At 39.5% G+C, this 480,583-nt stretch overlaps 35 protein-coding genes and 2 long non-coding RNA genes across 53 annotated transcripts; 18 read left to right on the forward strand and 19 right to left on the reverse strand.

Moving 5' to 3' along the window:
* Positions 1–25,360: 25,360 nt before the first annotated feature.
* Positions 25,361–26,340, reverse strand: LOC124177319. Of its 6 annotated transcripts, none has more exons than XM_046559542.1 (3): positions 26,221–26,340; positions 25,831–26,040; positions 25,361–25,770 (listed from the first exon to the last, which is right to left on the reverse strand). In XM_046559542.1, the coding sequence occupies exons 1-3, from the start codon at positions 26,308–26,310 to the stop codon at positions 25,435–25,437; spliced, it is 636 nt and encodes a 211-aa protein (XP_046415498.1). In that variant the 5' UTR covers positions 26,311–26,340; the 3' UTR covers positions 25,361–25,434. The 6 variants fall into 6 exon arrangements, with proteins under 6 accessions (XP_046415498.1, XP_046415494.1, XP_046415497.1 ...); XM_046559538.1 differs by adding an exon at positions 26,041–26,166 and having other exon boundaries at positions 25,361–25,920; XM_046559541.1 differs by having other exon boundaries at positions 25,831–25,920; positions 26,041–26,340.
* A 1,155-nt stretch (positions 26,341–27,495) lies between these two features.
* Positions 27,496–30,369, forward strand: LOC124178682 (ribonuclease Oy). The gene is made up of 3 exons (XM_046562227.1): positions 27,496–28,249; positions 28,855–29,389; positions 29,620–30,369. Exons 1-3 carry the CDS (start codon positions 28,179–28,181, stop codon positions 29,785–29,787), a joined length of 774 nt encoding a protein of 257 aa, XP_046418183.1. The 5' UTR covers positions 27,496–28,178; the 3' UTR covers positions 29,788–30,369.
* On the reverse strand, positions 29,054–32,775 carry LOC124178681 (UBX domain-containing protein 1). 2 transcript variants are annotated; one of them, XR_006869869.1, is made up of 7 exons: positions 32,076–32,775; positions 31,873–31,926; positions 31,652–31,813; positions 31,220–31,471; positions 30,791–31,022; positions 30,490–30,689; positions 29,054–30,413 (listed from the first exon to the last, which is right to left on the reverse strand). XR_006869869.1 is itself a non-coding variant. In XM_046562226.1 (7 exons), the coding sequence occupies exons 1-7, from the start codon at positions 32,129–32,131 to the stop codon at positions 30,361–30,363; spliced, it is 990 nt and encodes a 329-aa protein (XP_046418182.1). In that variant the 5' UTR covers positions 32,132–32,775; the 3' UTR covers positions 29,054–30,360. The 2 variants fall into 2 exon arrangements, 1 of the variants encoding a protein (XP_046418182.1); XM_046562226.1 differs by having other exon boundaries at positions 30,490–30,670.
* A 149-nt stretch (positions 32,776–32,924) lies between these two features.
* LOC124178683 (histone H2A-like) lies at positions 32,925–34,544 on the reverse strand. Its single transcript, XM_046562228.1, has 3 exons — positions 34,385–34,544; positions 34,092–34,299; positions 32,925–33,476 (listed from the first exon to the last, which is right to left on the reverse strand). Exons 1-3 carry the CDS (start codon positions 34,404–34,406, stop codon positions 33,296–33,298), a joined length of 411 nt encoding a protein of 136 aa, XP_046418184.1. The 5' UTR covers positions 34,407–34,544; the 3' UTR covers positions 32,925–33,295.
* Positions 34,545–34,968: 424 nt separating this feature from the next.
* On the reverse strand, positions 34,969–105,306 carry LOC124178679. Its single transcript, XM_046562223.1, has 16 exons — positions 104,930–105,306; positions 102,977–103,859; positions 99,845–100,101; positions 99,323–99,725; positions 98,958–99,210; positions 98,339–98,530; positions 97,310–97,994; positions 96,940–97,036; positions 45,110–45,363; positions 44,725–44,969; positions 44,447–44,599; positions 44,125–44,270; positions 38,020–40,491; positions 37,594–37,800; positions 36,963–37,352; positions 34,969–36,804 (listed from the first exon to the last, which is right to left on the reverse strand). The coding sequence occupies exons 2-16, from the start codon at positions 103,764–103,766 to the stop codon at positions 36,605–36,607; spliced, it is 6,744 nt and encodes a 2,247-aa protein (XP_046418179.1). The 5' UTR covers positions 103,767–103,859; positions 104,930–105,306; the 3' UTR covers positions 34,969–36,604.
* Positions 105,307–105,909: 603 nt separating this feature from the next.
* LOC124178680 (E3 ubiquitin-protein ligase MYLIP) lies at positions 105,910–246,234 on the reverse strand. The gene is made up of 7 exons (XM_046562224.1): positions 245,759–246,234; positions 127,828–128,024; positions 113,703–113,943; positions 111,040–111,209; positions 110,427–110,643; positions 110,107–110,304; positions 105,910–109,997 (listed from the first exon to the last, which is right to left on the reverse strand). Exons 1-7 carry the CDS (start codon positions 245,843–245,845, stop codon positions 109,659–109,661), a joined length of 1,449 nt encoding a protein of 482 aa, XP_046418180.1. The 5' UTR covers positions 245,846–246,234; the 3' UTR covers positions 105,910–109,658.
* A 654-nt stretch (positions 246,235–246,888) lies between these two features.
* Positions 246,889–249,485, reverse strand: LOC124177804 (V-type proton ATPase subunit G). The gene is made up of 4 exons (XM_046560632.1): positions 249,329–249,485; positions 248,606–248,706; positions 248,254–248,352; positions 246,889–247,801 (listed from the first exon to the last, which is right to left on the reverse strand). Exons 1-4 carry the CDS (start codon positions 249,408–249,410, stop codon positions 247,727–247,729), a joined length of 357 nt encoding a protein of 118 aa, XP_046416588.1. The 5' UTR covers positions 249,411–249,485; the 3' UTR covers positions 246,889–247,726.
* Positions 249,486–249,955: 470 nt separating this feature from the next.
* LOC124178650 (protein LTV1 homolog) lies at positions 249,956–252,679 on the reverse strand. The gene is made up of 7 exons (XM_046562167.1): positions 252,503–252,679; positions 251,515–252,079; positions 251,179–251,399; positions 250,974–251,102; positions 250,688–250,879; positions 250,251–250,499; positions 249,956–250,136 (listed from the first exon to the last, which is right to left on the reverse strand). The coding sequence occupies exons 1-7, from the start codon at positions 252,503–252,505 to the stop codon at positions 250,023–250,025; spliced, it is 1,473 nt and encodes a 490-aa protein (XP_046418123.1). The 5' UTR covers positions 252,506–252,679; the 3' UTR covers positions 249,956–250,022.
* Positions 252,680–253,184: 505 nt separating this feature from the next.
* On the reverse strand, positions 253,185–256,388 carry LOC124178646 (zinc finger protein 271-like). Its single transcript, XM_046562157.1, has 3 exons — positions 256,163–256,388; positions 255,901–256,068; positions 253,185–255,798 (listed from the first exon to the last, which is right to left on the reverse strand). Exons 1-3 carry the CDS (start codon positions 256,334–256,336, stop codon positions 253,552–253,554), a joined length of 2,589 nt encoding a protein of 862 aa, XP_046418113.1. The 5' UTR covers positions 256,337–256,388; the 3' UTR covers positions 253,185–253,551.
* Positions 256,389–256,569: 181 nt separating this feature from the next.
* On the forward strand, positions 256,570–258,786 carry LOC124178654 (borealin). Its single transcript, XM_046562172.1, has one exon. It carries the CDS (start codon positions 256,872–256,874, stop codon positions 257,754–257,756), a length of 885 nt encoding a protein of 294 aa, XP_046418128.1. The 5' UTR covers positions 256,570–256,871; the 3' UTR covers positions 257,757–258,786.
* A 5-nt stretch (positions 258,787–258,791) lies between these two features.
* LOC124178653 (F-box only protein 22-like) lies at positions 258,792–261,288 on the reverse strand. The gene is made up of 5 exons (XM_046562171.1): positions 260,973–261,288; positions 260,542–260,729; positions 259,852–260,206; positions 259,370–259,761; positions 258,792–258,983 (listed from the first exon to the last, which is right to left on the reverse strand). The coding sequence occupies exons 1-5, from the start codon at positions 261,152–261,154 to the stop codon at positions 258,898–258,900; spliced, it is 1,203 nt and encodes a 400-aa protein (XP_046418127.1). The 5' UTR covers positions 261,155–261,288; the 3' UTR covers positions 258,792–258,897.
* Positions 261,289–261,392: 104 nt separating this feature from the next.
* LOC124178655 (replication protein A 32 kDa subunit) lies at positions 261,393–262,750 on the forward strand. The gene has a single exon (XM_046562173.1). It carries the CDS (start codon positions 261,534–261,536, stop codon positions 262,308–262,310), a length of 777 nt encoding a protein of 258 aa, XP_046418129.1. The 5' UTR covers positions 261,393–261,533; the 3' UTR covers positions 262,311–262,750.
* A 369-nt stretch (positions 262,751–263,119) lies between these two features.
* On the forward strand, positions 263,120–265,284 carry LOC124178651 (zinc finger MYND domain-containing protein 10). Its single transcript, XM_046562168.1, has 8 exons — positions 263,120–263,218; positions 263,319–263,427; positions 263,670–263,956; positions 264,063–264,268; positions 264,339–264,508; positions 264,591–264,728; positions 264,828–265,060; positions 265,162–265,284. Exons 1-8 carry the CDS (start codon positions 263,121–263,123, stop codon positions 265,247–265,249), a joined length of 1,329 nt encoding a protein of 442 aa, XP_046418124.1. The 5' UTR covers position 263,120; the 3' UTR covers positions 265,250–265,284.
* LOC124178658 (histone H3) lies at positions 265,244–266,027 on the reverse strand. The gene has a single exon (XM_046562175.1). The coding sequence runs from the start codon at positions 265,935–265,937 to the stop codon at positions 265,527–265,529; it is 411 nt and encodes a 136-aa protein (XP_046418131.1). The 5' UTR covers positions 265,938–266,027; the 3' UTR covers positions 265,244–265,526.
* A 1,018-nt stretch (positions 266,028–267,045) lies between these two features.
* On the reverse strand, positions 267,046–267,877 carry LOC124178660 (histone H2A). Its single transcript, XM_046562178.1, has one exon. The coding sequence runs from the start codon at positions 267,814–267,816 to the stop codon at positions 267,442–267,444; it is 375 nt and encodes a 124-aa protein (XP_046418134.1). The 5' UTR covers positions 267,817–267,877; the 3' UTR covers positions 267,046–267,441.
* Positions 267,878–268,023: 146 nt separating this feature from the next.
* On the forward strand, positions 268,024–268,490 carry LOC124178661 (histone H2B-like). The gene has a single exon (XM_046562179.1). The coding sequence runs from the start codon at positions 268,098–268,100 to the stop codon at positions 268,467–268,469; it is 372 nt and encodes a 123-aa protein (XP_046418135.1). The 5' UTR covers positions 268,024–268,097; the 3' UTR covers positions 268,470–268,490.
* Positions 268,491–271,348: 2,858 nt separating this feature from the next.
* LOC124178657 (histone H1-like) lies at positions 271,349–272,199 on the forward strand. Its single transcript, XM_046562174.1, has one exon. It carries the CDS (start codon positions 271,431–271,433, stop codon positions 272,130–272,132), a length of 702 nt encoding a protein of 233 aa, XP_046418130.1. The 5' UTR covers positions 271,349–271,430; the 3' UTR covers positions 272,133–272,199.
* Positions 272,200–273,312: 1,113 nt separating this feature from the next.
* Positions 273,313–273,772, reverse strand: LOC124178659 (histone H3-like). The gene has a single exon (XM_046562176.1). It carries the CDS (start codon positions 273,753–273,755, stop codon positions 273,345–273,347), a length of 411 nt encoding a protein of 136 aa, XP_046418132.1. The 5' UTR covers positions 273,756–273,772; the 3' UTR covers positions 273,313–273,344.
* Positions 273,773–275,262: 1,490 nt separating this feature from the next.
* Positions 275,263–281,188, forward strand: LOC124178647 (beta-galactosidase-1-like protein 2). 5 transcript variants are annotated; one of them, XM_046562160.1, is made up of 10 exons: positions 275,263–275,406; positions 277,369–277,458; positions 277,659–277,860; positions 277,982–278,167; positions 278,318–278,345; positions 278,643–278,994; positions 279,280–279,417; positions 279,655–279,842; positions 279,917–280,161; positions 280,250–281,188. In XM_046562160.1, exons 1-10 carry the CDS (start codon positions 275,358–275,360, stop codon positions 280,758–280,760), a joined length of 1,989 nt encoding a protein of 662 aa, XP_046418116.1. In that variant the 5' UTR covers positions 275,263–275,357; the 3' UTR covers positions 280,761–281,188. The 5 variants fall into 5 exon arrangements, with proteins under 5 accessions (XP_046418116.1, XP_046418114.1, XP_046418115.1 ...); XM_046562158.1 differs by having other exon boundaries at positions 275,264–275,406; positions 278,318–278,459; XM_046562159.1 differs by having other exon boundaries at positions 275,265–275,406; positions 278,318–278,459; positions 278,643–278,955.
* A 379-nt stretch (positions 281,189–281,567) lies between these two features.
* LOC124178648 (beta-galactosidase-1-like protein 2) lies at positions 281,568–286,230 on the forward strand. 2 transcript variants are annotated; one of them, XM_046562163.1, is made up of 9 exons: positions 281,568–281,863; positions 282,945–283,146; positions 283,269–283,454; positions 283,703–283,844; positions 283,991–284,303; positions 284,546–284,683; positions 285,034–285,221; positions 285,305–285,549; positions 285,632–286,230. In XM_046562163.1, exons 2-9 carry the CDS (start codon positions 282,947–282,949, stop codon positions 286,143–286,145), a joined length of 1,926 nt encoding a protein of 641 aa, XP_046418119.1. In that variant the 5' UTR covers positions 281,568–281,863; positions 282,945–282,946; the 3' UTR covers positions 286,146–286,230. The 2 variants fall into 2 exon arrangements, with proteins under 2 accessions (XP_046418119.1, XP_046418120.1); XM_046562164.1 differs by lacking the exon at positions 281,568–281,863 and adding an exon at positions 282,534–282,840.
* A 728-nt stretch (positions 286,231–286,958) lies between these two features.
* On the forward strand, positions 286,959–289,356 carry LOC124178652 (protein fuzzy homolog). Of its 2 annotated transcripts, none has more exons than XM_046562170.1 (5): positions 286,959–287,144; positions 287,344–287,736; positions 288,032–288,229; positions 288,350–288,549; positions 288,657–289,356. In XM_046562170.1, the coding sequence occupies exons 1-5, from the start codon at positions 287,106–287,108 to the stop codon at positions 289,048–289,050; spliced, it is 1,224 nt and encodes a 407-aa protein (XP_046418126.1). In that variant the 5' UTR covers positions 286,959–287,105; the 3' UTR covers positions 289,051–289,356. The 2 variants fall into 2 exon arrangements, with proteins under 2 accessions (XP_046418126.1, XP_046418125.1); XM_046562169.1 differs by having other exon boundaries at positions 286,959–287,096; positions 288,657–289,355.
* A 282-nt stretch (positions 289,357–289,638) lies between these two features.
* On the forward strand, positions 289,639–295,233 carry LOC124178645 (integrator complex subunit 8). 2 transcript variants are annotated; one of them, XM_046562155.1, is made up of 12 exons: positions 289,639–290,110; positions 290,193–290,607; positions 290,712–290,949; positions 291,356–291,592; positions 291,736–291,981; positions 292,065–292,314; positions 292,460–292,870; positions 293,127–293,381; positions 293,470–293,713; positions 293,800–293,918; positions 294,251–294,604; positions 294,691–294,762. In XM_046562155.1, the coding sequence occupies exons 1-12, from the start codon at positions 289,993–289,995 to the stop codon at positions 294,723–294,725; spliced, it is 2,922 nt and encodes a 973-aa protein (XP_046418111.1). In that variant the 5' UTR covers positions 289,639–289,992; the 3' UTR covers positions 294,726–294,762. The 2 variants fall into 2 exon arrangements, with proteins under 2 accessions (XP_046418111.1, XP_046418110.1); XM_046562154.1 differs by having other exon boundaries at positions 289,654–290,110; positions 294,251–294,600; positions 294,691–295,233.
* On the reverse strand, positions 295,050–314,993 carry LOC124178649 (oxidative stress-induced growth inhibitor 1-like). The gene is made up of 7 exons (XM_046562165.1): positions 314,226–314,993; positions 299,773–299,963; positions 297,822–298,183; positions 297,069–297,346; positions 296,699–296,967; positions 296,031–296,462; positions 295,050–295,927 (listed from the first exon to the last, which is right to left on the reverse strand). The coding sequence occupies exons 2-7, from the start codon at positions 299,846–299,848 to the stop codon at positions 295,662–295,664; spliced, it is 1,683 nt and encodes a 560-aa protein (XP_046418121.1). The 5' UTR covers positions 299,849–299,963; positions 314,226–314,993; the 3' UTR covers positions 295,050–295,661.
* Positions 314,994–316,509: 1,516 nt separating this feature from the next.
* On the forward strand, positions 316,510–318,927 carry LOC124177757 (nucleolar protein 9). Its single transcript, XM_046560527.1, has one exon. It carries the CDS (start codon positions 316,813–316,815, stop codon positions 318,652–318,654), a length of 1,842 nt encoding a protein of 613 aa, XP_046416483.1. The 5' UTR covers positions 316,510–316,812; the 3' UTR covers positions 318,655–318,927.
* Positions 318,928–319,056: 129 nt separating this feature from the next.
* Positions 319,057–371,294, reverse strand: LOC124177756 (protein CBFA2T3). Of its 2 annotated transcripts, XM_046560524.1 has the most exons (9): positions 370,658–371,294; positions 368,727–368,936; positions 350,510–350,787; positions 333,431–333,858; positions 331,170–331,316; positions 325,468–325,784; positions 321,772–322,439; positions 320,970–321,289; positions 319,057–320,878 (listed from the first exon to the last, which is right to left on the reverse strand). In XM_046560524.1, the coding sequence occupies exons 3-9, from the start codon at positions 350,736–350,738 to the stop codon at positions 320,579–320,581; spliced, it is 2,409 nt and encodes an 802-aa protein (XP_046416480.1). In that variant the 5' UTR covers positions 350,739–350,787; positions 368,727–368,936; positions 370,658–371,294; the 3' UTR covers positions 319,057–320,578. The 2 variants fall into 2 exon arrangements, with proteins under 2 accessions (XP_046416480.1, XP_046416481.1); XM_046560525.1 differs by lacking the exon at positions 368,727–368,936.
* Positions 371,295–379,770: 8,476 nt separating this feature from the next.
* LOC124178033 (kxDL motif-containing protein CG10681) lies at positions 379,771–381,914 on the reverse strand. Its single transcript, XM_046561106.1, has 5 exons — positions 381,732–381,914; positions 381,277–381,476; positions 380,915–381,052; positions 380,369–380,418; positions 379,771–380,254 (listed from the first exon to the last, which is right to left on the reverse strand). Exons 1-5 carry the CDS (start codon positions 381,878–381,880, stop codon positions 380,207–380,209), a joined length of 585 nt encoding a protein of 194 aa, XP_046417062.1. The 5' UTR covers positions 381,881–381,914; the 3' UTR covers positions 379,771–380,206.
* Positions 381,915–383,713: 1,799 nt separating this feature from the next.
* On the forward strand, positions 383,714–386,844 carry LOC124177878 (ubiquitin-conjugating enzyme E2 C). Its single transcript, XM_046560780.1, has 4 exons — positions 383,714–383,929; positions 384,133–384,247; positions 384,791–384,995; positions 385,182–386,844. The coding sequence occupies exons 1-4, from the start codon at positions 383,826–383,828 to the stop codon at positions 385,304–385,306; spliced, it is 549 nt and encodes a 182-aa protein (XP_046416736.1). The 5' UTR covers positions 383,714–383,825; the 3' UTR covers positions 385,307–386,844.
* On the forward strand, positions 386,704–389,284 carry LOC124177877 (valacyclovir hydrolase-like). The gene is made up of 5 exons (XM_046560779.1): positions 386,704–386,840; positions 387,697–387,787; positions 387,968–388,288; positions 388,647–388,902; positions 389,003–389,284. The coding sequence occupies exons 1-5, from the start codon at positions 386,733–386,735 to the stop codon at positions 389,097–389,099; spliced, it is 873 nt and encodes a 290-aa protein (XP_046416735.1). The 5' UTR covers positions 386,704–386,732; the 3' UTR covers positions 389,100–389,284.
* Positions 389,285–390,042: 758 nt separating this feature from the next.
* LOC124177991 (valacyclovir hydrolase-like) lies at positions 390,043–391,580 on the forward strand. Its single transcript, XM_046561009.1, has 5 exons — positions 390,043–390,180; positions 390,267–390,357; positions 390,464–390,784; positions 390,989–391,244; positions 391,397–391,580. The coding sequence occupies exons 1-5, from the start codon at positions 390,169–390,171 to the stop codon at positions 391,506–391,508; spliced, it is 792 nt and encodes a 263-aa protein (XP_046416965.1). The 5' UTR covers positions 390,043–390,168; the 3' UTR covers positions 391,509–391,580.
* A 4,880-nt stretch (positions 391,581–396,460) lies between these two features.
* On the forward strand, positions 396,461–399,949 carry LOC124177992. 3 transcript variants are annotated; one of them, XR_006869703.1, is made up of 5 exons: positions 396,461–397,277; positions 398,105–398,321; positions 398,839–398,884; positions 399,292–399,491; positions 399,666–399,949. It is a non-coding gene; the product is annotated as an uncharacterized LOC124177992 (long non-coding RNA). The 3 variants fall into 3 exon arrangements; XR_006869704.1 differs by lacking the exons at positions 399,292–399,491; positions 399,666–399,949 and having other exon boundaries at positions 396,476–397,308; positions 398,839–399,281; XR_006869702.1 differs by lacking the exons at positions 399,292–399,491; positions 399,666–399,949 and having other exon boundaries at positions 396,476–397,277; positions 398,839–399,281.
* Positions 399,801–400,720, reverse strand: LOC124177993. Its single transcript, XR_006869705.1, has 3 exons — positions 400,491–400,720; positions 400,148–400,350; positions 399,801–399,920 (listed from the first exon to the last, which is right to left on the reverse strand). It is a non-coding gene; the product is annotated as an uncharacterized LOC124177993 (long non-coding RNA).
* An 11,595-nt stretch (positions 400,721–412,315) lies between these two features.
* LOC124177143 (tubulin beta-1 chain) lies at positions 412,316–418,438 on the forward strand. The gene is made up of 2 exons (XM_046559191.1): positions 412,316–412,474; positions 416,193–418,438. Exons 1-2 carry the CDS (start codon positions 412,418–412,420, stop codon positions 417,477–417,479), a joined length of 1,344 nt encoding a protein of 447 aa, XP_046415147.1. The 5' UTR covers positions 412,316–412,417; the 3' UTR covers positions 417,480–418,438.
* A 5,018-nt stretch (positions 418,439–423,456) lies between these two features.
* Positions 423,457–433,346, forward strand: LOC124177309 (tubulin beta chain-like). Its single transcript, XM_046559505.1, has 3 exons — positions 423,457–423,709; positions 428,566–428,674; positions 431,761–433,346. The coding sequence occupies exons 1-3, from the start codon at positions 423,653–423,655 to the stop codon at positions 432,960–432,962; spliced, it is 1,368 nt and encodes a 455-aa protein (XP_046415461.1). The 5' UTR covers positions 423,457–423,652; the 3' UTR covers positions 432,963–433,346.
* A 244-nt stretch (positions 433,347–433,590) lies between these two features.
* Positions 433,591–435,345, reverse strand: LOC124178331 (tubulin beta chain-like). Its single transcript, XM_046561570.1, has 4 exons — positions 435,289–435,345; positions 435,098–435,206; positions 434,771–434,998; positions 433,591–434,699 (listed from the first exon to the last, which is right to left on the reverse strand). Exons 1-4 carry the CDS (start codon positions 435,343–435,345, stop codon positions 433,591–433,593), a joined length of 1,503 nt encoding a protein of 500 aa, XP_046417526.1.
* Positions 435,346–436,341: 996 nt separating this feature from the next.
* Positions 436,342–438,432, reverse strand: LOC124177508 (tubulin beta chain-like). Its single transcript, XM_046559927.1, has 2 exons — positions 438,018–438,432; positions 436,342–437,754 (listed from the first exon to the last, which is right to left on the reverse strand). Exons 1-2 carry the CDS (start codon positions 438,072–438,074, stop codon positions 436,474–436,476), a joined length of 1,338 nt encoding a protein of 445 aa, XP_046415883.1. The 5' UTR covers positions 438,075–438,432; the 3' UTR covers positions 436,342–436,473.
* Positions 438,433–438,528: 96 nt separating this feature from the next.
* On the reverse strand, positions 438,529–451,689 carry LOC124177507 (organic cation transporter 1-like). The gene is made up of 10 exons (XM_046559926.1): positions 451,188–451,689; positions 448,307–449,537; positions 447,318–447,650; positions 440,536–440,794; positions 440,330–440,421; positions 440,009–440,212; positions 439,691–439,922; positions 439,438–439,569; positions 439,013–439,367; positions 438,529–438,942 (listed from the first exon to the last, which is right to left on the reverse strand). Exons 2-10 carry the CDS (start codon positions 448,430–448,432, stop codon positions 438,741–438,743), a joined length of 1,935 nt encoding a protein of 644 aa, XP_046415882.1. The 5' UTR covers positions 448,433–449,537; positions 451,188–451,689; the 3' UTR covers positions 438,529–438,740.
* Positions 451,690–452,727: 1,038 nt separating this feature from the next.
* On the forward strand, positions 452,728–459,451 carry LOC124178332. The gene is made up of 6 exons (XM_046561571.1): positions 452,728–452,822; positions 453,116–455,433; positions 455,776–456,372; positions 456,665–456,683; positions 457,829–458,053; positions 458,145–459,451. The coding sequence occupies exons 1-6, from the start codon at positions 452,808–452,810 to the stop codon at positions 458,559–458,561; spliced, it is 3,591 nt and encodes a 1,196-aa protein (XP_046417527.1). The 5' UTR covers positions 452,728–452,807; the 3' UTR covers positions 458,562–459,451.
* Positions 459,452–480,583: the final 21,132 nt, after the last annotated feature.

A 480,583-nucleotide genomic window follows, 5' to 3' on the forward strand; every position in this document is an offset into this window, starting at 1 on the left:
TTTGCTCTATCTTGGGGGTCCATTTCAATTTGTTGGAAACCGCTTGCAAGATCGAAAGTTGAAAAATATCGCGCTTCACCGAGATGATCAAGAATGTCTGTAATATTAGGTAATGGATACGCGTCCCCAATTGTCTTTTCATTTAATTTCCGAAAATCGATTACCATGCGCCATCGTTTTCTTCCCGCAGAATCGGGTTTTTTGGGTACAATCCACACGGGTGAATTATACGGTGAATTTGAAGGAACTATTATTCCATTGTCAATCTTAATTTTGATTTGGTTTTCAATCTCGGTTTTGTGAATTGGAGGGAACCGGTATTGTCGCGTATTAATCGGTATATCATCCTCGGTTGGTATACGATGCTGAATTCCGGGTGTAGATTTTAATTTATCTCCAGGTAAATGAAATAATTCTGGATATTCCTCAATGATATCTAACACGTGGTCGCGTTCTTCTAAATTCAAATGATCTAAATGCAATTTTGATTGAATTTCTGTAAACCGATCAGTCGCTACAGGTTCTAAATTTAGGTCTTCTGAACTTGAATCGTGATATTCATGCTCTTCCGGAAAGTTGTGATATTCAAAAGGTATCACTTCCTGTGGTGGAATCTCTATCTCAATATCTCTATCCAAGGTATTAATTGCAAGAACATGGCATACGCCATCTTGTACCGAGACTGCAGCCTCACCAATGTACACGCCGTCTATGGTTTTTACGCGTGGCAAATATGCTTCTTTTGTGCCACAACTGATTACGTCGATGCCAATGGCTTGCTTTGTGCGCGCACGAATTTTAAACAAACGTTTTTGCGGTTTTGTTTCGGTATCGGAATGTTCTTCGTATCCGATAAATCGTATGGGTTTAATCGGGTCAGTTTTTGTTACCATGGTGTTATGTGTGAAAGAGATCTCAGCCTTACGCTCGCGCAAATAGTCTTTACCTAATATACCGTCGCAATTTAGCAAAAAGGTTGATCGTACGACGTGAAATTTACTTGGTTCGTTTTGTAAAGTTAAATTCGTTATTCCCAAAGTTTTTACTTTTTCAGTTGTTATTCCCGTCATCATAGAAATTTCGTCTACACTGATTAAAACGTCAGGATGTAAAACATTTGCTTTAATGAGACTGATATCTGCACCGGTGTCTATTAGAAAAATAGCTGAATGTTCTTTTAATTCAGGAGCTGTCATCCTGATCAGTGGCGATTCTCGATCTGGTCCGCGCATATCGATGCACCGGCCGGCGGTTCCGCGAAACGGACCGTCGGTTGACGCTCGGGCGTCGCGTACCTCGCCGTTGCGTCTGGACGACGAGTCGCGTTCAAGTTTAAAGATTCAGCTGTTTCGGACGTTCTACGCGGAGATGGTGACCGTGTTCTGACGTTCGAATTATCAAACCTCGCTTGATTAAAACCGGACTGCTGATTCGGGTCGTATGAACGGGTGTTCGAATTTGGCGAATTCGGTCTGCTCGTATTTAAATTTGCTCCCGGCGATCCCGATCTCTGTGGAATCGATGCTGGATTTATTGTGGGCGGATATCCATAAGGTGGTAGATACGGATATGTCATCGGCGGATAATAATACGGGTGTTGTGGAAAATAAGGCGGATATTGATAACCACGCGGTTGCTGGTACTGGAGCTGTGAGTGAGCGGGCATGCCGTATGGGTAATAACCCCTCGGTTCGGATGATCGTCGATCGGCGACGTTTGCCGTCGGGTGTCTGTACATGGCCGCGTTCGGCGACGGGCTTCTCGCGCGCGTCTCCGCTCCGTCTAAGATGCCGTAATTCGAATACGATCGCGGCGCGTTATTTTGATTATAGATCATTGGAGAGTTCGGTCGCGGAATTTGTACTCTCTGCGTTTCTCCGGAAGATATTATTCCCTGGCGCATACGATTTTCTGTTTGTCGCGCTAACTTAAACGCTTCTTCCAATGTCTTTACACGTCCTTCAACATATCTTTCGATAGCTTCAGGTAGTCCTCGAATATAAGCATCTAACGCGTTCACTTGTAGCACTTTCATTACCGCGTCGACTTCGGTTTTTCCGTACTCGTCTTCTAAAGCTACGCGAGCTGCACTGACCAAGATTTTTAATCGATCGTAGAAATCGCTCACGCTTTCATCACGTTTCATCCGTATATTCGCGATCTCTTGTTGGTAATACGGATAAGTCTTTTCAGCTGCAAATCTACTTTTCAGATGTTTTATCAAATCGTTAACCGTATTGAAAGTCTCGCTATATGTACTATCGCGAGCTGCTCCTTGCAATTTTCCTAGAACGCATTTTACATATGCGCCTTCCAAATTCGGCGGAATATACACTGAACCGTTTTGCACGTCTTGTAAGAAATCTTTCAAACGAATGTTTTTCCCGTCAAAATATGGAATATTTAATGTACTATGCTGCAGCGCAAAGCATTCCGCCATCGACGTCATCATCGCGCTACTTGCGTCCAGAGCGGATACACTGGTTCGGTCCGCGCTCTGGTTTCCCGTTTCGTTAGGCATTTCAATATCGAAAAAGATTGTTTATGCACACAAAATAATTCAGGCCAATTTTAGGCAAATATTGGGAACACAGCTAATACACCAATGACCAGTGGAAAATTCGGCAATATACGATATCAGGATATTATAACATATACATACAAATACACAAGTAATAATTTGCAGAATTTCATGCACAATTGGTCGTTAATTATAATTATTATCTAGAAAGAAAGATACTTTGTTTTTTTCATGCGTTTGACCAGTTTTTCAATTTTAACACAAAAATTAAAAATTTTTTTTTTTTTTTTTTTTTTTTTTTTTTTTTATTTTTTTTTTTTATTTAATCAAATCTCACTTTTAGCAACAATATCCCACCGCTGCCACCAATTCTTGTGTTACGTGGGGGTGAGGGTGGAACTGAGCGGTGGTAGTTGATGATTAATTGAATAATCTAGCTCCCACGTAACGACAATGAATAATAATTAAAACTAAGAGAAAGACTTACCTTCCGGTAAGCCGGTAATTTGTAGGATCGTGTTGCTATAGACCTGTACAGGTCTGTGAGGTTTGTTTAAATAGTTGAGGCTATTTATAATAAAGAAAATGGGAAGAGGGTCGCTCAAAATAAATGTTTAAAAAGATTTGACTGGTAAAAGATGAAATATATTCTGGTTCAATTTCGCTATTGAAATATCTGGTAACAATCGATGGTGATAAATATGTATATGAGCCAAAAATAACAATTTATGAAATATTCAAGTTTATACAAATCGTGTGTTGTTTTAGTCTAATGGATATTCTTATTATTTGGTACCAGGAACATCTATTCTGAACGATGGTTATAACTAGCTGGTCGTGAATATTGTATTGTATTGTATTGTATCTCTCTTTTTAGATTATCTTAAATCGTTTAATATAATATATATATATATTTATAATATATATATATTTAATCGTTTAGTCTTATTTGTAAATTCTTGGAAACAATAAGTGGAATTTAATTGGGGGTAGTGAAGCTAGCCACCAATTCTATGCTTGGTTTTTTTGTGAATTTACTGAAGGAATTTTGATTATCAAGGTGAACAAGAATTCGTCTAATTTAGAAGATTTACACTCGGATTGACTTAGCTTTTGGGTGAATCGGTCGGCGAGATTGAGAGCCGTCGGATCGTGTCGGTCTGCGTCGGTGGAATGCTGGATCAGGGGCCTCACCTCAAATTTGGAATAGTTGATGAATCGAGGGATGTAGAACGTTGGTCACTAAGTCTTTGTAAATTTAGAATGAATACTTGTTGCCGAGAGTTATAATTGAAAGTGTCTGTTTTCTGATTTTAATGTATAATGAAAATAATTGGAACGATTTATTTATTGAAAAATGATAGTGTATTATTATTATTATTACTTAAGATTACCTGATTCGGTTTGAATCAGGGCCGAACTTGGATTTAATTAAGGAAAATGGAACTGCATAAAAATGTCTATTCACGAAATGACAAGATTTAGCAAAGAACAGAAAAGATGGAAATGTAGAAGATAGCGAGTCTTTTGCAATTAACAGATTAACTGAAGCTCGAATTTAACGAATTAGCGCGAGACTTTAGGCCGGTCACAATTAAGGTTTTCCAAACGCTACTCTTGCTCGAGAAGGGCTAATACGGGTTGACGTCCACGCACTTCGCGACTTGAAAGACGAAAGACGCGGCTTCTTGGGCCCGAGGGTCCAAGGAGCTGCAGTTGTAATTAGTTACAACGGTAATTAGCCAATGAGGTGCGAGGGCGACCTCCTGGTGCCCAAATCCACATGGTCAGCGTTACTTCCCGCTCTTCGACGGTGTTCCGACGATTCTCAATCTCGTCGGTGACACATTGAAAATATAAACAAAAGATATCTGCATGCAATGTTCACACATTCATTCATACATTCCAATGAGTAATCTATTTTAATTTGACGGTTCTGAAGGTAGTGGTTTATCCTAGTTATTGATTATAATTTTAATTTAAAAAGAGGAATATTTCCAGGCTGAGCGCTACTGATACTAACTCAGCAGTCTCTCATCTCAGTTCTTGGTACCAGATAAATAGAATAAAGTTGAACCTTATACTAGGGATCATCGTTGGTCTCTACGTGACTTTTGCCAGGAGGGGTGGAACTCGCTGTTATTCGAATATGAGATTTGATGACATGATATATGCGCATAGAAGTAATCAAAGAAATGAAATGAAATGGAATTTTAAAAAGGTACGCCAAGGCGGTACGTCGGGGCGTAACACCCCTTTGCATTTTTGGCGAAAAATCCCGCGATTTTGAAAAGTGCCGGAATAAATTCTTTCTGGCACTATTCCGACGTAATTTTGCGAGAGAAATCGATTGGGCGCAGTCACAATACTCTGCGATCAACGCATCAAAAGTTACAGCCAAAAAACGAGACCTGTGTTTCCGACGTATTTCAAGAGGTGCTTTTTGCTTCATAATTTCTCTCCTCTTCACCCCACGCTCTTTTCGCTGCGTTTTCTGAGTTCCTGGGGGTCCTATTAGTCAGGTAAGGCTCATTCAAATCGAATCTGGGACCAAAAACTTTTGGCTCCGAAAATGGAGAAAAAGTAAGGCTAACCCCTTTGCATTTTTGGCGAAAATTTTCGGGATTTTGAAAGTGCTGGAATAAAATCTTTCTGGCACTATTACGACGTAATTTTGCGAGAGGAATCGATTGGGCGCAGTCACAATACTCTGCGATCAACGCATCAAATGTTACAGCCAAAAAACAAGAACCCGTGTTTTCGACATTTTTCAGCAGGTGCTTTTTCCTTCGTAACTTCTCTCCTGTTGATCCCACGCTCTTTTTCCTGCGTTTTCTGAGTTCCTGGGGGTCCTATTAGTCGGAAAAGGGTCATACGAATCGAATCTGAGACCAAAAATTTTTTGGTAAAAAAATGAAAAAAAAGTAAGGCTAACCCCTTTGCATTTTTGGCGAAAATTCCCGCGATTTTGAAAAGTGCCGGAATAAATTCTTTCTGGCACTATTCCGACGTAATTTTGCGAGAGAAATCGATTGGGCGCAGTCACAATACTCTGCGATCAACGCATCAAATGTTACAGCCAAAAAATAAGAACCCGTGTTTTCGACATTTTTCAGCAGGTGCTTTTTCCTTCGTAACTTCTCTCCTGTTGATCCCACGCTCTTTTCCCTGCGTTTTCTGAGTTCCTGGTGGTCCAATTAGTCAGAAGAGGGTCATTTGAATCGAACCTGACACCAAAAATTTTTTGTTAAAAAAATGAAAAAAAAGTAAGGCTAACCCCTTTGCATTTTTGGCGAAAATTTTCGCGATTTTGAAAAGAGCCGGAATAAATTCTTTCTGGCACTATTCCGACGTAATTTTGCGAGAGAAATCGATTGGGCGCAGTCACAATACTCTGCGATCAACGCATCAAAAGTTACAGCCAAAAAACTAGAACCCGTGTTTTCGACATTTTTCAGCAGGTGCTTTTCCCTTCGTAACTTCTCTCCTGTTGATCCCACGCTCTTTTCTCTGCGTTTTCTGAGTTCCTGGTGGTCCAATTACTCAGGTAAGGCTCATTCAAATCGAATCTGGGACCAAAAACTTTTGGCTCCGAAAATGGAGAAAAAGTAAGGCTAACCCCTTTGCATTTTTGGCGAAAATTCCCGCGATTTTGAAAAGTGCCGGAATAAATTCTTTCTGGCACTATTCCGACGTAATTTTGCGAGAGAAATCGATTGGGCGCAGTCACAATACTCTGCGATCAACGCATCAAATGTTACAGCCAAAAAATAAGAACCCGTGTTTTCGACATTTTTCAGCAGGTGCTTTTCCCTTCGTAACTTCTCTCCTGTTGATCCCACGCTCTTTTCTCTGCGTTTTCTGAGTTCCTGGTGGTCCAATTACTCAGGTAAGGCTCATTCAAATCGAATCTGGGACCAAAAACTTTTGGCTCCGAAAATGGAGAAAAAGTAAGGCTAACCCCTTTGCATTTTTGGCGAAAAATCCCGCGATTTTGAAAAGTGCCGGAATAAATTCTTTCTGGCACTATTCCGACGTAATTTTGCGAGAGAAATCGATTGGGCGCAGTCACAATACTCTGCGATCAACGCATCAAAAGTTACAGCCAAAAAACGAGACCTGTGTTTCCGACGTATTTCAAGAGGTGCTTTTTGCTTCATAATTTCTCTCCTCTTCACCCCACGCTCTTTTCGCTGCGTTTTCTGAGTTCCTGGGGGTCCTATTAGTCAGGTAAGGCTCATTCAAATCGAATCTGGGACCAAAAACTTTTGGCTCCGAAAATGGAGAAAAAGTAAGGCTAACCCCTTTGCATTTTTGGCGAAAATTTTCGGGATTTTGAAAGTGCTGGAATAAAATCTTTCTGGCACTATTACGACGTAATTTTGCGAGAGGAATCGATTGGGCGCAGTCACAATACTCTGCGATCAACGCATCAAATGTTACAGCCAAAAAACAAGAACCCGTGTTTTCGACATTTTTCAGCAGGTGCTTTTTCCTTCGTAACTTCTCTCCTGTTGATCCCACGCTCTTTTTCCTGCGTTTTCTGAGTTCCTGGGGGTCCTATTAGTCGGAAAAGGGTCATACGAATCGAATCTGAGACCAAAAATTTTTTGGTAAAAAAATGAAAAAAAAGTAAGGCTAACCCCTTTGCATTTTTGGCGAAAATTCCCGCGATTTTGAAAAGTGCCGGAATAAATTCTTTCTGGCACTATTCCGACGTAATTTTGCGAGAGAAATCGATTGGGCGCAGTCACAATACTCTGCGATCAACGCATCAAATGTTACAGCCAAAAAATAAGAACCCGTGTTTTCGACATTTTTCAGCAGGTGCTTTTTCCTTCGTAACTTCTCTCCTGTTGATCCCACGCTCTTTTCCCTGCGTTTTCTGAGTTCCTGGTGGTCCAATTAGTCAGAAGAGGGTCATTTGAATCGAACCTGACACCAAAAATTTTTTGTTAAAAAAATGAAAAAAAAGTAAGGCTAACCCCTTTGCATTTTTGGCGAAAATTTTCGCGATTTTGAAAAGAGCCGGAATAAATTCTTTCTGGCACTATTCCGACGTAATTTTGCGAGAGAAATCGATTGGGCGCAGTCACAATACTCTGCGATCAACGCATCAAAAGTTACAGCCAAAAAACTAGAACCCGTGTTTTCGACATTTTTCAGCAGGTGCTTTTCCCTTCGTAACTTCTCTCCTGTTGATCCCACGCTCTTTTCTCTGCGTTTTCTGAGTTCCTGGTGGTCCAATTACTCAGGTAAGGCTCATTCAAATCGAATCTGGGACCAAAAACTTTTGGCTCCGAAAATGGAGAAAAAGTAAGGCTAACCCCTTTGCATTTTTGGCGAAAAATCCCGCGATTTTGAAAAGTGCCGGAATAAATTCTTTCTGGCACTATTCCGACGTAATTTTGCGAGAGAAATCGATTGGGCGCAGTCACAATACTCTGCGATCAACGCATCAAAAGTTACAGCCAAAAAACGAGACCTGTGTTTCCGACGTATTTCAAGAGGTGCTTTTTGCTTCATAATTTCTCTCCTCTTCACCCCACGCTCTTTTCGCTGCGTTTTCTGAGTTCCTGGGGGTCCTATTAGTCAGGTAAGGCTCATTCAAATCGAATCTGGGACCAAAAACTTTTGGCTCCGAAAATGGAGAAAAAGTAAGGCTAACCCCTTTGCATTTTTGGCAAAAATTTTCGCGATTTTGAAAAGTGCCGGAATAAATTCTTTCTGGCACTATTCCGACGTAATTTTGCGAGAGAAATCGATTGGGCGCAGTCACAATACTCTGCGATCAACGCATCAAAAGTTACAGCCAAAAAACAAGACCCCGTGTTTTCGACATTTTTCAGCAGGTGCTTTTTCCTTCGTAACTTCTCTCCTGTTGATCCCACGCTCTTTTCTCTGCGTTTTCTGAGTTCCTGGTGGTCCAATTAGTCAGGTAAGGCTCATTCAAATCGAATCTGGGACCAAAAACTTTTGGCTCCGAAAATGGAGAAAAAGTAAGGCTTACCCCTTTGCATTTTTGGCGAAAATTCCCGCGATTTTGAAAAGTGCCGGAATAAATTCTTTCTGGCACTATTCCGACGTAATTTTGCGAGAGAAATCGATTGGGCGCAGTCACAATACTCTGCGATCAACGCATCAAAAGTTACAGCCAAAAAACAAGAACCCGTGTTTTCGACATTTTTCAGCAGGTGCTTTTCCCTTCGTAACTTCTCTCCTGTTGATCCCACGCTCTTTTCTCTGCGTTTTCTGAGTTCCTGGTGGTCCAATTAGTCAGGTAAGGCTCATTCAAATCGAATCTGGGACCAAAAACTTTTGGCTCCGAAAATGGAGAAAAAGTAAGGCTAACCCCTTTGCATTTTTGGCGAAAATTCCCGCGATTTTGAAAAGTGCCGGAATAAATTCTTTCTGGCACTATTCCGACGTAATTTTGCGAGAGAAATCGATTGGGCGCAGTCACAATACTCTGCGATCAACGCATCAAATGTTACAGCCAAAAAATAAGAACCCGTGTTTTCGACATTTTTCAGCAGGTGCTTTTCCCTTCGTAACTTCTCTCCTGTTGATCCCACGCTCTTTTCTCTGCGTTTTCTGAGTTCCTGGTGGTCCAATTACTCAGGTAAGGCTCATTCAAATCGAATCTGGGACCAAAAACTTTTGGCTCCGAAAATGGAGAAAAAGTAAGGCTAACCCCTTTGCATTTTTGGCGAAAAATCCCGCGATTTTGAAAAGTGCCGGAATAAATTCTTTCTGGCACTATTCCGACGTAATTTTGCGAGAGAAATCGATTGGGCGCAGTCACAATACTCTGCGATCAACGCATCAAAAGTTACAGCCAAAAAACGAGACCTGTGTTTCCGACGTATTTCAAGAGGTGCTTTTTGCTTCATAATTTCTCTCCTCTTCACCCCACGCTCTTTTCGCTGCGTTTTCTGAGTTCCTGGGGGTCCTATTAGTCAGGTAAGGCTCATTCAAATCGAATCTGGGACCAAAAACTTTTGGCTCCGAAAATGGAGAAAAAGTAAGGCTAACCCCTTTGCATTTTTGGCGAAAATTTTCGGGATTTTGAAAGTGCTGGAATAAAATCTTTCTGGCACTATTACGACGTAATTTTGCGAGAGGAATCGATTGGGCGCAGTCACAATACTCTGCGATCAACGCATCAAATGTTACAGCCAAAAAACAAGAACCCGTGTTTTCGACATTTTTCAGCAGGTGCTTTTTCCTTCGTAACTTCTCTCCTGTTGATCCCACGCTCTTTTTCCTGCGTTTTCTGAGTTCCTGGGGGTCCTATTAGTCGGAAAAGGGTCATACGAATCGAATCTGAGACCAAAAATTTTTTGGTAAAAAAATGAAAAAAAAGTAAGGCTAACCCCTTTGCATTTTTGGCGAAAATTCCCGCGATTTTGAAAAGTGCCGGAATAAATTCTTTCTGGCACTATTCCGACGTAATTTTGCGAGAGAAATCGATTGGGCGCAGTCACAATACTCTGCGATCAACGCATCAAATGTTACAGCCAAAAAATAAGAACCCGTGTTTTCGACATTTTTCAGCAGGTGCTTTTTCCTTCGTAACTTCTCTCCTGTTGATCCCACGCTCTTTTCCCTGCGTTTTCTGAGTTCCTGGTGGTCCAATTAGTCAGAAGAGGGTCATTTGAATCGAACCTGACACCAAAAATTTTTTGTTAAAAAAATGAAACAAAAGTAAGGCTAACCCCTTTGCATTTTTGGCGAAAATTTTCGCGATTTTGAAAAGAGCCGGAATAAATTCTTTCTGGCACTATTCCGACGTAATTTTGCGAGAGAAATCGATTGGGCGCAGTCACAATACTCTGCGATCAACGCATCAAAAGTTACAGCCAAAAAACTAGAACCCGTGTTTTCGACATTTTTCAGCAGGTGCTTTTCCCTTCGTAACTTCTCTCCTGTTGATCCCACGCTCTTTTCTCTGCGTTTTCTGAGTTCCTGGTGGTCCAATTACTCAGGTAAGGCTCATTCAAATCGAATCTGGGACCAAAAACTTTTGGCTCCGAAAATGGAGAAAAAGTAAGGCTAACCCCTTTGCATTTTTGGCGAAAATTCCCGCGATTTTGAAAAGTGCCGGAATAAATTCTTTCTGGCACTATTCCGACGTAATTTTGCGAGAGAAATCGATTGGGCGCAGTCACAATACTCTGCGATCAACGCATCAAATGTTACAGCCAAAAAATAAGAACCCGTGTTTTCGACATTTTTCAGCAGGTGCTTTTCCCTTCGTAACTTCTCTCCTGTTGATCCCACGCTCTTTTCTCTGCGTTTTCTGAGTTCCTGGTGGTCCAATTACTCAGGTAAGGCTCATTCAAATCGAATCTGGGACCAAAAACTTTTGGCTCCGAAAATGGAGAAAAAGTAAGGCTAACCCCTTTGCATTTTTGGCGAAAAATCCCGCGATTTTGAAAAGTGCCGGAATAAATTCTTTCTGGCACTATTCCGACGTAATTTTGCGAGAGAAATCGATTGGGCGCAGTCACAATACTCTGCGATCAACGCATCAAAAGTTACAGCCAAAAAACGAGACCTGTGTTTCCGACGTATTTCAAGAGGTGCTTTTTGCTTCATAATTTCTCTCCTCTTCACCCCACGCTCTTTTCGCTGCGTTTTCTGAGTTCCTGGGGGTCCTATTAGTCAGGTAAGGCTCATTCAAATCGAATCTGGGACCAAAAACTTTTGGCTCCGAAAATGGAGAAAAAGTAAGGCTAACCCCTTTGCATTTTTGGCGAAAATTTTCGGGATTTTGAAAGTGCTGGAATAAAATCTTTCTGGCACTATTACGACGTAATTTTGCGAGAGGAATCGATTGGGCGCAGTCACAATACTCTGCGATCAACGCATCAAATGTTACAGCCAAAAAACAAGAACCCGTGTTTTCGACATTTTTCAGCAGGTGCTTTTTCCTTCGTAACTTCTCTCCTGTTGATCCCACGCTCTTTTTCCTGCGTTTTCTGAGTTCCTGGGGGTCCTATTAGTCGGAAAAGGGTCATACGAATCGAATCTGAGACCAAAAATTTTTTGGTAAAAAAATGAAAAAAAAGTAAGGCTAACCCCTTTGCATTTTTGGCGAAAATTCCCGCGATTTTGAAAAGTGCCGGAATAAATTCTTTCTGGCACTATTCCGACGTAATTTTGCGAGAGAAATCGATTGGGCGCAGTCACAATACTCTGCGATCAACGCATCAAAAGTTACAGCCAAAAAACAAGAACCCGTGTTTTCGACATTTTTCAGCAGGTGCTTTTTCCTTCGTAACTTCTCTCCTGTTGATCCCACGCTCTTTTCCCTGCGTTTTCTGAGTTCCTGGTGGTCCAATTAGTCAGAAGAGGGTCATTTGAATCGAACCTGACACCAAAAATTTTTTGTTAAAAAAATGAAAAAAAAGTAAGGCTAACCCCTTTGCATTTTTGGCGAAAATTTTCGCGATTTTGAAAAGAGCCGGAATAAATTCTTTCTGGCACTATTCCGACGTAATTTTGCGAGAGAAATCGATTGGGCGCAGTCACAATACTCTGCGATCAACGCATCAAAAGTTACAGCCAAAAAACTAGAACCCGTGTTTTCGACATTTTTCAGCAGGTGCTTTTCCCTTCGTAACTTCTCTCCTGTTGATCCCACGCTCTTTTCTCTGCGTTTTCTGAGTTCCTGGTGGTCCAATTACTCAGGTAAGGCTCATTCAAATCGAATCTGGGACCAAAAACTTTTGGCTCCGAAAATGGAGAAAAAGTAAGGCTAACCCCTTTGCATTTTTGGCGAAAAATCCCGCGATTTTGAAAAGTGCCGGAATAAATTCTTTCTGGCACTATTCCGACGTAATTTTGCGAGAGAAATCGATTGGGCGCAGTCACAATACTCTGCGATCAACGCATCAAAAGTTACAGCCAAAAAACGAGACCTGTGTTTCCGACGTATTTCAAGAGGTGCTTTTTGCTTCATAATTTCTCTCCTCTTCACCCCACGCTCTTTTCGCTGCGTTTTCTGAGTTCCTGGGGGTCCTATTAGTCAGGTAAGGCTCATTCAAATCGAATCTGGGACCAAAAACTTTTGGCTCCGAAAATGGAGAAAAAGTAAGGCTAACCCCTTTGCATTTTTGGCGAAAATTTTCGCGATTTTGAAAAGAGCCGGAATAAATTCTTTCTGGCACTATTCCGACGTAATTTTGCGAGAGAAATCGATTGGGCGCAGTCACAATACTCTGCGATCAACGCATCAAATGTTACAGCCAAAAAATAAGAACCCGTGTTTTCGACATTTTTCAGCAGGTGCTTTTCCCTTCGTAACTTCTCTCCTGTTGATCCCACGCTCTTTTCTCTGCGTTTTCTGAGTTCCTGGTGGTCCAATTAGTCAGGTAAGGCTCATTCAAATCGAATCTGGGACCAAAAACTTTTGGCTCCGAAAATGGAGAAAAAGTAAGGCTTACCCCTTTGCATTTTTGGCGAAAATTCCCGCGATTTTGAAAAGTGCCGGAATAAATTCTTTCTGGCACTATTCCGACGTAATTTTGCGAGAGAAATCGATTGGGCGCAGTCACAATACTCTGCGATCAACGCATCAAATGTTACAGCCAAAAAATAAGAACCCGTGTTTTCGACATTTTTCAGCAGGTGCTTTTTCCTTCGTAACTTCTCTCCTGTTGATCCCACGCTCTTTTCCCTGCGTTTTCTGAGTTCCTGGTGGTCCAATTAGTCAGAAGAGGGTCATTTGAATCGAACCTGACACCAAAAATTTTTTGTTAAAAAAATGAAAAAAAAGTAAGGCTAACCCCTTTGCATTTTTGGCGAAAATTTTCGCGATTTTGAAAAGAGCCGGAATAAATTCTTTCTGGCACTATTCCGACGTAATTTTGCGAGAGAAATCGATTGGGCGCAGTCACAATACTCTGCGATCAACGCATCAAAAGTTACAGCCAAAAAACTAGAACCCGTGTTTTCGACATTTTTCAGCAGGTGCTTTTCCCTTCGTAACTTCTCTCCTGTTGATCCCACGCTCTTTTCTCTGCGTTTTCTGAGTTCCTGGTGGTCCAATTACTCAGGTAAGGCTCATTCAAATCGAATCTGGGACCAAAAACTTTTGGCTCCGAAAATGGAGAAAAAGTAAGGCTAACCCCTTTGCATTTTTGGCGAAAAATCCCGCGATTTTGAAAAGTGCCGGAATAAATTCTTTCTGGCACTATTCCGACGTAATTTTGCGAGAGAAATCGATTGGGCGCAGTCACAATACTCTGCGATCAACGCATCAAAAGTTACAGCCAAAAAACGAGACCTGTGTTTCCGACGTATTTCAAGAGGTGCTTTTTGCTTCATAATTTCTCTCCTCTTCACCCCACGCTCTTTTCGCTGCGTTTTCTGAGTTCCTGGGGGTCCTATTAGTCAGGTAAGGCTCATTCAAATCGAATCTGGGACCAAAAACTTTTGGCTCCGAAAATGGAGAAAAAGTAAGGCTAACCCCTTTGCATTTTTGGCGAAAATTTTCGGGATTTTGAAAGTGCTGGAATAAAATCTTTCTGGCACTATTACGACGTAATTTTGCGAGAGGAATCGATTGGGCGCAGTCACAATACTCTGCGATCAACGCATCAAATGTTACAGCCAAAAAACAAGAACCCGTGTTTTCGACATTTTTCAGCAGGTGCTTTTTCCTTCGTAACTTCTCTCCTGTTGATCCCACGCTCTTTTTCCTGCGTTTTCTGAGTTCCTGGGGGTCCTATTAGTCGGAAAAGGGTCATACGAATCGAATCTGAGACCAAAAATTTTTTGGTAAAAAAATGAAAAAAAAGTAAGGCTAACCCCTTTGCATTTTTGGCGAAAATTCCCGCGATTTTGAAAAGTGCCGGAATAAATTCTTTCTGGCACTATTCCGACGTAATTTTGCGAGAGAAATCGATTGGGCGCAGTCACAATACTCTGCGATCAACGCATCAAATGTTACAGCCAAAAAATAAGAACCCGTGTTTTCGACATTTTTCAGCAGGTGCTTTTTCCTTCGTAACTTCTCTCCTGTTGATCCCACGCTCTTTTCCCTGCGTTTTCTGAGTTCCTGGTGGTCCAATTAGTCAGAAGAGGGTCATTTGAATCGAACCTGACACCAAAAATTTTTTGTTAAAAAAATGAAAAAAAAGTAAGGCTAACCCCTTTGCATTTTTGGCGAAAATTTTCGCGATTCTGAAAAGAGCCGGAATAAATTCTTTCTGGCACTATTCCGACGTAATTTTGCGAGAGAAATCGATTGGGCGCAGTCACAATACTCTGCGATCAACGCATCAAAAGTTACAGCCAAAAAACTAGAACCCGTGTTTTCGACATTTTTCAGCAGGTGCTTTTCCCTTCGTAACTTCTCTCCTGTTGATCCCACGCTCTTTTCTCTGCGTTTTCTGAGTTCCTGGTGGTCCAATTACTCAGGTAAGGCTCATTCAAATCGAATCTGGGACCAAAAACTTTTGGCTCCGAAAATGGAGAAAAAGTAAGGCTAACCCCTTTGCATTTTTGGCGAAAAATCCCGCGATTTTGAAAAGTGCCGGAATAAATTCTTTCTGGCACTATTCCGACGTAATTTTGCGAGAGAAATCGATTGGGCGCAGTCACAATACTCTGCGATCAACGCATCAAAAGTTACAGCCAAAAAACGAGACCTGTGTTTCCGACGTATTTCAAGAGGTGCTTTTTGCTTCATAATTTCTCTCCTCTTCACCCCACGCTCTTTTCGCTGCGTTTTCTGAGTTCCTGGGGGTCCTATTAGTCAGGTAAGGCTCATTCAAATCGAATCTGGGACCAAAAACTTTTGGCTCCGAAAATGGAGAAAAAGTAAGGCTAACCCCTTTGCATTTTTGGCAAAAATTTTCGCGATTTTGAAAAGTGCCGGAATAAATTCTTTCTGGCACTATTCCGACGTAATTTTGCGAGAGAAATCGATTGGGCGCAGTCACAATACTCTGCGATCAACGCATCAAAAGTTACAGCCAAAAAACAAGACCCCGTGTTTTCGACATTTTTCAGCAGGTGCTTTTTCCTTCGTAACTTCTCTCCTGTTGATCCCACGCTCTTTTCTCTGCGTTTTCTGAGTTCCTGGTGGTCCAATTAGTCAGGTAAGGCTCATTCAAATCGAATCTGGGACCAAAAACTTTTGGCTCCGAAAATGGAGAAAAAGTAAGGCTTACCCCTTTGCATTTTTGGCGAAAATTCCCGCGATTTTGAAAAGTGCCGGAATAAATTCTTTCTGGCACTATTCCGACGTAATTTTGCGAGAGAAATCGATTGGGCGCAGTCACAATACTCTGCGATCAACGCATCAAAAGTTACAGCCAAAAAACAAGAACCCGTGTTTTCGACATTTTTCAGCAGGTGCTTTTCCCTTCGTAACTTCTCTCCTGTTGATCCCACGCTCTTTTCTCTGCGTTTTCTGAGTTCCTGGTGGTCCAATTACTCAGGTAAGGCTCATTCAAATCGAATCTGGGACCAAAAACTTTTGGCTCCGAAAATGGAGAAAAAGTAAGGCTAACCCCTTTGCATTTTTGGCGAAAATTCCCGCGATTTTGAAAAGTGCCGGAATAAATTCTTTCTGGCACTATTCCGACGTAATTTTGCGAGAGAAATCGATTGGGCGCAGTCACAATACTCTGCGATCAACGCATCAAATGTTACAGCCAAAAAATAAGAACCCGTGTTTTCGACATTTTTCAGCAGGTGCTTTTCCCTTCGTAACTTCTCTCCTGTTGATCCCACGCTCTTTTCTCTGCGTTTTCTGAGTTCCTGGTGGTCCAATTACTCAGGTAAGGCTCATTCAAATCGAATCTGGGACCAAAAACTTTTGGCTCCGAAAATGGAGAAAAAGTAAGGCTAACCCCTTTGCATTTTTGGCGAAAATTTTCGGGATTTTGAAAGTGCTGGAATAAAATCTTTCTGGCACTATTACGACGTAATTTTGCGAGAGGAATCGATTGGGCGCAGTCACAATACTCTGCGATCAACGCATCAAATGTTACAGCCAAAAAACAAGAACCCGTGTTTTCGACATTTTTCAGCAGGTGCTTTTTCCTTCGTAACTTCTCTCCTGTTGATCCCACGCTCTTTTTCCTGCGTTTTCTGAGTTCCTGGGGGTCCTATTAGTCGGAAAAGGGTCATACGAATTGAATCTGAGACCAAAAATTTTTTGGTAAAAAAATGAAAAAAAAGTAAGGCTAACCCCTTTGCATTTTAGGCGAAAATTCCCGCGATTTTGAAAAGTGCCGGAATAAATTCTTTCTGGCACTATTCCGACGTAATTTTGCGAGAGAAATCGATTGGGCGCAGTCACAATACTCTGCGATCAACGCATCAAAAGTTACAGCCAAAAAACAAGAACCCGTGTTTTCGACATTTTTCAGCAGGTGCTTTTTCCTTCGTAACTTCTCTCCTGTTGATCCCACGCTCTTTTCCCTGCGTTTTCTGAGTTCCTGGTGGTCCAATTAGTCAGAAGAGGGTCATTTGAATCGAACCTGACACCAAAAATTTTTTGTTAAAAAAATGAAAAAAAAGTAAGGCTAACCCCTTTGCATTTTTGGCGAAAATTTTCGCGATTTTGAAAAGAGCCGGAATAAATTCTTTCTGGCACTATTCCGACGTAATTTTGCGAGAGAAATCGATTGGGCGCAGTCACAATACTCTGCGATCAACGCATCAAAAGTTACAGCCAAAAAACTAGAACCCGTGTTTTCGACATTTTTCAGCAGGTGCTTTTCCCTTCGTAACTTCTCTCCTGTTGATCCCACGCTCTTTTCTCTGCGTTTTCTGAGTTCCTGGTGGTCCAATTACTCAGGTAAGGCTCATTCAAATCGAATCTGGGACCAAAAACTTTTGGCTCCGAAAATGGAGAAAAAGTAAGGCTAACCCCTTTGCATTTTTGGCGAAAAATCCCGCGATTTTGAAAAGTGCCGGAATAAATTCTTTCTGGCACTATTCCGACGTAATTTTGCGAGAGAAATCGATTGGGCGCAGTCACAATACTCTGCGATCAACGCATCAAAAGTTACAGCCAAAAAACGAGACCTGTGTTTCCGACGTATTTCAAGAGGTGCTTTTTGCTTCATAATTTCTCTCCTCTTCACCCCACGCTCTTTTCGCTGCGTTTTCTGAGTTCCTGGGGGTCCTATTAGTCAGGTAAGGCTCATTCAAATCGAATCTGGGACCAAAAACTTTTGGCTCCGAAAATGGAGAAAAAGTAAGGCTAACCCCTTTGCATTTTTGGCGAAAATTTTCGCGATTTTGAAAAGAGCCGGAATAAATTCTTTCTGGCACTATTCCGACGTAATTTTGCGAGAGAAATCGATTGGGCGCAGTCACAATACTCTGCGATCAACGCATCAAATGTTACAGCCAAAAAATAAGAACCCGTGTTTTCGACATTTTTCAGCAGGTGCTTTTCCCTTCGTAACTTCTCTCCTGTTGATCCCACGCTCTTTTCTCTGCGTTTTCTGAGTTCCTGGTGGTCCAATTAGTCAGGTAAGGCTCATTCAAATCGAATCTGGGACCAAAAACTTTTGGCTCCGAAAATGGAGAAAAAGTAAGGCTTACCCCTTTGCATTTTTGGCGAAAATTCCCGCGATTTTGAAAAGTGCCGGAATAAATTCTTTCTGGCACTATTCCGACGTAATTTTGCGAGAGAAATCGATTGGGCGCAGTCACAATACTCTGCGATCAACGCATCAAATGTTACAGCCAAAAAATAAGAACCCGTGTTTTCGACATTTTTCAGCAGGTGCTTTTTCCTTCGTAACTTCTCTCCTGTTGATCCCACGCTCTTTTCCCTGCGTTTTCTGAGTTCCTGGTGGTCCAATTAGTCAGAAGAGGGTCATTTGAATCGAACCTGACACCAAAAATTTTTTGTTAAAAAAATGAAAAAAAAGTAAGGCTAACCCCTTTGCATTTTTGGCGAAAATTTTCGCGATTTTGAAAAGAGCCGGAATAAATTCTTTCTGGCACTATTCCGACGTAATTTTGCGAGAGAAATCGATTGGGCGCAGTCACAATACTCTGCGATCAACGCATCAAAAGTTACAGCCAAAAAACTAGAACCCGTGTTTTCGACATTTTTCAGCAGGTGCTTTTCCCTTCGTAACTTCTCTCCTGTTGATCCCACGCTCTTTTCTCTGCGTTTTCTGAGTTCCTGGTGGTCCAATTACTCAGGTAAGGCTCATTCAAATCGAATCTGGGACCAAAAACTTTTGGCTCCGAAAATGGAGAAAAAGTAAGGCTAACCCCTTTGCATTTTTGGCGAAAAATCCCGCGATTTTGAAAAGTGCCGGAATAAATTCTTTCTGGCACTATTCCGACGTAATTTTGCGAGAGAAATCGATTGGGCGCAGTCACAATACTCTGCGATCAACGCATCAAAAGTTACAGCCAAAAAACGAGACCTGTGTTTCCGACGTATTTCAAGAGGTGCTTTTTGCTTCATAATTTCTCTCCTCTTCACCCCACGCTCTTTTCGCTGCGTTTTCTGAGTTCCTGGGGGTCCTATTAGTCAGGTAAGGCTCATTCAAATCGAATCTGGGACCAAAAACTTTTGGCTCCGAAAATGGAGAAAAAGTAAGGCTAACCCCTTTGCATTTTTGGCGAAAATTTTCGGGATTTTGAAAGTGCTGGAATAAAATCTTTCTGGCACTATTACGACGTAATTTTGCGAGAGGAATCGATTGGGCGCAGTCACAATACTCTGCGATCAACGCATCAAATGTTACAGCCAAAAAACAAGAACCCGTGTTTTCGACATTTTTCAGCAGGTGCTTTTTCCTTCGTAACTTCTCTCCTGTTGATCCCACGCTCTTTTTCCTGCGTTTTCTGAGTTCCTGGGGGTCCTATTAGTCGGAAAAGGGTCATACGAATCGAATCTGAGACCAAAAATTTTTTGGTAAAAAAATGAAAAAAAAGTAAGGCTAACCCCTTTGCATTTTTGGCGAAAATTCCCGCGATTTTGAAAAGTGCCGGAATAAATTCTTTCTGGCACTATTCCGACGTAATTTTGCGAGAGAAATCGATTGGGCGCAGTCACAATACTCTGCGATCAACGCATCAAAAGTTACAGCCAAAAAACAAGACCCCGTGTTTTCGACATTTTTCAGCAGGTGCTTTTTCCTTCGTAACTTCTCTCCTGTTGATCCCACGCTCTTTTTCCTGCGTTTTCTGAGTTCCTGGGGGTCCTATTAGTCGGAAAAGGGTCATACGAATCGAATCTGAGACCAAAAATTTTTTGGTAAAAAAATGAAAAAAAAGTAAGGCTAACCCCTTTGCATTTTTGGCGAAAATTTTCGCGATTTTGAAAAGAGCCGGAATAAATTCTTTCTGGCACTATTCCGACGTAATTTTGCGAGAGAAATCGATTGGGCGCAGTCACAATACTCTGCGATCAACGCATCAAAAGTTACAGCCAAAAAACTAGAACCCGTGTTTTCGACATTTTTCAGCAGGTGCTTTTCCCTTCGTAACTTCTCTCCTGTTGATCCCACGCTCTTTTCTCTGCGTTTTCTGAGTTCCTGGTGGTCCAATTACTCAGGTAAGGCTCATTCAAATCGAATCTGGGACCAAAAACTTTTGGCTCCGAAAATGGAGAAAAAGTAAGGCTAACCCCTTTGCATTTTTGGCGAAAAATCCCGCGATTTTGAAAAGTGCCGGAATAAATTCTTTCTGGCACTATTCCGACGTAATTTTGCGAGAGAAATCGATTGGGCGCAGTCACAATACTCTGCGATCAACGCATCAAAAGTTACAGCCAAAAAACGAGACCTGTGTTTCCGACGTATTTCAAGAGGTGCTTTTTGCTTCATAATTTCTCTCCTCTTCACCCCACGCTCTTTTCGCTGCGTTTTCTGAGTTCCTGGGGGTCCTATTAGTCAGGTAAGGCTCATTCAAATCGAATCTGGGACCAAAAACTTTTGGCTCCGAAAATGGAGAAAAAGTAAGGCTAACCCCTTTGCATTTTTGGCGAAAATTTTCGCGATTTTGAAAAGAGCCGGAATAAATTCTTTCTGGCACTATTCCGACGTAATTTTGCGAGAGAAATCGATTGGGCGCAGTCACAATACTCTGCGATCAACGCATCAAATGTTACAGCCAAAAAATAAGAACCCGTGTTTTCGACATTTTTCAGCAGGTGCTTTTCCCTTCGTAACTTCTCTCCTGTTGATCCCACGCTCTTTTCTCTGCGTTTTCTGAGTTCCTGGTGGTCCAATTAGTCAGGTAAGGCTCATTCAAATCGAATCTGGGACCAAAAACTTTTGGCTCCGAAAATGGAGAAAAAGTAAGGCTTACCCCTTTGCATTTTTGGCGAAAATTCCCGCGATTTTGAAAAGTGCCGGAATAAATTCTTTCTGGCACTATTCCGACGTAATTTTGCGAGAGAAATCGATTGGGCGCAGTCACAATACTCTGCGATCAACGCATCAAATGTTACAGCCAAAAAATAAGAACCCGTGTTTTCGACATTTTTCAGCAGGTGCTTTTTCCTTCGTAACTTCTCTCCTGTTGATCCCACGCTCTTTTCCCTGCGTTTTCTGAGTTCCTGGTGGTCCAATTAGTCAGAAGAGGGTCATTTGAATCGAACCTGACACCAAAAATTTTTTGTTAAAAAAATGAAAAAAAAGTAAGGCTAACCCCTTTGCATTTTTGGCGAAAATTTTCGCGATTTTGAAAAGAGCCGGAATAAATTCTTTCTGGCACTATTCCGACGTAATTTTGCGAGAGAAATCGATTGGGCGCAGTCACAATACTCTGCGATCAACGCATCAAAAGTTACAGCCAAAAAACTAGAACCCGTGTTTTCGACATTTTTCAGCAGGTGCTTTTCCCTTCGTAACTTCTCTCCTGTTGATCCCACGCTCTTTTCTCTGCGTTTTCTGAGTTCCTGGTGGTCCAATTACTCAGGTAAGGCTCATTCAAATCGAATCTGGGACCAAAAACTTTTGGCTCCGAAAATGGAGAAAAAGTAAGGCTAACCCCTTTGCATTTTTGGCGAAAAATCCCGCGATTTTGAAAAGTGCCGGAATAAATTCTTTCTGGCACTATTCCGACGTAATTTTGCGAGAGAAATCGATTGGGCGCAGTCACAATACTCTGCGATCAACGCATCAAAAGTTACAGCCAAAAAACGAGACCTGTGTTTCCGACGTATTTCAAGAGGTGCTTTTTGCTTCATAATTTCTCTCCTCTTCACCCCACGCTCTTTTCGCTGCGTTTTCTGAGTTCCTGGGGGTCCTATTAGTCAGGTAAGGCTCATTCAAATCGAATCTGGGACCAAAAACTTTTGGCTCCGAAAATGGAGAAAAAGTAAGGCTAACCCCTTTGCATTTTTGGCGAAAATTTTCGGGATTTTGAAAGTGCTGGAATAAAATCTTTCTGGCACTATTACGACGTAATTTTGCGAGAGGAATCGATTGGGCGCAGTCACAATACTCTGCGATCAACGCATCAAATGTTACAGCCAAAAAACAAGAACCCGTGTTTTCGACATTTTTCAGCAGGTGCTTTTTCCTTCGTAACTTCTCTCCTGTTGATCCCACGCTCTTTTTCCTGCGTTTTCTGAGTTCCTGGGGGTCCTATTAGTCGGAAAAGGGTCATACGAATCGAATCTGAGACCAAAAATTTTTTGGTAAAAAAATGAAAAAAAAGTAAGGCTAACCCCTTTGCATTTTTGGCGAAAATTCCCGCGATTTTGAAAAGTGCCGGAATAAATTCTTTCTGGCACTATTCCGACGTAATTTTGCGAGAGAAATCGATTGGGCGCAGTCACAATACTCTGCGATCAACGCATCAAATGTTACAGCCAAAAAATAAGAACCCGTGTTTTCGACATTTTTCAGCAGGTGCTTTTTCCTTCGTAACTTCTCTCCTGTTGATCCCACGCTCTTTTCCCTGCGTTTTCTGAGTTCCTGGTGGTCCAATTAGTCAGAAGAGGGTCATTTGAATCGAACCTGACACCAAAAATTTTTTGTTAAAAAAATGAAAAAAAAGTAAGGCTAACCCCTTTGCATTTTTGGCGAAAATTTTCGCGATTTTGAAAAGAGCCGGAATAAATTCTTTCTGGCACTATTCCGACGTAATTTTGCGAGAGAAATCGATTGGGCGCAGTCACAATACTCTGCGATCAACGCATCAAAAGTTACAGCCAAAAAACTAGAACCCGTGTTTTCGACATTTTTCAGCAGGTGCTTTTCCCTTCGTAACTTCTCTCCTGTTGATCCCACGCTCTTTTCTCTGCGTTTTCTGAGTTCCTGGTGGTCCAATTACTCAGGTAAGGCTCATTCAAATCGAATCTGGGACCAAAAACTTTTGGCTCCGAAAATGGAGAAAAAGTAAGGCTAACCCCTTTGCATTTTTGGCGAAAAATCCCGCGATTTTGAAAAGTGCCGGAATAAATTCTTTCTGGCACTATTCCGACGTAATTTTGCGAGAGAAATCGATCGGGCGCAGTCACAATACTCTGCGATCAACGCATCAAAAGTTACAGCCAAAAAACGAGACCTGTGTTTCCGACGTATTTCAAGAGGTGCTTTTTGCTTCATAATTTCTCTCCTCTTCACCCCACGCTCTTTTCGCTGCGTTTTCTGAGTTCCTGGGGGTCCTATTAGTCAGGTAAGGCTCATTCAAATCGAATCTGGGACCAAAAACTTTTGGCTCCGAAAATGGAGAAAAAGTAAGGCTAACCCCTTTGCATTTTTGGCAAAAATTTTCGCGATTTTGAAAAGTGCCGGAATAAATTCTTTCTGGCACTATTCCGACGTAATTTTGCGAGAGAAATCGATTGGGCGCAGTCACAATACTCTGCGATCAACGCATCAAAAGTTACAGCCAAAAAACAAGACCCCGTGTTTTCGACATTTTTCAGCAGGTGCTTTTTCCTTCGTAACTTCTCTCCTGTTGATCCCACGCTCTTTTCTCTGCGTTTTCTGAGTTCCTGGTGGTCCAATTAGTCAGGTAAGGCTCATTCAAATCGAATCTGGGACCAAAAACTTTTGGCTCCGAAAATGGAGAAAAAGTAAGGCTTACCACTTTGCATTTTTGGCGAAAATTCCCGCGATTTTGAAAAGTGCCGGAATAAATTCTTTCTGGCACTATTCCGACGTGATTTTGCGAGAGAAATCGATTGGGCGCAGTCACAATACTCTGCGATCAACGCATCAAAAGTTACAGCCAAAAAACGAGACCTGTGTTTCCGACGTATTTCAAGAGGTGCTTTTTGCTTCATAATTTCTCTCCTCTTCACCCCACGCTCTTTTCGCTGCGTTTTCTGAGTTCCTGGGGGTCCTATTAGTCGGAAAAGGGTCATACGAATCGAATCCGAGACCAAAAATTTTTTGGTCAAAAAATGAAAAAAAAGTAAGGCTAACCCCTTTGCATTTGTGGCGAAAATTTTCGGGATTTTGAAAGTGCTGGAATAAAATCTTTCTGGCACTATTACGACGTAATTTTGCGAGAGGAATCGATTGGGCGCAGTCACAATACTCTGCGATCAACGCATCAAATGTTACAGCCAAAAAACAAGAACCCGTGTTTTCGACATATTTCAGCAGGTGCTTTTTCCTTCGTAACTTCTCTCCTGTTGATCCCACGCTCTTTTCCCTGCGTTTTCTGAGTTCCTGGTGGTCCAATTAGTCAGAAGAGGGTCATTTGAATCGAACCTGACACCAAAAATTTTTTGTTAAAAAAATGAAAAAAAAGTAAGGCTAACCCCTTTGCATTTTTGGCGAAAATTTTCGCGATTTTGAAAAGAGCCGGAATAAATTCTTTCTGGCACTATTCCGACGTAATTTTGCGAGAGAAATCGATTGGGCGCAGTCACAATACTCTGCGATCAACGCATCAAAAGTTACAGCCAAAAAACAAGAACCCGTGTTTTCGACATTTTTCAGCAGGTGCTTTTTCCTTCGTAACTTCTCTCCTGTTGATCCCACGCTCTTTTCCCTGCGTTTTCTGAGTTCCTGGTGGTCCAATTAGTCAGAAGAGGGTCATTTGAATCGAACCTGACACCAAAAATTTTTTGTTAAAAAAATGAAAAAAAAGTAAGGCTAACCCCTTTGCATTTTTGGCGAAAATTTTCGCGATTTTGAAAAGAGCCGGAATAAATTCTTTCTGGCACTATTCCGACGTAATTTTGCGAGAGGAATCGATTGGGCGCAGTCACAATACTCTGCGATCAACGCATCAAAAGTTACAGCCAAAAAACATGAACCTGTATTTTCGACATTTTTCAGCAGGTGCTTTTTCCTTCGTCACTTCTCCCCTGTTGGTCCTACGCTGAGTTCCTGAGGGTCCAATTAGTCAGATAAGGGTCATTCGCATCAAATCTGAGACCAAAAACTTTCGGCTCCAAAAAACCCTCTACCCTATCAGCGCATTTATAGCTACGGAATTCGTGCTCGCGCGAAAAATGAATGGAAATAATTTATTTCAAACATGACAAGTTTAAAAAATCTTAGATCAAATACAAATACAATTGCCATTCAATATTATTAAAATGGTTTTTTCACCGTGCCGAAACCCTCGTTCTCCTTGTCCACCTTGTTCTGCTTGTCTTCCTCATCCTCCTCGTCGTCCACCTTGATCACCCGCAACCACCCCTAACCACCTCCAATCACCTCCAACCATCGACAACCACCTCCAACGATCACCATTCACCATCTCGGGTTATACTTCGAATACTAATAAATATTTTTAGTATTAGAACATATCAAAAGTATTGTGTAAGGATTACTACAATTTTTTTATCGACACATTTTACCGAGAAAATTATGAGAAGATTATAAAAAATTATAGAAATTTTATTAGCCCATTGATAGCTACTGAATTTGGGCTTGCGCGAAAAATGAATTGAAATAATCTTTTGTTAACATGACAAGTTGAACCAGAACTACGGAAAATTAGTCCTGAACGTCAAAAGTTACCAGGTGAAGGGCCTGGACAGTCAGAACTACGGAGCGCTTGTCATGGAAGTCGAGTTTCACCAGGTAGCGGACCTGGAGCGCAGAAACTACAGAGCGCTTGTCCTGGAAGTCGAATTCTACCAGGTAGCCGACCTGGAGCGTAGAAACTACGGAGCGCTTGTCCTGGAATTTGAGTTGCACCAGGTAGCCGACCTGGAGCGTAGAAACTACGGAGCGCTTGTTCTGGAATTTGAGTTGCACCTGGTAGCCGACCTGGAGCGTAGAAACTACGGAGTGCTTGTCATGGAAGTCGAGTTTCACCAGGTAGCGGACCTGGAGCGCAGAAACTACAGAGCGCTTGTCCTGGAAGTCGAATTCTACCAGGTAGCCGACCTGGAGCGTAGAAACTACGGAGCGCTTGTCCTGGAATTTGAGTTGCACCAGGTAGCCGACCTGGAGCGTAGAAACTACGGAGCGCTTGTTCTGGAATTTGAGTTGCACCTGGTAGCCGACCTGGAGCGTAGAAACTACGGAGTGCTTGTCATGGAAGTCGAGTTTCACCAGGTAGCCAACCTGAAGCGCAGAAACTACGGAGCGCTCGTCCTGGAAGTCGAGTTTCACCAGGTAGCCGACTTGGAGCGTAGAAACTACGGAGCGCTTGTCCTGGAATTTGAGTTGCATCAGGTAGCCGACCTGGAGCGTAGAAACTACGGAGCGCTTGTCCTGGAACTCGAGTTGAACTAGGTAGCCAACCTGGAGCGTAGAAACTACGGAGCGCTTGACTTGGAACTCGAGTTTCACCAAGTAGCGGACCTGGAGCGTAAAAACTACGGAGCGCTTTTCCTGGAATTCGAGTTGCACCAGGTAGCGCATCCGGAGCGCAGAATACAGGAGGTAGAGAACCCGGTAGTCGAGGTCTGCGGAGCGCGATTCTCATTCGTCCGCTTTACTGCGCGGTTGTTTCCACACTGAGAAATTCGATTAGCTGATTTTCGTCTACATAGATCGATGAAGTCAAGAGAAAAAAAAATTTGGGTGACATCACTTTCTGAACATCCCAACTTTGGTTTCGAACTACTATGTATGATGTATGATGTATGATGATATAATATGATGTATAATGATTTTAGTTTTTACATTTCAGACAAGAAATACGCACTTTATCTTTCCTGCCGATTCCAGACTCAAGCGGCTAGGTCCTTCGATGGTCACCCGTTGACTAAATATATCTATATTCTTCAGTGAACGGGTCAGCTAATAACGCTGCCGTTCTGCGACAGTTGGATGAAAACAATTTTTGCTTGTACCTTTCAAATGTGTGTTAAAATACACTCGAAGTTTTAAGAAGCTTCTTTCTATCTCTCCCTATCAAAAAAACAAAAATCGCTCTATCAAAATTAGCGCATCCGCGATGTATTACAGTTACTCGGAATTTTTTGCTCTAAGAACACTTCGAAAAACATTTCTGCTTCTCTACCCAACGTAGATACTAAAACAAATAGATGCTAAAACAGGACGAAGGTGGTTGGAGGTTTTCGGAAATGGTAAGAGCTGGTAGGTGGTGGTTGGAGGTGATAGGGGGTGGTAGCAGGTGGTAGGAGGTGTTTTGTGGAGGCAGGAGGTGACAGGTGGTGCTTGGCGGTGATTGAAGGGGGTAGGAAGTGTTTGGCGGTGGTTGGAAGTGCTTGGAGGTTGTTGCGGTCGTTGGCGGTGGACGCGGTGGTCGTCGGAGGCGTCTGGCGGTGGACGCGGTTACGCGTCTTTTCACGGGGATGATTGAGTTGATCGACATTTCTAAGTTGCAGTCGACAACTAGTCTTACGTACTCACTGTGTACCGACTCAATCTCAAGCTTTCATACCGACACTACTTTGGCTGCTGCGAATGTCGGTGCTGTCGATGCGAGCCCGTTAGGTAGAGTCGATAGAGCAGAACCCTTTTACGCTCCCAGGCCCATCTTGCCCGCCGAAAACTGGTCACAAAAATTTACCCAGGGGGCCCAGGGGTATCCGTCTTTATATTCTTCGGTCAACGTTAATACATACTGTAATACACCAATGTGTACAAAGGTATACGCATTTAAATCGAGTACGTACAGGTATATTGCAACCCAAAACTCGTGCGAGTATTCGATTATAATCGACATAATTTGCCAGAGAAAACGATTGCGAGTAATTGAATTAAAGTCTCTGCGAACAGCGGATCGAAAGTTGCAGCCAAAATATGGAAAACTCCGTATTTTCTGCGAATTTTTTCCGCTGTTGGTCCTGCAATGTTCAAGGTGTTTTATCTTTGAATTTCTGGAGAATTACAAAGACATTAACTAGCTAACCCTTTTTGATGGACAAGAGCAGTCATTAAAGGTTTACCTGATAACTCTGAAACCAAAACGATTTTACCTACGTCCGACGCTCGACCTTAGCTGGAGCTGTAAAATCGTTCGTTATAAGTATCACTAGACACATTTGCCATGCCACGTAGCAACCCGCTGCGCCCGACTCCCAGTCCCAAGTCCGATTTGGCAGATCTTTGTATGGCATTCGGCGGAAACTAGGACGCCGCTAGAACAAAGCGTGACCGAAGTCTGCGAAGCGGAGAGAGGGAATCGTCGTTTGTGACAGAGCTTCTGCCAGCAGCTGATTCCACTAGCTGCAGCACTAAAGAGCTAGCTGCTGGTCGGAGTTTGAGAAGCAATACTAGAATTTACTATAGTTTCAATTATTAGCAAATCCTACAGCAAGATGTTATCCAATTTCAATTTTTCGGCAATTCTTTTCTTACTGACTGTATCTCTCCAGGTTACATATTGCCGGTAAGTCTAAATTTAAGTCATATTATTTATTTCAATAACTTTTAAACTGCATTTTGAGAGTATTGACTAAATGTTCATTATTTGTGTGTCTCTATTTGCGCCATTACTAATTGTTTGGCTTCATCCATTAGAGATCTTGTGTTCAGTTTTATAGATAAACCATGTAGTAATTATGCAATCGATCTAGGGTGTGCTTTGAAACATATCGTTTGCTACAATAATGAGTCATATATTTTATACAAACCTATACTTGCACACAAGTTAAGTTAGGCGTATTGCACGGCTTATCGCAGGGGGAAGTAGATAATCTCTTATTGATATAATTACTTCATTTTTGATTAAGAAAATTTGTAAACATCTAACAAAATAATGTATATGACAAAATTACAAATAAGAATGTCGATGTATGTGGTTTAAGTAACATTCCAAATAGTGATAGTTTTTAGTTTCCTTAAACAGATTCTCATCACAAAAAAAAAATTCAGTTTGTAATGTAAGTTTACAGACAGAAGAATCACAATTACTTGATAGCAACTGAAACAGCGAATTTAACAGTGAAAAAACGTTTTTTTTTTTTGTGGTAATTACAAACTGAATTTATTTAGTTCGCGACCCAACTCTAACCAAGCAACGTCAGCAGGAGAAAATTTTGATGTTATCGTTTTCACTCAACATTGGCCAGAGACAGTTTGCTCCCAGTGGAAAGAAAAGGTTCCATCTCATCGTTGCTTTTTACCAAGGCAAGAGGAGTGGACAATCCATGGAATTTGGCCTACTCAGTTCCACAAAATTGGCCCACTTTTCTGCAATAAGACACAGGGTTTTAATGCGTCTACTTTAATCCCAATAATACATCAGTTAGATGAGAAATGGATAAACATTGAAGATGGAACACCACACTTTTCATTCTGGAAACATGAGTGGGATAAACATGGTACCTGTGCATCCGTCCTTGAACCTTTGAATACAGAATTGAAATATTTTCAAAAAGGATTGGATCTGTTGAAAGAATATGACATGACTCATGTGCTTGCCAAGGCAGGAATATTCGTTGGTCAAGCTTATGCCGTAGAGCAAATCATTAGTAGTGTGGAAAAGATTTTAGGAAAAACTATTGAGGTCGAGTGTATCAAAAATCCGGTGAGACTTTCTTTTTAATATTAATTTCATTCAATGTTTTGTACCATCGTTGATATTTTAAGTTATCGTCAGATTATGCAACAATATTCTGTTTTTAAATATTTAAGTTTCTTTTTGACAGAGATATAATTATTGGAATACCAAAATCTCTACATCCTTACTTGACATGATAGCCGAAAATTGTCTCAAACAAATGTTATTTCTACATATATTATATTATTACATTGTAGAAAACGCATGAATCTTACATATTCGAAATACGGATTTGCCTGGATAAAGGCTTGAAGCTGACTGATTGTGACAACATCGTTGACTTTCCTTCAAACTGTGATCGGAAGAAGCCAGTGAATTATCCCAGTGCAGTTCCATCCAATTACAATGTTATATTAGTAAAATAGTAATCAATACGTTCAAACTAGGCAAATTGAAAATTGTATAATGTATTATGAGTGTATTTTTGTCTATTGCCATTATACAGCAACCCAGAAATATCTAGCAACTTAACTACTGTAATGTAATAATGTAACTCGAAGAAAATACGATGTTTCAGTGTCAAGTTTTATGACAGGAAACTAGTGACTGATAAAAGCATAACTTATTTATTTTTTTTTTTTTCTTAGAAAAATTATACACATTGGAATAAAAAAAATGTACTGTACCTATGATATGCACTTTTTCAAGTACCCAAAGAGCTGTTTGGTGAACGGGCAATCCAAACGAGTTATCTCATGCTCATACATTATTACAAGAAATTCAAAATTGATTGATGTGCCAAGTTAAAATCCAGTTACAGAATGATTGAATGTACGTATTACAGCAACGTTACAAATAGTGGTCTATGAATGGTATGAATAACAATTTTATAGTATTAAAGTGCTTTAATTTACATTATTTTATGTAGTTAGTATTAATGTTTGTCAAATTGTAATCGCATTACGCAGTTTATAATGCCATTAAGACACTAATTTCTGCTACTGTAATTCCGTTTTCTTCTGTACTATCACAACAGCTGTCGGTACCAAGCCTAAAAATAATTCAATACATAATTGGTAACAATTTACAAAACGTACTACTGGCTTCCCATACAAAGATTCATTTACCTAAAATGTCCAATGGTTTTTCGTAATCGTCCTCTGTGAAAATTTTCCGAGGAAATGTAGTCATTAAATTAAACAACCCCGAACCATCAGTTCTATTCATTTCAATATACAATCGTACAGCAGAAAGCTGTTCCTTGGATCCAAAGGTCTGTGTCAATGCCTGACCATTCGTTAGTCTGATCTAAAATACATAATTCAAGCTGCATTTTAATCAGTATCATGTTTCATAAATAATACATGATGTTATTTAATATACTTGTAGTTTCAAACAAGTCAAAGAGAGAATCAGTGTATGAATCACCTGCAATTTTGTTTCGCTATAATTTTTTTTTGGACCCGTTGATACGACGGTTGGCGCAGCAATCGAAGCTACAGGGGAAAGTGTAACACGTCCAGCGTCAGAGGCGGCTCTAGCACGTCTTGCTGCTTTGTCAGCTTCGATTTGCTCTCTTACTCTCTGCTTTGCTAATTTCTCCTCTTCTTTTTCCCTTTTCCGTTGCTCTAATAATTTCTTCATTTCCAAGTCTTCAAGCCTATGAAATAATAAAGTACCATCACATAAATTAACAATACAACGTTGATGAAATTCCAAGCTAATTAAATCCAATTCAAGTCGATAATAACGAGCGTTTTTCTATTAAGACCAAAGTCATTAGGATCAATTTCATCTCTCTTATATCAAATGAGCAACAGTTCTTTAACCTACAATAAATAAACTGAAGATGCATACTTTTTCTTGGCTTCGACCATCTCTTTGCCTGAGCGTATCCTCAATTTCTCCTTTTCAAATGCTTCTTTTTTCTCCAGTTCCTCTCGCTCTTTTCTCTTTTGTCTCATTTTTTCTTCTAATAACCTCAATTGCTCTTTCTTCTCCTCTTCCGTCAGTGGCTTCTTCTCTTCCGTGCTTTCAGAGAAACTGTCATGTCCGGACTTTGTGGCATGAAATTCCACCTCTAAATTAGATTTGAATAGTTTCCCACATCTGTGAAAAAATTCCTTTGCATGTTCATTACGTATAAAGTGACCTGAAGGGCCATTGATCGAAGGAACTCTTTTCTAATTAATCTTTTGTATCATGCATTCTTGAAAAGATGAGGAGATAAAAACTAGCCAGACATTATAATGCACGAAAATAACAATTTATGCAACCATTAATACTCACACATCGCATTTAATGGATTTGGCAGTTGCTGCTGATTCATCTTCGTTACTTGCATCAGCGATATTTTCCTGTGGAGATTCAGTTGCTGGTACGGGTATACTGACAGGATTTTCGGCCGTAAGCCCAGGGGAAGGTTCAGCTTCATCGGAATGAGCAAGGAGCCTAAAAAAATTTGCAATATTTAATCAGTAGGATGAAGACAAATTGTTTTTCATTCGTACCATTCCATAGCCGGCTCGACGCCTTTGTTTCCGGTAATTTGTAGGGCTCGCTCGCTGAAAAACAATTACAGAAAACACACGAATGAAAAATACAGTGATTATTTAACTGAGGGTGGTAGGGTATTTAAAATCTGCAAAAATGATTCCGGTTTTTTCCGAAGAGGTTAGGAATCACAAGATCATTATTTTCTGTCAATACTCACGCTTTTGCCTGGCTGAAACCCATATCTACGAGCATCGAAACGTCTGACGAAGACATCGCTGAATTTTTAACTGTACAATTAGTGGCTAGATATAATATTACTAACGGACGCTGAGTTAAAAATCATATGTCATGTCGCACGAACACTTTAACATACAGCTACAAGCCACGAACTATTAAAATGGTCTGCTAGCGGAGGCGGAAGTAGCTTATAGACATAAAGCGTGCTCATGATTGTACCAATGAAGAATTGTACTTTGGTTTCGATATTTTCGTCTGAAGAATATTGCGGACTGTTATTAGTTATTCCTGTTATTACAAACTTCACGTACTACACGATTGTGACGGTTTCTACAGTCCCGACCAAAAGTTACAATTTTGGAGCCTTGAGTCAACAGAGAAACGTTTTGATCAATTTGAATGAATGGTCGATTCGAAGCTTGAATCTGATTGTAAATTAATTCTTTATTCGGTTCTTTGAAGATTTATGATGATCAAACCTGATATCCCTGGACTTAAAAAATTGTGTGCTGCATACGTCAAATAATAAATACGAGAGTATAAGCTGCATGCTTGTTGATGTTATAATCAAAACACTCTTTCTTGAATATAGTCTACACTCTAAATTATCAGAAATAATTGGGCTACTGAAATTGCGGTAAGATGAAAAAGTGACGAGACAAACCAAAAACACTACACAATTATTGAAACCGCTTGTCATTTTTCGTTCGGGTTATTTTTCCATGTCAAGATATCGCTTATGTACGTACAAATAGGTACAATTTTCAAGAAATGTTCCCACCAATTCGTCATACTGTGGGATCAGTTATCAGGTCAATAAAAGTTAGTATTATTATGATAACGCCGCAGGCCATTTATTGTTTGTCACCTTTGATCTACTCACTTATCAAAATTGAAACAAAAAAATTCGCGAAATAATACAATGGCAAAAATTAATACATAAATATAAAAAACAGTTTGAAAAACGAAGGATGCCGTCAAACATAAGCATCATACAATGAATCATACGCATAACGCGATTCATTTATTCAATACTGAAAAAAAAGAAACAAAATAAATTCAACTTGCAATTTTGTTCAGTGCTTTTACACATCTGATCTTGCCAATTTTTAGTGAATGTAAATAAATGTGTTGCATTGAATTGTCAGGTTTTATAAGGTCAAATGTAAGTTCGCGCTCGCACTAATGTAATATCTTAATTTAGTATTCTTGAGAGGCCTTGTCTCCCTTGCCAGATCCACTGCTACTTCCAGTCTTTTTAGGCAATAAAACTGCCTGGATGTTGGGCAGAACACCACCCTGTGCAATAGTCACTCCAGAAAGTAGTTTGTTCAATTCTTCATCATTACGAATGGCTAGTTGGAGGTGACGAGGGATTATTCTGTAAAATAAAACATAAATATGGTCAATAAATGCAATTTCCTGAAGTAAATGTTGTACGTCTGACTGCAGGATTTTTCAAATATCTGTGTGTACGCATAGTTCAGTTACATGAAATTGGGTACTGTTTTCCCAAATCGAGAATTCCATTTAGAAAACGTGTAGATTGTCATAATGTTTTAGGAGAAGGGGGAGAGTTTCGTTGGTGCAAAAACAAGTTTCTTTGCATTAGGTTGAAATGGAATTGTTCGGCCATGTTCACGTATAAATATATTCATACATACATCTATTTTATCACACGAATTATTACACACTGTACTGTTATTAGGATTAATTTCAAAGCAGTTCTTCATGTGTACAATGTATATTCAATGTATCTTCACAGGAGACAAATGATTGTACCGAAACAGAGGAAAAAAACGGCACGCGATAATAACGACGCAAATTTCGCTCGATTCCGTAAGAAATGTTAAACCTACTTTGGATGAGATTTATCATATTATACAGTGAAAAAATTGTAGTGAATAAGAGAAAATGAAGGAGTAATCTGTGGGTTGTCTATACTTCTGAACTATGGTATTGTGGTTGTGAAAATAAGGGTGCTGATAGGACTAACCTCGTCTTCTTGTTGTCTCTCGCAGCATTTCCAGCCAACTCGAGAACTTCGGCGGCCAAATATTCCATGACCGCAGCTAGGTAAACCGGAGCACCGGCTCCGACACGTTCGGCATAGTTTCCTTTCCTCAGGAGCCGGTGGATACGACCTACGGGAAATTGAAGCCCAGCCCTGCTGCTGCGAGTCTTCGCCTTTCCCTTGGTCTTGCCTTTAAAAATCAATAAGAAACTTTTAATGCGTCCTGTTGTTTGAGAATCTGGCTAATTATTCTCGGAAGCTTTGATGCTACTCACCTCCTTTACCACGACCGGACATATTTCGAGATTGATTCTACACGGATAGAAAGTCTAATCACAACTGCAACCTCTTCCTACCGTTACCGAACAGCAAATGATGTCGGATGTCACGTATTTTGGCGCCCACTGTCTTGATAGCGCTCGTTTGCGCGGGAAAATTTTTTGACACGGAAGGCTGTGGAATTCGTATTATTTCATTCCGTCGGATGGCAGCACCATACTTTGAAAACAAAAAAGCATGAGAAGCGTTACCTCATTGGTTAGTATCTAGAATTAAACCAATCGAACGTCGTCCTTGTCCTCTTCTATTTTTATGAGGCTCGCAAATAAAACGCACCATTTGAAAAAGCTTTCTTGTATTTATGGATACATATAATTTATGCTTCAATTATGGCAATTAGAAGATTTAAAAACAAAAAAACTGACTACATAAAGCGTCGACCGAAAATATGCATATTATGTACGGTGAATTACCTTGTCGACTGATTTCTTTTCATAAGAATTTATAAGATAATTTCAAAGACTACTTTAATATTTTACAATTAACTTTTAATAAAAGGGAGATAAAGGAGGCAGACAAAGTGTTTTCGAACAGTTTACTTTTAGGCTCTTGTTCTGGCCAGAAAGGTACCTGCAGATTTCTACAGATGCCTTAATATTACACAATACATAAAAATAATGATATTTACAAATGTAGGCACTCAATGAACAAAACGTTGAAAACACAGACAAAATTGATTTGCGGGTTATAACAGGGAAGGCGGGTAGATATGATGCTACATTATACGGAGCAAGGAGATAATCAATTTAGAGAGCACAATGAGATTTGAATCAGTACGCCAAATTATTCGAAAATGTGAAAACAAGAAAGAAAGAACTAAATAGGACCCAGGTGAAGTATAATAATTACGGTCTGCCAAGAAATGGATGATATTAAATAAAAATGTTATTTCACGTTTACTCATATTTTTTCAAGGTCCGTTCAATACATGGAATGTTAAAGGTTTAGCGGGTAACAAGCATTTTCATGGAATGTACTCACGCAATTTTATGGTAAAAGTCAAGTCATTATTTTTTATAACCTTGTTTTTTGTTAAGTACCTCAACATCGTTTTTCACTTCTTTGAAATTCACTGGCCATTGCAGACATTATTATTATTATTGTAAGTATTCAACATAGAATTGAAGGAGGATCTTATTATTCTTATTCAATGGTTGAGTCTACAGTTTATAAAAATTGCAATACATGTGTCCGAAAAATTATGCGAATTCCAAATAATTATTAGCGTTTCAATTATTACATGCGGAAAATATTGAACCACAAAAAGTGACCGTTTCGAGAAGACACTGGTGTACTTACAACAAATTAGAAGTATCTTTCAGAGGTTCATCAAATGGCGAATGTTCGATAAACAATTTTACTTCAATATAAAAGATATTCGCATTGTTTAAAAATCAATTATCTTCGATTTTGCAGTTATTAAATTGAGATCCTTCTCTTCTATGTTTATCTTATCAATACACATGCTACTAATCAGTAAACGTGCGAATCATATGATAGAATATCCTTTTCAATATTTAAATACAAGTCCACATTACAGAGAATAAAATAAGTTACATGAGTGTTCTCTCTATATTCAATAAAATATTATACAAATTATAATTATTTATCTTATACCTTGGGTTAAAGAGCCGTCAGTAAAAATTATGAAACACTAAAACTTCCTTATTAATTGAAGAGAAATTTGTATTTTGATTCGTTTTCTTTACACTTCATTTTTACACGTTCGTATCATATTGATATGATTACTTACAACACTTTAAACACTAGTCCCCTCTGATTTCATACACAATATTCAACATGTCTTTCAAATAGCATATTCTAATCAGACTCTTTTTACGAGTTGTTTTAGAAATGGTTAAGACACGTTTAAACTTCATGTAACAATCGCTATGTAAAAGAATGCCTAAATATCGAATAACTAAAATTTCTGGATTTAGAAAAACTACCAGTATAGCTTTAATTCATTACAAATAAAGTAAACTGTGATAAAAGACTAAAAAAATGCTGTACACTTGGTCAATGTATCTTACATTTACTTATCTAAAATTGTTAAAAAATTGTTTGTTGTTTCAACTATTTAGATACCAACGGCTCTCTTAACCCGTCGATAATATCACAGATGAATGAGTTTCCGTGTTGTGCGTCGCGTATTGCTACCTCAGGGTTCTCAGAAGAGCGTTAATTCTTTCTATCTGCTCGCTGAGGCATCGCCTCTCTGTCTCAAGGGCGGAGCAATTGGACAATAAATCGTATCTTCTTCTTTCTAGTTGGATTGCCTCTGATCTCAGATTATTTGTCCGTGCTGCTAGTTTCGCCGTTTGCGCAGCTAAGACTGTTCTCTCCAACGATTTTTCTATAAAAAAAAAATACAAAGAAAATAGAATCAATTAGAAAAACATATTCACCCACGTTGACGATATCGTATGCATTTTTCACATAATGGATTTCAATTATTCACATTCGCAATGATTCTAAAATTTAAGCTGATTGTTGTAGATAATAATTACGGACCTTTTGAATATTCCATGTATGCGATCATGGTATCTTCGATACCATCCCACCTCGATTTATCCTTGTCATCTTTATCATCAATCGAATCGTCAGCCTGACAAATCTCTGGTATTTTGCAATGTTGCTTAACGCCATTCTCTCCAGGTGTGGGTAAGACAGAGTGGAACCTTGGTACTATATTTGGAACCAAAGGTGGTAACGGTGGTGGTCGCTCTGGTAAATGTTTTGATTTCACTCTGTCCAGTAGTCGCATTTTCTGCGGTGGTCTTGGTAACAACGGTGGATTTCTTGAATAAACTCTGGCAATTCTTTCACAGTAAGCTGTCACTGTGTTGACACTTTTCCGTTTTTTCCGATCCTTGAGAATGTATTGCCAGCTTACTTCCGCTTCTGTAATGTTTTACACATTGTTGTTAATGCAAAAGAAACAAAGTAATCCAGATTCTTAATCATATTCTTCATTACTTCGTTGCAGATCCGACTGTGATTTTCCATTTAAAGGAAAGTATTTAATTTCTTACTCTTCACCAATGACGCTAATGTGTATGACGATAGTGCTCAAGGGAATAATAAACTATCATCACATGTTCTTCCGTAAATACAAAAAAAAAAAAGATGACAAGTATATTACCATCTCTCTTGGTTGGAGGCATAACATCAAGCCCGAGAATATTGAGGAACCCAGCTTTGCCTACAAAATCGGGAGTTTGAAGAAGCACATCAGGATGTTCCCGTGGAATTGGTAATAGAGATTCAAGTATAGGTTCAGAGTCCAATGGTGGAACAGGTGGCTCTGGATTTAGCTTATATCGTTTTTCCACCTTGGAAAGTTCCATTTCTGTAAAGGAATTTTGAAAATCCACATTCTGTTATTCTCTGATTACTTTTCGGTTGTCTTGTAATTAAAATGATTGCAGACAAGTGATACGTTTCAAGTTCAAGGTATCAAAACAAAATTCTAAAATTCGTTCATTTTTTAACAAGTTTTTAGACGCAAAGTTAGCCTTTGAAATCCAATTATTACAGATTATTTTATTCCATTGAGATACTATCTTACCATTTCTAGTGCTAAGAGTGGTCAGTCCGAACATGGCAAGGAAAGAAAGTTTCTTGGCAGGACATTGAAGCTTAGAAGGCGGCCCTTTGGTTATCCACAGATCCGAATCTTTGACATCTTCTTCACTTTCTGATTCAGAGCTTACACTGGCTCCGATGGTTTTCTCCCGTTTACGTTTCCTTCGTTTTTCAGCAAGGTCCAGCATCGATGTTAACTCTTTCGGTTTCTCGGGCATCAAGAATGATTTATCGTTCACAGTTTCGTGCTTGACTAAGGACTTGCTGAGATCAGGCACATTTAACACAGCCGATTCACACTTCACGGAAATCTCAGTCACATTATTGCACTTGTCGGTAAAGCAAAATGCAGATTTGAGTTCATTATTTGAGAAATTCAATAACTTTTCTTGATATTTTGGTATTTGCAAAAGAACATTTGAGACATTCTGGCAGGTGCGCAAAACTTCCTCCGATTTAATACTCTGCATCAATTGAGTAGTACCAATTGGTTTTTGCGCGACATCACTTAAACTGAACTTTACAACTGGTTGATACGGTAATGTGGACATAATAGTACTTTGATCCATCTGGGGTTTGACATCGATATCAGACTTACAATCTTTATCATTTGTATTTAAATTTAAGGGTTGAAAAGTAGGCCCTTTGTTGTTATGGTCATAAGTTGACTGCGACAGTACAGGAGATTTATCCGATAACAATGTATTGATAGTCGAATGATTTTGGTTCAACAGTGTATGTCGCGATAGATCGCTTTCGTTTCTTTCATTATTTCCAGCACAATTCTTCTGTACATCTCTCTGGACGTTTTCTAAATTACATTTGTAATTCCGACTAATGGCTTTCGATCCACTCATAATATGATTATTGTAGTAATTAGCATTCGCAGAAGTTTTATCATTAGTAATACAGTTATTATTAATATTTATTTGGACATCGGTTCGCTGAAGGTTGCCTGCTGTTGGCAGTGCTTCGCTTACATGGTGCGGCGTTGGCGGTTTCGTACTAATCGTATTATTACTAATATTTGTGGTAGTATTATGATTAATGCTTACATTAGGAATATTTAACTTATTAGAAGGATGTTGTTGTTGTTGTTGTTGCTGGTGGTGGTGTGGTTGTTGTTGTTGCTGTTGTTGTTGTTGTTGTTGTTGTTGTTGTTGTTGTTGTTGTTGTTGTTGTTGTTGTTGTTGATGATGGGTGGAAGGGGGGGTGAAATGAGGTGGCTTATACAAGCTGGGGACATGAGGAACGGGAAGATGAGGATGATGAAACTGCGGAGTCGAGTATGGAATAGATTGGGAGGGGAGCTGATGATTCGTAGATGACGTCAATGATTTACTGACATTTTCCGGCAAACCATCTTGGATTGACTGTGTGGTGACCGCTTGGGTCGTTGAACACAAACTCGACGAGGATGACGACGACGACGACTTCACTACTGACTCTTGATGATTGATTTGGTTCGGGACATTTTGATTATGACTATTGAGTACGGGTCTCAATTGTGGTTTCGAAGTAGCGCGAAATGAGTCCTCAAAAGGCCTGACAAACGCCGGCTGAGGCGTGGTCGGCTGTGACAGGACATCTTTATTTCTAGAACTATGATTATTTGAAAGGGGTGGAGGAGGAGAAGATTTGTGAATACTGGGCGATTGGTTCGCCAAATTGTTCAACGTTGGCGGAACGGCACTTGGCGTTGTTAATATATGCGTTGCATGAGTAGTTGTCGTACCGCCGAAAGACGACGAATTTGTCGTGGTGCAGCCAATAGGATTTGTACGTTGATGATGCATTGTTTTGGTTGTAGTAACGCTCGTTATCGTAGTTATGTGCTGACTAGAATGAATGGTACTTGACGGTGCAGAAGGTAAATGTATGGAAGGTATGGAAATTATTGGTGCTAGAGGCAGACTGAGAGGTGGCGGGGGTCCAATAATGCTGGGGGCCAAGGAAGGTATCGAGGGCATAGTTGGCATCGATGATATCGAGGGGATTGGGGGGGGTGGGCCTATAGTCGCTGAACTTATAGGTGGAGGTCCCAAATTTAGAGGAGGTAGTGTCGAGCTCAGTGGAGGTGGCATGGGAGTGGAACTGACTGAACAGATGGATGCGGAGCTGAGTGATGCGGGACCAAGTGGTGCTGCAGGGCTGGGAAAAGAAGGGAGTCTTGAGTGATAAAGGGACGTAGAATCGGTGGGATGGGGAGGCGGGTCTTCTTTCCTCGTAACGTGATGGCCACTGTTGACATTGTTTCCTCTTTCTCGGTCACGTTCTCTGTCCCTGTCTCTCTCTCGTTCTCTTTCTCTTTCTCTTTCTTTTTCCCTTTCTCGTTCACGATCTGGCTCTCGTTCTCGTTCTCGTTCTCGTTCTCGTTCTCTTTCCCGGTCCCGTTCGCGTTCACGTTCCCTCTCCCGCTCGCTATGCAACTGAGTCGCTATGGTCGGCTTCCTAGCTGGAACAAATTCCCACACAATGCTTGGTAACACTCTACTACTCTACATTCAAAATTTTATTTACAAATTTGTTTTTCCAAAATCAGGCATCAAAAACGGGCTATGCATACTTCGTGTTATTTTTCAGTAATATCTGTAGGCAAAATTTTATCTATATTTATATTCACCAGTTTTTCCAATTTTCCATATTACATAATGCACTATTTTCAAAGAATTATGTATTTCTGGCACTGCAATTCTTTACTGTTTCAGTAATATGCTCGTTGTGCAGAATGATGTGTAACAGTTTATTTTTTTCAAGTAGAAAACTGTGAGTCAACCAACTTTTTGGAATTTCCATGAAACTAGAAAAATTTTAATCTTTCGTATCTCTACAATTTGCAGAAGGCTCGATTCCAAAACACCTGAGTATTCAAAGTAAGTTGATTTGACTGTGTTTACCGTCTATTACCAGATAAGATTTGCAAATTTACTTGTCAACTTATATCTACCATGTAATTAGAAAATAGTATCAAAATGTTAAAGTATAGTATCAAATGTTCAAAGGCTTCAACAAATTGAATTGAATTTCATCAATTATCTACCGTGAATTCTGAAAATTTGTATGCGATAGTCGATCAGTTATGAGAGAACTTATTTCAACATTAAACTTCAATTAGATTTCTTTTTTCACGACGACTGCGAGATTATCCAATAATTCCTAATGGATATAATTTACACGATTTGCTACTAAGTATTGGGGATGATTTTCAGCAATAAATGTGATATAACACTACAACAAGCTACGAAAAAAAAAAATTAAATAAAAGTGAATAATACACTAATTACTAGTTGTGATAATAAATATGTATATATAACTATTATGTAATGCAGTATACGTATACAAAATCTTCCCCAAAACTGTTTCAGAAAACGTATCGAGGGACAAGAATTTCAAGTCAATCAAAAATTTTGATTACTTTTATTTTTTGCAATATTTATTTTCAATTGTAGACCAAATATACATGTTTACATAATAAATTATATAAAAATGGTATAATTTTGACAGAAAAAAAAACACGAACAAAACCGAGAAATACAAAAATTGAAGAAAAAAAAAATAATAAACAGTGACAATTTATATACAACAGTGCATTCAGTCAGTGTGTATTAGGGGCAGTACTGTTTTGTTTACAATTAGAACAAAATTACCAATGCACATTGCTCAGTGATTAGTAATGAAATTTCTAAAACAGTTGCGGGAACAACTAATCTAAGAGTGTATTTCACCTGGCGAAAAGATAGATCGATTTTCACTGTGAAAAAGGCCACGATTGCCCAACGATGTCGATTTAAATTGCAGCAAAAGTAGAACTTCTTTTTCCCTTTATATTTCTTTTTCTTTAAAATCTAATATACATAGAGTTTACACGAAAGATCCAAATTTCCTAATCGTCAGAGATATAATCTCATATTTCTTACACATGTATATTGTATATAAGTATAATGACAAAGGATCTGCTTGTTGTTGAAAGATTAATTTTGAACGTATCATTGCGCGAATCATTCAAGAGATCGATTCATCGAAAAATAACTTTCAAACCACAAAGGCACAAAACAGTCTATTGAATAAAAAAAAAAAAAAGTTCTAGTTATCACATCATTACATCCACGAGGTTTCACAGAATATTATGAAAAAACTTATGAAATATGCATCGTTAGGACAGTCTATATGCTGTACGGTGAAAGAAGTATTTTGATCTATTACGCTTTTTCAAATAGCATCGCTATTTTCTTAGACAATAACAAGGCACATCCCATATGAAAGAATGGAATTTTATTATCATGAATTTTTTGAACGATTTATCCAGAAATCGATTATTATTTTTTTTTAAATCCAATTACATAGATTTTACAAAGTGCTAGAGGTTTTATGAAAACGAATTTTAAAGTGATGCTATCTTTTCACTTTGATGTCACACACTCTTAAGCCGATAATCATTTGATAATTTTTATTTTTTTTTTTTGTCTTTTCATGTTTTATAAAATGGCAATCGTAGAAATTAATTAAAAATCGAGTCCACATCATCAATTATTGCATAATCAAAATTGTTGTACTATATTACATCCAATACTATGAAAATCGTTTTATGGAACATTTAAATCCCGAAAGTTTAAGTATTGAATTCTCTGGCAGAGAACGTCGGTTCAATTCCTTGTATTCTATATTTTGTCAGCATATTGGATTTACCACATACATACATAGGCATTTATGTAATCCCGACAAAGATGCCACAATAAAAATGATACCTTGATAGAAAAAAAAAAAAAAAAATAAAAAAAAATAAAACAAATGTATCTATGACTCTTAGACAGTACCGGCGTTAGAGCTAAAAATGTATTTTTTTTTTTTTTTTTTTAAACTAAAAGGAGCTACCAAACAGTTCACTATCAACAAATATATGTTTACTATCTAAAAATTATATCTATAACTTTCATTAGAAGCAGTTTAATTATGACTATAAGTTGTTGTTTTTTTTTTCATTTTATTTTTTATTACCTCTAGATTAATATTAAAAGCGTAGTTTGTTTTTTTCCTATACGTTTCTTTGAATTTTCATCGTTTTTTGACATCGTGAGTCAAGAAAAAAAATTATTTATTCGTTTCACAGTCAAATATTTCTAAACGTTTTCATTTTTACTCAGTCTGGGTGTGGTCTAGGTACCTAGAGAAAATGGTGGAAGGGTAGGGTGTGGTGGGGAAAAACGGCCTACGACCTAAAATGATCGAAAACCCAATGTCATTCATCGAAAGTTCACCTGAGCTTCCTATTATTATTATTTATACTTAATCAAAATAAACGAAAAACATTTCGTTACGACATGATATAGGAAAGTGAACTTTTTGGGCACTCCTTGGTAAAAATCTCCCTTTCAAAACAAAAGGTCTATCGATGAAATATTTTTTAAATATTGATATAGTTAGATAAAATATATCTATCAAATGAACACAGTCATTGAAAAAAAAAAAAAACTCAATAAGAGTACTGATATAACTACTAACAATAATTAACTTTTTTTTTTAGTTTTTTGCAAAAACACTACAACGTCACTTAAAAATCATCTGAATGAGAATCAATTTTCATTATATCGTGCCAACTAAAATTTGTTAATACCGGGAAAAAAATAATAAATAATTACTAAATCAAGGTTTACCAGACCAAACAATAGCAACATCTACAGTTACATACGGTTATTATTACTGAACGTTGATTTTACACAGTTTATTATTCGTTACTTGCATTCGAAACAACAGTTGGCTAAATAACCGCGATGGTATCTATGAATTGATAGCCGTATAACATACAATAATGTAATTTGTTGGCGAAAGAATTTTTCACGAACTTTTGGGGTAAAATATATGAAGAGGTTGAGAGAAAAAAGTATAAACCCAATACAGCTTTGTAGTTTTAGATATGACCATTTTATATATATTCAGTGAATTCTAAGACGTCTATTGACATCGAACAGTTCTATTTATTTTGAAGTATGTGAAACATCTGGTAAACCTTGCAACGATGGTATGCCGATCGCACTCTGAACAATTGGGTTCGATCAATGGGAGGCAGTGGGGGGTGGAGCGACTCGCTCACCTGCAGTGTCGGCTGAGGCAGGGGCAGGGACGGGAACGGGAGCAGCAGGGGCCGAACTTCGAGCGACCCGTCTCCTCTCCTCCTCATCGCGCAGCGCCGCTTGTTCTCTCACTTGTCGAATTCTATGCTCTTCTTCCAACTTCAAGCTGCAAAAACCAATGATTCATTTCATTATAAAGATTTTGAAAATTCGTTATAGTGATTCAGTATCGTTTGGATCTTTGTCATTCATTTAACGTCGAGAAGAGAATAATCTACTCTAATCGTTGCGTTAAAGATGTTCATTTCCACAAGATGAAAATAAAATTCAAAGAGTGCTTACCGCTCGTGCATTACAGGCGACATCAGACCTAGGGATGCAGGTGGCAACATTTCTGGGCTGTATCGCAGTCCATAAAAGGGATACGAAGGGAGCCCAGGAAATAGTGGCGGTCTAAGCATCCCACACCTTTCCAAGTACATTTGATCTTCTAACCTGAAATTATAAGACGGTGTTATTAGCCTTGTTACCCTTTCTTCGTAACAACCATGTATTGTTTTATTGAAAAATTGCCCCAGGAACTCGAAGGATCAAAGTCTGGATAACATTTAGACGCGTACCTATAAGCGTGTTGCAGGTGTGGCGGCGGGTAAAGACCGTGATGATAAGGGCTGTAGGTCTGATCCAGAGCAAATGCTGGCGGTGCATGAGCCGGATGATGCTCAGGCCGATACGGTTGGAAACCAGACCTAGCCAGAAGTTCGGAGGTCGAAGCCGTTACGCTGTGTTTGCTAGTTTCAGCTTGTCGAGGAGTTGTATACAGCGAGGGAATCTCCTCTGGCCTTCGCTCATGCGTCGAACGTTCCTGAAACAAAAAGTAAGTGAAATTAACGTCCGAGGTTTATATGTGGATGAAATTTTTGCAACATGTTTTCATTCTGGTTCGTTAGTAAGTTAATTGTATTTAACGAGAGAATTTCCGTTGGACAATATCGAATTCCGTACCTTAGCAGGCGATGGTCCTCTCACCAGTGGTGGTGGAGCTCGATTTTTTGGACTAGCCCTCGGTTCCTCTTCTTGCGGAGCTGGTCCTGCCTGCTTCGCCAAGTTTCGAAGCGCCGCTGCGAAACTTCTACTGCTCTGTTGGTTCCCAGGTCCAGGTCCTGGTGTATGACCCTGTGGTAATACACCAGGGCTCGGTCTGTGTGATTTACCAATTGGAGCTGGTGGCTGTCCCTTGTTACTGGCTGGTTGAAGTCCTGCAACACAATTCAAACAGAAATGATGTGTTACTAAAACAGTGGCAAGAATGACAGGAGCATTGTCAAAAAGTAATCACAACTGCTATCATTAAAAAAACAATTCACGAGTGATCCGCCATTTGTAAGATCTATTTTCGTCAATGTTACAAGAATATGTTATTGATTATGGTACTTCTATTGAAATTGAATCATCGTATGATTTATTGAGCACATACAACGCACGTTACTATTTTCACCTCAAATATAGGTTTGTGTAATATTGCAGCAGCCGCATTTGGTTAAAATAAGAAAATAATGAAGAGAAGAAACAGAAGAGAAAGCAACTATCAAACCCTCCCGTTCTTTTGGGAAGAGGTTTTAATCCCCCCATTTAATCTCTCATCGAGAGAGTGTGCTTCCGAACTTTAGCAACAGATCTCTTCCTACCCTGGGCCTCACAGTGCTTTTACAGACTATTCGAGAATAAGACTACTTCTTTTCTATCACTTCTCTTAGGGCTGAACTTCTGGCAGACTCCAGTGTGTTTTACTCATTGTAAGTTTGATGGTAGAAAGTGTGCATTACAGCTATAGCCTCCAACAGCTGAGTGCATTTTAGGCAATTAAAATCTCATTTCAACTTGACTCTCCAGTAATTGGAATGAATGATCTTTATAGAAGAGGATTGGCAAGAATACAATTTTCGTTAATTGAGCTTAATCATTTTCTCCTTCTACTTTTTCCTCCACCATGTCCTTTCGAATGCAGATTTCAAACTTAGACCGTATCGTGTTTTAGAAGGACAATTCACAATTAGCAAAGTATGCAAATTATATTCTGTGGCAGGATAACGATGTGGAAAAGAAGATGGTTATTAAAAATTTCAACGCAGTTTGCAAAGTTCAAGGAAATTGTCAGTTGCAGGAAAGAAAAGGACTGTGACACCTCATGAAATTAATTGGCTCGTGCTAAATTCATTATAAGGTTATACAGTAAACTATTTTTCTGTTAGCTGGCAACGACAGCAGCAAACCCTCAAAGATAAACCAGACTGAGGGACGACTGGAGTTGACTCGGTGTTGTTGGGGTGTTAAGCGGCTTACAGTCTGTTACCATGGTAACACCATGCCACTAAGACAGTACCTCAATCTCATCCCTAGCCGATGTTCCCTCATCCATGGAGGATTATATACCACAAGCTCCGCTTTTATACTAAAGTCTCTTTCCACCTAACCTTTGCGAGGCGCGGTTGCCTTAATATAACTGATTCCGTTGTTAACTATCTCACTTTTTATCAACGTATCGATAAGTGTATAAATTTACTCGATATCTAATTTAGATTTGACTTCAAGTATCATCATAGTTGTTGCCATCGCTATTGCATATTTTACAACGCATTTCTATTGTTAAGAATAACAAAATTTATTAATGGAAAATATGGAGATTTGCGATGGAAAAACGAGGCTGCATTCAATATTATTATTACATTATATAAAAAATACAGGAATATGAGTTTATTAAATTTTAACAAGTTCTTTGAATTCGTAACAAGCGATAACGAACGCGTGTACACAAATTGCATATTTATATAACGATGTTTCGAAAACTCAATCAATACTCTGTTTCAAAAGGAAATTAATTTACGTACAATGAATTCTGAAATCGGGTGAGCACGGCAAGATTGTAATTTTCCAGCAGACTAAAACTTCGTTTATCAACGAATAACATTAAAGAGGAAGGGGGCAAGCTGCTGATGACGGGTTTTGTTTTGCATCCGGAAAAGCTACGACCGTGTATGATTCATCAAGATTTACCGTGTTTAACCCGAGAATTACGTTATACATGACTCGATTAATTTGATACCACCTCAACCATTTGTTGTCAATTTAAAAGTGCGAAATATAGATATTAGTACGATTTTATAGCTGAAATGAGAACAAAACATATATATATAAAAAAAAAAAAAACAAATTAGAAAAATAGTTTCTTCCCAATAATATTGTTGTCCATTAATATCAGTCACTCAATTGTTCACAAAATCTACATCTGAAAATTCGTTGTATTCGGTATAAGTTTAAAAAAAGAATTTATAAGTTTGGAAGAAAAAAAATGAAAAAAATGAAAAAACTAAGAAACGGCCTAGTAACGGCAACGTGAGATAAAAAAATTATTACGATGGATCGCTGAGCGTTTAAACTTGTGTAACGCCCGTTGCCGAGTTGAATAATTGATTGACAAACAGAAATAAACCGAGCGTCAGAAATCAAATTAAAAAGTTATAACGGGTTGTTTGGTTGGTTGGTGATCTCCGTAGTATGGTGAAATTAAAAACTCGTTAACTCGAGCGTGTGGCGTAGGGAATTATTAGCGAGGTGAGGTTATGTAATCACTCTGTATCGCGGGTGTCGGCGGGACGGGGGTTGGGGGGGGGAGGAGGAGGAGGAGGAGGGGGTAGCGTCAGGGATAGTTACACGAGTAAGCTTAGAGCTCACCTCACCTCACCTCACCGCGAAAATATATAAACCCGACTGCTTCTACCTCTGCCTCTCGCTGAAAAATCAATGAGCAAAGAGCGGCGACGAAGAACCGCGCCAGCCGTCAGGGAGGAGAGGAGAGGAGAGGAGAGGAGAGGACAGAGGAGGAGAGGAAGAGGAGGAATCAGTGATGATACTGCAGCAGTAGTAGCAGCAGCGGAGTATAAAGAGATGGAAGGATATACGTGTATAACGCACACCCAGCATACGCGAAAAATGTACAGGGTGACGTTGCTGGCTTGAGTGGAAGACTTTTTTTGGACAGGTATCGAGGTCCTGCTTACAGAAATCTTCGGTGAAGAAACGACATTATTTTTCCAGCTTCCGGAGGAAAGAATTGTTAATCGAGTTAATTAAGTGAAGTGGTGCATAAATGCGTAGGTAGATGATCAAAACTGAATTTCGACAGTTTTTTCTCTCCCTCTATCGGAATTTCATTTTATTCACTAACGGCCATCTTGCGACCGAAATTATTGAACACCGCGAGCCATTGATTACCGATCGTTCTTGCATTTCAATTAATCGTATATTTCAAAGATTTGAATGTCGATGTATCGGAAATTTTTATCGATTGAGTTTGATAGAAAATCCCGATGATGATGTTTCGAAAATTGAATAAACCACGTAAACTCATGACAAATTTCTTCCTCTTCTTTTTTTTTTTATCTTAAAGAAGATTCAATCTTCAAATATATCGCCGGGATGGTTTTTGAATTCAAACACATAAAGGAGACAAATAACAACGCCGCAAGTCAACGACTGGTCATTTTTCCGAAATTTTTCACAGACAATTATTAATCGAAATGAATAAGCGAAAGAAAGGAGGTTACGTTGAAAAAAGGTGATTTTGAAAAATTTTGACAAAGCTTTCGATTTAACCGAATATTATTATTATTATTATGATTATCCATATATTATACAGGGGATGAAGTCTTCCAAGCCTGCTCGAAAACTTTTCACGTGTCAGATGTAGGTACCGGAATCACAGGGTAAAAATAAAAGGCAAAAAAAGAAGAAAAAGTGGTGAAAGATGCGAAATCGCAGAGTACAGAGTCAAAGCTTGTTGGATTTTTCCCTTCTCCGTCGGTGTGTCTGCTGCGCCCGTAGCTTTTCTCTGCCTTCTTTACTTTATCCCCGTGTATAAAACGCCAACCCCCCCCCCTCCCCCTCCTTCAACCTTTTCGCTTTCTACACCCTGCGTCGCAGCATCAGCATCCCTTACAGTACCATCGGGACTGCCGTCTCTCCTCCTCTCTTTCTCTCTCTACATCCGCCCGTTTGTCTGCCACCGCATCGCAGCCGGGAAATTTGCCACTTTCAATGGGTTTGAGTTCGTTCATATGTATGTATACTTATATACATACCGATCCTTCATGTCTTACGTGCATAGAAATTTAGCGTAAATTTATCCTATCTCACATACGTTTACTTTCGGTATGTTCAATTTTGTCCTTCTGAGCATAAAAAAAAAATAACTTCTTTTTCTTCTCAAATCATACTAGTAAAAAGTCAAATAGTTTGCTATAGATATAAAAACAATCATAGACAATTAAGTTGAGTGTCACAATGGTATGTCAGATTCCTTTTTTCTCTATTATCCAACTTGTTCCTGAACTTGTAGAACTTGAGTTTTTTTTCGACCACAAGAAAAAAAAAGTAACGATAATAATAATAATAACAACAATAATAAGTTAAAAATCCAATGACTTGAATTACGACTAATATTATATAAATCGTCATTAACTTTAATCAAATTGAGGTTATAGAATACAGAAATGAGACTGCCGGCGGTGGTGAGGCAACGTTATTAAATAGCGGATTCCGTTTAGATTTTATTTATAACACGATCTGGCGAATTAATATGAAAATTTTCGCGGAAGCAGAGAAAATCGACAAAGCGCAGCAACGAAGGAACGAGACGAGAGGAGAGATTCTGTCCCCCTGCAAGATCCTTCGGACTTTGACCGAGGAGTTTGGTATAAGGGAGGGTATCCTGAGGGAAGCAGCCATTCAGTGGGGTTGGGGTCTTACCCTCCATTCTTCCCCTGCCTGCATAGGCGGCCAGATACCAGAATTTACTTTATCTTATCTCATTTTATTTTATCCCGGTTACCTGTTCCCATTATCCTCGCCTTTTTCTGGTCTCTGTTTTCTGTACTTTTATACATCTCACTCTTGCCTTATACACTCTTTCGTGTTTTTGTGCTCACTTGAAAACCAGAAAATTGAATATGTATCTGAAAATGTTGTGTATAATTACAAGAATAAAAAAAAGTTAAGTTTTTTTTTTATAAATTTATTCACAACTTTTACGAAATTTGTAAATAATATATGACTTTTAACAAGCAACAAATTAGTAATCTTTAAAACCTGAAGATTTGCGTTACACGAATATTTGATTAAATGTACATGCAGGTTTAGTTCCCTTACTCGATATAAATCTGCGCTGTATAATTGCCTCCTCGATGGAGAGTGAAAAAATATAATAATCTCGCATCACATTCGCAAGTGTAATCACAAATGTTAAAGAATCGAATCCCCCCCCCCCCCCCCCCAAAATAAAAAAACCGCAACGATTCTATTAATTCAGATCCATTATTTTGGCGAAATCGAACAACAAACGTTGAATACAATTCAAGCACTTACTTGCAAAAATATGCGAAGCTAACTAACGTTATTGTAACGATTTACGCTAATGAAAAATATTTATTTCGCTGCATTGATATTGTTTGAAATTCCGTAAACCGTGATAAAACAAGACATATTCATATATTTCGAAATCTCACTTCCTTCAAAGTCAATGTAAAAATAAAGAAAATAATAAATTTTTCTCAACGTTTCGTTGCAATAATTTCTGCGAGACAACTATTTGTACCTACGCCTATGTTTCTCGAAGGAGGCTGCCGCCGGGAAGAAGGACAGGAAGTGGAATCGAATAAGCGGCGGGAGGGAGAATCTGAAATGGTATCAGGGCGAGGACTCGAGGTTTTTGGGTATGAGAAGCCGCCGCCGCTGGGGTACTAAAATGAAACGTATATTTAAGGTGAGGGTTGGCTCCTCGCGAGTCTCGCAGTAGGGGCTCAGAGTCGTTTATATGGTGATTCGATGTGGGGTTTTTGGCTAAAATATCAAGGGTATGCCCCGCGTTGCGGGCGAAACGGCTCGACTAAATAAGGGCGACCAAGGGGTTTGTCCAGCCTTGTGTTTTCCTCCCCTCATCGCATTTACGCACTCCGGATTTACGCGCGTGTATCTGTGTGCGTTTGTGTTATGTATACGCTTTATAAGCCACCTCGCGAACACAACTCGGAATTCTGGAGGGAAAAAAGAAAAAAAACTAGTTTCCGGGATAGAACGTATGAAACATATGTGAAGCCGATCGTTCGATGGAATGGCAAAACACATATGCACGCTTCGCATCTTTCCTTCGCACAACGTTGTATGTATATATACATATACACCATGCATACGAATATAGGTATAAAGAAAATACAGCGATACCGATGGCAAAGCCAAAGCCGTTCTTTGCCATCGTTACCGACGGTTACAGCGTATCGCGATTTTGTCGATCCATAGGAAGGATCTTTCAGCGATACATCAAAAGCTCTTTACATTATATCCGAGTAGGATACGTGAGCGCTTTAAACTGATCTTATTATCCCGCACCAGTTCTCCGTGAAAAAGTTTAATTTTTTTTTTTTTCTCTCTAGATGTCTTTTCTTTTTCCGTTCGACAACAAATTTTTACGATTTGCATTTATCGTTTATAAATACACGTGAAAAACACTCTTCGCGTCGCTTGTTCCAATGAACGACTCGGTACGATTTTTTCTCCCCAAGAATATCGACCTCTCTGAAAACAAAATCTTAATTCTAAAATCGTAAAAATTTATTCTGTCTGACGCGTTAAACGTGAATTCGCGTGTATATATATATATATGTAATTGCATACATGTGCTATTAAATATTGCAACTCTGACGGGGATCAGTTAAACGGATATCGCGGTTTGGTAATGGATGCGAGTAGCTCGTTTCCCACCATCGAGCATACCTGTCATTCTCTGCGAATGAATAACAACGACTCGACACGCAGGCATGAGAACCGTTTATTTAGCGAATCAAAAGTCGCGTTCAGTAAACGCCGTCAAAACGCGGTACATCATTCTGTTTTCACTTATACGATATTAAAGTCGACAGATTATTTATAAAAAGAAAAAATCAGTAGAGAGAGAGAGAGAGAGAGAGAGGAAAATTTCTGCCCAACTTCACATGCTAACTGAAATTGAATAATCACCTTTCTATTAATTACAATACAACAATTATAAATAAATATATAATCTATACACTGATCGGAATTCGATAAAATAAAAATTTTCTCAAGTTTTACGTTTTTTTTTTTTTTCTCATTCTCGTTTGTGTTTTTCCCTAATCTCACACACGATTCACGCAACGCAACGAAGCCCATTGCAGGATCCGTATAACGTGTATATTATTAGGTCTACAAATCGTGAAACGAAAGAACGTCGAAAATTATTACCAGGCAAATCGATAAACAGGTCGTCGTTGTCTGTACCTCGGGGCTCTTTGGACGGGATGGTAGGGTAAAGAGAATTGGAGAGGTATATAGCTGGCGATAACCATGGGTTGGTTGCCACCGGGAGGTGGTACCTCGAACAATAGAAATAAGCTCTGGATTAGGGGTTGATTTGCATGGGGAATCGGCGGGGGGGGGAGAGGCGGCGGTGGCGGGTTTCGCTAATTGTCCCCAGAGGGTGCCTCGTACTTTAGTGTTAGGTTTGCACACGCGTATAATAAACGCATCCTCTACGTACACGAAACAACGCGCAATGTATGCGTGCACAAGCTGCGGAAGGTACGGAGAAGGCGAGAGAGAGAGTGAGAGAGAGAGAGGGGAAGAGGGAGGGCTCGACACGCGTCCCGTGGGATGAGAAAATCGTTACCCGGCAGTCGCCTCGTCCCCTTTTCCAGTTCCCCGTTGCCACCAATCAACTACGATCCCGCGCATCGTTCCCTCGGGACCGATGAAAGAGGACCTGTTGTCCAAAAGGCACGTGCGCGGTTTCAACACTATGTATTACGGTGTTTATTTATTAACCTTTATTTATTTTTTTTAAATTTATTCACTATACACGCTCGTTGGTTGAATTTCAGAAGAGAAAAAAGCTTGTTCCTTTTTTAAAATCTGTATGAGTGTATGTGTATAATATGTATAGACTGATGGAAGAGAATTAACAATGAGTTTGATTAAAGCAACCGCACACGGTAAATGAACCTGGATAGTGTGATAGTTTTGATTATAAATACAACGTGCGGGAAATTGGTCAAGTTTCGAACAAGTTTTATAGCTAGCATTAGGATTTTGCAAATCGAATAAATCCAAAGCGGAACAGCGAATGCGGTAACGATTCGCGGATATTAAAATATCAACGCAATAACGGCGTTCGTTAAAATTTCACGCGCGGGGAATTGAAAATGGTATGAAACGAGAACTAGCAATTGTAAAAAACCAGTATTTATGCAACGAAGAATGTTACAGTAAAATCATTTTCATCGCCGCACAATATTATTCTATACAACAGGTTGTAGAATTTCGAGATTGATATTTGTTGTTAAAAAATCAGTGCTCATTGACTGGGCTGTATAAATTTAGCCACTTCTCTCGTTACACCGTCCTTCAAAACGGCGAGGAAAAAAAAAAAAAGAAGAAGAGGTACCAAACACGATGGGTCGAATCAACGTGTCGAAATATCTCTTTCAAGCTAACGAACCAAAATTAAATAAACAACAAGAAACCACCAATTAATCCCAATGATCCGCGAGTCGAAGTATATTCCTAACCCTATACTATTCAGCATATATACATATACATACATCTAGTAGAGAATTATACAACATTGTATAGAATCATCGAGCACTGTACCATTGTCATGGTGTAAAGGAGGCGCAATCAAGTTGTACGTGACGGACATCGGAAATACATACTTGTAAATACATGCGTATAGATACGAAGAAATATTGCAGCAGACGATTGTAAAGGCATCGAAACACGAAGACGTGGACTCGAGTAGCTGGTCTGGGCGTGGTGAACGTAATAACGATGGTTGGGAGTTATAAACCCCGTTCAAGACAGCCGATTGCATGCACCGTTGCATGGCACGGGGCGTTTCTGTCAAGCTATCCGTATATACAGAGCAAAAAGTAATCTATAATCACCGTACGATTTCGTTGCGAGTTCAGTGTACCTTATAAAAGTCAAAAGTGAGGCTCTGAGTTCTCGTCGAAATAACGACGAGTCTCGATTGACAAAAATAGAGTTGAAACGTTCTAAAAATATCCACGAGCTGGTTTTCCTTAAGATCGAGGACTACTTTGACTAATTAATCAATTATGCAAATAGCTGGACAGTATAAGATTTATACGCAGAGCGTCAGGACACTTTTCCTCCTTCATTTTAGACAGTACATATTTTCTATTTCAATGATCGGTGAAATGCATAAAATATTTCGTCAACAAACCTGATTATCGCTAATTGATAAACTTGTATATACCTATAAACGGACAACTAGGTCGAATTATAATATTTAATTTATGAATTCGAAACACTTGTCGCGTTAAAGGGAAATAATAATTCGACCGGTTTGGAAATCGGTTATTAAGATCGGGACACGTTGCAGGTACTCAATTTGCTTAAGCTGCGATGGTAATTGGCAACAGCAACACCGATAAAACGCCACTGTATAATTAATTCTTAATCGCTCTACGTTACGAGACCGTGGACTGAAATGAAAAGGGGCGGAGAAAAAGAATAAATGAAAAATAAAAATAATCCGACGAGTGCAGGTTATACTAACGGTAGACACGCAACGCGTTCTACACGCGGTAATTTTCATACCCATAAACCCTCTCGACATATCGACGAACTGGCTCGACAAATAATCTCGCCTCTCTGTGAACCTGTATTACATACCGCGAGGCGAGAACTAGTTACGTATATTTCCATGAAACAACATTCTTTTCTGCATTCCAAAGACAGGTAGGTTTACTATTTTCCAACGGAGTTTCAGTTCTTTAAGAGACCAGCTAAATCTTCGATGAACGGACTCGCAATTTTCATCGTTTTCAAACTCGGCAACGTTCAATCGAGTAGGATAGATTCGCAATTCGTGTTCACTGTAACCATCAGTGGCTATCTATATGGAATCCCTTTTTTTCTCAGTTTGACTTTGAATCTTTACAATTGCGTGATTCGTGATTAAAAGTCATCTTCGAGCAAGTTTTGGACGAAAATTTTAATACTTGGCACACTTTGTACTTTCAGAAATTAGTGTTCACGCGAATCGAGCTGCTTTGTACCACTTGTGAACATTATACATCGATCACTGGATCAAACAATGACCACAAAACTAGTACCAAGGCAAGTAAGACCCGTACACCTAACCAACAACCACATTCAACGGAAAGAAATTCCACGCGTTTGTTGTGAATCGCCGTAAGCTACGTAGCCACTTCTCGCAAAGAAGATCGCACTGTAAAACAAGGAACTGAATAAATAACGCGACCAACACGCTCAGCGCAAGCACGACTGGTACCTTAAGAATGCTGCTGTAGCATCGTCTGGTTGACTGCAGCGAGATGCGGAGTAACGTGTGAGATAGGTAGGTACTGCAGGTGTGTACGTGTAATTTGGTACATCGAAAGATGGCGTGTAGAGTGCAGTGCATGTCATACAAATACACACCCATATATGGAACGTAACGCTGGAGGAACGAATAGGAACATCGTGTGTATAGAACGTGGTGATGCAGGCAATTTGAACATGGTATGAAACAGTGTTTCCATGGAAGAGGTAATATTCTGTTCCCGGTTTACGCCGCAGGTAGTGGTGGTGGTGGTGGTGGTGGTGAAGAAGGTCTTGTCCAGCAGGAGAGCATCAAGGTGCAAGCCATTTCGTCTAGACAATAAGTGGGGAAGCAACGAGGGAGAGAAAAGCGGAAACGAGATGAAATGAGACGAGACGACGGTGTTGGATCCTGCATCAGCATCCCCGATCCTCGAGCATCAAGCGTTGGGTAATATATACCCGTATTCCGTTGGGATTCTCGTATTATTACGAAATACCGACCAAAGTCTCTTCACCTCCTCCTCCTCCTCCTCATCCTTCTCGTCGTCATCCTCGTTGAGTACTTGTCTATCCATGTATGCGCTCGTGTGTGTGCACATGGTATAGGCGGGTGGCTCGCTGGCTGGCTGACTGACTGTTAGTTATTACAAGACATCGTCTGCTGTGTGCACCGTGCTAGCTTCTGGGCTGCATGGCTCGCCTTCCGGCGATTTCGTGCAGTCAGCTCTTTACGGTCTCGACGCTTTCATTGTCGAGTCTAATGAAAGGAGCGTAAACAACGTTGCAGACTGAGGGTAGATGTGATTTGACGAGTTGAGGGAAAAATTTTGACAGGGTTATTCACGGGGCTGAAGCTAGCAGCCGGAATTGGCAGCCGAACGTTCTAATGTTTATTCGAATAAAGTAGTGATCACCGAAAATCAAAATTTTGTGAAATACCTTGAACCCCCAATACTTATATAATATGGAATTATGAGGGTAAAACTAAACAGAATTTTTCTATTTTCAAAAAATCCAATACGACTTCTAACTCTGGCTGCTAGCTTCACCTTCATGGGTTCTTCGTGAATCGAAGCACCATTTGTTGTAGCATCTACATGACGGTTCATTCTACATTTCTATACTTCTTGCTGGACCAATTGAAGTTCACGAGGGAGTTCAAGAGCGCCAAATCGATTAATTGCGAAAAATTTTTATCTTTACGCTGCGATTTGACCAAGTCACAGTTGTTTGTCTCACTTGCCAACAAAAACAAAGCCTGAGTTAGATGGATGAATGATATTACTGTCTGTATTCCCGAAGATAAACGTCCATTAAAACAACTGGTTGACTGGTTTCATTAGCATTCTCTTACAAGACTTTAACTACTGATTTTAGGGTCAAGACTGAAGTCGGTGTTGCACGTATAGGTACTAAAATTGAATCGGTCAAGAAGAAAGAAAGAAAGAAAGAAAGAACCACGTTGTTACTTTTTTATAATATGTTTCAACAATCCACCGCCTCACACAGTTGTTCGATTTCCGGTGCTTAATCACACGTCATATGCTACTAACAATAAGAAAGAGACTGGTGCAGGTTATTTGAATCCCAAGTCACAGGATGTTGATAAGATCGTGACGGAGTAGCGAAGGCTGTGATATTTTTTTAAATTATACATAATTACCAGAACGACATCCGCGAGCGTACGAGAAGAGATTTTAAACTAGGTAGGCAATGTTTAAAGAGTACGGACTTTGAATTTATTCTGAGCAATATAGTTAGGTATAGTAAATCGAGCTATGGGTGCAGAGTACCAAAACTGTTTGCACTGTCCCAACTCATTCGTCCATCCATTCATACATTCATTCATTCACGACTTCGAGTGAATAGAAAATTATCGATTCACGTCAAGTTTCGAATACACCAGTCCAAACTCGTAGTTCCAGTTATACCGATACGAGTCATAGCTACGATGTTCTCTTCTAAATGAAGTTGGCTGGATGCAGCCTTTAGTCGAGGTATCGGTAAGCTCTGTAGTCGACATCGAATCATTGCGTCTGTACCAACTCTCTTGGCAAATAAGCCAAGAAGCAAATACCTATTGCCGGCGCCACCTCCGAGTTTTAGAGGAAAGTTTAGCTCCTCAAGAAGAAGAAGACGAAGAAGAAGGTTTCATTTCCGCCGCACGGTCGATCGCTCCTCGGTAACTCGCTTCCAGCTAACACGTCTTTGCCTTTCTCTCTCACTACCTCATAGAGCTAGACGTGCTTTTTCTTACACCTTGCCGATAAGTCCACGTATAATGCACAATACCTCAAGTTCGTATCGTATCCTTGGGTCTACTATTTATACCTTTATGAATTTGCCGTTAGTCGAGTTACGAAACTACGTGATATAATACACATTAAGTACAAAGTCTGCATACTGCGAATGAAAGTTCGAATCAAAGGTGATCGCGTATTTCCAAGCGAAGTCAATAATTTTCATTCGACGAGAGAAGTTTCTGTCTTATTCAGTCATCCTAATGAAATTTCGGTGCGAGTTATGTTTTTCTTTTTTTTTTCTTCTCTCTTCTCTCTACTCTTGCATTTTTTTTCTTCTTTGTCCTCCTTCCTTCAACATCGTCACTCTTTGGCTACGTGCAGTATAGGTAGGTATAATTTATTCTTGGCTCGTTGGATTATAATACGCTGCTGTGCAACAGCGATCGACACAAAGTCGTAAACGTCACGGTGGTGCATGTTTTTAAACATGCAGAGAGATTCATATGGCCTCAAGTTTTAATAATTCATTAATATTCGGTTACAGTCTCAACGTCACAACGTATCGACTGATCATAACTTCCACAAATCGAGGGGTCAATTTACAATAGAAACTGTCCGAGACTCGCTACCACAACGTTGAATTTTACAAAAACTATACAAAACAAGGGAATTGTCGCAAAAATTGGCATGCATCACAATTTGATACCACATAATTCACCCTTCAAAGTCACGTGATCGATGTTTCAGAATTTCCAAAATCGAAGGACGATAAGCCGACTATCGCGTGTCGAATTCTCGTCACAAGTTGATTGTTGTTTTTTTTTTTTTTTTTTTTTTTTTTACAAAGATGACGTATAGTATAAGAGTATGATAAAAGGAGTATAAAACGATCAGATATTTAAAGAGGGTTCATGTCACACACGGCGCGTGATTAATATTAATGAGACAAGGCCTGCGTTCGCAGTATAGGAGTATGCTCGTGCATACGAGGAGATCGACCCCTGTCGTGACTTCCTGGGGTGGTTTTGCAGGGACCCAAAAGGAAACCCGAACCGCAGAGGCAGGAACGAATATATCGCGCAGCTGCAGGATCCCACTAACACCACCACCACCACCGCCAACCACCACCAACGCCATTGCTCGCGCCAAAACCTGGAAACCAGCTAGTCCACCACGTCGAATGGTAATCGATACCTTCTTTCGCATATCATGCCTGACGTATTATCGCCCTCCTTCCCTAATTTCGGCGATATTCGCCCACTCCAATTTCCGGTGCGATGTGACTCGCAGGTTTGGGAGAGAAATTTGTCCTCCATTCTTTTATAAGAAAATGTTAATGCTCGTACACCGGTTGGAACGATTTTTAATCAACAAGCCGTTGCTGCTGCTGCTGCTGCTTGACTCGAGTGGACGATTGTTGAAAAAAGGGGAGCACAAAAAATCGCTAATTCTTCACGATTCGCGTTCACCCGACCGACCCGCACGTGTGTTATAATAGAATGATCGTGACTTTTCGACGCGTTCGCTTACATCGAACGGGTGGCAAAGAGAGGAAAAAGAAGGAAAACGAAAGAAAGAAAATTCATCGACGCATACACACACACACACACACATATATATATATATATACACAAGTGAATGGGCTTGTTGGCTGGCGTTCGAGACCTTTTTAGCTCGTGACAAATAATTCGCCCCCCTGAAGTTTTTTACTAACAGGGTTAGGGAGAGGAGGACTGTTGTTGTGAAAAGGGGATCGATAGCGCTTGCCTGTATATTACGAGATCCTTGACGCGTGACGTTGGTGTTTGAAGCGCGAGTCTGCATGTGTGCACACACCTACATATATGTACACACAACATACGTGGATTTCAAAGAATTGTACAGTGCTTTCTCTACCTGCATTCGAAGCCGGAAGTGGGGGTAAAACAAGGAGAAGAAGAAAAGAAAAATCCTGAATTCCCTGCATCGATGAAAATCCATTCGCATAAGGTTGACGAGGAGAGATTTTTGGTCTGAACCGCCGACACGGCACAGAGTTAGAATTCGAAAACTTCAATTACGAATTACAGACACGTCACGCATATACCCGATTTATTTTATAATTTCCCGCACGGATTGGATCCTTTTTTTTATATCGTGTTAATGAAGGTTAGAACAGAAAATTACACGTTCATCGTACCTAGATAAGATCGTCTATGGTTATAAAACGGTTTGTGGAGGCTGGAGGGGAATAGAATTCATTCGAGCTGTATTGAACAGTTAAAGCGGAATAAAGCTTCAAGTTCAACGTAGAAAAATCGGGCTTATAAAAAGTGACAAACGAAGTATAAGTTGATAAAAAAAAGAGGAGAATGATAAAAAAAATTGAAAATCCGAAGGTATACGAATAGAAAGGAGAGAACTTCTTTTCGCACTGTGAATATTTCCGGTGGGTGAGTTGGAAACTTTCCTCTTTACACCAATTCTTGGGATATATTTTTCTCCTCTTTCTTTCGTTCTATTTTCTTTTTTCTTTAATAAAGAATCTCGATTGGTCCGTTTCCCTCAGGGTATAAATTTTGGTAACACCGAAAGAGTTTGAAAGTAAAATAAAAAAAAAATGCTGAGAAAGAAAAGAGAAGGTGAGGGGCATAGAATCGGGGGGGTAGTCACAGCTGCTCTTTCAATTGTTTCTCTTTTAGAGGGAGAGACGGGCGAGGAGAGAGGGAGAAAGAGAGAGAGCCAAGGAACAAGCGTGGAAAAGAATGACAAATGAACAGCGCAAGGCCTGCCGCTGCCATGCCCGGAACCGGAAGACAAAGCCGGACGAGAATCACGGAAAGACAGAGAGAGAGAGGGAGAGGAGGGGGACTTGGAGAAAGACGGAAGGAGGATAGAATCCTGAGACGGCACAAGAGGACTGCCATTATCGGCAATAGAAAGAGGCTAGTTAACGCGGTTCTTACGTGCGTCACGCTTCTCACTTTCTCTCTTTCTCTCGCCGCGGCAAACCGAGCATTGTTATTAATTAGCTAATTACGGGAATGCGATAAATCGAAAATTCCCCCGCCGAGAGAATAATCGCTGTGACGTGCCGCCGCTACACCTGTCGATAAAATTTCATTCCAGCAAACACGACCGCGAACGAACGAATGTCGATTATAATTATTTTTAATACGGCATTTATCGCGTCATTCATCTGATCAATTAGCTAATGAACCAATTAATTAATTAATCCATCCATCTTTCGTTCGTAATCAGCGATTATATGTACGCACATATTTATGTCGCGCGATGGAGATAATTAATTAATTATTCGTTAATTCACGTTCGTTCACGTAATTGAGCGTGGAAATTTGAAGAGAAAATTTCTCTTCTCTTTTTTCCGCTCCCCAGTTATATTAATGGTTTATTCACTTACTTTGAAAGTGTTTTTTTTTTTTGTGGTTTTGTTTTTTACTTTTAAAACTTACGTTGAGGCAAGTACGACGTGGCGTATCATCACATACCTGAAACAGAAAGAGAACGTTTTTTCGTTAACATCAAGTAAAAATGAAACGTTTTAATATTTCGAATTTTTTCCCCGCCAACACGTTTTCAATTTTTTACACCATTGCAATTACTGTAGCTAATGCATAATTTTCAGTACAAAGGAATTCTTTTTTCCCGATCATTAGTCCTTCGCATACGATAACGTAACACACGGAGACAAATAATGAGTAAATTTGTCCGCCGGTTCGCAAGAGAGAAGAAAAATAAATAAATAAATAAAAAAAAAACATAACGATGCGCATCAATTTCAAAGACGATCGACTCACGTTTTTGTCAAAAGTATTATCGATTGATTCCAACTTTCAATCAAATTGTCAATCAAAGGCGTAAAAAATCGACGCGAATCAACGATAAAAAAAAAAGGACTGAGATTCGTTCCTTTTTAACCCAGGTTTTGTACACACAACAGGTACGAAAGAAAAAAGATTTTAGGTGACGAGTAAAAATCGACGGGTTGAGTCTCGCCCCCTCTTCGCCCTGGGCCGTCCCAACCGGAAGTGGGATATTTACACGACACGCGTCGACTCGAGTGCCGGGCGGCGTCATGCGTAAATAATCTAAATATAGATTTTGTTACCACCGGCCGTGTGTCCGGCGATGTTTTCCGAGCATCGACGCAACCAAACCGCAACGAAACGCAACGCAACGCAACGAAATGTACGCGGCGCAAACGCATCTGTCAAAACACTGGTTTTACTTCTCGCTTTGGTCGACTGTATACCGACATCTACAGATTATAGTCCCAACCACGCGAGTATAAATTGGGACAGCTGTACACCTACGTGTGAGAATATATTGCATACACAGCTAAAATTGAAAAAAAAAAAAATAAATAAAACAAAAATCCAACTACCGAACAGTGTTGCGAGCTTAAACTTTTCTATATTTATACGACGAATGCCGCCGCCATCTTTTGCTTTATTGGCTTATTGGTTTAACTCTGTTTAGACGTGGCATATCCCTCGACGTGTGCTCGCCTCTGTGTAAACCGTTCATGCATTATGTATACACAGGGATACGTTGCACACCGGGCGAACCAACTTCAGAGTTTCTTTACCTTCCATTAGTTTCAATCAACGCTGGTCGATACTTTTAATTTACACTTCTTATTGTTTACGTTTTTTTCTTCTTTTTTAACAACTTTTTTCATCACAGAAAATTATCCGTAAACTGTTGTTATTTGTGTTTTTTTTTTTTTTCGTTTCGTTTTATTCATTTAGATATGACCGAATTCCCTCGATGAAACAAATGATAATATTTTACCGTACAACAAGCAATGCTGTCATGCCCAAAAGCATACTCAACTCGAATGTAAATAGCTTCTCGTTAAAATCCCGTTTCCGGTTCTGAAGGGGAGATAAGTTCTCGGAATCGGAATATTACCAACAAATTACTATCGAGATAGTTTGTCAACACTAAGATATTTAGAAAAATAAAAATCGGCTCAATCCACACCGATTTTCGACATTAAAAGCACGGGTCTGAAATTCAAGTATTAATTAATGACCGTATCCAAGTATCGGATAACAATGCGGCAGACTAACGCGGAAGCAACGCGCGTTGAACACAGCAAGCAGGAAACTCGGTTCGCAGCTTACAATTAGTACACAACACGCACAAAGAGAAGAGCGATAGGGTGGGAAATGAAGGGTAGGTAAAGCCAAGAAGCAGTAGGCGAGCAAAAGCCGCAGATATATGCCAAGAGGAAGAGGAGAAGAGGAGAGGAGGAGAAGGGCGAGGAACGGTGTAAGCCGTCTTAAGCAGGGCGTATTCATCGCCGTCACAAAGTAATCTTCGTCTAATCTTGGCCTAATCGTTCCTCTCCCTACCGTACCAACAATCCATCTTTCTCTAACCCCAACACCACCCCGACCGACATACATAGTACATGAATACGTACATAGGCATAGCCACATTTACAGCCAAGGAACTCCGTGGCAATTGGGAAAGTAACGCGGGTATGGCCGTATTTTTGGTGCATGTATTACAAACCCACCCACCCGAGTCCCCGAATGTTTGCCGCTCGATTGGAGAAGACGGCAGAGTTTCTCGCCTCCTTACTTTCTCACTTCTTTACTTCCTCCCCATTTCCTTTTCCCTTTTCTCTTTTTCTCTCAGTGGAACAGCCCTGCTCTCTCCCTGCACTGCGTGTAATACCGTACGTATGTATGCATATATACCGTGTATACGTAACATAAACACCGGAACCAGAGAGCTTTGCGCATTATTACACCGCGGGTGATTATTTTTTATTCCAAGGAAAAAGAAACACGTTGTCGCACGAATTTTATTTCCTTCTTTCGTTCGTCCTATCGTTGTTAAGGTTGACCCGCAGCGAATTTGCAGTTTGAGAACGACAGGGTTTCGAGGATCAAATTAGTCTGTGGGACAATTAGTAGATCGGGACGGAAAGAGACGGACGGACATCGAGATCGATTGTCACTCGACTGCGGTGAGAAGAGAGAACGAGAAAGACGAGACGGAGGTAGAAGATAGGTAGGGTGGATAGGTAGAGTTAGCAGCAGCCCACCAGCCAACTGTATTTCTGATGTAATCAAGTTTCCGTACGCTTCCGCTCATCCCCCTCGATATGTCACCACAGGTAGGTACATGTATACATAGGCATACCTAGAGTCTACTCTTCTGGATGCAGAGCCAGCAGCAGGCAAGCAAGCGCTCAGGTATCGCTGCGCAAAGGTATCCGGGCTTTGCGCTTTGTTGCCAGATAATTGATTTACGTGTCCCCTTTGACGTACGCCATTGAGATAGTATGAGTACGGCAGGCAGGCAGCCAGGCAAGTAGTACCCATACATAAGGTATCGGTGAGCACATCAGAGAGACGAGAAAACGCTGAGGAAACTCTCGCCGGTGTCTCTCCTCTCCCCTTATTTTCTCACGTTCGCTTCGAAAACCGTAGTCTTCCTCTGTGAGGTATTACACGTGCAGTAGGTACCTACTTGGGTTATATTTCACACCTTGGGCCGAATGAGATTGTCGAGACGAGGATGGTGGAGAGATGTTTGTACGACACCTAGTGGAATTCGTTGAAATTCAAAATTGAACCTTCACTTTTTCGTCCGTTCAATCCTCTCGATGTGATTAATTGAAAACAGCGCCTATCCCGATGATGATAATATCGTTGGGTACAGGTCCAAGTATTCGACAACTTTTCAGCATAGGGTGCGGTAACATGGTCCAATTGGCAGTAGATACGAGGGGCAAAGAGACAAGGAGGAATTTCACAGTTAGCGCATTCTGGTATCCGTGGCAACCCGGAGGTAAGGGAATAAAGGAAGAAGAGATTGGTGCGAGTGGGTGTAAGGAAACGCTCGCGTTTTGCCGTCTTATTTCTCGTGCAAAAGCATACATACATATAGCGGAACTCGCTCGCTTCCACTCGAATGGTCTTGCGACCTCCGGATGGATCCATGCAGAGAAGGAGGAGGAGGAGCTGGTATAAGATAGAGATAAAGAGGAGAAGAAGACGTGGAAGGTCGGTGCAGAAAGAGGGAGGACAATCTCTTCGTTCCGTTGGTTGGGTTAGTCGGAAAGACGGTTATACGGAAAGAAGCATGAGAGAGAAACTGCCGTGAGATACTAGGATCAGCCACGCTATAACACTGCACTCTCGTTTCTGCTTTGCCAGCAGACGACGAGGTCTTATCTGCGGCCCTTTAACATCGGAATTTCATTCAATTACATAGATGAAATAAAAGGGACCAGGACCGTGCGCGAGTATTCGGTTCCATTTAATCTCATCATAGTCTCGATCTCGGAAAGCTATACAGATGTTAGGTGATGGGGAGAAGAGTAATTTAATTAAAACGCAACGTCGCGACTCACCCTACGATCAAGCAACTGCGGTACCTGAGTCAACGATCAGTGAACTAAACTCCAACATCATCGGTCTAATTAACTTTTAGAGCAAATTTTAAAACGAATAAAACGGTGATATATTTCCCGTACATCGTCGTCGTTCCCCTTTTCATCGGCGTACGAAGCACTCGGGGCTTGAAAATCGATGGTTTTGCGAACGTGACAGTTCGCGATTGGAGGTACACACCCTGGTGGCAATTTGTCAATATTGTACATACGAACGTTGAATACGTCCACTGATAACAACCAATCGACAGCAGACGACGGTAATTAGTTAACTACTTTGATAAACGGGCAATATTACGTTCGTTTACTCATTTGCCGGAGTTGATTTGATAACGGTGACTGTGTTTTTTTTTTAAACTCGTTACATTTTGCCTTTCATTATCTAACGGGGAGACGAGCTGATTTCATTTCCGATATTAGGAACAATACTGACGCTTCTTGTTTTCACGTTGCGTTTTTATATATGATTGATCGATGAAGGCCGATCATTCAGCCCCACCTTACTTCCTTCGCGGCGCATTATTCGGTGCTTGGCCTGATTACCAATCCTCAACGACCAACGAACCGAATGGAAATTTCAATTCCTCTACAACGGTGTGTAAGGCATTTGTCGTATAACGTGTATCTGCATCAAATTAAAAGTTTTCCAAGATTTGTTATAGCGCGGAATACGTATTCCGCAGTTACTCTGCACGCGAAGTTGCGACAGTTAAAGAGAATTAAGTCAGGGTCATTAAATCTGGTGTTAGACATCTCGTACTATCGTACTTGCTGCAGGACGTTTTACCGCAACAGTTGATAGATCCGAGGTATGAAATCGTTTTACGGATAAGTTGATCATCGCTCCTAAAACCGATGCCCCGAATCACTTCCAAGTACAACGGTTCGAAGTCCGCTATTCTTCGCGTCGGAGTTGAGTACTAACTTTTACGATCCGATGGTGCAAGAAGTGATCCCCACTACCATTGTCACCAACGTACACATGAAGCGTAAAATCTGGCGTCTACACCGAGGGCTTTCGAATATTACAAGAGCACAAGGTCGCGGGGCAGAAGTTTTGGTCTGGTGGAGGATATACGTGACGGGACGAGTGAGAATTATGAATTCAATGCACCGCTGGAGATCGGTGAGCTCGACTTTTTTTATTCCCCGATGGAATAAGATATGAGGCAATCAGCGACAAAAGTTGTAGTGCTTCGCCGACTGAATTTCTGATCGAACCACAACGGGGCGCAAAGGCAAGCAGCAGCAGCAACAGCAACGTGCCGAGGCTACTTTTTCTATCCATTTTTCTTCTCTCTGCTCTATTCGATGCGACGGTGTGTGATGTGAACGCGGTTTAACCACGCGTGGGCGATACAACAGGAATATAAATAGACGATGGACAATCAATTATCGTGAAACACGGGTGTTGGAGACGGGCAGCAGCAGAAGGCTTCGCGCTGTCAGTAGCATTCGTGAGAAGATAATTACTTTCAGGATCCAACGATTAATAATATCACGATTCTTGCCAACGATTTCTCTACTTGTTATTATCATAATTCCATCTATCATCGTCCTCGTCGTCGCAAATTCAGTCCCGGCTAATCATTTTCTAGTCGCATTGACGTTACATCCCAAGGTTTGAGAAATAAGGGAGGAATTGAAGATGGGATCAAAAGAGTCGTTCGGGCGTTACAAAACGGCGCGCCGGTTCTCTAGCCGACAATTTCATTAAGCTGTCGCAATAAACTTGGTAGAGAGAACCTTCGAGCACCGAGCTTTTGGCGTATCCAAGTGGAAGAAAATTTTATCCTCACTTTTACAGACGTGCCTTGGAAACGACGAGCACATTTGCGATAAGGATCACGCGTCGCCGTTCAACCAATCAACATCTCCTCGTTACGATCTCTGCGATTCCGAGAACTCCTTCACAAAGTACCTCACCATAAATCAAACAATCTCTAATTTCGAAGTACATAAAATACCCTCGAACTCTGTTCGATCCGACAACCGCGGTGATGGTTACCAAAAATCTTCAACCAGGCACTGACAATGTTTGGGCAAAAGTGTACTTCTGATTTTTCCACCATTGACATTCGAATAATCAACTCGTTAATGAGAACCAAGGACAGTTCTGCGATTTTTAACCTGCCGATGCCGTATGGTAATTACTACAAAATCTTCACTATCCATCTTATTACAGTCTGAGCATATTTGGAGATAAACAATTTGTCTGGCAACAAAAGGGTTTCACACATTCTCACACGTACCGCGGTACAACCGATCGACGTTGGACTTGCACACACATACGCTATGTCATGCGGGATGAAAGACGAGCGTTACGTAGTCTATAGCCTGTTTGTTTTCCAACAGTCTATTCCGTTCACTTGACGCGTTCGACACCGATGACACGGTTGACCCCAATTGGCACTCGTTGACCCTAACCGTGCGCGTTGTCATGACTCCCAGTCATCAACTTATCTACCAGTTGACTCTGCTCTCACTCCTTGTTTAAACCAGTAACTCCAGCAGTGTAGCACACTATCCAGTGTTCCCTCATCCGTACGAGATTGGAACTCGATTCCTCCATCCAGCCGCTCTGGTGAAGGGTTCGTATCACAAATTGTAATAAAACTAGAAGTAGGTATATCCTCGAGGACGCAATTGACGACACAGACATCAGGGCGGTGCGATTGGACCGTCTCGATACATTCCAAGGCATAAATTTACATTGCGTGATGCGACGATGATGATAAAGGGAACGGTATGCAGCTCGGTTATAATGATTCGTCGAGGGGTTAGAGGACCGTGTCTCATTCGCGTCAAAGCAATTACTCTGCAGGGCAGCAAAGTGTTCTGTACATTACGGCGACTGGTTGTCCTGCATGCCATTGCATGTCGTGTCGTGGCGTGGCGTGGCATTACACGGTCTCACTAACGCCTTCCGAGTGCTGCTGAGCTTCTCTGGGATCTGGGATCAAGTGAGGCCAATTGACCACCGGGAGTCCACTTGACTCCGGTCGCCCCGCTCAAATCTATTACTTACGATCGGAGGACTGCCCGGCGGCGAAAGAGAACCACGAGGGAACGAGAGAAGACTTTTTTTCTACAACCTGCCGCGACGCGTTAAGCGGGATGGTGGCTGTATGGGAGTGATTGGCCAATTCCTTTCGTCGGTGAGCAAAGATTTTTAGCGAGAGAATATCAGTAAGTGCACTGTTGAGAAGCTCGAGGACTATTTTACAGTGGTCCAATTATCGAGGCTTTCATTCCAGTTGCTGTTCCGCGTGTAACGTCCCGAGTAGGAATTTTTTAACTCGTTTAAACCTCTCAACCCTATATTCTTTTGTAGTTCAGATTTGCCAACTGGGATATGGATCTCATTCAGACCCTCCAGATCCTCTTAATTGGGTTCAACTTTGTCAATACAATCTCGATTCTACGGACCCCAAGAAAAGAAAACGTAAACCTCGAGGATTAATTGAGAAATATTGCAGCTGAGGCTTCCGAGGGTCAAACTAGTCTCAATTTAGGTTCTTATTAGAACCTCAAACATCGGAGTCGGGATTCACGTGCCTTTCCGAGGTTCAAATGAGGGTGTTTTTTTATTCAGGATTCCCCTAGCTAACAATAAGAAACTCTCATAAATGTCTAGAAAACCTCGAAATTCTTTGAGGTTCAAACGAGGCCTGAAATTTCGTCACGGGACGTACATATGAGAAATTCAATTCTTATCCTTTCACGCAGATGAAAGAACCTCTTACCTATACGCTATACTATAATAATACTTTTCCATCGAGGAATCTTTGACTCTTTTTACTACCACTTATAACACGGTCCACGAGTTTCAAATAACCGACCGCGCTCCGAGGCAGGTATTTATACACGCGAACCCAACGTAAAGATATTTATTCGAAGAAGCTCGCCAAAGATCCTTTGAAGTTCTTCTTCAAAGTGAGAAAGAGAGAGATAAAAGCAGATCTTCTCGAGTTGGCTGTCGTAATTTTTGCAACGTACAAACAGAATTGCAAAGCGAGATCCCCCATTGTCCTGATCGCCGATTCTCTCTGATCCTTCCTCGTTCTGAATTAAAACCGACCCGTATATATCTTCATCTTCATCCACATAGTGAATCCAAGCGTAAGTCGACCACTCGCAAAATCTTTGCGGAGATAGTCTGATGTGGGTAACTTGTAAGACGAGAACGAAGGGAAAGAGACGCGAATTGCGGATATGAATCGAGGAGAACAATGTTGATCAAATAATAAGTTTAACAAAACGTAACAAAACGAAAGGTCTGACAAATCTCCTTGAAACAATGATCTAGTCACATAAACACATTAAATTCAATTGTAATGATAAACTAGATGTAGCTGAATATTCGGTGAAATAAATAACAGAATAATGCGATTTCTCTGACGTCGTTATTTAAAGAAAAAAAAGAAAAAGGAAAAAGTGCTGGATGTTGAAATTGATGGTTGGGAAAACAATTTTTTCAACATTAAAATTTTGTTTCGATAAATTTTTACCCTGACTTAACGTCCCACAAATCTTCCCAGAGATCGAAATCAGGATGCAGCAAAAATTTGCCCAAATTTGAATTCCTTTGTTTCCTCGTTTTTTTTTTATTTCTTTCGTGGAAGACCCCTGTTTTCGTGAAATAAGCAACGAGATAAGGCGTCGAGATCGTATAAGCTTGAATAATGCATCCCCCCCCCCCCCCCCAATTTTCTCACCCTCTCCATATTTCACGCGTAGAAGATGAGGAGGACAACGATTGTGATGCGACGGTGAGGACGAGAACGGCGATTGTTGAATGTGTCATAAATATGTATTTCGCAACGATCGAGTGCCGACGGGGGTGGGGGGGAAGAATTTTTTTTACCGCCGAGAGACAAGAGTCGGATTGGTTGACTCGGATCTTGAGAAGCCGAATAACAAAGCGAAATGAAATCCCTCCGTCTCTTTTTACCAATACCATCGTCGTTTCTTCCCTCGCGGTCCAAGTTTTCCGTTCCTCGTCGTTTCTCTTTATCCACTTTATTCGTTTTATCGGCTCGATTCTGGAAGGAGAAGAAGTGGGATGAAGAGGAGGCGGAGGTGGATGTGGAGGGGGAAAAAGGACCTTCTGCATTCCATGAATAATTTAAGAATAAACGAGTCGAGAACCAACCATGGCAATGTCCCACGCTTTATCTTACGGCATCTACCATCGACTATGACGACGACTCCAGTTTGCAATTCAGGAAATATCTCAGGCAATAACCATATTCAACTCCTTCCGATCCCCTGTCGGGGTGGGTATTATTCCTTCTTCACACCGTTCGGCCATCATCCCCCATTGAACAACGGCTCAAAAGAAACTCGACATTTTTTTCGACGTAGCGGATGTTGTTTCAACATTTGGCATTATACGTGTATAAGAATTTACTTACGAATAATAATCTTTTCGTCTTTTCATCCGACTTCGTGGTTTCGACGCATGCGTACAATCTCTCGCTGCACAATCGAGGGCAACGAATACTTTCCACTGATTTTCATCAGCCGTAGTAAATAATACCAGAATTCTCAGTAATTCGTAAACATTACAAGAAAACATAGAGTAGATGGGAATCTGATAAATTTACGAGTCAATTACGCGCAGATAAAAGAGAAAAAGGATATTTTTAAATATGTATATAACTAGAAGGTTAAATCTAGGATCGCAGCATTGATTCGAAGATTGCGCAACGGAGACGACGAAAGTTCGGGTCGAATTTGACAATTGAAAAATACACAGTCAAGTTTAGTCAGGAGATTGAAAATTGAAATCTTGTTCCAAATAATATACAACTATACAGTTATGCGAAACTTTTCATTTCATAAACGTGTCGATACAATAAGCGAAAAAAAACATGATGAATAAGGTTTGGAATCACTGCGATTCATTGGACTCGAATTAGGTATATATACAGCATAATTTTTTCATCCTGCAGATTGACGCAATAATCAAAGATGTTTGCACCGATGCAGAACCGTGAAACGAATGACGTGCGGTGATCGCGGTTGAGTCACGAATTAGAAGCGTTATAGGAAAAGGAGAGGAGAGAAGAGGAGAGGCTGCATCATGGGATTTCTCACGCGTCTACGTACACGTCAATTAATCTTCCCTCGTTATCTAGCCGCGCTCTTTCGACCCTAGAATCGTCCTGGGATTCCCCGGGTTTAGACGGCGTCCGGCCTTTCCTCCCTTCCTCCCTTCCGCCCCCCTTCTTTCCTTAACGCCTTCTGCGCAGACCTCTGATAAATGCGTAAACACCTTCACGGGGCGCCCTCGCGTGTCAAATGTCACCCTAGTTGACCGAGGGTAAATTCCAGAGGCGACCGGACCCGAATAGAGAGATACGCTTTCAGACTCCTGCAAGAAGGGGATCCGACGACCTCTGTACATCGTTCCTGATTATGGCGTTCGGTGAAAATGCTGTATAGATTTTCGTTATTGCATATCATTGGCCTGCAAGAATTGTTTTGCTTTCTTTTTTCATTTTTTATTTATTTTTTTTTATAACGTTGACATTTGTCGTTTTACCTTGCCCGTTTTACGCACTCTTGTATATTCAAATAAGTAGCAAAGATCTGTAACGTTTGTAGGTAGGGATTTAGACAAGCTGTGTAATTAAAAAAGAGAAGTTGAGAAAAGAAATGTAAGTGCAATCCAGTGAGTGTCGAAAATCGTGCACTGCGAAAAATTTCATTCGTTACAGTAACTAGAAAAATTGAGTAAAACATGTATCGTTAAAAAAAAAAAGTGTTTGAATATTGTTGGAATTACGAAAAACGAGGTACGCCTAACCATTTTGCGCTATCGTCGATCCTTTTTTGGTAATTGCAACGCAAAATAAGCTTCTTCGGTTTACTAAACTTTTTTAGTTAAACAAAGCGTTAACGTCAATTTATTCTGGCACAAGCATTAAATTTTCACAACAGTTGCAAGAAAATTTAGGAACAGTGATCGCAATGAGAAAGAATAGTAACGGATACTGGACTTACTGCTAACAGCTAGAAAACTAATTATCATTTTCTACCTAGAACTATATTTCTCGCTTGTGGTGACAAAGGAAAATAGTTAAGCAATGAGCGGTAATCGGAACTAAAAATTTCTCTCAATGTGTGATACCAATTGTACCGAGATTGGAAAGACGAGAGAGACATCTTTGAAAAGAAAAACCTAACCGGTCAAACGACGAGCAACTTTAAGAAAACGAAAAGACAGGAAAAAAAAAAAACAATTATCGCTTATCGCGCCAAGAGGCAGCGATTACAGAGTTAATGGTAAACGCGTGTATGTCGTTGGTGTATAAAAACTGCCGCCGCTGTCGGGGTCTTTAACTTTCGCCTTGGCACGATTTTTCGAAACGTTCGCGTCGGAATCTTTCAAGTCACGTTGCTCGTCGTTCAGTAGCAACACGGTATAACAACGAACCTGTGTACCTATTCATCCCTGAATTACAGTCTGCCCGTCGTTATTTCAACTATACGTACCTATACATACATATACATATATACACGTTAGATACTTTTGGTGAGATGCCATAACCTCCGGGTGGCCTGTAAGAACGGATAGATATAACTCTTGGATGTGCGATAGAAACAGAAATAAATAAATTAGAAAAAAAAAAAAAACTGAAACACCTTTTTTACTCGAGTGTTTTCGATCAAAATTGCATATATATGTAGGTGTATATAACAATGTATGCCTGAATTCTTCTTCCTTTATAATTCGTTTTATCGCATAAGTAAATTTTCGTTCGGATAAATATACAAAAGCCTTCGCCGATCTGTCAATTTATTTTTTCCTTTCCTTTTTAATTCTTTTCTTACGTCCATGCCCGTCGAACCGTATTATCCGAGTATATTAAAACTGTCGGTTACCGATACAGAGGCTATATTCATCGAGGTCTATACAAATTGTACACTCAACTATTACACACACACATATACACATATGTATCATACTTAAAATTGTATATTGTATAACAGGCAATTGGTTATTTCGGTCGATCTATTGAGTGCAGTGACACGCGGCTGTCGATTTTTAATTTTTAACTTTCGTCAAGAGAGATATTTCAAATCTGTTACATAACATAATAATATATTTAAATGAAAATATTCATGTAAAGCATTCTATAATCTATTATCATTTATATACATCCAACAAATTTTTTAACTTTTGCAGACCGGTGTGTGTGTGTGTGTGTGTGCGTGTGTGTGTAAGGTGATGATTTTTTCTTACTTTCATTGAAAAAAAAAAAAAAAACAAAGAAGCGAATAAACGTTACTCAATACAAAATTCAAATGACGTGTATCGTATAAATTTATGTACTTAATAATACACAAATTCCACCAAAGAAGTATGACGTATGCGAAACCAGCAAAAACAAAATACAATTTTTTTTTTTCCGCCTCATTTGTATATACAATTTGAATACCGATAATTATAATAATTGCGGTTTCTGTTCACGGCGAAAGGAAAATAATTAAACCCATGTCGTGAAATCCGTGTAATTCCTTGGGCAAACAATTCCTTTTTTCACGCAAATACGTACGTACGTACGCTTAAACGTGAATCTGTACCTACGGTATTAAATGTGTGTGTACACGCGACACACAAACTTGTACAACAACATTTCAACGAATATATTATCAGCATGTATGTAAACATATTTCGTTTCATTCTCGTTTCTATTGACTTTTCATTGTAAAATAATTTGCACCTGTGTATAATGTACATTAATACAGATATAATTTTACAAGGCATGGTTATAATGATATATTGCGATAAAATGGCATCTGATCTCGCGATTCGTCGCCCTTTTAATCGTCGACAAGGTAAAACGTGTAATAGATTGAAAAAAAAAAACAGAAAAAGAAAAAAGAAAAAAGAAAATTGAAAGAAGATTATTAAATAATGTAAAAAGTATGAAAATTTCTCCCACAAAAAGACCGAACAGTCAGTGTCATTCTGTACGCAATTGTGAACAACAAAAAAACACCAATAAATTCTCGTTTTACGCAGTGATAAGGAAATGGCACAGTTTCTACGAAATCTCAACAATAAATTCGTCGAATTTGTTCAATTTCGTTTGATATCCGAGTGTTTTTGTTCAGAATTGCGAGTAGAATCGGTCTGTTAGGCCTATTTTTTTTTTTGTTCGCGTTTGAGATACGTGTACATCGGATATTTGGAATTAGTGTATATATATACACATATGTATATATATATATGTATATATATATAGTGACTGTAAGGAGGATAGGAAAGAAGAGTTGTAAAAATAGTAAGTTGGACAAACGACAAAAGCAACACGTTACTCAGGCTGTAGTATAAATAGTTGCGGGTTTCTTGTTAGTCGCTAGTTAGCGTCGACCAGCAAGTAATTAGACCCATCGAGTTAGTTAGCCAACCGGGCGCTAATTCGATGTCGCCGGAGTAACGTTGCACCCTTCTTCGCCATCCCCTCTCTTTCTTTTTCTCTCTCCCTCTCTCTCTCTCTATCTCTCCTCGTTTCGTCAACAACGAGACTCGGTTTACGAACCTTACGGCCAAATAGAACGATACTTGTAAATTTTACTTCCACTAACTATCGACTTTATTTGCTCAAGTCTGTGATTTATATGAAAATAAAATAAAAATTTATTACTCTCGGTAGCGAAGAAATTATTCTCGAATTCGTGATAGGATAAGGTGTATAAATATACATACCTATATATAAAATAATATTACACCACAAAATTGAGTAGTTTGCAATTAGCGTGGAATTTCACGTAGTCTTAAGTAGTTTCATAACATCTACGTAATTCCACGTAAGTACATTATACTTATGTATAATATACACGAACATATATATATATATATATATATGTATATATAATACATATATAATAATAACATTTACTGGAGAACGGTACAAGAACGGTTGTGCAATAATTGTTGAAATGGAGTACATTCTCCGCGGTCTATAACCAACTTCGCGGTAGTGCAGAAAAAGGCAAAAAGAAGAAGAAGAAAAAAAAAATAAAATAAATGGTAGCAATAATAACAACAATAACGGTAATAAAAAAATAAAAGCAATTCGAGAATCGTACAAAAAGTTCCACAATCAGCTCTTCGAGGCTTCATTACATTGTACATAGAGAGAGACTGCGATTCCGAGAGCGATTTCTTTCGATTACAGTTTCGACAGTTTCTTTTATTACCGCACGGCAATAAGACATACTTTACACGTTACATTCTCGTGATCGTCACTGCGCGTCAATCGTTCCAATATGTATGCAAACCCAAGTAAGTACGTACAGGTCTACTTACACCGGCTGTACAATAAACGGCTTGTTTATCCTCAAATCTGAATTCAACGCGTTCTAATTATAGGATCGTATCGAACCCTGGCCAAGGCCAAGCGTGATGTATGATTTGTAAAATGTATAATACATAATCGTAAAAGATCAAGATAAACTTTTCATCAACGTTTGCACTTTACTAGCTTGACTAGTTAGACTGTTATTATTATCAATTTATTTACTATCCTATCTTTTTTTTTTTTTTTTATACCGCTTCGGCAAAATTTTATCCTCCACAGATATACATACATATATATATATATATTAAGTAACCTCAGGAAGCCTCACAACGCATAATCCGTTGTGCGGAATGATCGTCGGCGATGTTTAACAAGCATCGCTGGAAAAAGTTCTGACCCAGGAATTTTCATGAGCTATAAGAAAGGATGAATCGCTACCTTGTAATCTCTACAATTTTATCTGTATTTTATACACACGAACTTGTTCCGGAATTCTTCAATTTTTAGTGAGCTTCAAGGGTGCAAGAAAATGACGCAAAACAGGAATTAAAGTTCAACTCGTGGTGAGTTGGAATTTAATTTTGACTACTCGTGTACGAGGAAAGTGGTGTTCTTGTTGAAGTTCCGGTTTCGCCTCAAGTTCAGTAATTTCACCTCCGACCTATCCGCGATCAGGTAGTTTATAATATCAGCGATCTTCGAGGCTGATTGTCCCTTCGTAAAGTGAATGGAAACGGTAAGAGAGAAAGAGAGAGCGAGAGAGAGAATGAAAAGAGGTGGGGTTCTATAAATCAAGGAAAGTGCTTTCCAAAGTCCAAACAGTTCGAAAGTCCTCTTGGAAATTAATTTATCAAGCTTACTATAAGCTTCTTGGTCCCAACTTTATATGAGCATTACATTTTACCACCTCAAGTTAGACTGCAAGTTGAATCGATCTTTTCTTCTATCGCCCGGGTTATTCAACGGTGAAAATCTTTGTACGAATTAAAAATTCACACGCAGATAAAATCTACCCTAAATTATGTATAGTTCGGGATACATTTACATTACAAAAAATTAAGCATTCTGAATTCTAAATAACGTAGGCTAATTTACCAAACGTTAATTAATTGCCGAATTGTGAAATTTACGCCTGCGATTTGAACCTTCATAAACAAAAAAAAAAAAACAACTTGGTCGTTTTCTCAGCGTTATTTTTTCTCTACCTTTCTTTCTTTCTTTCTTTCTTTCATTTTTCCTTTCTCTTGACTTCATCCCTCTTCGATCGAGAGCGTCGAGCGTTGTTATATATACATGTATAAAGCTGGCAGAGCGCGAAGCTTTTCAGTAGAGCTTACACGACGACTTCTTCGCGACCGCTTTGAGCCACCCTTCGGTTACCCCCTTCTCTCTCTCTCTCTCTCTCTCTCTCTCTCTCTCTCTCTCTCTCTCTCTCTCTCTCTCTCTCTCTCTCTCTCTCTCTCTCTCTCTCTCTCTCTCTCTGTCCTTTTCTTTTCCGCCTACCCCGATGCTTGGTAAAAGCGCAAGCGCAGCCAAGAGTAGGATGAGGGGTGAGTCGGGTTTCATCCCTCTGCCGGACAGCGAGGAGGAGGGTGGCGGGTATATATCGTCTAGCTTAGATTAGGGTGGTGGAAACGAAGGAGCCGAAGACCTTGTTCGCCGAGTCGCGGTGCCGACGTAACTGAAGTCGTAAAAAGGAAATTGCTCGCGTTTCCTCGAATCGCTCTTTCGCTCCGTTTCTCCCCCCCCCCCCCCCCCGCCTCGCTCGACACGCGGCGCGACCCTCCGTTCCTTCTTTCCCCCTTTTTCTTCGTCTTTTTTCTTTATTTCTTCTTTCTTTATTTTCTCCCCTCGTCGCCTGGCAGCCCGAAGCTCCCGGAACGATCGTTGCTGAACTGATTTGCAAATTCGCATTCGTCGCGCTCCGCGTTGCATTAAATATACAGCATGAGCTTGATCTCGGAAATCGACGATCGTTGCTTGAGGTTAGGTTAGGTTTGCTTACATACGAATAAAGGTAGGGACAGATCGAATCCGGCACCGATATCTCGAAATTTTTCAGAAATGAAATATCACTCTTTTCCAGCAAAAATCGAACCAACTTATACTCAAGAAAATTTAAAACTTTCCCTGATTCTCTTAAAACTTTCTTTCTTTTTTTTTAATTATCAGCAGACTCGAAATTTTACTCAAGAAAATTGACAAAGTTCTTTCATTTTTCGAATAGTTTTTCGAATTGTACGTAGGCGGTAAAATGTCATCACTGTCTGTAACGTGGCTCGGTTTTCACTTCGCTGCTAAATTCAGATTAAAAGAAAAAAAAAAAAAAAAAAAGAAGGAAAAAAAAAACTACCATCAGCAGCTGTTCACGTTTTCTCGAACGTGACTGATCGAGTAAATGGCACGTATGTGTGAATAAAGTTACACAGAGCTTTCGTTGACATGATGGCGGTGCTGATATAACGCGCTCACAAAGGATGTACCGCGTGATATGAAATTTCAGAAGCATGTCTAAGGATCGCGTAAAAATAGGTATAGATTTAACGATATATCGATAAGCTATGATATTACGTAGAATATCGTGAGAAAAAGGCATGGATTAAAATTAAATACATATCAATCGAGTTAGAAGACATTCGACAACTTTAAATAAACTTGTAATTTGACACAAATTTTGGTATCTCGCACATAACGTTTCCGGCGACTGAATTTACTCCCTCGCGACTTCAAGGGTATGTTTTGCAAACGCCATTTTCAAATTCTTCAATTTTTAGCAGGATTAATCAAAAAATTATCAGTCTCACACCGCAGATTGTAGACTTGAATAAAATTTAAAAACGTACAATACTGCTATTTTTTCTTATCACTGTGTAAAAAAACACACGTGGAAAGAAGATTGCACTGCAAAATTTGTCCTTTTTCATCTAAACAAAAGAAAAAAAAACTAAACTTAAATCAATGCACTCCGCTTTAAACAGGGCACCGTACATTTATAATATATACAACATTAAATAAATGTTTTACAAAAACATCGCGGAAAAAAAAAATCATTTATAATCCAGAAAGGCACACAATTAAAACGTGCAATTAAATTCCAGCCTCAAGTGATAAAAGAAATGGCGTGTGTAAAAATAAAAATAAATAAAAAAAATAAAGTTCATCTCCGACGAATGAAATTTATATCGAAATTCTTTTATCTCCGTGAACCGACGTTGCCGGGTATACGTGTACACATGTATACATGAGAGTATATACACACACATGCATATATATATATATATACATATATACGTACATACAACGTGTTATAGGAAAGTAGAAGGATGATAGCGCGAGGAAACCGGGACGACGTCTGAAACCACGAAGCCACAGCAGCTGACAAATTGCCACCGCGTTTAAGCATCGCCTCGCCCCTTTCGGACCTCCGACCTCGTCTCGAAACCTCGAACCAGCAGCTATATCATACGTGTATGTACGCGTATGTACGTGTATGAGTACAGCAAGCAGGCGGTTTCGTTAGAGTCCCGTTTCGTTCGGTTTATACGCCTGCCTTCCGGAAGTGGTGCTTCTCTCGCCGCCATCATCGCCGAGGACGGTGGTGAAACACGCTCGAGAATATAACGACATTGGTGTGAGTTCACCTTCCGGTTTGCCCGCCTCGCGACCCACATCCTCTTCCTCGATACGTGTGTAATGGTATCACGTCGAGTCGTGTTACGTGTAACGTGTTATTATATAAAAATAACGGAACAATGGGATTTATCAATTTTTTTTCTAAATATCTTGTTTAAATTCAGTTTGTTCCAAATCATTCATCATCTCGATGATCGTCGCAGGGACTTTAGAATCAGATTTAACTTGATTGGCTTCAATTGCAATTCTCCATTCTCACGTGTATTTTCTTTTTTTTTCTCTATATTTTTTATTACCTTGTTTGATCAGAACCAACCTATGTACGGGTATTCAACGCCCCTTATAGGTCCTTCTTATGTACACTTTATGTACGAAGGAAAAATTGGGAAGTAATAACGAATAAATAAAACCTATTTACGTTTCCGACAAATTTTTACCTCAATGTACATATTACCGTACGACCTTAAAAATTGAAAAATCTTTCAATATTTCTCCTCTCTTTGGATATTGCGTGTAGGTTTTGAGGTGCGAAGTAATGAAAAAAAAAAGGAAATAATGACAAACAGAAAGAAGAGAGATAAAAAAAAAAAAAAAAAAAGAAATAAGAGGAAATTCGTTGAATTTTAAATTAAGGTATTCATGGGCTGTGCAAGGTGGGGGTGGTTCAGTCACTGCGATAAACTACCCCTCCCTCCCTCCCTCCAACTATGACCCTCGCGCCAGAGAGGATATACGTGGACGACGGGGATGCTATATATCGGGGTGGAAAACGTGGGGCGGGCCGAATCGGTCCCACTCGAAAACCTACTTCCTCCCCATTTTATGGACGTGTATATTACGCGAGTAGAGCCTCAGGGTTGGTGAGGGTGGTAAGGGAAGAAAATAAAAGATAAGTAAGGAAAAAGGGAACAAAGGGAAACGGAGAGAATGCGGCCAAAGTGAGTACGAAAACACGAATGATTGTGGGAAGAAAGATAAACACTTTTTAAAATCATTTCAAACGATTTTTTTCCTTATTGGATTTAGTTTTTGTTTTATCATTACGATAAGTAGTCCATTCGATACCGGATCGATGAATCACTTGTGATTTGATATTATACGTGAGATCCATGAATCAACAGATGCGGAAACACGTATAAAGTCAAGACAGTTCTCAGAGATCTCATCTCAGTTATTTGTTACACCTGCAGGGTGTGCAAAAATGCGCTCTGTAAATCTTTTCTCAATGTGTTGCCGAACCCGTGAATGGAGGGGTGATGGAAAGGTGTGAAAGTTGCAGTACCTAGTACCTGGTACATGGTACGTAATAATAGTTATGGGTTTCAGCAAACAAAGAAGGAAGGCGGTTCGAATCGATTCGTTTCTCAACGATTTCTATAAGCACAACCCTTTCTTCGTTCATCCCACTGTACACCTTTTGTAAACCACCGAGCGAATAGAAAAGATTACGCAATACCGCGATACAAGGCGGGCGGACGTGTAACAATTATTTATTCAACAACGAGATTTTTTCCGAACGATGATGAAAATATAAACACCCGTCTTGTTGTCAGTATCGTACAGAGAATACGACTGAACGAGTATGAAAATCGTGCAAATTTGAAATTTTCAAAATATAGGAAAAAAAAAAAAAGAAAAAAACTCACGCCGTAATTACAGTATTGAATTTACACCGCACTGTGATACTTTGTCTTTTTAATCCTCTGCGGCGTATATACATGTAACATATATATCGAATATAATCGCGGTTGAGCAATAAAAAATATTTCTCGAGGACTTTTACGATTGAGCGATATCGCAACTATGATATAAATTTATTTCCATAGAAGCAATAAAACATTATTACATACTCTCTCTCTCTCTCTCTCTCTCTCTCACTCTCTCTGCAAAGAATGAGGTAGAAAAAAAATTATAGTTGTAATAAGCCTTACGTAAGTTTTGTACGTTACGTCGATCTTTCTATTTTTCCCATATTCCGCATTTTATTTATTTATTTTTTTTTTCACGTTTTCTCTGTTTCACTTCTCCGTCTTTCAGAAACAACAACAACGACAACAACACGAATGTTATCGAGGCAAAAATAAAACCGTAATACGATTCGTTTGGGATAAAAGCATAATTTCCGATTGTTCCCTTACATATGTTCATTCAAAAGTCTCTTTCTAACTTATAAAACAAAAAAAAAACAACAAAAAAAAATCCATATTTTTTGTTCCGTTTCCACTGAACAAAAACACGGCGTTGTTCCACCTGGACTGGGGCTCGAATCGCAGTGCGGCTGCATTATTCAGTCAGAGCAGCGGGTCGAGAGAGAATTAGCCAAGTTGGGTTAGATTAGGTTGGGTTGGGTTTGGGTTTGGGTTTGGGTTTAGCAGCCGTTATACGCCGACCACCCGAATAGGATTGTGCGGTGGCAAAACTGTGCCCTCGCGCGTACACACAATATATAATATGACACAGGGTTAGTTAATGGCTTGGTTTCAAAACTTTGTAAACGCGTGGTTGTTTTTTTTTTTTTTTTTTTTTCTTTTTTTACCGTGTACATGCAAATAAAATGAGGGGGGGGGGGGGGAGTGTAACGAACATTTGACTCTTAGTCAGCATTAAAAAACTAGGCGCTAATTATCGTTTTGTTTATAAGTGGTTTTTTTACTCTCACATTGTAAAGTGTAGCGTTGTAAAAATAGTGAATTCAATTTAATACCCAACGATAAGAAAAAGTCGTGCAATGATCAACCAGAGATCGCACAAGAGAGAAAGAATAATGAAACAGAGAGAGAGAGAGAGAGAGAAAGAGAAGAAAAAGTCTCGTCGATAATTTCGGTGAGAAATTAGAGTTACTTATTTTCGATGCTGTTACGCAAAGTTAGGTACGTACAATTTGTAGCAGAGAAAACAGATGAATATAAAATGAACAAATATGATACGGTTTCAACGATCATTCAATACAGGGCTCACTTCTAATTAGGATCACTTTTCGCTGCCTCTTAAATGAAAGCGAAATATTATACGTGCATTATATATACGTGTACGTAGATATATATGTATATAACAAATACACAAATGAACGTACGTGTTTATAGAAACGTATAATATTCATGGTTTAGGGAGCAATATCATTACTACCGCGACACACGTACAAGAGGGCTTATCGTTGGTTTCACTCCCAACGCGATAAACATTTGCATTATATTATTATACATATATGTATATCCGACGCCCAAACCTCTGCGATGTGCAACATGCATATACACACATATAACCGAATTACGCGACACCGCGATCATCGTATACATACAATATTATCATCGTTCATGTCGAGTTGCAGAGGCAATATTATAACCAAATCTCTAAACTTCCAACTTGACGAACGAATTATCGCGTTATTTTTGTATCAAAAAATTTCCATCCGTCGACCATTTTTTATTCATTTGTTTTATTTTCCAAGCATTACATCGGTACAAGGTACGTAAAAGTTTCGACGCACGGTACAGTCATCTCGTTATTTTTTATTTTCTTTTTGTAAGACCACATCATTTCTCACCCTGAAAGTTAATAATCTACGAGATTGAAGTTAGAATCATCGGGGAAAAAAATTTATCTTATTTCTAATTTTACATTGATTCGGAAGAAACTAAGATTTCGATACATATGATTTTTTTTTTCATCACGGTTTACTGAATTTCAGACAATCCGAAAATAGCGAATTAACGATTTTTTCTCAACACCAATCTTCACGGTAACGTTACTAACTTCAATACAATAATAATCTGCTGCAGCAAAATTTTCCTTTCCGATGGAAGGATCGAGAGACATTACACAAAATAGCGATTTTGAAATTCGAACAAATTATTCCGTCGTTATCGATACCCCGAGAGAATGTTTCACACCCAACATTATTAGACGTAAACTAATAAAAAAAAAAAAAAAATTAAAAAATTCTTTTTCCACCCTCGGTTCGAAAGAAAATAATAATAATAAACGTGCCGCGTAACACGGGCTTGTTACTCTCTCAGCTGTAGATCAACCTGCGTATAATGTATAATAATAACCTGCACAGCTGTGCGTGTGAGTAAAGGTCGATTCACACGGCGCGTGTCTGGAACAACGATACGTGAAACGCACACCCCTCTCTCCGTGCATACACGCGTATGCGTCAGAGAAAGACGGAAGGACGGAAGGAAGGGTGGCCGTTGTCCCGGTCGTATATCCAACTTCAACCCCCGAAGGGTGCTGTCGTTTATACCGACAGAGATTCTCAACCCCCTTATATATACGTGAAATTAGTTGCAGTACACTGTTCATTTCTCCGTAGAAAATTAGGCAAAATACTTTACCCGAAACTGGTGCGAAGAGTGCAAGAAAAATAAAAACAGTATTCTTACAACGAATGAGGCTGAAGTTTCAGTAACGTTGTTGCAATGATTTAAGTTTCGGAGAAATCCGTTATTTCGTAATTTTACGAATCTCTGATATGCGGTAAATTATAACAAGACAAAGCGGTGGATTCGTATTTTTCGAAAACTTGGCCACTTCAAATTCACCACAAAATAGTAATTTTTTTTTTTTTTTTTTTCCACCAATGTTTCGTTACGCTAACGTTACTTACTTCAGCCTCGTTACAACAATCCCTTCAAGACTCGTGTGTTCGGGTATATAATTTATACATTATTTACCTGGATAGTAATAAGGGTGTCCACCGTGCGACGAGTGTATCATAGGATGCGGTGCGCGAAAATCCATCTTTCAACAATCGGCAAAACGAGTTTTGTATAAAATTCTTCTATTTGCTTTAGTTACTTTCTTCCGAGCACTAACTCCGATTCTATCCTTTCCTTTCTTGCTTCTTCAATTACGTTATACCACGTATGAAGACAATCACACTGCACGTTGTCATTATTACTTCTTTTTTTGCCTCCCCCCCCAACCCCCAATTTCACATTAAACCGATTATACGATCTCTACAATTCGCAGCGAGACATGAAACCAATAAATGCGGCGATGATGATATCGTGAGGGAAAATAAAAAAAAAGAAAAAAAAAAAATCGGCGTCAAATAGTACAATTAAACAGGAATCCACCCAAGTTCACTATCATCGTCGTGATACTAAACATCAAACAACGTATACATATATGTTATATATTTTACTATTATTATATCGTTATCGGTATAATAATTTTCAACTATTAACGTTCATCATTTTTCTGATCAGCCTTTCCCAACAAGATACAAAAGTCCTCGTCCATGCACACCATCATTGCGTACGCAATGTTATATATATTCACGGATTGGGATTCAAGGCTGACGATGAAAATCGGTAAGACTTAAATTACTCGCGACGAGCATCCAATCGCACTTTATCACTCCAACTCTCCCACCCTCCCTCCCTCCCGCACTCTCACTGGCTCGCTCTCTCTCTCTCTTCTTGGCACCGCACTAATCACGACTTAATTGCCCCCTCTAGCGGGCCGCAAAGTAGCGAAGGTTGCGCCATCAACGGTTAATTGACCGGACACGTTCCGAACGTAACCGACGACGCCGAGACCCAACCGAGTCCCCCCTTCTTAGCGGGTGTCGCTTCGTGGAGGCGCGGAAAAATAACGCGGCACGCGGCAGCGGCGACTCGCAATCAGAGACGAGCGAACGATACTCGACGGATGCCGTCGTCTGCTCTAATCGTAATCGGTCTAGTCGCGAAGAGTAGGGATCGACGCGCGGTGCGCGCGAGTCGAGAAAAAAAGCTCTCTCGCGGTCGCGTTCTCACAACACACCGGCGATTGTCAACCTGCGACCAATTTCAAGTCGCATCACTGACGACGGTCGGCGTTCGACTGAACCGAGCGCCGATCGACGCTCCGTTTGCCCGCCTCTCTCTCTCTCTCTTTCTCTCTCGCGCCCGCGTATTGTGTCCACGAGGCTCCCGTTTCCTCACCGCCTCCCCCCCTCATAACCATCTGGCGCTCAAACGGCACGCGCGCTTTCCTACTCTCTCTTTTTCCCTCTCTCTCTCTCTCTCGCTCGGAGACGCAAAGGTGCCGCTTGCCGCCTGCCCTTAGCCCCTGGCGGCAGGCAGACCGATACTCGACGAACCAAACGCACAACGGACGCGAACCGTCGATCGGAACGGAACGGAACGGAACGGAACGGAATCGAACCGAACCGAGCACAACTGCAGCGGAACAACACAGGACGCCACAAAACAACCTGGTTCACGAAATCGACGACGATTCTGCAGGTGCAACGGGATAACACCAGCCGTCGAATAGTATAATATTTCTAACGCGTATAGATATTTATTATTTCAATCATCTTCGTTACTTATATGGTTTTATACGTAAAGTATCATGGGAGCCGGAAAATGCAGTTTCTAATTACCATATTTTAGTTTTGTGAGTCTATATTATACGTGCATATTTTGTCATTTTTAATACATATTTATACGAGCTGTACTTAACATATCGCGCACCACCTTTCTCTTTCGCTTCATTACTGGATAATAAATACTGTTATGTTTTCAGTGTGATGAATTAAATATACGATGTACGATTCAAAGATTATTACACTGTATTATTTGTTCTAGAATTTATATTTATATAATAGATGGAATGAAGTGACGAATCGACTATACACGTTCAGTAATGGACACAAGAATTTTGTACTCCCCTAAAATAAATTTAAAAAATATCCAAATACTAATCAAACTTTTTCGTATATGATAAGAATTTTATAAGCACCGATAAGTTCTCGTTTATTAATGCCTGTCGTCGATGAAATTATTCTGAACAACAGGATCATTCGGCGTCGTCGAACTCGACCAAGACTAACAATAAAATGTTGACTTTAATGCGGGAGGCCACAATTAGGAGGGAATAATCGACCACGCGTTGTTTGAAAATGATACATGAAACGATAACCCTCATAGAAACATGAAAACTAGCAATAACAATTCAGCAAAGAGTAAAAACGAAACCGAGAAAAAAAAAGTCCACGATGGCCACCAAACACACTAAAGAAAAAATCCCCCGATTCTCCCGAATAAAATAATTTGTCATCCATGCTCGACTAAAATTCGAACAAGGTAATAGTATCGATAGCAGAAACTAATCAACTAAACCCTGAATTAATCGTTATTCAAAAACATACAATCAATCGAATCGCAATCGATTTTAACGACGACGAATATAGGCTTTATTTTTATTTATTCTAATTTCGTTAAACAACGTACCGCGTGTATAAATTTTCCCTAACCAGTTAAAAAATATTCCTTGTACAAAATTATCCCGATCCCTTTTTTTTTGTCAAGTTTTTGATCCCTCGATCAAGGATTTTAATTGTAAGATTTCCCATCAACCGATGCGCACAGTCGAACCAACCGCGAATTAACCGCGAACGAAACAGCGTCAATTTTTTTTCCAACCCGTTGGAAAATTGCCAAAAAGAAAACAGAGGTGAAAAAGAATTAAAAAAAAAAAAGAAAAGAAAAATGAAAAAACACGACAAGAAAAACAAGATATAACCGCTATACCGGTGCAATTTCTCGCTTTGCCAATGCTCCGTCGGGTGTCGAGCACGCCTGATGATGCAAAGGGTGAGAGCGGAGTGAGTGAGACGAAGAGAGAGAGAGAGAGAGAGAGAAGGAGAGGAGAGAGAGAGAGAGAGTGTGAGTAACGGCGGCAGCAAGGTTGGTCTCTCACCTCCTCAAGGGCTGGAGCCCCCCATCCCCCCGCCGCGCTTCTCGCTTCCGCCCCTTCCACCGACAAGCTCTCGTTGGCAGCAGCAGCTCTTTTGCCTCCTGGGCTCCGGGGTCGGAAGCGGGACAGAGAGAGCGGCTGGTCGGTTCTCTCCTTCGGGAAGAGAGAGCCCAACAGGCGGCGGCGGCTGCCGCTGCTGCTGCCGCCGCTGTCTGTCGGGGCAAAATCAATGCGTGGCGGCGACAGAGAGAATTCCCCCCCCCTCCCCCTTCCTCGCCCCATCGGGCCCACCGCTTTGCTTCGCTCTGCCCTGCGCCGCGTCCTCGGCGACCCTCCATACGCCTACCTACTACCTACCACCTACCACCTACCCACCTACCGGCAAACAGCGCGCTCAACCGTGTATCATACCCACCGCTACACCGTCTGTGTGCCCCAAGGGGCTAATAAGCTGTATTATTTTTATCACGACCGAGCGAGGCGGAGGGGAGGAAAACCTGGCGCTTTACTTATTATATACCGGTTGATCCAAGCCGGATCTAGCAGTCCGGATGTACAGAGAGATTTGATCGTTGGTTGTTGTTTTTTGGAATTATACCGCGGGCTTTGGTCGCTTGCGGGAGTTTCTTTTCACTGTTTCATGTTGCTTCGCTTATTGTTGTTACGGCGTAGCGATTACACGAGTGAATTAAATTCATCGAACAAATCTGACGGTCTCGTTTTTTATATTTTTCTTTTTATCGCGCGCACACACGCCGACGCATGTTCTGAAATTACTGTATTGGATGGAATTCTTTTCAATTTTTTCTTACTTGTAACACAAGAAGTGGTTAAATTTTTTTCTTTTTTCATCCTGTGTTTGCTAACAGGCTGCGTTTTTTTTTTTTTTTTTTTATTTTCTTTCTTGATTTGCATCGATTCGTCGCAGCGTGAAATTATTATTGTCGCTAAATATCAATCATTCGTTATACGCAATATCATTGATCAAGCGTAATGCGATACCTACACGTATTATAGAGGAGTGTGAAATTGATTCTTTGTCGAATCTGATACTCCAGTGAATGAAAAAACAAAAAAATTCTTTGCGCACGATGATATCGACTTTTTTTCTTCATATACAGATTCAAGTTGATCATGGTTATAGTATCTATATTATCGCGAAGTATTTAGACATTATTCACCATATCTTTCCATCCTATTTGTCAGGTTAAATTTATAAATATATATATATATATATATTAAATTTGAGACACGATCACGGACGAATATCCCTGACGTTAAAATGCCGCAACCGATCAGGTATAATTATACATTTCAAAAGGATAATCAGTTTGGTTTTACATATAAAAAAAAAAAAAAAAATTGCCAATCGAAGAAATGTCTAAGAATGCCGTAAAATTCGATTTCATTTCGAACGAATGGTGCGGAGTGCGGGTTATGTAGCAGCGGACGAGAAGCCGACTCTCTCTCTCTCTCTCTCTTTCTCTCTCTCTCTCTCTGGTTAATTATTAAGGCGAGCACATTGCAGGGTCGGCCACAAACCGAGCAACTGGCTGCCTGTCGCGCAGCAGGTGAAACCGGTGAAAATCGTCGTGAATTATTAAGAGCAATTCCGCATAGCCGAGAATTGTGCATGCATTTTATGCGCATGAATTCGATTGCGAGTAGCGATGTGAATAAAAATGTATCAACTCTCATAGACACGAATTAGCGTGCATAAATCAATCCTGCAGTACGGATTTGCACACCTCACGTCGAAGCGTCGCCTCGGTGTTTAAAGACAAGCCGAAACGTCAAGGGTCTCGACTAAGACGCGTCGTCCTTCGACGTTGCGACCTTCGTCGTCGAGTCGTTCGCAAAACTTGGCGTATTTTACTGCCGTCGTACGTGTCGCAAATTCAATTTAACCTCGCGAGTGCTACGCCCAACTTTCCTAATTCTCACTCCAAGTGTTTCATCTATTTCAGAGATATAATGCCTCGGTACGGTGAAAAAGTTTTCAACCCAACGCGCAGAATTTTCGCTTCAAATTCGAGAATCGCTATCAGGTGTGTGTGTGTGTATATATATATATATATTGGGGTGCGTTTTTTTTTTTTTTGGGATATTTTTTTTTTCGCTCGAGAGATCTTCTCACGTTCTGGGAGAGTACTTAATATTAATATTAAGAGTTAAAATTTTGAGGGAATTTTTTTTTTTTAGACATTTCCAACAAAATTTCAGGTCGCGAGTGAAAAAAAGAAAGTACCCTGATATATGTATGTACAAAAGTATTTTGGAATCGAGAATAAAAATAGAGTAACCGTAAATATTGAAACGTAGTCTCGCTCCGTGCCCGAATCTTTGCACGTGATCCGACAAATCAAAGCTCTCGAACCTATTGAAATTTCGTACACAGCTTCTATAGGTAGGTATATATATAATATGTATATAAGAATGTATGTAGGTATATAAGGTGTACGTGTATCATAAGAGTTGATTGATAACCTCGTCCTGCATAGAGACGTAAAAGGTACATGCCTACACACAAACACACACGTATACGTGTGTTATAAGGTATTTCTATCGCGTATATGTATGTACAGTAGTGGATGTATATCGTGGTGCTTTATAACCAGTTTCCACCGGGCGAGATTTCGCACGAATTGTGAAATAGTAACTGCGGATGAACAATTACATTATATGTAATTCATATAATACAGATCAAATGTAATTCAACCATTGTAAAAAGTAAAGTAGAATGGAAGAAAAAAAAAAACCAAAAAACGGGGAAATTATATCCAAATTCCCATGATATTAAAAGCAATTGTTCAACGGTTGCGGTTAGAGTATACAGACTTTAAAAAAAAAATATGGTGTTAAAATTTTTCCGCTTGAATCGGAAAAATTCGAAATATAAGCATTAGTTTTCAACAGTGTATTTATAAAATAAATGAATCTCGTATACGTTCGAATAAGAAGCAGAAAGAGAACCACGAATCGAGTTTCACAGTCGCAAAGGGTGAAGGAGAAAAAAAAAGCAGCAGCAGAAGAAGAAGAAGAAGAAGAAGAAGAAGCATAAAGCAAGAGGATAAAAACGAAATTAGAGAAAGAAAAAAATAAAAGGAGGGCGAAGGGGGAAGGGGAGGGTAGAAAGAAAAAAAGGAAAAAAGAAAAAGAGGGCACACTTCGCCGATTAAATGCGTCCAGTCAGCAGCGAGGTTCGGGGGACGGGATTTGGGGTGGCTGTTCAGTACCCGATGACGGGGCGATATCGATTACCGAGGGGTGGGGGGGAGGGGGTGAAGGGCGAAGGGCGGCGGGTCGAGCCACGGGGTTGAAACGGCGCTCGCCGATATGACGAGGGTGAGAAATCCCCTAATTCGAATTTAGGTGTCGGTCGGTCGGTCGGTCGGTCGGATGGGCGCAATGCGGTGTCACGCTGCGGGCGTCCCGCTCCCCTTTTCTATTCTCCCCCGAACCACCCCCAACCCCCACCCCCACCGCCCCCCGGGTCGCCCGAGCCGCGGGCAAGGTGCCCGCCTACTTATACGAATTGGGCTCGTGTCTTATATATATGTACTACTAGCTGGCGTCAAGGATGGCGATGAATCCTACAGGCTATCGTCGGGACGACACCCGGTCCCACCAAATGTGCGTAATAACGCGTCTGTGACGACGCGATTGTTTTTATTTTTATTTTTTTTTTTTTTTAGGGAAAAATCGATACTTCGAAACCTTAGGATTGTTCGGACGATTCAAACAATTGTATCTTAGATCATAGAGAAAAGTGAAAAATTATTTGTTTCACATCGAAAGTATAGATATTCAATTTGTCGTTAACTGTAATTAATAAACTTGGAATAATTTTTAGAAATGGAACAATAATACCTTTTTAATATTTCCCCTAGTTTTTCCTAAGAGACGAAAAAAATCACTGAGAATTCTCCGATTTTTCGATTTTGTCTCCATCCTGATGGCTGATTGTGAAACAACGGTAAACTTTCGAACATACAGATTTCTCTTTTTTTTTCCTTTTACCAACGTTTTAAAGAAATCTTCGGCACATAGTAATCTTGAATTCAAATTGGTCGGTTTAAATTTTTAGAAAACCGTTTTAATTCGTTCAACAACGACGATTGTTATTCCGACATTATATACTTAGATGTGTACACAAGTGAACAAATTACCAAAATTTTTCGTCTACATTGACATTAGGAAAAAAATTGGGACTGCAAGGGACGTAAAGAGCAATAAATATGTTACGGGTAGTTGCGATCTCCTAAATTTCTTCACAATCGGAGTTTACACTTTATATACAATATAATAAGCAAGCGAGTGTATTTCTGTGTAGATAATAAAGACAACAACTATGATAAGATTGCAGTCATTTTGTGGAATAGTTTTAACTAGGTAATAACAAGTATAATCATATGTCTGTGTGTGTGTTTGTGTATTCACGCACAAGGCACGTATAATACAAATTACACGGGTATACTAAATTGCGCCCGAGTGATAGGGTAAGCATATGAGCTTCAAGTCTGAAAGACAGGCTTGTTAATCATTCTCTCGAACCTCCGACTCGAAAAGTCACGAGTCGTGACATCGCTCGGCGAAATAGCCCGCATGCCTTGCAACGATTAGCCCGTACGTACACCTAACCACATGTAATTATAACGCCGAATAAAAAATACGTTGATCCGTTAAATCTTCTATTTGAATGAAGAAAAATGAAGAGAAAAATTAAAAAAATTCTTGGTAAAGATACGCAACGAATCTTAGTCGTGATTAATTCAATGATTATATTCACCGATTCCCGAGACCAATTTTCCGAATCCTTAAATAATTTTAAAGGATACGAGCTGATTATTTCTAATACAAGTGTTATTAATTGTGTTTAATAATAATAATTGTTAATAATTTTTATTTACATACTTTCCGAGAGTAGGTATATCATATATAAGTATCAATGACATTTATCATTTAAAACTGAACTCCAGAGCGTCGGGAAAGCTGGAAGCCAGGCTTAAGGGCTCAACGAGGGTTAAGCGATTACCGAGGATAGCATTACAGGTATGAATAGGACTTCACGCCCAGCGAAAGTCCAGCAGAAGGTATCGAATACATTATAAGTTTATAAGAAGCAGACTCGACTCGGTAATCATCGGTTGTTTTTGCACACACCGAGGAAATATTTCTACTTACGGATCTTTACTAATGAAAAAAGGAAAAAAAAAAAACAAAAAAGTGTAAATAAATAAAAAAAAAATTAATAAATCGCTTATTTGCCATTTGTTTAAATTGCACAATAAACACCCGCAGCGGTTATACTGAATACACAGATCATAATAATTTCCCCAGCATGCAGAAACCGAATTGATATACATAACTAGCTGCGGAGCGGTAATTTGGCACGTATAGGTATTAACCGGTCTGTGTGGTTCAAACCGCGGAGGAAAAGGTCGAGTCGTGGGGCAAAAGGTTACGCCGCGGTGTTGGTCGCGAATCCACACCGCATACATATTCGTGAATAAGTATATATGTATATACACATGTGTATACATATATGTGCACCAGACACGTCACCGCATTGCAGGATAATCTTTCTCCTCTCGCAAATCCACCGCCTCACAGAGCTCGTCGCTTTACGAGCTCCGCGGGTTCAAAGGTGCAGAGATTTCTTTCTCGATAACGATATACGTTGGTTATACATATATATATATGCATACGCGGGAATGATCCGTGCTCAGAAAATTCTTTTACCCACGGTTATTCGTTCCTTACTGCTCTTTTTTTTTTTTTTGTTTATTAATTTTTTTTTTTTTTTTGTTTATTAATTTTTTTTTTTTTTTTTACACATACTTCAATGGTTTCGGAGACAAGGTTTCTTTCTTTGACATAAATTTTTTTTATTTTCCTTCTTTCTCCAAAGTCAATACTCGATAATTATTCTTATTTATAGTGAAAAATTTTACGATTATAAAACAAAACGACGAGAAACGGCTTGTTTTCTATCGTGATATACAAATCCGATTATTTACGGTACGAATTGATGAGGTCGGAAAAAATGAGAACGAATATTCCTTATCATAGATCTGCAGTGAAGACAACGGCGGTGAATTTCACTTGCGGGGAAATATCGCCGAATAATACTCGGAGCATCGATCAATCGGTCATTAAATAGTACACCGTCCAATTATTTATTTATTTATTTGTTTATTTATTTGGTCTCACTTGATTGCCAAGCTTTTGAGCGAAGAAATTATACAAGGTTCATTACACGTTTACACAGTTGCAATGTGCTCGGTTCTCTTTTTTCCCGCCGCCCCTCTCCTAAAAATATTACGCAATTACGTATTTACGCGTATAAACGAGGCGTATAATTAAGTGCCGCGCGCTGCATCAGTGTCGTGTAATTATTAATTAGTGTGTGAAATTAAAGAGGTAACGCTGAGTATGAATTCAGGCGTGTGCAGTACAATGTTTAATAAGGTTACATACGACAACGGTGTTTCGCGTTATCTCACTGGGACGTTTCGGTGCCTTGGGATAACAACGGAATTACACAAATTGCCGTATCAGCCGCGTCAAGTAACATAATATACTATACTGGCAGTTTTAGTCGCTCCGATGATGTGTTGCACAGTTTGATATGTACATACATTTATGCATCAGACTTTTTTAAATTAGGGCAACGAAGTTTTTCTACCTCCACCCCTCCCCCCCCTTCTTCCCGCCCTTTTTTTCCTGTCGTTTGACGAGGTCTAAAAATGTAGAAATTTTTTTATTTCAGGAAAGACTAACATTTAGATCGTGTTGCAACGAAGAAATAAAAAATTAAAAGTAATAATAATAATAATATTTCCCTAACCTGAAACATTTTAGTATAAAATACCTATAATAAACCGATAAATTTAACCATGGTAAGCAACACCATCACTTTTCGCCGTGAAAAGATAAGATACCTTAATGAGACGTCACTGGTTTGTATACTTTTCGTTTATCCTTCCGCCAAAAACCTTCAGTAAAGCATCCCGAAAACTTTCATCGTCGCAATTGCGGAATGTGAGGACAGTGTGATGTATAAATGTATGTAATGTGACGATGAAAACGCGCCGTGGCTGCGAAAATTACTCCATCTAAAAATTCCTGCGAGAAAAAAAAAAAAAAAAAAAAAAAATTATATCATATCTCCCTCGTTCAGGCTCAGCTATAGGTATATGTAAGAAGAAAATTTCGCCTCTCCTTCTACCGTACGTCATATTGCTTTTTATCATATTTCACGCACAGCAAAGATGGAGAGAGTGAAAACAAAAGAAAAGAGAGAGGACAATAAAAAAAAAAAATGGCGAGGAAATCTTTACCCCTGAACGACGGGAGAAAATTGCCCGAAACTTTTTCTACAGCACAGTTTGACCCAGTGTAACTTTTCTCCTCTTTTTCGTTTGGGGAAAATTTATGCATTGAGAATTTTGATAGGATAATTTCAACGTTGTATCTGCAGAATATCACGCGAGAGCATAGTGTGGACACAAAAGAAGTGGTCGATGATTAAAACACCGACGATTCCTGATCTACTACAATTTTAAAGAGTATCGAATGCCGGTGCAAAGAAGGTTTCTATCGTATAGAATCTTCTGCACCGCGGAGGGCCGGAAACGCTTCAGTTCTTAGACATCACGCATCGAATTACACAGCGTATTGAGTTTTCTTCAAAAGTTTTTACGGCAAAGGGTGAGTAAATTTATACGCGTATGAAAAGAAACAAATATACTGCGGAGATTGAAAATGAGACGGAGAAGCAACAGTGTATTGCGTCACAAGTGCGGAAAGTGAGCGATTTCCGACGAGTGCGAAGTTTGCAACGTGAGCCGCAAACGTGACCGTTCTAAATACGAGTGATATATCACCTATCCTCACGTTGAACTGCACGTGTTATTTTTTTCAGTATCGGTAGAGGAGAGTTTAATTCAAGAAGCAAACTAATGTAATATAATAATTCAAAAAAAAGTGGATTACGAGCAATGAAAAGGTTCAAAGGCACAGATCCGGCTTCATGAAACCTAACCTAAGCGCGCGATCTTCAGGTTGAACTCAGCCCAATGACGTCGTTGGCGATGCGTGAAGTTGAGTTATCGGGAAGTGCGCATGCGCCAAGAAATCCCTAGTGTGTAAAATTGAGAATTTCAGCCAAGCGCATGCACCAGCGTCGTTTTACCGCACTGTTCAGAAATACGGGCATTTTACACACGCTGCACAAACGAAATCTAACATTTCAAATATGAGTTTGAAAAAAAAAAAACTTTTCCGTTCCTCGTTAAATATAAAATATGATAACAATACACGTTATTCATGTATATTCGCTGTTTTTCTTTCTGCGGAAATTCCGCACATATAATACACGCTTGCACAAATATGTACATCAGCTGCAAAGATTTGGAAACTAAACATCCGTTCCTTACTTTTCTTTTTCTCGCACATCCACGTATACTTATTCTCTTTTCTTACGGGACAGAAACGAATGGGTAAATTTGTTCGCGAACGGGCTACGTATATAATGATAATATAAGGGTAAATTTCCCTTGCACATGGGATAGAATCGGGGGAAGGGGGTTGGACTGGAGCGAACGCGGAAGCTTCTGAAGTTTAACCAAAGTGTAGTGGGTATAAGTATGGGTACCAGGCAATGTGGCTGTGCCGCTGGAACGAACAGATAGCGTTGAAATACGAGGAGATAACCGTGGGTCTGGCAAATATTAGACCTGCCCCCTCTCCCCACGAGATTTTCCCGCGCCTTCAACAACCTGCAACTTGACGGTGCCACCCCTCGCTTTCTTCCCTTTGGTCCTCTTCCTTCGTATACCAGCTTTTCGAGAAACGTCGCCGCTCGCATTTCCCTTCTTCGCCCCCCTCCCCCCCCCTTTTCCCTACTTCTTTGTCGGAATAACGTTTTAATTTAAAAAGTGCCGCGTGCATGAAATATATATGTATATGCCACAAGTCCCTCAGAACTCTTCACGGTTTTAAAACTTTCCCGAGTTAATTTCGTTCCGAGAAAAGTAACGTTATAGTCGGGAAGAGAGGCGAAATTCCGGAAGGGAAATTAGAATGACGAAAACCCGGATAGAACGAGGATAGAATCTATGTATGTAGGCATATCGGGACATTCGAACTTTACGTTACTTTTAGATAAAGAAGTCTGTTGATGAAAGAGTCGAATTACGTTTGGTGGGTTTCAAACTGCGGCCGATTTTGGACTGATCAATCATCGCGCCGCTTTTGCGTAACGTTCACGACGAAATTTAGCGATGTAGGATATTGCGAATCAATGACGGTTATCGGTAAACTCAAACTCGATCGAGTATTGAAAACTGTGACGTTAAATACTTGCCAGTTTTTCATTTATTTCCAAGGAAGGAAATATATGGAAGGAATGATTCAAGTTTTCTGTCCAAAAGTTGTAATTTTGTGACAACTGCTTTGAAAATTAGATCCGATACGGGGCAAATTGGAAAATTTATCAATTCCTAGCATTCCACTGCCTGTGATAAGGTATTGCAACGTTTTTCACTCCGTTTAATAACACCTCTTTACTACTGTTACTGTCATTCGATTCATGCGTTATAAATTAGGACAGTTTAAATTTATCCAACGTGACCTACATGGGCAATTAAATCCTAAGCATATACCTCGAGAATGATGTTTATCTAAATTTTCGTCTTTTGATTTCTTTTTTACTTTTTTTATTCTTAAAGTCTTATCGCCGCGTCATTTGACACGAGGATTTGATCATGGCACATTGTGTACTAAAAAATTGTACAATGATAAATATCGCATATTTGGTCTAGAAAAATTCGTTGCTCTACTCAACACATTCAAATATCGTCTTCGTTTCGTTATAATTCTGCGTTTCGGTTTGGTTGGGAAAATGTTATAGCAAACTAATGGATATTCACGGAATACGGTATTGCCGGTAGCCTTTTTGCTAAATATTCTAGCAATGTTCGCTCCGATTTAGGTATCCAAAATTTCGACCCATGCATTGCCGATGCTTATACATATTCAAGCGTTGGAACATCGTCATTATAGTAAATCAAAAATTCAAAATGTGATGTAAAATTTTGATTTGATGTCACTTACCTTGATCTTTTTCTGGCAACTTTCCCGGAACTTTCTTGTCGGGCGCCTTAGGTGAACAGTTTTTCCTCACCGGCCTTGTTGCAAGCGTCTGCGGCACCTGTAACGCAGCAAGAAAAACGCTTGAAATTGCAACACCTACCAAATTCACATGAAACACGTGAAACATGATCACCACGTCAAAATTTCACACGATTTCACTTGTGCTCTTGTTGACTTGCTACTTTTAGGTTTGAAAATACGGTATTTGAGTTATCTAATGAGACGAGAAACAAAATTTCCAAAATATAAACGTGATTTTTTCGAATCACGAAAATAAACTTTAAATGATGATACACTATAAACTGTAGAAAAAAGAAAAAAAATAATTTACCACTTTTTCAGATCTTTCTCCCGATGGCAATCTGGCGACAGCTGCATCAGGACCATTTTCAGGTGGCGGTGGTTGAACGATCCAGTTATATTCTCTTTTATCGACAGGCAAGCCCCATCTTTCGTACTCGAGGCTCTGCGTCCGTAACGTCTCATAACAATCGAGACAAACGACGGCAAAGTCACCATTTTCCAATAACAAGCTTTTCTCGGGCTGTCTGTGGTTCTTAAGAAAGGCAAAGTCTTTAACAGGAAGCGCTCTGACGCGTTTCCGATAAGTCGTAATACCGCAAACGAAGCAACAGTAATCATGCGTATTGTACTGCCTCTCGGCAGTGTTAATTTGCTGTCCGCCCGACAAACTCTCGTATTTTCGCCACTGGTCGAGCAGAGAATGATAACAAAATGTACAGACTAGCGCTGAGCCGTCTTCCCTCAGCTGTTCGGCGTTCAGAGGTGACTGATGGCGCAAAAGCTCAGGAAAGAACGGTGCGTTTCGACCCTGAGGTCGCCCGTATAGAACCCTTGCCAAGGTGAGATCGCTGTGTAGGCCGCACAAAAAACAGTAGATCGAACTACTCGACGTCCCGGGAATGCTGCTGAATGTTCTATCTGAACTCAAACTTGGCGGTGTTGCTATCGATCTACCAACATCTCCGTTTGGATGTGGGCTAGGAATATCATACCTAAAAGAATCAAAAATACCTTTTGTTTTAATCAGTTCCTCCATAAATACTTTATACACATATAGCTTTCAAACATCAGCAATAAATACAGAATTACCAAAACCTCAAATGGTCACCAGGTTAACAAATAACTACATTTTTACTTCGATAAACAGCTCGCTTTAAAAAATAGATACACAATATATGTGAGAAAGAACGAAAGTTTTGTGGAACCTGTTATTTTAAGTTACAGACCAAATTGCGAGAATCGTAAATTCAAATAAAACTTACTTTGCAACAAACTTATTATGCATAAAATTTGCCAGTATTTCAGAGAAGCGAATTAAAATGGGATTATTCATCACCTCCGACGTTCTAATGGAACTCGTTCGGCATCCATGCTCTCCCACTGCTGAGATAGGTGATTGACGCACTGACTACATGCCAAGACACGTCCGTGACTGTCCATGCACGCATTTTCGGAAGTACGTGCCATTCCTCTTAGACACGGAAAATGCATTGCATGGGAGTTCATGCCTTCCGGACTAGTCGATAACCTAATTGCATAAACATTATCCTATGAATAAATTGATGCAAACTATTGACTGTAGATTGATAAAGTCTTTATCATGATATTAACAGGAACGATTTTGTCAATTGGTAAATGACACTTGAAAAAACTGACAATAATACAGCCTTATTTTAAACGGAACTAAAATTCTAGATTAAAGAAAAATTGATTCACAATTTCACTTCGTATAAATTGTAATAAGGTTCAAGCATTAATTTTCATAAAACACGCGAGAAAAATGACTCGTCATCGGCCTGCATCATCTATTTTATTTTTTAATTTGTTTTACGTCTCGTAAATTGAATTTATGCGATCAGAATACAAAATTTCCGGCTGAATAAACGAACTCTGTGCCAGTAATTGGAGAATAATACAAAAAATGTATCATATCCAGAAGAACCAAGGAATCTTACCATTCCATGTGATTTCGAGGATAGAGCCTTTCGCAAATGTAGCACCGATAATTTTGTCCCGGCGCAACATTGCCGTTTTCTGCCGGTCCATTGCTAGGAGAATTTCGTTGCCTCGACGTGGTATTTTTTATGTTAATGCTACGCTGTTTGTTTGCAACAGCGCTTGATTTGTTTAAATCATATGGCTTAAAACGGATGTCGCTTCCCGCAGAATTAGCTGGTGATTTTGGGACAGCCGGCCTTGGTGACAGACCTGTAAAGGGAAACGATGAAACAAATTTAATACCCCAGATAAAAGTAATGCGTGAATCCGAGGTGAATCAACGCCGAATAAAAATGTACGCTTTTTCATTAAAAAGACTTGCCTTGCTGCCTGAGATCGTTTTGTTGTGAAATAATAGCGGCGGGATGTTGCTGCCCATCGTGATTGTCGCCTCCGAAAACTTGCTGTTTCTGAGGAATGGCCTTGTAGCAAATAGAACAAACTTGCACCATGCCTTGAGGACTTATCGGACTTGCACCAGGTGGTGGCCTCAAAGAACATATGAATGGGAAATAGGCTTCCTTTTCCGGATTTGAACAGCAATACAAAAGTCTTATACTTGACGACGGATATTCCAGGGCGCACGTATAACATATGAATGTCGTGGTGTCGACTGCAGGAGCGTGTCGTTTTCTCAGCGCGTAATTTCTCTCCCCGTGAGGTACACCCTGTCGGGTGTAAGCTTTCCATTGCAATAAAAGGTGATTCTGACACGCCGAGCAAGCCTGTAAAATAATAAGAATTACATTTGCATGTATTCATTCTTGCTTGGGAACGGATTTATTTGAGGAATTTATCTTATCTCGAAGCAATTCATGTCTTTCACGATTGACACTGGTTTTACCTGCACTCGTCCAGCGCTGTCCATTGGCCGACTTCTGCTGGGTCTTGGATGAAGCATTAGTGATGGAAAAAATGGTGGCGGGCTGGTAGCAGGATGTGGAGGAGTCGGCAGCGGCTTGGCCGCAATGTGGCTTAGGGAACCTCTCTTGTATTCATCTCCGCAAACGTAACAGACTTCGGTCACTGAGTTTTTGTCAGGCATTGATAAATCTAATATATCAGTGCCGACGCTGGACGTCGATCCGCCACTATAGATAGCTGAAATGATAAAAATTAATGTTAAGTATGCATATAATCCGTCGAAGATGATCAACTAATTGCAAACTAACTGCTTTTATAATAACTCTATCATAGAATATGATCTAAAATATAAAACGCAAACCTGCTAGCGTATGTACTATTTACTTTCCAACATTGTTTAAATCAACATTCAATTTAGTCGATTAAACACAATTTACACTTTGCCTCGTGTAAAATTTTTTTGTCACATCTCTGAACATTGAGACCAAACGATATAGTTATTTAATACTTGTGTTTTTGAGCCAAATATTCTAGCTTCTGCCGTTTTCTAAGCAGGTAGATGAAATATGAAAAATAATGTGTTAACCATTTTATGTTTTCTTTAGATAATGACAACTGTAGCAACACATTTTCTTATCTAGCAGTAAAGCTCATCAGACTGAAGTTAGTAAAGTTATCGTAACGATTTATTCTGACAAAGAACCGTTATTTTGCTATTTTGGAATTCAGTAAACCATAGTAAAACAAAAGGCACAAATATTTCGCAATCTGAGTTCTTTAAAAATCATTGTACAACTAAGAAAATAGTGATTATGGCCCCAATGTTTCATTACATTAACGTTACTAACTTCAACCTCGTTGAACCACAGGGTCGAAGCCTTTCATTAGTTATTGTATAATTGTTGGTCTACGAATAAGAATTAATTCGTATGTATGAGTTATCACATCACCACAAATAAAAGGAGCGGGAAAACGAAAGAAAAAAAATGCAACAGGCTAAGGCCAATTTAAATGAACCCGTAGCTGTGTATTTATCGTCAGCAGATATTGCATGCCAAAGAAATTGAACCATATTAATGCTGAAGAGCAAGAGTTCTCAGTAGGTAACAATTAACTTCACGTCGCTCAAAGTATAATGGTGTGAAAATTTATAGGTAGAGATGATAAAGTTTACTAATTCAGGTAATTGGATCAATAATAGAATTCATAGCGTTATATTTGTTTCTTCATCCATTCAACCAGTTTTTAAAACTCGCAAACTTTGACAATGATTGGAAATATTGAAATATGTATATCATCAACTGTGACATACGAGACTAAAAGAGTTACAAGGATGTAATAGATTGCGTCACAGTGAGCAACGTACACGTAAGCCAGATGATAAACCAAGAGATATCAAAAGTGTAGACCAATTCGTTTTTTGATATCGTTAAAAAAAAAAAAAATTAAGAGAAACAACTGATTACCAAAATCGATATGGCGCAGTTGTATTCTAGGACCTGGGTCATTCCGCTTGGATGAAGTAAACAAACCGTTTCTTTGTACGATGCACTCCCTCTCTCTCTCTCTCATGAAAGAGATTGCAAAGAGGGGGAAAAAAGAAATAAAAGTTTGCTTGACCTCAGATAAAGACCCAATTAAAGTGAAGAGGTCGATCAAGAAGTGGGAAATTTTTGCTCAACTAGATATACATAGATAGATATCGACAGATGCGAGACATTGGCTTACTGGAGCAATAGAAATTTTCTACTTTTTTTTTTCTAATTTTTTCACCTGCGCCAAAAATGAAAGTTTAATGTCAATAAACGCAAAGTTGGCATTACGTTAGAAAATATCGTAACAGATGCTAGTGCCAAGAGATATTTATTGCTAACTTGTGTTACAGATATTTCTATGACATTGGAGGGGGGCTTAATCTCTGCTTTTTTAAATTTACTATTGCATCATTGTTTACAGTTAAGTGTAAACACAACAGTCAGACGGAGCATGCAACACATGTAACGATGATGCAAGGTTTGCAAATGATAATGTTCGGTAAATGTTAGAGGTGAAATCAATTATTAGCATAAAAATTAACCATGAGGCTGTGTTCGTTTGTTACAAAATATTATACAGAGTTTTCGTGACCAATTAATAAAAAGTTTCTTGGCGTGGTTACCGCTGTGCAAATACTAGCTTGCAGTTAGTATCACCTTTATAATTGCAACATTCCAAGCCAATTTATGTTTGCACAATTCATCTGTTGATTTTTAATTCAAGAATATTTCACAGGATGTCGACGACTGTAACCTGAAACTGTACTTGTCAGTGTGCAAAAGCTACCCCTTTTTTTAATTATAGCACCATCCTGATTGAACTAGCAATTTAATTACCGTGTATTTAAATAGGTGTAAATATCTATAACCAAAATTTCAAAACAGTGATTAAAATATGCATTTCTCACTCACTCAAATAACCGGATGCAAGAGTGGACTTTTCTTTGAATACAACAATATTTTGCGAATGCGACAAAAAATTGAGAAAAAATCCTAAAAGTGCAAAAATAACGAAAGAAAAAACTTTTTTCCCACTACATTAGGCCAACAAATTGGTTATGTAAATCAATTCACTTCACGCCTACTCCAGCAGATAATTTATGTAAATTTGCAAAGTTCAGACATGAAACAAAGTTGCAAGTTAAAATTCTGTCATTCTTTTATCTTTGTACATTTTATTTTTGACTCACCAACCTTTTCATCTAACCAATCAATTCTGAGTCTTACGCTACTCGACTGGATCAGGAATTTTTCGAATTCACAAACATTGATCATGTTTCATTCGGTAATGACTATTGTCAAAGAAGGATCTGATCAGAATATTCTGTTTTCATTACTCCGGATTGTGAATACACATACATATTCTTCAACTCTTTGGAAAGTCAACTGATTGCCTGATTCAAGGATCAGTCGGTCGACACCCGAGTCTAAGCGAGTAAAAAGCGGCTGTTGGTAGCGCATATAAAATATTTCTATAATATATTATCACTATCTATGCCTAAAGAGTAAATATTGAAGATGCGTTCTTCTGATACGGACTCTCTCACCCTCTCTCTGATTACACGATAAATATTTACCTTGCGGTTGAGGTGGTAGACTAGGTTGCGGTGCTGGCGAGCTTCTGGGAGCATGTCTTAAATCTAATGCTGCCTCGTTGGAGAGTCTAGTTTCATCGACGACTTGTCGAGGGCTCTGTAGCCTCTGATGCGGTGACTGTAGTCTTTGATGAGGTGACTCCATGGTCAGTCTTGCTTGTTCAAGATGTCTGGACGATTCGGCAGCGTTAGAATGCGGCCTTTGCAGTTCAACGGAATTAGACGGTGGTCTAGACTGTTCGACTCTGGGCGAGGGGGAATTTGGCAGTAATCTTGGGGACACGCCGACCGGCCGACTCTCCTGCCTTGTCTGCGTCGTCGGCTGTTCGTTAGTGAGCCCCAAAACTTGCGCCGCGTATTCCCCCTGGAGTGCCATTTCTGCTCCAGTAAAAGGACCTCCGTCGCACCGCTTCAGCCAGTAAACCCTCTGGTTGTGGGGCCTGGCGTCTCTCTCGTAGCTGTCCCATTGCTGCAAGAGTAGAGCGTAGCAGAGACTACAGACTTTTATGGCGCCGCTCCTAACCCCTTCGCCTCTGTAGCCAGCCGGCGGTTCGTGAGACTCCAAAAATGGAAAATATGGTTCGCTGGGCGAAGCGCCTATACTAGGTTTTACTCTGAGCCAGTATTGCTCACTGTGACCCAGGGTTCCGCAAACAAAACAAATCCTGGGTCCTCCCCCCTCGTCTGACATCAGTGACACGCAGGCCGGATTCACCAGCGATTGCCCCTCTAGTCCCGGCTCATTTTTCACATACAACTTGCTTTCCATCATGTCAGGAAACCATTGAGTTTTTTTTTTTCACTTCTCGTCGCTTATTATCTTCTTAACAAAATCTGAAGCGACTAACCAGCATAGGTTTCAATTCTGCAAAATGTAAATTCATCATTATACGACGCTTTTACTGCCGTGACATCAAAAGCAAAGCCTAAGCAGTAAAGAATAGATTTTACTAAAGTAAATTGGTTGAAGTTTGTTCGGTATAACCGTGCAGGAAGCATGACGCACTTGAAACGACAAATATTGGTTCGCAATCTAAGGGAATTTTGGAACGGGTAATTTAAGTGTGAAAAAACCGATTGAAAATAATAGAACAAATTTGATTGGCAAACATGTTGGACAAACTGAGCATGTACGCAGAGATTGTTCTAGGAGGGTACAGAGAAGAGAATAACTGACAAGAGAGAGTATGTGAGAGTTGGTGTATCCAGTTTCAATTAACACTCACGTCGGAAGAGGCATCTGAACAAACGAGATGTGGTGCTGTTAATTTGCATAGACAAGGTAAGAGAGTGACAAATAAATAATGGTGCAGTATATTCATGGGTAAGGATGAATTCGCGATATTGCGAATTGGCATTGAGGGTTTGGCAGTTTGGCTAGTTTTTCTAGAAAAAGCATAAGCCTCGATGGGAGAACTCTTCTATTTCGAAGTGGCAGCTAGAGGAAGGATAGAAGTCTGGTCTCATTGTATGCAAATGAGTTTATTTGGGTGCAGCTGTGACCCCATTCCCCGTACGACGTACCGAAAACGAGTGGCATTCCGTGTCGAAAGAAAAACGCGATCGGCAGCTTCGCCGAGGAGAGGATAACCTTCGCAGGAGGGGAATAAGAGAAGAAGCAGGTCGAACAAACCCGTAATGAAAACGACAGCGAACTAGTTTTGAGAGGAGGCAGGCGGCGCACAATGGTGGGAACTTTTGATCGTTCCGAGCAGATAACGCGATTTGGAAGCCGAGATATACGCCCGCGATTGCCGCGAGGGTTGTCGCGAGTTTTTTCCACCACTTTCGAAGTGAAATCGGGGGTGACGGAGGCGGGAAATAAGGTATTCGCTACGTATTCCCAGTCAATTCGGCTGCACACTGGCGGATGCCTTCCGAAATACGCACGAGCCGCGGATGAGGTAGGTCTTTGTTAGGGGCGACTTCACTTACGTTTTTGATGTTTTAGCGAATCACATGGGACGCGCACAGCATCGCTAATTAGTTCGCGAAGGTTAGCCGAGAGGCGTAAAACGTTTAGGAGAACCAGGGCCCTCTTATCTCGGCCCCTAGTCTCTGCCATACGTTCCCGAACTCCATACAGTATTGCGGGGTGTCACCTTCAACTCACTATTAGACACAGATTTAATCATATTTAGATCACCGACGCACCCTCGGCTCAACGTTTAACGCGTCTTTTATCAATTTATACGTAATTATGCTTATTTTATCTTTACAGAGGCTAAGAAAAATACATTTTTCCTAATGTGTAGCACCGCAACTTTGATCTCATTCGGCAGCCATGTTGTAAAATTCCGATTCGCGTCCCATGATGCCACGCAAGTCCATCATATGACAGTGCAGACTAATCGGCCAATCGGAGGCCTTTGCGCATCCTCGCGCAGCTCACGGAGCGATGAAACGCGCCACTCTTACCCGGCGCGCGATATTTCGAAATATCTTATATCAAATTCGTTTTTTCCACACACCCGTCGTCTCGCCGACGTGTCGCGACCTCGTTAATATACACTGATCGAATGTCTCGTTCGCGATTTCGTTCCTTCTTTCGGTATTGATTGTTTTAGCACAGGTACTTGGCAAACGAGAGAATAACTCTCGTTGGCAGTGCTATTATTTTTTCAGCTGAAATTCCCCACTCGTGTGTTGTATACGCATTTCGTACCACTATCAAGTATGTATGTAGTACCTCTAAGAACGATGTTAACTTAATTACAATATTTACTGATTTTGAAAGGAAATTTATTCATAGCTGCTTTTCTCAACTAGTTAATGACGAATACAACTTCTTTTTACGTCACGTCGAGAAACGAGTAAAACTTGAATTCCTTCAGCACAAAACGAAGTATTTTATCTGTACATGTTTTGATGGAAAAATAAGGAAGCGGTGTGTGGGTTCATAAATGAGTTGAATATTAACGTTTTTTCAATGATAATTTGTATTTAATCATCATCATCATCTCAAGAAACATAGTACACGGTATTATGCCCGCATACATAAGGTGTTTTCGTTCGTTTATACCAACAAGGATGTGGTGTTAATACGTTTTTTTTTTAAATTTAATTTTCTTCCTTCTTTAATGGTAATACTAAAAAATAATTGAAAATACTTTCAAAATACTCTTTGCAAATAATTAATCCTGATGACTCTCCGTTTTTACTACAATACAGAGATACAAACTACAAGATTTTTTTTGTCTTTTCGTTTTTTCCTTCCAATGTCTTCTATACAGAGAGATAATCACAAAAATTCATTATTAGGTATTTAATTATTATTATTATATTTATATTATCATTGCTGAATAGACACACAATAGTAGTACAAACATTTTTTTGGGTAAAGGGAGGGAATTGGGTTGGGGGATGGGAGGACTTCAATTTTAGTCCAGTCATCAAATAATCATCGTGATAAACTTTGGAACTACATATTATCGGACCAATTACCATGTTTGCAGAACATTCGTACTGACTTTCTCAGCAGTTACAAGTTACTTGATAATTGCAGTACCGATACAATTATACAAACAACTTGCTTCATGCCCCGAAGAAAGAAATATCCCGAAACTCATTCTCTGTCCATTATTATCATTGGTACTCAGGGATGAGATTCTGCAAAGTTTAATAATGTGTAGTAATTTGAATGACAACGGACTAAAAACGAAAAATTGCATTGAATTATTTCGCTAGTGTTGCAAATTGCAATCGTATATGTAACGATACTTTATACTTGATATAATATGTTTTCTTTAACTGTATGGACATGCTTAATTGCTTATATCAAGGGAAAAAAAAAAAGGAAAAAAAAATTATTACCCGAGGCAATCATAATTGAATGTTCACCTCGGTTGCATGTGAATACAAATGAATATTGAACAGTATTAACATTATTATTATTATTATGCCTTATAAATAGTTACAGACTAAGTTTACATTGCATTGATGTCTGACTATAACAATTGCCTTGTCTCACTTCTTCTCTCTTTTTTCTTTCTTTCTCACTCGCTCCCTTATTTTCTTTCTGTGTTGCTCGACCATTCTCACACTCGCACGCATACTTAACAAATCGTTAGGTTTTTGATATCGGCATGAATCTTAAATTCTAATTCCTTGAAACACTTCACAGAAATGATAAAATAAACGTAAAAACACAATAAGATATATATGTAAACTGACTTAGGCTAAAAGTTGAAAAGTGCGTACAAAGAGTGTCATCTTAAAGTTTCCAAAAGGAAATAGAAACATAAAAGTGACGAAGGAAATGCCAGAAATTTCACTCAACGGATACAATATTCATATGAATTTGTGCAAATTAATTTTCAATTTTGAGGTCAAGATTGTCGTCGATAATTAAATTATCGGGGCGTGATACATTAACGTGTGTACGTGCTACAAAATTTCATATCTCAATCAACACTCTGTTTCTACGCATTTATAATATCCAATTATTGAATTAATGTATTGTGGTTTTTATTATGTCTTGTTCTTACAATTATCAATCGTGGACCAGTCTGGTATATAAATCGGATTTGACATTTGGTGAACCTATGACTTTTACTCGTTTGACCCCTCCCAAGAGGTTATCGGAGCTACTCATTTATACATACGAACAGATATTATGGTAACAACCCGTGCCTGAGCATATACGGGATGTTTAATAAGTGGAGAAGGTTATCGGCTTTACAGAATTACTATAGAAGCAAATTTTTTTGCTCTTGCAAGGATATGGTTGTCAGATATACGAATCTAGGACTCTATATTAATATTCATTATTTTCTTTATAGTACCTCTAATTGTATGCATATCATTCTCGATCAACAATAGCAACGACATTAAAAGACCAGATCTGCATAGTTTAGGATCACGTTGTCTGTGTGCGTCTTCTTTTGGAGATTTATTTATTAGAGATAATTAGGCAATCCTGAGATTACCGAGAAAAATATCTTCATAGCATATGCATATAGTGACCTGTACAATCTGGAAACTCACTGAAATCATAACATCATTGACGCTTGCATACTATGTCCAAGACTTTGATAATATAAATCAGACAATACTATAACTTTTTTTTACCGTATTAAACATATGTATCACTAAAAATATCGAAATTGCGGGTCTTCAGTTATCAGCTTATTCGTGTGTTACAATCTATATGTACACAAGCCCTATGTATACGTATATTAAATTTACCAGGGGTCAGTTTCTCTGATAAAACTTTAACCTCCGCACTTAGGGGTCACGTCTGATTCAGTTCAGCGCAGAAAACGTAAGATAAAATAAAATAGCATAAAAAATAAACAAAAGTAAATTGTAAGAAAGACCCTGAATTTGAGGGCACTGAAATAAATTGTATTGTACATTGTAATGAATAAAAAACATTGGTCCATTTATCACTTTAAAATAAGAATCCCTTAATAACTATGCAATTCTTTTTTTGTTAATTATTATTATTATATTTTTTTTCGTATAGTTAATTTTTATTTATTTTTTGTTCGTTTTCATCGTATTGTTATCACTGATATCTTAGTTATATGACTTTTAAAAATACCACAAAAGTTCTTTATTTATGATTTTATAAATTTCTTATTTCCTTTCATTCAATATCCTCTTTGTTCACAGCACTTTTATTAGCGAATATTATCTTTGAAGATTTCTAGAGTCCATTCGTGATGTGATTACACTTCTAGAAATTGAAACATTATATTTTCAACACTTAACAGAGATATGCGTCATCTCGTTCGAATTTCTAGTAATATACACAACGTTCAATAGTTCAGTTGGCAATAAACAACATCTCGCAAAAGTATAGAGTTCAATTGGTTTTTTGTAGAAATCTATCAAACTGCACGTTACATTAAATCATTATAGTTCAAAGGTGAAATTGTACGCTACTCTTTGGTTTTAAACATCAAATTTTATTTTGCATCTGAAACAGCTTTGAATGTATCATCGAGTGTAATCAAATAATGCTTGGACTCTATAGTTGGTGAACTTACCTCAAGCAGCCTTTCCTCTTACTCCACGATTTAATGAAAAGACAAACACAGATGTTCCTTAAAAAATAATTCCTCAAGCGGGATGTACCGAAAAAACGAGACAAGAAAAAGGTGAACTAAAGTAAAAGCCGTTATTTTAGAGCGTTTTTGTTTTCTCTGATACTTTTTGCCTAATTTTTCGAGGACTCGACACGTCAAACTTAGAAAATTAGACTGAGTCAGTAAGATTCGAAAACTCCCAAAATAAAGGTAAAATATTGTCATTCGATATACATATAATGTATTTGTACAGTTTTTATTCATATTCCGAAATCGAGAAGATAAGCGCGCCTGATTTCACGCATTCAATTTTTTAATGACCCTGTCAAGAAATTGTAAAAAATGTATATTTCCCTCGTCAATTTAATGCTGCCCTTCTAACCAAAAACTAACCGACGATGATCAGGCTTTACAATGAAAAAAAAAAATAATTCACAGGATCGGATGTCTATTCTCTTTCAAAGAAAATGGTAACATGTATCCCAAATTGACCAGGAAATGACAACGACAGACTTTGCCCACCAAGTGTTTGGACGCTGTACCATGTCCGCTCAATATATCCTCTCAATCCTGCATGTGAAAATTCTAACAAATTTTTGAAAGGCGTTGAATCTACGCCTTGCGCGGCGCTCTCAAATATTGCTATTATTGTTATTGATGTTGTCATCACTTGTGATGATTCTCTCACTGATCATTTCTTCTGGAGATGATTTGACGCTGAACGTTGGTCCGACCACTTCTGAGGACATTTTGAAATTGTGTTTATCCACGTGGGTCAATTCGATCGGTAGATAAATTGTACGACAGTGATCGATGTCTGCTCTACAGAGGGGACAACGTGAACAGCGTCTAGCGCACTCCAAGCAAGCGACGGCATGGCCGCAGGGAAACAAGGCGGTGTCCAAACTGCGATCCATACAAATTCTGCACAGCATCGCGTCTAGAAGTCTCGCCAAGCATTCGCGTGATTCCTGTGTGAATTGAGAAGAGAAAAAATAGATTAAAATAAGAGTCACACGGCATTGTTCATCGAATTGAAAGAAAGTAAATTAGATAGAAGCGTGGCCATGATGGAAGTACCTTGCATTTAGGATTGGCGCAATCTCCGCAATCGTGCCTATCTATGATCTGATTCTCTTCCGGTAGACTGATATTCGCTGCCTCGCAATACAGAGCTCGTCGAGCATTGTCGTACACCTCTCTACAGGTTCTACGAATGTCGAAGACGTACTTTTTACCCAGCGTTGAATCCTCGTTAAATATTGAAATAATTGTTCCCTATAATCAAACGAGTTATTAGTATTATTATTGTTCAATAGAAGAAAAATGTAGATAGAATACTGATCTGACCAGGCTATTCCAAAGATGAAAATATATGCCTTATATACAGTTTAAATTACCTTCAAGTCTCTTATGAACTGGGCAGTAACGGCGCTCCTGACAGTCTCGCAGCTATAGAAGGCATGTTTCTCGGTGATTGCCCTGTACAATCCACTTGCCGATTGGCTCGAGTCCAATTTGAAATTCAACGACGTTTCCACTCCGTCAAGGGATAAGTAAACTAGATGAAACATGCGACGTTGAGACATGGCACTTTGAATCGCCGTGTACGGGATGCTGAAACAAAAAGCAAAGGACCATCTCAATCATTGAAACGAAATTGCTGGGTAGATCAGCGAAGCAGTAATTCAACTGGATAAAAATATTTTTGCGGGTTTCGACGAGAAAGAAATCTCCCAAGTAAGATATATAAAGTAATTGTTTTATCTACAGGGGATAAAATGAGGTGTTCCTTCTTTATCGGTGGAGCTCCGGCCGGCTAATGCCGAATCGCAGTAAAACTGTGGAAAGCGGACGGTGCTGCCTCTAGCGGTGAAATAAAGTATCATTGGGGATGAATTATTGCGTGTTATAAGTATTTACTTAGCCGAGGCAAAGAAGCGAAGATACCTTACAATGCAACAAATTCGAAAGTTACGTCGACGCGTGTTATTAGCTCTTTAGAATACGCACTTTTGGGTCTCCTCGTCCGAGCCGCGGTATACGGTGATTCCATGGGGCCCCACGCCGATCATTGAAACACCATTGTAGGCGAATTTGCTGTGGAACATCTCTTGGCCGAACGTATCCAAGTTGGACACTTCTTTCAAGAGCCAGTACTCGGCGGCGGATGCTTTCATCCCCTGGGGAAATAACACAATAGATTTGTATCGGTCAGATTCCAATATCTAAATACCTCTGCAACTTTAACCCAGAATACTCAACCCTTCATTTGAAATTTGTCGAATTCGAAGGTCGGATTCCGGACAAATCCCGTAAGATCTCGGAGGGCCGACTTTTTGGACCTCTGAACCCGTCAATTTTACAATTTTGCAATGTACTACAGCAAAATTTCAGCTTCAACTTGAGCTAATTGTATGGTAATTTTATTCAAGTGTTCAATCAATAAAATTTACCAAGAATATAGTAAACACACAGTGAAAGCGATATAAAGGCGACTGAAGCAATAAACTTTTCTGAAAAACACGTATTTCGATACGTAATGAATATCTATATGATCGTAAGTTTATATTTTATTTTCATCCTATTTAAATTCAATGTATAAGTGTGTTTATCCCAAAAAACTGGTTGTAAGATTTTAATGCTAATATGTCAAACGCAGGATTTTTTCTGGCACATAAAAATTCTACAGTTTTTAATACAGAAACATATTTAAAAAAAAATGCGAATTGCCTTATATGTTGTACAAGTTTAAACGCCTCAATCGGTAACCATTAATTAACATAATTGTCTGTAATTAATGGTTCTTATCTAACAAAAAGTTGCATATTCTGAGTACATGAATTTCAACAGTTATTATCGAATCAAATTTCCTTTCAAAGAGCAGGTTCACAAAATTTTTTGCCGCGAAAACCGTGTATAATTTCTTATATTCTGAACCACTTGGGAATATGCAAATAAACAAACTAAAGAATTGGACAGACGAGAACGCGATTGAATTTGCATAAGCGTGCCCGATGACATTTTAGCTCGAAAACGAGGTCTTTAAAGATTACTTTTCTTTTCTTCTTGTTTTTTTTTTTTTTATCCTCAAAGACTATTATTATGAAATTTGAGAATACACCCGATTCTTTAATTTTCTGCATCTTTGTTATACCTATATACATCTACAGAATAAATGTACCGGTAAATGGCCGTTTCGGTGTATTATGCTTATGACAATACCGTTCTGACCATTAACTGGTATTATCATCCGAATTAACTGGTCGTTTACCGGCGCTTTTACACCGACATTATGACCCTCCCGTAAAAATTTTCCCCACCTTGCCGAACGATATTACGTGTACTCGATTGTGTCGAGCAGTTTGGGATTCCTGTATGTCTCTGTAATGGAATTCATGCGATGGGATTCACCCACTCTGTTATGCCGAGCTCACATGTCGGACAGATTTGCATACTCCGTGGTCGGTGTGTGCATATAATATGTGTATATATATATATGCACATATAACTAAAGGTCAAACGCAGTGTGCAATAAAAACGATAAAATTATTTATTATAAATATATTCACATACACGCGAGTAACATCGACAAGGTAAATAATGGCCTTGCTCAAATAAACTACTTACGTAACTTACGGCTCATGAAGAAAAAAAATGTTCGCCAAATCATGTCCACCGACAAGAATATTAATATATATATATATGTATAGGAAATAGAACGTAGATACGACAGGTTATTTTTTCCTACGCAATCAGGAAATGGTTGAGCACGATAAATAATGGAGTTGCTAAAAAATATCGCAAATCCATATTAACGCATTTAGGATTTTACGATTAATATTCAAAATCGAAAAAAAGAAGAAAAAAAAATCGACAAATGAGAACAGGTATTGCAGGTTAAATTAAGAATTTGAAAAAAGTTATAACGATTATTAAGAAGAATCATTAAGGAGGAGCCTGAAAAAAAATTCACGATAATTTCGCAACGAGTTAGAACATAAATTTCGCAGTTTTGTTTTTATTTTAATTTTATGTAACGAGAAATAATTTTAGTTCAATATCTACATCGATGACGAAACGTGGATATTTTTCATACAATTAATGACTTCGGTCCGTCATTAAATAGGCGATTGGATTTTTGCGAAAAAAAAAAAAAAAAAAAAAAAAAAAAAAAAGGGATTACACTGAGGAAAATTTCATTTGTTACAGTAACTAGAAAAATGGAGTCAAACAGGTACCGTTAAAAAAAAACTGTTTGAATATTGTTGGAATTAGGAAAAACGAGGTACGCCTAAACATTTTGCGCTATCGTCGATCCATTTTTGGTAATTGCGACGCAAAATCAGTTTGAGGTTTACTCTACTTTCTTAGTTAAATAAGGCTTTAACGTCAATTTAGTCTTGCACAAGCATTAAATTTTCGCAACGGTTACAAAAAAAATATAGCAACAGTGATCGTAATTAGAAAGAATAGCAACGGATACTAGACTTTCCGGTAACAGCTGGAAAACTAATTTTCATTTTCTACCTAGAACTGTATTTTTCGATCATGGTAAAAAATGAAAATAGTTAAGGACTGAGCGGTAGCCGGAGATAAAAATTTCTCCTCAGTGTACGTTGACAATAATTTGTTGAACAGCTTTAACGCGCAGCTAACCAGACATTTCTCCTCACCTTGATATCTTTGTGCTGCTGCACGATCTGATGCAGAAAATCATGCGGTTTTGGGTCACAGGGCTCGTTGGGCTGGATCTGACAGCATTGGGAGTAAATCGCATGCGGTGGCTTTAGAGCGTCGTAATCGCCGCCTTCGGCTTGGGCGATCAACGCGACGAGCCATGCGGCCGATGCCCAATCCGACACCTTCAGCCTACCCTCGACAAGTTCCAGTCGGGAGTGGAGGTAGAATTGGTGTCTGAAATGAGAAAAGTGACACGTACTTTATACGCAATTGCACTAGCTCACGATGAATGAAAACACTTTGCTTCCTCGGCAAAATCCCAGACAATGTCAATTTGTAGAAGCGTTTTTGTACGTACGATAAAGAAAATTTTTACAGAGGTTGAACATCGAATTCCGGCGAATAAAGATTGTAGAAAAAAAAAAAAAAAAATTCGATTAAGTAATTACTGTTTCGTGATGTCGTCACATTAACGAATATCATTTAACAGTTTTAAGCACAATGATTCATACGGTTTAGTAAATCCAATTGGTTTATGGAATGTGGTCAAGTTGACCGTATTATAAGCGTCGCTAATTGAATACCGCGATCAAATTATTCGTTACATCGTGAATTTACACAAATGTTTCGTCGAAGTGGCAAAACACTCTTCGCAACGTATGGAAAACACTTTCTAGCGGTAGAAATAACATAAGTGAATCCTTATTAGGATGAGCTTAGGGTCTCGATGGTTTAGGAAAATTAATACAGCTAAATAAATCGTCGACAGTCAAGACTTAATTCTACAGAAGTTTTCATTAAGTGAATTCCCAAAATGACTCATGGTATAATAACATTTTTTTTTCCTGCGTTCTTTCATCATACTTTCAATTTATTACGATCTAGCTACATTTTAGTTTCATAGAAAATGAGTAAGTTTGTTCGCATGAATTTAATTTTCAAAGGTATTTCCCAGGTGAAAGGATCGTGTATTAAATCGATTCGCAGTTTAAAGTAACGAAGGTTACTTCTTAACAATGTGAAAGAAGTAAGGCTCTCAGAGTTGTTAAAGGTAATCGATCTTCCTTCAACTTTAACGTACATAATATTTCAGTATATATTATTATTATATTAAAAGGTATAGGTAATTAAGCTCGATGCACACATACAATATAAGTCGCATAAGATGTACTCACACATGTAAATCTCACCTGATTGGAATAACCGGCGAGAGGTAAATAATATTCCCGCTGAGTGGGAATAATTGATGCTTAAAATAGATATTCTACAGAGATATTCCACCGTGCGGCAAATTTTCGCCGTCGCGTCGCCTTTACTTCCCCTCCCGAGTCCTTTTTCCCCAAGGGACTCACTATGCGAAATTAATAATTCAGAATTGCCACTTGGCAATCTCTTCTCTTCGCTTCTCTTCTCTTCTCTTCCCTTTCTTTTACCACCACCTTCGTGAAATTTTTATGAGAAAACTTTTCAACAACTTGACTATAAGGCTAGACGAAATTACAAGTTGAATTTATGACCACGGCAAAATTGTATACTGCCGAAGGATTAAACCTCGTCTAAAAATAGTCAGAGAGAGAGAAAAGAAACGAAGCTGCGAAATATAAGTCGATGAAGGATGAAATGTAGGAAAAAAAAAAAAAAAACGTAAATCAACCTTCTGACGACTTTACCGAAATAGAGGAAGATGAAAACAATCTGTTTGAAGTGTTCTCGAAGCTGCTCATCATCATCTCGACCCCGAGGCCAGACGTTTTGGAGATTTTTCATCAAACGTTTTGCAACTTATGAAGTACCTGCCAGAGTGGAATTAAGGCTCAAGTAGTGCTCGGGATTATATTGAGCCGATTCTCCTTCGTTCGCCAGGCATGATTGGCGCCCAGAATATTTTAGTTCTTTTTCTCAATATGGCCTCTCAGACGGGATGATGAGTAACCGAATAGTAAATAGATAGTATACGAGAATGAATTCAGTAAATGGAAAAAACAATTAACAACTTTAGACAAAGCTAATAAACTTTCGAGTTAACCATTTTTCCTTAAAAACGTAAAGTTGCATTCCTCAGCAACACAGTTTCTTCATCTTTAAAAATCAAGTCAAGATCAAGTCCATTGCGATAAAGAAAATGAAATATAAATTTCACAGTGTTTATCATTTTTTTTTTTTTATGTACATTTTAAAGTACTATTATAATTTGTTGCATTTCGCGTATGTGTAATGATATTATACATATATGCGTGTTTGTATCTGATGGCTGATTTTAGACGGATTAGTGTGATGGACGTCATTTTTGCTTCTCAAACTATTATTACTAACCTTTTCCATCTTTCCCTACTTGTATTTATCTCAACTTAACTCGGTTGCTAGTCATAAAATCTGATATTTACTTTACTTTAATCAACTGACGTAATACTATTTCAGGACTCATGTTTCACCGCACATTACATTTTTCATATGTTATTTTTACACACATATCTATCTATCTATCTTCGAAAAAACGGCGCAATAAAGCAAACAGAAACGACGAAGAGCCACGCAACGTTCTCCGCGCGGTATTCCCGATATTTCTAGGTGAGACTGTGTTGCAATTTGAATAGTTCGCAATTGTCTGGTAGTCGGACTTTGTTCAAGCTCCCACAAGTCAGGGGTACTAAAATCTCAGAGTTCTCAACTCAAACTCCGAAGCTTCGAGCATTGCTTCCGCATTGTTGCTTTTCGCAATTATCCTCCAGCTAACACAGCAAGTGAGTTACGAACTGCTTCCATCACGCAGCGGCTGGAAGATGAGGACTTCCGAAGTTTTCGAGCAGCGAAACTGCGGCGGATGATGCATTTTCCAAAGATGCATTTCAATCTTACACCACCGCGTTCGCTGCGAATACAAATCCAGCTGCTAAAACGGGGATTAAAATTACCTCGATTTTCCGTTCACCAAATGCAACTATACTGCAACTTCCGATGAACATATAAATAAAATCTTAGAAGCAAACTTTCGTAATATCCTTGCCAACGAATTATTGCATAAATCGAATAAGTTTTCGTCCCTTATATATACACGACCCTGCATCTCGATGACGTTCTGAATTACCCGGCGCAAAATTATACGAAAATAAAATCCAAGACTCCGTAATAATAATAATAACAATAATAACAATAAAAATAATTCTTGGGCTAAGAACACCCGAAGAGTACGTAATTTATTATCCCGTTTATACAATTACCGCAGAGATAGAAAAAAATTTGTTGTCTTGATAAAAACAATTTTCCGGAACAGTGGTTTTATCCCATTTGAGAAATAAAAAGAACGCCAAGTGAATTTATACGAACAATATGTCCGACTGTACAAAGCACGCGAAGCTTACGTAGTCAAGCCTGAATACCAGGCTTAGAATGATCGTGATGAATATCAAGCGCCTACTTTTCACCGTAATTATTCATTTTACGGGTAATTAGTGTTTACAGGGAAATATTTCCGCGGAAAAATTTTCTCTCCCCATAAATTACAATACATCTCGTACTTTGTATTCGGTTCGCGGAAAATTAGGGTAAACTCTCAATTCGCGTTACCGAGAACACGCGAGGCGAAAATTAAACACTCATTATTCCTTATGTGTATATTGTAGGAGTAAGCGGAATTTCTCTGTTGTTGTTGTTTTACGCCCGAGCGAGCGGTAATGGGGTTATTTTTTTAACCCTCGTATTTGAAATTCTGAACGAACGACTCTTGTTCAATTATCAATTAAGACAGCTAGACTAAATTCACCATTCGCGATAGAATTTCGTAGCGAAAGATTGCGATTTCAAATGATTCGATGAATCGATATCTGTAATTATTTTACCGGATCGTGCAGGATAAATAAATCTTTGTAACATTTGTGCAAGTTTTGTGAAAATCCTTTTACACATGCAGAATGACGAAACGCAGGTTGCAGGGATTTCGATTATAGATTGCCCAAGATTTCGCGAAATGTCACAGAGGTATCGATTACCGCTTCCATGCGATTTATATAAGCGATCACGTGTGGAATTGCAATATGTAGAGAATACCAATGACAACTCGGCTGCAGACCGATAAATCCGGAGATGAATTGTTTGTTCGGCAAAAAGCGTGAGTCGAGATTTAAAAAAATTAATACCCGAACCAGGATTGACGAATGTGGAATTGACTGAATAATAGAAAATCACTGATGAAGATATTACGAAACAAGATAATAAAAACAAAAAAAAAAAAAAAAACAGGATTCTTTACAACTTTCCTCTCGGTTTCTGTTGCAATTCGGTAGCAGGGAAATTAGGGTAGAAGAAATTTTCGTAGGCCAAGTTTCTCAACTACACCGAGAGACATGAGACGAGATGAAAGCTAACGAGATTTATCACTGAATTGGGTTAATCTAATTTTCCCGTAATACATTATACGCGTATGTATACAGCTAAGTGTAGCCACTTTGGGATTCAGGTAGGTACGAAGGGTGGTGAGTTTCACCGGCAAACACACCTTGGCCTTCGTTTGTGTAACCGCGTTACGCGATTCCGCTTTGATACGAGTAATTATACATACTTCAGTATTTCACGTTTGATCCAAACTGCTGGCTGTGTCACGATGACTTTTACTTCAAGTTGAAATTTCCCAAATCGACACATCGATTCGCGTTCGTCTTCGAACGATCGGTATGCCTGCGTTTCTTTTTCTTCTTCTTCTTCTTCTTCTTCTTGTTCTTCTTCAGCCAGCTTTCTTGCCTTCTCGCCAGCATAGGTACACGGATAGAAAACCGCAATTTATGACACAGGCACAAGCCTGTAGTAATATTTCCATTGTAAATAGAAGACAATAAAGTCCAACAGGTAGATCGGTACGAACGCAGTCCGAACGGACAACGTTGAATAATGAATGAGCCACGGTCCGTCCGTCTCCCTCGTTTCTGTCAAGCCACGCAACATTTGATACAAAAATACCCACGTCCATACTATTCGCCGCTTTTATTCCATCAGCTTCAACGCTCCCAAGGTAACTAACGCCGATATTTATTCGATTCGAACTCCGAAACGTCAACTACGCAAACGTAAAGCCGTTGCGAGTTAGTCGGGTCTCGTTTCACGTTCAGCTAAGCGAAAACAGCTTGGCATTCAGCTGTGGGACCAACTACAGCTAATGGCCTCGCCTGTGACTCGTTCATTGTAATTATTATTATCGGGGCCGAAATTCGAAGTCCATTATCATTATCGATCGAAAGTCAAAGTCCATTATCAAAGCGCATGCCTAATACGGTTTCCCGTTAAGATCGTCTAATCGCAGCTCCGCAAGCGCTGTCCTTTCGGATCAGAGCTGCGACGACGATAAAAGGAGAAGAAAAGATGTAGGGTACGGTGATTAAATGAAATACGAAAATTGATGGAACGACGAGGTTACCTTCAGACGCAATACGCAGCCAGTATCCGATTTAAAACGACTCCTTGCCGAGGGGGTTCAGAAATGGAAGTGTTCGCGGATTTAGTTTCCGACAAAAGTTCCCCCGTTCCAGCTCCGGTCTATGAAAAGGGTCGGTTTTCGAGGGCTCACTCACTCGACGGGAAATAAGGAAGGCAGGGAGCGGGAAAAATTCTACGACGTGATTTCGAATAACGAGAGCCGAGGGGCTCCGTCTAATAATCTTCGCCGTGTGAAGAAGGTGTTCGCAGTGGTGGTGAAAAACGGCGGTACTGACGAGGTGCCGGCACCTTCGCTTCGTCACCTTTCACCTTCGACCTCTTCTCCTCTGGAAGCGTGCCCGTGCGTAAATGTCATTCCACAGAGGCCCTCCTCGTCCTCCCATTGTGTTCTACCGATTCTTATTCCCCCTCTTCCGCCTCAACCACAGCTTTTCGTTTTCCTCGTACCCAGGTCGCCTAATTCCTTCCAAATCGCTATCCTCCGGGATCATCTACTTCGAGAGGAGTGACTATTCCCATAAACAACGATCCAATCCATGGTCGAGATCCAACAACGCGAGTCTTCGAACGCAATATCGAAGCAGGTGTTCCTTGTCTTCTTACTCCATGGCGCTTGGAGCTCAGCCGTCTGCATTCTTCTTCTTGGATCGGAAAGCGAGAAGTTTCGTCGACGAATATCCGTGGATACTCACAACGAGTCCAAGATTGGGTCAAGCGGTGTATCCACGATCATGTCTCAACTCTAGGTGGTCGTTAAGGGTCCTGTCCATCTCCATTATCGTCGCTGAGGTCAGCTATCATGGTGCAGAGAAGCGAGGTTTAAGACGCCAGGGTTTCCGGTCGCGGTCAAGATTCGATAAACCATTAACTGGGTGCGAACCGAGTGAACTTCGGCACTGCGGCCACCTGTGCCGGTGCTTCAGAGTCTGGGATTCGGCCCTTCCGAACCCTCGGCGCGAAAGTTGGTTCAGACGACCGGTCAAGCGGCGCCGAATCATATTCACCGGTAGTTTACACAGATACTAAATTCTAAAGCCCTCGAGGGAGATAAACCGGACCCACTGAACACCGGCGCCCAATGAGTTCATCAGAGTTGATATCGCTTGTTGTAATTTACGGGTGCAGGTCGAAGCCCGTAAACGTGGCCACGCGATACCAACTTCAGAGAGAAGTTTGTCACGATCCAACAGCTCGGGGGGGATTTTTGTTCGTACGCGAGGATTCTCGATCCTCCACACGACTGTTGAGGTAATGCAGGAAAAGGAGGCTGAGGGTTCGAGCCCGTTGTTCCCAAACTCGATTTCGCAACACCGAAGTATAAAATTTGAAAACTTCAAACTACGTGTCCGGATAGCTTCGAGCCTCTGAACGACGCTGAGACACGTAGGTATCACTCGCTGTTTGAACCCTAAAAGTAATTTTTGGTCCCGGTGGAATAAATCCAGTGTATTCTGCCACCAACGGCCCGCGCGGACTTCGAAATGATCGTTCTGGTGCCGTCTGGCCTTCAAACTTGATACTCACGTATTCATAACGGTGAACGTGGATGTGACGGAAGAAGAAGAGTTTGGGGAACGGGGCAAGTAATTGCAAGAAACGAAGTGCAAACGTTGAGAGGGTATCGCTAATTCACTCAATTCGGTAACGCGGAACCGCCACTTCGATCTCGAGAGAGAGAAAGAGAGAGAGATACTCGCGGAGTGGTATGGGCGTCGGTGGATAATCCATACTTCGATTAATTGAATAATGGAATTACTCTGGAGTGAACATTACACAGAAATTGAAAAAGAAAACGTAACGCGAACGATTACTTTCACCTTTTTCTCATTACCGCATTTTCATCGGAAGACTTCCATTCGATTGAATCGTCTCTTTACGCTGCTCCTGAAGTCCAAGTTTTTCTCCCCGCGGTTTTTGATGCTTTACAGATGAAAGTAACAATTTCGTTTTCGTGTATTGTACGGATTTGAACACATACATACACAGACAAACACGAAATGAGTTTTTTCCACGTCTGGCGTCGGCTGATACGGTCGAAGGCAAAAGGACGACAAGATCTAAAAAAGTTTTTCATCCTTATCTCAGCTTCTCTAACTTCAGCTAAAACGAACTAGGATTACAGCTTTCGAATTCTCCAGGAGTAACGATGAATAATTCCGTATGAAAATCAATAAATCACCGCTCCGCATCCATCCTGCTAAATGGTTGCGCAACGTGCACACGCAACAGATGCAGGAGAAGCATCAGCTACGTCTGTTGCAAACAGCAATCCACCGTCTGTCTGAGTAAATGAAGATGCGAGCTTGCGAGGCTCCGACGTGCAGAAATCCACTTTCAGTCTCCCCGTTTCAACGCTTGTCTAGTTAACCAGGTGTGAATAGATTCGGAATTTATCTAGGGAGATCCAGCAGCTGGGTGCCTATGAGGTACTTTTCGTCGCGGCGGTTTCAGGTGCACGGTTTAATTAAACGGATAACTCAGACCTTTCCGTTATCTCGTCAACGTCATCTCAGCCGGCTTGATTGAATGCTATCCAACAGCGCGAAGGAGCCTGTTCAATATTCGCATCGCCGTAATATACCGGAAAGTCGTGTTGAATCTTGAGAGAAAGTTTTGACAACGGTTGGTTGGTAAGTTCATGGTCGAGAAATTTGTTGGCGGTGTTGCCGAAAACCCATGGAAAGAACAAGAACAAGAATTTCGAGTCCAGATCATGACTAATACGCAGATCTTCGTGTGGAAGAGGTTTCGAGGCTTCTTCGGCGTGACATTTTGGGATTCAGGTAGTTCCGGTTGGTAATGTCGCATGTCGATCCCGCACTAACCGTTTGCTCCGACACACGTGGGGCATAACTCATAAGCTGGCATCGCGGTTGGTCCTCTTCCTCCTTCTCCTTATAGGGATATCAAATTGCTACGCGGCGGTAGAAGACACGTGCTATAGAGAGAAAGGGAACGCCGATACACGTACCGGCAAGATGTTTCAACCAGGAAGGATATTTCATCTCGTAAATCTTCGTAATTCGTGTCGTTCCCTCCGCGGTCGATTCTCTCATACGAGAGAGAAATGGGCGGTGAACCGGGAACCGGCTTCGGGAGGAAATTAATTAAGCCTATCATTCCCAGACCGCTTTTTCATCGTTGTAATAGTGCGGTCATTGTTCCCGATCAGATCGAGGAGAGGAAAAGTCCGTGTTCGAAAATCTAAGATTTAGGAAATTGAAAAAAATAAAAAATAGATAAATGAAGAAGCAAATCAAAAGGGGTTTGAAAAATTTGTAATACTTCGGCCTGATCTTAGATTGAAGTTGTTGCAGAACATCGAAACTAGTCACCGGCCAAATCATTGTGGATTCGCAAATGAGGGAGTTGATCCTGATTTATGCAAAATAGATGATACGTAATAAAATTTACACTGTACTTGAAAGTTATTTTGCGAATCTTATAATGTAAGAGCGACTAACCCCCCCCCCAAAAAAAAAAATGGTTCTTAATGTAGCGTTGCCGCGGATTGTATTCTAATGAATATTTATAGAAACTACAAACCACTTTTTCGATCTAGCAATTATACCTGACACATCGACAAGCTTGTGACCTTTTGTTAGTGTACGTTCGACCTTCCCTTCGAAGTGAGCATGTATTCTTATTCGTTTACGTTGTTCAATGAATGGTAATTTTTGATCTTGACTGAAATTCAGAAACGTCCCACAATAGTCTGGGTTATTTGTTTTTTATCGAAAATTTATTCACGTATGAGAATCTGCTTTGCATAAGAATACATTTTCTCTATTACATATAAATTAGAAAAGAAGAAAAAAAAAAAAAAAACTTTGCTCGATAATAAACGTCACGGTTCATACGTTAAGATAACATCGGGCAGAATTTAAAACAAGATGAGAGGACGAATCGAAAATGCGAGAGAAAAAATATATATATATATATATTTGTATATGTACATATATGTATATATAACAACGATCATAATCTTCAACGACCTGTAAAAAAAATGGTCGCTCGTATCGCGGTTACAAATGGAGACGAAAAAGAGTACAAAACACGATTGAAACGAACGTTGAAATCCGGGTTTAAACCTACAACTGTGAAAAGGACAATTAGACTCGAAAATACCCGACTAACCCAAAAGAACCCAATTAAACTCAGTGGGTGAGGATAATTTTTTTCTCTGCCCCCCCCCCCTCCCCCCATTCTCGATTATACCCGAGGATTATCCTCCTCGGCGGTGAATCGAGGGATGGAATTAGAAGTTTTCCGATAAGCCGTGAGCGGCTAGCCTCATAGTTGGGTACTTGAGGCTAAACCGACGCCCTTGGGTGGAAAATTAGAATCTCGAATGGAATTGAATGGTAAAAACGAATGTATTATTTGGCATCGGCAGCATGTTGCAAGAACGATACAACCTGGATCGTCGAATGAAAGAAACGTGCTGGTTTGCGGACACACGTAATATCACGTTATCAATGGTACTGACATCAGCCGGATTCAGCGAACATACCTGAAGTATAGAGACGGACATAGATTTTCGCTTGCCAAGAGGTTTTCTTACGGCTGGGAAGAATTTCTTGCAGGCATGATAGTCAGAACGAGAATACTGCACAATGGTATGGAATATTATCCAATATTGAGAATGCAGCTCTGTTCCCAGGGCGGCGCGGCGGCGATACGCGGTGATAAAAAAGGAAGAAAGGGGAAAAAGGGTTGTAATAGCCTCTGATTTATATCACGACCCGCTTTCTCGTTTCTCGGTAACGTTCCTCCGCTGATCCTCGTCCTCTTTTGCCAATCTTTTTCATTCCAGAGTGAATTCGAGTGTTTTTACTGTCCACCCAGCATATTCCAACCCCTTTCTGGCTCTTGGCCGCCGAACGATGAAGATATTCCATTGAATGTCTCTGAACCGCGAGTTTTGAGGAAGCTGAAGGAGAAAAAGGGGAAGAGGCAGAGGCGGAAAGAAGAGTACTTTGGCTAGTAGCTTCCTTCCTTCCTTCCTTCCTTCCTTCCATCGGGTCAAGTTGGAGAGGAGTCAGGGAAAAATAGCGCTTATAACTCACTGCTTATGGTCGAAACGTGTACACATAAAATATCTGACTGCTCGAGCTTACACACATGAGTCGTTGCATATCAAGAAGGTCGCAAGTATTTTGGGGTTGAGGGGGAAAGTATTCCTTTAACCAGCAGTAAACAGGATTTCCCATCAAGGGTATTGTCGGAAAGGAGTTTCACTGGTCGAACAGATAGGTTTTGGATGAGTTAACGTAACGAAACGTCGGGGAAATAATAATTATTATTCCGCAATTTGAAAATGGTTTTAAATGAACTGGCTTCCCAAAATAAGCGTATAAGAGCCATGGTTTACTAAATTTCGGACACTGCTCAAGGTGCGAAGTAACGATCTTTCCTAAACATGTATCGATCGTTACAGTAACGTTACTAACTTTATCTTAATGGTTTTGGACAGTTCTGGGTCAATGTTCAGAATATTGCTTGGCATAGCAGCCCGACTGGTTAGAAGGTTTGTCGAGATTATTCATCATTCGCAACTTTCACAAACGCGTCCAGAGTCCGCAGATTTGGGTCCATATGTCGAAGGACAGGAAGTATACAGTGTAAATTCACCGCCTTGTTGTTTTCCAAAATTGAAATTAGAATCTAGCAAACTTTCAATCTTCAACTGACTTTCTGGACTCGAAAGGTATCTTTGTAAGGGCATTACGTGGACAAAACGTGGTCTAAAGCTCTTCGAGCAATTAGACGCCTCGTATAATGTGGATCCACAGCAGTGGTAACACCTACATTATACAGTATAGTCAACCTGAAAGATGTCTCAATAAAATTAGGAACTGTTAGTGTCGCGGGAATGATTCTCGCGCGAATTCAAATGCAAATTCAAATTCAAATTCAAATTCAAATTCAAATCCGCAAGCGGGGTGGGAATTCGTTTCTGCTGCTCGCTTGCTAAGACACGAGCGTGGATGTAAAGGGATCGCGATTAAATGTACAGCAGGGTGCAGAGAATGGAGGCGAAAAGCGGTGGTCGAATATTCGTGAGTTTGACTCATCCCGAATCCGACTATGTGCGTAGCTACGTGATACATAATACATTCGAGGGTGACTAGGTGCTCTCACGCCTCGATGGTCAACTGGTCAGCCGTGCAACGTTCGGTTAGTTAAACCTTGAGAGGATCGGATCGAGGAGCAGAATCATAAAAATAGAAAATGGAATATAAACCCGCAGTAGCTGTCCGAGTAGCTACTAAAATCGAGACGTAAAATCCAGCGCACCGTGATATTGAATCCGAAATTCAGACCAAGCCCCAAATTCCTACCGGTCGAAAACGAAAAAACGATCTTCCAAATGTTGCTGTCTTCTGTAAACTTGCGACAGACTTGGACTGCGTCTCCTTTCTTGGGTCTCCTAAACAGCATCAGGTCCTTCCGCTAAGAGCCACGAACCGTTTCCAAACTGTAACGTAATTAAATGTGGTCCCACATCGGATTAATTTTACACGGAGGCTATGCACCGTAATTCCACTTCTCGTCTTTCCGCTCTTTCCTTCTGGATCTAGCTCGAGCTTCCAAGAGATGAGAGTGTAATTTCGTTAGAGTTCACTCGGAGATCGCTATACGTGCGAAGGAGAAGCGGTTTGTATTTATGATGCACTCATTTGCTGGATCAGGTTTGGAGAGCCGTTGAAATTGGAAAACCCGGTGCAATTTCTGCACCTCGAAACTTGGAATTCGGTTCACTCGATACAAAGAAGAGCACGGTTTGATCGATAACCGATTTACCCGTCGGTCCAACGCGACCCAATTTCCGCCAGCACCGCGCGACGATACATCGAAGTCCAAATGAACCTATGCATGCATTTACCATGCTCAGAGAGAGCGATGGGGGTCGGGTGAAAACAAAAAAAAAAAAATAAAAAAAGGAGAATGACGGGGGACCCTTTTCCTCGTTTGGCTGATGGAGAAGGTAAGTCTCGATTCTCGTCGCAAGGCGTACTAGTATAAGGAAAAAGGGGCTCTAGGATGGAAATGTAATTTCCGTTGGGATGTCTAAGGAACCGTTCCGTTACCCGGTGCTGTATGTAGTCAGAGTCTTGGACAAACAAAACCGCGCAATAAAACATCGGGGCTGAAACGGTCGCTCCGTACACTGGATTATCCGTGAAATTCGACCGTCGAAGAAAGCCCCGTGCTGCCCTTTTTTCTCCCGATTCTCTCAGTCTTTCTTCAAGGAAACAGGCAGGTTGGTACGATTCGAAATTAGGCCGCTAAGAGGATTCGGAAAACCTCGCCTCGGGTCTGAAACCAAATCCGCCTCAAAGGCATCCTCTGAAACTCCTTGAGGTCCTCCGTTGCGTTTTCGGTTCAAAGTAATCCACCTCCGGCCTCCGAAGGGTTTTATGACTGTTTCTTGAGTGGTGGTAGATTAAAGGATGGACCATTTCTCGTCGAGCGAATCGATCAGCACCCTTACATTTCGCGACATCCCGAGCCAAGTGTGTATTTGTCTAAAGAACGCGCATGTCTGAAAACTTGGTCAACGGTTCTTCGTTTTTCTGAACTTTTCTTGCTGATTACAAGCGATCGAGATGTTTGTAATTGGTAGTCCAATACTCGTAATCTTCGTCTAATCAAAGACAAGGATATAAAGTGGTTCGTTAGGGTTTGGTTATGGCATGTGATACAGAAAACCGACCGAAGGCCAACTATGAGAGACGAAAAACGTACCAATCTGAAGCTTCGAATCCTCTTACCTCACAAATCAAGACTTGTACGATCAACAAAAGACGTTTCGGACATGGCTTGATTGCTTGCTTCTGCGGTATTTCATTTCCTCATTCGTGTGCTATACTTTGAAGAATTTTTTTGTATCTCTACTTGATTGAAATTTCCATCGAATTGTTGTACCGCTATGACTGATTGTTTTCCCAGCTTGTCTATTCGGATATGTATTTTAAATATCGTTATTGTTTTCCCTGATCTTCTTCATCATTTCTCACAAATTTGCCACGACATTTCCACTCCGTATAATTTCAGCCTAGTTGTTCGGTGTAACCTGATGAATTAGATTTACACCCTCACTAATTTTTTGTCACAGCAATTGACGGAGGGATTAGTGCAAGTGGCACTTCGTCTCACTCGACGACGATAGAATTTTCAGTCTGTAGTAAGTTTTATCCACCTCGTGGATCCCGTCCGCCAGAAATTCATCGTCCTCCATCATCACTTTCTGGATAGGATAAAACGCAGGCGAAGAAAAAAGTGCTCCAACCATCCGGAGTCTCGCCGAGTGTAGATCCCTGTAGACACAAGGATCATCCCGCCATATTCCTGCTGGATATAACGGGGATCAAAACCCCGTACAAATCCAATCACAAGCCTTCCGAAAAAAAACACCGCTTTGAGAGAGGTCCTGATGCAAGGATCATCTTTCGACGGTACTTTGGGAGGGATATAAAACGCCTCTCGTGACGGGAATGCGAGAGTGTTGTACATTTCGCCGAGAGAGGAATTTGAGAAAATTTTACATCAAATCAGTACATAAAGCGAATCAACCCCCGGAGGAATTGTCTCGGATTTTGGAAATTGAAGGGCTCTTTCTCTTTTTCTATTTCTTTTTTTTTTTTTTTTGTACCATCGAAACGGAAATGCTGGCAAAGTGTTACTGACCTCGTCGCCTCTTGCAGCAACAGGTGAGGTGGCACCCAGAATTTGACCCGAAGAGCGAACCTCAGATGTGCTACTCCGCCCCCAGTTTGACGTTCGATCGGGTTCCTCAGGTTTAGCCACAGCTCTTCCCCCTTCGCGCTCTGATGTTTCAGCCCGAAGTAGTCGCACTCCTTGCTGATGCCCAGACAGTCGCAGACCTGAAATCAGTCGGAAAATCCAACGTTATACTCGTTGCAGCAGGAAAGCAAGAAGGGCCGAATAGGAAAGGTGTGTAAATCAATTTTTACCATTTTTCTTCCGTTGTGGATGTTGTAGGAGGGATTGGCAGAATAAAAATCTATTGACTGTATTTAATATCACATTTATTTACTCGACCATTGACAGGAGTTCCAATGACTTGCCGTCATTACGTAAACTGTTCAATCAGTAGTGACAGCAGAGCTTTTGCCAAACTTAGGTTGCCAAGACTGTTTCACGATAGTACAAATTTTATGGTTTGGGTACTGAAAGTGGAACGTGGGTTGGTTTGTTTCTGAAAAAATGATCGCGTTAAAGTTGGTAAGTTTATTGTAAACGATGCATGTTGAGGAAAACTGTTATTTCGCAAAGTTTGAACTGTCTGAAATTCAGTAAACCGTATCAGAAAGCAAGACACGTTCGTATTTTAAAAATTTAGCTCCTTCGGTTATCCTAAAATTGGAAAACGGTAATTTTTTTCTGTCCAATCTTTCGTTACGATAACTTTACCAACTTCAACCTCGTCCGATATTGAACAATTGATATTTCTTCTCCTCAGCTTCCTCTGCCTTCTTACATTCTTACCCAAATATTGTTTTTTCCCCAAAGTATTTTCTTTATACGACATAACCCTCATCGTACTCCGGCCGTTTCCATCTCCCGAAGCAATTAACCGTTTATCTTATTAATTCCCAGGAAAAGCAGCGGTAAAAGGCTGCCTCCAAACAAACGCCTATAACAAATTGCCGGCAATAACTTAGAAAGTTCCTGGAGGCACGGGGTTGGGTTGGGTTGTGCTGGGTACAGTTCAAGCGTACGCCGGCAGCCCATCTCCGTAAAAAGATTATCTCGCTCACGTTTTTGCTTGAAAAAGGTAGGGGGAAAAACATCTGAGAGAGTAAAAAGAGACGAAAAAAAAACAAGGCCCAAGAAGGAGAAACAGGGTACGTCGGACGTATATGCGCGAGCTTTCAGGGGCCGAGAGCTTCCACCTTGCATGTTCTCGGTGTAAGCAAATGAGGCACGTATAGAAGGGAGAGAAATAGGCGATGAAATAAATACCCGCTTTGCCTGAAAACGCGAAGCTCCTAATACCGACGCGTTTCTCATTTTCGTTTTTTTTTTTCCTTCCTTCTTCTTCCAGCTGCATTACCTTTAAGCACATTTATCATTCGGAACCGACGAACCGGGGGGCTTATTCTTGTTTCGAGGGAAACCAAAGAACCGGTTGCATCTTATGCCGTACATACGGGAAGTTGATAACAAATGTGCTCGTTGAGAATTCCGCTGGTGAAATAACGTCTGGATTCTACGCAAATGGTATGTAACGTACATACAGACTCTCGCTAACGAAGCATATTACGCATAGAGAAAGGGACAAGAACCTCAAGCCCGGGGTTTGAATTCCAGAAACAACGTTCCCGGGCACATTCATACAAACTCAGAGGACGAAGATGCAAACTAGCTTGGAAAAGAGGAGAATAACCTCACTCGCTTTTGTTTGTGCAAATGCAATTGGCACAGCTCATTTGTTTCTCTGTTGTTTTTCGTTCGGGGTACACGGTTTTCCACTAACGAAGGACGTGCTTCGTGTAAGTAATTCGTTCAGTCTCGCAAGCGGTTCTCTCTCTTTCACTCTTTGCTGAATCGTTTAGTTGCCTGTGCCAAGTTGGAGAGGGTGTCAAAGAAAGGGGCGCCATTTTTTCCCATCACATCAGCCAACCACACGTCGTAACTTCGTTGTGTCTACTCGAGATTGAACTCCCGAACATCCGAGTTTGGGCAAAAAGTTAAAGATATAAGTACAAGGTATCTTCTTCTTATTCAAATCGTATGCAAGCTTTTTTCCCCACCTTAAACTTACCTCGTACAAATGGAACAACTTGTAAAGGGCATTCGAGCGCGGAAGTACTGACCGAAAGTTTAAATTGCTTGTCAAAAGTTTCACGGTTATGTTAAAGGGAGAGAAAAAAAAATAAAAATTATAAAAATAAAAATACATATAATTTTCTCAATTGAATTAAAGTCGTAATAATACACCAATAATTATTGTCTGTTGAATAATTTTGGTAAATGTTTTTATCGTCCTTACAATAATGCCAAACAGGTTTACGAATTCTTGGATAAATGTTTCGTCACTTAACGCAAGTTTTCAAGGTACAAGTCGAGGTCATAGATGTCGTCGACTTTCCTACCTTGGATAAATAAATAAAGTTGAATATATTTTTCATCGGTGAGCATCGATCGTGCACCACTTGCTTATACATAATATATCGTACAAGAATATACAAGAAGGTTAACGCGCGCAAAGAAGCTGTAAAAATAGCGGCGCCTACGATAAAGTTGAACAAAGAGTAAATTAAATATGACTCAACCTCCTCGCTAGCTGTTTCGCTCTCTCTCTCTTACTTTATGCCTAGGATGAAAAAATTATTTCTCTCAAGAATGGATTTCTCCCTCGAGCGTTACTAACAGACAGAAGCCTCGACTGCTCTCTGAATCTTTAAAGCTAAAGAATTCAAGGCAAGCGCTCGGTGAACTCTAATTTTTGTACTTTTTTTTTTTAATTTTTTTTTTTGTTTTTCGTCTTTCGTTGACATTAATACCAAGCCTCCCTCTTTCTGCCTCGACATTTCTATGCAGATGCCTTCGTAAAATGACGAAGCTTGAAGTCGCGTTCCTGGTAGCCAAGTACGCGTGAAATCGTTATTAAATGTTATAGTCTTTGGATAGGAATTTTTCTTGTCTCTAGTCCGTATATCGTGCGATCGAAATTGTCTTTTACAAATTGTTATACGCTCAAGACTCGCGGCACAATAAGTAAATAAAAACAAAGCTTGACGGGATTGAATGAAGGACGGGGTGAAAGAGAGAAGAAAAAAGGGTAAGAGCCTTGCCGTTTTTTTTTTTTTTTGTATCCTTTTTCTTTTTTGCCGGCGAAAATATTCTCACGTGACGGACACGCGGTGAAAGTCATTTCGTTTCATTAAACTTATACAAAGGTGCCGCGTTGTTCCGTGTTTTGTTTTGTCAGGGAGACTCCCCTTCTAAAATGCGGTTCACCTTCGTCATGCGGACGTTCAGACGTGCTGAATTTCAGCCTACATGCCCGACGCGTGCTGCCGAAAAGCCCTGAACGTGACTCCCATAACCGACCGAATCATAGCCGTGGCCACAACTTGCCTCGCTCGCCTTTTCGTACGTTGGTGTTAAATGTTTCTCGGCGTTGGCCAGAAAACGAAAAATACAAAGTGCGCCAAGAAAGTTGAAATGAAGTAAAAAAATATCGCAAGGTTAGAAGAAACACAGAGTAATAGAACAGACAGAAAAGTGACAGACGACGCGAAAGGCTGTTAGACCGAGAGTAAATTGGGCTGGAAGAATATTTGTTTCGGACGATCCAAGTGCCACGTGATTTGAACATTAGTGCGATAAGTCTTGGAAGGTATTAGAACACCGCGGAGTAAGGCTTTCCAGTCCGGATAATGCCGTGCCACTTCACGAGGGTGACGATGTTTCCTTTCATCTTTTGAGCTGAACAATAAGATTCTCTCACAGCTATACGGAATAGTTGCGAAACATGAAATTGCAATTTCCTTTCCACGTATATCTCGCAGCGGTATACAGGAAGAATTTCAATAACGACTGCTGGAGTACAAGCTCGGAATCGGATAGCGCCACTGCTCGAGGATGATGCTTAAGCTCTTCTTTACGAGGGATCCACCCTACCAGCGTACACCTTGTGCTTGCGGGAATCATAAAGGATAATGTCGGGTTCCGCGAAGTCAAAACTGTTCGACACCGTTATTTGGAAACGTATTTGCGATCGGCAGTGACATTCCGGAACCCTTCAACGTCTTCTTCTCGCGAGTCCAATCCAACCGAACAATGGAAACACTCGGTGGGCAGGTAAGTGGAAATACGTCCAACACGTATTGCGTCTAATGCATGGTGGGGGTTTGGCTTACATGGAGTATCTTTACTTCCACTTTTACCCCATTAAGCTAAACGTATTGCGAAAGCTCAATTGATTGTGGTTGTGGTTGAAATGGGTTTAGTGGAGACTTTAACATCAGTTCTATATTCGGATTCCATTTTCTAGGATCTTCCGTAACTCCACAATACTGCAGCAACAAAATACACTGATGTTAATAAAGAAATCTAATCTTACAATGATCGTTTTCTTTTCACTTTATTATCATACGAATAGAATTGGAACGTTTTGCGGTCAATGATGCCAACTCTGAAGCACATCTTAGGCAACCCAGAGTGTTGTTCGTTCTTTACACTTTCAACGATCGATTTTTCACGGTGTAAATAAATATGACTATCTTGGCAGCAACCAGTTTATGCACATTTTTATTCGCCTTATTTATCATCATTATCCCGATAAATATACGCCTGCGGCATAAACCGGAGAGTTTATTATCAACGAGAGCACCGCGAGAGTGAGGCCACGAATTTTATGAATACTTATCGTTAGTGTGTACATTCAACTGTGGAGAAAGAACGTTTCAACGTAATGGAACCGGGAGGTTTATTTTCAAACTCGAATGTAGGTGTTCGCGAGCGGTGACAAGTTTGTTCGACTTGTTTACCACTACCTTGTATTCGAGTCTCAGTGGTTCCGGTACCTCGCTTCTTTTTCACGCGCAGCATTCGCCCCGCATGATTATGCACGATTTGGGAAATGAGTTACTTCGATGGTTACCGTGGGAAGCTGGGTGGCTAATTCGGACAAAACGCATCCGTACCACCCTGGACTTCACGTGCCATAGACAAGCGAACGACGGTCTTAATTCCAAAAGCAATTAACCCGCTCCAAAGCCTCTAAGCTTTGTCGTGAATCAGGTGAAGGTGTATGTGTGTATGAGGTAATTGAGGTGAAACGTGACCGAAGAAAGTGACCGCCGATTAGATAAGCCACGCATGGTTATTTGTCGACGTATTTATTCCGCCGTCAATTAAGTCACGAGTGGATCGAGGAACCATGAAAAATCAAGCAACCTTTAAGGATAAAGTAGTTCACGACATATCGAAAATTCTACGTTACACGGCATATTGCTTTTCGCTTTTACAATGTTTCCACATCATTTTGTCCCATTCGTTTTACGTCGCTCACATGTATCATATTTTACAGTCTATACCGCCGTCACCATAACCTCGTGAATTACCTAGCGAAACCTTTTCGACTCGCGGTTTCAACGCGAATAGTTCGAGCATCAATTTGAAAATGATTGCTTTTTAAAAGTGTCTACTGCAGTTGTACACGTTTTACGAAGAAAGTCGTAACCTCAGTCACATCGAAACCGGCGGTCGTTTGTCGTTTTTATGGGTAGCGGTCTAGATGCTTTTTCCTTTTTTCTTTCTTCCCCCCTTCTTTACTTCAGGGCTATTATTTCACGGTGCCTGCAGTAACGTCTCGCTCCGCAAAATACGTTCGATTGCGCCCGACTGTTTTCCACTCAGTCGTCGATGCTTATCAAGCATAGTACAGTCGTAAAAGTTACCCAACGTAAATCGATGAGCTTCACGTAGAAAAGAATCTGTACAAAAGGGCGTGTAATTAAATCGTATAAATAAATTAATTTACTAACGGCGTAAAACAGCGATTATTTTTATAAAAAGACGGCTCATAATGAGATCATGCAGATTAGCCTCCTGGACAATGTCCTACATGTCCACTTCCAAACGACTCACAACGAACGTTTTATATTTGAAAGAAAGGAAAAAGTTCTTTAAAAAAAAATTACTCATGGAGTGAATGTTGTAGAAAAAAAAAGAGAAGAAGTGACCTGGAAATCCCATTTTTGGGCTGACCCTTCAAATATTCGTCAGAGACGTCAAGCACGCGTCTTATTACAAGGCTGCGACGTTCAGGGTCAACAGCTTATCCCGTATATATCCAAGACGCGACCTCAGAATTCTGTCCCAGAACAGATGGGATTCACCGGGGCGAGTAACCCAACCCGAGAGATAAAGCCAGCGAGATCCGGAGAACTCGGAAGACAAGGCTTCTAGGATAGCCGAGGACCGGGATACTCGAGTGGTTGCAGGTTTCGAGGCAGCCACGCCGTGCTGTTTGTTCCGAGTTGGAACGAGCTAATTTGCATTCCCCGTGCCGAAATTAATATCGCAAAGGTACAAATTAAATCAACTCGTTAATCCAGCATGGCGTCTCGGGAACAAACGAGCATTCCACTCCTCGCCTTTCGCCTTCGTCGCAAAACCAGAGAGTCCAGAGACTCGCTCGATGCGAATTTAAGCCACGTGCTTCACGGGCTAGACTGATTAATGGATTCAAACATTGCGAGGGATTATTATACAGACGGCATCAGTTAGTCGGACATATGGCCATAGTAGAAGTTGAGGAGACGAATGCGCCGTTCGGCCAAACCCAGCACCCGACTTTCGACTAAACGTTTTAAACGGTTTCCAAAATTTTTTCAGACTCGCACCTTTCGGAACAGCAATAATGAACCTCTTATTACCACTAGATTAGCGAATGTTGAGACGACGACTACAGAGTGGCACTATTGATATTCACTTCAGTAGTCGGCGTGTTTTTCGAACGTGTGTATCAAAGGTCACGAAACAGAACGTATTTGGTTGTTAACGTTTCGACTCTGAAGAGCCTCTTTCCAAAGTTTGAAATATATGGAATGCACCAGATTTATGCTTGCCGTATGATGCGATACATGAGGAAGAACTGGATTCAGTTGTCCTTGAATAACGCATGAATTGTTTGGTCTAAGGACTTGGCTACCAAAGTACTTCTTCATAATTCGAAGTTTACCAAGATTCTGTTTCTTAACACGGGACGTCACCAGGTCAACATTTCCGATGGCTGCGATAAAAGGTCGGTTTATTGTAGTTACCAGACCAAGGATTGGGAGGCGTGGTAATTAGCGATGATATTTTTAACGACGGGTAGTTCGGAAGAAATGAGACCCTGACAGAGATACGACTGACGACGAGGTTTCATGAAGTGTATATATTGTTTTTCTTAGAAGGGAAAGTCGGAGTCTGGAATTCGTCAAGCTTGAAAGGAAATACGTACAGACTTAAGAAGAAGGAGATGAAAGGACGAAGGAGACATTGAAGGAGCGTTGAAGTGATCAAACACCCGAACCCAAGCATAGAAAATTGAATTCAATCCAAAAATCCAGAATCAGATATCGTGCTCAGGTAAACATATTTTTTCGATTTTAGTTTGTCGCACGTATAAGGCACCAGCATTGTTTGCAAATGTGAAAAGGAGAGAAATGGTAGTTTGGTGTATAAATTGGCGACGGAGACGAGCGAGAGGAACAACAATGGTTGAAAATCATGTAAATGCCAGACGTGTAACTTTTTCCCAGAGATTTCTGTCGCGGTGATTTCATTCTTTGACACTGTACAGCAGCACAACGTTGGAAAACCAAATTTATCCTCCTTTTGTGCCGTTAAAATTAGAATTTGCTTTTGTGAATTCGCATTACGCTATATCTACATTGGTATTATATAGAATATATTGTAGGTATGTAAGGAGGGAGAGAAGACGTTTCGCTTGTTTGTTCACGCACAGAAAATCTCTCCTCCGTATCCCTGATTCCGATGTGAAAATCCTTTCTTAACTCTCTCACCCTGCAGTACCATAGTTTTACTACCGTGGTATTTGTTTAATGGCGCATTTTTCCTCGCGGTTACTCTAACCAACCACTTGTTTGTTTGTTCTCCACTTGATGAATAAAGGATGAGGTGACGCGCCTAGTTACCTGCCATACAAGTAGACACATACGAATATGGTAAAGAAAGACGAGAGGTTAGCAAACTAATACGTGGATAACGTTAATTACGAGAGATTTAAGAAGAGAATACGATTGCTAAGATAATAATTGTTTTTTCTTTTTCACATATAAAGAGCAAAAACATCACCGAAAGAATCAATTTTAACGTCGTTTCATTTTGTTACAGGAAGCTTCTGAAGTAAGAAATAAAAACTTTTACTTACATAAATTCAGTATTGTTTATTGGGTGGTGTAAAATTTCCTTAAAATAAAACCAAAAAACCTTAAATAATATATATATCTAATCGAATAAAATAAACCAGCATTGATTCGTTGAAAAAAATTGAAATATACTGATTTGAACGAACTTTCAAACTTCGGTATTGATTTGAAAATATTAATATCAACCGTACTCGATCCTACGGGTTATGGGATGGGGGGAAAAAACGTTTTTAAACAGGGATTGCAGCAGCCGGCTACAAGGCCCCCGATGACTCAGATTCCGGAGTACGACAACCGGGTCTTTCAGAAGCGGAGCTGGTTTAAAAATAGTGAGGTACGATAACGAGATTTCACAGCTGGACACTCTGACTGATCAACAGTTTCGTTATGCTATAAAACACGTGCTGCAGGCGATGCAATATCGAGGGAGTGATTTATTCGATTCGTCGTAGGATGACTCGGATTGTTAATTCGAATATGTAACTCTGCCCGCCGACGATCAGCTTGAAAGCTGAGAGAATTAAGAGATAAGTCCGCTCCAATGTGCCCTGCGTTTATTATTTACGTTACACAAGTGCAACAATTGTATAAACAACACACACAACCGGCGATATTTTCATTCGTCATCCATCGCACGCAACGTGCATTTATAATACACAACGAGACCTTGGGTTGAAGAACACATGACGTAACTTCCGTTTGTCCCTTTGACACACGGTATATACGAGCTGTGCGTATATATTTAATGCTTCAAACCTGTCTCGTGTTCGTGCAACAAATACTTTTCAACGGAAATACACGGCCAGCGTTATACTATCAATTAGCCGAACTGTGATTATATGTTTGATGATAAACATTTTTGTCAACGATGTATGAAACAATGTATAAATACACACGTACGAATGATGCGTTAGCGTACAGAGCGGTTATTTTCATCTGTTTGAAGTCCAATTTGCCTTTATAACTGATTCATCGGAACGCTTGCATAAGAAATTCCTAAAAACGTTACGATCAACGATAAGATGATTTTAAGATACGCCTATGTGCATTATACCTATCAAACTCGAGATAATTTGAATTCTAGGATAATCGTTCACGACGTCTTTGATCGTCAACGAATGTAAGATCAAAAAGAAGAAAAAAAGAAACCACGAGTAAGCCAAGTCAAGTTATCAAGTACCGTAATGAAAACATGAAGATCATGAACCGCGAAGGGGATTCAAGTTGTCGGAAAAATTTTCTTTTGCAGAACAATGACGAGATACGAGTCAGGAATTTCCGAAAGATAATTTTACCGAGATATACCCAGACAACGTCAGCCTTCAACCAACTAAAAGATATAAGTTACAACGGCGTAAAAAAGTTGAGCATAATACCGGTCTAGTCCGTAACGAAGAGAAGAGATGCAAACGTTGAAAATCTCTGCCGCCCTCAACGCATGTGCGCACTGATAACTTCCCAGGCAGGCAGAGACGCACAGACGCACAAACACAAACCTACAAGCGGAATGGTTATAGGTGTAGTCGGCCGGATGCCTCTGTTCATGGTTCACGAAACTAGCACACCGTCTGTTTGACGTCAGGGTATGTTTACACACGTGGCGCCAGGGATCACAAAAACTGGGCGTGTAATAATGTGAAAAAATATTTTGCAGCTACGTACGCTTGGCCTCGCTCTAACACCACCACTGTCTAGCGTCTGTTCATTGGCTAGACTCACCTAACATAAAGATGCATCTATACTAGATAACAAGAGTCATTGTTTGGAACCCAAGGTAAATGTACCGGTTATAGATACGCTTAGAGCCGATTATCGACCCTTTCATTTTATAAAATTATAAATTGACGGTAGAAAATGGTAAATTTCTCAATGACCAAAACCGATTGCTAGAGGATTGAAGACCGCAAGTTTAGTTTTTTGGTAATTTTAGAACTCAGGATCAAACAGATACAACTAAAAAAGGTGAACCACTGGTACACTTGACTTGGAATTTCCTCCACCCAGTTCAAAATTCCACCCCGAGTCGACTCTTTCACGGTTAACGCTCGACATCTAGACCTTCTGAATCGCATTAGCAAACGTTGCACAAGCTTCCGCGAGCTATGGCAGTAGCGGCAGCAACTCTTGCCACTTTTTACCAGTTTTAAACGGTATGACTGCCCGAGGCCACCGGCTACCCACGTGTCGTTAAGTGTGTTCAAGCTGACTCAAGGATAATCTGGCAATCATCGACCCGAATTGCATGGATTTATTATTTAACAACCGTGAGCAAAATACCGATGACCGATTTAGCAACGACTCGGGGAAAAGGAATCGGCAGCCTCTACTTATTTAGAAGTAAGCTTCATTTCCACCCGTACTTTTGTAACGTAGAAAAAAGCCCTTCGCATCGGATCACTTTTCTCCTCGTACGAACGCGTTCGGTTCGTCACATCGTATAGCTCAACGTTTGACGAGTGTGTGATCCGAGGAGAAGAGATCGAGGTATTCAAGCGTGCGACGAAATGTCGAATTCGCTAACCATTCGCACTGTCTCGTGATAAGCTGGCTGTACGGTTGGATAAATAGACGATACGAGAGAACACATCTGAAATGAAGATTTGGATTAAGGTGCTTCAAACTTGACTCGCACCAGAAGCTGATCTCGGCGTTATGCTTACGGTGCTCTTATCAGTCTCATCCACAAGAAGCCATCCTACGGAGAAGTGGAACGTACGTTAGCCACAGTTGAATTCCGCGCTTAATATGCACTCGCACAATTGCCGAACGATCGTTTGGGAATTCGTATCCATGCAGATCTGCCGAAAGTTATGCGGATTCTTGGTATGAGCGAAGGACCAAAGCCGTGTGTTTCAGCTCTCGTGTGCAGGATCCGCGTCTATGTTGTAATCCGGGTAGCAACACAGCTACGACGGTCGGCTTTGAGGGTGGTATTGCTGCTGCAGGGTAACTTTCGAGAGCTATTCGTCTGGAAACAAGAGCTAGCGAGGAATCGGGAACGTACGTCGTCTTTCACATGGACATGAGACTAGACCACCGTTTACACACACGCACGCAAACACACGACTATTGCACATGCGGATAAGTTTGCGTCAGAACTTTGGCATGAAATCAATTCGCACTCCTCCGAACCCCGGCGAATAATCTCGTCTTTCACGGATGGAAGGACAAAAGTGCCTGGATCCCATACATTCTGTAGAACCTAGCTCTTGGAATATCGATACAACGGTTTGATCCAAGGATCCAAGGTGGAAAATGGCGCTGTTCGATAAAATTCATAAATCTTCAGAAATTATCAAATTTTCCTATGATGGAACTACGAAACACGCTGACGTAACGTAACATCGATGTTTTCGATATTCTGGCACCAAAATATTACGATTGCTTAGTATTCTTCGAGAATTTCACGAGATTGGAAGGAACGCCTGAAATTTTGTTAAAGTCCCAATTACATAGCTTGATCATGACTATGAGATCGCAACACGTTTGTTTGTATAATTACCCAGATTTGCGTGTCTATGAGCCGCGCGTAATAAAAATAGCATGTATATCCACCACAGACATTGAGATGCAGACGTAAAATGGAAAGGCCAATTGGACAGACAAAAATGAGAATAAAAAAAGTTATCGAGTCGTTTATACCTTGGTAATCGATTTTACAGCTTGCTAATTTACAACGCTCTTGCGATTGAATAAGAAAAATACTATTTATGATCTGACAAAGTTACCGTCTGGCAACTTTAAACTCGATGAAACTTTTTACGTTTGCCTTCCGCTTCGCGTTCACGGTGCACACTTTATTTATTTGTTAATTTTTTTCTAAACGTAGGTTACTGCTTGCTACTTTACATGACAAATCCTTCAAGTTTATTATACATATGTTACTGCTTTCGCAAAAAAGAGGCAAAAAGTTGAGAAACAAGCGTTCGCGCACAAGAGATACTTGACTCAAAGCGCGAATTGGAAAGTGGGATAAGGTCGCTTAATGTGACATTATTTATCCCCATCGTCACTGTGATTTTTCGTTAACAATTTCATATTTATAGAGACACCGCCATTCTCAAGGCTGACTATCGAAATTTTGCACAAATGCTAATCAACACTTGCGAACAAGTAGCTTTCGGGAAAATTCAATCTCTTGAAGCACGACGACGAATTGACAGTTGAAGAATCTGTGCAAAGAAACGGCCGATCGAAGCGGCCTTCGATTAATTTCGAAAGTGACAAATAAACAAGAACTCGGATCTCGACGGTAGTCTTGTATCACCGAAAGAGAAAAATTGACGATAGAGTGGCAGAAAATAAGAGGCACATCCAACAATTGCTTGTTAGGTGGAATCTCGTTTCTATCATTCTTCCATAACAGGATCGCGGAATTCAATCACCGTTGGAAGGGCATGGAAAGGGATGGAGAGAAGAGTCGCGACAAAGAACAGGATAAAAAAGAAATGGAAACGGGAAAAAAGAATGAAGGATAAAAGATTACATACTTCCAGCTTGATTCATTCGACACTAGATACAATACCTCAGTGTTTATCTCACTTCGAGGTCGAGAGAATCACGGTCTCGTATTCTTTGCAGTTTGTAACTCTACCTACGGTCAAAGTTTGCGAGTTAGTTGTCTTTCTTTCGTTCACTTCATTGTCAGTAGATGCGTTTGAACAAGTCACAAGCCGTTAGAAAATGGCCAAGGAAGCGGAGCTTCCCAAAAACCAAGCAAAAGTAAACGCTTGTCATGGATGTGGAAAACGATAAACCTCGAGCTTGAGTTTGTATTATGGTAAGGTGAATGGCGTAGTCAAAAATCGCTTACATTTTTAGGAAAAGAAACTGGAATAACGAATAAACGCCACAAAATGTTACAAAGTGCGAAGAAAATATCCTCGTTTGTACCTGTCATGCATCTGGCGCAAAGAGGATGAAAGTCAAGATCAACTGAGGCACAGAACCACTCCCACAATCAGGAACGTAGTCAAGGTGGCTAAAAGCGGTGTCGAGTATTTCTTCATCACTGCGCACCAGAAATGATGATAATTTTATCCTTTGAGTCTTCTTGAATGTCGAATTAAAGCAGCGTAATGAGATATTCAGAAATTTGCAGGTCTTCCGAACACCTTCTGGTCCCAGACGGTGTATAAGATATTCAGAAAATATGTTCGAGGTATATTCTTCGCCTTATTCTTCTTCTCTCGTTTATAGCCTGGAGTTTTGAATATTCCATAACCCGCGAGCATCGCGAAGGAATTTTTACGGGACACCGTAAAGTGCAGTACATTCATCGTCAGATGTGCTTCGAAACATTTTGTTACAGTATATGGAACATACATTTACGACGATACTGGCATTATTTTCTTTCCATTCTTCAACTACATTATACATCACACTTGACCTGCATCGAAAAGACCAACATTATCAAGTTTACCATGGAATCCTAATTGTGGCAGATATGGCGTTACCTTCTTCCTCCAATAATGCAGAAAGTCCATCGACCACAACAGCTGTACCATATGGAAAACATCGTCATGAAGACGAGTAATGAAGATTGGAAGCATGTATCCAGTTAAAAACCAAAGTGCTCATCAACACCCTCACTGTCCTCGATTAAATTCAAATCTCTTCATAATTTCGTTGACACTTAAAGGTGGACACTCCTGAAGTTTCCTGCAGATCTGTCATCCATCCTGGTTCTACCTGGATGGTTAATGCACATCGATGTGCAGGCGTCGGTTGAGTGCAACGGCCTTTCCGAAGGTCAATTTTGTTTACAGCGTTCGCCTGGCCTCGTCGTGGGAGGAATCTCGCTCCTTCATCTCTCTCTCTCTCTCTCTCTCTCTCCTCTCTCTCTCTCTCTCATTCTCTCCTCACGTTCGTAACATTTTCTCTCCCGCTCAATGCAGCAGCTGCTTATTCGCTATATTTGCGAAGACTACATTTGCGGCCGTGGTGTTTGCGGCTCTCTCTCTTTCTCTCTTTCTCTCTTTCTCTCTTTCTCTCAAGTCGTGCACGCGTCGCTCACGTGCTCAAGGCGAGGCGACGTGACGCCAAGCCTCGCACATCTGTATACCTCTATACGCTTCGTCATACCGATGCGTAGATTGTAGCTACATTTGTATCAGTACAATATATCTAATTACTGTACCGCCCAGCTACGAACCATCGGCTTAATTAAGATGGTGAAGAGTCATATCTGCTTCTAGTGAACGCATTAGCGATCGTAGAATTATACCGAGGATGCGATAGTCATTTGTTATATTTCAACGAAACTTGATCGTTCTTTATAACATTTCCAATGCCTGCAATAACTTTTCGGCGAAGAGAAGCTTGGGCTGACCGAGAGCTTCGTAGTGTAAACCCAGCAGAGACCGTTGAACTTTCGAGGATTTGGACTTGCGCCAGGTATCGAGATTTCGTCAGACCAAGATAAGAGTTGTTTTCGGTATGAAAGGAATTTGAAAACTTTCCTCATGGTTTTTCTCAATTCTCTAAAAATCCTTACCGCTCGTATCGTGTGATACATAAATTACAATCGTCCGTTCCGAATGACTTACACTATTTCACGAGGGAGGGATATTTTTCACGTTGAAAATAAGTAAGGAGAGAATCAAGAAAAGAACCTGAGAACCAAACCACAGGCCGAGCTTAGAGAGGGAAAATAATTGCTCAAGAAGCCTGAAACCCGTGGCAGGTTGGTCTCGGAGTAAATACTGAAGTTGCAGTAATTACATTCGTTTCTTGTACCGTGTTACAAAGAATGGAGAATCGTTACGCGTAATTGCAGAGATGTTACACACACACGAATAAACGTGCGAATAGAATTTCCGTAGGAGCGGAATTAGACAACGTCGAGTGTAAGAATAAGACGTACCTGTTTTCTTATGTATGAAAGATGGCCGGCAGGCGTGCGAGAAAAGCCGTCGCCTGTAAGGTTTTCAGTGTTTTCACGCACTACGTGTATTTTGGTGTTTGTGATATCTTGTATGCAGATACAAAATGCGACGCATTCAGGCACGGAAAGTATACAAGCGGAAAGCCCGGCTCTTTGTCTGGTGCAAACCAGTTTTCTAGTGGAGTTTCTCTCCTTCTCTCCACGTGTCCGGAACAATGAGAAGCCGAGGAGACCATGAGACGTTATTTACTCCTACTCTCGGTCCCTCTTCGTCCTTTCTCTTCGTTTTATAGCCGTTGCATAATAGACGAGCGGAGAAAGAGTGAAAAAGCGAATAAAAAGCACATGGAAGAAAAAAAGTAGTAGATCTCGCAAGTAATATATATATGGGGCATTCCGTAAGGTGGTTTTTACTAGCCTTCCAAAGTTATGACAAAAAATCTCTTCGAAACTTGAAGAATTTTAGCAAAAAAAAAATTCTATGCAAAATAACAAAAAGACCATATCCTAAAAGATGTGTCTTTGTTTCTCAAAATCTTTGTGATTTACCTGGATTTCTCTGTACATTTTTATTTTTCTTTGATTTTCCAATTTTTTAGAAAATTTTGACAAATTTGAAACAACAAATTAATTCGACACGGTAGTGAATAATTCAGCTGAGTTAAAATATACCAATGCCTGTAAGGTTTTTACAATTTTTATAATTTTGCGTATAGAGAATTTACTTTTCCTTTTTTCAGATTTAAAAAAACAAAAACAAAAAAAAAAAAAACATCGAAGGGAAATTTTTCCGTCTACTTTTTTTATCACCCTCCGAATATTATCAATACAATATTATCAAACATTAGATTTGGAGGGTAAGCTGATACTTTCATTCCTTGAAACTTGTTACAGGGCGGAAAAAAAAAAGAAAAGAAATAATCTCTCCCTGTTCTTTCGTAATTCCTACGTTCCTCCTCTGATTTTCTCGACTTTCGGTCTCGTTACAGACGGAAGAAGACGAGGAACGGAGTCGGTCGCCTCTTTGCAAGTCCACGGTAATGCGTCACGTAGACTCCGCACTATAAAATGCTTTTAAGAGTTTACGACCGTCGCAAAACGGCGTTTTCTTTCTCCCTTTATCCTTTTTTCTTCAGTCCCTTGAATTTAATTAGAAAAAAAAAAAAAAAAAAAAAAAAAAACACATCTAAAAAGTATAACAATTGAATAATTAAACGACAGATTTAAATATAGCATATTTATCACGTAGAGGAACGAAAAATCCATTGCCATGTAGGGGAATTGCGAAAGCTTACAGTGATAAGGGAAGTTCATTTTTCATCACGACGAAAAATTTTTCCGCACCGGGTCAGTTTTGTACCAAAATAAAAAAACTTTTATTGCGTATTTTTAAACGACCCGCTGCCTTTTTTTCACTCCGCGTCGAAAAAATTTCAACCTCTGTATTATTTGATTTTTGTTGTTCCTTTTGTGTTCTCTGTTTTTGATTTTCTTTTTTCTTTTTTCTTGTCTCTTTTTTCCACGCAATAAACCGCGCGAAACGATTAGTCTGTGTATAAATTCGTGTGCGGTGAGACATTTGTGTATAACCCAAAGGGAGAAAAAGGTAGGGAGGGCGGGAGGGAGGGATAGAGGGAAGGAGAAAGAGAGAGAGAGAGAGAGAAAGAGAGAGAAATATGAACCTGTTTTCGCTGTCTCTCGAAAATTATCGAGTCTCGCGGTCAAGGCCGACGCTAATGGGAGTAAGTAATTTGATAAGCGTATAAGAATGTAGATAAAATAAGAAAGGTAGGTATGTAACAATTAGTTGCGACTATTGGAATTCGAATTATGATATCTTTATATATATATATATACACGTGTTTTTTTCGTTTTTTTTTTCAACCTTTGTCTAAGGATTTTTCCGCCGCGGTGGAGACGTTTTTAATTACACGAAAAAGATAGAGTAAAAAATGAAATTAAGGAGAAGGACGGTAAGGAAAATTTCGCTACTACCGCATATTGCGAGTTTTATTACGGCCTGAAGTTTGCAACAAGTTTGCGACAGTTTGCCGACCCGTGCTGTGACAAACAAAACTATAAAATAGTCGAGTCGTATAAACGGCATATGACAAAACTTGGCATTTGTAAAATTGTGTTATTTGTTCGTTAATTCAGAGACTGCCGCAGCACCGGCAAAAACAGCGACATTCTAAACACGTGTCGTCGTCGATGACGACGATACATGTCGTGTAATATGCAACGCGGTTCGTTCACGATGAGTCATCCGACTGCTATTCTCCCTACTACCAAAAAATTCGATTACATAACTTGTGAGTACAACGTATGTATGCATAAGACACAGTGAAAACAAATGTTGTCGGTGGAGGTTACATTTTGTATCTTTTCTTTTTCAACTTGAAAGAAAAACGTTGGGGCGGTATTGAAATTCAGAATTTTTCAAGTTCCGAAAGCGACAAATTCCGAGCTTTTTGATGGGGAAACGTGAAGTGAAGAAATCGAACTCCGACGAAACATCAAAAGTTTTGAATGGTCCGAAATCCGACGGCTCAAAGTTCCGAAAGGTCAAAATTTTGCTCTATCTAAACTTTATTTTCCAGAAATTCACTTTACCGTAACTTGAATTTTCGCAATCTTGCATTTCGGAACTTTGAGCTGTCGGGTTTCCGATCCTTCAAAAGCTTTGTTGTTTCTTCAAAGTTTGATTCATTTACTTCAAGTTTCTCCGCCAAATAATTCGGAATTGGACGCTTTCGGAACTTTTCAAATTCGGAACTTCAACACCGCCTCAAAAATTGAACGACTTTCGGAACGGCAGTTTCAAAACCGGCTTTAAAATTCTTCGTGCTTCGGATACTCTGAATCAATTTTGATATACATATATTTTCCTCTTTTTTTCCAGATGTTACAGACGTATACAGGAAAAAGCATGGAGAGAAAAAAAAAACAAAACAAAATGATAACGGCGAATGAAAAAAATGTAGAAAAAAAACGCGGCTCCACAATTTTCAGGATATGAACCAGGCAGTGCAGCTATTGCGTGAACCTTCGAAATGAAACAAATCTGTAGCTGTATATGTGTGAATGCACACGGATCGAGCTGCTGCTGCTGCTTTAGCCGCAGGCTAAAGTTGATTTTATTATAGGAACCGAACTAAATCCAAAGTCGATATTTATCGAATTTGAATATACGTGTACACATGCATACCTATATATTGTATACATATATCCGTACATATATTACATATATCAAGAAATGCAGTTGAAACGTATACTATATCGAATGAAAAATTATGAACATGGAAATGTTTCTCCATATATACCGGGACAATCTCTTGAATCCGAAAAATCAACCGCGCATGCGCCAAATAATTGAATCTCATTGGTCGGCGAAATCCTCCCGCAGCGATATTCTTTGTCCGCGACGCAGGCGTGCCAACGTACGCAAAATGTGTACGTTTGAATTTTCAAAGAGCATAAGCATTGGATTCCGACCGTTCTTTGAAGAGTCAACTTTCCGATCCGATAACAAACGCTTCCAAAACCTTTCCGAGTCGCTACTTCAATTATTTGAGATTCTAACCTCGAATAGTCGTATCAACCACATCGCCGGCAGAAACAGTTGAAACAGCTGAAAACTCGCGCACGCACGGTTGATTTTCAAGTTTCAAGATATTGTCCCTGTATATAAATATACTTATACATAAAATTGCGTCTTTAAGTCGAAAAGGAAAATATATTCCTCATGTTTTTTAAAATATTAAAATTGGATTATAATATAGAAAACAGTGTAACATATTTTCATTAATTACACCCATAAGACTATTAATGATGAATTTAATTACTTTATACTGTCGAATTAAAAATTGAGAATCAAATCTTATACACGTATGCGTTCTGCAAATTTATTTCCGAACAGAAAAATGAATTTTTAACCTCTAATATCGATCGATTTGTAGCAATTTTTGAAACCGCAACTTTATATATATATATATATATATATATACATGTATATTAGAGTGTTTCAAAAAAACGGACTATTTTTTTTTTTTTCGAAGAACATTGAAAAATCTTCCGAGTGTCCCTCAAAAATGACCTCGGTAAAATATGAGCTCTTAATATTGATATTTAGAGGTGGCGATTCTCAATTTTCTATTTCCCATTTAAATAACTTGGGAAGAAATTTTTAAAAAATTTACAAAACTGACTTTTGTAGCATTTATAAATTAATAACATCATTATTTCAAACGGTTGGATGTTTGAGGCCTGATAACTCCGAAACGACTTACCTTACGCAAATCTTTATTCAGATCTTTTTTGTAGAGCGTAAAATTTCCTGCAAGAATATGTTTTGTTTATATCTTCACACTGATTCGTTTTCGAGCAATAAAATTCTAAATTTGAAAAAAAAATTCTTTCCCATGTTATTTAAATGGGAAATAGAAAATTGAGAATCGCCACCTCTAAATATCAATCTCAGCAAAAAAAAAAAAAGATGGCAGTTAGTTAGCACACGTTTTCAGTAGGGAGACGTGGAGATTTGCGCAGACCGAATATTCAACGTTTTCGACCCCTCGGCTATCTCGTTTTTGCTTCTGTTTTCACTCTCTCGACTCGAGTCATTTCTGTCGCGATTCCGTTTCCGCTTTACGTCCGTTTCTCTTTTTGCCCCAAAGGATCGAGGCGTGCATTCGAGACTCGACGAACCCCCAGGAAAACAGGAAAAACGAATCAGGAGAAAGGAACAGCAAATTTTATTCGATCCATATTCAATTTTTCCAATATAATAAATTATCATGCACAATTCAATCCAAAGTTTCGACATTTAAAAAAATGCAATTTCAATTTTACTTCATGAAAGTAACAAAATTCGAATGCACCGCAATCGCAATTCGTATTTTTTCATTCACGTGAAACAAAAATACAAACATAATGTAGATGCATTATTTATTTTGTAATTCAAATTAAATAAAAAATACAAATCTAATGCCAAAGGATAAAAACATTAGCTTCGTGAAAATTTGTGCTACTGCGGAACTTTGCACCGTTGTGTTGAAAAAATGTAAAATTATATTGATATAAAAATATAAAATATAAAACAGCAAAATAATAATAATAATAATAATAATAATAACAATAATAATAAATAAATAAATAAATAGGAGGGGAAAAAAAGTGAGAGCAAAACTGCTGGAAAAAAGTTAGAATCAATCGACAAACGCATGTTTAGATTGTCTTTTTCGTTATCATCGTCGTTAAAATATAAAGGGTCAAAATCTATCAGCGAGGAAAATCAAACACCGGTTAAAAATCGTCGTTTTTTGCTCCCTCTTGACAATCGATTTGCGTACCATTTTTATTTTCGACGTGACGGAATTTTATACCCCGGATGCAGGCGCGGTGTTTTCGCATCTTCGGACAGTTTTCAAGATTTACGCGATTCTTCTTTTCACGGTTTTATAAATTTCGTCGAACGTTCGAAAATTTCTGCACACGAAGGTTTTGCGCAGAGAATGAATTACTTCCGGTCCGCAGCCGTTCCCTTCACTTCCGCCTCCGCAATCTTCCGCGTTTATATTGATTAAACTCGAACCCGTTAACGCGTCTCTCTCTCTTTCTCGACGTTTCTGTCGATATTTACGCAAAGCGAGCTTTCACCATTTATACAGTCATCCGTGTAATTAATTATACACGGAAGCTCAATTGTGGCACAACTTTTCATGAAGAATGAATCTCTGCTGATTTCTATCCGATTCTCGAGTAAAGATGGAAAAAAAAAAGAAAAATTCAATTTTGGTTTTACACAGCAACGATGTAACAGCAAATACTCGTTTTCAAAATTCTTATTACCTGCAAAAATTTGAAATTTTTAAATTCTTTTTCTACAACATAAAGATACGTTTCTTTGTTTGTTTCAATAAAGATGGATTCCTCAAAGTTGTTCGCTTTGGGTTGCAGGATTTATTCATCATTCGTGGTTGAAACAGGCGCGGAAAGTTGTCGGAAGGGTTCGTCCTTTTTTCCCGAAACGCGAGGCATAAACGCGTACATATAAATCGTATTAAAGCGACAGGTTTTCGAGAAGGTAAGAAAGTAGGGACAGAAAGTGGATGGAGAAAAAAAGAAGACGAGACAAGAGGAGGAATTGATGTAATGCGATGCTGGCTGGCAGGCTGGCAGGCAGGGTTGCATAGGAATGTAGGTGTTACGATCCCCGGGTGGCCCGTAATATTTTTCATACCACCTAATAGCGCTAATAAATTCACCCTGAAGGATCTCCTCGGGGCAACTACGTCGACGGAAAACCGCTTCGGGTGTCCGGTGTTATGTTATAAATTTATACAATACACTTGTGTGCTTTTTTTTTTTAGTTTTAAACTGATTATCCCAACCTCAAAAAGTCCTTTAATGCCACCCAAACGAGTGTTTTAATATCCTCGAAAGAATTCATTCGCTTTGAAGTTACGTTCACGATCAGTCGAATCGAATAACAATCTTTTTATACGCTGTAGATGAATATTTCTTTTCGTTTCATTTTTGTAAATTATTTTCAAATTATTACGTCGATTCGAGGTGTCAAAATTTATTTAAAAAAAAAACATTTATATAAATAATTTCTGGAAAACAATTTACGTGCGTAAAATATGTATGTATAGCAACGATTGTTTTCAGATTCACAAATGGTTAGATTTTGTCTGAAAGTAAACCCTCTTGATTTGAGGATATAGATTAATTTTCATCTTTTTTGGATCGCAGATGCGAAAATCCGTAACTAAAAAAACGATACGATCCAAAGGTAAAAAATTTATCCACACATACCTGATGAAAAATATTCCAGATTCGAAGAACGATAAAAAAATAAAATAAAATGATTACATCGATATCGAATTCCGCCGGGCGCGTGAAAGTCGAGGTAGGGAGAACGAACGCTGAGAATGAGACAAAAACAGCAGGGATGATAAGTTCAAATCGTAGAAATAACCGCGCGTCGTCTCGCGGGGTTTTTATTTTCTGGGTTGCGGCGGGTCGTGATCCCCTCAGAGAAAAGAGAGGAGACAGAGAGAGGGAGAGAGAGGAGAAAGAAGGAGAAAAGGAAGGAAGAAAGGACGACCCTTGGAACCGAAAAGCTCGAGGGTGACCTCAGAAATTTATATAAATCCGGATCACGGCCGTGCGGTTAAGCTCATCTCACTTAATGCTCCGGAGCTTCAACCTGAGGTTTTGGCTTTCAGTAGGACTCGCAGTTCTCCGATCGAGGCAAAAGAAACGAGGGAAAAAGTATACGCCTCTAATGGCCATCGTCCCGATCTTTGTCCGTATTTCGTATGAGCGGGAGGATTTTTTTACCCCCACAATTTATAATATCGTTCAATTATGCATTCGTTATAATTGGTCTTGATACACGAATTCGTTGTCTGATATCTCCTATCGTATAAAAAATTGCACGCGGAAAATTGAGCAGTTGCATAATTATAAAAAAATCAAAAATTGAATTCATGAGACTTAAAATATGGCTATACATAATTACAAATTGTTCGTTCGAAATTCCAAGGGTAAATTTTTAACGAAAATGCAGTACGATAACAGAATGTTTTGTTAGAACAAAAACAAAAGATCAATTCTTTTATAATTTTTATGTACATGCATTAAGGTCATATAGTACTCCTACCTTTACCGACCGAGCAAAATCACCCCTTTTCATCCTATATTAAATAAAAAAAACGAACGGAGAGGGATCAAATTTCGACGGCGCATCGCTTTTTTCTACCAGAATCCAGGAAATTTACTCATATCCCGAAAAACGTCAGCAAAAATGTGTGGTTTTTTAGACACGTGTTACTATTCCCACATTTCCCGCATTTCAGGGATCAAAAAGTGCATAGCTGAGATACTTTGCGCAATTTCGGAAAGAATGAGGAGTAAAATAAGCCATCGTGAGACTGTTTTCATGCAATATTCAAGCCGCTAGACGAGAAATAGGAAAAACAAATCCTCGGTCGGTAAGGGTAGGGATGCTACATGACCATTGAGCCACCATCGAGCGGCTAACGACGAATATAACCTAAAATTAGTTTTGGAGAGCCGCGACGTTTGTCGTCGATTACAATTTCGTCCGTTATTATGACGAGTAAAAAAAAAAATAAAAAATAAACGAGTTCATCGTGCATGAAATATTATATTTTCTCTCTCGACACGGTAAAATTTTCCGGTGAGTGATACAACATTATATTCATACGAACCGCGGAAGCGAATCTGGCGTTCGATTAAATTTTAATCACAGTACACCGTAACGGGTAGAAATTTCTTCATCACCGAGCAGCGTTGCGATTTTCAAAATTGGAACACACCTCGCTCGATTGCAGCGGCTACACGTGACGATGACGATGACGACGACGACGACGATGATGATGATGATGCTGCGATGTTTGCCGTGTACAAACGGGCTGCCGTAATAAGCCGGGACTGGATAATCGATAATTCGAAATTACGTTACACATCCTGACCTGGCCGGTCCGAGTAATTGATGGATCGTAACGAAGCTCGGCTTCTGAGCGCTCTGTGTTCCTGCTTCTCGAAAATGGGATTCGTCGGATAGATTAGAGGTATGGTACCTCGTACCGATCCTTCTTCATCTACGTGGAAACAGAGGTCGAAGGCACCTCTGTTCCGCTTCTTTCTTCTTTTCATCCTCCTTTTTCACACTCTCGATGTTAGAAAAGACGGTATACCAACTTGCCGTGAGAAAGTTGTCGATAGATTCTGAAGAATCGGTAAGAGCATTAGCTTGTAACTGGGATTCTTAGCCACTATTCTACGTAACTATCAAGAATAGCCGAAGAGGATCGTGCAGCTAAGAATGTACCTCGAATCCTTGCTTCCGGGTTACTTGTCGTAAAGTTCAAAACGGTAACTAAAATTAACTCGTCGTTCCAACGATTTCTTCGTTTCGAACATCGAGCTTTCCGAGACTCGAAAGTGTCTGCTCACTCTAGGTTGAACGTATATACAAAACGGGAAAAAAAGGGACCGATTTGAAACGTGAATAAAACCCTGCAAGCGTGTTGAACTTATTTTAATCGAAAGTGGAAGAAGGAATCTTTCATTTCGCGTTTGAATATCTGACAAATCTTTATTCGTTGTCGAGACACAAGCTCTTGAAAAACAGGTTTTGAAAAAACTGTTGCTGGTGAACTCAAATAAAAAAATTTTAAAAAGTGGTATCGAAGAATGTTCAACACAATTTCCTTCTGTGAAATTTCGCGATTCATTCGTTCAGTCTCAAGCAAAATAAAAAAGCTTTTGGAAATCGGTCAAGAGATTCAGGATTTCATTCACGTTTCAAAACGGTCACGTTTTTTTTTTTTTTATTTTGCCCACCTTGTATGATTTCCGAACCTCAACTTATCTTTCTTCGGGGCTTGAAGGCTTGAAAGTTTGCACGGATTTTATTTTTTAATGATTTGGATTAGATCTGCGGGGCGTCCGATTAAAAATTTGTCCGACCCTCAAATAAGGGCAACCCTAATGTACACCTAATAACGAGGGAAAACCTAATTACCGCAAGATTTTGGATAGCTTCCCAGATTCCTTGATGAGTAAGGAAAGCGGGTTTTGGGCGAGGGGTGCGAAACGCTCTGACGATCTGCTAACGACTCGATAATTGCAGGAGAGATAATGATCATTAGGGAGCAGAAACTCCGAAAGGTTACAAGAACGACCAGTCGGACATAATTTTTTCGCAACGCGAACAACGTCACCCCGTGAAGATCGTTAATTTTCGCATTTGCCAGAATAAAATCTGATCTGGAACGCGTTGAAAATAATATCAAAGGAGAAAAAAAAAAAGAAAATTGAGAAGGTAAATTTTCTCAAACAGCCGACGTTTTGAAAACGGCACGTCAAAATGAATCACCGGTTCCATTTCGCATTTCTTCCCGATTGATTCGTGCGCCATATCGCTGAAAATATTTCCTTGTATTCGTTTCTATTCCCGTCACGACCAGCTGTGCTGATTGCCAATTGAAAATCGATAAAATCTAGTACCTACCGCAAAATTCTTTGCCGTGCGATCAATTCGCGAAATTGATAGCAACGGTGGAAAACGAATATCCCGAAACCAAAAAATCTCAATATCTCGTCTCCACTGATTTCCATAAATTCGAGGCGATACTTTAAGGGTGAATTTATCATCCCGGCAAAGAAAATACGACGCTTCCTTCTCGACGTCTGCAATTCAGCATTAATTTCATTGACTTCACTGAAAGACAATGTTATAACAATAAGACTCTTTCGCGTCTTAAATCACCGCAAAAATTTCCATCGATTTACATTCCAAATCAACTTCTAGCTATAAATGTAAATTATTGTAAATCGTATTTTTTCCCTTGACAAAAACGGAATTCATCGCCGCATTCTATATATATATTTACATGTATTAATATATTCCGCACTGCCAATGGATGAAATACGATTTATTATACGCAGCGTTCTTCTTTCCTCTCGCCATGGTTCAAAGACTCAAGCTGCGCGACGTAATGAAAAATCTGTACGTATAATGGCGATACACGGCACGTGTACGTAATAATGATTCAACAAGGAATACCTTATTTTTAATTTTAATCACGATTTGAATTATTGCGAGACGATCGGTCTCAAGAATTTATTCACGAATAAAATCAACCATTGCTTCACATCACAGCGAGATAAACGATACACGGATTTTTTTCGTGATAAAATAGTACAATAACGAAATCTCTGTGATAAAATAGTTGAAATAAATATCTGTTCGTAGTTGAACATCAGTGTTTAAAAGATTTCTCCTCCATCACGGGAACTTTTATAACCAAATGTACCCACATTAGCTTCAGTGACCATATTTAAAGCTCTGTTTCACATCGTGATTATTCCAACACAAATTTAACCTGACTGTACATCCCATTATTGTTAAAAACTTTAGTATCTCATTTAAATTTTTCAATGAAAGTGATTCGAATTCAAAACCGAAGTTCTTTCAGTTGTTATCTACAATAAATGTTTAAGTAAATAGAACTTTACGAGTAATAAATGAAGATTTTCGTTTTCTTATTCGTATGGCTGCAAGCTCAAGAAAAAAAAAAAAAAAAAAACAAATTTGCCGATCCGTGTAATTCGATTGCCGTTTAAAAATTCTTTTGAGTCACGAAAACGTTGAGCATCGCTTATCAGAGCTTTCAACGATTTTCTCCCTATCCCGTAATGCAAAAACGTGCGAGCCTTCGAAGCTGTACATCCCGAATACAGGATATTACCCGCGGGAAGAAAAATTCACGAATGCAGGTGCAACGTTAGGTGATATTAAAGTGAACGTATCGCGAATGTAAACTAGAAAATTACACCTCGCGCAACAATCGGTGCTCAGAGCTATATTTTGAATAAAACATTTAATGCCGGAAGAAGATGATTACGATGACGGTGCCGATGCTGCTCTCTGACTGAACCCAGATCTTTATGGATCGTAAAATTGAGGAAATGTGAAAATGTCGGTGGATAACGTTCCCGCTTTTTATCCCCCTTTCCTTTCCTCTCCTCTCCTCTCCTTTGGACCAAACGCGGAGCCAGCGCTTCTTCGTTTAGACACGTTCTTCTTCTTCTACTCCTTCTTATCGTTTCAAATTCTTTCCACGAGCTTGCGGCGATGGCATTCATACGGTCCATAATATCCCGTATAACCCTGCAGCGATTGAGCTGGTTTAGATTTCTCGTCTTCTAATTCATCTTCCATTTCTCTGCATTTCTCCATCCGTAATAAAGCCTTCGTCTTTCTCTGTACGTACTATAAAGTGAGTAGGTACCAGTTATTCGAACGTTTAGACTCAATTATCGAACCTTTTATTCGTCTAAAATTATAAACCGACGCCAAATGTTGTGAATCTCTCGATTATTAATTGTAAAACCGATTGCTAGAGGTTCATACGCTAAAAACGTATTTTTTGGTAATTCGAAAACTAAGGATCGACCAGAGCACTCACGTTACTAATCAATCGAAATGGAAAAATTGCTACTTTTTTGACAGAGCTCGTCGAAATCTTGAAAACTATTGAACGAAACTTTCCTCTATCCCAAGTGTGTGCGTGTGTGTAATTCTCTTCCGAATCGGATTACAAATATCGTTATATTTCAAAAACTATTGATATGGTTGTAAAGAAATAAAGTCTAAAATCTTACCAGACGTTTCTGCTATCCACAGAAAAAACGAAAAATTAATCAAAATCGGTTCGGTAGTTACGGAATTATAAGCAAACGTACGAACAGACCGACAAAAAGAAGTTGAGCTTTGTACGTAATACGTATATACGCGTTGAGAGAAGAAAAAGTTGTATGGATCCGTGCAGAGATATTTCCCTTATCGCGTTATGACCCCGGATATAATGGCCGTTTTGGAGCAAGTTTATTTATTTATTTATTTATTTTTTTCCTCTTCTCACAACGCGCTTATACGTATGTATATTGTAGGCGTGATCCCTCTTTCGGCTTCCCTTGTTCCTTACATTACCTTTCTTATAACACAAATCGTTTCGTTCTTCATTTATCTCATCCACAGCTCTTCGTGCAAATTAAATTCCGAAAAGAATACTTTCGTCCTGTTTTATTCGAAGAATAAGATAAATAGATCGAGAAAAATAGAAATATAAATAATTGACAAACGTCCGATCGGCTCTGAGACAGACATAATTATACCTGAAACCAAATTACCCTCTTTTTTTTTTTTTTCTCACACGTCGATTGATTTCCAAATATAAATCGGACTGTATAATTAAGAATTTTATAATTCCATGTAAAGTGATAATACGAGTAGAAATCTCGCGAAAATCTGGATATTGACGACGATGATGATGATGACGATAATCACGTCGCGAGTTCATCACAGAAAATAATGCCAGCAGAGAGAGAGAGAGATGATGGGTGAAAACAAGTCGCCTCCCTTTTGTCTCTGTGCCGTAAATTTTTCCACCCTTTTACACGAAGACTGCGAGCCGACTGCTGCAAGTCTTTTCATCCTTCTTTTTTTATTCCTGAGACAAAGAGTTTTCGCCTCGTTCTCATTCTCTCTCTTTCTCTCACTCTCTCTCTCTCTCTCTCTTCCCTTATCCAGGCTTGGTCCCTTTGCCTCCACGCTTGAAAGCATTTTTGCAAAATATCCTCGAGATTCACGAGCAGAAATATTTTTAAAACTGAATATCATCCTACGTATCTGCTGCAGAAATATGATATAGAGGAGTAGATAGCTGGCTGTAGTAAAATATGTCTCAGTTTTTTTTTCGATTGAAATTTGCGTTGTTTAAATGCGATTTTCCGATTGATAATACATCGAACATTCTTCTGGTGAATATAGAGAGCATCGGTTTTTTTTTTTTTTTTTGTCACAAATTCCGATCATTACCGTAACGAGAAATGTCTTACAATCTTATTGAAGATATTGTAGTGAACAACTTCAGAAGACGTCGAAAGAGAATAAAAATTTTTCACGAACTTCGAAGTTGTCGAATTTCCTAAATTATTTATAATTTTTCTAGCGTCGACGTTGTGGCCGTCGACGCGCTTAAAAATTTTATTAATTACACGATATGTTTAATTGCGGTTTACCGAATTCTTGACAAATTTTCATACAAATACCGAAACAACGATTGTTACCCTCTGATAAAAATGCACCGTTGACTCAGAATTTTAACCACGTCCTTAATTGCACGAATGCAATGAACTAAAGATCCTTAATTCATCCAAAAGTAAAACAACTTCAAGGATAATAACTTGTGCAAGGAATAAATATTTAAACAAAATTATTTATAACAAAACGAATGTGTCAGAGGAATCTTAACAAAGACTTACAGCTGTTTGTTTTAGAGATTCTGTTCATGTATGGATCTTGCGGTCGAAGATTGTCGAGGAGGTTGTGTTGGGTTCTTCGAACGACGTTTCAAAGTACGGAACGTTTTAATTTGCGGTTTGGCGGAAAAACGAGAAAGAAAGCCACGAGGTAAAATAAATAAATAAACAAAAAAAAAAAACGAAGAAAAATAGCCAGAAAAAAATATCGGCTAGTCGAGCGTTTCAAGTCGTAAATCATACGTACAATAATCTTAACCGCATTTATTATCTTTGTCAATAATTTACAAGGCATAATCTTATTGTTAGTTTGTAGGTGTTACATATTTTTTTTCTTTTCTTTTTATTTTTTTTTTTTTCTCCTCTTTCGAATTCGGAATTCCCTATCAAATTTGACAGCGGCACGAAAATCCTTGAAGATAAATTTCGACGCGGTTTCAAGAAATCGAATTTTATTCCATAAATAACAATTGTAAAACGATAATAATAATAATAATACCGATTGTTAGGTATATTATACATGTAATACTGGTTTATATTTACTCATCTATTTGCGACGCGAAGATCACTGATTTAAGCATTGCAGAGCGGAAATCTCAGAGCTAACTTCTCTACTCTCGATAATAATGTGTATGTGTACCTGGAACAGAAGAATAATAAAATGTATGTTTAGAAAAGAAACGACATTAAATTATACCTATACCGATTCTCTAATCGTAAGTTAAAAATATGTATATTATACTAATGGAAACGACGAATCCGTAGGAAATTTTTATTATTATGTTTATCTTATATGCGTGTGTGTGTGTGTTATACCGATGTATACAAAGTGTCGAGGAATTCAGGATTTTCCACATAACGTGGAGAAATGTCGCTGCCTTCTCCGGGCTTCGGCACATTTATCATCATCATTCACCGCAAACCTTCGGACGGTTTATAGGGACTCGTCGTGACCGGAATGCGCAACGCGACGTGATGTATTAAAATTCTGTACAAGCGATGATCGTCATCGTAATCATCGTCAACAACAACAATGACAACAACAACAAAGTAAATGGCAATCGTGATAATGGAAATAACGACTTGGCGACTTCACAATCGGCCAGTCTGCATAAAATTGCATTTGCTGTCGATTTTACGATAATAATAAACGCGAAATACGAAATCTGCAATTAGGGATGATTACCGAAGCCCCATGTACGTTCAATTTTCTCCGTAAACTTTTTTTTTTTTTTTTTTTTAATTCAAAGCAGGAGTGGGTTAGAAAAATTTACACAAATATGTCAACGTACGTTGCAAATTAATACGCTTGCTTGTTGAGGCAACTTTTAGAAGAAGATGATTTTCGGGCTGGAATCAGATTTGACAAATTCAAAACGGCTGATCAAATATGGTTGAAAAAACTCTGTGCGAGGATTTTCGGGTTCGCTGATTGGAGTCGCTGTGCTGAATTTTTTCAATCCGATTTCACATTTGTAATAAGCGACCCCAAAAACTCTTGCTCAGAGTTTTTTCTCCGGATTCGATGGGATTTGAAATTTTCCTCCGCCATATTGGACCGGCCATCTTGAATATCTAATATTCGATTTCACATTTGCAATCAGCGAGCCCGAAAATTTATAAATTACGTTTCACACGTACGCGTGTAGAGGGTTAACTTTCTCGGAAATGAATTATTCCTTCAATTTTCACGATTGTTTTTCAATCAATTTACATTATATCGCAATAATTACCCTCGAGTATCGAAAACCCATTAGCATACTATCGGAAATAGCAAAAAAAAAAAACGGCAAAGAAATATGTTTACAAAGTTAAGCTTCGTATAACGTATATACGACCGAGACGCGGTTTGAATTTATCCCGTTCAATATCAGAATCTCCTATATACGTATAGAATCGAGCATAGAAATCTCCCCGATGCGTTTATATCTGTATACGGCTGGAACAGCAAACTCCGGGCGATTCGATCGGCTGAACAAATATTCGTTGCGACCGAATTTACCGGGAGGGATTTGGCAAAGAGCAAAGAACAATAGCTGCATGGGTAGAGGAAGAGAGAAAGAGAGAAGAGAGAGAGAGAGAAGAGAGAAAAAACACAGATCGATGTTCGAAGCAAAAAAGTCACTCAAAACGAGCACGGAAATCGCTGTTTTCGATTCGGTTATACGAGCTTCCGATAATCGTTAGAATTCGATTCCTCCACTAACTGTGAAAAAACGAGAAACGTTTCTTGCTCGGTAGAAAAAAAAAAAAAATTGTGCGACGGTTATAAAAATATTATACGTAGTAACGGCAAAAGAATTAAGCAACTCGACAAAATTTTTTTACAAGCAACGAGGTGCGAAAAAGAACGATCCATGTTTTCTCAACCTTTTCTCAACACCCTCTACGTTTGCTTTTTTATTCTCTTTTTTTACTCGTTACAAAATCTCGCCGTTTATACAATATATATATATATATCATAATTTTATCAAGAGTTGGGTAAAAGCGTCCGGATCGTCGTCGGGGAAAGAAAATGGAGATAAAGATAGAAAGAGGAATTCATCGCTAATTATTATTGCTGTTAAAAGAGGAAGAAGGAAAAGAGATAAAGATGAAAAAAAGGTCGAGAAGTTGCGGCCCTTTAGCTTCCGGGTGAAAAGTTTCTCTTCGCACCGCGTTGGTGAAAATAAAAACTGGTGTCATTTGACGATCCGTTTTAATTTTATTACTATCCTTACTTTCGGTCCAACAGATGGCACAGATATTTTTTCACCCTGAATATCTAAAACCTCGTAATATGATACACTCAAAATTTACACGGAGCTGCAAAAGCAAGACAGGTTTATAAGTTTGATTTAAGGCGAAATTTCGAATTTCCATATTCAGGAAGTTGTCTGTCGGTATTAAATTCGACACTTTTCTTATTAATTTTATTGCGATATAAATCCGCGTGTATCGACTGTAAATCTAATATTTTTGCCTATATGATGCGAAGATCTCTGAAAACTTGAGATACTGGAATTACAAAGAAAAGCTCTGATTCGTATCGATTACTCATTTTTTGAAATCGATTTGGAATAACGAAAAAGACTATCTAGATTCTTTAAATTTCAGTCTACAACGGATCTTTTTACTAGGGATACTATTTTCGATAAAATAAGCGAAACGCTTTTTTTTTTAAACATATTTGTAGCGTTGAATCACATTTTACAACATTTCAAAAAACTACAACGATATTCATTGTGATCGTATTGAATAGCAGGATTAAATCGACGACAACTAAATAAAAAACTGTGTCCGTGACATTTTCGAAAATTCTCGTTTTCGGTCTAAAATAAACAATCGTAAAATGAAACCGAATAAATTTACTAAAATTTTAACCATTCCGGAACGATTTTTTTTTTTCTTGTTTTATAACACCGATATTTTCCACTTTTCTTTTCATTCGTGAGATCTTCGTATCTTACGAGTAGAATAATTTAATAAATATCCGAGATACCTACATGACTATCTCATATAAGGTTATAAAATAATGAAAAATCGTCGTTTTTTTTTAATCAACGAATCTTCTCGAATCGAAAAACAAGAAGAAATAACGAGCAATAAAACCTATTTAATATTTGCCCGTGTCTGCGATTCGAATAAACAAGATGTCTTGCGTTTTTTTTTTTTTTTTTTCTTTTTTCAGTTTATCGTACACACAGTGCCGCGTTGCATGTAGGATAAGATAATCGCCGAGGAGCAAAGTTCATAAATTATTCGAGGAGTTGTAACAAGCGACGCGAAATATACGTGTATACGTGTGCGGAGATATTTTTACATTTGAAAACAACCGCGAATACATGAGTCAAAGGTTGTGAGAAGATGAAACCAGTTTTTTGCACGTACGTCAAAAAACTTTACAAACTCATTCGTCGGACTATCATTTTTTATCCATTAAAAATTAAATACACTTTTTACTTCGCCCGCATCTCCGTGCCTTCAATTTTTTCAATCGACAAAAGTGACGAACAACTTGGTTAGTTTGGAAAAAGGAGAAAGAAAAAAAAAAAAAATTCAACAAATTCCGAATCATTTTTGACCTGGCAATAATCGTGTCAAAAAATTAACATCACAAAATTCGTTTCGGAATAAAATTCACTGCAGGCAAATTCTTTTACAATCAATTATTTCATAATATATGATCTTTAAATACTGATTGTAAGTGGTACGGAATTTCGGGGGGAAAAAAAACAAACAAACAAACATGCTATTGATATTTGAATTTAAAAAAAAAAACCAATTTTTTTAGGCTTGAGTTGGAAGATAAAGGAAGAAAAATATCGCAAACATTCTCTCGCAGGGTTGAGAATTTATACATGTAAATTCTCAACTAATTTTACGTGCGTAAATGCCGTCCTACGTAATGAATTCAAGTTTAACGGTAACGTTCTGCTGTCGTATATCCACCCCCCCCCCCCCCCCGCCCCTCCCTTTTTTGCACACGAAACGTGTCTGCAGATTAATAAATAATAATAAGGAAGAAGGAAAAAAAGAGGAGATAAAAGAGAAAAATACGGCTCGTATTCGTTTATCTAATCGGCTAATTTACTCGACTTAAAACATGAGACACAAGAGATCGACAAGGTCGTTCAAAAAAACAAAGGAAAATTCGCTGCAATATTGCAAAATTTCGCGGCTGATGACGGTTTTAGAATTTTCGAAATCTTCACTTCTAAGATCTCAGAAACAAACAGTTACATCGGTACTTCACCGTGTCAAGAAACGGATTTGTAATAAATATTGTACGGAATATTTTCCGCACATGTGATAAATAAAAAAAAAAAAAAAAAAAGAAACGGAACCAATTGTTCACGTACCGTATTTTCAAATATCGCGGAAATGTTGAAGAGAGAAAGAAAATGGAAGAAAAAAAAAATCCAATGAATTCTATACATTCGTTTGTATATTTGTTCAAATTCTCCGGCTAATTAACCATCGTCATTGAAACTTGTCTATCGCTCCCCTCACGAGGCATAAAGGGGGCTAATTGCTAATTACAAGCACCTATAGTCATCATAATTTTAATTAGTCTCCATCATTATTCTTCATTACTGTTCGCAGAGTCATTATTTGCTCGTTCAATTACAAGATTTATATATATATATATATACTTTTGTATCACGTGTTATATAATGTATATTAAATAATAAATGCGAACGAGTTAAACAACGTTTGCGAAACGCGTTCCTACCGTGTTGAAATAATTCAGATAGTTCACAAATTGCGTGAAAAAAGAAACCGAAAGTTTTCCGCAAAGAGAGGAAAAACCGTTTCCATTTCCGTTTTTTTTGCAAAAAAGAAAAGAAAAAAAAATGAAAATTGTCAGTTTTTTCTGTTCAAAATTCAAGAGGGAAGAATTTACATTCAAAAAGTCTATATTACCAGGTTTTTCTAACAAAGTTTATACAACCAGGAAAATTTTTAACCTTGTTAAGGTCCCAGATTCAAACACTTTTTAGGATAAAATCAGCGCGCAGAACGATCGATGGAAGGAAAGAATCACTTTTCCGATATATATACGAAAGCCGAAGAAAGGTTCAAAGTTCGGATCGCGTGGTGAATGAGAAAACCCGCAGTTCCGGTTTTTTCGCCCCCCGCTGCTGCAAGGTCCTTTAAACGATCAAAGGGACCGTTGATATATATGTATACATATACATATACAGACACACATATACATATATAACTTATTGGAAAGAAAAACCATTTCCGAAGGAACAAAAAAATAAAAAATATTCCGACTCGATTTCACTCAAAGTTTTTCCTCGAATCGAAAAAGGCGACTCGTATTACACGCGATAAATGTATGAATACATGTGTGTACGTGTAACATATGTTAAGGAAAAAACTAGATGGATTGTAAGGTATTTCAGAAAGAAATTGCATATACGAAACAACTGTGGAAAAAAAGAATAAATAAATAAATAAATAAATAAAGTATAAATAAAGAATCAAGAATCGGTTTCCAATATATTTCCGTCCGATAACTTTGAATTGTTCGCGTTTTTGCTTTTTATTCTCATAAGGCAGCGATAATTGCAGCATACGAAAAACTGAAAAAAAGCTGACAATATCAAGCCTACCGATAAAAAATGAATTATATTTATATAATATATATATATATATATATATATATATATATATATATATATATATATATATATATATATATATATATATATATATATATATATATATATATATATATATATATATATATATATATATATATATATATATATATATATATATATATATATATATATATATATATATATATATATATATATATATATATATATATATATATATATATATATATATATATATATATATATATATATATATATATATATATATATATATATATATATATATATATATATATATATAAAGAAAATGACATCTCTCATTTACTTCAATTTGAATCTGCCGCCATTACCACCAGTGTCATAGAGGGAGTTGCCTATCGTCATCATACATTATAACATACTCTACTCTATTCTCTTCTATTCTATTCTATTCTATTCTATTCTATTCTATTCTATTCTATTCTATTTACTGATTACTGATTCTATGGGCTCTGTGATATTGAAAATTCTAACCTAATAAGTACGTGAATTTACGACTACAATAATTGTGCATTTATTTAAGGATATTATTAAAACTTGAACAACTACTGTACATCACCTGGAGTAAAAACTTTTAATGTTGTTTTCTGTTTTTATTTCAGGTAAGTAACATTGTATTGATTTCTTAGCTAACTGTAGAAGTTGTGATTGTAATACTAAAATAAACTGTTTTTATTTCAGAATCCAACTTGAGTTTTTATTTTAAAAGTGGAGTAGAAGTACAATTATTGAGATTATTACATATATATGTCGGAGTATCACAAATCTCATTAAATAATTCCATTACGTAATGTATGAAGTGAATAAAAGGATATTTCTTTTGAATATGAAACTAAACTAAATGAGCGTCAAGCGTTATTAGCAAGCTAAGAGTATAGCTGAATGACTGAATCTTAGCAACAAGCAAATGGTTTGTTTATAACAACGCTTGGACGAAATCGACAGTTGCGGGTTAGCTAGAGAGCATACCAGACGTGTCGGGATCGTCACGCTAAATATGAATAATCAACGCCCAAAAGAACGCTTTACATCCTCTCCGCCTTTCCGAGGCTTATCTCCGACATATATATATATATATATATATATAAATGTATAAAGCCAAGGGATTTGAATTTGCAAAGGACGTAAAATATACCAGTGACAGGAGTTTAAATTCAGCAGCAGCAAATTAAGTTATATATACATATATATCAGCCGTTAAATACATGTACCTGTACCGCAGTTTAATTATAAAACTGATTTACAAGTCAATTTAGTCCGGAAATTTTCAGAAAATTGTTATAATATATAATACACGTATTATGCGTATAAATACATACCTATAAACATAATATTCGCTACAGATACGTAACGTTGGAGAAAACGGCGCTGTTTAAATGCAGCTTCCGAATTATGCGTGAACAGATGAGATTTGTAATTATAAATGAAACAATCGGGCGAATTTATATTACTATATATATGTATAATATATAAGGACAGCGATATCAAGCGTTAATTAGAAATGTTATGGAAAGAACGATGTTCACAATTATTAATAAACTTTGAGGTGACAAACTTTAAATGTCGAGTATCATACAATAATTATCTTCAATTTTATGCAATCGCTATCGGAGGTATAATGAGATTACATATACATAACATATAATACATAAATAATAAAGACCGAACGAAATTTTTCATCTTATATATAATAGTAGGTACTAAAACTCGTTGCGGATTCGCAATTATTTCTGTTAAATATTTTGACGGTGTCGTGTTCGCGAAATTTATCCCAATAAATTCGTACACTCAAAGAAGAAGCGAAAAAAAAAAAGATACTTTCTCATTCTTCGTTTACATAACGAAACGTTTTTCCAATGTAATAACCAAATCAACGATCATTCGATTTCGAATACGAAAGAAAATTATACGCTATGAACACTAAAACTAGCTAAATTAAGACGATGCTGACAGATCTTTAAAATATGCGTGATGTGTAATAAAATATTTTCATATCACATCGAAAATTTTCTATTATTACCATTTCTCAAAGACAAATAGTTTCGTCTTAATTTCGCTAGTTATAATATTAAACTTTATTCTCAAACCTACTTCGTAATTAATAACGAATCTTCTGAACTGTATTAAATAAACCGACGATATATCCAACACTGAATCAGTTACAAAACCGAGTGTAAGAAAAAAAAAAAAAAAATAAACAAAATCAAAATAAAAAAATCCGAATAAAAACGTCAATCGATTAACGCGATTTTGACGAGTTTGCTAGAATAATAGCACATCCATCTAATCCATATCTTAAAGAAGGCTGACATAATGTATAGATTAAGTTTATCGTATACGTAAACCGTACTAGCAATAACAGCTGCTGCATTTCAAGTAATTAATATACGTACGTGTCTGCGTGCTTTAAGCTTTTTATTTCGTGTGTATAAAAGAGGGTCGTTCAGCATATCTGCATTATCTCTCGGACACGGATAAGTGAGCGTAAAATTCATAAAAATTTCAACGCGTACAGATATTGTGAAACGTCTATGTGCATGCAATAAGTTATAAAGTAGAAAACTTGACGCGTTATCTACAAATTATACGTACTTAAGTCTCTGTCTATCGAATAAATCAAGTTCACGGTCATCGCCGCGAAAGTATGATATTATATATATATTATATAAAACTCTGAATAAAAGCCGGTGCTGCAGGGATTGGAGAAATCAAGATGGCGGATCCAATATGGCGGACGAATATATCAAGTCAGATCGAATCCGGAGAAGAAACTCTGTTCGGAGGTTTTTGGGGTCGCTGATTACAAATCTGAAATCGGATTTTGAAAACTTAGCACGGCGTATCAAATTAGAAATTTTCGTCCACCATATTGGATCCGCCATAATCATGAATTTTTCAAACCTGATTTCAGATTCGTAATCACCGAAACCAAAAATCATAACGTACTATCTTGTTGTAAAAGTTAATCCAGCACAATAATGTGTGACTCAATGGGTTAAACACTAAAAAATTTTATGTATATGTATATATATATGACAACAATCTCTTCAAGCTTCTTCTGCTGGACACTTATTTTACTCCCTGCAGACAGACGACTTTTCAGCCGTTGTGCAGCTACCGCATAATATCAGGTAGCAGAAAGAGAGAGAGAGAGAGAGAGAGAGAGAGAGAGAGAGAGAGAGAGAGAGAGAGAGAGAGAGAGAGAGAGAGAGAGAGAGAGAGAGAGAGAGAGAGAGAGAGACGCACACACACGCTTGAAGAAGCGTGCAGAGTCGGTTAGTCGTTATAAAATTCATTCTTCGTCTTCTTAGCTGTTCTCCGAAAGTTTTCTTTATTTTACTCAGTCACGGTAACAGTGCGAAACGATGATAAGGAGCTTTACGCAAAACAGTCTCAAATTCACAACTTACACCATACGAAACTAGAAGTTTACGTATAAAGGTAAGCGGGGAAAATTTTTATGAGAATAGGAGTAACATATTATTCTGCGCGGTGTTGAGAAAAACGATTTTCCAAAACATGAATACATATATAGGTAAGAGTAGAATACTCACTTTTTCACGTATTGGAACTTTTACGACAGCTTCTGTTTTCTTCTTTTATTTATTTATTTACTCTTTGTGGCAAATTTGAAATCACGAAACAAGACAATGCAATAAATAACTATATGATTCTTGCTCTTTTGTCTTATTATATTCTGCATTATACCATTAAAATTACGCGTTACGTTAACAGAATGAAGAAACTTGAAACAATCGCAGCAATGATCTGTTGTTTTTATTCATTTATTCATTTATTCACGAATATATAATATACGCACTCCAGGCAGGACGCGATCAACGATCGATGGTTGAATAAAGAAAGAAAAAAAAACCGGCCTATATAATTCCTCTCGTCGTTAGTAAAGATGCATTATTGCAAGTAAACAGACAATTGATTGATAATTAAATATATGTATAAAAAACAATAATATATATACAAATAATATAATATATATATATACATACAAAGATTACAACGTTATTCGCATTCCTTCGCTATCAAAGAATCAACATTTAACGAGCTCCAAAAATAATTCTCGAAATAATAACAATTATGAATCGCAGGTAAATTATCGAATATAATTCAAACTTACAGCTACAATTATAAGACGCTCTATCGACGTGGGAAAACAAAGAAGAAGAAAAAATTGATTCATCGACGAGAAAATTCATAGAAATTTATAACCGAGCTGCAGTGAAAATCAAAAAAAAAAAAAAAAATTGTACAATTAGAAAACGAGACGCGTGAACGAGTATGATTCGACTAATGCTGCAGTTCACAATTTAATTACTGCGTGGAATGGATTTCTTTAGTTTCGCCGCGGAAAAGTTTATTTTTTTTTTTATTATTCCTATTACGAATCAACAACCCTGCTGTGGATTGTGCACAATATTAATTATAATCGGAATTGTGCACGCGGAGCGAAGCGTCGGCGCAGCGTTTCTCATCCGTGCGTATTGTTTATACCGGATGATGACCGTAATTAAAATGCAACTGGAAGCGGTATGTCCGACCGTCCATCGGGTTACTCAACCGCGGTTTCTACACAGCGAAATGTAATTGCTGCTATTGAAGAGGATAATTACCATTGAACGGATGAATTTGCGCAGCGGTAATGCAAAACCACGGTTATTGAGTGCGTCGATGGTCGAATCGAGGGACGATAAACTCCGACTGTAGTTTGATCGGAAGGTATAACGATCGAATCACTGTGGAATTTTATAAGGTGATTAGAAACCGCACGTTTGATTGCATTTTTTTCTTTTTTTCATGGCAATCTTTGCGAGTGATTTTTGCTGGTTTTATACCGAAAGACTCGGATGAATTCCTAAATTTTAGTGAAAATTATAACCCTTTATATATCCGTAAATTTTCAGCACGGTAGCCGGTAATTTTTGCAACATAAATTCCATGCCATTTCTGAATTTTTCAAAACCCAAAGCGCAGTTTTTTCACAAAATTTTTTCCATTCTAGTTGGTAAATGTCCTGATTTGTTTACATACTTTATTACCCCTAAATTCGATAAAAATTTTTATATTTTTCACTTCGTCTCTTTGAAGAGGAATCGTTTTCTCATCTCGAAAATTTAATCAAACTTCAAACTCGAGCAGTCGATGTAACGATTCGTGAATGCTGGGCAAACTTTTATTGGTAACTGGCTGACGACCAGCGACTGCTAAAAGTCATCGTAGCAACGGACATGTGATTCCCAGTATCGGTAAAGTTGGCACACCTGTCTAGCAGACGAAAATATCACCGCGATATGTGATCCAGCCCATTTCGGCATAAAGTTCGATTCTTTTGCGCACGCGCGGTCTTTCATTCGGTCAGTCTGCCAATTTTCACCGTGTCCTCACGGTTTGTACGTAAAAATTGTAAGCGCGAGGGGGTATAACCTATACACATTATCTATCCTTTTACACTTCGTAGTACGTACGCATTTTATCCTTCGTGCCTCGAGAGACGTGCAGGCAAGACGAACCGCGCGAAAGACGAGACGCGACATTTTACAGTCACTTAAGCTGAGCGGAAAAAGTTGAAAGTTTGAAATTGCGAGTAAATGGATTCTGGCGTTGCGAAGTGAGGAGAGGAGGATCCAAGATAGGAAGAGCAGAGGAAGGGAGGGAGGGACAACTTCGCTTCAAGAGAATTCAGCCGGAGATACGATCGAGAGAAGGGCATGCAGACGGGGAAATGATTAGGAAGAATGTAGAAGAAGAAGAAGAAGGAGGAGGAGGAGGAGGAGGAGGAGGAGGAGGTTGTGCGGAATATCGGATGATGATGTGAGGAAAAAGCTGAGGAGTGGGAAGAAAATGAGAAAAAAAAATGAAAAATCGTAGAAGAATAGAAGTTGGACGAAGGGTATACTTCGCAATTGTTTTTTACATATATTTTACACATATATATATAAGTATATATATAAGCGGAACTCCCCGTCAGGCGGTAAAGAGATTCCGAAAGTTTTCAAGTGAATTTGAATTGAAAAATTTGATGTTTACTAACCACGCGCCGATTATTCAAGAATAATTATACAGAACGCTTTGCTTACATAATTTATATCTACACTTAGCGAGATGTCCTATAAATATACCTGTAACAATGCTAGGATGATTTTGATAAAGAAAAACAATTTCGTTAATAAACTAAAGTCTCTACTTATTTTTGTAATTTCTGCTGGGAGAGTCGCAAGTTCAAGCGAAGCGAGCAGTCGGATGGATTCCCTTTCTGCGCCACGAAATACGTCAAAGTTGCACTTTACGGACTTTATGGATCTGCCGCAGATGCAGCGGTTTCAAGAGGTTTCAACCTGACTCAGCGGAAATTTGATAGTCGTTTGATATTCGATCCTCTGCGGTATTTCGTTCCATAAGTTATTGCTTAACTTGTATGAAAAGTTAGTGCCCGCACTTAAACGCGACTTGAGATAGAAATATGATGATTGTTGTCGGTTGAACGGAGGATGAAAATAAAAATGGACGCAAACTGCTGGAGGAAAATATTAAAATTACATCCCTCAAATTCGCAGCTTCGCTTCTGCAGTCTGTATAATTAAAAATATTGGGTTTCGTTAACTAGGGCAAAATTTTATATTCGTTCGACAATCTGCAGACTATACAGAATTATACAAAGTGTTGATAATGGTACAAAAATAATTTCTCGAATCGTCAATTCGTCAAAAGCAAAACGATCGGCATTTGTTTTCATAAAAATTGATTAACTTTAAGATCGTGGGCGGAATTTCTATAACGTACCATTCGTTTGAATACTCCATTGGTGCCGAAATCTTTTGTTTGTTTATTTTATTGCAGACTTGGACAATGTCACGTAAGCGGCTCAGGATAAAAAAGTAGAAGAAAAAGAAGAAGAAGAAGCAGGAATCGCGTCTCTTCGGAATAAATCAATAATATCTTTTTCTCTCATCGACGAAATTGTCCTTCTATTCGTCCGCTGCCTCGAGGCTTCCTATTTTTCTTTGCGGTAGCAACAAGATATAAGAGGCCACTTCTTTTTTGAAGTGTTACAATCTACAGAAAACTGTTTCCCATCTCACGTATTCGGAAAAGTAAACGAAACAACGGCGAAGCCAAAGAAGTTTTTCACGAAAATTTCTCTGATATTTCAAATATTATCAGTTTCGATCTATGATCTATGATCTATGATCCAAAAGTCAAGTTTGCTCTTATTTCGAGTTCTGATAATACAAGAATATGGATCAACGCAGGAATCCTTAGCCTCAAGTTCGTGGTTTTGGATAAATTATAACCAAGATTCTTCGATTATTCTCCGAAATTTCGATATTAGAGTTTTCGATTAAGCTCGATCGATCGAAATTTCAGGTAAACAAATCAGCGACACCTCATTGTCATGAAAAAAAAAAAGGACAATATTTGTTGACCTTACCGAATATGATGGAAAGAAATGTTTGTTATACGTGTAAATAAAAGGTAGAAAGTGTACGAGAAAAAAGAAAAATTTATTTATTTATTTTAATGAAGAGAACAGTTTTTTAAACTGAATATTTGTCAAACGAAACGGATAACAAATTTCGTAGAGCTTATATGCGGAAAAGCGTTTGTGTCCAATTTCATTATCCTGGAATACCAGGAATGCCGAAACACGAGGTGAAAAGGAATTTCGTAATCAAGTAAATTGACGGAGGGGCGAAGGGACTAAAAAAAAAACAAAAAAAAAAAAAAAATAGGGAGGCTTGGTCGTCACGCTCGCCAAAACGATCTGCCTCCGTCCGGCATTGCGGATGACAGTTTTGCGGAGTGAAATGTTGCCGTGCCGCCGGAGTTGTTTCAGGCCCTGTAACAGGCGGACAGGGTGGAAGCTGAAAGCTGGAAGCTCGGTCACGTGACCTAATTTTCATCCCCCGACGTTATCACCGTGACACGAGTCGACGCAACAAACGGACAAACAGAGAGACGTGCACTTTATCGGACAACCGCCACTCGGAATAAGGCAGGTTAATTTTCAAACTAACACCATGACGACGGCTGCAAGTACTGCAGTTGCAGTTGCATTAAAACGGCCGGAGTTTCCCAGAGGATATGTAAATTCGCGGAAAACGCAGGTACGATAATGCACTTTGTGCGGAAGGTTAAATTATTAAAACAAACCTGAGATTGCTACGTTAACGGAAGTTAGTCAGCGTGGAAACAATCGCTGACCAAAAATAGCGACGATGAATTTGAGACGCCCGGAAGTTGAAGTTTTCAAACTGACGACAGCGTTACTACAAATTTTATCACCTCCAGCCGAGGATAGGAATCGATGAAATTAAAAAATTTTAAATCCATATTTTTTGAAGCGAACAATCCTTCAGAGTTTGTTATAAAAACGCGAGAAAATAACGATTTCCGGTTTGGCGTTTCGTCGAGTCAACGTTACCGCGATGGAAAAAGTTGTTGAAATTCGCACGACTCCGAGGATCGTTGGTAGACGGAACTGTCGGTTGTGCAAAAGGAGTGAAGAGAGTTTAGCGCAAGACGTTAATTGATCGTTAGTATCCAGGCTCTGAACGAGCCGCAATTTCCGCGCGAGTAACTTTTCGATTATAAGTCTGGCTCTCGGTCTTTTGAGAGAAGAGGAGGAGAGAGGAAGCCGGGTATAACGAACAACGAGAGATTTCCCATTCGTCGGCTCAATGCGAACTCTGCAATCAGCAAAGCCAGGGAGCAGGCAACGATGACAGCCGCAGATCACAGAGAGATTCGATAAATTACTCGCGAGCAATTATTTTCCAAGCTTTCGGAGCTTTCGATTTGACGAAGAAGACGAGAACCAAGGTCGCGTTATTAATTCGCCGTCTCTCGAGCTTTTGCCTTTTCGCTAAGAAAAATTAGAAAAAAAGCTCAGGCGAAAATTTAATAGGAACGAAAAAATCGTTTCTACTATCGTACAAGTCGCTTTATCGTATCGACGAGGAAAACTACCGCGTTATTTTAGTATCTGACAATGAATCTGCCAGCCACGCTGCTGCTGCTGCTGCTACTGCTGCTGCTGCAATGTTTGCATCACCTAAAATAGATAGGCCAACGTTTCCTGCGGTAGCATCAGCAGCTTTTGTACTCTTCCGTGGAATTAAAAACATCCGCGTCTAAGCTGCTTATAAATTTTTCAACAATTTCGTTCGCTTCTCCGTTCCTTCACGCCCAACGATTTTTCATATACATGTAAAAAACCTTGTTGAAAATTTAAATTTTCATCAACTGAGCTGTACTTTTTCATTTACTCAACTTTAAAGTGGAGAGAAATTTTTTTTTTTTTATATACCCATTGATGTTATCAAGCATACGATTAAAAGTTAACCAAAAATATCTTCCTCTTCATCGCAGAGAATGCAGAGATGAAAACTCAAAATTCCAACACGCGTTTGCGAAAGCCCTAAAACAGGAAAATAAAATTTTCAAGTTGACCTGCAATTCTGCGACACGAACGATGGTTGCACAAGATGCAAGGCAGAGTAACAAACCTGCAGCAAATGGGATATAATTCCAGAAGAGGAGTGGCTGGTGTGTAGTTGGTGTGTAGTTAGAAGAGGAGTGTAACTGCGGTGGGCGAAGCACCTAACGTAAATTACGTAATTAGAAAGACTGCGCGCCACAGTTGAAGCAAGCAACACGTGCAGCTTGAGAAGTTTTCCGGTAAAGTGAAGTTACAAAAGAATAAAGTTAGCAACGTTACCGTAACGATGCATGTTCAGAAAAAATCGCTAACTCGAATTTTGATAACTTTCCAAAATTTAGTAAACCGTAACGAACAAACAAACATACACTAATTCTGAAACTTTCAACTCATTGAAAATCATCCCAAACTCGATAATAATTTTTTCACTCGATCGTTATCGTTACGTTAACCGAACAAACTTCAACTTCACGCAGTAAAGATGTTCGCTTTTCTTGGAATGAACCTTCTCGAGGCTATGATTAAAACCATTGTCATCGATATGAGGAGAAAAGCTAATAGAAATAGAGCTTGCGAGTAGAAAAAGGTGATAGAACCGATACTTCTGGGATCATAGAGACAATGCATCGATTACATGTTCTCCACTTGATCAGCTTCTGCGTGTTACTAAGCAGTGCATCACGAACCTCTGTTTTCCATCGCATTTCGATCGTTACGACAAAATTCTTAAAAAGTATCCAGTAAACTTTTCGAAAAGTAGTATCGGTAAGAGATTTGAAAAGATGAAGCGAGCTACAACCATGGGTAGGTTCCGAGTGTCGATGGAAGGCTGAAGGAACATTGGAACGTGAAACCATTTCTCGGATCATAACTCTGGTGGCCGTGGCGCAGACACCTGACCCACTTCCAGGCTTAAAGCTTTCAAGTAAAACTCGAGCGCTGCTTCTTTCCCGACTTTTGAGGCTATTCTTGAGGCCAGCTATTCGCTCCTCGGTACCTTGATTCCTCTCGTTCGACTTTTCGCCCGTTAGCTCGTTGCTTTAAGCCAACCACCGTCGCTGGATTCATCGTCTGAATTTCAATGAACTCGCTACGATCAACGACGCGTTATTTTTGACTGATTTTTCATAAGAAATTGCACAATAAACGCTTCGTAAACGGTGAAAAATTCGACGTTACTTTGCTCCAACGAAAAAAGGGGGAGGAAATCTGTCATGCGTTCAACTTGAACGTACTTCCTCAACGCTTTCTTGCACCTAGGGATTAAATTGCGAAAAGGTTTAAAGCAATTTTCAACTCAGTCGTTTCCGTCGTCTGAATATTGTATGTTAGTAACATTGAATATCTGATATTCGGAAAAAATTTGAAATTACTAAATATGTAAAACAGAACTGTGATAAGGTATTAAAGTGGACGAAAATATCACTTCAGCTACAGTCAATGCATTTTTCGTGGTTCTCTTCAGTTCTCAGTTTTCCGTTTTTACGTGATCCTACCTAAACGTTATATGAGAAAAGTTACCAGCTGATGGAAAATCGCTTAGAAATTGAACTCCGCGAGGTCGATCGAGACGAGAAGTTATATTGACGACAAATAAGGGTATATAGTATCATTTCGTTGAGTGGAAAGTGAGACGTTCGACTGCTGCTCAAAGTGCAAGAGGGCAAATTTAATTTCCTCCGTAGCTATTCCCTTGCCTCGGGCCGCTATGCCTGTGTATACCCATAATATAATACTCTCGAGTTTCTTGTATACTCTACACTGGATATCTGCCACCCACTTCAAAATGCGAACGGGTCTTAGAATTCGCTCAGCGAAGTAACGTATCCACTCTATTCCTTATACCCAAGTGTTATACCTGCCTGCATACTTGAAGGAAAATCGCTTTCGATACGAATTGAGAACACGTTCTATATCCTTTATTTCGCGTAATAACTTTTCTCTTCTTAGCTCTTTTGGATCGTTGCTCATCCCGCAGGGTGAGTAAAGCGCAATTTATTTTGCGTCGCGATAAATCATCATCCACATGGTTCATCATCTCGTCACGATGTCGAGTAGCAGATCGCGTTAGTAGTACAGTAAGGCCAGTTCTGCATACAGATCCCGATACCGACATATTACCGATATTTTTAGCCACAGCTCAGACACAAACCCTTTTTTCCAGCCAAAAAGGTGGTCGACTTTATCGATCATCGAAAAAATATCTTCCGCTTTGCTCGACATTACCATCGTATTGATTATCGGTAAGGAGGGTTTACGTCTGAGCTATTTAGCAACTAAAATGTTGTAAATTGTCGGTATCGAGATCTGTACGAAGAATCGGCTTTACTATACTACTCGCCTTATTCACGAACGTTGAAACTCTGTAATTGTGTACCTATTTGCAAACACCGCAAAGTAACAGTTTAAACTTGACTAATCGATTCATCGCCTTGCCTATCGTTGCAAAAGCTGTTAACAATTACCAAGTTAAAACGGAAGGAATCTACCCCAACGAGACTAAGAATACAAAAGAGGAAATCGTGTTCTTCTTTTTCTTATGTTTTCGATAGAGAACTGAAAAATAACCACCATCTGGATAGGCAGCTCGAAAATTTTCGCTATCCTTGGACCGTACGTTAGAATTATTCTTGAGTAATTTCTTAGCCTGTCCTCTTTCTGCTGAGGTACAACGAAGTCGAAAAACTGGAAATTACGTGAATGTACGCGAATCGTCTTCGTCATTCTCGAATGGATTAAAGAGAATCAAGAGAAATGGCGGAGCATCTAGCACCGGTGGACAGGGTATTTCGTTAGTGTATGTCAACGCTGTTTTTGTTTTTTCGTCATTACGCCTTCTCCCCTTTTTCCTCTATTCATCTTTGCTCAGACGAGCAAATACCCGACTGCTTGCTGCCGGTGTAGTTTTCTCTGGTAATTGGGTCTCTCCGTTACAATGATCGCTTCCATTCCAACATCCTCGACTTCGGACATCTGCGTCGATACACGTACAACGAAATCGAACAAAATAATGATAAAAATTGAAAGAAACAACGCTGCAATTAAAGAAAATTGAATTACTTTTTTTCAAGTGACTATAGTCAAAGATTATCACAACGGTAATGAAAAGTCGTTATAATCTGAAGCGAGAATTTCATGGGACGCGGTTGTTGAGAAAAGTTCTGACGGTTGGAAGAAGAGCGAAAAATTGGAGGAACGATGAGAAGAAAAAGGAGAAAAACGTTGCCAGTGACTTTCTCGCTGCGGAGTAAGAACGGGTTTTAAACTTTTTCTCCTCCCTCCTAGAGAAGAGAAGAGCCCATTTAGCTAAAGTTGAGTCAAGTTGAATCGGGTACAATGTGGTAGTTAACCAAGGCGCACATAGAGACTATCGATTCGGATGCATGATACCGAAAGAAAGTGAAAATGTCGATGTGTTTGGAACCACATGGAAAGCAGTAAATTTTTAAAGAAGCATACACATAAGAACGGTAAAAAAAAAACTGTCAAACGTCCAGAGTGCGAATTGCGTTGTTGAATCATTGAATGCTTGACAAGTGTGCCGAAGCTAAGCAAGACAAAAAAAAATCAGAAAGCAAAACAAGAATGATATAAAGTGAAAAACGAGACGAAAAGTAAAACGAAGGTAAGGAATGAAGAAGGAACAAAAACTGGGTAGACTAAAACTGACGGAGTAAAAACTAAAAAAATACACAACGAACAATGAGGGTAATTTAAAACAGGCACACCGGACACCCTGGAAATTAGGGATGGAACAAAAGAGCGCCAGTGATACGTTATTATATTATACGCGTCTCACGAGCTCATTATTCTGGACAACTGTAATTGTTACTGCCATTTATTTCCTACAAACAAGAGAATCAAAAGAACAAATAGTCATGTATTGTAAAAAAAAAAAAAAAAACGTACGTATGACGTGGAAAGAGTAGAAAGATTTTCTTTTGATGCGTAAATACGCGTAAATCGATTTTCTGTATGTATTTAGGTACTCGAACTCATTTGGCAACTATTCCAAATGAGCAAAAAGTCATTATCTCCCACTGGACAAACTTCCAGCAAACCATACTCATCAATGAACAGTAACGATTTCAGAAAGCCTGAATCTTCACGCATTCTTCGACTATTCATCTTGAAAAAATGCCGTATGGTTTAGTTGTAACTGGAGCAAAAGAAATAACTAAAATTTATATTGAATTTAAAGACGTATCTCGTGTACAGTCCAGTCAATAGAACGAACAAACACACAACCATGTGTATCCCTAATTTCTTCGTTCTGATACTTTGTTGCATGGACTGTAGACCTGATACCACTTAAAATCAATATCGGCTGACATTCGACGATGAATGTGCACGATGGTTGAGTATTTAGGCCTAAAATTAACCTGAGCATAGTCGGATGCCTAAACGGTGGCTCCAACTAAGCCAAAAGGCGAATACGTGACCCAAGAGGAAAGTTAGTCGAACCACGCTTAGGTATACATAGGCCAGTACCCTTTTGTAACCAACTTAAGCCAGACCGATGGTGAATCCTCGCTAGAAAGGGGTTGACCTCGCTTTGTTCGTACTAAATCCAGTTTCTCAGACAAAGAGGTCACTTCTTCGGAATTACCCCACCGCAGTCGAATGATCGTTCGACATGTGGGTTGAATGGACAGGTGGTCCAGTCCATCAATTCATGCAGTCAAGTCAAACCGCACATCTTGTGCCGTCAATTTATTTTCCTTTTCTTCTTTCTTTTCCTTCGCTTATCATCATTGTGACCAGATTTCCATTCACTTTCTCTCATCCTCGATGCATCAAAACTGTTCTAACCAAAGTAATGCTTTACCTGAATACACGTACACATAGCAGTGAAATGAATGATAGAAATTTCATAATTAGCACTTTCCTAAATCCCGGGTTAATTAAACGCAGAGTTTGGTCAGCAGTGCAAAACACGAGACGCTAAGCTTGTTGTTGACGGAGCCCCGGACTTCCTGCTTTTCCAGAGAGAGCCCATCTGCGGTTGGACGCAGAGTGAATTTGTGGCTCATCCAACTAATGCCATTGTTGCAAGTTTCCAAGGATTTCCTCCTCGAGAGCTTCCGTCACCTTTCTCTCTGCATTCAGCATAACATCATGCAACAAACATCCTCTGCTTTGTGCGGACTATCAGACTAGCAATGGACGACAAAGCAGGTGCATAATCGTTTGGAAAGTCTCGAAGCGTATCGCGCATGCCGATGAGAAGCGAAAGAACGAAAAAGAAATTGGAGCGAAGAGGAGCTTTTTCAATCGAACCCACGACACAATAACCTTTGATACACGTCTGGGGGTTTTCAGATTTTCAACCCGGGTGGAATCGATAATTTTAGAAAATGGGTCCAACGGAGCAATTCATTTCGAGCTCTGCTAAAGTCTATTTCGGTCCATCGTTCCAGCGGTCTTCGATCGCTGCCTTTCCCTCTACAAGCACGCGTTGCTCGTTTTTCGTTGTCGCTTATTACACATTCGTCGAGTTTTTACGATAATGAGGCAGGTGATTTGACAGATGCACACTTGCTGACTGACTCGACGGAGTTGCCTTTTAATCCATCGCATTTTCAAGGTAATACTGGTCACGCGATTTCGCAAATTAGTTGGTTCTAATCAGTTCTGGAAAAATTTTTTAATTTGTTTTTTTTGTCTAAAGATGGAGTTTTATAAAGTGCAGTATTGAGAATATTCCCTCGAAATATTGACGCAACGGTACAAGATCATCGCACAAAAATAGAACATCGATGATCTGCATTCCTGGAATCTTTTTCAACTATTCGTACTGTAGTCGTTCCACACATAAGTAGAAATAAAACGAATTAAATAAAATTCGCGCGTTTAGCATAAACCGGCAGTAGCGATTTCACTCTCAGGTTTTAGCATGTGTTCCGCAATTATGATCCTGAATTACACAAAACCGTGGCATGTTAAACGACGTCGATTGATCGTCGTGTATTCATATAAGGCCTGGTTGTTATACCCTATTTTTAGAAAACGCGTCGAAAACGATTTGCAAGAGCTGACGTTACTGCGTACAATCTAAATTCAACTTATAAACTATCCGTCGTTAAAGTCCTCCGCGTAATTGCACATGCATGGTTGTTATTATCGACGGAGCAGTTGACTGTATAATAAAAAGTATTCAGCCCCCTGATCAATCATGCAACAGTTATTTTTTTTTTTTGTGTGTGGATTATACGTGCAATGAGCTCACCGATTGACCTCGAGCCATGTCAGAAAAGTCGTGAACAATCCGGCTCATCCGGTATTGCACATAAACGCGACCCGTCAATTGGCATTGCGTAACAGGAAATGAGCAGCATTCAAGGCAGGTCGCGAGGCCAGTGATTGAAAGCTCTCGAAAGCGCTCAGCGTCACGGCAACTAACTTTTTTGGGGATTTGTCGATGAGAATTGAAATGAAATTGGCGAGAGAAGGTGGCGAATTTTTTAGAGAATAGAGCAGATCTTCGATCGATTTTAACGAGCCTTTCTTTTCAGATATCGAGAAATGAGAAGAGAGACCAGCTAGCAAATGTGCAGCAGTTTCACGTGCGCTGGTTCACTTGAAACTGAATTGCAGAAACAGCGATTTAATTAAATGAACGACGCCAAGTTTCAACGGCATTTGAATCCGATTTCTTTGAAGCGATGCGGGCGATAAGTTTAAACCCCGATGAAACGCGACACGAGGCACGTAGACTGCAGTCTGCAGCAGGCAGGATTGAAACGTAAGTAAGGAAAACGGTTGAAAGCTACCAGAATTTGGTAAATCGATTTTTACGTGTGCGTCGCAACTGGGTTGGCTACAGTCAGGAGAAACGCTGAATTCCTGGACAATTTTACTCGTTGTTAACTTTACCTCGAGAGGAAATACCGCACATTTTCGAATCGTCAAAGACTCGGAAACCTACCCAGCTGAAAATGGCGAAAAAGGTTTGAAATATGATTTTTCATAAATCGTAATATTCAACACCATATTTATCCAGTAAAATGTGTTATTATATGCTGCTGAGGAAAATAATTTCAATCTTTCAATACATGATAAACTGTCTGGTCGGAGTCGTTTTCCAAATTGGTGAAAGTAGTGAACCTTTCTATTTTCACTTGATCCAATGGCAAAAATATTCTTCAACTTGTAAAGTGATTTTTCATTCAACTAAACAGAACTTTACATCCATTACAAAAATACATTCTTAAAATCAGTAGATACCTAATTCATTTTTGTCCAGAGTGAAAGCGAAACAAATTTCAGATTCAAAACACTGTCCAAAAGCATACGAGGCTAAAAATAACGGCCAATCGTTTTAATGTTCTTTCGAATAAGGTAGTAAAGTCCGAGTATAAAAATTTTGTGAAATACCTTAGATCCCCAGTACTTTTATAAAATCGCGATGATAAACCTGAACTGCATTTTTCTATTTCCAAAAAGTTTAACACGTTCGTCTGGTAACTCTGGCAGCTTTAGCTTCAGCTTCATTCCAAAGCATGTAACGACTACAGTCTACACGGAATAATGAAATCCTTTTGGGAGCGAAGAAACTTGGCTCGAGTTTGGCATACGAGAAAGGAGTTAGGTAAGGTACAAGGCAAACAAGGGATGGCAAAATGTATAAAGATACCTCCCGGAGGGATTCCGGCGTGATTTCAGGTGAGATTTGACGGGGTTGGAACACCGTCGTATAGAAGTCGCGTTACGTTGGAGGGTATTCAAGAGAGAGTTATTCCGGCATCGTGCAAGCCATGTTTCCTAATTATCACGGACATGCTCGCTTCCACGGAGCGTTAGCTGCGATTAGCAACACTGCCGCAATCCGTACAGTCTGAAACTACTCGTAACTAGCTTTTACCAAGCTAAGCGGCAAACGGAGAGCAGGGCATATTCACCGGAAGATGCACCAGCACCATCAGCATCAGCAGCACGGTTTAGTGCCGGCTCTCACAGGCTGAATTATACGCAAGGAGGATGATTGCACCCTCTATGAGGATGGCCATTCAGCGATTCGGAATGACCCCGAGTGAAGCTATCAAAGAAGACATGGAGAAGCTGGCGTTTGGGATTATCTCGTGTGTCAAATTACACCGAATCCAATTACCATTCTCTCGACACACGGTTTCCCCAATTATCGCCGAATCGTTTGGACAACACGAGACGAGATCGTTGATACGTCGAGTTTGTTGCTTCCACGATTTTCATTTACTCGCATAAACTACAATCTATTCTAATCTCGTGTGCTTTTTCGAAAACTTTTACTCCGCGGAGTCTAATTACGCTTCGAACAAAAACAAAAACGAAAAAAAAAGAAGATAACTAAAAATCGTTTTTCTATAAACTACCCGTGAAGTTTTGGTTTGCGTCAATATTTCGTCATCGGGAATAAACTCGGATTCTTACAGGGCGACGATAATAATTCTTAGAGTCTTGGAGACCTGTTGGTACGATTTTCCAAGCAACATCACTTGCGGGAAAAGAATGATAAGTAATCCAATTTGTACTATTGATCGTAAAACCCGATTGATCAATATTTGAACATGGAATTGTGTATTATTGATATTATATGTATATACTTTTTTTTATTTTGTTAAAATGACAGTATTTACAGATTCTTCAACGAACCATTAACGACAAAGTATAATCAACGATAATTCGAGCTGGCACGTGATCAAAGTTAAAATTACGACACAGATGCAATAAACTTATTTCAAGAAAGAAGATAAGAGCAGAGGAACAAAGAAAACGTTTACTTCGCCGGTTTTGTTTTTGATCACAAAATACGTTAAATTAATAACGAATTGTAATATTTTCAGTCGGTGAAAAGTAATTATAAGAAAGAAGAATAAAAGGTACGTGAACAATTGGAGTAAATTTGTTTTTGGCAGATTTTATATAAAAAAAAAAACAGAACAACTTTTTGATGTGATTAAAAACTCTGCTCCTGACACGTCTATCTTGTTGATGATCTACTTTACGCGAGAGAATATTTCGTGCTTCCGTATACGGCGAGCAAGATTCTTCATCAAAGTAGGTATACCTCGGCTGCGTGAAGCAGCGGATCATTGCCGAAGCGACTGGCGAGGTGATTTACCGAAAAACTCTTAATGAGAAAGACGAAGAGCTTAATTAGAGTCCGTCTGTAGTTCGTCGACTTTATCGATGAAAACATCACTTGCAAGTTTCAACATTTTCACTCAACATGCTTGAAACGACCGTCAGAAAGGTTCATACTCGGAAAATTTCACCCCCCATTACTAAATAAACTGCACTAAGATTTTAAATTACATATATATATATATATATATATATATATACACACACACACATATATACATATATATATATGTGTGTGTGTGTGTGTGAGAATCGCGAGAAAGAAAAGCGGTTCTAGAGTTGGAAAACATGGAATGCAATTTCGCGTTCCAGTGGTATATTCATACATATATACATATATATAAGATGTAGGTGAGACGGTGGCCGATGGAGATAAGGGTAAGAATTTTCTCTTTGCACAAAAATTTCTACGGATTTAGCCCCCTTCAAAGGTTAATCCGGGTTCCAAAGCTCTCGCTTCGCTACTCGCGTTTTCCTCTCCACATGTGTTTATCCACTTTGCAAGCTATCGGTCCCGGGGTTTGAATAGGATCATCAGTTTATCAGTGCGTCAAAAGTTGATGCAGGTACTTACATTGAATTCGAAAGAAAAGTAAGGTTAATTCAGGATAAAGCGCGCATCGAAAAAGGGATGGAAGTGAACTCTTGACCCCTTTACCTAAACCTCAACCAGCAAATTGATCCAATTCCCTTAATCAGCCCTCATCAACTCGAGGATAACACATCCAAACTGCGTGTATCCTCTTCCTACATGAGATAATGATAATATAACACATAATCATGGATCAAGATTCGAGACTCCGTTTTTCTGAATCATCCAAACAAGCTTCGTTATTTCGTAAGTATACAGCCAATTTCTTCTTTCTCTATTTTTTGTACCGAGCACATGGTGATGACATATCGGTATACTTTTTACTCGATAATCCAACGTAATCTTCCCCATCCTCGAAGTCCGGATGTCATTTCTTGATTCCGGTTTCCAGATCCGCGGTAAACGCGGCAAACGTTTGATGCCGTTTCAGGGCTTGAACAAGATTAAATACTGAACGAGAATTTGTTCGGGCTCTTGGCTGTACGGGGGAAAGTTTACGAAGCCGTTAGGCGCATTAGGGGCGAGCCTAATGATCTCAAATATCAAGAACTTACAGCAGAGACGTGAGGGTGTGTAATGGTGGCTGTGGGACGCTGAAAACGAATGTCGGAAATTCTTTGCCGAAACGTTTCAACGACTAGTTGGATTATTATTGCGGGAGGAATTGCTGAAGTGTCTACGAGCATGGATGAGTAAATATACTAAATTCCGTCGTCCGTTAATTCTAACAAAACTAACAATAAGTACTTTGAAGAAAATACGGTAACATCGAAAACGCGTACTTTTAAAACACTCAAGTTTCACACTAATCAACTACCTTAAACTTCGGGTTCTTCAATAAACGGAAATATATATCATCATCCTGGAACAGCGTCGATTTCGAAATTGACTTATTAGGCACATTAACACGTACACGTGAATACAAAAGCAGCTTGGAAATAGAGTTTCTCATACTCAAGATCCCCACTGTTCCTATAATTGAGTGACGCAAAAATTCCTGATAACAATAACAATATTTCGTTGTCGTCTAGGTAAAACGATACCGTCAATGAACTCATCTCCGGTCAAGGTCACGGCAAACGGAAACACAGAGGCAAAGGCATGAAAGCACACACGTTCCTCACACTCGCAACAAATGCTCTCAACGTAGCCATAAAACAAAACCCATGTAGCGGCAGCAGTTATACGTATACGTTACATTATCGGAGAAGGAGAAGATCGTTATCCAAGAGCTAGGGCACGTTCTCCTCTCCGAACAACAATACCACAGATCTATACGAAGCTAGAAAACTATGACGGAACGTTGAACAATGGGTATTAAGTTTTTTTTTAATAATGTTCGTCTCTTTCGCTGCATTGAAAATGACCGCATTGTTTGAAAATTTTAGAACGTATATATTTGAATCAATTGAATTTGCAAGGTATGAGTATGATATTGATGCTTCATAACGATTCGCCAATTTCTGACAATCCACCAAAAATCAGTCGTTAATCGAAAAGATGATAAATTTTTCTAACCTCTCTAAAAACGAAGTGATACACGTAGAGTTGTGCATCTTTTTTTAAAAAGAAACAGCAACACAAAAGAGAGTAAATTATAAGAAAGATAAAAATCGAGAGGCAATTATTGGCCGCAGATCGGAAGATTCGCACTGCGGACGGAGTAAACAGCTTTCGACAGTGGGTAGAATAACAAAAAATTTATACCCACTATAAGGCGGTTTTGCCATTCTAGTGATCAGCTGTGAGACCGATGGAAGGTCGGAGTGAGAAAACCGTTGAATAATATCTGAGAATGAGAAATCGATGAGAAACATTCTGGATTTATCTCTTACGGTTAGGTATAAAATGTATACCAAGACAATCTCTTGAAACTTGAACATCAAGCGCGCGTGCGCCAAATAATTAAATCTCATTGGTCGGCGAAATCTTCACGCAGCGATATTCTTGTCCGCGACGCAGGCGTGCCAACGTACGCAAAATGTGTACGTTTGAATTCTCAAAGAGCATAAGCATTGAATTCCGACCGTTCTTTGAAGAATCGACTTTCCGACCCGATAACAAACGCTTCCAAAACCTTTCCGTGTCGCTACTTCAATTATTTGAGATTCTAACCTTGAAAATTCGTATCAACCTCATCGCCGGCAGAAACAGTTTGACAGCCGAAAACTCGGGTTGGCCAGCCTGCGCGAAGAGCCGATAAGACTCGCGCATGCGCGGATGATTTTCAAGCTTCAAGAGATTGTCCCGGTACACACCGTATGAATACATGTATTATAACAGCGTAGTAGAGCGAAGGTTAGAATCGTCGATAACCGATAAAGCGGAACTCGAGAAACGCCTAGTGGTTGTACGTTATATCTGCAATGCAATGCCAGGTATAGTTCCGGTCCCGGAATAACGACGCCCTGTAACAAGATCGCGAGGAAACTCAATTTGGCATCTCCGACGGACGATATTGCTACTAGTTATCTAACCTCGTTACAGTTTGTCTCCTCCTAGAGTGTTTAAGCTTGTTTCAGACGTGCAAACCTAGACGCTGCTCGTTACTGCCCGTTATGCTGCCACGACGCCGTGCTCAAACTTTCCTGCAAAAGGAGGACGACCAAGTTTCCATTATTATGGATTTTCAGTTGTGACTACGGAATTTCCTCTACAACAATATCAATCGGCTTGCAATTTCCTTAGTGTCTACTTCTCACTTCCGCTTTTTCAATGCAAAAATCTACGCGATTTCATTTATTCCAAGAGAAATTGTATCAAGGAGTAACACCGCTCTAGGATTTCGAAAAATTCCGTTTTTTTTTAGCTTAAACAATATTTTAGGGACTTAAAAACAATATCCAGTTGGTCATGTGGTAAAAAAATTTGTTCAAGAGCGTCAATTCTCGATTTTGCTACAGTGCCTCGGAGTGCTGATAAAACTTTAAACGAATTTTTCTCAAAGCGAAACCACTTTTTTTCAAACTGAGAGGACTTGATTACTTGAACAACGTTGCATGGATCGATTTGAAATTTTGACAGTAGATTCAAAATTACACTCTCTGTGGAAGTACGTAGCCGTTTTTTTTTTATTTAATATAAACTTTTTTTACTTATAAACAATTTACTGTTTATTTTTTTTTCCATACTCCCAAAATAAATCGGTCAAAGTTGGGCCTTTTTTCGGCCGTTAGGGTTGTCTTACCCCTTAAATGATGAACTGGAATAACGATTTGGGAGAACTATTTGAAATTTTTTCACAAAGTCCTGACTGCCTGTAGAAATTCATTTATTGAATTCAAGTCGAGTTCTATACGATCAGTCCGAAAGTGGTGATCCTAAGTTTTGTCCGAAGATTTTACCAATTGACCACGACAATAATAATGAGAATGATCGTGAACGTGTAACAAGACCCCGAGAACTAGAATTGCTGACCTTGAATCGCCTTCGCACGAATTCGTACAAATTGCGGAAAACTAGATTGACACGTAATTACCAACAATTGACGTAATTCTTCAAGTTGCGCACAACGAATACTTGAACGGAGTTTCAAGAAATTCGCATGAATTGCGGGTACAGTTACAGGGGAATTGGAGCCACAGAGTTCGAACCACGTAACTGGAAGTTGCGAACTCCCGCGTTACGGTTTAATTCAACGTACGGTTGGATCAGAGGAAGAATAATGCTGCAGGTGCATCAACGATAAATTATGGCAATTAATTAATAGCTCGCTAATGAATTTGCGTGGGTTTCCGGTCTTACAATTGCAGAGCGAGTTATAGATGGGAATAAGGGGTTTATGAACGAGGAAATGTGCGGGGCTTAGCTCGAGTGCAATTGCATAATTTATCACAGTCAACGGAGGGTTTTATTTATGAAGCGTTGAAAGACGCGAAGATCGAATGAGTGATGCTGTAGTAGAGAGAAACGAAGGTGGAAGAGGGTGAGAAGCGTTAGCTGAGGGGAAAACTTTTTTTACTCGAAAATATAATTTTTCACATCATCTCTTTATTATAACGACGACGTTGAGTTTGAGCGGAGTGGTCAGGTGATGGAAAAGTTGTCAAAGAAAAATTGCTGAGAAAACAAAAAAAAAAAACAACAAATTCATTATTTATCGTTACATAAAAATGAAGTATACGATCAGCAGATTGTAACATTTGTTATTACAATTTACGATGTCGACAACAACGATCGTGATCCATACGTCAATTCGTTGCAATATGCAAGCAACGTGTAGAAGAACTTTCGTCCAACAACATATTTGGAATTTGACAAGTTGGCTACCGTAACTAAGTCGATAATAAGTTTCGACGCGAGTTTAACCCTCAAATTAAAGCTGCTTGGTCCTAGGATCCTCTAGTACCTGTTAAACTCTGAATATTATTGATCCTTTGAAACGTTCGATGGATTAGTATGTGATAATAAATATAAGAATAACAATAATGAGCCAGAGTTGCAAATTATCTGGTATAACCTCAGGAAGAATGGAAAGCATAGAATACCTCAATGACATGAAATGTGTATTAAAATACAATTGAAATAAATATTAAAACTCGAGTTGTAGGAATAACACAACAAGAGAGAAAACAGTAGATAAAGATACCGAACCAAAATGAACGATAAGTAAAGAAAAAATGAATAATTAGATAGATAAATAAATAAATTAATAAATAAATAAATCAAGCAATGATAAAAAAAAAATTAATCATACATACACGCAGTGACAGACATCAGAAAAAAATAATAATAGTAACAAATAGTAAAAAAAAAGGAGTTAAAGAGAGAGAAAGAGAGGATAAAAAAAAATTAGAGACAATTTTTTCACTTGAAAAGAAATTACATCAAAGCAGGTACTTGATCACATCTTTTTTATATATAAAAGAGGAGACTATATACATATATATTCATAATTAGAGAAGCAGAAGGCTTTAGAAAAGGAATTCTTTACAAGGCTTTGAATCAAACTGCTGTGGGTATGATAATAATTATATATATATATATAATATAACATCAGTCGTCCGATGGTACGGATAAATTTTCTCTCTCAAAGCTTCGGCTCGTGTTAAAATTAACGAATTATTGGCATACGGACGGCAGACTAGACGTGACGACCACCAAAGTCCGTGCAAGATTTAACGACAGCGAGATTAGATAAGATCCAAAATCTGACAATCCAGTCAGCAGCACCGTACAACCTGTGCATATAATTTGACTGTACAAACTCGGATCGTACAATATCGAGAGCACAAACGCTCCAAGGAAACCTGAGGTACGTAAGTCTAAGTCTGTGGAACGTCAATCAGGATGAGATTAGGAGTCTGACAAAGGGTGTATAGGATCGACATGCAACGAAACGTGTGTTCCCATCTCGACCAAGGTGCGTCAGCAGCCAGGCCAGGTGAAGCCTTTGTCAGGGAAGACCTGATTCCCTGCAAATACGTGACTCCGTATCGAGGGGCAACAAACTGGATTAAACTAGGGAAAAGAGAATGGGCTCCAAGCTGAGATGAAGAAAAAATGGAGTGCATTCAGCTTAACCTCGACAATCGACAATGATTTAAAAATTTTTTCCAAGATGCTTCCAACGAAATATGATCCACGGCGATTGCCTGCGACAACTTCGAAATTGATTGCAGCGAACGGTGGTCACTGAAGCTTCGATGCAAGGTATACCGGCGATTTGAACCTGTGTTACACGAGATCGACGACCGCAACACCGAGTCCCCGGAGAATCCGGCGACATCTATGACCTTGCATCGAGAAGCCACAACATGTCCAACGACCTAGAATCCGTGCCTGCATGATCGCCATGTACCTGCATGCAGCAATCGCAGTCGGACGAGATAATTCTGGACCTGGTCTTGTGACCTTTGTGACGTGATATAACAGTGGAAAGCAGTGCTTTCGAAGTAAAATCTATGATGCTTTTCGGATACAGTTTGATTGATGTAGAAGTTATGAAGTGTGCTCGAGTCGCCGACGCCCCGAAAGAAGGTGCAACGCTTTTCCTAGACATGTAAGACCTTGGATATGAAAAATTTTTAGAGTCCCAACTCCCTCGCGAGATTTGAAAGACGTTGCTGAGTATCTCGAGTATCTCGAGTTTCTGTTTCAGATGAGTTTCTATTGACGCGGTAGCGTAAGCGAGACGTCTTGTCGTAATGCCACGTGAACACGGACACGGTGTGATGGTAAATTTAGCAATCCCACGTGTTGAGTACGTGGATGATATTGCAACGGGTGTGCGAGTGCCAAAGTGAAGTAGCAGCAAATCTTTCAGCTGCGTGATAGTGCTTCGCTTCGCTTTGCTTAGCTTAGCTTTGCCTCCAGTCTTGTTTGGCTAAACGCTTTGCTTACTTTGCTCACTCGTGTATGTGTAGCTTCTGTTCTGCCTCTTCTCCTTTTTCGCCTTTTTCCCGAGCAAAGCGTAATTCCAGCTACGTATGCGGAAGGAGTGAAACATCTCGGTAAATTGCAATCGTCATTTCCGTGCCAAGAGAGCAAACAAGCAAGCCTAGCAAACGGTAACTCAGTCCATGTGTCATCCCGACTTCAATTCACTTCCGCCTCCGGTATACCGCGTCAGCACTTTACGTATAACGATGAAATTTCACGTTACAGGTGGAGTAAAAGTGATCGCTCGATGGCGATTGGCAAGAGAAGGGAAGAGAGAGGAAAATTATGAGAATTTCTTTTCACCGAAAAGCAATAAGAAAAGAACAAAAATCCTTGAAGCCGTCAAAGTATATTACGAGAAAGAAAGAAGAGTGAGAATTCCAACGTGAACGGTGCACTTTAAATCCCCTTGAAACGTTGGAAAGACTCGACTTAGAAAGAATAAAAACTATACTCAAAGTTTAGCAACGGAGAGAAACAGGGTGAAAAGGGGAGTAAAAAGTTCGGTAAAAAAACGAGAGAGAGAGAGAGAGACGAGAAAGTTTTTTTTCAGCTTGTAGAACACCGTGCGAATTTCACACAAAGTGCAATTCTCTGCGCCGGTCACTCCATGAGCTCTGGCCCATTGACTTCATACCCACAGACAGTCGACCTTTCTTAGTCTACGGTCAGAAATACCCGTTAGGGAGGTTGACGTGTTTTTATTTATTCACTAGCGAGTACTGGGGTAATGCTATAACGAAACTCTTGTCCCGAGATCGGGGAGTAAAATTTGGTAACAAACGCAAACCGGGCCAACAATCAACGAAAAAGAAACGAACGTTGTTTTTCACTTTTTCCACTCCAACTTCAACATTCACGATGAGCCAAAACATTGAAACCATTTTCCACTAGGTACTGCAATTTTCGACCGTCGTGTTTATTTAAAGTTTCGAAATTCACATTTGTTTCTAAACAGAAGAGAACAGACTAAACATTTTTGCATTCGAGATGGACTCAACTTTGAAGAAAGACACTGTACCCAAGATTAAAGACAAATCAGCTGCATGAACTAATGAGAAGGTATCGTAAGCCAAACTCGATGAACCGTCGACGATAAGTTTCCCTCGAAATGTCCAAATGACGTGAAATAGTCGGAGTTCTGGATCTTTCCTTCTCCGTTTATCCCTATCTTTCTCTCCCTCTCCCTCTCTGTCGCTCTCTTTCTCCCTTCCTCTCCCCAAAGTAGAGAAGAAGACATTCGAGAACCAGTTTCCCAACTCCCCACAATTTTCTCCATCCTTGAAGTTTGAACTCGTGGGAGTAGTACAAGTGAGGCGTTCGCTTTCACTCGTTCTTTCGACGTACCTACTACGGTAAAAAGCTTGACACTTCTGCTCCTCTCGATTTACACACTGTTCCCACCACGTGTCTGAGAGACATTCCGAATTATTCCCCATGTGTGCGTACACATATATCCAACGTAAGGATGCCACGTACGTACAACACGACGACACGTTATAGTAGCGCGGTAGTGCCCAGAGGCTGCGTTCACATCTAATATGGTCAGAGCTGGTTGGACTTTGGACTTTGGATGAGGAAAAGACGAGGTGAGAATGTTGCATCGCTTCGGCAGCCAGCCACGTGGAGGATACGTGAAACGGCATCAGCGTTAAAGACGCTGTGACGAACATTGGAAGAAACTGAACCCAAGCAGCTTCTCTTCTCTTCTCTTCAAGTTGTAAACGTGTACACGCGTTGCGCAAACGTGTCTTGTGACAAAAACTTAACTCTTCTTATCCTTCACAGACGCCGAAGTGTGCCTTGGACTTGGCTCTCTTGTTCTCTCGTCATCTCTCAATTCAATGCCATTCTTAGGCCTGTAAGTAAATAAGTTGCAGAGCCATCGGAGATCAAGGAACAGAGTCGGCCCGTTAGTTGACCGACATACATAAACGCATTCATGAGAATCCTATTTATTGTCAATTTCTTCTTATTTGGACAAGTCAACGGCCGTTTGTGAAGGTTCGAATCTGTTCGAATCTGTTCGATCTTGTGATCTTCAATTCGTCGAAGGACGGTTTTCTTCAGCGAGTGCCATCCTCGACCTTGTATCGAATTGTAAAAGGTAGATATGATAGACAGCTTTCACGTGAAATGAATTCCATGTCGAGTACCGAGTCTAGTCGACTAATCAAACAATTAACGGGTGAATCTGAGATGCGAAACTCTTGACAACCCGTACAAAGATCTAATTATCGCGAGAGATATCTGCTCTGGAAGTTGTTACAACTCTTGAAGACGCCGACGAAGACGACTAATTGCGAGCTTATTCAATCCACAGCTGGACGGGAATCTCGACTTCAATGGATTGACAATCAGCCAGTTATCGCGACCGCAAACCCGTCGGAATCTCAATTCGAACAACTCGAAGAGTGTTTTGTCGTCACTTATAATCATAATAGTTAGGCAACGGTGCAGAGACCCGTATTATAATTCAAGAAGGAAATCTGTGCAGAGATCGTTAATTTCTTAGAAATTAAACCACGGATTAGGGATCAATTTATCTACTACCGCGTATCGATTTTACCCTGTGTTCCAAAAATCGACAATGAATAATCTCTCTCTAAACCGCGAATAATTGAGTTGAAACGAGTCGCGTCTTTGCACTCGTTAGATCGTTAATTCAAGTGGATGAGAATCGAGTGAAGATGAAACTTGTACATGGTTCAAAGGATCGACTCACAATCAGCCGGTTTTCAAGGCACGCGATGTGTCTGTATGACGTCAACGGAGAAACGGAGATTACCTTGATCATCCACCGTTTCCACGATATCTTCGCTAATTGGAAGCAGCTGCTGCACATTCCGACTCCATGAGATACAAGATAAATCCTCGAATGTATCTGACGTCGAATATAACAGCAACCGAGTTGCTTTAATTCAGGCTAATACTGAATTTCCAAATTTCCTTTAAATTGTTGCAGAAATGAATGTACAAGATCTTCGTGGTTATTTCATTCGCTTTGTACCATGTTGAAATTAATAACGTTAACGCAACGAAACATCGTGGAATAAATCGCCGTACAATTTTGTAATTACTTCGAAGGAAATGGCTTTTCAAAATGTGAACATATATATATTTTTTTTTTGTTACGATTTACTAACTGAATTTCAGCAGACAATTCTAAGGTTACGAATTAACAATTTTCCTAAACTCGCATCGTTAAATTAACGTTACCACCTTCAACCTCATTGAATTTTCAACTAATACGATCGGACGGATTACATTCTAATCATCATTATCTCCTCATCAAAATCCGAGATCTGAAAATACTAGTGATTAAATCTTCGTGGCGATATTAACGATCGTCGAATAATCAGACACGTGTATTTCACACGTTATCGCAACTGAGACAAGCTACAAAAGTATAATCGAGATTTTCGATGAATCCGAAACGCTACTTTATCACTTACGTTTCATACGCTATCTCAGGCCGTTACGTAAACTCTCCACACACGATTTTGACCATAGATTTGAATCAAAATTGCGAAAAGCTTGGGTTATCGGTTGAACAGGTTCACTGAGATGAGAAACTAAGACGAAAAAAAAAAAAGAGTCCGTATCTCACTCAGGATTGTGACATGTCATCAATCATGTCGCAAGATTTTGCTAATTCAGAATTAATATACATCGCCTGTCTGAAGTTTGATGCCTGCAAGAAACCGGACGGATATTGTATAACCCACACACACATAGACACACACATACATATACATCTAATAATGCCCGAAGGCATGGAGAACGACAAGAGATGCGGTTATTCACATGGCTGGATGAATTCAGCATCCCCTCCGCGCTTGTTGTACGATGTAATTAATTATAGGGGCGTCGCATTAATTCACACACATATACATACACATGTATATATATATATATATTATATATATATATATATATATACGTACACGCGTTCGCCACGATTTGAATAGCTCGTTCTATGGACGCCGGTTGATATTTCAGGCATATTCAGGACCGAGTTTGGCATACCGATACACGTGAAGGCGTTTCAAGCACGTCGCTATTACGCAGACTGTTACAATCATTGTGTAAAACAATTTCCTGATATCAATAAAAAAAAATTTTTGTTAAATTAAGTCTGATCTATTGGGAGAAATTGCAGTTTAATACTTTTCTGAAAGTATACACTGAGCGAAAAAAGTCATCGAATCAAATAAATGTACGGTCACGTGCGGCTGAGTAAATAATTATTTATCATGTCGATTGAAGATCTATCGGTCTGACCGAATATTCAGTTGATTCGACTAAATTTTGCTAAACCAACAAAAGTATTTTATTGAATTAAGTAAGTATGTTGTATTCGCCGCATTTAGTTGAATCCAAACGAATATCACTTGAATCAAATAATCCTTTTCCTCCGTGAAGCGAAACATTTTTTTTCTTCATAGAGTCGAATGTAAATATCCCCAACTATTTCATACAATCAAAGAATCACGATCCAATGAATTTAATTTTCTCGGTATACATTTTAACGGCATGAATTAAAGAGAATTTTAAAAGTCTGTTGCAAAATACAATCAGATTTTGTAATAAATAATATCGACTATCGGCCGTAATATTTGAATGCATGATAAAAATTGACAAAGATAATCAGTTTCATACAATTTCTGCCTGTTAGAAAAACGTGTTGAAATCGAAATGATTTACCGTACCCAATCGAGTTGCTTACGTATGTATGAATTTGCGATGAAACCGTAGCGAGCTTATCGTTTGTGAGCAAGAGAAGGGCGGAATCGGAAGATAATTCGAAATCGAAGAAACGAGGGTGATAATCAAATCTGTTGTACGTACACTTGTAACGATGACGGATAAAACTTGTATTAATATAAATATATACATATATATATATATATGTAAAATTCATTTTTTATTCCATCCCACGCAGTATATCGAATGGAACGCTCACTCATGATTTTATCAAGCAAATTTTCATCCCAATTTCTTGTCGAGTTATAATTTTTACTTTCTCAACGAACGGCTAAAAATGAACAAAAAGAAATCTCAAATTTATAAATCAACAGTTAGTAATTTTTATGGTATATACATATATAATCTTTTCATAAATATACAATTCTTTTAGTGAATCTATGACTGGAGACGGAGGAAAATAAAATGTACCGATTTCTTGCAGCTTGCAGAAATATATATATGCATGAAGGTTTTTCAATAATTTACGACTCGAAAATAGATGTCGAGATATTAATGTGAAATATGACACGAGTACTCATTTTGATAGGCAGAGCGAAATGATAGGAAAAAAAGATAAAGCACGTGGAAATTCTACCTTTAAAACATGTCGGATTAAAAAAAAAAAATAACAATGCCAAGAATAATAATAATAACAATGCCTCACATATACGTCACACCTAAGTAGGAATACTAAGTAGGATTCCTACCACCGGCAGTTACCGACATCTCCCCCAGAGTCAAACCCTTCTTAGCGATGACGTCACAGCGATCGACACCTGCGGTACCGACCCGAAGGTCAAAGTCACGCTGCCGATTATAATTATTAAACATAATCAATCGCAAATATAATGCATTCGTGCCCCCCCCCCCCCCCCCTCTTCACTTTTAGGGTGGAATAAAATACAAATTATATCTGTAGATAATCTGTATTATTAGGAAAGAACAAAACACATAATAATTGCGATTCCGATCAGGTGGGTTTAAAAAAAATTAGAATCGGCAGCACGATTTTGAACTTCGGTTCGGTACCGCGGATGTCAATCACCGAGTCGTCGTCGCGGGGAACGGTTTGAGTCTGGGGATGACGTTGGCAAGTGTCGGTAGTAGGAATCTTTATCCGGAACCGGTATTGTATTCCTACTCACCTATACATCATACATGTATACCTATTATACACGATATACGTCGTGGACATCAACGATCCCAGGCGTGATATTATTTCACCCCCCCCCCCCCCCCCCGCCCTTTTTTTTCTCGCCCCGCGGTGCAGACATCAGAACTAAACCGCGGATATGCGGCGTAGCTCGAGACTCGACGAGCACCAGAGTGTGTAAATATATTCATAGCCTCCTTCTTGCCCGGTGTGCACTGGCTTGGATCGTATTTGCGTAGATTTATTCTTCGTGTATAGCGAGAGGCGGGCTCCCCGAGCAGCGTGCTGCAGGCCAAGGGGACCGAAATGTATGTATCTCAAATTTTGTTTGCACCTCATTCTGTTCCTTGGGCTGTCCTCATTGCCAATACCCTTTGCACAATGCAAAGAAAAGGCACTTACACCCTACGCGGGAGGAGGAGGAAAAAACGAGTGTCAAAAAGTAGAAAGTGAAAGAAATTGGAAAAGTGCTGTTACACACGGTGTAGGAAGGTTCGATTTTTAATCAATTTCTTCTTCCTGCTTTTGCGGAATATTTCAATACATGTTGAGGGTGAAATGTAACGTCATATCACCCTCTGAATAAAAAGCTATGGGGAACATAAGAAAGAGAGAGAGAAGAGAGAAAAACGTTTAAAAAAAATCTCCAGCAAGCGTTATTCAGCTTCGCTAATGATAGTGAAAACAAAAACGATACCGCAAAATAAAATTGCCGGTTATTTTTCAAACTATTTTTGCTATTTTCCCAACATTCGATTCAGACGATTTCATACCTGCCGATCCTTAACTAACCTTGCAAAAAGTCTAATTGGCATACTTATCGCGTACATCTTCCAAGCATTGAAAAAGGAAGACGACAATCCAGTAAGTAATTACACCGAGATCGACAATTCTCTATTTTGTCTTTACTTTCTTGTTGTTTGTTGGCGTCTGGACGAGACGACATCTGGATTTTCTCTGACGAAGAGCCATAATAAAGCTTTTTCTTCGCTTTATTCAAGAGTGATATGAGGTAGGTTGGATAGGGTGGGTATAGAATATCCACACACAGAATAACACAGTCTACGGATACATAGCAGCATCGGAGAGAATCGGGCCGAATCGAACCGTACCTAATGAAGTGTCGTCCGCTACTGCACAACGACGTGTCTGGAAAGTTTGATCATCGCTCAAAGCAGACGAGGTGGAAAAAGAATAAGGCGAGGATGAAAAAGCAGTGCGAGAAAAAGCTTCAGGATCAGGTCCGCTCGATTGAGCATTGAATCAAAGCAGTTTCATGCGTACGTACGACCCAAGTGAAAAATTAACAAGAGGCAACTCACAACCAGAAGTCACGAAGAGTTTGTGCCAGGTGTACATTTAGTTTGCAGTAGATTCGGGAAATAATGCGAAATGTTGACAGTGACCACGACGAGTCCAAGTTGAAAAGTTGGAGGATCAGGAAGTCTGTTCTCAGGATTTACGGTGAGTATACTCAGGACACGGAAGTGTTGAAACAAAGTTGTTAATTACTCGACCATGAAACGAATGTCGACATCACGACGTTGTCACTAAAAAGACATGTTCTATAAACGCGTTGAACGTGTTCTTCATCCTACTGTCATATTTTCGTTAGAAATTTCAATTATAAATGAATACCAGTTTAGATTAGGCTTGATAAATAAATTCATTTCGGAGTACAATGAATTGTAAATAAGACGGTAAAACATTGCAGAAGTTATAAGTTCGGTATTGATTTGAAAATCTGTGTCAAAGAGAAAGAGCGAACAAAAAGGAGAGCGGAATGAATCGATATTCTTGGAAATATCGGAATCGCTTTTTAGGTTTACGTCAATCACCGATAGATTTATATATAAGGTATGTACAGTGTACAATATGATTAACGGTCCAGAATCGGTACATATAGTAAATGTAAAAGCGAAATATTCCCGACTCCGCCAACATCCATATCCCGTAGGAGGGAAAATATTTTCTACGTACAGCTACACGTGCATTATCATCATCATTCCAACGGGTGGAAAAAGAAGGGGATGAGAATAAAGGGAACGAAAGCGATGAAGAAATTAGATATCCGTTGTGTGAATATGAGAAAAACAGGCTCGATTCCGTACATCGGCACCTTGTTTCATTCCATCGCGGCCGGCATCCTCCTCTCTCCTCTCACCTTTTTCTTTTCCACCTTGTTTTTCTCCTCTAGGAAATTACTGCACGTTTCTTTCTTTATTTCTTTCTTACCCCGAGCCTTACTTCCTTGTTTTCTTCGTTTAATTTCTATCTTTTCCTCAACCTCGATGTTTTTCCCTTACAACTCGTTGATTGGATCCATAGGTAGGTAGCGCATGGATCAAACAATCATAACGCTTAGCCGGTTTCGGTGATTGACTCTGTGAGTTTTTGCGAAAGGCAAAACTTCACCAGCAATAAGAAGAGGAAGAAGATGAAGAAGAAGATCGGAAGGATTTCAGCTGCGTAATACAGGGTGAACGTTAATTTAAAAAAATAAAAATAAACTTATAGTCCGTGACATTTACAGGATTGCCAATACAGGCTTTCAAGGTAAGTCGTCGTACCCTGAAATTTAGACGAGTTAGAAGAAAGACCAGCAACTCCGTAAATAGCGTTCTCCAGTATGCATGTAACTGGAAAAACCATATTACGAGCTCAAGGTTTTTCTTCGTTCAATATCAAGTGGGACACGGGATATTTCGAGTTACAGCCGGAGCCGAGAAATTCGAGCGACGAAATCAAGAATCATTTTCTCTAATTTATTTAAGAAAAATTAATCGATACATTTTAATTTTATTTTTCATACAATGTTAATATAAGGCTTGAAGTAGGAGAAATTTTATTTTTTTTTTCAGTTATTTTAATACAAAATTGCGGTAGAATGGCTGATGAAAGGTGACATCGTTTTTTTTTCACGAGCAATCACCTGCAGGTCGCAATTTTCAATATAGAAGAAAAAACTGAATAGATTTTAAAAGAAGATACGAAAATCTAGTGAAGTACGTAGAATTTTTATGATATATGTTAATTTTGACAACAATGGCGTAAATTTGAAGGCAGTTTTTTTTCACATTTTGGTAACTTTTTTCTTCCAACTGACGCCGTTTTCGTAAAAACTGATATTTCTAAAAAATCCTAAACACTTCACTAGATTTTGGCATTGTCTGTTAAAAGATTTTTCGTTTCTTCTTCTAGATTAAAAATTGCGACCTGCAAATGCTCACCGGTGGAAAAAAAAGAAATTTCCTTGCATCAGCCTCTCCGCCGCCACTTTGTTTTGAAATGATAGAAAAAAGTTTCATTTCTTATACTTCAAAACTTATAACAACATGTATAAAAAAAATAACGATCGAACGAAAGAATGATTGCGAAATAAAAAGTATACAAGTGCAATTGAGGTTAATCGACTTTAATACGTTCGAATCAATATCTAAAACAACTTTCACTAACAATAAACTGTAAAAATAAAAATTGAATCTATAATTGAAATAATTTTCAAAAAGTTCGAGTCGTAACGTGAAATTAGTACCCACATATAACGTATACATGTAAGTGTAGCGTTAGTTTCAACTTTTGAGGTAATATTTTTTATTTCACTATTCGTATGCTGGTAAACAAAAAAGTTGGAAAATATATTTTTACGACGACGACGACAACGACGTAGTCTGTAGGGAAGTGAGTCGAACCGAAAACTTTTTAAAAGCGAAGTTACGGGGTTGGAGGGGGGACGAAAATCTGACATGAAAACAATGACTATATGTATACTGCTCTGATTTTCAGATTTTTTCTTTTCACCTTTCAGATCGGTCCAATTTTCCCACGATTTTCATGTCAATTATAATATCAACGTTACAATTCTATTTTTATCATCGTTAAAACGATTAATAAATATCCCATTTTAAATAATATAAGTTGCAACAACTTAAGCTGAGAAATAATTAATTTTCACCCGCAGTTTGATCGTTGAGAATTGCGCGAAAAAAGCCTCTTACCTGCAACAGAACAAAGTATACATTATATATATATGTGCATAATATGTGTAATATTACGATAGCGATTATATTTTAGGTATGTATAATTAATACAAGTTGCGAAATGACTAAATGCAATATTGCAAATGTTAAATACGCCTAGAGAGGGTCTCGAACAAGTCAAAGCCAAGCCGTTACACAATGCAACATATAAATATGTGTACAATATTTATATTTAGATACACCTGTGAATATAACTGCGTGTAAGTACATTTAAAGTGAAAGAGGATTACGTAAAGCGAGTAAGGAAATGTGATTCCGTACGCACAGTTTATATCGCGTCACGAGTCGCTGAACGAAAACAAAACCGCAACTTCTATGCAAAATCAAAATCTATATACATATATATATAATAATAACGTGATGAGAAAAAAATAAATAAAAAATAGCAGTTGTCGAAGAGAATTGAAAATTCTTATATTTGTAAATCACCTTTCAGATTTACAAAAAGAAAGCAATAAAAAAAAGAAAAAGGAAAAAACAACCGGATACCAACGTGAAGTTTTAATAAAGTTTAAGGTCTCTTGCGATAAGATCTCGGTTTTCGAGCAGTGGTGATGAAATATTGTGAAAACGTGACCGTCAATTGGGAGCCTGATAATGAATGCTCAGAGGGTAACAAAGATTTTCATTCGACAATAATTCGGTCGGCTTTTATCGATTTCTAATTATCTACGCATTACGGAGACAAGAGATCGAGGATCTGTGTATTCTAGAGAAATTCTCAATTAACCGTTCCGCCGACTCAAATATTATAAGGTATAAAGGGTTTGCGGGATGATCCGAAGCATGAAAGAATTAGGGGGAGAGAGAGAGAAAGACAGAGAGAGGGAGATAAAGAGAGAGAGAGGGAGAGAGGGAGAGGGAGGGAATCTATCCGGCTTCGCAAGATGGATGTCACGAGCTATAATTGCGAAGGTCAACCGCGAAGCTAACCCGATATTTCAGTCTTGACGTTTAATTAGTCAAAATGTCGGACAAATATTTACCAGCTAAACGGAGAAATCGAAACACGCTGTCGGATCTGAGGATTCTTCAAAAAAAAAACTTTCGTTCAAGATATTGTATTGTTAAGCATAGTTATATGGGACATTCCATGCGGACCCGATCAGATTTTGATGACTCCTCGCCATTTTTAATACGGTGAAAAAAACATTTTTATGCGATATAAAAGCCTTTTAAAAACCTCAATTTCTCTACACATATATTGTTCGTATTATTTTGTGCGATGGTTTTTAAATTGTAAAGAAATATTTACAAATCTTAGGGTTTCAGACGCGCTTTGGATCACTTGAAAATACATATATCACAATCGTGTTTAAAGTGATAAGATCAAAACCTGGTCGAACCGTCACAGGAATACCCCCATGCACAAGTTTTTTGTATCATAAAAGTTTCCTCATGAACGTGAGAAAACAGATTCTTCAAGTTTACCAAATGTACCAAAAGAAATATTTTCTAGATTCAAAGTAGAAATCGTTCTATTCCGCAACGGAAAAAAAACAAACAAAAAACCATCCAAAGCAACTATTCTATTGGTAATCAAATCAAACCGGATTTACTTGAATGAAAAAAAAAAAACTTTTCTTTCTACATTTTTAGCGGGTTGAAAAAAAATTTATTTCTTCATTTTTCTCACAGTATAAATTACCGCGAATAGATTATAGGATGAAAATCAGTTTCCTGCAAGAAAATACACAAGACGGTGACGAATGAATGTAAAATACCGTATACAAACAGAAAATGATGAAGAGAGACAATCGTGGAATGGAATATTCTTGAAACACGCACTCTCGGAGGTGCGCAAATTGACGTGGGGACGACGAGACGGCGGCGTTTCGGTCTCTCCACGGCAAATAAAGCCTCGGAAAGCTTTTAGCCGAAAACCAGAGTGCGCTGGACGCGTGAGAATCGGACGTCCTCCCCCACCCCCCCTCTCGTTTAATGGGGAAAAGCGATATTAATGCTCGTAAGGGCGACTATATTTCCTCATGAAACCTCGTTTATTATCCTGACAAGTGGCGGCCGAGCACAGGAAGAGTGGGTACCATGGATACCGTGGATACCATGGATATACCATGGATACCTATAATTACGCCGCACGCAATGTCGCGTGTCTTTATGCCCCCCCTCTTATATTCCCTCAGTCCGGGTTGAAAATAGGTCGATTTTGCCTGCCAATTGTTAGGCAGCCCAGAATCATTAAATGACTTAAACACCAGGCACGGTTTGTAGATAACCCTTTTGGCTACAACGGAACGCTTAGCGTTCTACGTACAAAATAAGGACGTTCCGGTCTTGTCGCAGTTTACATAAAACTTTAAATCGTCTTTGTTACTTCTTTATAACTCCAAAAACCCACGAGTAACAAAGTTGTGTGGGAAAGGTTTGTTCATTGGTTTATAGTTTTTAAATTGGTTCCAAGTTAATTTAGAGTTATTTGTTGATGTTTGATTGATGGAAAATAAGTTCAAGTTTGATGAACGACGCTCTTTTCACGGGATTGTTGTGAAAATGGGAGGAGAAGGCATTCGGTAAAAGATGTTGGAGAAATTGAGACGTTTTGTAAATAATAAATAAAGTTATTTACGAATTTCGTATCGCTGGTATCGTCAAGTTCACTGGAAAAGTTTGTTTGAATTCATTATGCGATTCAAGTCGTTATACACCTCTGCTGTAAAAGTTCAATCAGAGAGATTCTGGCACACTTTAGTTTATCCAAAAAGAAAAGTCTTCCAGATAACTAAAGACCAGGATTTAACCAGCTATAGATTTCAAAAATTCACAAAACTTAAAAGGAAACATCTTAAACAAATCACCAATTTATCTTAAGATAAATTGACAAGATTCTCGTAACGAACCAAATAAATAAATAACCGTAATAAAATAAAGTGGAAGATAGAAATTCGGGAGACAACAAATTCCCATCACAAAGTTTCGGTCAGAATCATCGAATTTTAATAGTTTTTATCTATTTCACATCCGCCATCTTGGATTTAGAAATGATCAAATCGCGAATCCAGAACCGCGATCAGGGACCCCAAAAACCTGCGGGTAACAAAATTCAGACCAAAATATTGAGTTAAAAAATGTGTGACTGAAAGGTTTAGTTTAGCTTTCTCCTGGCATTGAGAATTTTTTTTTTTTTTTTAACCATCGTTTTGTTTCGATAGAGGATAAGAGGTGGTGCAGTTATCGACGTCCCAAGTATCACTCCTACATGCACAGTTACTCTGACATATCATCGTCACTTTTCCACACACACAATTTTAAAGCCTGTTTGAAATTATCAGTCATCCTGTCCGGTCACAATATCGTATCAATATTGTCGCAATGTCGAGATAATTTACTGTGGAAAAAGTTTTGTCCTTCTTTTGACGACGAATGCATCAGTAAATGTATTTGTTCTACCGAATAGATTTATTTCAGTAAAATCACATCTTGGCATGGGTTTACTCATGCTTCCGGAATCAAATTATCGCAAGATTCATTGTCGTCATAAAATAATTATACCACTAGTGAGTGTATCCAAACTATAGAATAACGTACCAGATTTTCTTCTTTATTGAGAACAGTTGAAAAAAACTGGATTGGGAACCATAACCGAGAAATTGGATTACATACGAATGTGGTTACAAGATTTCACCCTCTTTAAGACATTTTCATATCGCCATAATTATACACTTGCAACTTGCACAGTAACCATAAAACGCTTCGTTGCCAATGAGACAAACCAGTTACAAAATTCAGAACAACCACAAAGTGTGAACTGAAAATGTCGTGTAACCTAAAAAATCGTCCAATCAATGCGTAGGGTTGAAAAAGCTCTGAGGATCGATATCGACGCGTGACATTGACACCCATCGATCATTCGCACTTTCCTTCACGGAAATTTCGTTGGAAAGAAATTTCCGCCTCTTTCTTTTCTTTTTTTCTTTCCTTTTTCCTTTTTTCGTTCGGATCAAAGTCCGCCGCGTACACTCGAGACATTTCGGTTACAGGCGCTATCGTGTCACTCGCATACATATGAAAGTTGACTGATGCCAACCGAGTTCCCAGATACGTTCATCCAACAGACCGACGTGAAACTTCCGATGGTTGGTTTATTGCTCGTTGCTAGATCTCTCGTTTTTAGGCACTACACTTCGCAGAAGATACGATTGACGAAAAGTTGCTAAAACCGCATAGGAATCATGTTTTTTCTCGCTTAAAACATAGTCCGAAAGTATAACTTTCAAAGACCGATGACTGTGAACGCGATACCAAACAAACCACGCGATTAATCTGTCTGAAAAAAGGCGAGTTCGCATCTTCGTCAACGTTGTCAGATCTTTTCGACATCGTTTAAAAATTGAACCGAAAAAACAAAGATGTCCAACTTCTACACCGTTCAATTATACACAATCCAGTGTCTTCTGAAATATCCAACATTGTGCCATTGAATAAAGTTTTAAGAGATTTTTGCCTCGACAACGAAGGAGTGATTAACAGTAGAAAATGGGCGACGATCGGATGACGCGATTACAATGTTAAGCTGGAACGATTTCAGGCACTCCTTGTTCCCTTATCTGGCAGGATACGCGTAAGCATTATCATGCAAAATGTGTAGACCGTAGATTCTGGGCATGCTGACTGTGTGCATGCGTATATATTCATATAAATATGTGTGTGTGTGTGTGTGTGTGAGTGTCGAAAGCCGAGCAAGCGGGTGGTTTTAACAACAGAATTAAGGCGCACCCAAAGTCTACAAATATAAGCCTGATCCTCCCCTCATTACCCGCAGATCTGTTATAACTTGTGCCTAGTTGCCTATAAGCAATGTTAAAACGGGACGCGAGTAGACGCGAGAGAATTTGCAAAATTAATTAATTACAAATTGAAACCGAGTAAGTTAATTTTGAGCTTCGCGATCGCGTCCTTACCTGTATTTCGCAAGTTAGGCGAAGGGGATTGAACCGATCCCCTGAAAGCCACGGTACTGGATTTCGTCGAGGAGTCACGACACTGATTGCGAGACTGGAGAATTAAGAAACCGTGACTCGAGGACTTGAGTATATGGCTGGCCTCGTACCTGCCCCTTGTTAGCTGAACTTTAACCTTTGTAATACAAAACGTCGAGAGGAGTTCGTTACGCCGTGTCATTTGATAGCTGCGCAAAGAAATTCGGATTCGGATGAAATCGAGGCTCAAAAAAGGGTTTCGGCGATATTAAAACCTTACAATGCTCTTCCGTCGAGTTTCCCTTTTCTTCTTTATACATGTTTTTAAGTAAAATTCGTTTCTTCGCTCCCTATAACCAATTATAGTACACCGTGTACGATCTTTTACTTTTTTGGATGAAGGGAGTTTTGGAGAGAACAGAATTCTTTTTCTCCTTTACTGTTTTCTTTTACTTTGTCCAATATTAAATATGCGAGCGTAATTTGAATGTTTGTAAGTAAAACGAAAAAAAATTTTGGCAAATAAAAAATTAAGGATAATGAAAATAAAATATCCGAAACATTTCTTTTAAATATTATTCTTAGAAAATGAGTTTCTTTTACAATTTTCTACGCGCAATTTTATATGTAAATAAAAAAATTTTTGTAGCAAGATTGGTTATACGTATAAATGAAAATCGGCGGTTCGTAACGCTGGAAAATAATATAGATTAAAATATCCTCTTTCACAGCATTCCACCCGATATAGTATACGTATAATAGTAGGTATAATATACGAGGGTATGTAAGGGTGCTTATCGTCCTGCCCGAAGCTAGGCCGAGAAAACGATAATAATGTTTGCCTTAGACATTTGAAAAATGATTGGAATATCAATCGCCACCGTTGTATGTGTACGTATACACCTACGTAAAAAAAAGAAACCATTTCACCCCCTTATAATAAAATAGTCGCGTTCAATGTTACGCGTATCGAAAGAATTTTCCTTTTTACGTTTTTGTTATTATTTTTTTTTTTATTTCTTCCTCTCCTTTTTACTTTCGCTAGATACTCCGCTTTTTTGCATTTCTATAAATAATAACGAAATATGGCAAAAATAAAAGTAAGAGAATAAAATGAAAAAATATCATTGAAGTCTGATCGATGGCTCGGTGAAATTTCGCTGCGGTAAAGCGAAGAAGAAAAACATAACCGGCGTTACAAGCAACGCGCGCGTAAACCCAACGCGATGTGAAACACGATATAATCCTAGGGGTTGAAAAAGCGGCGGTGCGAAAAATCCATGACGAAATTCAGGAACTCGAGCCGCGAAGAACAACGACAACTTAATTAAAAGCAAATTGGCCGGCCAGTTTATATTCACGCGAGTTCCGCGAGTATGAAGCGTAAAGCGGTGGGAAAATGGAGATACGGAAAACGTGGACGTACAAACACGGCAAACAGTCTGCGGGATTTTTATATCTATATATATGTATATATATATATTTGCACAAAATGTCCAGAATGGGAATTTTATCGGTTGTCCAGACTTCGCAGGGAAGGGGAGGAACATCGTCTATACGCTATTCATACACGTGTGAATTTCGGGCGAAGAGTGTTTTCGGGATTGTATGTGAGGTACAGTCGGGTCAAAAATTTGTCCGAAAAAAAAAAAAAAAAAATGAAAATGTTATAGGATAAAACAAAAGTTTTGTCGAAAAACTTGAGACCGAAGGTTGCAAGTCTCGAGTTTGAGTTATTAGAAAGAAAAGGAAGGGGAAAAAAATGTCCCTGTGGAACAAGGAAACACATTTGATAACAATGAATTTCAATTCTACGTACACATAAAAAAAAAAAAAACATTATATTGTATTGCTTTATTTTTTGTTTTGTTTTTGATTTTGCAAAAAATCCATGAGGTTTGTTTTTTTTTAAACTTCTATTATTTATAGATCAATTCTCTAAAAATCGTCCGAGACAGATTTATTCTTGTAGATCCCGACCTGTGCGAAGAAATAGAAGAAAAATTCGACGTGTAGAATCATTACGATTTATAAATGATAAAATTCTGATTTAGAGAGAGAAATGTGCATGTATAATTGCTATTCAAAAAATTCAAATCATTCTCGGATGATTATAAGTTGTATTATGGTCAATCACGATCGGAATCTGTCAAGAAAAAAATACCGATTTTTTGGTGAAAAAAAAAAAAAAAAAAGATTTGTTCTTGGTTTATTTATATTAGGGTGTTTCGGAAATAAAATATTTGCGATTTTCCACCATGGCACTCGCTGAAGAGTTTTTTTTAGGTTAAACGAAAAATTCTGTCAAAAAATGTAACGTTACACGTTATGTAGAAGATCGCTCTCGGTCGATTTTGTCACTTTCATGTATTTTTTTAAACTTATGAATTATCGTCGATAAAATTTTGTTTTTTGTCGTTTACATCTCAATCACCATATCAATTTACGTCACAAAGAAAACCCACACTTGGTAATATCAAGTCTCCTGCTTCATTTTTGAGAAACGTATCTGACGAATATTTATAATTACATATGAACCTTTAATTTATGAGAATAAGATTCCCGGATGATATATTCTTGTGTTACGTGTAAATGTCAGAAAAGAAATAATAATCGAAGTGCTATAACGTGTTTTTTTCACAAATTCAAAATAATGCGAAGAATGTAAATACTCAATGAAGCGCGGTATTCCACACAACGTAGAACGCTCATCTTTTCACAGAATTTCTCTTTTAACCTAAACAAACTTTTTCAGCGAGTGCCGCGGTGGAAAATCGTAAATTATTTTTTTCCGGAACACCCTAAACACAAACATATATACATATATATATATATATATATCTTTCTTTTAACCTAAGCAAACTTTTTTAGGGCGTGCCTAAAAATAAATAGCGTATACCGGGTCAGTCTCTTGAGAGTTGAAAATCAACCGCGCATGCGTCGAATAATTAAATCTCATTGGTCGGCGAAATCTTCACGCAGCGATATTCTTGTCCGCGACGCAGGCGTGCCAACGTACGCAAAATGTGTACGTTTGAATTCTCAAAGAGCATAAGCATTGAATTCCGACCGTTCTTTGAAGAATCGACTTTCCGACCCGACAACAAACGCTTCCAAAACCTTTCCGAGTCGCTACTTCAATTATTTGAGATTCTAACCTCGAAAATTCATATCAACCGCATCGCCGCGGCGGCAGAAACAGTTCGACAGCCGAAAACTCGGGTTGGCCAGCCTGCGCGAAGAGCCGACAAAACTCGCGCATGCGCGGTTCATTTTCAAGTTTCAAGAGATTGCCCCGGTATACATCAACGTTCCTGTAAACAATTTCAACCCATCATACTTTTCGAACCTTTCGTCTCCGTCACGTGTTCGACTATATCAGCCAATGTTCTCGTTTTCTCCTCTCTTCCGTTTCACTTTTCTACGGGATTGTACGTCCCGCGCATCCTTAAATTCTATTTTATCATCCCCGCAGCGCGGGTACATAGATTTGAATTTAGCATCATCCTGCGAGCGCGATTCCTCCTCCTCCTCTTCGACGCCCTTCCAAATGCGTGACGTGATCTTCGAAGGTCCCAAAACTTCCTTCGCTCCTTCTTCCTTCGCAAAGAAACATCCTCCTCCTCTCCCTCCTCTTTCTCATGCCTGCTGCTACGGCTGTATCGTAAAAGTAAATTTTCCCAGCAACCGCTGCATCCCTTTTCCGCAACAACGAGAAGTTTGTCGCCAGGATTATTACCGACCAAACAACTTCTATTTTCTATGCCCCCAAAGCACGTGTCTCTCCAATTTTCGTATCCCCCTGTTACTCCTCCTATTTTCAAGATCTTACAACGATTCGCACGCATGACGCACAACTTTTTACTCATCTCCCATTTATAATGGAGATTTTCAAATGCAAATGACTGCACCTAAACAATGTGTAATATCGTGTTGCGTTTTATTGAATGTTTAAGATTACTCGCGGTAAAATATCATGGCACTGACATTAAAATACCGATTTGTGTCACTCCATTTTTTCAACTATTTATTATTTTCTGCGTTAGCAATAAAAGATGCCACGACGATTCAACGATACAGTGAAATAGTTTTTATTTTTTTTTTTTCGAAATATCGAGGTACAGAATTTATTTACTCAAAGTTTGATCAGCGAATTTACTAGATTTTTTTTAATACCTTATTTATTCACACAATCGTTTGGATACGATTCTTGTTGAATTTGTACCGTTTACACATTTTATTACCAAATTGTAAAAATAAATAGTATTTCGAACGTTTTATATATACGTGGAATAGTCAAGCTTATTATTTGATAAATGAGGTCTGAAAATTTTTGGAAAATTTAATCAAATGGATGAAAATTTATAATTTACATGTTGAAAATTCGGTTTCTTAAGGACGTTGCCTACTCCCGGCGGAACTGCTGCTTGCAGACGTTCACGCGACGCAAGTTTTCTCCGTCATTTATAAAGATATCGAACTTGTATTAGAAGCATTTTGAAGGCAAAGAAGCAATCTGTGTCGCGTATTTATCCGAATTTCAATTTTTTTTTTCAATCGATTTTTCCAAAATCAATTCGAATCGATTCTGAGAATCGATCTTTTGCTTGATATCGCCCATCCCTAATATTTCTCTTGTAACATTTTTCACTTTACTGCAACGAGTTATGCAATAGATCTCTTGAAAACTCGATGATTATTCAATGATTTCTGTAACTTGTTATTATTTGCACAAGCAATAAATATTTGAAATAATATGTATACGTGCGAACCTCTCCTTGGATAAACGTATCCTAATCTCATCAACCCCGTGAAACTCATACGGGTTTCCAGTTATACACCGATTCAAATTCTGACTTACAAGAATTAAAAAGAAAGAAGAGAAAAGGAAAAAAAAAACGCTCTCTAGCAATTTTTTGACGCAGTCAACTTATTGCGAGAAATGTTGAAAAAAAAAAAAAAGAAAAGAAGAGAAAGGAAGAGAGTGAAAAAAAAAACCCGGCCACCTATAATCGAGTAGTTCGCAGTCAAACCCTCGGCTTCGCACACTTTTCTCCCTACTTTACGCACGAGGCTAGAGACCCTCTCAGAGTCTCTGAAATCTTGATACTCAGGGAATTGAATAGAGCGAAGCGAAAATCGAAAATAGCCGACATATAAGGCTCGCAGCTGTTCGCGAGCGACGAATCCGCGAAAACTACCGCAACAAGGTTTGAATTCGAAATTCTAAATTCGAAATTCGTAATTCCGGGCTTCCGAGCCTCGCCGAGTCGTTAAATCGGGACGATTTTGGGGCGATAATGACGTCCCTGCAGGGACGAAACACGGCTCGGCGTCTATCTGAACGACACAAACAACGAACGACGTAATTGGTTTGATCTTTGGTTGAAATTCCGAATTTGAAATGTTCCGAACACTCCGGAATCCGAATTTTTTCGTGCCGGAACTTGGAAGCGAAGAAATCAAACTCCGACGAAACATCAAAGTTTCGAATCATCCGAATCCCGACGCTCAAAGTTCCGCTGCGACGAGTCAAAGTTTCGAAAGAGCGAAAATGAGAAAATTTAAAAGTCTGAAACATCGAAATTCCGAATGATCAAAGATTTTCGGTTATGTGAATTTCTGGCTTGGTGAAATTTCACCACATTCGTCTTTACTTGTTTTGGATTTTCGATGTTTTTACCTTCGTAATCCCGGTAATTCTGATTTTTAGTTTTTCTCATTTTTTTGCACCCACTCGTTGATTAAACTACGCTGTGCGTGTATATTTTAACTTTCGGAATTTTACTATATCGAAACTTGAATTTTCGGAATCTTGCATTTCCGAACTTTGAGCCGTCGGGTTTCCGACCACTCGAAACTCTGTCGTTTTTACCTCAAGTTTCTCCACCAAATAATTCGGAATTATACGCTTTGGGAACTTTTCAAATGCGGAATTTCAATCCCACCCCGTTTTTTCGTCTCAAAATTTCAAAAAAAAAAAAAAAAACACGGACAATATTCGTTGTTACATTTACATAATACACGCTAATAAAATTTTAAGGTCTTTCAAGTATTTGGAATGCATTGTAGATGCGCATCAATCACGATATTGTTTTACATTGTTGTTACCATATTTTATTTAATACTCTTACTTATTATTTCGCACGCGTGTATTTCAGCGAGTATCGTAACGTGAAACCTTGAACTTCTCTACACGTGTTGTGCATCGTTTTAATAACAAACGAGAAACTTCTAAACAGAAAACAAGAATGATTTATACAAAGTAGGTATGTTAATCAATTCGATGAATCAGAGTTCGTTGCAGCAGGTTAATTCTAATTTCATCATATAGCGCAATATTGAACGTAGATACAGATGTCGTTAGGTTGCGTTGTAGGGAGGAAAAAGAAAAAACAGGTTCATTTTTTGTTATTCAAAAGAAAAACGATTCTATGTAAAGATAATGATACTCGTCGTAAACGATTTAAGAAAAAAAGAGGAAAAAGAATCTAAAAAAAAGAAAACCACAAGAGGACGACTAAAATCTGGCTTTTTTTCCCCCCTAAAAGACCGCAATTTCAAGCCAAAATCACACGAACAAGATTGAAAAAAAAAAAAAAAATACTTCTACGATATCACTGTATTTGGATGCTGAGGAAACTAAAACTTGACATCTTTCTGTCTCGTTGTCGGCTCTTTCTTTATTCGAAAAAATACCGAAATTAATAACAATAAACAAGAAAGAGTTTCTCCCATACCTTATATAATTTAACAATGAAACAGAATGTCGTTCATAAAAATCTCTGCCTTGTTACGCGTCGGTTATTCATCTTCTATACATAGTTATATACATATTCATAATTTCAAACCCTTTGTTTCATTATACATATATGTATGAAAATTTTCGTTCTTTGACCTCTGCAAGGCAAAGTATAAAAACAAAAATAACAATAAAATAAAAACTATCTTCGCTGGTCGTACGTCACAGGCATTTTATATTATAAGCATATATATATATATATATATTGACGAATTGGAAAACGACACTCGTCTGCAAACTTCAAGCCGCCTACAGCAAAACCACCGCATTGAATTATTTATGAGAAAAGCGAATGTGGAATTTATTGTACAGCGATGAAAAATTTATTTTCACTCAGTTTTCTGCTCGGGAGCTTTTATCCCCTAATATTTATAATTCAATCGTTACCTTCGGGCATTTTTTTTTTTTTTTTTTTTTTTTGCAATTCTTATTTTCTTATTTTACACTTCTATCGCGGATATATTGTATCGAAAATACAAAACTTTTTTGCGGCTAAGTTCGGTAGTAAATTTCTTGAACAAAGAAATAAATTAAATAAATAAACAAAAAGAATAACTGAAGCCTTGATAAAATGTGTTAAGAGTTTCGACCGTTTTTAACAGAGACTTTCAATATCTTTTGCTCCTTCTCTCTCTCTCTCTCGACGTTTTACTTTTACATCTGTTCAGCATTCCCCCCCCGCAGTTAAAAAGTTCAAGGGTATTCGAACGAGAAGATTGAATAACTGAGATTGTAAACGATCGGGACGTTTTTTACATTCGTAAACTTGCTGTATAAAACTTTATTTCTACACGGCATTTATTTTTTTAGACATATTAATAATGTCGCTCCTTCCAACTGTATTATAATGATCTTGAAACAATGCAAAGAAATCGCAGCACGCAAATTCGTTTCGACATTGGTGAGGAATAAAGAAGAGAAAAATAATAATAATAATTGTAATTGTAATTGTAATTTATTACAAGGCCGTAGGATAAAGTCCTCTAACGGCCAAAAGCAAGAAAAAGTATACAAATAGTATGCAAATAGTAATCATTAACACCGAGAATGGTATTTGTAATAATGTTATTAAATTTATTTTTTTTTTTTAATTAAATATATAATAATAATAATAATAATAATAATAATAATAATAATAATAATAATTACCGCAGGTGGCGGGGGGGTTAAACCCCTCGTTCGGGAGGTGACGACCCCGCGTACATCGAGTAAGTCAAGGGGGACTGAAGTTGGCACAGGCCCAATGGATGGCCCCCGAGGCGGCCTCAGGAGGCGGATTGGGCGTAAAAACCTGGTCCGCTCGGGAAGTGACGACCCCGGGGTTTTCTAGTAAGTCGGAGGGGACGGAAGTCGGCACAAGTCCGACGGAAGGCCCCCGAGGCGACCTCAGGGGCCGTGCTATGTTCCGGCGCGGTACGGGGAGTCGCGCCCCCGAGAGACCCGTAGCACTTAGGAACTTTTTATGGAGATGCACAAGGTAAACAACGAATTACCTCAGGTGGTAGCCCCAGCACAGGGGAAATCCACCCTGGGTTCCGATCGGGTGAAAGCCCCGGTGGCCCATGGCAGCGGCACGGATTCTGAGGGCCGCAAATTGTGCAAGGACCAGGTGACAAAGACGGCAACAAAGACAGCGGACACGAAAACTGGAACAGCGGACAGGACGATACTGGGACACCAACGACGAGACAGGACGGACAGCGTGTCGAGCACGGGCAGCGGAGCGAGTTGCGCTTCCGCTGTATCCACGATCGGCACGAAAACACGGATCACGGACGATATGGACCTGACGGACTTATTGTCACTGATCCACAGTACGGCGACAAGGATGGCCGAGGCAGCGGCCATCCAAAAAAATATGAGTATGTCCGTCAAACTGGGCATAAAGACCATTCTCGAGGCTGCCGACGTTGCGCTTAACAGGCGCGCTAAAGCAGCCCCGAAAGACCACAAGACGGACAACGAGACGACGGAGACGGACGTTGAGACTGAACAACGGACACAAAACACTCCGCGGACGAAACGGAAACGGGAGGCGACTGGAACCACTCCGGAAACCTCTCAGAAGAGGGCAACGGTTGCGGAACCGGTCGCTGACTGGCAGACAGTGACAAGGACAAGAAAGGTAAAGAAGAAACAGAAGACGCGGACGGACGGGACGAACGCGACGAAGGACACGACAGCCGGGGCTGAGGGGCGCAGAGCGGCTCCCAAACATTGGGGGACGGCGGTGCTCGTCAAACCCGGGAACGACACGACGTACTCCGACATCGTGAGGAAGATACGGACCACGGTCGACCCTGCGAAGAGTCATGTTAAAGTGACGACTCTCAGGAAGACGAAGAATGGTCTGTGTCTTCTGAAGATAAAGACAGACGCCAACGGACGAGACGACTTCCGACGCGTCCTGCAGGACGCGGTCGGCGACGCAGGCAACGTCAGGACCGGGACCTCCAGGGTTCAACTGGAGATCATGGATCTTGACTGTGTCACGACCAGATACGACGTGATACAGGCACTGCGACGAGAGACGGGACGAGACGCGGACTTTGGGGTCCACATCTTCGGTCCGAACCGGGCCGAGCAGTTTATGGCCGTATGCGACCTAGAGTCGCAGGAAGCCAGAGCGCTGCTCGGCCGGGGACGGATCGGGATTGGATGGGTAGCTTGCCGCGTCCGACCACGACTGACGGTGACGAAATGCCACAAGTGCCTGGGATACGGGCACACCAAGACAAAATGCAAAAATACAGACCGGACGAAGTGCTGCAGAAAATGTGGCGAGACAGGACACTACGCCACGGACTGCAAAAACAGACCGGCCTGCCCACTGTGCGCCGAGGCGGGACACGGCGATGCGGCGCATGTCGCGGGCTCCGGGAGGTGCGCGGTGTACCGGGTTGCGCTGGAGGAGTGCAAGAAGCAGGCCGGAAGACGGACAGGATAGTTCAGGGCAACCTGAACCGTAGTAGGACAGCAGACATGCTACTACCACAGATAGCAGACGAACACGACGCCGACATTCTGATCCTGTGCGAGCCGTACAGGGTGCGACAAACACAGGATTGGATTACGAACGAGACCAAGACAGCGGCTATCTGGGTGAGGGGCGCTGCCCGAGCCCGGATAACCGCTCGTGGCGTCGGGGACGACTACGTCTGGGCTAGGGTGGGCGCTGTCACCTACGTCAGCGTCTACCTGACCCCAAACTGCGCTGCGGCGGAGTTCCGGGCGAAGGTTGCGCTCCTCGAGGACGGACTCAGGGACCTGCCCGGGGACCTCGTGGTCGCGGGGGACCTCAACGCGAGGGCGGTCGAGTGGGGCATGACGGAAACGAACAGACGCGGACGGCTGCTGCTGGAGATGGCCGCAAGGCTGGACCTAGTAGTGGCGAACACGGGAGACGTACCAACGTACAGACGGCCGGGATTTGGAGACTCCATCCCGGACGTAACGATGACGACGGACAGGACTCTGCCACGGATAGGGCGGTGGCGGGTGCTCGAGGGCTACACGGCCAGCGATCATCAGTACATCGCCTTCGAAGTGGCAGGAGAGACAAGGACGACACGGACGAGGACACGGCACCCCCCGCGGTGGAACGTAGACAAACTCGACGTACTGAAATTCTCGGCGGAGCTGGCGGCAGCGCCGGCCCCAACTACCGACGTCCCCCCAGAGCTGACTGGCCGGCAAAGGGCGGAAAGACTGGCGGACGAGACGGCCAAGCTGACGACGCGGCTGTGCGACAGCACAATGCCAAAACGACGGTACGGACGTAACAGACCACCACAATATTGGTGGACGGACGAGATAGCCGAGCTGCGGAAGAGTTGCCTGGCAAAACGACGACGGGTTACGAGGGCTGGAGGGAGACCCGAGAGGGAAACCCTTCAGGCCGAGTACAAGACTGAACGGAAACGACTGACGTACGCCATCAGAGACAGCAAGACGCGATGCTGGAAGAAGCTCTGCGAGGAGGTGGACCGCGACCCCTGGGGTGCCGGTTACAAGATTGTGACCGGTAGGCTGGGGGCCCGGATCCCGCCAGAACTCAAGGATGCTGAAACCGCACGACGGATCGTCGACGGACTGTTCCCGACGCACCCGACGCGTACGGACGCGACGAACGACGACGAGACGGCGGCGCCCCCCGTCTTCACCGCCGAGGAGCTCGTCGGAGCGACCAAAGCGATGAAGAGGGGTAAGGCCCCAGGACCGGACGGGGTACCGGCGGAGGTTCTTCGGCTGATGGCGAGCCTGAGGCCGGAGATACTTCTCGACCTCTACAATACGTGCCTTACGACAGGGACATTCAGCGACCGGTGGAAGGTGGCGAGGTTGGTCCTTATCCCAAAGGGTAAGGGTGACCCCAGCACGCCGTCGGCCTACCGGCCGCTGAGCTTACTGGACACGACGGGGAAACTGTACGAACAGCTTCTGCGACCACGACTTACGGACGCGATACGGGACGGCGGAGGCCTCTCTGACCAGCAGTTCGGCTTCCGGAGGGGTCGATCAACGATTGGAGCGATCCAAGAGGTGGTTGACTCCTTCCGGTCGACAGACAGACATTGCCACGCTGCGCGACCCGTCGCGCTGCTGGTGACACTTGACGTTAAGAACGCCTTCAACTCGGCCAGGTGGGTGGATATTCTAGGGTCGCTGAGAGGCGACTTCGGGGTCCCGCCTTACTTGCTCCGAGTTGTTGAAGACTACCTTCGGAACAGACGACTGACGTACGAAACGACCGAAGGCCAAGTGACGAGACAGATTACCGCGGGGGTCGCTCAAGGTTCCATACTAGGACCCGACTTTTGGAACGGGATGTACGACGGCCTGCTCAGACTGGAGCTCCCGCTCGGCGTTCGCCTGGTCGCTTACGCTGACGACGTGGCGGCAGTGATAGTCGAGCGAGCTCCAGATCTGGCACAATACGCACTGAACCAGACGATGAGACGAGTCGGACGGTGGATGACTGACCACGGACTGCAACTCGCGACGGAAAAGACAGAACTGGTGCTTCTCACCAGGAGACGAATACCGACGATATTACGCATGACGGTCGGGACGGACGAGATCGAGACCAGAGGGGAAGTCAAGTACCTGGGGGTGACCCTGGATACGAAGATGACCTTCTGGCCTCACATACGACGAACGGCTCAGAAGGCGGCTGAAAGGATAGCATCCCTAAGCCGCCTGATGGCAAACACGAACGGACCGAGACCAGGGAAACGGAGACTACTGATGTCGACGGTGAACTCGATCCTCCTCTACGGTGCGGAGATCTGGGCAGACTCCCTGAAGACTGAGAAATACTGTCACGCAATGACGACGGTACAGAGACGAAGCGCGTTGAGGATCGCTTGTTCCTATCGGACGGTCTCAGCACAGGCCGTTCTGGTGGTGGCAGGCGTGATTCCCATAGACCTTCTCGCGTTTGAGCGCAAGAGGGTCTACGGAAGAGACGCGGACGTGACCCGACGGGACGCGGCAACGACGGAAAGAGACGCGACGATACAGACGTGGCAGGAACGGTGGACGGAAGAAACAACGGGAAACTGGACGAGACGACTTATTAAGGACCTGCGACCGTGGATCCAGAGGGGGTTTGGGGATGTGAATTTTTACGTCACCCAGCTTCTGACGGGCCACGGTTATTTTAGACGGTACTTATACAACTTGAACCGAGTACGGACGCCCAACTGTACGTACTGCGGACACGAACGAGACGACGCGGAACACACGTTCTTTGAATGTGACCGCTGGACAGAACTGAGACATAGACTGGAGACGGTCGTGGGAGGCATCACTCCCGACAACGTTGTCGGGGTGATGCTCCATAGTACAGAAAGGTGGCAACTTGTTGCCACCTACACAGAGACAATCCTACGACGTAAGAACGCGGACGGCTGCCTGACGTAACGCAACTGACGGACTGCCGACACGGGACGGACGGACGGACAGACTGACGAGACACACACCGACAGAGCTCCCAGCTAGAAGTAATATCACCATAGTTCCTGGCTGGGAGCGTTGCACAGGAGGTGGCGGTTTAGTGGGTAGGCCACCCTGGAGTCCCACATCCGCGCTAGCCCGTATGACTGGCGTGAATCCGTAACTTGGATTCCGCAACTCCTCGGAAAAAAAAAAAAAAAAAAAAAAAAAAAAAAAAAAAAAAAAAAAAAAAAAAAAAAAAAAAAAAAAAAATAATAATAATAATAATAATAATAATAATAATAATAATAATAATAATAATAATAATAATAATAATAATAATAATAATAATAATAATAATAATAATAATAATAATTTCAAAACAATGAAGCAGAATTGGCAAAAACTTTTTCAACAATTCGAACAGTGAAATTTCTGCTCGCTTTTTCTCCTCATCCAAATCAACTTCCCGCAGACTGCATCAATTTTTCAAACTCTATTCTCCCCTTTCCTCGAGCTTCTTCTCTCAATTATACCCTTCAGTCGGAAAAATCTTTTCTCATCTTGCTCGAGAAAAAATTATTCCATCCCAACATCCTACATCCAAGTAATATTTCTTTCACAGTTGAAAGCTGTGCGAAGTAGATTGAAAAACGGGACTAAATATTCATATCTTTTCACAAAATCTTGAAACACAACATTTAATTATCCTACTGCTTAGACCTTTTTTTTTTTTTTTTTTTTTTTACATTCAACGCAAAACCCTGATCTTTTATTTACATTTTCAGTTGAAAAAAAAAGAAATAAATAAAAACTCGCGAATTGTAACTCAAGCATAGGACGCAACTATACAGAGATTGCAGAGAATGAACGCTTTCGATTAATTTATACGTACATTTATGGATAAATAACAAAACGATGTTGCACCTGCGCTGCTGTTCGGTTTCGAGAATTGCCCCTCGTTTCCTATCGCAAATTCCCATGCATGTAACAATAAATTGAACTTTACGTACCGCGCACCTTCAAACTGTAATCGAATTTTCATACCGACAGTCATGTTTTCCCTCCTTCTCTCGATCCTAGGCGTTTTCCCCAGACACGCCAAACAGTCTCTCGCAAGCTTGTTTTACGACATTTCGCCGTAACCCGCAGTCCATATAATCCCATAAAGCACGTGGTACGGCATATTATTTATTCACAACTCGGGTTGTATAGAGGATCCGATACCGGTGCGATAAAACAGCAGTTGAGCCGAAAATCGTGTGCATAAATTTCGCGAATTTTCAAAAGTTCCGCGTAACCGTGCAAAGTATTTTTTACAGACGTAGGTGTAGGACGAGAATATTTTCAATACTGTGATATATTTTAAATGAAAATATCAGCAAGAGATTACGTACAGCCGGACTGTGTGCGTAAACGGTAAATATCGATTAACCCTTCGAGTCATGGTGACAAGCATTCTCGCCGCCTATTTTATCAATTAAGTTCACTCCGATGTACGTAACGTGTAATAATACAATATGCATAACAAACGCGTCGTTGAAATTAGCGGGATGATTAAAGATTAATCGTCGAGGATTCGTGACTTTTACAAACGCGTCATGTGATCACAACTTTAACAAATCAAGGTAGATAATCGTGAAACGGTGTTCCGCAATAATCCTCATCGCGAATCTGTTCATTCGGAAACGAACACATCCATCCATCCGTCGGGACGGCATTTTCTTTAAATCCCGAAAAACCTCCCTTCACCACTCGAATACGATACCTGTAATATTATGCCTCTTGACCTAGCTGCGAATAAACGAAGAGAGGAGACGATTTCCACAATTCCACACCGAAGAACCATCACTCGAAAGAAAGAAGACCCGTATACCACCATAACTCGTTACAGATAAAATTTCTCGACGCTTAACGTACCCGTTCACTTTCATTCTCCGTTACCACTTGAGAGTCGACTCGACGTGACTTGAAGGAAATCGTACACTATAACTCGACCGTCTGGTTCGAAGCCCTTGTTATACACACTCATGCATTCGTACGTACGTATCAAATACTTGTATTCGTACTTTCCTTACCGCAAACTTGTGCAAGACTTGAGAAAAGAAGAAAACAAGACGAGAAGCACCCCCAAAAGAAGGGGAGGGAAAAAAAAAACAATCCGCGGACGAAGGAAAGAGACAAATAAAACTTTGTCCAACTTTGTACCAAGAGCTTGTCTAATACATGTATATGTATATAGGAAAGGTGGATGGGGAATAGAGGGTAGGAGTACGGATTTCAAGTTAGATTGGCGTGGCTGATAAAATAGAGATAAAACTGGCCAAACCTCCAAGACTAGTGCCGCAGACTCCGACAAGTTGTTAGTCTCAATGCTTTATAAAACATGGCACGAAGCGACGTTGGCAGCAGCAAAAACGGATTAGGAAAGATGAAGGTGAGTAGGATTTTTGGGATGAATTTGGACGGGTATAAAATCCTTTTCCACATGTGAAGCGGCCTAGAATGGAGAGATAGCAGCTCGGCAGGGAACGGGCTTCTACCAGAAATTCCCAGGGACTGGTATAATGAAAAGTGTTGTTCAAAAGTTTCAAATTTACGATTCTCCTCGTTGTCGCGTCCTCCTCTCCTCCTCATCTTTCTACATCTCAGACAGCAGAGAAATAACAAGAAGAAGAAGAAGAATAGTAATAATAATAAATAGAAGAAAAAAAAGAGCAGGGACAAAGAAAGCAGAAAGAAATGTTTTTCGAAAAGCGGAAAAAGGTTCAGCTCGGGAGATCAGAACCACTGTCTCGTCTTTTGGTTTCTCCTTTTCTCTCTTCCGTTCGTGTTATGCGCGTAAGCCGAGACCAAAGTTTTGATAACGTATCTCATCCGGATGAAACGCGGTGCATGCATACATGCGTTGTGTGCTGCGTATACACGGCGGTGATTCGATGAGAAAGAAGACAAAGGACACCGAAATTTTATTTTTATGTAAACGCCATGCTTGAACGAGAACTTGACGAAGGCACGGGATTGAAAGTAGCCCGGAACCTGAGGTGATTTTTCTAACGTTGTTTAATAACACAAAGTGTTTTAGATCGTTGAAACTCAATGTTCTACACAAGCAACGTAAAAAACTGCACAGCTTTTTTTTTATAGCGTTTCTTATAGATTTTCACTCACTTAAACCAGGAAAAATGCTCGAAAAGTTCCATCGCGTCAAGTTTTTTCTTCAAATCGTGTTTGTAGTTTTATTCAGAGTGAAACTCCCGAGTGATTCGAAATCTGGTATTCTATTCTTGATTCTAAAAATCCTATTCAAAAGTGATTTCATGGAAATGGAAAAATAGAAGAATAAAAGGTTTCATAGGCGACGAGAATGAACACGGAATGTTAACATTTCATAAAGAAACTGTTTGTTTAATTTTATAAGGAATATTGTTTAGTTCGTTATAATAAAATGATGAGTTTTTCATTATTGTTATGCTTTTATGCAAACACCTTGTATCTTGCGAGAATACCGTACGTAATGGAGGGAAATGGAAGTTATATTTGGATTCAGCACACTCGGAAACGTGATATTTACCAAAAACATCCCATGCAGCTAAAAAGAAAATTATTTTTTTGCCGACGTGTGTTGTTCGATACCGTGTGGTATCGAAAATTAAACGCTCGTCTACGCAAATTTGTGAAAATATCGTTTCAACGTGTTTAAGTACAAGCGTTAAACGCTGTGACGTCGTTATTGAAACAAAGACTAGTGGACCGATAACGACGAGTCGTGATAAGATAACGAGAGCTAAACTGACGCGAAGAGATGATAAAGTACGTTGTAGTCATTCGAAAAGATCCAAAGGTTGTTGTTATACCTCTGAGTTCAGCGACATGCCATTGCTGATGCTTTATCCAGGTCGTACGATTTCGAGGTAGAGAACTGACGAGATGATTATATGTATAGCAGGTACATCAAGATCATTAAATTTCGCAATGAAGGATGCGGTAGGAGGTTCAGACACTATATCTCCAACCATACTGGAACTTCATGGATTGGTATTCTTAACCAAGCACCACCGTACAATCTTGATCCACATTTACTTTCGGTATTTCAGAGAAGGATATTCAACTACAAGCCATCGTCCACCTCCGTCACGACCATCAGAGGTATGAAAACTCGTTGACTTAACAGATAAACGTAAAGTCATTCAGTTATGGTTACCCCGGATAGATATTGTGATAAATGTGAGACGAGAAACGGCTGAAAGTGTTTTCATTGTCTTCAGGTACACATGTATCTCATTTTGTCATCTGTATAGATTCAATGCTTAAAATCCCGATGGAGTATAAAGAAAAGTATAAGTAAGACCAACGACTGAAAGTCGTTGTTACGAACTGTTATAGGTGGTCGATTACAAGTCAATGACGAATAGCAGCGGTGTTGGGGAGAAGCGATGCAGTCTGGGATTCCAGTAGCACGATAAAAAGAGAGAAGAGAAAAGAAACAAGCATCTAGTCAATAATGAGCGACTGAAGCACGCGGCGAATAGCATCTCACCTGCATGGATACCGTCTACTTCCCACGATATGTTTCATTCAGTAACAGCAGCAGCAATTACCAGTTGCAGAAAATATTGGATAACATGTTTGAGACGAGCTACCGCTGCGGCGTAATAATGAAAAGGAAGAATAAGAAGAAGAAGAAGAAGAAGAAAGGGATCAACAAGGTGGAAAAATAAAAGTTAAAAATAGGTGTATAAAAGAAGCAGAAGAATGAGAAAGCACGAAAGTCAGTGGAGGTAACCCAAGCCAGGTATAAATATTTAGAAGTGGAAATCCGATACTCTCGGGCACTTGACACTCCTCCGAAGCACCAGCAGCACCAGCAACGGTATAGACGCCGCTTTATGCCCAACACAACAGGTAACGAGGCCATGGCCCGGGTTTTATCACCGGTACCAATGTGGCTATCAGAGTTCCGCGAAGCGTGGTTTTGTACTTTGTTCTATTCGTGTACCTGCAACCCTTCGTCGACGTCAATAACGACATCGGCAACACCAAGCGCCAATCATACATCGATAATGAAACGGTGTCAAGCTTGACGAAACTTGATATTACAAATGGTCGGTATGACGAAATGAAAGGTATTCGATGATAGCGGTGCATCTTTTCTTACGTTTGTATCGATGTTGTATGACAGTGTTGGGATCGGATCAACAGCTCGATCCAACAACACGGAGTGGAAGAGATACCGTGGAGCTTAAAGAGGTGGCAATTAAGCATCAAACAGTACCAAATGTAGACTTGAAACCCGATCGAACGTGTCTCGAGATGTGTCTGGAGAATGTGAGAAAATCCGGTTTTCGGTACTGACAAGTGTGTGCGTCTGTGTGTGTGTGTGTGTTTGTGTGAGCCTTCGCAGAGATGATGCCTGTGACTTGATTGTACGAGTGCTAGTATGCCTTGTGCAGGCTGCAGGCACAGAGCCAAAAGTGCTATTCATAGGTCCAAGAAGAAGGTGTGAACATGATGCAGGCGGAAAAACACAATATGGAAGTAGCCGTATTGGTTCGACCACGCGGTGTTTAACCCAAGCGATCGAGGTGTCGATATCGTTCGATATCATTTCGTAATCGTCTCTGAAATTACGCTGAAATTGGTAATATTAAAATAAGGTTCTGGATAATTATCGATCGTCAAGGTAATCGTTGGTAGTCATGAGAAATCGTTTAGAATTGCAAGGAATCTCGTTGTAACCTTGAGAAATCATGAGAAATCACTTGATAAAATATATGTAATCAGAAAATACGTAATCACGCTGTCAGTTTTTGCTACCGTTGAAACAGTCCTTGGTTAGGTTCGACGTTGTGTCGAAGTTTAGCTTCTGCGTGAAACTCGTCCGAATTTTTCATAAAACTTTTTTGGAATATCGTCACAATGCCAAAGAGAGAAAGAAAATACTTTGGTAGTTGATTCGTAATTGCGCATAATATGCATAAAAAAAAAACATCGACGTGGGCAAAAAACGTGAAAATCAAGACTAAGGACAATATGTTTGCGGATTATTCGTTTATAAATCCCAACCAAATATTCGCCAAGTTGGAATATCTTGATCTTAACTCCCCAACAAAACTCACGTCGTTTCCACCAACTCCATTCTAATCCAGACGATTAATTAATCCGTTCATTTCCCTCTCTCTCTCTCTCTCTCTCTCTCCCTCATTCTCTTTCTAGCTCATCGTCAACAAGACGAAAATTATTCCTTATAAAATATATTGTACACCAGTAACTAATCGTAAATTAGAGTGACAGAGATTTAGAGTCGCAATCTTCTCCTGAAGATTAAAAAAAAAAAAATAAACAACAATCCAGACTGGAGTCAAAGATTTTCATATCTGCAGGTATGTGGACATTATTTTTGGTAATACGGATCAACCGGAGTAAAGTTAACTAATCGCTCAGCAGTTTTGAAACTCGAAAAATAGAAATTTTCATATCTTTTAAGATACAACTCGAGAGGCAATCGCAATTGATAAAGAAAAAAAAAAAATTACAACGGTACGATCATACTCAAGTGATCGTAACTTACACAACGTCGAAACGCACAAGCTGTTTCTTTTACTTTCACCCGTAGATATATGAAGATGTATGAAAAAAAGCACAGATAAGAAATAAAGAAAAATATATATATGCATTTATATAAGCATGCTGCATATCGAGTTTTAAAAAAATCAGACGATCTCTCAAGCGTTCATGAATCGAGTCACATCGGTATTGCAAAATATGCACATTTGCTAATAATGTCTCATTTGAAATACTGCGCGAACGTAAATAAATTCCAATTTCATACACGCACCGTACGTGAATACCCATACCATCGATTATCCTTTTTCATTGTCTATTTTTTTCAATCCTTTACATCTTGTTCGTGACGACGAATCGATCGAAACACGAGTAGCATGGTACATGGAAAAGCGAATAAAAAAAAAAAAAGATAGGAAGAGCCTTTTTTATTTTCCTCTTTTTAAACGCAATGGAAAAACGACCAAAAAAAAGGAAAAAATACACATCACGATGCATCGCATGCGCTGTTCGTTCGATCGTTCCTGCGGTCGCGGTAATCGTCGAGGAATAATAAAAAAAAATATCTCGACACAGTGTCTTCGATAAATAATAATCATATGTAATTTTGCCCGTAACGCTAATGGGAAAACGTTTCGCATTTCAACCTATATCCCTGCGAATCGTTATTACAGCAGTAAATTTTCGCAAAGCAGGCTCAGTCGCATAATTTACCCATAACGAATAGTCTTATTCGACATTGTTATAAAATATATGTATACGTATAATATAACGTGTATAAATTATTAAAAAAAAAAAGAAAGTGTAAGCTGTGTACTAAAGAGCCACAGTCAGTGAAGTAAGATTAATTAATTTACGGCTCTTAATTACCGAACGTATAATTAAAATAACGTGGCTGCAACATCACGAAATTACAAAGTAGAGAGAGAAAGAGAGAGAGAAAAACCAAGCAGCTGTATGCATATACATATATATATATATACGTGTAGTAAGTATACGTATACGAAGTGAAGCTGAGGGATAAATTGACATGGTGATTTATTTAAATTGGTCGAAATGTGTAACTTCCTACTTAGCGCATTATATTTAATGAGATATACGATATTTCAACTCGGCTGATCGCGTATCCGATAGCTAATTCCACCTTATCATCTCAGAGTTTTACTACCATTCATCACTCGATTCACAATGTCGCGATTTAGAGTGACACAGAGCGAATCGCTAACGACCGAATGTTTTAATGCGCATGCGCTAAAATCTCGAGTGCAAGAGCAATTGTTTCGTCAGGTCTACCAACAATCACAAATTCGGATCAACGACAGCTGACGAAATTTTTTTAGGTTACATCGGTACATCTGAATTTATGAATGTTGGTCACCCTGACGAAACAACTGATCTTACTTACTCTAGTATTTTAGAGCATGCGCATTGAATCATTCGGTCGTTAGCAATCCACTCTCTACGTGACTGCAATATTTCTTTCCCTTATCGTAATAAAAATAAAAATAAGATAAAAAATGTAATTTCACAACTTTCATTCTCCTCTTGTCGGAGTAAATTACCATCCACCCGTTTCTTCGTATGCAAAAACTTATAAATAACAATAAATTAAACAAGGAGACTTCGTATCATGTTAGGGTGGCCCTTGTTTAGGGTATCGATTAATTCCCCCCTGAGAAAACAACTTCAAATAATTCAAAAGCAATTGCCAAATTTTTCCAGATTTTCACCTTCCTCTAAATAAAAAAAACGTCATATTTCGAGGGTATGCAATTCGTCGAGATTGCCTGATACGATGATGTGTATTTTTTTCGGATAGTAGTAAAATTTTTTTCAACACTATTACTTTTACAACAAAGCATGTAAGGAGAAAAAAAAGTTTTTTCTATGTTATCTCCGTAAGAAATTTCAGTCGCAAACTGAACTATCTCAGAGTTGAGTTAATAATGTGGTATAATTAAGCCGATTGATTTGGAATTATTTAAAGTCAATTTGGGAGATGCGACGGAAAAAATTCGTCAACACCTACGACACAACCTTAAATAAGGATCACCGTAGTGTCGTGTGTACGTAACATACTTATAACAATAACAATTCACGTCAAGGGAAATAAAATTACGCGTCAAGTTAGGGAAACTTGCAGGGATACGGGTAAAAAAACTTTTTAAAGCGAGTATCCTCGTTTTTGTTCTCTTTCTCTCTGCAGCAAGAAAGTAGATCTAAAAAATAAAAACAAACGTAACAAAAGAAAGAAAAAAAAAATAAAACAGACTAAAAATAAAGGATAAGATAAAAAAAAACTTTGACCGTTATCAGATATAAATATCCACTCTACCGTTCAGCGGCGCACGATAACTTTTCCTTTTTCTAATCTTTCCCCGTGACACGGTTAGTCTTATTTTAATCGACTCTATTTCTTTGATATCATTATCAACGGTTAGCGGTTATGTCGCCGGCCAATCGGCATTCGGTAAAACTCTTTGGTAAGGAATTGATGATAACGAAGCCCGTACATTAAAAGCATTATACATATCGTATCGCTGTGACGTCGTTAAGAGATATAATAAATAAAGTACGCGTGTACGATAATTTAAATTAATAACGTACGTCGGGCGAGAGATAAAAGACTTTGAAAGAATCCGACATTTTTTTTTTCTTTTAAATGAAGTATGATCAGAAAAACGACAAGATGAATGAACCAAGATTCAAGTATAATATCCGATAACTATATGTAATAAATCACACGGTTAAAAACTTTGCTACGCAAAAATATTTCCGTGTATCAGCTTTAATCGGATTAATTTTATTTCATCGTCCGCTCAATCATCGACATGATTATTTGAAATTTTTTCTCTAACCTCACACGTAACTACTTTATTTAGTGCTAATTCTGTAATTTTTTTTCTGACGATTCAACGACTTATTAATTATATATATCATGCAGATGTAATGGGGTTTTTGTTTACAAGTAATTAACCAAGTTCAATCAGTGTTACTCCGAATTACATCACCTGAGTTTCAGGTATTTTCTACACGTTATAAGTATGTGTATATATTTAGGTTAACTTTGGAATAAACTTCTCTCCGCAAGATTATTCATAGATTTGTACGCGTGTTGAAACTTAATAAGATAATGCCTAACTTATACGCGAGGAGATTTGGCTACAAAGAGGGAGAGAGAGAGAGACAGAGATAGAGAGCCGATTGCGAGTAGGGAAAGTTTGAAATTCTTTAGAGAATCATCTCTTGTCAAGATAACGCGAAATCGGAATCGCCAAACTTTACTACATACGTACCAATGTTGTACATTATGTCGTTTTGCTGGCAACGGCCAAAGTTCACCAAACTTCGCATTGAATAAGGTTACGCGCAAGATCACAGACGCAAATTTAACCGAGTCAAAATTACAACAGCAAAAAAAAAAGACTCACGATTATCAGAAGTAATGTTTACAAAAATTCAAATATTTCTTTTCCACAATTTTTTATTACATTTTTTCTTTTTTCATCTTCGCCGACTCGCGATGAAGATAAATTTGCAAAGGAACTGTATATATTCGCGTTCTAGAATTTGCGTCCGCTTTGAATAAACAAACAGAAAATTGAAATAGCCTTGAAGTGCTGAGTTAAAAAATTTGAAAAGAATAACAACGAAAATTCAATATTATAAGATCAATCGATAGGCCGATAAAACCGTCAATTAAATATAAGTATCGCAGGATTAATCGATTAATCGCACAACCAACATTCAACCAAGAAAGTAAATTACACGTACGGTGAATATAAAAAAAGAGAGAGAGAGAGTATGAAAAATTATACGTTATCAATTTGACGAATATTGTAAACGCTCATCTTGTCTATCGACCCCGTGAACCAACTTCTTACTATTTCGTTGATCATCGATCAAGAATAGAGAAGAAGTATTCTCATCATCGATAAATATTTTACGATCACACGTGAAGCAACAGCAGCAAAACGTATTCCTCGGTATATCCATCCAATCTTGTACGAGATGTTTTCTTATCCGATAAGAAGAAAGAAAAAGCATAGAAGGTCTTTTTTATTTACTGTGACGTTGCCGTGTGGCTAGACGACGATTCGTCTCTCTCGGTCAACCGCCGCCACAGGTAGGTGACTATTACTTATACTTGACAGGGACTCGTTTAGTATCCTCTTGACCAAAAAAATCCAACCCTTCGTCGTTCCTTCTTACTACAGCCTCAGCTAGAGCACATCGACTTCTACGACTCGAGAAAAGTACGAATAAAAAGAAAAAAAAAATCTCGGGTTTTCCAAACGTATTTTTTTTTTTTTTTTTTTTCAAAGAAGAAGAAGAAGAAAAATTTCTTCGTCGCGCTCTCAAAGCTTCGAAAATATCAATTGTTACGCACTATTGTTTTTCCTATTTCGTAATGTACCGGGACAATCTCTTGAAACTTGAAAATGAACCGCGCATGCGCGAGTTTTATCGGCTCTTCGCGCAGGCTGGCCAACCCGAGTTTTCGGCTGTCAAACTCTTTCTGCCGGCGATGCGGTTGATACGAATTTTCGAGGTTAGAATCTCAAATAATTGAAGTAGCGACTCGGAAAGGTTTTGGAAGCGTTTGTTGTCGGGTCGGAAAGTCGACTCTTCAAAGAACGGTCGGAATTCAATGCTTATGCTCTTTGAGAATTCAAACGTCCACATTTTGCGTACGTTGGCAGGCCTGCGTCGCGGACAAGAATATCGCTGCGTGAAGATTTCGCCGACCAATGAGATTTAATTATTTGGCGCATGCGCGGTTGATTTTCAAGTTGCAAGAGATTGTCTCGATATACATAATATTCTGTTATAAACAATGTAAACATAAGAAATACAAATTATCGTACACGATTGTATTATCGAAATCGACGAGGGCTCTTCACTGCGACTAATTAACGATAACATGTCTGCCTCATTTTTTTCTACTCACTTATTCATTTATTTATTTATTTATTTATCTACTTATTTATTCAGCTAGCAAAAATAGCTCGAGTATTTACGCACCCAGATGAAAATTCGCGAATAATAATTACGTGGTAATGAAGAAGATAAGCGTTGGAACTTGAATCGCAAAATTTAACACCTTCCGTGTTTGACGTATAATAAATATTTGCATGGGTTCCATGATCGGTCGGTTAAAAACGGATTACGAACCGAACCAGACTCGTGAAATTAGAATGGTGTTACTAATGAATGATAAATGTGTATCGTTATTACATCCTAAACAAAAATTTCATACCACAGTATTGGGATTTCGTTGCAATTTTTCAACACTCGACTGCTGCAGACGTCCGTACAATACATACATATACATATATATATATATATATATCGCAAGATATTTACCTGAAAGAGAGAAAAATTTACATGATTATTCTGTTGTATTATACGTACACATAATGCAATTGTGCAGTTTATTACGCAGTAATCAGCTATAAATTTTCAACAAACATAAAACAGTGTACACGTACTATATGAAAAAAACAATCGGTACATTCTTCATTTTTACACGCAAGAACCGTGATTCGATAAGTTATCTATAGAACATAATTTATAGTGGGTGAAAAAAAAAAAAAAAAAAAAAAAAAATGATCGGCTTATCACAAACGGCGTTTGAATTGTACGTATATAAACTTTTTGAGATCGAAGAAAGAAAAAATATACCTTGCAAATAATTCGATTGAATAAAAAAAATAAATAAATAAAACTTACTCGCCAATTATACCGTAGTTAATTATCACTGTTGTACCAAAGTTTAACCTTGAAATGACATCGATAAATAGATGTAACGAAAGTGAAAGTGATGCGTGAATTGAGTATAATAATAAAATTTAATGGTGCGGATAATTCAAATTAAACGAAGTCAATTAAACTGAGGGGAAAATTTGACGACGAAAAATTTCGGGGAATTGAAATGTGGGCGAAAGAATATCGCTGAAATCGTAGGTAGTTATTTTAAGGAAAGGAAAAGTCGGTGCGAGACGGTAAACGAAAGAAACAAAAAGGAGCAGAAAAGTGTCGGAACGATTCGAGTGGCAGGCGAGTATTTTCAGGGGTAATGTCTCGGCGATCAGTTCATTTCCGGTCCGGAGAACCTCGACGGCACAGCGCTGATTTAATGTATTTCACTCAATTTCCGGTCGGCATGTCAGGACTAGAATTGCCTCAATTTTTGGCCACGAATTTCGAAGGACCCGAATTTTCAGTTTCCTTTTTTATTTCTGACTTGGAGAATAATAACGACGAAAAAAAAAACAGTAATAATATGAATAAATTTTTCATATTCAAGATGAATTAAAAAAACATGACTTTTGATAACGTGGATCGAAATAAAAAACTCCAAATGAATTAAAAAGTAAAGAATATACACATTGTGATAGCGAATGTTTATAATATCAGTAATAAATATTTGTAATCATTATTTTAAATTGCATATTTTGTTGTTTTTTTCTTTTTTTTTTTTTTTTCTTTCGTATAAATGAACAAAAAACTTCGTTTTACATTTCACTGGTGATTGGTTCGAAAATTTTTTCAGAATTCAAAAAATGAGCACTTCGGAAATAAGGAAAAAAAAAGAATCGTACGTCGGATGGAGGTTGTTGAAGAAAAAAATGTATAAATAACAGGGACTGTTTTTCGACTGACAATTTCACGCGAGAAAAGTCTGGGGCGAACCTAAAATCTCAATTTCCAATCGTGATCGATACCCCCTGGAATGCCCCATATATGTGTATATATGTATATCGCACGTGTCATATAATATTACGTAATATGATATATGATATATTATATATGTGACACAGGAAAGCGGAAGAAGAAGACGACGAATATTATTGGAAAAATGTCGGGGACGCGCATTGATATCTTAAGAGAAAATTTTTCTACCTTTTCAATTTTCGCCAACTTGATCGTAATTCACTACAGTGAACCAATATTGCACATTGCGCATATTGCGAAGAGAATGTACAGAGGGGGAAGGTATTCGGAAGGTATATCTGTACCTAAATATCTCGCGGTTATTCTCTGCGAGATGGAAAGTTGAGAAAAAAAAAAAAAAAAAGAAACAATCAACATCCGTACGACGATTTATACAAATTTTATTACGCGCGAATGATTTTACAGAATTAAATTCTACGATTGTGAGTTATACTACGAGTGACGATAGTAATTGGTTATTTATTGCCGAATGATACAAATTTATCGTCTGTATTTAATTGCACGAATTCTACGTATTACGTTTCTCTTTCTTTTTTTTTTTTTTTTCTTTATTTTTTCTCTTCTTTTCATTCCCGACGACAAGCTCAACAAAAAAAAATATTTGTCCCGAACGATTTTCGAGGAGTTCAGTTGTTACTAAAATGTATTATTTTTCATTCAAACACTTTTACGGTATAAATATAATGGAATAATCACGTTGCAAGGTTTCCCCGGCTTTTCTAACACCGTAAAGATTTTCGAGAGTTGAAATTGGGTGTTAATAATAGGAAAAAAAAAGAAAGATTTCCAGATCACGCGCGTACATTTTTAAAATTAGTTTAAAAATTTTTTTTTTCAACATCCCTTTCGTCGTGTTTTTATTTTCAACTGCACATTGCCGCGCTTCGAATCGTTTACACCTTTCGATATGGATCCTATAAATTTCTACGAACATCGATGTAGATTATCGCATTTTAACAAGTCCGATTTTAAATTCAAACAATTTAATGCACCACGGAATAAAAGTTTCACACTTTTGGTTTACCGAATTACCGAATTCCACCCGAAACTCGCTATTTCGAACCACTGCGCAAGGCTCAAACGCCACTTTGCAAATACCGTAAGGCAGAACTAATAAATTCGCACGTCGAAGGCATCAGAATTTAATGGTATACCGTTGAAGGATAATGACCATAATAATACGCTTCGATCGTTTACTATTATCATTATACATCGCCGAGTTGTGGATCAGGGCATAAAATCTGTATAATCGAATAACTTCCGCGCCGCACCAGCGGATCGTATTTTACGTTATGCATGGCGTTTTAAAATATATCATTTCATAGGGAAAACAAGAAGAAGAAAAAATTTTATAGATTTAAAGAGGAAGGGAAAATTTTATAACAATTTGCACCTTATAGTTATAATAATATTGAAAGTTACGCGTCGCGTCGTGACTTGAGAAGGTTCAAGTTCGCTTTCGAAAAAGAAACACAGCGCGGCTAACTTTCAGAGAATCGTACACGATAGATAGTAAGAAACCGAAACGTTCTCCAATTTTAAAAAATTATCCTCATACGCACACTCAACTACAATACAATCATAGGTGTTCAAACACAAAGCGTAAGAAGAAATCAGCGCAGAAAATTATTTTCACCATCTTTGTTAATAAAATTTAAATAATAGGCATGATTATGTAGAAAGAAAACAGCGAACGAAAAACAGGCCAAGATATTTCTCGTCTAAAATTATATCGAGATTTTTTTAAACCTTATTACAGATAAGAAAAAGAATTCGTCGCTCGGTTCGCTTCATCCGTTGTGTACCAGCAACGCGATTAGATCGACGAGGATGACAAATCGACGAAACTATGACATTCCTCGTACACGTAAGTATACGCAATTATACATTGCACGCAATCAATACGCTGTTGTTGTTATAATACATGTTTACAGAAGCTGTCGACGATACCAGGACCGTAAAATCGTTGGATAAATGAATCTAAATTATTTACTTAAAAATAACAGGTATACTTCAAACAAAATTATGTTTATTAAATTATTATTAATTAAAATTATAAATTATATATAATTATTTTGTATCAATGTACATGACCAAAAACGTAATCGCAATTTTCTTTCAGATTTTTTCGACTCGGTATATCTGAGGTGTGATTTAAAAACTTGAAACAAAACCCAACATTTTCCAAAATCTGAAAATATTCGGAAAAATTTGACGAACTGTAAAAAAATTTTTAACACCGATGAGAAGATGTTTAAGAAAAATAAAATATCATTACTATTCGATTGCATTTTTGACATAAGAGCGAACACAAAAATGTTAATCATCGTAATTTTCATTCTTTTCGAATAAACTTGACACACCTATACAATGCGATCAATCGTCGCGCCAAGAGTAAAAAACACAAACAATACAACTTATCGTTATCGCCTCGATATGCGAGGTTGTCGAGTAAAAAAAAAAAAAAAAAATTATTTGAAAATTTATCAGACGCTCGAGTCGATGTGCATACCCTGCACATAATATACATATAAGCATACATAGGGTGTATACAATCGGCGTTTCGACCCCATTTGCAAATTACAAACCTGACCTTTGGGATCAGTTTGCAAAAAAATGTATAGTTGGGCGTGCGCTGAGAGGTTTATACAAGGCGTATATACAATAAAAGACCGGGTCACACCTCGAACTTAAATGCGACATTTAAAGGTCGAGTGTGTGCGTGGCAAACACACCTTACACGCGTTTAATTGTATATTCGGTCCAAAGTTCGCCTCATCTGCATAGTCGTAGATTATTCGTAAAGATATTTTACATATGTACGTATAAGACATACGTACATATGTATGTATGTACCGGTCTAACGACGAAACGTGATAATTAATAATTTTGTAAACAATCGGTAATGGGTTTAAAAAATCTAGAGAATCGATTTCTCGTCAATTAAATCTGACAACTTTTTATCCTATAAATATTACAATAATCTCGATATATTTAACGATACTGAAATCGATTTCGATTGAAAATTGTGCGAAAACATAAAAAAAAAAGATCTCTAAATATATAACAAACATGCTAATTTTCAACATTTATTGATATAAATTATTCGCATTGGAATTTTGTTTACAATCGTAGTTGTTGATTGAGAAATTGAGGAAAAAAAAAAAAAAAAAAGTAAAAACACTTGCCTGTCGATAATTTATTGTTAATATACACTCGGTACGTGATAAGGATTCGAAATAATCACAAGTGTAACAATAGTTAATTAACGTAATGCACGTACTTTATAATTACGTATCGTATACCAAAGTATCTCATCCGCAAAGTCGCAAGTCTAGAAGTTATTGTTTCGAGTATGCTTAAGTTAAAACGAAAGTAAGTATACATACACGAGCGAAAATAAAGTATTACACGACACGATAAGTATAACGAAAGGTAAAGAAAGAAGAACCGCAACGACAAAATGCGTCATCCTGTATGAACTACCGTACCTTGGACTCGGAACTCCACCACGGCTTCATTTTACATTTATATACACGTTGTAAACATACCTACAATATTTATACAAGGATAGGATACACACACACACACACACACAAATCTTTACTACCTATATATATATATATATATATATATGTCAAAACCAGCAGTAGTAGGATGCTTGTAAAGATTACCAACCATACGATTCAGACCTACCGCACGCAATGCGTGCAAACAATACGACAACAATGATAACACCAATAATAATAATAATAATAATAATAATAATAATAATAATATAGTTCACCATCCAGTCGATCGAACAACGCGATTCACGACAAAGTCCCCGAGGAATAAGATTAGGAAAACGACAAAGGGAAGTGAAATTGTTACAATTAGTAAGAGAAATATCGAAGTGTAAAATCGGCAACGTCGCATCGAATGCTGCTGCAAGGTGATCCACGTGCATGCACGCATGCATGCATGAATACCGTGCATGTGTACGCAAATCTATCCGAACGGAATCCAATTTAACGAAACTGTACCTACCAGTAAGCGGTCGGTTAGTCCGGTGTTGAAATGACAGGGAGACCCGGTCGATAAAACAGTTTTGCAAGCCCCAATCCACGCGCGATACAGACATATATATGCGTTGTACGGAAAATTTAGATATGACGGTTTTAGAACGAGTCGATTTCTGTTCGGTGGATGAATCGTCGAGTAAACGTATGTACGTAGGTACGTGATGGATGACGTCGCGACGTAAATTGGAATATTTTCAGTGACTGGTGATAAAATAATTGGCTATGCGTAATGAGGCTCAAGTTAGTAACGTTGACAACGTAACGAAAATCGTTACTGGGCAATTTTATAATGGTTTTTGAAACGAGTTGGCTTTTCGAAATAAGAGTACGTTTCGTTTTTATCATGGTATTTCCAAATTTCGGACACTGACAAAGGTTCGAAGTAACCATCTTTCCTAAACATACATCGTTACAGGAAACTTGCCAACTAATTCCATTGCCATTATGCATATATATATATATATATATATATATGCCTGCAGTAAACTCGGAATGGGATATACATATATACATATAAGGAAACACTCTACTCTACATGCGAATTATGGGTACAATTACCCGCTTGTTGCGAGACAAGGATGCAAGGCATGATTACGACCTCTTCTTTCTCGTCGTCGATAAAACGTTAAGAACTTTTCAGGGTTTCTCGAATGACAATGAGCAAGGATCAGGATTGTCTTGTTTCCAAGTTGACGGATCAAGACAAATCAAGTTGATTTCAAACATACCGCTGATCGACTGATCAACGACTGACGAGATCGACGAATATTTTCGAAAGTGTACCTCCGTAAGATATTCAAATGATCCATCTTCTTCTACGTACTTTCCACGATGCATTATTCGAAAGATACAAGTTCCCATGTAACATCTTTTCATTGCTTATGGATTCCAATGCTATGGAGTAGAGAAGATTCACCTTTGGCCGATATCAAAATCTTTCCTCCTCCTCTTCCTTCTTCTCTCTTTGTACAACTACATTTATCGTACGTCCAGTTATACTGTAGCCCCGAAAGGAGGAAGTGTGGGAATGATCAGAGTTGGGAGTAGATAGATAGAATTGGCACAACGGTATACAATCTATCTATACACCGTATGCCGTACGTTCAAGTTAAATATTTGATGTAGATATATCGATCGAAACGTGGCATGGATGGATAGATGGAAACGAACCGAGTCCGTGACATGTCGTGCTTGCATTACCTGTTCAGAGCTGCTTGCATGCGGGATAAGGTTTAAATCGTCACGCAACGCGGGTTATCTCAATACGTGATTTGCCAATGGTCTCAACGACGATTGGCGAAACTGTAATACAGTAGATAAGAAAAAAATGAACTATATTTTACTAAAGTATTATCCAATACTCTGATAAACGGTAAGAATCTCAAGACGACAGGTTCGTTCCTCCTCTTCTTGTGCTTCTTCTTCTTCTTCCTCCTCTTCTTCTTCTTTGCAGTTCAATAATTGTAGAACAACGTTATCTATGAATTCCGTTGCAACTTCAACAGCTCAATGTTTTACAACACCATTAACTTCCCAACGTATAACGTAACAGTAATTGCTGGATGTGCTTTACAGCCGAAACGTATCGTGGACACGATATCTCATTGTTGTAGTTATGGGTCCATGAGTAAAACGCTCCAACCAGACAACCCACTTTATACGTCATAAACGTATCGCGTTTCGCATGCATCCAACAGGCAACGTGCAGCTGAACAAACTTTAGTATCATCGTCGACAAGGTCGACAATATGGTAGTTAGTTCTCAAGGTTCGTTCCTCTGTGAAGAGTTCAGAGACCCGTAACGACGACTTATCACGAAGCGACCACCACATCGACCTCCACGATTTTTAAGACCTTCAACAACCAACTAACGTTAGTAACTCATTGCGATGGTTCGACACTGATGACGATGGACGTTGTGAACTAGAATCATAAGTTTCAGAAAGAGTCTTTTCATCAACCATCGTCCATGTGGCTAATTTACCTTTCGTGTGTATTAGAAAAGTTGCATTAGAAACACTGCAGATAAAGACTGCCTTGCGTTTTGTCTTGCAAATGGAGAAAGATGAACAGCCTGAAATCCAAGAAAGGAGGATTTCAACTCTTCTTTGTGAGAACGGTAAACGACCTTCCTTGCAGTCTCTACATCGTACAAGGCACGTTGTTCGTAGGTACTGATATTATAAGGTACAACATTTTTTGGTTATCGCGTACCGTACTTTAAACTTCTCTGCGGCTGTAGACTTTTATACCTCTGGACGATGATTTAAATGCGTATATAAAAGATGTTTTGGCACACCAATTTCTCCAACGATTTTCCACAACCTTTATTCCAAAAACTCCATTGAAAATTCTTCCCTTGAAGTGATTTTCGTCTTCCTTTGCACTCGATCAACTCTCGAGTTTCTTGATTTAGAACATGAGTCAAAGTACGAGTTGCGTTCCTCTCGCGAAGCGATTAAACAGTTTCTCTCTACGTACCAACAAACGACAAAGTATCGTAGCAAGAAGAATGAAAACCAAAGCTCATTACGTGGTCAACTGCAATCACTTGGAATCATCTACCATTCACAGAATCGTGATCAAAAACGACGATAAATAACCTCGTATCACGAAAATCGTATCAAACGGATTCCAAGGTGAATGGTCCAATGGATGGAATCACTTCAAATCCTATGAATAAACGATAGCTTGTAAATCTAATACGTAAGCGAGTGAACGAACGGATCCTACGATGAGGTACGGTAAATTTTCATCGTTTTCATTCTCAATCGGTAAACATTTAAACAAATACTGTGCTCAAGTTTCACAGTCAAGTTACCGACATACCTGTACACGTTACATTATACAGACATTGGAGGAAGAAAAGAAAGAAGGAAAGAACGAAGCTGCAACTCGACGGTGCAGAAACGGTTCGGTCTAAATGGAGGATCATCAATCTTGCAGAGAAAAATCTTAGCATCCGTTACCGGCATGTAAATCGTACGTATATACGTGCCTCCGTCAGTACATATGCATCTATGTATATAGACAGAAACGCCAGCGTATTCCGTGTGAGAATACGCATTAATGCGACAATTTGCATGTTAAATAAATGACCACCGTCGTCGACGACAGAAATTTTTAAACCGCGTTCACAGGACGGACGGAGAAACGAATGAACCGAGTTGACGGACTGACGAACCGACGACGACGAAGTTTATACGATTTGGTAATCGAACGGCTCGAGGATCGCAGCCAAAGCAAAAGCAAAAGCCAAAGCAAAAGCAAAAGCCTAAAAACAGGAGGAGGAGGAATGAACTTCGACTCCGTTCTCTCGTGTAATTTGCATTTCAAAGTTATTTCGCAAAATTAACTTTTACCTCAGCTCTGCAACTGCGGACTAAAGTGTCATTTTCATTTTCCTTTTCTTCACATTCGCACCACCTCTCAACAATCTCTTTTTGTTCTTATCGTTGTCCTGCTTTTTTTGATTTTGATTGTTTTTTTTTTTTTTTTTATCCTCTATTCTCACTTGTACGATATTAAGAAAAATATTTCGAGCTCGAAAAGTACAGGTTACGATAAACTTGGAAGAACTCGTTGCCGCTGCTACGATAATCAATCACTCGAGATATAGAACCTTGATATACGCCGTAGGATCAACCTTGAATCTTATGAGACTGAAGTTAGTAATGTTAACGTAATGAAAGATTGGTGGAAAAACATTGTTATTTTTCAATTTTGTAGTGAGTTTGAAGTGGCCAAGTATTGCAAAATATGAATTACCGCTTTGCCTTGTTATAATTTAGTGCATTTCAGGGATTCGTAAGATTGTAAAATAACGGGCTTTAACAAAAGTTCAATCGTTACAATAACGTTACTAACTATTGAACATCGTCGAATATGATATTCGAAATTCACGCACGTTTCCGTCCGAATTGTAAAATTTGAACGAAGGATTACCTGCCCGGTAAAAATACCTGACCGACGATAAAATTTGAATAATTTTGTGACTCATCGTCGAGCTTTGCTTCTGTAATCAATTCACATAATTGCGGGTTACAGTTAATAGAGTCGGAATTTAAACCATGAAAGAGACTCAAGGCTGTTAACGTAAACTTAAACGAAATGTGGTTTGAAAATAAATCACTGTTTAGAAATTGTATATTATATATCGATTGAGACAGTTGATTTTTCAAAATATGAATATATTTTTCTTCGTTACAATTCGCCGCGATTCAGAGATTCGTGAAAATTGCGAAATAACGAGTTTTCCGCAACGTCAATCGTCGCAACAACGTCGCCAACTTCATCTTCGTAACCGTGTGAAAAATGGCGATAGAATCGCTCACTCACGATGACAACGCGCATTGCGGGTTTGCATTTTGCTAATTTGAACATTCTCCATCGCGAGCAGCTGTGCAGGTAGACAGGAGCAACCAGGTGTAAGGCAACCAGTAACGGGGTTGATACAAATGCTGACCTCCCGGGTTCTGATTGCTATGCAACCTCGCTACTGGTGCAGTTGCAGGGAAGCCTTGCAGCAGCAGCAGAGTTGCATGCGCAAAGTTGGTTGGACATAGAAGTGAACGAACCAACGGTTTCCTGGCTCAAAAACCCCCGAGTAGCAAAAGCGAGACTCCTTTTGTCAGATGAACTCCGACAATGTCTGCGGTAGTTCTGGTATTGCAGTTGAAAAAGTACCCCATCCGATGACGCGGTGCGCTGTTATCGATAAACAGACGGAAAAGAGATGGAGAGAAGGAAAGAAAGAAAGAAAGAAAGAAAGAAAAAAAGGAAACGACACGCGGACAGCGGAGGAATTTTTTGTCCTTTCATCGTGATGGGGAAAATTTGATTAACCGAGCACTTCGTGTAATAGTCAATTTCAGAAGATCCGTTGTTCGATCGTTACGAACTCGATTCGGACTTTTTCAAATTTCTCTTCAATTTCAATTGTCGTTCGTTTGTCGAACTGCGAACGCAGTGCGGTGAATTCTACATTTACGGAAAGGTGATTTGAAATGATCAAGCAACGATTAGCGACGTGTAATATAAAACAATTGTTACAGCACCTCGTACTGTACGATGAAAAAATTAATTCAATAATAATTTTCCTATGATAAAAAAGAACGTTTGAATAACTCACAACAAAAAAAAAATAAATAAATAAATATATCAAACGCTATACTTCCAAGGAATATTGTAATTGATTGTTGAGATTATTTGTACGTGATGAAAAAGGTGAGTTCAAAATATCGACGGATCGTCATTTTTCAACGACATTGTTAAATAAATGAATAAATTGTCTTAAGAGAATAAACTAAATGTATCGTATCAACGTCACGACCGGTTATGTTAATCGATCGATAGATTGATTGATCGATGGATAAGAATTAAATGATATATGATACGAACCTTTTGATATCTTTTTTTTTTTTTTTCCTCCTTACAACAATCAACGCTAACGATCGCATCGTTTCGGAAGGTAATTTCCTCCCATTAAGTTGTATCCACGCAAAGAGAAAAAGTAGCGCGTATAGCCGAGCGTATGATACAATAAAAATTATGGGAAAAAAAAGCTTTCGAGTAGTTTTGCAAATCTCGCCTCGAGTAAAAAAGCATTATGGAATGCTATGTTATTACAGAATATGAATTTTGAAAATCTGCTTTCAGATTCGTAATCAGCGACCCCAAAAAACCAATACGCAATAATTTTATGTGACCGAAAGGGTTAACTCGAAGATTTAATTCAACTTCGCATCGTCGTTTCTATTCGTTGTTTGCGTGTAAGCCTCCGTGCCCGGTATGTTAATGTAATTACTCACTACGACTAACTCCTCGTTCCTTTTAATTCTCTTTTGTTTTCTTTTATTATTATTCATCTCTACCTTGATATTTTATACAATATTTGAAGTGAAAATAAAACGAAAATGTGAAAAACGACTGACGAGGCTTAAGGTTCCTTAAAATATCGCCCCTGTTATACATAAAAATTCGATATATAACTCTGACAATGCAGCTGTATGTTGGATAATATATGCCGTTGCTGTACGTTACACGTTGGGATATTCGTTATATCAGGAAGAAAAGCAGCTGCTGCGTCCGACGTCTGCAGGGGGATTATATTTCATTTCAGGATTTCGTTAAAAAAAATTATCTGATCGTAAATAACGAATTTGTTAAAATAAATGTGAGTAAGATATAAAAAAAAAAACTCTCAGCAGAAAGTTACGATCATCGATGAAATGTTTTTTTCTTATGTGGATATATTTTTACAAACTATTATATATATATCAACATATTTCTATAATTCAACACTGGGAGAAAAAATTTGTGAAATCAAACGATTTTGCTTTCGGTCACCTAAATTAATATTATTTTAATGAGTACAACGATATTTTGAGTTACGGGAACTAAACGAAAAATAATTCCATCGCATTAATAACTAGTCGAATCATAGACAAGGATGTTGAGACGGGAAAACATTTATTTAAAGAATATGTATTACGCAGTTAGTTGGGCAATCATTTTGTTGATCTGAATAACCTACTTTTCGATCCAACGAATGTTTTATTAATAGATTCAATCATTGATTGGAACAACCCTTCAAATTTTCGGATCGAGTAAAACAATGTTTTGTTAGAATTACTGACAATAAATTTTGGTTGTTGACGAGACTCAACGGAGGTTGAAGAAAACTTCGACAGTTATTTGGAGTGGTTACGAATCGAAAATGAAATGATCAAAAATTCGAATGATCGATTTCGAAACGCGAAAGAAAAAAATAAAAAAAAAATACAACAGGGTGTACAGATCGGTGCATTTTCTTTAATCAAATAAATTTTGCATTGACAGAAATAAGTACTGTATAAGCTTGAAGGAATATTCCAATCAATAATTTATTTTTCGATCTAATAACATACTAAATAAATTTTCTTTCAACTCAAATAAAGGACAAATATGTGGTATCCAAAAACTATCGATTCGTTACTTGAAATGCACCGGAAATTCGGTCAAACAATTTCATTTGGTCTTCGCAATCAACGGAGTCAGAGTTTGAAACTTATTAAATAGATTGACTTGATTCAATTCAACTATTTGTTGATTTTTATTGTTGTATATTATATACAACTATTAGTTGATTAATATGATTACTATATAACACTTCGTTCAGTGATATGCATTCAAATTTACGGCCAACCTACTTTGACCAAAATATTTAGTCAACCCAACGAAGTAATAATTGTAACAATCAAAAATTAAATCTGTCAGATAAACCAGATATGTACTTTAAGTAACTCGATTTTTTGATTAAAAATTCTCGAATTTATTGTGGTGATTAAGATTTATTCATTCGAACAAATTGATGGTTGAATCAATTATTTTTTAACCACCAAAATCAAAATATTCGTTTTAACAAATTTTTTCTCCCAATCAGTGAAGTGCCTAAGCAATATATTTCTTTCCGTAACCTTCGCTGCTTCTGTAATTTCACACGATAAACGAAATAATAAACATTATAAGTATTCACATAATAACTTCTTAATGGCTGGTTTTTTTCTGTAATAAAATTTTTTTTTTTTTTTAATCACCGGCTCAATTACAGCACATACAAAATATGAATAATTATATTTTTACGGCGTGCAGCTCCAATAGAAAAGAGCGATTTAATGATCACGTTGAAGTTCGCAACGTTATATTAACTATAAACGATGCGTGTTGAGGAAAATTGTTGATTGGCGAATTTTTAATCGCCTGAAATTCAGTAAATCGTAAATGAAAACAAAACGCGCTTGTATTTAAAAAATTTAGCTCCTTCAGTCATTCTAAAATTGGAAAACAGTGACTTTTTTCCGTCCAGTCGCTAACTTCAACCTTGTTTTTAATGAACAATCAAGTTTTGGGGTTGAAAATTGATCCCGAAACCCTTTCAGCTCGTTTCCTCGTAACCCGCGCAGCTATCAACGGATCCTGGTTTAGTAGGATATCCTCGAAGGTCGCTTCATTGTCAAGAACCTTTCGCCGCGCAGGTTCGGACATTGATTGCCCCCAAATTTCCATTCGGGGTGTCGACACGGCGTGTTTAACACGGAACTCTGGATAACTGCTAAAATCAGTTTAACAAAAATATCCCAGCGGGATATAATAAAATACATTGTTCGGTGAGAAAATTCTCGACATAACCCTTAAACATTTACACCCATAATTTAAATTACGATCCCACTTTTATCCTATTCTCGATATTTCACGATCTGCCAAAAAAAACCCTGGACAGAGTTTCATCTCCGGATTCGATGGAATTTGAAATTTGCGTCCGCCATATTGGATCCGCCATCTTGAATTTTTTCGAATCCGATTTCACGTTCGTCATCAGCAAGTCCAAAAATTTGTAATTCATGTTTTACACGTGTATGTGTCGACGTGTATTCCTTCAATTTCCGAGATTGTTTTTCAATCAATCTGTTTCTAACAATAATAATTTTCATTGTATCGCAATAATCACTCTCGATTATTGAAAACCTATTAGTATACTATCAGAAATAGCAAAAAACCGCAAAGAAATATGTTATCAGAGTTCATAAAATGTACAAAAAAATAAAAAAAAGGATGTAAAATAGGTGGTAAGAATGCTCACCGCTATAACTCAAAGGGTTAAAAATTCACCCTCAAGTTCCGTTTTGTAATAAAATAAATTTTATTTACTCGTTCCATCCGAGAGTTTTTCACATCCCTGCACGCCCGCAAAAATCTCGCCAGTTTATTACTATTATGGTTATTGGTGATGTTATTATCATTATTATTATACCGCAGATAAAACCGAATTGTCTCGTTTTATCCGTCCTCTCTACGGCATTCCTTTTATTATTCTTCTACGCATGATTTCTCGTATCTTGTTATACGTTTTCCTCGGAGCAGATATGTACACATGTGTACGAACGAAAGAAGGCATACGTGACAAACTCGACAGTCGTGACATCGTGTATCACACAGCTATTCGGTTTTTATATTGAAATGTACGACGTGGGTGGATGGGTGGACGGGTAGGTTAGATACCTACGTACCGACGTATAAAATTTTTGCAATTCTGCAAACAACGATATTATACGTTGTATAATAATACGGAGAAACGCTGTCGCGTTACACGTCTACTTTGTTACCTTTTGACAAAAATTGGGGCGAAGAACAATATACGTAGTCTTTTGTATGATGTAATAAGATGGAAGATAAAAAAGATAAAAAAAAAAAACAACAAACAAATGAAATAAAAAGAAAATCTTCCAAGATTAGGGAGAAAACACAGAAAAATCAATGTTTTATCATACATCCGTGAGCGTTTAACGCATCATGGATAATATGGGTGTAGGTGTCGATATGTTTTTTTCTCCGATAAAAAAATTTTACGATACTTACAATCTTACAACATATATATATATATATATATATATATATATATATATATATATATATATATATATATATATATGCATGTATAACGTATAACCTATCAAGTATACAAGAATTTGAATAACCGATTGTAAATATGGTAAAATTTTTTTATCGAAGAAAAAAACAGCTCGCCTGATAAAGTTGGAACAGCAAGTATAAAGTGTGAGGGATTAAGTAAAAACAAACGATACATGTAAAACTGTAAAGCGATATCCGCAAAAATTTCACCGAATCGCACCAATTTCCACAAACTGCACGTGCATTACTTGTAAATACATCCAAACAAATTTTCTGTGTGTCTGTGTGTGTGTGTGTGTGTGTTACTGAGGTATACGCAGTTACGTGTATGTATACAAAAGGTGTCGCAGCCAGATTCTAAACTGTGGTAAACTGTTGTAAACACATCACGCTTAATCAGGACCGTGTGCTTAAGTTTGTGTGTGTGTGTGTGTGTGCGCGTTAGTTTCAGGGGGAATATGCAGTTTGCATATTGCGCTGCACGAGTATAACATACGTGCAGAGTGTAGTAAAAGATAGAGTATAATGTGCGCCGTCGTTGCTGCACGACACGTGCAGAGAGATACCAAAATGCATCTTCTGTCCTGTTCTATTCGGTATTATACCTGCTGCAGCTCTGCATAGATACAACAGAAGCACTGCGCATGCATATCATTACGTATAAACGTAGCCTCTATACGTGTATACGAATCTGTTCAATAGCATACTATTCAAACACTAACCGCGCTTTCGCTATCTATACTCGATATGTATCGATTATTTTCTTTCTTTTCTTTTTTTCTTTTTTTTTTTCTAATTTCTTCCATCTTATCTGCGACAGCGCGAACTTTGAACGAATGTCGAAATCCGTTGGTCCTCCAAAATTAACGGTATCTACAGCTAGTAGGTGTTAAATGCTACCTGCTGCAGCTGGATCGAGAAGGAGAAGATACTCGGAGAGAGAAAAATTGAGAGGGAGAGAGAGAGAGAAACTTGATTGTAAACGCAAATTAGATCCGAGAAAACGACGCCGAAGGATCCGATCCTCGCTATCGGCTTTCTCTCTCTCTCTCTCTTTCTCCCGGACTCGCACAAGAGCGCCAAATTGAATTTCAAGATCGAGTTCTTGCCAATTCCGTATCTACCAGTTTTGAATAGATCGATCCTCGCGTGCCTGCATCGTCGATGTATCCAGTCTGTACAAATGAAAAAAAAAAATAAGTAAACAAATCGACCGTCGCAGGAAGAAAATCCGAGGATAAGAGACGCCGCTTTGGAGATTATCTCTATACCGCAAATCTCTTCTTCGCCGACTTTCAATCCCCATAACGAAGAAACATAAAATCGTGTAACGAAACGACGAGTAGAGATATTTTCCCAGCGGCTGAATAGAAGTGTGATAAAGAAAATAGAGAAAATTTAACCAAAAAAAAAATTTTATTACCATGAAAATGACAAAAATTGTTTGCAACGTCGATACGGATTTTCAATTTCTGTCGTTGTCAACAAGTCGCTGGTTTTTCTCGCTATTTTATTCAAATTGAACGCACGATTAAATGCAATGGGACTTTTGTTCGCCTCGTCAAACTTTGCGGGCAAAAATAAAACGCGGAGGGAATCGAGGGGAGATTCTAGACAGACAATGTATGGAGCTTGAAAAATAGCTGGTCAGGACTATCGAATCGAATATAAGGTACGTTTTGTGCCAAAGACACTTTTTACTTTTTCTTCTTTACACGGATATACATGCGATAATCTTTCGTTGAATTATGCGAATTCAAGCGCATGGATTAACATGTTATTATCTGTATTTCAAAGTTTCTTCCCTCTCGAGATATAACGTAAATTTACTTCAAACACACCCTAGAAACTTCACATTCTCACCTGCATACGTCAGAGTTAACTCGGACTGGTTTCCCTCGACAAGAAGTAGAATAATAATAAGAAGAAGAAGAAGAAGAAGAGGAATAAGAAGAGTCAGGCAGACAGCTACGAAAGTTCGGAGCAACTTTTTATAAAGCGACATGCGGACCCGCCCCCTGCGGTTCGGTTGAACCTGATGTAAGAAGTCGGGTATAAGCGCAAGAAAACAGCCACAGCGGGTACCTACATATGCATAGGGGAACCTACACGAGCGATATTTATACATTGTACGCGTAGGAAAACTTATCCCCGGTATAAGCGTTCAGCATGAAAATCGCCAGGTAAATGAATAAATGAAAGGCGCGCGCGGGAATTATTCAGAGGAGGTTGAAGGAGCCAAAGGAGTAAGTCGTTTTTCTTTGGATGCGTGAAAACGGGGCCGCCGGCTGTGTAGGAGAGAGAGAGAGCCGAAAGCGGACGCCATTTACGGAATTATAAGAGCACGAGTGGTGCGTATTTTTAGCACGCGACCAGAGATTGTGTTGTTGCGGGCTTTGTTGACTGGCGGTTCTCTTGCGTGAGGTACGAAAACATTAAACAAACACAGGCAGCCACGCACCGACGCGGGATGCTTACAAGTTCGTTGGGTAAATATACGCCGCTCGGAGAGACGTGCGGCTTCGAAGGATTTAAATTAAGAGCCACGTTGACGAGTATCAACTTTTAAAGCATCTGTTGCGCGTCCTGCATGCGAGTTTATAACGACCTCAAAAGCACCTTTGCTCGTTGGTTACGCTCAGAGAGAAAAACTCAGCGAGAGGAACTTTTGATTGCGCGATGTAGTTCGGTTAATTTGAACAAATGAAGATCGCAACGCGCGCCCGGCTTTCGTCGATTGTTTTCCCTGTTATTCAAGGCGCGTTTTCGAATTTCGAAACGATATCCGAGGGATCCTCGGCACGAGAATGAGACTAACCTTTTCCAAGCATTCCTGGCCGATCGCCTTCGGGTCGACCTGAACCTCGAGGATGACGGAATTGGGCTGACACACTAGGCACCACATTTTTGTTTTTTGTTACGTCACGCGTTGATCTCGGTTACGGGGGTTGAAACAAAAATAAAAGGTAGGTACGATATCCAGGAGCGAGCCACGAACCACGTCGTCAATTTATTTCTGTTACAGAAACCGAGTTACCCATCCGCGATTCGTCACTAGTGTATTAGGTGTTGTATCATAACAGGTTAAAGTATTAACCTAATCACAGCTGTCATAACGTCACTCGCGATATACGGCAACGTGTTCTTCTCACACGAACTGTTTGGCACCGTCTCCGCTACTTCCATTTCTCAGTGCGGAATGGCACGGACTGTTATTAGTTCGCTAAATTGAATACGCTTTTTATCGAATGGCGCTGCCCTCGCGGACGACCTGCCAAACACAAACCGAGCACACAGACTCTCCAATTTCTTAGTTGCGGGGCGGGGACAGGGAATCACGGGAATCATCACAGCTGATTCCCCCTCCAACGACGACGCCGCAGCCGATTACCTCCCACTGCCTCCTCGATCTCAAGATCATTCGCACCGCAAAAGCAACGCGAAAATCACCCTCGACTCTGTCGGTAACTCGAAGAAGATCGCGCTAAATTCAAACCACTTTCCTCCAATCTTTCCCAACTGAACGTTTGAAAAGCGTAATATTAACAGTTTTACCTATTCCGAAACTAAATTGTACATTTGTATCGCTTGATATACTCTTCGTTTATTTATGTGCTTGGTCGTGAATTTTCGGACATTTTCATTCGTGATTTTCCACTTTTAGGATTTGCGGCAGGATGAGCGCTCGATGGGTCCTAAAATAGAAATTTGGAAGTCTGCTTTGTTACATAACTGCACAATCTTCACCCGTTTCTCTCGGACATACACACTGTAATTCGGTCGACACAATGTTCGAATATTTTCGCTAATTTTCCACATTTTTAAATTTACCTTGAATTTTTATTAAAGTAACCGAATCGATTACCTGAACCACGAAAAGAAAGCGATATTTTAGTTACAACTCGTAGACAAATAGGTATAAATAATTAACATTAATATCCACTACGATTCTTCTTTTTGGGCGTTTTCTTTTTTTATTATCATTATATTGAACACTAATACTGTACAGTCAGCCAGCCAGCTTACAACAGAGATAAGGTGTACATTTGAGGTAGGGCTACTATTCTCTTACGCGATAAAGTTTTCGTTTTTAAAAGGTTAAACGAATCGATTTTTGACGCGTGTACGTCGTCGTAGGGACCCAAATTTAGTTGGGAGCGAACTTTTAAGGGTCTCTGAGAGGACGTACAGAGGCGTTAAATTAATGTTTTTAGTCCTCGAGGTGACAGAAACATGGAATGACATCTACTACGATTAACGATACATTGTTAGCCACCACCTTAATTCGATTTCTTTAAATCTTACGTGCTAAGTCTAAACCTTTCGCGTCTAGGCCTTGCCGCGAGAGGTTTGTACGATACATTTAAATATTTCATTACAATACACCTACAGCGATTCTCAAACTGCTCAACGAAAGGTAATATATAACGGATCATTAACGATATTAACACAACGCGACGGTTATTACTTATTGTCGATTCGACCAGTACATAGGATTATGGCTGTAACATAATTCCTTCTTTTGCATTCTTTCCTCATTTCCTTCGTTTCTCTAGTCCTTTTCTTTTTCATTTTTCTAATCGTAAGTTTGAGTATCACCATGTAAAGCTAAACAGTAAACTGTTTTTCTGATTTAAATACAATAGAATGACCGATTGATAGATACATTATACATAAGATATATGCGTATATATGTGTGTGTATAGTTTATAAGATTTAATGTACATGTATAATATAGAATATAGTATTTATAATTATTGGATGTCGGAGTTTTTTTTCTTTTTGTTTAGGCTTCAACGCGATAATTCTTGTGCAACTCCGGCTTGATGTCGTATACCAGCTCCAAAATCTTTAGCATTACCTATCGAAAATACAAAAATTCGTTAGGATTGTAATTTCTTTTCAATTTCCTACTTTTTCTTTCTGTAAGGAGACCACGGAATGCTCCTCAATCGGGTTTTCACTCTCTGATTCGAAGATAATTCTCATACAATTCTATCAATGATTTTTCAAGCAGGTCACAGCTATTAGATTCATATTTCAATTCAAATTTTTATAAAACGAATTTTCTTCTAAAGCAAACCCTTGCAATATCCGTAACTTTGAAAGCCTTGTTAAATTTGACGACGCAATTATGATTGTACAGGAAGCGATAAAAAAAAAAAAACACTACTTCACTCTTTCTAAAGCAATAAAATTAGATATCGCGGTCTTTCAAAAAGTAACTGAGTAATCGAAACAATATTCACGACTACATAATTCATGTAAAATATACATAAAAAATTCTGAAAACAGTCACGAAAAACAACTTACCGGATCCTTGTGAACGGCAACTGCACGATTCATTTCCTCAATTTTGACCTTAGTATCAGCTTCGATACGAGCAGCAACATCCTCCTTAGACCCCATGTGCTGTGGAAACAAATAATGCTCTAGCCATTAAGTAAATACGACTAACTACAAATGTACGACAACTTATTATTATTCAACATTCTATAATAAATACAATATTTCTGTGTAATATCGAATTAGGAATCGATAATACTGAGGAATAAAAGAATGTCAACTAATAATACAGAGTTATAGGGGAGCCACTCTTGACGAGACACACCCACTTTTTCTGCACAGTCTCATGCTCCAAGTTTATTGTGAATTAAGGACTCACCTTGGCCTCAAATTCACGGAACTGCTTCTCACGCTCCTGTCTGTATTTTTCGATCTCGTCTTGAGCCTCTTCCTTGGCCTGCTTAAGCCTGCGAGCCTTGCCTAACGAGAGACCAAATCGTTGGCTTTAATTGAACATTTTATAAATATCCGCGGCGGTCAAAACACATTGTATAATTTATACTGGTGAATGTAAAATACTGATTCACAGACCACACCACACGAATTACTTAAATTTTAAGCATTTAAAGGACTGAAATACCGTGGAGTACAGGATAGGTAGAACGTTTTACGAGCATCAACAGTGTACACGTTTATTATTATGAGATTTAATTCTCGGTTAATGGATTGAAATAGATTTATGCATCATTGGTGATTCTGGTGGGTATTTCATGAACATGAGTAAATTTCTATTCACGTAATAGCTGTGGTTTTTGAGTGAGAGAGTAAAACCAAGAGAGTTTGCGAAATAACTTGACGAGAGAAGTTGAAACTTTCGTGTATCATTGACCATGGTAAAAAAGGGAATAAAGTTTGTAATGGAAAATGAAGAGTTGGAGCCAATTTAAATAGATAAGTACATGTTGATACGAGGATACGTATCGCTACGTCTCTTGGTTACACCCACCCAAAACGGGTCAGTCAAGATTCTCACTAACAACGCTTTTATCACGGCCGATTTTTGTCTCTAATTGTGCGTCGCGTTGTAAGGATTAATACTCACGTTTTCTCGCGTCGGATACTTTCTCAGCGGCCCGTTTTTCCGCCGCTAAGAGCTGCTGAATACCTTCCGTCTGGCTGGCCATCTTTGCGACGAACGATGAGGTGATCTCTGCCTCAGATCGATCATATGACTAGGAAGTTGCGCATGTTGCGCCTCTTCGCCGTGCACTCAATTACGGGGGCGCCACCGTCGACCTCGTGGACATCACGTGGCCACTGCCTTCTTGAGCATATTATCGTTCGGAACTTTGAATTGGAAAATCGCATTGAAGTTGGTTGCGTTATCGTACTAATCGTAATTATTCATGCTGAGAATAAACCGTTATTTCGCAATTTTGGATTTGCCTGAAATTTAGGAAACCGTAATAAAACAAAACACACTCATATTTCGAAATCTTAGCTGCTTCAAAGTTATTGTAAAATTAGGAAAATAGTAATTTTTCACCCAATGTTTCGTTACGATAACGTTACTATAACTTCAACCCCGTATTGGAAAACTTGGAAATTGTGAAACTCCGTTAATACCGTAAATAAGAACCAACCTAATATACACAAACACAATGAATTGACAATGTTTAACTGATCTAACTCTACAATGGTGGGGAAAGAAAACAATAGTCGATCATTCTAATGTAGAAATAAATGTATCATTATATTAAATATTATTCAAATTTTCACAATATGACTTTATAAATTCACAGTACTCTATTGCCTTGGACGTTGTTTCTGTTGTTGAGCATAATTTTTTCTTGTCTCTTCTTTTCTTCTTTGAACGCTTCTATGTTAGCCTTGCGCTCCAATCTTCTTTCCTGATGAAACAAATAAGATTTGTGTAAATATAAAGTTGAATCGATTCAGTGAATTCCAGTGCCATGATATTTTATACGCGAACTTCATACAGTTCTAATCACTATGCGATATACCTTTCGGTACTCTTTGAGAGCTTTTTTTCGTTCTTTCCTGTCCTCGGGGGATTCGTCTTTTGGCCTTATACTCAGGACACTCAAAGTGGATTTCATGGTTTCTGCTACCGATCGTGGACCTGCGTTTGCTTGGCTGTCATTCTCCAAGTTAAATTTAGCCAACGTTTTCGCTGTCAACGTTCCATTAGACGAATTCAGAACATCTTGTGGAATCCCAGTACGTGGATTAATTTTTATTTTCCCAGGACCCTGAAATACATCGACTGAGTATTTTACATAATTATCCAAACCCCAGCCTTCTACCCTTGTACTAGTGAATCAAATCTCCGAAACAATAAAAACGAATAACACACTTTGAACACGGGACCAATCTAACAATTTGAATTTTCATATGGATATCAAACAGAAATTGATAAAAATCTTGTGTCTAAATTCACCTTAGGCTCTGATATAAGTTTGGGATGATTATAAATGTTGCTGTAGGTAGATAGAATACTTTCACAGTCCCATTTCTCCTTTTCTCTAGCGTCAACTACGAGCTTTTCCAAATCATTTTCATCCTCAGAATTTGATTCTTCCAAGTTAATGACTCTCAGTCGCTCTGCCATCAACTTTGCAACATTCTCAGTCTGTGGAAGAATTCAGTAATCAAAAGTTAAGCAAATTAAAGAAAAAAAAAAAAAAAAAGAAAAATAATCAAGGAATATTTTCTTGAACCCTCACATTTTCTTTTTTCTTCTTTTCAAATTCGTCTGCATACTGCAAAAGAATATCAGAATCAGGAGCAACATGTCCTTCGATTTCCTCGCAATCAAGTGCTCCAATTTCAAGATCATCGTATCCAGTGTACATCTGTAGATGGAAAAATGTTAAACTGGAATATTTATGTACTCTGCTGTTGTGCCAATAAGATTCTTAACCAAATCACCTTTTCAAATCTATTATCAAGTAACGTTAATTGATCATTCCGTCGCATGACGCTGCTGCTCATTGAGTAGTCGGTAAACTGTGATTTTGTTTCAACATCTTCAAACGCGAATTCCCGTCCATTTAAACTCGGAACCTGATCTTTCTCCTCATCTGATAGCTGCATATGTCCTTCAGAAGAAACATCTGAATACTGTTCGTCGCTTTCATCGGATTCATAGCCTAAAGATAATTCGTTGTGTATCAGACCATGAGATGCAAATAAAATTTTATGACTGTGTGAATATATGAAAAATCATTTCACGTAGAACTATGTCAACAATTTCATGCTGCTCACCATCTTCATCGTGTTCGTCAAACTCAATGTCGCTGCCTTCCGCATTAGCTAATTCGAAGAAATTATCTTCCAACTGATTATCAGGATCTTCAAAATCAAAATCTTCATCCATTGCAGCCACAATTTCAGGATCCACATCTAATCTCAATCCGGAGACCGGTGCTGCTTTATTAAGAAGACCAACATCTTCTTCAACATCAGATGCAAACACGGAAGATGGTAGGTTAATTTTGGGCTCAGTGCGATCTGCATTTTTCTCTCTCCTACTTTTCTGAGGGTCTTCAACCGGTTCCCATTCAACAGAGATTTGGTTTGAATCTCGCATATGTTGCAAGTAGTCATAATCATCATCAAAAAATATTCCGTACTTTTGCTGCTCCTCTTTACGCTTCGCGATATCTGTTTCCTTCTTCTCAGGCTTGGTAGCCTGCGTCTTTCCGAGAGGTACTAATACTCGCTGAGGAGCGGTCTCGTCAGCAGCTAACGGATCTTGTTGAGAACGATGAACCAGGTGAAATGTCACCGCGTTCTTTTTGTCAATAAATTTCCTCCCTTTTCCCTTAGGCTGTAAACAATGTACAAAGTCTTGTTTTTTGAGTATTATTCTTTCATTACATAGGTAATTCGATATTAAACAGAGACAAAATTCAAAGCAGACTTCGATCACTTTCACAAATAAAAAAAATTCAGTTTGCAAGAATTTACGTTGAGTTTACAGATTTTACGAAAGTCCTAGCAGACGCTTTTAACTCAACCTAAAAATGCATCTTTTTTAACCATGTAGGATTAAGGAAATGCGTTGAACTTATAGATTTTACGAAAATCCTACCAGTCACCTTTAACTCAACCTAAAAATGCATCTTTTTCAACCGTGTAGGATTAAAGAAATACGTTGAGCTTACAGATTTTAAGAAAGTCCTACAAGACGCCTTAAACTTAACCTAAAAATGCGTCTTTTTCAATCGCGTAGAATTAAGGAAATACGTACCATGATTAGGCGGATACCACTGACAGTCTTACAAGGGTTTATTTAATTCACTCAGCTATTATAAAAATCACAAAAGTCTTCCCCAATCTTGTTGAACTTCAACCAAATGCTAACTCCAAACAGTGAACATGTGTTAACTCCGTAGCAATGACCACTGAAATGCCGTGACACTGTCTTGCAACGAATGACCATTTTGACGCGACAGGGAATCAGGACCTTCTGATTGGCTATTGAATTTACGCTTGCAATTTAATGGTACGTTACTTCAACATTTTGGAATGTTATTTAAAAATTAACTTTTCGAATCATTTGAATCGAGATTCCAATGTCAAAATTAACTATTTTTTCTTGTATTTTATACCAGATAAAATTCTTCATCGAGATTTTACAGTTATTGGTGGAATGAAGATTTTAAAACAATGTACACACATACATACGTGCATACATACATACCTGCACATAACAAGTTGGGTGTGAATTGTGTTCTTTTGAAACCATATCTAATATTTATCTATGCTGTATTTTCGTGAGCTTCGTATACAAAGTGCTTTTTGCGATAAAGTTTGTTGAACGGTTTATCCAATGTATAATTTGAATATTCAAATATGCATGCAATTATCGAACAAAAAGTAACAGGAAAAACAGAATAAAATATAAATAATTTTTAAAATATTTGTTGAGATAAATATTAAACGACATTATTATTATTATGCTTCTTATAAATGTTAAAATATAACTTTTTACATACTATATATGTATATCTGTTGTATAATCGGTAGATACATTACATTACATGCTACTATTTCAGTTACTATATGTAAAGGTACAAACGATAAAGAGAATAAAAATTTATTTTTTAGATGCCGTTGCATCACTGACTTCTTGGCATTTAATTTGATTTTTCTTTCCGTCATTATAAGTAAATATTCGTTATCATTACATGTGTTGCAAGATTCATCAGTATATAAAAATTTATACAATAATATCCTAGTAGAGACAATTTCTTATCACAGAGAATTTTTAGGGATTTTATGGAATATATCAGTTCATTACGAGTGAAATATTTGTCCTATAATGGCGAAGTTTCTCACAGCTGAAGCCATCTCTGAAACTTCCGGGTTCGGATGCATATGCAAAGCTGGATTTCCAACTGCTGCGACAGCAGCTGCATGTGCATTCATTCTCTGCATACTTTCGACATAATTTTTGTTAGCATGACCCCCCAGAGAATTATTAGCGTTATTTAAATGGTGCGATGAAGAGAGCATAGGAATAATAGGAGCCATGACCGACGAGGTGTTGAGCCCAGTTGGCGACTGGGTATAATTTTGCGCATTTTGCTCAGAAACGGCTTGATAGTTGCTGTATTGAGCCTTGCATTTTTTTTCATGGACAAACAAGCTACCGGAGTGACTATAAGCAGTGCCACAGATTTTACAGGCGTACGGTTTCTCCCCAGTATGCGTAAATCTATGTTCCTTCAAGTACTTAAGTCGTCGAAACGATTTTCCACAAGTTTTACAGTGGTAATTAGCTTCTCCCGTGTGAGTCGTAATGTGCGCTTTCAGAGTGCAAGATTTTGCAAAGGCTGCACTGCAAAAATGGCACACAAAAGGTCGGTCTCCAGTGTGAGTTCTTTCATGATTAATGCAATTTGAATTGGATGTAAAACCACGTCCGCAATATTTGCACACATGCGGCTTATAGCCAGTGTGCGTCCGCATGTGGAACATGAGTCCTGTATTTTGACGAAAAGTTTTGCTGCAAATGTGACACAAAAATCGTTTGAAATTTGAGTCCTGCTGTTCCTTGGCACGCTCATGACTTCTCAAGTGTTTTTCTAGCTTTGATTCCTTTTCAAAGGACTTGTTACACTCATCGCAGCTGAATGGTTTCAACTTTTCATTCTTCTTATCAATATTTTTCACCCTTTCAGCGCACTTACATTTATCCGCTTTGCAATTGTCACAAAAGTCTTCTCTGTTCTCATGCATGTTTGCCTTGTGCTTCTGCAATGATTTCTTGGTCACGTAAGATTTACCACAAATTTCACACGGGAACCCCTTTCCTTCGTTGTCGGAATCCAGTTCCTCTCTTATCCAACTGTTTATTAATTTCAATGCAGATTTGTCATCCGGCGGTTTTTGAGGCTCCAAGCATTCTTTGTCTTCATCATGCCCATACCTGTTTCTGTGGCTTTTCAATCTGTCTGGCCTAAAGAATTTCATGTTGCAAACATTGCAAACAAATTTCTTCTCGTCGTGTATCAACATGTGTCTCTGTAGAGATTTTTTTGTAGAATAACACTTGGTGCAGTGTTTACATCTATAAAAAGCTAGATTATTGAAAGAATCCGTCTCGCTTTCGCTCTGCGAATCCGAGTTCAGCGAGTCTGGGTTATAGTCTTGATTATCATTTGACATTTGCAGACGTTTGCTGATCTCTTCATCCCCGCTACTACTTTCCTGATTACTCGGCTCCGCCTTCACGATTTTAATTCCACTGTTCCCATCCTCTATACAATTTTTTATTTCATTTTCCGCCTTTCGTCTGTCCCTAATTTCTTTTAGTATAGTGAAAACTTCCCTAGGATTAGCTTTCTTGTGGACATTTAGGTGTCGGACCATAGTATCTATTTTTCTGAAGTGTTTGTCACATATTTTACAGTATACAGGCTCTGGCTTGAGCTTTGAGACGTGTAGTTTACTGTGCTCAACCAGCTTGTCCAGTCTAAAAAATTCTTTACCACATTTATCGCATTTGAACTTTTTACTATCATGAGTTAATGCGTGTCTCTCCAGCGACTTTTTCGTCGAATAAGATCTATTGCACTTGCTACACTTGTGAGAGAGCTCTGATTCCAAATTGTATTCCATCGATCTAGTTACCCTATTGCGAGTCATCCGCTTTACGCTTGAATAATCCTGCTCTATAGACTCCACCTTGGAACTTGTGTTTTTTTTTATATACTGTCTCTGTCTTTCTTTGTGACTTTTTAAATTTTCCATAGATGTCATTCTTTTGAACATCGATACCCTGCGAGTTCTGTACGACTCTCTTTTCACTGAGCTTTTCTCCCTTTCTGCTTGCGGCACATCAACAATGTCTTGCAAAATTTTATGCTCGTGAACTTCTATGTCCTCTGTACAATTGTTCCAAGGAGATACTTGGATCTCTGTGGTCGACCGATTACTAATTGGGACATTTTGCTGCATTTTGGTTTCCTCTTCAGTAATGCTGACTTCTTCTTCTTTCTTGACACATGACGATGACGAATCTGTTTGACAGTACTGATCCTAAAGAAAAGCAAAGATGATAAAGATGAGTCAAGATAACCGAAATCAAACAGTTGTCAGAATGATAAATATTCCCATTAACTGTACAATAGCATTACGCACCTTAAAACTACTGGAAAGTTTCAAAGTGTTTCTTCCTGCTGGTTTGCCATATAATTTTCGCAACTTTTGGTCAGCTCTTTGACACTGATCACGAAAATCGTGTGCGACGCTAATTTTAGAGATGCAAAGCGTGCAAATTTTGGCAGGCAGCCCATCGTCCTCCCAGATCTAACGTGGATAAAATGAAATTTGTCGTTTATTCCATTACATAAAATAGAAGCTGTAGCAGAGTATCGCTTCAAACTATACAAACTAAACTAACCTCTATGCCACCGTAAAGCTGGAGCTTTTCGGACAACGTAAATGTGTTGTTAGTATTTGAAATCTTGGCCTCATTTCGGAAAATAAACTCGTTGCCAGGATCGGACGAAAGGCAAACACGACATACATCATCCAAGTTCTCTCTCGAGACACTCGTTTCAGCATTCACGTTCATCGCACGTATTTTGATACACTAAATTTATGTCGTCTCTGCCATAAACACCAAGTATCCCTCTTACTTCGTGGCCATAAAGCATCAAAGCTGCTGGAAGCAAGCGCCAAAGCGCTGTTAACAGAGCGGGAAACTTGTATATTCTACTGTATTCTAATTGATGGCGAACAGTTCAGACAGAATCCACGAGAGAGCGCAAAATCATTTATTCAATAGAGTTCGGTAATTTTGTCGTAGTTCGTGGTTTACGATTTGAAAATTAAATGTACGTTAGGAGCTGTTGTCATTTTACGAGGGAATCAGTTAGCAAAATCAAAGATTTGAGGTGCAATAGCGTTATCATATCGACAGCCAGTTGGAACAGAGTTGCGTGTGAAATTGCCAACAATTCGAGGAGGGTTAAGATGTAAATACCGTACAGGCAGAAAGTGGAGGTTTTAATCGGATCTCTCAGCCGTTGACTGAAGATCTTCAGTCAACGCCTCAGCTGTGAAGCCGCGTTGTTAAACCTCCGTGAGAAGCGATCGGAAAGGTGAAAATGCCGCGAACAAAGCATATCCGTAAAACAAAATCGATCGTGGCGGGCGAGGACGGCGGTCTGCTACTCAAAGATTTCGAGAAGCAAGTGCAGCTACGGCTGCACAAAATGCAGGTAGAATTCGAGGGGCGATTGAACAGGATCGAGACGCACTACCGCATGGCATCTTCCCGTCTACCCCAATCACTGACGAAGTTGACGCTCCGCGACATACTCCAAATAACGTCAGACGAAAACGATGCGAGCGAACAATGCGAGGTGAGCTCCTCTATCGACGTCGACGAGATGAATTCGCCCACCCCGAGGACGGTCAGGCCGACGAGGGCCTCGAAGCGCACGACAACCGCTTCTGACGACGGTTACGCGACGGAGGTCGGAACCACGACGAATACGACGAATCAAAATCATTTGGCCGTCCCGGCGGCCTCGACAAAGACGCGTAAAATGAGGACGCGGAGTTCGTCCGCAAGCGGAAAAACAAAACTTTGCGAAATCACCCTCGCGCCCAAAACCTCCAGGAAAGAGGAACGAGGTGCTTCGTCTGCTATTAAAAACAAATTCAAGACTCCAGCGCCGCTGCTCAAGCCTCACGGAAAAGAGTACGCCCTCGTCACCCCCAAAGTCAAGCCCAACACACCGTTGAGCGTGATGAGACGACCTCGTCAGGGGGAAATGGCCCTCAGTATGCAGGGCAGTCCGCTCCTAGTGACATCTGTGGTTAATGAGAATGTCGCCAACGTCAATGTGCCCTTGGAAAATGGAAGGGTCCTTTCTCTGCTGCCCAACGATGGACTCCGGCTATCGTACCTACCGGAATTTGACGCAGAGACCAGACGTCAGTTAGTTACCCTAAAACAGCACTTAGATAAGGTCATCGGGTCCTAGTATGTAACGTTCTGTACTTCTCGTTCTTATTGTCTTCTTGATTAGATTGAATCATATTTTTCTATACATATTTAATGTAATTTTTATACACGTTTCCACATCATGGGACTCAACGTGATTAACTACATGTGAGTGATACGTGGAAAAGATAAGGATAGACTTGTTGGTGTTTGAGTACCTACTTTATTCGCTCGGATTATCAATGTATTAATCCCTTAAACCACCTGCTACTCCATCTTATGTGTATATTGATACTCATCGTCTGAAGTAATTAATTTACTAAATTACATGTCCAGTTTCGTCATTACAGCTTTATCCAATTCTTTCTCCCTTTTATCAAGGATTAGTGCTGAAACACTTGCGTGTCGAAAGTTTATATATATATTTCATTTCAAACAGTATTCATTCTTACATTACAATTAGTATAATCCCCACCCTTTATCATTATAATTTTATTAGAAAAAAAACTTGCTTGTAGTAGCAGTTTGTAAACATATTCAAATTAAGGAATTTAATTGTCATGAGTCTTCGAATATCTGTATCTAAAGAATGTGGATAGCAAATATTTCAGAATAATTTACATGATTTTTGTTTCATAATATCTGACTGTAGCAAAATGTAAAAAATATTTGGACATTGATCAATTTTCTGACCAACATGCTCTAAAACTGTGCCACACTTTGTCTCATTCTAGAGCTTTACATAAAGAGGCAAAAGCTTTTGAGAATGTGAATGAAAGAGGCTGATTAAGGACATTTCTTTGTTTCCACTTAATATTAATACATAGCTTATAAATGCATTACTAAGAAGTTAGACATAGTAAGTCGTGCCTTTCAAATATGACTGACGCAAAGAGTGTCTTGTATGGTCGGTGAGCACTAATAAATTAGATTATGAATTTCTAACACACTGTATAACATTTGCACCTTCCTACTTGGATGTGATTAATTTTATTATACTCTATACAGTTTATAGATTCATACTTTTATTATAATTGGCATTTAGAATTCCTAGGTAACGTTAACTGATTGAAAATTAAATGATAGGATTTTGTCATATTTATTTGTTGTAATAAAATACAAAATGCATTACTGGTTTGTGTTAACAACCCGTTTCTTATTGATGTAGTTTACTTGAATATTTATAACACTTTCCTCACAGATCCGTAAGACACGATTAAAAATATTGTAGCATATTGATGGAAAATACGTTCATCTGGCGAGTATTCTGAAAACAGAAAATAAGAAGGAATGTTAACGATACTGATCCAAGTAAAAATATCAAAACTTGTTGCATCCATAGGTTGTCCAGACAAATTTAAAGTGTGAAATTTTCAAAATCTTTGTGACAGCATTATAGCAGTAACATGCCTAAATAATGTCATCTGTAACTAATGCAGCTGAAATACCCCAGACAATTATTAATATTACTTTTTTAATATGAAAAAAAAGTCAAATACAAAGTGGAAGCAAAATAGTTTATCGAAAACTGACAGTCTAGAAAAAATTTCATATCGTGGGCACATATAACACATGTTGAGAAGTTTTTCAGTATTTTCGGACGATATGCGCTTGTCACACGGAGTAATTAGTTTTAATTCTGGTGGTAAATACCGTGACGAACTGTGGATACGCCAAACTCGCCATCTCCAATCGATCCAATGAGTGGAACATTTGGAAAAAGTTTTCTGAAGATTTTAGCCTCGACATTTGGTTCCGAATACCAGCTATCGCCTCGTGCACAACAAGAGAACATGAAACCAATTGTGTGTTTTTGCAACTTGACCGCATCCCTCAAGGCTGTCAATTCTTTTTCAGCTTGTTCCTTAGTTTTTATACGGCTATTTAACACCATGGACCACGTTGAAACACCTGAACCGCAGATACTGAGGCCAGCAATAGGTACACTTTTTTTGCATATCCTCTTATCACGCGAAGAACTGCATACCATTACCCTGCGAGCGATGCCACCCCAAATCGCAATTTTATTTTTAGCTGTGTTCGTTCTGTGGAATGACAATATCGTGCAAGTATTATAATTGAGAAAATTTACCATGTCATGTTTCATACCACATTGTTGAATCCATGTGCTTTACCCATATGAAACAATCGAGTTTATGACCGATTCTACGTGGTCTGGATCTGGGGTTGCAAAAATATTGCGTGTCATCCCACCCAGGAACATTATTATACATTTTATGTTCTCTTCTTTTGGAGATATTTTACACAATTCCCTTGCTAATTTGTTAGAAGATTTAGGATTTTGCGTTGAATCAAATTTGAGGTAGTCCAATTTTGTGGTATGAAAGTATTTGATTTTCACATCAGGAATCTCAGGGAAGAATATACTGGATAGGCCTCTAGCTTTGTTTTCCACTTCATCATAAATAGTGCCACTGTTTGTCAATGTTATATAATCAGTTTGAGGAGGCAAATAATTACACAAACAATCTGAAAAATTTGAATGTCAGTCAAACTAAAAAACGAAGATGAATGACAAATCTCATTATCGATGAAACTGTTTTAACACACTTGATATTACTCGATATTTCAAAGTTCTTGACAAGCATTATTTTCAATTTCCCATTTCTTTGCAGCTCGACAACTTATCAAGTACAATGCTCAAGCAATTGAGTTCTAATGAAAAAATATGAGAAAAAAAAAATTATTGGGAAGGTGAGCAAATACTAAATATTTCAAATTTTAGAGCTTCACTAGACTTTACTTTCTCTCGTTTTCTAGATAGCTTGCGTCAATGTGATGTTACGTTAAGCCTCACACGGTACCTGGCTGCCAAATTTGACGTCTAGTATGAAAGCCATTAAACACCATTCCAACACTTGGTTGGATGAACAATTTGTCCACAACATATTTTGGATCGGTAATTTTTTTGGACTCAGTATTAGGTTCAAGCAAAAAATGTTGTGGTTTCAGTCGAGTGTGAATTTCTTTTTCGGCAGCTTCATTCCAGGATCTGAAACATACCGGTTCGGTGAGGGGTAGTTCATTTTTATTTATTAACTGGAGAAGCAAGTTAAAAAACTAACTATTCTTAACTGTCCTCGTTTTTTGAATAATGGAACAAAAAAACGTGACTCGAGCGCAAGAGGCAGTTAAAATAAATTGTTGAAGAACCAGTTCCACAATGGAGAGAATCGTTGGATGTGGAATATTTGGCCGCTGGAACACAATACAGAACGACCAAATTTTTTACTACCTGCAAACCATAGCCGCCCGAGTTAAATCCGTAATATTAAAATATTCTAGCATCAGTCGGAGTACGTCGTAGGTTATGCGCTCTCTACAATTTACACCATCCACATCGGTGTCAACATCCTTATTTTCTTCTCGATTAGACTGTCTCCTCTTCCGTGTCTTCCTTTTCGACACATTTTCCATGGCTACACTTTTCAATTGTTCCACGATAACAGTTTCTGTTTACAATATGCCAGAGACTTTCTACCGTACTCAAACACAAAGAATCAATAAAGGTGACCGACAGCTGTGCGGTCTTCTCATGCATTTACGTGCGCTGATGCACTCCTTATCCATGAATGCAACTGCAATACGCATGCGCCAAGTGTTTGGCAGATGGCGCCACCAGCTTGTCTCGCGCAAACGCAAACGCAGAAATAAACATTTGAGGATTGCCATTGAATGGAAATCCCGCCAAACAGTAGACAGCGCGCAGTTTGGTGAACCTGAAAAAGCGTGTTGTTGCGATTTGAGGTTAAGTTGTGACCTTACTTCTTCGTTATAAGAGTTAACAGAGTTGACAATGTGGGGCGAAAAAGCGTTTGCAAATGATGGGGGTGGGTACTTTAACTCTTCGGAGGTGTCTTCGCCGGCGGGGAACGCGAAACGAGGAGTGAAACGGGCCCAGAACATCGTTCCGGTGATGATCAAACACTTGATCGACAGCCCGGAGGAACTGCAAATCTGGGGTACGGACGTGCAGATAATAACGACCGTTGGTATCATCCGAAGGATCGACCCTTCGGCGACGAAGATAACCTACGACATAGAGGACGAAACCGGGACGATAACGGCCTTCCACTGGATAGAGGCAGACAAACCCCCGCAGGAATCGGTCATCGAGGTGAACACCTACGTCCGGGTCTTCGGCTCGCTCCGCGAGCAGCACCAGAAGAAGCACATTCTGATTATGAAAATATGGCCGATAACGGACCTGAACGAACTGACCCTCCACCTCCTGGAGACGATATACGTCGACCTGAAGGGGGAGAAATTCGCTGGAGCCGGCAACATGGACGCGATCGGCATCCCGGACTCGAATCAACCTGTCGGACTGCAGAATTCGCTGATGGATTCCTCGATAATGGGAGCGAGCCTTGGCGGCATGACGAACGACCAGAAAGCCGTCTTCAAGATAATACAATCCGAAAACGACACGCCGAGCGGCATCGAGAGGGATCAAATCAAGGCGCGGGTGCAGCCACATATCCGTCCTCAGGTCGACGATATACTCGACTTCCTGGCCGGGGAAGGACACATTTACACAACGCTTACCGACGATCACTTCAAAACCACGTAAACATGGATCATTCAGCGTCGATTTGTTTAAATTTTTCGGGTACTTATAGATCGAGTATCTTTGCCCTCCTCTTTTTTAAAGGAAGATGTTATGATACAGTACAATTACGTCAGTTAGATTAAAATTATTCCATTACCAGTCTATTTTTTATGAACCGCAAAATGATGAGAAAACAAAAATTGTAAATCAAAAAAAAAAAAAAAAAAATACAGCACGCATTACATTTTTTTGTGCATATTATTCCATGTTGTAACGTTTATACGCGTAATGCGTTGCCGATATATGTAATATGAATGTCATACATATTTTTCTCAGCTTCTCGCTAAAAGTATGTTACTGTTTAGTCTTATGTTAATCTGTGTTCACTCTTTTGTATATTCGTAATAGCCGTTATTCCAAAGACTAATAAAATGAAGCAAGGTTTTTTCTTACACACCGTATGTATACACCTTATATCAGTTTCCATCTGCGCTTATAAGTTGTCTGCAAACAAGATGATTTTTATTCCGCTAACTTGTAATATGTTGAACTTCTTGAAGATAATATATTTTAGTATACATTCGTAAATTGTTGTTGCTTTATTCGGAATTCGAACCTCGATAGTAATCGGTATTTTCTATCCAACACCAATTATTTTTAATTTAAAATACTCTTTCAAATCGAACTAAACTGATTGCTCAAGCCAGCTGCCAATCGAATTTACGCGGGATTACGCGTGATACGAAAATTATTTACAAATGGCCGATGTCAGTAGAGCGTGTGATCAGTTTGAATAAGCACTGAAGTTTTCAATTCTGTGATGTATATAATATGACGGAACGAACGGATTACATTATAACACCATGGGAAATAGAAATTCACGTACAAGATTTACAGCCTTCAAATATCGACGACATTGGTACTAAACGGTAAATTATTTTCTTATCCCAAGAAAATTCGATCATTTCGTACAAAGTATCTTTCGCTCTATATTTTCTCATACGGCATACAATATTGCGATAATTGTAGATGGCTGGAATTTCACAAGAAGTTAATGCTGTTAAACCAGCAAAGCGTTTTAGAAATCAGCACCTTGCGAGAAGAAGCTGTAAAAGAATGGTTCATCTCGTTAAAAAAGGTAAGCACGATGTTTATCTGTACATATGCTATCTGGAGGAAAAGTTTGATCAATACGAGTAAATTTTCGATACATAATCTGAGTTTCAATGATGTTATATGTTGACTACTACCTACATATATTAAAAATACACTCTTGAATGTTACTCTGTACAAGAATTGAAACGAATCTTTGAAATTAACGGGAATAATGAGACGAGTAATTAAATATATCAGGTACTTTTGTGAAATATCCCATTTCAGATGCCGGTACTGATTCACGAAGTGATTCAGATAAATGTATGGAAAGAAAAGTTATTTCCCCTTTTGATTGAAATAAACGATGAACCCACGAACACGTTTCTGCTGCACAGCGTGTTTTATCACGAAGTGATAGCCTGTTCCTTGTTGGAGAATATTCTATTTCATTCTGATACTGCAGAAGCCGTGGACGACTATGCCCTGGATTTGATTGATTACGCAGTTACCAACGTGACGAATCTGCTCTTTAAGGGCAAAGAAGAATCCGAGGACGAGTTCGAAGACACAAAGTAATTTATCACATTCAGATGAATTAACAGAATTAGACATGAGTTTTATTTTTGACTATAGAGAGAAGTTTATTAATCCTTGATTGATATCTTTTTTATTTATCAGTTCGTGCTTGGCAGAGTTACTGCGAAAGAGGAAGGAAATTGAATTTGACATTAGCATGAAGTGTGTGTCGATTTTGCGATACATGGCTGAGTTTACTGACAGTTTATCTCTATGCGCTCTTTCACGAATGTTATCAACACACGACGTTCCGTACCTGTTAACTGAATTAATTGAAAAACAACCCTGGAAGAAATTGGGCGAGGATGGTAAACATCACTGATTCATTTCAAGTTGTTAATAACCGTAACTCCGCAAGTATAACTATTACATCGTTAGGGAATAAAATGGTATACAACGGAAAATGGGAAACGGTAATCGAAACCGACCAGGACAGAATGTGCAGAGTAGAGGGTCAAGTGTGGATAGGTTTACGGGAAATTCTCCTGAATCCAAAATGTGCCCCGTATTATGAGATCACGGAATTTAGAATGTCTAAACTGGTCAAGGTAATTCGAAAGAACTCATAGAATATCTAACTTTATTTCAAGTATGCGTGTTGGAATAATTTCTGAACCGGATTGACTTTAGCTGCAGAAATACCTACACGAAACCATACTGGATCAAATTTCGCCGTTGATAGAGTTGAAAAGATGGCTTTGTCAATTGAGCGTAATGTCCCAACCTCCGAATGCACAAAAACCAATAATTGTTGAAATGCTGCCTGAGGTGAAATTTCGTAATTACTTATTTTCAACGTATTACTCGTGAACAATTTGCTCGCTATTGTACTACTAATTAAATCGTGGAATTAAAATTTTCCATTAGGTAAGGTCGTCTATCCTGGCGAAGTATCACAGGAAATGGAAGAAAATAGCTAAACTTCAATCTAAATCATTGTTCAATAATGACATAGAACACATTCAGAGTATGGCACAGGTTTTGAGCGAAGCATATGACCTGGACAAGCTCGAATCTATAGAACCAAGAAGGTGTTTTGCCTGTAAAGAAATTGCGTCGAATCGCTGTTCTAAATGCAAGGAGGCTTGGTACTGCGGCAGGTAAACTTGACACTCCATTACTTTCTCTAAAATGTTGTTTCTCGTTGAATTTTCGATTATTACATTTTTCAAACCAACTGATGAATACTTACGTGTTGTAGGGAATGTCAAGTAAAGGATTGGACCCGACACAAGGATGTATGTGATAAGATTATAAAAAATAAAGAGGCCTACGGCATCACAGATTGATAACACAGTACGTATTTCATTGAACCAGTGTTCAGGTACAAAGTTGTATTCTTCGCTAGTATTTTGTAATCCAACAACGAATATAGATTGACTGTTATTGAAAAACTCGTATCAAGGTTCCGAGAGATGAATAACCTGGTTTCACTATCTTTACCAATGACGTTGCAAAGTATTTGAAGTTCAACAGCTCGACAGTGTAATTCGATGCCTTGCGAATAGGGTAAATGGTGGCCCTGAAAAGAGCCGGTTGTGGTTGTCGCAAAGTAATCGTTGCAAATTATGCACGTTCGCCTCGAATACGACGAGCCAGCTGAATGTCTTTGGGCATGATCGTGACTCGTTTGGCGTGGATGGCGCACAGGTTCGTATCCTCGAACAGACCGACCAGGTAAGCCTCGCTAGCTTCCTGGAGAGCCATGACAGCAGAACTCTGGAATCGAAGATCGGTTTTGAAGTCCTGCGCAATCTCACGCACCAAACGCTGGAAGGGCAGCTTGCGGATAAGGAGTTCGGTGCTCTTCTGGTAACGACGAATTTCACGAAGGGCAACGGTTCCCGGGCGGTAACGATGCGGCTTCTTCACTCCTCCAGTTGCTGGTGCACTCTTGCGAGCTGCCTTCGTCGCCAGCTGCTTCCTGGGCGCCTTACCGCCGGTGGATTTGCGAGCAGTCTGCTTCGTACGTGCCATGTCGGGTTCAACGAGTCGGATGAAGAGTTTCGTAAATTGGATCAGAGCGTTTCCAACGAATGACTGCGTTACGAAATATCTGGCGTCTGTATTTACAAGCTTACCAGATTCCCGTACTGCACTTCCATTGGTGGACGGAGCGGTGGTGGAGGTTGCAGCCAATCGTGGATATAACCATAGTGTATACATATTCCTTACACAATGGACATAACGTCTTTGCAGCAGTTGCAGCAAATTGCGGCAGTAATACGGCAGCCTTCAGCGAGGGATTAACGTTCTCGTTTTGCGAATTTCTCTGACTTCTAAATTTTTAAGTATCATCATTCCTAATTTTATTGTAAATGGAGAGTCGTAAAGGCTCGAGGGAGCTACGGCGATCGGTGGAGTCTTCGAAAGTCGCGACCGAAAAAGCGAAATAGTATTTTTCGTATCTAGAGTGGAACCATTTCAAAGGGAAAATTGTAACCACCGTAGACGCCGTCTATGCTTTGAAACTTAAGGTCACACTCTGTACTATTTTGGACGTCAAGTTCAACAACAAACCGGTCCACCGATTGTTTCCGATGTTGAAAAACTGATTCGCACTGCTATGTCATGTAATACATATACTATGCAAGATTCGCCCTTCGATAATTCAGTGTAATAATCAACTGGCATATTCTGTTCATCATTTCTGACCAAAGATACATACGTGCTGCATGATGTACAATTGGACATCAAAACGCCATTTGATGTTACTCGTCATCCTTATTCGTTATGAGACTACGCCGTATAACCTTTCAGGATATTTGGTTCCAACCTTAGTAAATTATAAATTTATGTAATCTACAATTCAAATGTTTGTACGTACCATACCACAAAAAATCATTGCATTCAAAATAATTTTTGCACTGATTTTAAGAATATTGCGTTGCGTATAGAAGAAATATTCGACATTCAGCAAATTACATTTACTATGTATAAAATGTCCCAGCTTAATTTTCTGTTCCAATTCTGAAGAGTCAAGTCATCATTCGATTAAACGTGAATACATGACAAGACATATGACCTGTGAAATGTCATAACTGTCATCAAGTTTCCATCTCTGATTAATCAAGCAAAGCGAATCGATTTACGCAATCAATAAAGATTTTCTTTATAAATTTTCGGAGTTCAATTGAACTGAGCAGAGGAATATACGAATTACGCCATCGTTTTCGAAGAATCGATGAATTTACCACAGTACACTGAAAAGAATCTGGAGGGCGTATTTATCCGGTGAATTAGCAACACTGGGTTTAATGATTAATAAGGTATTTTGCGAATTTTAAGAGATATATGTATGCCAAGATTTGAAATGTGTACCAAAGTACATACATATAATTTGAAGTGTTCACGAATATGAGTTATATTAGGAAGGTAACAAGATGAGGTTGCGGATTGTGCAAGACGTTGTTCTAAGCATATTGAACGATTTTGTGGCCCTGAAAAGGGCCGATTAAGGTTATTTGCTTGTGTAGTAAATTTAAGCCTTCTTCTCGGTCTTCTTTGGTAGGAGAACAGCCTGAATGTTGGGCAGAACACCACCTTGGGCAATAGTAACTCCAGACAACAGTTTGTTCAACTCTTCATCGTTACGAATGGCCAGCTGCAAATGACGAGGAATAATCCTGGTCTTCTTATTGTCCCGGGCAGCATTACCGGCTAATTCCAAAACTTCAGCAGCCAAGTACTCCATCACAGCGGCGAGGTATACCGGAGCTCCAGCACCAACTCGTTCGGCATAATTTCCTTTGCGAAGTAGCCGATGAATACGACCCACCGGGAACTGAAGTCCTGCTCTACTAGAACGGGACTTTGCCTTGCCCTTGACTTTACCGCCTTTACCGCGTCCAGACATAGTGATAATCGTTAACTTGTGCGCGTCAAAAGACCCAAGCGTCAACGCTGCTCGTCGTAGTATGAATCGAAACAACTTGCGACTACATATTTATACGCGCCAGCGCAAGTGGCGCGGACCAATCGGAGCGTCTGACTCAACGCAGCTGCTTCTGATTGGCTCGGCGTCGGTGAGCCAGCGCTTAATAAATAGGCGCAGCGAAGGTCGGTCTGTAGTTCGCCCTCTACGCTTACGAGTGAAGCATCAAGCCAGTCCTACGTTACGAATTTTATCCTTTGACGATGCCACCCAAAGCCAGCGGTAAAGCAGCAAAGAAGGCTGGCAAGGCACAGAAGAATATCACCAAGGGTGATAAGAAGAAAAAGCGCAGGAGGAAGGAGAGCTATGCAATCTATATCTACAAGGTCTTAAAACAAGTACACCCGGACACTGGTATCTCCAGTAAAGCGATGAGCATCATGAACAGCTTTGTCAACGACATATTTGAACGAATCGCCGCCGAATCATCTCGACTTGCCCACTACAACAAGCGGTCAACTATCACATCTCGGGAAATTCAAACCGCAGTTAGGTTACTGCTACCTGGAGAACTTGCCAAGCACGCTGTATCCGAAGGCACCAAAGCCGTGACCAAATATACAAGTTCGAAGTGAACGCCATCCACGAATTTCAACTTATTACCAATCCAACGGCCCTTTTCAGGGCCACCAATTTGATCAGTACAAAGAACTGTTCCTCACGCCGAAACATATAAAACTTAGTTGTCAAATTACTTACCTGTAGAATATTTCATAATCAATAGTATACCTAACTGAACGAAGAATACATACATTTGTAACATTGCCACGGCATATTGAAAATCCCGCTACCCTGCCAATATTTCGTAAACAAGCAACGAAAACTTTCCTTCGTCCTAGTAACTTCGCTGGCAATTGTCTGAAACTTAATCAGTCAGTCTTTTCTGAGCATTTAAAGCTCGCTATTATGTCAACTCGAACAAACGTATAACATATTGAACGCAACTTCTAACAGTGCTTGAATTAAACAGTACTTTTGGATAAGTTTCTTTAAAATATGGTTGTTGATCAAATACGTCAATTAGAATTTGCAACAGTGAAATGCGGTACCATGCTGCGATAAACGTTTACGAATTTGCTAAGCGTGCTTGTTGAAAAACTTAATAATTAGATCCCAATTGCGTAGCGGTCACACCAGCCAAGTCACCATACATGATTAAATATTAGTACGAATGACGAAAGCGCACGTATCGCCAGTGGATAACTTTTCTATATCCAAATTAATGACCTGTGTAAAAATTTCATCCGATCTGCAGGATATTTATTTTTAGAAAATTGATTTTTTTACACGCTGAACAATCAATAGAAATCTTTGGATAATCAGCTGACAATTTGAAAAAAAAAAATGGCAATTTTACTGGCAAACACAGAACGTTAAGAATGAGCGAAAGTGATTAGATATCAAATATGAAACGTGGAGTTTGAAAGTTTACAAACTACAGAAGATTTTCAAGGACACGGAGATAAACACTGTTTCGTTGTTCGATTCGATCGGGTGTTTGTACAAGATACATATGCCGGTCACCAGCTGATCTGTAGATACACACAATCACCAGCAGTTTCAATCTGTTCAGCTACGTAGATAATACCGATGACGGAAGATGAATCGAAAACGTCTTCGTGCAGTTTTTTTACACTATCTGCGCGTAGAGACAAAGAGTGAAGTAGAAATATATGTATTTCTGTGTTAATTGTTGTTGATAGAAGAAATATTGAGCACAGGAATATCATTATTCATAACATAAAAACTGAAATGTTCCAAGATGTTCAAGGTATAATTTACGTGACATGTATTATATTACTATTTTTCAGGTATAAGTTTGATTCCTGTACCAAAAGCCGTCGGAAAATACTTGATGACAATTTAAGCATGAATAATTATTACACTTGATGACAATTTGAATGCATTCCAATTTATTGGGAATCTGTAATTAATGGTATTAAAATTTTGTATTCGCATCAATACCTGTATACTTGCGGGTTATACAACGATTAATTTTACCTGCGCATAACAGCAAATTCCACGTAGCAAATACCAGGACTAAAATTAATCCACGTAACAGTGGGCCTTGTTTGCAATCAGTGTAGCGTTAAACAATGCGATTTAACGGGCCACAAGAAATAAATATGAGTCCATACTTACTTGGAGCGATGAAGAATTTCGAACTGATTCTAGAAATTGTCTTGACTTCTATTCGTCAAACAATTAAAACAATATCAATAATATAAAACTGTCTCGTGGTCACAAAACGAGATGCAGATATACAGTTCCAGATGCTATATTTTTTCGAATAATATACTGTTTGAAAAATTCTGAGTTTCTATTTGTAAAAATATTTTTTTATTTTTACGAAAAACATTCACTTGAACTTATAACGAAAACTTATACTGAAATTTCACTGCTTCAACCAGGCTGTATGGGAAGATTTACTGTAATTTGAAATAGTAGTATGCGGAAAATCATTGTATTTCCGTTTTAGATCAAAAAGCATTTTTATACCACTTGTAAGTTTATTTTCATTCATTATTGTTAATCACGCATTCAAAATTTAATCTGAGGAAGAAATTCTTCTGGATATAGATAGGAAAAAAATGTACGTGATACCAACGCCGTTCGATACGCGGAGAGGAATGACCAAGTATATCGGCAAAAAAAGCGTATATCTTTTCTATTTCTGATTTGCACTTTCTATAATCAACGATCGTTATATCGATTGTTGATAATTAATTTTTCGTAAATTATGATCATCGTTCTCAAAGTATGAAAGCTGGTATATCCGACGATTATATTCGAGCGCGACTAGATTCGGAACGCGTCACTCCTCAAAATCGCTCCGTACATCTTCACCAGGAAGCGTGATTCCTAGTTCTAATAATTAAGATATTTCCTCTTAACATCCCATTCCCGAATTCTTCATCGGGGTTGTCATTGGTAAATATTCCGAACCGGTCTAGCCGTATCCGAGGAAAGCCTGACAGTAGGCGTCGACGGAACGCGGCCTTGTCGACTTGGAATATCGATAACAGGTTCCCCGCTAAAATGGTGAGATTGAATTTTTGCAAGCGTAAAATCCAAAGTTTCAGGCTCCAAAAAACGTTTTTGTCTATACCGTATCGCGATTTCCTCGGTCAGGAATAACGCTTCTTTTGCTCGGAGTGCGAAGGGCGTCAAGACACATGGTCCGCGACTCCCGCCGTTTTCGAGACACTCAAAAGAGCAAAGTCTTCCGGAATTTTTGTAAAATCTTGCCCAGAGTTCACAGAACCTGGTGAAGACGTGATATTACTGGGTCATCGGTGAAGTAGCTCAGGAATCTGACGATCGATGGTGTACCCAGTGCCAGGCCTTCCGACGCTGGTGAAGCGCGCCGCGTGAAACGTTCGGGGGGCCTCTCTCCATGGTCCGCGCTCCGTTATACCACCTGCCGCTGCTTCTCGCAGTCACAATTCTCGAATATCAGTTACGCAGTGAACACGTCGATCTCAACCAATTTCGAAGCTTTCTGCATTGAGTCGTAACAGTAAAGAGAAGAGAAGATGGCAGACAAGGTAGCAGCAACGGCAGTCGCCGCTAGCCCAGCATCAGCTAGCCCAGCAGCGCAGGCTACACCGACCAAAAAGGCAGCAGGAGCCAAGGCAAAGAGCCCTCGTGCCAAGCCAGCGCATCCACGGACTTCTGACATGGTTACCAGCGCCATCCAAACGCTAAAGGAACGTGGAGGTTCATCTCTGCAGGCTATCAAGAAATACATTGCGTCAACATACAAAGTAGACGCTGAAAAACAAGCACCGTTTATCAAGAGATATTTGAAGTCAGCTGTGGCTACTGGAGCTTTGGTACAGACCAAAGGTAAGGGTGCTTCTGGGTCTTTCAAAATTCCAACCAACAAATCTGACGCACCGAAGCCCAAGGTGAAGCGTGCTGTACCGAAGGCAACTGTCCCCAAAAAGAAGCCCGCTGCATCGACTGTTGCAGTGGCCAAAAAGCCTGCTACTGCTGTCAAGAAGGCGGCAGCTGCTAAGAAGCCCAGTGCTGTAACACCACCCACAAAAGAAAAACGCAAAGCAGTCAAGAGCCCGGCTGCTAAATCGCCAAAGGTGAAAAGCCCATCGAAAGCTAAGAAGGCTGCCAAGGCACCAACCAGCAAACCTAAGGCGCCTAAACCAAAAAAGGCAGCAGCTGCACCCAAAACTGCAAAACCTGCAGCGAAAAAACCAGTTGCATCAAAGAAGAAGTGAATCCGTATGACTCCGATGAGTCGTCTCTAACAGCAGACCAAAAAAATAGTCATCAAACGGCCCTTTTCAGGGCCACTAAAGCAATCCCTTTGTAAAAGAATCGAATTTCACTGTATTCAGAAGTAACATTAGTACTATTTCAAAAACCCAAGATTAGATAATTGCGAGGGTGAATGAAATTTTTAAGCATTATATTCGAATCCACGTAATTATTTTCCCATTTTTTAGTTTACGTAGGTGAGTCCGTTCGAGCTTGGATTCCAATCTTAACAGTAACCAAAACCCGTCTTGATTCATTGCAATATGCGCAAATGAAGTGAATTCGATCACATTTCAATTATAATTTTAACGCTGTATAAATTCCCGCAGATATTGTAAATCCAATAGACTAGGGAGACATCCAGACCATTCTCGGATACTACGCAGCAATTTAACCCTGGCAGGTCATAAACAGCACGGCGTATTTTTTTTAACTCGATTTCGAGTATGTTAGTCTCCTCGTTGAACGTCGCATGTGAAATAACTAAAATCATTGCTCTGATTGTACCGTATGTTCGATGTTCCTGGTAGTCTTGAATGGTAGACCGATAAATTTGCAGCAAAGACGAAGGTCAGCCGTTGAGGTACGCATCATTTTTCATCCCGTACGCTTTCCTCTACGCTCGGCATGAGTTTGTTAGACGCCGAATGAATTAGCGGATATCGACCAATTATATGACTATACATATTTTATTTTGCAAAATTCAAAAGCGAATACGCACGCCTATTCAATTTTCATTGGTCATTAAAATACGTTTCGAAATTGACATAATTTTGTGGTAATGCGACGTAACACACATTGCCGTAACACATTACGCATGATCACGTAGTTGAACGCATGTGTTAACATTTTTCCTGAAGTTGTGTTGCGTGGTTCATAACTGAAGCTTCGATTTCAACTTCAATCTCAGGTCCCACTAATTAATACAAAAATATTGATTTTAGTTTTAAACTAGTGTTAGGATAGGAAATGAGACACAACGTAGCATACTAATTCTACTCGTGAAATTTCTAGCGACTTGTGGCTAGATGTGAAATAACACAGCAAAAAATAAATACAAGGTACTAGACAGATACTTCTGTGCAAAAAACGGATTCGATTTCCAACGTAATAAATTTGTGGCCCTGAAAAGGGCCGTTTTGTTCCAACAGTCGAAGTATGAAGAACTCAAATTAGGCACGTTCGCCACGAATACGACGAGCTAGTTGAATGTCCTTGGGCATAATAGTCACTCGCTTAGCGTGGATAGCGCACAAGTTGGTGTCTTCAAAAAGACCTACGAGATAGGCTTCGCTGGCCTCTTGAAGAGCCATGACAGCAGAGCTCTGGAATCGCAAATCGGTTTTAAAATCTTGCGCAATTTCACGCACCAAACGCTGGAACGGTAGTTTGCGAATCAACAGTTCAGTGCTCTTCTGGAAACGACGGATTTCGCGCAACGCGACGGTTCCTGGGCGGTATCTATGCGGTTTCTTGACTCCTCCAGTCGCTGGCGCACTCTTACGAGCTGCCTTGGTAGCGAGCTGTTTCCGTGGGGCCTTGCCTCCAGTGGATTTACGAGCAGTTTGCTTTGTACGAGCCATCGCAGCCGATTTTGAACTCTCTTCACGGGGCAATCCCAGAGTTATGAGGCGCGCGTAGAGCCTGACCTCATATTTATACGTTCGCACAACGGTTATAGTGCGCGTGGATTGGTTGCCGACTAAGTGGTGGGGGGTTGGATATGTATAACGTTTCTGCAGCTGCCACGCCAAATTGCCACATGCACAGATCTATGCCACAGATCCAAGAAAGTCGATGACATTGAAAACCCACAAGGCGAGGGCCTTTACTCATCATTGAAGCCCGGATACATATGTATTAAAAATGACAGAATATGTACATGTAATATAGACTTCAAAAATTGAAACATGGACAAAAATGTGGAAAATAGAAACTGCATTTTTTGGCCTCCAAACATCATACTTTATGTAGGAAATCAAATAAGGAATGGAAATAATTTCAATAAAAAATATGTATTTACATATTATTCGGAATTGGCAGCTGTTGGCGCAGGCCAAGTTCGGGTTCGTGATACAAGGATTGCCGGTTTCGGATTCCCGTGCGGGACTTTTTTTTTATCTATTTTCTTTTTAACTGGCTTTCAATTGTGACGATACTTACGCCACAAATGTAGCGAAATAATGCATATTGTATCGTATCCATTTATACTTGTACAAAAGGCATCGGGCTTCATTATTTCAAGAGGTGCATAATCATGGAAATTTTAGAATTGCGAATATCTTTCCAGGTGGGGATTGTAATTAAAGCGTATACGAGAACGTCGTAAATAAAATTACATGCTTTTATCACCATGCAGTTAACTATGTAATACTAAATAATAACTAAATAATAATACATATAGTATAAAAATTACGGTGGGAAAAAACTCTAAAATGGAATCATTTTTTTAAAATTCTTTTTCTATCACCCTGCAAGTTTTGAATTACAGCGTTTAAAGATCCGATAAAATTCTATCAAAATTGTCCATAATTATTTTTGCTGCGAATTTAACCGTTTATTACTCAAATAAAGCGAAAAATAATTACTTTCAATACTTATCCCGAAGAAACGGTTCAAGAACGGTCGAGATACCGTGGACACTTAAAGAGCATATACATATTTATGTGCAAATCCAGCCTAATTACCAAGCGATAGCATAAGATGCAGCCGAGTAACATATAAATGAACATGAAGACGAAAAACTTACATGTTATTTAAATGTAAAAACTTTGGCCGCCGTGGGACAAACTTTAGGATCACAATTGAGGGCTGTCAATTTTTTTGCGTCCCAGACCGCAGTAGTCGCAGTCAACAACGTCACAAATTTCATGATGTCACTGACTGGCGGCAGTAAGCTGTCGCGCGATTTCGGAACTCGGTTGCCAGTACTCGCAGGTTTCTCTCTGCTCGCAGTACTGCGAGTATACATATTTCGGAATACACCCCTTTTAGCTTTAAAGTTTTGCTTTGACTAACTTCCGGTTTTGATACAGAGCAAATAATCCGCTGTAATATCTGTAATAATAAATATTATTTTGAATAAAAATTAGAAACTGTTAAACTTAGAAAAAAACATAAATAGGGACTCGAAGAATTTCTTCAAATATGTCAACGATACAGAAAAATTTGGTTATCCAGCATCCATGCATTTAAACGATTTGCTTTCATTATTCAATTGCTCTATGAATCAAGGTACTTTCCCTAACCCATGGAGAGAAAGTCACATAATACCAATATTCAAGAATGGCGACAAGTCCAACATAAAAAACTACAGACCAATTAGCATTATTAACGTCTTTGCCAAAGTATTTGATTCCATAGTCTTCAACAAAACAAAATTCCATCTGTCAACAAACCTTCTCGATGAGCAACATGGATTTAGAGAAAAACGATCCACTGTCAGCGACCTGGCAGTAATGCTTGAGGAAATAATTACCTCCTTTACTAACCGAAATGAAACTCATGCTGTTTATATGGCATTTGACTCGGTGAATCACAAGCTTCTCACAGAAAAATTAAAGTGTCATGGAATAGTAGGAAATCTCTTACAATGGTTCGAATCGTACCTTATACCTATTACCTTATACCTATACCGTCAAAATCAACAACTATCAATCAAAACCTATCATTGCGGACTCTGGAGTCCCTCAGGGCTCGCACTTGGGACCACTCTTATTCTTGATTTTTATCAACGATATTGAAAACTGCACCAAATTCACCAAGCTTCTACTACTATTTACAGATGACCTGAAAATCTACTGTGAAATCAAGAGTCCTTCAGACTTATTCCTACTTCAATACGACCTTAATAGTGTCTGCCAATGGTCTGCCAGTACAAAAAAATGCTACTCGATGTTTTTCATTAGAAATAATACCCATTCTAGATTCGGAAATGTGGAATACATGCTAGAAAACCAAATCTTGGAAAGAAAAATTGTAGCCAGCGATCTTGGAGTTATTTTTGACTGTCATCTGACGTTCGATCTCCACATAGACTACGTCAAAGCAAACTCAATGAGGATGTTGTTTTACATACTGAGAAATCGAAACCTTTATCTGATGTTCGATCAATGATCACACTCTATGACACCTTTGTTAGACCAATATTGAACTATGCGTCCGTTATTTGGTCCCCCAAAACGGACGTTGGTAGCAGAAAATTAGAATACGTACAACACCTCTTTCTAAGATTTGCATCCTACAAAACAGATTCACCCATGTCATTTCTTAATCACAATTATGAAAGAATTAGCCAGCAATTAGGATTCAAGTTTCTCGAAAAAACACGTAAATTCACAGATGCAATGTTTCTATTCAAAATGTTCAACAATTTAATAGACTGCCCTTCAATTTTGGATATGTTTAACTTAAGAGTGCCAATTAGAAGATCGAGACAATGTACACACATTTGCAGTACCGAACCAATATCTAACCAGTTACACCCACAAATCCATCATTATGCGACTGAGTATGTTAGCGAATAGTAACAGCGGTTGGATGGATATCTTCAACCAACCGATCAGTCACTTCAAAGCGTTAGCGAGAGAGGCACTCTAGTTATCTAAATCTTTGTGGAAAACACTCTAGTTTTATACTTTGTTAAATTTTTGTACAACATATTGTTTTTTTATATATTCTATATTAATGTTATGTATTTTGGGAATATTAAGTTATTTCCGTTGATAGTTATAAATGAATAAATAAATAAATGAATAAGTAAATCAAACCGATTACAACAACAAAAGTATTAACGAGTATATTGTACACACACAAAATTGTAAATTTTTTGCTCGAATACTCAATGATAAAGATTATCTAGAAAAAGTAAGGTAACAAAATTTGTGCACTTGTTTTATTAGACATACTCTTCCGATGTACGCTACAGTTATCAGCATAATTTTAAGAATAAGGGAATTTGTAGTAAAATATGTATTTTTAAGTTCATAACTGCTAGTGAAGTTTCACTATTTGAGTCACAAATCATGCTTAAGTACAAAAAGTATATTCATATCTTGAAAGGATGCAACATTTTACTTATATACATATACATATACCTATACATTACAATATATATTATGTCTACATACGATGCATGCATTATAATACAAACAAATTTGTGACTAATGGCAGATAAACTTTTATCGGTTTCTGTAGAACTGAGCGTGAATCGTCACATTGTCTGTGAAGTTTTAATCGAGTGGCATGCAGAACCATCCCGGAGTATACTTTGTTGTCAAGCGCAAAGTAATATGCATTAGATTTGGTTAAAATCGTCGAATAATTTTACTGCGACATTTTCTGCTGCAATAAAGTAACAAAAAAAATTTGTGCTAAGCTTATATCCTTTTCAAGAATATTCAGGCAAGTTTCATTAACTTAATTCACAATTCTGAACACTAAAGAACCGACATTTGTCGTTGAATAAATTTCTTTATCGTGTTTAGCAATGAGTTTGCCAACATTGTACCAACACTATGTGTTGCCTGACATAAACTCCGGCTTAGATCCAAAACCAGACGGATTTTACTTGAACGGGAAGAAAATTTCGATACACAGCGGTGCTCTCCATTATTTTCGAGTTCCTCAAGCGTATTGGAGGGATAGATTAAGAAAGTACAGAGCAGCTGGTCTAAACGCTGTGGAAACGTAAATTTAGAATTCTATTAATTTTGCTATCAATGCTACCAAAAATATTTAATTCATTTCCTTATCCTTCGACACTAAAAGTCTTGAAACATATTCAGATTTTTTATTCAATTCTCTTCAGCTATGTTCCATGGAATTTGCACGAACCCCTGAGAGACGTGTTCGATTTTGGTGATGGAGATAACGATTTTTCGGATTTTCTGGATGTCGTTAAGTTTGTCAAGATGGCACAAGAAGAAGATCTGTTTGTAATTGTCAGACCAGGCCCTTACATTTGTGCCGAATGGGATTTTGGTGGACTACCAAGGTATGGTGTCACCTTTTTGTCAATGATAATAACTAGAATGGCATTATAAAGTGTTAGGAAATCAGAGAAACTTAAAAAATAATGATTCATCATATCTGTTTAGAATGTATCTGCTTACAGTATCTACCATTCATTTTCACCTATTTTTAGCTGGATTTTAAATGAAAAGGGAGTCAAGGTGCGAACCTCTGAATCGAAGTACATGAAACGAGTCACTTGCTACTTCAATAAACTTTTGCCGCTGTTTGGTGATCTACAATTCACTAAAGGTGGATCAATAATTGCTTTTCAGGTAGACCAAGTCATGTGTTGCTAGGTGTGACTGAGTGAAATGAAAGCGATATACACAAAGATCAGTATTTTATGATCGCAATATTTTGCTACATAATGCCAATATACTTAGATACTCAACTGTTTGAACCAATTGTTATAAAAGTGGACCACTCAGAAGTACAAATTTTATGTTGTTTCTCAGATTGAGAACGAATATGGTTCCATTAACGAAGATGGAACAGTTCCTGATATCGAGTACTTGAAACAACTCAAAGAAATCTTTGAGAAAAATGGTCTGGTTGAGATGTTCTTTACTTCGGACACACCAAGTATTCGCAGAGATGCTGGAACTTTACCGGGAGTATTGCAAACTGCAAATTTTAAAGTCGATCCAGAAAAGGAATTGAATCTCTTGAAAGAATTGCAGCCCAATATGCCCGCTATGGTTATGGAATATTGGACTGGTGCTTACGATCACTGGCTCGAACCACGTGACTCACCAGAACCATTCGATGGTAAATTGAACTTGAACTCTTTAAATCAACGATCAATTAGTGAGTGTTATTTTATATCTGGTAAGATGTTGGAAACAATAAAAGTGTCGAATTGATCACTGCAAAATTTCCGAATGGCTAAAAGTTACATATTAATGTTTTTTCCATCAATTGGATCAATACAACCTAGCGAAATTCTAGGATATACACTTAATCGTATTTTCCGCAAGTTTTTATAGAATTTCGATCACCGTACAAAATTGTTATGTCGTTAAGTCGTATACATGAAGCAACAGGTGATCCAGTGAAATTATTCTCCTGCGAATGCTACATTTCATATTTCAGTTTATGTGGATGTTCTGGAGAGAATCTTGATCTTTCCATCATCAGTTAATTTCTATATGTTCCATGGTGGTACCAGTTTTGGTTTTATGAGTGGCGCCGATGTTAACAAGAATTATCAAGCTGATGTGACAAGTTATGGTAAGACTCGAGATCAAACTTGTATTTAAAAAGTACGGAAATTGTGTTACGTCCCCTTCTCAATTAGGTAAAAATGATGTAGTCTTGACATGTGATCATAAGTATGATCACTGTTTATTTGATAGATCAATATTTGTACTGCGTTACGTGACTAATTCTTTCTTGGTAGATAATTCATGCTGAGCTATTTCTTGTCGAGTGCTTGCTTATTATGTGTTCTGAAAAATTGGTTTCCAGATTATGTCGCGCCGCTAACAGAATCAGGCGACTACACAGAAAAGTATTACAAAACCAAGGAGATTTTGGCAAAATACCAAAGTGTGACGACCAAATTACCAGATTTACCTACAGTATCGCAAAAAGCAGCTTATCCCACTCTCGAAGTAATTGGTCATTTGGACTTTTGGGATATCCTTGATCAGTTGGTAGATACTTTTCATTTTAGAAACTAAACCTGTATGCATTTTACATTTGGTCAATTGAGGTACCGTATGCACAGCCTGCAGACTTGAAAGTAATGCTGCCAAACGTGATCAACATGGAAAACTTGCCAATTAAAAATGGCAATGGCCAATCTTATGGCTACATAAATTACAGGAAAAAAGTAGGATTGAAAACAATATCCACTTTGAAAGTCTCTGGGTATGTGCAGGACGCAGCAATGGTTCTTGTTGACGGAGAGCTGAAGAGCAAACCGCTAGAAACTAAAGAGGATATTAATGGTTTTGGTTACTGGATGAAGAAGTAAGCTTGAACACTCGTTAGTTGAATAAGTGACACTTATTCTCAACTCTAATTGATGAGTTGCTAAGGAATGAATGAATTTTTTCAGAGACACTGAGTTGACGTTAAACTCTGATAAGGCCGAGGAAAAGACTTTGGACATTATTGTTGAAAATTGGGGACGTGTCAACTTTGGTGTTCTTGCTGATTTTGACCAGAGAAAGGGATTGTGGCAGGGACCAGTTTACCTCGACGGCAACGAGCTGAAAGATTGGGAAATCTATGCTCTTGAGTTTGATTCTAAGTGGGCAAAGTCTCTAATTAATTGGAAACAGGGACCTTCTATTCGTAAGAAAGGTCCATCCGTTTCCCGAGTTATCTTAAACTTATCTGTACCTCAGGATACGTTTATCGACTTGAGAGGCTGGCTAAAGGGCATAGTATTTGTCAATGGTTTTAATTTGGGCAGGTACTGCCACCTCGGACCGCTGAGAACCCTTTACTTACCAGCTCCGTTACTTAAAAATGGCCAAAACGAAATCTTAGTGTTTGAACATTTTAAGCCAGATGTGAAAGTGAGCTTCCTTGATCATCCCATTCTCGGGAATTTGAAACCCTGAAATAAGTGAAAATGCAAGGAAGAAATACCATATATATATTCTGCTGTTTGCTTGTATGTAATTGTACCCCGAGATAAATTTCCATGATCATTAATGTTTGACGAATTAACACCTAATATTTTTTCTACGAGAATTGGATTTATTGTACCAGTGACGTCAAACTGTATATTTAAGTATTCTTAGTCTTTTCTACACATTACTTATTCAATACTGTTAAATACTTAATGGTTTATATACCGTATATTTTCGTATCTACTTTACAAGTGAAGAAATATTTTCAAACATCGAGGAGAAAGTTGATGTTTACATAAAAATTCTTTCTATAAATAACATATTAGACGTTCGAGGAAAGCATAATATTCTGATTGTGAATATCTTATTCGTTTACGGTTCAAAAAAGGGAAGTTAATACATTATTTTAAATGAGAGCCGATACTTTTCCTCTGTGGAATCACTAATTTATACCTGCAATCACAAACGTAACTCTGGTGAAAATTTCTACTACTACGAATTTTTATAAAAATCGGGCCATTTCGTATTATTAGGTACGAAATTGTAAATATGCAAAGTTTTCATAAAGATTTGTTAATTTTTGTTAAAAATTGTAGCGGCTTGTAAATTTTTTTACCGTAAAAATACAAATTTTCATGAAAGTTTACAAGTTTTTATGCGAAACTATGCATATTTAAATTTTTTTACGAAAACAATTTTTTGTATATGATTGTACGAAATGTCCCATTTTTGACAAAAATTTCTAGAAAATCGTAGAGATCGTTTTCACCAGGGAAAGCAGATATGCCAATCACCTGACACACCTGTCATGGCGTCCGAGTCAGCCAATAAGAATCAGCCTGGCGCCGAGCCAATATTTTGGTAAACAAATTAGAGGCAATGCCGGCGTCTCGTGACGTGTCACAAGGATGACACGTGAGGTATGCAGGGGTCTTATGACAATTGTTGAATGAACATTACTATTATTATTATGTGTTGCTGGATCGTTTAAATTTTGGAAGGAAAGTTAGGGATCACAAAATCAATCGAAGGTGTTCCTCGTTACACGTCCGCCAGTCCTCAGTGAGGTTCCATAGTTTATTTATAATCAGGTATGTATGGAAGTAAAATTTATTACAACTTTTTCATGATACTTTCATTTTAAACAATCAATTAAACAATTCACATTCGTTATAGTCTAGTACACATTGTTTAGCTACTCGGTTCACGCCCCTCTTTGTAATCATAGTAAGAATTGAACATGTATTTTGTTCAATTTTTCCCCAAGAATTCGTAAATCTTGATATTTTTTTTCACCGTAACTGTTCTTTGGCTTTGCGTAATTTGTGTTTGTTATCAGGCTCTGTTTTGAATAAATGTGGACAAGTATAATAAATTGATATACAAAAGAAAAACCAACCGCATAACTTTTGATTATAAAAGACATGCAATTAAAAATCAAGTATTAGTGAATACATTGAAACTTTTCTTGCTTCCGAATAGATAGAGTTAACAATTTTATACATTTTTTTGTTTCCTACCATTGCAGAAAGTTATTTCAAACTATATTTTACAAAATCTATTCATTGGTCCTGATAGGTCCTGTAATTTTATGCATAGTTGCATTGGATAATCTGGTTTGCTGCTATTGTTTTTCTGTATAAATGAAAAGAATTTTTTGTATAGTGTAGATTGAGATCCATTAAGACTATTAGGCTTGTAAAATTTAAATGTTTTGTTGATTGTTGAGAAAATGCTGCTACCATCTCCAGTCTCTATGTTTAATCTGTAAATTTAAGATTCAACATTTTCCGCTGGAGTACAGAAACAAGAAAGACTGTGTGAAGTTTGCATCTGTTTAAAAAATATGCAGGACTGCTTTACTAGTTTATCTGATAATTCTATATACAACATTTTTATTGTGTATGAAAATTGCTTGTGGTCAGATATCTAATCATTCTTTTAGTTAATCTCTTATCTTAAGTCACCTTAGTCCATCACAATGATAAATATACTTGGGTTCAAATTCAGTAAGTTGATTTCAACCCACAGTTTACTTTCACCGCCGATGAAAACTATTCGGCTAAAGGTAATTTCACAGCTCTGATTTGTACAAGATGAAGTGTTTGTGTTCCAAAATATTACTTTTCTCAAAATAATGCTTATTTGACAAGTCTTACTTTATATTTTCAGCTATGAGTCTACCGACATTGTACCAACACTACGTATCGCCCAAAGTTAATTCGGGTCTTTACGCTAAACCTGATGGATTCTACTTGAATGGGAAAAAAATTTCCCTTCATAGCGGAGCTCTTCATTATTTTCGAGTTCCTCAAGCATACTGGAGGGATAGATTAAGAAAGTACAGAGCAGCTGGTCTAAACGCTGTGGAAACGTAAATTTAAAATTCTATTAATTTTGCTATCAATGCCACCAAAAATATTTCAATTCATTTCCTTATCCTTCGACACTAAAAGTCTTGAAACATATTCAGATTTTTTATTCAATTCTCTTCAGCTATGTTCCATGGAATTTGCACGAACCCCTGAGAGACGTGTTCGATTTTGGTGATGGAGATAACGATTTTTCGGATTTTCTGGATGTTGTTAAATTTATCAAGATTGCACAGGAAGAGGATCTATTTGTGATTGTTAGACCAGGACCTTACATTTGTGCTGAATGGGATTTTGGTGGACTCCCAAGGTATGTTCACTTAGGCCTTAATGGTGAACATAAAAATATAATATATAATATAAAAAAAATGGAGGAAACTGGAAAATATCAAATTTGCATTTATCTGTTTGTAGTATGTAAAACATTCCGAAGAACAGGTTTTACAATCATACATTTATTGTAGATATCTTGATTACCATTACATCTGTATGAATGGTGAAAAATTTCCAGCTTGAAATCACAGTCACCAAGCGAATTAATCTTCCTCGAATTTTTAGTTGGATTTTAAACGAAGAGGGATTGAAGCTGAGGACCTCTGAACCAAAGTACATGAAAAGAGTTACCGATTACTTCAACAAACTTCTGCCACTCTTCACTGACTTACAATTTACAAAAGGGGGACCAATAATTGCATTTCAGGTAGATAAAGTAACACTACGATATGTTTGTTTAAGTAAAATGGATGCAATATGTACAGATTTACGATCACAAAATTCAACTATACAATGTCAATAATTGTGTATGAGTAGAAGACTTGAAAGTACAAAAGTTATTTGCTTTCACAGATCGAGAATGAGTACGGTTCCGTTGAAGAAGATGGAACAGTTCCTGATATTGAATACCTTAAACAACTTAAAGATCTGTTCGTAAATCATGGCCTTGTTGAAATGTTCTTCACTTCGGACACTCCGACTCTTCATAGAGATGCTGGATCCCTGCCAGGAGTGTTGCAGATGGCCAATTTTAAAGTTGATCCAGAAAAAGAACTAAATCTCCTAAAGGAATTGCAACCCAACCACCCAGCTATGGTCATGGAATATTGGACTGGTTGGTTCGATCACTGGCTCGAACCGTATCATTCCATTGAACCAGTTCACGGTAATTTGAAAATTATGGCGTTATGGATCAATAATTAATTACTTTACGATATTTATCCTGAAAAGATGGTTTTTAACAAAAATTAGAATCATGAAGTTTATTCTGGAAAATTTAATTTTCCACATGTTCTCATTGACTTTCGTGCATAATGAACAAAGAGGGTGTGTGACATTGAAAATAAGTATGTGAAATTTCGGATAGTTCAACGCAATGATTGTATGAGTACCCATTTCATGTTTCAGTTTATGCTGATGTCCTAGAGAGAATTTTAAGTTTTCCATCATCTGTTAATTTCTATATGTTCCATGGTGGTACTAATTTTGGATTTATGAATGGAGCCAACGTTTTTGAGAACTATCAAGCAGACGTTACAAGTTATGGTAAGACTAAAGATCAAACTGATTTCTATAACGTTCATAAATTGTATCAGTTTGCGGTTTTGATCAGATAAACTCAATGGAGTAATCTTGATATATGATCCTAGGTATAATCATTATTTATTTGGTGGATACATATCTGTACCACATTGCGTAATTTTATGATTGCTGCTTGGTCGATGACTTCAGCATAATTTGAGGAAAACAAGTTCAATAATTATTTCTAATTAATGAAAGTCTTCCGCTGTTGCTCTTTCAGTGTTTTTATTTTTAACTACAATTCCCTTATGAATTCTTAAACATTCTCTCGTTTAATCCTTCTTTAATATTCGTTTTGCAAAACTTTTTTCCAGATTATGATTCGCCAATAACTGAAGCAGGAGACTACACACCGAAGTATCATAAAACCAAAGAGATTTTGGCAAAGTATCAAACTGTGATAACCAAATTACCAGATTTACCTGCAGAATCATCAAAAGTAGCTTATCCCACTCTGAAAATATTCGGTCATTTGGATTTTGAGGATATCCTTGATCAGTTGGTGGGTATTTTTCTCTTTACCAATGAAACCTGCGCCCTGCACTGTTTTACCTCTGGTTTCTTCAAATATCTTATGTATTACAGCCTGCAGACTTGAAGGTGAAATTATCCAATGTGACCAATATGGAAAACTTGCCAATTAAAAATGGCAATGGCCAATCTTACGGATACATAAACTACCGGAAAAAGGTTACATTGAAAACCGCGTCTACCCTGAAAATCTCTGGGTATGTGCAAGACACAGCAATGGTGCTTGTTGACGGAGAGCTGAAGAGCAAACCACTAGAAACTGAAGAAGATATTAATGGCTTTGGTTATTGGATGCAGAAGTGAGTTTTAGCACTTACCGGTCGAATAAAAAACGTGTATTTTCAGTTGATAAGACACTGACATGTGAATCAATTGTTTCAGAGATGCTGAGTTAACATTGAATTCTGATAAAGCTGGGGAAAAAACTTTGGACATCATTGTAGAAAATTGGGGACGTGTCAACTTTGGTGTCCTTGCTAATTTTGATCAGAGAAAAGGTTTGTGGCAAGGGCCAGTTTACGTCGATGACAAAGAGCTAAAAGATTGGGAAATCTATGCTCTTGAGTTTGATTCTAAGTGGGCAAAGTCTCTAACTAATTGGAAACTGGGACCGCCCTCTATCAGCACTAGAGGTCCGTCCGTTTCCCGATTCGTCATAAACTTAGCTTTACCTCAGGATACATTTATTGATTTGCGTGGTTGGACAAAGGGTTTGGTATTTGTAAACGGTTTCAATTTAGGGCGGTACTGTCACCTTGGACCAACAAGGACCCTTTACTTGCCAGCGCCCTTACTTAAGAAAGGACAAAACGAAATTTTAGTATTTGAACATTTCAAGTCAGATATTGAATTGAGCTTCTTAGATTACCCTATTTTGGGAGATTTGAAACCCTGAAGTAACAAAAAAAAAAAAAAAAATGTGAGAGAGCCAGACGTCATTTCTGATTATAAGTGTCAATTTACACCCGAATATCTGTCAGGGACATTTACATACAATTTCGTCAGTACCGCATGATGTTTCATGAAATCAGTTGTTGAAAGAAACGGTCACAAAGCGTTTCGTACATAACGCCAGCTTGTTTAAATACTTATCCAAGTATTGATGAAGTTCAAACATCAAAAAATAAGAACCGATTAAGCATAGTGAAGCGCTTTAGAAATCGTATAAACATATTCATTGTATCAAATTCAGGTTTGACGTCTTCTCATATCTCAATATCTTACAAATATAAGAAAGCAATTCATTAAATACGTAGAAAAAATCTATAGACAACTGAGTATATTTTATTATTTTAATCTGTATTATACTTGTATAATAATATGAATTATATGTACTTATACATATATCTATGGAAAAAGTAGAATCTTGGCAGACTTTTTGTAATGCGCATTCCTGTACAACTGGCTTTGTTAGAAAAGGGGCTATACTTCCTGAAATTTGTTAATAAAAAAATTAGGGTGTACAGCCAGAGAGAAACCTTCAAAGTTACATTACAATGGCTTATCCGAAAGCTTTTAATTCGTCATTCTACATATCAATATACACAAGTTACCACTTTTGCAACTTTGGCCCATCCTATACTCGTGTATACTATACCTATATCTGTGTATATCATGGGTTAATGACCTGCCCATCTACCTGCCCATGCTGGTTCAGATCCCATTCCCCTGTTCACAGGTATTAAACTTCAGGTACTCACGGCTGTGAGAACTTTGCTAAAGTACCTAAAACCTAAAACTCATATCTATAATTCTTTTTTGCTGTAAAATGACTGCTCATGTACTGTGCTTAACATCTTCCGGAGGAATACCAGTTTTTGTCCGAAAAAAAGGGGACGGTGATATGGTACAATAAATGATTTTTAACCCAAAACTTCATTGCAGTATAAAATCTGTAAGAGATTTCAATCACTGCGAATGCAAAAATACACTTTAACGTTAATTGTGAATCGAATTGTTTTTATAGTTGTATCTCTCTACCTTTATAACAAAGTTTTTTTTGTTCCTATGCAAATGACTGAAGTATACGAAATGCTCTAATCTTCAAAGATATTGGAGAAATTCAACTTTTATATCATGTCAAACTATTTCAGATAACGTTTTCGAAAATGGCATCGCTGAATGGTGTGCACATGTTTTTGAAGTCCCAGAACATTGAGCTACTGTGCACAGACATGCCGGACACGAATGTTGTCTGGAAAGAATTCGAGGATAGCATATTACTGATAGCCATAGCCAGCGGTACAACAAACAATGTTCTAAACAGATTTCTAGAAGCTGTTTTCAGTGCGATGATCCTCATCGTCGGTATAGATGAAATAAAAAATCCAAGGAATGTTGAGAGGCTAAAGCGAGACCTGCGTGTATGCAATCCAATTATTGACAGACTACTGGAGTGCTTAGACATCGGAGATCGGATATGCGCCAAGACTGACTTGGTTGATATGACTGACAGTATTATGAGTCCCGAGAATCACTTACTGCAGGTATCAAAGCTACAAGTTCTTTGTAAACAGCAGAAAATATCTCACAATTCTATATTTTTTCATGGTGATTGGCTTATTGATTGAACAAACATAAAAACAAATTTTGAAATTTTTCACAGTCAATTATCTTATGAGAGAAATAGCAGGTCTACTTGATTATAGATTAGTCTATTTGAATACTTGACTGTAATATGAACAACACCAGAAAAAAGATGATGTGATACGCAGATCATTTTAAAATGCAAGAAATTTAATTGCCCATCATTATAATTTCTGTGTTTGTGTTTTGTATTAGAGCTGCCTTGAAGGGTACATGGAATGTCTGGATTCTTTGTACGGCTGCCTTTTAGTGCATGGCTGCTTGGCGGTTGCGACTGAGAGTTGGTGGTCTTTGGACCCAATTGAAAGGAAATTACTAATAATTGCAGCAACTTGTGATGGAACTTGCACAGCGAGAGATCTTCCAGTATTCCTTCCAAATAAGAGTCCGAATGTATGAGACGATCATTTAAATATTTAGAATTGAAGTGCCTACGCGAAATGGCATCTAAAATCTTCAATAGATGTTTAAATTGATCAGCCTTACAGTTAAGAAAAAAATTATTGATTTCAGGTCGCCTTCAGATTGGTCTCTGTTACTCTCGTGAATCACGTTGAAGTTCTAGCTTTGTGTGGACCAACACCCGAGTTGGCCGAAACGGAACGATTGGCTATTCAGAGTTGGCGGAGTAGTATAGACATTCTGCGAGCTGCCGAGCAATGCTATCCCAGAAATTTTCCTGCCAGTGTATCATTGGATTCTGAGATATTAGGGTAAAATGATCTGAAGATAATTATAGTAGAGTTGACAGTAGTAAACTTTGCCCCTGACGGAAAGGAACCAGAGATATGGGGTTTATTAAAAATTTTTTCGATTCCAGATTTTTGTTGGCCAATCATGTGATAGGAAAATTTGTTCTGAGTCGGAATTCCCAAAACTCGAAGAACCGAGTCAGTGGAACACATAGATTGGATATTTTAAGAACATTTTACTATCAAGCTGTGGAAACATTTTTGCTTTCCGGCCCGTCTTCGAATCGAGATACTGAAGAAATCGACGAGTCGGTAAAGCCGTCGAAGTCGAAACACGGGCAGGTATTCGAAGGTGCTAAAGAAACTTACTGGTGTTCAGAGTTTCACAAATGTCATGCTCTCAAAGAGGGCGAGTATGTCTTTTGCGTATTATATACGTCCATAGTTCCTACACATACGATGAGACTTATTTCCCAAAAAACTCTCAAATCGCTCCTTGCTGATAAACAAGTTTTTTGGTAGCAGTTTCTTGGAACTGTTTTTGTTTAATTATATAATGACATCGATTATTCGACTACAACATATTATACAGCTGTTAATATTTTTATAATAATAATTTCTGAAAATAAGCCTAGTGAATAAATAGAATTATATAAATACTTGACCACATTAGAAAGTTACATACTTGTAGTATCAGAAAACTGGAGAATATATTTTTGTATGGAAAAAAACATAATTTTATCTTATATAATAAGAATTAAATTTTATACCAATAGATCAAAAACATAGTATGAAATTAGTTGTGACAGTGCATTTTGAATAATATGGGCTTCTTGACGTAAACACGATTTTCAAGCAATTTCCAAATAACAATTTGTTTTGTTTCAGCTCAAAAATAATTTTTAATGTACGGGGACCGTGTATCCTGGCTCTTCACTATATATTCATTGATTTTTGAGGATAAAACATTACCTCAATGTTTCTGAATTTTTTTAGTTAATCTTTATATTTTGTTCTGTAACCGTGAGCTATCGAACCCTCTTATTGTCATTAAATTTGAGAAACTACAGATTTTTTAAATCTGTTCTGATCTCTCGACTTATTGGTTTTCGCTGGGCTCATTTTGCCACCTTACCCATGTATCTAGAAATGATCTGCATCTGAGAACAACAATCCGCACGGCTGTGTGTCCGGTACATAAAGGCGTCGATGCGGATTTTGCATTATTAATCATGGCCCAAGATACTGGACATAGTGCCTGATTGATAATGACATATAATGCATGCGTGTACAATAGATTGCCTGCCCGCAGGCGGAAAGCATCGAGCTTGAAAATGTGCGTATTTCTTCAGTTTCTGTCATGCGGTGCAATTATGCCAAAGTGACGCTAACCTCTCTGTAAAGCTTGACATTTCCATCAATGAACATAAACTGAATCTAAATCATCTTTAAGCAAAAATAATCATGGACGTGGATTTACTGCGGCCAGGAACCGTTCCGATTTCACCTGACACAATATTATGGTTCGAGTTTCTATTGAATCCGTCTTTGCTCCACGAACATCTTTCCAAACCGTTTCCAGGTTAGTGATAAATTGTTTTTGCAAATAGATATGTATTTAAAAAATTTAGGTTTTGATAATATTCACACAATTTCCTTTTTAGACCCATCACCAACGGATCTGATAGTAAAATTCATGACAATAAATTTGGAACAAAGAGATAGTGATGTCAAAACCGTTGATGTCGACACAAACGAACAGCAGCAAACCCTGAACAAGTGGAGTCTCAAAAATTTGGCACTAAAAATTCTTTCGCTCAAAGTAGCTGCCTATTTGAAATGGGACCTAGATAGTTTGGAGACAAAATTATCGCTGCCAATGCAGATTTCACTGCTGCAGGATCTGTTTTACGTAGTGACAGAAACCATTGTTGAAATTCCAATGATACCTGAGTACCAATTGAATTCCATGAGCGATCAGCTTCTTTTTACAGTCGTTCTTTACCACAGGTGGCATTTGAGAGCGATCGTCTGTAAGTCATTAAACAGTCGACAGATCAAACAACCGTTTGCTCACATGTAAGCATTCAACTACTGTTTTGATTTTGTTCTGATCAATATAATATTCATTTTTATCTCTACCAATTATCATTGCCTGTGTTTCACTGTCGATTTTTTTGTAGCCCAGGTACACAAGAGGTAACATATGTTCCTCCTGCTGTGACCGACGATATAATGAGAAAGCTAGAGACGTATCTTCCCAACACCATCAATACTCTGAATGCTGTTTTGGAATTAAATGATATTTCACCAAAGGTCTTATCGTTTGAGACATTTGTTATGCTAACTGAGGATAGTACGGAGTGTAAACAGAATTGGGAAAACATGTACAGTATAAGCATTGAAGAATTCAAATGCCAGGTATATTTAAAATTCCGTATATAATTGAGCTTCATTTTTTAATAATCCCCTAGCTTTTTCTTCAATTTTGTTCGAGCTTATTTTTCTCGTATATTTTGTGTTAGAAGTGTGAATCAAAATTTTGTTTGATAGTCAACTTATGATAAATGAAAACATCATTCCTCTGATTCCTAAAACAATTTTACAATACTTTGAACGATATTGATTATGTATGTTGGTGTTATGTTGCACATGGTATTACACGCGACTACCTTATTCAATCATTCTGATAACGGCTAACTGCAGATTTATATTCTATTCCAAATTTTTTAAATCCATCATCAAGTATAATTTGCGTTTTAATTTACATATATTTCAAAAGAGAGCATTTTTTTAAAATGTAAACCACTGTTCTATCAATTTACAGATACACTATGATCTTGCAGTATTTCATCTCCTCCGGGAGGATTATGAAAGCGCCAAGCGACACGTTAGCGGTGCCAAAAAACTATTTCAAAAGCTGGATACTTCTGTTCCCTTGATATATTGCACAGTCCAAAAGGAATATCTGGATGGTTATTGTCTGGCTTGTGAAATACCAGTGGAAAATATCAAGACAGATCTCGTTCAACAAATGCACTCGTCTATCAAAGACCAGTACACGGTATGTACAATATGGGGTTTAAAAAAAAAGTAACGTATAATCTCTACCCAGAATAAAATATATATCTATTGTTTTAATGAACTGTGGTTGTCAAAATCTTAATTATACTCGAATTACATCACATGCATCGCTTATTCTTTCAGAACATCGTACAGGTGCTGCAGGCAGACAATGTGAGCAGAGAAATTCCTCAAGTTTATAGGGACAATTTAGAGTTGGATATACAGGGTGGAATGGTTAATAGAAAGATTATTGTAGCTCGTGATTTGCTTGTACAAATTCAGTGCCTTAATTTAGTCAGGAAGGTGCTTGAAAGCGAGATTCTTCTTGGTGACTATATTGCAGAAATTAAAACTGCAGGTGCAAAGGGACTCAGCACACTTTTCTGGGTACAAAAAAATTCTGTACAAATATTTATCATTTTATTTGAGTTTTTTTTTATTCAATAAACTAGCACTATTTTTCTTTTTAGGCTTTTGGTAGTGTCATAGACAAAGTGACAGAACTGGATAAGAGGCGTATTTCACGGTTCTTATTGTATCTTGTACTGAGTGGTGAAATAGACGGACTTGCAAGTCAATTACTTGAAGATGCGAATCTCAGATCATTATTCAATGAAGAAGAATTAGAGGAAGTAAAGAGAGAGGCCGAACAGAATGACCTTGAGATTCCAGATTTGTTAACAAACAACGAATGGGGAATTCAAACAGTGACCTATACACGTAAGCCTGAAACGAAATTGTTTCAAATCCTTAATTATTTAAATTTATAAAAATATTTATACTCGTAGAATTTGGCTAGAATAAATTTTACTGACAAAGTATTCCAATTATATGAATGTGAAGCTCACAAGCGTTGGCATTCCAGAAAACTCAAGAGTGGACATCGGTACTTTGGAGCAGCGTATAATTCTGTCTTACAACCCGCATGAAATACGTGAACTTTTAATACATATTGCCAGTACGAACCGGAGGAAACCGATATGGCGAGTGAACAACTGTTGGGTACTTCCTATTCCTTTACAAAGTGTGGTAATGTCATTGCCAAGAGGCTTACTGCAGAATTATTCCTACGTACTCCTAGCCAAAAGTCGAGAACTTGTCACAACTAAAGACTTTGTTGGTGCTAAAGAGATGCTGAATATCCTACAGCAGGAAGTGCAGCTCAATGTAGCTGGTGGCAACAGTTCAATATTCAAATTATGCCAACTTGTGGCATGGGAAGCATTGTTGATCGAAATATTGCACTGTCTCTACGTCTGGCCAGCCAATAATATTTGTAGGTATAATTTGTATTCGTTTGCTGTTGAAAAATATGAATATGAATAATATTTCTCGTTCATTCGGTCCTACAAACGTGTGATTAAATTATGCCCCGTTTTGATGGTGATTGCTCAGAATACTAGCTACTTGAAGATTGAATAGTTGTTGAACATGGAATAATGAACCTACTTTTACTTGTCAATTTATATTGATGTAATTAATGAGTTTACATACTGTTCGAAATTATGTACGACTGAATATTTATGACGCAGGTGACATGCAAACTTTGGTTGGGGAATGTAAACAGTGTCTGGGTGCTTTACAAGCTACAGATCAAGTTATCCCGCGACAAGAGATAATCGAATATTGCATAATATTTCTGCTGAATATGGCTGAATGGGATTATTTAACAACTATAGAAAAACGATGGAGTTACTCTGAGTTCGCAGCAGCGATAAGCACAGTTTGCCAAGACATTGTTAAGCACAAAGGAAGTAGAAAGTTCCCCAGAGAAGCCTGGGACATGGGTAATGAATAATGAAAAGTTTCACTACACACCTACATCCAAAAACAAAGTAAAACGACACAACTGATTTCCGTACTTTTATAAATCAGTTCTAGCAGTGTTTGGGCCGGGCAGTCAACAACCGCAAAAACGAAGCAATAGCGGATCTAGTGGAAGCAGTGCTTCTAGGGATGCTATTATAGCAGTTAGTGGAGCTCTCAGTCGACTTCGAGAACCTACTGCTCTCACAGCAGTAACATCGCTACTGGCACGGCTGCATAACGTTCTCCGTGACGAATCTAGCCTCGAGCTTCACACCCAATACTTGAATCTTTGGCCGGCTGCCGTTTCCAAGTATGATTATGTTATGAAATTTTTTTTACTTATCTCAAGAACAGTAAAAATGGGGATATATTTTTGTATGAAATTGTTGTTTGCAGTTCTAATTCGTACAACACGAGGACGATTGGGGAATTCTTGTTTCAAGTTTTGTCTCAAGCGCTCAAGTATTACCCGAGTAATGTTTCTTGGTTAAAATTGATGGCAGATCTTAATTTTGGTGAGTTAGTCATGACCGATAAAATATGAACTTTGCTACTGCAGTTAAAAGTCTTAGATTGCCGAAACATGATTTTATCAGTGATAAAATTAAGCGCCGTTTTAATCAACATTGTAAAGGTTTCAAAATTAATAAATTTTTATCAGCATACATAGAGCTAAATTGAAGTGAATAATCAGTGAATTCACCTTCAGCAGTTAATTAGTGATATCAAAATCACTTGTTTCTAAGCTTGCCAAAATATGGTACGGTACTGATGAAAGTTGAACACGTTTGACAAAATAAGTTACATCGATCAAATTGTCAGCCTGTTTATCTTATGCATGTTCCAGTTCTCGGCTATCACGAAAGTGCCATGAAGTATTACCTTGAGGCCACGATGGTTGCCAGTGATCTCTTCAGCCAGCCTGTGCCACGCACTCAGATTGATGATCTCGTCTATCGGCGAATGATTAAATGCTGCGAGCACTTGCAATGTTACACACAAGCAGCAGTATTGTGTCAATTTTTAGAAGAAGTAGATTATGCTTTAGCGTTCAAGATGATGTCTAGCGATCGAAAGAGCTGCGCTGCAGCTGATGCCATGGATGCTTATTATCACTGTATATGGGACACCACAGTTCTCGAGTTTCTTATATATTTGCACACTAAACGAGGCGAGCACCATAGAAAACAGCTCGCGGTAGGTAAATTGTTGAATATACATACTAAATACTTCTCTTTTTGCTGAACTTGATATGATTTTATGTTGGAAATACTTTTTCTTTTTCAGATCAAAATTATAGGACTGTTAGAATTAAACTCTAATAATAACGAAGAAATTCAACGGGAAGCTGCAAATATTCGAAAAGCAAAATTTTTGAGAGCTTTGGCCAAACAATATGTGTATTAATTAATTTCATAGAAACATCTGTACGTTGAATTGTGTAAATACCTTGAATTGATTTCAGTCCATGAATCTATCAATAATAGACGTTTCTAACATATAATTCCCTTATTTTGAAGTGAGCATATCTGCGAATAGAAATATCGTTGAGGAAAGAATAAAGTCGAAAACAGACAGATATAGTCGTATATTTTCACCCGTAGCAAGAGAAAATAAAGGGAGAGGAGATAAAGAGCGACACAGGCTTTAATAAATATAGTTTAATGTCATTGGCTGATTCATAAATTATTTTGCGAAATCCAAAGCAGTGCTAGGTATCGTGTGTTCTAGAGTATCACAGATTAATAAATATATTTTATAATCTAGATTATTAATAAAACTCTTCAACAATGCCAGTTCGTATCCAACATAAATAAAATAGTCACTGATGGATCAGTTGAAAAACCAAAAAACATGAAAAAAGCATCAAATCGAATATGTTCAATCATGTAAATATGTCTCATATGTTTAAATAAATGTCCTTGTCTATGAAAAACGCGTGATCCGAAAATTATAATAATAATATATAAAAAGTAATGGAAAATAAAAATAATATACTTAAAAATGATATATATATATATATGCGATATCGTTATATAAATGCTTACATTCCAAACGGTATGTACAATTTGGATAACAACAAATTTAATGACAATTGAGTCACTGTAGTATATTAAGTTAGTTAGCACTACACACACTTTGAGCAAATAAGTGAATAGTGCGTTGAGGTACCGGCATCAGGTAGTAAGTGATGCTCAATGCAGATAGGATTTGAATGACGAGGATGTTACCACACATCGCCCGCCATTTGTAACACTTCATTTCTTTTTAGCTCGATGTGTGACATTACAAGTTGTGTTAAGAATATGTGTTAGGACCCCAAATGCTCCGCCTTGAGTAAAACGAACAAAGTTATCTCCCGCAAGCGGTCCGAGAGCATATAGGCCTTTAGCTGGTGCACGATTAACTTCGTAAGTGAAATCGTCAACAAGTATGGGGTTTGATCGCCCGTCTATAGGCTTTGATGGATCTTTCCCCAGTCCTAAACCGCTTTCTTGTAAGAACGAAAGATCTGGTCGAGAACCTGTAATGTAAAGATTAATTTTTGCATGTTTAAGAACTATCATTTTAACATCAGTTTCTTATAGGTGAAAATAACGTCTCAATAATGACGAACAGTTACATACCAATGAGAATTGCGACAACAGACACTTCAAACGATCGAAGCTCTCCGTTTGGTGAACAGAGGGTGACGAGTTTCTTCCCATTAGACGAACAATTTGAATTTGGATAGAGATCGACGAGAGTATAATTAGAAAGTGCTTGGTATAGTGGATAGTTAGTCCCTCCGTCAGCCATCATCTCATAAACTTTATGGTATTCTGGGTACATAGAAGGAGGCAGCCACCTCAGTCGATCACTGCCGACGGATATTCCATTCTTTCCGACTCCTTTTTCTCTCTTGACATTATTGTTGGACCAGTATTCTGTATTGTTGTTGTTGTGACGAAAAGCATGAAGAACAGGAATACCTCGGAAGCGAGCGGCAGTCACAGCGTCCGCTGCGCTCAGTCCAGCTCCAATGATTAAGACAGGATCAGCTAATCTGTCTCTACATTCTGAAAAATGAATCTTACCTTATTACCATATCAATTGTCATGTAAAGCAACGACTGAACTCGGCACGTCAGAACTTGTGTCGTACAATAAATGGGTATTCGTGCAAATTTCCGCATCAATTGACTGTGAGTAAAAACGTTGCCGCAAACTCCGCGTTATCTAGGGTAAAAGTTACTTCAGCTTAAAAATTCATTGCCTGATCATTAATGAATTCATCACTAATGCAATATACTCACGTTGCATGGCTATACAATCGAGCTTTGTTTCTAGATCATTCAAGTCGTGGGTTAGCCAGTTGGAGTTGGAATCTTCACCGGGTAATCCCAGGCGATTCGAGTGGTCAGATGCACCTGTTGCCAGAACTACCCTTTTAGCACGGTACTCAAAGCGTTTGCCACTGTCGTTTTCCACACCTTGTACTATCCATTTATATTCTGAGGTATCGTTCTCTGCATCGCCATCTTTCTGATTATTTACAGGCCTTACAGACGTCACTGTGGTCCCACTATGGGTAGAGGCAAAGTTGAAGCGACATTAAAACGAACTGTGAAAGAAGGAAAACTTTCCAAGTAGTTGTGTAAATTTAAAATTCATTCGTATACCTACCATCGAAAGTACTTTTCGAGCTTCTGTATCCTCACGTAATCCCTAAAGTATTTAGCCACCGTCCCAACTAGTACTCGTCCAAGTCCTTTATAGCTGCTAAGCTTCTCTTGCGTTAGGAACGGATTTGGGATTTGATCGCCTGTTCCTGTTGACGTTAAACTATGATCGTGCACTTCTCGCTGCTCTGCTTCGACCATCGATTCCCAAGTTTTGATGTCGAGACCGGGTAAGGACATCCACCGGCTGAGGCTGATTGTTAAGACGTTAGGATCCATTGCCTGGAAATTAAACACACAGTGCTAAAGTAAGATGCAAAAAGTTATTTTTTAGATTCTGTATCGGGTGAATTAACTATGTCAAGGGTAATGCAGCGACCGTAACACGATTGTCTATTTAACATTATTAGAAATAATTATATCAAACTAACCCAGATAGATTAATTGTTCAGTGTCAAAGTTGATAGAAAAGTGGTTACAAATGGAATGTCAGTGGATCAATGCTACTCGTGATAAAAGTGATCAGGAAAGAATGTGTCGGTACAGTATTTAGCATACATAGATATTGGACATTGAGTTTCAACAGTGATTAGCGAACTGAGGAGCTTATTGCACAACTTGGACTCATGACCCATTTTGGAGAAAATTTTGAAGGTAATTGCAATCAGTCCATTTCTGGGCTTCTTGTATTGCGGACAAATAGTACAAGCATGAGGTCTAAACATTATTAAAGTTTGACATATGGAATTTATGTTACCTGCCACGCTCCGCCAGGCGCACCTTTCCCCAGGACAACATGATCAAATACTTCGTGGTCTTCTCCGCCACTTTCCGTGCCAGGAGGAATCCATGTCAGCAGTGGTGGCAGATCGAGGCCTGCATCTGTGCATGGATGTTGCAAGTGATCTATCAGAAGCGGCAGTGGTCTTCCACCGTTTCTGCCCTCCAAGCCCAGCGAAAGAGTCTCAAGGCCCCATCGAGTGTTGCACGCTAAACCGCTGCTAGTTCCATTAGCAAGTCGAGCTGTCAACATTTCATCACCCGGATGGGGTTCCCCTGTGTAATAGGGCCAATTTCCAGCCAGCATATACGAAAGGCAAATACTGCTCGGTCCATTCCCTGAAAAGGAAGTAGTTTTTTTATTGCATCTGCACGACGAAGAAGTTTTGAAACATTTGTCGAGGTACAGACTGCAGGAATAGTTATAGAAGTGGATTTACTATTGTATTGGCTCATACAGCCGTTTCAGCAACTTCACAAGTTCCGAAGAAATTTATAACATCCAATAAGAGGAACTTCTTTGCTAATTGATTTCATTTGAGCATGAGATTTAAAAATTAATCGTTGGAAAGAAATGTTTCAAAGCTTATTACATTTTTATTGTAAGACTGATTTAGGGCATCTATTACATGTACATACATACCTATACATAAGATATATTATACATGATACGTGTAATTAGAGTTCAGTCAATATTTGTCTCATTTTTTTTATATTCAATGAAATAGGCTGAGTCTTCTACATAAACATACACAAGATTTCTGCTTCGAAACAGTCTAGTTGCTTCAAAATTTCGTCTTGTATAAAATAATTTTACTTCACTACTAATTGGTTAATTTTGCCTCTGGATTAACATATTCGTATTTCTTTTACTTAATTAATGCGTAAAAGTATAAACAGGTGTATAAGTGATATCGTCAGTGGTAGTAATTAATAATGTTTTGTTTCGACCTTTAATTTTCGAAAGTTAATTGTAACAGTTACGTAGATAACAATGTTTTTGTTTCTTGTTTGTCGTTGCGCTATCGCGTTATTAGGTATTGAAATTTAACTGACACAATGAAAACAGGACCGACGAATTGTTTACTGGATGTATTTTTGCGAACATACACTTATAAGCCAATGTTTCTTTAACTTACTTCTGATGCTGTATCTTGCGCTATGTAAACGCATTCTTATTCACATACATAATACATACCAATTTTAAACTTGCATTACAACAGAAGACAACATTGATTGTTCACGATATGCAAATATGAAGCTATTCATACATGCAGTCTATAACACACTCGTATATATATACATGTACATCCATGTTTTTGTACTTGATTATATAACTTTTCATCACTATTAATATTTTCAAAACAGGTATGGATTTATATGTATATATATAATCCATTTAATACTTCTTTGTACATACAATGGTATATGCTATTACATCCTGTGTAATGCATCATACACAAAAGGTATGCAAGTTCGAAAATTATTATCACAGGATACTTGTAAACGCGATAATATTCAAGAGTGAACCGCAGTGTAGGCAATTATGCATGCGACACGCGTACGAGTGAATTTTGCGATGTAATTTTCTAGTTCTCTAGGCGTTTCATTAACGACGTAATACTAACTAGACAATTCTTGCTATAATTTAATTACGCGTGAAACAGCCCTCGATAATCGGTTAGTACTGGAAATAATTCCAAGTCCGAAATAAAATCGCAAGCGTGTCAATTACGGCGGCCATGTTGATTTTTTACTAGCATTTCATGAATTTTCTCGTTAAATATTGACCTAATGTTTTATTAAGCTAATTAGAGTATTTGAATCAAAAAATAGCTTCTGTCACATAAAAATTTGAGAACTAATGTCAAATTAATAATATTACATAGGTAAATAATATTATAGAAGCAAAAGAATTTTAGTCTTACCTACGATGACGACATCTTTGTACTGGATGTCATTATCTGCGAGATCTTCCGTGTAATGACAATGATCCTCGAACATTTTACCGTAGATCGATTCACGAAGAAAATTTATCTTGACGCTTTATATATATCTATATCGAGTGTGTATATAAATATTATTGGATGTAAATCAGTCTTCCGAATTTCCTTATTATCTGCAACAGATATGAAAAAATGCAAATTATTATCTTATCGTAACGAAGGTAAAAATTCACAATAACGCAGTCATAATTTTTATTATTTCATTATATGCAGCCGATCGTTATGGAAAACTAGTACGCGTAATAAGTAAACTTGATCTTAGTGTAAAATCGAGCTACGATTATACATTGATGCACTGGTTTTATCATAAGTGAACAACCTCATGCACGCATTCATGAACAAATATTAAATGTGTAGGTACACGTATTACAGAAGTGCACGAGTATTTGGACGGTCGGCAGGCACACGTGTGGCATTCCAGCTGAACTCGATCCACTTTTGACCTCACGTGTTCGGATTCAGTTCACCATTTTTTTTTTTAATGAAACTGAATCGAACCGAGTCTTTTATTTCCGCGAAATTTTTTTATCATATCTGACGTTCTTGAAAAAAAATCATGACTCGAAACCGTTTGACTTAAAAAAATCTGAAAAAAATTGATGGTCTTCTTGTGGGCTGATAAAATTTTGAAAAAATCTGAGAAGTCAATCCGAACACACGAGCTCAAAAGTTGGTTGAGTTCAGCTGGAATGCCCCATGTGCTTTTCATGGTCAGTGGTTATGTTTATGAACCGTATATAGGTACATAAATATATTGTTTAACCCTTGCACATTTAGTCATAATTTTCCTCGGTAAAAAGCAAACACATAGAAATATGTCGCAGCGGTTCAGACACATAGCATATACGTAATTGAAAAGGTCAATTTCTGTACAATCACTGAATTTTTCATCACACATGTGATTCAATTCCTATGGTTAATCACTATATAATTTCTCAGTAAGAACCCGATGACATCAAATGAATGAATTTATTACCGTTTATTACATTTTATGATTGAATAGTTACCATCGGGAGGGAAAGAAAAAATAAGTCAACATTTGTTCTGGTTAGAACACAGAGTGGAAATAATTATGACTCCATACGCATCGTTGATTATATAAAAAGAAATATTTAGCAAAGAATTCGTACATTAATTGACTGATTTAACAGTTACATATAATATAATATTTGTGAATCTGACGTTGAAAAATTTGTCGGAAAGTTTTTAATACAAGCAAGTGGCAGATAATTTATCGGAATAATTTTGCTTATCTTAGCAAAATGACCTGTAGAATCATACACTGGAATAATCCAAACCAAATGATTAGTTTTATCTTTGATCCTGCCAATTCAAGGGTTACAGAGATTAGATGAACATACACATGTATGACAGTAATCGTCAAGAATATACATAGATATAGGTATACACCTACATTAAGTTTAAGTCTTGCGAATCATCGTTGCGTGTATTACATTGGAACTAAACTATCGTATAACATACAAACTCGGAGCAATTAAACCTGCAATTAAAAGCAATTAAAACAAAGTTTTCAACTTGCGACGTTTAATTCTTCTCACTTTACATATTAATGACAATTAACCACGAATCGATATTCTGGCGGCTTGCGGTTATTGTTTCATTTCTTCCGTCTTATCGGCATTGATATAGCGATATATTATCATTATAGTTATTTTCTTTTTGCGAGATGAAGTTGATATTAAGGTCTCGAGATATCTGTTACAGCCATTTTTTAAAAGCACGATCGAATACATCACAGTATATATTATAAAATGTAGCTAGTTTTCAGGTTCAGAAGTCCCAAGGCTTATTTCTTCGTATTTTTTACCTACCCAGAGGCATGCATAGATTATGTAAATACATGTGTTTATTCGAGGATCGACTAGCCTAGAAACTCATACACGTCTACGAAAAATTTGGCGTCTTGCCTATTATGTATACGTGCATGGATCTGTGTATGCGTACGTATATACTTATAGTCACCACCCTCGAGGCTGTCGGAGAGGTCTAGTCTGGTTTGAACTAGGTCAATTTTTGCAACATTATTTGCAACATGGATAAAAAAAAAATTCCCCACCCATTTGTACATGATCTTTTTCTTATATTTTTTCATAGATTTCATGTACCGTATAATTAAATTCTATATGCGTTTCAAAATCGCACGGTTTTCAAATATAAACGGACAAGCCAATATTATTGGTTGAAAAATATTTGGAAAAATTTTATCCTGTGGTTTAACAATTTTGAGTGGTGAGTTACTAAATAATTTTGTGCGTGCAGGTACGTTTTTTCTTTTTCTTTTCTTTTCTTTCTTCGTGCGTCTCGTAATAAATCACTCGCAAAAAGCTATCTAATATAATTTTATGCAGCGAAATTTACATCGGAGACGAGAACCAAGTAAATCAATCCGGGCATCGTCCGTTTCTCTTGAACAAATACACGAATACCGTATTACATACGTCATAATAATCGTTGGAATTGTGAAATTTGAATACATAAATTAAATATTCTATAAAACTTCTAACGTGAGTTTCAACAGGTTTAATCTATATAGGCACGTGATGTATCCGATATGCGACCGTAACATTGCCCCTGCTTATTTAACGATGTGCCTAACCGGTTTTAGGCATAATTTAACCCACGCATAACGCACCGCTTATATCTATACGATTTCCCGTATATAATATACAGCATTCAAAGGTATGAAAGGGCGAACCCGCCGGCAGGTGTATTAAATTCGAACCCCATTCGTATCGCCCTTTTTTAAAAAATACCGCGTTCCACGTCTTTCGGAGCCGATTTTTAAAAAATTAGGTGACCGTTTACATCACACCGAAATTAGATTTTAGTCAGCATTTAACGTACCGAAGTCAAGTTCACTTCTTTCCGTTTACACTTGAAAAGAAAAAGAAAATATACAGTCGTATACTTGCAGAAAACTGAATCTGAATAATATATTTATGAACATGAATGTATAAACTTGATCTTTGCATATGCATGTATGTAAATACGTAAAATCGCGATTCATTAATTTCTCCTATCATACCGTATAAATCAGTAGCGAAAGTATGATTTTTAAAAACAGTAAAATGCGATTATATTCCGTAATAAGTGCGTTATAGAAATTGTGAAGCGTAAGAATTCGATTATTATACTGTTTAACAATTATTACTAATAACTCGACATCATCATTCACAAATTTCTTTTATCGTTCAAGTTATAAAAGGTTAACGTAGTATGGAAAATCATTTTCGCACGTATTTGTACTGTAAGTTGTATAATATAAATTGTCCGTATACGCGATCGCATGTTTTAGCGAATTCTGCGTACAAAATTCATCGACGAATTTTATAGCCCACTCTATGTGCGTACTGCGGACAAACTCTTTCGCCCTGCACATTGTCTTGTACTATACACAGCGGGGAGTTTGATCACTCGGCTAATTATAGCAATTACACCATGATTCAACTTGTCACATACACGTGCGTATGTAAGCCCAAGTCGTTCATAATTCCAAACGAAATTCCTATCGCGATATTATCCACATTGGGAATATCCATTAGAAGTCAATGATTCATTGTTCGTAATAAACATTAGCCAATTAATTACAACTAGCTCTGGGGAGATTTTTATCCTCGAATTTAAAAACATACATTAGCTTCTATTTATCAAATTAATTACTGAGATTACATTAACAATGTTGATTTTTTTGAAAAATTGGAAAATTCGAAGTCCTTTATGATATACGAGTCCGATTTTCGTCTTCGGCGAGGATTATAGTTTTTTTATCCGAATTTAATGGTCGTTGTACGATTAAGACCGTATCAGTTAACACACCTCGCATCCTCGTGCATATCTTATAAAATTCAAATTGGACTGCGACTGCGTTCCTTTTTATAAAAGAGTAATTACAGATGTACAAAAGAAGATTCTTGCGAGTATTATACGCTCTGAATCTGATGTATGTATGTGTTATACATACCTATGTTAGATGTAGAAATTATACACATGCGCATCATGTTTTAGTTGCGTAACTTTACGAAACTGGTCTACTGTATATAGATATATACGTATACATATACAAAACATTAAATGCGTGCTCAGAATACATAACGTGACTCGCTCTTTTGGTAAAACGATACAATAAAACACCGTGAATACCTCGTAGTGATATTAATTTGGAAGATGTTCAATCGTCGTTATTTTAATACCATCTTATAAAAAAAAAAACCATCAACGTGTGATCAAAAATTGTTTTACTAGACTAGGTATACATATTTTGATACATAGTATACTATATGTATACACTGAGAAAAATTTTTAGTTCCGGTTATCGCTCAGTCCTTGACTGTTTTCATTTTTTACCACAATCGACAAAATACAGTTCCAGGTACAAAATGAAAATTAGTTTTCTAGCTGTTACAGGAAAGTTTAGTATTCGTTACTATTCTTTCCCATTACGATCACTGTTACTATATTTTCTTGCCACTGTTGCGAAAATTTAATGCTTGTGCAACGATAAATTGACGTTAAAGCCTTGTTTAAATAAAAAAGTATAGTAAACCGAACAAACTGATTTTGCGTTGCAATTACCAAAAAAGGATCGACAATATCGCAAAATGGTTACCCGTACCTCGTTTTTCGTAATTCCAACAATATTCAAACAGTTTTTTTAACGATACCTGTTTTACTGAATTTTTCTAGTTACTGTAACAAATGAAATTTTTGTCAGTGCACCTTGACTGACATCGTGTGACAACTTAACATTTAGATTAACTAGCCGTAAAAATAAAAACCAAATAAAAAAATCTTCGTTTATATGCGCTTTAGTAAAAACATCAATCTTCTTCAACGATTGGCGAATCATTATCTTTATCTTACTTTTACTTAAGCTGCAGTGCTTAAGATTACAGAGGTCTTTATAATTATATCACTGTCATACACTGTGCAGATTATATTTTACATCGATGTGCCGAAGGTGCGATACGACAATTGGAAAGGTTCGTTTTTGCGATATTACGCAACGAGAAAGCAAACTTTTAAATACAACAAAGATTGCGTGTATTATATGTATCGAGGAATGAATGACAAGGCTTCGGTAAAAGATCGATGTGATAACGTGCATTTAACAAGAATTTTTATGAATGCGGTAAAAAAAAAAATTTACACAAGACTAAATAGAGACGGTTTTAATTCATAAGACATTTAATCGTCCCGGCAAAGATTACGTATGTACCAGGTAGGTACGAATATTTTAGCTTCGAGCAATAGAAAAAATAAACTCAGCACAATTTATATTCGCTTGGATAACATTTTTACCGCATTATTTAATTTCGCAATTATTTGCAGCGCATAAAACGTTATCGGATTCCTGGTTTTATCAACCTACGGTTGAAAAATAAAAGAGGATGACTTATTAATGTATAGGTATGTATATATATATATATACATACGTATGTAGGTGTCGACGTATTTGCGTTTATCGAGTAAATAGTGAATACTGAAGAATGATTTAACAGAGGTAGGTAAGGCTAAATTTACATCTAAATTAATATTCCGGAATGTTCTAAATCGCTCTGTTTCGGTATTAAAAAGCTCAACTGTGCAAAGCGATTCCTGCATTGTTCGCACAGGCGATTCAAAGGGCCCGGAAAAAATATGCATATGTTCATATGCGTCAATCGATCGTACCGTTTTTAATTCCATTCTAATTTCGCGAATCAAAAACTGTTACGAGTAGGCTTGAAATATTTTTACAAAGTTTATCGTGCCACAAATGTACAAATCTAATTACTCTGAGGACGAATTTCAACTTCATTGTATAACAGTTTTGATATTTTATACTCTGGAATGGCGCCAGCCCGAAGATTATAGTGCGGTTAAGTAACAGTCTGTAATAAGTTATATAACACCTGTTGTCTGGTAGGCCATGTGCGAAATTTACCGATCGCGAATTTCGCTGCGATAAAAATGAAGAAGAGGACAGCTTATCACGGTATGCAACCCGATGTTATGTTATAAAAATTACTTTTCCATGGTGATAGAAAACGTTTTTGTTTACGGTATCAATCCACAGATCGATCTCGTCTGCTTTCATTATTTTTAACACTATATTTTTACTGTAATTGCGTTAATAATATTGTAATCGAAAAGATTTTTTACACCAGTGAAATTACACCGAATTCTAAATTCATACTTATAATTGAAATCACACTTGAAATCTGCTGAAATTAAATGATGCGGAAATACTTTATTAAAAATGAAAAGGAAAAAAAATAACTTGTTAGTGATATTTTGGTGATACCAGCGTAAATTTTCCGAGTGCAATTTTGGCAAAATCACGTACTGTAGTAATACCTATAAGATTGTTACAAGAAGAGTGTTAAAATTGTGTTCTTAGCTACTTCCCTCCCTCTGATTATACATTGATTGTGAGAAAGGCGACGTGATAACAGTTTCCTTGACTTTTTCATTCAACAATTGTCAACACGTCCTATCACCGCGAATCCCAATGAGAAGTACAGAAAATAGGAAAAATACAGATAAAAAAATCATCACCAATGTTATTTGAGTCAACGATAACGACCACTAATGTTACAACATTCTTTGCGATTTAAGAAATAAAACTGTGCAACTTGGAAAAACACAAGTTAGATATCGACAACTTCAGGAAAGTTAATATAATCGAAGAACGTTAAACATGATTAAATTCTAGTATTTTTTATTCGATCCTCGTGTATCTGGGCTTAATTTTCTCGCTAAGCAGACCCACACAAATGCTTTCAAAAAAATGGAGAAAATTTTCAGATTACAGTTTAGTCAATAAACCGCTTGAAAATGTAATTCTTGGCTATCATCTGTTGCAGCGCGATTACTCAAATCTGTTTTTAACTGTCGTATGTTAGCGATAACACATAATTTAGTTTTTTAGAATATTTATTCATCAAGTAGATTACATCTATGAACTGCAGTATAACTAACCTGTCAGCATTGCTTCCGACTAACTCCTGTGTCTCACACACTTACCAACTAGGATTAAAAGTCCCTAGACCGCAATATTAACCACTAAGGAGATAAGTGTTCGTAAATTTTTCTACGCCAAAACGTTATAACCATAGATTATAACATTTAAGATTATAATCGACGAAAAACTACGAATCGTTGCGAAATCCAAGTTCACAAAACTACGAATCGGCCCAAATACTGTACTTTTGCGTAGAAATTTCGGTAAAAATTCGTATAAATTTTCATCGAAATTTATAGAATCATTTTCGCCAGGGAACACTGTTGGAAATTTAAAAAAAAATTAAATCTCCGTCTCTCCTTGAACTTCCGTTCGATCCAGATTTCATTGCCTGCTTCGCCGCATTTCCTCGATTGCCAATAACGCATATAAACAGTCTTGCTTTTTCCACATAACAATCGGAGACCTTCGTTTCGCATTACAGCGAAGGACGGCATGCTCAACGAGGAAATCGCGGTGGTTATACCTAAAATAATCTCGAGCGATCTGACCTCACGACCACGCTTGCCAATGCCAGTTTTCGAATGTGTGCATGTTAAAACGCTTCGACTTATAACCGTGGCAGTCATATAATTGCCCTTGTGAGTTTTTTCCGCCACGTTCACGGCTCTTGTTATATGTTGTATATACTCGTGTCCGCATTTGCGACATTTTCTTGTTCGACCTTTTGTTCTTGGACGCTCCCTCCGGCTGTTTTTGGCATCTTATAACACCTAGAACGGGTGTCTTACTGCAGGCTTTTTACGGATCAATCACCTTCACTCCAAGGGTCGTAGTCTGCAGACCCTCTTACGGAGCTGCACGACTTCTGATGTGATTGTGAGCGCGGAACAGCGATAAGAAAATGCGGGTGTGATGAGAATGTAGGTATGGTGGTAAAACGGTGTGAGGATAAAAATATTGAACGATAATTCCTTGAACTGTAGTTGTTTTTCAATTGCAGTTTTTGTTCGAAAAAATTGTGCGCAGAAATCAATATTTCTGGACGTAATAAACTTCTTGTAGAGTTTGTATCGAAAAAAAAACACAACAACAATCAATTTTACTACACTTAATCGTACATCTCGAATTCTGCGTTCATATTTTGCCGACAAATGAATTTGCAGCACAGAAAAGAAAAACGAGAAGTTTAAAAATAAAATCTATTCAATGACATAAGAATAATGACGCGAATATCTTGTGCCTTGTTTAACAAGATTAATAAAAAACGATAACAGCTGGGTGGAAAATTTAACAAGCTAGAGAACGACGCAGAAGGACGTCTGCTCATGTAATAAATTATTATACAGCGAAATGAAGTATAAGTCATGAATAAATTTTTTTCCCATACCTACTATGATTTGTATGTTATAAAATAATCATCTGTTAATCAGTAATTTGCGCGTGTCGGAATTATCAAACTCCATAGATAATTTCTAGGATATCTGTAAGTAATTAGGGTGTGCCGAAAAAAAACAAAAAACAATATCAAATGCGGATCAAAATTTCGGTAGAGCGTCTGAAATAGAATATCTCAACCAAATATGAGATTTTAATATTTATATTTAGAGGTGCCTATATTTTGTTTTTTCCACTCTCCATTTAAATTAATTATGAAGAATGTAAATATAGATTCTTAGAGGAAATTTCAAGCTCTATAAAAAAGTACCGAGACAAAATTTTCCTAACTCTAATCGATTACGAGATACTCGGCTACAAACACTGAGTCGTTTTGAACATCTTTTAATCGGTTAGAGTTGAGAAAATTCTATCTTAATACTTTTTTCTAGAGCGTGAAATTTCCTATGAGAATTTGTACGTAGATAGTTTATAAGCCAAGCGATTTACGATAAAAAAAAAAGTTAAGTAAATGTCGGACTTCCGTTACGTGTTATTTAAACGGAAAATGGAAGAAAAAAATATGCAACTCTAAATATCAATATTAAGAGCTCTAATTTGGATGAGATATTCTATTTGAGACGCTCGTTCAAAATTTGAATTTTTTGGCACACCGTAATCTGTGCACACAATATCAATTCCGAAAAGTATCAGAGACGCATTCCATGCGTAGCAAAATATTTCGAAACTGGTTTAACATATAATATGAACTGAATAATAAGCGCAGGTAACGGTTATCACACAGGATAATGTATGAAAATTTATGTAATATCGTTATATGAAGTATGATTTGCGTATATTTCACGTACGTGCCTCGCTCACTCGCGCCAACGGGCATACAATATGTCTGTTCATGATAAAACTGCGAGATTAAAATGCGAAATGACGTATACGTAATTCACCATTTTTTAACGAGTCATGGTCGAGAGCCGCATACAGTTAAGCGCGTTGAGCGTAAACGCTGCACGTAATTATTATGAACATTGCAAAAACGACGATCCATCTCGCAAGATTGATTCGCAAATCATGCGGACGGTTAAAAATTTTTCATCATCGTTATAAAAAAATCGGTAGAAATAATTTCCATGTCTTTGGTAATATTGATCTGACTATAGTACTTATATTACACTAGCTTTCATTACTCCGACCAATCATTTCATACAAATATGATTTTCGGCAGTATATTATAGGTACGTCACGAATTCGCGCTGTATCCAAAGATATTACACATACCAACTGTAATTCAAAATTTATTCCACGCGACGTATAATTGCGTCACTTGATATTACGAACAGATTATATAGTCAGCCGCAGCCGGTAGAATATAATACGCAGATATAAAAATGTGTATTAGATAAATGATATACATATAGAAAGGAACGAATCATTCTAGAAGCACTTGTAAAGTTTACCCGTTATAGATAAGTCGTCATAAATTTGATACACGTATTAAATAATACTGTATAATCTCCGTTGGGAATTGATTAATTCAGTTGATGCACTTCGGTTAATCTTTTTCATATGACCTTTAAATTTTGACGCGAATCCTACTTCAGAGATAATAATGATAATAATGGTGCGAAGAAAAGTCGAGAATTGTTTGTGTCGCTGTTATCGCACTTTCTGCTTTTCCGAGTCGCACATTGTTATGAAGAGAGAGAGAGAGAGAGAGAGAGACTTGATTACATATCGGTATTTAAAAGGCAACTGGCTGTCTCTGGGGTAATAAATTACAATGACACTTATAATTAATATTACAGTCGTTAGTCTTCGCGCTGTGATGTTGTATTTTTTAATTTTATTACAATAGTGATTTTACAGTCTGTCAAGTGTCATTCATTAAATTTCTAATATTTACCGTACATAATGATTATATGACACGTTATGTGCTTAACGGTTGAGGTGTTGTTATACTAAATATTGGGTATGCATATTTGCCAATGACAAACTTGCCGCGAAACAACTTGAGCAACTCCCATCATGATTAATACAGTCGAGGTGAAAGCGTTCACGTGAATTAATTTTGAAAAAAAAAAACTCGTTACGAGTATAATCTAAACCTATCGATGATTAGATTTTAAATTCGACATTATCTATTCGTGCTTGCAACTGATCTCCGTTTATCCTGTATAAATACTGAGAATTCAATCTACGTGTACTTTGATTTTCAGCGTAGATGCGTAACGTATCGGTTGTTCATTTTGTGGAAATTTACTGAGCACTTGATATTTCTGTTATAGAACTGATTGTGTGCATGCAATAGATGAGAAAATGATAAAGTTGAGTAATCATTCGGCACGGGACAGCGACAATATTTCCTCTGCTCATCAAATATTTGATAGAGGGTCACGTTTTATAAAAATAATGTACACAATCACGTGCAGCAGGTGAACGAAAAACTGCATTGCAAGTCCTGATTCATATTCTTGAATGGTATTTAAGGGTAATTAATTTTTTCTCCTTTTTTCAGATTGTTTTTTACTGGATTTTAATCACAAGCATTATATCAAATACACGGTGCTAAGAAAAAGAGCACATTTTACTCGAAACTGCCGGAAAAGAGGAACACATCAAGGTTTTTGGTAAAAAAAAAACCCGATATCAACTACATTTTTTACTGTAAATGTAGCTGATTTTAGTCCGAACAAAGTTATTTTTACCGTTTCTAGATTAAATTCTGCATTTCACGAAGTATATTTTACCAAAAAATCTGACGTGTCCCTCTTTTACTACGCTTTTGATTAATATTTCCTCTTTCGTGTAGCTTCCGATAAAAAATAAAAAATTAGCAAGCGAGCTATTCTATAATTAGACAAGGAGTGCGCGATATATTTTTGTACGTGCATTTAAATTTCTTCAACTCATTAACGAACATCTCATTACTGAAATATTGTAATTCTTTCTTATTCACGATCAGATGCGTAATTGAAAATTTCAAGTTGTCGGTACTGGTTATACTGGAATAAAGAATAAAAAAGTTCAGTTACAGACGATTCGCAAATTCTTCGATTATCACATGTCCTTGAGTCGTTCCTCGCGAATCCCTACGTCGGCCTTAATTTTGCGGGTGTTCGGAACTCCTATAATATTACAATATAAGGTTTCACAAACAGTTACAGGCGTTCGAAGAAGCCTGAGAACCAAACGAGAACCGAAACTCCGCTTAAAAATATGCAAATAACTGGGGATTTCCGAACTTCAAGAGAGTTGTCCATGCATTATAGAGTAATAAAAATCCCGACTCTCCTTCGTTCCAAGTTAATTCGCTTAAACGTGCAGTAAGAGCTGGACCAGTGCCATTTATTATCCCACACATGTGTCTAATGGCCCAACCTTGTCAAAATTTCAAGTGTAAACATAACCGGTTAAACACCGCGTATAATCGGAGAGGATATGAATATCAGAGGCAAAGTGCGGGAACTGGTCAGCCGATTTTGCGTGATTGTATATGTGTTCAATATTACGACGTACACGTGGGCGGGTTTTATCAGTAGCCGAATCTCAAGTTCAACGATAAAACCGAAGGCCTTGATTCCTGTAGCCAATACGTAGTGACCGGTTTAGTATTAGACACGAACAAACTGCGCTGCGATCAAAGCCCTTTCATTGCGTAAAGATTGCTTAAGTCCCGCTTAGAAATAAACTATAAACGCGCCGAGCACTTTTTGCGCGATATTGTAATACATTAGCAGCCCGTTGCGGCTCCATCAGCAAATATTTTCAAATCGTTCTCGTAGAAAAAGTATTATAGACACAGCCGCGTGTGCTCTTAGCGAACTTTTTTTCTAGAGGTCATTGAAATCTTGAAAACTTGAATTGAACGTAACTTTCCTCTACCGGTAAAAGTTTAGTCAGCGTTCTCGTAAGTGTGTGTGTGTGTGTGGGTGAGATCCCCTTCCGAATGGGCCTAAAAATATCGTTATATTTTGAAAACTATTGATATGGATGTAACGAAATATAGCTTAAAATCTGGCCAGATGTTTCAGCTATCGACAGGGGAAAAATAATCAGAATCGGTTCAGTAGTTCTGGAGTTATAAGCGAACATTCGAACAGAGATAACGAGACGTTGAGTTGTGTATGCGTAGAGAAGGGATAAGACGAAAAGCGATTCACCGGAAAACCGAAAATCATTCTAGGTTTGATTCTTTTCGTATTATACAACGTTCCTACGTATTGCATTGTACTGCAAGTTTCAAGGACTTTGTTTCAATTCAGGACTTTAATCTGTGCGCATAAATCGAATAGGAATATATGACGTAGTTAAGTTGTACGTGAATATTGTCTGTAAGGTGTAATTGCACCGGTTATTAACTCGTTTATTGACGTCGTAAACAAGAGACACAATAAACGGTGATTTATATATGTATATAATTAATTTTTCCTGAACATATTCTTCCGTGTCTCACCAGGTCGTCTTTTTCGTTCTCGGAGAATGTAACATATTTCCTTTCATACCGCAATTGATTTTCAACACAAATTTCGGAATGTAAAAATTACATTCAACCATGGACGATTCAACGCACATCGATATAAGCTGCGAAAAAAAGTTTTATCATTCTGTCGAATTAGTGCGAAGAACATAAACCACATAACTCGCAAAACTTCATAGACTAATCTTCAACCGCAGGTCAGTATTTTACAGTACAAGAGCGTGGGATATGTCCGCTTGTTTTCTAGAAACATCGCCGTATTTATTTATGACTCGGAGTTTAACAAAGTGTTGGACTAGTTTTGTTTTCTTACCTCTTTCTCTTTTCTAAAAACGGACACGGTCCGCGTGCAATGAAGATACGAACTAGTTTTTTTGAATCTTGACTATACCTATAATACGAGCAGGGTTGCAAATTTTTTAATGAAAAAGTAATGGTTAATGCATTAACCATTACTTTTTCATTAAAAAATTTGCAACCCTGAATACGAGCGCGTAGGTACGTACCTATAGCGTAGAAATACACAAGTTCGTCACAATCCTCAAACCGATCGATAACGTACCTAGACACATATTATGTAGGTACACATGTACAATATATGTATACATGTGCAGGTATAGAATAATAAAAAAGTGTTCGCAAGCAAGCGTGGATGAAAATTATATTTATCTAATTTGCCCTACTTGAAAGGCCGGTCACTACGTACGAATACCTTTACAAAAAAGAATGATAATTTATGTAAGATTGTGTAAGATTTCTGCATGGCCAACCACCTTCGACAGGGATTGTTTGTATGCTTTCAAATATACAATGGAGCATGTAATAACATCGTACTTGTATCGATCTGTTATGGTTTCTCTATTTTTACGTCCGTTACATCGATAGAACGTCGTATAGAGGATGTGTTTGAAATATGCATATCACCGCGTTCGATTATAAGTCGTACCAACCTATCTATACGTGCCCTTCCGCAACGCGGAAGATTGATTCGAGCGATATTACAAGTACCTATAACGATATTTATCGGAATTTTTATCACGCTTATCGAACTGCATATCAGGCATCGTTTACTCGATGAGATAATTTAACCTTACAAAAAACAATCACTAAGTCAAATATTGGACAGGTATAGTATGGTATCAGATGAGTGTAACATTCGAATTTGAATTTAACCATGGACTACACATAGCGTATAGGTAAGACGGTATGATGCGCATCTAATATATGTAACATGTAAACGTCAGAGTGGAGGAACCGCATATGCTATGGAAATTTGAGACGTTAATGTATTTTTACTACCGTCACGTTCAAAGAAATGTGCATAATAATGGCAAGTAGAAAAAGGAAATTTTCACGGTATTCTGATCTGTAAAAAACTGAGGCAGGCACAATAACTATCGGTTTTTTCTCGTGAATTGCCTGCAGCTTGTACACCACGTTGCGTAACGTAATCAACTTTACGACGAATATAAGCATGATGCGGTGAGAGAAGGTGAAATTAAGTGAGTAGGTAACAGATAAAGAATTTTAAAAAATACTTACCTATATATTCACAGCTTCCGCGGTGAAGTGGTTGTTAGAGAAGTATAATTATATGTTTAACAATGGTATTAAAATAGTATTTTTACTCCCTTTTTTCAAGTTCTTTAAAAAATCTCCATATATTTTCAGAGAAAAATATACAATATATTCGTATGATATTTAAATGTGTGTATAAATATTTTTGTAATTAATAGTGAATGTATTAGTTTTTATCAACGTTTTATTAATGTATTCGTTTTTTTTTCAATAGTAAGACACCGTCTGATCAGGAATGAAATGTAATAATTACTTTTTTTTTATATTTATTTTTAAGGCAACACTACATACAGTTACATTCGGCAGAATGTATTTGCGCCTGTTCGTGAAATCGCGTTACTTTAACAAACTTGATACCGGTTTTGGCTCGCGTATAGACTTAGATTAATACGCGTGATTTGTAAGATCACGACTTTACTTTTACTTGTCGCAAAAAGGATAGAAGAGGAAGAAAAATAACGTGCTTCTACTCACACAACTCGTACCAAATGTTAATAAAGCACTCGCCTTTACGCTAAGACGGTTACCGGCAAACTGAATCTATCCCGCATGTGATGTCGGATGTCGAATGCTAAGGTATCGCGTGAACTGGATACGCAACTCCCACTCTCATTCTTTCGGATCCAAATCTATGACCAATAGTAAAATACTTTCGCAGGCGACTTCCTTTCACGTTCAGGGGGTAGATAAAAAATTTATATTAATACCGAAAGTGTTATCGATTAGATTTTTGCTGCGGCGGTTTTTCACTCTTTTTATTTATTTTCTTACTATTTCACATTTTACAAATTTATACAGTCATATAGTTTATTCTTACGTGAAAATTGGAAAGAAAAGCCTTTCGACATGTGTCATATACAGGCTGTTTATTTATATACTCTTGTAGTGTGTGTCTACAATATGTATTTTTATGTATACACATACACATGTAATCCATCTAATAATATGTATAAACGTCTAATTTCTGTGAAACGATTTCAGGTTTCTTCACGTGGACATGCGTCGTTGAGAGCTAAAAGCGACAAGGAGGGTATTGATCTGCGCAGACGTTGAATATTTTGGGAATCTCCACGGCAACTTCACCGGGGTGTTCTAAAATATGATTTCACCATAGATTGGATTGGCGAGAGGTGTCTTCACCGATCAACTATTCGTTTTTCAATTTACCTATCTAAAAATGACGTCACGTCTCTCCGGTCGTGCGGTTGCAGCTTAAAAGTGCAGTTCACGACTGGGGACACATGTTCCTTCAGTTCGATTTTACACGTTTTCATATTTTAACTGTTTTTCTAAAAATTAAGATCGTTTATCAACAATTAGCAAAATCGGACCCAATAAAAACACCCAAGTCTGAAGATTGGAAGACACAGAATACATTTATTAATTTTTGGCGTACTGTGTAGACAAGCTTAGGGGTGCGCTTCAAAATCAGTTCCGAGTGCTGTCATGCATGTTTTATTTTTTTTGGCGGTACCGAGTTCGTGGGTAAATCTGCATCTGCCCTAGGGAGTTTTTAGCACTGTAAACTAATTTTGGAGCACACCCTAGAAATGATCAGTGGCAGTGTTGCCAATTTGATGGTTCCGTAGCTGGATATGGATTTCTTGAACATCGAATTAAGATTTTTTGCTTATTTTGCGACACATCTCAAGCCGGGAAATTTTTTAAGGAGGTTCGGAGAATCCTGAAGATTTTTAATAGCCCGCAGTGATTCTTGCAGTCATTTGAGATTGCCTAACGTTACGTCTCAGTCGATAACTGCGGCAACGCTCTTTCTGCGCCTGTCCTTTACGAACGAGCAGTTACCATAAGAGAACCTTACCCACTCTTACCATAGTTATCGGATCAATACCGACATACACAGTTACTATCATGTCTACATACGTCCCAAGCTTAGAGCATATATTATAAAAAATTAGATGTCACATCACTAATTTTTTTAATGATATCTCGCTTTAATTTTAGTATGTAATTCTACAAAATATAGCTGTATGTTTGAAAAATGTTTTACAGCCACAGTTCATGAAAATTAACCAACTGAAAATAATTCGTATACGTGTTAACACATACTCTGATGTCCTTTTACAAGCGCAAATAATATATTTTACTCTATTCTATTTAATTAAAGTGATTCAAGTGCGCCAATCGCGCTTACTGCCGCATTCATAATTCACGAATCCTATAGCCGTGATAGCCATACGAACGACAACGCACTCTGCCGGCGAGGCCCTGAGTTATTCGCCCTGGTCGCGGTTTGGAACCAAGCGCGGTGCGTAGCTATAATTATTGCTCCGTGCGTATTGTGTACACTGAAGTATTGTATTTCAAGTAATTTCAAGTTATTTTGCGCTAGCGTTCCATACGGATAGCATTTCGATGTATTTCGATTGGTTCAATCGCCCACGTTCTTTGTTCCCGTGATCGTCACCAACTTCAGGCACAAAGCTACACGTGTTTAAACCTAACCTAATCTGTCTTGACGTAACCAAAAAACGTGCTCATTGTTTGTTATTAGTCGTAAACGGTCGTTTGGTAGTAAAATAGAAGCCTTATGTCCGGAGTGGAGATGACGGATAATAACATGGCATCTGAAGGTCGAGGGAAGGGGATAAAGCGTAAGAAGAAAAAATCATTTATGCAAAACGCTCGTAAATACGGAAGAAAAGGAACTTACGGTCGGGGAAGTCACCTGGACGAGGAAACGTACAAGTACATGATACGCGTGCTAGAACTGGTAAGGGACAACAATTTTCCAAGTATCGAAGAGAAGCTCGTGTTCGTTAACAACGTCTATGAGGAAATGGTCGAGCACGAGGTGGACTATGCTAAAAATCAAATTGGCTCGAGAGTAATTGACTCGCTGATGAAACATGCAAGTCTCGAAGTTGTAACCAGGTTCGCGACCGCCTTCATGGAGGTTCTGAGGCCAATTTGCAGCGACAGATTTGCCAGTCATGTACTACAAAAAATCATGATTATATGCGCTGAGAGAGGAACGCGATCTCTGAATACCTCCACTATATCTAAAGATGACACGACCGTCGACGTCAAAGAAGAACAAGTGAAAATTTATAACGATTGGACTCTGAAGCTGAGTAAATACATCATGAACAACATGGAGGATTTTGTCTGGGACTCTTGTGCCAATCATATTATTCGAACAGTGATTGAGCTGCTTGGTGGACTTAACGTCGATTCTTCAGACAACGGAGAAAACAGGTCGAAGAAAAACGAACCTGTTGACTTGAGCAAACGCAAAATCGTGCCACAGGAGTACACTGATATACTCTTAGAAATTTGCAAAAGGCTTAGCTCCTGGCCACAGCTTCCTGAGTTTCCCCGGAACGAACTGACCTCAGGCTTACTGCAAGTATTGCTGTACTCCGTCAAAGATGTGGACAAACAGGCCAGCAAAGCTTTGACCAAGAAAGTGGTGTCTGACTGCTTCGACTCCCAAGACGAGACTCAAATATCTTCAGCTTTTAATTCTGAGAGTTCAATGAGGCTGCTAGAGGCATGCTTAGCAGTTGCCTCGCCAAAACTGTACACACAAATTTATGCAAAGTTCTTCATCAACAGAATCAACAGGTTGGCTCTGATGGTTGGGGCAAATTTTACCGTTCAAAGGCTATTTAATAATTGTCAGGTGAAAGAGGAACTGGAGACATTATTCGATGAAATATCACCTTATTTTGAAGCGATAATTGAGAAGGGGAACCTCGGTGTTATAGCAAGTGTCGCTGACGCCTGTAGAAGGTTACAGGCGAGACAAGGTGCCTTTATCAGCGCAATGGCTACAGCTTTGCACTGTGAACAGCCAGCGGACAGACAGAATTCAATTGCACTGCTGGTGGCGCGAATGAAGCCTTTTGAGACCTTGGCAAGTGAGGATAAAGGAGGAGAGTACAGAGTCAATTTACATGGTAGTTTGATCTTGCAGGCAATGCTGCATTTCAACAAGCCGATCAAGATCGTGAATTCTTTACTTGAAGCGAACGGAATCGACCTGAGAATCTTGTTTGCTGATCCTAGAGGAAGTAGAGTAATGGATGCGTTTGCCGAGAGCAAATTCATTGGGGAAAAGAGTAGGGAGAAAATGGCCAGGAAGTTGGGCGGTAATTGGGTCCAGCTCGCTTGCTCTAAGCACGGCTCTAGGAGTTTGGAAAAAGTTTGGCAATGGTCTCAGATGAAACAAAAATTATGGATGATTGAGGAGCTCGCTTCTGTGGGAGCATCGCTTCTAGCTACAGAGGCTGGAAAAATTATATCCAGCAAGTTGAATGTTCCGCTCTTTGCCAGGAGTCGCAAAGACTGGAGCGACTCTCTTGGCAAGGAAGAAAAAACAAAGGCCTTGTTTGCTGATATAATAGGAGATCCTCCACCTGGCAAATAAATCGTCGATCGGTCGATGATTGCTTATAAGACTCTAGATTTGTGGATGATTATTTTCCTTGAAAAATACGAGCGGTAAATGAATAATCGAATTTGCGATTATTGGACGAATTGGAATTATTAATAATAATTATTGATAATTCCGATTTATTTAGTTGTAATTATATGCATACGAAACGTCTTTTAGTTAGTAATTAGAATATATGATCAGATACATATAATGTAACGTTTTAGTGAGTATATGGTTGAATAAATATCGATTTATTTTCTAATATTTGTTCTTCAGGCTGAGGGGTGTGGCAAATTATTATTCATTCGCCGTGTCTGTTTAGTAGCGCGGGATTCAGTAAAGTTTTTTAAGTGACAAACTTATTAATTGGGAAAGAACTATGTTTCATTTATTCTGACGAGTGTATTTAATTATTTCGTAAACACATTTTACGTATAATTATATACGTATACTACAAAGGATTGCTGGCGCAATCTAATTGTAAGTAGTAATATTCAAGGAGAAAATTTTCCAGTACTTTGTATAGTCTACGTTGAGCAAAGTTTCCTAGTATGTGCGAAATGCGGTTGAATAATGTATATGTACGTATGCATGTGTATGTGTATATATATATATAAGTTATATATATATATAATATAGATTCATGATATAATATTATTTATTTATCTTTCTGACTAGACGACTTAAATAATATTTATATTATTCGTAACATATCAGTTTCTTTCCAGCATGTCCAACGTATATTTTCCCTAATGAAATTATAAAATCTGAGAATATAGAACCCTCAAACGTACAAATTCGTATAATTACCCAGATAATATAGTGTATCGTATGTATATAATTATCTATTTATAATCTACAAATTGACTAGTACGTGGATTCAATAGAAATTTTTTTATCATCAAATTCGTGATCTTACGTAACGTTAATATAAACAAGTAAACCACAGTTAGATTCGAGTGTTTTTTTTTTCGTTTTTCTTTTTACTTATTTTTCTAATTTTTATTTTCACTTTCTCTTCTACCTACTTAATATATTGTACGTATATATTTATATCTTGATTTAATTTTATTAATATGAAATTTAAAACATAATAGTATTGATAGCAGGAACGATCAGATATAAACAGACTAAATTATACCTATACACAATATTTATATTGGGATCCTGCAACTTCTACGGTGCATCGTATTGTTTACTCTATATTAAGAGGACGATAGAATTACTCTTTACCGATCGAGTAAAATTTCACTGTGTATATTTTGACTACCATCAAAGTCGTAAGGTACCACAGATGGCGCAATTCTAAATACAATAGTGAAGAAAAATGTGAAAATTTCTTTTGTTTCATGCAAGAATATCACAAAAGAATTTGCAACTAGTGGCTATTTAATTAGAAGAATAAATTATCTCGTATTATTGTTGCGTAAGCCATTTTTTGTTGGATATTTATGTTTGACATTGCATATAGAACTGCGCTAGCTATGACTTTCTCTGGTTAACGATAGATATGCTTTTAAAATATTCAAAATAAATAACATTACGCTCGGTCGATATAGACTGACTACGGCATCGTCCTCAACGTGACAAAATAAAAGTCCAAATAGTTCACACGGAGGTTTCTCTTCTCAAATGTGTCGATGAATGCTGTCTTATACACGTGTGCCATATTGTTCAGCTACGACAACATGTTGGATCCCAATAATAAAATGAAAAAGTTACCTCATTATTACCACAGATGGTTAACCAACCGATAACCTCATTTTTACATCGCACATTATCTCTCAAACGATCCCAATTAATCTTTTCCAGCATTCTTCATCAATTTCTCCCCCGACATCAACGACAACTAATTTTTTTCCGTCATATTTCTGCGAGCGCTACGTAACAAAGTGGCATATTTTCTGTTATTGCGTCATTTCCCCTTGCCAGTGTGACCAGACGCTGTACTGGCGGCAGCGGTTGTCGAAGACCCGGAAGTACCCACAACTGTTCCCGTACCACCGGAAGAGGCTGTCGGACTCCGGGAAGCGGATCTTGGAGCCGGTGGTGGAGGCAGAGGAGGTGGTGGTGGTGGCGTTGGTCGTCGCGGATTGCAGGTTGCATGATGACCTCCGGCCTCCCAGTCCCGGTGCTGACAGAAGGGTCCGCAGTACCTGGCGATTCCGCATCCACCGCAGGTCTCCAACGCCTGTCTGCCGCAGTTCCAGCAACTCTATCGAGAGAAAAAGGGACGTGATTGACAATGGTGCGAAAACGCAAGATGATCGAACCTCGCGATGACTGTAACGACTTGCTGAGCTTACGGATCCGGCGACTGCTGGCTGCGGTTCCTTGATCTCCTCGTCTCTGGCTCCCCCGGTTAGCGCATTGCTCGCTGTCGTCGTGGTCGCGGTTGTCGTCGCGGTCGTCGTCGAGCAGGTCGTCGTGTCGACGACCCGGAGAAGCGGCCCGTGTGCCATTCCGTGACCGTGACCGTGACCTCCGTGGCTCCTTTGCATCGGTGGTTCGAAGAAGCGATGATGAACCCGAAGACGCTCGGCTGCCCTCGTCTCCGCAGCAGCAGCCGCAATCGCTCTCTGAACTTCGGCAACGGCTGCTCGCTTAGCTTCGAGCATCGCCTCCTCTGCAGGATCAAAGTTAAAATGCTTGGAATTGACGTGACCTTTGGTTGAAGAGGCTCGAGGTCAGTCAGAGACTGCGCAGCTCGAATTGGCACAGAGTCCCGCATAAAAACTATAGCAAAAAAGAAAGTATTACGATTTGAATTTTACAGCTGAAATTTCGACCGAATTATATCTTTTTGTACAACCTGAACGGCCGTCTGCTTTCGGGCCTGGGAATGTAAGGCGGCACAAAGCCACCTTTTCATACACTTGTTGTACAAGTTCTTCATTGTACCAGGACCTTGATGGCTTCCTGTATTGCGATTTTGTTATCTCACCGGCCCCCAAGAGGTTTTTTCTATACGACAACGCCGGCACTTGAAGACTCTCGAGTCGCGATTAAAGACATTGACTAGCGTTGATGCTCGAGAGGCGAGTACTCGTAATAAGAGGATAAAAAGATCCCCACAACACACTCAAACCTGAATCACACAACGCTCACCAGCTCTCCGTTGGACTTCCGCTACTCTATCCTCCGTAGCTCGAATAGTTTGGGCGACGATCTCCCCCGATATGCGTTTCAAACTGTTATCCCGGTCGTTTCCACCGCATTCCGACTGCGAGCTGGTATTTATAGCCGGTCCGTTGTTCTGCGAATTGCTACCGGAAGTGGTCACCGTCGTCACCGGTGTCGCGGGACTAGGACATCCCCGTCGCTGGAGGATGGCAAGGGCTCGCTTAGTCTTCTCGACCATGCCGAGGATGCAGTTCAGCATAACGTGGATGTTCTTCCACTCATCGTCAAGGGCGGTTGCTGCAGCGGGGCAGGATCCGTTTGGCAGACCGGAAACTCCCTGGGAATTACCGCTGACGGCCCACTGCTGTTGATGAACGAGGTGAGGCGCTGATGAGATAGTCGACGATGCCGCCAAATGATTTATTTGCACAAGTGAAGGCGGCATCGAGGACTGCTGATGGCCCTGCAGCGAGCCTCCGCTGTTACCCGGGATCTGAAGAGGATGGTACCAGCAGTAAGCGTCTACTTGCTGTTGCTGTTGCTGCTGCTGTCGTTGGTGGTGGAGTGGATGGTGACTGGACCACGGGTTCATTGGCCGCTTACCGTAAAGAGGACCGTCGTCGAATAGAGGTCCTCCACCGTTTTCGTAGTACCTATAACGCAGAACAAGAGAAATAGAGAGACTGATATAAATATCGATCGCTATCAGCTCATTCAGTTCAGACGACCTAATCGGTTTTCGGAGTTGAATTGAAAAAGGTCAACGAACGTAGCACACAATGGCAAAGTGGGATGTGTAAACTATCAATTATGACACTGCGCTTCTCCACTTCATACACCATTTATGTTTACGTCTCAATTGAAGGCTCCACGAGGTAGATCATTTTGGTATCCACGTGTAATTCGAAAAATATTGAACGGATGATTGCTGTTGCGACGTATGCGTTTAAATTAAAATAGGTAGGTTCGTAAGACCAATTTAATCATGAAAATTATCGTAAGCATGTATAATTAGCCTTTTCGTAAACCCAAGGCCTAACATAGTCATATAAACCTTCCACTTTCGCACCGTAGAATCGCACATTTGGCGACCACATAGTTGATCATAAACTCAAACTTTCCCAATCACTTTATTACACTTCGTACGTGGCTTTCGAGTATTTCCCTAGCTATGGCTTCTATCACATTCTACCATTACCATAAAAACTATCCTCTATCTATCTCTCCTCCGAATCCAAAAATTATAACCAACTAATAATTACCCCTAACATCGCTGATACATTTTCCTGACCAATCAAACTTGTTAAACAATTGAAACGATGTATTAACAAACTCCTACTCTTGGAAAAAATTCCTTTTCGCTTTTCCTATCAAACAACCCAAATGTCCAAAAAACATATCTTTAGTCTAACACGATCTTCTCGGTGGTACACACTAGTAGCATCGTCCCGAAACTTAAATTAAACATCTTCTCTAAAACTGGTTGCTTTATGATAATTTGACTGTGCACTGTCATTTGATCGATCCTTCACCGTTTTCTATTTTTACAAAAGTAAGATAAAGTGGAGTCTAGAGTCCTCAATTTGTGATATACCGTGAAACTTAAAAAAAAAAATTTGATCTGATGGTGGATGGAGAACCACACTACCTTCCATAATTAATGGTTCCCAGAATTGTTTTCGTCAAACCGCGTGCTGGTGTGATACCAATCACGTGAAATTCTTTTTCCATGACGCATAATTCCAAGAGTTGCTTTGTGAGTCCAAATTCCAATGTGATATTACACAGGAATATAAACACAAAACTATCTCGAAACCAATATGTAAAACAAAACTGTAACTCTGCCACCAAGTTGATTGATACTAAAATATATTTTTATAAATAGTATATTCTGTGAGTTAATTAATTATCTAGCCCGCAAAACAGCTATAATACTTTAATTAGAATTGTAGGAGTTCACGTTGTACAAGACACAATTTCAATCATTGTGACGCGGACGTGTGAACAATTGCCAATATTACGTACTGTTGATTAAATTCTAAACTATAGCTGCAGCTTATTGAATTACACCTCTAAAGAGTAATTTTCGCTAATTACGTATTCCCGAACCGTGATGAATATTACGAAAATCCGATAATTATACGCTCGTGATGTAAATTTGTAGCGTCGAACGTTTTCATCGTTTTTTACCTGCATGAAACGCATGTCGTCAAGCAGGTCATCCATGCTTCTGGCACGTGTCAATAAAATTTTCTCTGTCAATACGTATCGTGTTGCACGTTCGTCGGCATATTAGTTGAAAATGTAATGCGAGTAAGAACGGAAAAAAGAAAAAAATCAATGTAACTGTTGCAAATGACGTACAAACTTTGTTTCCAGCGTGTCGTAAACAGTCAGTAATTCTCTATAAGCCGTTGAACCTGGACAAGGTGCGCTTAATACCGAATATCATCATAATATTTCAACATTAACGCATACTAACGTTAATTGGAAAGACGGGCTCGTTAGCCATTGGTAACATGACGGTTCCATGCCTGTTGGAGGAGAATTAATGTGGTAGGTGAGATTTTCAAAGGCGAAGAGGTGGAGGTAAGGAATAGCTCGAGGCGCAGGGGATTCCAGGGGTGCGATCCAGGGCGTACGAGAACGTATAGAAACGTCAACGTCAGGCGCATGGAAACGGCAGCCACTCGAATTTCTCCCCTGGCTCTCAGCCCCTCACCCTCGACCCGTGCAGGACTCATGGACCATGCCGCGGTATTGCCTCAGTCCACATATATCTCAATCTAAGCAAATAAACACGTATTTATAAGTACGTACACGCACATCCATGGGATTTCACTCTAATTCTACTTTGGCCGAATTTTTTAACCCGATAATTACTATCGTCAAACAGGAATTGAAATAACACGATTTTGGTGTAAACTCGAAGCCTCGAAGGGACGACGAGCATCGATTAAATTTTTTATACGCCGGAAACCTTGCCCGATTTAGTTATTTCCATCAACCCAACTTGAGGTGCGGGAAAACTCGCGGGTCTCTTAAGGCTTTTGATGAGGAGCTGTAAGATGTTCCCCGAAATTGTGGGTTGATCAAACGTTGAGTAGAGAGCGGCTGGAACAAAGGTTGGTCTTGGAATTCGCCGTGAATAATAATTATCAAGTAGTCGAAGACAAACGGAGCCTCACGTCGAAAGCAAACGGTACTGGAGACCACATGTCAAGGTCAGAGGGGACGATTCCCCTCCCTGTAACACGAGGTTTCTGATGTATGAGTACCCGCCTCGATGAAATTGGTTAATACTGACTACGGTAGATTTTGAAAGAGGGAACAGACGGGGGACACAACTTTTCACTGTATACGAGTGGCTAGTCCGATCTCGATGCGCAACAAACTGTCCATTCGGTTGCGTTTCGTGTTCAGAAAACACTATTAAATAAAATTTTTCCTTTTCAAAATGATGCTCTTTAAATAACATGATAACTACCGAATCGATCATATACAAAATCTCATGGTCGTAGGAGAATCTCCATCACAGACCTCGTGAAAATGTGCCTATCCATTAAAAATCCAACCTTTCATTTTTCCCTGTAAACAGAGCAGCGAGAAGATGAAATTGGATAAAGATTAAAAACACGATTGATACATTCGAACTACTTTTATTGCATTATAAACACTTACGGTGTGTCGGATGCTCGACGTTTCAAAGAATGCGATGATGGCGGTGGCGGCGGACCAGGATAATGGTGGATGCTCGTTGCACCAGAGTGTTGATTACCGCCATGGAGTACGGGAGCTTGTCCAGCACCCGTGCTGCTCCCGGAGTTATTGGGGTTGCTGGAATTTGCGGCACCGGTCGAGGCGATGTTGTACGTAGGAAAGAGGCAGCCTGAACCGGCGCTATTTCGTTCTCCAAAGACCTCGCCAGCCTCTCCGGGACTGAAACCTGCCGCCTCCAGAACCGCTGCCTCGTTTGAGCGCAGGTACTGCACAGACGTCTATAATCAAGCATGTACTTTACTTGTTCTTGCGTTTAAGTTTTTTTTTTTTAATTATCTTTTTTTTAATTTCGCAACTTTCCATATTTACTGCTGTTCAGTAATTAGCTGTTAACAGTGTTACACAGCTTGCGATAAGGGCGTTATTAACAACCAGCCAACTTTTATTTACTAAATTAGAATGTGACGTTTAGATTTTGTTCCGGCAAAAATAAAATGTGTATGTATTATATATATACATATATGTACATATGTATTCGGGTGGTTCGTATTTTGGACATGTCGGAATTTCTTCGCGCTCAACCTTCAAAAGTAATCAACATGTATAGAATGAAATGTGGTTAAATCCACAAATTTTTACAACTCTAATACGCCTCGCCGATCAGTCGAATTTTATATGGAAAAACGCATGCATTTGACATTTTTTTCTAAGTAAACTGTTTATCACTTTAAAACTATATATTACAAGAAAATTTCTTGTGGTTATTTTGTAGGAAATTTGACGCTCTACAAAAAAGATCTCTTGTAAAATCGCTGATCAGGTGATAAATATTAGATTTACCAGAGTTTTACAAGAGATCTTTTTCGTAGAGCATTAAATTTCCTACGATATAGATTCTAGATTTTTTTTTATAATATACCGTGTTAAAGTAATAAACAGTTTTCTCAAATAAATTTCAAATGCACGTGTTGTTTCATATAAAAATTCGATTGCTTGGCGGGACGTGTTAAAAGTTATCGAAAAATTCGGGGATTTATCGAGATTTCTTTCTGTAACATGATTACCTCTTAGGGGATGATCGCGAAGAAATTCCGACAAAACCAAAATCAGAAACACCCTGATATGCACATGTAGATACCTGTACTCTCCTAATTTGAAACTATCCAAGGGGGGGATGTTTGCAGGTAATCCGTTGGAGGGAGGGGAGAATATCTTGGTTTAATTGATCCGGCAGAGTTCAGATGTTGTGGGCCTTCTGACCGCGTTATTATATAACAACGTAGCGAAGTAGGCAGAAGGCAGAGGACGGAGTATAAAAGCGGTAGGTATTCTATAGATTTTGCCAGCTTAGAATTCGAACTTTAATAATAAACGTGGCGTGACAGCTGCAGTTGGAAAGCCGGCGTCGAGGGTCGGAGGGTGTCGCAGGTGCGTTGCCCGTAGACTGATAAATTAAATCGATGCTTTCATTTGCTATACTGTCTTCGCGGCTCACCGAAGGACAATAATAATTATGCCAACCGATTCCGTCAGTTTCAATTCCTCACCGTGTAGCTCGAAAATCCGCAGCTCGCAATTCTCCGCAACTGATTTATCGCCGTATTCATATTTCTAAAAATCTCTTTTTCTCCGAATGGAAAATTCCATCATTCCGTATTTCGTGATTCACATCCGAGTCGAATAACTCAAAGTATGATCATTTGAACTTGAAGAATATGAAAAACGGGAATAAATTCCCCATTCTTTTCGCTTTACTACATAATTCAACGTCTGCAGATCTGGTTAATTACTTCACGTAATTATTCTTCTTTTTTATTTTTTAATGAGATTGTGTTGTACCCATCTAATCGGCGGCACAGCGAGTCGCACAAGACCGATTGTGACTCGGAATTGGTTCTGTTGAAGAAAAATAAGTATTCCGCGTTATGCAACAGCAGTAACAGCCGCGGGAGCAGCAGCTAATAACGGACTCGTAGTGGAGAGAGAAGGAGAAAGAGAGAGAGAGAGAGAGAAAACGTGGCTCGGATATGTCGAGGAGCCAGGAGAAACGTAAATAAGAAAGTAGTAATAAGAGTAAAGCGCGCAATTTCCAATCAGTTGGCTTTGTAATATTCAAGTTGGCTTCTTTATTGCCTTTGCGTTCCTCTCTTTAGCGTTTTCCGCCTCTCTCTTTTACCTCCCCCCATTCTCCCTCTCTCTCTCTCTCTTTCTCTTTCTCTCAACACAACCCCGTCTTTGCCATTCTGCGACATCCGGTCGACCCACCCCCTCCCCCCTACTCTCTTTCTATGCTTATACTTCTTATTATTGCAGGTTCGCGCCTACCCGGGGGTGTAATTTATCGACCCTAATTTAATATCAGAACCCCCCCCCCTCTCCCCCCTCCTCGCCCCCACCAACCCTGCCGCCGCTCCTCGGTACCGATTTGCAATTAATAATTTCTGACCAATACCTGCGGCTGATACTTTTACTTAATTTTCCCAACCTTCAAGGGGCGCGTCTGATTCAGCTGGCTTTCGCTGCGAAAACTGAGAAAACAGTTGTTGTTATATTGTAGCTAAATATACACCTATGAGACTGTGCAGATATAATTTTGTAATTGAAAAATAGTTGAGAATCGTAGAATTTTATTTTTTTATTTTCTTATCCTGACCTGATTTCTGGTCGCGACGTCAGTGAAATTAAATTACGTATTATACGTTACTTGCTTAATAAGCTCGTGGAAAACATTTGTTTCGTTATTAATCGAACGCATCCGTGGTGCTAGAATATATTTTCAAATACTCGGAATTATCGGGTGGATTCGACGTGTCTATTGCGATTTGCATATCTTGAAAAGCCGAGGTTTTTTAATTATTTTTCAAATTGAAAGATACGACTTAATGCACGGGGTGCGAAAGCTGGTGCTTCTGTTGCTGCTAATGCTGCTGCTGCTGCTGCTGCCTGCAGAGTCTGGCTAATGTAAATGCGCGTTATTAATTTGCAATTCGTTATCTACCCCCTTCTTCGTGACGGGTAAAGTGGGGGGGTATGAGAGGGTGGCGTAAGAAGACGAAGAAGAAGCGGTGACAGCTGCCTGCGCTTGGCCGTAAGATTTTAAATTTATATTTTCTGCAAAACTCAACTGCCTTTTATTATTTTTCTTACGTCTCTGTAACCTTTTTGTTTTTACCCATCTTTTCCATTCGCATGTATTATACACCGCATTGTTGTCTTTGGCTCGTTTACTCTTACACCTATGTGTATACATACGAAATTATTCCGACTGACTTGCGATGCGAGTGACGAACGCGATTTTTTTTTTGCCGGGGGAAAGCTGCAACTCAACATACGCCGCACCGGGTGTTCATTTTGCCACGGGAACATAGCGAGACTTCTGTCTAGAATTGAGCGAGAAACGACTGCTGGATAGCGGATATCGCAAAACGCCCTGAGCCTCTGTCATAGGCATGGCGGAGGGAAGGGTGGCCTGGGAAATTAAAACAAACCATCAGCCTGCAGCTAACCTGCTCTGTTGATTTTACTTCGCAAAGTCTGATGTGGATGGTTTTAGTATAACATCATGTCCGTCTGTGTACAACTTCAACGCACCGGGGCGAATCCTGCGACGCGTTTTCCTGTCATTATGCACACATACCTATAATGTCATTGTCGTAACTGACTCCTAGTTGGCGACTCGTGTTTCAAGTTTCCGTGCTCCAATTAAGACTTTGCTCAACGTTCTTGAAAATTGACGAACATTGATCACCCGGGATTTCATTGGGTAATACGTCGACCAGAAAAAGACGAAGGGAAAAAAGGAGAAGCTTCACACACGACAAAGCTCACTTTTCTGCAGATGACGGTTGAAAAAGAACTCGACTCTCCATCTCGAGTGAAATTGCGTGGACATGGTGGATCGCTCCACAATACATATGGAGAAATTTGCGTGACGCGTAGTGGTGGCCGATACTGGGTAAGTGAAAGAATTGGATGTACCCAGATGTGGAGGTTGCTTGGATCTGGTGTAATGTCGAACGAATAGCCCTTTCAAAGACGCATCGAGACGCTTTATTTCACATGTACAATATCGGAGGTTCGCAGGGCTCTCGGAATCCGGAACGAACAGCGGTTGACGCGTGTTGGTAGATAGGTTGGTGGGTCGGTGGAAGCTATCGAGGAATGGGGAGTCCACGGGCAAGATTTGTATTCAGAGAGGCGACGTGGTCCAACTGTTTCGACTGCCGTCCGGTTGCCGGAATCCGGAGTTTGAATATGGGTTTCCGTGTCCACTTCGAACTCACTCAGGTAACTTTCTCCGAAATGATTTATCTTCGTTTCTTGATACTTTATCAGAATATTTCCTTACGGCTATGAGATCATGGTTTGTTTGAACGATAACTCGGCGGAATTCCGCTCATAGATTCTTTCCGCGTACGCATAAAATTACCGATACCTCTTCATCGGTTCGTTCGATGATAACCCCCAGTTTTCGACCTTCCGACCGTCTTCGAAGACCGGCGTATAGGCGATGTCCACGTACCGACGTCAACGCAACGCAAAATTACGTGTAGGATCATACACTCCACTTAAATGCGGTAGGTGTGGAAGGTAGTGTCATCGAGCAGGGTTGTTGGGACAGTGAGGGATAGAAGGTGCACGGACAAATGCGTCGTGGGAAAAGGAGCACCCCGTGCCTTCCCCGAGGGGCAAAGACCTACAATCGGCTTCAAAATAAACGCTTCGCCACAATGCATGCGGCTGATGCACCTGATGCCACTGCCGCAAGGAGAACGGTCCCTTCGCTCTATAATGTGATACATCTAGGTGTATACCTGGTGTGTGTGTGTCTGTTTAACAAGAAGAGTATCAGACCTCCGAATCACGGATTCTGCTGAAATTCTTTGCTCCAAAACATGGACCTTCTGATGTGTCGTTTCATACGTTGCGTTGAGCCGTTTTTCACTCCCATTAAAATTGTTTATAGTAGAAATTTAGTGAGCGGAATATCCTAATAAAAGAAATGTTCTGTTTATTTTTCATTGTCTTCTTTGGAAGTTTCGATCACAGGTTACCGTAGATTCAAGTGTAAGCGGATGTATGATTATTTCAGAACCATAGTAAAGTCTAAACTGCGAATTTCCGACAATCTTGTGTATTCATGTATGTATCATAAAATCGAGCAAAGGACGGCCCAATGGATGGAACGACATATCAGAGGCTCCATATTTTCGACCAAAGAAACACCCCTAGAAGTTTCAGCAGAATCTGTTATTCGGATGTCTGATACCCTCCCTGTAAGTCGAAACAACTGATTACAATACGAAGCCGCACTGCGTTGGGAATAAAATTTAAACGTTGCCTTTTCGGGTACTGGGAGACTTTATGAATTGCTGGCTTTAAAGGTTGGGTACTGGAATCTATTGCAGTTTTTGGAAACTTCATTGTTTTAGTTATTTCTTGGCCAAAAATGGTGTAATTGAAGATTTTGAATGGAATTGTTTGCAGCTCATTCGTAGCTGCAATGGCTTTCGAACTTAGCGATTGACGACTAGCAAGCTCGCGAATTTGTTTCAAACCTCATTGCAGTCGTGAAGGACAACTATAGGTAAGTGAAACTAGATATCGGTGCGTATATGACAAAGGAATGAATTGCGATTTTTGGAATGGTCTCTATAACTTACCTGGTTGTTGGCTCTAGCGGCGTTAGTCAGGTCCCTCTGAAGCGAAGGCAGAGTGTGCTTGAGATAAGGAAGGACGAATCCTCTGAGGGGAAAATTCGTGGCATCCTGAAGAGCCCCGTGAAATTCTTCAGCCGTCATGGATCCGCTCTATATCAACGATAAGAAAAGAAAAATCAAAACACGGCAACCCCTAACTCCACATTGATTACACAGGTCTGCAATTAAAAAACTGCACAGGTTTTTTTATACCGTTTTTTGTAGATTTTCACTGACTGAAACCGGGAAAAATATTCAAAAAATTCCATAACTTCAGGTTTTTTCTTCAACTCGTGTTTGTAGTTTCATTTAGAGTGAAACTCCTGTTTAACTTAAAATCCGATATCCTATTCTAGATTTAAAAAATCCTATGCAAAAGTGGTTTCTTACTTGTATTTAATATGCATTAGAGTGAGACTCAAAAATAAATACAAGCAGGGAAAGAGAAAATGAAAAGCGGAAGAGTGTTTGGGGATGTACCAAAGAGAAGAAGAAAAGGTTTTATAGGTGAAAGGAATCAACACGCAATTAAATGCATCTCATAAAGAAATTGTTTGTTCAATTTTATAAGAAATATTGTTGAGTTCATTGTAATAAAATAGTGTTTTTTTTTTAATTATTGTTATGCTTTTTATTATGCAAACGCTTTGTATCTTGCAAGAATACTGTACGTCATGGACGGAAATGAAAGTCATTTTTGAATTCAGCACACTCGAAAATAAAATATTCACCATAAACATTCCATGCAGCTGGGCTATTCCGCGTCAACCGGATCAGTCATCTCTCAGATATTTTTTTAATTTGGCATGTGTATTGTGTAGGGGGAGTTAGATTTTTGTGCCAAAGCGCGAATCTCATAATGCAAAATTCGATTTTTTATTAACAATAACAAATTAGACTCCCATTTTTTTCAAAAATTCATAACTTTGGCAAAAAATTAGATACAATATATTTTTTTTTTTCAAATTACGCGGAAAGCTTCATAGAATTTAAAAAAATATATGAAATGGTAAAAAAAAGTTGTTATCAATTGTTTATTTGACAATTAATTTTTCAAAGATTTTTAAAACAGTGACTGACACGATCAAAAAATTTTTTTAAAATTGTGACATGTTCCTTGAACTATACTACAATCTGTGAATTAATTCCAGAGGGGTGTTTTTCTTCGTTTTTGAGTAAAAAATCATTAAAGGTGTCGATGCGCATGAAATTGCAGCGCGCCGAGTCTCTACGTAATGGCGGGCGGCCGGTTGCCGTCCACTGCTACCCCGCGGTGGCGTCGCAGCGTTATTTTAGAGTCATTTTCACGATGTAGGACATGATTAAAGAATCTGAAAAAAATACTGTACCTTCACAAGGCTTGTTCAAAGCGATAAGTGAAGTTTCAAGAATGTGTTTTTATTTTAAAATAAGTAGCAAGTTATGTAATTATTATGATTTATGTGCACTCTCATGGTGTGTAACCGTTATTTTGAATCTCTGTAATAAAAAAACGGTGAAAAACACATTCCTGAAACTTCACTTATCGCTTTGAGCAGGCCTTGTGAAGGTACGGTATTTTTTTCAGATTCTTCAATCATGTCCTACATCGTGAAAATGACTCTAAAATAACGCTGCGACGCCACCGCGGGGTAGTGGTGGACGGCAACCGGTCGCCCGCCATTACGTAGAGACTCGGCGCGCTGCAATTTCATGCGCATCGACACCTTTAATGATTTTTTACTCAAAAACGAAGAAAAACACCCCTCTGGAATTAATTTACAGATTGTAGTATAGTTCAAGGAACATGTCAGAATTTTAAAAAAATTTTTTGATCGTGTCAGTCACTGTTTTAAAAATTTTTGAAAAATTAAATGTTAAATAAACAATTGATAACAACTTGTTTTTACCATTTAGTATTTTTTTTTAAATTCTATGGAGCTTTCCGCGTAATTTGAAAAAAAAAAATATATTGTATCTAATTTTTTGCCAAAGTTATGAATTTTTGAAAAAAATGGGAGTCTAATTTGTTATTGTTAATAAAAAATCGAATTTTGCATTATGAGATTCGCGCTTTGGCACAAAAATCTAACTCCTCACACACAATCCATATGCCAAATTAAAAAAATATCTGAGAGATGACTGATCCGGTTGACGCGGAATAGCCCAGCTGCAAAAAAATTTTTTTTTTGCAGACCTGCGTCACATCTCCACATCATTATCAATCTGATCGATTCCAAACTCACCAGAACGCTGAGAACCAGACTACGGACAGTGTCTCCGGTTTCCGGTGAAATGTCGCTCGCAAATTGGACCAGCGTTCCCAGAAGCCTTTTGAGCTTGGCGTGCGGCACACGCGATACGGAACCCCCGGATGGACCGATGCCATTGCTAATCGCACCTGGAGACACTTCCTCGTGGACGACATTCACGGTCAGAAGCCTGCCGACTATGGACTCTCCGTTCTCCAGCTTCGTCGTCTGCGGTAGAGGACTATCGCTTTCCGGCGACCTGGAACCTCCGGTTCTGCACGCTTCATGCGTCCCTGACGATCTTGTGATACTCGAAGACTGCGTCGACGCCCTTTGCGAACCCGGTGACGTTGATCTTGTCTCCGTCGTTGCGGAAGCTGGTGCTTCCTCCAAAACCCGTTCCTTTGACGGTTGGCTGCCACCTGCAGGTTTGACGTAGAAACTAAGAATTACAGCGATTGACGGATTCAGGTTCAAAGTCCTTACAACTTTTTAAAGATCGAATTACAAATTGAAGTTCATATCCATCGGCAAAGCAATTGAAGGTCGATTTAAAACATAGCGTCAGTGACGATGGGTACTACGATAATTATCTATTCACAGTGCAGTGAGTTACTTTGGAATTATTGGATCAATAATCCATATTGGATTCGAGAGCCGTTTGAACTCTCGAGAGATGGAAAATTTTGTAAAATTCATCTTTAGACATCCGAAGAAGAAGGTATCCCAAAAAAGTGTGTAAAACACCGAAACCTGATCAATTCCAAGTCACAGTGAACTTGAAACGTCCGAAGGTATTTCAACATCTGCAAAGCATCGAAGCAGGAAAGAGTAACGAGTCGAGTGAGGCATTATCATCACAAGGTGACATATTGTCGAACCGAATGGTGACGAACGGGGTAGTTTGTCAGGTTGCGGAAGTGAGCGGAAGAGACGCGCGACAGGCAGTCCTCGGTTACGGGATAGGAATTCGCTTGATGCACACACATCCCCACGATGTGCATTAATACACGCGACGCCCCTGCCTGTACACAAAACCAACACGCATCTACGCCGCGCACGTGCGTGCGCATACATAAACATATATGTAGAGTGGATAACATGCAATTACTGGTCGCGTCAGCAGCTCTGGCTCGCAGGGTGTTGTAGGTACCTACCTATCGCGCAGGCTGGAGAGATCCGTCCTGCATGCCTGGACGGTTGTGCGAGAGCCACGAGGTTCCTGCGTCGCGACGCAACACGACGGACAACAAAGTTGTCGCTGTTATACCCTCCCCCCCCACACCTCGCACCCTTATAACCGAGGCCCGGCGATCACTGGTTCCCTCATTTTTTCTAGCCGTTGTCCAACGCACTCCGCAGTGGTTTCTACAAACCTGTTTTACCGACGAATCAATTTTCTACCCACATTATATTAGGGATCAATAATTTCTAACACACACGCCACGTACTCGGGGACATTTCACATGCTGTTTATGGTGTGAAAAATGACCGTCAGAAACACCCGGGAACCCGGTCATTAAGCACGATCGTACGTCAGTGGTGGATTTTTTACATTTCGGTGGAAAATATAGACTGAAATTGACGACGCGGCGATTATGCATCTCGAATTTGAAATTTGGTATATTGAATTCGGAGTGGGATGAAGAATATAATTGAAAAGGTGAGGGGTAAAGGCTTGATGTTGTCAGTCCAGATCTGGAGCAACGGTTTGTCACCCGTTGACTACGTCGTCATCGGATGGTTGAATCCGGATTTACGAAAGGATTAACCAATCGCAACAGTGACATTACACAATAATTCGCCAATGCGATTGTCGCTTCAGGACTTTGAATACCAGATTTCATGTACAATGAAGACGTAGTTCCAAATTTTTTATGAAAAACACGTGACACCGTTCGATCATTTCCCGATACCATGAATCACATCGAACGCAGGACGAGATCGAACTGAAACCTGTAATCGCGATTTCGAAGATGTGTAATACATGTCGTAGCCCTGGTCTGGAAGGGTGGGAAAGAAAGAAAGAAAGAAGAAAAGGGAGGATAATCGGTGAAAAAGCAAAACATCTGCATCGAGATCCCAGGCTAATGGCGTTATGGTCAAAGTTCCTGACACCAATGCTATGTGATCGTGTACAAAGAGCCTCTGCACATACATTATATTTATCGAATAGCCGCGTGCGGTTCGGTTTGGTTCGGTTCGGTTGCTCCGAGGTGGTTGTTTTAAACGGCTGTTGGGGTTTGGGGAGGTTGGCACGGGTTTTACACGGAAGATAAACGATCGACGTAAACAAATCAAACGGGTGACGTATTTCCGTGAATTTCCGCATTGAAACCGCGTTCGCCACGGCGGTGAATGGCTATTCGGTACACGCCTGCAGGTCCGATGCACGTTCCGAGTGATTGCCCCCCCCCCCCCCCCCCCCCCCCCACCCCACCTGTCCCCCATGCCCCTGCCGTTCCCTCCTCTCAAAATCCAGCAAACCAGTTCATATATACCTACTCGAATACCGAACACCTATCTCCCCCGACCTTTCTCTCGCCGACACCCGCCCCCTCGGATCGCCCGGACACCCGTGGACAGCATAAATTCGATCGCGAGCCGAACAGAAGTGAGCACTGGGACCCGCGGCGGGAAGGAGGGGGATTTATTAAACGAATGTGCCTGACAGCTCCTCCGGCGGGTGTGGACGAGGTTCGCACCCTACCCTCTTCCTCGTAACCGGCTGTTCGCCGTTACCGGAAATCCTGTGCAATAAGAGATTGGAAGCCCGAAGAAGCGTCGTCGCATGGATGATTCTTCGCTCTTTGATGCATCTCATTGAATGCTGTCACCAGTTTTTGGGCGATACTAACTGAAGCGTCCTCCGCGCCACGGACACGGGCTAGTTAAGAGTGAAAGAGGTGGATATCGGCCGCGGTTTCGTGGCTAATAAATCAGACCCTCGTCAACGCCTCGGCTCAACGATCTCGACGGTTCACCGCGACACGGGCGATACCATTCATCCGGTCGCGTGGCGCCCATTCGCCCGTATAACGTTGACAATGTCCTTCCGAAATCCGTCGACGAGACCTTCCAGCTTCGTTTACTCCCCTCCATGATTTGCGCGATATTTCTCTTTCGCATGTTTTTATATTTTTTTTTTCATTCAACCGAAGTGTCTCTGTGCAAGCACCGATGTCAGTCAACACCGGACAGTCGCGGTCTTGAAATGTTGCAGTACAACTGGACGTGTTTCGTTTTTTCAACCACCTGTTAAACGGCCTCTCCTTAACGTTCCCCTGATTCCTCCTGAATGGTGACTCCTACGCGGTATCGGGATCCAAACTACTCGCGTCAGACATGAGAGAGGCACCCTGGTAGGTATTCGTCGTGCCACAACCACCTGACGGTAGTCTCCGGCTGGTAATTACCTTGCCTCATACCCACCTGAATCCTCGAGCGAAACTGCTTTGTAACTAACTCTAGCAGCCCGGCCTCGACTCGAGCACAATCGTGTGGTCCCTGCTTCGAGCTACGCTTCTGGTATAACGCAAACGTTTTCACGGTATCGGTATGCACGCCCCATTTCACATTTGTATCCGTATGTATACGGCTACTCTCGCCCCAGGTGAACCCAAACTTGAACAATTCCTCGCTTATATTGCAGCGGATACCCCGAAGACGGATTTCCGGTCATTCCTCACTGTCGGAATGCCATTTCCCCTCCCCCTCCCCCTCCGCGGTAGCTGATTGAAAAAAGGATTCTCCACGGATCAAGCAGAATGTACGTTTTTCTTCGGTTATAATATACGATAACTTATATCTGAGCCCATGGATTTTCGGTACTTCGGAAAAATCGTATACCGGAGAAGGCGATTTGCCAGGTGTCCAAACCTTGATAGACCAGGAAATATGAAAATCGTATAGGCTTAGGGTCTTTAAGAGTCATATAATGGGACTCCAAATCCATTTTTATGAATACTGAAACTAAGTCTTGACTAATTTCTCAGATCGTATATTTCTTCACCCTGTATTGTTGAATTCGGTATCATGGTGAGACATGAAAACTGATGTACGAACACCGGTTCAACTTTCATCGAGTATTTATTATCGTTGGATTCACTCTTTCACGAAAGTTGGTTACCATCGTTTTTGAATAAACGACAGCTTCGATCAGACGTCAATCATTCTCGCTAGAGAATTGCTTTACGAATCTTTTAGCGATGCTGTGAGTCTGAAGTGCAAATACCGACTTGGCGAATCGACAATCCCGGACCTGCACTGGTGTGTGTGTTTGTACGTTTTGAACATAGGCGCATCTATGTGGTCTTGAGCTAATCACATCGAGCTACTGCTGTTACCCCTTCGGCCAGCTGTTACCCTCCTCACCGGTTCTCAACTTGGACCTGCTACTACCTCCGAAATATTTTCCCGCACCCTCTTTTTCGACCCGTGCCATTTAACCCCATTTAAGCGTTCCAACGCTGATCGCAGAGTTGCACGGTGAAATTTGAGTCCATTTTTTGTCGTTCCGGTTCAATTAATTATTTTCCCACGGTCGTACAATTCTCGGATATTTATATATATAGGTATAATAGAATGAACGGTAAAAGACTCATATTTTTAGCTTTTCGTCAGGCTTTCGAGTATTCTATAGCTAATATAATAATGCTAATTAATGCGATTGGTTTAAATTTCATTACTGTAGGGGGGTGTTTAAACGGTTATGAATTCCGGCGTGTGGCTTTACGAGGTCATGCTTCTATAACCTTTAGTAATACCTGCGAGGTAATGGTCGGAACTGCTAACAGTCCAATATAAATGTGAAAAATCTCCTGTCACCGAGAGCTGAAATATTCAGGGAATTAGGCATGAGACGACATCTGGTGCCACCGTCTCCCACACTTCGCACGCACCCTCGACCCTGCATTTCGCGTCCTTTTCATATAACTTCGCTTTGCCGAACGAGCCACACTTCACTTCTAATTTCACGAACGGTATGCCCATCGAGCATTTTCCATACGTCGAACAAATGGAAACTTCGACGAAATTAATCGATTTGCAATATCTCTATACAGGTACCTATATAAGATGGACTGCAGCCAGTGTGCAAAATTGTATCATATGTGTACATTACGAGGTAAGTGGACCAATTATTGACCCTTTTTTTTCCAAAATTATAAATTTATGACGAAAATCGACGACTAAGACCAACTGCTAGAATTAAAGATCAAACAGATACAACCAAAAAACGGACAGGGCCAGTAACTGGTACACTTACCTTGGGAACGTTGAACGAACAGTGGTTAAAATTGAATGGTAAAACAAAGAAGCCTTTGACTCTTGCTCAATTAGTGTACGAGGAAATTGAACTGTGAACGTTTGATTTCCGGGGTTACTTGAGCATGTAGTGGGGTAATATATCGGGGTCGTGTAAAAGACAATGGGAGGAAAGGGTGCAGGCTATAACCTTTCGAAGTTTATGGAGTAAATAGAGATTCGAACACTAAATGAATAACTTACGGGTTTTCTCCTCAAGTTCGAACGGCTGGTAAAGTACATAATATATACCTATAACTATGTGGTGTGGTATACATGGACGAGCCGCTAATTACTCGCGCCTTTATCTCAAAGTTAGAAAGGCATCGTTGTCAGGGGGTAATAGGTATAAGGGGCTTAAGTTAGCCGCCTGCAATTATCCCTATTGTCTTCGGGAAGAAAATCGGCCCTTTCACCCGCACATCGCTTTTCACCCCCACACTTGGGCAGAGAAACGCCGCATACGTCTATTAAACCGAGGCCTGCATCGGCTGTGGGAAATATATTTGTCTGGAGGAGCTATCATCGTTCGAGGTGCAGGAACCTTTCGCCCGCATCCGCGGTCTCCGGGGGTCGGTTGCCTTTCCGTTTGGCCCATTATACAGGCTCGAATATCCACACCTAAATCCGTTTCTAAGTGTAGGTGAATATTCGGGTTCAACAAGGGGCACTCCACTTTTAGAGGTCGACGGACATTGATCAATTTAAGCGTTTTTTTTCCCTTTAATTGCCGCATGAACAAACGTTTGAAATTCTTTTTACATCCGGTCGAAAACTGGACAAGTTGTACTGAGAAATATTGAGAACACTTGTAAGTTTTACGTGACAATGAATGTTATTAATTATTCTGGGAAAATTAACCTTCTCATATGAAAAATTGACGAGGCTTTTTAATGTATTCGACCGGAGTCGGGTATTTCAATTTTGAAGCGGGAATGACAAAGCTGTGCATTGTTTCGAACATATAAGTAACAAAGAATTTCTAGTTCACCGTCAGATCGTGGAGGATCGAATTAGGAATGTTCAGGCCCAATATAATTGAACTTAGAATTTACCAAGATTAAATCTCAATTGGACATTCTTCTGACCCACCAAGACCTGCGGGATTCTGGAAAACGTTGATACCTGTATCTGGAAGACTTCGAAGGTGGTTCCCTTGAGGTCCTTCGTTATAGTCTTTCGAGTATAATAATTGAGAGTCGCTGACGGTAAGTAAGTAAGGTGGGACTCAGCTGTCGTCTTCTAATTGCCGGGACAATGCAACAGATGGCTTTGATCGCGCCGCCCTGAAGGGGGGGATGCGATGGCGGGGGGTGGGGGTTGGGGGTGAAGCTCACCCCTTCGCTGCTCAAACTTTGCCACCCGCAGCCATCAGCGCAGCCATTTTATTTGCCCACAGGTCGAGCTTTTGGCGGCAGTTGTAACGCGCGTGAAAATTTTACTACGGTAGACGATTTCCTGGAGTATGTGGAGTGGCCATGTTTTTTTGGAATCCTGAATATTCTAGGTTTTTTTTTTAATTGATCTATTACCGCGGTGTGAAGATGGGATTCAAGTAAGTTCTACGATTGTTAGAACTTTCCGTGGTTCCAATGTTTTAGAGTGTTTTGAAACCGGTTTGGTAAATACGTCATTGTCACAAGAATATACGATCATCTTTAGACACGAAGATGCTTGCTTTTGTCGATTGAACCAAAAGCTTTTCCGCCGGATGAACGAGACATCTGTCATAATTTATCAAGTTCCTCTAACGCGTAGTCGAGTGGTTGTGGAGTTGTTATTTATTCATACACGAAATTGTTCAGCTGTTGCCAATCCAACGTTGTTGAAAAGAGAACTGAAAAGTGCCAATCAGATATGGGAAGAATTCTCGTAATGTACCATAACCATGAAAAATGAAACTAGCCAGGAACAAACAGAGGGAAGAATAATGCCGGGATTGATTTATTGGGGCATTACGTCTGCGTTGTGTAATTCAAAGAGCGAAAGGTCTTTTGGGTGTCCGGAGAAACAGGTTAAGCCATAGACCCAGTGAAAGCTCCGCGGATTTCATAGAGCATGGAAGACTTCGAATGATGGAACAACTTGCCTTAAGGGTAAAAGCTCGCCCCGTATTTCAGTATGCAAAACGTGGCTTGGACGTGCTCTTTGAGGTTTTTGAAGCATGGGTCCGTTGTGCTTACACGAGCTTTGATGCGGCGTTATTAACAAGTGGCGAAATGGTTATATACCTGGCATATACCTTATACGCCCGGGAAACCTTTGAAACATGCTCTTTCATTCTGCACCTTATATCCTCTCTCTCTCTCTCTCTTTCTCTGTCTATTCCACGCCTACTCGCTCCCTGCTAATTTACTACAAATCCTACAAGGCTAGTCCTGAACTTTACCTGCAGAGCTTTTGATACGGGAAAATTGCTCCTGGGCCAAAGTCATTAGTCTACGTCAGAGTCGACTGTGTGTCCGCATTTAAATACCGGTATAACTTTGCGCATCATATGCGTACGTATTTACCCCACATACGGACTTGGCATTTCACATTTTTACTCGTGTAACTATACGTTATGATGTAGGAACAAATAGTCCGGTATAATTTAATTGCTCGAATTGAGGATACTGCAGATCTTCGAGGACCAGATGAAAGTAAATTTGTATTTCTCAAACACTTTTAGCGGCTAATAATGAACGAAGGTAATGCTCCAAACAACCACCGTGTTTCCTGCACTCGGACACGTTCAGAGCCAAGTCTAGCACCCCCACGGTGTAGTTTAACTGGGTATGACGACACGTAACCAGCCGCCAGAAACGTGCCAGTCTGACCGCAGCCGGACCGTAACTACTGGTCCATGATTTAAGCTACGCAAGATGATCTCGTTCGGCGTGTTGAATTACTTTTCTCTAACGACACGGCGCTTCTTGAATCGGTAAAATTAGACGATCCACCGGTGAATGCAGATATATACCAAATAGATTTTAGCGTTATCGAATTCCGCCGTCAGACGAGATTTTCATTGAAATATCGCCGATGAAATATGACGTATTTCGATCTCTGACTCGGTTTTACTCGCGTATTCATGTAACACGCGTAGAGTTTAACACCTGCGATAATTACCAATGAAGGAACGAACGAACGAACACTCTACAGCGTCGAGAGCCTGGGCCGAGAGAAAATCTCAGCTGTCAACTGTCAAACGCAGGATTCAGCGCAAATAGGCGACATAGCTGCGGGCTCGAGTGTAAAAGACGGCAAGTACAGGCGAACGTTTGACCTTTCCATGAAATCGTTGCAAGCTCGTTCGATGATTTTTCAAAGCTCATGTACGCAACCGGGTACAGGATCCGGTCGTTTCTACTATGTGTATACTGTTGCCTGGCGTAAAATTAAAGCGAGTTTTGTTCTATTACGAATGATGTAACGTGGGAAATTGATTCCGTTCGATGTACTAGTTATAATATACTTAATTGAGACGGCACTTGGTACCTAATCGACTTCCATTGTCCGAATTGACTATTGTAATTGATCGTGGACGTAACGATGAGCGCAAAGTCGTTGTTGCTATTAAGGTAAACGGACTTCACCAGCCACTAATCAACGACTGTTGAAACTATTCTATAGGAGTTACGTCTAATACGTCCGTAACGTGTTCGTTATACGGTTATACGTAACGTGTTTTGTGACAATGAGTTATTATAACGGTAAAATATGAGATCAAGAAGAAAAATTACAATCAAGTTCAATTTTATTTTAAAAAACATGCCTCCTGAACATGAAAAAGGTAATGAAAGCATATAATTTAAATTTAATTCATAAACTGAAGATCGTCAGTTTCAATGAAAGTTTCATCATACCTTCTGTTTTGTTCGTAAATGAATTAAATTTTCTCCCAATCAAGTTATTAAAGAATCTCTCTAACGAAAATCGGACTTATTTTTCGGCTGATCGTTGCTTTGAAAAATAATTGGATACAAACAAATTCCCAAAACTTGTGAAACTTAAAAAAAGAAAAAAAAGTTACAAAGCAACTTTTTGTCCACTAAGGAAAAAGAAAAAATATCTACCACAGAAACAACGCAGTTATTTTTTTTTTTCTACTAGAAAAGAACTCGCAGTCGTAATTAAGAGCTCTTTCATTACTCTCAGCAAGCGTAGCAGTAAATAATTTCTTCCAATCGTTCAGAGTTCTACAGATTTTATAAAGTCAACTATTTCTTCTTATCGCCATTGTAGGAAATAAATTTCCGAAATCTTTAATCATAAAAGTCTGTTAAATTCAACCTGAAGAAATTATTTACTCATAACTCGTTGACGTACCTAACGGATAGAGTTTTTTTGAGCGAAAGAGAGTTTTCAGAGACAAATTGGAATCGAATTGTTTCTTGGGATCATAAAAAAAAAAAAAAATCGTGCAGGTGAATATCGTTCGCTGCAGGAAGGCCGCGTATTCGCGAAACGTGGTGTTGGGTGTACCCCGGATATCATATCAGCTGAGAGCAATGCTCGGCTGGAAGTGTTGGACGTGCCTTATCGGGCGTGGACCAGACAGCTAGAGTCAACCGACCCCGCCTGCGTGGTATCCGCACCGATTCCGCCGTGCAGGGTTACAGATAACGTCGAGCAAGCCAGGGTAAGGCTGGTTTCGAGGTTCTGTGTACACACTGGTGGGCGCCTAGCGCCGGTCGGCTTCAACCTTTCCCTATAGGTTTAGGCTTTCCTCTAGAGGATCGCCCGCCGCCCTTGCAAACCTCGGGGAAACTCGCCCCTCGGCATTGGAGGCTTTAATTTCGCGTGTCAGGGTTATGCCGGCGTTTTTTTCATCTCCCTTATTCTCATTCTCTCCGATATATTTTTATTTTACTTCTTCCATCGCAATTTTTATTTCCTCGAAGAGATTTTTATCCGAAGAAATTTTACAAACTTTACAACGTCCGTTACATGCAAACGAGCCAAGAATGTTCTCCACGCCTTGTTTTAAATTACTGTAAAAAAAAATTGTATCGCAGATTGCGAACGAGCGATATTATTGTTCGATATGCTTCAACGAGTGGATAGTGATAAATATCCAGATCTCCAGGATCTGGAAAATTGAAGAAAGAGATGCGAATATTTAAAAAATTGAAAACTTCTTTAGAATTACATCTATGCCGAATTTTTTTAATCTTTTCCATATTTGCAGGCCGTAAAAACATTCCTGACAATCTCTCGTTTGAGATTTTTCATACAAAAATGAACAAAAGTGTGCAGATGCACACCTTAAAAATATTTCATAAAGTACAAAGATCTCGCATCGATTCGCACATTCAGATATCTTGATATTACCATTTTAATCAGGATTCTGATATCGATAATAAAACGAGTTTTTTCGAGAATCGAACATCCATCAGACAGGGGTATCTAATTTCTGACAATCTGAAATTTCAGTGAAGATTATGTCTCGTAGGAAAAACCTACAATGTTAATTTCTGACAAGTGGTATTATTTCAAAAACTTGAAATAACAAGAGAAAAGGAAGAAACAGTTGCTTCGAATACATCGACATCAAAATTATGACTCTTAAAAAAAAAAAAAAAAAAACCTCGATTAACAAAAACTCCAATACTGTCCCCGTAAAGATCTAGAATTTTAAAAAAATGTCTACGTAACATTTTAGTATAAAAAAAAAGCTTTCCATGATCCTGATAAGTTACGTGGTAAATTTTTTCTTCCCATCATCCTACGAAATTTCATCCTCATTCTTTTTACAGAGAAATAATCTCGACGCTCGCGTTGCGCAAGGACGAAGATAAATTGGGTCAAGATACATCGCGCGGCTCGGCGGTTCAGGCGGTTGTGTCCTGCAGGGGTTGTAATAAGCGTAAAACCTTCTCGCGTACGTGTTTGTGTATGTACATGCGGCGTAGTTCACCCCCCCCCCCCCCCCCTCTCCCCCCACATACGGATCCTGTAACCTCACCTAACCTGCGAACGGAGGTTGGAACTCGTATAGGACGCGGGCAACGGGTACTAGAAACCACCTGCGTACCCGTCGAGGCGATCCGCGACCCCTTCCGCACCTGTGCCCGCACTTTATCACGCCCCGCTGTATTTTCCAAAGTCTATTTCACATAATTCCTATATATTTTCTGGCGCCGGGGGATCGTGTGCGTAGGTATAGCTTATGTACGATCCTCCATGTATAACTTTGGGCCTCATGCGTCCAAAACAACCCCTCGTGGTCACCTCGACGCTGTTACGTACTCTCAGCTTTCCAAAATTATTCCAGTCACGTGAAGATATTGTTGGTTTTTTTTTTTTTTTTTTTTTTTTTTTCTTCAGAATTTGATTGCTCGAGGATTGATTATACTTGACATTAATTTTATCGCGAGATAATCGCACGTCGAGTACCAGTTGAATTATTATGTTCATACGATACGAAGGTCTCTTCGAAAATGTAAAAATATTTGATATTTAAGAAAAAAAAAAAACAATTAAACCCGAATTATTTTTCAAAATTTAATTAATTGTGCAAATTAGAAAAAAAATCTAATACATGATTTGAAATAATTATAAAAATGAGATGAAATTACGTAATGCATCCTATCAGAATAACCCTTTTTCGATCCATCAATTCTTGGATACTGATTAGATTCGTTTCGAATCGCTTAGAAATTGTTAAAAACTTAGTTGATTCGTCAATTTCACTCTACGATGACTACTTTCTACAAATTCAACGTCGTCATAAAATGTCGCAATACCCACGCAAGTTTAACGAAAGGAATCCATTTTTCACCAAACGACCTCTTTAACTGGTCACCTGTAAATAACCGATAGCCAGATTTGGTCGACAAGAAATTCTCTCGAATATTGTCTTTCGATAACTGACAATGAGATCTTAATTATCGTCTTATCACCGGAAACGATCGACCGAGTAAGAATAGGTTTTGAAATCGTTGTTCTTTTGATTTCATTGTGTTATTATCTTCATCTCCTTCTTCTCATGCTGTTCTTTCAAGTAAAAATAAACTTTCACTGATTCTTCTATAGCGTATTACACAGCTATAGATATGTATATGCATGGGTACTCGGTAACTCGATGAGAACTTTCTCAGATGGTGCGGGGGCGTCCTACTAGAAGGTAGGTTGGTAGGTAGGTAGGCACGTGCTTTCCTCTTGCCCAGAGGGCTCTACTCCTCCTTCTCTTTGTCCTATCTAACTTCTCTCCACGCAGCACTGCGAAGCTTTCATACACACATTTTCGACCGGTTCATCACCTCCCTGATCCAGCGATCAAATAAAAAGAAAAAAGAGTGAAAATTTTCCACCTCTCCTCCGAACCAACTGAAAACATGGGATGAGAATGGTTTCATACCTAGAACAATAATTTTTTTCCTCTCTTTTCCGAACACTACACTTTCAAACGTTTTTTCAATTAACTCTTGCGATTGAAAGATATTCGGTTTTCCCTCAGCTCCTCACCTCAAGTGATCAGGCTCATCTTCTCTTCGGTATATAAGTTTGAAGAAAGCTCATATTATGCCAGGACAGGTACCGTAGCCGTGGTGGTGTGGCGAACACATTAGCGCGGAGAACATCCGCGGCGCGTGCCTCTCGGCTGTGTACCAAGGATTTGAGGGGGATTCGAGAGAGGCGAAAGCGTTACCGAGGTACCAAGCACGCACGAGAAGTCTGCTCTGAGATATAAGGTATATAATATGCAGTGTGTAGGTGTAAAGTTATCCTAAAGAAACCCAAGAATTATATACTGTATTCCTTTTTCCACCTTCTCTTGTCCCTCGTTTGCCTGTACTTGGAAAGAAAAAGTAACTAATCAAATTATCTAATCAACTGGTTTGATGAGAAACAAAAGAAACAACAGAGTGATTGTTGTAATTGGGTATATAGGTACTTATACTGGGTAGCTTTTTTTATATTCTGGACATCATTCGATACTTTTCTGTTTTGTAATGAATATATAGTAAAGTTTGTTCGTACGTGGGATATTTTTTTTACAACTGATGAGAATCAGTAGGTTTGTCACCGCTTATACACACATTTGTATCAGAAAATTTTTAATCAGATACGTATGGAGGAAAATGGAAAGGACTGATTAGTAGAGATGAGAGAGGTGGTGCACTGCGGGTTCGCCCGGGTAGATTAGATATCCTCGAAATGCGCAGGTACCTAAAATGCCTCGACGCTGCAACGATGCGAATGGATCTGTATACAGGATGGGTACATTCATTGGGGGTATACGGGTGCCCGTATGCAACAGCCACTTTAACGTGCCCATTACACACCCACAGAGTATAACATAACGCATCCAGCCAAGCAATTTGCACTGCGGTTAGCCTGCAGTGCTCGATTTTTAGTAACTTATCCATATCCGTTGGGCGACGATGCGCAGCATCATCTTATCCAACCCTCCACATTCTCGCTATTCTCCTTATTCAGTTTTTCTCTGTCCGTCACTCTGTCCTGCGAGTGAAAGAGCGTAGTCTCCACAGTGTCCGAGAAAACCGAGTCAACACCCATCCATGCGATGCACCTGAGACTGGCTTCACTTTCGCCTTTCCTCACGTGGAGATATCCTCTCGTAATTGATAATGCAGGTACTGTCGATCAGGACGTTATTTCATTGGGTTGAGAATCAAGCACTGCGAATATCATTCATGATGACGATAGTCGTAGAGAGTGAATTAGAAGTGTTCCTTGACTGGGAACCATTTCAAAAGCATGGATACGTCAGTTCGAAAGGCTTTGTGGGTTTCCGTACTGCCGTACCAATTATTGCCGCATCCTGTTCGAGTTGTACGTCGGTGCGATTCGTGTGTTCGAATGTCTGGCTACCCTCTGTATACAGTGCACCGGAAGTGACGAGATTGGGTCTGCGAAGAGGATGTAGCGATCGAATCTGTATCATTCAACGTATATAATAAATGCATAACCCCGGTGGCTTGGCCTAGAGGTTTACCTAACGGTTCAATCCACTGTTCAAGAATGGAAGTTCTGAGCATGGGTGCTGATTAATAATCGAATTCCCTTCGTCTCCATATTCTCCTTCCTATTCGATGATCCTCACAATCAGCGCCGTCGCCCTTTTCTCTCTTGAGCTTGGATGCTCACCGCTTGTATAATCCACCGTCTAGAGCCCATCCCTCTTCTTTATTCGGTGTTACATCGCTCCAGGACGTTGTCGGATTATTATCATACCTATGTACACATCGATTTGATCAAATCCTTACACCGTTTCAACGAAGCGCAATGCATTCTGGAACCGGGAACACATGCCGGACCGATACGCCGGATAAAAATAACACGGATTTATTGCGAACGCTGGCCAAAGCGTTATAATCCATGCACCAGCTGACTCGACCTGACGACTATCCGTAAGGATGACACAATGCGGTGACTATACTTGTGTGTAATTAAATGTCGCGAAAATGTCACTGCGCAAGTATGAACCTCCTCAACCTCTTTTTTGTCTCATTCTGTATTTTTACTTTTTTATACGCTGGAGGGTCACGATGCATGTGTCTTTACATGCGCTTACTTTACATGCAGACTTGCAAGTGGACAGGAAAAGGTCTTACGACGAATCGATAATGCAAATTGGGGAAAAAATTATAGCTTGATATTGAACTGTTTTTATTCTTTTCTTTAATTGTTTGAAAAACTTTTAATAAATCTGCGAAGCATTATGTGAAAATAATCAGTACTCGGAGTTTGCAAGACCTTTGCAAAGTTTATAAGAGATTTTTTTTTCGTCCAACCGTCTAAAATCTTGCCTATAAAATGTTAAAAATAGGTTTTCATCCGGGTGAACCTCAAAACGAATATTAAATCCTAGGTTCTAAAGGCCGAGGGATGAATTTTAACGCAGCTGAATCTTGAATCGGCTACTTTCGTATCTATCCGTTGATTAAACGTTTTTCGAGTGTCAACCTCGTCGCGCAGGGGCGGCGTACGTCGGATGCAGAGGACACTTTCGGGATGTCCTCGTAAAAGAGGAGGAGCTACGGGACCGTGGAAAGGACCCTTATTCCGGCCAAGAAGACACGCATGAATTATAGAATATAATATCGGCGGGTAACTCAACGACAATTAATTGGAAATAAAGTTGGGGGAACTGTAAGAGAAGAAAAATGGCGTTCGAACCATGCTTCGTGTTTTTGATTCAACGAGTTGATTACCTCTTTGTACGACTCAAACGCAGTACGACACGGCATGGTAAAATATGCAAAATGAGTTCGCGAATTATACGGGCAGTATTTTGTTTAATTCTGGTGTATGTGCGAATTATCCTCCGTTTGCAGGTGATCTGCGCGAGATGGTGATCATCTGGCTTTCAGTTTTGTTTGAGGTTTGTTGCCTGCAGCGTGTTGTGACCCGTCAAGAACAGGTCTGCCACTACCATCGGGAGCACGGCACAGCGTTAACCCTCTAGCCTACCCTCGGTCTCAGCCTCCCACCGAACCCCCTTCCTTCCTCTTTGTCAACGTCTTAAGCAGAAGCGTTCGTTCCTTTCTCGTGCGAGCACTCCAATTTCTATTGCTTGTATTATTTTGCGAAAGCTCTATATCGGCTCTATTATACTTTCTCTTCAAGGTGGACAAGTTTTTTCGATTTTTTCTTTTTACTTTTTAAAACGTGACAGCTTGCCGAAACGCTTGATTTGCTCCACGATCTTTGAAAACATCATTTTGAACCAGTGTTTGTTTCTAGGTTTGTACGTTCGTCGAGATGTAGCGTTTGTGTTTGTTTCTAGGTCTACGTTCGGCGAGATGTAGCGAGGTGTCAACCAATCGTGAACAACGTGAGACAAATGACGATCGGTAAAATGTACCGTGTGCTTTTAGTTGTCTGAATGCAGGCGGAATTCGTTAAGGTGTACTCTGAATTGCAGAAATGCAGGCGAATTTAGTTTAGGATGTACACTGAATTGCATAAATGCAGGCTGATTTAACCAAGGTTAAATTGCCCGTGGGACATTTCCACGAATTAACTTAATATATCAAGGTTGAAAGTTGCCGGCGAGAAGGCCGCAGATGCGCAGTATGAAGGGCTCGAGGGAATTTCTTATTCTAAGTTTAAAAGTAATGGATTAGTTGCTAATCACGCGATACAAGGGAGTGAACACGAGCTTGCAGCCATGAAACGGTGGAGCTTTATAATTAAGTTTATCGGAAAATGAGGGGATCCGACAGCCTGCAGCCTTTGACGTTTCATAGTTGGCTCACCGCGGAACGATCAGGCTTGCTTACAGCTATAGAAGCTTTGTTAATCCGCTATAAAACCGATTATAATCGACGGGAAGTGAGGGAGGAGTATGAGTATTGAAAAACAAAGGTTTTGTAAAAAACACACGAGAGAAAAATTCTTGACTCAACTCGCCTGAGACACAACGGCGCGCGGCTGTTTTCAGAGTGAATTAAAAGGCAACAAAGCTAAAATAGTTGTTGACTCAATTATAATGACGAATTTGACAAAGGTCAAGATATATTATTGGTCTAAGTATTTACGTCTAAGCTTACCTCGTACCTCACATATACTGTGAAATTATAACAAGTTTTCGATTTTTACAGCACAACTGACTTTTATACAAAACGTACGTGTTTTTCCCACCCAATGTTTTTTTCTGCATTAAAAACTGCGGTAATCTTTTTTTCAGAAATCGTTGTATCTGCTTATAATATTTTTTCACTCGATGCAAAAAATTCGAACAAATGTGCGCATATTTTACAATCGTGGCAATAATCAAGAAATGAATTTACAGACGATAAATGATTGGCTGACCTTTGCTCCTCGGTTTGAGGTTCAGGTTGACTGGGGAAGGCTCGGGGTTGTTATTCGTCGTCGGTGTGAGTTTTGAGGCCGGCGTGTAGCTGATTATGGTTTTGGCATTGGGGGCGTTATTCGCCCCCGTAACAGACGGTGCGTGAGTGGTACTGGTCGGCGACAAGCACTCCTTGGCCTCTTCCTTGATCTTGATACCGCAGGAATCTTCCTGCACGTCCATTTTCATAATCGTTTGTCAATTTCGTTTTTTTTTTACAACAAACGGTGGCAGCTGCCTGTAAGAAGAAAAATGACAACAAGCATTGAAATAAGATTGTATTACAATTGATGGAAGTGAAATTTGTTGAAATTGGGCAAATTTTCACCAGATTTTGGTAAAATCGATTGGCGAAATCTCCGAGTCTGCAAACAACAGCAGCGGCGAACTCGAATATATGTAAGTTTTTGCGCGAGATGCCGAACGCGCTGCCCCCGCTTATTTCGGCAGCCCGGCATCGTCTCGCGCAAAAAATTCGCATCTGCATCTAATTACGTTCACTTGACCTCAACGATTTTTCACGCTTAACCTATACCCACGCCTATATACCGTGTCTATGATAATCACGTGTGGTGCATTATACATACGGAGATGGGACATATGTAATTAGCGTACATGTAACATAATTAATAAAGTACACTCGGTGTCCCGAAAAAATCAATTTCTCGATATTGATTCGGAGATATTTTCCGATTACTATATTTTTTTTACAAAAAATTACAGTATACCTGTATATATATGTACGTAACTGCTCGATGAAGGTACCGTACTTTGTTTTTCCTATGGTACATTTTTCAGCTTTGAAAAAGGGAATGAAAAATAAAAAATAAAAAATAATCGGCGGAAGCTCGCGTCGATTTTGGAAACCGCGGTTCTTTGACCCTGTCATTCATTATCCTTGTAAGATATTTCAGTTTTTCAATTACCAGAGAAGGAAGGGTGGGAGGGGGGAGCTTTCGGTTAACGGCAAAGCTTATACAGTAGACGTTATATCCACGTTGTCGGTTCTCTATGTATGGGTACTCGAGCGCAAAGCTTTTCGGTATTGACTATCGCGCCGAGTGCGAATATTCTCACGTGCAGGTTTTCACCATGTCGGCAGTTCGGCTTGTTCGATTTCGTACAGGGTGGATGGGCGTGTGCCAATTCACCCACAAAACCAATCCATACCTATGTATATATTATTCTTACGTTCAGGCCGACTTGCCGGTCGGAATAACAACAACAATAATTCAATTAACGATAAATAAATAACTGTTAAAAAATAAATAAAAACAAAACAAGCCATTCATCGAATACGTTTTTAATATCTCGAGCGTTAAAATATTTATGAAAAACAGACAGATTAAAGAGTTTCGATGCATTTGTATGCATATTTCGAATAAAAAAAAAAAATCAATGTTGCGATTAATGAAAACGATCAAAACACACTAATTTAGGACGTAGTTATCATCGTCAGTAACACGCAATACGATTTTTTTTAACTTTATAAATATTAAGTGAACACAATTCAGACCAAAAAATTGGCGGAAGATAAATTTGTAACATTTACTGTTGCGTCTAATTTGAGTTAAAGGGTATTCAAACTTGTTTGATCGGTGACAGGTAATATTTTCACTTTAATAAATTTTTTGAAAAATGCTTCTCTACTTTTCTTTTTGTTTTTTTTCCTTATGTTCCTTTTTAAAACTCTTCACTTTGAGGGAGACGAGCGATTAGCAAGGGACGAGTTACGGCGGTTGCAGGCTAAACGGATCAACGCGGATCAACCGCTGTTATTTATACGTATATCTATGTGTATGTATACATATATATACATATACATATATATATATATACATATAGGCATGTACCTATCTACAACTGGTTCGGTGTTCTCTGGGAGTGTTTAAATAACATTTCAAAACCACAAAAACTGTCTGGTATTCATCGCTGATGCTGAACCAGCCCTGCAGACTCAGCTTATATCATGCAGCCTACGCATTTAAGCGTAAAGCCCGTCCGATCGTTATAAATTTTGGAATCATTTCTCCTTCACGCGTCGCGGTATATCCTCAATTCGTGCCACGTGTATCACATGCTTTGGCATACAGTACTGTCCACCTTATCGTTAATATGTCGCGATGTATTTATATTGGCTCAATTTAATGGCTTGAAAACGTCGGATCGAAAGAATTTTTAAATTGTCGTCCGTAAAAATAATTTGAGAGTAATATTTTTTTTATGTCACTTAGATGATCGCTTTCCAGTTTTCAACACATCGTTTCCATATTCCGTTTCTTTCGGCTTTGTATTTCAGACGGGTGATTTCGAACGATTGGACGTATCTATACGTATACTGTATAAAGAGCTTGATGAGAAAACTTAATTTTTAAAGAAGGTATTCAAGATTAGAATAATTTTTATACGAATTTTGAGCGTCTAAAAACTGACTATTCAAAGTACTCTCCATAGATTTAAAATAAAAAATTAATTTACATCACTTCTAAAAAGATATCCCTACCTAACCGACAGAGTTTGTGTCGGCTGTTCGCTCAGATTTTTTCAAAAATGCCAGTACGTATAGAAATTTGAAATGTGACTGCGGTTGGTTATTTGCGCTGCAGCGTGGATCGTCAAGTTTCACAGAAGACTCCCGGTAATTTCGACTTCCTATATACCCCCTGGAATTTAATCGAATTAGGATACAAAGCGAAGAAACAGGGGCCCAGAATTCCATGCCTGAACCTCGGTGTCAACAATCAAACGAATTTCAAATGAATCGAGATATCTGGCAGGCCGGACGAGCCCGCGTCGAGTGAAGGGACTAAACAGAGCTCTCCTGTGGTCTCGACCACATGGCCATCCCCCTGCAGCCGTGTGCGTGCGACCCTCGCCGAGTCATAGACACCGCGCTATGCATCTGACAGCCGGGATACGAACCAGAAGCTGGTTGCCGGCCTCGGGCGACTTCTGCTTTCAGAGCGGAGCTTGACGAGTCCAAACAAATAAATTCACCTTCGGCATCATCAGCTCCGCGCGCTGCACGCCGGGGATCGTTGACGAGCGATCGTATTCGACTCGTTTTCCGTTTCCGGATTTGAAAGGGCCCGCAGAATCGACTAGACGTCAGATTTAACCACTTCGATATATCGCACGCTGTCGATTTTCCCCCGAGCTTTTACGTCCACGCGTCTAAACTCCAGGATTGTTTCACCTCGGAGGCTGCCTAGACTTGGGAAAAAATCATCAAGCAACTGTTTTCGAATCATTTCTTTGGCCTCATGGTAAGCGTTACCTTTTTGAAAAAAGGTGAATTGATAGGGCAATTTTTTTACCGAGAGGGTGCAGATCCTTTGCACAACGAAGTTGGCGTCAACCTTCTGCGAAAGTTTTGTCGTTATTTTGAACTTGAACTGCACGACATTCGTTACTTTATGAATAACTGGGTTAACGGATGAAATCATTGAATCACGCGTAACCACCTAAATTCATCGAGTATCATCTGACCGCTAGATTTATAACAGTCGAAATTTGATATTTGTGACATTTTCTAGTGTTCCTTTTTTCGGGTTTGATATGATTCCTGTTGACCAATTTAGGGTTGGTGGCTATCAGGTCTTCACAAAAAAGTTTGAATCGTGATATTCAGACCCAAAAGAGTGACTCAAAAGTGACGGATGAAAATTAATTATTGCACACTAATTAAACGACTAGTGCTACTAGTGTTATTCATATAATCAGAAATAGCCCTGTTTTCAATTGTGTCGCTGTATACGGGTTTTCTTTATTTTTCACCTCTTTTTCAGCATTACAATGATCTATCACCGTAAACGATGTTTACTAAAGGAATGATAAGTGAACAGTAACACTGAAATTATGAATTTATCGTCCTTTTAGTCGAAACGTTTTGATACAGAAACAATGCGATCGTAGTTCTTTTTCCGAAATCAACCTAAGCCTGATTTCCTCGCTGTTATTACTATAAAATTTAACACACAAGATCTTGTCTAGTGGATTATACCGCGTGGGAAAAGAATTGTGCAGCTAAATTTCTTAGGCTCGAAACTCAATTACGACAGAGAAAGTGACTCGAGCGACAAAAAGTGACTCCTTTAAAAAATAGTAACTAATAGCGAGAAAAGTGATTGACTACCAGCCCTGCCAATAGGACAACTTTCAAGATCGAGAGTTCGAAAAATTTTATTTCGAGAAATAGAAAGGGGAGTTAAAATAAATTAGTGTTCGGTTTTACCAAATTATACGCATACAACGAATATTACAATTCCCATCCTGCTCACTGATCTCTGGATTGTTAATGAAGGGATAGGTGCGGGCGTTGCGGGGATAAAGGAGCGGAGCCTGCGTTAGGCGGGCTTAAACAACAATTTGAATTTGAATGTGAATTTGAATTTGATTGATTCCATTTCACGTGCGGGTACCACGGCGGCCGCATATTTCGTCTACGTGCCTCGGCAGAGCCGCAACGCGCCAACCAACGTCGAGCAAGCGCGTTGCATATTAATTATTATTTCACCCAGAGGTTTTTAATTAAATTTACGATATGCACAAAACGTTGGGCCGAAGCTGAATTGCACGACTGCTTCGCGAAAAACTCACTCCCGATCGTAAACAAGGACGAGAGAGAGAGACACTTTCCTCGGCGGTGTTTTATACATAAAATAACATAAGAATATAAAGAATTTTCTTTATCATTTTCGTTATTCTTATCGCGTACACTTTGATGAAAAATATGATCTTTTATTTGATCGAGTATCCTTATAAGCTGGTCTGCGTACTTTTGTTTTTTTTTTTCAAATCTCAGATTCATTTCGAAAGATTTCCCGCCTGTTTACGCAACCAGCGTTAATAGGCTTGTGTCGAATGACGTCACTAGTCGTTTCCATACAGACGGCATATGACGACGTACAGCGAGTTTGACTGTCCGGTAAACCTCTGTGTATAACTTCAAGTCTTTTATCATTCTGAAAACCTAAGAAATCTAAAAGTCGTTTAATTTACAAAATAAAAAATAAATCCTCATACATTGCGTCAGTCACGAGGCGACATGCCGTAAAATTAAAATCATTGAAAATTTAAAAAAAAAGAAAAAAAAAAAAAAAAACCAAGGAAAATGTGGGGCGGTCGCAAAAAGTTGGAAAGGGTAAATTTGAACAGTGGCAAAGCAATCCTCCGAGGAGTTGCAAAGGGAGGAAGAAGGTTCGAGCACGTCGCGTCGTACGGGAGCAGTGATGAGGGCCAGGACTACATACGAATCCGACTATACATGGGTGAGGGTACATAGGCGGGAGGAAGAGGGGAATTGGCGCGGGGTGGGGGCCGGGGGGGCGGGGGGGAAGATGCGGGGGAGGAGAGGACAGCAGGTGGCCAATTTCCCATCCGGAACGTATTTCTGCGCCCGAGAGTCGCGCGAGGAACCCCTCTCTTCCTCTCTCTCTCTCTCTTTTTCTCCATCTCCCTTCCACTTTTGCCCCCCCCCCTCCCCCCCACCGGCTCCATCCCCCCGGAGGCGTCATCGGCGTCCCCAATATCACCGGGAGAGAGAATAAGTTTTCCCGAAGGTTGCGCGCGACGATGTTCTCCAGGAATTATGGACGCGGGGCACCGTTGAAAGATTGGGCCCTCTAGGCTCGAACCAATCTCTCAGTAGGTACCGTTGTTGCCCCCCTGAGGCCTTTAACTTGAATTCGTCTTTGACGTCTGAACCATTATAATCAGTTCTGCAACCGTGAGTTGGACGGATTTTCGATCTTACCGCCGGTTCACAGGCGCGGAAGTGGATGGCAAAGTGGAGGTGGGGTGGGGGGTAAAAACTTTCTTCAAAGCGAAAAGTTTATCCGAATTTGACCACATATATACGTTAAACGGGACTACGTAGATCTCTAGGAGTGATAATTACAGGAAAATAATTAACAGCTAGGAATTTGAATTGAGGAATGAGAATGTGTTTTTTGATAACTTTTTTGGAATCGCTCTATCGATCGAAAGAATATCTTTTTGTTAACATGTCACCTGAAACATAGCATGAATATCAGAACCGCAGATGAACCATCGCTACTTTTTTTCGGTAGTATCCTTTTGGACTGCCGATGAAACGGTGAATGGTGGATTCAGTTAATTTTTACGTTAATACATTAGCTCAAAGAGTTGAAGCAAATCGTGTAATGCAAAATCATTGAATCACTCTGGACGAAGTAAAAATGTGGATAATCAGTACTTATTTCCTATTCCTAGATCGGAATTGTCAATAAGCCATACATCGATCCATACGACAAGAGGTTATGAATCACGTTCACCTAGATATTCGTACGTAGTACGTGCATAATGTATAATAATATGAATACGTATGTACGGTGGGTGAATCCGTATGAGAGGGGCTGGCCATTGGTCGTGGTAATGGGAAACGGGATGCAGGCCTCTTCCCTAGACCGTACCATAAAAATTCCAATAAGTCTGACCACATCAGGTACGTACTACTGCTCCGTATGTTACTCGATCGGTTGCCTGCCTGCTTGCCTGCCTGCCCCTATAACCTTTGGCCAAAGGGACCAAACGGCTAAGTTCCACCGAGGGAAAGAAAGAGGGAATGAATTTTAACCGATCGATATTACGGCGGCCCGGTTGCGAATCCGCTGAAAAGAAAATGAAAAAGGGAGAAAAATGATGCGAGCTTAATGATCAGGCTTATACTCTCGACTCAAATTCATACTCTCAAGATTTCGTTGCAGTTGCAACATAAATTAGTTAAAAATGACTTGAAAAAAAAAGAAAAGAATCACAAAATTTGAAAGATCAAATTTTGGTTTGCTCGTTACGTCTGACGCACGGATTTGTACACATGGATCAGCTTTTTTCTTCACTCTTAATCCGCATGGTTTGAGAAATACAAGTTTGTGAAAATTATTTCGGCCGACAAAATACCGAGAACTGATAGCTCAAATTTATCGTATCTAAAGCTCCTGTCAGCCGTTACTACTTCGCATCTTCGCCGGCTTTACGCGCACCTGAGTAAGGCTACAGTGGAAAGAGCTCGCGGTAGTCAGACGCCGGTTTGCGGACGACGATACGCTGATACTGACCACTTTCTCCATCCGACACAGCAGGCAGGTGAACGTTTCGACGTTTACTTGCGAAATTTTTGCGACCTGAGTTCTTATTCCCCAAAACACCAAGTTCTTGTTGAAATTTGCGGTCCATGGATTTTCCGATGTTTAGATAAACAGATTTTGAGAATTTAGCGATGATTTTTATTTAGATATTCCGCAAGTATTTAAAAAAAAAAAAATAGTGGTATCACAATTGCTTTAGGATTGTCTGGAACTCAGTAAAGTGCAGTGGTAAAGCGAAACATGTACTCGTAGTTGTCCAATTCTAGGACAGTATGAAGCCATTGGAAAATTACAGAATAACGAATTTTGACTCGACGTTTCGTTGTTTTAACGTTGATCTCGTATTTTCACAGTGGAATTTGATCGATACAAGTAAATAAAAAATGAATTAATCACCGCCCATCATGGCGGATAAACACGTTTGAGAAAAAGGAAAAGGAGAGTGGTAAAATGTGATGAACTTGAAATGGTACACGGGTGGTGAAATTTCCACGGTACGGTAGGTACGAGCGATTTAATAAATCCCGCGGCTTCTCTCCCCCGGAACTTTTGCTCTTTTTCATAATAGTGTATATAAACCGTGCGATCCTGCGGTATAAGAAATGCGAAAATTTAAATCAGGATTGCGACTGTAAAAATTGACGTTTGTAACGAGATCGCGTGCACGCAACGCGTCGGAAAAAGTGGTTTTATCAATTTCCCCCAAGGCTCGCTGCTACGGGGGAATCGCAATTTCCCAAAACCACCCTCCTCAGCTCGTGTCTGCGTTAAAATTTATATCCAACACGCACATTCCTTCACGTCTAATCGTAAGGTTCTCTTTATATCCTGGCAATAATTTCCGTAGTTTTTGATTTCGTGGGGCGAGCTATAAAAACTCAGAGAAAGCTGACGTTTAAACTGCTTTCTCTGACTGATTGCAAGATAGAGAGAGAGAGAGAAACTTTGTCTTTCTGTGAAATTTCCGGTGTTTCTTTCTTACTGTTTTTGCTTTTTTTCAACCTACGTCAGTTGTAAAGAAGTAAGAGGAAAGAAAGATAGGCATCTATAAGCGAGTGCGTCGGGTTATAAAATTAATACGATTTAGCATAATATTTTCGTCGAATAGTCTTCATCAAAGTAAACGGAGATCGTGTAATCTCTCATCTTTGAATTCACGAAACACGACGCGTTGGGCGAAGAAACGATGTGAAATGGATGAAAAATATAATAACAACAATCATAGAGGAGGGTTTAATAAATAATGAAACAGCGAAACGGGACCGTGATAAACCTTCTCTGGATTTCGGTCCAGCTTTGATCCCCGCTGGCTGCCTGACTGGCGAACAAATTTCACGAGCAGCAAAAATCGTTTCGAAAATAAAATATGTGATGTATACTTATTATTAATTATAATCTTTGTCAGAGGGATGCCGACGCGTGCACGTGCGTAGATAAATCTTCGCCGAGTTATATACGATATGTATGATGTGTGTACATATACGTACGTATGTATATACCTTATACATGTACCTATATTCGTCGGCGTCGTCGCGTCGTCTCTGCCTAGTTACTTACTCACCATACGTATATAAAATCGTAATTCCTTTCATAATTTTAAGACCGCGCTGTCTGGCCGTGAATACGATTTCAAAACAAATAAGATTAATTACAAAAATATTGTATATTATACGACATCAAAGGTGATCCAACAAATTGCGATTAAAAGTAAAAACACTGCGGTTTTCTTGACTTTTCGAACAAAATTATAATCAACTTTGTTACAATGTTAAAAAATTTTCATATTCGAAGTTTTATTGGGATACTGAACAGCGAATTTACTATAAATTTACTGTTTATTCAATTTACAAGTACGATAAATTTACTACACAATTTATTAAATTCAAATTACTGTTTTGTGTTTTTCCTATAAACTTTAGTGAAATAAAAAATTTTCATGGTTAATTTAAGACAAATACACAGTAAATTACGTCGCTTTATTGTAAATTTGCAACCTGATTACGCGAATTGACAACTTTTTTTTTTACGCAATCAATGTGTAGTAGATTCACAATCATTTTTATCAGGGTAGACGATATTTTGATGCAACCTAATTTAACTACAGTTCAAAAACGCATAATATTCTAGCGAATTAAATATTATTACGATAAATTTCTTTTTACAAATTGTACGTAATACAGGTATATAACATACTTTTTGACAAAACTGTGTAAAAATTTTCGACCACGTATTTTTTCTACTTTCGTGATGCGGTCTGCGGATATTAAATTTTAAATACCTATCACACGTGTATGCCTATACAATATACATATATACTTATGCTTAGGTGCGTGTTTGTGTATATATTTATATACCCGGTGAGTTCGTAATATAAGGGACATTTACACGTGCTGTGAACAACGCAGAAGAGACCGCAACACCGCCTGTACGTTATTTACGGTTTGGCAGCCCGCATCTACGATATATACCAACGAACCTAGGTTTCGCTTCGACTATAGTTTATGTATGGGGGATTCGATACCGTTTCAACCACCGTCCCAAAATCTTTCCCCCCCAAATTTGAGCCCTGATTTTCAATCCCTTACCGCGTTCGACTCAAAAGAAGTTACTTAAATCTTTATACACCATATTTCCTCGATTCGTTTTCTCTTTCGCTTTAACGCAATTTCAAATAAACCTTGATATACGAAAATCCCGAGGAATGATTAAAAAGAATTCGACTGACGAAATGTGAATGATGAACAATTTTTCATCTATCGATTAAAAAATTAGCGGAAATTTATTTTTTACGTCCATTTTATTTATTTATTTACCTTTTTTCTTCACTACCGTTGACAAGGAACGCTAGAGAATCTTCTTTGTGCTCCGTGCGGACAGTAATTCCGTATCTTGAGACGAAGGGATGGGCAAAGTCGTTGGACTGCAGAGGCGGGATTTGACACACGTGGCAAACACGTGCGCGACGCTGGAATATGTGTAACGTATGTACGTACGTTGGAAAGCTGGAAGTTGGCTCGACTGCCAAAATAAATTGTAAAGGTTTTCCGCTATTGCAGTAATTAGCCAAGATAAACCTCGGACTTTTCAATATTGAACCCAACCACCCACCCACCCAACTTCGTTATTAGAACGTATCCCGGAAATTTGAATGCGCTGCAGGGTGAACAAAAAATTCAAAACTTAACCTTGTACAGTCGGAACGGATCGCGCGTCCAAGTTGCGGGTGATTTTTATGAAACTGTTTTTTCAACTTAGTGAAATGAATTCGCCGGAATTGAGTTGCCGAAATATATTTATATTGCTGTGAATTTCATCCTCGTGTTTCTTCCCCCCCCCCCTCATATCAGGCTCCATTTCTCACGAGTACAAGGTGCCACGTCACGATTTTCTCGTCAGATATAATATATTTATTTTGAATACTGCACCGCTGTGGTGGAAAATTATGGAATAATAAAGGAAGATGGGCAACACAACCAGTAATATATATCCACGTATACTTCTGTCAGCTGATAGATAATTCTATGAACTCTGCCTCCATCCCTCTTTCCGCCGAGGAGGGACCGAGTCCGCGGCTGTCGATAGCACAGGTGTAACCTGAACAGGTGGGATTTCTCCCTCATTTCCCCACGGACCTAGGGAGCAATTTTAACATTACTATTAAGGCGGAGCTGCCCCCGGGATTGAAACGAGCACGCATCGAATGTCGCGAACAGCATGCGAACGAATGTGTGTCGTGTGTTAGCGATAGGCACGTGTAATATGCATACATGCGTATCTGATAAAACTTTATCAATTGCTACATCTCTACAGCTCCGCACGATCGAGGAATTTCAGGAAAAAACAACCAGAGGAGAAAAAAATATCCCAGAAATTTTGAGCTCACCATTTATTAGTACGATCTTAAAGATAACTCGTTTCAGGTGTAACATCACGTTATTCAAGGATACAAACGATTCCTTCCACGAACAAAATTTTCCTGATATCATCGATTCCGTGTCCGCAGGTTGCGAATTTTTAAAAAGATTCGAAGCAGCGATATGTGAACGGTGAAACTTGACGGGGTTAGCGATCGACTGCGCATGCGCAACATAATCAAGCTCTAATCGTATCCAGCGGTGCCAACTTACTCGAAATCGGGAGATGAAATTTCGAAATCTCCTGAGTACAGTGGCGAATCGACATTACGTTGTTACGATGACTCGTAGCAATCATCAGTCGTTAGTCAGTTAAAAACGAATATTAGTTGCTTTCTGAAATCAATGCTTCGACTATTTGAGGCCTGTTTAACCTAAAAAAAAATCGCAACACCTGCACAACCTCCACGAGTCGCGTCTGACGGCTGAAGCCGCAGTGGCCAGCCTGCGTTTAAAGACGTCGATGTTCGCGCATGCGCAGTCGGAAACTCAATACATCAAGTTTCACCTTTTCCTCTGTGTATAACATTCGAAATTGTGCATCAAGGAAAATCGTAAAAACTGTGCAGATCGATATTTGAGATCCGGGTTATTTTCCGGCTTTTAAATCTGTTCCGGAAACGGAAGTCGATTGTTTACTGTCTCGCCAAGCTGCTCCCGATTAGCCGAGGTGTTTCCGGTATTAGTATAAGAAGATGATCGCGCTCTACGGCCTGATGCAATTAGCCGGTTTACGTGTCGTGAAACATTATATCTGGGTATGTAAGGTATAGGTATAATGCCTCGGAGAGACTTTCGTAACGCTCTTAAATACCTACCGAATTAAATGAGTGACAGCCAGGTGCTATTCAACACGCTTAGTTTTCAAGGCTCGATCGTTCTCGAGAATAAGAGGAAAACCGATAAACGCGCACATGGATATACAATCACCTACAACACCTATGTATACCGGTTACACCAACTATTACGCCCGGAGTTTGTTATACTCATGACATCGTTTATTTACACAGCTTGTTTCGTCCGTCTTGCACAGTTTTCTTCAGCCGAGTGTATGAGTATCTGCGAGAAATCTACGTGCTCTTTACCTACACACCTTTGCTCGTCTCTTCTTACCCATAACTTACGCGTATACATGCCGGAGGAAAAATAATACGGGCAAAATCGCTTCGCTCGAACCACAAGATTTCCCTAATCCCCTGCGAAAATTTCCAAGAGTACCGTCTAATTGTCGACCACGGTGCAATGCCTGCAGTTCACCGAGAGCTCGGGTCCCAATTTAAACAGACAAATAAACAGAGTTCGTGAGCCACTTAGCACCTCTTTGCAATCTCGGGTCTAGTAGATGATTTATTGTCAAGTATAACCGTATTTTAATAGCTAGCAGTTTTTTGTTTATGCTTTAGTCGGTAGGTGAACATAACGAATAGGGCAAATTTCATTAGACATCATCCAAAGCATGATTGCGGAAGTGACGGACAATTTTTTATTGCAGGTAACCTAAAAAGTATGATGTGTGAACATATATTCATGGATTCGACTCGCAGTTCTAAGATGAAAAAGGAAGACAGGGTTGAGATTAGAATTCTAAATTGAAAACTTGGTCACTATCAGCTGTTGCGGTCCTTTTCAAATGAGATTAGATTGATTGATGCAGTCGTTACCGAGCTATCGATCAATTTTCGCTTTCGATCAATCGATTTGCCGACGAATCGATTAGTCGCTCATTCCCATGGCTATTGCAAACAAACCGTACCAGGAAGAAATCGATCCGATGTAAAGGAGCACCCCCACAGCCACAGTTGTTGTTGTACAAGGATATCAGAACTTGAAATTTTACCGGTTCAGTGAATTCAGTAAATTGTATTTTACACTTGTTTCTTTCCCGGAGCGATAGAATTGTTACAAACTTTGGGAACCAACAGTTTTTACGAACGCGCTAACGTGATTATCAAATGACGTTCGAAAAATAGATGAAAAAATACAACAAATATGAGATTTAGCTGTAGATGACCTTACCGGTAATAACCTCAAAGCGAGTGAGAATCGTCTGAAACTATATCTATATTGTCCCGTCGATTTCCCGATCTCTTTACAGTGACCGCTCAAATAGAATTGCAACCTCTGTCATCCTCCAGAGTTTGAAACGATCTCATTAGTCAAGAAAGAAAAATAGCGTAATATACGATTGTCTTATTCAGCCGATACACCAACATCTCCATAAGAGGGTGCTGTAGTCAGTCCTTACCGATCGAGTAAATTGTCACTTATTTTGGCTATATTATCAGATCAGATCTGTATCAGATTCAAAATGCCCGAGAAAAATAACAAAATATCAATAAAAAAAATCTCTTCCACCCGATATTCAAATCAGTATCTGTATCTGATCAATAATCAAATCTGTATCAGACTCGAAATGTTTAACAAAAATATTAAAACATCAATAAAAAAAAATGTCTTTCACCCGATAAGACCGATCGACACAAATTTTTAGTCTGGGTTCTAGATGTCAAGTTTTGATTTCTTCTAAGTAAGTAATAGATGAAATAATACTTTTATCAGATAAAGTTTGTTTTTGTAGAAACCAGAACTATATTTCCGATTTGAAGAAAAATTACCAATTGTATCGAACATTTATTGTAAATGACAACTAAACAAACCTCATTTTTGAATTTAAATCACAAATGCTAAAAAAAAAAAAAAAAAAATAATTAATAATAAACTGCAAAAGTAAAATAATTGATAAACGAAATTTAAAAATGAATATTAGCTTTGCAACCAAAAACTTCAAGATTTATTTAAAAAAAACAAAAACAAACTTTATAAGTAAAAAATAAAGGTTTTGGTTATTACTCGATGTATAGAATTGAAATTCGTTCATCCCAATAGAAACTAAAAAAGAAATTTTCATTTCCTGCCGACCTGTGTAATCAAATAAAGCTAGAATACATCACAGGAATAAATTTCCTATAATCATTTTCGCATGCGCGTAACAAAAATTTCTGTAGGTATTCGTATCCGGCATGGCATGCGTGTAAAATTGCACGACTCAATGCCGCGGATAGCCTCTGATAATAGCAAGAATATATGAAAGTGAGTCGATTTCAGCATCCCCTAAATCATCAACCGTTTTCAGAGTACCTTACACGTACACAACGTCGAGGCACAGCGAGTGAGAGTAAGTATACACAAGGAGGAAACTTCAGCCTGTGGTCATTACAACACAAGTACACAATGGAGCCTTAACGTATACCTAGGTAGAAAACGGAGCGAGTACACATGGCGATGCAGAGTAGGTACAGGGGAGCATACACAAGAGAAGATAAACTCGCCAGCGGCGATTCGGTGAATATTTGCTTATTATTCCGAAGGAAGGGTCAAACGCTCTTCGTTTGCTTTCAGCTTTCTCCACGGGCATCGCCACATCGAAAGCTCAACGCTCGGCTCCCGCGTAGGTCGTAGGACGTAGGTAGGTAGGTGGTTAGGTACATACGAATCGAGGAGACCGTAAGGGAAGAAAACCTAATGTTTGGACATATGCCCGGCACATGTTGTACGGTAGCTGCATGCACACCACGCGGCTTCGAGGCCGCGGCGGGAGCTTCGAAGGGCGGGGGCGGAGGATCGAGGGGTGTAAGGTGGGCGGTGGCGGTGGTGGGGGGTGGGGGTGGAGGGAGAGAGAAGGGGAAGCCTTTAATACCGGCGAACTGAAATTTCCAATATTAGAACGGTGCGGCGAGAGAGGCAGGCCAGATGTCTACCGCGTACCTACCCACTGCTTACGTTTAATGTAATTCCATTACAAAAATGTCTCGCACAGCCCGCGCCTCGTTTACTCAAACGCCTAGCTCCGGGCCAGCTAGCCGAACTTTTCCTCTTGATAATCAACGTCCGAAGTTTCAACCGATGTCTCCCCGATTCTTCAACTTAAACTCCGGCCCCTCTCCCACCTTTTTCCCTCGAAATAACATTCTTCTGCTGGATAGGTTGCAGGTTAGTCTGCCCACCCTTCCAGCCCTCGAAATGACGAATATTTTAATTCTTTTGAAAACTCGGTTGTAAAAGAAAAACAACCAGAGTTTATCCGTTTATACAATTTAAATTGATACAGAACGCGGAAGATGACGATGCGTTTCAATTTTAATAATACTGTCACGAAAATAGTCAGCTTAGTTGTATACATTTTATTTCGTTATGTTTTTTATTTTTATTTTTCAAATCTTGGTTCTCATCCATGTTAAATGTAATGAATAATAAATTTTCTCGGGAACTTGGACAGAATTGATCAGATTCAATTTATCAAAATTTGCAACGTTTCGTTGGTTTTATTTATTTTCCAACTTCATCAGGCAAGTTTTGAGGTTAAATCGTCGTTAAAATCCTCTGGTCCATAACATCCAGTCAAAATTATGTTTAAATAAGACTAGACAGATATATACATTTTTGTTTTTTTTTTTTTTTTTTTGTTTTTGTTTCAAAAAAACAAAAATGTATATATCTGTCTAGTCTTATTTAAACATAATTTTGACTGGATGTTATGGACCAGAGGATTTTAACGACGATTTAACCTCAAAACTTGCCTGATGAAGTTGGAAAATAAATAAAACCAACGAAACGTTGCAAATTTTGATAAATTGAATCTGATCAATTCTGTCCAAGTTCCCGAGAAAATTTATTATTCATTTTTATTTTTTTTTATCCGTTAACCTCATTAATTCGTTATTCCTATAATAGATTTATCCATCGAACGGTGATGTGAATAGTTTCATATGAGATTGAGAACCTGTGAAGAACGAACGGTGAAATTATACAATCGTAAAAAATCAGGGGTGCAGAACTGATCGTTATGATATCGGTTGTGCTTGTAGGCACGGTTATCCTGTAATAATTCACAGCCTGATTTATATCCGACAACGAGTTGTATACCTTACAGGTGAATTTCGACGTTAATTACGTCAGCAGCACTTCTCGATCGGTTATCCGTCAAACAAGAACCGAGTTTCAGGTTGTGCCCTGCGCCAACCCCTCTGTCTCTAAACATTGTCTGATCGCGATGATAGGAACGAGAACCGCAGGATAACGTGTCCCGGTGTATGATGTGTACTGTAGATCATTCGGATACGAGCGGGCGGTGGAAGAGTGACTGCGGAACCGGGAGGGCGAGGATTGAGGGAAATAAGGGGGAGGAGGGAGGACGGGGATTATGACGAAGAGGGGATGAAAGGGACGAGAGAAAGATTAATAATATAGAAAAGTCAAAGCCAAAGCCAAAACCGGAGCTGCCACCATGCCGCCACCCACCCGACAAGCTTTCCTCTGCTTCTCTTCTGTTGCCAACAGTTAATCGATATAATACTTCAGAATAACACACACGTTTCTACGTATAATACACACGTGCAGCACCGTGCTCGTATAACGACGTACCTGCTTTACCCCTCACGTACGCACACACACACACACACACATAAAAACCAGCTGAAAAATAAATATAAATACAAGGGTAGGCAAATATATGTATAAATACCTAAATGTAAGGCGAGGGTAAATTTTGTAAATACGTCAGTAAAGGGATAACACGAATTTATACTCCGTGTTTACATGCATACCAGCTAATACCCTGCAGGAATTTGATTTTATCTCTTTGTACCTCCCATTCCTCACTATTTCGTTACTGGTTCGTGATCAGTGGCACACCTCTTTACGAGTACTTCATTTCTTTTTAAAACCTCCGCAGTATCGTGTACCGCATGGTTTTTGAGGGACTACGAAACGATGAAATGAAGGTATTTTTACGACACATCTTTTATTCCAAGTGTTATATATTCACTTTAGCGCGGTTGCGCCGATTTGGCGGGAATTATTCAATTTGAATTTCCCGGCTTTTGAACGACCAATTGGCGCCAATCTGCGTCACTTGTGCCAAGCCAATCAGAGAGCGTGGTTTGATATTACGAAAGACTGGAACTCTTATTGTTAATTGGTGGTCAAACGAGTAAGGAGGTCACTTCGAAATTGGTAAACACAAGAAATTTCAGCCAACCTACAGGCACGTGCAAGACATTGATCTGGTTGACGGAAGCAAAGGATGAATCAAATACGGAGGTCGAGTAAGTAATCCCCCTTCTTTCAGAGTCCTGGAGAATGTTGAAACGACGTTGTTCCAACTTCTAACCACATCTGTTCCTCCTTCGAAAAATTTCCCTCGCATCTCTGGGGGTTGGTACCCAACTTTTCACCCGGTAGCGAGATAGACAAAGAAGTGATAGTGAGAAGGTGACGAGGAAAAATGAAGGTGAGGGTTATTCTTTTTTTTTTTTTTTCATGATACATCTATATTCGACTAGACAAAGGATAAAAAAAAATTAGAATCAAATTAAATACCATTTAATTTATGGCGTGATCGGTTATCGTCGTCATCATTATTATTATTAACATAAATTGTTCAAAACTGAAAGTGCGCGGGATTCAATTACGTATAACCACGGCAGCGTTATAACAGCGTGATAACTATGCAAGTTTATAGGAGAACATGAAATGGAACGGCAGGATCAGAACGTCTCAATTATTTTTACAATTTGACACGGTTCAATATCGAGCAACTGTGTAAACCTGTTGAGTAAACACAAAAGTCTGTTGCATGTGTTTCGTTATATGTATATATATATATATATTCATGTGTATATGTATATATATATATATATATATACCATAATATACAGCCGGGGGCGCATGGCGTTGCCAGACAGCCGCGAGTCAGTCGATCCTCTCTTTGAAAATATCTGGAATTGTCGTTCAATTTCACGTACATACCTACGTATGTAACGCGATTCGAACAATTTATCGAGCGTTATTCGATTCGAGGGAAATGTGCATGTGTTTCGCGGAAACTTGAAACAGTAAGTAATTGTTCAAAAAAAAACGTGAAATATTGAAAACGCGTGAAAATCCCGCCTTCATTTACTCTCTGATGGATAATTTCTTGCGTATGCATTTTCGGGATGTGCATCCTAGATTATGCAGCATTGGCCGATACGAAGCGCGTGAGTCTGAGAGAAAGAGAGAGAGAGAAATGGAGAGAGAGAGAGAGGGAGAGACGCGATGCGATGTGGGTGCGGGAATAAAGTGGGAAGTTTGTTATTGATCACCGTTATTTTTACCTTTTTCTTGTAAGTCAAAGTTTGAAATGCGGCGACGTAGTGAGTGCCAGGTGTTTCGCGACCCTCGCCGGCCAATCACTTGTCCGAATGGTATTATTCTCTTCGTCATCGGCGCCGGAAGAACGAAAGAACGATTCAACCTTCTCACCGAAAAGCCCGCGAAGTCACGAAGCTGTGTAGCGGTCGGAGTTAGCGGCCAAACGTGTTAAACTTTTTGGAAATAGAAAGATTCGGTTTAGTTTTATCCTCATATTTCTAGAAAAGTATCGGGGGTTCGCGGTATTTCAAAAAATTTTGATTTTTGGACTTCGCTACCTTGTTCCAAAGAATGTTAGAACGTTTCGCGGCTAATTCTGGCTGCTACCTTCAGCCTCGTGGGGAATTTAACCCTTGTAAAAAAGCTGCGATCAGCGAGTTTTGGTTCTGACGGTATGTATTTTTCGCCGTTCTTGGTGTAAAGAGGCTCGTTACATCACACGACCAAAAAATCAAACTGTAACGACTGAAATGATCTCGTTTCTTCGGAACTCCCATAAAAACTCATGTTGTACCATTTGTATCTTAATTTGTACACAAAATTCATAAGAAAACGTTTTTCCGGATGTTACGGTTTTGTTTTAGACATGCGATATGTGACTTAGATAGAAACAATATTTTCTCTCCTCGTGGCTTAAGGGGTAGCACCACTGTAGAAACAAAAGAAAACGCTTTATTAATCACTTTTTTTGGATGGAAGAAAAGGTAATAAGACAATACTATTTAAGGAAGTTATTAGGCATATATCTGAGTATAATACAAAAAATTATTATCAAGAAATATTCAAACATGGTGATACTGGAGCCATTCTCGCGAGATGTGTTGAATTCTGCGGCAATCGGTGTAAGGGATGCGAATTTGAATCTAGTCAAAAAACAACCAGCTCAATCTACACGTCTATAGCTAGAGAAATACGTGAGAGATTTTGAAAATATTGATCTTTATGTAATTGGCGAGTATTTGAATGAAAATATTTAATTTTCGACCGTAGACGGTGCACTTATTTGTTAATAAATAACCTTCAAATTCACTTATCGAAAATCCCCTATGCATTTCTGCAGCGATTGATATGTAGATTAGGTGATTTCTTTTTTTTTTCCGAATTCAAATTTGTCTCGCGAGAATGACTCCAGTGTCGCCATTTTTCAATATTTGTTGATGAAAGTTTTTTGTATTATACTTAAATACATGCTTAATAACTTCCTCAAACCTTTTCTGCGATACAAAAACAGATTGTGTATTTTTTAGGTTTTGACGAGTGGTATTGCCTCTTAAGGCGCTTGCCTATCTTACACCGGTTTTTACCAGACCTGTATGGCAACTATGACACCTGATGATGAGTGTTTGCGCGGTGTAAACATGTCCATTAATAACGAAAATTTTTTGTCAGGTATTTTATTATTTTTTTTCTACCACCCTTTCTTTTTCTACGACAAATTTCTAAACTTGTACACTAGTCGGATTAAATGAAAAAGAAAGACAACTGTGCAACGAATATGTGTAAAAATCAGATTGAGCGATTGATTTAGATTCGACAATCATCGTGAATATTTTCTTATACTCAGGTCTCCGAAAATTCATCTCATTTAAGAAGAAAGGAACTGTCCGATGATAACGATCTCCGATACTTTCGAAATAAATCGTCGACCCTCGACGTGATCGCTTGCATGTATATACCTATAAATTCTTGTGTCTCAACGCCTAGATTTATGCACGTTGCAGCACACAGGTGTGCGATACGCGCGAAAATAAACGACTATTGAAACAAACGATGAAACCCTATTACCCAAACCAATCTTCGTTCTCATTTCCATTATACTTAATTATCGTCTTATTTTTTCCCTCATTCCTTTGATGTACCAAATACAGATTGTTAATTAAATTTATTGATTTACCTGTTTTGCAGTCTCCACGAAGATGCGTATCAAGGATCGCAGTACAGTATTCGAGCAGCAACGTCGAAGTGTTCGTACATAGACGAGGTGAAATAATAAATCCAAATGGCAAAACTGAGGTGCGTGGGTGAGGAGAATTGAATCACGTTTTTTGCAATTATAAAAACGTACAAGTGTTGATGATATTTGGATAACCGGAAGAAAAAACAATAAAAATAAAAAAAGAAAAAAAAAAAAAAAACAACTACCGTACAACGACCAACAAACGGCACGAAATACTCATTAATTTTATCCCTCTCTTTTATTCTCGTTTCTCAATTTCAAACCAAGTCTATTTAAATCCCGCACAATTTGAAATCACACATTTTACGTACAACTTAAATTCGACTACAATTACAACCGATTATCTTAATTAGCACATCAATGCTCGGACATATATGAATCTTTGGATATTGCAACGGAGTATAAGGAATGAGTAACGAAACTTTGGTGAGGAGAAGAAAAACAAAAAAAAAAACTCAAATATAAATAAAATAAACAGAAGAAACTCGATGTAACGTATACATATCACTAGAAAAACAACTATTTACTTTCTCACTGTACAAAGTTTGATTAACAATTCTTGTTTTTCTTGTTATTATATTATTTATATTATTATTATTGTTATTATTATACAATTTATGATTTTGGTCTCTTATTTCGACATGTCTGTTTTTTTTTTTTTGTTCTTTTCGTTTATCTCATTTACTTTTCTTCTCGCCCCAGGTTAACTATAATTGGCAAGCAATGTTTGGGAAGCTTAGCGCTTCGGGTTTGCGGCCGATAAGGGAAAGGTCGAGCATGATTACAACAGAGCTAGATGCCGCACGACGCGATTAGCGAAAAAGGCCGACGTCCTGCTCTGGCGGCTGCCGCGGACCGACTGACGACGAATTCTCTGGTCTGGCTCTTCCTCGAGCAGAGTTGAGCAGAGGCGGAAGGCTGCCAGAGGCTCTCCAGGCAGGCGTTACACCGTGCAGCATGCGGGGGCGTCCCAATAACCGCGACGTTATGCCCACCTTCCGATACGTCGGATACGTCGGATACGTCGGGTACGTCGGGTACGTCGGGTAGGTCTGCAGCCCTATCTCCGCTCCTACGTACTACCAACAGACCTGTACGAACAATACACATCTGCGCGAATTCTGCTTGGCTACCTGCAAGTGCCTACCTACCGCATGATGCAGCGTGCGCTGCGCGTCCGAAACGCACCTGCAATACCACCAACGGATTCAGAACCTTGCGATATCGAATGACGTGCTTATCCGTATTATTGATCCGTCGATCCGATGTATTTGGAAAGCCATATTCACGGGCATGGAAAGAATTAGGATCTTGACATTTTTTCAAATTGTGTCGCAGGATTTTAAAGCTTCTCGTCGGGTTTTAAATATATTTCAAATACTTCAGACGAGTTCGCTATTTGTATTTTGTAAGATTTTAGAGAATTTCAAATGATTTCACGATTTTTCTTGATTATTCTGGCGAATCGTCGATCGATTTAATTTTGAGTGATACAACTTGTGAAAGTTTCCGCAACTCGGGCGTGAAGTAAAAAATTATTGATAAGAAATATCCATCGGTGCGAAAAATGAAGGTAACGTAATTTGTTTCCAAGTCAGTGCCGTTTTTGGATAACCGTTTAATTAGGAAAACGTGCCGAAAACTATTGTTACGTGGGATGGTTTCGTTTTTCTTTATTTTTTTACATCGAATTCTTGATAATCGCTAATTGTCGCAGGCTACCTTCTGACACAGATAACTTCGCGTGATAAATCATCGACAAATATGTCAATCAACTAGCGTAAAAGAGTATATATACGTATTAATAATAATATCTATGCATTTAAGAATGACCAAAAACAATCGATTATTTTTTCCCCGATTAATCGAGTATAATCGATTATTTTGAAACACCTGATTAATCGACAGACTCGATTGTTTTTCCTTATAATCGGTTTTTGTTCTTTAGTCCCACGAACGACGCGATACAATTTCAATTTATGTGATTAAAGTATCAATTATTATCATCGTCCTACTTACCGAGTTCCTATTTCGTGTAATAAGTGAAAGATAAATGAATATTTTCACCTGAAATTGAAAATTATTTTGAATGAAACTATGAATTATCAAAAAACTTTCCCGCTATTAAGATCGCACACTGAAATTTACGAAATTTTGGTTGCATATGCATCGTTTCAAAAAAAAAAAAACGAAATAATCGATTAATCGATCCATTTTTACCGATTCAATCGAGTCGTCTTCGATTATTTTTTTTTTTTTACCTAGATTAATCGACGCATTGATTATTTTTACCTTATTTTTAGACAAGTGGCATTACTCCGAATATATGCATACATAACTCTAGGTCACGTGTGTGTGTGCGTAAATACGCGGAGAGCTAGATCCAGGATATCGTGAGCCGTTGAGGTACTGGCTGCGTGTTTGTGACGTCCCGATATATTCCGCTAAGAAAAGCTAAGAAAAGTTGAAGAAAGCCGAGGAGTGCCAGGGAAAACTCTGCTTTTGAAGCTGAGAAATAGCTCAGCCTTATTCCTTTCCTCCCCCCTCACCCTCGTCGCCCTCCTCGTCATTCCCTTCTTCGCTTACCTTCCTTCCCACGTCTTCTTTCACCTTCTGCATAGGCACATGGTATGCATGTATGTGTACCAGGGTGGTCCTTATTCAGGGTGTCGACGAATTTTCGCCAGACAATCCCCCAAATCAACTTCAAATAATTCGACAACAATCGCCTAATTTTTTCAGATTCTTACATCGAATCTAAGATAGTCCGCATTGTGATCGAAGTTTCTTATGGAAATCAACATGGGTAAAACTTATTTTCTCAGTATATATTTTATTGCAAGAGTAATAATGTTCCAAATAATCTGTAACCGCGAGGTTTTGGTGAGAATTAGTGCTACTATTTGGGAAAAAATACACATCATCGTACGAGGCAATCTAGACGAATTGCACAACCTCGAAACCTGACTTTTTTTTTTATTCAGAGAAAGTGCAATTCGTCTAGATCGCCTCGTACGATGATGTGTATTTTTTTTTTTCATACAGTATCACTAATGTCGACTAAAACCTCGCGGTTACAGATTTTTTGGAAGATTATTACTTTCACGATAAAATATATAGTGTGAAAAAAATTTTTTCTCATGTCACTTCCGTAAGAAACTTCGATCCCAATGCGGGCTATCTCAGACTTGCAGTAAGAATGTGAAAAAATTTGGAGACTCTTTTTAAATTATTTAAAGTTGATTTCAGTGATGGGGTGGTAAAAATTCGTCAACACCCTAAACAAGGACCACCCTAATGTGTTACGTACATTGTACATGCCTACGTACCTGCCTTTTATTTGTCTCACATTGCTTGGCATCCTCGCCCACCAAAGCAAAGGCTCTCAACATCTACGCAGGATCTGATAAGCGTGTATACGTTTAACATGAATCGTGAAACGTTTACCGACACTTTTCGGGGAGGCTGGTGAATCGGAAATTAAAAAAATCGAAAAAATCTGATACGTTAGTTTGATATTTCAAATGGTAAAAATCGAGTAGACTAGTTCGATTTTACTTCGCGAGGCGGGCTTATTTTTTTGTGAAAACTATTTTTTTATTATAAATTCAACGAGAAGTTTTTTTGTTTTTTTTTATCACGGAAGAGTGCAGAGTGCAGAAATCAATTGCATAATTTTTTTTTTATTCCATCTTTACGACTATGTGTAAAATTGGAATTTGCGAAACTCAACTGGATACACCGATTCTTGTACCATTTTACGAGGATTTGAATTGAAAAATCAATGTCCGGGATCTTGTTTACTATTTTGAGAGTCAATTTTTCTACATTTTTAGTAAAACAATCATGTAGATGACGAATACATCAATTTGATAAATACTCAATGTGCGACTATCTCGTTGTAAGATTACTTGATAAATTTAAGCAAAAAGCCTTGGATTTGACAGAAGTCACTTTGTCTTCCTGCAACATTTCTTGACCATCCATGCTTTCTACCTCATTTTTACACATGAATTCTTCTACCCTTTAATTCACCCTAACAAGTGAAATTACCCATTTAATCAGGTACCTGTATGAGAATAGTTAATCATATTCTCGAAGCTTTTCAACTTGAGCAGCTATACCCACGTATAGGTGTAAAGATACAAGGGGCGAGGGTGAAGATCGTTTATTAAGTCAGGTACCTACGCAGTCAGGGGGAGTCAGAGAACCCGAGTCATCTTGGGGCACGAGCGTTTCGCGTTTTATACCTATATTACGTGTCAGTGTAATAAGCGAGACTAATTGGGCCATCGAGCCAAATGGTTGGGCTGACACTCGGCTATAGGGTGTAAAAACGGAAAATAACCATTCAATTCACACCGTCCGTCTTTCTGTCTTTTTTCCTCCAATCAAAGGCTAGCTGCTCGCTCTCTTCAGCTGTAAACTGAAAACCACACCAATCAGCAATCATTGAACTGAAATTCTATGAGCTCCATCATGTCATAATGATAAGAAATGTTGCGACCCGTGTATAACGATCCGCACGATGAGAATATTTAGCGGGTGAGGTATAACAATAATTGCACGACTTCATTGGAGAAAAATGTTTTATCGTTAGGGTTCGCGATGCATGCCTAATGGTGAATTATGCGTATACGCATTTACGTGCGTAAAATACGTGTATTATTAATAAATACCTAATCTATAACAAGCGGATGGGCCGAGGTATACAGGGGCGTAGGTGTAACTCGTATGTGGGTATGCATATAAGCACGCAAAGGGACCTACACCTATTATATTATTAGCACTCGGTCACACCCCTGTCATCGGCACACTCACTCCTCCTCGCATTCATATCCAGATTCACATCTACATCCACATCCGGCGATCAACCTGATTCTGATTTCCAGATCCTCTTCACGGTGACGTCACGCAGGTACCTATTATAGGTATAGTCGTTATGTCCGCAGGCAGAACGTAGGCAGAGAACGTAGTATGCATGAATATGGTTCGTAGGTTCACACTGATAATTTACATAGTTTTTAACACAGACTTCAGATTTCAAAGAAATGTCGTGGCTCGTGATCACCCACGCAAAATGTCTATTGAAAACCATTCAAAACCAAACATCGCTGTACAAAAGCCGCACCGACTACGTTTTTTCTTTCATTTTTTACCTTTTTTTTTCTAGACTATGCTGCAGTACAAACAAACTATTATTAGAATAGAATACTAACGGTGAGTCACCTCGGCTTGTACTACGTGAATCAACGCCTACTGCGGACACTGTACAGATACACAGGTGTAGTGATCAATCAACCTACGCCTATCTTCAAGCACAATGATATCGTTCAGGGTACGAGACGCAAATGATCTTAGCAAAAGATCACCGGCAAAGTTTCTTGACCGGCAGAATTCGGCAATTCGATCTATCGATAGAAACAGGTGAAGTACCTGATACTTTATTTACAGCAAACTTGTTTTACGTTTCTTTTTTTTTTTTATGGACAATACAAACTTCTCACTGACTTTAATCCTGACCAATGCCAGTCCAAATTCTCGGGTTCTTGACTCTGACTTTAGGGTTTTCTTTAAGTTTGCGAATCGCGTCTACGGACTTGAAGTTTTGCTGGTTCCGTGAGCTTCTGTTCCTTTGTCTGTTTCGTCACTTATCCAGGAATACTGTGAAACAGAGAGCCGGAAATTAGTTGCGTGGTTCAGGTACTCGCCCGTTAGGCAAAGTCAAAGATTGGATTAGTTTCGTTGACTTAGATTAAATCTGTCTCTGCGTCCGTCTCTTCAGTTCATCAAAGATCCCCGGGGAGGATGAACCTGAAACACAAGTCGCATATGAGTCGATGGAATCGCACCCTGAGAAAAACCATTGGCAAACTTAGATATTTCAACTTAGCAAACTTGTTCCGATTCAGGAGAAGGAAAAAAAAACATCCTCCGAAGTTATTACTTTCAGCGATGAATACGTACACATATATGCCTACTTATAAAAGTTCTTTCAAGGTCGGCTCGACCCGTAGTTCATAGTGCAGTTTTTGCCCAAGAAGAAAAGGATTTCTGCAGGGTCAGCGTTGGCCCCACGGTACATACCTACCGAAGCCGAGGTTTCGCAAAAGTCACCATGTGTCCGGAGCATCTGACGACCATATGGCATTTACGGCATTTATGACATTTATGTGCCCCGCGGACTGCGTCGGATAGTTGTACATATGCCCGATTCCCCTCGCCTCCTTTGAGCCCGTCGTCTCTATCTCTCGCGACCAGCGTCTGGACTCCGCGCAAAGGGTCAAAGGTAAAGAGGAATGAGGATCCGATTATCGGCCGCGGTGACAACGATTCATTTTTCACCGAATTCTCCGGCAGGAATAGGAAAAGGAATCAGCAACAATAATATGGCCGTTTCTGCGTACAAATCTCGATACTGACATCTTACCGACACCATAGAGGGTATCCCCACCTGATAAAAGGGTTTGTGTCCGAGCTGTGAAGCGGCTAAACTGTCGGTAAGTGGTCGGTATCGGGATCTGTATCCAAAAAAGCCATATTATGCTACTGGAACGGCTGCAGAGCGTAGACAAACGCGTTCTTCGGTGGCTTCGTGTCGCGGAACAGGATGATAGCAGGTGCACCTCTGCTGCGCCTTGCCATCGCGAGTCTACTCGTGGAGCCAAACAATTAACAGCTGTTTCCTGTCACTCACGCGCTTCCTTCTTTAGATCCTTCCTTCTTGCCGCTCGCTAGCACCGATTTTCGCGAGGTGAGACGGCTATTTTTCGACTGTAGCGTTGAGGGTGAGACCAGCCCTCTTGATGAATGGGCGCTTCACGTTCAAAAATAAACTTTTCTCTCTATTCCTCTACAGGCAACTCGCATCGCGGTATGCTCAATTATGGTTACTTCGAATCGCGTAACGAATACCGTGCTGAGTGGGTATCGATTCTATACATGAATCGGTTCTACGGGACAAGTTTCCACCAGTTTGATTGATTAACTTGCAAAAATTTTTACCTCCATGAACGAACTCTTGCTGTAAAATCCTCCTGGTCGCACATTACAATAATGATAATAATCATTTCTGTGACAGATCGGATATATCTGGTGGTTTCGATCCCACCGTGTTATTGGAACTTTTTTTCAGTTGATCCTAAAATCAGTGATATTAGAATCATATTCCAGGTCATCACTAAAATTCGGCTTAATTATTTGGTGTAGTTCTCCAATTTTGTCACAGCGGTTTTACCAAAATTGCACGCGGAACATCTACTTTGGTATCACCAAAACATCACTAATCAGGTTTTGTAAGCATAAATATTTCCTATTTAATTTCAGTAGATGTCAAGTGTTATTTCAGTTACAATTATGAACTTAAGATACAGTGTAATTTCAGTGGAATAGGAAATCTTTTCGATTTCAGTGTTATTCCAGTGCTGGAGTTAAAAAATTTTATTTCAATGATTTTTCGGGTGGGATTTTGGTACGCTTTTGATGCAACTACAATGAAAATACAATGTAAAAATTTCTCAACTACACCACGAAATCCAATTGTAACTTTAGTTCAATTTCAGTGGGACGAAATCCGCTAGGAATGACGGTAATAAATCCGATGAAAGGATCAAGGCAACGTCTTGGAAATCGTTGTAATTTTTCATCCAGCTGTATCGCATCGAAGGTGAGAAAGGATCAGAACAAGGATCAAGGATCCATGGGTTGGGTTCGCTGTATCCGTACATATCGCGTACACGTACATAGTTACGTACATGCATATTACATATACCGATATACGTATATACGTATGTATATCGGTACCGTGTGGCACGCACGTGGGACATCGGGCACTATCGCTAGCTATCAGACTCGGTTCTGTTTGGACACTTGTACATGCCTATATGCATCGTACATGCACGTGCACACAGCCGCCTCCACGTACCGAGAGAGAGAGCGAGAGAGAGAGAGAGCGAGCGGGAAAGGGGGTGGGAGCGGGGGAGGAAATGGAATGGAAGTGGGAGACACAGCTGTGGAGCAGCTGGCGGCGTCGCGACGGCTGGCCTCCGTCGTCTTTCCCGCTTTCCTCCAATTTCCAGATTCTCTTGGCGTCCCTGCAGCGCCCTTTCCCCACTCTTTCTCTTTCCCTCATCCTCCTATCCGCCGTCCCTTTTTCGCTAACTACACGCAAGTTCGACGCAAGCCTCGTCGCTTTCCAGTTTCCATTCCCGTTGTATCTACGTGTATTCTACATAGGTATCTAGGTATTCGATGGAAGAGGAGGGGGTGCAAGGTGACAGCCCCGTTTCTTCCGTCTGGTAACCACGCGGAGGTGGCGGCGGCAAAAATCTTGGAAGAATATGCGATTAATTCGATTTCGTTTCTCCGTGAAAAATGATTCTATACGTGACAACTGTTTCCCATTTATCATGCAACGAGTACAGCGTGTATTGTATATCTGTTTAGCTTTGGGTCTGTAGCGTTACATGTATTCTACGCCTCAGAATATGCTCGGAATTATCGAAGGTTTTTCTAATTCGCATTATATTTTCATCCGGTATATGCTTGTTCAACTGCGATCAAGCGATGAAGACGTTCTTGCAAAAACGATATTGCAAATTGATCGGATATTTCACACGACTGAGAGAAGCTTGCTTGTGTTTTATAGATCATGGATAAAATCATCTCGCATGATTAGTTTTGTTTAATGAAATACGTACGAGTTTTAGAGGACGTAAATATGGGCTGTAGTATGTAATGCTTCTTTCCAATAAAATTAACCTGAATGAGAAAATATCTGCTGGTACAATGTGTGCACAGTTGCACAAATATCAACACAAGCATCTGCGTTCCACATATTGTATTATATGTATATTGTATATCTATACAATGGCATTAAGGTAGCCAGTCGTAACGTTATTTTCTTTGATATTGATTCAACGTAAAGGTACCCGTTAAAATTCATAACGATTCATCGATATTTTCTATTTCGATGCCAACCCCTTATGATTGCATTATAGAAATGCAGTTTCATTCGAGGACCAATTATCACGGCCAAAATTCGTGTATAATAATAATAATATTGTTTATTAGGCATATAAAGTGTGTTCGATAGCTTACATTGCAAAATGAATGAAAAAAGTAACGTGATAAAGTACATTCAAAACTATTAGTCGATTAATAATATAATAGGTGTATATGTATAGTAGTATTATATATCGATGTATAAACTCGCGATTTTTCGTACATGAGCTGTTTACATATATACATATTTTTAATTATTGTACATATCGTAACAATATTAAATCCGGGGGCCTCAATGTTGAACGTTTGCTTTCTAGCGAAGTTACTGTTTATTGTCGGCTAATTTGTTTGGGATTCTTACGAGTTCCTCAATCGGCTGTTGGAAAATTCTAAAATTTCATCAGCCAGTGTCTGAGGTGCACGGTGAGGATTCGGCGTTGCTGTTTTCGTTGTTGCTTTCGGTCGATGAGCTATTGCTGCTCTTTACTCGTCTTTTCCGAAGTTTTGCGAATTGGAACTCCTCCACTGGAACTGTGATTCAGTTGAGTTAGTTAGATTATAAAACAGGACATATATTGAAAATTAAAGTTGAAGGATGACGAATAAAAAAAAAATAAAAAAATCAAAAAGATAATATATCTCTACCGCGCGTTGCTTCAACCTCCCAACGAAAGACTCCGTGTTTCGCAACGGTGCTGGAAAGAGAAAAGAAACGAAACGGAAGTAAATCAGTGGACAAGAACATGAGGTAAAACAAAAATGTGTTACGTGTGCAGGGTAATTAACGTGAAACGCATATATATATATGTATATATAAACAATAAAATATTTATATACGAAACACAAATAAATGATATATATATTTCGTAAGTCAGATTCATATATGCCTAGCCTAATATTATACAATTTAAGACGCATATTATAATAATATAATACAGCCAAAAAGCAGTGGATCCACCAAGCGATTCTCGCTTAATACGAATGTTTTTCCCTTACTTTTCAATCAAACTTGTTCTACTACATTGACAATGTAAAATGAATTCACGCACTTTGACTGTACCACGTTGTACATCGTTTTACATTAACATTAAATAAATAACATGAATCATGATAACAACGATGACAATAATTGTATTAGATTATATACACGTGAGTTAGTAAGGTGTCGTTATTTGAGGTGCGCATCGTTACCGTCTGAGTCTGGATCTCCATCGGTAACATGACTGTCCACGGGCAAAGGTAAGGGTAATATTTCAGGCTGAAGAGGCGGTGGACCTGGCACAATGTCTTCGACGATAACTTCCTCTGCTAGGCTACTCCTTACAGCCTCTATCACACGACATATAAAAGAATTGGGCAAGTATAACCTAAGTAAATTGTAATTTGAGTAATTTAATTTGATGTAACATGTAATTTATTTTTTTATTGGTATGTACGAATTCTTGATTCGAGTTCATTCTCTGTTTCGTTCCTTGAACCAGATTATAATAACAAACAACACTATGGATCAAATATTGCTAAGAATGTATTAAAGATCGAAGGACATAACTAACCATTGAACGCCTGCGGATATTGTTGGCTCAGTTTCGTCTTGACCACTCGAATCCGCTTGAAAATGTGATCCAAATCTCGTTTCATCTCTGCTAACAATGTCGTGTGTTTCTTAAACTCGGCTCCCGCAGTCTTCAAACGATTTATCGATAGCTGATTGCAATTTGTTAGCATTTCGTTCGTTTTCTCGAATCTTTGGAGCCTGAAAATTGAATCAAAATAATTATCACTAAGGTATTTAATAAAAATAAAAAAATCGGCAAGGAAGCACTCGAAATTAAGTATAAGAAATTTTCTTTCGACCAATAATTTTCAGAAATCAGTGACGTATTTCAAATTTTGCGCGTTCTGCGGACGTTTGGCTGAAAAATCGATAAGCGGGGGGGATAAATGCACAACATAACCTCATGCCCCGATCGAGCTTATACTTAAATAAATATTTGTCCCATATCCTCACATTTGTTTCTGAGCACGAATCATGGATTCTACATCTTGTTGATCTACGATGCCAGCTAGACCTTGCACGAAAACCTCCGGGGCTGTGTAATTCTGAAAACACTCAAAACTTCCAGCGTCGGATTCGGGCGTCCCTTGGATGGCCGCCATCTTTGCAACACGCTTGACAGTTCGACTACTCCGTGAGCTCAACCCACCGTTCCACTGCTCTGGGACAATACGCCTGGCGCAGCAGCCGACTGCAATTCGGTAAACACCATCTGCGTCATGCGCAGTCGCCATTGCGCAGCTGTCTTCGACAATCGAGACTTGCGTGGCGATATCTGTTTTCGAACGAATGGATAGGGTCGCTGTTTCAACGCTTCAAAATTTGAATTGCCCTGCGAAAAATGATTCGCCTAATTCGATCAATGCATTTTGCATTGTCTTACATCTGATTATGAGGACTGCATCCACAATGTGTGACTCGAACAAGAAAATATTTTGTGAAATATTCCCGAAATGCAAATACGGCTGGACGTGGCTCTACTTTCTAAAAAAAGTTATTGGTAGTGAGGACTCAAGTGCCAGGAGACGACTAGGTCCAGCAGTTTTCTGGTAAATAGTAGAGAGTGCAAATCGATTGTGTGCCCTGAAAGATCCAGCAATTCAGCGGCGTTAGTATTTTGCGACAGTGAGTAAATTTTACTTGTTCCATTTTTTCAACTATATTCAAGTGTTTATTAATAATATAAAGGTTTCTTGAGTTACGTATAGAAATACGGCGCCATTTATGAACATATACTTCGAAATATAAGGTATGGCAGAAAGGAGCGCAAAGGAAGTACGTTATTATTTACGTAATCGAGAGTTTCAAAATTTTCATGAGAAAATACCGATACTTTATACGATAGCTTAGACTTCTGTTCAGTTCTGACGCTCGGGTCTCATCTGGCATCAAAGTGACCTTTCACGCTTTTCTGGAAAAAATATTGTATAGAGCACGCCCGTATAGTGTTTTTAGGTCGAAAAATGATTTTAGTACTCACGTTTGTTCCGTCTTTAGCTCGTACTTAAATCACCATCTTTATCATAAAAACACCCACATACCTACTTGAAAAAAAAAAAAAAAAAAACGCTGGCTGCTCTAACATTTGTAGTGAGGTTGAACAGAGCACATATAATTCATTCAAGTTTAATAAGTGCACTGTCAGTAAGTGTCACAGTAAAGATTTGTGTTAGTATTATTATGTTTTCAGTAATTTTTCGATTCGGTGATCAGGAAATTAGGGACAAGTTTTTTAGCACTTTTCGTAAAGGTTTGAAACATACTGTCTATGGGCTAATTTTTCATTCTTGAGCAATGAGTTGAATCTTTCAGTTCTTACGTTCACGAAAGGTAAGAAATAAAATAGAACCTTATAGAAATGAGGAGTAATGCGCTAACGTCGTTTCCTAAGTTTGTAATTCGCTGAATCTCAACAAGTATGGCCGTGACTCGTGTCAAAATACGGTTACTCAGTGGCCATGCTCTGTATTATCCATTGCTTTCGTGATGGTAAGTCGAGCAAGTTACCGACACGCGCTTACGATTGAAAATTAGTTTCAAAAATTTATTTCTTGTTAGAGGACGCTAGTACTAATCACTGTAACCGTTCACCGGTGATTTAGTGTAGGAACCGTCGAGTATGTGGAAGAAATATGTAACACGTGTTATATTAATTTGTTTTCAGTCCGTCCTATAAATAAGTACGAAATAAAGGTTTACAGTTTTGATTTATTTGCACAAAAAATACGATATAACGATTTATTTTCATAATTCGCGGAAGGAAGTCAAACTACTATCCATATTCACAACAAAGCCAGTGTTTTTACTTCAGAAAATCTCATTTTGAATGAAACGAAAATCAAAATACAAATTATTAATATACGAACTCAATAATCGATATGGAATTTATGTTGATTAATAGTTGTTTTGACTTTCGATGTATTTAAGAACGGATAATAACATGGGCGCATTCAAATTTTCACTGTTGACTGTTGTGCTTGTGTCGGTTTTCGGTTGGTAGACAAAAAGAATTCTTTATCGTATTAGCGGATCTGGTATAGTTGGGAAATGGCACAGAATATCAACCCGTTCTACTCGTCTCAAAGTACGCCTAACAAAGCTAAGGAGGAAAAGCAGAACGTCCCAAAAGACAATCATGCAGTGAGCAAAAGGTAGGTACAATCTCTACCTCAATTTTCCCAGCCCTCGCGCAGTATCGACATTCGGTCAAACGGAATTCAATTACTTACGTACGCACTTGGTATGATCAAACTGGGGATTCCACCGCGTTTTTCAGCCCCATAACCAAACTTTACTCCCATTATTTCCAAATCTCTCACTCACGCCAAATGATATGCTCGCGTTTATTTCACAGGCTTCAAAAGGAACTCCTAGTCCTGATGACCAGTACTGAAAAAAGTGTATCTGCCTTTCCAGACGGTGAGAACCTTTTCAAGTGGATCGGAACCATAACCGGCCCACGAGACACGGTAAGGTATTCTTGTACCTCACATACAGTTTTTGTCAAGATAAAATCTCATCGAGTAAAAAATTTTAAACCAATGTACGAGGCAATGGTGCTTCGAAAAAAATATTTCCAGACTTTACGCTCCTTACACGATTTCCGGAAAGTTAGTCTGCTCGATCATTCTGTGTTTCGAGATATTTTGTATACTGTTCAACGTGTCTTGTGACAATCTAGAGATAACCCAGTAGCTGGAGGTCTAATTGCGAAGTTGATTGATCGCTAAGCTCGATTGAAAAACAAATTCAAAAGTATTATATATTATGAATTGTTGTTCAAAGTCAGGCATGGTACAAAGCGTGAGGCCATTCATTTACAAATTGAATGAAAGACTGTAGCTTATCAGAATTAAATTGACAATAGGAAATTTCCAATTAGTTTTCAATGCTTTTCTATGATTGTGATGTTTGAATCAAGGTAAATATTATCGTACAAAGTCCTGTTTAGTTGGTTTAATGCGCAATACTGCAGTAACGGAGTAATGTATATAATCTAATGTAATAAACAGGTATATGTGGGGCTGACGTACAAGCTGACACTGGAGTTCCCACACAGTTATCCGTACAGTGCTCCGGTGGTGCGCTTTGCTACCCCCTGCTTTCATCCAAACGTCGATTCAGCCGGTAACATCTGTCTGGATATATTGAAAGACAAATGGAGTGCGTTGTATGATGTTCGTACCATACTTCTATCTATACAATCTTTGCTAGGGGGTAAGTGTTTCAAATTATAGTCATTGATTTGTTTCATCCTCGTTTTACAGATAATAGGTCTATAAAATCTATACCAAATATGAAGTATGTTTTTTGTTTCAATTTATAAACTGTCTGAGCTTTCTAGAAATATATTTAATTACGTTCGCATGAATAATTTGTCTTTCCTTGGTTTGTTTTCTGTAGAGCCGAACAATGAAAGTCCACTGAATCCTCAGGCCGCTGAATTGTGGCCGAATCAAACGGAGTACAAGAAACATTTGCACGAAGAATATCGTAAAGCTCCCAGTCATGCCAATCAGGACTCATGATAAGCCTACTCTTCCACACTCCTTTATCGCTCTATTACCACTATCGTAATTCTCAGTACAGTTAAAATACACGTACAATTGAGGCATGCGAGAAACACGCATTATTATGACGAATATGTACCTACGACCTTTTTTTTTTTTTTGTTTTCGCTACCCTAACTTTAGTTTAGTAGACATACATACGAATGTTGGTCACGTTTTTGACGTAATAATAAAATTGTAATATGTAATCGAAACCTCTTCAAAGAACAAATTAAAACTTTGTGATTGTTAATAATTCACACCTCTACGAGGTTTCTAGTAATATAGTGTGATTTACTTTCGCGTAAAGTGAGCATGTATACAAATTCATTTATATAGGGGACTGATCTCAAATACACGCCGTCTACATTCATAATTTTATTATTTGTTTGATTTTGAATAAAAACAAACGTTTATTTATTTTATATATGTAATAATAAATATAAATATCTAATATCTTGGTACAACAAGGCGCTGACGTATATAACGTTTACATTTGTGGATCGTTTTCAATTGGTTTATTATTGTGTAATGCTAAAATAAATATTTTAAGACCATGCATATACTTTCACTTTATTTTTCTATTGTTGAAGCAAATTATGATGAGTTGTCGATATATGTACTCAAATTCTATGGTTTCATATTGCTTTGAATTTTCTGCAGTATGTAAATTCCAGAGATTTGGATTTGAATAAAATTAAATATTCAAATTTCGGAAAACTGTACCTTGTTAGTAAACAGCGACAAATTTTATACGTTCATCTTGTGATATTTTACTTATTTGACTTTTACAGACTCCGCGTGATTAACTATTGTCTTACATGTGGATGAGAAATAATTTAACCAAAATAAGTATCACTACAGAATTCAGTAGCTGAATAATTCCGTTACATTGAAATATCGGGGCTAGCAGTGATCATATATAGCCCCCAAAAATTTTAAAACATCGTAAACAGTGAAAAAATTAATTGGAAATAGCGTGGAAATAATTCTCCGAAGAATTATTCTAGCATTTATTTTCTTTGTCACTTAATTTTTCGTACCGACGTAAAGCGGTCACAGCCGCTAATTCTAAATTTAAAAATATAAATATGGAAAGGTGATGTTTTGACCGGCTTATGATTCCTTTTTTTCATTAGAATGGAAAGTTACTTAAACGTTTAAAATTATCATTGACAGTAATTTACAAAATATATTTAATATCTGCATGAATATAAAAAAGATTTTAAAAATTAAATTCGAATATTTTTGTACGCGAGCTTGCGTGGCGCGATATTAAAAGTAAAACCGCACAAAATCAGGTGAATAGTTCGATACGAAATTTTTTTTAGTATACTACAGTAGGCAGTATCGTATAGTTGTTGGTGTATCAGTTTAATCGAGCTGCGTTAATTAACATTAGGATATGCTGTCGTCTGTGGTGAAGCAAGTGGTGAATGCATTCGTAAAAAAAATACCTAGCAACAAGCTAATATTTACTTCAACGATGAGAAACATGTCAACGAATTTTGAGGTACGGTAAGGCGAGAAAAAACATGAAATACGGAGAGGTTATGTATGACGATATTATTCCATAGACATATAAGAATAGACCGCGTGACCGGGCTGAGAAGTTGGTAGCGGAATAGAAAGAGAAAGTTGCATACGGGACCGCTCTGTCTTCGTCTAGTCGCGCATGCGCGAACACGTGTAACACTGCGAGGCCAACTTTTACAAGGTCAAAGCCAAAGAATACGCACGCAGAACAATAATCGCACGATTTTTAAAGGACCATAATTTTTTTTGAAGTATTTTCAAATTATTTATAAGTATGTAATAACCAAAGTCAAATGAGTCAAAAAGAATATTCGTGCAAGATAAAATAATATTTTTATATATTATGAAAATATAACATGTTTTTACATATTGTTTTAAGTATAATAATATTCAACGTTTTATTACAGCATATGATCATACAGTATGTACTTGTGTGCATTATTCATGTTTGTTACCTAATAAAAATGATGAATAGCATTTTACGATTTAATATTCAATTATTTAATTTCAATGTTTTATTGGTATTATTCTTATTTTTAAATTATAACTTCTAATTTTTGTTTTATGTACAATATATAAGAACTTCCATCCCTCCATTCATTTTATATTTCGTTCTTACTAAAAAAAACGCTGAGCGCGCATGCGCGATTAGATAAGGATAGAGGGGTCCTATATGCAGCTTTCTCTTTCTATTGCGCTATCGCATTCACGAACGGGCCACCTCCGTTACCCCCGCAGTCTATTCTTATATGTCTATGATCATCCCACTGGCATGTTTACCACGTGAATCAAACATCTTCCCAATTCTTATATCTTCGATTTAACATGTTTAGGAACAAAAAATCAACGTCAAAGGGTGGGACATTAATTACGTAAAAGTGGGCAGAGGTGCTCATCCTGTTCTTCTACTCCCTGGCGCCCTCGGTGTGTAAAGAGGAAAATAGATGCGCAGCGATTCGACTTTTCGATATTCGAATTAGAAGAGTTCGCTGCACCCGCCAAATTTGAATTCTGGAAAAATATGTTTATCTGCGTTTATTGCAGAATTTTCTTTGCAACCGTTTTCTCACTACCTACCATTTTACTGATGGTTATTTTTTCCAGGGTCGATCTGGACAGATTTCAAGCCTCAAATTACGAATTTGGACAAAGATAAACTGACCATTGTTGCATGGGATCCCCCTGGATATGGGAATTCCCGTCCACCAAACCGGATCTTTGGTGACGATTTTTACAGCAGAGATGCGGACTTTGCTCACGATTTGATGAAAGCAATTGGTTTCGATAAATATTCTCTGCTCGGCTGGAGTGACGGCGGCATTGTCGCACTTTTCTTAGCGGCCAACTACCCCGAGCGCGTTAAAAAAATGATCGTAATTGGTGCCAATGCTTACATATTACCGGAAGAAGCTGACGTTTATAAAAGTAGGATGACTTCTTTGGATAGGGATGAGGCACACAAGTTTCGATCTACTACTGAAATACTTTTCGAGCTATCGCTTTACATAATTGCCTAGATGAAGTTCAAAGTATAAGCAGTATTTATTTAAACGAAATTTTCATCGACTGATGAAAGGATTAACAATTATATATTGTCTTCGAGAATAAATCTTTTGGATTAGAATATTTTCCGTATCGAGGTTGTCAAATGAAAACGAAATACGTCAAATTATTTATTTTTTCACAAATGGACTCGTGATTCGCGACCTTTTTGATACGATTTTTCGAAAGTCTTTGGAATTGTAGTTTTTCACGAGTTTGAAACATGATGATCTTCCACCAGGTTTAAGAAACATAGATTCTTGGTCCGAGCGTATGAGAGCTCCAATGATAGCTGTATACGGTGAGGGATACTTCAGGAGTACTTGGGCCTCGTGGGTTGACGCACTTTCGGCGATATATGAGAAAAACAAGGGAGACATTTGCATGAATTTACTGAAACAAATTCAGTGTCCAACGCTGATTGTTCACGGAGCAAAAGACGTCATGGTTCATAAGGACCATCCAACGTTCCTCGCAGAAAACATCAAAAATTCAAAGTAAGTGCGGCGTCTTTTTCGGAGGATCCTTTTCAACTTTTACGCCAAGAAGTGTCGTACTTTTGTAAAATACTCCACTGCTAATTTTTTGTATTTTCAGAATGCACATTTTTGAAAATGGAAGTCACACCCTTCACTTGAAATATCACGAAGACTTCAACCGTCTCTCTGAACAATTTTTGTTGGAAACGGATTAGGACGGTTAATTGTGAACTTTCAGTAAGAGACGCTAAGTTTACGTTATGCAAAAAAGTTGAAAAAAATAGAACTAAAAAATTATAGTTTTGTATTAAAAAAAAAAAAAAATTCTATATAGTTTATATTCGCCTCTCGGCACTTGTTAGTATTATCCCAAAAAATTTTGTACCTGCTTAAAGGGGATTTTTTCTCCATAATATAAAACGATCAAAATATCGGACATCCTAGTGTGTATCTAATTCGTCTCTATTTGGTCAGTACTACGCAAAAATATTGGAACCCTAATACCCTCCTATTTTCACAAGGTTTTCCCTTATTTCCCCTAAAATCACCTGGCTGCACTGTGAAGCCTGTATCTTAAATTTTTGTATGAGCCTTAATACATGTCACTGAGATAATTACGTTGGACTTGTTACCACGATTTGTATCAAATAATATTAACTATTCACTTGATTACTGTAAATGCATTTATACGTGAGATTTTTTCGAATTCTTTGTATAATAAGGTTAATGGAAATCAAGACAAAAGCGTTTTATTTTAATTTAAAGGAATGTAACGAGAAAAAAAAACAAGCTTTCGTATGAAATCGCTTCAACGTGCAGATTTTGGATTTCAAATGAGATTCAGTTGAAATTCTCGAGCATTACACGTAGAGTCGAAGAACGGTAAACATTATTCGGATATTTATCACACGATATAAATATAGTGTGTATTGTGATATCGAGTTCAGATCATGCCATCACTTGTACACGTGCCTACAAAACTTTATTGGGACGGAAAAAATTTGAATTCATACAGATACCAGTTGTCACAGCTGTTTAAAAATTACGCCTGTTATTTGTAAGTATTTGTACAACACCCATTAGTGACGAGTGTATCCATCTGATTAAACAATACCAAAACGCAAGATAGCTGCTGTATAAAAACCGTCTCCGTTTTGGAAATCCACATAGCCCTTCGCAGGTAAAGTGCGACGATTAATTCGGCAGAACCATAAGTATATTTACAATTATTTAATTTGAATTGTATGTGTCGGTACAACGTGATTCTTTTGAAGTTCCAGAACAATGAATTCAAGGGTAAAGTTGTTTTGCCTTGAGCTTGCAAAAATGATTTTACCGCTACAATTTTTGTCAAATTATGCGTAATGTTTTTGCTGTTCTAGGAACAAAAAATTAACGTTCACGGTGTCGATTTAAATTACCTAAAAGTCGGTAGTGGAAAACACGCAGTCCTTATGCTTCCTGGCGCTATGGGTGAATACATAGATATTCGTAGTTTACAAAGTGGTTGATCCTCAAGCATTGTATCATTCGAATAGAGGATAATCGTTTCGAAATTTATTGTGAGGACTGTTTGCAGGGTCAATATGGTCGAATTTTAGGCCACAAATTGAAAACTTGGATAGGAACGAGTTTACAATTATAGCCTGGGATCCGCCCGGTTATGGACAGTCAAGACCACCAACCCGTAAATTCGACGAAGGGTTTTTGCAGCAGGACGCAATCTATGCTAAAAATCTCATGTGCACTCTTGGCTACGATAATTTCTCTACTATCGGTTGGTGCAACGGTGGAATAACGTCTTGCTTTCTCGCTGCCAGGCATCCCGAATCTGTACAAAAAATGATCCTTATTGGCACCAACTCTTACATACTACCGGAGGAAATAACAATTTACAGAGGTATAGTATAGTCATCGCAAGTTTTCATCATTACTTCTTCTCAAAGGCCAACTTTTAATTTCGCTGAAATTTAATTACGTCGTCAATTACTTCGCTTAAATATAAAAATGCAAGTGAAAAATCTAGCAGAATTTTGAACTAATGGCTTGAACAATGGCTGTTCAATATGGACAAATATCGATGGTATTTCATCGTGTTTTATAGGGTTGAAGGATTTGGACGCATGGACAGAAAGTATGATGTCTCCGTTGGCCGCTATTTACGGAGAGAAGTACGTTCGAAATGTGTGGCCATCATGGGTCGACGCGATGGAAGAAATATACGAGAAACGAAATGGAGACATCTGCTCAGCTTTCCTCGAAAAGATACAGTGTCCAACGTTAATAGTACACGGTGAGGGAGACAGACTTGTCAAGGAAAGCCACGCTGCTGTGATCCGCAACAAAATCCGGAAGTCCAGGTCAGCAAGAGGCATATTCGCAGCGATAATTATTCGAACGAATAAAATATGAGGCGAGTCGCGGTGCTTCGTTCATATTGACGGCTGTGCAATCATTGAATTTGGTCATATTTGTATATTTGATAGCCAAAATGACTATCGCTTTTTTACAGGGTGTATATATTTGAAAAGGGATATCACGACCCTCACTTGAGATTTCAGGCAGAATTTAATGATCTAGCAACGCAGTTTTTACTGTCTCCGTTTCAAGATTCAGAACCGTAGTAAGTATGTGAAATAGAACTGCTATATATCTTCGATTTTTTGTGTTATTCAATATATTTCATCTACACAGAAGTATCTTAGATTCTTATTTTATTTTCTTTCCCCGTTTCCGTTGAATCGGAGTTTCTCGATATATGCAACCACAGTTACTTCGATGTTTGCCGAGTAACATCGTAGCAGGCGCAACTACTCAAAAACTTCTACTACTACGAATTTTTACAGAAATTATAATCTATCGTATTATTTCGTAAAAAATTGTAAGTATGCATAGTTTTTCGTGAAGAATTGTTCATTTTCGCTAAAAATTGTAGTATCTTGTAGATTTTTTACAGTAAAAAATACAAATTTTCATGAAAATCTATAAGGTTTTATGAGAAACTATGCATATGAATAATTTTTTGTACAAAATTGTACAAAATGTCCCGAATTCCCTAAAAGTTCATAGAAAATGGTAAAAATAATTTTCACCTGGACATGTTCGAGAACCAAGTTTAAGCTTTGCATACAAAATCTGAGCCAACAGTCTAGTGTAAATATAAAGTATACCTAGTTCGGTATTTTTTAAATTTATTGTGAGGCCTAATCTGTTGCTATCCGAGTAGATCCAGGAACTATACAATACAAAAAAAAAAAAACGCGATAAACTAAGAAAATCGTCAAAAATGATATATTGTGTGGTAATTTCTAATGAGAGTTCGTAATATAAGTGAAAGAGAGAAGACTCTTTACTTTTATCCCTTAAACGTTGTGATTTGAGTTTCTGACACGGCATTTTAGAACCTATATAATTGTTTCTATCAATGCGAAATATGTCAGGAATTGAACCCAAACATTGAATCTTAAATAAGTTTGAAAACGTCAATTAAAATTCCGCGCTCCAGTGCCAAGTGATATTTATTATAAGAAACAACCTTTTTAGAAGTGGCGACTGGGGTTGATGGGATTCAAGTACCTCGCAATTCTTGAACCGTGTAACGAACGAGCAAGGCACGTGCAGTGCCTGGCTAGAATCCCTAGCCTGAGAGTCGACCACATTGATTTTGTCAAATGTAGCGCATTGCGGATGTCTCCCGTCGGTCTGGCTTCTATCACGTTTAGCCAAAATAGTTTTCGCTCTGACCCGACGACATTTAAGCCCTGAGACGTGAGCGTTTTTCGCATAATCCGTCATTAGACGTAGCGTTTGAAAATGCAAAGAATGAGGTAATTATCCCGATCCCCGAAAAATTTCAACTTGTAAATTCGGCATGCGTATCGTGAAAATTTCGGAATTCCGAGCGAGCGAATATCGCGAGTGCGTTTCCGGTTTGATTTTATAAAAATTGCCCGAGTCCCACGCTTCGCAATAAGAACGCGCGGGATTTGCAACTCCAAAGAGAAACTCCTACGATTTACCCGGCCGCCCACCTTTGACCGTCACTCTTTACTCGTCGAGGAGGGAATGAGTGAATGGATTCGAGCACCCACCTAGTTTTACGTTTTACCTGCTACTTATTTGTCAGCGGAGTCGGTTCGATAGAGTACATTCACACTAAATCTGCGGGTTACCATCGGCTTAATGACCTTGGAAGAGTTCCCATTAAGAAATCCGTAAATTGTAGGTGATAATCGATGTATTACCTGTCGCTAATCCGATAATCTCTTGTCAAACGTGTATTTAGACGTAGTTCATCACTGCGCAAACATTTTTTTCAAATTTGTCGCTCCTCCACTCTTTATGGGTTTAATTTAGCTAATTACTCTGCCATTTACGGTCGGTTACTTGCTTCCCACTGTCTATTATCTGCAGTTATAAAAATCCTGCGAGATAATATAGAGTTTCTACGCCGCCTAATGTTCCGTCCGTCTGTCACCACTGAGAATATATCGCTCCACGGGTCCATTGTTTCACTGTAGTATATTTTCGTGTATACCTACTGCTATTTTAGCCCGTTCAACTTTTACACTGTTCTTAATTATTCCGCCGTACAATTAGGGGCGGTCTCGCTGTTACGGAGTTCCTGCTTTTTGAATCTGGGAGTAAAATCATCTAGAGGCACCCACGGTCCCGATACCTAACGACCTCAAACTGCTCACAAGTGTATGTAAATTACTTGATCGACGAAATTTTCATGCATTCACTCCAACAAATCAAGGTATAAAATATATTTTTTTCGTCAAGCTTGTTTCTGGTAAAATTCTTAACCTGATAGTAACGTTTCGATTTCGTTCTCATTTCATTGATTTATACAGTCGTTGGTGTGCACCGGCTAAGGTGAAGGAAATAAGAGACCAATTATTTCGATTTTATAAAATTTTTCCAGACGAACAAAACCAATAACCATAATTGCGAGTATTTTTATACAAACTAATAAACTGCGTTATTGTAATTTTCACGACGGCGTGAATTGCTATTCTGTGTTTAACGCATAATGGCACCTGCGTGATTCATTTGAGCATATATTCGACTGGCGGATAAAGTTATCACGATCTCAAAGCTGCGTGGAGAGTTTTAAACAAAAGTGGCACAAGATCGAGACGTGGAGAGAAGATCGAAGTCAAAGTGTGCCAGGAATGTCTTTTCTTTGCAACATATCCCATACAAATTCACGCGTTTCGATTCGTTTTTCAATACTTTGTCTGAAATAGATTAGTCGAACAAGTAGTTTCGTCTGTTACGAAATTGCTGGAGTTTCGAAAAGTGAAAATGTATTGAAACAGCGACGCTAATATCAAGTATTGCGTTCATTTCTTGCCGGACGAATTCAAAAAGTATTTTCTTTAAATATGAGCACATCTACGAATTCCATATATATATATATATGTATAAAAAAAATCGATCGTAAAACCGCTGCAGCTTGTTGCTTACCAGAATTTCTTTCGTCAATTTTTGGGTATAGAATAATTTCGCATCCATAAAAAATTCAAGCGATGTTTTCACATACACGCGAATCTGTGATATTTCGCGGACATTCGATGCAACGAGCTTCTCGTCTTATTGTGCTGAGGTAAATAATGACATAATGGGAACGACAAAGTGCGAAGCAGGATAGCAAAATGGCACGTGACGTAATTTCTAGCAATAATTTAAAGTACCAGTGTTTAATTTGCACGTGGCCTTAGAACACATCTGCACGTATATCATGGCAAATCGCGTGGGCTGCCAGTGAGGCTTCTGCTTCCCAGTCTAGCCAATTGCCGTTCGAAAAATCGTCCGGATTTCTGCCTTCCAAGATCGCGCTGCCCCGCGTACCATTTCTGACGTAATTCTTCTGCCTCCGCGTCTCGTTATGCTAGCAGTCTATCATAATTCATGATTCCAGGGTCGAAGATAGTATTAATGATACTTCATCCCCCCAGACGGCGTACCCGTAGCTTCTTCGAGCCGTTTATCAGCGATAAAAAAATCGTTAAGCTTCTTTCGAGGCGAGCTCAGAAGTATGACCTTAGCTGCAAACTATGCTGCAGCTATTTTCGAATACGGATATATAAGCGTGATCTGCAGAGTCGAGTTGTCTCGTTGATTTTCTCCTAAAAATCCAGGTACGACTACTTACGACTCGATTTTTTTTCATTTTTTCTCAATCTTCAGGGTCCCTGCAGCTCGACAAGAGATATTCTGAAAGATTAATCGCATCTCGTTTCAAATCCGCGCCGGGAGAAAGTGGAGCAGGCTGATTGCCGTCTGGTAAACGCCCGATTCGGATGTACGAAGCGAAGTTGAGAGAAAGAGATGCGAAGTGGGATGGAATACTCGGGCACAAATGCACTCACACACCTGTAGTTACCAGTGACGGCTTTTATACCCGCGCATGTGCAGACAAGTACCTGTACAACTATTGGGTCTATAAACTATCGATGGGGTAAGGTTTCCTTTTACTATGACCTTTTATAGGTAGTTGATTTGGGTCGCAGGACCGCTTCGAGACGTCTTTGAAGGACGAATGGGCCTCAAGGTCCGAATCGGGAAATTTCAAGCAATGTTATTTGTCCCAATGATATCGGACATTAATGAAACAACATCCCTACTACGTGATAAAAATGAATCTGAGTAAAATTCGAATAACACAAGTAAAGACGTCAACAATTTCAGAAAAACATTAGAATCGGATCATAAATACGATATGTTAATCGTCTTGAACAACGTTCTGATGTGAAAACTTTTTTGAATTTACTTGGCTCTATTTCTATTACATACCTAGTAGGAATGTCATTTCATTCATGTTCGTTATCATTGGTGCAAATAACATTGCTGGAGATTTTTGAAACAGGAATGTTTCTTCTTTCAACTTTTCATTAACTGGATCGATGAATCTTTAAATTCTGAATCAGATTCTATAACGAATTGAAGAGTTTCACGGTGGTTTTCACTTAAAAAAAAAGTAGCAACAACTAAACAGAAAGAACTGTTACGAAATTGGATCGTCTGTACCTACACCTAGACTTGTTTGATAATGCGTGCCTTCCACGACATTCTAGTGCTAATTAACTTCTGTAATCAGTTCATCTCTCGTGGTATAATACATTTGGGATGTGAGTAACTGATATTAATTGCAAAGCCTGCTGGAATTTTTTTCGACGTTTGCGGGTCTAGGTCATGCTAGATTGTAATTATAATCAACAATGCCGAGCAGCATTCAAGACATTTAATTACTTACACTTCTAATTGCAGCAATATTATTACACTATAAACGAGTAATAATTTCATCCGTACTTCAATGCTTCCGCAAATTCAATCTTATGCGTGTACATAATAATTGCTACTGTAACATCGCTCTTTAAAACACGTTCAATTTATGACCCTTACGTTTCCCAGTGCGAATTGAAAGCCTTTCATTCAAGAAAGAATAAGAAAACTGTACATTGGAGTTGAGCCTACGACTTACACCCTTGTACAAAAGCTAACAATTCCGCCAAAGAATGGAAACCGAGGGTCTTTTAATGCTCGAAAAAGCACGAAGCTCACGAAACATCAGGTTCTGAAAGCACGGCGGTGGTAAGTATCGATTTCTCCGGGACGCCATCCAGTCGACGGTAAGCTCCGTGAGTCACCTCACCGTTCCTCTTTCATATTACATCGAGAAGTACACCCTCAGCACTAGTATAGTACAAGTGACTCAGTGAGTCACAGAGTCCGAGTCAATATATCCGGCCACCCCTCTAATTACTAAACGAAAACTATACGCATTACACCCGGGTATACAATTCGTCGCGAAATCCATCCGTATTAATACCGGAGACCAATTACCACCCTTAGACTTTCTCAGGGGTCCGTGATCAGGCGAAATAATTCGCCCAAGTTCGATCGAGGAAAAGAATGACTCAATTAAAACTTACGTCGCTCTTTATACTAGCAGCAATGAAATTAGACGTCATCCGTTTGCCCGCAGAAGCTCGAACTTCGTGCACGAAACGATTTATGACTAGCCAAACATTACGAAAGCTCGATTAGCACGCGTAACTTAATTCTTGCTAATTCTTCGGCTTCCGTATCCCGATTCCTAATAAATGTATTTTTGGGCTGTAGTTAGAAATTGAAAAGAATTAACCTTGAGTAAAATTTGTTATAAAATTTTTTTTACAGACGGTCGAAATTCTCGTGTCACTGATGAATGGGTAACTTGCTTGACCTTCGCGTTTAGCACTGGGAGAGTATGAAAGTGTAGAAGGTTCCGGTATGCATTGCACATATTTATGTGCGTGTGTGTGTGTGTCGTGGGATCAACTACGCCTAGTACATAAGCTCCATTAGGGTTCATTTCCCTAATTGATTATACGGTAGGGTGACTGGTAGCTATTCAACCCTCCGAATTTTTCGTTGGTATAATGTATAATTAAATGAGTTCAAACATACAGGGTATCACGAAGGGAGGTTCGGGTGGGGAAATACTAATGCGAAGAAAAATATTGACGAATTTCTTACTTCGGGCAACATATCATAAGCGTAGAAATTGTGACGGAGACCGTTTATACTCGTTCATTCTCCATTTTCTACAGGGTGGCTTTGTCAGGAGATTCTGAAATCCTGGAATAATCGAAGAAGTGTCAGGGTTTTTTTTCAGAAAGTCAGGGAATCGTTTACTACTTTTTTTTCACACAAATACATCCCACAATTTTTATAAGCTTTGGATAAATTAGATCGAATATAAATTTTTTTACCATCGCCGGAATGTTTTCTTCAAATTTTGAATATTCGTAAATATTACCTGAAAAACTATTGTGCGCATCGGATAGATGGAACAGTCTGACCCACGTGACAGTTCATACTTTTGTTAAAAAAAAAAAAGCAAATTATATCGTGTGTGGAAAAATTGTAAGATTTTTGTCTGGAAAACATGGAAAAGTCAGGGAATTTCGTGATGGAGATTTAGTGGCAATCCTGTCTTAGGATCTCCGGGTAAAATTAGTTTTCTTATCAGACACGACAAACTGCTCCGGCCCTTATTTACTCGATGATTAATTTACCTCTTCAGCTTTATTCGCGGAGGCCTGTCAATTAATTACTCTCCAATTCCGCCCGTATCAAACAAGCATTGTCGTATAATATTTTATCTGATTGAGAAAGGTTTGATTGATCTTATTTGACTAATAACTAACTATTGAATCGCATTTTAAAGGTGACGAATCCAGAGATTTTATAATCAAACTCGAGGGTAAAGAAACCGCGTTTCGTAACTGCTAAGGTGAGATGAAAACTGCAGGGAATACTGATAATTCGTTGCAGTTAGACTCTGGCTTACCACCAACGTCAATTTCCTGCTCGAGTGCTTCGAGAATACGATTCGTCAGTTTTTACAGCTGCATGCGGCGATAATTTGAAGACCTGCTAGGCTGGTAAGAACGAGTCGATTCACCGAACAACGTGCAGAAATTGCTGGTCGTAACGCGGTTTAAAAATAAAAACCATTTTTCATATATTAATAACAAATTGACTTATCGTTAGTACATAACTTAAAATCTGTCTTAAACTTTCATCTAACAATGTATGAGAAAATTACTGTAACTTACAGATTCACGAACGGTAATTATCGACGATAGAGATGAAAACTTCGATTGAATTTTGCATTTCTTCGAAGTTAAAAAATGATTGTAAATTATGGAATAACGAAATGATAATTCAGCATTTCGAAAAGAATTCCACTGCGGATTTTAGTTCAAAACGCAGGGGGCCAATAGTTTATAACATTTTAAAAATCCACGGTTATTTCAGCCGTGGGATTCTGTCCTTGTGCTTCTGAACTCGTCCCCGCCCAGCATTAAGTTACGAGTGTTTTCCGCGCTCGTCTCTCACCAGGCAGACAGACAGGCGTCCAATTAATTCTATCTATATGAATATTAATTTCTTTTCCAGATGTCTGCGCATCGTCTTCCCTCTTACCGAAGAGCTCTTGGCTCGAGTGTGACTCTCAAAATTTTTTCTCTCGCTTCTCCTGCTCCTGAACAATTTGTAAAAGTTGAAACTTCACTTAATTACTGCATTCAATTAAAAATTTATCATGTTCATCTCTGGCTGTTGCATTTTTTTCGATCTTATCTAACGAAGAATCAATGTAGGAGCAGTCTTTTGTACCGTGGAAAAAACGTTTTAATATCAAGTGGATTTTCTATTTCAAACATCGTTCATTGTGACTATCGTGTCTTGAAAAAAATAAATAAATAAAGATCTGATGTACCATGAATGGAATACACCCCAACAATATTTTGCTGAATTTTTCAAGTGTTTTGAATGTCAAATTAAAACGGAATTAAATTCTTTGAAAACCTTTTGTTATGCTTTTATAATATTATTGCTTAATTTTGTAAGTGAACGCCAGTCCGGAGTATGAAAAGTGACAATTGGACGATCAGCTGAATTTAACTTAGTGCTTACTCCAAGCTGCGGGCTTTTCATATCGATCCAGCAGTACCTGGACGATCAGCTATATACCGCAGACAAGGTGGTTCCCTTTCCTTGCTGGATGTTATGGAAGAGAGTTTTAAGCTCTTCATGACAGCATGTCACAGGTGACGGTTTTCCTCATAATAGATGGACATTTTTGACTTTATTCTACAAGTTGGTACGTAAGTGAACGTATAAATTTTGTTTTACAGTTCTTTATTTTTCCATCACGCCACCTGCGTAGGATACAATATCGAATTTTATATTATACACTCGGTCAGTTAATATTATGTATGTAGGTATGTGCTGCAGGAAAGTCGGATGAAAGAGCAAAACATGGAGAAGGACACGCTGGGGGGCTGCCAAATATGGTCACTCGTCTTTCAGGTGAGCAAGACTCTCCAGAGAGCTCTGATGCAGAGCTTGGTCGAACCCAGCCAACACCAATCGCGCAACTCGAGCTTCGTCCCACATCGATATCGGGCCCTCAAAGCTGCACGCCGTTATACATTCTGCACAAGTTCACCCGATTTCGTTATTGCTGAGGTTCTCGTCTATGTGAGAAATAAAAATCTGCACTATACTAACTGCAATTTTAATACCATCTCGAAATTTCGCTATTATAGACGGGCCGAAGTCGCCCCGTGACTTATGTCTCGTTCGCGTTAGTAAAAGAGCCGAATAAATTGCTCGCAATCAGATGTAGATTAAGTATATAGCGTATTACACGATTGAGCCAACTACCGTGTGGAGTCACGAATCGCGTTTATCGCTGGATTACCTCGATATGCCATCGTGATAATCGTTATGCCTATGTTGTGTAGTTCGGTGTCCGGGTACCAAATAAAACTGTCGTTCAGGGGTAGCATGATGTAAAGGGAATAAGGCGTGTCAGAACTGAAGACCGGTTTTCGCTAGGGCTGTGCATATCCAAGATGACGTCACAGAAATGTAACATGGCGCCCATGTATCTGACAGCTGACCCTACGTAAATAGTTCACTTGAGGTTACTTATTTATTTCCGTATATTCTGTTTGCTGAAAATGCCAGTTGTAAATATCAAAGAACAAAATATCAATTTCTTTTCATTCCTTAAAGAGGATAATTACGTTTACGTTATTTACGTTTGAATTTGGCGCCCACATGACGTCATCTTGGATATGTTTTGCGATTGGTTCAACTAAAGCGTATGCGCATTGTTTCACCTTATTTCCTTACATCATAAGGGGTAGCAAGAACGCTCATTGTTACTTGCTATGTTCACAGTATTATCAACAGAAATGTATTTATACTACAATGCGAGCGGAGTTCACCGTGACAAATCGATTAACTCTCACGGGCTCGCAGCAGGAACTATTTTACGTGGATGGGGAACGCCGGGTCGTGCAATGTTTCTGGGCGCTGAAGGTGAGCCCAGCGGCGTTTATAATCGCTACGGGTGGAAAGCCTAGCCTCGCCACCTTTCACCTGTTTCCAGTCATATCTCTACACGTAGCGGACACACGCATTTGTCCTCTTAAACACAGGCGCGGGCAAGGTGATCCGATGACTCTATGCCAGGGAACCCCGATAGTATAATGTATTTACCTATGGCAAACAGTAAGGCTTGAAAATTTGTAACGAAACTCCCTCGTTCGTAATTATATCGCTACTTTTGTTCGACTTTGTAGCAAAAACGTACGGTTCTCATTGAATCGATGTCGAGGAGATGAGGATAATTCGAGTTTGGCGGAGTGTGTGACGGGAGCCGAAAGATTTCGAGAACACCGAAATCATAAATGACCCTAGATTGAACGGAAGTATCAGGGTGACGTCACTCGCCTCGAACCAATCACCGACGTTATCACAGATCGGAGCGGGAATTCGAATGATCGATGCACACTTCGACACTGTTTTTCCTCCGATGTGTTTATCGTGAATTGAAAATAACTTTTTCCGCCACGTTTCGCGGGCGTTAGCCTCACGGAAGCGAGTATAATATGGCTTTAGCCTAAGAGTTCGAAATTTTCGAAGCTAAACGAGTAGCCGTGAAGCCCACGTACCAGGGATGTTATGCATGTGTGCACGTACGGCGTTTCGTCGTTACGCTCGCTTCCCTCGGCCCTGCAATAAATATTGCTGTGCCCGCGGTAGTGGGCTGCATTTACGGAGGTGACGTCAGCTCCGTCGATCGTCGTCCTGCCCCATGTTCCATGCCTCCGACGGCGAGCTGTTTGTCTCGTGTCTGGTTCGCGGGTGCTAGCGCGAGCTCTCGTCCGCCTCATTCAGCACGGGAGACGAGAGCTAGAGAGAGAGAGAGAGAAAAGAAAGCCAGATACAGGAAGAGAGAGGCAACGAGATGCAAGAGACGAGACCATGTATGGAAGCTCGCGAGTTTCGTGTATAATAACAATAATTAAATTGTATTACCGAGCTTTTCAAATACGTTATTTTACATCGTCTAGGTAACAATTATATCTTCTCATTCATAGTGTACATTTTTTCATCCTCTTCGTTGATTGCAGTTCTCGTTGGGATTATTACTGTACCGTATGATTATACACGAGCTTTGTGAATTACGATCGAATCGCTAAACCTGCACATCACAATCGGAAATGATGATAACAATTTGAAACTGGGCATAAATATTTTTCTTAAAATAAAACTGACGTTGCGATTTTCTGCATGGACACGTATCATGAGCCATGTGTGTAATTTACGTGCGTGTGGGTTTACCTAGTGAAAAATGTTGTCTATAAATCAGCCATTAGCTGTACATTATAAGGCTCGCGTCTTGCCACCTGCGTAGACCAACGCGCGTGTCTGTAATTAATTATAACAGCTTACGTAAATGTTGTTGTATTAATTTATTTCATCGATTTAGGCCCTGCGATATTTTCGTTTCTGCGACAAGAGGTCGTTAAGTAGGGCACGTGCACGCAGGGTACCGTGTAGGTAACTAAAGCACAATTCGTCTTTTACACATACTTGCAGCAACCACACGCTCAACGCCGGGTTTCGAAGTCCTCGTGTTGCGTGATTCGCGGCAGTTCGTGTTCGTGCTATAACGCTGAATGTGTACGGTTCTACATGAGAGTCGCGAAAACAGGTATGCTAACTAGGGTGAGTCAGCTGACGGAGGCGACACCCAGGAGCCTGCGACCGCGGGAACGCGAAGGTGAAAGAGGAACCTCCGGGCTTTATTTTTTCACAACAACGCTGCAGCGGATTAACGCCGATTAAATTTACACCGAAGGAATCAAGGAATTGCGAAAGGTTTCTCCTTTCAAGGCACTGCCACTGAACGAAATCCCCGCTTTGTTCGCTTCTTCATCAACGCCTGATTAGGCTTCGAATTCAACAGCATTGGCAACCGAATCTGAGCTTTGGTTTTTGATTTTCAGCTCCTTTAGTTCATTACATACATTAAACAGATTAAACAAGACAGTATTTGGTGAAGCTAAGTGTCTAACTTGATTTGGACAAACTACGATATTGATTGATAAATCCGTCAACACCCTCCAGGTACCTAAAGTAATTCCAAACTCCAATTTGACCCTCGTGTACGGTCTTTGATTGGGTTTTTGAACGGTCAGGGCTGTTTTTTCAAGTGATAACCGAAGTGTCGAATTTCTGGTGGCTTGGCACCGTGAATTGGCGACGAACAGACATGCGTGAGCACTTCGGTTTAGTGTTACGTATGTAACGTGCGGCGCCTACGTGAAGTGGTTGCAAAGGTAGGAAGATCTTCCTCGTCCGTGTCTCTCGGTGACTCCTTCGCGGGCTGGTGAACGGACACCCGGTACGAAGTTGGGACCAGCGTAGGACGATCGATAAAAAGGAGGCGAGGCAAGGCGCGGTTATAACCAATCCTCGAACGAATGTTTCCGTACTAGCGTTCCCGATGAGCTGTATGTCTCTATGTACAATCGCAGCGATCGCGGGCAATAAAATAATAAAATGGATATTGTTATATAGGTATAAGATACCGAATGATCGCGGGCAATAAATTTTTTACTTTTATTCTTTTAAACTGGATATCGAGACCGTCTTTAAGGCTAAATAAATTTCGATGCACAAACGGCACGTGCGGCACGACACGATCGAACGGTAATCGATGCAAAGAGAGAGAGAGAGAGAGAGAACAGTACGAGATAAGGAGTGGATATGTAAATATGAGAGATGAAAGATTTTATACTGTACGGAATTGTATCGAATTGTAAATGAATTATAATGTCTGCAGATTATTTCCGAGTTATTTTATTTTCCAATTTTCGATGAAGCGTGGTTTTCATATAACATTAAATATAAGGAAATCGTGACACGGATAATTGCTTACTCATTTTGCAATCACGATTCTTGGTATTTGTGTATGTATATAATGACATGTGATAAAGCGTAACAGCGTATGGCTACATCCGAAAAACCGCAATGAATTAACACAAGTTCTTTATACATAAACACGCAAAAGAATTCACAGGCCTGCTAAATATAACTTTTGATTTCACCTTAAAGTAACAATCTTTTTTGTTCTAGCTAGTTAGGTATGTTGAATTAAAATATAGCGCGAGTTTTACAGCATATGGGGATTTATTTTTCTGCAAGATATGCATATTCGGACAGATTTTTTAACAACTTTAATGAAAGTATAATCTATAATGAATACAAATCTTTTTCTCTAGTACTTACGTAGCTCTAAATATGCTTGAAATCACCATAAACGACGACTGGTGAGGGTAGATGAATATTTAAATATCAACACTACCATTAAGACATATAATTAACACGTGAATTGGAAGTCAACTCTAGTAGTACTAAGAAAACAGAAAAAAAATGTATGAGAAAATTCAAGTAATACAATTGTTTCAATTTTTTTTTTCCATAGAATAGTACCTAAAGTCTACCGAAATTACTACTCAGTTTTGTCGGGGAAAAACTTTCCCAGGCCTGTTTTATTTTTGGTATTCTCCTCGATCACAGAAAAGTTGTTCTGGCTTTGAGACAAAGGATTATAAAAATTTTACAAATTTCAACCGAGAAGCAATCGTGATATTGACGTGATAATTTCGTGAATTTGAAACTGTACCACTGAGTAAAATCTGTCGCACACGTCATTCAAACGTCTAGTACAAGGAGCTTAAAATTTGTCTCGTTGAACTCTCATCAAGCTCTGTAGCAGAGGGAAAAATATTTTATCGGGTGCCATGCCCTCCGGAAGACACGTACACAACATGAGTCAGCTACGTGATTCTATGCAGTGGATATACTCGAGAGTATCTACACTCTATCGGATAGGTTATAGCTGAAGCACTTGTGGCTTTGGATATGCGAAGCTGGTGATCACAGTCGTAGAAAAGTCAAACTTGCAGGTAGGTAAACATGGAGGCTCTTGTGATTCGTGCGAGAAGAAACCGAAGCCGTAACACAATTTTTCTAGGTTTCTAGTAGAGAAAGAGGTAAAAAGAACGCGAAGATACCAGATGCGTGAAACTTATGTATCTAGGTCTCACGAAACCCATGCGGCAAACGAATTCATTTATTATTCAGACTCATGTGAGGCTTCAAACTTCCTCAGATTTAAGGAATCCTAGATACGGTACTGAGCCGGCGGTAAATTGTATGACGACATTCATTCAGGGTTTCAGTTATTACACTCGCACGACGAAGACAACAACGAAACGGAGTGTCTGAAGCTTATAGCGTGTAGCGTGCTGGCTTGCTTGCCTCCGTAAAACGTACAGCTCTCCAGAATAGTCTAAAACTCCCTGTATTAGTATTAGCATTGTAAGTGATCGTATACACGTGCATAATACGGCTGTGGGAAGCTGTCATGCTTACTGATAGATCCTGCATAATCGCGTCCGCGGCGCCCACAGTGCCACGTTTCTTCGGACTATAACCAGCAACTGACCCGAATGCGATTTTAACCGGAGCCGATCGATTCCTTGCTCGATAATTAACAGATCCATACAAGTATTTATCGGTAATTGATGCTTTAACTGGATATAATTTGACGCCAATTGTCTTTTTACATGCAGGCATTCTCTCGCTGCGATATCAGCGGTTCTCCGAATTGCACAGAACTTACGATCTCTCGTCGTGAATTAATTTTTGTCGTTGTCATGAACATACAATGGACCTTGAGTATTTTTATTCAAACAACAATACTCGCACCAACATTCATCCACCATTCATTAATTTTTTCATATCAACGCTCACACGTGTCACCGATCCCACGCGGTAATCCTTAACATGGAAGTTTTTGTGAATCGAAACGGTAAACCAGGCCTCGGCTTATAAATTGCTCGATCATGTCTCGGCTGCGTTTGGTTTCGACCAGCCTCCCATAGATCGTTCTAGTTTACTTTCGATTTTAGAATTACTATCGCTAATACCGCGATCATCTTCCAACGTATTACATGTGGAGCAATGTTTTTATGCAGCCTCACTTGAACCTCGACATTCCTAGCCGTCGTCTTCGCTGCAGATTGAGTGATGACGAGTCTATAAATATAATACGATTACAAGAGTATCTGTATTTTACAGAGTGGCCTCGTGCAATAATGTAATGTAATGTAGTGTATGTATATGTATAATATACTGTAAGCGGTGTAGGCTGCCCGCCATATACGTATGTGGCTACCTACCAGTACCTTACTTATACTATTCTGCGAACTCTGCTATCAGCCGTGTTTAAGAGTAATTCCTGGCTTATGTCAGAAGGTTGGTCAGACGTTCCAGTTTGCGTTATATATCTCCTTAAGAGGCCCGTACCTTTAAGTACTTACATATTAATTGGTTAGCCCAAGAAAACGAGCAACGACAAACAAACTATTTTTCGCTGTTAACGATATTTGTTGTCCTGAGCTGGTAACTTATCAAATAAGAAAGGTGGGAGAACGAGTGAATGTGCATCTGAAAGTATTATAGCTCTCAACCTGTCACGGACTACACAGTAATCGTAATTCACTCTGAAACCACAAATTCTGAAAATATACGTCAGTCAATCGTCGGCTTGACCTCTATATTCTCATCGGTTATTCTGCACGACAAATTTTCAACTCGAAGTTCAGATTTCGAATAAATTTCAAAGTGCACGGTGCTCTACACGTATAACTTTTCAATACCTTTTCGTATTGAGAAAAAAATCTGTCAGAATGAAAAGAAAGAAATAACAGAGAAAATTAATTCACAAGATAAGCAGGAGCGATGAAAACAAAACAATAATAGTAGATACAAGTGACGAGACCTATGCTTGCGTCATGCTTTGACAAAAAGTCAGTAAACCAGTGGTTCGACTCTATTGCTAAGTGTAGAGTGATTACCGATAGAGATATGACGTTTCCCTGTACGGCAACAATGAGTCATACGGAGGTTAAGAAAAGACGATGCTCTACACGAATAAACATCGGCATAAAGCAAATGATCGGATTGTCGTATAATCAACCGCATTGTGTGTATACAATTACACAATATTTCTCCTTTCACGCGAGCTTACGCCCATTCGCGGCGATACCCGATAATCTGTTAGTCTGTTCTGCATGGCGTTGCCGGCACGTTACATACGCTTATTATTAAAGAACTCTGCGGGTGGGTATAACTACGTAACATCGAAGGTCAAGGATAAGACGAGACGCCGAAATCGTGCCGTCGCGGGCGTCGCCAGGTGGGTACGTTGGAAATATCCCTACCAGGTATATTAAAGCCTGTGGATATTTATTCAACCGTTTGTTTGCTACGGGGGTGATTAATCGGATCGATCAGTGAGAAAACAACCCTCTCTAGTCGCAGCGCGTTCCGAAAATATTCAAGCCCCCGCGTTTCGAGGCCTCGGTCGATAACCGCCGCCGTTTCTATTTGGCTCCTTTGCGAATCGTCATGCGTAGGCTATGCCTATAAATATGTATACATGTATTGATGTTCTGAGGTATGAATCGAATACACACGGTCGTATCTTATTTTTTTAAATTATTAAATAAATTTATAATAAAATTACTGTTATTGACACACAGGAGATATCAGCAGGGAACCTTAGCTGCGTCCTGAAATTAGCTCCCAGTGCTGTCAACAATCTTTTATTTCTTTTGTGCTGTCGAGTTTGCGACTAGCTCTGTCTCTGTCGTACGGAGTTTTTAGCACTGCCAGCTGATTTCGTAACGCACCTTTTGTATTCCCGTGATTTTGTGAGCGATAAGAATGTAAGTCATCACTGCTGCTGCAGGTTTAATTTGAAATAAATACGCGGCTTTCGATTCGTTAAAAAGTATTCGAGCGTCAAAGTTGAGAACTCTTCGAAATAACTTGCATGTAACAAGGTTAAACTGAAAGCGATGAAACGAAAAATGACGTTCCCACAATCCTCAATTATATGTAAGGCATACTTACCGGTATTATTATAAAAGTATTTAACCCGGTCGCTGTCAGGCAGCTATTATACATTTAATACCGGCTGCCTATTGGGGGAGGAAAAAAATTGTTCCAAACGATAATTGCAAAATGACGGTAATAAAACGGCGGGCAATTTTGACTTGAACGTCATGATGTCACTGCTCGACAATATCACAGCGTGTTAAACGTGCGTTTTATTGCATGTGAACGTAGGTATAATATCTTAAAAATATGTTATACTTTATAAGCTATGACATACTCATATTATTGTTAATACGACTTACATACAATCTTTTTTACAAGGTTTATGTTTATTCGATATATTTCATACTTGATCAGAAAAAAACAGAAGTTTTACCGCACAAGGATGAAAAGTTTACGGAATTTTGCTTCACTGAGTAAATAGATTGGCACGTTTTTCACGAGTAGACCCAGTTCGTTGCAGTTGAATTACGTATATACATTATTGTACAAGAGCTGTAATCCACTGCATTCTTTTTTTCCTCAGACTCGTGCAGGGAGATGGAGATATAAGAGAGAGAAGAGTGTTAAGCAAAAATTCCGCGCTGTAGGAGTTAACCGTTAATCGTATAAGCACTGATTAAGAAGAAAAAAAAAAGAGAGGAAGAAAAAAACAAGAAATACACCGTAAATGGGAAATCAACGAAGGTGAACAGTTTGCCGGGGGAACGCATTGGTCAACTCGTCCTCAAAGGCGTACAACTCGACGTAACGGGCAGGAAAAAATTCAGTCTGTGTACGTAAGTACACGTAAGGTTCTGAAAAAACTACACTTTCTCTCTCTACGGAGATCCTGGAACCGTGCTAAATAACCCATACACATGTCGATCTTATATAGCTGTATTAATCATCAATGAAAGTATGTGTTATATACAAATATATTAATTAATGGTTAACTAATAAATACTACGTGACATAGGTAGTGTATTTGCTCGGTGCAAAAGACTTCCACCTGGCGTTTACGATATTTTCCCGCAACTTCGAAGCTGCCAGAACGTTGATTCGTACCACATACCTCAATCGATCATAATTCGAAAAAACGAGGATCGTTTTTGTTACGGAAAAGAAGAAATCTTAGTCGACACTGCAACTCAAAATACTAGAACTCAATCTAGTGAACTAAACAGTGCGATAAAAACATCCGAGCAACCGGAACCGTTAGAGGCTTACTACGCCACTGTATCAATGTTCGTGGTAACATCGCATTGCAGTCTCTCAGTTCCTTCGATCGTGGGACAACGTCTTTTACGTTTCTCGCTGATCTGCAGATATACAGCGAATATCTGAGGTGTTTTCAAATGAGGGTAAAATCATGGTGTCCAGTAAAAAAACCGTAACAAATTCAAGGATATTGAAAATAGAATATTACTAGGAGACGACAAAAATTCAAAGATTGTTTCCAGGACTTTTGAAGGGCAAGCAAAATTTGAGGACATGTCCAGGAGGACTACTGGACACCATGAAAAAGTACGTACTGCACGAAGCCTGGCATCGGGTCCCCCTGGGATCAGGCATCGTACATCTACACGCAACACGTAACACGTAAGACGTACACTCATAATTGCGTCTGGTATTGCCTTGTCGCATCAATCGATTCCTTCTAAGGGGATAAGCCGCGGCTCCGTTTCGCTGCCGACACCGAGACACCCATAGTAACAGTCAGTTGGCTGATCAATTACGGATCAAAAGAGCGTTTGGGCGTTAGACAAATTTAGACAAAGGCGATCATAGCGTGGGCTTCTTTATTGTACCAACGTTTATTAGGTACACACTATCCAATCGCCGCCTCATACCTAAAGTTTTACTTATTATACTCGCGAGGTTACACTGGATCCATGAGTTTTCTGTAGCCGGTTTTTTCGACCCGGTGGGTGAGGTTGGACAAGGATGACAGGACATCCAATCGCATTGGAATCGTTGAGTGAATTTCTTCAACCAGGGCAGGAAGGGCTTGCCTAAGATGTCCATGTGGCTGAATTATACGACAGGATGAAGATCACTCGTCAGTTACGCCCCAATGCGCTCCATTGCTTCCCATCACAGTTTTAAGCATGTCAGAGTTTAACAATACGATATATTTCACTTCTAACCGGCTCGTTATTATTTTCAAATCGCGTCTTAGACTGGAAATAAATCTGTCTATCTTGCGATCAAATCATTATCTGAACTAGATAATGTCCTTTTTCTACAATATTCAAAATTATATCGGTATAGTCATGCGGAGGAATGTGTTTCGTGACCTCGTCGCAGAGACGAAAAAAAACATGCAAAAAGAAAGAAAAGACTGCAAGGTGAAAGTTTTTGGTAATTTTCTTTGAAATGCTAATAGTAAAAACAAATATTTTATCACCCTAATCTACTGCTTGTGTCGTAGGTAATCTTCAAATGACACCGACTGATTATTTGATAAGGAAACCGATTTCGTTATTGTGTCACTGGCTGATAAGCAGTGCATGCATTTATACTGCGTAAACGCGGCTGGTGTACGTAGAGCGTTGTTATTGAAAGTCGTTAACGACCCTCCGTAGAATTGCACGTTTACCCAAATGCATTGCATAGGGCGATGCCTGCATGCAGACCAGCTGTCTGGCAGAGCCAGACGTATTCACTAATCCCCTTTTTTCCACCCAGTGAATATTTACCTGCTGACTGCAGTGAAAGGGAGCTTTCCCCTAATCTGGTATGTCAAATAATAGAATATAGACTCACAGCCAATCCTTGTTTTCAGACTTAACAATAAAATCAACCGAATTAAAAAATCATACGATTCAGTTGAAGTTGCACCTTAATTTTCTTGACCATCTTTTGCATGATGCTTAATGGAAAAATATACATAAAAAATGACTGTTATTATTATTATTATTATTATTATTGTTAGTATACAGTAACTGAGACACGGCTAGTTTCTGAGTTTTTCAGTCACTAGAGTCACGAACAACCAGAATTAAACAGTACTGAATCTAGATGAGGTTGGATATGTCAGCGTAGCGGTAGTGTGATAATAGGTTGAATAGAAAATTGTCTGAAAATAACACGAAGGAGTAGTAGGCATATAACAAGTTGTAAATCTGGGGAATTTAAGGTCATGCGGAACACCGCTGTGCCTAATTGAGTCAATCTACGGCAGCGTGGTCCGTGCCTGTGTAGGCCACGCTCTATTGTTATAGTTATTCGTAATATACTCGTATACGGTTTACGGGCAACTGAGGCCAGCTCTACATGAGGTGCTAAACGCCCACGCATCCTTTTGCACTCTTCCATACAAAAGCTAACTCCGTTTCTGATTTTGTATCCACGAGTTTCCGGCTGTCTCCGAACAGCGAATTCAATTATTTTTCAAAATTAACCTCTTTGAATTCCATCGAAAAGTTCATCGAGCATGACAACGAATTTAAATTTATCCACGGCAAGCTGCACAATATAATCACCGAAAATTCTCTGCACTTTTCTCAAAAAGCAAACAAGGAAATCGATAAAATGAAACATTACGGAGAAAGCAGAGTATTTGCCGCATTTTTTTGACGCATACTCTACCGCGACCAAATGTTTCTGCTAAGGCTAGTGTGGAGCACATACGTGTACCGTAGGGATCTGTACTGATCTATAGATATGTACTTATACACCTATACGGAATACCTAGTTCGTGGGCGTCGGTTTCGGCTTGCGCTGACGACGTGGTTTTTACCAACCGTACAAAGTCCCTAGGCGCCTCCCCAGCAGCGTCGTTAATGTTTTTCTCCTCCTTTTGGTTTACCTTTATTTTTCATAGTTAAACATCATAATACATGCGAGGTATTGCGTGTCGTCACCACACGCTACGCGTAAGGACATAACCGACGGCATCTCAGGCTGCAGGCTCCTCTCATGACGAATAACCAGTTCTCGTCTGCAACGAAAAATCCAATTAAACCTAATTAGAACGCGTGCTTGGATGAAAAGGAATGTGTTGCTCAGATTGTATTCTAATTAATAAAATTATCATTCACGAACTAGATGCAAGAACATCTTCACGATAAAATCATTTCTTCTCGGCGTGGTCGAGGCTCAGCGACGATTTATGGATCGATGTGTAAAACCTGCGCTGTGGTGCATTCGTCAGCTGCAGTAAACAGAGGACAGGCTCTCGCCTGTAACGTATTAGGAATAGCTGGAAAAAAAGAAGAAATAAACGAAGAAATGAAAACACAGAGAAACCAGAGTCATGCTGTTTTTCCGACCAAAATTTACGACTGTATTCCAACACCACCTGCACGATGGACGGTAGATATTGGTCGTATCGAGCTACTATCTTTTTAGCTACGTATTGAAATCGCATTAGATAAACTGAAGTCAGCGCCGCATTTGGCGTATCGGTAACGAATTTGTGAGGAGATAATGAAAACACTACGTGCAGCTTCGGTAGTGTGCAAGTGGGCTCGAACGCCTGGGTGAATTTAGGCGAGGTTGGCAGAACTGAGTGACGTCGGCCGACCTTATACGGGCGGACCAATGGGAAGCCGGCGTAGGGCGTTGCTCTCCCCCACTTTCTCACCCGTTCGAGGCTTGAAAATCTGTAACGGGCGCCGGTGCCACCGCATTCGCATAAACGCTTCTCGGCTCTCGCGACGCGTACGAGCTTTCAGTTGTCAAGTAACAAGAGTTAGAGGCAATCCACCAGATCAACATGAGGGAGATCGTTCACATCCAGGCTGGTCAGTGCGGAAACCAAATTGGAGCTAAGGTGAGTTTATTATTCGCTTGATAAAATACAAATTTTTTTCATAAGCTTTCCAGGGGCTCTCTAGCCGAAGAACGTGACGAAAAAGAAAAAAAATTCATTAGCCTCTTCTTTGTTTGCAACTACTCGGAGATAAAACTTTGGTTAAAACTGCTCAGTGTTTGTACACCGCGACAAATTTTCCACCAGTGCATGCCTCTGTGAAGTGAATTACAAACATCGGGGATACGCGCATTCGAAATTCCGTGAGAAAGTGGACGAGACTCGGGACGCGCCGGCAGCGGCTAAGAAGCTACGAGAAAGAATCGATTCGGGTATAATAGTATAGGAACGCCGGCCGGTCGGCGTCAGGAATTTTTTCACACTTTAAAGGAGAAATTTGACGAGACGGAAGAACAATTTTTTACGCGTCAGATGCCGCAGTTTGCCGATATCCTCTCAAAGTCAACAATAATTCGTCCCTAGCAACAGATCTTATCTAGCAATCCGTCGCCGGCAAGTGTACTGTAACGTAAATGTACCATCTTTCTCCCCCCCACCCAAACTGTGTTGCCGCAACTGTTGAGTTGGCTGTCATGGCGACAGCGCCGGCCGGCGTAACGGTTTTTTTTTCCAACATCGCGGGTCGAACGTTTGCGTTCAACTACCCGTCGAGACAGGCTAGAAACAGAGACCGTCTGCTGCGGTCGCTTATCCGGTGCATTTTCGCGGTCAAGCCGAACTGTATCGACTCGGCACATTCGATCGGCTATTGGTAATATGCGTGGATTTCGGACAGGGTGTGGCTGAGGTAGCGGATGCGATATTGCAGCATCGAGCGGCTGCGCACGCATCTCTTGTACCGTATTAGCTGTCGCTGCCACAGCGCTCCCATAGGTAGAACGTGGACGCTGTTGCGGAGAGAAAAAGAGAGAGCGAGAGAGAGAGAGAGAGAGAATATGAGATAAAATTGAGGAGCGAGCGAGAGCGAATACCGGCAAAGGCGTTCGTTCGTGCCACAGGGTCGTTCTTCCCGCGCTCTCTTGCTCGCTCGCTCGTTTCGTTGAACGCTGACAAAATAGCGTTTAGAACTTGTTTTATCTTGGCTTGCTTTCGGCGATTGATCGGCGTATTTAGACAAAATTTTCTGCCTCTCCGTCGGTCATTCATTTAGCTGTATTTTAACAAGTGGCGTCGAAGGAAGATGTAGGCATTCACTTGTTTCATGACAAATGTCATTCCGGGAACGGTATAAAATTTGTAAATTAACGCATGGTGGTATTTCTCCGTAAAACTTGATGAAAAAAAAAGATGGGAGTTAAAAAAAAACAGCAACCTAGCAGCGCGAGACCGAGTCACGTCATCGTTACCAAGTACAGGATTCAGAATAGTAAATTTTAGTACAAGGCCACCCAGCCTTGAGTCAGTGAACAGAATGAATACACGTCAATTATTAGTAATGAAGCATACGGAGTTTGTTATATCGAGAGTTCAGTTTTATCGATTTTTAATAGCCTTGATTGGAATTTTTATCGAGTTTGATACTAGCCACTCCGAGTCTGTTTCTCGTTTTCTTACAAATAAATACGCGATGCCTCCTCTGTCGGTTCCTATACTGGACACAACTCGGAAGTTCTTTCACCATGTGAAATTTTGCTTGCGTTCCTCGGAGCAGCTGGTTATTGAGAACAAAGAAATGCCAGGTGTTAGGTGCTGAGGGTTTCATTTTCCGTTAGCTACTACCCTGACCGAAAACGTCTGCCTCGTTAACAGATCACACACGTACAGGGCTCCTGATATGAATGTATTGTTAGATTGACGTTTATTATCGAAGGGTCGTCATTTTGGTCTTGATATAGTTAATCGGTCGATGCATCTTGATAAAATTATGAACTAGTTATTTTCAACTACATATATTTGTTATCGGCTCGATGAATTCCTCCAATATAAAGCTCCAAAAGTATTGCCCAGGGTGTTATTATGTGGTTCAATTCGTTGTTCCTAGAGTCGATGTCACTCTAATGAGGAATTTAAATTGACTTGAAAAATGTAATCTGTCCCAAATATCTCATACTTTGATGTTCTCTTTATAAGGCGAAAATTAAAATCGTTCAAATAATTGCTTTATAGCATATAAACATAGTAGCATTGGTTTTCACAATTTCACGACCTTTGTAGTTACTTATCATAGTATGTTCGTTCCTTGGTTGACTGGCACCACTTGTGTATTTCTTTTTGCACTCTATTCAGAGCCATATATGCAGTCATAGGCATTGCGTAATAATGATGGCGAAATATAGCAAGAGGAGATAAAGTTCACCTGGGCCCTGATGCTAATTACCTGTTATGGCAATATGGGCATGATCATCATTTCTATATATAGCGGTGACATTGGTGACTCATGTCTACTTTATTATTCTCGGGCGGTAGAGGGGGATGACGTCCCACCGCACGATGCTCATATATGGTCAGCCATTAGGCTGCATAACTTGTTACCTAATACGAAATTCATAAGAAATTGGCTCGTTTTGGTTGAGCAATGAAATTAAAAGGCAAATATGAAATAAGTTGAAAAGAAACCAAGTCATAGTTATCCCAGTGACCCGATTGATGCGTGATGCTTTTTGCATTCCTGGGTTTCATTCATGACTAAATTTCTGCCTCTGAATCTGGTTCGGTGCTATTTATATTCGCAAAGTTATTATTTACCCTGCGAAACTGCTGCGGCCCGATGCATTTCCCGATTAGTCCGAGTTATGCTTTGCCGGTGTCGTTGAACTCCTGCCAGTCGAAGACGCTCCGTTGTTGCTCAGTCGAGTGTGTCAGATTGGCTAGTTGCTGCCTGGCTCTCGAGCGGATGAATAAATCACTAATTAAATTTAATTTGCCGTTCGCCATAAGCTCCTTAGTAGTTTCCCTGTTATTTGCATTTATGAAAATACACAACGCTGTGTAATTTTCTATAAAGTAATTCCACACTCGCCGGATTACTCTTATTGTTAGTTGAACCATATCGGTTGCGATGATGACGATGATGATTCTTTCTATTGCTGGGGCAAGAGTTTTATTTTTAATCGGAAGTTTCAATCAAATGTTTGAATAATAATTTTTTGTAGAATCATCCACGGATAAAGAATAAAGTTATAGACACAAGTGTTTGATAATTTGCGGAGATTTCACTGGTTTAAAGAAAAAAAACAAAATATTCAACTTTGTTACACGTGATGTAAGCTTAGATAAGATAAAAAAAAATCCACCACTAAACTGATGATAGAAGTTACAGGTTTCGTCGCTAGGGGCACATTTTAGGACTTTTAAGTATATGTGTGTTTACGTTTATGTGTTTACGCGTACGAATATAATAGAGTAGGCGGCAAATCTAGATGAAATGGTGCACTCTGATTGGCCTAGCGCTATCGCTTATAATTCAAAAACTATGCGTCGGACGATCTTCCGGAAAAGAAATTCTCGGTTGGATTTTAACGAGGTATTATGCTGGCTAGTCCGTGGGAGGCAATTTAGGGACACCCTGTATATACATGGCACACGAACCAAACACAAATTCGAAAACAGGTGATGAGAGAAATTAATGACACTGTAGTCAGGACGGCTAGGTGGTCTGGTGGAGTGAGGCTAAGCATCCCTAGATACCGGGTTCGATTCCTGGCTCCGTCGTTAATTTTTCAAGTCACCTGAAATATTTGAATTTGCAATTTCTTTACTGATGTACGTTTGATTTCAGTTTTGGGAAATAATCAGTGACGAGCATGGAATTGACCCGACCGGCGCCTACCATGGAGACTCTGATCTTCAGCTGGAGAGGATCAACGTCTACTATAATGAGGCGTCAGGAGGAAAATACGTCCCTCGTGCGATCCTTGTTGATTTGGAGCCTGGTACCATGGACTCCGTGCGCTCGGGACCATTCGGTCAGATCTTCCGACCGGACAACTTCGTTTTCGGTCAGAGCGGTGCCGGAAACAACTGGGCGAAGGGTCACTACACCGAGGGTGCTGAGCTGGTGGACTCAGTTTTGGACGTGGTGAGGAAGGAGGCCGAGAGCTGCGATTGCCTGCAAGGCTTCCAGCTCACGCACTCTCTTGGAGGTGGAACCGGATCGGGAATGGGAACCTTGCTGATCTCAAAGATTCGCGAGGAATACCCCGACAGAATAATGAACACCTACTCGGTCGTACCGTCGCCAAAAGTATCCGACACCGTAGTCGAGCCCTACAACGCCACCCTCTCAGTCCACCAGTTGGTAGAAAACACCGACGAGACATACTGTATTGACAACGAAGCGCTGTACGACATCTGCTTCCGCACCTTGAAACTCTCGACCCCAACGTACGGTGACCTCAACCATCTAGTGTCCCTCACAATGTCCGGAGTTACGACCTGCCTCAGATTCCCGGGTCAGCTCAACGCCGATCTCCGCAAACTCGCCGTTAACATGGTTCCCTTCCCCCGTCTTCACTTCTTCATGCCCGGTTTCGCTCCCCTCACATCTCGCGGTAGCCAGCAGTACCGTGCGCTATCGGTACCCGAACTCACCCAGCAGATGTTCGATGCCAAGAACATGATGGCCGCCTGTGATCCACGTCACGGAAGGTACCTCACAGTCGCCGCGATATTCCGAGGAAGGATGTCGATGAAGGAGGTAGACGAGCAGATGTTGAACATCCAGAACAAGAACAGCTCGTACTTCGTCGAATGGATTCCCAACAACGTCAAGACCGCAGTGTGTGACATCCCGCCCCGTGGTCTCAAGATGTCGGCGACCTTCATCGGCAACTCGACTGCCATCCAGGAACTGTTCAAGCGAATTTCCGAACAGTTCACCGCCATGTTCAGGAGGAAGGCTTTCCTCCATTGGTACACCGGTGAGGGTATGGATGAGATGGAATTCACCGAGGCAGAGTCAAACATGAACGACTTGGTGTCCGAGTACCAACAGTACCAGGAAGCCACCGCTGACGAGGACGCCGAGTTCGATGAGGAACAGGAAGCCGAAGTTGACGAGAACTAAAGCGGTCGCCCTGGCCTTAGACACCCCAATCCCACCCATCCCTTATCCCTAAAAGCTGATTGTTCATTTTTTACTTTTCCTCTTATCGTCATTATAAATTTTTATTTTTCCTTCACATCTTCCCTCTCACCTGTTACTATTATTATTATTTTTTTTTCCGCTATTTCCTCTATATACCGACTTGTTTGTTATCACACAACCATGACAGCAGCCAGGACGCGCCGCGCTTTACTACCTTCACCGTTTTCCTCCCAACTTCCCCTCTTGTCTTATCGCTCCTGTTCACCTGTACACAACACCTGTATAAAAAAAAAACTCATACATACGAACGATGAGTTTTTTTTTTTTTTAATGTAACGGTCCGGCGGAATGTTTTCTGTAAAGATCGACGACGCTTCTTGAGAGATACAGAGAAAGCGTTTGTTTTTTTTGGTTGTTCTTTTTTTCTCATCGTTGAAAAAAAATAACAATACTTTTCGCAATAAAGACATCATTAAAAATAATAATTGAATAATTGTTTTTTTTTTTTGATGGTTGCATTATTTCCTCAATTCTTTCGCCTTTACAACTTATATACAAAACGTTTAACGTATAGCAAAAAAGACAGGTGCGCTTGTCAGCCAGCTTTATTAATATTGGGGAAAAAAGGTCCTCTTCTATTTGGTATTTTAGTTGTACGTATAAATATATTGTATATTTCTCTGTTGTAAAAATCAGCAACACATTCCGAATAAAACTATATAGGTATCGTTACTATCGTGTAACAAAGACTGACGCCTTGTGTTTTGTACTTTTCTCTTCGTCTTCTTCGTAGGCTTTTTTTTTCATGAATGTATTAATTCTGGTTGCTTTAGCGCGTCTTGTATTTACCACCCTACAATTGTAGTATCATCAGCGAGATTGCCACAATCTTATAATAAATTATTATGAAATAAAAAATACATTTTATTAACACGTAATTACTATACATTATTAATCACAGTAATAAGTTACTCTCCCGTTTGTCCTACCTATTCCCTGACTATATACAAAGTCATCCTTCGAATCCTGAGTGTCCGTTTCACCTAATTAAATAATGATTAATTAATTCAATTATTACGTCCTGTTCATACAAAAACTCTTGTCCGTGCTACCATACGCAATTTTCTTATCTTTGATTTTTGTAAAAGATCTCTCAAATCGAGTTTCCTTCTATTATTTATACTTTTTTTTTATCTTACGATGCGAAAATATGATATCAAAATAGAAACAAGTTTTGGTGCTACTTGCCTTCTGGATGATCATGCGATCTTAGGTCTTTATTAAAATTCCTTGGAGTATGTCAGTTACAAATTAAGTGTGAATTCATATGTTCTTTGCTTTCCGCCTTTTAGCATGAACCATAAAATTTTCTACTACAACGAGCAATTTCATAAAACTGACGAAGTAACATAATGTCTAGTGAATCCTGAGATTTGAGCAATGAACTATGGCAGCCGAAATCTGGATTATCAATCAAAACTTATCGAGATGTGTAAGTATTGAAAGAAATTTATTAATGAATATTTAATACATTAATTAAGTAAAATGTGATTTTGGGGAACGTGAAACCTTTTTGCACGCATAGTTGAAGATGAGTTGCATAATTGCGATAAGTAAAAGAATTTACGTCCGATCAATACAATTATGGATGTAATTTGGGATATTTCGATTATTATATTTCCAGCGCAACCAGTTGTGTAATTTCTGAGTTGTGCATTTTAATTCACGATCAGCAAAGTGAATCATTGCAAGTTTCACATGTTCTTCCATGAATGTACTGTATGTGGCGAGGGGTTATTTACTTGGTAAGTCCTATGTACGCTGGGCTTCGAAGTCTTCTCAATTTTTTGGAAGTCACTTGGAATTATACTTAGTTTTCTGGCATCTTGAAGTCATCGGAAGTCATTGATAGTCAATGGAAGTCATTGGAAGTATTTGGAAATAAAGTAGCGGTAGTCAATGAAAATCTCATTATTATACGTCATAATCCTTCTCAGTTTGTGATAAAACCAAAGTCAAGTTGAAAAAAGGTGTTATGTATAATTATATTGAGTGTGGTAAAAAAGATATTTGTTTTAATTCCGTGCACTTCACGCGATCGAACTCTGGACCTGGCACTCGACACTATAACATCCAGCAGTAAACTACCAGCAAAATCTCGAGCAAAATCCATAATCCGCCGAGGACGAACCCAGAGTTATTTAGTTCAACTTTCTATACTCGCACCACGGGCATCGCACTACGATATAAGCATTGAGATAGTCATAAACTACATTAGTGAAGACGTTTTTACGACGGCTTAGAATTAAATCCACGTAGTGGTTATTGAGTTATTGGCTCTTGAAATTACTTCCTGAAGCAACGTTTAAATTACTCAGGAAATGTGTAGAATTACTGGAAGTAGACTGAAGTTAATTGAAATCAATTAGAGGGACGGTAGTTTTTGGAAGTCATTGGAAGTCATTGGTAGCTGATTGAAGTTCTTGGTAGTCTTTGGAAGCAATTCGGAGCCACTGGAGGTCACTATGAAGTCTCAGGTTTGTAATCTGGAAGTCATTGGTAGTGTTTGGCCGTCATTGGTAGGCAATGGGAATCCTTGGAAGTCCTTGGAAGTTAATTCTATACCCAAATTTGAAGTGAATAGCTCTTCGGTACACAGTCCTTACGTTAAGCTACTTGGAAATCGGTGCATTTTTCACATCGACAGCAGTCGACAATGATTCTGAAAAGGTATAAAATTTTAATAGTAAGAATGTGTGGCACTTTAATCGAAGTTTATTTAACCTTGGCAGCTTAGCACCTGACGATACGTGTGCCAAGTTCACGTTCCATTATTCACCTGATTAAAAAATTAATCAAGTTGAGGTTTCAATAACAGTTCCAATGGCAAAACTTTTATCGAGAAGTGTTCTGCGTCAATAATTCATTATCAAAGTTGGTTGAATTACAGTGATAGTTACTTCGTGTTTGGAATTCGAAATGCTCGAATGTTTTTGCAAATTGAAAGCAACAAGAATTTCTCCAAAAAATTGACAGTATTAGTCATTAAATAACAGTATTTAGGTTTAATTTCGAATATCGGTAAAAATTCTGCAGTTGCTACACGCCTGGATGTTGTTTGTCCGTACGTAGGTATGACGCACAGGTTGCAGACAATTAGGCGTTGCGGCGTTGGTATTTTGCTAGAATTATTCTCACATCGATTTTTAATTAGATAACAACCGCTCGAATTGTGAACAATTTAAATGCTAGACTAACGAATGTGTTCTGCAAAATGTAGTGTAGTGTATTTTGCTGAAGTTTAGTAGTCCGTCCATCATATTTTTATAGCTCACTCATTTCCTTGAACACTTTAACCGTGTTGGATTAGGATGATAAAAATCTGCAATTCTAAATATTGAATCTGTTGACAGCGGGGCGAGATCTCAGCGTCACGAATCGGAATCGTGAAATTTCGCATTATATACAACGGCTCTAAGTGAACGTGCGAAAGTCTTTTATATGATGTCAGAACTAACTGTAAGCTCGCATACGGCTGTTAATATTTCATGAAATTCTTCACGATCCAGTTCACCGTTTGGGTAATATAATACGAGACAAGACACGTGTGTAGCGTCGGTTCATATCCGTTGCTATATTATTTTATCTCGCCTAATTAATCAGACGATTAAACCATATTATTATAGAGATACGGTCTCCTGAGTTATCCTCTGATTCTCTTCTCATGTCAAGGAGTCGGTTTTATTGTCATGAAAGTCGTGGCTCGAGGAGATAACGAACTTGCAGTTTAAATTTATCAAGATAAACTCGCGTGCCCCACTCAACTGATGTATATCTGATTTCTTTCCCCACTTTTTACTTTTTTTTTGGAATCTCTTCATTTTTCTCTCTTGAAGAGGTAGGAAACCCTCGAATTTTAGTGCGATATCGTGATAAAATTGAATTTCCTCTTCACAGATGCGCCCATCTGCAATACGAGCACAGCTGCGATCCGAAATCAGTGTCCTGGGTCACGTCGACGGCGAGGATGGCGAACGCGAGGGAATATTTATAGATGTTTTCCCTTGCTTCGATTCTCTTTGCGGTAGCCACGTATTGTTGGAAGCTGGATAAATTGTTAGAGGCTACGGATTAGGCGGAATCGTGACCGTTCGGCTGTGACTTCGACCTTGAGATTGTTCAGAAAAAGACTGGATATACGTGGATCTGGTTTCGACGCCTCAATTAATTAATTGACAAATTGGCGTATGATTTCTAAGTGGCAAGATGCGGAAGTTACGAACTGATCTAATCATCTGTCATTCACCTTTCGTCGCGGTCACCTTCCCGTGATTCATGTAAAAATAATACCGGGAGGTGCTTTCGTAAGGAGGAAATGATCATCGAATGTTTCGATTCAGTGCATCGACGTTGTATGGTTATATCGATTAAATTATGGTTTCACTGGGTATTATTAGCTGCAGCTAACCAACTGATACTCATTGTCAGCAGGCTGACGCATTTGACTCATGCGGGAAAAGCTGGCGACTTGTGAGCGTTGATAGGATATACAGTCTTTTTCGCGCCCACTTTATAGGCTTCAGGTTGGCCCTCGATGCTCGATGAAAATCCACCCCAAACGCTTCCACGAACTTATATATTATCACTCGATCCTCTAACGCTGCTTGCTATTTTTCCGAATGATACGCGAATTTTAGCATTTTTGAAGCGGATGAAATTTGTTTCGAATCCGAATTTAAAACCAAATCAATCCTTCGTATACCCATATAGATTAGGCTAAACGTGTTGAATATTCGATACGACTGTTGAAAGTGAAATGAAATAGTCACTTGATACAGAGCCAAAAAATTGTGTTAGTAATCCGATATTCATAATATCAGCATCCCGAGGTTGACAAGTTTCAAAAGCCACAGAAATGTTCCACAGGAATATCTACATAAATAAAACCATGTTTTATGTTATGGATATCATAAGGTTTACGTTGGTTTCAAGAGCGCTCGACTCTTCATCAGTAAGTATTTTTTTTACTGTGAATTGAAACACATTTGTGTGATCTGATATGCGATCTTTTTACGTGAGTTTAAGTACCAGGAACTACCGGCCGAATTCAACATTTTTTTTCAGTCTAACTGATTAGGATACCGCTGATCAAATAAAATTTATTTGCCAACGTAGATATCTGAGTATGCTTCAAAATTACCAAAGAAGCAACACGAAATTGCTCCTTTGTTTAAAATCAAAATTTCCATGTTCAACGTATGTGCATGTTTGACAGAAGTCTCCAGAAGTATCCAAAAGTTTTCTCGCAAATTTTTGCATTCACGCTATGAGATAAAAAGTAAGAAATGTTTGAATTTACTGAAAAATGTTTAAAATTTTCAGCATGAATTTCTGATGCTATTATAAAAAGACCGAGTTCTCATATTCGAATTATCTAAAAACATACCATGTACCTGGAATATAATTCCATTCTCAAAATTTCAGCATAACTCCAAAGTGTCTACTTTTACCAATAAAAAAAAAAACAAAAAATAAAAACCATTCATTCTTATCCCTTTCGCATGTATAAGTCATATTTTTCCCCAACGACAGGAAATGATCGACGAAAAATTCGAAGACGTGACAAAATCGGCGAACGTGTGATTTGAAGCCTAAAAATTGAAGGATTTTAATATTAAGTGATATATCCCATAACCCCATGACATATCCAAACAGCAGCCAGATCGAAATTTTTACCCTGAGAAACCATGTATTCCAAGCACCTGGTACTTTTCCGGGTGTGTTTAGTGTAGTTTCGGTTTAAATAACCATTGTGATTCACGAAATTTCCATCGGCGGTACCGCATCCGTTCTGCTCGAATTCCGTGGAGTTCTTAAAGTCCCAGAGTCTCCTGGTGGGGATGGATGACGGGTGGCTGCAGGGCGCCGGGCGTCCCGGCGACAACGTCGGCGAGACAGACCGTGCTCTTCAGCCACTCGCATTTCGCCGGCGCACTTGCTCGTCCGCACTTCTGGTGGTACTCCCTCGGCGACACGCTCCCTTACGCATCAGAACAGGAGACGCGGCTCACCGTCATCGCAACGCGTTTCGGCGAAAGATCCGATCGTCAGCCAGGACACTCCGCAGGGAACGCAGGATAGAAAAACCGACAATGAGGGAGATCGTTCACCTACAGGCCGGTCAGTGCGGAAATCAGATCGGAGCCAAGGTACGAGACGAATTTCACCTCTTTTCAAATTCGAATCTTCCCAAGCGTTCCAAATATGGCTTTAGGAACACCGGCGGTTTTTTTGAATTCAGGAATTCAAGGGTCTCAGTTTCACGTCTAAATACCGTTACGATTCATTATATACCGATTGTACATTTTTGCGCCTGACGCTGTAAAATGAACGATTATACGAACATGGTTTTAAGAACACTGGCGGGTTGTTTTTGAATTTGGGAATTTGCGGGTTTCGATTCATTACTGATTGTAAATTTTTGCGCCCGACACTGTTGAGTGAAAGATTTTACGAACATGGTTTTAGGAACACTGGCGGGTTTTTTGAATTCGGGAATTCGCGGGTCTCATTTATATGCACAAGTTTTTTTACAATTCATTGCTGATTGTAGAGTTCTCTGCAAGAAATACTATAAGACGAACGACTTGGACATTGAATTTCTAACCCAAGGAAGAGTTCAACTGACACAATAAATTTCCGGTGCCTTCTGTCACTTCTCGACGTTTTTTTCCCCCCGTTCTCATACACGAAGGCAGTATGTGCGGTGCATATGCACGCAGGCCGGAATAAGAAGAAAAATAAATAAACCAATCGCGGGACCTCTTAAACCGCAGACGGTACGCTCTGATTCCTTGACGATTCAAATCCAGCACTGAGACTCTTTCAAAGGGGGCTCTTGACTTCCACTCGAAACCGGCTAACTTGATCACCGAGGCAAGTATAAGATAACGACGAAGAATCTGACACCGATTCTTGAAAATTAATCGCTGTATGAATCATCGGTAAAAGAAATGATACGATCTGTAAGCCATTCGTTGATGTTATGGAACGAGAAATTGATCGCCGTAGCAAATTTTATTCTAGCTATCGAATTTCCAATAGAAATATCTTCCGATCTATAAAAATCGGCAAATTATGAAAACAAACGAGTATCCGTTGAATTCTTCCGCACCCCGCATTGTAAATAATATGCTTCGAGTGGTGCCTGCATGTAAAAATATATTCATAGATATGTACGCGGCATTCTGTATATAATTTCCGGCGATGCGTTGGCAACGACGTGACGCTTGCAAAATGTTGTCGCCAGGATACGTGTACGTGTGCATTTACTTAATTGCGAGCTCTGCGTATATATCTTATCGACCCGCACCCAGGAATAATATCCTACCTGCGGTGTATAATATTCCGATTGACGACAGCCCGTCCCGCTTCGTACGGTTCTTTGTCATGAAAAAGCGACGAATAAGAAGCAGTTAAATCTGATCGATAAGAAAAAATTCGGGCAGAGATTATCGACCGTAAAAAACCGAAAATGATTTGGGCCCACCCTTCCGGAAGTTGAAGCACTAAACCGCAGACTAAAAGAGGAAACTGAAACCCGCACTTATCGTTAATTAAAACGTTAATTGCCCTGAGTATTTAAAACCATGAATCAAGAGTTTTAAAAAATTGATCCCCGTTTTGCCCATTATTAAATTTAATTATCTTCTGTATTTTACGGTAACTATTCCCTGTACTCTAAATTTTTTTATTTCGTTAGTACAATAATAATATGACACTTTTAACGCTCTGCAAACTTGCGGGAATAAATATTTGCGCAATATAATGGTGAGGTTGACTTTAGGTACACGGGAACGAGATAAGATTGCTCGAAAAAACGCCGAGTGTATTAACGGGATCGTGATTAATTTTTATCGGGACTAAAACATTTCGAAATCAATGAATAATATGATGTTCGAAATGGCGAAAAAATTGCAGGTGATTCTCTTGGCTGATCGTGAGATCGATGCGGTACAGTTTTCTCGTTTTTCGAACGTTTCTTTACGATCTCATGTCCGTTCGGGTAAACTAGAGAATGCTCGAGTTTATTGAACTTTTTGCGAGCCAGCAACAGTGAGCGAGCGAATGACTCAGAGCTGGAAGGCAGCGGTAGGAAAACGCTTTATTGTCCTTGGGTCTTGGAGGAGGAATAAAAATAATTATACTAAATTGACCTTTATCCGTTCCAAGACTCGCGGTTAAGGGACGAGCCAACAAATTAACTACGAGGAGTGCTTAGCGAGCGTTTAAACGGGCAATTGCACGTGAAATTCCGATCGAGATTCTCCCGCAATTACCGGCTCTCTTCTTTCTTTCCTCCTGATCTTTCTCCGGCTGAAAATTATTTCCTCGTTTTTAGCCGTCTCAATTGTCCCCTCGAGATTATGACAGAGCATCCCACTTCAAAATTAAAACCATACGTCGACTTAGTTTCTCGGTAAATTTTTCCAGCATCAAAGTTTCATTTCAGGAGTGAATAACCAAAATAACAATAATCGAAATGCTTATATTTGAATAAAGAAACACTTTCTGGATGATTTTGAGATGTTCTGGACATATCTCAGAAATTGAGTGTTTTTTTTCTTCTTTAAGATTTGCATTTTTCTCGCAATCTGAGAATAATTCTACAAAATAAAGAGCGGCGTTGGATTTGTCAGGAAATTTTACCCCTATTTTTCATATACTCGACAATTATTTAATATGCAGTATGTCTCGAGAAAATCGTAAAAAACGAAAATCAAGATCTTACCGAGTCTCTCGCCCCGTTCATTTCGAATTATCAGTTTTTGCTTTCCTTCCCATACTTCCCGAATGGAACATTTACAACGCTACATTAAAAAAGCACCCCGCTCTATTCTCACGTTTCTTTGTGCTCGGTGAACTCGGATATGTACGTAGAAACTCCGGAACTCAGGGCTTCGTTCAACATGCGGCAACCGTGTGGCGAGAATGATACGGAATACTCGAGTCTCCGGGTGCAATGAAGGACTGTCGTGCACGTGCCGTGTTCTCAGCTATCCGACCAGCCATGCTATCCGTTAATTATGCGCTATTTCATAACGATTTTAACGAGAGTTCCTCGCTGAACTCGCTCATTCGTGACACATACGTGTAAAAAACGTTCGCAGCTATGAATTTTCACCCAGGATAATAATTGACCCAACATCCTGTAATCGATTCCCAAGAAGTCAATTTTCACGACAAAAATTAAGATACGAAATCAAAATTAGCTAAAAAGAAAATCCGGGACTGACCGTCGAGAAGGAAAGTATTTCACCCTCGCATTCGTCTGGATACATAGTAAATTTCTGACGGTAAAAAATTCAACGCGATTATAGGAACCTTCGAATATTAGATGTGTATAATCAAAACTCATTCACGGTTCGATTTATCGGTCAGTGAACATTGGACTCGATTTTCTGCACGACGAATCTCGCGATCAGAGCGTGAAAACAAAGCTTTATTCAATCATTGGTACGTTTAGTTTACCCACATTTATGAACGCCGAGAAACGGAGGAGGACGGCGATTTTGTGAATCCGGACTTAGTTGCAATGTTATTGATAGACGGGATAATCCCAGTTACGCTCGAATCTCTCAGTCTAATTATTATACTTTAATGACGGTTTTATTCAAATGAAATTCATCCGCGGAACGAAATGCAGATTAGAAGATCATCTATTTGACGTTTTAACGATTAAGTTGAGCCTATAAAGACGATTCGCCTAGTCAAATTGTTTCTTTTTCACTTTGAGTTGATACTATTTTCGATTTGACAATCGGAACGAGCAATGAAAATATTCTTAAATCTACACGACCAGATTGTGAATAATTTTTATCTGACAAACTGAGAAACAAAATTGCTGCCACGAAAAGATAAATGAAGGCTATCCGAATTAGCTTCGGTTTATTCATCGTCAGCAATTTATCCTATCTTTAATTAAGTCTGAACAAATATTAATACCAATTGTCCTTTTATTAACCTCTCATAAATCCGATCTCTTTACAGCCAATTAAAACGCAGTTTTGTCAATAAATAGTTGAAACCGAGGGTGAATCTGCATTTCCCCAATTTTCTCGTGAAACTAAGCAGAAGCGACTAGGGAGAAAGTCGAGTCTCGGGGATTCGGAAGCCTGGGAAATGCGTCTGGGTTTATATCTATGTCCATATCTCGTAGCGCGATGCAGGCTTAGCGGCGGCCGAAGCACAGTGAGGTCTATTAATAGTGAAAAAGAAAATAGTAAGAGATGAGGAGACAAACGTAGAAGGAGCTGTGCGGTGCTGCAGCAGGGCGAAAGAGAAGAAGAGGCTGTTAACGGAGCGACTTCTCTGCTGCAGTGCATGCGACAACTGTCCCCGAGTGCAGCGTACCGGCTATTTATACTTACCGGAGACATATTATACCAGCTACCTCCTCTCCTCGCGCATCTCATCCGCGACGGGATTTTTGACGTCCGAAAAGAGTGCTTCAAACCCGGCGCAGCTGCGCTCGGAAATTATCACCTTTGCGTCTTTCGGTGTTCTTCGATCGGACAGGGATGACAATTAGTTGAGAATCTCTCCAACGATGGTCACCAAGTTAAAAAATTAATCGATGAGTCGACTATTTCGTAGTTTTTTGAAACGGTGAATTTGAAATCAAAATTTCGTAAATTTCAGTATGTAGTCTTAGTAGGGGAAAAGTTTTTTCATAATTTATAGTTTCGTTCGGAATATTTTTTTATTTTAGGTATAAATATTCATTCATCTTTCACTTTTTATATCAAATAGGTATACTTAGTAATTAAGATAATGATAATAATTGATACTTTAATCAGATAAATTGATACTGTATTGAGTTGTTTATGGGAATAAAAAATAAAAATCGATTTTGAGGAAAAAGAATCGAATCGGTCGATTAAGCGAGTTTGAAAAATTATTTATCATACTCTAAAATCGGTTATTTTGGCATTCTTAGTCGAGATTCATGAACTGAATTGAACACTATCGTAATACGTATATATATATATCAATTTATTTGCAGTTCTGGGAGGTCATTTCCGAGGAACATGGCATCGACCCGTCCGGCATCTACCACGGGGACAGTAACCTCCAGTTGGAGAGAATCTCCGTTTACTACAACGAAGCCTCAGGTAAAATTTGCAACTCGTATTTTTTAATCCGACAATTCGAGGAAATTATTACAATTGAAATAGCAAGAACAAAGAATTCTCTAAATCAAGAACATAAATAAAACTGAATTTTTTCTAAATTTTATTGATTCAATTTCAAATTGAATAATAAGTAAAAAATTCCAACAGACAAATTGTAGAACTGAAATTGATCCGCTGAAGTTTGCCGATGACGCGATTTTATTGCAGCAGCCTGACTGGCTTCTTTGACTATGTATACACTTGCGTGAAAGTGAGGATTTGTGAGACGTCATTCTTAGAGTTAAATATACAGTCAAAGTAAACACAGTTTCCCTCATGAATCGGCTCAGCAGCTGTTTCGACGTTAGATAATTCGGTCTGCAATTAGTCAGAAGAGAGACACTCCAATATGATTTCACGAAGCCGATGAGCTTCTGCACTCATCACTTTATTTTTATAAAAAAATTTTCTATCAACATACGAACTCAGATCGCTACGCAGTGAATTTTCTCCTACAGAAATTGAGATGTCGAAGAAAATTCGCTGTTGCTAGAGGCAATAATTCTTCCGATGAATTAGAGGCCAAAGGAACTGAAATCCAAACAGACTTTGATCTGATTCCCCTTGTGTCTAACGGTTGCACTTTTACTGCACCGAACTGTTATAAGCTATAAGAGGCCAATCCCGACAGATCAGCTGTTTAAAAATTCCATTTAAATACCTCGCTCATTTAAAAACATTTTCTGATTAAAAGCACCGATGACTCAGCTCAGTGACGGAGAATAGCTTGGCATAACATTCGTCATATCGTTGAGATGTGATTTTTTTTTTTTCTTTTTATGACTTGTTGTTTCAACAATAAAAATTTTACGACACCCGAAGTGAGTCAAATTTCACAGTATACAAACTGTTCTCTTTCCGGGAATGTGTAACATTACCTAGACGCGTAAATATAGGCATACTTGCACGTCGATTTTCGTAACTTATCGGTGACTGGCGGTGGAAATGAATCCGGAATTAAGGAATTCGGTAGCCCGAGACGTAGGTCCTAAGAAGCGAAATTTCCAGTCGTCATGCACCGACCTTGTACGGTTGGGACGGTTCTTAGCGGATAGCGAGGTCTTTCAGTTCTCGTTGGTCAAAAATAGATTTCTCCCGCAGTGTCGACGGTGGTATGTCAAAGCCTCGGAGGCAGGACGAATGAATTTGAGAAGAGAAAGAAAGAGAAAAAAGAGAAGGGAAAAAGCGTTCGGAGCATAGAAATAAGAAAGGAGAAACTGGCAGTCGAGGAACCTCGTTAGGTTACGACTGAAATAACTTTTTTCCAAGTCATACGGTTTCCCTTGGATGCGATAGTTCAACGCAGGCAAACGTATAGGATGTGTTATGGGAAGTAGCTTGAGCTCACAAATAACTGGTATGCGAGATAAGCTTCTCCGTGGCCAACAATAAGACTAGAGTAAAAGGGGACAGAAATATTGCTTGGCCTCTGAGCCCACCGGAGATGTTACTTATCTCTTATATCCCATCGTCAAAAACAATATACTCGTCAAGCCTGAACGGCTTCGGTATGGTGGTCAGAAATGTTAGGAATTCGGAAAGAGCACCACATGTGCATCAAACGGACCAGATCATTTCACCCAAACTAATCTGCTACCTTGAGCAATCATTCAAGGAATTGAATCGAAGCCATTCAGATGCTAGATATATGAGGATCAGTTTTTCCTGCAGGTTATTACAACTTCGTGAGGACCGATTGTAGACAATTGGTTGAAACGTTTTGCTGAATACTCATTTCATATTATTGTTTACCGAGTTACAACGTTACTATAATCAACAGTTATTTACCGATAGCCATTTAACGGTTTCTTGGACCCGAGACCAGATGCCACTCGTAATAAGTTGATCACACTTGCCAAACCATATCCAAATAAAGATTTCCGCCTGTGAGTTAATTGTGATAATGAGTTTTCAATGGAATGACAATTGAGCTATGATTAGTATTCAAGATTTGTCGCACCGCGGTTAAATTTGATCGTTCGGCGATCACTGACGCAGCTGAAAAAGAAGCTTACTACGTCTGAAACGGAGATGAGTAAGATCTACAGAAAAATTGAATGTAATCGCTGTACGTGCAGAATTGAGAATCGTATCGTGAGAGTCTGGGACTTATGAGTAACAACGCTTTGCGCTCCGATTAAAGGCGGGGTCTCTTTTTAAACCGAACTCCTTTTGAAGGCCATAAAAAAATTAATGTCTGAGGCATATCGCGACCCGCGAACGTAAATACGAATCTATTCGAATTTATTATTAGAACGTGCTTAGCGTGGCTAAATTAGCTTCCCTAAAAGTCGCGTTGGTCCACGACTCGAGACTTCCCCTCCATGTACGCGACAGCCGCGGCTCTTTGTCACCGTTTACAATTACGCATACTGCATGCGGTACACGTGCAATTTGCGTATCGTTTGTTCCCTTCCATGCGCAGCTCCATGTACAACGTACCAAAGCGTAATGACGATAACTATCCACTGCACTGTGACTCGATCTGTGTGGTACCAGCTATCGAGCAGGGTCCGTGTGACGAGAAAATTTTTCGCCCTGTTTGTCACCCCTGAGAAACAATTTCATTGGTATAACGTTAAACGTGAGAGAGTAGGGGAAAAAACCGAGTTGGCACCTCGAAAACTTTGCATATTCATACTCTGATGGTATTTTAAGTGTCTGGTTTGCTTTTTGAAGAGTTCAATATACACGTGGCGTGAATGAATTCATGCGAATGCAGGCAGGGTCGCTAAATGGAGAGAATTTAACGAGCAGTGCATGCTTCGTGAGTTTTGAATGACGACTGCACTCATATTCAAAGTGGAGGTTCTGGTTATCCAGGCTCGAAATTAAAGAGAGGCGGGAAAACTTCAATGGTCTACCACACAACTCGTATTTCACTTCGGATCATCAGAGTGTGAACTGCAGAGTTGGAGGATGAGAAGTAGCTTATCTAGCTTCAAGTATCGTCTTCGATTCCAGAAATTTGTGTGTCGAAAGTGTAAAATAAGCCACCTCACGATGATATGTGGTGTTTCTTTCAGTTGCAACATCGACAAATGGAGGAAAGTACGTTCCCCGTGCGATTCTACTCGACTTGGAGCCCGGAACTATGGACGCAGTGCGTTCTGGAACGTACGGGAAGCTGTTCCGTCCGGACAACTTTGTCTTCGGGCAAAGTGGGGCCGGAAACAACTGGGCGAAGGGTCACTACACGGAGGGTGCCGAGTTGGTCGACGCGGTTCTGGACGTCGTGCGAAAGGAGTGCGAGAACTGCGACTGTCTTCAGGGATTTCAGCTGACGCATTCCCTGGGGGGTGGGACGGGATCAGGAATGGGAACACTCCTGATATCAAAAATCCGCGAGGAGTATCCGGACCGGATAATGAACACCTACTCCGTAATGCCGTCCCCGAAGGTATCCGACACCGTTGTGGAACCGTACAACGCGACGCTGTCGGTTCATCAGCTGGTGGAAAACACCGACGAGACGTACTGCATAGACAATGAAGCACTGTACGATATCTGCTTCCGGACCTTGAAGGTCTCCAACCCGTCTTACGGGGACCTTAATCACCTGGTATCTCTGACAATGTCCGGAGTGACAACGTGCCTCAGATTCCCAGGGCAACTAAACGCCGATCTACGTAAGTTGGCCGTGAACATGGTGCCGTTCCCACGACTCCATTTCTTCATGCCGGGATTCGCTCCACTCACTTCTCGCTCGATGCAACAGTACTCGGCCTTGTCGGTGCCCGAGCTTACCCAGCAGATGTTCGACGCCAAGAACATGATGGCTGCCTGCGACCCGAGGCACGGACGGTACTTGACAGTGGCTGCAGTATTCCGGGGAAGAATGTCGATGAAGGAAGTCGACGAGCAAATGCTGAGCGTTCAGAACAAGAACAGCCCGTATTTCGTCGAATGGATTCCCAACAACGTGAAGACGGCCGTGTGCGACATACCACCAAAGGGACTCAAGATGTCGTCAACCTTCATCGGCAACACGACAGCCATTCAAGAATTGTTCAAGAGGATCTCTGAGCAGTTCACCGCCATGTTCAGGAGGAAGGCTTTCCTTCATTGGTACACTGGCGAGGGAATGGACGAGATGGAATTCACCGAAGCTGAGTCCAACATGAACGACCTGGTCTCGGAGTATCAGCAGTACCAGGAAGCGACCGCGGAGGAAGATTTTGAGCCCGAGGAATGCGGAGACGACTTTGAAACCTGCGAACAGGAGTGAAGCTTCGTCGCTGTTTGCTTTGACGTGGACGAAGGCCGAGAACTTCAGCGATAAAACAGACTCGTTCCAGGAAACGGCATCGATCGATCATCTAGATGTAACACCGTGTATCATCACGATATAAGAATGTCCTAAATACTTTAGTCATATTTATGTTATACTATTATATACTAAACGTAGTATTCGCTACTTTTCTAATTTTATACTTGAGTATAATGATAGATAGTTAAACAGATATACGGAAGACTGAAGATGAAAATTGTAAACATTTACTTATGTGTTGGTTTGGGATTAGGCCAGGCTTTCCTTTGTAACACGATTGTACATGATCCCTCATACGAGCACCAAAGCTCTAACCAAAAATTTAATTGCGATTACACCGTATATACATATTTCTTTACACCTAACAGCTCTTGGATACCGAGGAAAAGAGTTTTCTTGTCCCTTCTCTTCAGGGGATAGTTTGAGGATTCTAATTTATGAATTCGAAACCTCACAGATCAAGTTCTGGGTATTGCTACAGTAAGTGAAGTGAAATTACGTTATTATTGAACACTGACAAAAATCGGTTCGAAAGTGTTCATTCGTTTGGATTTGGTCCTGCTTCTCCTGCCTGGCTCTCTTCTCGTTACTCCGCGTCTTCTGGCTCATCATCTGCTATCTTTTCACCTTCTTTCGCTGCTTGAGTCTTCTCTTTCATTTCACTTTCTTCTGCATGGTCCTCTTCTTGATCGTCGTCTACGATGATATCCTCATCAGGTTCAGCCTCCTGGTACTGCTGATACTCTGATATCAAATCTTGCACGTTTTTTAGAGCAGTAATGAAGTCATTCTCGTCCATACCCTCAGTAGTGTACCAGTGAAGGTAAGCCTTTCTTCTATACATTGCGTTGAATTGAGCAGTGATCCTTTTGAACAGTTCTTGCATGGATGTGGTATTTGACACTGACGTGGCAGCGACTTTAAATCCCCGCGGTGAAATGTCACAGATTGCAGTTTTAATATTGTTCGGTATCCATTCGACAAAATGCTTGCTGTTCTTATTCTGGACGTTGAGCATTTGCTCGTCGACGACCTGAAACATGGAATAGTCGGAATTTAAAGAATATTTTGGAGTGAAAAAATCTCCATAACGAAGCGCTCTCTCATGACTCATAACCTTGGTGGACACGAGTCCTCTGAAAATGGCTGCCACGGTGAGAAAACGACCCTTGGTGGGGTCGCAGGCTGCCATCATGCACTTGGCGTCGAACATTTGCTGGGTAAGCTCCGGAACGGACATAACGCGAAACGGTGCAGCGCTGCGGGAGGTCAAAGGGGCGAAGCCAGGTACAAAGAAGTGGAGTCTCGGAAAAGGCACCATATTGATGGCGATTTTCCTCAAGTCAGCGTTCAGTTGGCCAGGAAACCTCAGGCACGTCGTGATACCCGCCATGCACGTTGACACGAGGTGATTCAAGTCGCTGTAGGTCGGTCCAGCGAGTTTCAACGAGTTGGAACAGATGTCGTAGAGGGCCTCGTTGTCCATGCAGAATGTCTCGTCACTGTGTTCGATCAGGTTATGCATCGTTAGAGTCGCGTTGTACGGCTCAACGACTATGTCCGAGATTTTCAGGGACGGTATGATCGAGTAGGAGGTCATAACCCGATCCGGATATTCCTCGCGCATTTTCTTCATCAGTAAAGTCCCCATCCCTGAACCAGTGCCTCCTCCGATAGAGTGCAACAGCTGAAATCCTGTTCCAGTATTGATTTCACCATTGATCTATGATGATTCGCTTAACTCATCATTGATAACCGCTGATTACCTTGAAGAAGATCGCAGCTTTCGGCTTCTCTACGAATAATGTCCAGGGCAGGATCCGCAAGCTCGGCTCCTTCCGTGAAGTGACCTTTGGCCCAGTTGTTTGCAGCACTAGCTTTTCCGGCTATGAAGTTGTCCGGCTTGAACAGCTTCCCGTAAGGTCCAGATTTTACTGAGCTCAGCGAAGTAGGATCCAAATCAGCCAGTATCACTCTCGGGACAAATCGCTCACCTGGCGAATGGAGAGATGATGTATGAGGAGAAAGAGAAACAGTTTTTTGAAAAAGTCAAATTATGGCTGGTTCAATATGGGGACAACGGATTCGTTTACCTTGTGCTTCGGTAAAGAAGACGTTTATCCGTTCCTGCTGCAAGTCCGACTCACCATGGTATTTTCCTTCGGAATTAATGCCATGTTCGTCAGCAATGACTTCCCAAAACTTGGAAGGAAATTTACCAAGGTCAAGTGGTGGATGATTTTCGTTTGCCGCATGATTGCTTCATAGCTTCAACCGATCTTACCTTGGTACCTATTTGATTGCCGCATTGCCCAACTTGTATCTGCACGATCTCCCGCATTGCGTTATTTCACTCGGAGAATTTTGTTTGCCAAATAAGAACGAGGTTAAATTTTGTGTCAGAAGGTGATGAGGCCGCGACGTTTAATAATTGCGAAGTTTATTGGAAAATTAAACAAAGGATTGTCATTTTCTCACGGCAAGCTGAAGCTTACGGAAATTTGTACGAGCTGAATAGACTGTCGATAAGTCTCTTTCTAAATGAACGCTTTTAAGCAAATACTTTAACGACAAATTGAGATTTATTAAAAAAAAAAGAGATTGAAAAGTGGTCATTGAAAACACGCATTGAAAACCATTAAAAGAAATTGCAGCATACGGGTTTGCAGTGTACTTAGAGCCAATTTGTTTTCTACTACGACATACAGAAGCTTCTTCATTATATTGTTATTTCTCTTCTGTGTTACTAAATGACAATTAAAAATTGGAGTACATTCGAAATTTTTCGTATATTCTGATAAGAATACTGTTTGATAACCTTACAGTTGTATGTTTCTTTAATGTAATTAAACTAATAAATTTGGTATGTATAAACTATTACGCTATAGAATTCACTCCCGTCTATAAAGAATGAATGATTATAAGCGACCAACCGGATTGATGATGTCGGATTGATAACAGTTTTTTGAGTCATTAATACCTTCAGGTCACCGACCTTTATCGTTGCGACTAAATATCGACTCTCATAAAAATTTCTTGCGTCACATAAGAGGTACACTCGGAAATATGGCCTAAAATGGTCGGTGGCTCATATTGTCATAATTTATCAAATGGTGTTGTTCGTAAAATTACTTTTCCGCAATTGCGTCGTGATTTAACAAATACGATATAAACGTAATTGGTCAGTCGCCATACACAGTGTTACTTCACGTGGTAATTAATTTACAGGTATATAAATCAACTTTTTATTAAAAAAAAATGTAAATGTACGAATAAAAACATTTTGAATTCACTACAATTATAGGTTATATGTTCAAAAAATTGAAAATATACGTACATAAGCATAGTAAAGTTCTGGTAAAAAGTGAAAATGGTAACGAAATAAAGACATGTCGAAATATAAAATTGATCTCAAAAAGGTGTTAGACGAGGTGGCGTTCGAATTCCGCGGTTTGTGCTAGGGCGGTTCCTACTTTTCCTCGCTCTCCTCTTCCTCGTCAAATTCACCGTCTTCTTCGATCGTTGCCTCCTGATATTGCTGGTATTCCGAGACCAAGTCATTCATGTTGGATTCAGCCTCCGTGAACTCCATCTCGTCCATCCCCTCGCCGGTATACCAGTGTAGAAAAGCTTTCCTCCGGAACATGGCTGTGAACTGTTCAGAAATGCGTTTAAAAAGTTCCTGAATAGCGGTCGAGTTCCCGATGAAAGTTGCGGCCATCTTAAGACCGCGAGGTGGAATATCGCAGACAGCGGTCTTCACATTGTTGGGAATCCATTCCACAAAGTACGCGCTGTTCTTGTTCTGGATGTTCAGCATTTGCTCGTCGACTTCCTTCATCGACATCCTGCCGCGAAAAACCGCAGCAACAGTCAAATAACGACCATGTCTGGGATCGCATGCGGCCATCATATTCTTAGCGTCAAACATCTGCTGGGTCAGTTCCGGAACCGACAAAGCTCGGTACTGCTGACTACCGCGCGATGTAAGCGGCGCAAATCCTGGCATGAAGAAATGGAGCCTTGGAAACGGCACCATGTTCACGGCAAGCTTCCGTAGATCAGCGTTGAGCTGTCCGGGAAATCTGAGGCACGTCGTTACGCCGGACATTGTTGCAGACACGAGGTGGTTCAGGTCACCGTAAGTCGGAGTGGTGAGCTTCAGGGTTCGGAAGCAGATATCGTAAAGGGCCTCGTTATCGATACAGTAAGTCTGGTCAGTGTTTTCGACCAGCTGATGAACGGATAGAGTCGCATTGTAGGGCTCAACGACGGTGTCGGACACCTTGGGCGACGGGACCACGGAGAATGTCGTCATTATCCTGTCAGGATACTCCTCACGGATCTTGGATATCAGCAGCGTTCCCATACCAGATCCGGTACCGCCACCGAGCGAATGGGTTAGCTGGAAGCCCTGAAGACAGTCGCAGTTCTCGGCCTCCTTTCTCACCACGTCCAAGACCGAGTCGACCAGCTCTGCACCCTCGGTATAGTGCCCTTTCGCCCAGTTGTTTCCAGCGCCGCTTTGGCCGAAGACAAAATTGTCCGGACGAAACATCTGCCCAAAAGGACCTGACCGCACTGAATCCATTGTTCCCGGCTCCAAGTCTACCAGGATTGCTCTGGGTACGTATTTCGGTCCCGTTGCTTCGTTATAGTAGACGTTGATCCTTTCCAGCTGAAGATCAGAGTCTCCATGGTACTCGCCTGTCGGGTCGATGCCGTGCTCGTCTGAGATCACCTCCCAAAACTGCAATATGCGAAGATTTTAGTAATGTTGTTCCTTAGAATTCCAAAAGGCTTGAAAGTTGATACGTAAGGTATTACGTACATATGTACTTTGAAAAGGGATAACAGGGTATTTACTCGCAGGGCTAAACTGTCACTAATTTAAATATGTGCTTCACATTCATGAGAAATTAGTTAACGTTCAGCGAAGGTCGATGGTCCGTTGGTTATCTTAATGACAGTGTACGGACCCTCTGACCCTATATGACCCTACATGAAACTGACCTTCGCGCCAATCTGGTTACCACACTGGCCCACCTGGATATGGACAATTTCACGCATCGTAGAACCGTTGATGCTTCAAGAGGAGATGGCTGGCTGTATTTCTGACGAATGCTTCGAAAAACGAGAATTTTTTTAAAGAGACGGTGATCGAGGGCGAGATAAGATGGTCTGTCGTGTAAATTACCAGATCTACAAAACAAACAAAAACAATGCTCTTCTTCTCCTTGACAACGGTTCCTCGATCCAACCTCCCGAATCGGGCTATTCCACACACATTTGCTCTCTAAAAATGAAATCCACTTCAAGACAACGCATCGAGAACTTCATTGATCCTTTCTGCTCGATTGAGGCTGAAATTTGATGAAAATCATTTTTTTTTTTCTTTTGGACCATCGAACCAGTATTCCAACTCCAATTTTCCGAGTGAATTCAAATGTCAGGAGATTGGAACTGGGAAAGGCTTTGGATTGTGCGCAGATTATACGTAATTCACATACTTGCTTATCGACATGACAGAAGTGTTTCTTAGAAACGAAAGACGATATATTAAATGGAAAAATAAATACAATGTGTGCCTACAGCGATATAATACAAAGTCGTTACAAGTTATCTGTCGGGAAACCGGGTCATTTTTTTGACCACTTTCTTCATTCCGCTGAGTTGAATCTCGAAGTGCAAGCTGCTGGGTCCTTAGCACAGGAATTCTGCGCGAGAACCTAGTGCTCAGACCTTTTCGTCGCCCCAGGTTAAGTCTGTTCCAGATTCTCGAGATTCCGCATTCTCCAAATTGCCCTCGGGAAGTGGTAGAGTGATCCTGGCAGCATCGGGAATATCCTGAACGTCGCCTGTCGTCTGACTGCCCGGTCGGCCGTTCACCAAGTACCTCACTGGCACTTCCGTTGTTTTGTCGGTTTCGGTTTTTTTTCTAAAATTTGAAAGTCACTATGTAACTCATCGAAAAGAGCAGGACCAATAGAAACGGATTTCGAGCTTACGATGCACTCGTCGGGCAAGACCAGAGCTTGAAATCTGCGCCAAATAGCTCTCCCTCTTCGATCGTTTGCGGTAAATGAATGTTGAGGGTCTCTGGGAGGAAAACTGAGGTCAGAGCTCCGGCGACACTCAAAGAGCCCATCACTATCAGCGGTAGCACTCTTGAGTAGACCGCCAAGTGTACTATGTAAGGAAAAGTTAGCAGGCCGATCCCGGCGATGAACGATGCGATTCCCATTGCCTGCGATCTCAGTACCGTTGGTAAAAGCTCCCCCACGAATACGTAGAAGACTGCGAAGGACGCGGCTATTCCAAATTTTCCGACCATCGCCAAAGACACGGTTACCCAGACGGCGTCTGAGAATAATTTGGTAAAGTTTGACATTTCCAGTCACCCTGTTCGTCGAGAAATTTTAAAGTTCCTTACCTTCCGGGACGAACATGCAGGACACACATGCGACGCCTCCGAGTAGCATCGTCAAGCAGAGAACCCAGCGTCTGCCTAACCTGTCCATTGCGTACCAGGTAATGACGTATGATGGTATCTCGACAATGCCTCCTGAGGAAATTAATTCACAATATTTATTCAAGTACACCCAAACAAGTTCATTCAAATGCAACTACTCGTATAGGATATTCGCTTGGTAAACCCAAGTCTATTTAAAATAAATCTGACCTACCGATAAAAAAGGCCAAATAGTCAGATACCCCTAGGTTGGTAGTGTTGTACGAGAGGCCGTTGTAGACGACGGCGTTCGCCACCCAGTCGAAAGCGAGGATGAAGAACTTTTTTCTTATGTTTGGATTTCTGATCAAATCCATCGGAGTCGCGGAAGGTGGCGGTGGTCTGTTTTCCGCACCGCCGAAGTTCCTTCCGTTGCAGGATATACCCTGCTTTTTCAATATATCCATCTGGAACACATTGAAATTTAGGAGATTAAGATCAGCACGAATTGTCTTCATATCCCGAGCATGGTAAGGTTTTCGTCGACTCTCACCTCCATCTTTCTCAGGAAATTTGACGGGACTGTCTTTCCGTTGACCTTGGCCATCCGTTGAACTATTACCTCTGCTTCATCGATACGATTTTTGCTCAGCAGCCAGCGCGGGGACTCTGGGATTATCCAGTAGTAGCTGAAGAGGAGGACGAAGGGAACCGAAGTGGCCAGAGACAAAGCGTACCAATGCCTCAGGAGGTAACCCTAGAGAATACTCGGAAGTTTACTAATTCAATCAATTGACCCTCATATCTAATTCCAGTATTCCTTTTTCAGAGTATTAACTATTGACCAATCGATAAGAAAGGTATTCATACTCACAAGCAAGGCCAGCAAAGACATCGCCGTTGCGAAGAACATGCAGATTACCATCCCAGCAAAGGTTCTGTATCTTGGTCCCATTAATTCAAGGGCTGAAATCGAAATTTATCTTTTTTTAAGAATTGCACATTTTCTATCTTGAGAAAAAAAACTCATGAAATCGATAAAAAGGTCGCAGAATTAAAGTAATCAACAGAATAACGTACCTAGAATAAATGGTATTTGGTAAATAGCTGGAAAAAAGAGGCCATTGACGGTCCTCAAGGCTGTGTAAATGACGTAGTTAGGGCTGAAGCTCGTTGCGATGGATATTATCACCTCGAGAAAAAGTATGGCAAAGAAGGCTGTTCGTCGACCCCACTTGTCCGCGATCCATCCAAAAACGACATTCCCAAATAGGCTTCCAACGTAGAAAAACGTTGTGGACGTTGAGGGCCACCAGCCGTTGTCGCATACCAGGTCTAGCTATGTGAACATATACGGTATATTCGATAAAAAAATTTCATCCAAATCAAACATGGAATCTGCACCCTATACAGGATTCATTCTTACTCATCTCGCAGAGAAACCGCGACGTGACACAACAATTGCCACCGGAGGTAAGTAGCTCCTAATTGTTGCTATAGAGAAATGCATCACGTTTCTCAGTACACCTACGCTGCTTTAATTTATTTTTCACCACACTTCCTGTTGAGACCTTTAAGCAGCTGAAATTCACCGACGACTACCAAGTAGCTGACTCAACTTTCGCAAGACCACAGTAACCTTCTGTCATTTTATCCTGAACCCCATTAGCCAGAAATTCTGTGTATTCGGTATTGCGCAGTGTAAAAAGAACGGATTGATAGAAAAATGTGATGGAAATTATTCATATTCTATTATCTGAGGTCAACATAAGTAATTAGAAACGTCAGCCTGACAATGATTTTTACCTATAAGGGGTGAAAAGTACTATATTTTGAGTAAGTCGCACCATAAATCAGAATTGAGTGCCTACACAACCATGCGTCGTCATTTTCTTCTCTCATGATCAGTGTGAGCAAACAACACTGCTAGAGCTTGTAATTATTGTGTTGCATGTACACGGTGACCGTGTATATCATTAAGGTATAGGTAGCTGGTAGATCTAAAGTTTGGCAGGAACTGACGATGATTGCGGTGTATGTCCGGAGGATATCGTCGGAGGAGAGATTGAGGGTCAGGCGTGCGTGAACGCGTGGTTCCAGCCTCCCACACACCAGTTGGTTGTGATCTCTGCTCGGGCGGAGCAAAGTTGAACGTATGTAAAGCGTTCTCAGCGTGTTTTAACCTCCACATTATAGACACGTGTATGTACAATGTACACGTACACCTATTACCCTACGTCATACGTGAATCATTACGGATATAGTAAGGTATACTTATGGTAGGCTGCGACAACAAACGATAATAGCTATGAACGGATTAATCTCCAAATTTTCAAACATATGTATCGGTTTTGTTTTTTGTTCTGATCATAAAACACACCTCGACCGGGATTTGTCGATTTTTTGCCTGAGAACCATTGGATTAAACGAAAATGAAATTGATTTATGATAGTTGTGAGGCTATTTATAGAGGCGGTGAGAAATTATTGACGACTTTGAAACGATTTTTTGCAACGATTGGTAACGGTGGCCAATTCTGTATTCAGTTTTTAATAAACTCATCGAATTGCGCGGAGGCTATTATCCGAATTACTTGGAGCCTTTTGTCAACAGTTACAATCATTATTCATTGGTAACCAGACAAGTTATATCGGTCAATTACTTTATACCATCAATCAAAATCCTTAAGATTATTCCATGCGCCTCATACTAGGTGAGTCGAATATTACCCCAACTTTTATAATTTCTTTCGAGAATATGAGCACAAGACATTCACCAAATTATGAGTGCTGTGACAAAGCCACCAAATTTTCTCTTTTTCTGTCTTATTCGCAACCGAGGTTTTCAACACCTTAGCAGAAGGAGGATGAGTGAAAATCCTGATCGTCGACTTCGTCGTTAGGTCCAGAAGTCGATAAAGTCCGTGAGGCAGTAAGTTGCACGCGCGTCACGTACCTGGAAGTATCATTGTCGTCATCAGCGTCGTCGCAGCCGAGCTGCCGCCGCCGTCGTCGTCGTCGTCGTCGTCGTCGTTGACGTTAGCTTGTGTGGGTGGCTCCCACAGGGAGAGGTGTCCATCACCCTCGGCTGACAGGAGGAGCGTGCTCCCCCGTGGCTGCTTGGTCTATTAAGCTGCGCGCTACTCGTACGTCCATCCGTCCGTCCGTCCGTCCGTCCATCCATCCATCCATTCATCCGTCCGACGGTCCACATGCGTTCATCCGTCGTTTGTGTCTCGCGATTTGAATCCGCCCTGGGTTTACCATCGAATTTCCGTTTTCCTATGATTCCACTTTTTGTCTTTTGTCATTTTCATTGCCTAGTTTCTATCTTTCGTTTCGACTTTGACTTTATGGCTCTTATACTTTTTTTTTTTTACCAACATTTACTTTTCTTGGAATGATAAATTGTCTTGTACTCCTATGAATGATTTCAATATGGCTGCCAGTGAACGTAATGCAGATTTCGGAATAGACCTTTTACCAATACAAACATGGTAAACGAAATTGCTATACCTCTGGCGTTCCGACATGATGTGGACAACGATTTGTTACAGAGTCGCTTAAGTCTCACGGGTTTCATAAGCGGTTTTAGCAGAGCTTATTTCATTTGATATCAAACATCCATGTGCTCAAATTTAACCACAAATTGGTGTCAAAAGTCTGTGTAATTTGAGGTGAACTGGAACATTGCTTTTTCAACAATGCCAACTTCTCAGTGTTCTATTTGCATTAATTTCATGCCAGCCTTAGATGAAAAATATGCATGTGCCCTACACCCGCAGAGTATCGACGTCGCAGAGTAGATGATCGTCAAGGATTTGTAAAATGTACTGGTCCAGGGACGAAAACAACGTCTTAAAACGCCTTGAATCAAAGAACGTGGGCTACGTTACGTTGTCGTACTTCCGGCGTTGAAATTTATTAGTCCCAGTTTTACGGCTTGTGGGGGGGCTCTTAGAATTGCTTTGAATGTCCAACTCATCGGTCGTTGTCTTCTGCCTCTGACGGTTCAGCACGTGGCTGATCGTCTAATTTTCTCCCCAGCTTAGAGCACATAACAGAAGAGGTGTGAGATCAGTGTCTGTTTCGCGCATTGTTTCCTTTCCCAAATTTCTTAATCTTCAACGATGTCACAGAAATCTTTGGATTCATCGAATCGCTTCTGACTCAATAAACTGTTTCACTCGGATAGCTCTGTACTATTGTGGGTTTTAACCAATGACGTTCATGTTCCCACTTTACAAAGTTTGGAACATTAAATTCAATTTTGTGAAATTCTTCATCAGAAATGTCGTCGAGTTTCTTGTCTAGTCTTTCGAGCAGTGTCCGGGGAAAATCTCTTGCCCGGGACTTGGCATCCACGAATGAGAAAAAGGAGAAGAGCTACTAGTGACCTTCCACTTGGCAGAGCAAATGTTTAAAAAATGGAAGAACGATCGAAAGGAACTTCCGACTAACGAACTGTTCTTTTTCATCTACACTTCCATGATGCGATACGCGTTACTGGAGGTCGTGGTCATCATGGGTGTATTTGCCTATGGCCCGACGTAAGTTGTGTCCATGTGCGCAAACCGAACATGTGCACGATGAAATACACACCTCTATGCATTAGCATTGGCATTAGGCGTGTGATGTGGTATCGGGGCAGAGCTAAGTTATCGTGTATGAGTGTGGCGTAGGTACGCGTGGTTACACGGGCATGAATATATCCTCGAGCTCTCCCACACCGCAAGTATTCGCGGTAAACAGTTTATACGCGTCGAGAAGCCATATCCGTTTGGCCTCGATCGGTCAATCACAATTTAGGAAACGTCCGTTTCCGGTTAGACCCCGACACCATACTCCGCGGTTCCGTCCTTGCGGCAAACTCCCTGGCGCATCTTATGCGACTAACCCGACAACTCTTCCTTATGTCCACGTTGCACCTCGCACATCGTGTCTCTGTGTGAGTAATCGCGGAAGTGTGTGATACATGTGCATACATACGTGCATATATACGTCTTACAAACACACACGATCACAGCGCCATCTACTCTTAGCGAGATCCAACATACTGGAAGGCGCCATCTAGCGGAAATATGGATTAGGACAAGTGTGGTTTGAGTTTAGGATAATTATTCGTAATCGACGGTGGGCAGGAATAGAAATTTTTAATTAATTTTACACTCCAAATGTATTGTTCTTGTCTAGAACTTATGTAGAATCGACTAAAGCACGATACGAAAGATGGCGCTGCGTAAATGTATTGACGTCAAAAGTGTTCTGGTCAATCGTAGCTGCTTTACGAGCGTCGCGGGTTGCTCAAAAACAAATCAAAAATATTCCCATCTGGGAGAGACCAATAAAAAACAAAAATGATTTATCTACCAATTGAACGGTATAAATGTTCTATTATGAGAAAATAAACTTCGAGTTTATTCATTAAATTCGTCAGACCCAGAATGCATGCACGGAACATCAATTTCGGACTTTGGATGATTAGAAACGTTTTCTTGTCATCGTATGACAAGAAAAATGATACTTTTTTGAATATTCGACTGCACAGGATGCCGAGAAACTTTTTTTGTTTTCAATTTTTAGTATCGAGAAACACCCCGTGGACGAAGAGTGGAAGGGAAATTAGGGGTGTGGGAAAGGAAAGGAGGGAGGGTGGAGAGGGATTGGGATCCTCTCGCGGGTGGCTTTGCCACTGGTAATAAATCGGGCGAGTGAGAATAGTAATCGCGTAGCCAGTGGAACCGCTCAGCGACCACCGCTTGCTAGTTGAAGGCTTGGATGCGTGTTTGGCGTCACGTGACAGGAAGCGGGGGTAAATTGGACGGCAATTGCTGACGCCACCAGAGCTGCAATCTATCAGTCGCTCTTTCACCTTTTGCCAAACCCGATTTTCGCTCATGCATGTACCTATAACCATGATGGATCACGAAGGAAAGTGAAAAACATTGAAACAAGCAAGAAGTAAAGACTTGAAAGAGAATTTTCACCAATCTATTTAACTCTATGTTGTTTTTTGAAGACACAGGCGTAATCGTTTCTGATTTGGCAAAGATATTGGCAGGATAAAATATCGGAAAGATAAAATCTTCATTGTGAAAACGATTCACCGATCGCATTTAGGTGTTAACTCGCTTCCGTGGACTATGATATCAAATTATTATAAACAGTTTATACATTCACCGAGCGATTGATTAAAACAAAAAACGTAAAAGATTCAACAAATATCTCACTAACACCACGATCGATCCTTTTTTTTCAGTCTTAAACACTCTAAGGGCTCGCATTTTTTACATTCTTCGAATAACAAATCTGGAATTACTTTTTAAGTAACTATCACGGAGAAGTTTCAATTTCTGCGGTGAAATAGCAATCTAGTAGTTTTATTACAGCCATACTTGCCGGTGGCCAAACAGAGACAGGTACAGACCAATGGGGATGAGAAATGCTGACTAGTCTAACAGATTTCAATGGACACTCTGGCAATGAGTTCCCTACTTTCGAGTATCATAGTGCATGTGAGGATACAATTTTTTAATTAACAAACAACTACTACACTAACCGCTGCGGCACCCGCATTTTATAAAAGGTGTGAAAGCTCGGCGGGAGCTTCGGAGTCATGTTCTTCGAAGCGTGTGATTAGGACGAGAAAGAGCGACGCTTCTCGCGTGCGTCGCTGCACGGAGTCCACAGAAATTTATGTAGAAATGAGCTGACCTAATTATGCAAATTCGGTCTTGTCATATTTGCAGCGTACGTTATATCCATACATGTCTGCCGAGTACAAATGCACGCGTACTATGCTGATCCACGTTCGCAATACTCAGCTTGTATCTACACACGTGGAATTCACGTTCGGTACACACGATTCGAACTATGCTGACAACGCTGGCATGCGTTTGCACGCTCATGCCGGGCAACGACCAGGAACCGCTGCTGCCGCCCCTTCATACCGCGTTGTGTGTCACAATACATGTACCCTCCAGCACTGGTACCGGCTGCAAGACTCTGTGAGAAACCACCTCAACCTCAACCTTCGTCACCGTGACCTTCGACCGAAACCCACCCCACTTCGTTCATCCTTTCCACGCGTAACGGTTGCGCCTCTTTAGCGAAGAAGGGGGAACGACTACGTAGTCACTTATGAATTTCAAAGTTATCGTTATCTTTACCAATGTCATGAAAATCGATAAGAAGATTGATATCTCCTCAACTTCACAGTGAAATCAGATGCTCGAGTAATGATCTGGTAAATCGGGATTCTAAAGTGTCGCAATGGAGATTGTAAGTCTGAAGGGTCGAATCCGAGTATTCCAGTGACAATGATGAAATGCTGATTCGCCTGACGATACCTCCGAAATTTGTAACCCAAAATCAATACCGCCTTCTCAAAAACTAACCTGATATAACCTGCCCCAACCTAGCTGGGAGTTGGACTATGATGATGCTCAGCGCTGGTTAAGACTGGAACTGCATGATAATGACACGGACGGTTCAGACCCTAATGGCACATGGTTTATACTAGTTGGCAAAATAGCGAGGAAGATTGTTTTCCAAGCAAGAGTCGAATAGATGGACCATTTTTTGACGTTTAATCTATTGAACGACTCGATTCATGGTTAAAATCCGACTTTGAACAAGTTTTGGCCACAAGTCTTCAACACTCGGTAAGTACACTTTATTGCTTAAAAATGATTGTTTACACAGATCAAAGCGTCTGCGTATCATTTGTGTTCACAGCGTCAGAATTTTTGGCCACAACTATCTCCAACGTGACCAAAACTGGTGCATCTATCCCATCTTTCTGAGCGTGCAAGACATGAACTCTCAAGCGATAAAGTAAGGGAGAGACAATAGATAGTTTACCTCTGTGACTAGGGTACTGTCGTAGTCCTTCCTGTCGTATATCCACCCGTGTTGGCACTTACTGATGGGCCAATCGGTGCTACCCACCGGTGGAAGTCCGGGCGCGCCGTTGCTCGAGGTCCTCGATGAGTTGGCGGCCGCCTCCTGGTGCAACCAGGCTTCGATAATGGCGGTGTAATTTACGTCGTACATGTAACACCGAGAGTACGAGCGCCGGCCGTCCGACTTCGGGGTGTAGGGTAACGACAATGCCTTCCTTTGGTCCAGCGTCAAATTCGAGTTTTCCAGCTCCGGGATGCGGCACCAATGCTCCGGCGACGCGCTCACGAACACCTAGACAATCGAGGAAGCGTAAGGAACACATATCAGCTTCTGTCCGTCGTTTTTCCCGCAAACTGTTGAATTTTAGTTAATCAAACGAACGAGGTGAAACGGAACAATGAATCGTTGTCGAAGACAACCACGAAGCTTCGTGAGTATCGTGCATTTCGTTGAACGTCGCACTTCTGACAGATTTCTGTACGATAGCTTGCGTTAGATTCTTTTCAAGAACTTCTTAAGCCTGTTTATTCGATTGTATTTGTCAATGATTATGTTCAAATATCTTTTAACACTTTTTCCTGCCTGTTACACTTTTCTCAGCAATTTACAGAACTCAGTGCTCCATTTTTACATTATAAGACTGGTGCGGTAGAAAGTGAAGAAAAATTTAGCAGTAGCTGTAGCGAAAATAAAAAAACTGTCGATAAATAAAACAAGGTGAAATTTTCTGCAACAACAAAAAAAAAACAAAGAATTCAACCAATCTTACGTCTCAAAAGTACGGTCAAAATACAGCGTCAAGTATATCACATATCAGTAATTGATGGATTTTAGGTATTTGGAAATCTCGACAAGTATGCGACAAAAGCATGTAATTTCAGGAAATCGAGACCATAATGGCGTGCTTTACGGCTACTGTATCGGAAAAGAGCTTTCGCGTTACTTACTTGCGAAAAGGCAAGGAAGGCGGCTGGCAGAGTGGCTGGTATGCAGAGAAGATAGTACATGATGTTTTGGTACCGTCCTTTCTCACCCACGTGCACGAGCACGTCATCGAAGTCGATGGTACTCATCTTTCGAGGATTTGAATCACTTTTGGGTGCTGCAGAGGGGAACGCTGTTTCTTAGGTTCAGCCCGCATGACCGCCGCGCATGTCCGTCTCTTCTTCCCTCTGCGTATATACGATTTTAGTTTTTCAACCACTTTTGTTATTAACTGTATTTGGTCAATTAACTAACTGATCAACCGATCAGATATAAATTTGCAATTATTATATACTCTGTTGTTTCTTCTACTCGTACTCGTTTAACCTCAATGATAAATGCATAAAGGTATGTGAAGTATACCTAAAATTTTTTATCAATTTAGATTAATTTTAAATATTATATATTCAGAAATTAGAATTTCGTTCAGTATCACATTACATTACGCTGCGCGATATTTGAATAATTTTTATTGTTTATTAACTACTATTCACTCAAAGTAATTAGATCCACTGAATACACTATGCTATATTTGTTCTATACGTTCATATATTGTTGCAAGTGGTTCGTTTTAGTAGAGAATTTACCTTTTTGACACGAAATTACGACTGCACTTTACACCCAACACGCGCACTTTCTGCACCGTATCATGTATCATCTATAGTTTTATTTTCGGTGTTAGTTTGGCTCTGGTAATTCGTCAGCTCGCTTTAAGCTTTGCTTTCCATCCGCAAAGTGTTTTAAACTTACGAAACTTTCGTAAAGCCAGTCTATAAACTACTATGAATTTTTTATCTCTATTTTTTTTTCACTTCTCACGTCAAATTAAACCACAGTCCGTATCCCCTTTCCTCTCACCCTCGTCCTTCTACTGGCAATAACGGAGAACCGTCGATGCGCGACGTGGCTTGATGCGATTTCCGACGTTGTCGACTGTGAGCGGATTCGTTTTTCCGTTTTATTTTGTTTTAGGTTTAACCGATATGCATAAGTCGAACACTGCACAATTTATCCTCCACAAAGAGTCGGTATTTGCACATTTACGTCATTTCATTACGTAAGAACCGAAGCGAGCCAGTCGGCGCTGCGAAGCGTCACCGTTCCCAGGAAGGGTTGACGAATCTCTTCCAATTTCTCGCACCATCTCCGTGCCCCTGTTGTAACCTCTGACGAATTTCGGATTGAAGCTCCTCTCTTGAAAAAAAATAAATAAACAAAAATAAACAAATAAACGAATTGCTGGGTAGTGTGAATAGTTGCGAGTTGACTTTTAAATTAGATGTTATACAATGAAACACTCCGGTGCGTAATACGGCACATTATGATAGGTACTCCTTAACGCGTTATGATTGGCAGGTATAGTCTAGCGTTAAGTGGGATCGTCTGTCTCTATCTGCACTGCACGCAGTCAGTTACCACGCGTGCACATTTTCGCACAAAAGCTCATCGAAGCCCTTGGCGGGAATACGTGCGCATGATTATCGAATGATGAAACGATCACCGCGAAACGCCAAAGGTATCTGCTGATTTATTTCGAAGTACAGCAGTTTTTATGCAGCTATTTCGTACCTCTCTCTCTCTTGCACTCTCTTTCTCTCTGTAGGTGCTTCGTGTGTGAAATTTGATACACGGACTTAATTTTATCTCCAAGATAAATATGTTTATCTGTAAAATGGATCAGACGGTTTTGCTTCCTACAATAAAACGGTAAAAGTACCTGCTTGCAGGCTCAAATAATAGCAAGACCCAATCAAATAGATTGTGGTAAGATATGTTTACAGTTGATACTGATGTTTCCTTCAGTCAAAGTTGAAACTCAATGTTCGCTTGTTTAAATATGTACCAAATTACTTATCACATACAGAGAAAGCAAATGTCCTCTCTTAGATTTGTACAAAAATAGCTGAAATTACGATTTTGTCTTTTTCCTTCTGTTCACCTTCAGGAAATTATCATGAACCTTATATTTTCTTTATAAACATCATTCAAATCTTATACTTGCGTCGTAAATTGATACGGAATCCTAGTTAATCTATGGACGAGTGCCCTTGGCGCATTCGGTGTCATTAGAGTGTGTTTTCAGCGGATTTTAAAGTCAGTGATATTGGAGTGACATTCCAGGTAATCCACTTAAAATCCAATCAATTCTTCGCTGTAGTTGTGAAATTTTTTCACCGTGGCTTTATTTAATTTACAACCGAAAAATCCACTCTTATTTGAAAAGCTTTAGTTTTGAAAAAAAAAAAATTCGGTAGACCCTCTTTCGCATTAAATACACCTCTGACATTTGTTACCTGGCGAGTAAGGGAGCGTGGTGCAGTGGGTAAGGTCGGCGACTGGCAAGCTGGGAGCCTAAGTTGAAGTCTTATCGTTTTTTTTTTTTCATATTGCTTTAAATTATCAATAAAGAGTAATTAAAAATGAACATATACTTTTCATTATACATAGAAAAATTTGATTTCAGTGATTTTGATTTTCCGATGGAACTTTGATATTGTTTTAATGCAATTACAGTAAAAATACAGTGTAAAAAATTCTTAACTACACCGTGAAATCTAAGCATAACTTCAGTTCAATTTTAGTGAGAAGGAATCGGCCAGGGGCTCGACTGTTCTTTTTCAATTTTACGCTGTATATAACTCAGAACTGGAGTTCCATTTTTGTCGAGAAACTGGTTTTTTTTATAATATTCAGTCTTTGCGCATCGATTTGCTGTGACGCATGATCGAGCTTGATGATCTGAGATTTTTCCACAAAGTAAGTTGGACGATGTGAGTATATTTTCGTATATCAGGGGGTGAAGTGTGCATCTGTGTTAATGGCGATCGATAGTTATAGATATACCTATAGGGCAAGTAGGAGTGAGTTTTACAGCTGATTGAATTTGGTTGTAATATCTTGCGAAGCCTCCGGGCAAATCAGCCAATCACGTCCGATCAATGAGTAAATGAAACGATCGAATTGACCAGCATCCGGACTGCAATACCGCGTCGCCTACCGTCGACCGAGCTCATCTCATCCGATTTTAGTGTAATGAAAGGGCAAGGTATAACATTCAAATATACGAGATGCGCGGGAAGGAATCGGTACTGCAGACTTCTGCGGCTACACAGGAAGTACCGGAGAGCGTGCCGCGGTCTTTCACACTGTTGTCCGCACAACGCGGAGAGGAGCGAACGCTCAGTGTGCAGCGGTTGTATGTTGCAGGGATGAATTTGCCGCGCACTTTATATTTTTGAAAAATTTCTCGCGCACCGTGGACGCGGGGCTATCGGTTAACCACGGATCTGTTTAATGCGTCGCGGCTTACGGGTAGAGATCACCTCTAGATAATGTGGTCTGTAGTCTCCATCGCGAACTGAATCTGAAACTACTGCAGAGCTGGGGGCCTCGTCGATCCAGTATCCCGTCCTTCCACCTCCTCCACCGCATCATCCAGCTCCACCTCCACCACCGTCACCATCTCATCTCTTCTCTGTATACGCGTTTATGTGTTCATCTATCTATCATTTTGAGGACCCCCGCCTGCCCCCACGATCCCTCGCTCCTCGTCACTCCCCCGTCATGCTATAGAGTGACTATTAATATAAAAGGGGTTCCTCGACACTTGCTCGGTAATTGCCGGTCGGCATGCTTCAAGTTTGCCGATTTATTTTCTATCCGCAATCCACCCGAAACTCCATCCACCTATGGCGCATCATCTCCGTATACACGCCACGGGCAGGACAGGCTTGTCGGAAAACCGTTGGCGTTAAAGACACGTGCTCCGGACTCAAGGACGTGAGTAATTCGACCAGGTATTCTTGTACTCCACCATTTCCAACCCTGGATATCACAATTTGATTATTTACACCTGAGGTATTATGCTCTATATTATCGAGTCTAACGAGCGCTACAAGCAAGGGTGGTCAGTGCTCTGATGTTCAGCAATTTAGTTTTCCAGACCACAAGTTCGCCCAGTCAAACCAAAAGACCGTGTCCACGTATGTGTTCAGAGAAGCATGTCAGGTCGACAAATCTCGATTTTCAGAGTCGAATTTATGCAGCCTGCGCGTGTACGATTTCTCTTGAAATGCGAAACGTTTAAAAGCACGCTTGCGAAGCTTCTGGATTTTGGTGACAGAGATTAAAATCGCTGGTCCATTTTCTATAAGCTTCGGATGTCTTCTTCTTCCTCTTCTTTTCCTTTCCATGACTATCGGGTTCTATTCTTGAACCCGTGCGCCACCCACCTTGGAAATCTCTTCTTCCTCCCGATTAATAAAATCGAGGATGTAGCAGATCGGCGACGGTGTCGTTCGCCCGCTAGTGTTCGAACCGTTCAAACGACGTATCGTTACCATGGCAACGCAGCCGCGGCACCACAAACAGCAAGATGGCCGCGGGAAAAAGGCTGGCTGGTCCACGTGCTGTTTACTTCGTAGTCAACTGTTGACGTTCCCATGTTTCAATTCAACTGGAAAAATGAACATCGACGATGTGAGTAAGACAATAAAGATATTGAACAACTTCAAGCGATCGGAAGATCACTTGGTTCGCTATATTTCGATCATTGTTAACAAAATGAAAAGTTCAAAAGCAAAGGTTCAATCACGACGGTGACGTTTGTTTCAATATGGCTCAATTTGAACGTGCACATTGTTTTGTTTCTTTTTTCTTTATACCATGAATGAAAATATGGGAACATTTTTTTCGTATGACGAGTACACCGGGCATTAAATCGTCGGAAACTTTTTGCGTCAGTTCTTTTTTCTCATTTTTTATATTTACAGACATGGTTTAAATGCGCAAAGGAGTTTCCGTCCTCAAGAACAGTGGAAAATGATGTTTCGTTGTTAAGAAAATTCGACGACTCAGTCGCAAGGCCGGTCAGAGGAAAAAGACAGCTGAAGTTCGACAATGCGATGTCCTCTTACAAAGGTGTCGTGGCCATGGATGTTGCCTTGGCAAATATCGAGCAGATAGAGAAGACAGAATTAGTCTCTCAATGGATAGCAAGGGGGAACTATACACCGTCGATACCAGAGAGTGATCCTAGCTGTACACCGTCACCTCCTGTATTAGTCGATGAAACTCAATGGAAAAACGACAGTGCATTGTCAACGCCCAGCGAGCCTCCAGATCTCGAAAAATCCCCTGTGTTTAAATGTCACAAAAAGATTATTAGGCATACCTCGGTAGCCGGTAATAGATCCGAAACAGTCAATGATGATTCTATACCAGATTTGACAAAGTCTCCAATTTTTGCTAAGTCCAAGTTTGCCAGAGATAGCAAAGCTAGCACCAGATCCGAAACAGTCAATGATTCTAGCCCAAATTTGCTAAAATCTCCAATTATCAGCAAGTCTAAGTATAGCAGGGCTAGCAGAAGACGCAGATTTGGTAAACTGAACAAACGGAAGTTCGATGAAATCGACTGCTCGTCTCCAAACTCTTCGTTTGCTCCTAAAAAGTCTCCCATATTACGAAGAAACTCGTCTTTGAAAAGGAAAAAGCGCCGAGTTATATTAGAAACGCTTCAGAAACCAAACGATAATTCATCTAGAAATTTGTACTTACCTCAGAAAGAAAAAGTCTGTGCAGTTACAACAGATTTGACACTGGTCTCTACTACTCAAGCGTTAGAAGCGTCTTCCACAACAAATAGTTTAGAATTGAGCCATGACTTCTGCGCTAAGCGGGATCGAACTAGAAAACATATAGAACATTCAATTGTAAACCAGGCAAAAGAACATTTTTTTCCTCCTCGTGTAGACTGCAATTTAGAATCAAGACATGATAGTAGCATCGAAGTTATTTCCCTATCTCTCACCTCAACAAAACGGAATGAAAACCTTTTATCTTTTGTTCCATCACACCAGAAAGACTTCAAGCAGCATGAGAGACTAAAAGAGTTAGCTGTTTCTTCTTCTAAATTAGACAACACATTAACTATAGACTACAATAACATATTGAGTCAGGATATCTTCAGGGAGGAGAAAATTGCTGAAACCCCTATAACTGTCTTTCAGAAAGAACGAAATCTGCTGTCAACTTCTAACGGCAAGGATGTGGAATCGGTACCGCAAGAGGTAGAGTTTATTTGCTTACCTTCTATAGACGAAATGAACAATGAAGAACTTTCAGCTCCAGCCTTTGCATCAGCTGTTGAAGGCGCCACAACTCATCTTGGCATTGAGAATCTTTTGAATTCAAGAGTAGTTCCTATCTCTGAAGTTAATCGAGCGCTGATCAAGTGCGTTAGTGCCATATCAAGCCAGGATCTCTTTGGTGACGAGCTGAGTACGACAAGTCCGAAGCCAATATCAACAGTTTCTATTCATACCCAACACCGGGGGGTATCGACATTTGACGAGGAGAGAAATTTATTTTCTTGTCAAAATGACAACCAAATTGATCCACTTAAAATGCAATCTAGTGATGAGGAGGACATTTTTAGTGAACCAGAATCATCTAATTATATCTTACCTTATCCACTGGAAGGAAAAGATGAACTTTCCCTATCTTCAGTTGCTGCACCAGTGATAAAAATAGAAGAAGAACATACTCAATTGAATACAGTTAAAGAACAATTATCTGGCAGCGTTATTCAAGATACAGAGCCATCCTCTCCACGCCCAATGTGGGGAAAAATGATCATGCGACATTCAAACAACGACCAATCCACACATGAAAACAAATTCTTGATTCTTGATTCAGAACTCAGTCCAAAGAAGGAAAAGTTTGTCACAGATACAGAGCGTATCGACTACGACACCTGTAGTGAGAATGGTGAAGTCAGTCCTGATGTTGAACAGGTAAGAATAGGTTCAGCACAAGAATCTGAGAGTGACAAAACTGTCAGCGATATCATCGAAGAACCCATAACTCAGGATTATCTACAACAAGCAAAATGTAGTACCCTGACGGCTGCATTGTTAATGAAAACTGTATCTACATGTTCGAAAATTTCTGAATCATCATCACCAAAAGAACGTTCGTCTGTCATCGATATAAGCACTGAGATTACACCCCCACAATCTCAAGGGTCTTCTGCCCCAGCTCCAGAGCTACTAGATTCTGCAAAGAAAAAGAAGTTCCGACCAAAGAAGTAAGTCAACGTTTAAGTTTCTCAAATTCAAAACCTCTAATAGCATTATCAATCTGAATTCACAGTTGTGTTTATTTAAAAATAGTCAGAAGCATTTCAAACGCAACTAATTCTGAGCCAAATACAAAGCTATTAGAACATCTGTGCCACCTCTTTAATTCAAGACTTCACTATTTCAAGGATATTTCTTTGTCAATATTTTCTTGCAATTGATCAAGGTGATTTATGATAGCTTGAGTTTATAGAAGTACTTCTCAGCCTTAAGTGGCTATGAAGACAGTCATGAATACAATATTCGCATAAATATTATAAGTTTGGTTTTGTATTTACTCTTTCTTTCAGAGGAAGTTTAAGCGCAAGACTGCGGAAGTTAATTAGTGGGCAAGTGTCCTGCATTCGGCTATGGCGACATCAAATGTCTCAAGATTCAACATTTCAGAAGTCATCAGCGCCTTGTACAACACTGAAGGTTATCGAAACGTGGGTGGAGTGCGGGAAAAACTTTTATAATAGTACAGTACTTGACGATTCTTACAATTTGTTGAATGGTTGCTTCGACAAACCCATTGAGAGTGCTGAAAACAAGGACAATACAACAAGAAATCTGGTCGTCATGACAAATTCAGATTTTGTGGGATCAGTTAAACTCCTGCCCGGGTCTGTTTTCAATGTTCACTTACCCTGGGAAATTTTTAACCGGAACTCACGGAAAGGGAATATAATATTACACGCTTTGTATTTTAGGATTGTGACTAATCCTGTTGAAGTCAAGTCTAAACTAGACTCGCATACAGAGTTATGCTGCCATGAACTTACATGTACTAAAGTAATTTACGAGTATGATTGTTCCTGTTTACAAAGTGGGAAGATCGATGATTCTTGTTTAGTGAAATTCACGAGTCAGAGAATAGACGTGATGGGTGAAATTTTCAAAGGATAGTTTTAAAAACGTATGTCCAGTGATTTTCAGATTGTTTTTCGTTATTATTTTTACATAGTTTATTTAGCTATAGAAATTTTCTCGGAAGTTTTTATTTTTCCAAATATTCTAAGAATTAAATATTCATCTTTTAAATTATCATACAAAAGTACCTTGATCCTATCGGATCTATCAATTATATGTGTATCGTATCTCAATGATTTATCAGTTGTGTCAATATAAGTGAACAAGTGTTTTGGCCAAACGCATATAATATGAGTAATCGTATGACATGAGCCAATTTTGTTACAGCATTCAGTCGATGCAGTACGTGAGATTATAAAAATAAATTATATTTTTGTTTATATCTGTTTTTCATTTTATGTGTGTGCCTTAGGGCGGTTTAGAAAATGGCCCTTTTTTATATTTCGCTCTTTTCCAAGATTCTTGCACTTTGTTTCTCAAAAATAGCTCAAGCGAAAAGGCTGAACTGAAAAAAGAAGTCCTTTTCCGAACCGCCCTAGTGTGTCTATTAGAGTTTCGCGCCTGTATCCGGCAACCGGATATACGCGAATTCATTGCGCCTTCACGGAGCAACCAAACATACATTCATATACCGCACATGCGCAGATGTCAGCGATTACAGACGAGTCAGGGTTGAGTTGGGTTTGCCCAGTGCGTCCGTAGTTCTGTTGAAGTGACGTTTGTTTTGCCCTTTTGAACATTCAGTCTTTGTCGTTATCTTTCCTTGATTTATCGGCTGCCAACGTACAATAATAATTGTTGCAAGGTAAGTACACGACATATTGAATATCATACTTCACGTAGAGCTGTATAATATGAATGAATATAGATAGCAACAAGGCTACGTTGTAATTTTCTAGGTATATAACATTGTACGACCAATGTCACTTCTACCATTAAATTGATAAGCACTTATCTTGTTTGCACGATTGCTCGAAAATTACCGCATAATACCAGTTATTTTCTTAACTAGTTTGGCATTCTACTTTCTCCCAGTACGCTGGGGATGATTCACGACAAAATTATCGTACCAAGCACTACCTAACCTTAACCTTAGTCTGATATAACCTAACCTGAGTACACCAATAAACGAAGGTATAAAGAATTCTCTCTTTTTGTAGAAGCATTGTACTTTTTTTCTTGTAGACGATACATCAATTTTTCGATTTTTCTTAATCGGTGTAAGTCATAAATACCACAGCTTGTAACGGATAAAACAAAACTTGAGGGCCGTCTTGCGCTGTCTCAATCAACATTTGTTACATTATTCAACTTAATTAGGGATGATGTCAATCTTAATTCCAGTCTGCAGTCAATGGGATTTCTTAATTGTCCTTTAAATTTGAAGTCAAGTACAACAAAGAATTTACACATCCGCATTACTTAGCTTCTTTGGTACAAGTAGTGGAGTAACTTACTTTGTTTTCAATTATTGACACATTTTCTTTTCAGATAACCATGTCCGCTGCTCAAGATCGCCCAGAGCTCTACGAGGAGGTGAAATTGTACAAAAATGCTAGGGAGCGCGAAAAGCACGACAATCAAGCGGATTTATTTGCACTGGTGAATACTCTGCAACATTTGGAAAAGGCTTATATCAGAGACTGCGTTACACCGAAGGAATACACAGCTGCCTGTAGTAAACTGCTTGTTCAATATAGGGCGGCTTTCAAACAGGTGCATAATATGCTTGTCTTGTCACTGGGAGAAATTTTTCTAGCACCTGCTTAAATAATGCAATTGATTTACTTTGAAATTTTATTACCAGGTACAAAACGAATTCAAAACCATTGATGTGTTTGTAAAAGCTTTTCGCCTCGACTGCCCAGCAGCATTGGAGAGGATCAAGGAAGACCGTCCGATAACGATAAAGGATGATAAAGGCAACACTTCGAAATGCATTGCGGATATTGTGTCGCTATTTATAACCCTAATGGACAAGCTTCGTCTTGAAATTAAAGCTATGGATGAGTTAACTCCAGACTTGAGGGATCTCATGGATACTATGAATAGACTCAGCCTATTACCGAGTGACTTTGATGGAAAACAGAAAGTTTCCGGATGGCTGCAGACTCTGAACAGCATGTCCGCCTCAGACGAGCTATCAGAGACCCAAGTTCGACAACTCCTTTTCGATCTTGAAACGTCATTCAATGCGTTTAATCAGATACTTCATAATTCCTAATTCATTGATTGTGATTTGGGTTGTGTAATCATTCACAGGTTTGTGAAAGCACTTTGCTGTTGTAAATAATGTAACATTATTTTGTCAATTTACGTAATCACTGTAATTGACAGGTATAATAAATCAATTATATTTGCGCACGCTGTCACAAAATGTGCATACAATTTATGTTTCTTTGGATATCAAAGACTGAGTACAGTTATGAGGGATTTGATCCAATCACATAATAAAATACATATGTTTTTAATGTTTCATCGCAGTCACAATAATTATAGACAAATATTAGTTGTGAATTTAGCAAAATCATTCAGCGAATCAAATTTCAAATGTGACTGTAGTCTCAGAATAAAAAATCTAATTTTGATTTTATGAAACCAAGATTTGGTTTTATCCTTCTGATTTGTGCTTTGCCAACTTCAATTTCCTTTTGGCAATAAGTTCTTTTTTATCGCATACCGATTTCACTTAATAGACACATAGCAACATAATGCTGAAATGGTTAAGTATGCAGCAAGAGTATTTTGTTTGAAAATCATATGCGTTTAGTTCGGTAATCGAATTTTTCAGAGCGCACAATTTTGTTGCAGTCTTTTTATTGCCCTACATCTCACTTGTAGTAAATTCTTTATAAAGTAAGATCCTTATTTTCTACTTAAACTATTATTCCACTTGTGACTGGAATCGTTCCGAATGTCTCATCGGTGTCCAAGTCACAAATATAGTATTTCTACAGAGATTTATTTTATTCCCTATTATAACGCTATAAGTATAGTTATAACTACTATTATCATGTACAAAATTACGCATCGCACTTTAATTACGTGTATCTGAAAAATTGTAAAACGTATCATTTATTTTAATAAAAAGTATTAAGTTCATTTTTAATACTCCGCGATATGGGTATAATTATTCTTGTATACGATATAAAATTCAACAGTCGACGAAAAGTTGCAAGGCTAATTTTTAAACTAGGATCTTATCTTTCCCTTCGTATTTATAAAATTTTTTGTTGAAATTTTCGGTAACTGGCTGACCAAAGTCAGCGTCGTCCACATCATTTTTACCAAGTAATCAAAACTCTAAAGGGAAGTCTGCTCAACGATTTCGCTATCGTTTGACGGGAAAAATGACAGTCCCATCGTCAGTTCTGCGGCCAACGACGATTTCAAGCGAGTGTCGATAAGGTAGCACGTTTCATAGATGGATGGTAAGACCTGATTTACAGTTTTCCACACTTACGGCTGCGCGTCAATAAACTTGCTGTCCTTCCTGCAGAGAATTCACAATTAACATTTTGAACGGGTTGAATTATCAATTATTCTTTTTTATTTATTGTTGAAGCATATCACCGTGCAACGGTTAACAGGCACAGATTAACAGTCTGAGAATCGAACGTCTGTTAAAAATCTCGAAACTCATCGCCTGAGGATGCATTCGTGATAAGTGGTTGACTAGATCTGATCAGTGATTTGCCATACATGAATCCAAATATTAGTTACATCAGAATATTGGTTAACTTACCGGGATTTTAGATTGAATCTGAGGTTAGGCTAGAGTATTTTCAAAGCAATAACGTGGTCTGACTATCCCCCGAAAAAAAATCGTCGTTATTTCCCATGCAATTGGTTTCCCCTTCGTTTCCTACAGAAGAAATTTAGTTATCGTTTGAGGAATTGATCGAGGTAATAATTTGGACCGGCGTCTTGTCGCGGCTAGTTCCGCAAATTATCGGCTACATTCGAATTGAACACCGACGAATACCTACATGAATCAATATCTCTTTTATAAAATAAAAATGACAATAGTAAACATTGAACATTATAATCCATGAAAACTCGGAGAACAGCACAAATCCTGCAGTAGGAAATTAAAGAAATATTGAGACAGATTGAAATCACGACATATGAAGATCTAATATAAATGATTTTTCGCGATTCTAGTTAAAGCGAATTGCAAACTGGATCCGATTTACTTTTTTTATCTGCATTCATTCCAGCTGATTCATGATCTGAACCGATTGCATAGAACTAAAGATTACAGATGTAATAAAAGATAGAGAATATAGATTTACAATTTGAAGAGCAGATGCCGATATAATTTTGGGAAATTTCGAGAAACAGCGCTGAAAGAGCTGAAGAATAGAAAATGAATCCGTTCTAGTACTTTTGAAATCTATTTCGTAGCTTCACGGCGCTGGGCTGGGGATATAAACGATATTAGTGATGATCATGGTGGGTGTTAATAACGGTTAAGGGTTGGGGCTATAAATACAGGGTGTGTAAAGTACGTTGCGTGGGAAGAAGGAGAGGCAAACTATGGAGGTCGAGTCGTATCGAGGAGAAAATGAACAATTAATATAAGTGACAGAACGCCGGCGCCCATGTCACATCGATTAAGCCCTGCGGGTACGTATAAATATAGAGATAGGTGTACGTGTTACCTACACACCAAGCTTCGCGCGATAAAAGTTCGTCATATATCGCTAAAAGCTCCTCCCTGCTCTAGGCGCATCGTTTATTCGCTTATTCGTTGAATTGTACATATGTAGATGCCCGCTATGTACCGTCTGCACCCCCAGGTATTACAATCGTAAATAATAAATAACGCTCAGCCGCAACACGCAGACTGTGCAGAACGCTACCGGATAAAATCTCCGTTTTCAACGGACAAAAAGAAAACCGAGATATCTTGATAGACTGAGTGGTCGAAAATTGGGGAGGGAAAATCGTGCAACCGTATGGCCGTGATATATCCGTGTGTAAATTTGACACTCGGTATATTTTATAGTTAATTTATCGTTACACTCGTTATTTACTGTGTAATCTGATTTATTTTTATATCGAATAATTGTATTATTATACTGTTCGTTATTTTTCATTTCACATTGTTGAACGGTAAGAATTTACTGTTATACGAAAAATATCGAGGCGTGAGGGAATATTGCGAAGAAAACCGATGATAATATTTTTTTTATCGAATCGTGGAGAGATTGGCATTCGGGTGATTGAATTAATGCTTTTCATCAATCTGAATGTTTTCTTTTATTCCTACGGAGCAACATTATTCTTCGTTTAACCGAAGCATTTTTCTCTATCTTTTTTCGCTTCTGCTTTCTTTAGATTTTCAGATTCCTTCGAATAATCGTTTCTTGTTCTTCGCTTTATTTATACATTATTTCTCTTCGTCGATGCACGGACCAGGTGCGGTAGAACTTATTAGTTATAGAAAATATATTTATACTAGAAGATTACTAAAATCAGTTTTTAATCTAATTTTTAACCTACCCTACAACTTTATATTACAAAATAAAAACCTAGCAGATCGTGGAGTCTTTTCTGTGTCTGGGTATTATCCCGATTCACTAAAAACGAACATGACATCAATCTCAAATCATTGACAATGAACGAATTACAGGCCAGACAGGAAAGTATATCAGACTGGTACGTCCCATAATATATGAGAAGCCAATATAATACTTGAATGTCAGTTGAAATTACATCTCAATTACAGAAGGATGCACTTGACAAGCGATCAGATTCTATACGCAGTCGGACTACATTACTGGAGGTATATCTATAATATAGCAACCAACTTCTGCGTCTATTCACGCAGATAACTGAATACGTGAGTCTGCAAATTGTATGATAGACATGGTGCAGATATTCGGTGTAGCGTAAAATTGGCCGTATAATCGGATCGATTTATAGAGTCGGAAATTTTGCCATCAGACAACTGTATAAACAAGTGGAAATAAATTATTGCACGAATGGTAAAAATGAGAAGCAAGACAAATAATTCAAATGGATTGACTCCTCGACCTTCAGATGGCGGAACAGGAAACCGTATTAGCGATTTCCTCCTACGTATTTCGGAAAGCCGAGACACCTAACACTGTGTATATATCTATATATATTCAACGAATTTACAGAGAGTTGTGTATATAAGCGCAAAAAGTGCGGAGGCGTGCCGGGATGTCATTAACGCCTTAACAAACGGGCGAGCTACCCTGGAGAATTTATCATCCAGTTAGACTCCATAAATTCTTTCCTTTCCTCAAATTCTCCCTCCTTACCGAAACCCTAAGGGCGCCTGCCGGTTGTAAAAACCGACACACTTACCCCCTGTAAATAATAAATACGTAGCGAAAAGGTCATTTTCCGAACTCTGATACACGCTGCCTGACACTTTAGCATCATAACACTTCGCAAAATTATTTGCGGTTTCTATCTTGTAACAGAGCATGAATCTGAATTGATCCGTATAACACAAGCTACATAATTATTAATTATCAGATATCAACAATTTGAGAAAATGGTTTGCAATTACAACGTTCGAAACGATTAAATTCTGTTGTTTTTGAACCGATTTCAATGTTTTGGGTTCATTCTGATCGCTGATCAAATTCCCACGTATTGTTTAAGGAATGTTTTTTCGTACAAGGTGAGAAAAAAATGTCCCAGCAGGTCCACTAATATTTTTGGATTGATTGAACAATTTTTTAAATGTATTATTCACTGAAAGAATAGCACAAATTATAGATTAAATGTGGATATGATAGTTTAAATGTTAAAATTACATAAATTTTTGTCATATATACTAACGGAAATGTAGCAGATAATAGAAATATAAAGTGGACCTTTTGAGACATTATGTTTAGATAAATTTTTGTAACAGTTTACCTGACCAGATTCTGTTTATGCTACTAGTTCTTGTTTATCCTCAGCTTTCGTTACAATTTCTTTTGGTAATTACGATACCGCGGACGATTTACTGTTGCCGTTAAATCGCGCGGGTTTACGTCCAGAGAGAAGAATGGGTCAATCATCCCTTACGAGACTGGATGTTGGGGTATCTAAAGGTCTTTTCAGGGGTCGCTGCGACCGAGCTTTTTCCTGCTTCTTCACTTTTTTTTTTAGCCGTCTCCTCCGGACTCGGAAGAGATTTCGTAAGACTAGAGCTCAGAGCCTTTTCCTCAAAAGGACTTTACTTCATGTGAGTGTACCCCAAACAACAATTCATCGAGAAAAGTACAGATGTATCCGTTTCCGGAACGATCTGGAACAGAGAAAACCGTCGTTCACCTCGCCGGATTACGGAAAACATAACCTGACATTTCAGGAACGAATGTCTTTTTCCGTCCAATGAGTCGCCGAACAAAGAGAGAGAGAAAAGTTATGGTATAATTAATAAAGTTTAGTCCCTTAGAACCGAAACTCAAATTACATGGGGTACTATAGGGTGAGCACTGAGCAGAAATACCTATAAAAAGCGAGAAGCTTATCGCAGTTGGGGGATTCCCATTGGGCGTATAAAGCATAACGGAGTAACCTTTTTCGGGGGTGGTTATCATGGCGATTTTTGTCGTATAGGGTAAACCGATACAATAGGGAAATCAAACGAAACGAGCAGCAAACTGCTTATTACCGGATTATCGATCAGGTGAACATTTCGGCTGATCCTGAGCTCTGTCCGTTTTAGGTCTCGTCGTTCGAGTGGCCGTTAGAAAAGCTACGGGTCAAGGACCCGCCTGCAACACGATTCGCCCCGAAAGCTCCACTCTCGACGCTCTAACGATGACGGATCGTCCGCCGCTATCCCGGCCCAATATCGTCCCTCTCTCCGTGCGAATTTCGCCGCTGGACACCCTGCTAATCCTAATTACGAATTACTAATTAGTAATTCGCTCAAGCCGGGGCGCAGTAAGCTGGAGGATAGATCACCTCGTGCATTACATGACAGGTAGCGAATGTTACTCACCCCGAAAACGCGTCGTGACGGCGCTTAATTTTTTTCCACTTCTCCTCGTCGCCCAGTAGTCAAGTTCTCTGTGCCAATTACCGAGACTTGTGATGGAATTTTGAGAACCATTGCTTTTACCGATTTTTTTTACCACTTCCAATAAATCAACTTCACTCATCTACGAACTTCGTACACTTGGGGCAATTAATCTGAGACGGTAAACTTTTTACACTAAACAGTTATGATGGCGACACAGAGTATCGTGGGTCTAGGAACAGTGTGGCCCAAACGGGTAGCTCGTACTGATTGGCTTCGCCATTTTTAGGAAAACGATCCCGGATTTTTCCGAGTACCGCAGTCTTCGCAATGGCAAGCCCAAGTCAGTACTTAGCCTGTGTGTACTTATCGTCTTGTCGGCGATACAAGAAATTGATAACGAGAACAAGTTTCTTCGAAAATTCGTAGCAAAACAGTGATTTAATCAAAGTATAGGTGCCCGAGAATAGAATGTATACATAGATAATAAATAATAATAGATCAGATGTAATAATGATGCAGAGACCAAAAAGTATACTTATATGTATATGCGGTCCATGTACGATATTAATATATATGATCCATTTTAACACACATTTGAAAGGTACGAGCAATAATTGTTATCATCCAACTGTCGCAGAACAGCAGCGTTATTAGCTGACCCATTAACTGAAGAATTCATCTTTAGTCAACGGCTGACCATCGAAAGGCCTAGCCGATTGAGTCTGGAATCGGCAGGAAAGATAAAGTGCGTATTTCTTATCTCCATATCATGTCATCATACATCATAAATGGTATTAAACGTCGAAACCAAAGTTTGGATGATCGGATGTTCAGAGAGTGACGTCACCCAAAAATTTTTCCTCTTGACGTCATCGATCGACAGTAATCGTCAAAGACGAAAATCAGCTAGCCGAATTCCTCAGTCTGGTAACAACCGCGCAATAGAGCGGACGTATGAAAATCGCGCGCCACAGATTTCGGGTAGCGGATTCTCTACCTCCTGGATCCTGCGCTCCAGGTCCGCTAACTGGTGCAACTCGAGTTCCAGGACAAGCGCTCCGTAGTTTCTGCGCTCCAACGATGTGCTATTAGTAATGTAAGGTACGAATTTCGCATCACGTGGAACCACCAAAAGTGATATTTCTCAATTTTGAATTTCACGGTTCTTTTTCTCCTGAATATGGCGTCTGCCACACTGTTCGTAGACCCACTGTACGCTTAGCCAACTATAGCGCTGTAGGTTTCTATGTGTTGCCAACATAACTGTTTAGTGTAAAAAATTATTTATCTCAGATTCATAGTCTCCAAGTGTACATGGCGAATGAATAGTAATTAGCTCTTCCGATTATTGTACTCGTGACGAAAGTAAGGTTTGCTTATTACCGACGATCAATGAACTGCACCGGGATAGGGAGCGGAAGACGGACTTCGTCATGACTAATGTTGCGAATAATTGGGGATCCGGGACTTTTATTTGTCCTAAAACATACTGATAATTAACCTTGCATGCAGGAGTGATAACGCACTCGGCGTAAATTCGTATCTCGGTTGGTCTCTCCCCTCGAGTATATAGGTGCAACATAGACACATGGCTACAGTGTGTGGCACGGAAATACATATGCACACGTTTATACGGGTATGTACATGACAATGTCCATTATACGTATTGCCTCCCGGGCTTTCGTTGGCCTGGGTAAACGCACAGACATCGCCTAACTGAGCCTGTGTCTATACGTGTCATGTGGTATAGGTATGTGCTAAAGTGCACGTGCGCCTGTGTGCCCTCGAGTATATGGAGTGTAACACACGCGCAGGGTGTACAGTCTCAATAAAAACACAGGAACACACCGGATTTATTATGCCGGAATGAATAAACAGACCGAAAATTTGGCGTTCAAGCGAAGACTAAATCACACGAGAATGCCAGGTGAATTATGAAACATGTTGACAAAGATCTTGATTATACCACATCATATTTGGTTACGCGCCCTTATTAAGGGTATAATTTGTTATAATAACGAAAAGAAAATATTAAACTAAAATTCCCTTTCAAACTCAATTAAAAGTAATAATCTAATCATTACTCGACGTTCGTATAATTATTTCGAATGGATAATAATTTTTTGAGAGATGTTCTCAAAAGCTATTTTTTCTCAATATTTGGAATAAAAATAGATAGACAAGATTTGAACAAGAAGATCAATCCGTAGAATAAACATGCTTGGCATAAATTTTCATGCTAGTACGTAATTAAAAGTTCGTAAAAAAATGTAACGTTTCGTTGATCTTCGCCCGTTTTATGTATTCCCTTTTCTTGTTCTTTATAGTTCTGTTTAACTTTTTCCACGGTGATCTCATCCAGATAAATATATCATTTATTTTTATATATCTACGTATTCGTAGCTATAATGAGTGAAAAGTCAAACACAAGCATTAGCTGAAAACATAAATAACGTAAAAACTAAAGGCAAATAGAACGTGAAGAAAGTGCGCAAGTATAAATATAAACTGACTGAGACTTTATAGTACCGGGAGTTTTCTATAAAACTCGCCCGTCAAGTAGGCAACCAAAGCTAGATTTTAGGTTTGTACCGTCATATCGAAAAAGACATTTCAATTCGACTGACCAGATATTTTCGAAAATGGTAATACAGTTCATAAATATAACATCCGTTGCGCATCTGCAGCTGCTTTTTAGCGGTGAGTTTCACACAAAACTCTATATTATTATAAACGGAAATAAGTGCCGATAATGGATATTCTCAACTTATTCAACTATATAATAGGGAGTAAATGAAAATTCTAGTTATACCCATTTGCGAAAGAAAGAAGGGCATCGAGTGGTTCGAGTCAAACTCCTCAAGAATCCGGGGTTCCCCGCCTGCAGACTGCAGAGCCTCGAGGGTTTGTAATTAAAAAGGTCCTGCAGAACCGGCGGTAGGTATAGAGGCGTGCCAGCGGCAGGCAGTCGACCAAAGGGTGGCCAGCTAGGCGGAAAAGCTCACTCGAGAACAAGCTGCACCACGCTAGAGACCGCAAATACTTTTAATTATACCCGTCTACCCTTGTATGGGACTATAAATATACATAACCTATATGTAGGTACCAGGGTGAAGTGGGACCGTATATTCCCGGCGGGGGTATACCTGTAACACACGCCACAATTAAAACACCCTAAGCCCGGGTACACGATTGATTTTACGCTCTCCGCTCTGAATTATCATGTCACATAATTTTCAACGAAAAGTGTTAGGACTCTGCAAACACGAACGTGTTATCATCGTTTACTATCCTTATCGCTCCATCTACTTTATGCGATAATTATGCGTGGTAACAGGTCATTTTAGCGTCACGTGAGTTACCAGTTTTGCAAAATTCCTCGTCTCCTTTTTTGTACTTTTCGTAACTCTGCAGCGAAGACGAAGCGTTTTTGATGGAGTCTATACGTATAAGGTTATATGATTCGACGACGAAATTTCTTCGCCGTACCGAGTCAATATAGCGTCACTTAACACCACGGTCTTTTGAAGTAAATATAATCAAGTCAAAGTCTGGAATTGGGACGCTCTGCCTAACTAACTAGAGCGTGGCAGTCAGAGTAAAAGCGGTTGACGTAAGATACAAACCGCGCCATTCACGCTAGACCTACCTTTGAAATTTGGTTAGCATCTTCCAAAAGGACTCGCATCATGTCAGAACCGAACATAGCTCGAATATCGTGAATGTGTAATTGATTCGCCATTATCGAATCAACGATTGTTATTTTTTTTTGGTATTCGTAAATCTTATCAAAATGGCCGTCATTCTTTCACCTCCGATTCTATTTTAACTGCGGGTACACTTTCGGGCCTCAAACACTATCGATTGCCATTTTGAGGATGAGAAAATGATGGCAAGAAGAGTTTAGCTATATATCATCATGAGCCACTTCCGGCGAATAATTTCAAAATCAGATTGAATAATCTCGCTGAACAACAAGTTCCATCGTATGCGGCTCTATTTGACACATCCTATACTTTGTTTCGAGTAATCCAGCTGTCTCGCGATCTCGAAGATGAAAGGAATAAATTCACAGAAGAAAGCTGAGGCGCTGCTGGGCAAGTTGATGAGGCTTTCTGGCCTAAGAGTGCTTCGTGCGGTAGATGTATACGTGTCGCTGAAGTCTAGCCTGAATTAGTTAGGAGACAAAGCATCACGGGAGAAACTATTTAACCGACGGCGAACCGGGCAAAACTAACTACAGTCGGCGGATGGAGGATTGGTGAGCAAAACTACAGTAGAGCTTGCCTCACACCGCGATTCAGGAGGAGGACTACTGCGCCAATATCGAGCTTCTGGCGCGTGCGAAGCGAGCGTCCCTCGGGCGCGGGCGGGGACCAGAATTTGCATGTCTCTGCGGGAAACGTCGCACGTTGCGCCGGATTCAGGCGTAAATTTCAACAACAGTCGAGGCAAAGCTTTGAGCTTTGTGCCACCCCAAAGTTACACGCTGTCTCCTGGCCCTCTCTGCCTTACAGGGACCTCAGATCTCCGCTACACGAGACTACCGGCTCTTAATTAAGCCACCTGACGACGAGTCCGTCATAAGTTGAGCTGCGAACCCGGCGAGTTTCGATATATTCAGGCGAGCAGCGTGGGAATTACTGATCAAACGATGCGAGTGAAACAGAAAATAATTTATTTTTAAGCGTTAGTTCCACACAAAGTTTTTGAAATATATTTTATTCGCAATAGTATAAAATAAATGTAATTAACTTACGGCGGGTAGTTGAAACTCAATTTGCCTTACTTCTCACAGACTCTTCGCGCTGTATCTCGAGATCTTTTTTGTTATTATTATTACTTTGTTATATTATGCTCAAGCCCCTGCCCTCTGAACTCTCAAGATGCTGCGGACCCGCGGCTTAAACACGGTCAAGCAGATCTTATCAGGCTAACTGGTTTCATCCGTCTTACTTTTTCTTTTACGTGTATTCATCACGAATATATTTATACATACGAACGCTCTTATCTGCGAGCTCGATCGCCAGACGGAGTGCCTTACGATTTTGTCATGCCGAATAACCTCCCACGAAGAAAAAATAAAAATAAAAATCGAAAGAAACAAGGAATTACCCTTTTCAAGTCAGAAGCACGTTCCGTCTCTCGCGAGTTTCAGCTTCAACTTTTTGCTCTCAGGAAACGATATTCTTTTTTCTGAATTTCACTGATCCAGGTGATAAAATTTTATAAAAATAAATAAAACAATATTCCAAGGAAAAATAAGCTAGTGTATCGTAGCGATTAGTTCAGTTTAAACTTTCCACACTAATTACGCATATTTGCGAAGCTACCTGAAACGGGGATTTCACATCTAGCGTGGACAAGCAGCGATTTTCGTAACGCGAAAATATATTTTTTAGAAATATTTCAGCGCGTCACGGCTCGGTGATTGACGTGAAGCGTGCCTGTGTGTGCTGAAGTCTAATCCATCCGTCAAGAGCTGAGCTCTTGGCGATCCCCATTCCCCGATAAATCCCGAGTGGAGGAGAACACGGGGCATAATTTAATAACCGGAGTGGTTCGAATATCCAAAATGCAAAATATATTCAAGAGGCTGGGGAAGGCCGCGTGTACGCTCAAGAGCTGTATAGGTATAGTACAAGGTTTTCCGCGACCCCCTTCCGGCCCCTGAGGACATATCCGGAAACACATAAAGACCCCTCGCAGATGGCGGACGATCCGGTTATAAGCAAACTCGAGGAGAATATCAGACTCGAACATTACAAAGACAAGCTGGACTTGGGCCAACAAGTAAATTCAGCGCATATCCATGCATGCAGCTTAAAGAGCTGAGAGAAGAGAAGACGCGCGAAGAGGGGAGAAGGAAAAATGGAGAAAACTGAGACGGTAGAAAAAGGGAACGAGACAAAGAAGCTTGGGAAAATTTTTCTCTTTAATGAAAAATGAGAAATAATTAAACCGACGTATATATTTTCATAAATAAACTGATAATTCAGGCGTTTCACGATATTTTTTACCTATCAGTAACATTTTAAACGGACAATTTTCCAGAGTAATTTCGCCTGCATTTATGCAATACCTTTCTCTAATTTCGCCTGCACTTCTGCAATTACGAATTCATTCTACCGATCGGCATTTGTTGCATTGCTAGCGATTGGCAAAAGAGTGAAGGGATTCGGCCAATCATGAACGATGATGCAGATGCTGATGGGGTGGAACGAATCCACCAGTTGCCGACATGCAGGCGAAATTCAAATAAAAAAAATTAGCTTGAATTGCATAAATGCAGGCGGATTCACCGCCGGTATAATTGCCCATGTATCATTGCGATAAAATAACAGCTGGTGTTATAGAATCCTATGTAAATTCGACATGGATCATGTATAAGATGTGGGAATGTGGGCGTAAGGATATCAGGGGAGAAGATCCTGTCGGAATTCCATAAAGTTAAATACAATTTATAATAACGTTACCCTGCAGAAACTTTTGCCATTAGCTTTTGACGGTCTCAATATTTTCAAACAAATGTAATCTTTTATTAACAAAGTTTGCGTATATTTTATACTCCTCGAGACGAGCTTAGGAGGGATTTTTCCCGTTTAAGGTTAACAGAGACTTCCTCGCTCCTTGAAATCTTGCGAACCTGAGAAACTCGCGTATTAATTTGATTCCTCCCATACTTCTGGCCATTTCGATATTCTAATTTCTTCTCCGTGTCGAATTTAAAACTCAAATGAATATATAATTGGTAGAAAGTTTAAATCAGTTGATCTGTCATGCTTGTCTGAAGAATTCTTCTACTCCTGGTTTTTTACTTACGTTATCGTTGAAATATGGACGAAAGATAGAGTAAAAAATGTTCGTTATTCGATTTACTTGAAACTCCGCATCGCGGTTTCCAGGTTTTGAAAAATTGGTAAAACTAAATTAGAGTTGGTCGAGGGGAGATCCAGGGATTCGGGAGGAGTGGAAGAGCAAGAGACTACGAGTTTCCAAAAATCGAATCACCCAAATCCGTTTGCTCGATACGGTGGCACGACCGTGCAACTTTTGCCTCCGGAAGTTAAATTTTACCAACCAAAGCGAGCAGATACGACGAAACGTGACTAAGGCTGCCACCCCGGAAGAATCTCTGCCACTGTGCACAAACCGAGCTTTCGAAATAAGAGCTTCCGGCAAAAATGTAAGAAAATCCTTACGCAGTCGGCTTCAGACTGAGCTTCTTATCTATATCGGTTTGTAAATTTACAACCGATGTTTGTTTACCGGTTAATAACTGTCTCTGTTTTTACTATATTCAATATGGAATTGCGCCACCTGCACGTTCTGTAAGAAAACCAACGTCCTCGAGCATACAAATAAAAAGAAAATACTAGCATCTGTTTACAAAACAATGATTTCTACTTTTTGTTCATCACGGGCTGCATAAAGCTTAAAATACGACTGTCACGGCAGATTTATTTTCCCTTCAAGTTCGCACTTGCTGTGTCTGCGAAGCTTACTGGGATTTTAGATCGTGTGCGCATACCTCTACACTTTGCTGCGGCTCCTGCTGGAGCAGTCTCAAATGTTGAGATCACACGTGAGCTGATATTAGTCATTTTATTTGACTGGCAGACAACCGAGACATTCGGCTTTACACGTTTTCTTTGCATTTCGCACACTTTTTCTTCTGCGTCAAATGAACGTGAATGTGTTCACTCACACTCTCCCGGCCTCGCGACGTTTCTATTTATAATTGTAATACGATGGGCAAGGGCTGTGCCTCTCCTTTGGCAGGCATCTGGCTCGAAAAACACTTCGGGAGAATCAACTTTAGAAAAACACCGTGATTTGTACCAGAAACTTTGTATGAAATTCTAACTTTCATTTGCTGGAGACGAATGACGTCATACCTCTAGCGGGAGATAATGGCAACTATAGAAATTCATACGATTCTAAAGTTTTGCAGTTTAAATTTACCCAATCGTAAAGCGCGTAAAAATTCTTATTAATGTACGTCTAGAAACTTGAAAACTCGATAAAGTTGAATAATTTCATTCGAGATAAACGCTGTTGGTAATGATTGTAAATATTTCCGAAGAGGAAGATTTTTCGTTGAAAGCACGCATCGCGGTTTTCGTCCCCGATTCGGGACGTTAGTTCAATAGTTGGATAGAAAATTGGGAGATGGTTTTTAAAAAAGCAATAAAAGCAAATTACGAGATCGCAGCTGCGGTTGGTTTTACAGATGTATATCTATATATGTCTATTCTCGAGTTCTCGAGGCTCGAGAGAGTTAAATCCAAGCGTTTCTGACTCCGGGGATGATGACTCACGGCGTTCCTATCCGGCATATCGTCCAGAATTTCTATCTGTATAAGAGGTTGGAAAGCGGAAGCTTTGCTGCAGCCGCAATACGCTCGAGAGTTCTTCACCACGAGGAGAAGAAAGCTTTTAATAATAAGAATTAGATCTCGAGTAGGAGGTGTGTACCTGCATCGAATCCGTCCTTCCTATCCGATCTAGCGCAGGATTGCAATAGACAGAAAACACATTTTGTAATTTATTCCACTTACGCAAGAATATTTTTCAAGTAATTTTTAAACAGCTTAAAACCGCTGCGTTCAAATAATTTCGTCATCTTTTGAATTTAAACGGATTCAAACTACCGGATGTTAATCTTACTTCTTACGAGTTATACCATTACTTTTTATTTTCAACTAAGTTGGCACGAAAGATATAAAATCGCGGCTTGATTGGTAGAAAATTTCAGGACCGCCAACGAAACCTGATCAGTACCGATATTAAAATTTCAATCGTTTTAAAATATTTGTTCTACATTCTCAGATTGAAAAATACTTGTAACTTCTCGATTGTGCAAAACAATTATGCTGGAATCAGCGTATTCGTTTATTTTTCCTCTTCAAAACCCGCAATCAGAGTTTTACGCCGTTCAGAAAGGAGCGATTCGAAGAAACGTAATTCCATTATGAGTATTGACTTTTCGAATGAGTTGCAGCTGAGGTTTTTATTTCCGTATCGTGACGAACGGTTCGCGTGTCAAGATGGACTATATATTACAACCCGTCAAAGCCCTGCAGCAGTTCCATACTAGCGGTATTTCTATTTAAGAAGTTTCATCCGGTTCGTGGATCAGCCGTTAGTTTTACCGGCTTCGAAGCGCTGGTCACTTTCTTGCCCAATTTCTTACCGACACTGTTACACAACTTCCGGCATAAAAATTCCCTCATTGTGACGTGTCTCTTTCAACATATCATACAATGATCAAAGGGACCTGATACGCAGTTTATTTAAAACTTACTTATCGACAATTTTTATTTACATAAAAGGTTTGCGAATTTCCTAGAAAGCTTTGTACCTAATAATCTTTGGAATATTATCATCATTTTCAGAAATAATAATAAATAACGGACCATTTTTTCTTTCTCCTTTTTTCTTCCTTCTCTTTAAACTCGATTTCCATCCGCACTGCAACGGCGAAACTGTGAACGAGTTCCCGGCTTGTTTGAACGAACTTTTTGGGTATCAGATGTCAAAGAGTTGTGGATGGATGGTGATCCACAGTCGATTGCGGGATTCCAATGCGGTGTATAAAACGGATCGGTGACATTTCACACCTCGGATCGCCCATCGAGGTGAACTTTGACCCTTTGGTTTCCCCCTGAAAATACGGGGCTCTCGATTCAACGACTCGCGATCACCCTTCGTATCCCGAACAAATGTCAAGCCGCAATTAACGCGGTTTTCCAATAATCTTCAACCGCCGCTCGTCCTGTTCTGACCCGATTTACCCCTTGGCATGCAAATGTAACCGAGATTGTCGAACGTTGTATTTATCTGGCAGTGACGAATCTAGACTCTCATTACATATTTAGATAATAAATTTTTGCGGCTTTTATACGCAAATCACTGTGCGATAACTTAAACGCAATTTCTAAACATGTATTATTTTTATCGCAATTTTTTCCTATAAATTGAACAAGTCGAAAATCAAAACTGTTACCAGCAGATAAAGAACAAAAAAAAAAAAAAAAGAGTGAAACAATTACATGATAATACGCATTTTCCATTATATTAGATAAGAAAATAAGAAATCTCGTTAAAATCATTTTATTTTTGCAAGGAAAGCTGCAAAGATCATTTGACAGATTTCCCTCAAATTTTAATCAGTTTCAAATTGAATGAAGCCAAAGCACTGTATCGACTTTCACATGAAACGATGCATCGATTTTCCAGTTATTGTCGGGCAATAATTTTACATTTTTGTAAAATAACTCAGGAATCGAGTGACCATTTTGTTTCGAAATCTATTCAGCTCCGAGTTCGAAGGAATTGCATCGACTAAGACAAAGCTTGTGAAAATCCGTTGATTTGAACTCGAAATACTGTGGAACGGAAAAATCATCGGAGTTGATTTTCTAGAGGGGAAAACACAAATTTTCCTTCGATATCGCAATAATCACGAAGTATTCCCTTTTCTAAATATATAACGCATACAATAACCGGAGAGTCAATGATCGAACGAAATGGTGAAAGTCGTTACTTCATCGGCCTGCAAATTCGATCCTGTTACGTTCAACCCTTCTCGGTAACAAATTAATTTCCTCTAACGCACGACGCGTAGACGTTAGTCAAAATTAGCGATTCAGCTAGGCGCGAGATTCGCAATCGAATTAGACGAAAGGGATCGGCGGACCGCGCATGCTCAAGGATCGTGCGTATAATCCATTAAATCAAGGGTGGGTAACGGATTACCGCAGATTGCGTCGCTGCTCGCGTTGAGGGCGGCACGGAGTCACGAATTTCTTATTCGATTCAAGTGCCGCTCGTTACCTACGGTTAGTCGAGATCCACGTGTCGGCCATCCGACGCGCATACTAAACCTCGGTGTGGATGCCTCTGCCTCTGCAGTTTCGCGAGGGAGAAAATACGCAATGAAGAAGATTCATGCATGTATCGTTCCCGAGGAGAATTATTACCTTCTGGTGCCCTTTGCACGCCGAACGACGTTAAACGTCGCGGAAATTTCTATTCGTCGTAAAACAACTGCACCATTTATTCAGACAAATTTCATTTTTCAAACTTACGCGAGAGTATAATTATAATTATAGGAAAATGAAAATTCTCGCGGCAGCGATGAAATTGTCGACGCAATTACAAGTAAATATTGTAAATTCGGAGTGATTTTATAGCTGTCGATAATATTATAATTTTTCCGATAATTGCAACATGTTAATCTGCTTGCTTGATTTACTAAATTTTTGAAAAAAAAAAAACTTGAGGAAACGAACCGATCGAGAGATTTTCAGAATCTGTAGATCATTCGAAAAAAAAAAAAAAACTGCTGGCATTCGGCGATCTTTCGAGTTTTCCGCGTTGGTATGAAACTCGAGATGATTTGTTGGATCTGGTTTCATCTTGAACGAGTTTTCGAAACGAATGGATACGGAAGAGAGGATGAAATCGGGTTACAGATTCGACCGCTACGAGCCAGCCATTATTTTGACAGTTCCGAAGAGAGATATGCGCCAGATGTGTCCAGAATTTGAACGTTTTTTCTCCGCTATCTGGCAGCAGCGATCGGTGGAAACGAAACGAAAGAAGGAAGGTAGGGCGGACCGATGGACGGACGGACGGATGGATGGACAGAACAGCGACGAACGTAGCGGGGAACTCGGGTCATTGCAAAGGTCGGTGTCCCGCGAAATCGATACGTTTCACGCCTATCTCGACACCCACACGGTGCAGTCAAAGCTTCCTAACGACTCGCTTTATCCACCCAGGAATGTTTTTTAGTTTACATCGCACGTTATCCGGGCCTCGTTGAAGCTGAGCTTTTTATCATCGACTCCGTGCAGGCGTGATTCACGAGAATCCAAACGCGTGATGTGTACTTCGAATTGCCCGATGTGCTGTTTCGGGAAAAGGATCTTGCCATTGGATTTACGATGAAATCACTTTTGTATTGTTAAATTTGATCCAAGTGATTGTAGAAGGTACTTTATTTCAACAGGAACTTTATTTAACAGATTTAAAATTTTAGAGAATATTGAGGTTTCGGCTTGATCCGTCTCGTGTCCTGGCTAACAGTCGAATGCCTCCAGGACCGCCTTCCTCCGAGAGCATTCCTCAGGGCTCTCGAGTCGAGTTGTTCCGTAACGTGAACATCCGATAACCGATCCCGCATGGTTTTCTGGCTGAGCCAGTCCTCTTCAAAAATGTTTACCTCATGATTAAAATTTATATCGACTGTTGTCTAGAAGGTTATCAGTTCGAACAGTCAAACGTCCAAATGGTTCGAATTTCGATTGGGGTTATAATTTCAGAAAATTCCGAGGAAGTTATCGACACCATCCAAATCATGCACAATTCTCAGGCCATGTCTATGACAAAATTTAACACAATGGTCTCTTCGACTTTGTTTTTTAAACTTTTAACCATTCGAAATTTTGATCAACACAATTTTTTAATGTCGTTTCTGCTTTGAAATGACTTCACCGATTTACATACGATTTCTTTATCTCACGTGAAAGAAAGAGTTGTGTAGGTATTTTTTTTTCATATTCTGAAACCTACTAGCATTCTTCTAAAATACACTCTTTAATTTTTTACACTACCATGAAGCAGCCAAACATACTATTTTCAATCTCGAACACAAAAATGGGTTATAATGATATCAAGTTTTAAATTTAATAAACAGCCTGTCATAGAATATTTGAAAGTGAACATTGATATTTTCACCAGAAGGCTTGTATCATCTTGGTCTCAAATATGTTTTGCAAACACTTTTTCGTACACATCGCATGCTTAATACTTAGCAATAAACTTCAAATTTATAATAGTCTGAGATTGCAGAGTTAGATATCGCACATATAGAGTACAAAAAAAAAAAAATCCCTATCAAAAACAGACTTCACCCCCTGTTAAAGGTATGCTATACCTGCAATTTCCTCTGAAATCAGATAAGCGACGATGCGAGTGGTTAAATTTCCTTTTTTTATTTTTGTCAAAATGACGTGCGCTGAAAAACAGAAATCCTCAAGAATCGTCAGTAACGACAATGTTTCGCGTAACCTGGAGGGGAAGGGAAAAACATCGTTCGGATGTTGAACCGAATCGCTTCTCTGGATCCGAGTCACTCCGCCTAATGCGTACGATTTCACCGATGATAAAAAGATGATTTGGTTCGCGCGTCGCGACGCTGCACATGCGCGGCGTTCGTCGCGATTTGGGCGGGAAATCGCGAACGATAAATTCGTTTCTGAGAGGCTGCGTGAAGCGAGTTGCGCTTCGAACGTCGTTCCGCGCATCTAGCTCGGGGAATCCCAGTGTCAATCTCCTCGCTTCCCGGGCGTAATACCGCTTAAGATGACTGGCGGAACGGTGGAACTGCCGCCTTAAGCAACGCAGCCGGAAATAACCAACGCGCGACATTTCCTCGCTCGTTTTACTCTTCCGCTTGTATATTGCGCGAACGAATTCGCCGCTGAAGAGAGTTTGGAACATCCTCTCGGCGCTAGGGAGAAAAAAAATGTCTGCGCGTTGTTTTTGAAAATACTTCGATCTGTTTTCTGGAATAAGTTTCACCGAAGAAAATTTCCAAAAATTTGCAGTTCAGACGTTCGTTTTATCAACAATTTTTCAGAAGTTCAACATTAACTACTTACATAAACTTATACCAATGAAAACTTTAAACTAAATTAAAAAGCGCATTAATACTTCCTGAACTGTTACAAACGTTGAATAACATTAAAACAAACTTTTATCCCGAACAATAAGTGAAAATATTGTATATTGTTTTTTCTTTGTTTTTGGTTGTGTTTTTTTTTTTTTTTCGCCTAAATTTTACCAAGGTACGAAGCTATGTATATTTTACCTATACTACGCGTAATTAGTGGCGGTACAAGAAAATGACTTTATAATGCCGGCGTAAAAGAAGAAGGCGTAAAGAAAAGAACGAAAAAGCAACAAGAATCGCTTACAAGGTTTAAGAAGCGACGTTGTGCGGAAATGGAAATTAATTATTTAGCTCCGTGAAAAGACGTCGCGGTTCCTGTAATTTCTCAATTTTTTTTTTTTTTTTTTTTTTTTACCTTCTCTTTTTCCATCTTTATTCCCCTTTCTTCATAAGCACGAAGAGGCGATTATAAACACTTGAGTTGTTGCGGTTACCGTGGGAAAAGACTCCGTTGAATACCGATGTATAATTTTGAAACTAAGATGAATACCGCAATTTTCCGCACTCTCGCTCCCCCTTCCTTTTTCCGTTTCATTACCCTTTCTGGTTTGAACATTCTTTCGATCACCGAAAACCATCGAAGCTTACCACAATTACAAGAAAAAAGATCCGATGGCGCAATAAATCCAGAAATATCGATTTTTCTACGTCGAAAATGCATTACGACGATTTGTTATCGCCGAAAGAATTCTCGAGAAGAGAACAACTGATGATGGAAAAATTTTGGGCTGAGATTTGTTTATGATGAAGAATTCGAAATAAAATGTCGCCCATAATCGAACCAATTGTCTCTTTAAATGCGCTTTAAGTTCGTAAGATTAATTTGTAATTATACATTTTTGAGAAGTATCGTTATTGCGCAACTTTATACATGATCATATTTCGAAACTCAACATCTTCGGTCTTTTTTCGTTTGGTAGCAATTTATTTTTTAACAGAAAGTAATCTGCACAGCTGGTATCACAAGTAAAAAAAAAACCTGGTTATAAACCTGGCGTGGCTTAAGCGAAACCGTGATTGACAAGATTGATAAGAGAGAAGAGGAACAAAAAGTAGTTCATTCCACGTCTTGAAACAGCAGGCCAAGTGTTCTCGCCGTTTCAATGAACTTCCGGTCTCTCAAAAGTTTATTTATCCACCGACCAATTTCATCGCTTGCACATTATTTCAATCTAATAGAGCCAATTTTTAATAAATCTCGACAGAATAAATCGCAGCTCCGAATAGCAAAAAATATTTAGGTAGGTACTTATATAACGTATACACGAGTTCTACATTCCTCGCAAAAGTTGTTCGGCACCGAAGCTCCGAGGGCCGGGAGAAGTCGGATCTACCTTTTACGTGAGCCGAATAAAATTTCTCAGCTCGCTCAGAGGGTCTCGAGATATCAAGGATCCCTTGATATGTTTAAACGAAAATATTATACCTCTTTTATGCCCCATTATTGTTGTGCGGCTGAAGAGAAAAAAGGGCGAACTCGACGGCTTATATTTAGCCAATCTTGATCCTTGTAACGAATGAAAAACTGTCCGCTGTATCGAATATTACCAGCCAGAAGGTACAGGAAGTAATAAAAACCCTCTGAGATCGTACAGCTTTATTTTTAGGAACCGGTTTGAGATGAAAAAAAAAAAAAAATTCACCCTATCCAAATCCGGAAATTCGCTGAATTTTCAATATCACGGCCACCCCCAGTTACATCGGGAAAATTCATCATCAGCAAGTCCCGAATTTTAGGATTCGGTTATTCAACGAAGACATAAAATTCACGTTCGATATTCCGCCTACAATGAAAAATAAAATCATCGTAACAAATTGTCAGTATTAAGTCTATTCTCGTCGCTATAAAATCTCGGGGTAATTTCAAGCGGGTAAAGATAAGCGAGGAAAGATTGTTCTTCTTGAATAGAGAAAATTAGAAAATGAACGGAAACAAAGCAGAAAAGTAAACCACCACAAGAAGAAGGGAAATCTGCCGAGCCAAAAAATAATAAATCTTGAGAACGCGTTTAGGTCGTGTAAAAAATCTGTATTATATACATTCCTCGGCGTTTCCCACGCGAGCGGTAATAAAAATAGTGAAATAAGGAGGAGCGTCGAAAATGTTCAAGGACTCTTTATTGGACCGTTTGAAGAATCCTACAAGGGCGTGGAGGAAAAGGGAGATGCGGCGGGTTGGCTACTGCTTGTAATTTCCCTGCGCTTGATTTACCTAGGCAACAAATTGACGGAGAGAAATCGCATTAACGAGCGACTTACCAAGATCAAAGGAAGCCTCTCGGCCCCTCTATATCACAATATATCGAACCTCCTTCACCCCCGGCGTAATTTCTGCAAAAGGGTCTGAAGTTTCGCCGTCGTTATTACAGGTACCTACACACCCACGTGCCTGCATACTATACATGTATGTAACTATGTCCATTTAGTATATCGCCAATTTGCACCCTCGAATTTTCCCACGTTTCACAGCCACAATAGTCCACTGGTCATATTCTGAAAT

Source organism: Neodiprion fabricii, chromosome 3 (genome assembly GCF_021155785.1).
Source record: "Neodiprion fabricii isolate iyNeoFabr1 chromosome 3, iyNeoFabr1.1, whole genome shotgun sequence".
NCBI lineage: Eukaryota > Metazoa > Arthropoda > Insecta > Hymenoptera > Diprionidae > Neodiprion > Neodiprion fabricii.

Coding starts and splice junctions, on each gene's coding strand:
- LOC124177319 (XM_046559537.1), bottom strand. CDS start 26,310: ATGCGCTACCTGGTGCAACTCGAATTCCAGGAAAAGCGCTCCGTAGTT. Junction 25,921..26,040: donor TGGTGAAACTCGACTTCCAG/GACGAGCGCTCC, acceptor CTCAAATTCCAG/AACAAGCGCTCCGTAGTTTC.
- LOC124178682 (XM_046562227.1), top strand. CDS start 28,179: ATGTTATCCAATTTCAATTTTTCGGCAATTCTTTTCTTACTGACTGTA. Junction 28,250..28,854: donor CTCCAGGTTACATATTGCCG/GTAAGTCTAAAT, acceptor GAATTTATTTAG/TTCGCGACCCAACTCTAACC. Junction 29,390..29,619: donor TCGAGTGTATCAAAAATCCG/GTGAGACTTTCT, acceptor ATTACATTGTAG/AAAACGCATGAATCTTACAT.
- LOC124178681 (XM_046562226.1), bottom strand. CDS start 32,131: ATGTCTTCGTCAGACGTTTCGATGCTCGTAGATATGGGTTTCAGCCAG. Junction 31,814..31,872: donor GTCGAGCCGGCTATGGAATG/GTACGAATGAAA, acceptor AAATTTTTTTAG/GCTCCTTGCTCATTCCGATG. Junction 31,023..31,219: donor ATGGTCGAAGCCAAGAAAAA/GTATGCATCTTC, acceptor ATTATTTCATAG/GCTTGAAGACTTGGAAATGA.
- LOC124178683 (XM_046562228.1), bottom strand. CDS start 34,406: ATGTCCGGTCGTGGTAAAGGAG. Junction 34,300..34,384: donor GTCCGGTCGTGGTAAAGGAG/GTGAGTAGCATC, acceptor TGATTTTTAAAG/GCAAGACCAAGGGAAAGGCG. Junction 33,477..34,091: donor AGAGACAACAAGAAGACGAG/GTTAGTCCTATC, acceptor TTTATTTTACAG/AATAATCCCTCGTCACCTCC.
- LOC124178679 (XM_046562223.1), bottom strand. CDS start 103,766: ATGATGGAAAGCAAGTTGTATGTGAAAAATGAGCCGGGACTAGAGGGG. Junction 45,364..96,939: donor GTTGCCAGAAAAAGATCAAG/GTAAGTGACATC, acceptor ATTGTGTTGCAG/GACTTCAACCAGCCAGTAAC. Junction 40,492..44,124: donor TGCCTCAGCCGACACTGCAG/GTGAGCGAGTCG, acceptor AATTTGTTCCAG/CTAGGAAGCCGACCATAGCG.
- LOC124178680 (XM_046562224.1), bottom strand. CDS start 245,845: ATGTGGTGCCTAGTGTGTCAGCCCAATTCCGTCATCCTCGAGGTTCAG. Junction 113,944..127,827: donor TTGCTGCAAGAGGCGACGAG/GTCAGTAACACT, acceptor TTCTCATTTCAG/ACACCAATTCTACCTCCACT. Junction 110,305..110,426: donor AGTTCATAAGAGACTTGAAG/GTAATTTAAACT, acceptor GTTTGATTATAG/GGAACAATTATTTCAATATT.
- LOC124177804 (XM_046560632.1), bottom strand. CDS start 249,410: ATGGCCAGCCAGACGGAAGGTATTCAGCAGCTCTTAGCGGCGGAAAAA. Junction 248,707..249,328: donor AGTATCCGACGCGAGAAAAC/GTGAGTATTAAT, acceptor GTCTCTCGTTAG/GCAAGGCTCGCAGGCTTAAG. Junction 248,353..248,605: donor TCCGTGAATTTGAGGCCAAG/GTGAGTCCTTAA, acceptor TTGTTTCCACAG/CACATGGGGTCTAAGGAGGA.
- LOC124178650 (XM_046562167.1), bottom strand. Junction 250,880..250,973: donor AAAAGAAGAAAAAAGAAAAT/GTGAGGGTTCAA, acceptor ATTCTTCCACAG/ACTGAGAATGTTGCAAAGTT. Junction 250,500..250,687: donor AACTTATATCAGAGCCTAAG/GTGAATTTAGAC, acceptor GATGTATTTCAG/GGTCCTGGGAAAATAAAAAT.
- LOC124178646 (XM_046562157.1), bottom strand. CDS start 256,336: ATGAACGTGAATGCTGAAACGAGTGTCTCGAGAGAGAACTTGGATGAT. Junction 256,069..256,162: donor AGCTTTACGGTGGCATAGAG/GTTAGTTTAGTT, acceptor TATCCACGTTAG/ATCTGGGAGGACGATGGGCT. Junction 255,799..255,900: donor AACTTTCCAGTAGTTTTAAG/GTGCGTAATGCT, acceptor GCTTTTCTTTAG/GATCAGTACTGTCAAACAGA.
- LOC124178654 (XM_046562172.1), top strand. CDS start 256,872: ATGCCGCGAACAAAGCATATCCGTAAAACAAAATCGATCGTGGCGGGC.
- LOC124178653 (XM_046562171.1), bottom strand. CDS start 261,154: ATGGAAAATGTGTCGAAAAGGAAGACACGGAAGAGGAGACAGTCTAAT. Junction 260,730..260,972: donor CGGGCGGCTATGGTTTGCAG/GTAGTAAAAAAT, acceptor GGTATGTTTCAG/ATCCTGGAATGAAGCTGCCG. Junction 258,984..259,369: donor CGTATCCACAGTTCGTCACG/GTATTTACCACC, acceptor TTCTGTTTTCAG/AATACTCGCCAGATGAACGT.
- LOC124178655 (XM_046562173.1), top strand. CDS start 261,534: ATGTGGGGCGAAAAAGCGTTTGCAAATGATGGGGGTGGGTACTTTAAC.
- LOC124178651 (XM_046562168.1), top strand. CDS start 263,121: ATGACGGAACGAACGGATTACATTATAACACCATGGGAAATAGAAATT. Junction 264,269..264,338: donor GAAGAAATTGGGCGAGGATG/GTAAACATCACT, acceptor TTACATCGTTAG/GGAATAAAATGGTATACAAC. Junction 264,509..264,590: donor GAATGTCTAAACTGGTCAAG/GTAATTCGAAAG, acceptor GATTGACTTTAG/CTGCAGAAATACCTACACGA.
- LOC124178658 (XM_046562175.1), bottom strand. CDS start 265,937: ATGGCACGTACGAAGCAGACTGCTCGCAAATCCACCGGCGGTAAGGCG.
- LOC124178660 (XM_046562178.1), bottom strand. CDS start 267,816: ATGTCTGGACGCGGTAAAGGCGGTAAAGTCAAGGGCAAGGCAAAGTCC.
- LOC124178661 (XM_046562179.1), top strand. CDS start 268,098: ATGCCACCCAAAGCCAGCGGTAAAGCAGCAAAGAAGGCTGGCAAGGCA.
- LOC124178657 (XM_046562174.1), top strand. CDS start 271,431: ATGGCAGACAAGGTAGCAGCAACGGCAGTCGCCGCTAGCCCAGCATCA.
- LOC124178659 (XM_046562176.1), bottom strand. CDS start 273,755: ATGGCTCGTACAAAGCAAACTGCTCGTAAATCCACTGGAGGCAAGGCC.
- LOC124178647 (XM_046562158.1), top strand. CDS start 275,358: ATGCATTTAAACGATTTGCTTTCATTATTCAATTGCTCTATGAATCAA. Junction 278,168..278,317: donor GATTTTGGTGGACTACCAAG/GTATGGTGTCAC, acceptor ACCTATTTTTAG/CTGGATTTTAAATGAAAAGG. Junction 279,843..279,916: donor GGGATATCCTTGATCAGTTG/GTAGATACTTTT, acceptor CCGTATGCACAG/CCTGCAGACTTGAAAGTAAT.
- LOC124178648 (XM_046562163.1), top strand. CDS start 282,947: ATGAGTCTACCGACATTGTACCAACACTACGTATCGCCCAAAGTTAAT. Junction 283,845..283,990: donor GACCAATAATTGCATTTCAG/GTAGATAAAGTA, acceptor TTGCTTTCACAG/ATCGAGAATGAGTACGGTTC. Junction 284,304..284,545: donor TTCCATTGAACCAGTTCACG/GTAATTTGAAAA, acceptor TTCATGTTTCAG/TTTATGCTGATGTCCTAGAG.
- LOC124178652 (XM_046562169.1), top strand. CDS start 287,019: ATGACTGCTCATGTACTGTGCTTAACATCTTCCGGAGGAATACCAGTT. Junction 287,097..287,343: donor AAAAAGGGGACGGTGATATG/GTACAATAAATG, acceptor AAACTATTTCAG/ATAACGTTTTCGAAAATGGC. Junction 287,737..288,031: donor CCGAGAATCACTTACTGCAG/GTATCAAAGCTA, acceptor GTTTTGTATTAG/AGCTGCCTTGAAGGGTACAT.
- LOC124178645 (XM_046562154.1), top strand. CDS start 289,993: ATGGACGTGGATTTACTGCGGCCAGGAACCGTTCCGATTTCACCTGAC. Junction 290,950..291,355: donor TTGAAGAATTCAAATGCCAG/GTATATTTAAAA, acceptor ATCAATTTACAG/ATACACTATGATCTTGCAGT. Junction 293,919..294,250: donor GATGGCAGATCTTAATTTTG/GTGAGTTAGTCA, acceptor TGCATGTTCCAG/TTCTCGGCTATCACGAAAGT.
- LOC124178649 (XM_046562165.1), bottom strand. CDS start 299,848: ATGTTCGAGGATCATTGTCATTACACGGAAGATCTCGCAGATAATGAC. Junction 298,184..299,772: donor CAAAGATGTCGTCATCGTAG/GTAAGACTAAAA, acceptor CTTCCTTTTCAG/GGAATGGACCGAGCAGTATT. Junction 296,968..297,068: donor CTCGAAAAGTACTTTCGATG/GTAGGTATACGA, acceptor CTCTACCCATAG/TGGGACCACAGTGACGTCTG.
- LOC124177757 (XM_046560527.1), top strand. CDS start 316,813: ATGTCCGGAGTGGAGATGACGGATAATAACATGGCATCTGAAGGTCGA.
- LOC124177756 (XM_046560525.1), bottom strand. CDS start 350,738: ATGAAAATGGACGTGCAGGAAGATTCCTGCGGTATCAAGATCAAGGAA. Junction 333,859..350,509: donor CCTCAAACCGAGGAGCAAAG/GTCAGCCAATCA, acceptor TCAAACCTGCAG/GTGGCAGCCAACCGTCAAAG. Junction 320,879..320,969: donor AGCCAGCAGTCGCCGGATCC/GTAAGCTCAGCA, acceptor TTCTCTCGATAG/AGTTGCTGGAACTGCGGCAG.
- LOC124178033 (XM_046561106.1), bottom strand. CDS start 381,880: ATGGCGGCCATCCAAGGGACGCCCGAATCCGACGCTGGAAGTTTTGAG. Junction 381,477..381,731: donor ATTCGTGCTCAGAAACAAAT/GTGAGGATATGG, acceptor TTCAATTTTCAG/GCTCCAAAGATTCGAGAAAA. Junction 381,053..381,276: donor ATATCCGCAGGCGTTCAATG/GTTAGTTATGTC, acceptor GTCGTGTGATAG/AGGCTGTAAGGAGTAGCCTA.
- LOC124177878 (XM_046560780.1), top strand. CDS start 383,826: ATGGCACAGAATATCAACCCGTTCTACTCGTCTCAAAGTACGCCTAAC. Junction 383,930..384,132: donor AATCATGCAGTGAGCAAAAG/GTAGGTACAATC, acceptor TTTATTTCACAG/GCTTCAAAAGGAACTCCTAG. Junction 384,996..385,181: donor TATACAATCTTTGCTAGGGG/GTAAGTGTTTCA, acceptor TGTTTTCTGTAG/AGCCGAACAATGAAAGTCCA.
- LOC124177877 (XM_046560779.1), top strand. CDS start 386,733: ATGCTGTCGTCTGTGGTGAAGCAAGTGGTGAATGCATTCGTAAAAAAA. Junction 386,841..387,696: donor ACATGTCAACGAATTTTGAG/GTACGGTAAGGC, acceptor TAACATGTTTAG/GAACAAAAAATCAACGTCAA. Junction 387,788..387,967: donor TCTACTCCCTGGCGCCCTCG/GTGTGTAAAGAG, acceptor TATTTTTTCCAG/GGTCGATCTGGACAGATTTC.
- LOC124177991 (XM_046561009.1), top strand. Junction 390,358..390,463: donor TATGCTTCCTGGCGCTATGG/GTGAATACATAG, acceptor GACTGTTTGCAG/GGTCAATATGGTCGAATTTT. Junction 390,785..390,988: donor GGAAATAACAATTTACAGAG/GTATAGTATAGT, acceptor CGTGTTTTATAG/GGTTGAAGGATTTGGACGCA.
- LOC124177143 (XM_046559191.1), top strand. CDS start 412,418: ATGAGGGAGATCGTTCACATCCAGGCTGGTCAGTGCGGAAACCAAATT. Junction 412,475..416,192: donor GAAACCAAATTGGAGCTAAG/GTGAGTTTATTA, acceptor GTTTGATTTCAG/TTTTGGGAAATAATCAGTGA.
- LOC124177309 (XM_046559505.1), top strand. CDS start 423,653: ATGAGGGAGATCGTTCACCTACAGGCCGGTCAGTGCGGAAATCAGATC. Junction 423,710..428,565: donor GAAATCAGATCGGAGCCAAG/GTACGAGACGAA, acceptor ATTTATTTGCAG/TTCTGGGAGGTCATTTCCGA. Junction 428,675..431,760: donor TTACTACAACGAAGCCTCAG/GTAAAATTTGCA, acceptor TGTTTCTTTCAG/TTGCAACATCGACAAATGGA.
- LOC124178331 (XM_046561570.1), bottom strand. CDS start 435,345: ATGCGGGAGATCGTGCAGATACAAGTTGGGCAATGCGGCAATCAAATA. Junction 435,207..435,288: donor GCAATCAAATAGGTACCAAG/GTAAGATCGGTT, acceptor TTTCCTTCCAAG/TTTTGGGAAGTCATTGCTGA. Junction 434,700..434,770: donor AAGCTGCGATCTTCTTCAAG/GTAATCAGCGGT, acceptor ATACTGGAACAG/GATTTCAGCTGTTGCACTCT.
- LOC124177508 (XM_046559927.1), bottom strand. CDS start 438,074: ATGCGTGAAATTGTCCATATCCAGGTGGGCCAGTGTGGTAACCAGATT. Junction 437,755..438,017: donor GTAACCAGATTGGCGCGAAG/GTCAGTTTCATG, acceptor CGCATATTGCAG/TTTTGGGAGGTGATCTCAGA.
- LOC124177507 (XM_046559926.1), bottom strand. CDS start 448,432: ATGAGTACCATCGACTTCGATGACGTGCTCGTGCACGTGGGTGAGAAA. Junction 439,923..440,008: donor ATTTCCTGAGAAAGATGGAG/GTGAGAGTCGAC, acceptor AATGTGTTCCAG/ATGGATATATTGAAAAAGCA. Junction 438,943..439,012: donor TCTTGCCCGACGAGTGCATC/GTAAGCTCGAAA, acceptor TTCAAATTTTAG/AAAAAAAACCGAAACCGACA.
- LOC124178332 (XM_046561571.1), top strand. Junction 455,434..455,775: donor AAGAAGTTCCGACCAAAGAA/GTAAGTCAACGT, acceptor TCTTTCTTTCAG/AGGAAGTTTAAGCGCAAGAC. Junction 458,054..458,144: donor ATAGGGCGGCTTTCAAACAG/GTGCATAATATG, acceptor TTTTATTACCAG/GTACAAAACGAATTCAAAAC.